General features: G+C 40.2%; 9 protein-coding genes across 17 annotated transcripts in view; 3 read left to right on the top strand and 6 right to left on the bottom strand.

Moving 5' to 3' along the window:
- Nucleotides 1-1,468, bottom strand: part of sbf2 (SET binding factor 2) — a 259,041-nt gene extending 257,573 nt beyond the window's left edge. For 2 of the 4 annotated variants that reach the window (XM_062028691.1, XM_062028699.1), the window contains exon 1: nucleotides 1,316-1,468. In XM_062028691.1, the coding sequence (XP_061884675.1) occupies nucleotides 1,316-1,370 (55 nt within the window). In that variant the 5' untranslated portion in view covers nucleotides 1,371-1,468. The remainder of the gene's footprint in view (nucleotides 1-1,315) is intronic. The other 2 variants (XM_062028716.1, XM_062028692.1) reach the window with 2 other exon arrangements.
- A 3,765-nt stretch (nucleotides 1,469-5,233) lies between these two features.
- On the top strand, nucleotides 5,234-7,502 carry adma (adrenomedullin a). The gene is made up of 4 exons (XM_062067974.1): nucleotides 5,234-5,350; nucleotides 5,929-6,037; nucleotides 6,143-6,256; nucleotides 6,333-7,502. Exons 2-4 carry the CDS (start codon nucleotides 5,943-5,945, stop codon nucleotides 6,634-6,636), a joined length of 513 nt encoding a protein of 170 aa, XP_061923958.1. The 5' UTR covers nucleotides 5,234-5,350; nucleotides 5,929-5,942; the 3' UTR covers nucleotides 6,637-7,502.
- Nucleotides 7,503-31,027: 23,525 nt separating this feature from the next.
- ampd3a (adenosine monophosphate deaminase 3a) lies at nucleotides 31,028-56,829 on the top strand. Its single transcript, XM_062028651.1, has 14 exons — nucleotides 31,028-31,248; nucleotides 34,702-34,888; nucleotides 34,985-35,150; nucleotides 35,220-35,439; nucleotides 40,799-40,928; nucleotides 41,012-41,206; nucleotides 43,011-43,142; nucleotides 43,221-43,384; nucleotides 43,464-43,590; nucleotides 47,116-47,279; nucleotides 47,348-47,468; nucleotides 47,566-47,739; nucleotides 54,833-54,943; nucleotides 55,015-56,829. The coding sequence occupies exons 1-14, from the start codon at nucleotides 31,028-31,030 to the stop codon at nucleotides 55,186-55,188; spliced, it is 2,286 nt and encodes a 761-aa protein (XP_061884635.1). The 3' UTR covers nucleotides 55,189-56,829.
- Nucleotides 55,216-58,425, bottom strand: lyve1a (lymphatic vessel endothelial hyaluronic receptor 1a). The gene is made up of 6 exons (XM_062028659.1): nucleotides 58,281-58,425; nucleotides 58,038-58,215; nucleotides 57,819-57,958; nucleotides 56,580-56,762; nucleotides 56,419-56,491; nucleotides 55,216-56,038 (listed from the first exon to the last, which is right to left on the bottom strand). The coding sequence occupies exons 1-6, from the start codon at nucleotides 58,360-58,362 to the stop codon at nucleotides 55,918-55,920; spliced, it is 777 nt and encodes a 258-aa protein (XP_061884643.1). The 5' UTR covers nucleotides 58,363-58,425; the 3' UTR covers nucleotides 55,216-55,917.
- A 3,477-nt stretch (nucleotides 58,426-61,902) lies between these two features.
- On the bottom strand, nucleotides 61,903-68,778 carry LOC133663459 (uncharacterized). 4 transcript variants are annotated; one of them, XM_062067948.1, is made up of 14 exons: nucleotides 68,581-68,778; nucleotides 68,195-68,425; nucleotides 67,863-67,940; nucleotides 64,876-64,953; nucleotides 64,712-64,786; nucleotides 64,580-64,606; nucleotides 64,271-64,461; nucleotides 63,951-64,068; nucleotides 63,706-63,797; nucleotides 63,513-63,590; nucleotides 63,349-63,423; nucleotides 63,148-63,250; nucleotides 62,836-62,906; nucleotides 61,903-62,159 (listed from the first exon to the last, which is right to left on the bottom strand). In XM_062067948.1, the coding sequence occupies exons 5-13, from the start codon at nucleotides 64,765-64,767 to the stop codon at nucleotides 62,900-62,902; spliced, it is 747 nt and encodes a 248-aa protein (XP_061923932.1). In that variant the 5' UTR covers nucleotides 64,768-64,786; nucleotides 64,876-64,953; nucleotides 67,863-67,940; nucleotides 68,195-68,425; nucleotides 68,581-68,778; the 3' UTR covers nucleotides 61,903-62,159; nucleotides 62,836-62,899. The 4 variants fall into 4 exon arrangements, with proteins under 4 accessions (XP_061923932.1, XP_061923939.1, XP_061923924.1 ...); XM_062067955.1 differs by having other exon boundaries at nucleotides 63,110-63,250; nucleotides 68,195-68,778; XM_062067940.1 differs by having other exon boundaries at nucleotides 68,195-68,778.
- Nucleotides 68,779-95,043: 26,265 nt separating this feature from the next.
- mrvi1 (murine retrovirus integration site 1 homolog) lies at nucleotides 95,044-190,973 on the bottom strand. Of its 2 annotated transcripts, none has more exons than XM_062028612.1 (38): nucleotides 190,843-190,973; nucleotides 190,567-190,655; nucleotides 190,363-190,482; nucleotides 190,105-190,285; nucleotides 186,986-187,047; nucleotides 186,866-186,923; nucleotides 185,679-185,837; nucleotides 180,840-180,957; nucleotides 180,702-180,752; nucleotides 177,940-178,017; nucleotides 177,818-177,874; nucleotides 177,684-177,743; nucleotides 177,537-177,592; nucleotides 174,051-174,144; nucleotides 173,850-173,981; nucleotides 171,360-171,445; nucleotides 170,364-171,096; nucleotides 168,250-168,385; nucleotides 159,087-159,115; nucleotides 136,808-137,002; nucleotides 128,543-128,649; nucleotides 128,398-128,459; nucleotides 128,137-128,310; nucleotides 127,933-127,979; nucleotides 124,443-124,499; nucleotides 123,869-124,279; nucleotides 123,701-123,779; nucleotides 119,365-119,482; nucleotides 119,244-119,274; nucleotides 113,039-113,179; nucleotides 112,767-112,898; nucleotides 107,677-107,830; nucleotides 107,405-107,454; nucleotides 107,162-107,296; nucleotides 102,660-102,724; nucleotides 102,031-102,153; nucleotides 101,068-101,193; nucleotides 95,044-95,722 (listed from the first exon to the last, which is right to left on the bottom strand). In XM_062028612.1, exons 2-38 carry the CDS (start codon nucleotides 190,583-190,585, stop codon nucleotides 95,560-95,562), a joined length of 4,599 nt encoding a protein of 1,532 aa, XP_061884596.1. In that variant the 5' UTR covers nucleotides 190,586-190,655; nucleotides 190,843-190,973; the 3' UTR covers nucleotides 95,044-95,559. The 2 variants fall into 2 exon arrangements, with proteins under 2 accessions (XP_061884596.1, XP_061884605.1); XM_062028621.1 differs by having other exon boundaries at nucleotides 173,850-173,978.
- A 2,120-nt stretch (nucleotides 190,974-193,093) lies between these two features.
- Nucleotides 193,094-222,657, top strand: ctr9 (CTR9 homolog, Paf1/RNA polymerase II complex component). Of its 2 annotated transcripts, XM_062028636.1 has the most exons (24): nucleotides 193,094-193,241; nucleotides 193,394-193,439; nucleotides 196,663-196,761; nucleotides 196,974-197,213; nucleotides 197,297-197,414; nucleotides 200,372-200,461; nucleotides 200,760-201,016; nucleotides 201,095-201,202; nucleotides 201,281-201,517; nucleotides 202,092-202,310; nucleotides 216,435-216,618; nucleotides 216,697-216,785; nucleotides 216,867-217,052; nucleotides 217,563-217,650; nucleotides 217,725-217,873; nucleotides 217,938-218,054; nucleotides 218,141-218,286; nucleotides 218,887-218,958; nucleotides 220,253-220,388; nucleotides 220,457-220,606; nucleotides 220,725-220,873; nucleotides 220,957-221,050; nucleotides 221,903-222,015; nucleotides 222,081-222,657. In XM_062028636.1, the coding sequence occupies exons 2-24, from the start codon at nucleotides 193,395-193,397 to the stop codon at nucleotides 222,484-222,486; spliced, it is 3,492 nt and encodes a 1,163-aa protein (XP_061884620.1). In that variant the 5' UTR covers nucleotides 193,094-193,241; nucleotide 193,394; the 3' UTR covers nucleotides 222,487-222,657. The 2 variants fall into 2 exon arrangements, with proteins under 2 accessions (XP_061884620.1, XP_061884611.1); XM_062028627.1 differs by lacking the exon at nucleotides 193,094-193,241 and having other exon boundaries at nucleotides 193,288-193,439.
- A 2,116-nt stretch (nucleotides 222,658-224,773) lies between these two features.
- eif4g2a (eukaryotic translation initiation factor 4, gamma 2a) lies at nucleotides 224,774-266,577 on the bottom strand. Its single transcript, XM_062036232.1, has 30 exons — nucleotides 266,422-266,577; nucleotides 265,085-265,191; nucleotides 264,770-264,938; nucleotides 264,070-264,646; nucleotides 263,820-263,938; nucleotides 263,236-263,324; nucleotides 262,873-262,978; nucleotides 262,558-262,663; nucleotides 262,354-262,430; nucleotides 249,217-249,364; nucleotides 243,463-243,544; nucleotides 242,251-242,307; nucleotides 235,038-235,163; nucleotides 234,840-234,942; nucleotides 234,621-234,752; nucleotides 234,477-234,543; nucleotides 234,247-234,398; nucleotides 234,062-234,172; nucleotides 233,788-233,970; nucleotides 233,552-233,705; nucleotides 231,944-232,104; nucleotides 231,767-231,874; nucleotides 231,528-231,635; nucleotides 231,353-231,460; nucleotides 230,387-230,602; nucleotides 230,056-230,314; nucleotides 225,836-226,040; nucleotides 225,565-225,773; nucleotides 225,374-225,495; nucleotides 224,774-225,299 (listed from the first exon to the last, which is right to left on the bottom strand). Exons 1-30 carry the CDS (start codon nucleotides 266,443-266,445, stop codon nucleotides 225,234-225,236), a joined length of 4,251 nt encoding a protein of 1,416 aa, XP_061892216.1. The 5' UTR covers nucleotides 266,446-266,577; the 3' UTR covers nucleotides 224,774-225,233.
- Nucleotides 266,578-270,474: 3,897 nt separating this feature from the next.
- galnt18b (UDP-N-acetyl-alpha-D-galactosamine:polypeptide N-acetylgalactosaminyltransferase 18b) lies at nucleotides 270,475-550,703 on the bottom strand. Its single transcript, XM_062028599.1, is given in 13 exon segments — nucleotides 270,475-274,431; nucleotides 284,905-285,069; nucleotides 293,713-293,808; nucleotides 300,467-300,604; nucleotides 304,489-304,505; nucleotides 304,508-304,673; nucleotides 367,229-367,343; nucleotides 369,012-369,209; nucleotides 369,565-369,748; nucleotides 403,882-404,048; nucleotides 427,951-428,146; nucleotides 550,160-550,435; nucleotides 550,544-550,703. Coding segments are annotated over 12 exon segments (1,830 nt in total). The 5' UTR covers nucleotides 550,401-550,435; nucleotides 550,544-550,703; the 3' UTR covers nucleotides 270,475-274,284.
- Nucleotides 550,704-576,716: the final 26,013 nt, after the last annotated feature.

Raw genomic sequence — 576,716 nt, 5'->3', positions numbered from 1 at the left:
TGACAACACTAAATTGGCCCTAGTGTGTAAATGTGAGTGTGAATTTTGTCTGTCTATCTGTGTTGGCCCTGTGATGAGGTGGCAACTTGTCCAGGGTGTACCCCGCCTTCCGCACGAATGCAGCGGAGATAGGCTCCCGCTACCCCCGCGATCCCGAAAAGGACAAGCGGTAGAAAATGGATGGATGGATGGATGATCCCTTTGAAATCCAGCAAAAGCCTGGACCTCCCCAAGGGCGAATCAGCCTAAGACAGTGATTTTACATTTCTTATAATGTCCTTGAAGGTAAGGGACACAAACATCAAATGGCAGACCACCCAAAAATGTAATCTGTGCTAAACCACCAAAATAAAGGCACCTACTGATGCTGATGCACAGCCCAACAGGCATAAGATGGCATCTAGGGAGGAGGGGTTAGAGATGTAGTTTGATGAAGAGCCCCTGTCTTTGCTGTAATGGCTAATACATCTATCAACAGTAAATGCAAGTTCTGCCATGGTTCAAAAACAAAAAGTATGTTTGCATTTGCAATCAAGAGGTCATGACTGTGTGAATGTCTTACAGAAAATAACATAGAAGACAGAATGAATACTGCAGATTTTTTTAAGTGATTGTGTCATTCCTATGACCCGCCAGAAACTGGTGGAGCTGAGTTAGAGGCACAACAAATGGAAACAAGGGCAACTTCCTTTCCCAGCACAGATACACAGTGCAGAGTGTAAAAGAAGGGAAGAGGATTGCCTTTCCTCACAGCTGCATGATGCGTCCATCTTAATAAAAAAAAAGTTCAGCACTTCCGCCACACACAAACACAAACACAAGACAACAAACCACACACAAGTGTATTTACAGCAAATCATAAATAGATCACAGCAGAGTGGGCAGAAGATGCAGCCAATACTTAAAACACGCATGCACAACTTGAGTATTATAGAATGAGGACCTCGGTCATATCAACAAAGCATTTATGACAAACTATTGCTTTTATCCAACCAACCAGTTGTTGGTGAAATAAATCCCCTACTTTAGATTGACACCCAACAAGTACAATGCAGACAGGATGTGACTCATTTTGAATTCATGAAGTTTCAGTTGACTTAAATAAATTACCCCAATAGTTATAATAGGAGCGTATAAGTAAAACAAAGAGTATACTCGGCATTCAGCGGGTTAATGAGGAAAAAGGAAAGTGTCCCCACTTTCGCCTGTTAGCATTGCGGCTAACACGAAGCTAGTCGCCAAGCTACTGTATTAGCATCAACAACATCATGTCACAGTAAGCAGCCTAGCCACAAAGCTCCTCCAACACACTTACCGGATTTTTCCTGATCATATCCCACGACGATAAAGTAGTCAGCCAATCTAGCCATGTCTGCCACTTTTCCCGAACTGTCCCAACACTATTCAGCATTTTTCCTTCTTCCAGAGCACAGCCATTTTTGACAGAAGGGCCATCAGTGCGCATGCGTGCAAATCGACCAAAGCCATACATGGGCGTGGGCCCCCTTTGCAAATGCAAACAACCACTTTGGCACTTAATGTCATCAACATGCATACTGTACATCCTTGATCACAACATTTGTATGTTTATTATTTAGTTCATAATCCATTTTACAATAAATGTTAATTTATTTTGATGAGTATCTGTCTATCTGTGTTGGCCCTGCAATGATGTGGTGACTTCTTTAGGGTGTACCCTGCCTTCCGCCCAAGTGCAGCTAGGATAGGCTGGCACAAATGTCACTTTACATTGACATATTTATGTTCTTAAAAAATACCTTTTTGGACATTTTTCAATAGCATAAATCATTTTTAAAAAAGGATTCCACAGGCTTCAGCACCCCCCGCGACCCCGAACGGGACAAGCGTTAGAAAATGGATGGGATGGATGATTCCACAACAGGCACCAGATGTGGACAATGTATTCTAAAATATTGTACACAGGTAATCATATTGTTAATTTGCTGAAATTGAAAGTACAGGTTTTATAATAATCTACAGTTAAAGTAAAACATATTTCAAAAGTACTTAAAGCCCTTTGAGACACTTGTGATTAAGAGCTATATAAATAAACATTGATTGATTGATAAGTTACAAGTTATTTTTGAGAGGGTTCTCCAATGTAATGCAGAAAAGGGAAACACGGTCCAAGTCTCAAACCAGGTGTTCTTTATCAATTCAACATCTGTATGAATTAAAGTGCAAAAATAAGACAGCCATCTTCATGTTACGGAATGTACCATCATGCTGCTTGTCCCCCCCATCATTCACCGTTGTTTTCATTTTTTATTGTTTTAAATATGTTTTATTTATATTTGTTTCACCCAGAAACAGATTTGAAATATAGAAAAGTACAAAAGTTGTAAAAGCACAAGGACAGGTACAGAACTTACAACTGTAACATGAGTATGTTGTTACTTTCTACATCTGGGTTGCACACAGATAGCATTACCGTAATCTAAACCGGGGTGTGTCCAAATGTTTTCTAGGGAAGGCCGCATAATAAAAAAATTTATAATTCGAAGGGCCAGTTTGATACATTTTGAACATTACAGATGCAAAAACCATTTCAATATACCATCAGAATAATATTTGAATTTAAAAAAACATTACCTTAGCTTGTGTTATAGGCAACAAAGGAAATAGTTGTTTTGATTTTCAGAAGATGTCCAGGGCAAACAAAAAAACAAGCTGCGAGCCGAAAATGGCCCTTAGGCCGCATTTTGGATACCACATATTGAGACATACAGTATGAGTGTTATTGGAGGGCAACTATGGACATAGTTTAGCAGGTGAAAGTGGTAAATGCATTATTTTAGATGCCTATGAAGACACACTTTCTGTAATGTATTGTAAAATTTTATAAAAAATAAGAAAGGAAATAAGAAGGATGAAGAAGTCAAAATGTGAGGATATACACATAAGTTACTTTCTTGTACTCTGCATCATTACAAAAAAAATGTGGAGGACACCTTATATAACTCGCATTTGTCAACTCATTGTGATCATGTATCAACAGTAAAATGTGTGCCCTTGGGCTCCTCTTCTTCCCGACATACACACATTTCCTGCCACACGTACCTGGCCGTAAGAAGTGGTACAAATTCTGTCAATCATCCTACTACTGCCAAAAGACATCTATATAAGGACTCAAACACGAAGCCACGACTTTGCTGTCATGATTTCACAATTTCCATTCTTGTCTTCCTGTAAGTGGTTTACTTGAGTTAATTGTCATTACAAAAGTGCTTGCTCATTTACAACACATGTGTTTGGTATTTATGTGTTTTCTTGAGTTGAAATATCCAGTTGTAAATACAAAGCTCCAAATAGCTAGTACTGTACTCACACGGATCCTTTTGTAAGATACTAAAACAAATAAGATGTGAATTATGGGATGCGGATGGAATGTGGAGTTTTAGGCTTGAATTAAATTGAGAAAACATGTCACAAGTCACGACATGTTTTCCTCTTTCTTCTATTCTACTATTCTAAACAGAAAAAGAACATTAAAAGTAAATAGTTTATTCTGAGGCTTTCTAAAAAAAAATTAATTTCACCTTGAATTTACAATCCTGTACACTTGATCATTATTTACAATTATCAATCACACTGGTACTGCTCTATTCCTGTACAATACAAATCTCAGTAAATCAATTACTTTTTATCTCCTGACAGATTCCTGTACGGCTAAAAAAAAAAAACAGGTAAATGTAACCAACCAGTCTCCCCAAAAGCAACAAATCTGACGAATTATTTCACACATGTCTAGACCAATTTTGTTCTACTTGATTTACTGATCCCAAAGTTATTCTTAGATTAATTGTAAAATTCCACCTCACACATTAGTCCACACGGTAAAATAAATCAAGGCGTAAGGCGAGGAGAAATTATTTACCTTGCACAAACAAATACCTTAAGTATATTGGATTTATGGTCAGCTATGTTTACTATATTTAATGACTTAGCCAATGCTTTTCTCATATTCATCAAGCAGTATACTTACAGGCTGGCATGGAACTTCACTGTGTCAGGGAGTGGCTTGGAAAATGGACCATGGACAACATTCCTTAAATGTCATACACAATCAACCTGTCGAAATATGGCAACAAATACATGCTTAACCCTTTATGGCATTGCTATTCAACTGGCGGCCCAAGACCAAATCCGGCCGAGGAATGATACCAGACCGGCCCCTTAGTTCAGTTCAAATATTGCGAGACAAACATTTTGCAGCAAATTCGTAAAAACAGTAGTGTGCTCCTGTTGTATAAAGAAATGTGGACCTCTGTAAACACATTGGCAGATCCTTGCATTGACATTTTAATTTTGTCAGCAAACATAACACTGGGGTCCAAACTTATAACTTACATAACTTAGGGGTTTATCGAGGCACCCCTTTGGGTCCTCTCATTTTTGGCAGTTACATTTTCTTTTGTAATGTGGTTTTTGTAACCAAGGTGTTGCTGTAGATTGTTTACTTCAGATGCAGTCAGTTATTATTTGTTCAACTTATTTAGTTATACTAGTAGTGTTCCTCAAGGTTCCATTTTAGGTCCCCTTTTCTCATCATTTGGCATCAACTGATGGCCTTCGAGTTTTGTTCAAAAAAATTGTAAGAAACTCACATTTTTGGACCTTAAAAACAGCAGACTACGTCTGTAACTCAGGCAAAATAGATAGACCAAAATCAAATGACTGCCGTAGAGGACGCTGGTTATCCGTAATATACAAAATAAGATTCACAATGAAGGGAGAATTCTGGCCCTTTGGTCCTTAGCTTTCTGGCAATGTGCCCTCCAATGCAGTTCAATTGAATATCCCTGCCTTAAGGGTGTAACATCAAACTTCAAATACCCAATCCATGCCAACACCTGTGGGATAAAAATTCTCATAGTCAACACAAACAGGCAAGATACATGTTGAAAAGTTGTACTTAAATATAATAATAGAAAAGTGTATGGAATTTTAGAAAAAGTAATCAAAGTAAAAGAGCTCTACAATGAGCTGCAATAGTTTTCTAGAGTTCCATTATAGAATATTTACGAATCCTGGTGTATTTTTAATAAGTACATGCTTCATAAATGTTCATAAGTGATTTTTTTTCATGACTGGCTAGAGTGAGGGGGGGGGGGTGTTGGAGAGGGTGAAGGATGAGAGTCAGTGAATGAGCCCCTCCTACCTCCTGTATAAAGGCTCCAAGTCTGGTGTGTAGGAGCTATTAGCAGAGTGACACAGCTGCCTTACAGAACTACTGGCAATATTGCCAAAAACCTGTGGAGTACTCTTCTGGAAAGTTTACCTGACAAGAAGAGCTTTATCATCCAAGTGAATTACCAGAGAATATCAGGTATGCTTTGCTTTATTTTGTATGAGGATGTTACTGTGATTGACTGTGCTCGCTCAGCTGATGGCTTTATCCTTGCTATTTTTTTTAGGTCAGGGCAACAGTGTATAGACAAGGACAGGTTATCTGTCTGATTATATAAGCAGTTCAGCTCTTAATATGTGTAAGTGTCTTTGGTGGAAATGCCCTTGTGGTGCAGCACATCTAAGAAAAGCCCTTAGGGTTCCAATCGCCTACAAAGCATGAACATCCCAGGTTTAATTGCATTTTACTTTAACTGCTATTGAGATAGTCTATTTTGGTAGGTTCCATTGGCAGAGAGTGTCCTTCATGTTATTGGCCAGGGGCCCAAAGCGTGGTTGTAGGTTTACTTAACTGAGCAAAATGTGACCCTAAGCTTAACTTCTCAAATAAATGAATGATAAGCGCAAATAACTTGGCTTTTGGACTTTTGTGTAAGCAAAAGCCCTTTTCAGGCATACTGTAGCAAACACAGAAAGTGGAACATGAGTAGGGGATTGAACAAGTTAAATTTTAATTGTATTAAGAATAGCTAACTAAATGTTTTCTTGTTTCCACAGGACTTAGAGAAAACATGAAACTGATCCTCCAGTCCTTCCTCTATTGCTGCCTGGCGGCCACAGTAGCACACTGTGCGTTACTTGAGGTCGACCCCAAGTTAAAAAAAAGGTGAGTTCTTTTACATGTGCTCATAATACCTGGGGAGACGACAGTTGTCCAGTCTACTGAATTACCCAACTTAAGACTAATGGATTTTTCCCCTCCTTCAACTAGACTCAGCATATGGCTAGGGAACAGACTCAGACGGGATCTGGACAGTAGGACTGTAAACACTGAGCAATTTGTCAGGCAGGAGGACATCAGGGATACCATGCTGCCATATTCCAGGTATGTAGCATCAACTCAGACCATCATCTGGTCATCATCTAAAAGCACAAATAAGCATCTTCATTCCTTTTTGCAGCACTGACATCAACGTCCGAACCAAGAGGTCCAAAAATTCTGCCAACCAGTCGAGAAGACAAGGTTGTTCCCTTGGGACCTGCACGGTGCACGACCTGGCACACCGTTTGCATCAACTCAATAACAAACTAAAGATCGGCAGCGCCCCCGTAGACAAGATCAGCCCACAGGGTTACGGCAGGAGGCGCCGCTCCTTTCCAGATGGCGGAGTTACACTGAAGCTGGAGCAGGGCAGGCTCAGGCCCGTGTGGAGCACAACCGATTCACAGGTCCATAAGCTCGAGGCTCTGCTCAGACAGACATGAACGACAATTTACAAAAAAGAAGGCCTTGGAACAAAAGCTGCATGGGGGAATCTCAAGAGTTAGGAAACCCTTTGCTCTGTTCTGAAAATCTCTGGCCCTCAGATTTGCCAAGTACTCTCCAGCACATTTTCCCAGGCCTGGGGAATGAGTCGGAGCTGGACTGGCCGCACTGAGTTTCTCAAAGAGCTGAGCCTTGTTGCTCAGTGATGTGGAGCGAGCAACACAACTGCAAACACTGGATGGCACATTGTGGCACAACTACAAGGTGCTGCTCTCTGCTTGGCTGCGGGGCACCTATAGAGTGCTGATTTCTACCAAAGTGAGTGGACTAATCCTCTAATGTAAAAGAGGGAACTCTCTTCCAACATTCATCAACTTCTTGGACACAATTCCTCCTTTAATTTAATAAGTGCCATCATGCAAGGATAAAAAAAAAAAACTGTGAGCGCTTTTCCACTTAGACTCAAGTGAATGATCAGGAGAATATCATGTGCACCACAATGCCAAACAAGGAGATGTACTTTTAAGTTTGTATGTATGTTTTGGGCACCATATAAAGGAAAAAAAATGCCTTAAATTCCGCAGGATATGTGCCAGTCCTCAACGAATTGAAATATACTTGAACTTGTTATTTGTACAAAAACACGTGCAATCTATACTTGTTTTTTTTTTATTGCAGATATATGTATATAAGAATTATTTTATTTATATATTATGTATTACATTTAAGTACTCATAGAACTATTTTTGTACAGAAATAAAGTATACGGGCATTGTATTTGTTATTATTCTATTACAGACTGTGGTAATAGGATATCGGTCTGACATATGGGTCTATTATACATTTGTGAATGTGCTCTATTCTATTTGTGTTGAAGCAAAGTTATTGTCATTTAATAAACATTTTGCAAAGAAATCATTGACCTTGTCCAGACTTCCTTTTGCTCCTTGCTGTCATAAATTCCAGCAAGTGGCACAGTCTATTGTCTGGAAAATAGCAAGACACACAGCACCTGGTCTCTGTTAAGTGATTACAGGGTCTCATTAGTTTCCCGTCCTCTTGCTACATTCCCCTGGTTATGACCCCCCTCTACTTCTTTTTTAAGAAAGGGCAGACAGGGTGCCACACACATTCCTGCTTGATTCAGCACATATCTAAGCCCATCTCAGAGCTGCTGAGGCTCTGTATTCATTGGTAAAAGACGACTAGAATGGCAGGACAATCATGCGCTGGTTTGAGTAATAGTTTAAAACATTCCTGCAGGAGCATCATGCAAACTACGCCCAATCATTATTTCATATATTTCAACAGCCAGAGGCAGGCCACAAAGCACCAATTGGCTGTAGACTGGATTAAATGATCAACTCTTGCATAATTGTGAGAGAATTGTGGGCACTTTAAGTTTTGTAGAGATACCACTTTGCAAGGAATATTTGGGTTCGAATTAAGTCTCTCGTAGTATAGTCTGTCCAAGTTAATTAAGTCTCTTGTAGTATTGTCTGTCCTAGTTAATGCGTGCGATTAGTCACGAACAAATGCTGGCATTAATATACCTAGATTAATCACATAATTTATTTGGATCGCATATGCTCCTTTACCTTAACAACGGATGGTTAACTGAAATGTAGCACGGCCGTTGTATGGCGAATGCATACGTAAGAGCAAAGATGAGTGAGGAGACTGTGCTATGTGTTCGCTGGCAAATTTCACTTCAAAATACAACCAAACGGCACTTTAGATAAAATGGTAACCAAGTTGTGAGTAAGTACATTACATACATTCAAGTAAAACATTTCAAAATGTTTCTGTATGACATTCTGACTATAAAATTGCATTGGTGTCCAAATATTAAGGTCTTTTTTAAGTCAAGTTAAACTATTCAAGCTAATCCAAATTCAAAAATGTGATTGATCTGAATAAAAAAAGGGACATGCATTTCAAGTAAAACATAAAAAAATGTTTGTATGACCTGCTGACAAAATAATTGTATTTGTGTCGAACTGGTCTTTTTTAAAAGTCAATTTAAATTATGCATGCAAGTATTCTACTGCGATTAATCACAATTAATAAACATTTTTAAGTGTCAATAATGTAATTTCAAAGCAAAATAGATTGACAGCACTAGTTTGAATAAATGACCGTGATAACCCTTGCAAGTCAATGTAAATGTTTGAGAATGTGGTATAAAAAATTAAATAATTATTAAATGCTAGGAAATCAAATCAACAAGATATCGAAGAAATATTTAATTGATAATGTATCGATTTCTAGACTGCCTTTTGCATTGGAGAAAAGGCATTTAATGCACTCCTTTTTTGTGGCCCTAAACATGATTTAGTTTGTAGCCTAATATCAATATTTGAAGGGGACCTATGATGAGTTTAATCTACATTTAAAACACTTTGATCAAGATAATATTTATTGGATATGTTTTGGTGTAACTTTTGCGGAAATCTTGCTCCATCGTCACTTTTATAACCTGTTTTTTAGAGGCATTCTCAGATTGCAAATGAAACCACGCACCACCCTCTCTAAAGTATCATGGTTTATCTTTCCATATTGTACACTGTATAGATATCTATCTCAAAGTCGTCACAGTCCAAAATAAACTTCATAAACTTTATATAGATTCACCCGGTCACAACATTAGGTACACACTCGCCAATCGATTCAGAGATTGCATAAAAAAAGCTGCTGTTAACACCATTTACGTCACTACATGTCGCATGTCGGTGTTATGCACATTCCAAAATTAGATTAAAATAATCATGTTGAATTGAACCTGCCAAGGCTTTCAATGTTGATAGTTGAAAATATAAAAGGTACACATCTCATTTGACTTGAATGCGGTCAGAGCCTTTTAGATCATGTGCCCCACCTAGTGGTTGTCACTCTCAACAACCGCATGAAGTGCTTATGCCAGCAGCCGGCCCTGGCCTTTTGTCTGGTTAAGAGTTTGCATTCATAACATTAATTTTGTTTGTAAATGACAGATAAGCTAAGACTTTCATCCCACGTGTCTTATATATAGGTCACCTGTCTATCACAGCATTTAATTATTGAATTAGCCTACCAATACATTAACCTTATTAATTTGTTGTTATGCTTTTAGAGGAAGCTAAAGTAACAATGCAAACCCCATGCAGAAAGGTCCCAATTTAACCCAACAGGCTGTGGTGCCGCCAGGGATTTGGAGTACGGTATACAAAAGCCAATAATGCATGTTTAGACCTGTGTAGTGTGACCCAGTTACAACTACAATTATACGTTCTTTATTGCCATCTAGTGAGAAAAAATAGGTACAACTTTGAAATGTGTAATGTTTTGTATGGGTTATTTAATAGTTACAAATATGATTTGATTGATTTCACATTAAAAAAAAAAACATTTTAAGAGTCAATAGTCAATTTTATTTCCCATCACAAGAGCTGCATACAAATATTTGCCTTTAGAAAGATAATCCTTTTTGACTGACATGTTATTTTAACCATAGTTTTGTTGAAGGTATTTCTACTATTTTGGTACATAAAATATTAAAATATTAGAACACAATTCTACACAAAAACTAAATAGTATCAGCCAAAAATAATGTTATTGAAATGGAGCCTTCCTAGCAGTTTCAAAACTATGTAAATACTTAATTTGCAAGCACAGATTTTTAACTAGCAACTTAGAGGCAAACATGTTGAACAACCTTGAAAAGAAAGAACAGTATATTTCTGCACTAGTTAGACCAAATGTCCCCAAATGTCACTGAAAGTGACCTAGTAACTATACTGTAATTATGTGAAGGAGTCACCGCTTTATAAGCCAATGAGCTGATGACGTCACAGCATTGACAAACTGATCAGTGCATGTCAACATGTAAACGACAAAAGCCAATTTTTAGGACTTGTGCAGAGCGTCATCTTGTTTAGATAGCAATGTTAAAATGATTGTCCAGTGCGGTAAGAAGAGGAGAGGGTAGGACAATTGTACAATGCTGTTGCCAACTCTGCTGTCCATTAAGGCGATACAGGCTCTGCACTCAAAGTCAGTCCTCTTAAAGCCAACTCTAAAAGTATACTGATAACCTAGGCCGATAGGATTAGCCTCATAATCTAAACACTGCCTAGCTAAATCAGGGACTGCGGTCGCTCTGCTGCTTATTACCTCAGCAGGAGGTTTGTGTCTTTATTCAGGTGTCGGATGCATGCAACAATGATCAAACAAACAGTACTGTGCAAAGTCACAGCTAACTTCTTAATTCTCTTTTTCCCTTTAGTCATTTTTCAACTCCTCTTGAAACAATGCACAATAAAGGGTGAATATTTGTCAAAACATTCACCCCGTGTTACCCGTGTTGTTGTTTTTCGGACAAATACACCACCCGGTGGCACACTTATCAACCCCCAAAATTTGACCCCATATTCTTGATTGACCTAATATTTCTCTCACAGGTCAGTACGCTCTGCAAAATACAGTAACTGTCTGTAACTTTAGGATAGTTTGCGAAATCATCACTCAATTTGGTACACAGATTTCTGGGACAGACAAGTCTGTAAAATTTTAGCAAGTTTGACCGAAAAACTTAAAAAAAACTGAACAGTTCAGTGTGATCCTTTGAATGCCACGAGAATACAATGATCTTGATGAATAGTGGATAAATGAGCATGTTCTTTTGTCTAATGATAAGATTTTGAGGATATATTTAATACATGTACAGTATGGTAGCATGTCTTCCACAGCCTTTTCAGCACGTGTCAAACTCAAGGCCAACAGGCCCGATCTTGGCCGCCACATCTTTATTATAAATAATGTGCGTCACTAAAGTACTTAATCTCTCTTACTAAATGTATTTTGTTCTTTAAATCTTGACAGATGGGTTGGGGCTCAGGGGTGTGGGGACTGCGGTCTGGTGACCTGCCATTTCCGTGCAGAGACCTCGCTGAGGGTGTAAGCCTGTAAGGTTTTTAATTTAAAAAAAATTACATTTAATTTATAATTTTTTTTAATGTTGGTGGGTTTGGTGGTCAGTTGTCTTCACTTCCCGTTTGTGGCAGCGCATGGTGGTGGTTGTCGGGGCGGGCGAACTTGCTGGCTTCGTTCTTGTTTGTTGTCGTGTTGATTGGATGGCCGAGTGTCGGCCCGGGCCTGCCCTCGCGCTCTGCCGCGCCGTCCTTCACGCCCAGTGTCGTGCCGTCGTTTAGGTGCTGGCTTGTCGGGGGTTGTCCCTAGAGGAAAGGGGGGCGGACCTTTTGGGGGAGGAGGAGGGTGAAATGATTGTGAAGCGAAGTGAAGTGAATTATATTTATATAGCGCTTTTCTCTAGTGACTCAAAGCGCTTTACATAGTGAAACCCAATATCTAAGTTACATTTAAACCAGTGTGGGTGGCACTGGGAGCAGGAGGGTAAAGTGTCTTGCCCAAGGACACAACGGCAGTGACTAGGATGGCGGAAGCGGGGATCGAACCTGCAACCCTCAAGTTGCTGGCACGGCCGCTCTACCAACCGAGCTATACCGCCCGATTGGCTGGTTCTTGCTGAACAGTGGGTTCTAGAGATGGATTGCTGCCCCGCCAACCTGTGTATGGATTTAGACTTAGACTTAGACAAACTTTAATGATCCACAAGGGAAATTGTTCCACACAGTAGCTCAGTTACAAAGAATGAAAAGGACAATGCACTCAAAGGTGCAAAAAGAGGGCAAAAACAAAAGGTAAAAAGTAGACTAAAAATGTACCACAGTAGCAATATAAAATATAACATATATGTAATATTTACATATTATACAAATACCAATTACCATTTACAAGATGTTTTTTTGTTTATAATTTGTAGATATTATTGGTATGCAGTGGTGTGCCATCAGGGCCAGCAGGGCCTTCTCTGTTGGCCTAACACAGGGGTCGGCAACCCGCGGCTCCGGAGCCGCATGCGGCTCCTTGACCACTCTGATGCGGCTCAGCTACATACATGTGAAAGAATGGGCCGCTCTCAGGAGCTCAGTGGTTTCCAGTGTGGAACCGTCATAGGATGCCACATGTGCAACAAATCCAGTCGTGAAATTTCCTCGCTCCTAAATATTCCAAAGTCAACTCTCGGCTTTATTAGAAGAAAATGGAAGAGTTTGGGAACAACAGCAACACAGCGATGAAGTGGTAGGCCACGTAAACTGACAGAGAGGGGTCAGCGGATTCTGAAGCGCGTAGTGTTGCTACAGAGCTCCAAACTTCATGTGACCTTCCAATTAGCCCACGTACTGTACGCAGAGAACTTCATGGAACGGGTTTCCATGGCCAAGCAGCTGCATCTAAGCCATACATCACCAAGTCCAATGCAAAGGATCGGATGCAGTGGTGTAAAGCACGTCGCCACTGGACTCTAGAGCAGTGGAGACGTGTTGTCTGGAGTGATTAATCATGCTTTTCCATCTGGCAATCTGTTGGACGAGTCTGGGTTTGGAGGTTGATAGGAGAACGGTACATTTCGGACTGCATTGTGCCAAGTGTGAAATTTGGTGGAGGAGGAATTATGGTTTGGGATTGTTTTTCAGGAGTTGGGCTTGGCCCCTTAGTTCCAGTGAAAGGAACTTTGAATGCTCCAGGATACCAAAACATTTTGGACAATTCCATGCTCCCAACCTTGTGGGAACAGTTTGGAGCGGGCCCCTTCCTCTTCCAACATGACTGTGCAGCAATGCACAAAGCAAAGTCCATAAAGAAATGGATGACAGAGTCTGGTGTGGATGAACTTGACTGGCCATATGTGAGTCAAGGCAGGTGACAAATACTTTTGGCAATATAGTGTATATACGCACATATGTATATTCATTCAATAATACTTACATATGCGCACACATTGGTACTTACCCACATACATAGGTACCTACGCTCCCGCATACATACACAAATACAGTACATACATACACACTCACGGTACATACATCCATACACACATTCACTGTACAAACATACATATACACATACTGTACATAGGCAAGCACATATGCATACATACACTCATGCATATAATCACGTTTCATCAAACATATATTAACGTTGTTACCATAGGGGAAACTGGGTAACACACGACACACTGACGAAGCTTAATCTATTGTTACTATAACAATCTACAAGGTTAATACAGTTTGCTTGTCTTTGTTCCCCTCCATTTATCTGCTTTCCTTTTTAATTCAAGTTATTATTACATATATGTATTGTTGCATTTGAAACAAATGTATTGTTGATAATAGAGATAATTGTTGCTATTATTCATTATCAGTAGTGCTTTTTATATTGGTATCTTTATTGCTCCATTTGTAGTGTAATAATGTTCATTGTCATTTCTATGTTATTAATATTTACTTCACTAACTGCGTCTTTGCTATCACTTTTCGTATCATATTTGTACATATCATACATATTGTATTTGCTGAAGCTGTTCTGTTGTTCTCTCTGTCATATCCCCCTCTTATCCCCGCAATTTCCCCCTCTGTCTTCCTTTTTTTCTCTTTCTATCCCCTCCTAGCTCCGGCCTGATTGCGCCAAACATGAATAGAAATCTGTTTAATAAACTCACATACAAATAAGGCAACAAGAGAAGTATCCCACACTTCTCTTTTGTTAAGTACAGAAAATATGGGCATCAACAATATGATTTACCTGACAGGGCAAAAATAAAAAATAAAATTGTATTAATCAATCTTGACAGAGAAAATGTAATGCATGACATTGCATACCTTTTAAACTTTATTATCTGATAATGCAACACATTTCTACTGTAATACATTTTTTTGGGGGGAAAAAAATACATGTTTTTATCTAAATATCCTTGACCTAAGATTTCATAGCAAGCTATTAATTTCAAGTTGATTGTGATGTAAAAAAGAAACAAGTTTTGCTTTGTAAGTGCGTACACTTTAATACATCTACATTTTTACTGGCATACATAGTTTTCTGGAATTCAACGTATGCCCATTTTAGTAGGAACGCCATGCAACTCTAGTTACATGAGGCCCCTGTTCTCCCTTGTTTCCTGAGGGCTCTCACCAGTCCCCAAATCCTTTGTGCTGAAGGTGAGAGCTGCAGAGTCACTGGCATTGGGCATAGACACAGTTACTTCCAGCTCGGTGGAGTTGTCCTCAAATCTTGTGTACAATGAGTTGAGATCGTTGGGAAAAGAAGTAGAGCAATTGCCTACAATCTGGATGATTGTGTTGTTGCTGGCAGCAGTGCTCAAAGTATGACTAAAACCCCCAAAATACAAAAGTAATTTCTGCAAACGAGGGACAAGCGGTAGAAAATGGATGGATGGGCACAAAAAGTTTGTCTCACAGCCAAGGTTCTAAGTTCAAACCTCTCTTTATGGCATTTGCATGTTTGTCATATGTGCTTGCAAAAAAAAATGCAATAGGGCTAATATTAAGACTCTAAATTGTCCATAAGTGTGAACATGAGTGTTATTATGTATTATGTATGTGTCCTGTTATGTATGTGTCATGTGATTGACTGGTGCCCAGTCCAGGGTGTACCCCGTCTCTGCCTCAAAGTCAGCTGGGATAGGTCCAGCTCACTGTGACCCTAATCATTATCTTCCTCTTTATGCTCTACTCACTCTATACAAAACTCTATTTGAACCACACCTAACTATTGTAATGTCATATGGAGTAACACCTTCCTTAGCTACCTTCACAAATTAGAATCCATGCAAAAGAAAATCATACGGGCCCTGTCATGGTCGAAGTTTAATGCCCCCACTCGACATCTATTCCATAATTATCATCTCCTAAGAGTGACAGAGTTCAATATTCATCACAATGCTTGTCTAACCTATCAAGTCATCCACAGGCTGAATCTCAGGCTCTGTAGCTTGGTTCCTATCTATCGTCCCCAGCATGCCCACAACACTCGTAACTTTGACATGATATCAGGTAAACATTGTCTACTGACTTGTACTGCTGGAAGTGTTGTATGCAGGGGACCAAAGATCTGGAACCGGCTTGATGAGAGCCTCAGGATGCTGTATTCATTCTCCAACTTCAAAAAGAAACTGAAATCATACCTATTAACCACCTATCTCTAATGCCTCATGTGAATGGCTAGTGCTTCTTTAGAGGATTAGCATTGTCACATGTGGCTTGGGGGTAGACTAATGTTGGGTTGTGCTTGGTTGAATGTATGTATGTGTATGCTTGCTTTTGTGCTCCTATTTTGTGTTTGTCATATCGCGTTTTTGTGCTTGCCACCATGTCTCAGCATTACATGCATATACTGACCTCTGGGCCCCCTACCAAAAGCTTCTTCTAGCTTATCTGGGGGACCCTTTCACTTACCACCATCTTTAAATGGATATTCACTACTGTTGTAATTTGTAATATGGTATTGTGAATAAACTTGATTGATTGATGAGGACAAGCAGTATTGAAAATGGGGGGTTGAATGAATTTCCACAAAGGGTCAGTGGTCGTGTAGTGGTTTACATTGCTGCGGTCAAACTGAAATCAACCATAACTGCACCACCTGTCTGTTCTTCAACCTTTATGTTAAAGTTAAAGTTAAAGTACCAATGATTGTCACACACACACTAGGTGTGGTGAAATTTGTCCTCTGCATTTGACCCATCAACTTGATCACCCCCTGGGAGGTGAGGGGAGCAGTGGGCAGCAGCGGCACCGCGTCCGGGAATCATTTTTGGTGATTTATCCCCAAATTCCAACCCTTGATGCTGAGCGCCAAGCAGGGAGGTAATGGGTCCCATTTTTATAGTCTTTGGTATGACTTTATAGTTTAGTTTAGTCTTTATTTGAAGGGACAATGTACAGAAACATTAAGCTCAAAGACAGATATGTTCTGTACCAGATTATAGCTAAATAGCTAATTTCCATCTGCAGTCCCTGGCTACCTAAATTAAAGGGATACAAAAATCATGCAATGAAATTATGACAATAAAATCATACACAAGTATTAAGAAAAAAGTCATAAAATGCCCTTTCATGGACACATACTTAATATACAATACAACCACACCTCATTTACATCATCACACAAAGACAATACATGCTTTTTGTTCACATCTGTCATCATTTGCAAAAACAACCATGATTTTAACAGACACACCTCACAATTTACAATAAAAATGCTCTCATGGATAAATATAATACACATTAGGTTGATGTGTCAAACATAATGCCCATCTTAGTGACCGTGTGAGCAGCTTTGATTGCTCCAAAGCCACTTTTTAACTTCAATTGTGAATGAAGAGTAATCTGTTAGACTTTTCAAGTTTGTTGTGAGGTCGTTCCATTCCTTTATGGCTTTATATGAAAAGGCTGATTGTGCAAAAGAGGTTTTACATCTGGGTACGCTACACTGCCCCCTGGTGGAGGCTCGTGTGTTTCTAGTTGTCACAGCAGATGTATACTGGACAAAGTGCTTAAGTGGCGCTGGTGCAGTGTTATTTAAGATTCGATGGGCATTCGTATTGATGCTAATCTTTGAATGTTAGCTAAATTTAACAATCTATATTTTTTGAGAACTAAACAATGATGGTGGTGTTGTGGTTTTCGGTCAAGGATTTTGAGGGATTGTTTGTGCAAAGTTTCCAATGGCCTCGGTGTCATTTTGCTTGCCTGCGACCAACAGGCACCACCAACACGTTGGTGGTGACTAAAAGAGACAACGCAAGGGCACTGAATATTGTCTCCCCTGTCACGGTCAAGACGTGGTGTCGGGAGTAGCACCAAATTCCGGGACCCATACAAAAGACTGCTGAAGGCCACCCCACCCTATCCCATCCCACTTGGGACGCCACTGTTACTAACTCTAATTGAGGGTCCTTAAACACAACACAGTTATGTGCAATATGGCGCAAATGTGAACTTTTTACATAACTTTCTCCTACCTGCCAAAGAGAGATTTATTATATATTTTTTCTCTTACCTCATCCTCGTTCCAAAAGGCTGGGGCTCTGTGTGAAAGCTTAAAGGTGAGCTTTGATGACGTTTTAACGTCTGTGTTGAGTGAAGTGTCCCTAGTTGGGTTTGCCGCTATGCAGGTGAAACAAATGTTTTACATTTTGATAGGGGTGTAGATAGTCCTATACATTTTTAATTTGATTCAAGCAACCTTATTATTCAAGTGTATTGGATTTACAGTATATATCCATTTACCCTTCTGTGATGTGTACAACATCCCCACTTACCCCCCATTTCGAAGCCCCTGTGGTGGTTCCACTTGCAAGAAAAGAAAAAGCAACAATGGAGTGCTGCTCAAAAATTGTTTATTTCAAAATCACTGGGGGAACCCAGGATTCGTAAGTATCACATATAAAGTAACATACATTTCCAAAATGCAAAAACAGGCATGAATATAATGACTAGCTTAGCACAGGGCTCACCACCAACACAATTTAATGATTGGAAATCATACTGAGAACTAAATACACAAATTACATAGGCAACTTAATACACCTGGACTACACACATGAAAGCTGACTGGACCCAGGGTAAGACACAGGTCAAGACACAAACAAGTACATGGGGAAGAAAACCCACGGCAACCAGACACAGACTCACCCTACATAAATGAATCAAGCTTTAGGTTTGTTTATCCACATATCCTGCATTTGAACAAAATGGCTTATGGCTTATGTCTATTCTCTATAAGGCACATTAGTCAGGGTGATGTTGTTCATGAAGCAAGCTGTGGCAATGAAGGAGTTAAGGATGGACTGACGTACACTACACTGTGGTACGCCAGATATCAAATAGTTGGGCACGGCATGAATGGGTGTTTCTTTGAAGGGGACGTCTACTATTTAGAAACACATCAGAATCTGAAAGGGTGAGTAAACATCAATCTGACAATCACACTGATATAGATCCTCTGCTCGACTAATAATGACTTGTTAAATGTTTAAAACTGCATAATAATATGGTGTGCATTATGAATGAAAACATATTGCAGTTGCAATGCGTAATACTAAAGTCTTAAACTAATTTAATGTAGTCATATTGTGTCTTTTTTAATTACTATGATACAATATATGGATCTTTTTGACTTTATGAATTTTTGATATGATGATGCAATAAACGCTGTAGGCGCAGCATACCTGGAAACATACTCTGTATACCTACCAAAACATAAACAACATACTGTACTCTGATGTCTATGTCTGTTGGTATAGTCAAATATTTAGACTTTCTCATATAGTAACCAACATATTACTGAAATCTCTCATGGTGCAATGCAGTTTTACATTATTGCAAAATACAACCAAAAACACTGTCAATATAAATCACTATTATCTTTGTGAGAGCAAAGTCCTTTGTCATAATGTTGTTTTTATGCTTATTTAAAAGGAAAGTAATGAAATGTATGCTACAGTGTTGTGCTGCCATCTGTTGACTTGATGACAGAATGCATCAGGTCACTTGCACGGACACAGGATCAAATAAAAAAAAATGAAAAAACAGATAGGCTCCAGCGCCCCCCGCGACCCCAAAGGGAATAAGCGGTAGTAAATGGATGGATGGATGGACAAACATATCTTTGTAAAGGTAGAATTTAGATAAATACATAGATTAAACAAATTGACACAACGGTATTAGATCTCATAAGATTACGCATATTTATATACTGTATGCACTGTATTATAAATACCAGTTTGGCAGGCTGTGATGCATTCATGGCAGAAGTCCTGAGTGGTTTTACTGTATTTGTATTGATTTTTTTAGAAAGAAGACGAGAAGAGAGCATCACATTCTGGTTTAAGAAAGAGTGATAGAAAATGGATAGATTGATGGATGAGGTCTCTTTTTGCTCCTTTGCTTGTTCCGTTGCTGTGGTGAAGTGCCCCAGTAATGCATTAAAATATCTCTTATGGGATTAACACATGCAGTGGGAAATCATGACTGACAATAACAGAGATAATAAATGGTTGTCCATAATTCCACATTTACAGTGCATGCAAAGGAAGAGCACACATTGTCCACATAAGCCACACATTAGAGAGAGAGCAAGAGAGCGAGCACCATTAGCTTGCTACCCTTGTTGTTGTGTCTATGCTTTCTAAAAGGCTGCACCATAACATCTGGAAAACAACTCAGCCAGGGAGGAGCAACGAGAAGGACAAAAGCACGTGAGCAGAGGGGCGATCTAGAGAGAGCGCGCCAGACTTTGTACGTCAGGGTCTTCTGTCCAGCTCTGGTTATGCTATTGTTTGTACCTACTCCATTTGGAGAATAAACTGTTAATCTTCAATTCTATTTAACATTTACCTCGTTTTATTCAGTCGAGCCAATGGTATAATATAATGCAATATAATATGATGCATTAAAGAATTATTACACAACGCAGTAAAACAAAAAGAATGGATCATTACAGAGAACATTAACTTAACTCACAGTGCATACACAAAATGTCATCCTAACATTTACAGGCAGGTAAAAACAGCCATAGGGCAGTTACTACCTAGTAATTTGTTACGGTGGGGCCACATGTTAATGAACGGATCGTTTCCCCAAGATGCAGATGGAACTCCGGAGGCAGCTTACAGGTAGGAAAATGATTTATTTTCCATAAATCAGTCACGAACACAAACACAAGAATAAACAGAAAAGCGTGCCGATAGCATGGGAAGCTAAGGCGAAGCTTAGAACAGGAATAGGAATCAAAAAGTATTCTATGGCAAAGCTTAGAATAGGAATAGGAATCAAAATGTATACAAACGTAACTTGTTGCATAACGCAAAGAAAACAGCCAGACAGAGCGTGGCAAAAGGCAGGAAAAAATAGCTCTCTGATTAGTGCCAGAGAGCAGGTGAGCATCCCGAACACTAATCAGAGGCAGGTGAAAATAATCAGCACCCATGGCAATTAAGAGACACAAATCCAGAGGTGCTGAAACCGAACTAAGGGAGTCTTAAACTAAACAAACAGTTATACCAATCCTGACAGATTGGTATAACTGGTGGACCCAAATGCAGAAATGACAGACAGAATCAAAGTCCAAGAGATTTTATTGAAAAACCAAGAGAGAAAGGAGGGAGCTTGTAGATCTTTGCTTTTGTGGTCCATGAGAGCAGGCTGAGGCTAGCAGGCTGTGGCTAGCAGGCTGTGGCTAGCAGGGTCCAGGATGAAGCTACGCTCCTCAGGTCCATACCTCTCCCAGTCCACCAGGTACTGCAAACCTCTACCCCTATGGCGCACATCCAGCAGCCGCCGGACAGTTTAGGCTGGGTGGTCTTCAATGACACGGGGATGTGGGGGACGCGTTTCAGGGTGGGACAGTGGGCTGGTCGAAACAGGCTTCAGTTGGGAGACATGGAAGGTGGGTTGGATCCTCCAGCGTGCAGGTAATTTGAGTTTAACTACTGTTGGACTGATAATGGAAACAATTTCATAAGGGCCAACATACCGGGGTGCAAGCTTTTTTGAGTCCACCCTCGGGGGAAGGTCTCTAGAGGAAAGCCACACCTGTTGACCTGGCTGGTACACAGGGGTCAGACTCCAGTGTCGATCAGCATATCAACGATTTCGGTCCACAGAGCTGAGGAGGGCAGCACGAGCATCTTTCCACACCTTGCGGCAGCGCCACATCTGAGCCTGAACTGAGGGTACGGAGATGTCATCCTCCTCAGCAGGAAACAATGGAGGTAGGTAACTTAAGGATACCTCAAATGGTGACACCCCCGTGGCCGCACAGGTTAAGGAGTTGACTTGACTTGACTTGACTTTATTTATTCATGCTTGCAGTGGAGCCAGGGCCCCACTGAAAAAACAGCTGAACTTTACAATGAATATCAAAGTTGATATCGAATATCGAGTTGTGGGCATACTCAACCCATACAAGGTGGGTGCTCCAGGAGGAGGGGTTCTTGGCAATGACACATCTGAGGGCGGCTTCTAGGTCTTGATTAGCTCGTTCCGTTTGCCCATAAGACTGAGGATGATAACCCGCAGTCAGACTCGTAGCTCCAAGGGCCTGACAGAAAGCCTTCCAAACCTCCGATGTGAACTGAGGCCCTATATCCGAGACCACATCCAAAGGAATTCCATGAAGACGGAACGCATGCTGGACCAGGAGGTTGGCTGTTTTCATTTACGTGGGGGGTTTGGGTAGAGCCACGAAATGAACTGATTTAGAGAATCTGTCCACTATGGTAAGGACAACGGAATTTCACTGAGAAGGTGGGAGGCCAGTGACAAAGTCCAATGACATAAGGGACCAGTACTGACAAGGGATGGAGTACAACAGCAGGTGGTCGATTGGAGGATTTCTCATGGGCACACACAGCACAGGCAGACACAAAGGCATGGATATCAACATCCATGGTAGGCCACCAAAAGTGTCGCTTGAGAAGAGTCATGGTGCGGCCAACTCCTGGGTGGCAGGCAAACAGGAAATGTGTGCCCACAGAAGAACCTGAGAACGTACAGCTTCAGGCACAAAGAGGTGGTTATCAGGACCATTACCCGGGTCTGGTTGGTCTTGCTCAGCCCTTCAGACCACCGACTCAATCTCCCAAGTCACTGCGGCCACCACACAAGACACCGGAAGGATAGGCTAAGGACTGGTGGGACCCTCTAAAGTGAACTGACTTGACAGGGCATCCGGTTTGACGTTGCGGATCCTGGACAGTAGGTCAGTGTGAAGCGGAATCGACCAAAAACAAAGCCCACCGGGCCTGACGGGAATTGAGGTGCTTGGCAGACTGAATGTAGGTCAGGTTTTTATGGTCTGTCCAGATGATGAACGGGTGTTCTGCTCCCTCAAGCCAGTGCCTCCATTCTTCCAGAGCGAGTTTGACAGCCAGCAGCTCCCTATTACCCACATCTTAATTGCGCTCAGCAGGTTCTAGCCGATAAAAGAAGAAGGCGCAAGGATGGAGCTTCGGCTACAAAAGTGATCTTTGCTGCCTCGTGGCCAAAGCGAGAGGGCTGAGCATCGAAAGCTAGCTGGATCTGAGTTAAGAATTCACAACAAGTGCTAGGATTGCCAGAGTACTTATCAGGCGGGGGCATGTGAGGCTCCTCAGCAGGGATGGCAGGTGGTGCAGTTCGTGCAGGTGTTCAGGTGGTGGTTGAGCTTGTTGATTAATGAGAGTGGTAAGCTGGGTGGAAATGTGTGACATCTGGTCAATACGTTTCTGTAGCAGCTGGTCATGCTTTCCCAAGCGCTGTCCTTGATTGGCAAGGGCCTCCTTGTTACATTCCACATAGAGGTGGTTTGTTTGTTTTGTGTTTCTTCTTCTTGGGGCGGTATAGCTCGGTTGGTAGAGTGGCCGTGCCATCAACCTGAGGGTTGCAGGTTCGATTCCCGCTTCCGCCATCCTAGTCACTGCCGTTGTGTCCTTGGGCAAGACACTTTACCCACCTGCTCTCAGTGCCACCCACACTGGTTTAAATGTAACTTAGATATTGGGTTTTCACTATGTAAAGCGCTTTGAGTCACTAGAGAAAAGCGCTATATAAATATAATTCACTTCACTTCACTTCACTTCTATTGTTTCTACAGGTCACACTCATTCACTGCTTCTGCTGTCAATCAACCGGTTCCTGTTCCCAGATGCTCCTCATTTCACCTGTTAATCAGCCTGCCAATCCCGGTCCACCATTCATCCTCCTATCCTGCTAAGAACCACCTGCTCACCACTGGCTGAGGTGGATTCTTTTTCTGCCATGTTGTGTGTAGCCTTGATAGACTCTACTTTGCCTTTGACTTTGTTTTTGTTAAGCTCTTTGCTTAACTTGTGCCAACCCTTGTAGGTTTTGGACCCCCTCTTTGGCTAGAGTAGGTAGGTAGGTTTTTGGTTTATGCTAATTAAATTATTTTAGTTAGTAAACTTACCTTTCTTTTTCAGAGGTGTCTTTCGGTATGTTTTGTTCATTCCTTTGACAGCTCCTGAATCCCAAGCTAGGCTAGTGTTGTGTCTTGTTGTAACCCCCCCCCCCCCATGTTTACCTTTTAATAACACAGTTTTGTTTTCAATTCTTGGCTTCGGAGCCTTTAATTTACACCTCATTTAGTTTATACACTTTTATGTTGCATTCTCCTACGATCCCTAGACTCAGAGCCATCTGGGAACGTAACACTCCTTCACACGGTCAAAATCTGCTTGGTCCATTGAGGGCCAGATCGTTCTGTCACGAATGGTATAACTGGTGGACCCAAATGCAGAAATGACAGACAGAATCAAAGTCCAAGGGTTTTTATTGAAAAACCAAGAGAGAAACAAGGGAGCTTGTAGATCTTGGCTTTTGTGGTCCAGGAGAGCAGGCTGAGGCTAGCAGCTGAGGCTAGCAGGCTGAGGCAGGCACACACTGCAGGTAGTGTAACGATCTGGCGATCGCGCAGAGTGAGGTCCAAACATATATAGGCTGCAGGTGATGAGTTGATGGCAGGCAGGTGAGTTGATTAGGGTACTGGGATCACCTGTGCCAGGCTGAGAGCTAAGAGCCAAGCCCACGCCCAAAACACACCCACTCTCACAAAGACACACACAGAGACAAACACATACTGTAGACACAGACAGAGACTGTGACAGGATAATCACATAATTATCAAGAAAGTGCCCCGCCTTCCACCCGAATGCAGCTGAGATAGGCTCCAGCACCCCCCGCCATCCCGAAAGGGACAAGCGGTAGAAAATGGATGGATGGAACTCAACATAGCAACAGTCATGTCATTTTAAAAACAATTTTAAAAAAAAGGCAACAGCGTCACTCCCAGCAATGCTACACTTAAAACCTCTGCCAAGAAATTGTGTACTCTCTGGGGTTTAAATTTTTGTTTGTTAGTTAGTTATGGTTATGGTTTGAGTTTATTTACAACATGCATGTATTTACAATATGGTACACTGCAAATTTCTAGTTTCTTACTACAACATGTCCGAAAAGGAATAGAGAGAAGCAGAGTTTATTTACCGTATTTTCCGCACTATAAGGCGCACCGGATTATAAGGCGCACCTTCAATGAATGAAACGTTGTTCATATATAAGGCGCACCGCATTATAAGGCGCATAGAATAGACGCTACAGTAGAGGCTGGGGTTACGTTATGCATCCATTAGATGGAGCTGCGCTAAAGGGAATATCAAAAAAACAAATAGTGATTGTACTGACACTTCTACTTGCTGCTCTCTGTTCAACAACTCACTGTTCGAGTTTGTCCTCCAACTGTAGCCATCTCGCTTTGTTCCCTCAGAAACTCTGTTTAGTCTTCTTTACTTGGCGCAGGTCATCATGTTGCTTCCTCCACTTCCGCACCATTGATTCGTTAATGTTAAATTCTCTCGCTGCTGCTCTATTCCCGTGTTCTACTGCGTGACTGATCGAAGTGAAGTGAATTATATTCACATAGCGCTTTTTCTCTAGTGACTCAAAGCGCTTTACATAGTGAAACCCAATATCTAAGTTACATTTAAACCAGTGTGGGTGGCACTGGGAACAGGTGGGTAAAGTGTCTTGCCCAAGGACACAACGGAAGTGACTAGGATGGCGGAAGCGGGGATCGAACCTGGAACCCTCAAGTTGCTGGCACGGCCACTCTACCAACCGAACTATACTGCCCCAGAGTTTAAACTCTGCGTAGTAAGCGTGTCTCTTAATAGGAGACATTTTTGGGTCTTTACATAAAGTTTAGGTCTCGCAACTACGGTAAGCAGCGCCAACTTCATTTACCCCCGTAGAAGAAGAAGCAGAAGCGCTTCTTCTTCTACGGTAAGCAGCTGCCGACTTTATTTTCCCCCATAGAAGAAGAAGCGCGGGGGATAATGAAGTCGGCGTAGTTACCATAGTTGCGAGATCTGTTGTGGCTCAATATTGGTCCATATATAAGGCGCACCGGATTATAAGGCGCACTGTCAGCTTTTGAGGAAATTGGAGGTTTTTAGGTGCGCCTTATAGTGCAGAAAATACGGTATCCTACCCCTTTTTCATTTCATAGCAATTTCTAGCACATGTGTTTGTTCACTCCCTGTGCTCAATTTGTAATACAAACCCATATAAATAACCCTAACCCTCATAAGTAAATAGTTAAGTAAGTTGTGATTCACATGAGAGGAATATGATTATCAAATTTTTCAATAAGGTTCAAGATGTTTATTGGACACATTAGTACTATTTAGCACTTTTTGGCAACTAAGAATACGTTTGTACATTGATTTAATGAATATATCCAAACACTTTCTTAATATTTATTATTTGCAAAGAGCAGTTTATATTGTATGTAGCTTTTAAATAAGAAAGAGGTTTTAGCACATCAACATCGGATCAACAACAGTCCTTTAAATGTCATTATTACAATAAAAACGTTCAACGCTTTAATTTTTCGGCCACGATAAAAGCTTAAATAATTTCAAACACCTATTTTTATGATAACCACAAATATGAAGTGTTTGTTTTACATGTAGTAATCAGTTGTGTACAGGCAAAGCCCCAGCAGTGCAGCATTAACAAGCGTGCAGGCTCCCACGGCGGGATTCCATTTTTGGCAGGGTACCCCTAAGATAAATGATTGCCCCAACCCAAAAGGTTTTTTTGCAGCCGGGTCTGCTGTCCAGTCTGTTAGTGTGTCAGTATCTGTTTACCTCATCTGCCTATATATTGGTTTATTGCTGTATCTCTTAAGCAAAAGTTTTCTCTTTCAACACGGTTGCCTGACAATCAGTCTATTGCTGATCTCCAAAAAGCTGTGGCCTTGCTTTACCCCCTTTTCACCTCTATTGCTTGTTTAATTGTTTAACAACAGGACATCACAGTCTGTCTTGAAGGTTAGTCCAAGTTTCCAACATCTGCAACATCTCAACAGGTTCAACAGAGATTTGTTCCACGTGCAATTGTAAGCATAATATCTTATATACTGACCTATTATGCATGAATATTCAATACGCATCATCAATATATAAACAACACTGAACTACATTCCAAGCTAACATTTATTTAGTATAAATATTTAATAAGCAATCTCAAAAAGCTGTTTAAATCTTAACAGACATACCTTAAGGATTAATTGCCTAATGCCACTCCCTCCTTAAAATAGAGCAGTGGGCAGTCAGAAAAACAAAAGAGTAGTCTGCCACCAGCTTGATGGAAAGGGTCTGACCCTCATACATGAAGACAATGTTGATGATGTTGCTTTGAAGTGAGGACATCAGAATCATAAAAATAGCTATGATCAACATTGAAGGTGGAAGCACAGCTTTACTATGGAAAAACATGTTTTAATCTCCATGAACTACAGGGAATTATTTTTCTTAAATTACTGCGTTATTTGTTATAACTTTTTCAAAGAATAGTCAGATTGTGTCATGTGAACATACTTGCCAACCTTGAGACCTCCAAATTCTGGAGATTGGGGGGGGGGGGGGTTGAGGTGGGCGGGGTTGGGTGGTAGCGGGGGTGTATATTGTAGACCGAAAGAGTTAGGGCTGCAAGGGATTCTGGGTATTTGTTTTGTTGTGTTTATGTTGTGTTACGGTGCGGATGTTCTCCTGAAATGTGTTTGTCATTCTTGTTTGGTGTGGGTTCACAGTGTGGCGCATATTTGTAACAGTGTTAAAGTTGTTTATACGGCCACCCTCAGTGTGACCTGTATGGTTGTTGATCAAGTATGTCTTGCAGTCACTTACGTGTGTCTGCAGAAGCCGCATATAACATGTGACTGGGCCGGCACGCTGTTTGTATGGTGAAAAAGCGGACGCGACGACGGGTTGTAGAAGACGCTAAAGGCAGCGCCATCACGGCACGCCCTTAATATTCTTGTCCGGGTGAAAATCGGGAGAAATTCGGGAGAATGGTTGCCCCGGGAGACTTTCAGGAGGGGCACTGAAATTCTGGAAAAATCGGGAGAGTTGGCAAGTATGCATGTGAAGGGTTGAGTTTGTAAGCAGTATAGTCAAATGAGCAAGATGATTATTATCACAAGCTGGGAGGAGAAAGACACAGAGAAAGTAAATAAGAGCTCCTTCATTATTCATGAATCATTGCAGTACTATCACTTTTCACCATAATGGTACACAACGGTGCAGAGGAAATGCACACACCTGTTGTCTGGATAGTGTTGTGAATGCAGAATGACAAGCTTCCTGGAAGCACTCTCACAGAGCGGAACACTGGGTTAAGTAGCACCCATCAACCCCTTGTCTCTGTTGTTGATTTACGACTTAAAAAATTATTCTACTGTATCTATTATTGCTAATATAAGGGATATCATCACAACACAATGAGTTAACAGATAAAGAGTAGTTGTATGCACCTGCAGCATTGTGAGAGGTGTACAGCAGATATTCAACCAAATTGTTTTGGGGGCCACATTTACAGAAAGATACAACGGCTTATTTTGTACATTCCGGAGAACCAGTGTCCTCTAAGGTACACATTTTACCTTGGGCTATACTGCATTCATTTTGTCGGTTACAGGAGCGGTTTGCTGTTTTTAAGGATTTTCTGCAAAAATATGAGTCTCTCACAAGTTTGTGGAAGAGAACTCACGAGTCACCAGTTGAATAGCCCACATGATGAAAAAGAGAGAACCTGAAATAGAACCTTGAGGAACACTAATAGTGCCGGCTTTATCTGAAGTAAATGAGTTACAGCAACACCTTAGCTACATAAAACATTTTTTAAACTGACCTAAAGGAGGGGACTTAAAGCGTTGCCTCGGAGAGCCTCAGTTATGTAAATCACAAGTTTGGACCCCAGTGTTCTATGTATGCTAGCAAGGTTAAAATATCAATGCTAGGATCTGCCAATCTGTTTACAGTGGTCCAAGTTTATCTATACAAGAGCACTGTAGAATTTTTAGGAATTTTCTGCAAAACTGTTTGTCTCCCAAGTTTTGAACTGAACTGTCATTGTCAGGCGGGAATTGAGTAGCCCTTGAGTACGGACACATTTCAGCAACCATTGTGTATGTGTGTTTATTTGTTTGTACACGTATTTACACACACACACGCACACAAATGCACGGAAAAAAAAGCAATGTAAATCAATACAGATGTGCGGGAAAGGTTAGGCAGACTCTTGTATGGCCACCTCCCCATCACAATTATCATAGCAGCAATAATAGACAAGTCAAATGCAACACATACCATAAACGACAAACATACTCATCGTAATTCCAATATAGACTTGAATTGTTTTTAGAAGAATAAAATGCAGTGGTGAATTGAAGAGCTGGTGATACAAACGTACTTAATTCTAAAAGGGAGGGTACCTGCTTTCTATAGATGTTTTACATAATGTTATATAAAATTAACCATAGTCTCTTGTTCAGTATGTATGTACATTAGAAGATTATGTAAAAAAAAAAAAAAAGGAAAACTATTGCTAAATCAGTAGATAAATGTACATATGTATAAATTTTTATTTTACAATGTTGTCTTTTTTAAAAAGAGGAGCAGATAAAGACAGTCTATTGGAAACAAAAAATATTCCCAATAATTGTTAAGATTTTGTAAAGGTATGATTGACAAGTACTACACTAAATACTATTGCAATACATTATATGTGAACATATTAAACTATAATATAATTTCAACATACAAGAATATAAATACAACATAAACTTTACTCAAAATTCATCATATTGCTACAGACAAGTTCAGTATGTTCAGTTTCCAAGTAAATTGTTCATCATCAATAACTCCTACAATTTGGTTTGAGGCACCAAGCTAATTTTGTTGCCATCAATTTAATGTCTTCTTTATTTTGTGTTTGTTTTTGTACTAAAAATCCTAAATTAGTTTTTTTTAATATTAAGTGACAATTTATTAACTTTAAACTTTTTAGAACAATTAGACCGTTCTTCGTTTTCTTCTCTTGTCAAGTAATCAAAAGTAGAAGTTGATATTTGACAATGCGTGGACTTTGGGGTTTGTTTTCCCGGAATGCAAAGGAAAGTTGGAGCGGGCAAGGTGTGAAGGTAAGGACATATTTATTTAAACACTAATAAAAGGAACAAACGAAAAGCGCGCACAAGGCGGAAGTACAAACTTGGCTAATGAAAACAAAAGACTAGCACAAAGGCAATTAACTATGAACATGAAATATACAACACTTACTGTGGCATGAAAAACATGCATGGAACAATGGCTTGGAATGAAAGGTAGCAGACTTAATGTCGCCAGGCTGACTGCCTGGCAACTACAAGTTTAAATACTGGTGACATGATTAGTGAAAACAAGTGCGTGACTCAAAATGTGAAACAGGTGAAACTAATGGTTGCTATGGTGACAAAACAAGGGAGTGAAAAAGCAGGAACTAAGTGTACAAAACCCAAACAGAACATAACTTTAACAAAACATGATCACAGACATGACAATATTAAAAGACAGGTGTCATATCTAGGAAGCAGTATATTCTTCCAAACCTTTGCTAAATCATTTAAATAGAATAGAAAGGCAAGAGATCCCAAATTGGAACCCTGAGGAACACCAGAAACTAATTAAGCTCAATTAGGTTTTTGACTATGCATCTCATGAAGATAGCTATTTAGCCATTACAAAACACAATCACATTTTCAATGCCTTATTTATTCTATTTTGTTGGAATACTTTTACAATTGACAATTTGATACTTCAAATGCCTTACACATATATAAAAATGTGCCAAGATCTAAATCAGTTGCAATTTATTACAGTATATCTTCTCAAGGGAAAATACTAATGAAATGTGCACATACTAGTAGTCAGTGTACATTTTGTATAGCAGTATAGCTTTACTGTGACAATGCACAGTCATCTACACAGCTGGCAAACATTGGTAAGCATCATGGTCTGGTGCTGCATGAGTACTACTGTTACTGGTAAACACAAATTCCAGCATGTAATTTGGTCATGTTTTGATGTGGGATAACTAAGTGGCGAAGAGCAAGTTAAGTTTAATCCTGATTCTGATTTGATCTGGACTTGAAGTACAACCTGACCTGATGATATTTGACTGGATTATAAACATGATGTGGTGCAAAAAAATAGTTTTCAATGTTAAATTGAAATTGGTGCGACATAAAAAAAACATGTTAAAATAAAAATGTATTTATCATATAAATCTATTTGAACTATATAAAAATAAACATATTCAACATTTTCATCTATGGCTGACAGCAATTGCAATCAACAAATTACAAACATACAACTACAGTATAAACTATCAACAACCGTTAATACTACAATGCTGTCGCATATTCCGAACAGTTCACCCTTGGCTCTCCAGGTGGGGATGTTGTGCAGCAGCTACAGTATGTCTTACATTGCATGCTTGCAGGAAATGTCCCATGTGATGGTCTGTTTGTTGACAAAATAGTACAACCTTTTTAGAGCAGACTGTCCTAACCAGGGGAGCGAGTTCAATCACTATTTAATCCTGCTGCCATCACTGACTTTACCTTGGCCTCCGCCAACTTGCAGACATGCCTCGCCAATTCCCCAAGGTAACTCTGAGTGAGTCTGAGGAGGAGACCCAACTCCTGGCAGAGAAGGTGTATGCATCAGCTCTAAAAGAAGAAGACAATAAGGAGGCTTTGTCCTTGTTCACGGTTCCTGAGGACTGCCCCATCGGCCTCCAACAAGCCAAAGAGCATGAACTGCTTAAGGAGCTGGCAGAGCAGCAGTCTGAGGAGAGCAGCAAGAGGTAGGCATGGTTTACAAACTCGAAAACTCCAAGGTGGGACTCAATGTGGGACTTTGATTAACTATTTTCCCATAGATAATTATCAATCAGAACACTTTTATAACTGTAGCAGCAATGTTTTGCGTAACATTTTGACACCCACAGTCCATACAATCAAGTATACAAGTATAACAATATGTTAACCTCTGTTCATATGAAAGCATACAAATAATATTGCTCTGATCCTTAAAGGGGACTTGTGATTTTATTATTTTCAGACTTGTAAATATTGTTACAATGTTGGAATCTGGGATGCGTCCAAATCCAAAGCGTGAAATCCTATGGTTCAAGCATTTGGGCGTGAACTTCCAGGCAGTTTTGTATGCCTCTGAACGCTGTGTTTGCAGTCTTATTTTAACAGTAGGCACAGTGTGATGTCACAGTGAGGTATAAGTACTTATATGAGCAGCTTCCTCTTATATGTTGTTGACTAGCCTCTGCTGAGTCGAGACTTCTGCCTGCAGCCTCCCAAATTATTTCTTCTCATTTCATGCCCTCCCGCCTGCTCTGAAGTCAACAAAAATATTACTTAATACAAACGTTTATTCATCCACAACATTTTACACGGGAGTGTTGTGTCAACATGATGAGCCAATGCAAAGTTTGTTTATCCGTTAAACTTAGATGAAAAAGACAGCGCCATTGCAACATTATTACTTAGTTTGAGGAAAGAAAAGAGAAGGTAGATTTGAGGAAAGAAAAGAGAAGGTAGAATCGATTAATTTCCGACAGTGTCTGCTAAAAAAAAAGCTGAGGATCATCTTCAAGATATATATACAGTATCTATATATATATATATATATATATATATATATATATATATATATATATATATATATATATATATATATATATATATATATATATATATATATACAGGTATATGCTTCCACACGCTTGCAGACTGACTTAGTAGATCATATATGTGATTGTGGAGCAAAATTTACACCAAAGCATATCTAATACATATTATCTAGACCACAAGAAAGTGTGTTAAATGTAGATTTGAATCATCTTAGGTCCCCTTTGATTATGAAGGTGTACAACAATTGTCATTTATGTGTAAAAATAAGTCAACCATTACCAATTGTAAAAACAATGAAGCACTGAAAGACAAAAATGTAAAGTCATTTTAACACATGTCTCTATATGACAAGCTGAACCATCTCACAAATTAAAAAAAGAGTTTAACCACTACTCACTGTAAAACCGAAAACACTTCTTTTTACATTAAAGGAGCCATATGTAAGAATATGGCCAGAAATGGTACTGCAATCATGGTCAGAATTCTGTAGTCCCCTCCCCCTCCCCCTGACTGAGGTTGCCAGATACGCAGCCAAATCCAGCTCGATTGACTGGGCTACTCCAAGGAAATTCAAACTTCCACTGCCTCTTACTCGGGGTTGAGGTGCTGGGATCACAATAGCTGAATAGACAAGCGTTTGGTCAATAACAAATCTCTAACCAACACATTTTACACAAAAATTTGGGTATTTTCAGAAAGAAGTACATCATGCCTGCGTACAATATCACAACAAATGGCAATCATATAGTTATTGTCAGTACTATCGGAAAACAAAGACTAAAACGAACTACAACCAACGCTAGCAATGGTTGTACCGGTGAAAATAAGTAGAGCATGCTTAGCAGCCTAATGCATGCCCAAAACTAAAGAGAAGACATTTTAACAAGGTATGCCTATAGGCTACTGTTCCAAACGTTTTAGATTGCATGTAGTTCACAATACACAAATGAGGAATTCTTTTAACATGTGATTTGGCTGTTTCCATATGTTTCACATTGCCATGACAGCCGTGCTAATGTCCATTTCCATTTATTACAAGTAATAAGAAAACATAAATGCCTTACTTACCTACCAAGGAGGAAATTAGCAAGTTTGGCGTCAGTTAAAAAAATATTTTCTGCCTTCAATCATCTCCATCTTTCAAAGGCATCCCCGATACAAATCCTTGTTTAGTTCTTGGCTTTGTCATGAATAAGTTGAGAATCGTAACAAAGTGTTTTAGATTTATTAAGGTCTGACATGTTTAGTAACTTTACCAGTGGTAGTAGCTAGGTTAAGATGGCGGTGCGTAACTGGCAACCTGGATGTAACACACTCAGACTTTCTAATTGGTTAAAATGATGGAGGGCGGGACATCGAAAAACAATAACAAGATTTCGGGTCTGTAGATCTAATTTTGAAATGAGCATATCCTGGCTGAACTACTGTTATCAGTTATAGAGGTATTCGAAAAGAACATGATTTATTATTGTCTTTTGACATATCAGGGCCATTTAATGATCACTTCACATGCAATTCTTACATATGGCTCCTTTAACTTTGACAAGTGACAATGTGCTTGGTGAAGCTTGAGTCCTACTTCTTTTAAAGAGCTTACTTTATTTAACTTCTAGTGTAGATAGTTTGACTTTTCTCAAATTCAAGGAAAGACACAGCAAGCCAAGTAAAATCCCAGATGGGTCGCACAGTTAGCCCTCCTTAAACAGACATCTGGTGAACATCCATGTTACTCATACTACCCCATTCGTACCTTGCTGGGCTTTGGAACAATTCCTCCACACCCCATGGCCCTTGCTGGCCTACACTCATAGAGCAATCAACCTTTTGCAATTTCCCAGACTTTGTGGATTACTTCCAGTCAGTTTGAGTCATTGTGATTATCTATTATTGTTGTGGAAGTCATCAATTTCTTGTGAGAGGAGCAATCGCATGAATTGAATGACTTATCTTTATATCGTACACAAATGTAGTTGCACTCATCGATGAGCATTTGTGCCGTAGGTTTTGATTTTTGGATTACTTTTAGTCTTTCTATTTATTTGTATTATGAAATGTGTCGGTTATCATTAAGAACTAGCAAGGATCGATCGCATGACAGTCATCTTATGCCTTGGTAAATACATGAGTGTGCACATGATCAAGTCGTGCCCTGACCCACTCTTTGGATCAGAATTCTGTAGAATTCTGAAATGTGGACGGTGACTTTAGAGATTCCTTACATTCAGTCAGGATGTCTACAAATGTTCTCATTCATCCAGGTCATTGCATTCTCAGGGCATTCAATCGATTGCAACTGGACTGTGTGGTTTGTCTTGGAAAACGTTTTGCTTTTCATCCAAGTAGGCTTTATCAGTTCATGCTCAAAGGCTTGGATGGGTCAGATCTAGGTTGGTTTGTAAGGGTCTGATGTAGATCCGGCCCATCTGAGTCTAAGACTAGATCTGACCAATATAAGCCTATAGGCATGAACTGATAAAGCCGCCTTGGATGAGAGGCATAACGTCTTCCAAGACAAACTGAACAGTCTATATGCAATCGATTGAATGTCCTGAGACTCAAACTAGGATGTTTACAAGAATCCAAATTAACCAAATGTGCTTATTTTGCAGGAGGAAAAGCCTAAAGATTATTCGCTCCAAGTCCATGTCCTTGCAGGTCCCAATCAATTCAGATTGGAATTGGCCAGGGGCTCTTTCCCCATTCCAGTCACCCAGCTGCAGCTCACTGTGCTCATCGTTACAAGAATACTGCCCTGACTACCAAAGGGTCACAATCAGTGGTGATTACTGCGCAGGAGTGAGTGCAGTAACAGGAGGAGGGGTTAATTTATCATGATAATAATACTGGTAATTGTGCTTCCTAACTAATGTGTTGCTTTTACACTTCATTCAGATCCCAGTGGAAGACTATGAGCTGGCGGCCAAAAGTCTACTCAAGGCATTGCTCATCCGTGAGAAATATTCTAGGTTAGCATATCATAGATTCTGCAGAACCACAGCCCAGTTCCTTCGCCGGGCAGAAAATCTGAGTTGGTGTGAAGAGGATGAAGTTCAACCAGGTCGAAAACAGTCCAACGTGCCTGATGGTGTCTTTTGCTCCAAGTATTAACCATGTTATGGCTCTGTAGATATGTGCCCGTGTCCAACACAAGGTGAGGATCCTTACAGTATGGAAAACATCCCAGAGAACCTGACCTATGAACTGCAGATGAAGGATGGAATAATACATGTGTATGACAGCGCTGATGCTCTCAGAGCAAATCGTCCACTTGATCTTCCTTATCCAGACCTAGAGACGTTTGCAATAGATCTCAGCCACGTGCTGGCAATGATTGCAGATGGACCCACGTAAGTTTCCTAAACAACCTGAGAACAAAGCTGTATTTGTAGAAGAGAGGGGAAAAAAACAATTCTCATTCACTAGTAAATGTATACTTATAACTTTAAAACTACACTAAATAGCCATAGTGACGCATGATCATAGAATGTTTGATGCAGATAGCAATCATACTTCACTGCTAACAAATGGAAATTCCACTTTTGCATCTCAATAGGCCGAAACCATCCTTGCCCAGTCACCCTGTCTTGGTGTTGAAGTATAAAATAGTTGAGGTTTTGGCACAAGCTGCAAGACAAGACACCAATCAAAGTCTTTGAGCATGAACTGATGAGGCTTACTTGAATGAGCGGTGAAACGTCTTCTAAGACAAACCAAACTGTCCAGTTGATAGAAGAAAAGCAAAAATATAATACATTTATTTGTGGCAGCATAGGTGAAAGTCATGTGTACGTATATTTTAATCTCATTTCACATAACTGTGGTGCAATCAAGGACCCACGATTAAAGTTAGAAATAAAGGCGTCACAAGATTTTAAAGACTGGGGAGACTTAACCCCAAGAAGATGCACCAAAAATAATGTAATAATAATGATGTATTGTTATGATTTGTATTACACACTGATGATAATACTATGTGTATCGGCTAATATCTACTTTAAACTAATTTTTATGTGAATACACTCTTACTGTATTTAAGTGCATAATGGCAGGCAATATGATTACTTAAAATCATATTCTGGGCACTTTATATTGAATTTGGGGGGGCCATTCAAGAGTCTTGTGTATGAGGGCCCAGAATTTTCTTTTTTGTATTACTTTATATTGTAGTGTGTACGATACATTATTCACACGGACTCAATGTGTGCACCAGATTTTGCTAACAGCTAATTTAAATCTGTAGTCCTTAATTTGACACCTTTGATACAGATGGGAGAAAACAAAAGACGCAACCACGCAACTCGGGTACCCTCCCGTTCTGGCGTCCAGGGGCAGTCTGGGCGGAGATCTGGTAGCAACACTGCTGCCGGTCTCCAACCAAGAATACTGCAACTGAACGTTGAAGGGCTCACAGATGCCAAAACATCCGTCATCGAGCACATGGCCCACACCACCCAAGCCATGGTCATCCTCCTTCAGGAAACCCACCGCCCAACAGCGGACAAGCTAGCGATCACCAACTTCACGCTAGCTGGGTCAATCCTGAGCAAGAAGCATGGCCTTGCCACGTTTGTCCACAACGATCTGAGCTGGACCCTCGCCGATCGATCACCGGACAACTCCGAGATCGAGTGGCTGCGAGTGGACGTTGGCGACATCAAAATTGTCAACGTCTACAAACCACCACCCTCACAACTCACGCCAGTGTCACTGCCAGTGCTTGAACCACCGTGTGTATATGCTGGTGATTTCAACTGCCGGCATACACGGTGGGGATACAGTACCACCTCACCGAGCGGGGAAACTCTTTCTGACTGGGCAGAGCGCAACTCGCTCAACCTTCTCTACAACCCGAAGGGCCCAGCCAGCTTTCACTCCGCTCGGCATAACACTGACACGAACCCTGACCTGGCTTTCGTGAGTGTCGGTGTGGACACCCAGCTCCCCGACAGACGTGTTCTAGGAATGTTCCCCAGGTCGCAACACCGACCGTCGCTGATATCGGTGCCCGACCTCGTGACAACAGTTCCGAGCGGACCGATGAAGCGATGGAACTTCCGGAAGGCCAATTGGAAACTCTATCGCCTCCATACCAACAAGTCCACACGGTGTCTCCCACCACCAGACACACCCAACGTGGACGAGGCATACCAGGACTTCTGTAGGGCACTAACATCTGCGGCCAAAAAAGCCATCCCACGCGGCCGGCGTAAGAACTACAAACCATGCTGGGATGGCGAGTGCGAGACCCTCTACAGCGCCTTCCTCCGGGCTCCCTATGGCCCGGAGGCTAACAATTCAGCCACTGCCCTTCTTTCCACTCTTGGAAGGAAGAGGCACCAGCGCTGGAAAGAGGCAGTCCACTCCATCGACTTCTCGCACACTAGCCGTATCGCGTGGAGCACTTTGAACAACTTGACTGGTAGGTCTGAGCGCGCACCCCGAACATGCCCCGTTACCGCAAATGCTATTGCAGCACAGGTTGTGAAAAACGGGGCATATACCGGGATAAATCGAGATTTTTCCCGGGCGGTGCGCCAGGAAACTGCAGACCTCTGGAGGACAACAACATCTAGCGAGTGTAACATCTCCGGTGAGTTTTCACCGGAGGAGTTCACAGCTGCCCTCCAGTATACCAAACCAGGCAAGTCTGCTGGGCCTGACAACATCTGCCCAGAACTCGTGCTCCACGCTGCCCCTGCAATGAAGTCCTGGCTGAGAGTTTTCCTGTCTTCTTGCCTGCGCCAACTCCGGATCCCCAGGATTTGGAGAAGGGCCACTGTTGTCGCTACCCCCAAGCCGAACAAGCCAAAGGATGACGTAACGAGCTACAGACCAATCTCGTTGCTCTGCGTCCCCTTTAAAGTCCTCGAGCGCCTGATTCACGCCCGTGTCGAGCCCATCATAGACCCCCACCTCCCCCGGGAGCAGGCGGGTTTTCGACGTGGGAAGTCCACGGTGGATCAGGTCGCCCTCCTTACCTAGGACATCGAGGACTGCTTTGAGGCGAAAAAGAAGGCCGGTGCCGTCTTCATAGACCTGACTGCTGCCTATGACACAGTCTGGCACCGCGGCCTCACCTGCAAACTTCTCCGCCTGCTTCCAGACAGGCACATGGTCAAAATGATCATGGAGCTTGTCTGGAACCGCAGCTTTACTCTCACCACCAGTAACGGAGATAAAAGCAGGTTGCGGCGCCTGAAAAATGGCGTCCCCCAGGGATCTGTCCTGGCTCCCCTCCTGTATAACATCTATACATACGACCTGCCTGCCACAGTCTCACGGAGGTTCGCATACGCAGACGATCTCGCGCTGCTGCACTCCGACAGGGACTGGCAGGCCTTGGAGGGAACTCTAAGCCAGGACATGGAGACTTTAGTGGCTTACCTCCATAACTGGAGATTGAAGCTCAGCGAATCCAAGACGGTGACACAAGCTTTCCACCTATACAATTGGGAAGCGGATCGTGAGATCAGGCTCGAGGTGCGGAAGCCGGATGGGGCTTCCCTTACCCTATGCCGGCCTCGTCCTACACCTGAAGACCCTCGCCCTGACCCTAAATACCTTGGGGTCACCCTGGACAGGTCGCTCACTTTCCGTAAACACCTCTTGGCAACACGCAAGAAACTCAACACCCGCGTCTCACTGCTGAGACGGTTGGTCGGGTCCGGTTGGGGTGCCGGGGCAAGAACTCTGCGAACAGCAGCACTTGCCCTGGTCTACTCAACTGCTGAGTACTGCGCACCTGTCTGGGCGCGCAGTGCTCACTCTAAACAACTTGATGTCCCGATCAACGAAGCCTTGCGTGTTATCACTGGATGCCTGCGCCCCACCCCTGTGGAGCTACTGCCCATCTTAGCAGGCATCCAACCCGCTGAGCTTCGTCGCCAAGGTGCTGTAGCAACTCTGGCGGGCCGGGCAAACATGGATGAGAACCACCTGCTCCATGAAAGGCTCACACTCTCCTCAGAGCCAACGCCCCGCCTCCCCTCCAGAGACCCACTGGTACCAGCCGCCCTGAAGCTCCTGCAGCAATGCAGTGACAACAACATCAGGGCGGCTCACTGGGCGAATCACAAATGGAGCACGGACCTGGAGCATACCATCTCCTCCAGACTCCGTGACTTCATACCTGACACCGGCTCAATACCAGGCCTCTCACTACCACGAGTGGCCTGGGTGAGGCTTAACCGCCTCCGAACTGGCGTCGGTCGCTTTCGCTCAAACATGTTCCAGTGGGGCTTAGCACCTAACGCGACGTGTGAGTGTGGCGCGGAGGAGCAGACTGCCGACCACGTGATCCTGCGTTGCCCGATTTATCGTGCTCCTAATGGTTTGCGTGGCCTGGCGGACCTGGATGACTGCTCGGTGACCTGGCTCACTTCTGTGTGTCCTGACATATGAACGGGAGGGCCCCCCGGGCCTGGGGTGGTAAAAGGCATAGACCCTCGGCCTCAGGTCCGGGTGCCGGAAAACAGCTGCCCATACGATGAAGAAGACCAAAAAGAACAAAAGGACTATTTATAAAACATCTACTCACATAGAAAAGCATACAACACAAAAGAGCAACACGTACTGAAAACACATCACACGTGAGCCCTAACACATCAACAAATCTCTTCTCACAATCCCCCGTTATTCAAAAGCAGATCTATACAACTGTTCAATCAATAAATGCGTATGCTGGAGTGTATAAGTCATAATACCTGTCTTTGTCTCTGGGCGGAAGTGAGACCTACATGACCAGATGGACACTTTTCCCGCACGCGCTCATTCTTATCCACTTTTTTTCAATGTTTTTAATCTATTTTTATGAGAGTGTTTACCCTCTTAACGCACAAGCTAATTGTTTAACTCTTAACTGGAAGATTACTTTTTAACAATTGGACTTGTGAATCTGTTAGCGGCAACGATGGATAAAGACAACGCCATCTCACACGAAATGCTAGTTAAAAAGATGTCTCTCTTGCAAGTCATGCACGACGACGCAAGATCAAAAGAGCAACTACTGAAAAAGATCGCTGACCTGCAGGAAGACACACAACGCATGTCGGACGAGATGCAGAGGAAGTACTCACTCTTTGACACACTCAAGTCTTGTCTCCCGGCGATGGCGAGCTGGCTGGAAACATCGAAGACCGGTGAGCCCGCCTCTGCAAATGAAGACACAGTCCTCTGAGACCCGTCCTCTTCCTGACAGCGACCTCCGTGTTTCACTCCAAGCAAGGGTGCTCCCTGGACAGAGGTGGTCGTTCGCGGAGCAGGCCTCCGAGCGGGATTCACGTTGCGACTCCAACAAGTACACGCCTCTATCCATGAGCGAGAAGCAGGCCGCCCGTGACCTGCCCCAGGAAGCTACACCTACAATAACACAGTCAAACAGGCCAGAATTCAACATTACTCACATCTCATCACAGACCGTAAAAGCAACCTGCATTCCTCTTGTCCACTTTTTCTATTTTAACAAGTACACATTTTAATAAAGCTTTTAAAACAACCTCAGACGCCCTTTGCGAGGACTTTGCGGACCAATTCAGAACTTGTTTGTCTACACGTTATGTGTCCTGTGATGGACTTGTGACCAGTCCAGGGTGTACCTCGCCTGTCGTCTGAAGTCACGTAGGATAGGTTCCAGCTCACACGTGACTTATGTTTTAACTAAAAAAAAACAGAAAACATTCTTTTTATCAAAACCATTCTTATTTGTAGAAAAACGTACTGCCACAGACGACTGAATTTCTTGAGTTCTAAGTTCCACCTTCATGAGATGCTCAATGAGATGGCTGAGCTCAAAGAACTAAAAGGTGTACCTCACAGAGATTTCTACAACGTCAGAAAGGTTGGTAAGCTTCTGGCAATGCATTCGCCATCCCGTTGGCTTTATTTCCCAACCAGTGCACTGACATTTTGCTTCCCAACCAGGTGGATACACACATCCATGCAGCTGCATGCATGTCTCAGAAGCACTTGTTGACCTTCATACAGAAAACATGCAACACAGATTCAGACCGTGTGGTTATGGAAAAGGCTGGTCAGAAGATCACTCTCCAACAGGTGTTCCACAGTCTCAACATGGACCCCTACGACCTTACTGTGGACTCCCTGGATGTACATGCTGTAAGGAAACGATACCACTGCTTTATGGATTAATATTCACACTGGCTCGAAAAATAAAAAAAATATAGTTCCAAAATCAAACATGAGTCCAAAACCTGAACTAAAACAAGGCAAGAAAAAGTCAGGAAAGCGCCTTTCCCCTCCTCTAAATATTTTTCTAAAGGTTTATCACACTCTGGGCGCGTGTAAATCCTTTCACAAAGGTACCAGTAACTTGATACTAATGAGATTAATTGCTGTAAAAGCTGTAGTACCAGTAGTGATGAGTTGTATGTTCAACTGAAATGCTGTAAATTGTGCGTGCAGAATATAAACTAAAGCTAAATTGAAATACTGATGAGATAAAATACTACTTCAGTTAGGCAAGCAGTAGGTAGAGGGCAAAGGTCATTAAGTACATTCACTACTCGTAAGCACAGATATTGAAGTGGGAATAAGCAAGAATGTATTTTAGCCCTTTTTTAAAAGCAATTTTTTTCTATTTATGCCACATATTTTGACTTTTACAATGAATTGGTTAATAAATGAACAAGTTCTGATTAAATTTGCTCATACATGCATTAATTGAATGCTTACCCCCACTGAGATGGTCACCATGTACAGGCAGACAATGTGTACGTGTGTGTCTGTGCACCTGTGTGTGTGCGTGCGTGCGTGCGTGCGTGCGTGCGTGTGTGTGTATGTAATCAGAAGAAGACAGCTCCATCTTACTATATTTACAAAGACTGTTTCATGTGGGCATACATTAAGCTGTCCTGGGGCAGCACTGTGGCACAGGGGTTAGTGTGTGTGCCTCACAATACGAAGGTCCTGGGTTCGAGCCACAGCCTCGGGGTCTTTCTGTGTGGAGTTTGCATGTTCTCCCCGTGACTGTGTGGGTTCCCTTCGGGTACTCCGGCTTCCTCCCACCTCCAAAGACATGCACTTGGGGATAGGTTGATTGGCAACACTAAATTGGCCCTAGTGTGTGAATGTGAGTGTGAATGTTGTCTGTCTATCTGTGTTGGCCCTGTGATGAGGGGGCGACTTGTCCAGGGTGTACCCCGCCTTCCGCCCGAATGCAGCTGGGATAGGATGGATGGATGGATGGATTAAGCTGTCCTGTCCTTAGTAACAGAAGGACCTTGAGCTGCCTCGTAAGGTTCCTGATTTAAAAACACTACATTCGGCTTCTTATTTTTATTCTTCAAAATTTGTTCAAAGAGGCAAATTCAATTAGCAAATGTCTTCCTTTGGGAAAGGGTGAGTAGAATTCCCTTGAAGAAAAAATGTCCATTAATTTTAAATAGGGAAAAAATTCACAGAAAATTTGCATTTGCCAGAAAAAATTGCATTTTTGGGAAAATGTTGATGGATAGCACACCTTTCCTGAATAAGATGAACATTTTGATCTATTATCGATATGAAACGGTTAAGAAATGTACTGTAGGAGAAGAAGCCAGACCAAAATTAGGCCAGAATATGAATAATACATAGTTAAAAAGGTGGTGTGAAACTTTTCAGCATTCACACAATGATAATCCAGGTCAAAAAAAAGTTTTTTTTTGGCCAAAAATGTTTCTTACTCACAACCTAATTAACTATGCTAAAATGGTGCTTAATACATTACCTGTTTCTATTTATTATATTTAGACAACACTTCAATTTTTCTAAATAATTTAACAAAATAAAGTAAAACATGTCTATTCATGTCATTGTGATATAGTCACAGCTAATTTAAAGTAATTCTTGACTGTGTGTCTGTGTGTGTGTGCGTGAGTGTGTGTGTGTGTGTAATTGTGCATGTGTGTTTCAATTCTAACAGGGGAGGCAAACATTCCACCGTTTTGATAAATTCAATTCCAAGTACAACCCAGTTGGAGCCAGTGAACTCAGAGAAATCTTCCTAAAAATCGACAACCTCCTCAACGGCGAGTATTTTGCACACATTATTAAGGTAAAAAAAAAAATCTGCACGTATATCAAGCCAGAAGTGTTTTTTGCCCATGTTGCATTTCCACCTTTAACTTTACAGGAAGTATCCCACGACTTGGAGGAGAGTAAATACCAGCATGCGGAACCACGCCTGTCTATTTATGGACGCTCGCCAGAGGAGTGGCAAAGTCTGGCTAAGTGGTTTATCCTTCACAAAGTGCACTCTCCCAACATGAGATGGATCATTCAAGTGCCAAGAATATAGTGAGTCAGCCTATTGTTTTACACTTTATCTAAATTCCCATTTCCTTGATGGGCATTGATTTTGTATTTTGTGTTTCAGTGACATATTTAAGTCAAAGAAGTTGGTGCCCAATTTTGCCAAGATGTTAGAGAACATATTCCTTCCTCTCTTCAAGGCAACTCTTCACCCACAGGATAACAAAGAGCTCCATGTGTTCCTCAAATATGTACGTTTTTGACATTTTTTAATTGATACCAATTACAATTCATCAAAGAGAGAAAGAGGGTGTTACGTAAATGGTGTTATGTTATTTGTTTTTTTAAGCCGTAAATTGTCTTAACATTGAAAGCAGGCATTAAAACCAACAGACCATGGAGGATGATGAAGCCACCGTACCACTTCAAAATCTGGGCAGAGGAGACAATTAAATTTCAACTTAATGGGCAAAAATGTAAAAAATCAGTGTTGTAAAGAAACAAAAAACATGCAATAGTTGCGTTTTTTTTGTCGTATGTTAGTTAAAACATCAGAGATGATTCAAATCAGTTCTCTCACCATAACACTTTGTACTTACTAGTTGTTTTTACCACCACTTTTGTATTGCTAGTTGTTGGCAGAGGTGGGTAGAGTAGCCAGAAATTGTACTCAAGTAAGAGTACTGTTACTTTAGAGATTTATTACTCAAGTAAAAGTAAGGAGTAGTCACCCAAATATTTACTTGAGTAAAAGTAAAAAGTATGTTGTGAAAAAACTACTCAAGTCCTGAGTAACTGATGAGTAACCTGTTCGTTTAATGATGACGGCAACAAATAATGCACAAAAACATAAAAATAGCAATGAGCAAATTCAGAGCCAGGAATATCTCTTAAGTAACTAAAACTTAGACTTAAACTTCCTTTTTATTGTCATTCAAATTTGAACTTTACAGTACAGATAAGAACGAAATTTTGTTGCATTAGCTCATGGTAGTGCAGGATAAAAAAGCAATAAGGTGCATATATAAATAAATAAATAGGTTACTATACAGATAAATATATTGCACTTTTTCTTATGCATCCGCGTTTATGGATGTATGTTATATTGTCTTTATATTCCAGCCAGTTAATCCATTTTGGGGGGAATTGAGGGGATAATTATGATGCGTTCAAGAGCAAACAATAACATATATTAAATAATAATACATTAAGATAAAAAAATTAAGGCAAATTGAGCCACAATAACTTAACAGCACCATAGGCTCAGTAGGCAAAGATTACAAAGGAAAATAAAAAGTTAGCCTTTACGCAAACTATAAACTGATAGGTGTGGGCTGCACCTGGGAACACACTGATTGGTGTTTCTATGCATGCGTGTGTGTGTGTGCGACTGTGTGTGTGTGTGTGTGTGTGTGCAACTGTGCGTGCGTGTGTGTGTGTGTGTGTGTGTGCGACTGTGCGTGTGTGTGCGTGTGTGTGTGTGTGTGTGTGTGTCTATGAGGCTGCAGTGCGTTAATAAATGTCCCCACACGATGTACATTTGACAGTGATTCATAGCAGGGAAGCTAACATCAGCCTACGGTGACAGCCAAAATATCTACTAACGTTACTTACCGCGATTGTTGAGTTCATGTAAGCTTAAGCTTGTTAATCATGTGACCACCTGGCTCTGTTTGATTAGTGAAACAGAGTTAAACGTCACTAGTGACTGCATGTGATTGGTGAAACGCAGGCATGCGTAGATCCTACTTTGAAGGTCTGTCTGACAAACCAAAACAAACAAAGCGTGCATTAACAGATCGATAAAAATCAGTAGCGAGCTGAATGTAGATAAATAGAGCGGAGTAAAAGTAGCGTTTCTTCTCTATAAATATACTCAAGTAAAAGTAAAAGTATGTTGCATTAAAACTACTCTTAGAAGTACAATTTATCCCAAAAGTTACTCAAGTAGATGTAACGGAGTAAATGTAATGCGTTACTACCCACCTCTGGTTGTTGGTATGGATGCATTGATTAGCATTTTACGATTAACTGTGATTAAAAATGTCATGGTTATTTAATCGCAAAGGCTCCACTACACCGTGTATTTCAGTCCTCCTCCCTCGCTATAAATGGACATACCGCTGGTACATTATTTGTGGCGCGCTCTGTGCAGAACAAAAATCAAACATAACACCAGCGGAGAACGTGCACACCTATACACCTTTTCGCACCTATAGAGAGGCATGCTTGCAAGCAACATTAAGTTAAAAATGACAGCAGAACAAAGCAGCAAACTAAGGCTAAGGCTGTACTGCATCAAAAACCGACATCAGTGTTTAAAGGATATCACCACATGGGCTCAGGAACATTTCAGAAAACCACTGTCAGTAACTACAGTTGGTTGCTACATCTGTAAGTGCAAGGTAAAACTCTACTATGCAGAGCCAAAGCCATTTATCAACAACACCCAGAAATGCCGCCAGCTTTGCTGGGCCCAAACTCATCTAAGATGGACTAATGCAAAGTAAAAAGTGTTCTGTGGTCTGATGAGTCCACATTTCAAATTATTTTCGGAAACTGTGGATGTCGTGTCCTACGGACCAAAGAGGAAAAGATCCCTCCTGACTGTTATAGGCGCAAAGTTCAAAAGCCAGCATCTGTGATGGTAAGGGGGTGTATTAGTGCCTGAGGCATGGGTAACTTACACATCTGTGAAGGCGCCATTAATGCTGAAAGGTACATACAGCTTTTGGAGCAACTTATGTTGCCATCCAAGCAACGTCTTTTTCATGGACGCCCCTGCTTATTTCAGCAAGACAATGCCAAGTCACATTCTTCACGTGTTACAACAGCGTGGCTTCTTAGTAAAAGAGTGCGGGTACTAGACTGGCCTGCCTGTAGTCCAAACCTGTCTCCCATTGAAAATGTGTGGCGCATTATGAAGCCTAAAATACCACAATGGAGACCCCGGACTGTTGAACAACTTAAGCTGTACATCTAGCAAGAATGGGAAATAATTCCACCTGAAAAGCTTCAAAAATTGGTCTCCTCAGTTCCCAAACATTTACTGAGTGTTGTTAAAAGGAAAGGCCATGTAACACAGTGGTAAAAATGCCCCTGTGCCAACTTTTTTGCAATGTGTTGCTGCCATTAAATTCTAAGTTAATGATTATTTGTAAAAAAAAAAAAAAGTTTCTCAGTTCGAACATTAAATATCTTGTCTTTGCAGTCTATTCAATTGAATATAAGTTGAAAAGGATTTGCAAATCATTGTATTCTGTTTTTATTTACGATTTACACAACATGCCAACTTCACTGGTTTTGGGTTTTGTAAGATATTTATTTGGAGCATGTGCTTGTCAACAACTAGCTTTCAACATACAGCTCAATATAATAAATATTATTAGGTTTTCAACAGTATTTTAATAATGGAAAAATATTGAGAACCACTCGTCTGAAAGATAATCAATGAATATATGAAAAAGACTGGTAGAAATGTGTGAATTCTAATGATTCTCTTATCCTGGTTCTAGTCAGTGCTCAGGTAGCAGCATTTTGGAACAGCGAAAGAAGTCTTTAGGTGCATGTGTGTGGAGCATCCTGTTATTAGAAAGTCAAAATAATCCAGCCTGGTTTGAAAGATGATCAGTTGATTATTGTAATGATGAATTGAGAAGATTCCTTCAGTGATCAATCCGAATTTTGGCATATATTTCACAACAAGACAAGAAGTTAGCTATAAATATTGATATTCTGATTGTATACTGCTGCTTCTTCTCCTCCATCCCCTACAGGTGTCAGGCTTTGACAGTGTAGATGATGAGTCCAAACACAGTGATCACATGTTCTCATTCAGGAGCCCCAAACCTGAAGAGTGGACTGGAGATGACAACCCTCCGTACAGCTACTATCTCTTCCACATGTATGCAAACATCATGGTGCTCAACAATCTCAGAAAGTAAGAGCTCATTCTTTTCACATGTTGTGAATTTCTTCATATTCATATTAGCTTGTGTTTGTCCATAGAGAGCATGGCCTGAGCACCTTCCAGTTCCGCCCACACTGTGGAGAAGCTGGATCAATCACACATTTGGTGTCGGCCTTCCTCACCGCAGACAACATCTCACATGGACTCAACTTGAAGAAGGTATTATGTACTTTTGGAGACGCATGCTAAACACTACTCAACATGTAACAAACACAATTGTTGTTTAGGCTAACACTTGTCATTATGGCCAACTTAGAGCCCCGTGCTTCAGTATCTGTACTACTTGGCCCAAGTACCCATTGCAATGTCTCCACTGAGCAACAACAGCCTGTTCCTGGAATACTCCAAGAACCCTTTGCGAGAGTTCTTGCACAAGGGCCTCTGTGTGTCCTTATCTACAGATGACCCCATGCAGTTCCACTACACCAAGGTAATATCTTTGCCATAAAATTCAGATCACTAATCAATTAGTATGTTAGGCGGGGGTGCATTTTTTGTCCTGTGCAGCCACTCAGGCAAATCATATTTTTGATGTAGATGCCCATATCTGCTGTACAGATTTGCTTTACAAAAGAGAAGTGTGGATACTTCTCTTGTTGCCTTATTTGTATTGGACTTTATTAAATAGACTTATTTAATGTTTGGCGCAGCCGGACCAAAGTAGGAGGTAATAGAAAGAAGAAAAAAAAGGAAGGTGTAGGGGGAAATTGCGGGTTGAAGTTAAAGTCCCAACGATCGTCACACACACCTCCGCATTTGACCCATCCCCCATGTTTACTCCCTGGTGATTTAACCCCCAATTCCAACCAAACAGGGAGGCAATGGGTCACATTTGTATAGTCTTTTGTATGACTCAGCCAGGGGTTTGAACTTACGACATTCCAGTCTCAGGGCGGACACTCTAACCACAAGGCCACCGAGCCTGTATTTAAATGATAGCAAAGAAGCAATTAGTGAAGTAAACATTAATACCACAGAAATGACAATGAACATTAGATGGGCGGGCGGTGGGACCCAGGGGCCTCAGACACGTAGCCCGGCTGTAGCAGCCTGAGACGGTGATATATGTATATATATATATATATATATATATATATATATATATATATATATATATATATATATATATATATATATATATATATACATATACATACATACATATATATATACATACTAGGACTGTCAACCTTAGCGTGTTAACATATGTGATTAATAAAAATGTATTATTGCGTTAGCAAATATGAATTTGATAACGCGAAAAGATTAATCCCTTTCGGGTTAAAGGAAGACGTGCGCATTTGTTACACAGTCTGTGAATGCAAGGAGAAGCATTCACAGACAGTATCGATAGAAATAAGGTAACTTGTTGGTAGTGCAGCGACAAACGTTTTTGTAATCGGCGCAAATCAAGTTTAAAATTTCATTTTAAAGCGAAACATGTACTTGAGGATAGAGCTGACAATGTTGTCAATCCTCTTGACGACTTTCTTTTGTCTACTAGCAACAAATCTTTTGACTTTTCCCGGGAATATTGGAGACATTTTTGTGTCTTGGAGTCTCTGAGGTGAAAGCAAGCAGCAGTCATCTTCCTCAGCGAGCAGTGACGGCTGCTTCCAGTCAGCTGGTGCTGTTGCGTCGATAGCTACATGCTAGCATGATTGTTAGCTCCGTTGACAACAAGAATGCGACGCTGGCAAAATTGACTGATTCAATGTTGTCAACAAAAGTACCACAGCTATGTTAAACATATGTCTTTGCTAAATGGACAGCCACAGCATGCAGGACATTGAACACCTGTGAAGACCAAGTCCTGCAAGAATAAACCACCTGTACAAAACAAACAAGAGCATAAAGATGCAACTACGAGCTGAATCAGAATTTATTTTGCTTCCTGGAGAACGTTGGACATCTGTAAGTAATCACATCGAGCTAAAGTACATTGTACCAAAAAAAAAAAGATCAGCATTGTCATCTGACAAAGGGAAGCAAGCTTGTTTGTTTAAACAAATGGTTAAACTAAAGAAGAGTAAATGGTGCACTATGTTAAGTTGTTTTTTAGTGCGTTTACTACATTATCGGTTAGTAACTGTACCTTGTTTGCAAGAATATTGCAAACTGCAAAGACAACGGCACGACATCGGGCGCGAAATACGAGGCAGAGTGCGAGGGAAGGCTCGGGCCGATACCTAAAAAGCCAACCAACACGACAATAAAGAAAAACAAAGCCGGCAAGTCCACCACGTGCACGCGTTGCCACAAACCACAACGGCAGCCACCCCCTCGCACCGGACCCAGCAGCCACGGACGCCTGCACCACAAACAAACAACAGCAAAAACAATGGCTGCAAAACCACAGACAACCAGCACTACCTGATCAAATCAAAACGACTGAAAAACCGTGACTGACAACCACAGGACGACGAGCCCATGTAGACCAGCCAGTGCCAGACCGCCAGGGTTTCGGAGTGCATTTAAGTAAGGTGTGTTTTGATGCTATGGAAACGCAGCACGATAGAGTGACGGCAACGTTTTGGATTATATAATATCATGTTTTTTAAAGCGGATTAATATTGGCCTGTGGATCGCTGGATCGCTAGGACGGTTGGTGAAGCGTGGAAGTTTGTGGTCTGTAACTGCAGGTGGGAGCATTCCATCCATCCATCCATTTTCTACTGCTTGTCTCTTTCGGAGTCACGGGAGGGCTGGAGCCAGGGTACACCCAAAACCATGTATAGAAAGAGTATAGACTACTCGGTTTCAGAGTTGGTCCGAAACACGACGCCCTGTAGTCACATGAGGGATTTTTGACTAATTGGAGAGAGTATGGCCAGACAGTCTCTTAAATGTTTGGTCAATAGCCCCTCACAAGATTACAGGGCGGCATGTTTGGGACCAACCACGAAACCGAGTTGTCCATACTCTCTCTATAAAAGGCTCTGGGTACACCCTGGACAAGTCGCCACCTCATGGCAGGGCCAACACAGATAGATAGACAACATTCACATTCACACACTAGGACCAATTTAGTGTTGCCAATCAACCTATCCCCAAGTGCATGTCTTTGGAGGTCGGAGGGAAGGCAGCGTACCCGGAGAGAACCCGCACACACAGGGATTAAAACATGCAAACTACACACCAAAAGACCCCAAGTACTAACCACTACACCACCGTGCTGCGTGTACTCATTGAAACATGAAATATTTTCACAGGCGCTTGTGTTCATTCATAAATTTAACAAAAGATAGAGCCTACAACCCGGCACACAGTAGCCTACAGGAAAACGCTGTCTTTGTTATACCTCCATAACTTGTTGTGTGTCGCAAACAAAACTGCCAGGCAGAGTATGGCGTGAGGCAGGAATAAATAGCTCTCTGATTAGTGACCGGGAGCAGGTGAGCGTCCCGACCACTAATCAGAGGCAGGTGACAATAAAGAAACAAACCAGGATGCTGAAACAGAACTAAATCAACAACTTAGGAAAAACTAAACTAAACAAAACATGATCCGGGCAACAGATCATGACATGAATACTACGAAAAACAATATTATAGAATGTATTGCAAACAACTGCAGTAGTTTTATGAAGTGATGTAATAATAATGTGAAAAATTTACTTTAGAGAGCGTATTTCCACAGTATGTTCCTTTCAGTGTCTTCTCCGTCAAACACACCATCAGCAGCTTTTTTTTATTTTCATGGATACATGTCTGCTGTTTAGAAATGACCTTCAAATTACGGGGACGGCGTGGCGAAGTTGGTAGAGTGGCCGTGCCAGCAATCGGAGGGTTGCTGGTTACTGGGGTTCAATCCCCACCTTCTACCATCCTAGTCACGTCCGTTGTGTCCTTGGGCAAGACACTTCACCCTTGCTCCTGATGGGTGCTGGTAGCGCCTTGCATGGCAGCTCCCTCCATCAGTGTGTGAATGGGTGAATGTGGAAATACTGTCAAAGCGCTTTGAGTACCTTGAAGGTAGAAAAGCGCTATACAAGTATAACCCATTTATCATTTATTATTTACCTTAATGTTCTTGGCTGGCGTTAGACTCATTCTGCTTCGGTACGCCAAGTTGGCGACAGTCTCTATCATGTTTTTGATGATTTCTTTCTTTATTTCAATGAATATCGTCCACTTCTTCTCAGCTCCCACACTCACTTCCTTCCTTCCCATAATTGGAAAAACAAAGGTATGTCGAGTCGTGGAATTAACACATTATTATGCCTAATTTTGTTGTGATGCCCCGCTGGATGCATTAAACAATGTAACAAGGTTTTCCAAAATAAATCAACTCAAGTTATGGAAAAAAGTGCCAACATGGCACTGCCATATTTATTATTGAAGTCAAAAAGTGCATTATATTTTTAACATGCCTCAAAACAGCAGCATAGAATGTGGGACATGCTCTCCCTGAAATATTCTTGATACCCACTACAACTATGGGAAATACTATATTTTGACTTTCACAAGTGCATTATTTTTTTTAAAACATGCCTCAAAACAACATCTACAAAAACAATGAAGGCACACAGCTTCAGTCCAAAGAATACTATAAACTGGGCTCAATCTGCCCTGTTCTTAATGTATTTGTATGAGTAACAAAAATGTGCATATACAAACAAGAAAGGCACAAAAATAAAAAACTGCTTCAGTCTAGAATAGTAGATAACACAGCCATCCTTTAAAGTGCATGAACATTAATAAAACTGCTTCAGTCTAGACTAGTAGAAAACACAGCCATCCTTTAAAGGCCTACTGAAATGAAATGTTCTTATTTAAACGGTGATAGCAGATCCATTCTATGTGTCATACTTGATCATTTCGCGATATTGCCATATTTTTGCTGAAAGGATTTAGTAGAGAACATCGACGATAAAGTTTGCAACTTTTGGTCGCTGATAAAAAAGCCTTGCCTGTGACGTCACAGGTTGAAGAGCTCCTCACATCTGCACATTGTTTACAATCATTCCCACCAGCAGCGAGAGCGATTCGGACCGAGAAAGCGACGATTACCCCATTAATTTGAGCGAGTGAAGGATTAGAGTGCAGTGCAGGACGCTAGGGTGTATCTTTTTTCGCTCTGACCGTAACTTAGGTACAAGGGTTCATTGGATTCCACACTTTCTCCTTTTTCTATTGTGGATCACGGATTTGTATTTTAAACCACCTTGGATACTATATCCTCTTGAAAATGAGAGTCGAGAACGCGAAATGGACATTCACAGTGACTTTTATCTCCACGACAATACAACGTGATAGCATCGTGCTTAACTGCGGATAGAAACAGAAGAAACATGCCCCTGACTGGAAGGATAGACAGAAGATCAACAATACTATTATTACTTCTACTATCAGGAGACACCGAACCAAACCCTGGACCTGTAACCACACGGTTAATGCTGTCCAGCCTGGCGAAGCCTAGCAATGCTGTTGCTAACGACGCCATTGAAGCTAACTTAGCTACGGGACCTCGACAGAGCTATGCTAAAAACATTAGCTCTCCACTTACGCCAGCCCTCATCTGCTCATCACCACCCGTGCTCACCTGCATTCCAGCGATCGACGGCGCAACGAAGGACTTCACCCGATCATCGGTGCGGTCGGCGGCTAGCGTCGGATAGCGCGTCTGCTATCCAACTCAAAGTCCTCCTGGTTGTGTTGCTGTAGCCAGCCGCTAATACACCGATCCCACCTACAGCTTTCTTCTTTGCTGTCTCCATTGTTCATTAAACAAATTGCAAAAGATTCACCAACACAGATGTCCAGAATACTGTGGAATTATATGGTGAAAACAGACGACTTAAGCTGGCCACCGTGCTATTCCAAAATGTCTGCTTCAACCCGTGACGTCACGCGCAAACGTCATCATACCGAGACGTTTTCAGCCGGATATTTCCCGGGAAATTCAAAATTGCACTTTATAAGTTAACCCGGCCGTATTGGCATGTGTTGCAATGTTAAGATTTCATCATTGATATATAAACTATCAGACTGCGTGCTCGGTAGTAGTGGGTTTCAGTAGGCCTTTAAAGTGCATGTAATGGGGAAAAAAGGCACAAAACATAAATAAAACAGCTTCACTCAGTCCAGACTATTAGTCTATTTGTGCAACAGATGAAGCTCAAAGAGTGGGCTAATTCTTTTTCTCCTTGTCATCACGTGTGAGAGGTAGATTTTTCTGAACGAAAACAAGCATTTGCAAGGGGTTCTGGGTATTTGTTCTGTTCTGTTTATGTTGTGTTACGGTGCGGATGTTCTCCCGAAATGTGTTTGTCATTCTTGTTTGGTGTGGGTTCACAGTGTGGTGCATATTTGTAACAGTGTTAAAGTTGTTTATACGCCCACCCTCAGTGTGACCTGTATGGCTGTTGATCAAGTATGCTTGCATTCGCTAGTGCGTGTGTCAAGCCGTAGATAGTATGTGACTGGGCCAGTACGCAAAGGCAGCGCCTTCAAGGATTAATTGGCGATCTGTACATCTTCCTGCGTCCGTGTACACAGCGGCATTTTAGAAAGTCACAAATTTTACTTTTGTAAACTGATACCGATAATCTTGAAACCGATACCGATAATTTCCGATATTACTTTTTTAAAGCATTTATCGGCCGATAATATCGGCGGTCCGATATTATCGGACATCCCTACTCAGGACCTTCGTATTGTGAGGCAGACACACTAACCCCACCGGGCTGCCCTGGAATTGGGGGTTAAATCACCAAAATGATTTCCGAGTGTGGCCACCGCTGCTGCTCACTGCTCCTCTCACCTCCCAGGGGGTGGAACAAGGGGATGGGTCAAATGCCGAGGGTAATTTCACCACACCTAGTGTGTGTGACTATCAGTGATACTTTAACTTTAACTTTTTAACAAGTAGGCAGCATCGTCATGCAGCAGCATCATTCTGCCCAATACAACACTGACATAGAAACAGGAGTTCAGAACATTCAAATGGCAATAATGGAACTAATAGTTCTATTTTGCCAATATTTGTATTTATGTAATTATTTTTTTTTTTATAGTATTTTATTCTGGCCTGATAGTGTTTTTATATTATATCATTTATATCCTGAACTTTGAGTAAATTTGCAATTTATAATCTTACCAAATGTTTTTATTACTTTTACTTGTAGTAGCTCTTTACTCTGCATGACTTTCCCAGTATGTTTATCAGATGTCCTGATAAAAGCCTTGCTGGCTGCAAAACAAGTTTACCTTTGGGTACCAATAAAGTCACCTCACCTAATTCTTATTTACCTCCATTGTTAAGTGTGGAGATTATTCCTAATCAGGTCATTTTATTTCATCCCGGATATATCCCATCACGCAATATGATTTGTGTTTTTGAGTTAGGCCTCTTATTTATGTCGTATATCTAATGGCTCAAGTCCGACCACGAGAGCACGCTGCTGATCACAGAAAAACACAGCCTTTTCCACTTTTGTTATGTACACCTTGCTCGAGGTTTGCATGAATAATTTTCCATATGAAAAGGTGAAGGCTGATGAACTGTTTTTCCTCATATAGGAGCCGCTGATGGAGGAGTACGCTATAGCTGCTCAGCTGTGGAAGCTCAGCACATGTGACGTGTGTGAAATCGCCAGAAACAGTGTGCTGCAAAGTGGACTGTCTGACCAGGTACGCACTATCATTTTGTTTCTTTTTCATTCATCACTTGGATCATTACATCATTACTTTTTCATGGGCAGGAAAAAAAACACTTCATAGGAGTTAACTATCTTAAAGACGGACCCGAGGGTAACGACATCCGCCGCACCAACGTGGCCCAGATCCGCATTGCCTACAGACACGAGACTCTGTGCAATGAACTCAGCTTTCTTGTGGACGCTGTCAAGTCTGAAGCAATGAACTCTGCGGTGTGAATACGTCCAATAACTCATATACATTGTTTATTAAGCGCCATTATCTGCAATGCAATCAAAGAAATATGCTGTCATATGATCTCAAGCTGGCAAGAAGAAAACTTTGCAAAGTATGAGACAAGCCTCCCCAGCCAGGAGGTGTGCTGACCAGGTCAAACGTGTGCACACAGAGTGTGTACGTGTCAGTGAAACAGATATGTCCTTTACTGTTCACACAAGGCACACAAAGGAATCTGCTGAGCAAGCTTTGCACACATTCATTTTAGACAAATGTGATTGCACAAATACACAATGTCTTGTTTGTCCTTAAACCGTCACTTATTGCAAGTACAGTACTTGAAGTATCGAAGCCAAGGGGCTCCGTCTTTTGTAGAGCTACTTTGACAAAAACAAATAGCTGTAGTATTTATGCGACTGGCAACATTTAAATAGTACTTTATTTATGATTTATGTTTCCACCCATACAGTGCAATCATTCTTTTAATGCTATTTTTTTTGCTAATCTGTCTAAATTGAATAGCAATTAAAATTGTATTTGACCCTTTACTGGGTTACTCAAAATCAGGTGGAAAGGTACAGCTGTTGGAGAGCCCTGATTTAAACAATTACAATCAGTTCACATGCATTCAATAGACAAGTGCAATTAAAAAAATATGGTGGTGCAAAATCACATGATATCACACTTGGTAAAAACAACCAACTCATCAGTCGAGACGCCATTATTTTAGTTTAGCCATTCATCTTCCGTGTTGTCCTGTCGTCTTTCTCTGCGATCTTCACACTCGTCCACTCTTGGGTCTCTACGTAGTCCCCCTCTTGGTTTGGCTCACCTCTCCGAAAGCTCCTCTTTCTGTTCACAATCACAACAATGACATCGTATTATACAACATTATGACCACATATACAATCAAATACAGGATTTGTATTGGAATGCTTGACAAATTTCAGTTTTGATTGACACTGTCTCAAAGTTATTAACCATATTTGCTGGTGTCATGGTGATTGGAGAAGTTTTTTTTCGTTTTTTTTTACATGAGGCAAATTAAGTACTAAAACCTGTGATATATTAGGAACTGGATTAACAAAAATAAGTATTTTTGACCTTTATTTCGTATACAGTACAAAGTATAATTTTTGCTTAGAAGTCCCATTTTGCAGTGCATAATGTCTGTCCAATTGTATTTCTGTTCATGTTTTGTTGCCATCCAATTCCTGTCAAATAAAACTTACATTTTGAAGTATGCAAAGACGGCAATTGCGAGCAGGAGGACAGCACACATTGAGGTGATGAGCACTACTTTTCCTGCAACAGTCAAATATCACATGTCAGAATTTGATGAATACAAAGTGAAAACAACGTTGTTGATATCATGGAGAAAAGAGTGGCATACCTCTCCCGGAGCTTTGTTCATCCCCGACTACACGAGCCAGCTCTGCCCCATCCAAGCTGTCCAACAACGAGAGGTCCGAAGACAAAGATAGGTTGACAATATTGAGCAAGGGAGCAAGAGTGGGATTCTGAAGGGACTCAGAAATCAAAGTCATCATTTCTTTCTCTGGCTCAGCCTCCTTATCTGTGCAGGTAAAAAAATAATAATAATAAAGATAATATACAATATGACTGGTATACATTACACTATTTTGCAATCTCTTGTTTTTTGGGTTGTCAATAACCTGTAGCTGTTACTGGTTATATATGATTGATTTTTTACCAAATTAATAAAAAACATGTTTTATAATGCTGAGCACTTGTATTGACAGGATAATTAATTTGTGTTACGTTACACAAAAAATAGTCTGCTGAAATAAATACAATTGCATGGGACTGATTATCAAAAACATTTGCATTATTGATGCATTTGATTCATTAAAGTCAATGGAACTTTATACTCTAATTTAATAATAATGATGATGACAAAAATTACATTATTACCAACATTACAATTACTGTTATTATCAATAATAACAATAATGATTGTATATTTATTATTTTTACTAATAATATTGTTTGATACTTTTCATTTATTATTTATTGTATTCATTAGTGGGACTTTATACTTTTTTTTAATAATAATAATGATGATAATAATAATAATAGTTATTATTATTATTATAATGATGATATTTATTATCAACATCATCATTATTAATATCAATAATGGTAATAATATTGATTGATGCACTACATGTATTATTTAATGTTTTCATTAAAGTCAATGGGACTATAGTTCAATAATAATGATAATGATAATAATGTTAATAATTACATTATTATTGTTATTAAGATGATGACAATGGTCACTTTAATAATATTTACATTTGATTACATAATTACCAGTTTTAAATGATGACCATCATAATCATTAACAATAATAATAGTATTGACTGATGCATTTGTTTCATTATGCATGTAGTCATTATAATCAAAGGGAATTAATTTAAATAATGATGATGATTATTATTATTTTATGAAAACAATTTTTGGATTTACAGCAATAGCAGAATTACCCAACATGCGCACTGTAAATTCAATCCAACACAATTATTTTTTATATGTCAATAAAAAAAAACATGATATTTTAAAATCCAGTTTAAATTCACATTGGTGAATTGTCATGCAAATATCATACCTGTTTCGTTAAAACAAAATACATCAAACTTTTTGGTAAGCGCAGCTCGCCATTGGACCAAGCCGGTCTGGTTTTGTCCACAGTTTGAAAGTGCTTTGACGCGGGGAATGACTACAAAATGCTCATCAATCCATCCAAACCTTAGGCATAAGGAACATTGAATGAATGGTCTGTTTTCTGTAGAACTGTAAACGGTCCTATGCATGTGTTTTGTCTTACCTGCATGTTTCCAAACCTCCCTCCAGGGCTTCCATGACTTGGTCTTTGGAGGCGATGTTGACTCCGAGAGTTGTGCAGAGATCGCGAGCTTCGGTGATATTGAAGGCGTACTCAGGCTGGTCCAGCTCATTCAGATTAGTCACCTGGAACACGCCGGCAATGCTCTTTGCTGGGAAGACTGCAAACAGTATAAAATAAGTTCATTTAATGATATAAGTGTATATAAAGTTCTCAAACAGTTACCTCTGAGTTTGATTTCCTTGACTTCAGTGGAGACGGCAGAGATTGACATCGCTAAAGCAATACTAAACCAAATAGTCTTCATGGCTGCTGATGGACAAAACAGACAAATGTGGACAAGTGTTGAGTGCTCCGTGTGTGTGGGAGCCTAAAGACGGGGTTATATAGACTCCTCGTACTGGGCTGTGTGTGCTCTACCCATTGGCAGAGAGCAAGGAAAAGGAAAGGGAAGAAGGAAGTCAAAGGTCAAATCAAGAGCCATCAGGCTCTCCAAGAGCAAGGCCCATGAGACACAGAGACAAAAGATGTGAACAGGACACAAAAGTTCAACAGGAGGCAAAAGCTGAGTTCAAAAATCGAACATGTGGATTAATTATGTATCCATCATATTTGTCCAATGGCAATAACAACTGCATTTATTTACCCATAGCCCAAAGATGTAATCAGAGAGAGAATCAAAAAAAGGCATTAACAACTTTATTTTTTAACTTTTAAAATAATTTGGAGTGCATGTGAACGTGGAAAAGAAAAATGTTATTTGTTATTTGCATCCCGGCAAAGTCACAGATATTGGGTAGGAAAAAAGAACATTTTTAGAAATTAAAATACATCCATCCATCCATTTTCTACCGCTTGTCCCTTTTGGGGTCACTGGGGCCTATCTCAGCTGCATTCGGGCGGTAGGTGGGGTACACCCTGGACAAGTCGCCACCTCATTGCAGGGCCAACACAGATAGACAGACAACATTCACACTCACATTCACACACTAGGGCCAATTTAGTGTTGCCAATCAACCTATCCCCAGGTGCATGTCTTTGGAGGTGGGAGGAAGCCGGAGTACCCGTAGGGAACCCACGCAGTCACGGGGAGAACATGCAAACTCCACACAGAAAGATCCCGAGCCCTGGATTGAACTCAGGACTACTCAGGACCTTCGTATTGTGAGACAGATGCACTAACCCCTCCCCCACCGTGCTGCCATAAATTAAAATATTTCTCCAAATATAAAAAAAATGTTTCCATTCACCCTAAATTGGTAATAATTTATCAATACAAATAAGATAATGCACATCATATTGATACAGCAAATCAGGGCTGAACTGGGGTCGTAAGCAACACACAAACACTCTCACTGCATCTGCACCTGCTACATCATATCATCATTACAACGACCGAGAATAACGTGTGTGTGCGTCTAGATATAAAACAAGGTAAGATCTTTGTGTTTATCTTTTTGAGCAACACGAAGGCCAAAGCAAGTAACGTCTAAGCCACAGGTGTCAAAGTCAAGGTCGGGTGCCCGCCACCTTATTTGTCAAATCATTCTAATGTCGACGGGTCACGTCATATTATGTGCTCCACCATGTTATTTTATTTTGGCCCACCACATTATTCTAATATGGCCCGCCACATCATTTCAACGTAGTCCGCCACATCATTGATGTGAAAGGCTTGAAGTAAAAAAAACCCCACTTTCTGGCTGAAAAATGTTGCACATGCAATTGCAAATGTTCCACACTTTGATATTATCTGAAGTTCCAAGCATTTTTTTGTTTATCAAAAATAAACACTAAAATAGTTGTTAACTTGACATATGATTTGAAAGCAAGTTATCCATCAGTCGGTAAAAATATAATAATCAAAAACAGTTGCCCTAGCAAATTGTGTAACAAGGCTATTATACGTTTATATTCATATATATTCATTATTACCAGGGCCGCATTAATTCAAGGAGTGGCCCCGGGGCTGAGGGGGTTTTGGACTCCACTCAAACTGCAACAACCATCTCTGGTTGACAGCTATGAATACCAATCGTTGCATTCCACCGTCAAAATCCCTGATTGGGTGGGGGCAGCCATAATTGCAATCTGGCCCTCAAAAAAAAAAAAGAGTTTGACACCTAAGTCATTCCAGGAACCGGCCGGCAATACACTGTAAAAAAAAAAAAAAGTAGAGAAAACGCACATTTTCAAGGCAACATGATGCAACAAGATTTTTGCGTTTTCTCAACTTTTGACTACTATTGTTGACTTAACTAAGATTTACAAGTTGAGATAAGAGTTATGTCAACTCGGATCTTTCAATCTTTCAAATCTTTTTTGAAAAATCTATCTTGTTGTAGTTAATTTTGTGGCGAGTTTGGTCCGTTTTACAAAAGAATAAAGCCACAAATCATATGGAATATTAACTTGTGATCATATGTGATATTTACTTGTGATCATATGTGATATTAACTTGTGATCATATGCAGGGGCGCCGGAAAGGGGGGGTAAAGGAGACAGATTCTAGGGGCCCATGATGGAGGGGGGCCCATTAAAATGCATAATTGTATGTAAAATAGCATCAAAAAATGTTGCCGCTGTGTTGGGGGCCCTGTAAAGATTCTTTTCATGGGGCCCAAAATCCCTAGCGGCGCCCCTGATCATATGTGATATTAACTTGTGCTGCTTTAAATGGAATTTAGATATTGACTTTTACAAAAGAATAAATCCACAAATCATATGGAATATTAACTTGTGATCATATGTGATATTACTGACAAGAAGATCCGAGTTGACATAACTTTTATCTCAACTTGTAAATCTAAGTTAAGTCAACAATAGTAGTCAAAAGTTGAAAAAAACGCAAAAATCTTGTTGCGTCATGTTGCCTTGAAAATTTGCGTTTTCTCAACATTTTTTTTTTACAGTGTACGTTTGTGGACAAAAAATTATATGACGCGCCTTGTCATTCATTAATTGACATTTTATGTGGGTTTATTCACACAAGATGGGACCTCTCACAGATCATGGCGCCCTATGCACAGCGCATGTTGTGCCTATATGGCGGGTTGGCCTTGCAGTAAACGGTACAGCGCCCTTTGTGGCAACTGAAGCACGAGATTTTATAGTCAACTGTGATTTAATCTGTTCTATTGATCATCCTTACCTATCATTCATCAGTAGTGAGTACATACACATTTTATCATTTAAAATGCTTTTAATAAGATGGGAGGCAAATTTAGGGCTCAAACCTGGATTGTGCTTTGATGCATTTAGCTTGTTAGCTTCCTTCATTGTGAGCAAACAACAATGGCAATCAGGGACGTACAGTCCCACACAGCAAAAACACTCCGCGGCGGATCCCCCGCGCAGGTATCGCGCTTTCTGGAACGGAACCGCGAAACGGACCAGCATCGGCGTCCATTTGCACTCAGGAACGTATCCGCCACGGCGGCAGGTAGCGGATCCGCCGTGGCGGCGCGCTGAATGCGCTCCGCACCCATGATCAAAGCCTTTTTTCCGCGCGCCGTTACGGCGCGCTGCATCCGCTCCGCACCCAAGATCAAAGCCTAACCTCCCGCCGCGGACCAGCAACGGACTCATAAAAACCCTGGCTCATCTGGCCGTTTTGGACCCCTTTATCTTATTTTCAAAATCCCTTCTGTTCTTGCTGTAGGATAAAATAGGAAACTAAAAAATTCACTAAGCCCTACTACAGCAATATAGGCTTACATATGCATTGCCTTGTATTTTTAAACTAACAATATTGTCAATAGGCAGAAACAGAAAATGGTCAATTCACTCTATAAAGTAAATATATAATATATAAATATATATATAAAAAGTAAATATACATATTTAATCTATTAGGCTACAACTTCAAGGAAACGCTGCTCCATGCACAGCTAACATATCAGAAAATGAATAACTGGTGAATGACAAGAAGTCCAATAAAAGGTTGTTTATTTATACATATACATCTCTATTCCTCCTGAGGAGGTGGAAGCGGGACTCGTCTCCTCATTGCCCGATCCCCCGCCAAGCTGAACCACCTGATGGCGTGTTTGGTGACCTCAGCGTCCGTGGCTGACCTTGTCAACACATTTTTACTCACAGCACCTGTAATCAAACAAGATTACAAGACAGATACATTTATGTTTATGGTAGGAAGCATCCAAAGCCAAGTATGCTTACATAATACAAAATATGTGATAGGTATTAAGGAGATTACATTTGGAAAAAAAAACATGACTTAAAGTTACTGGAGGTGGTTAAAATAAGGTGCGTAAACTATGACTTTGTGATCAGGGTATAGGTGTGCAAGACATCCAAAATGTTTAAACAATATCGTTATTTGGTTCCTTGATCAGAGTACTTGTTTGGCTCTGTTGGATGACGGCGGCGGGGGGTTGGGGGTGGGGGGCATAAATAAATATCCATAACCCAACTTTGGGAGGTTGACATTGTTTTCTTATTATATTTGTACTATCATTCTATGTTTGTATTCGTGTAGGCCAGGGGTGTCCAAAGTGCGGCCCGGGGGCCATTTGCGGCCTGCAGGTCATTTTTTAACGGCCCCAGGGCACATTTTTTAAAAATATGATCGAAATAAATAAAAAACATTAAAAGTGGTATTTAAAGAGCAAACAGGTGAAATGTAACAAGAAAATGTAGCAATGTTTACTCTAATCACACAAAGCTGCCATGTAGGCTGTTTCTTTCTTTAAAAAATAATAATGAATCAAAATCAATGTTATTATGAATTATTGACCTATTCAAGGCTTAAGAAGTTTACCTTCGCAATCAGCTGGTCTTGGTTGTGCTTAATAGTTTCCAGCAGGCTAAGGATGTGGATTACCTCAGGCGCTGTTGACAAACAGCAGTATAAAATTAACATGTTTCAGTGTTTATCCTCATTACTCATAATCCTGACATTAGCTATTGACCTTAGTTAATGACAAAAGTTATTGACAAAGTTTGAAGAAAATATGTGATTGCTTGTGAATTTGAATTTTTTCCAAAATTTGTGGCACAGAATGACCATCCGGTATTTGTCAGTTATTGCTCACCAGAGCAGGAAATGTTGTCGGCCATTCTTTCCCCTCACCATGTTGGCCTGTAGGCCAGGCTGGATCCAGGCTCCTCTGTCTGCCACATGTTGAGGGCTGCTGGTGCGGGGGGTGGAGGGAGTCGAGGAGGGACTGCCGTTCCTAGTTCAATAGCATTGTGAGAGAGCCATCAGTTAACCATGACTGGTAATACCCAAGGGGCCTATCTATACACTAATATTTCAGAGATCAGTCCCTACCTTGTGTAACTCTCTGCATGTTTAATGCAGGTGCTGGTGAAGGCATATGAATGCGTCCTTCCCCAAGGTGAGGTGCTAAGGGAGATAAATTGGTATTAAATGGTTGAGATCTGTTAACCATGGTTACTGGATGCTGAGATATTATTTTGGAGATCAGTCTTTACCTAGAAAGTTATCTCCAGTTGAGGAGTCGAGTTGACAAGTACTCATGACTCTTGCTGGCACTCGGCGAGACGGTGGAGCTGGGAGAAGGGATACAAGGAGAGGGGAATATCTTTAGCACTAAGAATGTTAACCATATCTTTAATATTAATGTGGTGGTTTTGTTGTTTTCGATGTTTAGAGATTATTCCTTACTCTGCCTGTGCAATTGGCTTGCCAACCCCAGAGATGTGAGGTCACTATTTCCCGGGTCTTCTTCGCTATCATCTGAGTCCCCGAGACGATGGCTGTTGGGTAACCATATCATTAGGATTATTGCAATACCAAAATTGCCAAATATACATATAGTACAAGCATCTCTGGTCTATTTTTGAATGCTACCGGAAATAACCTTCCTATTACTGTAGAAACATGACAAAAACAAGACGGAACACACTTACACTGGCTTCCTGTTCCTTTTTTCTGGCAGCTCCTCGTTCTCTGCCTCAGATTGCAGGTCTGAGGTGTTGCAGCCCTTTCCATATTGTTGCATTATTTTTAATGCGTCTTTGTAGTTGTCTAAAATTGAATATGTTGAAATGAACATGAGTTTCAAATTAGCTGTAGAGCTGAACAGAATATTATTATTATTGATGATGATAAATCAGGTCTCTCTCTTACAAGAGACCTGGTCAGAACATAGACACAATAGGTTATTCCAAGCATAAAGAGAAGCAACTATGACGTTATTTTTAAACAAGAAGATTATGAATTTGCATACCACAAGTTCGGACAACAGAAACGTCAAATCTTGGCCAGTTTGGCTCATGCTGCTCCTCATTTAAAGCGGCCCTTTCAATTCTGTCGGTGTTTTTAAAGCTGGGCCAGAAAACCATCCTATCATCATACCATCCACTTGGGACAACCGCAATGTCCCTGTTCATTATAAATGTAATCAGATGAAAAGGCACCCTTAATGTAGAAAGAAAGAAAAGGGGTATTTATTCATCGTTAAAGGAACAACGTGGACAAAAGCATGCACAGGTGTTAGTGTATACAAATAAGCAAGTAAGATGAGCTGAGATTTTACCTGAATGGTGCCCCAAGGTGGTAAGAACTATAAGAAAGGTAAAAGTACAGGTCATAATAGTCAGAACTTCAGCTCAATCGTAAAGTAGGGTTTGAAATTATGGGTGTAGTGTATACAGAGATCAGTCCCTACCTTGTGTAACTCTCTGCATATTTAATGCATGTGCTGGTGAAGGCATATGAATACATCCTTCCCCATGGTGAGGTGCTAAGGGAGATAAATTGGTATTAAATGGTTGTGATCTGTTAACCATGGTTACTGGATGCTGAGATATTATTTTGGAGATCAGTCTTTACCTAGAAAGTTATCTCCAGTTGAGGAGTCGAGTTGACAAGTACTCATGACTCTTGCTGGCACTCTGCGAGACGGTGGAGCTGGGAGAAGGGATACAAGGAGAGGGGAATATCTTTAGCACTAAGAATGTTAACCATATCTTTAATATTAATGTGGTGGTTTCGTCTACAACGCTAAATATATCCTGTGGTGTACCTCAGGGATCAATATAGGACCTAAATTATTCAATGTCTAGATAAATGACATTTGTAAAGTTACAAAAGATTTAAAGTTAGTATTATTTGCGGATGATACAACAGCGTTTTGTTCAGGAGAGAACACACAGAAGATAATACAAATGATAACAGAAGAAATTAACAAATTAAAAAGATGGTTTGACAAAAACAGACTATCTTTGAATCTCAGTAAAACTAAAATAATGCTATTTGGTAACAGTAGAAAAGAAAGTCAAACACAAATACAAATAGACGGAATAGAAATTGAAAGAGTAAATTAAACCAAATTTCTAGGTATAATGATTGATGATAAATTGAACTGGAAATCTCAAGTAAAAAATATATAAGGCTGAAACGACGCGTCGACGTAGTCGACGTCATCGACGTCATCGGTTACGTAAATATGTCGACGCCGTTTTTGTGCGTCGACGCGTCGCATATTTACGTCACACTACCGTCATGCCGAAGCGCAAAGCAGACAAGCAAAGCAGACGATGCGAGCGGTGCGAGCGAGGGGGGAAAAGCATGCCAAAAGTGGTCAAAAGTGTGGGAGTATTTCAATAAACGGCCTAATAATGTTGTTGTATGCACACTGTGTCGAGCAGAAATGGCCTATCATAGCAGCACAACGGCTATGAACGAACATTTGAAAAGAAAACCATCAACTAGTCAATCGTCCGCGCGAGCATACGTTGTCATCATTACACAAAAACATGAATGTGTCATTTGTATCTGCTAGGGGTGTAACGGTACGTGTTTTGTATTGAACCGTTTCGGTACGGGGCTTTCGGTTCGGTACGGGGGTGTACCGAACGAGTTTCTAAGCTAAAGCTAACTTTAGCTGCTAAAGTCTTAACAAGCTGCTTCGCTCCTCAGCCTCTGTCTCAGCACGCAGCATTGTCCCACCCACACAACCATCTGATTGGTACACACGCAGCATTGTCCCACCCACACAACCATCTGATTGGTACACACAAAGCATTATTAGCCAATCAGCAGTGTGTATTCAGAGCGCATGTAGTCAGCGCTTCAGCGTGGAGCAGATAGGTGTTTAGCAGGTGAGCATCAGGCAGCGGACTCTCCCCAAATGATAATAAACACCTCCCAGTCAACTACTAGTAACATCACTATGAGCCCGTTGACCTTCTAGAAATATAAACTGCAGCTCAGCTCGCTCGCAGTCCTGGCTTGAGGTGAAGGCTAATTACCTCTCAATTCCAGCCACATCGACCCCTTCTGAGCGCCTATTTTCAGCTGCTGGGAATATTGTAAACAAGAAAAGAAGCAGAGCATGTACACATGCTAACCTTTCTTCATTACAACTGTTAGTCACTCACTGGAATGAGTAGAATTGGTTATTGTGTACTGTGTTGGACTGGATGTTTATTTTGCACATTTTAAAAGCAATACTTAATGTTTACAGTGCTCCAGAATATTTAGAAACGGCACTTTTTTGTATTGGATGTTTATCTTTATTTTTGCACATTTTAGCAAATAAGCAATACTTTCACTTTTGTTGAAATGTTTACACTGTTGTTACAGAATATTTCGTTTTGCACTTTTTTGTAATGGATGTTTATCTTTATTTTTGCACATTTTAAAGCAAAATAAGCAATACTTTTACTTTTGAAATGCTTATACTATTGCAGAATATTAAGATTTGCACTGGATGTTGACTTTTATATTTGCACATTAAAAAGCAAATAAGCTACTTTTAATTTTGTTAAATGTTAAAAGTTTTAAATGTTTACATTGTTACAGAATATTTAGTCATGTTGTTGTCAATGTTGACTAAGTGGCCATACTTCTTTTTTTTTGTAAATAAAAGCCATGCCTTTTGAAAAAACGGGCCTACATTTATTTTTTCATCTTCATTTTGAATAAAAAAATAATCGGTAAAAGGAAAAATAATCTATTGATTAATCGAAAAAATAATCTATAGATTAACCGATTAATCGAAAAAAAATATCTATAGATTAATCGATAGAAAAATAATCGTTAGCTGCAGCCTTAAAAATATACAACATAAAGTAGCAAGAAACACGTCAATAATGAATAAAGCAAAACATGTTCTAGACAAAAAATCACTTCATATTCTCTACTGTTCACTAGTGTTACATATCTGAGTTATTGTGTAGAAATATGGGGAAATAATTACAAAAGTACACTTCATTCATTAACGGTGTTACAAAAAAGATCAGTTAGAATAATATATAATGTTGGATATAGAGAACACACAAATCCTTTATTTATTGAATCAAAGATACTGAAATTCCACGACATAGTGAATTTGCAAACAGCTAAAATTATAAACAAAGCAAACTATAACCTGCTACCCAAGAATATACAACAATTCTTCTCAAAAAAAGAGCAGAAAAATAGTCTTAGAGAGAAATGTAATTTAAAACATTTGTACGCACGTACAACACTTAAGACCTTCAGTGTATCAGTATGTGGAATTAAATTATGGAATGCACTAAGCAAAGCAATCAAACAATGTACTAATATGATCAATTATTTATGCTTACATGTGGAAATAATAATAATAATAGTAAATAAAATAATAATAATAAAAAAACGTAAATAAAGCATAAAATAGTCTCTAAAAAATTAATTAAATAAAAAACAGCATATAAAATATATACATCAGCAAATAACAAAAATATAGATCAAGAAAAAGGATCCTTAATATGTGCAGCAATTTTTCCCACTCACATCACCTCATTTTATATTTTTTTCTACAATTAACTATGCCAAAAAACACATAGACATACCTTTTTTTTGGTAATGGAAACAAAAACAACATGGCGTCACACACAGCTAGTCCACAGTAAACAGGATCTTGAGCTCCACTAAAGAACAAAGAAAGAAATAATACACACTCATATTAATGGCAAAGAACGGCTGTTTCCACTCCGTTAACGTTACGTTGTTGACTAACGCAGTAACGTTAGCGACCTGGGCCTAAACAACACTGACAATAAAGTAATACGCTTTCGTTTCAAGCAGTTGGAAATATGTGGAATATCGTAGCATGTAACCTACACACATTCACAGCCTCTAACAAAAGATGGCCTAAGTTAACTGTATTGAACTTTTGACTCACCGGCTTTCACATTCTGGAGTCGGGGTCCCCCGGAACACAAAACACAGATAAAAGACAATTTTACAATAGCACGGCGAAAAAATGACCGTCGTTGTGTGGGTTTTTTGACGAATAACACTCTTTTCCACTTTTCTTTGCTCGGGCCTCACCTACCGCGTGCAGCCATTTCGAATTTTCTGTATACGTGACGTCAGACGCACGTCCCCATGCAAAGCATTCTGGGAGGCGGCGCTGGAAATAAAACAGCCTTTTTTTACAGAATATAAAGTTTTACTGCTAGTCCTAATATCAAACAACGTCATTACAATCATACATAAATGATGATGGAAACACAAAGGCTGATCTTAACTGCGAATGTAGCAATAAATCAATAAATCTATACTTACGTTCGTGTTCCAGCAAAGAAAGTCCAGAGATCTTGGCTCATGCGCGTACACGCTAGTAGGCGCGTCCACGTCTGCGGGTGCAGACATTGGTCGGCTCAGCGCGCGTAGGCGGAGCCTATAACTCTAGGCGGCGCGCGCCGGTTTGGTTTGTCGCGTCCGCGTATGCGAATCAGACACGAGTCCGCTCAGGATCAGCTGTCTGACTGTACAATTTTCAGAGGCGGAGCTGTATCCTCTAGGCGGAGCCAAAACGAATGTGACATTAACGCGGGTTGGGCAACTTGAAGGCGGATCCGTATAGCAGTCTTCTGCTGTGTGGGGTCAGTGTAGGCAGGTAAGGCAGACTTGTCATGATGAAAAAGGTAATGAATGAATACGTTTAATTAATGAATTTAAAAAAAATACAACAACCATTAACCATTAAACCATTAAAACAATAATGATACATGTAGGAGCCTAAATGCTGTTTGAGTTCATTTACATATTTTATGGAAGGTGCTTTATGTTTATTCAGCCAAAATGGGACTATTTACTTGATTTGCATGCTTAGAATAATCATAAGGTACGCTTTATTTGTAATTATTACATTTGTCTAAATAATTTGATGATGTAACTGTTTAAATTGCATATATGGCGGAAGGATCTGTGTGGTAGGTTGGTTTTTTGGACACAGTGCATTATGGGTAATGACAGTCAGGTGCGGGAGATTTGAGCTAGGGATGGGCGATACCACACTTTTAGGATTCGATACGATACCGATACTTTTTCTTGCATTTTCATCGATACCGATACCGATACCAATAATTTCTTATTGGCAATTTTTTGTCAGTCAAAAATATTATTACTATTGTTATTATTTAAGACAAATCACAAGACAAATACAGACCATTTATACCAGATTTATTATGGTCAATATATAATAAAAGTAAAATTAAAAGAAATAACATAAATATGAAAAATAAATTAAGTATTATATATAATAATAACTATATATTTTATATAACAATAATTAAATATTAGGGCTTTCCAATTAACAGTCAAATCCGAATTGCAAGAAGCTGCAGTTATTTTTTAAAGTTTGTGATATAATTAGCAATTAATGAAATATGAAATAGGCTAATGTTTTCGAAATGTAAGAAATCATGTTACAGATTAAAACCAAAATCACATTCAATCATATATTCAAGATTTTCTTGGAAAAAAATAAAACTGTAATGCAAAGATGAAGAATCTCCAAATTGTATCTCTTTCTTATCTTGTTTTAAATACTCAAGCAATTTTCAACTAACAGTAAATTCCCCTGTGTGGAAATTATTCGAATTTAGCATAATCATTTAAACAAAAATATTCAGTAAACATTACTAAAAAAAAAAAAACAATGCCTGTTTTAAGTCAACAATTGGACAACACTGGATATGCCTGGCTGCATCGCTGTCGGCTGGCTGTGTGTGTGTTGCACGTTGATGACGCTCATTCGCTGTCTCCTGTCACGTGACTGGGCCAGCTCTATACTCTGCCAGGTACAGGGGTGTCCCAGCACATAGTAAGTTAAGTAAGTCATCAAAAACATCTGAAAGTGATGCTTGCACCCCCCACACGCCGTTTTTTGGTTTATATCGATACTTTTTTCAGAAAAGTGATGCCAAATGGGTAGCGTGTGAGTATCGATATATCGATACCACAGGATCGATACGCACATCCCTAAATTGAGCCACACAGTTTTTTGATCTCACTCTTACTTTTTCTAACTTTTTCTTACTGTAACAAAGTCACTTCATTTTGCCATTCATTTGTTCCCACATCGTTATTGTTTTACGTTTTTGAATTATTAAATTCACAAGTAAACTATACAAAACGAAGAGGAGCGTCTGGAGTTGTGTTTGTTGTCGCCGCAGCAAGCGGAGCAGGAGAAAGTAGAGGAGCGTCAAGCTAAAGGCTTCATTAGGAATCTACATTTTAGTCAAAAAACTTGCTCTTCGTGGATTAAGGGGAACGTGGAATCGCCTGACTGGAAAGGAACAGAGGAACAAGCCTGCAAGAGGACGCGCAGGTACGTGAGAGAGAGAGAGAGAGAGAGAGAGAGAGAGAGAGAGAGAGAGAGAGAGAGAGAGAGAGAGAGAGAGAGAGAGAGAGAGAGAGAGAGAGAGAGAGAGAGAGAGAGAGAGAGAGAGAGAGAGAGAGAGGGAGAGAGGGAGAGAGGGAGAGAGGGAGAGAGGGAGGGAGAGAGGGAGAGAGGGAGAGAGGGAGAGAGGGAGAGAGGGAGAGAGGGAGAGAGGGAGAGAGGGAGAGAGGGAGAGAGGGAGAGAGGGAGAGAGGGAGAGAGGGAGAGGCCCGTCCGGGTGCGACGCTGCAGCACATCGGCATTTTTTATTGACTCGTTGTGGAAATATTGGCTTGTTATGGATGCACAAGACAGTGGAAAAGGGACAGTAAAAATGACCGGGAAGGCTGTAGAAGAGCACAATGTGAGAAAGATGCAGGCACGCAGGAGCGCACTGGCTCAATTGACTTGCTTGATGACGCAGATTGAGCACTTAATGGAGGAGGATGCTAATGTGGACGCTGTAAAAAATCAGCTTCGTGTGGACTTTAGTGGTTTGCAGCAAGAATTTTTGGATCTTCATTCTGATGTTCAGAAATTCAGGTCTGAGGAGGAGTTTGTGGAAGATCAAAACAACTGGTTTAATCCAAAAAATAAAATGATGGAGGACTTTTTCTGGAAATGTGAGGAGTGGATGAAAGATGTTTTTAAGCGTGTTGAGCAAGCGGAAGACTGCAATAGACAAGTGTCACCTGCAAATAGTCGCTCTACATCAACAAAGCGGACCGCTAGAAGTCAAAGTAAAGCTGCATCACGAAGGAAATGCATGCAATGCAAACTGCACTTGCTGAATGTGACGCTAAAATGGAGGTTTTGCAAAACTATGAAAACACACAAGAAGAAGACGGTATCAATACAGCTGATGAGAAGGATGTTAGAAAACTTACTATTCCTAACACACAAGTACCACCACCCACCTTACCAACACACAGCATTAAATATAATGCTCCCCCCACAGCTATTCAAATGACTACATTTGCACCAAAGACTGAAATTAAAGAACAACAGGCACTAACACTTGATGGGCTTTGCAAAGTAATTTCTCAGCAAGCCAACATCACAGAGTATCTCGTGAAGAGTCACAAGGCATCTCTACTTCCAGATCTTTCCATTCCAACATTCAAGGGTGACCCCCTGGAATACAAATCCTTTATTGGGGCCATAGAACATGGAATTGAAAGCCGCACTAGTGACAACCGGGATCGTCTTCAATTTTTGCTACAGTATACAAGTGGACAACCACATGAGTTGGTTAAGAGCTGCATCCATATGGAATCTTCAACAGGCTACACTAAAGCAAAACAAATGTTAAAGGAGTTTTTTGGTGATGACTTTAAGATAGCAGAAGCCTACATAACAGAAGCCATGGAGTGGCCAACAATCAAGCCAGAAGACGGTGTTGCCCTTCAGTCCTTCGCATTATTCCTCACAGGCTGCTCTAACACAATGACAGACATTAACTACATGGAGGACTTGGACAACACAGCTAATATAAAGGCACTGACAAACAAACTTCCATATAAACTCAGGGAACCTTGGAGGAAGTTTGCATGCGACTTGCAAGAAAGAACAAAGACAAGAGTTAAGTTTAAGAATTCTGTGGACTTTGTAAACCGGCAAGTCAAGTATCTTTTGAATCCGCTTCATGGGAACATAAAAGAAACCACCATGAACACGAAAGATTCTGTGAGACAGAAAATAAAACCACAATATGTAGAAACCCTCAAACCAAAAAAGGTGTTTACAACGGTTGTTGTGCCCCCCAAGACAGAAAATGATAACCACATCATAACAAAAACACGAACAGTTTCAGTGGACTTTAGTGGAAAACCATGTGTTTATTGTAAAGGAGAGCAACACAGCCTTACAGTTTGCAAGAAATTCAAGAGCAAGCTACACAAAGACAAGATTGACTTCTTGAGAAGCAAAGGTGTATGTTTTGCATGTTTAAAGCATGGACATATGAGTAGTAGCTGCAAACAAAAACTTAAATGTCAAGAATGCTCTAGACAGCATCCCACATTATTACACATTGGTCATAAAGACTCCAGAGAACAAACCGCAAAGGACAATTTTGAACAGCAATCAATATCAAGTGCCATTGTACAAACAACAGAAACCTGTGGTGTCACTGGGGCCGGTAGAGAAGATTGTGTTCTTTCGATCCTTCCCGTGTACATCAAGGCACAAAAAGGAACCAAGACAGTGATCACGTATGCCTTTCTGGACCCAGGTAGTTCAGCTACTTTTGCCACAGAGTCACTGATAAACCAACTGAATGTGAGTGGACGCAATGTAAGCATCTCGCTGCGAACAATGGGAAACGACACAGTCGTGAACACAAGCATCGTGACTGGTCTGGAAATGAGCAGCTTGGACGGAAAAGAGTTTGTGGAACTAAAGGAAGTTTATTCACAGAAAGACATTCCTGTCTCTAAGGACAATATTCCTCGACAAGAGGATATTGATAGGTGGCCACACCTAAAGGAGGTGAGAATACCTAATATTCAAGCCAAGATTGGATTACTCATCGGAGTAAACGTTCCCAAAGCGATGGAGCCACTGCAAGTGGTTAAAAGTAGGGATGATGTTTGATAAGAAATTATCGAGTTCGAGTCTATTATCGAATCCTCTTATCGAACCGATTCCTTATCGATTCTCTTATCGAGTCCAGATAGGTTGTTGTATATGGAAAAAAACACACAATATTTGGTTTAACAAAAGCTCACTTTTATTATATAAGAAAACAATTTAATCTAAAAAATAAATAAATATTGACTGTTGCCCCCCTAAAAAAAATTAAAAAAAAAATATTGACTGTTGTTACCCAAAGTATATTAAGTGGGATTTTTCAGAAAAACAAATATATAAGGTAACACAAAAACAACCTGTCTCTGTGATCACTATAGGTGTATAAATAATATAGTGTTAAATAAAATCAGTCCCTTGGGCACAAAACTGGAAATAATACAGCTCTCCAAAAAGTGCAATTCTGCTGCTATTTGACATAACTGTTTGTTATGATGCTTTGACATTTTTGCACTTTATTTTTTTTATTGAAAGAAAATTCTATGAATAGAAAAGTTGTTTGCAAATGTGGTTACAATGCTAAAAAATGAAAAGTTAAAGCTAAAAAAAGAAATACACTTTATTGAGTTAACATTATTTCTTTATAGGGGGAAAGATGTTATGAGCTAGGGAATATAACAACTACACTACCCATCATGCAACGGGAGTGACGAGCATGCGCGGTAGCCCCGAAAAGTGTTGTTGCATGTCGTCACCCGTGAAAGTAAACGTCAAGAACTCAGCCAACACGCCTCGTCTGCATTATTTATAATTAGACAGACAACACATATACAGTGTGATTTTGTTTTGTTTACAAGGAAAGAAAAACAAAAGTTGAAAAAGGGAGATCATGTCATATATGTATGTGCTGCGGTTGCTATAAAAACGTTGCGACAGCTGCCGTAAAGGAGGTGCGTTGCTATGTTTCCGGTTGGTCGTAAAAGTGTTCGTCATGTGTTTGTAGTCTGCTCAAATCTCCCAGTAAAGTTATTCATTGGATTATACCTTTTGTTTTGAACTTTATTACACATTGGAGCGCTTTTTCCCGTCCATTTTTTTCCTGCTTTCGCTATCTGCGCTTAATGACCGAGCTACGTGGCTGATTTCTTGTGATGTCACACGGAGCATTTCTGGTCGGGACGGGATTCGTTCCGAGGGATTCGAATATAGAACCAACTCTTTTTCTTTACTATAGTGGTCTCGATAACGGGTACCGGTTTTTAAAAAGGGATTCGAGTCCGAGGACTCGGTTCTTTTCTTATCGAACAACCGGGAAAAACGGTTTCGAGTATCATCCCTAGTTAAAAGTGTGGATAATGGACCATACGCTGTGAGAACGATGCTAGGCTGGACAGTAAATGGACCACTCGGAGGTGGAAGTGACAGAACTGCAATTGATAAATTGACAGGAATTACTGCAAACAGAATCTCAGTGGTGAAGCTTGAGGAGCTTTGGCAGCTGCAGTTCAAGCACGACTTTCCTGATGCCGGACAAAATGAAAACATTGAGATGTCCAAGGACGACCATCAGTTTATCAGTATGGTGTCTCAAACTGCAGTAATTAAAGATGGCCACTGCAATATTTGCCTTCCAGTGAGGAAGAAGCCTTTGTCTATGCCAAATTACAAGGCAATTGCAGAGCAACGTGCACTTCAAAAATGTGCAACAGACTTTGTGGACGAGTTTGGACAGGAAACCGCAAGGTCTGTCAACAAGAATTTTTATGTGGATGACTGTCTTAAGTCAGTTGCTGATGAAGAAACAGCCATCACGCTGTGCTGAGTTGAGGAAAATGTTGGCAAAAGGAGGATTTCGGCTGACAAAATGGTCAAGCAACAGCAGGAAGTTGCTTAACTCGATCCCAGAAAAGGAAAAAGCACAGGGTTTTCAAGATCTGGACTTGGATGAGGATTACCTGCCAGTGGAGAGAACATTAGGCATCCAGTGGTGTGCCGAATCAGACCAATTCAAGTTCAAGATCAACCTCAAAGATAGACCATACACTAGGAGAGGATTGCTTTCCATAGTAAGTTCAATTTTTGATCCTTTGGGCTTTCTGGCTCCAGTAATATTGCCTGCTAAAGGAATTCTGCAAGATCTATGTCGGCAGAAATATAGTTGGGATCAAGACCTGCCCGACACAGTGATTGAGAGATGGAAAAAGTGAATCTCAAGTCTGTCACAGCTTGAAAATTTTGAAGTTGACAGATGCATCAAGTTAAAGCAGTTTGGTGTGCCAGCCTTTGCGCAGCTTCATCACTTTGCTGACGCAAGTGAAGATGCCTACGGAACCACAAGCTACTTGCTGACGCGCTTTTCAACAGGTGAAGCGCAATCCACCTTGATCATGGCAAAGACAAGGGTGGCGCCCCTAAAGTCTCCGACAATTCCTCGAATGGAATTGACTGCAGCCACAGTTGCTATAAAGATGGATAAGCTTCTGAAAAAAGAGCTTGAACTGGAGATCCAGGAGTCTATCTTTTGGACAGATAGCACGGCGGTGCTCAAGTACTTGAACAGTGAGTGTACCCGATTCAAGACGTTTGTTGCAAGCAGGGTCGCGACAATCCTGGAGCACTCTCAGACATCTCAGTGGAGATATGTTAACACCACTCTGAATCCCGCTGATCACGTCTCAAGGGGACAGACCGTGGAAGCATTTTTGAAAAATGAGAGCTGGCTCTCAGGACCAAGTTTCTTGCTCAGCTCACAAGACCAGTGGCCTAAAAATCCAGATCCTGGAATGCTGGATATGGACGACCTAGAGGTCAAAAGAGTGACTCATGTATACGTCATTCTGACACAAGAAGCCAAAGATTTTGTGGATCAGTGGATGAACCATTATTCTTCTTGGACAGCATTGAAGCGTGCTGTAGCCTGGTTTCTAAAACTCAAAGATCTGCTGAAAGAGCTGAAGGAAAAAAGAAAAGAACTAAGAACATCAGGAGAAGAAAGTAAGATGCTTGAATTCAAGAACGATGTCGAAGGAAAGTGTCTGACTTGTGATGACATGACTAGAGCAGAAACATAAATTGTGAAGTTCTGTCAAAGACAAAGTTTCAAAGAAGATTGGGCGATACTGGAGAAAAATCAAAGAGTAAAGAAAAGTAGTTCACTTTTCAAGTTAAATCCAATTCTTCAAGATTAAGTTATGAGAGTTGGCGGAAGGTTGAGCCGTGCAGCAATGCCTAACAACTCCAAGCAGCAAGCCATATTGCCTAAGGATTCACACATCACAAGGCTTGTGTTGAGACATATTCATGACCTAACAGCTCACGCCGGAAGGAATCACATGATGGCCAATCTACGTCAGAAATTTTGGATACCTGGAGCCATTGGAGCCATCAGAAGGTTTCTGTCCAGGTGTGTCATCTGTAAAAGACTCCACGGAGCCGCTGGAAAGCAACTCATGGCAGATCTACCAACATGCAGGGTCCTACCTGACGATCCACCTTTCACGAGAGTCGGTGTGGACTACTTTGGTCCGTTCCAAGTGAAGAGGGGAAGAGGACATGTAAAGAGGTATGGCGTCATCTTCACGTGTCTATTCTTAAGAGCCGTACATCTGGAAGTTGCATCCTCACTCGACACCGATGCATGTCTTAACGCAATCAGAAGATTTATTGCCAGAAGAGGACAAGTCAAAGAGATGTATTCCGATAATGGAACCAACTTTCGATCAGCTGACAGCGAAATGAGGAAATCAATCAAAGAATGGAACACCAAGAAGATTTACGAACACTTGTTACAAAGAGGTGTCCAGTGGCATTTCAATCCACCAGCAGGATCTCACCATGGAGGAAGCTGGGAGAGGCTAATCCGTTCAGTGAGAAAAATACTGAGCGTCACTGTAAAGGAACAAGTTTTGGATGAAGAGGGTCTTTATACCTTGTTTTGTGAAGCCGAAGCAGTCATAAACGGCAGACCCATCACAAAGACATCTTCAGACCTCAACGACTTGGAGGCTCTCACACCCAACCATCTGTTATTGCTGAAGGTCAAACCTGAGCTACCTCCAGGAATGTTTCATCCGTGCGACCAATATGCCAGTCGCAGATGGAGACAAGTACAATACCTTGCAGATATCTTCTGGAAACGCTGGTGTAAGGAATACCTAGCGCAGCTTCAAGAACGTCAGCGATGGTCTTCACCTAGAAGAAACTTTCGTGTTGGAGACGTGGTGCTGATCGTGGACGATACTTCACCCAGAAATTCCTGGCCACTTGGAAGAATTCTAGAGACTTTTCCTGGTGGAGACGGACTTGTTCGTCAAGTTCAAGTGAGAACTAGGACTAACGAGCTTCGTCGCCCTATTACAAAGCTATGTCTTCTTCAAGAAGCAGAAGATCATTAAAGTATGACGATGAAGCAAAGACCTCAAGTTGAATGGGGCAAAGGACTACAAGCTTCTTTGAGAAGTGTTAAGGCTATTTAGGCACCTTGAATTTGAATTAACACGTTTAAGTAATTGTTTCAAGGACATTGATAACAATTAGGGGCCGGTAATTTAGGAGCCTAAATGCTGTTTGAGTTAATTTATATATTTTATGGAAGGTGCTTTATGTTTATTCAGCCAAAATGGGACTATTTACTTGATTTGCATGCTTAGAATAATCATAAGGTACGCTTTATTTGTAATTATTACATTTGTCTAAATAATTTGATGATGTAACTGTTTAAATTGCATATATGGCGGAAGGATCTGTGTGGTAGGTTGGTTTTTTGGACACAGTGCATTATGGGTAATGACAGTCAGGTGCGGGGGAATTGAGCCACACAGTTTTTTGACCTCACTCTTACTTTTTCTAACTTTTTCTTACTGTAACAAACTCGCTTCATTTTGCCATTCATTTGTTCCCACATCGTTATTGTTTTACGTTTTTGAATTATTAAATTCACAAGTAAACTATACAAAACGAAGAGGAGCGTCTGGAGTTGTGTTTGTTGTCGCCGCAGCAAGCGGAGCAGGAGAAAGTAGAGGAGCGTCAAGCTAAAGGCTTCATTAGGAATCTACAATACATGTCCATTAAACTGTGTTATAAATGTATGCAAAATTGTTTTTGTGTGTGTGTGTGTGTGTGTGTGTGTGTGAGTGTGTGTGAGTGTGTGTAGTAACTGGGGGTGTGGCTTACTGGCTGGTCTGCTCCTCACCATATTGCCAAAATATTTTTTGCAGATACATTTTTACATCATGACTTTCTAGTTTGTACACAGTAGAGTCTACAGTCTGATTAATGTTTTAATGTAAGTGTGACATGGTTATTATTGATAATAGGACTATAAATACAGAAAGGAAACACTGTAGACCAGGGGTGTCAAACTGGTATTAGATCGCGGGCCACATGGAGAAAAATCTACTCCCAAGTGGGCCGGACTGGTAAAATCACAGCATAATAACTTGAAAATAAAGACAACTTCAGATTGTTTTCTTTGTTTAAAAATAGACCAAGCACATTCTGAAATAGTACAAATCATAAGGTTTTTTTGTTGTTGTTTTTTTACAATTACCTGTTGTGGTTAATGATATTCTATCTTTATTTGTCGTTATTTATAATGTCTGAATAAATGATGTGATAATGTTCATCAATCAACTCATTGGTGTTAATTTTCAATCTATCAAGATAAAATGACAGTATGTTATTTATGTAGTTTGATAATTTTCCCTGACTGATGTCCCTGATGACTCTATACTGCAGTGTCTATGCAGGACTCTGACTCGCCACTCTGTGAGAAGCAGATCCATGTTGCTGACAGGTTTTATCAGCGAGGAAGCCAGCATTTTTGTTTTTTGAGTCTGATGCAAGAACGTTGTTTTAATGCTCTTCTACAAAACCCAAAACCAGTGAAGTTGGCACGTTGTGTAAATCGTAAATAAAAACAGAATACAATTATTTGCAAATCCTTTTCAACTTATATTCAATTGAATACACTGCAAAGACAAGATATTTAATGTTACAACTGAAAACATTTTTTTTCCAAATAATCATTAACTTAGAATTTAATGGCAGCAACACGATGCAAAAAAGTTGGCAGAGGGGCATTTTTACCACTGTGTTAACAACACTTTTAACAACACTCAGTAAACGTCAGACCAATTTTTTAAGCTTTTCAGGTGGAATTCTTTCCCATTCTTGCTTGATGTACAGCTTAAGTTGTTCAACAGTCCGGTATTTTAGGCTCCATATTGCGCCACACATATTCAGTGGGAGACAGGTCTGGACTACTGGCAGGCCAGTCTAGTACCTGCACTCTTTTACTATGAAGCTATGCTTTTGAAACACGTGGCTTGGCATTGTCTTGCTGAAATAAGCAGGGGCGTCCATGATAACATTGCTCGGATGGCAACATATGTTACTCCAAAACTTCACTGGTTTCGAGTTTTGTAAATAAATAAATAAATGAATGTGGCTGCTAATCCATCCATCCATCCATTTTCTACAACGTTCACACTCACATTCACACACTAGGGCCAATTTAGTGTTGCCAATCATCCTATCCCCAGGTGCACGTCTTTGGAGGTGGGAAGAAGCCGGAGTACCCGGAAATAACCCATGCAGTCACGGGGAGAACATGCAAACTCTACACAGAAATAAGAACCCAGGACCTTCTTATTGTGAGGCACCATGACCACTAACCCCTGTTCCCCCGTGCTGCCCGTGGCTGCCAATATGGAGGAACATATATCCAATATCAAATTATTTGTCTGAATATAATACTTGAAACAAAACAGAGGTGAACATATTGGAGCGGTGTGGCTCAAATGGTAGAGTGTCTGTCCAGCAACTTGAGGGTTCTTGGTTCGATTTCAGCTTCCACCATCCTAGTTGCGACCGCATGGGCAAGACACTTCACCCCCTTACGCACACTGTTGTATGAATGTGGATGAATCTTTGCTAGGCACAAATTTGCAGTTATTCTTCTGTCAGTCTACTCCAGGGCAGCTGTGGCCACAAATGTAGCTTACCACCTTAAATGTGTGAATGTGGAGTGAATGAATGATGGCTTCTCAGTTCTCTGTCAAGCACTTTCAGTTTCTAGAAAAAAGTTGTATCTATTATTATTATCATTCAAAGTACATTTTCATGGAGGATTTAGAATGTACTTCACACGTAAAATGTAGAAAAACTCTAAATGTTTTATTTATTTTATCAAAGTAAATAAATTAAACAAAAAAAATATTTGCTAACAAGATTTCTATCAAAAGTGAATTACGCCCTTCGTTTTTATGTTATCAACTTAATGAGCAACCTGTATTAACAGAGCAGATTGATTTCTTTGAAAAACACTCCAAATGCATCAAATCCTCACCTGGTGTGAAAGTCAGTGCACATCACAGATGGCAATTGAAGAGAGACGGAGAGAGTTCTGGTGCTGAATCTCATCTAAAAATTACAAAAGTCACTTTTCTTGCAAATGTCGATCAGAAATGGGTGGAGAACATCATGACAGGAAAGAGTTTGGAGGGGAGAAGCACGTACAATGTGTGAGGCCACATGCAGCAACCTAATCCAGTCTTATTACGGTGGAAAAAATATTTTATTTTATATTTTACATTTTCATTTACATCTTATTTCTACAATGTCAACTGGTGCATTTAGAGACATGTTCATTAACGTACACCAGGTCTACTCAACTGGCGGCCTGCGGGCCTCATCCAGCCCACCAAAGCTTTTCATTTGGCCCGTCGAACATCACCCAAATAGGCTTGATGAAACCATTAAAACAAGGTTTGATGATGTATGCAGTACTGTCGCCACCCTGCAGGGGGCAACAGTGAGGCATATGTGTCACATGAAGCAGCAGTGGGGTGAGTAGAAGAAGACTACTCATTCAACCCTGGAAAAAAATCTTAATAAATTGCAAAAATCTGACTTTTAACATCGACCGGACATCAAAGTATGAATGTTCTACCTGAAGTCATTGTTTTCTGGCGGACCTTTTAAGCGACAGACACATTGATCCAGACAAGCAGCAACAATGGTAGAAATCGCAGCGTGTAAGCTTCATCATGAAATTTGGTCAAACATTTGTAAGTAGATATTGTGCAAAAATATATTTAGTTTGTTTTGTATTGTAATTGCTGACTTTGTGATATCTTTTGTATTCGTGGTCGTGTTGTTTTTTGTCTGAGAGTAACTGCAGATAACCTCCTTTAATACATGTAGTGCTAAATTTGACCAGTAGAGGGCGACAACGCTACACCTTAAAGGCCTACTGAAATAATTTTTTTTATTTAAACGGGGGTAGCAGATCCATTCTATGTGTCATACTTGATCATTTCGCGATATTGCCATATTTTTGCTGAAAGGATTTAGTAGAGAACATCAATGATAAAGTTTTGGTCGCTGATAAAAAAAGCCTTGCCTGTACCGGAAGTAGCGTGACGTCACAGGTTGAAGGGCTCCTCACATTTCCCCATTGTTTACACCAGCAGCGAGAGCGATTCGGACCGAGAAAGCGACGATTACCCCATTAATTTGAGCGAGGATGAAAGATTCGTGGATGAGTAATGTGAGAGTGAAGGACTAGAGTGCAGTGCAGGACATATCTTTTTTCGCTCTGACCATAACTTAGGTACAAGGGTTCATTGGATTCCACACTTTCTCCTTTTTCTATTGTGGATCACGGATTTGTATTTTAAACCACCTCGGATACTATATCCTCTTGAAAATGAGAGTCGGCGGTTGGCGTCGCTGTGTTGGGTTGGAGTGGTTGGGGGACTGTGGCTGGTATCTGTGCGCTTGTGGGGTTGTGGGGGCTGGCTGGCGTTGGCTTGCCGGCTGGTTTGGGGGCTGGCGTGTGGACGGGGTGCATTGACTTCTTCCCCAGTTGGGGGGCGCCATCCCCTGGCCGGAACTCGTATGGGTACGTTGCTGTGTGGATGGCCGGGATGCGGTGTTTGCATTGGGCATGGGGCTGTGCAGTTTTTCTGCGTTTGGTTGCTGGTATGGGCTCTGCGGGGTTGGGTTGGGGCGGGTGGGGGCTGGCTTTGTTTGGCGGGGGGTGGGCTCGCGTGGCGTCACGCTAAAGTGGTCTGGTGTGGGTCACGGGCCGTGGGGGGCGGCTTCCTGGCCGTAGTTCCTGGTTGTCGGCCGCATGGACTGGGGGGGATGTCCGGGCCCTCTACTCCTCCTACTTATAGCACACACAGTCATACAAATATAGGACTTTGGGGGATTGTCCTGCGGGGAGGCATGGCGGGGGGTTGAGGATGCCTCCTATGGGGCTCCAGTCCTCCTGTCTTGTCCCCTGCTCGTCCATCCCTCAATCTTAGCTGCATATTAGACACTTAGGATTTGGAGGGCTCGGCTTGGTTGGGACCCACCAAGACCTTGATGTCCCCCAATTTTAATCGCATTATTAGTTCCCACAAGCATACATATCTCACTCACGCTACAGTACACGCATCAATAGGGACTGGAGGTCGGCTGTAATGGCTGACCTCCTAATTTTAACTACACAGTAGACACTCTGGGGGCCTTGTACACATGCATGTGGGGGGGTTGGGGTTCGGCGCACCCCTCATTGCCTCGTCGGCCGACGCGGATTCCGGGGACTGCGTTCTGGTGGCCTGCCCGGCTTTTATTAATTTATTATTATTATTATTTTTTTGTATGTGTATGTGTATGTGTATATGTACATATATATATATATATATATATATATATATATATATATATATATATATATATATATATATATATATATATATATATATATATATATATATATATATATATGTAATTTATTTATTTATTTTTTTAAATAATTTTTATTATTTACTTATTTTATTTTTTTAAATTATTTGTATTTGTTATTTTTAATTTAATTTAATTTGTATTTCATTTTATTATTATTATTATTATTTTTTAATTATTATTATTTTTGTTTAATCTTATTATTTATTTGTGTGTGGCGTCGCGCGGGTCTCGCTTCCTGTTGGGTGGGGTCCGTGCCCGTGTGGCCCGACCTTGCGCTGTGGGGTCTCTGTTGGCGACTTGATGTGGTGGCGGCGCGGCGCCCGTGTCTGGTCTGGATACTGTGTCTCGGTTGTTTGGGCGGTGGTGTGTTTGTGCGGGTTTGGGTTGGGGTGGTGGGGTCTTTTGGTGGGGGGGGGGTGTTGGTGTCTCTTGTTTGCGTGTTGGCGTTTGGGCTTGCTGGTGGGCTGGCGCTGGCTGGTCTCTGTGATCTTGTTGGCGTGTGGTTGCCGGTTGCGGGTTTTTTTTGATCGCTTTGATTTGATTGGGTGGTGCTGGCTGTCTGGGGGTGTTGTGGCTGCTGTTTCTGCTGCCGTTTGTTTGTGGTGTGGCCGCCCGTGGCTGCTGGGTCTGGTGCAGGGGGGTGGCTGATGTCGTGACAGGTGGCAGCGCGCGCGCGTGGTGGTTGTCGGGGCTGACAAACTGTGTATATGTATGTGTATGTATGTGTGTGTATGTATGTATGTATGTATGTATGTATATATATGTGTATGTGTATGCATGTGTATGTGTGTGTATGTGTATGTTTATGTGTATGTATATATATATATGTATGTATATTTCTGGGGGTGCGTTCTGGGCCTGCCTGTCGGGTGGGGGTCGGCGCCTCAGGCTACTGCATCCGGACTGCGTGTCTGGAGCTCCTGGGTCCCACCGTCCTTCCCTTCCGGGTGCCCGTCTTGGTTGGGGCCTGCTGGGTCTGGTCCCTGCGTCTACTGTGGTAGCTTGGTGCTGCAGGGTATTCCGAGGTGCTGCGAGTCGGCCAGTTGTTGGGGTAGCGACCTTGTGTGTCAGCATGTCTGTGATCTTCTTTTAATTCTTTTTTATTTTTTTATTGTTTTTTTATTAATAGATTTAATTATTATTCTTATTATTTTTTTATTAATAGATTTAATTATTTATTTATTTTTATTTTTTTTAATATATTTTATTAATATTATTATTATTATTATTATTATGTATTTATTTATTTATTTTATTTATTTATTCCCCTACCTCAGGGGGGGACTCGGCGGGGCGGTTGCTGGTTGTTCCATCTCCATCATTGGGGTCCCTGCGGGTGGGGTGGGTGGTTCCTGTGGCCCCGTGCTGGGTGGTCCTGTGGCGGCCGGCTTGGGTGGGGTGGCCGTGGGCTGGCCTCGCCGCGCTCTCCGGGGGTGGGGACCCTGTTGCCGGTGGCGCGGGGGCGGTCTTCCCGTCCGGTTGCGGGGGGTCTCCGGGCCCCTCGGGTGGGGCGTCCTGCCTTTCTGTCCGTGTGGGGTGTGGTCTCTCGCTGGCTTGGGGTCAGGCTTCCCCCTGCTTTTCTCGTGCCTTGTCCTCTGCCGGGTGCGTCTGTCTGCGGCCTGCTGCTGGCCCTTGTGGGCGGCGAGGTGGGCCTGGCTCTGGGGTTCCTGTCGCTGTCCGGCTTGGCTGCGTGGGGGCGGTGGCCCCTGGTTCCCTGGGCACCGCACCTACTGTTTGTGGGATGGGCTCTCGGGGAGGCTGGGGCCGTACTCTGGCTCCCACACACACTGGGAGTCAAATGTATTATACATGCAAATTCACATATACTCACACACATACATACAGACATACATAGGTACCTACGCTCCCACATACATATACAAATAAATACAGTACATATTTACACACTCAAAGTTCGTACATCCACACGCACATTCATTATACAAACATACTGTATACACATACTGTACATATACATTCACTGTAAAAACATACATATACACATACTGTACATATACACTCACTGTACAAACACACACATACACATACACATTCACTGTACAAACACACACATACATAGACTGTACATATACATTCACTGTACAAACACACATATACACATACTGTACAAATACATTCACTGTTCAAACACACATATAAACATACTGTACATATACATTCACTGTTCAAACACACATACTGTACACACATACTGTACATATACATTTGCTGTACACACATATACACATACTGTACATATACATTCACTGTAAAAACATACATATACACATACTGTACATATACACTCACTGTACAAACACACACATACACATACTACACATATACATTCACTGTACAAACACACACATACATATACTGTACATATACATTCACTGTACAAACACACATATACACATACTGTACATATACATTCACTGTTCAAACACACATATTGTATACACATACTGTACATATACATTCGCTGTACACACATATACACATACTGTACATATACATTCACTGTACAAGCACACATACACATACTGTACATATACAAGTACATATGCACACATACACTCATGCACATAATCACGTTTCATCAAACATATATTAACGTTGTTGCCCTAGAGTAAACTGGGTATAACACATGGCACACTGACAAAGCTTAACCTATTGTTACTATAACAATCTACAAGGTTAATGTAGGTTGCTTCTCTTTCTTCCCCCCCATTTTTCTGCATTCTTTCGTATCTCAAGTTATCATTACGTATATGTATTGTTGCATTTGAACAATTGTATTGTTGATAATAAAGGTAAAGTATTGGTATTGTTTATTATCAATAGCACTATTTCTATTGGTATTCATATTGCTCCATTTTTAGTGTAATAATGCTCATTGTCATTTCTGTATTTTTTATTTTATTTTCGCTTACTGCTTATTTGCTATTACTTTTACCATCATATTTGTACATGTCATATTTGCTGATGTTGCTCTGTTGTTGTTGTTGTTGTTGTGTTTGCTGTTGTTGTTTTTGTCTCTCTGTCTAATCCCCCTCTTGTCCCCACAATTCCCCCCTCTGTCTTCCTTTTTCTCTCTTTCTATCCCCTCCTGCTCTGGCCCGGCTGCACCAAATGATAATATAAACACATTTAATTAAGTCAAAATACAAGTAAGGCAACAAGAGAAGTATCCTACACTTCTCTTTTGTAAAGTAAATCTGAACAGCCGATATGGGCATCTACATCTGCTATATGATTTGCCCGAGAAGCTGGGCAGGACATTATTAAAAAAAGAAAAAAAAGAAAATGATAGTCGAGAACGCGAAATGGACATTCACAGTGATTTTTATCTCCACGACAATACATCGGCGAAGCTCTTTAGCTACGGAGCTAACGTGATAGCATCGGGCTTAAGTGCAGATAGAAACAAAAGAAATAAACCCCTGACTGGAAGGATAGACAGAAAATCAACAATACTATTAAACCATGGACATGTAACTACACGGTTAATGCTTTCCAGCCTGGCGAAGCTTAACAATGCTGTTGCTAACGACGCCATTGAAGCTAACTTAGCTACGGGACATCGTCAGAGCTATGATAAAAACATTAGCGCTCCACCTACGCCAGCCCTCATCTGCTCATCAACACCCGTGCTCACCTGCGTTCCAGCGATCGACGGAGCGACGAAGGACTTCACCCGATCATAGATGCGGTCGTCGGCTAGCATCGGATAGTGCGTCTGCTATCCATCTCAAAGTCCTCCTGGTTGTGTTGCTGTAGTCCGCCGCTAATACACCGATCCCACCTACAGCTTTCTTCTTTGCAGTCTTCATTGTTCATTAAACAAATTGCAAAAGATTCACCAACACAGATGTCCAGAATACTGTGGAATTTTGTGATGAAATCAGAGCTTTTTGTATTGGATCCAATGGGATCCGAATACTTCCGTTTCAACCATTGACGTCACGCGCATACGTCATCATACATAGACGTTTTCAACCGGAAGTTTCAGGGGAATTTCAAATTGCACTTTATAAGTTAACCCGGCTGTATTGGCATGTGTTGCAATGTTAAGATTTCATCATTGATATATAAACTATCAGACTGCGTGGTCGGTAGTAGTGGGTTTCAGTAGGCCTTTAAAGGCCTTTAATTCTGATAAGTCATGAGATATGCTCCAGCACCCCCCGCCCCCAAAGGGACAAGCGGTAGGAAATGGATGGATGGATGGATGGACATACAGTGTATGCAATGTTTGGTGTGGGAATGTTGTGTAATTTCTAGATGTGTACCGTATTTTCCGCACCATAAGGCGCCCCGTGTTATTAGCCGCACGTTTAATGAACGGAATATTTCAAAACTTTGTTTACCTATTAGCCGCCCCGTGCTATTAGCCGCACCTACGCTACGCTAAAGGGAATGTCAACAAAACAGTCAGATAGGTCAGTCAAACTTTAATAATATATTACAAACCAGCGTTCTAACAACTCTGTTCACTCCCAAAATGTAATGTACAAATGTGCAATCACAAAAATAGTAACACTCAAAATAGTGCAGAGCAATAGCAACATCAATAACTCAACGTTGCTCATACGTTAGTGTCACACAACACACAAAATAAACATTTAAAGCTCACTTTCTGAAGTTATTACTCATCCACAAATCCCTCGAATTATTCTTCTTCGGTGTGCTTCACTTGTTTTTTGACACCATCTGTGATGTGGGCGCGCATGCAGTCGTAGATCAACAGGAACGGCGCTGCGTGAAAAAAGTCACCCGGTGTCTTCGCGTAAACGTCTATCAACCACTCGCTCATCTTTTCTTCATCCATCCATCCCTTCGAGATAGCTTTTATGATGACGCCGGCTGGAAAGTTCTCTTTTGGCAAGGTCTTCCTTTTGAATATCACCGTGGGTGGAAGTTTCTGGCCGTTAGCATGGCAAGCTAGAACCACAGTAGGACGACTTCTCATTCCCTGTGGTGCGAATATTCACCGTACGTGTTCCCGTTGTATCCACAGTGCGGTTCACATGAATATCAAAAGTCAGTGGAACCTTGTACGCGTGTCTCTTAGTAGGAGACATTTTGTTGTCTTTACAGAAACACACAAATGAAATGAAACGTAATATCCGCGCGCTTCTTCTTCTACGGGGGCGGGTGCTCACCTTGGCGGTTGCTTACAGTAGAAGAAGAAGCGCTTCCTCTTCTATGGGGGCGGTTGCTTACCGTAGAAGAAGAAGCGCTTCCTCTTTTACGGGGAAAAAAGATGGCGGCTGTTTACCGTAGTTGCGAGACCTAAACTTTATGAAAATAAATATGAATATTAATCCATATATAAGGCGCATCGGGTTATTAGCCGCACTGTCTGCTTTTGAGAAAAATTGTGGTTTTTAGGTGCGGCTTATGGTGCGGAAAATACGGTACACATTTGTAGTTTATTGTGTGAATATATTAACATTAGACCTTCTATTTTATTTATGTAAAATACATAATGGACATTATTTTTGTAAAAGACACAATGCACGTTACACTTTTGTTATGTTTATATTTTCAGTCTTACAAACCTAAATGAAGGAAGAAGTGTAAAGAAATCAAACTAAGCATGTTTTTTAAAGCATTTTGAGCACAACTTACTGTATCTGTGGCGCCACAAACCTCAGTCACCAAACCAAAACAGAAAATGGGAGACATGCAGGTGCAACTCTAAGTTGTGAAAACATGATGTGTATTTAAAAGTGGAAGTGTCACACGTTAGCACATTTTGTGTCGGTGACACCTGACATTGCGCATGTGGTCCAAATGATTTCCTCCCATGAGAAGTTGCCGAGTCATGAACATGTCCGTGATCTCAGGGTCCTGCCGTGATCCCACTTCCACGAAAACATCTCTCTGCATGTCATGACAGGACAGGAAATGACGCAAATAGTGCATTTGTGTGCCATCTTTGTGTTAGGGGTATTTTACTTGAACTAAGGAACATTATCTGCCGATAGAACAAGAAAAATTGGCTTGTCAAGACTTTCCAAAACAAGTAAAAGTAGCTAACCTCAATGAACCCAAATAATACCTTAAAATAAGTATATTCTCACTAATAACAAGTGCACTTTTCTTGATAGAAAAAAAAATATGAGACCATTTTTCTCAATATGTTGAAAAATATTCTTAAATTAAGTAAATGCTAGTGCCGTTATCTTGACATAATGATATGCGCCCGGCATTACATTTCTTGAAACCAGCAAACTTACACTAAAAACTAGTTTATTTTTCTTAATGGAAAGGCAACAAGGCAACCGCTTGTTACTCTCAGGGTCTACTAGCCGCTCAGGCAAATCATATTGTCTAAAAATGCATTTTCCCATCGATAACATGACATCATCGCACCAAGTGCGTGCTCTTTCAGTCAATTAGTGCGCAAGGAATATATATATATATATATATATATATATATATATATATATATATATATATATATATATATATATATATACAGCCCGGCCCCCAGCCAAAAATTGTTTTATTGTAATTTTGAATAATTTACCTGAATGTGCATGAACTATTTCTGTTCAAAATAGTTTAAATATTAACTGTCCGTTTACTGTACTGTGCCGACTGTACTACTATATGAGTACGTATTTTCTCTTGTTTCATTGAAAATAAAACAGCAAAGTCCATTTGGCTGTCATCTGTTTTAATTATGAGACACATTTGTGTCAAAGTCATGATTTTTTTGTTCATGCTTGAAATAAGAAATTATTACTTTGAAAAAGCAGTTTTATACTCGTGAGTGTTGATTATACAGCTTTACAACAGTTGATATTCTAGTTTCAAGCATGTTTTACTCAATATAGGTCATAAAATGTCAGCAACAAGCTGTAATATCTTACTGAAATAATTTAGGACCAAAACACTTAAAACAAGTAAAACACTAACATAAAATCTGCTTAGTGAGAAGAATTATCTTATCAGACAGAAAATAAGTAAATATCACCCTTATTTGAGATATTTAATCTTACTTACAAACAAGATTTCAGTTTTTGCAGTGTGAGCAATGTGAAAGGCATCATTTAGGCATAATCATTTTATTTTTTTACATCAAGTAAAATATCTCCTGTTTCTTTTTATTAATTTAATAACTTTTGAAATGTTCAAGAGAACTTTTCTTTTACATATTCCGAAAAAGCAAGTCTTATAGTATGACTGCATGCACTTCTACGGTCACAAAGTCTGGAGCATTGCAGCTGCTGCTTCTCTCGCTGTTTTCTTCAGTCCACATAGTTTGTGACCCAAATGCGCTTACTCTTGGATTTTCTTTTTGTTTGTATTTGAAAATGACCTCCGAGACCTGCCACTTCTGACTCCCATTCCCTCCTAGATTACTCTCATCGTCTCACTTTTGTATTGTTTGTGGCATGAATCCATCAAGTGTCCGTGACCTTGCAAAGAATGTTATCTGCCAGATGATTTCATTGCCAGGAACAATAACATCCTGCTTGTCTGCTTATTCAACTAACACCGTGTAGTGTGGGAGCTACAGCTGATGGTCGACGACAGCCCTATCAAAGATAATAATGCTCTTGTTTTGATTTAGTGAGGTTATAACTTAACAACACAGAGTTATACCATAATTTAAGAGTGCCCCAATTTAAGAGTTTATTTGAAAAGAATCCCCATTAGCTGATGCCATGGCAGTCAGCAATACTGGAGTTCACACAAAACATTACACACTACGAAACAGTTCAAAACACATTAAAAAAATATTTAAAAAAATACAATAGATTACAGATTGCAAAATTACATTACATGAGTTCACATTATAGTTCATCAATATCATTATGTGTATAAAATATATTTTTTTAAAAAGATAAAATTGCATGAATCAACATGAAAAATCACCGCTGGTATTGAAATGTATTCCCTCAACAATAGGATAGAGTTGTATTTATTCCACAATGGGGAAATTATGTTGTTGCGGTTCAGGTTTTTACATACAGGAGCAGAAGTAAAACGTAATGAAAAACAAAAAAATAGTTATAAATACTACATATTGTGCACTAATATGTATAGATAAAAGATCAAATAAAACCAAAAACACTAACATTCGTATTGCACACCAAGAAAAAAGATGACAGTAATCACATAAGTGCGTTTTGAAGTCTTATGGCTGTGGGTAGAAAGGAGCTACTAGCGCTCCTTCTTGCACTGTGGATGTAACAGTCTAATGCTGAAGGAGCTACTCAGGGCCTCCACAGTGCCGTGCTTGGGGTGAGAGGGATTGGACATCATGGATGTCAACTTGGTCAGCATTCTTCTGTCAGCCACCTCCTCAATGCTGTCTAGTGGGCAGCCTAGGTTGGGGTCAGCTCTCCTAATCAGTTTATTAAGTCTGTTCCTGTCTGACTGTGCTGCCCCCACCCCAGCAAACAGCGGCATAGAACACAGCAGAGGCCACCACAGTGTTAAAAAAGGTGAGCAGCACCCCGAAAGACCTAGTCTCCTCAAGAGGTGAAAGCTACTTTGGCCCTTCTTGTACACAGCGTTTAAATTGTTCAGTTCAGTTTCAGTTTATTTCAAACATGCATACGATACAATGTAATGCATCACATATTTCCAGTTGTTTCATTACAGCACGTCTGAAAAGGAGTAGGAAGAAGCACAGCTTATTTGATCCTACCCCTTTTCATATCATAGCAGTTTTAGCCTATTTCCTCTGTAACAAAACAGTGAATAAATAAAATAATATGTACATTATAAATAATTAAATATACCAAAAGTAAGTAAACAAATATTAAATACATAAATAATCATTATCTCATTTTTCTTTTTTTAAAAAAAGGTCCAAGATGTTCATTGTAATTGTTCTTCTTTGTACTTTGTGAACACTTGTACTTTGAACAGTCTTAAACTGATCTCGGGTGAATGGCACAACGAAGGGCCTCAGGATCTCGTCACGGTATCTCTGTGCACTCAAAATTCCATCAATAAAATACGCCTGCTAATACCATAACCCCACCCCCACCATGTGCCACTCGATTCACAATGTAGACATCAGCAAACCGCTCTCCCACACGACGCCACACATCTGCCATCTGCCCTGAACAATGAAAACCGGGATTCATCTGTGAAGAGAACACCTCTCCAACATGCCAGACGCCATTGAATGCTTACATTCAATGGCGTCTGGCACGTTGAATGTAAGTCAGGTCGAGACCCCGATGAGGATGACGAGCATGCAAATGAGCTTCCCTGAGACGGTTTCTCACATTTTGTGCAGAAATTATTTGGTTTCCCGAACCAGTTGTTGCAGCTGCTGTCCACGTGGCTGGTCTTAGACAATCATAGAGGTGCACCTGCTGGATGTGAAGGTCCTGGGCTGGTGTGGTTACACGTGGTCTGTGGTTCTGAGGCAGGGTTGGATGTACTGCCAAATTCTCTGAAACGCCTTTGGAGAAGGCTTATGGTAGAGAAATTAACATTCAATTCACGGGCAACAGCTCTGGCGGACATTCCTGCAGTCAGCATGCCGACTGCACGCTCCCTCAAAACTTGTGACATCTGTGGCATTGTGCTGTGTGATTAAACTGCACATTTCCGAGTGACCTTTTATGGTGTGCAGCCTAAGGCACACCTGTGCAATAATCACGCTGTTTAATCAGCATTTTGGTATGCCACACCTGTGAGGTGAAGTGGATTATCTTGGCAAATAAATTATCACTAACACAGATTTAGACAGATTTGTGAACAATATTTGAGAGGAATAGGTATTTTGTGTATATAGTAAACATTTTAGATTGTTGAGTTCAACTCGGGAAAAATGGGAGCAAAATCAAAAGTGTTGCGTTTATATTTTTGTTCAGTGTATATATTTAGCTGTAAAAATTTGCTGTACAGTATGTGTGCTTGGGTCCCTTTTATCAGGAACCCTATACAAAAAGTCACAATAATTTCTGATAGAATACTAAAAATGTTATGACAGACCATCTGAAACAACAGAATGGAATAAAAAATGTTTTACTGAATGAGTGACCCACAATGGACATGATCCTACATGAAAATAAAGAATGTGGGTTTTACAATAGTAACTACAGTATGAACGATACAACACTGAATATTAACAACATATGAACGTCGCTCCTCTTTCATTTGTCAGACCACCTCCTAGATTGATATCTTTTACAATCAAGCTAAATCAAAAGGAAAAGTGATTAAAAAAAAACTACAATCTCACAATTTTGTTGTAAAAATCTGCTTTTACTTCTGTCCTTGACACCCGCATTTCAGGCTGGCTGCTTTGTAAACAAACCCCACCCACATTGCTTGGTGCCTCGGCTCTGATCCCACATCCGGGCTAAAAAACCTCAACCCAATGGTACAATGGATGCCAAGTGGAGTGAGAGCCCAGTCCATAAGGAAGTCAGCAGGGGATCTTCTTGCATGTAGACAAGTCAGCAGTTCAGTGACGTCACCAACTGATGCACAAAGGAGTGGTCCATCCCGGGTCCCGACTTGGAAAAGCTACCGCCTCTTCCGTGGAAACTGACCCGTGGCCACCTGATACCTTCTCCATACAGAAGAAGGCAGCAGAGCAGAAAAGAGAGATGGCAGATCAACTGGTCTAAAAAAAAGGAGTCTGTTTAAAGGCTATTGTGTATACTAGCATCTCTAACTGTTACTGGTAGGGCATTCCAGAGTACTGCAGCCTGAATAGAAAATGCTCTAAATCCTGCAGACTTTTCTTGGGCTCTGGGAATCACTAATAAGCCGGAGTTCTTAGAACGCAGATTTCTGGCCGGGACATATGGTACAATACAATACGCAAGATAGAATGGAGCTTGACCGTTTAATATTTTATAGGCATGACTGGCTTCCTCATTATCTCTCAAAATGGCTTGGGAATCTCTGTGAGATTGATACCATTTTGATCATATCTATTTATTCGCAAACTTCATAAGTCTTTTAGTGTCATAGATCATATACAGTATAAGATAATGGCTTCAAAATAGAGACAATTTGTTTTTTCCATTCTACTGGTACTATAACTGAAATTCGCCCAGACTAATAGACACTGTAATTGCCTGTGTCTGAGCTTGCTCCAGTGTAGTTAGTCAAGTGTGACTCAAACAGTAATTTATTGTTCTAGTAAGAGTGATGGCGCTTTCCCGGTTAGGGTGAAGGCCGTCCCTCCTCAGCAAGCCCAATTTGCCCCAGAAAGAGGGCAAATGATCAATAAACGTTAGTCGCTGGTCTCTACAAAACCAGCCAGCCACTTGTTAAGTGAGACTAATCTGCTATACCTCTCATCATTGCCTCTCGCAGGCAGTAGACCCGAGACAAGTACTTGATGCCAAGCCATGTTCCTGTTGAGATTACAAGTCCTAACTATGTTCCTCTTTGTAATCTCTGACTGTCTTGTCCTCGTGTCATTGGACCTGACGTGTACAACTAGTAGCTAGTGGTGCGATTAGCCTGTCGTACATGTTTACTAGGCCTGTTGCGAGTCAGCTCCCTAAGATTAGCTTCAATGTCGGCTGCTCTGTCCCGGAAATACACTTAATTGTGGCTGGTTTACTATGATGTATGTTCCGGTGAAGTTGTGGTGTCCTGTAGACTGGGGTGGAGGAGTAGCTAAAGGGCAAAATCTGTTATGTGTCTTAACCGGTTCACAGTGGCTTGTAGGCCGCTTAGGGCTAGTACAAGCTGGGCTAGTCAGCTCGCTACCGGTAATGCTCGCAAACGTGTCCACGGCATCTAAAGTTACAAAGTTACTCTGCTCTAACTGGCGGACACGGCCCTCTAGTAGGGCCAATGGTGCACGAAGAACAGGAAGCCATACTCACTTTGTTTCTTTCACTGAGTTGAGTTCTTGCTGTCTTTGGAGCGCAGTCACTTCGGACCGGAACTAGCTCAGCTAAGTGAGTCTAGAAAATGTTTACATGCCCCCCTCTTTTTGTAAGCATTGCATTATCATTGTATATGTTAACTACTTCAATAAGGAGTGGATATCTAATATATAGAAGTACAATTTACTGAGGTTGACATACAGTATATCAATGAAAACGACATTGCATTTTTTTAACAAACCTTTATTTCAAGGTGAAGTGTCAGAGCGAATCTCTGCAGAGTTGACAGCACAATTAGACACACGTGTGAGAAAGAAGATATTGTATATAAATAAACTGAGTGTAACATCTCTCAGTGCTCTGAAGATGCAATCCAAAATGGCACAAATCCAAAACAGATTGCAAGGAAATATTGCAGTCTATAAAACTAATTTGGTATTTTGAAATGTTTCAAATACATAATATATAAATTATATTAAAAACTGATGTTCTATAGCTTTAAATCAGCTGGTGATAACTCAAGAGTCTTTTTATATATTATTGGACCTGAGACATACTGTAATCTACTGCAGTACTTTATATCAAGAGTGCTATAGTCATCATATTCACAAGTACCAGAACTGTATTTGGTCCCTATAAGTAACAGTAGTAACTCTTGTGTTTAGTTATTTCTATCCCTCCTTGTCAAAGCTACCGTGTCATGGATTCATACATCAACGGAAACAACAATTATTTGGCTCAAACATTGTGTTTTTGCCTTTACTTTTGTTCTTATGTGTCCTCACGCCTGTTGTAGTAGTCACTGAAGAAGGTGAAAATGCTGATAACCAAACACATAACCAGAAAGACCAGCAGGACCACCCAGAGAAGTCGTTTACTCCATGGAATTTTCGGGCAGAGGCGGCACAGAAGAACCATGACTTCCTCCATCCTCCTGTTAAGTAGGAAAAATACTCAGTTTTAGGCTTTTTAACATTCTTAATACTGTACTAGGAATATGTATGTTAAAAATATATTGGCTCTGTCTCTGTGTCTTCTCTGTCCATCAACCCAACTCAACCACACACTGTCTCGGTTCTGTTCAAGGTTTCTTGCATAGCAGGAGTTTGTCCTTGTCTCTGTTCATATGGCCTCCTATGGTCCTATCAGTAACACTTGTTGGATGATAGTAACATCATAACAGTAGGCGACATGAAGAAATGCTGTTTATTTGGAATAGAACAGACAAAAAAACCTCTGAACTCATTGGACAATCTGTGTAGCTACGTTTCCATTGCAGATTTTTTGCAAAATAAAAGCGATATTTCAAACATTTTTACAAAGTACATTTTCGACTTGTAGGTGCTTCCATTAAAGGGGAAATGCACTTATTTGGAATTTTGCATATCGTTCACAATTATTATGAAAGACATGACGAGAGATGTTACCTTTTTTTAATGCATTCTAAATATTAAATAAACGTAAATAAAAGTCCGCTTACAACAGAGCCAATGGAGGTCCTCTATTCCGTCAATAAAATCCAATAAATAACCATTCAAAGAGCGGCAACAATACTCTATTTACATTTCGTGACTTGAATATTAACCAAGTATTAGTGATATTGTTATTATGAGCGCTAACGCAGACACACCAGCGGTGCCGTGATCACGAGCTTGTGTGGCTATGTAGACATGATCAGCTGCTTTCTCGCTTCCCTGCTCCCGGAAGTTTATTATAGATCATAAATCATGCCTCATACCTAGATAATAGAAAGACAAGGATGGAATTCGACAAGTTCACAAGTACTTTATTATCCCCGAGGGGAAATTAAGATGTTGGTGCACTTTGACAGCCAGTTTAGACTCGGTAATGGCGAGAACGTCATTAAAAGACACTTGGTTCCACCCCCCTTTTCTTCGCAAGAATTATGAGTCATTTTTCATCTAAAGAGGAATATAAAAATATTCTAGCAGTCGGCATCCTAAAGACAGCAGACCCTGTACAGTAAGTGAATATTTATTATGTTTGTTGGCTCTCATAAAATCTGCAGTAAGCAGTGATGTTGCAAAAAATGGGAATGTGATGTGTTTTTGGAATTAGTGCGCCGCGTATGCTTAAAAAAATCAAAATACGTAAATATTAAATGTTATTATAAATGTGCCCATTACTACATTACATACAGTATATACTTATATCATGTATATAAAACCTTAATGGAGGTGTTTGGATGTTTTTTAGGGGCTCTATAGGCAGAGTTGAACGGCTCCATTGTAAGCAGACTTTTGATCGAATTTATTTAATATTTAGAATGCACAAAAAAAAGAATAACGTATGTGTTCTTCTCTTACATACGGATTGTGAATGCTGGGCCAAATTCCAAAAAAGGGTGTTTTGCCCTAATTCTGGTAAAAATCTTGTCCCGCGAGACTTCACTTTGAGGAAGCTTTGCGATTCCATGGTTTTGGAGCTGTGATTACAATTGCAGCCACTACTGTTGCCGTGTGTCAATTGAAGACGAAGGCAGCGGGTGCGCGTCAAAGTGTCTGGAAAAAACACACAGGTTTTTTGAAATATGACTGTTTCCATTTTCATTTTTTTCTAGTGGTAATGGAAACACAGCTATTGTCGATAACATCCAAGAAGCCAACAATGTGCCGAAAGTAGTCAGGGTAGGTTAAAACTGCTACTATGGTAAAAAAGACATATTCACCCTGGCCAATTGTATTATGCTTAGACCAAATTCACACTTAAACTTCTGCATATTTGGCTAATTTGCATGCAAGTTATTGAATGGAATAATATTACACAGATAATAAAAAGCTCACAGTGTTGGTTCTGCTGGATCTGAGCGTCGCTTTTTATATAGTAGAACAGACCATACATTTTATTAAATAGACTTATCTCACAGACAGATGTTTTTATGTAACACGTAGATGCTATTGCAAGCTTTTATTTCCTGTCGTTTGGGTTATTGTCATGTCCTGCTCTCTGGTCTTCCCAAAAATAATACCAGAAGTCTACAATTATCACAAAACTCAGCTGCCTGCGTGCTGACGAGGACCAGAGGGCGGGAGCACATTATACCAGTTCTAAATTCGCTGCATTGGCTCCCTGTCAGCTTCAGGGTGGATTTGAAAGTTCTCCAGTATTATTAGTTTTGAAATGTCTTAATGGCCTTCTTATCTATCTGCTTTTACCGTATCAACTCTTGTGGACCCCAAGGTCCTCTGGCACCAAATTGTATCTTTACAAACAAAGACCCACTAGTTTTGTTGTATTTTCCCTAATAACAGGGCTTTTACCTGCACTTTGCCTGATCACTGGGGGATCAAGACCAACAACACCAAACACAGCCTGTAACAAACCTAAATAGTCCAAATAATGAATCCTCTTGCAAGTAATTAATGAGAGCAGTAAGTGATGGGGCAAGCAAACGGGCTGTCGCACAAATGGTCAGTGTGAGTCCTATTTGCCTGTTTGACCGTGAGTGTTTTACTATGCGCATGAAGTTATGCACGTTCCTGCTATTTATATTCTCTCATACAGACATACGCAAACACGCCCACTCCGCAAAGGTGTGGCAAAAGTGCTTACAGTGTGTCTGGAAAGAAGGCGGGCACATTAAAAACGAGATCATACTTGCCAACCTTGAGACCTCCGAATTTGGGAGATGGGGGGGGGGGGGGGGGGGTTCTGGGTATTTGTTCTGTTGTGTTTATGTTGTGTTACGGTGCGGATGTTCTTCCAAAATGTGTTTGTCATTCTTGTTTGGTGTGGGTTCATAGTGTGGCGCATATTTGTAACAGTGTTAAACTTGTTTATACGGCTACCCTCAGTGTGACCTGTATGGCTATTGACCAAGTATGTCTTGCAGTCACATATGTTTGTCTGTAGAAGCCACATACAACATGTGAATGGGCCGGCATAATGTTTGTATGGAAAAAAAACGGACACGACGACAGGTTGTAGAGGACGCTAAAGGCAGTGCCATCACGGCACGCCCTCAATATTGTTGTCCGAGTGAAAATCGGGAGAAATTCGGGAGAATGGCTGCCCCGGGAGATTTTCGGGAGGGGCACTGAAATTTGGGAGTCTCCCGGAAAAATCGGGAGGGTTGGCAAGTATGAACGAGACAGACTTTTGCCGTGACAACTTTCTTTCTTGGTTGCGTGAAAATCATGGACCATGGAGTTTCACAAACACTTGTGAAAGTCATTGAAATCCATGAAAATGATAACGCTTACATTTGAAAAATCTGTATCCATCCAGGCCGTCCTTTTGTGTGTTGTCATGGTGATGTAGTGTGTATATGCACGTTGAAAAAGTGTCTTCTTTCTGGCTGGATGTGAATAATAATCCGTTGATAAAACTTTGTTTACTTGTTATCATAACCACCCTAATGAGATTTGTGATGTTTGGTTCTGTGTAGTACAACTGCTCGTGAAGCTGTGACGGGTCAGAGGAGCTTGCATGGACAACTGTGTGCGTGTGTGTGTGTGTGTGTGTGTGTGTGTGTCTTGTATGTCTGTGTGGACGCGAAAGTCAGTGAATGACAGCTGACAGTTTGATATTAGCTGTCAAAAAATCAATCGAATCAGTTGATAGACATTACATTATGCATTTTGATTTTTGATTGTTAATTCAGAGTGGCATTATGGTTCTTTTGTTCTCATCTCTGGTTCTTTTATTCTCATCTCAATTGATGTTTCCAGGTGTCTCAATTAAGGCGATAAGAATAGATTTGATAGATTTCTGGAACTTTCTTTTATCATTTTATAATGTTGTGTACACTACATTCAAATGTTAAAGGCCTACTGAAATGAATTTTTTTATTCAAACGGGGATAGCAGATCCCTTCTATGTGTCATACTTGATCATTTTGCGATATTGTCATGTTTTTGCTTAAAGGATTTAGTAGAGAACATCGACGATAAAGTTCGCAACTTTTGGTCGCTGATAAAAAAAGCCTTGCCTGTACCGGAAGAAGCGTGACGTCGCAGGTTGAAAGACTCCTCACATTTCCCCATTGTTTACACCAGCAGCGAGAGCGATTCGGACCGAGAAAGCGATGATTACCCCATTAATTTGAGCGAGGATGAAAGATTTGTGGATGAGGAACGTGAGAGTGAAGGACTAGAGTGCAGTGCAGGACGTATCTTTTTTCGCTCTGACCGTAACTTAGGTACAAGGGCTCATTGGATTCCACACTTTCTCCTTTTTCTATTGTGGATCACGGATTTGTATTTTAAACCACCTTGGATACTATATCCTCTTGAAAATGAGAGTCGAGAACGCGAAATGGACATGTTAAGATTTCATCATTGATATATAAACTATCAGACTGGGTGGTCGGTAGTAGTGGGTTTCAGTAGGCTTTTAAGTGCAATATAATGTTTCAACTTCCAACCTCAGAGGCGCGTAAAAACAAAAGTAGTTAAGTCGATGGGAAAATACACAGACGATGAGATTCAACAGATAACGCCCACATTGCCTCTCGGACGAAGGCATGCATTACTAGACTTAAGTCGAGGGATTCAGAATCCGCACAGTTGCACAACTTTTGTCACTTAGGCACATGAGAAAATAGGGCCCTGTGAGCACACGCAAGTGGGGGTCATGAGTCAGGACAGGAAAGAAGAAATCGTGCCAAAGTCCATGCTCAAAGCAAGTGGCATACCGTCAGTAGGTCCGAAGAATGCTGTTTGGGCTGGCCAATCTCTCTCTCTCTCTCTCTTTATATATATATATATATATATACATAAACAATAATTAATTCCCCTAGTAATTATTAAATGTATTAAAGAGTAGTTCCGTTAGTTAATCAACTACTTTTTTGACAAAGTAAAGAGTAATTATAATTAATTATTTTTTTAAATTATTTGCCAAACACTGCTTGAATCCCACTGGATGCTAGCTACAATAAATGTGCAACAAACAAAAATGACAGTACAACAACACATCGGGCAACACAAAAAGCAACTTCCCATAAGCAAGCTGAAGTATCAGCAGTGTCAAAATATAACATTTTTACATTAAATATTATATTTATAATGACTTATGGCTTACCATAGCTCATGGTTAATATAGCTGCTGGTAGAAGTAGTTAACACATTTAGTCACATGGTTAAAAGGTAATTCTGAGGGGAATACCAGCCTCACCCCAACACTACCTCCAGTTGTCCTTACGTAAATTGCGTTTGAGACCCATGCTATATATTGTACAACTGTACATACTAAATTATATAAACTGCTTCTGTGTGTTGTATAGCATGACAAATGTATTGCATGTGTTTTGCATACCTGCTTGTTTCCATCTTTTTTCCACTTTCTTCATCCCTAATTTTGGATTCCAACAACTTCTCTGCAGCTTCCTCCACTTTCTTTTCTTCCTGGATGGCTTTGTTTTGCTTTAGTCCTTCTTGGTAGCTACATTGAAGATATTCATTTCATTTACCAGTATGCTCAAACAGCACACACTCAAATAATATTTGTATTCATCAAAAATACATCCAGTAAAATTGAAAAGTGAAAGTGAACCTTCAGCCGTGTTGTTCTGATATAACATAATGAGACAATAATACAACTTTAAAAAAATATAGACTACTTGACATTTCAGTTTGGAGGAAACCTTTTGAAACACAAAAATAGCTGCTGTATCTTGCTGACTTACTTACTTTTGGCAACAGTTTCAAAAGTTTTTTTGGTGCAAAGCAACTCTTTACATCTCCAACAGAACACGATAGCTGTAAAATCAAACTTTAGCGCTGTTATTATTCATATAGAAATGGAACTTTTAGTCAAAGTGGAGGAACTTATGGACAGCTCAAAAGATCAGTCGATTTGGATCCAAAACCTGCAGATGTCTGCCAGATAACTGAAGCTTTTCGAACTTTATGTGTCTGCATGATAACGATGTCAAGTCTAGACTATCGGTCTAAAAGTGTGCACACACTTTCTTATGCTGAATAAGAAACAGTCTGACACAAAAAAAATGAAGTGTAAGCAAATATTATCAACATGGTCTTTGCTGACAGGCTCCTCCTTAAAAAGAATGAACGCTTCAACAAAGGAATTTTAGTGTTTGCACAGTGTCCCTTTTCTTGGTTTATGGCTGCTTTCATTTCCAAATACATAATACAGGTTAGATGCCACATTAAACGTTTGAAATGGCGTCATCACTTTCTATCTCCACGGTACATGACTGTCTAGCAGCCGTAATGGTGCTCATGTGTATAGTTAACAAGAACAGTGCATGGGCCTCACCCTTTATTGTACGCCTCTTCCTCCAGCTTTGCCTTGAGCTCTGCCCTGATCTCAGCTCTGATCTCCTCTAGGTTGACTGCAGGCTTGGCTGCCTCGCCTTCCTGCTCTGTCACGCTCTTTCCACTGCATTGTTTCAGATAGGAAAAGTACAGTTAAGGCCTTGCACATTGGCAATATTGTGGCAAAACATTGTTAGAGTGCGTCTATCACAACATGAACTTGATGAACCGCGACACAGGCTGATTGGCAGAGAGAATACAAAGTTTGTGATTGGTCGTCTATACGCAGTCCACTACTGCTCTTCCACTGTGACCAGAATGTGACTGGAGCGCTGACTCTGGATTTAGTCAAACTCTTGTGTTTAGATTATGAGCCAGGATAGCAACCGCTGTAAGATTTGATGACATTCTTCCTTTCATTTCCACCTTTCTCAAGCTTTGCCACATCACATCCTTAGGTCACACAAACAAGATAAAGTTTCTCTGCGACACAAAATACTTTTTCAGGGTTATTTGCACCATTGTTTGACAGACAAATTGGTGACCTTTCACATCAAATTATGTTGTGTGCATGTACTGTACATTGTGTGTGTGTGCATGTATCTGAGTGTGTGTGTGCTCACAACCTACCACTCAGTTGTCGTCTGTTGTGTGGAATCTGGTGATGAATTTCCTTTCGCATCATTCACTTCATTCTGCAAGGGCAGAAGTGCTTTTATTATAACATTCTCTTCTGCAAACACAATTTCACATACTTTCTTCATTGTGGTAAACAAAGGTAAAAAAAAACATGGAGGGTGTATGAGGTCAGATGCAAATGCAATTTTGCATGAAAGACAAGTGGGAAGCTGGGCCATCAAGTCAAGAAAATTAAGTACACAGTACTTATGGGCCTGATCTACTAAGATCTAAGATGCAAATAACAAGTGCTAAATAGCATGTGCAAAGTATAACATTTTGCGTACTACTGAATGAATGAAATAAGCTTATTTCGGTCATATAATGAACTATTAACCATTTTGTGTGACCAGTTCAACAGTACAGATTATACATATTTAACAATCATACACATTTACACACAAAAAGTAAAGAAAAAGAATGACCGAAAAAGGAATAGGCTGAAGCCAAATCTTATATTTGCCCATCCTATACATTCACTGAAAATTAGATTGGAACATCAAACATCATCAAAGTTAAAAAAAAATCAATGGATGAAAGTAATTGTTACTATATTTTATAATTTTCAATTATTTTACCTTTCAAGGTTTTCTTAAACCTTAACAAAGAACTACATGTCTTCAACTCATCACTGAGCTTGTTCCACCATTTAACTCCTAAAACTGAAATACAATTGTATTTTATATTCGTTGTTACTTTACCTATTTCAAAAATCAATATCCCCGCAAATTATAGTTTTCTCCTCTTAATTGAAATAACCTAAGAATACAAGCTGGAAGGCTGTTGTTCTTTACTCGAAACATTTCCATTGTTTTTAAAAACACAATATCTGAAAATTTTAACACATTAGAACTTATAAATAATGGATTGGTATGTTCATAGTAGCACGCTTTGTGTATTATTCTAATGACCCTTTTTTGAAGTTTAATTATTGGGTCTATGTTTGTTTATTAGTGAGCGTGTTGCATGTGATCTACTAAGACTGCATGTACAACTGAAGACCAGTGCAAAAAGTGCATAAGTGGTGCAGACCCATCCATCCATTTTCTACCGCTTGTCCCGTCCTATTTAATTCAGGTTTTTGCATGTATACCGGCTGTCACCATGGAGACCAGGGGTGCCCATTACGTTGATCGCAAGCTACCGGTATTTTTTTTATTTTTTTTTTGTCATAAAAAAATACAATCATGTGTGCTTACGGACTCTATCCCTGCAGACTGTATTGATCTATATTGATATATAATGTAGGAACCAGAAATATTAATAACAGAAAGAAACAACCCTTTTGTGCGAATGAGTGTGAATGGTGGAGGGAGGTTTTTTGGGTTGGTGCACTAATTGTAAGTGTATCTTGTGTTTTTTATGTTGATTTAATAAAAAAACAAAAATAAAAAATAAAAAAATGATTTTTTTATTTCTTGTGCGGCCCGGTACCAATCGACCGGTACCGGGCCGCAGCCCGGTGGTTGGGGACCACTGATATAATATATCAATCATTCAATCAAAGTTTACTTATATAGCCCTAAATCACGAGTGTCTCATAGGGCTGCACAAGCCACAACGACATCCTTGGCTCAGATCCCACATCAGGGCAAGGAAAAACTCAACCCATTGGGAAAACAATGAGAAAGAAACCCTGGAGGGAACCGCAGATGTGAACTAATATAATATTATAATATAATATAATACAATATTACATACAATAATGTTATATTATATTATAATTTAATATATAATATAATATAGTTAGAGCAGTGTGCTCTGCGACCTTCAAAACAAACTCTGACAGAACTTAAGATAAAACTGAGGTAATTAGTTAGTATTGCAGCGATAAATTGTCTTATTATTGGCGCACATCATATCATGTTAAAGCGAAACATGAATGTGAGGATGGCGCCGCTAGCATGAATGCTACATGGACAGCAAACAAAGGACAACAAACTATGTTGGCTCGGGTTACCAACCTTCCCTTGAAAAAAGGAATCATCCTGTATTTAGTAACCAAACATGTCCCTTATCAATCTGCAAAGGGATGCACTTTGTCCCGTACTACCGTGTGGATCCAAACAGTCTTTGAAAAGTCGATGTAACTATTGCATGACAGGACTCTTTATATTGCATTTTACGGTAAAGCAGCAGCCCTTACCTGCTCCGGAACCAATGAGCTGACAGCACCCTCACATGTGACCTTTACAACACAGAATTCGGCTCATCTCATTGGTTAAGGCACTGGCGTGTGCGACTAAGATACCAAAAGAAAACTCAACAAACGAAAACACAAAAGCAAGGCTGACAGGAATGACGCCGAGACCGATGCCAAGCATACGAGCAGCAACGTAACATTTATCCTAGGAAGAAAAAAAAAGAAAAGGCTGCAAAACAACATTTTTATTTGGGAAATCGAAAATATGTGGCTGGAAAAGGTGAACAATTATGTCTACCAAGCGCAGTACATAGTTTGCCATCACGTTTTTTCTATTGCCCATGATGGTGGATTTGTGATGTTAAACAGCATGCTGCTCTGAGACTGCAAAACCAGTGGAACCTTGACCTGTTTGTTGTCCACCAGGCGACACCAACAACCAACCGGAAGTTAAGCAGCATATAGTTTTATTTAGGAAATATTTATTTACTTTATTTTTATATTTTTTTAAATTTTGCATTAAACTTAAGTTGTTGAGCAATTTGTTCCCGGTGTAGCCTATTCATATAACTCTAAAACATGCATTTCATTCAATTTAAGTTTGAGTCAAATAGTAGCGTTTCACCAAAAAAGGTCAAACCAATCACCACGCTGGTAGGGGTGAAGATGATGAGTTTGGCTGTTGGTCTGAGGAAATGTGCTACCTGTAAACTTAATTCTTACTATACTCACTGTCACCAAGTTTTGAGCATATCAATAACTTGCAGTTCTGTACAACATTTAAAAAATGTTGCGGTATGACATTCTGACTACAAAATTGCATCTGTATCCAAGTGTTGGGGTATTTTCTTAAGCAAATTTTATTTATACAAGCAAATAATAACCTGTAATTAATCATGATTAATCACAGTTCCAGTGTGTGATTAATCTGATTAAAAAGTTAATCACTTGATAGCTCTAAATATTATATATTATATCATAATATATTATATCATATTATGTTGTATAATATTATAATATATATCATAATAATATATCTACTCTATGAAAAATAAAGAAAACATAAGATTAAAAAGCGGCAGCAGACACCGAAATAAATCTATTAAATTTGTTCATGATATAATATATTATATATATAATAGTATAATATAAATATGTAATATAATATAATACAATATGATATAATATAATATAATATATATTATAATGGAAGATATAGTATATATTATAATGTATATTATAATAATATAGCTCCTATGTGGAAAAAAACGTATAACATAATGCAATTAAAAAAACGCCAGCAGACACCAAAATAAATCCAATAAATTTGTTTTAATCAGCAGCAGAAGTCTTGATGAATCACATTGTGAGTGCTGAATGATAATATTTACATTTCTTCCTCCGAGTATTGTGGGCATTGTAATGATCAGCATATATTCTGCATATACATGAAGACAGACACACTAAATGGATTGCACTCTCTATTTTGCTCATTTAAGAGACGCAATCCTCTGCGCACAAGCTTAACAGATCAGCTTTGCATGCGCTATTAAGTTTGCACGTGTATACATGCAAATCTTTAATGGACCAGAACCTTAGTGTAGTGTTGAATAGCCATTTCACAAAAAAAACCGAAAACATAATAGTGTAGAGCGATATCTACTCTGTGTGGTGTGTGAATGTGAGAGTGAATGTTGTCTGTCTATCTGTGTTGGCCCTGTGATGAGGTGGCGACTTGTCCGGGGTGTACCCCGCCTTCCGCCCAAATGCAGCTGGGATAGGCTCCAGCACCCCTGCAACCCCGAGAGGGACAAGCGGTAGAAAATTGATGGATGGATGGAATTCTTCTGCTGGCCGTGGTTGTCTTTTGCTACGAGTTATTATGGTAACAGCTTTGAAAGTGGAATATGTCATTTTTCCCTATTTTAGACTATGGGGCACAGAGAATTGTTCTCTATAAATTCCTCCTGACATGTTTGTACTCACCCTACACGGTGGTTGTCACTCTTTCTAATAGAATGCCACTAGAAATAATTTAGATGTACAGTATATACAGGTATGTAAAATTGGCCAATTTGTCTTGTTTAAAGCTGTCATTGTAGAAGTGGGAGCGAAAAATGACGGCATAAGAAAAATAAAGAAAACAACGGGTACTCTAACTTCAGCTACATTTCAAAGGCGAAATGGATACAGTTGGGGGAGCAGAACACTGTAGAAAATAAGATCTGGAAATTCTAAGGTGTATAAAAAAATGATGCAGTGCAATGCAATGTTATTCTATTCAGTTGAGGTGAGTAAAGGGAGGACTCACCAAGGCAGAAAGAGCGGCACCAGGAATGGAAGCTAATGGCATGTTGGGGCAGACTATGGGTAGCGTCTGACCCGGGATGTTCAGGAGGTTAAACTTAGGCACCACAGCAACACTCACTCTGCGCCTGGGCAGGGCCTGTAGGCCACACAACACATTGTTAGTGTGACACAAGGTGTGCACTGGAAATTTGTACAGGGATTTATTTTAATAGTTAGGCTATTTTTATGTACAGAACAACGCTACCTTTCCAAGAGTGAGCGACATAGATCTTGATGGCCGAGGAACTCCTTCATCTTTATGACGAAACACAAAGTACAACATTTTAGAGACACTATTCGGAACACAATTACTTAACTGCCAAAGCTATTTTGAGCTGCAGTGCTAGGTAACCATTATTGTCAGAATGCAGCAATGCATAATGATGAACGCCTCATAAATTTGAATTAAAATCTAAGCGTGCATTTTAAATACATTTGAAGTGAGATTACAACCTGCAATGTTTTCCCTGCGTTTACCTCCAGTTTCTACAGACCCTCCATAGGAGCGATTGGAGTTCTGGTTGGCCAGCTTCTTAAACTCCATCAGCTCAGCATGGTCTTTCTCATACGTCCTCCTGAGATTTTCGACATATTGCATCATGACCTCGGTAGCCTTGCTCATGCGTTTTTCCTGTTGCAAAAAATAGGGTAAAAATAATGATAATCAGATGTACCGTCTTTAACCCATAACACGTTGCCTGAAGGCCTATATTTTGTGGCCCTCTATGAGTTTCATAGTTTGAGGTAACTGCAGCCTGCACATCCTGAGCAATTAAGAGTTAAATGTACATTAGGAAGGGGATTCACATGGCCCCATTCGTCGCGGTTTACCTGAAACATGACGAATTAGGGTGTGCCCTATCCACTTTAGCCGCCAGATGGTAGTAGAGTGTTAAATATCTTAAAATGCGTTTCGAAGCAATTCAAACTTTGTCCACAGCGCCTGTTGCTATGTAGAGTAGCACTTTCCATCATTTTCAGCAGACTGCATTGCAGAATGATCAACCCCCCTCTTCCTCCCACATGAGATCCACCTAGGAATGGGGCCATATGAATCCCTTCCCGACTGATTTGTTGCAATCTTAAAGGCCTACTGAAACCCACTACTACCGACCACGCAGTCTGATAGTTTATATATCAATGATGAAATCTTAACATTATAACACATGCCAATACGGCCGGGTTAACTTATAAAGTGACATTTTAAATTTGCCGCTAAACTTCCGGTTCGAAACGCCTCTGAGGATGACGTATGCGTGTGACGTAGCCCGGCGAACACGGGTATGCCTTCCACATTGAAGCCGATATGAAAAAGCTCTGTTTTCATTTCATAATTCCACAGTATTCTGGACATCTGTGTTCGTGAATCTGTTTCAATCATGTTCATTGCATTATGGAGAAGGAAGCCAAGCAAGCAAAGAAGAAAGTTGTCGGTGCGAAATGGACGTATTTTTCGAACGTAGTCAGCCACAACAGTACACAGCCGGCGCTTCTTTGTTTACATTCCCGAAAGATGCAGTCAAGATGGAAGAACTCGGATAACAGAGACTCTAACCAGGAGGACTTTTGATTTGGATACACAGACGCCTGTAGGGAACTGGGACAACACAGACTCTTACCAGGATTACTTTGATTTGGATGACAAAGACGCAGACGTGCTACTGTGAGTATGCAGCTTTGGCTTTTTTTTGCGTATGTACGTAACTTTTTTAAAATATATAAGCTTTATGAACCTTGGGTTAGGTGAACGGTCTTTTGGGCTGAGTGATTGTGTGTGTTGATCATGTGTTTGAATTGTATTGGCGTGTTCTATGGAGCTAGGAGCTAGCAGAGGAGCTAGGAGCTAGCATAACACGTACCGTACCGTATGTGCGCGTCACGTACGTAACTTTTTAAAAATATATAAGCTTTATGAACCTTGGGTTAGGTGAACGGTCTTTTGGGCTGAGTGATTGTGTGTGTTGATCGGGTGTTTGAATTGTATTGGCGTGTTCTATGGAGCTAGGAGCTAGCAGAGGAGCTAGGAGCTAGCATAACAAACACGCAGGTGTTATTATGCAGGATTAATTTGTGGCATATTAAATATAAGCCTGGTTGTGTTGTGGCTAATAGAGTATATATATGTCTTGTGTTTATTTACTGTTGTAGTCATTCCCAGCTGAATATCAGGTACCGTGAGTATGCAGCCTTGGCTGCTAAACATTCGATAACTTGACCGTATGTGCGCGTCACGTACGTAACTTTTTAAAAATATATAAGCTTTATGAACCTTGGGTTAGGTAAACGGTCTTTTGGGCTGAGTGATTGTGTGTGTTGATCAGGTGTTTGAATTGTATTGGCGTGTTCTATGGAGCTAGGAGCTAGCAGAGGAGCTAGGAGCTAGCATAACAAACACGCAGGTGTTTTTATGCAGGATTAATTTGTGGCATATTAAATATAAGCCTGGTTGTGTTGTGGCTAATAGAGTATATATATGTCTTGTGTTTATTTACTGTTGTAGTCATTCCCAGCTGAATATCAGGTCACCCCCGCCTCTCACAGCATCTTCCCTATCTGAATAGCTTCAACTCCCCACTAGTCCTTCACTTGCACTTTACTCATCCACAAATCTTTCATCCTCGCTCAAATTAATGGGGAAATTGTCGCTTTCTCGGTCCGAATCTCTCTCACTTCATGCGGCCATCATTGTAAACAATAGGGAACTTTGCGTATATGTTCAACTGACTACGTCACGCTACTTCCGGTAGGGGCAAGCCTTTTTTTTATCAGATACCAAAAGTTGCAATCTTTATCGTCGTTGTTCTATACTAAATCCTTTCAGCAAAAATATGGCAATATCGCGAAATGATCAAGTATGACACATAGAATAGATCTGCTATCCCCGTTTAAATAAAAAAAATTCATTTCAGTAGGCCTTTAAATCCCACTAAAAAAGAACACGACCAATAATAAAAATGACAGTACAACAAACACACATTTGGCAACACAAAGAGCAAGTACTTTTAAGCAAGCACAAGTGTCTCTGTCAATCTCCTGGGGAACTCTACAGTGTCAAAATATATATATTTGTATTTACATACAATGTCTCACGACCCCTAGAGGGAAAAGCCGTAGAAAACAGATGGATACATACAATGTTACATTTAAAATGAGCTAAGGTCTACCATAGAAAAACTAGTGAGCATCATGGATGATGCCGGTCACCCTCTGCATACCGTTATCAGTAGCCAGAGGAGCCTGTTCAGTACTAGGATGACAGGGGATGCAAAACAATAACATGTACCCCCATTATTTATTATTTACTTTTTACTTTTTAAATTATATCTCAATTCTGTACATTGCTGCTGGAATTTAAATTTTCCTGAGGGAACTCTCCTGAAGGAATCAATAAAGTACTATCTATCTATAGCTCAGTTACCATAGCTGCTGGAAGAGGTAATTAACAAATTTTGTTGAAAACAGGATTCTGAAATGAATACAGGCCCAGCCTCACCACAGCTCTACTAGCGGACCCCAGGCAAATTGCTCTCTGTTATCCCTTACAGCAGGGGTGCCCAAACATTTTGCCTCCAAGGGCCAAAGTGAAAATATGTCATTTTAAGCTTGAAACACTAATAGCCCAAATGTGAATTATAAAGTTCCTTTATTTAGTGCAAATAACATGAATAGACGACAATTACAGTAGTTAGTCTTGCGGACATGCCATCAATGATTGTGTCAGCTTGAAAGAGGTGAGTATGAATATGTTTTACAATTTTGGTGGACCAAACTAAGCAACTCGTCAGGCCAGATTATGCCCACAGACCCAACTTTTGGTGCCCCTGCCATACAGCATTAACCCAAGTATAAGACAACTGAATATAATGACCAACTTTTTTCAAAATGAATTGTTAGATAAAATATTTGCGCATAAGATAAGATCAGTGAGTGACAGGAAGACAAGCTGTGACTTGAATTGCTTGGGGAGGAGTAGTTTGGTGCCACCTGTTTGCAGGTTTGAAATCCCTACATTTGCATTTTTCCTCTTATATATTGGCTCTGAACTGTGCTATCAAAATAATAGTAGTATTGAAAGTTTTAAATGAAATGGTGGACCACATTGTAAACCTCTCAGGTTGTGTTAGCATTAGCATCAATGCTAATATTATTGTTTAAAGGTGTGTGCAATATTGAACAGTTTTACCATTTTAAAATGAATAATTAATGCAGCATTTTTTAAAAACATTTTTCTTGTCGGCCATTTGCCAGTTAAATCAGGTAGAATGTGTTGTGAAACACACACACACACACACACACACACACGCACGCACGCACGCACGCTCACACACACACACACACACACACACACACACACACACACACACACACACACACACACACACACACACACACACACACACACACACACACACACACACACACACACACACACACACACACACACACGTATGTGGCCTAAAATAAATATGAATAGCAAGACCAATAGCAAAAATGCAATGTGTGCGAAAAACAAAACTGCTGAGTGTTTTTGCTTATGTTTCTCATAGAGCCCAATGGTCTCGGCTCATAAATAGAAACAGTAAATATTTGCTTTGGTTGCTTTGAGGTCAAATGAGATATAAAATCAAATTCTTAACCATCAAACATAATATAAACATAAACATCCCCAAAGAGCAGAGATGTTGCACTCTATTTTTCATTCAGATACAAGTTAAGACCAAATATAAGGACATTATGCCTTGACAGAAATAATAAACATTATTGTGGTTGGTCTTATGGCAATATGTGTATTTTTCCTCTCTTTCATTAGATTTTGAAAGTGTACGAAGAGGATATTCAATGAAATTGTTTTGGGAGCTACTTTAATATTCCGGAGAACCAGTGTCCTCTACAACAGACATTTGGTTTTGGTCTATTTATTTTGTCAAAGTTACAGGAGTGCTCTGCTGTTTTTAAGGACCTTCTGCAAAAAAGCTAGTCAAAGATCATCTCTAAGACACCACTCTAGTGTTTTTAGGAATTTGCTGCAAAAATGTGAGGCTGTCAGAAGTTTTTTGCTCTGAACTTACATTACAGGCCACCAGTTGAAAAGGCCAAATGATGAAAAAGAGAGGACTTAAAATAGAACCTTGACGAACACAACTAGTTTAACTAAAGAAGTTAAACACATGACTACTGACTGCACCTGAAGTAACAAGCTACAGCAACACATTAGTTATTACATAAATCCTTTGTAACTGCCAAAAAGGAAAATTACTTTAAAGGTGTGCCTTGAGTAACGCCTCAGTTATGTAAGTCACAAGTTTGGACCCCAGTGTTCTGTTTGCTAGCAAGGTTAAAATGTCAATGCAAGAATCTGACAATGTGCTTGAAGTGGTCCAAGTTCCTCTATACAACATGAGCACTCTAGTGTTTTTAAGAATTTGCTAGAAAAATGTTTGTCTCCCAAGTTTCGAGCTGAACTCGGGGGCTGGTATTGTGTTATTCCTGGGCCGGCAGTTGAATAGTCCCAGTGTGCGCCCTGGCCAGTGAGTACATACAGCATAAAAAAGGCAATATCAGTGTACCTGTCGAACTGCTCCAACTATTTCTGATCTGCTTGAGAGGCGAGTGGCCAGCCGGTGCAGCACTGCGACCGTCTCTATGATCCGCTGGTAGGCCTCACGCTGTTCCAGGTTCTGCCACTGTGGGGCAGTCATCTGAAAGTGAAAATAAACTTGTTTGTGTTTCTGCAGGAAAACACTGCATGCAACAGAATGTATATTCATAACAGGATGAGCAGTGCTCTTAACCGTGGGACCATCCAGGAAACATCATACATTTGTTTCTGAACATTAACCTTCAGTGCGCCTTTGAATTCTTCAAGTTCTTTCTGTGTATCTTCCTCAGTCAGGTTCCTCTCCCTCTCTGCCTGTTTGAGGCGGGTCTCCAGAGTGTAGTTGTCGTTACGAAAAGCCAGTGATAGTTGGACGAATGCATTCTGCAGGGAGGAAGTGACAGCGGTGTAGATGACAACATAAAGCAAAGACGAGGTGGAGAACAGACAAACTCTCTCACGCTTCCGTGCATCAGTTTGCATTGAATGGTACGTGTGTGTGTGGCACTTAGGCAGCGGTAGGGAAGAGATGCCATTCTGACTTTTCACCTTGTGCCGTGCATGTAGCCCTCAGAGCCATGGCTATGTATTTTCCAACCCGCAAACATCATGGCTGGAAGGAAACATACAGTATGACCTCTGACTGTTCTGAAGCACAAACAGCCCCACGAGAGAAGCCAGCAGGGCCACAGCCTGAGCCAGACAGCGTCACTCATGTTTGCATTTTTATCCACAGGAAATCACCCTGAGTCTCTTTGGGCTGATCACGACCAGAAAACCACTTTCCTGTTGACAAAACACTGCCACATCCAGGCAGCTGTGTTTATGCCTAGGTAATTAGCTACTTTGGTAACAAAACACAATTTTGTACACTTTGGGATGCACCTGGCAAATGGCAAGACTGTGTGCTTTAATAAAAACAACTCCAATTTTAATGGCCCATAATAACCCAAGTTATTATTGTTCAATGACTGTTGTTGATGTAGTGATAAAATAACATTTCCTGTAGTTCAACATGGTGCAAATGTAATCGTTTTATGACATATAACATTTCCATTGCTATCATACAGTATGGACAGTAGTGACCCGCATATAAAATTAAGGGTGTCCCGATCCACTATTGACATTGTCTATCAATCCAATATCAGCAAACAAAAAAAACAGGTATCGGATGATTTTGAGTGGCATTTACAATCCGATACAAGCAGCACATTTACAACCAGTTAACATCTAAATGTCCTCCAATAAGCACACAAGGTTGGTCTTTTCTTGTATTTTCGTGTAGTCATTTACAAAAGGTAAACATGGTAGGCTCTAGGCTACTAGGAGCCAACAGCTACAAAACAGTTAAGCACACAAGCTAGACTTCCATAATAACTGTCCTTAATTCCATGCTTCTCAATTATTTTCTGCTACGCCCCTCCTTGGAAAAATCTAATATTTTACGCTCCCGCCCCCTCTCCACCGTGACTATAAATAGTATAATTTGTAGGCTCTGCATAACTTTGTAAGTTTATTAACATTTAAGGAAACAACACACCGGCCTTTCCTCGTCTCCCACCGTGGTTACACTGAAGCCAAGTGCTACATACGTTTCGTCATATTCTGGTACGGAAAAAAAGCATGTTCCCCGAGGTCACACGTGCTCCCCCTTGGCATCGCATCGGGCCCCCCCCCCCCTGTTCCAATATTTGAGAAGGACTGCCTTATTTGAACAGTATTGCAGTCTATTGTATATGAAATATAAAAAGTATCAAATAATCATAGTTGCATATTACTTACATATACGAAGTCTCCAAGGCAGAAGTCTTTTAGAAAGTACGCTCAAAGATCGATATAACAGGGTTGTTGGGGTCCAAAAAATGCCCATCGCGTTATTCCCAAGATCGCGTTTCATAGAAATCCTTATTTTTGACCCTTTTCTTCTGGAGAAAGTTACGCAGCTGCCTAAACCCGCTTGGGTGATAGTGCCTCCACCTGACGTGACATGAATGGTGGATTGTGCTCCCACGTCACTTAATGAGGTGGGCACAATCCAAAAGTAGGTGGCCCTGACAACATCCTGAACCATGGCAGCTCACGCACAGTGGTCCTGTGCGAGGTCGCAGGAGATGGCGAACCAGTCCGGCCACCTGCGAACCCGAAAGTTCGGACAGGTCCTCCTTGATCGATATCGACCAGGTCTTAAGCTGTCCGTCAACGTGCTTACGCCAGCGAGGCAGTGGAAGTGGGAAGAAAACATCGCCAACCAGCTCACTCTTCGGCCATCGAGACGCATGACCAAACCATCTTAACCGCCGTGGGAGCAGCAGGGAAGAAAAAGGCCGTAGACAAAGACAGGCGGGAGTTACACCATTAATGCTTCGGAGGCAGTCATTGTCGCAGACCTTCAGCCTTCATTGATCAGATACCCTCATAGGCCAAGCGATACTTTGGTGAAAAACAACACGATTGACTCTGGTGGAAAAAAACGAGCGAAATTTGGGGTCCACGGCGATCGCGTTTTATCGAATGTGGCGTTATATCGGACAGCACTATACTGAACTTTGAGTGTATCCATTAACAAATGTGTCTGGATTAGAGATGTCCAATAAGCGCTTTTTTGCCGGTATAAAATATTCTGATATCGTCCAACTCTTAATTACCGATTCCGATATCAACCGATACCGATATATACAGTCGTGGAATTAACACATTATTATGCCTAATTTTGTTGTGATGCCCCGCTGGATGCATTAAACAATGTAACAAGGTTTTCCAAAATAAATCAACTCAAGTTATGGAAACAAATGCCAACATGGCACTGCCATATTTATTATTGAAGTCACAAAGTGCATTATTTTTTTTAACATGCCTCAAAACAGCAGCTTGGAATTTGGGACATGCTCTCCCTGAGAGAGCATGAAGAGGTTGAGGTGGGTGGGGTTGAGGTGGGGGGGGCGGGGTAGGGGATAGCGGGGGGTGTATATTGTAGCGTCCCGGAAGAGTTAGTGCTGCAAGGGGTTCTGGGTATTTGTTCTGTTGTGTTTATGTTTTGTTACGGTGTGGCTGTTCTCCCGAAATGTGTTTGTCATTCTTGTTTGGTGTGGGTTCACAGTGTGGCGCATATTTGTAACAGTGTTAAAGTTGTTTATACGGCTACCCTCAGTGTGACCTGTATGGCTGTTGACCAAGTATGAATTGCATTCACTTGTGTGTGTGAAAAGCCGTAGATATTATGTGACTGGGCCGGCACGCAAAGGCAGTGCCTTTAAGGTTTATGGCGCTCTGTACTTCTCCCTACGTCCGTGTACCACTCCGTACAGTGGCGTTTTAAAAAGTCATAAATTGTACTTTTTGAAACCGATACCGATAATTTGCGACATTACATTTTAAAACATTTATCGGCCGATATATCGGCAGTCCGATATTATCGGACATCTCTAGTCTGGATCATTCAATTTACTGTGTCATGAGCTTAATTTATGAGTTATTGTGACCACTAGGTGTCACAAAAAACAAATGAACACTCCATTTTAATTTAAAGACAGCATAAGTCTGTTTTAAGATTAGTGTTTTCATACAGTACGCAGCATTGTTTGCCGAGTAATTTCACTTGATCAAGCCTTTTAAACATTCCACACTACAAAATAATAAAATCATGTAGGCTACTATAATACTATAATTTGTGCTGATATTGTTATGGATTAATATCGGTATTGGCCTATACTCAAGGCTCCAATGTCGGTATCATATCTGCAGTGAAAAAGTTGCAACAGGACACCCTTATACAGGATAGGGTCAAACCTGAAGCTAGACAGAGATTCTCTTCCAGTCACTCACACCCACCAGTGACATGGAGAGAAACAGCGATCCGCTCGAAAAGTGTGTCAAAGGTTGTTAACAAACATAGGAGGAGGTGATCAATTAAGCTGAGTCATCAAACAACTGTTGAGCAGCTAAGAAATATGACTATCATTGCAATCTATAAGTTGTTTTTGACTAATATTGAAAATACATTTTAAATCATTTTATTATCTTTGATTTAATTATTTTGTTTTTCATTTTATATATTCTGTATATATACTAAACAATTTTTTATAAAATCAGTTTTATTTGACATTTTCAGATAAATATTAGCTTTTCATGCTGTGAGAAGAATTGTGTTGGCTTTAGAACATAATTTAATTTTTTGTATTATTTATTTGCGGTCACATGCAAAATGTGCAATAATTAAATTTACAGTATAATAAATATCTAACGGTATACAGTATAATGCGTGTCAAAGGTTACAGGGAAACTTATGATGAAAATGATGCTATTTATACACGTCTTTATAGACTCTGATATGATGATGTAACTGGTTTTACATACCAGATGCAATTGTGAAATGTTTGACATGTGTGACATGCATGAGGTGAATAAATGGAGTCTTACAGCCAGTAATTTATATTCAGTAGACAACGGAAGACACAGCAATGATTAGAACAAGAGACGGCCAGAGAAATCACTCGTATAGCAACTATTGTTAAGATAGGGTTACATGTAAATACTGATGTGTTTCTGTAAATACTGATTGTTATTTAGGAAGCAATAAGCAATGAACAATGTTAAATGTGAGTAGTATTTTGATGCTCTTCCTCTTTGATTGAGGTTATTAATCTGACAAGCTCCTGTAAATAGTTGAGTTGTGAATAAACTACACTTCCGTTTAGACAATTCAGTCGCAAATATATTTGAAATGGAAGTAGATCTGAACAGGACTATTGCAGTGGCCAAGTATTTTGTGTACTTTCTTCCTATTATGTAAAGCTTGAATATTTGTCTCATTCGGGTAAAGTCGGGGGATTTTTTTGCAATACGTGGCAGCTTAGTATGAAGGGTCAAATGGGACAGCTCAAATAAATAAATCTTTAATTGTTTAAATGTGTCAATAATCACATTTTGAAATAAATACATAAATATGTGTCATTAATAATGTAAAATTAAATATACCTTTTACCTAGTTTAATTAATTATTTCACTACTTAATCAATTATTTAATTATTTAAATGCTATTCAGTATTTTATTTCAGGATTTACCGAATGTTTCCGAGTATAAATTGCTCCGGAATATAAGTCGCACCGGCCAAAAATGCACAATAAAGAAGGAAAAAAATCGCTCTGGAGTATAAGTCGCATTTTTTTGGGAAATTTATTTGATAAAACCCAACACCAAGAATAGACATTTGAAAGGCAATTTAAAATAAATAAAGAATCAAATAAAAAAAGAATAGTGAACAACAGGCTGAATAAGTGTACGTTATATGACGCATAAATAACCAACTGAGAACGTGCTTGGTATGTTAACGTAACATATTATGGTAAGAGTCATTCAAATAACTATAACATATAGAACATGCTATACGTTTACCAAACAATCTGTCACTCCTAATCGCTAAATCCGATGAAATCTTATAAGTCTAGTCTCTTACGTGAATGAGCTAAATAATATTATTTGATATTTTACGGTAATGTGTTAATAATTTCACACATAAGTCGCTCCTGAGTATAAGTCGCACCCCCGGCCAAACAATGAAAAAAACTGCAACTTATAGTCCGAAAAATACGGTAATTAAAACTTTTTCATGATTTGAATAAATATTTCACGATTGTATTATTATTTGGTTTAATTAAATATTGTATTTATTTCATGAGTCTGTGGGTCAGCAGTTCATGAATTAATTTTATTCTTCAAACTCAGCAGTCAAAGTCAGTAGATGGGTCCTAACACTGATTGGTTACCAGGCACTTTCCCTTGCCTGTGCAACTTTGAAAAGAGAAGCAAAGGAGTACTGCTCGAAAGTGTGGAAATAACTCCAAAAACTTCAACAAAATCCTCTACTTAAACTGTTATATGCTCTGGGTCAACACTTTTTAGAAGAAGGTCCAAGATATTCACCACCAACCCCCAAAAAAGTACAAGTGTATCATCCTTGGCCACAATTGTTTTGAAAGACTTCCAGGCTTAAGACCAAATGGGTAAGTTTGACAGATAAAATACATTTATGAAGTGCTGTAACATAGGTTCATGAAATTTAAAAAAAAAAATCATTAAAAAAAAAAAATACTTCGCAAAATGTTTAAATCATGAAATATGTAATTAAATAGAGAAATAATGAAATCGGAAGTTAAATGTACATTTATAAGAAATAAATTAATGAAATATTTAGTAACACATTTATTATTAACTACTATAAATTACTGTAGAATGAATTAATGACACATTTAGATAATTATTTGAAGATATAATTCAATTCCCATTTGACCCTTCATAGCTTAGCAGCAAGTACAATATTGTGCCAAACAGAAGCGAAGACAGTACCGATGTAATGAAGTCAAAAGTTGTAAATCTGATATTAATAATAGCATATTTGAATGTATGTAGGATAATTTTATATTTGAAAAGTTGAAAAGATTAGACACCAACCTCAACTTCCTTTTCCGTGAGCGGAGGTGGACTGGAATGAAATGAAAGACAACAGGTATGGTAGAGCACAGTATGGTAAAAAAACAACAACAACCTAAGCTGCTATTGATGGGAAACACACCAGCCTGGGAGGCCACGGTGAAGTTTGAGTTTTCTTAACATGACGTCAGAGATGTTTGGCATGGCGTCAGACTTGGCTTCATCGCTGCTGGTTGTCGAGTGTGAAGAGGAAGCAGGTCCTGCAGACACATGATGATTTCTCATGAAAATCATCTGTGATGCTGATGTATGCACATTTATATCACAGGTTACTTGGGGTTACATATAGCTCACATTTCAAATATTGTCCCCGCAAAAGGCACAGATAGTTTTATTGGAGTCCAATAATTATCCCTCAACTGGATTGAACTTTGATGCACAGAAACTGACTGGTAAATACAAGATTATTTCTGGGCTGTCAAAATGAACACTATTAATTGAATTAATCCACCATCATTATTAATCTGATCAAATGTTTAACTCATGACTCAAAATCCCTAAAAAGTCTTTGGCAAGGCATTTTGGGCAGTTTGTCCAAGTAGTGTTGCTATCACGCATGTACAAACGGGCATTTGATCTGGTAGAAGCAGAAGCAAGCAAGTCAATATGGAAGACACTAAACTACTAAACGTTGGTTCTCTCCATGGGAAATTAGAGTACAAAAAATATGACGGAACAGTCAACCGACATTGGACGTGATCTACTGAAGTTTTGCATGTATCAAAGCATGTGCAAACTTGATAGCACACAGACTACTGACCTCATGCAGGATTCAATCTCTTAAAGGGGAACTGCACTTTTTGGGGGGAATTTTGCCTATCGTTCACAATCCTTATGAGAGACCAAAAGACAAAAGGTTTTAAACATTTTTGCATTCTAACATATAAAAATCGGGTTGTTGTAGGAGGCTAGCAATGCAGCTAATGGGAGCAATCAAATCTGCCTCTAAATCACTTTAAAAATGCATTCAAAAACCGTCAACAATACTTCATTTACGTTTTGTAACCTGTATAATAACCAAGCTGTAGCGACATTGTTATTTTAAGAGCGAACACGGAGGAACTCCTTTTCTAGCAGAGTAACACATCAGCATGCTTCGGTATTAGCCGTAAAAGCTAACTACGGCGAGAGATAAACTAGCTTATGCGTCAGCAGCCGAATCATGTTTGAGTTTGTAATGCACAACACTGCGATAAGACACCAATCTGTACTGACTGAAAAACATGAACAATCATATTAGAGCATCTGTAAAATATTAGCCCACATTTCATGTTTTGTTTGTACACAGCTAGCTAGACAGTGTATGTACTGTAGTTGTAATAACACGCATGACGTGCTGTGTGTATCATGATTGATATTAAAGTTACCCACTCGATGGACAGCTGTTTGTTAGGTCCAGCTGGCCGGGGATGTTTTTTCAAGTTGGATGGGTAAGCACTCCATTTATGTCGAAATAGCTTGCCTCCAAGTTCCACATTTGCAGCGTCAAAGTCACGTCAACCTCACTCTTTTGGCTTCCGTCTGCTCCAACGTTTCACCCTCTTCTTTGTACTCACTTTTATAAGCAGCAATTCATCCTCCTTATATTCAGGTTCAAAAAGATAAGCTTATTTGTTCCGAAATAGTCATCTCCGTCCTATATTACCGAGTCTGCCATGATTTAAAAAAAACACTTGCGTCTGTATCCGAAAGTAGAACACACATTTGTTGCCGGAAGTCAGAAGTGTGTTGCAATGGAAACGGAAATAAATGCGCCGAAGAAACCAGTTCCTGCAATGCATAAAATGACCAAAATACGGTAAATATTGTACATATTACATATTGTTATGAACGTGTCTGTTACTACATTATATATATACTTGCAATGTGTATATAAAACGTTAATGGAGGGTTTTGAAGTTGTTTTAGAGGGCTTTGAAAACTACAACAGCACTTTCCAAGGTTTTTAGGCAAAATTCCCCCCAAAAGTGCAGTTCCCCTTTAAATGAGCAAATTTGCGTTGTTAGGCCTATTTTAGGGGGGCTTCTATTTTTAAGCCCCCTTAAATCATTTGGTGTCACTTTGGTGTGACTTTTTTTTTTTTTTTACAGAAAATTGCAGAAAAATTCAATAATAAATAATACTATAACCTGTCATTATTCACTACGATTATAAATCATTTGAAAACCCTTTGTCAGCGCTTATTACCCAATCCAAACCGTTCCATCAATAACGCCCGCATTACTATATTGAAAATCCATTCCACGTTTTCACTGTTTCCTTAGCAAGGTCGACCTAGACAGCAGCAGCATTAAGACTACGTTTAGTGCGTTCACAACACTTCAGGATAGGATGTCCAATTCAGTTTTTTTTCCGCAAATCTGATCTTTTTATGTAGTGGTTCACGTTACAAAAAAAATGTGTCCAGACTCCAACGTGAATGCAAACTGAACCGAATACAGACATGGCGTCATGACGTTGCACGTCCTGCAGTGTTTATGTAAGTACACCCGGAAGTAAACAAGCTTCAATTCTCGTCCTCTCAGTACTGGCACATTTGTGGTAATTTCAAGGATTCTGTGCAATCAAAGTCAACATTTTCGGAACCGCGGAGAAGATTATGACATTTGCCTCGATGTCTGCTCTAATGAGCGTGTTGACGATCAGTGGTGGAACATTGATAGACGTGAGTTCCTAAAACATTATTTTCGCCTGTTTCTGCTAATTTGTCAACTAATTTACTTTCGAACTATCTATTTCGGTGAATAATGATGACAATTATGATAAGCGTCATCACTATTCGCCATTATGCGACCGTTCATACTGAAGTTGCATCATTAGACTATTTGATTCATTTGTAATATAAAACTTATAATAATAATATATATAATATTGCTGACAGAAAAATAACTTTCATAGCGTATGATAAGCAAATCATACTACTACAGCTTTGCAGTATAGGTGTGCTACTTAAACTTAAATGGCAGGTTGTTGTGATAGTCCATATCACCCATTCCTGTGGCCTGTGGGCCTTAAATTTGACACTTGTGGCCCTAGTGTGTGATTGTGAGTGTGAATGTTGTCTGTCTATCTGTGTTGGCCTTGTGATGAGGTGGCGACTCATCCAGTGTGTACCCCGCCTACCACCCGAATGCAGCTGAGATAGGCTCCAGCACTCCACGCTACCCCGAAAAGGACAAGCGGTAGAAAATGGATGGATGGATGGGTCTAAAGGCCATACATTACCATCACAGTAATAACAGGAAACTAACAATATAGCTTTTAACCATCTAGATTTATTCAGCATTTGTTGTGTAATTCTGATACAGTAACAACAACTATAAGCAAAAAAAATCTTGCAATTGCAAAATTTCTGAATCAAAGAGGTTGTGCTCAGACAACATACTGTATAGTTGGTTGGACATCCAGACCCTGTTTACCAGGCAATAAAGTTTCTTTCTACCAGATTCTCCTCTGTTTTAAGGTCAACTCTGTAGTGCTGTGCAAGTTGGTTTACACTGCAATCATCTGTGCAACATTTCTCTGTTTGCAAGTTGCCTGCTAGATTTTCCATGTAACAACATTGTCCTCATGTGTTTGGGCCATATCATGTTTATCATCCACTTTCAACCATTTAGATGTATTCAGTGTTTTGTAATTCTAATACAGTGCCAAAAAGTTGTGGGCAAAAATATCTTGCAAGTGCAAAAAGGTTTTTGCTCCCGCGCTTCGTGCGGTCGCATGAAGAACCTCCCGGTTCCTTGATGATGATATATATATATATATATATATATATGTATATATATATATATATATATATAGAAACATACCGGTATACATATACAGTATATCGATATATACATTTTCTACTGTTTGTCCCTCTTGGGATTGCAGCGGGCGGACAAGTCGCCACCTCATCGCAGGGCTAACACAGATAGATAGATAACCATTCACACTCACATTCACACACTAGGGCCAATTTAGTGTTGCCAATCAACCTATCCCCAGGTGCATGTCTTTGGAGGTGGGAGGAAGCCAAAGTACCCAGAGAGAACCCATGCAGTCACGGGGAGAACATGCAAACTCGACACAGAAAGACCCGTCCCGGAAATCGAACCTTTCTTGCTGTAAGGCACAAGCTCTAGATATAATTTTATCCCCTTCTTCTTGACTCTTGTTGCTCATGCAACATTTAATTGTGACGCTCAAAATTAATCCGCAATAATACTAATTTAGTTGTTTATTTCTCATTGTGTCCTGTATGAAAAAAACAATTTAATTGTTCAGAGTTGGCCATAAATTGGTGTTGCAAAGGGAAAGAAACATAATCATCATGACCAGATTTTCCCAGCGATTCAGGAAGTGCACACCCTGAAACATTCTGTTGCCAAAGTACTTTTGGGTCTTACATGAGCAAAAAGCCAAACAATAGCAGTCACCTTTTTCCTGTTCCACAGCTTCACTCAATTCCGGTAACTTGGATCCACCTATGCTTTGGTTACGCATGAGCTTGTGCTCCTGTGGACACACACACACATTAAAAGACACACAAGCACAATCATTTGATCGGCAATCGAGGCAGTGTTTAGGTTAAATCAGTGTTCTACCTCTCTGAATTTAGACAGTTTGGGCATCGTAAGCTCCTTGAGCCCTGAGGATTTAAAGACGCCATCTCTGGCTTTGTCCGAGTTTGTGTCCTCTGCTCCGTTTCTGGGGTTATTGCCTCCAACAGCATCCCAGGAAACAGCCCTCATTAGTGGTGGAAAGGCTCCAATGGTCTTTATCTCGGCTGTGCAGGGGGCCTGTTGCGTCGGGGGCCGGGGGACGGGCTTGGCGACCCCTGTGGCCGGGGCCTGGTTGGAATTTCGCCCTGAGCCGGCTCCTTCATCGCTTTTATTGGTTCCTTGGGGACTTTTGGGTTCACAGGGTTCTTTTGGAATGGCATAACGTGGCGTTAATGTCCCAGAAGAGACTTTTCTCTTCTCTGTGAGCTTCCAGTCTACCACCAGTCTGCTGCCCTGAGAGTGACCACATCATCACAGTGAATTCATGTACTGGCACTGTTGCTGAGATCTCTGTACTCAGGATGTTGTTACACTCTTTTGCATGACTTACGTAATATTTGGTTTAAGCAAACTTGGTTAATAAAAGGAAATGAAGTGATGAAATGTGTTATCTGACCTCCTGATCCTGAGTCGGCGCATCCGTTTGTCCTCTGACTGAGGCAACGTCCAGATGCTGCAGGAGAGGGCGACACAGACAATGTAGATCAGAAACAGTCAAGTGTACTGTGGCTGGAAAAAGTACTTGATAAGATATTAACAACCTAGTTTTTGTAGCTGAGGTTCATTGTAACAGACAGACAAAGAATATCAAAACAATTTTAAAAAACGGTTATAAATTTATTTAATTAATTGGAGATATTTTTAACTTACCAGAAGTATTATTTTATTTTCAAGCAAAAAACAAATGCTTGCGGGAACACATTCATTTATTAAATTTGTTTCACTCATTTAGTACTTTTTATTAAAAAGGTACTGCTGTTAAAAAAAATAGTATCAATGGGTTGTTGTTTTTTTCAAAATAAATTGTCCACTTCAGCCTTCTTTTCTTTAAAAGGTCTTCTCTCAATAATGTCTTTTTTTTTCACTGTCAACATTTCCTTTATAAAGGGTCTCAGGAGGTTTCAGTAAGTCAAATTTTATGGAAAACATTTAAGACCCATTGCACATCCATAAAGTAGTACAACTTGATCTCTGTACAGTTGTGTGTGTGTGTAGCGTTTTCACATTTTTTGACAGGAACTTATCCCAGGTTATATACTTTTTCATTATGGTTCCATTCACTTTACCACAATGTTTACTGTACAAGCCCTCCACAATGGCTCCATATCCGGGTCCAGACCCGAGTTGTGACATTGGTGAAAACATAGCTTCAATCATGCAAACCTTTAAAAGCGAAACTGAGGACATTCTATTTTGAAGACCTATGATAGTCATATTTAAGACTTTTAACCACATTCTTTATAGATTTTTAAGCATTTTAAGGCCTTAACTTCCAATTTTTGGATTTTAGACATTTTAAGACTTTTCAAGACCTGGTGGGTACCCTGTTATAATGTCCAGCCACAGATTCCGAGTAGGAGGTTGGAGCTTCTATCATTAGTGTCTTGTGATGTCTTTCCTTGAAGCTGTAAAAAGCACCTTTAGACAAATAACACTTTTCTGTCTGTACCACTGACATTATGGGCCTGATTTACTAAGATCCAAATACCACGTGCTAATCAGCGCGTGCAATCCATAAAATAGCTTTTACTATTAGTGGGCACCTTGCGTGTGATCTACTAACATTGCACGTGCTATTCATAACAGGTGCAGACCACCTTATTTAAATGAGGTTTTCGCGTGAACTACGCAGATTTTACCATGGAGACACTGAATCTTTTACTGCACATTCATGTTATCATGCCCCTACAAGACATGTACCACTTTTAATGGGCATATTAGAAGCAGTACGGTGCATCCAAAATGAAACCCACATTTTTTTGTGTGCTGCAGAGTGGCTGCACTTACTGTGCTCAAGACGCAAAGAAATGCATACTTCAATAATATTTTTTCATACAAGAGATATGTTGATAATATATATTCTATGTGGAAAAAATGAACATCATTAAAAAATACCAGCAGACACCAAAACGCTACACAATTATAAAAGGATGTTGCTAAATAGACGATATCTCTCATGTTTTTAATTTCTGACAGACCATGCAAAAATGTTGACACAGACACAGACACACACACACACACACACACACACACACACACACACACACACACACACACACACACACACACACACACACACACACACACACACACACACACACACACACACACACACACACACACACACACACACACACACTCTCTCTCTGTTTCTTGTCTGTCATTGCGGCCTGAGCACAGCCCGAGCACCAATCCTGCAGCAATGTGTGTAACTGTGTCAGTTTGCACTTACTTTTCAGAGGTGCTAAATGAAACGCTAAATAGTACTCGCTAAATGGTGATGAGTGTTAATAAATCACATTGCATGTATGTAATATTATGTTTGCATCTTCTCCCCATGGTAATGTGGATGTTTTGCTCTCAGCATATATACTGCATATTAATGAAGACAGAGACGCGCAATGGATTGCACGTCTTATTCTGCTCACCTAACAGACACAATCCACTTTGCACCCATTTAGTAGATCAGCTTTGCGTGTACAATCAAGTTTTAATACACGCAAACCTTTAGTAAATCAGGCCTTATGTGTCCCATTGCAATATTAGATCAAAGCACTTTGGACATAACTGAGTGTACTTCTTCCCAAAATGATTTTTCGTTTTGCAAAACTCCAAAAAACATGTGTATGATCTAAATTTTAAATGATCATACACATGATCTCAAATTTTCAGAGATGTATTCTTTCCCCAGAGTATATGAATCAAACATTGTATCTTCATTTAAGTATTCATAATACTTAAATGAAATATTATGAATCTGCGATTCATGTATTATGAATACATCATCCCAATTGTCTCCAATTGGGATGATGTATTACAGTTTTTTACAGTCGCTAGGACACATGTCCCAATACTTAGGTCACTTTTTCAAAACTCTTCACACAGTTCTTCCAAACCAACTTTCAGCTCGTCACATCAGTTCATTTCACTTTCAAAATGCACTAAAACTAGCAAATCACTTCATACATGTCTCAAATCAATTCAGTCTTCCAGAACGAACAAAGGTTGACAGACAACAAACACACTTTTTCACCCACAAAACAATGACCTAAAAAACACTAACAACAGTTAGCATTTGACAATGTTTTCTTGTGTAAAACAAGGACATCTCTGTATAATTCACAGCAAAATACATGTTACTGGAATGAAACAGACATGATGCACAATGCTTCAATATATTTGATGTCTTTTATTATTTTTTTATTTTTTTTGCACTGAGAAATTCCAACATACAAGAATTTGTATACACACCATCCACTACTCAGCAGTTGTCTCCTTTTGTAATTACATAAATTGAAAGAGTAACACCTGTGTAGATGTTCATCTACAATGAGAATCAGCTGTGGTTGGTGGAATTGTCCAATTGTTTTTATAGCATCTAATTTTACAATTTAAAATATATTTCATAAAAATATTACTGTGGAATTGTAGCAAATTCCTGTCTTATTCAAGTTTGTATTGTTATTGTCCTGAACTTAAGTTGAACAGTTTTGAAAACAGTATGTAAGCATGTGCAAATTGGCCTGTAAGTACACAGAATTTTGGCGGTTGTTGTGTCGAAGTGAGAAAATAATTAATGTAATTTGAAAGATGTAGTCATCGAATGCATTTTGTGCCAACGCAATGATAATTGATCCTCAGTTTAGCCCATTTATACTGCTGTTGTGCTCACTGTGTGAAGAGTTTTGAAAAAGTGACCTAAGTATTGGGAAATGTGTCCTAGGGACTGTAAAAAAACTGTAATAATATTTTACTTTGACAAAACCAACCAGGTTTTTCCAATTAAACACCCTCCATACTTGTGAGCTAGTGGAAGTCAACTGGGTTTAATTGGAGAGAGTTATTTTAGATAAACACCACAATTTGTTTTAAACTTTAAAGTTTACCTGACTAACAGACTGTGAGCTGCAGTTCACATCAGGGAATCCCAAAACTGGAACAAGAGAAGCAAACAACAGCAATCAGTCATAAAAGTAGATACTCACCTTCAACATGTACATGAAAGATTAATAAATTCTTAATTGTTTTATTGTGGTTTTGTTGTCGTATAATTATGGTACCCTTTACTCGCCTGTACCTTTTATAATTACCTGTGGGAGAGTCGGAAAGGCTGCTGGTAGAACGGCGGCCTCGGCGCATGAGGAAGCGGTCGCTGACCTTTTTGGCTTGTTCCAGAAGCTGCAGATTCTTCTGGCGATCCTCCTCAGAGAGCTGCATCTCCGGCAGCTTATCCTTCACCAGATCGATCACATGACCTGTACTGTCTAAGAAAGGCCGTACAAGCAGTTACCATTTTCACTACTTTTTTTCTGAAAAAAAGTTGTTTTTGTGTATTACAGCACACTACCTACCAACTGTGGTGATTGGTCCTCCCGTGGAGTTTCTGGCCAGACGAGATCTGGGACTGTGTGGCCTACAACAAAAAAACAACAACAATCCAGACTCATAGATGCTGTTGTAGTTAGACATATTTTGTAAATTAAAGATGGCTCTCACCTAGCCTGCTGTAGAGGACGTCCATCTTGTTGGACAATGGAAGCCTGCTGTGGGTAGATGATTGTGGGGCCAGTCATTTCTACAGCTCCACTCTCACCAGCTGGACACTGTGTAGAAAAGCACCAACACAAAGGAACATTCATGTAACATATATAAGATTTGAGAGTATAACCCTGGAGATTTTACAATAATATAACAGTATATTTTGGATTGTGTGGTCTCAGTCAAGCCTTGTGTCAACATATGTTTGTGAAAGTAGCTAATAAGTGCAGATCACATGGTAGATATGTTGATTAAATGTATCTAGAACAGGGGTAGGCAAAAAAATTAATAATAGAAACCAGTGACATGCGGTGAGGTTCATGACTGGTGAGACACTGACTTCATCACAGTCAGATTTACAAACATATGAACCCTAAAGAGTATCTTATTCACAATTTGATTGGCAGCAGTTAACGGGTTATGTTTAAAAGCTCATACCAGCATTCTTCCCTGCTTGGCACTCAGCATCAAGGGTTGGAATTGGGGGTAAATCACCAAAAATGATTCACGGGCGTGGCGCCGCTGCTGCCCACTGCTCCCCTCACATCCCAGGGGGTGAGCAAGGGGATGGGTCAAATGCAGAGGACAAATTTCACCACACCTAGTGTGTGTGTGTGACAATCATTGGTACTTTAACTTAACTTTAACTTTACACATACAAACTGTAGCACACAAAAAAGCACATTTAATAAAAAAAACGTTATTATGGTCTTACCTTTACTTATAAGTGCGGGAACAGTGGTGTTCGTGTTGGAGGAGTTGTGAATGAATGAAATATGAAATCCGTGCTGCAGTCTGCAGGTGTACCTAATGTTGTGTCCCTGCAGTCGTTCACGGCTCCTCCGGCGCGAGCATTGTTGTTTTTGCACTTTTTGGCTTCTTGTTAAGTGACTTTTTTTGGGTGGATTCGGTCTTGCACGTGGAGGGTTTGGGTGTGGGCTTTGGTTGGTGTGGCGCTCCCGTCGGGGCCCGGGGTGCATTCTGCGGCGGGGGTGCATTAACCGGCACAAGGAGGCGAGATTACTGCGAGCCTCACACAGTGCGTCTTCGCAGCAGTTTTATGATCGCTCAGCACAAGAAATACGTTACACACATACAATTGTTGACAAAATACACTGTACATTATATACCTCAGCTAACTAAACTATGGAAATGTATAATATAGTTCATATAGCAATACGGTCTCACTACACAGCAGGCCAGCAGTTAGCCGAGTCCGCAATCCATGTTGAGGCACAACGCAGTGACCGTCTCTTCTCAGTATTTGAACGGAAAATGTGAAAATTCAGCGATTTTGAATAAAAATAATCTAAAACTGGTGAAGTTAAATGGAAAATAACTGTATAGTATAATCACTGAATACATATAACAATTTAATACATTTTTTTTCTTTTTACATTTTTTTTCTTTCCATGATGGCAGGTGAGGCCCCGCCTTCCCTGCCTCTACTGACTGCACGTCACTGATATATATATATATATATATATATATATATATATATATATATATATATATATATATATATATATATATATATATATATATATATATATATATATATATATATATATATATATATATATATATATATATACAAATACTATTTATACTATTTTATGTTTCTATCAGTGACGTGCGGTCACTGGAGGCAACTTTTTACATTTTTTTTCTTTCCATGATGGCAGGTGAGACCCGTTCTTTTCAAACGGCGTGGTACACACGCAAAGGCTGGCTGGCTGTGTGGATGTACAGCAAGAAAGGTAAGACCATAATAATGTTTTTTTTAATTAAATGTGCTTTTTTGTGTGCTACAGTTTGTATGTGTAAAGAATGCTGGTATGAGCTTTTAAACATAATCCGTTAACTGCTGCCAATCACATGGTGAATAAGATACTCTTTAGGGTTCATATGTTTGTAAATCTGACTGTGATGAAGTCAGTGCCTCACCAGACATGAACCTCACCGCACGTCACTTATATATATATATATATATATATATATATATATATATATATATATATATATATATATATATATATATATATATATATATATATATATATATATATATATATATTGATTGGAATCAGACAGGATTCACAGTTTTTTCGAATGTATATATATATGTATATATATATATATATATATATATATATATATATATATATATATATATATATATATATATATATATATATATATATATATATATATATATATATATATATATATATATACATATATATATATATATATATATATATATATATATACACAGTATATATTATTGATCATTGATTGGAATCAGACAGGATTTACAGTTTTTTTGAATGGCACTTGGCGTGGAGCAGCTACTGGCACTTGGCGTGGAGCAGCTACTGGCACTTGACGTGGAGCTTGGCGTGGAGCTTGGCGTGGAGCTTGGCATGGAGCTTGGCGTGGAGCTTGGCGTTGAGCTGCGACAAGAGCTAGCCGTGGAGCTGCGACAGGAACTAGCCGTGGAGCTGCGACAGGAACTAGCCGTGGAGCTGCGACAGGAACTAGCCTTGGAGCTGCGACAGGTGCTAGCCTTGGAGCTATCTCAATGCTAAAAGCAAGGTTGCATGTATTCGTTATAATTACTGGAGATACTTTTGTCACACTCTTGTGACTGTTTTGGACTTGTGTTGTTTTTTTTCGTTTTTGTGGTGTTTAGGTTCCTTTCCAGTGCTCCAATTTTGTAGTTTCACTTCCCTTTTCCGCTCCCACACCTGTCATTGATTGGCAACCGGGACAGACCTGTACCCGGTTGCCAATCATTCTCCTATTTCAGTCAGCGTCGGATCATTGCCTATTGCGCTACTCTGCCGAATGCCTATTGTTTTGCTTCATGCTCCCCGTTACGTGTTCTCCCACTCCCTTGTGAGTGCATTTCCCTTTGTTTACATTAAAGAATATTATTTTACTCACCCTCTGCCTATCGCATCTTGGTATCATGCCGCTAAAGCTGCCTTCAAGCTCATGACAACTTTCAAATGTCTTGGGGGTTCTGAAATCGTGTGTGTGGCCAAATTGATAATTTCAATAACTGATATCTATCTATCTATCTATCTATCTATCTATCTATCTATCTATCTATCTATCTATCTATCTATCTATCTATCTATCTATCTATCTATCTATCTATCTATCTATCTATCTATCTATCTATCTATCTATAAATGATAAATGATAAATGGGTTATACTTGTATAGCGCTTTTCTACCTTCAAGGTACTCAAAGCGCTTTGACAGTATTTCCACATTCACACATTCACACACACATTCACACACTGATGGCGGGAGCTGCCATGCAAGGCGCTAACCAGCAGCCATCAGTAACCAGCAACACTCCGATTGCTGGCACAGCCACTCTACCAACTTCGCCACGCCGTCCCTCTTATATACCAGTTTGTCTTGGGAGACCCTACCAGCGGCAGCCGAAGGCAGGGCACTTGGCGGTCCGATCCTCGGCTACAGAAGCTAGCTCTTGGGACGTGGAACGTCACCTCGCTGGGGGGGAAGGAGCCTGAGCTAGTGCGCGAGCTGGAGAAGTTCCGACTAGACATAGTCGGACTCACTTCGACGCACAGCAAGGGCTCTGGAACCAGTTCTCTCGAGAGGGGCTGGACTCTCTTCTACTCTGGCGTTGCCGGCAGTGAGAGGCGACGGGCTGGGGTGGCAATTCTTGTTGCGCCCCGGCTCAGAGCCTGCATGTTGGAGTTCAACCCGGTGGACGAGAGGGTAGCTTCCCTCCGCCTTCGGGTGGGGGAACAGGTCCTGACTGTGGTTTGCGCTTACGCGCCAAACCGCAGCTCAGAGTACCCACCCTTTTTGGATTCACTCGAGGGAGTACTTGAGAGTGCTCCCCCGGGTGATTCCCTCATTCTACTGGGGGACTTCAACGCTCATGTTGGCAGCGACAGTGAAACCTGGAGAGGCGTGATTGGGAAGAATGGCTGCCCGGATCTCAACCCGAGCGGTGTTTTGTTATTGGACTTTTGTGCCCGTCACAGATTGTCCGTAACGAACACCATGTTCAAACATAAGGGTGTCCATATGTGCACTTGGCACCAGGACACCCTAGGCCGCAGTTCCATGATCGACTTTGTAGTTGTGTCGTCGGATTTGCGGCCTCATGTTTTGGACACTCGGGTGAAGAGAGGGGCGGAGCTTTCTACCGATCACCACCTGGTGGTGAGTTGGCTGCGATGGTGGGGGAGGATGCCGGACAGACCTGGCAGGCCCAAACGCATAGTGAGGGTTTGCTGGGAACGTCTGGCAGAGTCTCCTGTCAGAGAGAGTTTCAATTCCCACCTCCGGAAGAACTTTGAACATGTCACGAGGGAGGTGCTGGACATTGAGTCCGAATGGACCATGTTCCGCACCTCTATTGTCGAGGCGGCTGATTGGAGCTGTGGCCGCAAGGTAGTTGGTGCCTGTCGTGGCGGTAATCCTAGAACCCGTTGGTGGACACCGGCGGTGAGGGATGCCGTCAAGCTGAAGAAGGAGTCGTATCGGGTTCTTTTGGCTCATAGGACTCCTAGGGCAGCGGACAGGTACCGACAGGCCAAGCGGTGTGCGGCTTCGGCGGTCGCGGAGGCAAAAACTCGGACATGGGAGGAGTTCGGGGAAGCCATGGAAAACGACTTCCGGGCGGCTTCGAAGCGATTCTGGACCACCATCTGCCGCCTCAGGAAGGGGAAGCAGTGCACTATCAACACCGTGTACGGTGAGGATGGTGTTCTGCTGACCTCGACTGCGGATGTTGTGGATCGGTGGAGGGAATACTTCGAAGACCTCCTCAATCCCACCAACACGTCTTCCTATGAGGAAGCAGTGCCTGGGGAATCTGTGGTGGGCTCTCCTATTTCTGGGGCTGAGGTTGCTGAGGTAGTTAAAAAGCTCCTCGGTGGCAAGGCCCCGGGGGTGGATGAGAACCACCCGGAGTTCCTTAAGGCTCTGGATGCTGTGGGGCTGTCTTGGTTGACAAGACTCTGCAGCATCGCGTGGACATCGGGGGCGGTACCTCTGGATTGGCAGACCGGGGTGGTGGTTCCTCTCTTTAAGAAGGGGAACCGGAGGGTGTGTTCTAACTATCGTGGGATCACACTCCTCAGCCTTCCCGGTAAGGTCTATTCAGGTGTGCTGGAGAGGAGGCTACGCCGGATAGTCGAACCTCGGATTCAGGAGGAACAGTGTGGTTTTCGCCCTGGTTGTGGAACTGTGGACCAGCTCTATACTCTCGGCAGGGTCCTTGAGGGTGCATGGGAGTTTGCCCAACCAGTCTACATGTGTTTTGTGAACTTGGAGAAGGCATTCGACCGTGTCCCTCGGGAAGTCCTGTGGGGAGTGCTCAGAGAGTATGGGGTATCGGACTGTCTGATTGTGGCGGTCCGCTCCCTGTATGATCAGTGCCAGAGTTTGGTCCGCATTGCCGGCAGTAAGTCGGACACGTTTCCAGTGAGGGTTGGACTCTGCCAAGGCTGCCCTTTGTCACCGATTCTGTTCATAACTTTTATGGACAGAATTTCTAGGCGCAGTCAAGGCGTTGAGGGGATCTGGTTTGGTGGCTGCAGGATTAGGTCTCTGCTTTTTGCAGATGATGTGGTCCTGATGGGTTCATCTGGCCAGGATCTTCAGCTCTCGCTGGATCGGTTCGCAGCTGAGTGTGAAGCGACTGGGATGAGAATCAGCACCTCCAAGTCCGAATCCATGGTTCTCGCCCGGAAAAGGGTGGAGTGCCATCTCCGGGTTGCGGAAGAGACCCTGCCCCAAGTGAAGGAGTTCAAGTACGTCGGAGTCTTGTTCACGAGTGAGGGAAGAGTGGATCGTGAGATCGACAGGCGGATCGGTGCGGCGTCTTCAGTAATGCGGACGCTGCATCGATCTGTTGTGGTGAAGAAGGAGCTGAGCCGGAAGGCAAAGCTCTCAATTTACCGGTCGATCTACGTTCCCATCCTCACCTATGGTCATGAGCTTTGGGTTATGACCGAAAGGACAAGATCACGCGTACAAGCGGCCGAAATGAGTTTCCTCCGCCGGGTGGCGGGGCTCTCCCTTAGAGATAGGGTGAGAAGCTCTGCCATCCGGGGGGAGCTCAAAGTAAAGCCGCTGCTCCTCCACATCGAGAGGAGCCAGATGAGGTGGTTCGGGCATCTGGTCAGGATGCCACCCGAACGCCTCCCTAGGGAGGTGTTTAGGGCACGTCAGACCGGTAGGAGGCCACGGGGAAGACCAAGGACACGTTGGGAAGACTATGTCTCCCGGCTGGCCTGGGAACGCCTCGGGATCCCCCGGGAGGAGCTGGACGAAGTGGCTGGGGAGAGGGAAGTCTGGGCTTCCCTGCTTAAGCTGCTGCCCCCGTGACCCGACCTCGGATAAGCGGAAGAAGATGGATGGATGGATGGATGGACATATGTATATATATATATATATATATATATATATATATATATATATACACATATATATATATATATATATATATATATATATATATATATATATATATATATATATATATATATATATATATATATATATATATATATATATATATATATATATATATATATATATATATATATATATATATATATATTTACACACATACTGTATTTACAATATATATATATTTACACATAGGTTAGGTCAGGAAAAATCACGGGGGCTATATCATCCCTACAAGCCTGTTTCGCAGGTTTCCCTGCTCTTCAGGGGATATATATATGTACAGTACATATATATATATATATATATATATATATATATATATATATATATATATATATATATATATATATATATATATATATATATATATATATGCAATTGTTAACAGCTGACAATTGTCATTCTCGATCAGATTATTCTCACTTTTTAATTTCGATTTGGTAACAGTTTTAGGGTCAGTCAGGGTATGCATTGGCCTGTTTACTGAACGTTGAAGGGAGAATATTTTTTTCTCCAACGCGTTATTTGTTTAATCTCTAATAAAGCTCACCTAGTCGTTGGCGGTTTTCAGATTCACCGTCTTGTATTTATTTTACATTTTGATTGTTTGGAGCAAAGAAATACAATTCCCTTGTGGCCACATGTAAAGGGAGACATCATGCTTCCTCCGGCTCCTTACAAAATGTCTGTCCTTTCTTTCTCCCCGAAACCTGATATACTTCTCTAAAGGGGGGTTGGGTTGTTTTTGTCCAATTTGATTCCAGTTTCCATGGTAACTTCTCCTCCACTGGCTTATCTGGATGATTATTGCCGCTCACAAATACCGTACACCCTCGTTTCAGGGCTCTATTGTGTGACCTTGTATATGTGAGGTACCTTAAAACTAACCATTTATAGTAATACATAATGATATACTATACTAATCATATGTTGGTATGCAGAATTATATTGGAAAGATTGATATATTATTTTCATTAGGTATACAGTATGTGTATGCTAGCAATATATGCAGTTAGCATTAAAAATATTCAAATCCTTCACAGACATATAACAGCCTGCGCCACCTTTCAGGTAACCAGCCACGGTCAAAATAAATTGTGTGATTAATCTGTGTCTATACATTTTTAATGCAATATGTTTTGTGATTAATCACAAGTCGTTAAGTAGTTATTTTTGAAAGACCTGAAAATATATTTTTCTATAGTACTTGCCTAGAAAATAACTTGTAATAGTTATGTGATTTGTATTTAATTGTATTTAAGAATGCAGTTGTTGTGGGTGTCATTGTGATATTATATACTGTATCATAGCTTCTCAGTACTTCTGTAATCAAAATAGTTGCACCCCTTACAAATGCAGGTATGTAAATATTGGTACATTTCTATATCTTCTGTGATTTTCACTTACCAATGATACATCTTGAATCCATTATTTAGATCTACATCAAAGTTTAATTGGCCCTTTGGAATGTAACCTATTCTACACGTTTTTCTGTATAAATCTTTTGAGTTATGCTGGCAAAAAGCCTTGGGAGGAAATACTGTAAAAGCTTCCTTGCAAGGCATTCCTCAATGCAGTGAAAAGGAGAAAAAGCACACCTTTTTTGGGAAGAGAAGCCTTGATGGTAACACTGAGAGCTTCCTACAACCGTGGCCAACTAGATTACTCAACTGCACCCTTTATAGACTCACATGCTTTGGCCTAATACAGTACGTGCACTTCAGAGAGGAACACAGTGTCGTGTACTCACTGTACTGGGAGAGCTTGAAGAACTGTCCAACTCCTCTGGGGAGTCTTCCTCTTCCTCAGGCAGTGTGGGCATGGTAGGGAGCAGGCAGGGGCGGGAGCGGGTGAGGGGGAAAACAAATGCACCCTCAGCAGTGCAGTCGTCTTTGCCGTTTTGGTGAAAAAGTGTTCTTTCTCTCTGTTGCACCTTATTTTGGACCTGCAAAAACACAAAGATTTTGCACAGGTTTCACAACTGATAGTGTTTTTATGGTTTGCAAAACACAGAAATTAGAGTTAAATATTAGTACAAAACCAGTAATGCTAAAGAGGGGGAAATACTACCACTTTATAAACAAATCCTAAAATATCACTATTGGCAACATGTGCAACAAGCTGTTGCTAATTGACAAGATAGAAAAGAGCTGTTATTAAGTGAGGCTGAACTAATATTGCCTACTCTTCATCAGAGTTATGCTAAATGCCGCTAAATTGAATATTTTATTCTTCAAAGAGTCAGTGATGTGCAAATCTTGACCTTTGGGACCATTTAGCATTAAAAAGGATACATGGATTTACATTTGCTTATTCAGTACCCAAGGGAGACTTCTTGGAATTTTGATTTTACTTGGAAAATGACGCACTAAAAGAGTAATTTTATTCTTGTGGAGTTTGGGTTGGTGTAAATTAAGTGGCTCTTACAGGCTGAATGCAGCAATGAGCTCCACGGGGACAGTGTAAAATAAACACAGAGGCCTTTAGATATACAAAATATAGCAAGTACATCCTGTGTGGGAATCAGACGGTTAGAGTGGGAAGTGTAACCTATCTACAGTGTTGCTTGATCATCAATTTCGGTTAAATTCAGGGACTGTTTAAGTACTGCAGTTTAATTTTGCCATAGAGATGAGCAGAAAAACACCCAAAAACACTGTGTTCATTCTTTGTCACTATTCATATTAAAATCACAGTAGGGAATAACTGGGCACAGTATGGATCATTTTGAGCTTGCATATAACATGACTTAAAACATGTGTAAGATAGTGTGCGGAAAACACTGCACTCAACTCTGAACCGTGGCGTATTACCTGTGCACTGCAACATGAGGCGTGTCCAGGCTGGTCGACAGTTGTGTAAGACCATTGAATAGTGAAAGCGTGACAGCATGAAAACATAAGAGCATGTCGAAAATACAGGTCGCTACCCTGTTTGGTGCAGTTGAAATACAAATATAAACAATAAATAGCATGTTAAAAAAATAAATACATAAATAACAGTACAAACAGCAGTGCAACAGCAGGGTAAGCTGTTGGGACAGATTTAATATCTTAATGGTGCACGGGGAAAAACAGTTTTTAACTCTCTTTGTCGTGCTTTTGTGTGAATGAAATCACTTCCCTAATGGCAGCAGGTTGAACAAGTGCTAACCAGGGTGAGAACTGTCTGCAAGAATTTTCTTGGCAGCGAGATCGAGCAGAGGGAGGCCAATAATCTTCTCCGCAGTCCTGGTCACCCTCTGCAGGACCTTCCTGTCTGCAGCAGAGCAGGCAGCAAACCACGCAGTTACACAGTACATCAACACTGGCTCCATGGTGGCCCGATAAAAAGATTCCTGCAATTTCTTCTCAAGTTGGTTCCTCTGCAGCATACGTAGGAAGTAAACTCTCTGCCGTGCCTTTTTGACCATTGCTGAAGTGTTGACAGTCCATGTGAGGATCTCCGAGATATATGTTCCCAGGAACTTAAAGGCCTACTGAAACCCACTACTACCGACTACGCAGTTTGATAGTTTATATATCAATGATGAAATCTTAACATCGCAACACATGCCAATACAGCCGGGTTAACTTATAAAGTGCAATTTTAAATTTCCCGCGAAACTTCTGTTTGAAAACGTCTATGTATGATGACGTATGCGCGTGACGTCAATGGTTGAAACGGAAGTATTCGGACACCATTGTATTCAATACAAAAAGCTCTGTTTTCATCGCAAAATTCCACAGTATTCTGGACATCTGTGTTGGTGAATCTTTTGCAATTTGTTTAATGAACAATGGAGACAGCAAAGAAGAAAGCTGTAGGTGGGATCGGTGTATTAGCGGCTGGCTGCAGCAACACAACCAGGAGGACTTTGACTTGGATAGCAGAAGCGCTATACCGACGCTAGCCGCCGACTGCATCGATGATCGGGTGAAGTCCTTCGTCGCTCCGTCGATCGCTGGAACGCAGGTGAACACGGGTGTTGATGAGCAGATGAGGGCTGGCTGGCGTAGGTGGATAGCTAATGTTTTTAGCATAGCTCTGTGAGGTCCCGTAGCTAAGTTAGCTTCAATGGCGTCGTTAGCAACAGCATTGTTAAGCTTCGCCAGGCTGGAAAGCATTAACCGTGTAGTTACATGTCCATGGTTTAATAGTATTGTTGATTTTCTGTCTATCCTTCCAGTCAGGGGTTTATTTCTTTTGTTTCTATCCGCAGTTAAGCCCGATGCTATCACGTTAGCTCCGTAGCTAAAGTGCTTCGCCGATGTATTGTCGTGGAGATAAAAGTCACTGTGAATGTCCATTTCGCGTTCTCGACTCTCATTTTCAAGAGGATATAGTATCCGAGGTGGTTTAAAATACAAATCCGTGATCCACAATAGAAAAAGGAGAAAGTGTGGAATCCAATGAGCCCTTGTACCTAAGTTACGGTCAGAGCGAAAAAAGATACGTCCTGCACTGCACTCTAGTCCTTCACTCTCACGTTCCTCATCCAGGAATCTTTCATCCATGCTCAAATTAATGGGGTAATCGTCGCTTTCTCTGTCCGAATCGCTCTCGCTGCTGGTGTAAACAATGTGCAAATGTGAGGAGCCTTTCAACCTGTGACATCACGCTACTTCCGGTACAGGCAAGGCTTTTTTTATCAGCGACCAAAAGTTGCGAACTTTATCGTCGATGTTCTCTACTAAATCCTCTCAGCAAAAATATGGCAATATCACGAAATTATCAAGTATGACACATAGAATGGATCCGCTATCCCCGTTTAAATAAAAACAATTAATTTCAGTAGGCCTTTAAATGAGGTCATAGTCTCCACACATACTCCATTTACTACAGGTGTGGAGCATGTTCCCCTCTGTCTCCTAATATCAATGACCATCCCCTTGATCTTTGTGGTGTTCAGCCTCAGGTTATTATTTGTGTACCACCCTGCCAGCGCCTGTATTTCCTCTCTGTAGGCTCTTTTATCAACCCCCATGATCAGGCCCACCACATTTATAATGTAGTAGGCAAACTTGAAGACGGAAGAATGGGGACGCAGTCATACATATGTAGACCGTACAGGAGGGGGCTCAACATGCAGCCTGACTGACATAGTAGATGAGCCCATTTGACCCACTTTCAGGGACGTGCACATGATTATAGAGGGGCAGGGGCTCAAAGTCAGAAAAGGGCAGGACATTTTTTTTTGGTCCTTTACACAATATGGAAATTAATGTCAAATTAAATTTGCTAATAGGAAGCTAACTACTTAGCTGTGTGTCCTTTGTAGGTAAAAGGTATTGCCATTTCTTTTGTGTCAACAAATTATTGTCATAATGAGTTAATTCACATTATCATAGGCTGGGAAGACATGAAAAGCAACAAAACACTGGTTTATCATTAGGCTATTTATTGTTAAAGATAAGCACTTTAATATTGAACATTAAGCAGTGCAACATGAACTTTGAAAAAAAAATAAAAATAAATACCCAAATGGAAAAAACTTCAATGTGAAAATCTGTCCTTCTTCCCTTAACTTGATGAAAACACCATCAAGTTGTAACTTATGGTCTTTCTCACTTTCTCATGTGATCCGCCGTAAACACAGTGCATTTTATTTTGAAAATTAACCCGGTGTTTTATTTTGTATTTTGTACACTACTTCCTATCCCGCACGATCCGCTCTGCTCTGTGTGGAATTGATGTGCCATGCTCAATTGATGCGCCGTGCTCCGACGTCTGGCAAAAACAGAAGCTGACACATTGAATAATAGAATAATACAGCGTTTTTCTGAAATATTACCCATATTAGATGCTGAATAAGTGGACGGCGACTAGACCATAACTCACAGGTTCAAGTTGCTTCACTGTCAGGTCTCCTCAGGGGCGCAGTTGGCTCTCTCTCCTCTCACTTACTCACTCACTCGCCCTCTCTCTCTCTCTCTGGCGGAAGCGGCAGGCTCAAACAACCCGGTATTACAAGAAAACGTGGAGTTTTTGTACCGCTGTTTTTTTTTTTCATCCCTTATTAATGTTGTTTAAAGAAAAAGAAAAAAAAAACACACACACACACAGGCAGAGGGCACTTTTAAGACGAGGCAAAAAAGGGCAGGGGCTCAAGCACCCATAGGGCCCTATGTGTGCACGTGCCTGCCCACTTTAACAACCTCAGGTCGGTTGTTCAGACAGGTTTTTTTTTATTATCCAAGAACAGGTCAGCTTCTCCACCAGGATGTCAGGGATGATGGTATTAAGGCCAAGCTCGACGAACAGCATCCTGACATAGCTATCCGGGAGTTCCAAATGTTTCACAGTTGTGGGGAGCAGTGGCGATTGTGTCCTCTGTCGACCGGTTTGGCCTGTAGGCCAACTGGGGCAGATCCAAGTTCTGGGAAAGGCAGGTTTGGATATTTTGGAGAACAAGCCTTTCAAACACTTCATAACCACAAACATCAGAGCCACTGGTCTGTAATGGGGTATTTTATGCCTGTCCTCTTGGGGACTGGGATGACAGTGGCTGCCTTAAGACTGGGCAGCACTTGGACTTGTGCCAGGGATTAAATGAATATCCCTGTCAGGGACACAGTTGCAGCGATTATCTTTTCAAACAAATGTCTGTTTCGGCAAAGTACATCCATCCTCTTCTTCAATTTCTTTGTTCCTGATTTCCCCCCCCCCTGTTTGCTGTGTTTGTAACAGGAGCAAGAAGCCCCTCTTACTAGGGCTGGATAATTATTCTAATTTCAATTTTAATTTTGATCAAGGCTTCTCACGATTATGAGAAAAAAAAAGAAAAAAAAAAGATTCATGGGCCGCGCAACGTGCATACAAATTCCGGAGCTTGCGACAGTGAAACAGATGAGCGAATGAGTGAAAAAAGACAAGTTTGAGATGTCACTGTGGTTGCTACTTTTTATCTGATTACATCCATCTACCCATCCATTTTCTACCACTTGTCCTTCTCAGGGACGCAGGGGTGGCTGGAGCCTATCCTACTTGCATTCGGGCAGAAGGCGGGGTACACCCTGACTAAGTCGCCACCTCATCACAGGGCCAACACAGATAGACAGACAACATTCACACTCACATTCACACACTAGGGCCCATTTGGGGTTGCCAATCAACCTAAGCCCAGGTGCAGGTCTTTGATTTATTTATTTAATAATCATCAAACTCAACAAAAAAGGAAGGCATATGATTTCCATCCATTTTCTACTGCTTGTCCCTTTTGGTGTCTCGGGGGTGCTGGAGCCTATCCCAATTGCACTCGGGCGGAAGACAGGGTACACCCCCATCCTGAAATAAGCAATGTCAAGATATTCACTTGAAACAGCGACTAAACTACAAAGCTATAGCTAACAAGAACAATCCATACACCCACAACACATCTGATCTGTTTGTGTTGTTGTGAACGACATCCTCGATGTAAGATCAATGTACAAAAAGCAGTCGCAACTTGAGATGCGCCCTTTTTATTTAACACCCTCAAGTGATTCGCCTCTTTACTCGTCCAGCTGAGAACACCAGCACAGCACACTTCCCCCACATGTGGTAAAATAAAGGTTTCCAAAAATTACCTAACACAAGCAAAATGAACTTAAATCACTTATTGATACATTTACATATTTATTATGCTTTGACCTAAAATATTGGTCAAAATTGTCCAAAGATGTATTGCACCAATAAATGGGAGGATTTTTGCATTTAATTAACATATATTTTATTGAATTATATTTTCCACAAAAACACACTCTATGGTGGTAAAATGAGTGTTAAAGGTAAAAAACTTAATTAAAACAAAAGAAAAACATTTTATTGTTGTTTATATTGTCACGTGAGGGGTGCGCTTGCTGCGCGGTTGTTCTCCCAATGCAAAGGAACGGCTCCGGACGAAGGGGTAAGGTAGGAAGTGATTTATTTATCATAAATCATCCAATAAACAAAAACAACAGGGATGCGTGCCGAGCGCACGGGAAGTTCAGGAACTATTACTTAGCATAGGCAAAAGACAAGGAACACTAGAACTCAAAAACTCACGTGACAAGTGCATGGAGCAAACACAACGAAAGCAGGACGAGTGACTGGCAAGGGCAACTTAAATAATGCCTCTGATTAGCGCTCGGGAAGCAGGTGAGCGGGTGAGCACTAATCAGAGACAGGTGAACACAATAAGTCGCCATGGTGACAAAAAGCAAACAAGGAAGCCTAAACGGGAATTAAAGAAGTCCAAAACTAACAGAACATAACTGAACAAAACATGATCCGGACCACGGATCATGACAGAGCCCCCCCCTTAAAGACAGATTCCAGATGTCTAAAACACCAAAACCAAAAACAAGGCAGAATCGAGAGTCATAGGAGGGCGGGAGGGGGACCTGGCGGTGGGTCGCCAGGCCAAGTGTCCCCGAATCCACCGAGGCAAAGTCAAGTGGCGGCGGCGAGTGGAACGCCGCTGCAGCAAGCGAGGCGGGCGACCAGGGAATGGCCACATTCGTGGCCCACGGGGAGGTGGGTGCACTTGGTGAGGCGGACGACCAGAGAGCGGCCACATCCGTGGTTGACGGGGAGGTGGGCGCGTCGGTGCCGTCATGGCAGGCTTGGACGCCGCAGCGGATGAGACAGGCATGGTGGCAGGCTTGGACGCCGCAGCGGACGAGACAGGCGTGGTAGCAAGCACAGGCGGCGAGTCAGGCGTGGTAGCAGGCACCGGCGGCGAGTCAGGCGTGGTAGCAGGCACCGGCGGCGAGTCAGGCGTGGTAGCAGGCACCGGCGACGGTGTCTGGCGTGGTGCAGGTACCGCTGTCTGGCGAGGAGCAGGTACCGGTGTCTGGCGAGGAGCAGGTACCGGTGTCTGACGAGGAGCAGGTACCGGTGTCTGGCGTGGTGCAGGTACCGGTGTCTGGCGTGGTGCAGGTACCGGTACTGGAGATGGTGGCGCCTGCAAGCCCACCGGAGATGATGGTGGCGCCTGCAAGCCCACCGGAGATGATGGTGGCGCCTGCAAGCCCACCGGAGATGTTGGTGGCGTCTGCGGGCCCACCCGGGCTGAGGTTAGCCATGAGCATGGCGGAGGTGGTCTAGCTGGGGGTTGCGGCTTGGCATGCCGAAAGACTGGTGGTGGCGGCCGGGATGGAGGTTGCTGCCTGGTTGGGCGCAGCTGAGCCACCCCACCAGCACAGCTCCCGGCCCCAGCCCCCCCCCCCTCAAGGGGCGGATACCAGACGCGCTCCTTGCGGTCTGGAACAGTCTTTAAGGGTGGGTGGCGGGAGGTCAGGAGGGGGGTAAAATCCTCCCCTCCAAATTGTCCAAAATGTCTTTTCCCATCCCCCACCTGAGGTCGTGTAGGAGGACGAAAGGAAAAGGTCAATGACGTGGGCGGGGCTAGAGTCCTAGGGGGAGGAGCTTGGCACTCAGAAGGAGACTGTGGCTGACATCTAAATTTCAAAAGAATGTCCTGATAATGTTTAATTTTAGAATTAAAGTCTTTAGGAGGTTGCTGACGCAAGGAGACAGAATTCAGAAAAAAAAAATTCTGGTCCATGACGTCACCAGCCGTGGACGGAGTGACGTCATCAGGGGAAGGATACTGGGCTGCCTGCAACTTGCTTCGGTCCGGGGGAGGAGCTTGCGGGAGTGACGCGTTCTGACGGCGAGGCGAAGCCCTTCTGGACGGCTTCCGCTTTTGCCGGCGCGTCCGGTACTGCGGTGTAGCGGCGATGTCTTCGCACCAGAGGGAGTCGATGGGGATAAGGGAGCCTCCAGGTCCCCACATAAGGTTCGACCTCTCCTCCGTCGAATAGCGAAGCGTCTCCACTTCCATCGCTCGGAACATCATGCGCGTACCTTCATCCATCTCCTTGTGGTCCGTTTGCGGAAGAACGGATGCTGCTTTCGTTCTGTCACGTGAGGGGTGCGCTTGCTGCGCGGTTGTTCTTCCAATGCAAAGGAACGGCTCCGGACGAAGGCGTAAGGTAGGAAGTGATTTATTTATCATAAATCATCCAATAAACAAAAACAACAGGGATGCGTGCCGAGCGCACGGGAAGTTCAGGAACTATTACTTAGCATAGGCAAAAGACAAGGAACACTAGAACTCAAAAACTCACGTGACAAGTGCATGGAGCAAACACAACGAAAGCAGGACGAGTGACTGGCAAGGGCAACTTAAATAATGCCTCTGATTAGCGCTCGGGAAGCAGGTGAGCGGGTGAGCACTAATCAGAGACAGGTGAACACAATAAGTCGCCATGGTGACAAAAAGCAAACAAGGAAGCCTAAACGGGAACTAAAGAAGTCCAAAACTAACAGAACATAACTAAACAAAACATGATCCGGACCACGGATCATGACATATAGAGCTATTGTTATTCAAATTTATTGGCATTGCTATTATTATTATTTTACTTGTTGTGGTTTGTTCTTTACTAATTTACATCCATTTTTTTTTCAACTATATTTAAAGTTGAGTTTTGGTGGTACAATAAATATTCATGTTTTCAAATTAATGAATAATCATGTAATTAATCGTGATTACAATATCAATCAAAATAATCGTGATTATTATTTTTGCCATAATCGTCCAGCCCTACCTCCTACTGAGTCCTCATTGGGGCAGCCCATGCTGTTCCCAGTCAAAAGTCTACTTTAAATATTCATCCATCCATCCATTTTTTACAGCTTGTCCCTCTCGGGGTCACGGGGGTGCTGGAGCCTATCCCCGCAGCAGTCAGGTGGAAAGCGGGGTACACCCTGGACAAGTCACCACCTCATCGCAGGGCCAACACAGATAGACAGACAACATTCACACTCACATAAGGCCGATTTGCATAATTATAAGGAGGCGTGGCCAGGGCGGTGTTGGGCGTGCCAAGCCATATACACGTCTGCGGTTGATTTCAAGTGGAATGCAAGGTAACAAAGAAATGCTTGGATTTGTGCGTACGAACACTTTCATACATCTGTATTTTTACTAGCGTACGCCATTTTTTGGAAAAATTGTATGCCCATTATTTTTGGAAAGCCACGCAACACTTTATACATGAGGCCCTTGGCGTTATTGGAGGACGAACAGTTGAGGACTAGGTAGTAAAAGGAGCATCTGGGGTGTGGCTAGTTAACCTGACTCTCGCCAGATCCTTGTAGTTCGCTGAGCTCCACACAAGAATCTGGGACTTCTCAATAGGAGATGTATTTCAGAAGGCGGGGCCTTGTAAAAAAAATCATTGTATGTGATTGGATAAACCACTTGTCCGTTATCTTGAATGACGTGGTACTTCAACCACTCACATCGAAATCAACCCGTGACGCTGAAGAGAGCGACGCTGGGAAATCCAAAAACGAACAGCGGACATATTGGATAACGACAAAGCGAAAAGTTATATTAAATATATTATATTATATAAAATATTCGATAGATTCGACAAAACAGTTGCAATAACAGAATCAATGTCAGCACACAACTCCTCGCTACGTGCCGCCATTGTTGTTTGAATCCAACAGCCGCTTCGGCGCTACGTCACATCTATGGCGATCCTGATTGGTTCATTATTTTTTGCTGTCTTGAAGGAGTTTGCATTGCCCTCGAGCCCAGATCCTTGTGTTGAGCTCAGCAAACTACAAGGATCTGGCGACAGTCAGGTTAGTGGCTAGTCTGGTTGACTCGAAACGGGCAAAGAAAGGATTGAGTTCCTCCGCGAGCGAGTCTTCTGTGTTGTTGGCTGCCGATGAGTTACTATTGTAGCTCGTCACACCTGCCGTGAGTCTTTGTTGTCCTTCACTTTCCTCCAATTCACTTGGCGGGCCTTGATGCCTCTCCTGAGGTCAGAGAGGTATTGTTCTCTGTCCACTGAGTGAAAGGCATTTATTCTGGCCCTCAAAAGTGCTTTGCCACGGTTTTTGGTTAGGATAGACTCCGCTTATCCACAGTGACAGTGTCTGTAGTGTCTAATATAAGACAGCACATGTATTATATCCTGTAGCTCCAGATTGTGAAACACTGACCATCAAATAGATTGAAAAAAATATATAAATAAAACACGACATCTGAAGCATCAAATAAGTTGATTGTGTGTCCAATCTATTTAAATCTTCCTTTGAACTTGCTTCCCCTTTTTGAAGCAAATATATGCAAATAAGCACAGTACAAATGATTGTACTGTACCTCCACTTTTACATATGCTGCTATGTCTGCTGTTACGTACATAAATGTCTCTCTCTTTCTATGCTGCAATATAATAATGCTTGTTTCAGACACTTGACATTTTGACGTGATATTCAGTAAGCTTCCCAGCTCGTTTATGTCAAACAAGAGGATTGTATTTTTATTTTTATTAAGGATCCCCATTAGCTGGTTGCCACAACAACCCACTAGTCTTCCTGTGGTCCACAAACTCAATACAATTACAAGTAAAAGCATATAATTATAACTACACAATACAGGAAAAAAAATAAAAGCATCAATAAGAAAAAAAGCTAACAATTTACAGTCACAGAATAATAATTACCATATAAATATAACTACACAATATACAACCAAACAAAATCATCAACAAGCAAACTAATTTAAAGACTCCAGATAAAATATTACTTTCTTTTTAAAAACCTGTTTACTTTCAATGCCGGTGGGAATTTGAGGCAGGTTATTCCAGAGCGATACAGATCTATAAATAAAAGATTTCCGCAAAGCATTCTTCCTGGGACTAGGGGAGGAGACGTTCTAGAACATGCTGGGACAAAAAGACAGGTGAGTCACTGACGAGAAAACTTGTAAATGACACGGCCATGAGCATAAGTGTCAATTCCTGGAAACATTAGCTCACCCAAAAAAACATGTTTGAGCTTTTCCTTTTTTGCAGGTAATAAAAGTAGAATGGCAAATATTTAAATTAATGATTTGTCCAGACCGTGTCCTGTAGGATACACATTTTTAGTTTCGATAAGTGAATGAATGAATCAGCAAATATTTTAGTTCCCAGCATGGCAATAAAGCAAATGCAGTATTCTTGGCAGAACTACCTTGAATTAGAGATGTAACGTTCACGAACAAGTCGAGTCTTATGAACGGCTCTTTTAAGTGAACGACGAGAACCCATTCACAGTCATGAGCTGTTTGTTTGGGAGCCGTTTTAAGCAACCTGACTGGACCGCAGTCACACAGGCTGAAAAAACACCCAAAATGAGTCGGTCGATAGGAACGTAGCAACATTCAGATGCACTTTTCGGGTTTATTGTTTTGTTATGGATTTGTTCAAATGGACCGATGAGAAATTTCACCTTTTCTGAATTATATATGTTCTTACAATGTTGGATACTCATGTTAAACAATGCCAAAGCGTTAAATCGTTTTTGAGTGAGTTTGCACGCAGGTTTGGATGCCTCTGTTCGCAGAGTTTTGCATTTGGGCTACGTCCTGATGTCAGAGCGAGGTGTACATATTTATTTGGACATATAAATAAAGCTTTCAGCCAGAGGGAGAGGAGCGCACATCCCTCTGCATCAAGCTATGAGAAAACACAGAAAAAAATAGGATAAAGTATTATTTTTATCTCATCTTGGTATGCACATTATAATACAGATGTACAACATGCAGTGACATAAATGCTGCCAAAAGCAACGATTTTATGCAAAGTTTAAAACAACATGCGCATTAAAGAAATTAAAGGTTTTAAAAAAGTTAAATTAAATTACTTTTTGCAAGCTTATTACCGGAATATAATACAATGGAACCTCGATTTATGAACCCTTCATTGTTTGAACTTATTGATTCACGAACCACAAACCCAAACATATGGTTTGTTATACGAACCTTGTCTACGTGTACAAACGCTTCATCCACCCAGCGCAGCCATTTTGTGCCCGGCTGCACATCCATTGTGAGCGGGCTGATTGATCTTTGTGCTCTTTCAGTCAGCTGGTTGTGCTGTTAGTGTGATAGGATGTAAATTTAGTTACTAGTAGAATACAGTGATTGTAAGTAGCAGAGTAAGCTCTTGAGTTGTATTACTATGTCATTTTATATTCGCAATTTAAAAATGTTTATTATTAATGGTCACAGTAAGGCACCGTTATTTGTATTAAATGGAGCTAATGTTATTGCAATGCCAGCATTAATAAGAGCCATTGTAGTACTGGAGGGCTCCAGCAGGGGGCGCGCAGTGCTGGGAGCTATACTAGAGGACATCTGACTTCCTGTTTGCAGTCAATACAGATGTGAGCAGAACGAAGTTGTGTCCTTGTGTCTGTATACTCAAACATCTCCCTTCTCAGGTACAAGTGTCTTTATGTAAATAGTTTTACCCCTGAATGTATCTTAATAGTGTTTAAACATGTTTGAAAGAGTATATTTTTATGATATATGTCTTTTCAGTCGTCAAGGCTTTATACATGACCAAGCTAATGCTAAAGCTAATTGCACTGCCGATGACGAAGCAGATGCTAACTGCATCAACAGTGTTAAATTTATAGAAAGGTACTGTGCGTAGTTAATTATTAATCTGTGTATACTTCTGCTGAAATGTGCATTTACTACAATTTCTGGGACTAATTCAGTGTAGTTTGTTTAATATTAAGGAATGATAAGTGGCTTTTGTTACTAAAACAATATAGGCTTACTGTATTGGGTGAACCTTTGTATTTACTTGTTGAGACATCTTCAAATACTGTTACACTAAGGTAAAGTCTATTAGAGCAATGAACAGGAAAACCTACTTGATTATTTGAATGTAAAATCCGTATGATAATACCGGAGTGCATTTTATGTTTGTTGCAATACAGTGTACTTGTACATGTTGGTGTTGGATTTGTTCCTGGCAGTCATTACAGACGTGAGCAGAACGAAGTTGTGTCCTCGTATCTGTATAACTCAAACATCTCCCTTCTCAGGGCGATTACATTAGCTAAACGATTAGCTTTTATACAGCAGTGTTCTAGTTTTGCTAGCTCAATATGAGTTCCAAAAAAGCAATGGACAAGTGATGTGTGGCTTGAAACATTCAGGAAGTATCCACAGCTTTGTCGACACTGCTTTCTCCCCCTCCTTTCTGCTGCACACCAAGTAAATTAACTCACAAGGCAAAGTGGATTTTATTTTTATTCCTTAAAATTATAGCGATCTGTTAAGCTAAGGATTTTGGTGATTTTAAACTGTGAGTGCAGCACAGGTCTAATGACAAAGTGTATGTGGGTGTGTCAGCAGGGCAATTACAAATGAACAGGATAGCTCAGCTTGTTGATTTTGTTTTGACTTTTTTATTAAATAGAAAGTTGATCCATCAACCCCTTGTTATGTTTGTTTGATATACAGTACTGTGTAGCACTTAATATTGTGTTCTAAGTGTACAAATATCACTAAAATATGGACTTTTGTTGAGGCTAAAACCCATTATTTATGTTTATATTGTGTACTATGGAGTAATTTTCTCATTTATACAATCTTTTTTATTTATGAACCCTGTTCAAGAACCAATTAAACTTGTAAATCGAGGTTCCAATGTACCTTGCAAGTATCCCCCCTTAGGATGTATCAGCCTTTATTGTTTTTATAAATTAGATTGGTCAGTCAAATTTAGCTTTTATTGACAATAATCTGAAAAATTGCAAATTTCATGTTAAAATGAAAAACAGGTTTTTACAAACGTCAATTAGTCTTTGCATAAATATCCACCCACTTAAAAGTGACTGATCTAATTTAGCTGCTGTGTGACAGATCACTAATGTATGTCAAGTCCTTGTAATATCAAAACATGTCCATCTCTGGTTTTCTAGTATTCCTGCTGCAAGTGCAACATGAAGACACAAGAGCACTTCAATCACCTCAAGAGAAAAGCACAATGAAAGTTTACAACAGGAGATGGTGAGAAGAAGACTTCCAATTCCCAAAGCATCCCACAGACTTCAGTTCAATCCATGATTAAGAAAATAAAGGATATCACATTTTTTCTAAATCTGCCTATAGTTGACAATAGTCACAAACTGAGTGAAAGAAGAAGAAGACTAATGGGGAGACCACTAAGGCGCTTACAACCATTTCGAAGGGGTTAAGTGCTTCAGAGGTTCAAATGGGATAGACTGTTCATGCTATTGAAAAGGTTCTTTACTATTCAGTCCGTGCAGGATTTAGCTGTTTTTTTTTGTAATTGTTACGGCCAAAAATGTGGCAGCTTTTTTAGGTAGTTAAGGCAAAAGTTGGCTTATTTTGTTCAATAACATTGAATTCACTTGTGATTTTTGAATTGGTTATCAATGGTTTAAGTGTTCTTTATAACCTAAACCTTGAAAAGGCACATGATTTTAACAAAAACTGCAAACAAATACTGTGTTGTTTTACTCGTTTTATACCACACAGACTTAAAAGTAGACACTAAGCACATTCTCAGAGCTCACTTTCAGATTACTGTGCTGTTTTAATTATTTACAACTGGGGATGTTCGATAATATCAGACTGCCGATATTATCGGCCGATAAATGCTTTAAAATGTGATATCGGAAATTATCGGTATCGGTTTCAAAAAGTAAAATGTATGACTTTTTAAAACGCCGCTGTACGGAGTGGTACACAGACGTAGGGTGAAGTACAGAGCGCCAATAAACCTTAAAGGCACTGCCTTTGCGTGCGGGCCCAATCACATAATATCTACGGCTTTTCACACGCACAAGTGAATGAAAGGCATACTTGGTCAACAGCCATACAGGTCACACTGAGGTTAGCCGTATAAACAACTTTAACACTGTTGCAAATATGCGCCACACTGTGAACCCACACCAAACAAGAATGACAAACACATTTCGGGAGAACATCCGCACCGTAACACAACATAAACACAACAGAACAAATACCCAGAACCCCTTGCAACACTAACTCTTCCGGGACGCTACAATATACACCCCCCGCTATCCCCCCCCCCCCCCCCCCGCCCCCCACACACACACCTCAACCCCGCCCCCCTCAACCCCGTCCACCTCAACCTCCTCATGCTCTCTCAGGGAGAGCATGTCCCAAATTCCAAGCTGCTGTTTTGAAGCATGTTAAAAAAATAATGCACTTTGTGACTTCAATAATAAATATGGCAGTGCCATGTTGGCATTTTTTTCCATAACTTGAGTTGATTTATTTTGGAAAACCTTGTTACATTGTTTAATGCATCCAGCGGGTCATCACAACAAAATTAGGCATAATAATGTGTTAATTCCACGACTGTATATATAGGTATCGGTTGATATCGGAATCGTTAATTAAGAGTTGGACAATATTGGAATATCGGATATCGGCAAAAAAGCCATTATCTCTATTTACAACTAATAACAAGTAAAAATTATAATTATTGAAAGAAACACCACCAAAGGCTTTCTTAATGCCCGCTGTCTGCTCTGTCGTCCATAAATTGCAAACATTCGCCATGTTTATTTAACGCTTGAAAAGTGTTTGTCCATCTCAAATATTAATTTATGTTCCAACCCATTGACCCCTGCACGTTAAGAGCATTTGTGAGTTGTTCAAAGCGATCTATAGCAGTCATTTTTGTCCGTAAGTAAGAGTGGATGAGAGATTATCATCACACATTAATAGCTTGGCCATGTGAACGCTGCCTCTTTGCTAGGTCAGTATTGCAAATGAAAAATTATTATTAATTGTCTTACCCTTGATAAGTAAATGTTAAATAAGTATTTGTAATTAAATGTAAACTAGGAAATACATTTTCATACAGTATACTGCATTACTCAGAAGGCTACAGTGACACGATGTAGACAGGAACAAGAAGTAGGTCTAGGCAGAAGGACAACAATTGTATCGTTTCAGCAATAAAGAGTTGATATTTTGTTACACGTTGCTGTCCCTGCTTCGTTAAACAAGAAACAAACATAAGATTTGATATGACAGTTGACGTGGGTGTTTGAGGGCCACTCAGTGACACATTCGAATGGAGAAAAGGACGCTGATTGGCCGAAATGTGTGGGGAAGTTGCAGCCATTGGACGAAGCTGCAAGGTCATGCATAGTTGAATTTGCGTGAATTGCTGCAATCACAAAATCCTGGAGTAACTGACTGTCTGAAGCGGAAAGCAAAGACAAATAAATGTATTAAAAAAAAGCTCAAATAAAATCTCACTTGGAATAAGCTTGAATGCAGAAGAAGTTTTTTTTTATCTGATGAGACAAAACAGAGCTTTTGGCCATAAATACTAGACACAATAGGCCTGGTTTATTAAGATCCAAATACCTCACGCTCAACAGGGTGTGCAATCTATAAAATAATGTGTACTATTATTGGCCGTGTTCCGCATGATCTACCAAGACTTCGTGTGCAATTGAAAAGTGGTGCAGCCAGCCTTATTTAAATGAGGATTTTGTGCATACTAAACGGGGCTTTCACCACAGGAACACTCATTTCCAGCACATTCATGTTATCATGCTCCTTCCTTTGGCGTTTTGCTATGTTTTCAAACAAGCAGGAGACATCTACCACTTTTTATGGGCATTTGAGCAGCAGTCGTGCAGTGGATTTACACTGACACGACTTTTTTTTGCCACTGGAAGTGCATGGGAGGGAGATTGCAGTTATTTCCTGAAGACGCAAAAAATGCACATTTCAAGAAGTTTTTATCACATAGGATTTATGTTAGTAATATGTATTCTTTTGTTTTGTAATTTGGTTTTTATTGACGTCCAGCATCAGACATTCACATCCATTACATCATATTTGCATGTGTCATACATCTATTGTCTGCCCTAAATTTCAAAATATGTTTTTGTTTTAAATCCAAACGATGCCAAACAAACCCAAAAATTACAATTTAATAGGAGTGTGGGAAAAAATCGATTCGAATTTGAATCGCGATTCTCACAATGTGCGATTCAGAATCGTTTCTTATTTTAAAAAAATCGATTTTTAATTTTTTAATTTTTTTTTAAATTAATCAATCCAACAAAACAATACACAGCAATACCATAACAATGCAATCCAATTCCAAAACCAAACCCGACCCAGCAACACTCAGAACTGCAATAAACAGAGCAATTGAGAGGAGACACAAACACGACACAGAACAAACCAAAAGTAGTGAAACAAAAATGAATATTATCAACAACAGTATCAATATTAGTTACAATTTCAACATAGCAGTGATTAAAAATCCCTAATTGAAATTATCATTAGACATTTATTAAAAAAAAAAAAAAAAAAGGAACAATAGTGTCACAGTGGCTTACACTTCATCGCATCTCATAAGCTTGACAACACACTGTGTCCAATATTTTCACAAAGATAAAATAAGTCATATTTTTGGTTCATTTAATAGTTGAAACCAATTTACATTATTACAATCAGTTGATAAAACATTGTCCTTTACAATTATAAAAGCTTTTTACAAAAATCTACTACTCTGCTTGCATGTCAGCAGACTGGGGTAGATCCTGCTGAAATCCTATCTATTGAATGAATAGAGAATCGTTTTGAATCGGGAAAAAAATCCTTTTTGAATCGAGAATCGTGTTGAATTAAAAAAAATCGATTTTGAATCGAATCGTGACCCCAAGAATCGATATTGAATTGAATCGTGGGACACCCAAAGATTCACAGCCCTACAATTTAAGAAAACAAAAACAAATGACTATAATAATAAATGTATACACAATCATGAACAAATATACTATAACGAGATAATACATAAATAGATTTAAAAAACTAAACAGGTAATATGTATTCTATTTGAAAAAAACAAACGCCCTTTAAAATTATTACATGACGCCAAAATGCATCAATTGAATTTGTTTTAATTAACCCCTTTAAGTCATCTTGCCGTTATGACATTATGTGTCTGAATAGAGGATGAAGAAGGATTCTGTGTCCATCGTGTGTCTTTGCAGCACCAGCACTCCTCTCTCAGAGTCGTGTGTGGAACTGTATCAGTTTGTGCGTCCTTTTCAAACGTGCCAAATAAAATGTAAAATAGTGCTCCCAAAACGGTGATGAGTGTTGATAAATCACATTTAGCGTGCTGTATAATTTATTTGCATTTTCGCCTCTCAGTCTTATGGGTGTTTTGACGATCAGCATATATTTTTCATATTAATGATGACAGAGACGCAAAATGGAGTGTACACATTATTCTACTCACTTAAGAGATGCAATCCATTTAGCGCACATTTAGTAGATCAGCTTTGTGTGTGCTATCAGGTTTGCACATGTTTTAGTAAACACAAACCTTTAGTAAATCAGGCCCTATGTTTGCTGAACATTGTACATCACCACAAACACAGCATCTACACCATGAAGCATAGTGGTGGCAACATCATGCTGTGGGCTATGATGCTCAGCAGGAGATTTATTTTCCAGCAAAACAGTGATTCCAAGCATACAGCAAAATCTACACAGAACTGGTCCAAAGACAAGAAGGTAAATCCTCTTCAGTGGCTAAATCAAAGTCAAGATACCAATCCAATGGAGAACTTTTTGCAAGGCGCTGTATCTTATAAAAAGATTCGTTTTTCTTACAAAGCAAGGTTTTGTATATCTGGACACATAATTTTTTACTGTGCATTGAAATTAGGGTTTGTTTGTGGTGTGCAATACAATATAGACCCCAGCCAGCGCTGCAGAAGTCTCCATGCTGCAGATGTAACTGTGGGAGCGAGATAAATATTTGCTGAGCCTTAAATTACTCTGATTATTTCCTGTGGGACAAGAGGACGGGACAGGAATAACATTTGTGTGCGCACACACAGAGCCCAGGTAGTCTTGTTCTTGTTGTCTCGGTCTTTTACAATACACAGTGCTTCTGACAAGCACTGAAGGGTGACGTGGGGACCGTCATCACCCTTGCTCCCCTCATGTTACATAAGACCAAACAAGCTTGAGTCAAGCCTGGTCCCACAGAGGAAGTACTCTGCTAGTGAACCGCAAAGTGCGATAACGAGGCAACTTGGTGAGAAGGACTGAACAAAGATGTGCAGTCAGTAAACCTGCTGACTTTCAGCTGCATCAGTAGATTATCACACTTGAAAACTTGCAGAAAAACACACCACATCAGTTACAAGCCGCGCAGGAGACACTTTAAACAATGATTCTGATGCATTAAGACCAAGGACAACCCTAAGTAAGTTGTAGCCGTCCATCATGACCTGTAGAGTCAGCGTTGACCATTACCTGCGTCCAGCTCCGGTTCCCGCGCTCCGCTCACACCGACTGTCACCACACTCTGCCTTTTCTCAGAATATGTCTCCAGCTTCTTCGTCTCCACTTCCTTCTCCCATCCCCTCTGTTGCCTGTCTTTTTTCAGCAGCAGCAGCAGCCTCTCTTTGACTCCTGGGAGCTTTGACCATTTAAGGAGAAGGGCTGTATGCCTCTCTGAGCTGCTTCAGTGTGAGTGTGAGTGCAGTGTGTGTGTGAGACTAGTTAGTCAGTTAGTTCTCCACCAGTAAAGAGGAAACCATTAGTTCATTTAAACATGATTTACTGGAGCAGAATTGGGATGTAATTTATGAAAATAGTGATGTTAATAGTGCTTACAATATATTCTTGAGAATATTTAGTTCATTATATGATAAAAATTGCCCAATAAAAGAATGCACCAGTAAAAGAAAATATACTAATTGTCCTTGGATCACAAAGGGATTGCAAAATGCTTGCAAAATGCTTGCAAAAAGAAAAACACTCTTTGCAGGGAATTTATAAGATTGAAAACAAAAGAAGCAGAAAATAAATATAAAAAATATAGAAACAAATTAACTCATATTATAAGGTCAAATAAGAGAGATTATTTTAAGAAATTACTAGATGATAATAAAAACAATATCAAAGGAATATGGAATTTATTAAACAGTATTATAAGAAACAGTACCTCTTCAATTAACTATCCAACGTATTTCACAAATGATGGTAAAGAAAATGATAATATTGAAGATGTGGCTAATGCCTTCAATAAATTCTTTGTAAGTATTGGACCCGAACTTGCAGAAAAAATCCCAGATCCACGGACAACTGGTAAAAATATGGAGGGATTGTTGGAGAGAAATCCCAATTCTATGTTTTTAAATGCAGTGGGTGAAGAAGTGTTGGATATTGTAAACAAATGTAAGAACAAAATGTCCACTGACTCCAATGACATTAGTATGGCATTGGTGAAAAAGGTCATTACAGGGATATCAAAACCATTAACATATATCTGTAATTTGTCATTTCAAACTGGCGCATTTCCAAATGAAATGAAAATAGCTAAAGTTATACCTCTGTTTAAAACTGGGAGCAAGCACCACTTCACAAACTATAGACCCGTCTCTTTACTTCCACAATTCTCTAAAATATTAGAAAAACTATTCAATAACAGGTTAGATGCATTTATAGAAAAGCATAAATTACTCTCTGACTGTCAATATGGGTTTAGATCAAACAGATCTACATCAATGGCAATAGGTGAAACAGTAGAGGAAATCACAAATGCCATAGAAAAGAAACAATATGCAATGGGAATATTTATTGATTTAAAAAAAGCATTTGACACAATTAACCATGATATATTAATCAATAAAATAGAAAAGTATGGAATCAGGAGAGTTGTACTAGACTGGCTTAAAAGTTACTTAAATAAGAGACAACAGTTTGTGAAGTTGGGGATTGCTGTTCATCATGTTTGGATATTGCTTGTGGTGTCCCCCAGGGGTCAGTGTTGGGGCCAAAACTGTTCATCCTGTATATCAATGATATATGTAAAGTGTCTACATTATTGAAATTAGTGTTATTTGCTGATGACACTGATATATTTTGCTCAGGGGATGACCTAAATCAATTGCAGGAAGTCATTATGGAAGAAATGAGTAAACTAAAAACGTGGTTTGACTATAATAAATTGTCATTAAACCTGACTAAGACTAAGTTAATGCTGTTTGGAAAGAGGACACGTGAAACAAGGGTGCAGATACAAATAGATGGGGTGGATATTGAAAGGGTTTTTAAAATAAAATTTCTTGGAGTTACAATTGGCGATCAAATTAACTGGAAATCACATATAAAACATGTACAATCTAAGCTGTCAAGAAGCATTTCAGTAATAAATCAAGCAAAGCAGGTTCTGGATCACAAATCACTCCACATTCTTTACTGTTCATTAGTTTTACCATACTTAACCTACTGTGTGGAAGTCTGGGGGAATAATTATAAAAGCTCATTAAATTCAATAACTATACTTTAGAAAAGAGCTGTACGGATCATCAACAAGGTTGGATATCTGGACCATACTCACTCACTATTCTTACAGTCAAAAATATTGAAATTTAATGATATTATTTTTTTATCAAACTGCACAAATAATGTATAAAGCCAGAATAAATAAACTCCCAGGAAGCATTCAAAAATTGTTCAGCACGAGAGGGCGGTTATAATTTAAGGGGGAATTTAAATTTCAAAATGCTTAGTTATAGAACGACCATTAAAAGTTTTTGTATTTCAATTTGTGGAGTGAAATTATGGAATGGTTTGAATGTGGAGTTAAAGCAATGTCCAAACATAAACCAGTTTAAAAAGAAGTATAGGTACATGGTATTCCAGAGGTACAGAGATGAAGAAGGGCTTTGATATTGGGTTGTTTGTGTTACAGATGAGTGTGGAGCTGCCCATTGAGGCAGTGGTGTTGCTGTGGTGGCATGATACCATTTCCATCATCACTAGTGGTAATAGTGTGGCTATGTATGTGTGTAGTGTGCATATGTATGTATATATCTATAATGTATGTACAGTATATACAAGTTCATTAAGTTTGTACATTGAGTAAATAGGTAGTTCTAGCTCAGAGTATTTTATGATTTAAAGAAAAGGGGTGGGATTAAATAAGTGTAAACTTCTTCTCACTCTTTTTCAAATATGTAGTCCAATGCTCATTTGTTTTTGTTTTTTATTCTCCTTTGATCAAAATCAAAATTCCCCTGTGGGTTAGGAACTGTATTGGAATAAGATGAATTTATCTCTACTTGGTATTATGGAAAGAAAGTGTACCGTGTAAAAAAAAACAGAAGATGTAGCTTGCATCCAAAGATGCAAAGATATTCCACAAAAGAGAAGGTACATGTCTTACCTCGTTGCAGTTGTCTTGCTCTTTGTCACCTGTTGGAGCCAAACAGAAGGAAAACAGTTAATTTGCATGTTACAGGAAGTCATATGCAATGCAAATGCAACGTGAAAACAGAGGGGGAGATCACTTTGACCAAACATGGAACTGACATAAAGAAATGGACTGGAAATAGTTGTTTGTCACTACAGGTGTGGGCAGAGGGAAGCTAGTCTTCTGTGACTCCTGTTTCAGGAGGTACGGTTACCCTCCCTCATCATCTTCATCACTAGGGCAACAACAACCTGGCAACCAGGTCCAGAATCATTATCGAGTCATCTGTCCGGGTTAGTAATGCAAGGGAATAAAAGCACTATAGTCATTTTTAAAGGAAGGATGTGACTACTAGAGACCTTTATTTGTACAAATAATATACAGTAAATTATTTTCTCAATAGCAAGACGAGACAAGATTTAGACCCATAAGTCATTTTTGTGACGAACAAGCATTACGCTGATTAAAATGTGAGCTATTGTTAATGCATGTGGTTCTCAAATGGGAGCACTGGGACCCTGCTAGTAATACTTGAAGGAGACGAGATAAAAACTAAAAAAAGATCTAGAAAAGTTTTTATGAAAATAATATTAACAATGGATTAGATTAATATAGCGCTTTTTTATACACTAGACACTCAAAGCCCGCACAGAGAAGTGAGAAGCCATCATTCATTCACTCCACATTCACACTGAAGGGGTGGTAGGGTACATTTGTAGCCACAGCTGCCCTGGGGTAGACTGACGGAAGCGTGGCTGCCAGTTTGCGCCTATGGCCCCTCTGATCACCACCAGACATTCATACACTAGTGTGAGCGGCACTGGGAGTAAGGGTGAAGTGTCTTGCCCAAGGACACAACTGCAGTGACTTTGAAGGCGGGGATCGAATCTGGAACTCTCATGTTGCTGGCAGGGAAACGCTAACCACCGCGCCACGCCGTTACCTATTTTTAATTAATTTGTACGGTAGTAACTCAATTTGAAAGCTAAACTGCTATTGTGATGGCACTCTTGTCTCCCATTGAAATTAATTTAAATAAATGTATATGTCCCCACCCCCTTGCCCAGAAGCTACATTTTAACATTAACCATCCATCCATCCATCCATCCATTTTCTATACCTTTTAAAAATAAAAACAACTCTTAGAGAATAAATAGTGTGTAATACTAACAACAGTAGTTTTATAAAGTAAATGTAATAATGTACAACATTCTGTGGTATCTTCGTCCAGTTGCTTCTCCGTCAAACACACCATCAGCAGCTCTATGTGTCTGCAGTTTAGATATTTTTTATATATAGTCATTAAGGCTGTGAATCTTTGGGTGTCCCACGATTCGATTCAATATCGATTCTTGGGGTCACGATTCGATTCAAAATCAATTTTTTCTTGATTCAAAAACGATTTTTTCCCGATTCAAAAGGATTCTCTATTCATCCAATACATAGGATTTCAGCAGGATCTACCCCAATCTGCTGACATGCAAGCAGAGTTGTAGATTTTTGTAAAAAGCTTTTATAATTGTAAAGGACAATATTTTATCAACTGATTTCAATAATGTACATTTGTTTTAACTATTAAATGAACCAAAAATATGACTTATTTTATCTTTGTGAAAATATTGGACACAGTGTGTTGTCAAGCTTATAAGATGCGATGCAAGTGTAAGCCACTGTGACACTATTGTTCTTTATTTTTATTTTTTATAAATGTCTAATGATAATGTCAATGAGGGATTTTTAATCACTGTTATGCTGAAATTGTAACTAATATTGATATTGTTGTTGATAATATTCATTTTTGTTTCACTACTTTTGGTTTGTTCTGTGTCGTGTTTGTGTCTCCTCTCAATTGCTCTGTTTATTGCAGTTCTGAGTGTTGCTGGGTCGGGTTTGGTTTTGGAATTGGATTGCATTGTTATGGTATTGCGGTGTATTGTTTTGTTGGATTGATTCATTTAAAAAAAAAATATATGTATTAAAAATAAATAAAAACATCGATTTTTTAAAAATGAGAATCGATTCTGAATCGCACAACCTGAGAATCGCGATTCGAATTCGAATCGATATTTTCCCACACCCCTAATAGTCATTCTGCTTCAGTATGGTGCAGACATTGCCAAGTTGGGGACACGTTCAGTCATGATTTGATGATTTGTTTCTATAATTCAATGAATATCATCCGCATCTTCTTCTCAGCGCTGTCCTTCACACTCACTTTCCTTCTTTTCATGGTTGTAAAAACAAAAGTTATGTCCATATCTAGCTATAAGCCAATGCTAGCCAGTAAAACCAGATGCGTTTGTCAGATCTTACAGGGTTCACTGTGGTATTTGCTACACCAACTAATGACTGAGATGCTTGTCACTCTAAATGTTGCTTGCAATTTAAAGCATAACAATTAGCAAAAAGCAATTATCTCAAAACACTTAAGTTAGGACACTCTTGAAATGAGGTACCAGTGTATTTGCATCTAAGAACACAACTTTATTATAATTCCATTAGAGGACCTTTTAATTGGATAATTATTTGATCTGCACAAAGCTGTTTTTCGCAAAAACATTTAGAGTTGCATTTTTTTAATGTGTACTTTTATTCCCATATGTTTCAAACAAAATCTCTACCGACAAGCACTAAATAAATCAGAAGGCGTGACAATACTGTAGTTACTCTTTGCAACTACAGTATTGTTTCTAATGAGTATTTATTTTATTTTTTCATAAATGGACGAATATGTTTGCCTGAGCTGATTATAATATAACATATAAATGCTAATGTGTACAATGTAATATTATATATGTGTATATGAATATATACTACATTTATATGTATATATGTATATGTATAATTTATACATATATATATATATATACAAACACACAATATATATATATATAAATATAAATATATATATATATATATATATATATATATATATATATATATATATATATATATATATATATATATATATATATATATATATATATATATATATATATATATATATATATATATACATGTAAACACATACCTGTATATACATGTATGTATACATACAGTATATACACATATATACACGTATATATACGCACACATAAACATATACATATATACATGTTTATATACATATATACACACATGTATACATATATTCGAATATATACACATGTATATACATATATACACACATGTATACATATATTCACATATATACACCTTTATATACATATATACCAGGCCTAATCAACTGGCGGCCCGCAAGCCAAAACCGGCCCGCCAAAGCTTTTTATTTGGCCTACCGAACATCACCCAAATAGACTTGATGAAACCATTAAAACTTAGGGTTGATGATGTATGCAGTACTCTCGCCACCCCGCAGGGGACAACAGTGAGGCATATGTGTCACATGAAGCAGCAGTGGGGTGAGTAGAAGAAGACTACTCACTCAACCCTGGGAAAAAAAATATAAAGAAATTGCAAAAATCTGACTTTTAACAACGACTGGACAACCAAGTATGAATGTTCTACCCCGAGCATGTGCTCAAGTCATTATTTTCTGGCGGACTTTGTAAGCGACAGACACATTGATCCAGACAAGCAGCAACAATGGTAGAAATCAAAGCGTGTAAGCTTCATCACCAAACTTGGTCAAACATTTGTAAATAGATATAATTTGTGCATAAATATATTTAATTTGTTTAGTATTGAAATTGCTGACTTCGTGATGTCTTTTGTATTCGTGGTCGTGTTGTTTTTTGTCTGACAGAAACGTTCAAACCTCTTTTAATACATGCAGTGCTAAATTTGACCAGTAGAGGGCGACAAAGGAAACAGTGATGAGTCACATTCAATGTTTGGTGTGTGAATGTGTGTAATTTCTGTATGTGTAAACATTTGTAGTTTATTGTGTAAATAAATCAACACTAAACCTTCTATTTTATTTATGTAAAATACACAATGGACGGTGTACTTTTATGTTAATGTTATGGTGATATTTTCAGTCTTACAAACCTAAATGAAGGAATACGTGGAAAGAAATAAAACTACAGAAGGAAAACAATTCAAAAGAAGGAACATTAATCCAACATCAATCCAACAAAAACTGGAGCTTCTTATCCTTAACTCGCTGCACACACTGGAAACCAGTAGTGAGGGCAGAATCATTTATTGACAGTTCAGTGTGAAAGCCAATGTGTTTACTTTGAAATTAAGTAAACAGAAACTAAAAGAAATATAACCTGCAGAGGCAATTTCTGACAAAACATCCACATTTCGATGTCTCGCCCCTGAGACCCTGCGGCCCTCTTCATTATGTAGTTGAATAGCCCTGACATATACACATATACATACACACACACACACACACACACACACACACACACACACACACACACACACACACACATATATATATATATATATATATATATATATATATATATATATATATATATATATATATATATATATATATATATATATATATATATATATGTATATATATATATATATATATATATATATGCATGTGTATGTATATATACAGTATACATACAGTATATATATCCATCCATCCATCCATTTTCTACCATATATATATATATATATATATATATATATATATATATATATATATATATATATATATATATATATATATATATATATATATATATCAGTGACGTGCGGTGACGTCCATGACTGGTGAGGCACTGACTTCATCACAGTCAGATTTACAAACATATGAACCCTAAAGAGTAGCTTATTCACCATTTGATTGGCAGCAGTTAACAGGTTATGTTTAAAAGCTCATACCAGCATTCTTTACACATACAAACTGTAGCACACAAAAAAGCACATTTAATAAAAAAAACATGATTATGGTCTTACCTTTCTTGCTGGACATCCACACAGCCAGCCTTTGCGTGTGTACCACGCTGTTTGAAAAGATCGGGTCTTCTGTCCCGAAGTCAAAAGCAAACCTTTTAGCTCCAGCGTTGGTCTACCTTTAATTATTACCTCCTGCTTCGATTGAAAGTCCAGTTTAGAAAACTGTTTTATTTTACATATGTAATCCTCCATGTTTTAATAAAAGTTCAGGCGAGAGGAAATAAACAACTTGACTTGCTAACTTTTTTTTTTTTTTTCTTCTGCGGCCGAGGAATGATCTCTGGGATCACTACCGCCCTCTACCACCAGGAGGCCGGATTACTGCGAGCCTCAGCCAGTACGTCTTTTGCAGCAGTTTTATGAAAGCTCAGCACAAAAAATACGTGACACACATACAGTTGTTGACAAAATACACTGTACATTATATACCTCAGCTAACTAAACTATGCCATAGTTTAGTTAGCTGATATAATTCATATAGCAATACAGTCTCACTGCACAGCGGTTAGCCAAGTCATTGCGCACAATCCATGTTGAGGCACAAATCAGTGACGTGCCTCAACTGGCTGCTGATCATCGCACCGTCTCTTCTCAGTATTTGAACGGCAAATGTGAAAATAAAAATAAAAATAATCTAAAACTGGTGAAGTTAAATGGAAAATAACTTTAGTATAATCACTGGATACATATAACAATTTAAATTTTTTTTTTTTCTTTTTACATTTTTTTTCTTTCCATGATGGCAGGTGAGGCCCTGCCTCCCCTGCCTCTACTGACTGCACGTCACTGATATATATATATATATATATATATATATATATATATATATATATATATATATATATATATATATATATATATATATATATATATATATATATATATATATATATGCAGCGATCGTTTATTTTTTCCTCTTGCCTGGACTATTAACATGGAGGATTACATGTCTAAAATAAAACAGTTTTCTAAACTGGACTTTCAATCGAAGCAGGAGGTAATAATTAAAGGATCATCTCCATCGAGACAGAGAGACTTTTAAAACTGAAGAAAGATAAAGAAGACTTCTATAAACAAGTTATCGATGCTTTTGTTCAAAAGGAGCAGCGCATGGACTTCATTTATAAGTAAAGGTAAGACCATAATAACTTTTTTTTTATCAAATGTGCTTTTTTGTGTGCTACAGTTTGTATGTGTATTGTTAAAGTTAAGTTAAAGTACCAATGATTGTCACACACACTAGGTGTGGTGAAATTTGTCCTCTGCATTTGACCCATCCCCTTGCTCACCCCCTTGGAGGTGAGGTGAGCAGTGGGGAGCAGTGGGGAGCAGTGGGGAGCAGTGGGCAGCAGCGGCGCCGCGCCCAGGAATCATTTTTGGTGATTCAACCCCCAATTCCAACCCTTGATGCTGAGTGCCGAGCAGGGATGAATGCTGGTATGATCTTTTAAACATAACCCGTTAACAATCAAATGGTGAATAAGATACTCTTTAGGGTTCATATGTTTGTAAATCTGACTGTGATGAAGTCAGTGCCTCACCAGCCATGAACCTCACCGCACGTCACAGATATATATATATATATATATATATATATATATATATATATATATATATATATATATATATATATATATATATATATATATATATATATATATATATGTATGTACAAGACCCAAATCCAGTGAAGTTGGCACGTTGTATAAATCGTAAATAAAAATAGTATACAATGATTTGCAAATCTTTTTCAACCTCAATTGAGTAGAATGCAAAGTCAAGATACTTAATGTTCTGACTGGTAAACGTTGTTATTTTTTGCAAATATTAGCTCATTTGAACTTTGATGCCTGCAACATCTTTCAAAAAAGCTGGCACAAGTGGCAAAAAAGACAGAGAAAGCTGAGGCATGCTCATCAAACACTTATTTGGAACATCCCACAGGTGAACAGGCTAATTGGGAACAGGTGGGTGCCATGATTGGGTATAAAAGCAGCTTCCATGAAATGCTCAGTCATTCACAAACAAGGATGGGGCGAGGGTCACCACTTTGTCAACAAATGCGTGAGCAAATTGTCGAACAGTTTAAGAATAACATTTCTCAATGAGCTATTGCAAGGAATTTAGGAATTTCACCATCTATGGTCCGTAATATCATCAAAAGGTTCAGACAATCCGGCGGTACTGCATCAAAAACCAACATCAGTGTGTAAATGATATCACCACATTGGCTCAGGAACACTTCAGAAAACCACTGTCAGTAACTACAGTTCGTTACTACATCTGTAAGTGCAAGTTAATACTCTAGTATGCAAAGCGAAAGCCATTTATCAACCACACTCAGAAAAGCCGCAGGTTACGCTGGGCCTGAGCTCATCTAAGATGGACTGATGCAAAGTGGAAAAGTGTTCTGTGGTCTGACGAGTCCACATTTCAAATTGTTTAGGGATTAACTGTGGACGTTGTGTCCTCCGGACCAAAGACGAAAAGACTGTTTTAGGCGCAAAGTTCAAAAGCCAGCATCTGTGATGGTAAGGGGGTGTATTAGTGCCCAAGGCATGGGTAACTTACACATCTGTGAAGGCGCCATTAATGCTGAAAGGTACATACAGGTTTTGGAGCAACATATGTTGCCATCCAAGCAACGTTATCATGGACGCCCCTGCTTATTTCAGCAATACAATGCCAAGCCACATTCTGCATGTGTTACAACAGCGTGGCTTCGTAGTAAAAGAGTGCGGGTACTAGACTGGCCTGTCTGTAGTCCAGACCTGTCTCCCATTGAAAATGTGTGGCGCAATATGAAGCGTAAAATACCACAACGGACACTCAGGACTGTTGAACAACTTAAGTTGTACGTCAAGCAAGAATGGGAAAGAATTGCACCTGAAAAGCTTCAAAAATTGGAAAGGCCATGTAACGCAGTGGTAAAAATGCCCCTGTGCCAACTGTTTTGCAATGTGTTGCTGCCATTAAATTCTAAGTTAATGATTATTTGCAAGAAAAAATTAAGTTTCTCAGTTCAAACATTAAATATCTTGTCTTTGCAGTCTATTCAATTAAATATAAGTTGAAAAGGATTTGCAAATCATTGTATTCTGTTTATCCTTACGATTTACACAACGTGCCAACTTCACTGGTTTTGTGTATATATATATATATATATATATATATATATATATATATATATATATATATATATATATATATATATATATATAGGGCAGCACGGTGGGCGAGGGGTTAGTGCGTCTGCCTCACAAAACGAAGGTCCTGGGTTCGATCCTTTGCTCGGGATCTTTCTGTGTGGAGTTTGCATGTTCTCCCCGTGACTGCGTGGGTTCCCTCCGGGTACTCCGGCTTCCTCCCACCTCCAAAGACATGCACCTGGGGATAGGTTGATTGGCAACACTAAATTGGCCCTAGTGTGTGAAAGTGAGTGTGGATGTTGTCTGTCTATCTGTGTTGGCCCTGTGATGAGGTGGCGACTTGTCCACGGTGTACCCCGCCTTCCGCCCGAATGCAGCTGAGATAGGCTCCAGCGACCCCGAAAGGGACAAGCGGTAGAAAATGGATGTGTATATATATATAATTTTCTGGTTTTAGGGGATTTTACTTTGAGAACAATACGTCAATACGTTCAAGAGAAGACATGTCATAAGAATAAAAAAGCTTCTGTAGTATATGTATAAATATGTTCGTGTACATTCATAAGTGTTTTTGTATTGCTGTATCATGAGAGTTTAGTAGAACCATGTAGTAAACAAAAATATACAGGCATCATTTGAAAGTGGTTTGTTTTGTATCCCACCAGCAGAAACTCAGAGACCTGAGTTTTATTTCAATTCATTCATTTGTGTAACCCAAAAATGTCAACTTTTTCCACTTACAGTGCAGTACACTTGTGTCAAATTTAACAAAATATAAGGTTCAGAATAACTAAAAATACAAGGTTCAGAATAACTAAATATACAAACTTAGTTGACCCTCCCCATGGGTTAGTGTATGTTAACGTTAGAAAAACAAATTAAACCTCCTCTAATTTTATACACAGGCATAAATAGATATCAGTAACATGTACAGTAAGTACAGTCCCTCAGAGATTATTCTCACTGCCTACTCCAAGGTGACAACTGTATGTGTGCAATTTGAATAACTGTCTGTCGTGTCTATTTTCATTATAGAAAAGGAAAAAAGTTAAATTAATGTGTGTCCGCAGATGTATAATCGGATGCAACCATCATACCATTCATTGGAAGCTGTGGAGGCTCACTGGCTTCCAGGATTACAGGAACCGGAGGTGGAGGACTTCCCATTAGTTCTTTATCCTGTGACACGCACTCAATTGAAGAGTCTGCATCTGCTAGAAGCTCAGGACAGGGCTGCCTCAGAAAAGTGGACAGGGAAGATGGTATTTATTTTTACACATTACCTTTTTAATAAAACTATATGTCAAATTGTATAACTGGATTTATCACCAAAATATTTTTTTTCACCAATTTTTTGCAAGAGTGTTGTTTATTTCACCCCATTTTTGGCATTTTTGATTGACCCAAATCAGGTCAAGCTGGGTATATTTTCGCGTACATTTGCTGTAAAGTATCGGAAGTAATTACGACAGACATTGGATGGTATACCTTATGAAATAAATAATGTGGTAGTATTAGTTTTGGACATGCTTAACAATTTACATTAAGAAACACCACGTGGTTACATTTGCATAATCTACTGCCATTCATGTCTGAAAAGGAGTAGGAAGAAGCAAAGCTTATTTAAACCAACACCTTCTCCATGTCTATCACTGATAATTCATTTACACCACATCTTTTACGCTATATGGCACTACGTTTCAATATTTTGCAATTTTAAAGTTTGTTTAGTCTCAGCGTTTAAAAGGGAACTGCACTTTTTTGGGAATTTTGCCTATCATCCACAATCCTTATGTGAGACAAGAACACACGTTTTTTTGCTTTTCTGTGTGTCCTTAATAATTAAAAGCTGCTAATACGAGGCAACTAACAATGCAGGTAATATAATTAATCGCCTTTAAAGCGCTCTAAAAAAACATCCAAAAACTGCCAATAATATCCCATTTACATGCCGTGACCTGCATATTAACCAAGTTATAAGAACAAACACTGAGGATCTACTTTTCTGGCATCTACTAGCAACTAGCTAGCTTGAGCTGCTAACAATGTTAGTTGCAACATGCTATACAATAAATAAGGAGAACATTCAGCTGCTTCTGCTGCTGCTGTATTGCCTTTGAGTTAGAAAAAGTTAATGCTTGGTTATCAATCATACATCTCACCTGTGTAGTGTAGTAGAAGGGAAGTTGGGAAGTTGGTCAGCTTTGAAAAGCCACACTCTACCAACTTGATACTAACGGCTCTCAACAAATGAAACAAAGCATAAGACCACCGCAACATTGCAAGAAAGCATTTTTTATTTGAGAAGTGAGAAAAGCTCTGAGAAATTAATGTACACTGGAAAGAAGTTCCGGTAAGGCTTAAAGTGACCAAAATGCTGAAAATATGACATGTTATCATGAATGTGCCTGATCTGTGTCTGCCTCCATTAAATACATACTAAAACATGTATACAAAACGTTGTTGGAGATATGTGGATGTTTTTTAGAGGGATTTATCAGCGGAATGGATCGTATACCCATTATCTGCATTGTTAGCTGTTTTTTTACCATTTAGAATTAATAGTCCTTTAGGACTGTGGATGATGGGCACAATTCCTAAAAAAGTGAGGGCTTGGCGAAGTTGGTAGAGTGGCCGTGCCAGCAATCAGAGGGTTGCTGGTTACTGGGGTTCAATCCCCACCTTCTACCATCCTAGTCACGTCCGTTGTGTCCTTGGGCAAGACACTTCACCCTTGCTCCTGATGGCTGCTGGTTAGCGCCTTGCATGGCAGCTCCCACCATCAGTGTGTGAATGTGTGTGTGAATGGGTGAATGTGGAAATACTGTCAAAGCGCTTTGAGTACCTTGAAGGTAGAAAAGCGCTATACAAGTATAACCCATTTATCATTTATCATTTATTTTCTAAATGCAAGAGAAATTACTATTACAGAATAAATGGCAGTGGATAGATAGCTTACACAAGAAATACAATAACAATATATAGCTTATCCAATGTTTGCAAACTAAAACTGCATTTTTTTCTTCTTTTTGTTTGAAAAGGCCTACTCCTTTTAGCTTAATGTTTGCTTATTTATTTATGTATCTATTGTCATGCTTGGCATTGCAACTGTAATGTCGGGGCCAAAAAACAGACTTTTCCAGGTTTGTAAAATCCCATTGCATTGTTATGTTTCTACTGTAAACAAAAGTAGGTCTCCCCATAGACTAACCTGAGTTACAGTTGTTTCCATGATGCGAGTCTGCAGCATGTTCAGCTGCTTGTCAGTATCGGCTGCTCGTCTTAGAGCTGCCTCCACCCTCTCTGCGATGCTCTCCATCCTCGCCCTCACCTGGCTCACTCTCTGCTCGTTCTCTTTCACGAGTTTGGCCGACCCCATGGCGCTGTTGACCATGGCTTCCATTCTTTGGAGGGACACTAACAGTCCGTCTGCAGTTACTCCAAGTTTTGATTGTTGCTGCTTTGAGGCTTCTCCACCTGAGATGTGAACAAAATCTGTGGCCACTGCTGCATCCCTCTGCTCCCTCACACACTTTCCACCAGCTGTGTTGGCATCCTCTCTCTCAGTGTTGGTTTCCTTGTTAACTAATACAGCTCTGCTGCTGCTGCTTTTTTGCTCAGCCAGACATGTCTGTGCAGATTGAAGAGACTCTTGCAGGTGACAGACCTGCTCCCTCATATCAGAGATGGTCTGCTCCGCCTGATGGAGTCGAGCCCTCTCGACGAGCTCCTGAATGGGCTTGCTTTCACTAGTCCGGGCTTTAGCTCCGTCGACACTGAGGGCCTTCCACCACTTCACAATGGCCACCTTCTTGGATGGTGGTATCGGAGTCTGGTTTCCAATCTGGTTTGGCTTCTGCTCCTTCTCCCAGGCTTTCACCTGCTCGTCCACCTTCTCCCCTTTATCCTCTCTTACGCACTTCTGCAGCTCCAGCTCGTGCAGCCTGAAACCACCAGCACAGCTTTATAAACACACACTGTTATGTCTGTAGTTACCATGGGGCACTAAAACTGCACTTAGCCTCCATGCAGTCTGACATACTGAGGATGGTAATGCCTGTGTGTTCCGTAAGGGAGATGCCCATAAATATTCTGTCGAAAGCCGACATTTTATTAGCAGAAGGAAGTTGCTCAGAGCAGAAACTAAGATCAACTAAATCCACTCTGTTACCATAAGAGGAGAAAAGGAAGGCAAAAACTCACATACACATTAACAAGCTGCTTCTTGATGTTGGCCTGATGCTGCTGGTGCTGAGGAAAAGGCTTATCCTGGGTCTCAACAGGAGAAGAGCCCTGTGGCCAAGAAACCAGAGAAACACCAACAATTCATGGGCCTATGAAATAACAATTCCTAAAAACTGTATGCAAACTGCAAAGTAAACAATTGTGAGCACTATTAGTGGGCTTGTTGCTTGCGATGTAAGACTGTGTGTACAATTGATAACAACTGCAAAAGTGGTGCAGATTGCCCTATTTACATTTTTGCGTGTACTTTATCAGCTGTACCCATGGAGACACTCATTTCCCACCTTTTCTGGCAATATAGAAGCACGATAGAAAACAGAACCTATTTTTAGCACGACGAAGGAGGGCTCTGGGAGGCACAGTTTTTTTCAAATCCGACCGTAGAGGCATTGCGGAGATAAAACAATTTGGCCTTTCTTTATACCTCCCATAAACAAACCATTTGGAATTTGTAAAATTTTACCCAAAGAGCTTTGGCATGGCGTAGTGGGTAGAGCGCCCGTGTCAGAAACCTGAGGGTTGCAGGTTCGCTCCCCGCCTCTTACCATGCCGTTGTGTCCTTGGGCAGGACACTTCACCCTTGCCCCCGGTGCCGCTCACACCGGTGAATGAATGATAGGTGGTGGTCGGAGGGGCCGTAGGCGCAAATTGGCAGCCACGCTTCCGTCAGTCTACCCCAGGGCAGCTGTGGCTACGAAAGTAGCTTACCACCACCAGGTGTGAATGAATGATGGGTTTTTAACATGTAAAGCGACTTTGGGTACTTAGAAAAGCGCTATATAAATCCCAGGTATTATTATTATTATTATTGTCCACCATTGTAGTCCGACGCTGTTGTCAATAAGTTCCTTCTTTTTCTCTATCTTCTTTTTGTGGGGCAGACTGGCCCATGCATCCTCCACTGTTGCCATTTGTAATACAAAGTAGCGTGTAGTTCTAACTTATATCTATCATTAGACTCCATATAGAAACGCTAAAAACTACAACATGGCTGACGGGGAGAAGAGACACAGTCAAAGTGGAGGCACGTAAATAAGACCGCCCACAAAATGTCTCATCCTGAAGAGACAGTCAGAAAGAGGCTTGAAAATGGTCTTTTAAACACAATCCATGCAAAATGTTGAAATGTTTTTTCTGTCACGAGCATGGAAGCAAACTTTAGCGATGTGACCTCAAGATGCAGCGGACAACAGACAGAAAGTGGGTAAACCAATATTCTTTAATAAGCAAAAGAAAACGGACTCACAAGGGTGTGGGGATACACAGGAGTAGAAAAAGGAAATTAAAAAAGACGGCGAGTGCAACCAATACGGGCACAAGACACGGAGCTTCTTTTGTCTAAGGCAAAATGCAAAGCATAACAACAGGCAATGCAGAGCAGTGACAATGACTAAAATAGGAGACTTGATTAGGCAGCAGGTGTGGATGCCTGTGCATGGCACAAGGAAGTGAAAATACAAAATAAGGGCAAAGTAACTAAAACACCACACATACATCATAAACATCAGTCCAAAACAGGTAAAGGGCGTGACATACATGTTTGTAGGGTTGTTGACATTTTTGACTTTGGGGCCCAACTTTTTCACTACAGAGGGCCCAAGGGCCCACTCAATTATTAGCACAGAATTTATAATTTTACTCTTGGTTTTAATCATATTCAATAAACCTTAGGCTTAGGTCCGACCATTAAAAAAAAAAAAAGTACTCTTCTTATTTATGTGCCTCCACTCTTGATTTTATTCATATTCAATAAACCTTAGGCTTAAGTCCGGCTGATTTAAAAAAATACATACTGCATAAAAAGGAACTCATAGATAACGGAGAAAAAAAATACATTTATATACATTCATGTTGTGCTATAATAAATAAACCAATAAACTAAATTATTAACGAGTATGTTTCTGAACTAAACTGCCAATAAATTAAAGTGCAAATGAAAATACAGCTTCACCACTTTAGTCATAATATTTGTGCTTTAGAAACTTCTCTATGACTTCAGCACCAGACTTCTTCTGTTTGTTTGATATTGTCATTACTGCCACAAGTGGTGAAAAAAGTGTATTACAGCTGAGTACTGTTTTCGGACCACGTGCTTAGAAACAGATATTTTTGGTGGCCCGGCAATGTTTAAGAAACACTGATGTAGACCGCAAATAAATTAATCCATCCATCCATTTTCTACCGTTTGTCCCTTTCAATCTTGAAGAATCACATTGTGAGTGCTAAATGATTATATTTGCATCTCCTCCTCCCAGTACTGTGGCTGTTCTGATAATCCGCCTATATTCTGCACATACAGTACATGAAGATGGATTGTGCTCTCTATTTTGGTCACTTAAGAGATGCAATCCTCTATGCACGAGTTTAGCAAATCAGCTTGTGTGTGCTATCAAGTTTGCGCGTGCTTTCATACATGCAAACCTTAGATAAGGCCAAAGTGTCTCAAACTCACCTTTTCTGTATACTTATTACGCAAAAGATGAGCTATGTCTGCAGATTTGATCCTGTGAATGATGCTCTGAATGCCTTCGCCGTCTGTATGAAGAGAGGAGAGGCTTCTTTCGTCCACTGCCCTGTGGTTCTGCTGCAAGTCATGGTGGAACTGACAAATATGTATACGGCAAAAGACAACCTGATGTCATTGACAGTGTACCTGCTGCAAGTCTTGCATCTCACTCTGCAGAGAGCGCAGGTTAGGAGGATCTCGACCATACAGAGTCTGAGGGCTGATGCAGAGTCTGTCATACCTGAGAGTAGAAAACACATTTCCTAACCTATGTTAGCCATAGGTTAGCACCTGAGAAACAAGCATTCATGAAACCAAACAGCCAAACATTCAGGGCCTGATCTACTGAAGGTTTGCGCGTATCAAAACACATGCAAACTTTGTAGCGCACACAAAGCTGATCTACTGAGCTCATGCACAGAGGACTGTGTCTCTTAAATGAGCAAACTAGAGCGTGTTATACTTTTAGCGCGTGTCTCTTCATGAATATGTAGACTATATGCTGATCATCAGAACCCCCACAATCCGGGGAGGAGAAGGCAAATATAATCATTTAGCACTCGCAATGCGCTTTATAAAGGCCAAAACTGTTCTATCGGCTGCTGTTTTATGTGTATAGTTAGTACGTCTAGAATGTTTGTGCAAACTGCCACAGTTGTGTACAAATGTTGCGAAATGTGGCGATCATGCTGAAAAGACATACGATGGAGAGAGAGAATCATCCGTCTGTGTGCATGTCAACATATTTTACTGTCAGAAATTAAAATATTAGGCATACCGTCTACTCAGCAATATAATTTTATAGCTGCTGATGATTTAAAGGGCTGATTGAAACAAATTTAAAGGCCTACTGAAATGAATTTTTTTTATTTAAACGGGGATAGCAGATCTATTCTATGTGTCATACTTGATCATTTCGCGATATTGCCATATTTTTGCTGAAAGGATTTAGTATAGAACAACGACGATAAAGATTGCAACTTTTGGTATCTGATAAAAAAAAGGCTTGCACCTACCGGAAGTAGCGTGACGTAGTCAGTTGAACATATACGCAAAGTTCCCTATTGTTTACAATGATGGCCGCATGAAGTGAGAGAGATTCGGACCGAGAAAGCGACAATTTCCCCATTAATTTGAGCGAGGATGAAAGATTTGTGGATGAGTAAAGTGCAAGTGAAGGACTAGTGGGGAGTTGAAGCTATTCAGATAGGGAAGATGCTGTGAGAGCCGGGGGTGACCTGATATTCAGCTGGGAATGACTACAACAGTAAATAAACACAAGACATATATATACTCTATTAGCCACAACACAACCAGGCTTATATTTAATATGACACAAATTAATCCTGCATAAAAACACCTGCGTGTTTGTTATGCTAGCTCCTAGCTCCTCTGCTAGCTCCTAGCTCCATAGAACACGCCAATACAATTCAAACACCTGATCAACACACACAGTCACTCAGCCCAAAAGACCGTTTACCTAACCCAAGGTTCATAAAGCTTATATATTTTTAAAAAGTTACGTACGTGACGCGCACATACGGTCAAGTTATCGAATGTTTAGCAGCCAAGGCTGCATACTCACGGTACCTGATATTCAGCTGGGAATGACTACAACAGTAAATAAACACAAGACATATATATACTCTATTAGCCACAACACAACCAGGCTTATATTTAATATGCCACAAATTAATCCTGCATAATAACACCTGCGTGTTTGTTATGCTAGCTCCTAGCTCCTCTGCTAGCTCCTAGCTCCATAGAACACGCCAATACAATTCAAACACCTGATCAACACACACAATCACTCAGCCCAAAAGACCGTTCACCTAACCCAAGGTTCATAAAGCTTATATATTTTTAAAAAGTTACGTACGTGACGCGCACGTACGGTACGGTACGTGTTATGCTAGCTCCTAGCTCCTCTGCTAGCTCCTAGCTCCATAGAACACGCCAATACAATTCAAACACATGATCAACACACACAATCACTCAGCCCAAAAGACCGTTCACCTAACCCAAGGTTCATAAAGCTTATATATTTTAAAAAAGTTACGTACATACGCAAAAAAAAGCCAAAGCTGCATACTCACAGTAGCACGTCTGCGTCTTTGTCATCCAAATCAAAGTAATCCTGGTAAGAGTCTGTGTTGTCCCAGTTCTCTACAGGCGTCTGTGTATCCAAATCAAAAGTCCTCCTGGTTAGAGTCTCTGTTATCCGAGTTCTTCCATCTTGACTGCATCTTTCGGGAATGTAAACAAAGAAGCGCCGGCTGTGTACTGTTGTGGCTGACTACGTTCGAAAAATACGTCCATTTCGCACCGACAACTTTCTTCTTTGCTTGCTCGGCTTCCTTCTCCATAATGCAATGAACATGATTGAAACAGATTCACGAACACAGATGTCCAGAATACTGTGGAATTATGAAATGAAAACAGACCTTTTTCGTATCGGCTTCAATGTGGAAGGCATACCCGTGTTCGCCGGGCTACGTCACACGCATACGTCATCCTCAGAGGCGTTTCGAACCGGAAGTTTAGCGGCAAATTTAAAATGTCACTTTATAAGTTAACCCGGCCGTATTGGCATGTGTTATAATGTTAAGATTTCATCATTGATATATAAACTATCAGACTGCGTGGTCGGTAGTAGTGGCTTTCAGTAGGCCTTTAAGTGTGTCTGCAGCCGTTTTTGGAAATATATTATTATAATATATCTCCTATGTGAAAACTATTCTTGCAATATAAATTTTCTTGTACTTGGATCATTCCAGACGCACCATCACAGAAATGTAGCGCCTCCCTGAGCGCAACTTCAGCGTATTAAAAAAGGTCCTGTTGTCTAGATCGTGTTTCAATTTAAAAAGGTGGTACATTTTGTATGTATCTGCTGTATTCAACAACATGACAAAACATCACAGGTTGGACCACATGATGCCAGAAAGTGGGTGGAAATGAGTCTCTCCATGGTGGCAGCCGGTATAGTACACACAAAAACCTCATTTAAATAGTGCGGTCTGCACCACCTTTCCACTTGTTATCAATTGTACACACAGTCTTAGTAGATCACACGCTACACGCTCACTAGTAGTACACACAATTTTATAGTTTTCACACGCTCTTTATCACTTGTTATTTGGATCTTAGTAGATCAGGCCCTTATTATTCAGTCCTTCTCCTGAGAACCAGTGTCCTCTGCAGTGGACATTTGTTTTCTGTCTTTTTTTTTAGTCCGAGTTACATATTTTGAGAAAAAATAACCCTGTCATGCAAAATACAAATACTCAGTGCAGAGGATACTGGCCATAAGTAGTAGTAGTAGTAGTAAAAGGGTATTATATGCAGGAATTCAAAGAGACAACATGGAGTAATGTCATCATAGCATGACCTAGCAGTCTGATATCACTCTGCTACTCTGATATCACTTCCCAACCCCTCACCGGCATATTTTCAGAATATCTGTGGACAGTTTGAATATTCTGCATGTGTCAACCTGTAATATGGTTCCCAATAAGTTAGACAACAGCTTTTCTAAGTAAACACACAAAATATCTAAAAATTGTCAATTGTATCATGCAATTTCCAGGAAATGTATGTTATGATACAAAATAGTCAGAATGAAATACATACCTCAACAGAACTTGATGGGAATGTTCCTGTAACCTCAACAGCTCTGCATGCACACCCTGAGACATGACAACACGAAAAAAGAAGCAAATATTATTTCTGCGTTTGTGCTTAGGAGTGGGAGCAGAAGAAGAAGAAAGTGAAATAAACCTCAATGATGTTGTGATTTTCCACGTGAGAGCTCTTCATCTTATCCATGAGAATGTCTTTCTACAGAGGAGCATAACCTACGATAAGTCATCAAATTCTTTAGACTGCGATGATAAAGTCCCACTCAAACCAACCTTTGTGATTTCTCTCTCTTTCACTGTCAGCATGACGAGACTTTCTTGAAGTTCAGCCTGGGAATGTTTGAATATTTAACATGACAAAAGCAGAATGTTGCATACATACTGTATGTTCCTACCCTCAAGTCAGCGTTGATCTTTCGTAGTTTGTTGATACCATCTTCAGAACAGGTCTTGTCAAAGGACAGTTTTTCATTCTGGCGAGATGCAGATGTTTTATTACAGGCAACATCAGCTTGACTTTATATCGTACTACTGTAGGGTCTTGTTTGCGGAAGGAATACAGTGCGAAAGTGGATGTAAAAGTATCATAAATTAAGGTACAACTCAATATATTATAGGCAGGAACAAACAAATTTAACTTGATCAAACAGTATTGACTAGCTGGTAGAATGTAAAGGCAGGTAAAGAGCTTAATGGCTAACAACAGAGAGCCTGTACATTATATCTTCACATCAAATGAACATTTATATATAGTAGGCTATAGTCAGTGATGGGCAGTAACAAGCTAGCGAAGCTATGTAGCTTAACCACATTTGAACGAGTATTGATTCCTGTAGCCTAGCTACTTTTAGAGCCATGTAGCGAGGTAGCTTACATTAAAGCTACAAGCTACAAAGAGAAAAAGGACTGCGAATCCAGGCCAAAAATAACAGAAAAAATACAAGGACCTGGATAAATGAGAACACCCATACATATGAAGAAAATCCATGATAATTGGTTGGTGTTTGTACGATGAGTCACAATTGGTTAAGGTTAGGGCGAAACATTACGGACTGGCCAATTAGAGGCAAGATAAGGCGGGTCATCGAAACCAGGAAGCGAAATCATAACAGACACACACTCATGTCACATGATGATGAGGGAGTCGGAAACAGAGGAGACAATTCAAAAAAAAGAAACATACCGTAATTGAAAACGGCAGAGGGATTTTGTGCTGCAGATTTTCCTCTAATGATGAGGACGACGTACAGGAAACCCACAATAATGCGTGTCCTTAGCCGTATTTAGACAATTGTTTGCGTTTAGAGAAAACAACGCTCAAAACCTTAGTTTTTAGTTGTTTACTCTATAAACCAAAATTATAAATGCTCTCTTCATCAGACGTCCAACATACATTTAGGAACACACATTAAAGTGAGTTGAGTTCATGAAAAGTTTTACTGCACATAACCATTACTGCACATTACCATTACCAACTGTTGTCAAACAACACAAGTAATTGTTTTTTTTGTCAAGATGTAGATAGATGTTTTTTTTGTTTTTTTTAACTGTAGGTAGAGAAAATGGATAACATTATAGGGGTTGGCAAAAGAAAAGGCAAACTAAAATAAAGACAAACAGTGGGGCGTAGGGAACCCCCTAGAGATAGTTTTAGGGTGTCCCTAGCAAAATAAGATAGTTAATAGTAATGAACCATTTGCACATTTTCAGTTACATTAACATTGCTATTATACATGTGGGCCCATGGATATAAATGCTGGTAAATGGGGTCTGTAGCTTAATGCACATCATACTGGGGATCATATATATATATATATATATATATATATATATATATATATATATATATATATATATATATATATATATATATATATATATATATATATATATATATATATATATATATATATATATATATATATATATATATATATATATATATGTATATATATATATACATATATATATATATATATATATATATATATATATATATATATATATATATATATATATATATATATATACATATATATATATATATATATATATATATATATATATATATATATACATATATAATATAGCTTTGATTTAACAAGCTACTTTTGTCATGTAGCTTGCTACAATTCACTGGGGATCGCTTCCTTTGTAGCTTAGCTGCATTTAATCAAGAGTAATTTACTACATTTTCCAAGTAGCTAGCCCATCACTGGCTATAGTAGTAGCTCATCTTAAGAGTGTTTTGAGATAAGAGCTGTCTCTCTCTGTTATGCTTAAAGTTACAAGTAAAAGTTGAGTTACAAGCATCCTCATCATTAGTTGGCCTAGCAAATGTCACAGTGAATCCTGTACAATCCGACCAAAACAACTCGCTAGCATTAGCTTATAGCTAGAGATCAACATAACTTTGTTTTTCCAACTATAGAAAGGAAAGAAAGTGGGTTTGAAAGAAAGTGCCGAGAAGAAGTGGGCGATATTCATTGATTTAAAGAAAGAAATCGTTACAAACCTGACCGAGCGTGTAGCTAGCTTGGTGAAGCAATGTGAGCGTATCACTGCTAGTGTGCAGAATGAGACTAACGCCAGCTAAGTATGTTAAAATAATATCCAAATGGCGGACATTTATCCATGAAAATATTGAGAAGCTGCTGATGGCATGTTTGATAGAGAAGCAGCTGGAAGAAGACACCGTAAAACTCCACTCTCCAAGCTAAATACTGTACTGTATTATTATATTACTTCAATAAACTATTGTAGTTGTTAGCAGTACATTCTTTTGTATTGCATTTATACATTTTCTTTTACCTCAAAGTTTGTTTTTCTTCTGAAAAGGCATGTTACAAATGATAAAAATATGTTGTTTTATGGGGGCCGAGTACCAATTAAAATGATTTGTATTAATTTCAATGGGAGAAGTTGACTTGAGATACAAGTGTTTTGTGTTAAGAGCGCCATCACAGAATCGTAAATTGAGGTACTTCAGTACATGTGTATAGTACAGGATTATAAACCCCTGGCTTAGAGTGTTGTATTTATAAAACATCACTTGTGTGTTGTTGTTTTTACATATGTGGGGAAAATAGAGAAGGCAACAAGAATGAGAATTGGTTGGATCTGATAATCTGACTGTAATCAGAACTAACTACATTACCTTGTCCTCAAGCCTCCTTATGAGAACCTTCAGGCATTCCACCTCATTGCTCTGTAATAAACCAAAAAGACACATTTCACTTCCTCAAATGAGTCACTTAAAGCTTTATCGTATACGTGCTTCAAGTGTGCGATATACCAGCTTGGTGCAACTGGCTTGGGCACGGCTGGCTCTTTCCTGAGCCTCCTTGAAGGCTCGACGGGTCTCTTCCAGTTCCTCTGTTACGGATCGGGCTCGAACAGCTGACCTCTGGGAACTACGCATGTCAAAATAAAATGTATTTATTTGACTCTGTAGAAAAAAATAGTGCCATACAGTGGGACCTCTCAAGTCTAATGTTACTTTAACATCCGAAGGAATAATTCAAAATGTGACCGTTTGGACACCAGGGGTGGGTTTTGCTACGTTTCGATGTATGGACCAAGGGATGCAGAGACGGCAGGCACGTGCAGAAAATAATCCTTCTTAATTAGGAAAACACAGGTAACACAAAAACAAAGATGTACAGCAGCAAAGTACTCAAATGGAAAACAGGCGTATGATGCGCAAAGAAACCAAAGGTAAAAAGCAAAATGATCCAGTCCGGAAAAGTATCCTGATGAGCAATCAGGGACAGGTTCTATGATTGCTAATCAGGGATAGGGGACAGATCTAGCGCTCAGACCAGAAGAGTGGTAGCAAATGGAGGCAAACAGGAAGTGCAATGAAAAATAAGAATGCAGGACACGAAATGATACAGACTACCGGTACAATAAACTAATAATAGCTGTCATGTGGGATCGTGACATGTTTTAAGCAATGTTCCCTCTAGTTTTTCATGTGTGTGAGCAAACGCAAAAACTTCCTGAGCATTCAGTGGACCACATGTGAACAACATCAGACGTGCACACTGTGGCCACATCAGGAGCACACCTATCTCACAATCATTATGAAAAGACATGACAACAGATGGATTTTTTTTAATGCATTCTAATTTTTAAACTAATTAGTAGTCCGACATAGTCTTCCCAACGTGTCCTGGGTCTTCCCCGTGGCCTCCTACCGGTCGGACGTGCCCGAAACACCTCCCTAGGGAGGCGTTCGGGTTGCATCCTGACCAGATGCCCGAACCACCTCATCTGGCTCCTCTCGATGTGGAGGAGCAGCGGCTTTACTTTGAGCTCCTCCCGGATGGCAGAGCTTCTCACCCTATCTCTAAGGGAGAGCCCCGCCACCCAGCGGAGGAAGCTCATTTCGGCCGCTTGTACCCATGATCTTGTCCTTTTGGTCATAACCCAAAGCTCATGACCATAGGTGAGGATGGGAACGTAGATCGACCGGTAAATTGAGAGCTTTGCCTTCCGGCTCAGCTCCTTCTTTACCACAACAGATCGATACAGCGTCCACATTACTGAAGACGCCGCACCGAACCGCCTGTCGACCTCACGATCCACTCTTCCCTCACTTGTGAACAAGACTCCGAGGTACTTGAACTCCTCCACTTGGGGCAAGATCTCCTCCCCAACCCGGAGATGGCACTCCACCCTTTTCCGGGCGAGAACCATGGACTCGGACTTGGAGGTGCTGGTTCCCATCCCAGTCGCTTCACACTCGGCTGCGAACCGATCCAGTGAGAGCTGAAGATCTTGGCCAGATGAAGCCATCAGGACCACATCATCTGCAAAAAGCAGAGACCTAATCCTGCAGCCACCAAACCAGATACCCTCAACGCCCTGACTGCGCCTAGAAATTCTGTCCATAAAAGCTATGAACAGAATCGGTGACAAAGGGCAGCCTTGGGGGAGTCCAACCCTCACTGGAAACGGGTCCGACTTACTGCCGGCAATGCGGACCAAGCTCTGCCACTGATCATACAGGGAGCGGACCGCCACAATCAGACAGTCCGTTACCCCATACTCTCTGAGCACGCCCCACAGGACTTTCCGGGGTACACAGTCGAATGCCTTCTCCAAGTCCACAAAGCACATGTAGACTGGTTGGGCAAACTCCCATGCACCCTCAAGGACCCTGCCGAGAGTATAGAGCTGGTCCACAGTTCCACGACCAGGACGAAAACCACACTGTTCCTCCTGAATCAGAGGTTCGACTATCCGGCGTAGCCTCCTCTCCAGTACACCTGAATAGACCTTACCGGGAAGGCTGAGGAGTGTGATCCCACAATAGTTGGAACACACCCTCCGGTTCCCCTTCTTAAAGAGAGGAACCACCACCCCGGTCTGCCAATCCAGAGGTACCGCCCCCGATGTCCACACGATGTTGCAGAGTCTTGTCAACCAAGACAGCCCCACATCATCCAGAGACTAAAGGAACTTCGGGCGGATCTCATTCACCCCCGGGGCCTTGCCACCGAGGAGCTTTTTAACTACCTCGGCCCACCACAGATTCTCCAGGCACTGCTTCCTCATAGGAAGACGTGTTGGTAGGATTGAGGAGGTCTTCGAAGTATTCCCTTCACCGATCCACAACATCCGCAGTCGAGGTCAGCAGAACACCATTCCCACCATACACGGTGTTGACATTGCACTGCTTCCTTTTCCTGAGGCGGTGGATGGTGGTCCAGAATCGCTTCGAAGCCGTCTGGAAGTCGTTTTCCATGGCTTCCCCGAACTCCTCCCATGTCTGAGTTTTTGCCTCTGCGACCGCTGAAGCCGCACATCGCTTGGCCTGTCGGTACCTGTCTGCTGCCTCTGGAGTCCTATGAGCCAAAAGAACCCAAAAGGACTCTTTCTTCAGCTTGACGGACACCAGCGGGTTCTAGGATTACCGCCACGACAGGCACCAACCACCTTGTGGCCACAGCTCCAATCGGCCGCCTCGACAATAGAGGTACGGAACATCGTCCACTCGGACTCAATGTCCAGCACCTCCCTCGTGACATGTTCAAAGTTCTTCCGTGCTGGTTTCATGTCACATAATTAAATGGTCTTATTTTGGTAACATTCTGACACTTGTTAAACAAGGAGGTTTATATTTAATCCTACCACCGGCTTGTTATTCCTTTCCATGTAGAAGGCCAGGCTCTGTTTGATTGGTGGAATTGAGTCTAATGTCACTAAAGCTTATGTTGGATTGGTGAAACAGAGTCATGTGACTGCAAGGCTCCGTTTGATTGGTGAAATGGAGTCCAACGTCACTAAAGCTTACGATTGGCAAAACAGGGTCATGTGAGAGTGCCTACTGGAAGAATGCTTGCTGACAAATGAATTTGTCTTTGCAAGTGTAGGTTACAAATATTTATGATATAAATAAATGTAACAGTCGGAATGTGACTCAATGTAAAGGAATAAAAGTAATGTTTTTCTTTCACAAAAATACTAAAGTAAAAGCAAAAAGTATTTTACATTAAAACTACTCTGACAAGTAGATTTTTTTCAAAAAGTTACTTAAGTAAATGTAACGGAGCAAATGTAGTGGTTACTACTCATCTCTGCTTGTATGATAGTTAAGAAAGTTAAAACAAAAGGTAAATCATTATCTATGTTAATGAAAGTTGTATACTTCCATTATTTCTGATGTGAATAATGTCATCCCGTGATGGATTTTCTTCAACCTCAGAGGCATTGCTGTATATAAGACTTTACTTAATCAATTTAACAATAAGTCGTATTATCACAGGTGGAAAAAATCCTCAGTGCTGAACTCCTTACTATTTGCACCTGGCTCGCTGACAATAAACTATCCATACACTTAGGTAAAAGGGAATCCATCCTATTTGGGTCCCAAATCAATCTCAAGAAAGTCAGTGACTTCACTATAAAAGTGGGTGACATTGTTATCACCAGGAAAGATGAGGTCACCTACCTAGGTTCCATTCTAGAGGCTAATTTTTCCTGTGATAAAATGGCAACCAAAGAAATCAGAAAGGTCAACCAACGAACAAGATTTCTCTACAGAATCTCCTCTCTGGTCAACAAAAGCACCTTGAAGATTCTAGCGGGAACTCTCGTCCAACCCTTTTTCGATTATGCTTGCACCTCCTGGTACCCTAGCACCTCCAAAACCCTCAAATCTAGACTCCAAACACCCCAGAACAAGCTAGTCAGGTTACTTTTAGACCTCCACCCCAGATCACACCTCACTCCTACCCACTTCTCCAAAGTGGGCTGGCTCAGGGTGGAGGACAGAGTAAAACAACTTGCACTGAGCCTAGTCTAAAAAATCCGCTACACCTCCCTGATACCGAAGTACATGTCAAACTACTTCCATAACGTAAATGACCGCCATAACCACAACACCAGGGGGACCTCCACAAACCACGTTAAACCCAGATTCCGATCTAACAAAGGTCTAAACTCATTCTCCTTCTATGCCACATCAATATGGAATGCACTCCCAACAGGTGTAAAAGAAAGTGCATCTCTATCCTCCTTCAAAACCGCACTAAAACAACACCTCCAGGCAACTTCAACCCTTGACTAACACCCTCCCACCTCCACATCCCACCTCCCCGGATTGTAAATAACCAAATGTAAATAATCAAATGTATTTCTAATATATATACTTGTTCTTATGCTACCTGAACTCACTATGTTCTCTGCTCGCTGTACATATCCTACAAAGTCAGACCTACACTGTTTCAATGTCCATTTCTCTGATGATGCAATTGTTGATGACCGAAGTGCTGATATCAACCAAACTCTCCTCATCCCACCCCCCGGATTGTAAATAATGTAAATAATTTAATGTATATACTCTGATGATTAACTCGTATGATGACTGTATTATGATGATAGTATATATTTGTACCATGAATTGATTTACGTGAACCCCGACTTAAACAAGTTGAAAAACGTATTCGGGTGTTACCATTTAGTGGTCAATTGTACGGAATATGTACTGTACTGTGCAATTTACTAATAAAAGCTTCAATCAATCAATCAATCAATCAATCAATCAATCAATCAATCAATCAATCAAAAATGCTGTAGTGTGAGATTACATTGCGCAAAGAGTGAAGATGACAATCAGAACTTTTACCTGGCCAACTTTGCACGCAGCTCAGTGATCTCCAGTGTGAGCTGCATGTTGACGTCTTCACACTGAGCCACCGTCCTTAGCAGGCTGCTGTTCTGCTCGCTCAGCTTGCGGTGAGCTTGCTTCAGCTCTGACACTGCTGCCGATAGGTCTTTTCCATCACTGGGTGAGGTCCAAACCACAGTTACAGCCTTCAACTATACGTTCTAGTAGTGTTGTAACGATACCAATATTTTGGTACCGGTACTAAAATGATTTCGATACTTTTCGGTACTTTTCTTAATAAAGTGGACCACAAAAAAATTGCATTATTGGCTTTATTTTAACAAAACATCTTAGGGTACATTAAACATATGTTTCTTTTTGCAGTTAAGTCCTTAAATAAAATAGTGAACATACTAGACAACTTGACTTTTAGTAGTGAGTAAACAAACAAAGGCTCCTAATTAGTCTGCTGACATATGCAGTAACATATTGTGTCATTCATCATTCAATTATTTTGTCAACATTATTAAGGACAAGTGGTAGAAAATGAATTATTAATCTACTTGTTCATTTACTGTTAATATCTGCTTACATTCTCTTTTAACATGTTCTATCTACACTTCTGTTTAAAATGTAATAATCACTTATTCTTCTGTTGTTTGATACTTTACATTAGTTTTGGATGATACCACAAGTTTGGGTATCAATCTGATACCAAGTAGTTACAGGATCATACATTAGTCATATTCAAAATCCTCATGTGTCCAGGGACATATTTCCTGCGTTTATAAACATAATACATACATTTAAAAAAAACGAAAGAAGATGTTGTGAAGCTAAAAAATATCTACGTAAACTTCACCTTTATCGTTAGTTTTTAAGCCAAAATGTGTCCGTTCTCCCTTTTCTGTCTACACACTGCGTATAAGTACGCAGTGATTGTGCGCTACCGAATATGTTCCTCTGCTCGTAAAACCAGCAATGTTATGACGTGACTTCGACACGGGCGCGGGTGGGTTGGGGGGCAGGGGGTTGGGGGGTGGACCGGTACGTTTCAGAGGCGGTATAGTACCGAAAATGATTCATTAGTATCGCTGCACTATACTAATACCGGTATACCGTACAACCCTACGTTGTAGTATAATATAGCATAGTATAGTATAGTATATAAGTTAGACAAAAGGAAGAGTAATAAATCCACTAACCAGGCACACCGATGGCTGTCAGCAGAGGCAGTCTTAGTCGAGCACGAGAATTCAAGTCCTGAAAGAAGATTGGGTGATTAAGATCCTGTTTGATTAGGCTCTCTTAAAAAAAAGGCTTACCTTTCACAGGCACAACTGAAGAGTCTGGATAAGATGCATCACCAGCACTGTCCACACCAGCACTGAACAACAGCATTCATGAGTCAATTGAAAAACAAAAAAACACACACTCGAAGAGTGAAGACATGTGCACTGTAAAAAAATGACCATAAAAACTACAGCAAGCAATTGTTAAATAGCAACAGTAAAACACTGTAAAATCCAATACAGTTTATTACAGTAGTAAATGCAGTGGACTCCTGCAAACCAAGAAACTAGATAACCTAAATTATTATGGTTACAATACATAGAAAACCCATGACTTTACTGTGAAAATAATAAAACATTGTACAAAGCATTTACAAAAACTGTAATTTCACAAGCATGCATGCAAATACTCTAAAATGTATGGTATTATTCTGTCTAAAATTTAAGATTTTGCAGATCGTACATTTACATTTACAGCATACCTAATTGTTTTAGGGGTTTGCGTTAACGCATTAGCCTAGTTAACTTTTGGCTAACAACATGTTTTCTTGTATGTTTGTGGCAGGTCGTTTCAGACATTGAGGGGTTATGTCTATGTGCTTCATTGCAAACTACATCGAAATGAATCATGCTGTGTGTCTAAGTGTGCTGGAACTGGTTGCAAGCAGCTACTTAACAGATACAGAGCATTTAAGACTCATTTTGAAGGAACATGTTGCGGAAGTCCTTGTTGTGAGTTATCCAGTGAAAGGTTATACAATTACTTTCAAGTTAAAATACTCATTAACATGTCTCGGAAACACCGTTTTTTTGCAGATATTAGATGCAGTGGCGGCGTGCTTAGTGCTTGTGCCTCACTGTGAAAAGGTCCTGGGTTTAATTCCCAGGCTGGGGGTCTTTTTCTGTGGAGTTTACGTGTTCTCCCCGTGACTGCGTGGGTTCTCTCTGGGCACTCCGGCTTCCTCCCACCTCCAAAGACATGCACCTGGGGATAGGCTCATTGGCAACACTAAAATTGGCCCAAATTTGTTTCACGGTAAATTTCTGGCAACCACAGCTGCCAGTATTTTACCGTATAGTGTGCAGATTTTTTTTACAATTTTAAATACTACTTAAATACATGCATCATGTAAACATCGATTATGATTGAAATAGACTGCAGTACATATTTGTTTACTTCTATACAGTTGCTTTGTAATGTCAAAAACCGTTAAGTTACATATTTGGCAGCTCAAATTGAAACTCCAGCTGCACAGTCCACATGCCTCAGTGTAGAGCAGTGCTTCTCAATTATTGCCTGTTACGCTTCGCCTTGGCAGAAGAAAACATTGTGTGCCCCCCTCCACTCTCCACCTTGACCATAAATAGTATAATTTGTCTGAAAATTGTTATAATTATACCTCTGCATAACTTTGTAAGTTTATTAACATTAAAGGAAACAACAGGCCGGCCTTTCCTCGTCTCCCAACGTGGTTACAGTGAAGTCAAGTGCTACATACGGTTAATTCTATTCTGGTACGGAAAACAACTATTTGAGAAAGACTGCTATTGAGCAAAATAAACCTGTTAATGACAAGTGAAATATAATAAAATAAAGCTATTTATAAGGATACGTCAGCAATATATATTTACTGTCATAGATTAAAAATGTCTGAGAATTAATATCTAAAAAAGCAGTTTCAATATGCTAAAATAGTATTAGTATTTCAATGAGTGCGCTATAAAGGGTTAACCAGGAAAATCATTGTTTTCAGTGAACATGTTTCTTTGGTGAAACCTTTGCCATACATTGACATAGTGTTTCACGAAGAGGGATAGTTTCATTATATATTTGTTGCTAGACTCTAGTATTAATTTTAAAATGATACACAAGCATGCAGCTAGGTGGCAGCAGGGTTCAATCTAATCAAAAGGCTGACCCAGTAGAAGTAGAAAGTACACACATGCACAGAGCTAATGGAGGTGGAGACATTTGTGACAGTAATGAAAAGAAAAAAGGAGGAGTCGTCAGCAGAATATATAAAGAATGTAACTCACAGTGCGTTGTCCAGATCAATAAATCAATATTATCAACTTCTTAATAGTAATTCAGTAATTTGATTCAGGGGGTGCAGGGAGGGGGGTGTTGGCAGAAAATAAATTAAATGCACTACTTCATTGTAACAATTTGACATTATTTTTTTAGATCATATATGTTTGTGAGTAGGAAATATATTCTTTTTTAAGCAACACTGCTTTATTCATCATAATAAACAAGTTGCATCACAATTAAGACTAAGATTTGTTCATAAGCAGGTTAACGCGCAGTCAACAGTGACATGAAATGTGATAAAGAATAGAAAATAATTATGCGTAACCAATAAAAAAGAATAGAATATACACAATATATTAAAATTATCAAATTAGAAACAAAATAATAAATATTATAATACATTTGTCATACATGGGCTGTGTCCAGAACTATACATTTGTTATTGAGTAATTCAATCACATAGCCTGACAACCTGGTTCAGTCATTTGGTACTATTGGTACACAATATCTGCCAGATTGTAGCAGTCTGTTTGAAGGATATCTGTGATATTTTTAATGCATCAGAATTTTTTTTTTAATTAGATAATCAACACTTATAAATTTGGATTAATCATGATTAATCACGGGTTACTAATTGCTTGCATAATTTAATAATTTTTTTTAAAAAGACCCCAATATTTGGACACAAGTGATTTTATTGTCAGAATGTCATAGAGGAATATTTATTAAATGTTTTACTTAAATGTACAGGCTGCCATTTATTTGTTCAGAACTTGATAACAGTTTTATCTAAAGTCCAGTCAGGGTATATTTTGAAGTGACATTTACCAGCGAGCACAACAGTCGGAGTCCCTTTACTCGTCTTTGACCCGATCAGTGACCGTAAAACCCATGCAGCCTTTCTGGTAACCATTGACTCACAGTTAAGGTAAAGGAGCATGCAGGGTGGAAATAAATGGTGTGATTACTTTGTATTAATGCAATGACTTTTTGTGTTTAATCACATGAGTTAAATCGTTATTTTTGTCTGCCCTAATAATAACCTTAAGAAAACTTAGCTGTTATCAATATGGAAACAATTTTTTAAAAGCTACATAACATCTCTAATTGGTGGTAATACCTGTCCTGGCTGCACTGAGCGATCCACTCCTTCATATTTAGGTGGAACATCTCTCTGCTCACGATGGGGTCTTGACATTCGGGGTCCAGCAAACACTGGAGGGATGTCAGACGACTCTGCTCTGGACTCTGGGAGGTCACCTTCTGCAGGTATTGTAAGATGGACGACGCCAACACTTCTCCTGAAGGTATATGACATGATAGAGCTAATGTATATGAAGCACACTTAGTTTTTCTCATCGTTGTTAAGCCAACGCACCTGTGTTGGAGGTGTTGCATGCATTATACATGATGTCAAGGAGTTCATGTTCAGAGAACTCGCTTGTGTCCTGTGAGTCCTCGATGCCATGCACTGTCCCACTGTCAGCAGACTCCCACACTAAACATGAACAAGTTTGTGTTCATGTATTATAATATGTGTATGCACACATCATCTGGTAAATCATTCGTCATTATTTCTTACCATCATTGCTGTCAGACATTTTGACTATACGCTTGATTGCCTGACAGCAATTGGACTGCTGAAGTGTCGCATTTCTACATGAGCTACCACTAAAATTAAGAACAGAAACAGCATCGTCATTTCAATTAGAAAATATAAGGGTTAGCATCCAATAGTAGTATGAAATGCAAATAATATTTAATATAATGAAATACAATACAGTACAATGCATTTTAAAATCCTTCAAGCTTGGTAATAACATTTAAAATCTAACTTAATGATAAATGTAAATCTTACTTCTCAACTCTGTGCAGTTCTTTGATGAAATTGTTTTAAAATATTATTTTCATAGTTATTTGGGCTTGTCCTCTGATCCACGCATGAAGCCTTCAGGATGCTCCTGTTCTTGTTTGCACTTCACATCAAAACCAGCTGACTCCCCATAATCCCTCTTTTCCCCAACCTCCTCCTGACATAATGACTGTCTGTGGCAATTATACTCTCCATTGGCTTGCATTGACATCAAATGCACAGACTGGGAAATGTGTAAACATGAATCACAGATTCAACACATTACATTGATTACAAATCAATTCTCCTGTAGGTCTATGCAGTGCACCCAGAAAGTATTCACAACGCTTCACTTTTTCCACATTTTGTTATCTTACAGCCTTTGTCCATTTTTGTCTCCAAATTCTACAGAAAATACCATGTATTGACAATGTGACAAGTATTTACATTTGTTTTTATTTTGCAAATGTATTAAAAATAAAAAGTAAAAATAATCACATGTACATAAGTATTCACAGCCTTTGCTCAAAACTTTGTTGATGAACCTTTGGCAGCAATTACAGCCTCAAGTCTTTTTGAATACAATGACACACGCGTGGCATACCTATCTTAGGGCAGTTTCTCCTCTTCCTCTTTGCAGCACCTCTCAAGCTCCATCAGATTGGATGGGAAGTGTTAGTTTTCACCCAGGATGCCTCTGTACATTGATGCATTCATCTCAATCTAGTCAGGGAGGTGACCAAGAACCCGATGGTCACTCTGTCAGAGCTACAGCATTCCTCTGTAGAGAGAGGAGAACCTTCCAGAAGGACAACCACATCTGCAGCACACCACCAATCAAGTCTAGTATAGTGGCCAGACGGAAGCCATTCCTTCGTAAATGTTTGCCAAATTGCACCTGAAAGATTCTCAGACCGTGAGAAACAAAATTATCTGGTCTGATGACACAATGATGGAACTGTGAATGTCAGGCATCATGTTTGGAGGAAACCTAGCACCACTCATCATCGAGCCAATACCATCACACACAGTGAAGCATGTTGGTGGCAGCATCATGCTGTGGGGACGTTTCTCAGCGGCGGGAACTGGGAGACTAGTCAGAATAGAGGGAAAGATTAATGCAGCAATGTACATAGACATCCTGGATAAAAACTTAGGCTCCCCATCCAACTTGCCCAAAGATAGGTGTGCAAAGCTTGTGGTGTCGTTTTTAGACTTGAGGCTGTAATTGCTGCCAAAGTTGCATCAACAAAGTATTGAACAAAGGCTGTGAGTTGTTATGTACGTGTGATTTTTTTTTAAATAAATTTGCATTTAAAAAAAACAAAAACCTTTTCACATTGAATTATTTGGTATTTTCTGTATAATTTTGAGGACAAAAATTAATGTATTCCATTTTGGAATAAGTCTGTAACAAAAAAAAACAATACAAAAAAAGCACTGTTAATACTTTTTGATGCACTGTACACTTTAGAAGCGGGAGATTTTATAATGTTGATATCGATCCAATACTAAGTAAATAAAGGGTGAGTATATCGTAGATGCTGATACTTTTCACTAGGACAATTCGGTTTATATTTTTTAATGAGTTAGTGAGTTTTGCCTTTAATTTGTTGATCATGATGGTAATCAGAATACAACTCAGGACCAAGATTTTTTGGGGAAAAATGTATCAACACACTTATTTGTGAACAATTTACCAATACACGACAAAGCAACACCCACGCACAACACGTCAATGGAGCAATGATAACTACATAATACAATTAATATTAATCCCTTTCATTACAATCGAGCAATATAAAATCAATACTGAAAAACAAGTAAGCAAATGTAACATTGGCTGTCATTCAAATACTTAAGATGTTTGCCCCCAAAGCCTTAGATACTAGCCATTATTTTCTGGGTTTTTTTTAACAATATAAAAATGCATATTATATTTAAACAACACAACATAAATTTAGGGATATTGGTGAAAATTTTAAGTAAAAATAGAACTGCAAATGTCGAATTCGTAATATATTTTTGTTGTACTAGCTTCATTTGCACTTATAGCCTAGTATTTATATAACGCTATTTAAATTGAATATCTACAATAACTGGAACAAAAAGAGGGGAACTAACACCTCACTCGTTTTTACACCCAACAGCAATGGTCTCATGTTTGCTATTTTGTGTGGATTATCATTTGTTATTAATAAAGTAAGCATTTGTTTTTAATAAAGTAAAAATTGTGTCCATCCGGAAACAATTTGGGTTGCACAATCCGTTTGTCGCAAACTACCAGAAACATCTCTCATCTCAACATCTCTACAAGACTGACAAATAAATAACACAATATGTACATGCCATAGCTCTTTTTGTTTGCATTTTTAAACAATAATTGGAAAAACATTTTTTACAAAGTAAGTGGATTTTTTTCGCTCGGACATAGATTTGGTTGCACTATCCGCATACCGATTTCCGGTTTTAAGCAACAAACAGCTGCCAAGCATCTCGAATGTGCTGCATTAGTTGTTCATCATTTTGAACTATATTTTGTGTTTTCTTTCGCCAGAATGTCTCGAGGGTCCATCGAGATCCCCCTGCGGGACACAGATGAGGTAAAAGTTGTCTTAATTTAAATGCTCGTTCCCTATGGATGTTGCTAGCCATGTGTGCTAGTTAATGCTACTTGAACAAGTGCTTAGTAGCACAGTCTGGATGATGCATTTCCAACTAAGTCGTGTAACTAAGTGTACAGTTAGAAATTGTTGAACAGGAAAATATTATATTAGCTTGAGATATCACTCTTGGAATGAAGCCAAGTTTACTGTATGTGTTTTTTTCCTCTTAACATATAAAAACTAGCCAACAAAATGTTAACACTTTTCAGTAGGACATAGCGTAAGCGCAAACTACAACCACAATAATAAACATTGTTAAGACGTTAACAACCTTCTTATCTTTGTGAATGCACAATTATACATTTATTGTGTTGCATCTCTAAAATTTAAGCAGGTTATCTGATGTTAACGTCATTGTTGCTATAGCTTATTGGTCTACTCAAAATCATTAAAACCGTCAGCTTAAACAATACACTGTTGCATTAACGGTGGTTGATTTAGTGCAAACTGTTTATTTTATTAATTTGTTAAATAGAGAAGAGAGTGTACTAAGGCTGCAGCTAACGATTATTTTTCTATAGATTGTTTTTTTCGATTAATCAGTTAATCTATAGATAATTTTTTCGATTCATCTATAGATTATTTTTCCTTTTACCGATTATTTTTTTATTTAAAATGAAGATGAAAAAATAAATGTAGGCCTGTTTTTTCAAAAGGCATGGCTTTTATTTACAAAAAAAAAGAAGTATGGCCACTCAGTCAACATTGACAACAACATGACAAAATATTCTGTAACAATGTAAACATTTAAAACTTTTAACATTTAACAAAATTAAAAGTAGCTTATTTGCTTTTTAATGTGCAAATATAAAAGTAAACATCCAGTGCATTGATTGATTGATTGAGACTTTTATTAGTAGGTTGCACAGTGAAGTACATATTCCGTACAATTGACCACTAAATGGTAACACCCGAATAAGTTTTTCAACTTGTTTAAGTCGGGGTCCACTTAAATTGATTCATGATACAGATATATACTATCATATATACTATCATCATAATACAGTCATCACACAAGATAATCACATTGAATTATTTACATTATTTACAATCAGGGGTGTGGAGGGGTGGGGGGTGGGGGGGTATGGACATCAAGTAGTGGACATAGAGAGAGAGAGATCAGAAGGCATAAGAAAAAGAAAAAGTATCTGCATTTGATTGTTTACATTTGATTATTAGCAATCCGGGGAGGGTGTTAGTTTAGGGTTGTAGCTGCCTGGAGGTGAACTTTTATTGCGGTTTTGAAGGAGGATAGAGATGCCCTTTCTTTTATACCTGTTGGGAGCGCATTCCACATTGATGTGGCATAGAAAGAGAATGAGTTAAGACCTTTGTTAATTCGGAATCTGGGTTTAACGTGGTTAGTGGAGCACCCCCTGGTGTTGTGGTTATGGCGGTCATTTACGTTAAGGAAGTAGTTTGACATGTACTTCGGTATCAGGGAGGTGTAGCGGATTTTATAGACTAGGCTCAGTGCAAGTTGTTTAACTCTGTCCTCCACCTTGAGCCAGCCCACTTTAGAGAAGTGGGTAGGAGTGAGGTGGGATCTGGGGTGGAGGTCTAGAAGTAACCTGACTAGCTTGTTCTGAGATGTTTGGAGTTTAGATTTGAGGGTTTTGGAGGTGCTAGGGTACCAGGAGGTGCATGCATAATCGAAAAAGGGTTGAATGAGAGTTCCCGCCAGAATCCTCAAGGTGCTTTTGTTGACCAGAGAGGAAATTCTGTAGAGAAATCTCGTTCGTTGGTTAACCTTTTTGATTACCTTGGTTGCCATTTTGTCAAATCTTAATATTCTGCAATAGTATAAGCATTTCAAAAGTAAAAGTATTGCTTAATTTGCTTTAAAATGTGCAAAAATAAAGATAAACATCCAATACAAAAAAGTGCAAAACGAAATATTCTGTAACAGTGTAAACATTTCAGTAAAAGTGAAAGTATTGCTTATTTGCTAAAATGTGCAAAAATAAAGATAGACATCCAATACAAAAAAGTGCCAATCTAAATATTCTGGAGCACTGTAAACATTAAGTATTGCTTTTAAAATGTGCAAAATAAACATCCAGTCCAACACAGTACACAATAACCAATTCTACTCATTCCAGTGAGTGACTAACAGTTGTAATGAAGAAAGGTTAGCATGTCTACATGCTCTGGTTCTTTTCATGTTTACAATATTCCCAGCAGCTGAAAATAGGCACTCAGAAGGGGTTGATGTGGCTGGAACTGAGAGCTAATTACCGGTAGCCTTCACCTTCACCTTGAGCTGAGCTCCAGTTTATATTCCTAGAAGGTCAACGGGCTCATAGTGATGTTACTAGTAGTTGACTGGGAGGTGTTTATTATCATTTGGGGAGAGTCTGCTGCCCGATGCTCACCTGCTAAACACCTATCTGCTCCACGCTGAAGCGCTGACTACATGCGCTCTGAATACACACTGCTGATTGGCTGATAACGCTTTATGTGTACCAATCAGATGGTTGTGTGGGTGGGACAATGCTGCGTGCTGAGACAGAGGCAGCCGCAGAAAGAGCAAAGCAGCTTGTTAACACTTTAGCAGCTAAAGTTAGCTTTAGCTTAGAAACTCGTTCGGTACACCCCCGTACCGAACCGAAAGCCCCGTACCGAAACGGTTCAATACAAAACACGTACCGTTACACCCCTAGCAGATACAAATGACACATTCATGTTTTTGTGTAATGATGACAACGTATACTCGTGCGGACGATTGACTAATTGATGGTTTTCTTTTCAAATGTTCGTTCATAGCCGTTGTGCTGCTATGATAGGCCATTTCCGCTCGACACAGTGTGCATACAACAACATTATTAGGCCGTGTATTGAAATACTCCCACACTTTTGACCACTTTTGGCGTGATTTTTTCCCCCTCGCTCGCACAGTCTGCTTTGCGCTCCGCCATGACGGTAGTGTGACGTAAATATGCGACGTGTCGACACACAAAAACGGCGTCGACGTATTTACGTAACCGATGACGTCGACTATGTCGACGCGTCGTTTCAGCCTTAGAGTGTACTGTGGTATATGATGAAAGCTTCTGGATAAAAAACTCAAACGTTAACGTAGTGGTGATTGCCTTGTATACAGTATATGTTACCATTGCACACAGCATTGTTCATAACATGTAGTAATTTTTCTCTGCAGGTCATTGAGCTTGACTTTGACCAGCTGCCTGAAGGGGATGAAGTCATCAGTATCCTGAAGCAAGAACACACGCAGCTGCACATATGGATTGCCTTGGCGGTAAGGTTATACTGTACTTGTTGTTTCGATTCTATAAAGTTCCTTAAGCAAAGCGTTCAAATGTTATTAGCAGTGCATGCTAGGAGGTATGTCTGGAAAAAAAAGTATATTTTTTTCCATTTTTTATTGCAATTACACAGAAAAATCTGAATGTGAGATATACAACAAATTGTTCACTTGAATTAGTTGGTAATACTGTCTTTGTTTTCCAGCTGGAGTACTACAAGCAGGGCAAAACAGAGGACTTTGTCAAACTTTTAGAGGCGGCGCGTATCGACGGCAACTTGGACTATAGAGACCACGAAAAGGACCAGATGACCTGTCTGGATACTCTGGCAGCTTACTACGTGCAGCAGGCACGCAAAGAGAAAAACAAAGATGCCAAAAAAGAGCTCATCACACAGGCCACGCTGTTGTACACCATGGCAGACAAGATAATCATGTATGATCAGGTGAGAACAAGAGTGCAGAACAGATTAATCACAATTAAAAAGAAGGAAAACAGTTAAAATCTGAACTGTCTTGTCTCTTCCAGAACCATTTGCTGGGAAGAGCTTGTTTCTGCCTTCTGGAAGGAGACAAGATGGATCAGGCTGACGCTCAGTTCCACTTTGTCCTGAACCAGTCTACCAATAATATCCCTGCTTTACTTGGCAAGTTGAAAACAAAGAAACTTCTAATAATAAGGGTTTGTTTAGCACTTATCTACCAAAATCTTTGTGGGGCTGGTATAGGATCTTATGCAGTGTAGCAATCGAAGAACTGTGGCCATTTGCTTCAACAAGCTGGATTACAGATACACAAAGTATAGTGGGATGAGAAAACAATGCACACACTGTTATAACAGCAACCATAGTATTTGATCAATTATGGATTGATATCTTTTAAATATTGCTGTATGAGACATAAGTTCAATATAATACAGATTTAGGAATTTGCCATGACACCCAGCCTTACTAGTACTACTACCTAATAATAACCGAATACCAACAGTATTTTTGTGGGTATAGATCAGGGTAGTGCTGGGCGATTATATGATCGTGATTGATGATTGCGATTAATTTCAGTTCGATCACGGTGATCAGCTGTTGCCATAATTACCTCAATTAAACATGGCGGAAATTTTTGTTAGAAGATCCATACATCCATCCATTTTTTACCGCTTATTCCCTACGGGGTCGCGGGGGGTGCTGGAGCCTATCTCAGCTACAAGATAGTAGTAGTAAACATTAGGGAAGCAATGGTGCTTGGTATAATTCTGCGTATAAAATCCGCCTTTATTGACCATTGTCCCGTGTGTGTCTGTGAATAGGTGTGTGAATTTGTGTACGTGTGCATGTCGTGTGAATGTGTTTGTGTCCGTGTATGTGCACGACGGTTCCTGTCCACTGTCTCGATAGTCATGCTCGTCACAATGTAATTAATATTCAATCAGTTGTGTCGCTTCCCCTTCACACAGCTGTAAATGCAGCCCAGAAGAATAAAATAAAGAAATATCGCCAACACTATCATATAAGTTGAAACACAATATTTAAAAGGAGCAGCGTCTTCAGTGACAGACTTTAGTCTCACTGACTGCTTGGGCTCACGACTCAAGTTGTGTTGTGTGCAGTAATCCTGCCCAGAATGCGGTTTTGCAGGCAGGCACATGATGTTTATCGGTCCCGACTTGGAGAATAAACACACCTACTAATACAATCAGGAAAAAAATACATTGTATATCTAAATATTTTTTAATCAGACTTTTTGTTTGTGTTTGCGCTGATTCAACTCCTCTGATATAACATGTACTAAAAAACTCTGCGGACACTTTTGTTCAAATTATTTTTTAGTTTGTGGATAAAAACATTTTGTTCCTGAAATAATCATCAAACATGTTTTTTGTGTTGGAACTTGGTACGTATTATTTATAAAAAAAATTCAAACTGCACTTTAATGTATTTTCAATAACTATAAGATACAGAATTTGAGTTTTAAAAAACTCCAAAATTTGGGTGACCGCTTGCCCTTTGCCAAACCACTGGTGAGAAACACTGATATATACGAGTAATGAAAAAATACAAATAATAATTACATTTTGAAAGTGTTGTTTAGTAAATGTTAACTTAAAAAAAGTCTTATACTAGTATTCAGTACACCACTTGTTTACTGCAGAATGAAGTTTGTAATGACAAGAAAAATAACAAAATAACTTTGAGAAAAAAAAAGTCGGGGGAAAAATGTTTACCCCCCCAAAATGTACCGAAAAAGAAGGAAAACCGTGGCCCTAAAACCGAGGTATGGAACCTAGCGTGTACCGTTGCACCTCTCATAAACACAATGATAGATATGGATAAAACAATGCCAGTTGTCAACTGTTAGCATATTGATCAAACATGGTGAAAATGTCTGCTACAAGATACTAAAGTTATAAAGAGTAGTGTTGCAACGGGACTCTCTATAGTCGTGCACAGGACAATCCGACTATATTAAAAAATTGTGATATTAATGAAGGTTGAATGATATGAAAAAAATAATTGTGATACTTTTTTTGTCATGTCGTCCAGCCCAGATCAGGGGATGTTGTGGTTTGGCGAAGCCTCTGTGGTACTTGTGATTAAGGGCTGAAAAAATAAATTGTGATTGATTGAATGATTGACTTGTTCCCTGAAAAAGAGGTCATGTTTTATCAAATGTCTATTAGATTAGATTAGATTTAGACATGCAAACCAACCGGCGTTGTCTAATGACTTTTCACCCAGGTAGTCTGATTTTCTTCCTCTCACTCACATGCACCATTGACCTGCAGAGATTCAGCCGCAACCAGGGCTGGGCCATTAGTCGATAATTCAATTAATAAAACAATAAATGAAAATTAACTCGATAACTTTGCCGCCATCCATAAATTACCATGTCCGTGTGAGTGTTTGATTTCTTAATCTCCTGCTTTCAAACAGGGGCAGGGGAATTCACTTTCAGCACCTAAGCTTTATTCAATAGCAGAATAAAATTATTTAATTCTCTTGTCAGTCATCCACAATATTTGTTTCGGTGGGCGGAGGCAGGACCTCTAGCTTACATACACACAGGATGCACAGGATCCTCACTAGTTGCGGCTTGCTGGTAAGAAGTACTGCAAGATAACAAAAATTAGGAGTAAAAAAAAGATGATTTTAAAGTCAATGTCTTAAAAAGAGTGTGCAAGATGAGCTCATCAAAATGGACGAACAAGCCTGTATGCTCAATTTGTTGCAGAGTGATGGCAACAACAACAAAAAAGAAAACAAAACTAACCATCCTACCCAGTTTTTCCAACTGCGGGAAAAATGCACTTCAAGATTTGTTTTGTAAAAGAGGTAGTTTTATATTCAGGGTTGTCTCATATTTCGGTCAATACGATACACAGTCTTGCAAATCTACTATAAAAAAGACTATTGCTAATGTAACTGCTAATAATGATACATGTGGTATTGTTGTTGTCTGCTACACTAAATATATGAGCATTGTAAAAAAAAAAAAAAGTGTGAAAGCTCCACACAGGATTGATAATGATGAGCCAAGCTTCACTTTATATTTGATCAAATAATGAGCGCTATTTCACTAAATTAACCCTCTTTCTGTTGTTTAACAGGTAAGGCTTGTATATCCTTCAATAAAAAGGATTACAGAGGTGCACTCGCGTACTACAAAAAGGCTCTACGCACAAACCCAGGCTGTCCAGGTGAACCTTTTTTTTAAACTCCAATCACAATTCTTGTGTAAAGAGAAATTGTAGTCTGTGTCATCTCAAGGCATTCAATCGATCACAACTGGACTGATTGGTTTGTCTTAGAAGACATTCCGCCGCTCATCCGAGTAGGCTTCATCAGTTCATGCTCATAGACTTGGATTGGTCAGATCTAGTCCAGACCCAGTCAAATCAAACAGTCCAGTTGCGACCGATTGAATGCCCTGAGATGACAATGACCTGGATGAATGAGAACATTCATGGACTTGTCCTCTGTGTCTTCTTTTTCCAGCTGAGGTAAGACTGGGGATGGGCCACTGCTTTGTCAAACTCAACAAACTGGAGAAAGCCCGCTTGGCTTTCGGCCGCGCCCTGGAGCTCAATTCCAAATGTGTGGGAGCTCTTGTCGGCTTGGCTGTGCTGGAGCTCAACAACAAGGAAGCAGACTCCATCAAGAATGGAGTGCAGCTCTTGTCACGCGCCTACACCATTGACCCGAGCAATCCCATGGTGCTCAACCACCTCGCCAACCACTTTTTCTTCAAAAAGGTAACCACTGGCATTGGAAGTTCTGTCTATATATGGTTTTAACCATCCTTCACAATATTCTGTGTTGTGTTCTTTCAGGACTACAGCAAAGTGCAGCATTTGGCTCTGCATGCTTTTCACAACACAGAAGTAGAGGCCATGCAGGCTGAGAGTTGCTATCAGTTGGCTCGCTCTTTTCACGTGCAGGTAATGCCCACAATTGGCCTTAAGTAGCTTCTGGCTTATTTACTGCATGTCATTTAATTTCCTCTTCTCTACCCTCAGGAGGACTATGACCAAGCCTTTCAGTATTACTACCAGGCTACTCAGTTTGCCTCGTCCACATTCGTGCTGCCCTTTTTCGGCCTGGGACAGATGTACGTTTATCGAAGAGACAAAGAGAACGCAGCACAGTGCTTTGAAAAGGTGTTAAAGGCCTACCCTAACAACTATGAGACAATCAAAATTTTGGGCTCTCTATATGCAACATCTGAGGACCAGGAGAAGCGAGACATTGCCAAAGTATGTCCCATACCTTCCTCTATCTTCTCATTCATTTCATTGTACATACCACTGAGGTTTTCTTTATTTATTAACGCGACAGTACAGTTTTGAATTACATTTTTACCTCTAAATTGTCATACAAGCGTGTGAAATGATTTACTGCTGTTTAAACACATTTATTTTTTTACTTAAGTGACAACGCATATCGGGCCGCTTGGCAGTAAGCAACCAGTGTATATTTTTCTCTTAACACCGTTTTAAAGCTGGTGCTTCTTTCTGGAATACGCATTTAACAACAAGACCAAAAACACAATACACATGCCGTGATTGTACTTTGAAACTGACTGAACTGAGCTCTCAGAAAGGTATGCTGAGGTCTTGCGATATATGCTGACATGTCACGTAATTTTGTATCATGGCAGTCAAATAAAGGCTAAAGGGAAAACCAATAAAAAGCAGAACCACAACCGCTGTAGTCTTAATCTTTTCATACTCACTTAACTGCACTTCATAAGCATATTTTTCAACTTTAGACTTTTCATTTTGAACAGTTGGACAATTCTCACAAAGAATCCTCATCTCTTCTTCCTAGGGTCATCTAAAGAAAGTTACAGAGCAGTACCCTGATGACGTGGAGGCCTGGATCGAGCTGGCTCAGATTCTAGAGCAGACCGACATCCAAGGAGCGCTTTCCGCCTATGGCACAGCTACACGCATACTACAGGAGAAGGTGCAGGCTGATGTCCCACCCGAGATTCTCAACAACCTGGGGGCTCTTCACTTCAGACTGGGCAACCTGGAAGAGGCCAAGGTACGTAGCATGTAGACCATATGATGGTCTGTCGGTGTAGGTACAGAGCACCCGGAAAGTATTCACAGCGGTTCACTTTTTCCACATTTTGTTATGTAGCAGCCGTATTAAAAAACAGAATAGATTCACTTTTGTCGTCAAAATTCTACAGACAATACTCCAAAATGACAATGTACCGGTAATTTGTTTTTTAATTTGCAAATTTATTAAAAATAAAAAAATCACGTTTACCTAAGGCCCTGCGATGTCCAGGGTGTACCCCGCCTTCCGCCCGATTGTAGCTGAGATAGGCTCCAGCGACCCCGAAGGGAATAAGCGGTAGAAAATGGATGGATGGATGGACGTTTACCTAAGTATTCACAGCTTTTGCTCAATACTTTGTTGATGCACCTTTGGCAGCAATTACAGCCTCAAATATTTTTGAATATGATGCCGCAAGCTTGGCACACCTATCTTTCGGCAGTTTCGCCCATTCCTCTTTGCAGCACCTCTCGAACTCCATCAGATTGGATGGGAAGTGTTGGTTTTCATCCAGGATGTCTCTGTACATTGCTGCATTCACCTTGGTCTAGTCAGAGAGGTGACTAACAAACCGATGGTCACTCTGTCAGAGCTACAGCGTTCCTCTTTAGAGAGAGGAGAACCTTCCAGAAAGACAACCGTCTCTGCAGCACTCCACCAATCATACCTATATGGTATAGAGGACAGAAGGAAACCATTTGTTAATAAAAAGTTTGCCAACATGCACCTGAAGGACTCTCAGACCATGAGTAACAAAATTATCTGGTCTGATGAGACCAAGATTGAACTCTTTGACGTGAATATCAGGCATCATGTTTGGAGGAAACCAGACACCATTCATCACCAGGCCAATACCGTCCCTACAGTGAAGCATGGTTGTGGCAGCATAATGCTGTGGGGATGTTTTTCAGCAGCAGGAACTAGTCAGGATAGAGGGAAAGATGAACATTCTGGATGAAAACTACCATAACGCTTCTCATCCAACCTGATGGAGCTTGAGAGGTTCTGCAAAGAGGAACGGGCGAAACTGCCTAAAGATAGGTGTGCCAAACTTGTGGCATCAAAAGACTTGAGAAAAAAGAACTTGGGGCTGTAATTGCTGCCAAGGGTGCGTTAAAGTATTAAGCAAATGCTGTAAATACATGTGTATATTTTATTTTATTTTAATATTTTTTTACATTTGCAAACAAAAAAAAGCTTTTCACATTGTCATTATGTGGTATTGCTATGGCTGGACGATTATGACAAAATAAATAATCACAATTGTTTTGATTGATATTGTAATCACAGTTAATAACACAATTATTAATTAGTTTGAAAACATTTGTATTTATTGTACCACCAAAACTCAACTTTAAATATAATTTTAAAAAACGGATAAAAATGAGTAATGAATAAACCACAAGTAAAATAATAATACCAATACACTTAAATAACAATGGCAATATTAAAAATAAACAATACAATTACGTTTTTTCGTTTTAATTGTTTTTAATTCGTTTTTTTATGTTTTACACTTATTCTACCACCATAGTGTGTGCTTTTTGTGTAAAATTAAATATAATTAAATGTAAAAGTTCTCACATTTATTGGTGCAATATATCTCTTGACAGTTTTGGTCGGTGGTGAGCTGCTGCTGTCGTAGTGATGCTCAGCCGTCCATCACTCCTAAGGGGTTTAAGCAGTGGCTAAGGTGTGTGTGTGGAGGGGGGGTGCATATGCAGCCATGGTCTATGGTTTGTGTCTATATATATATATAGGTCTGTAGGCCTGAAGTCGCTCTGCAGGTGGTGGCACAGGAACAGAGTTTATCTTTACAGGTGTTGTTGACACAGAAGGAGTTTGTTCCGTCTTTGCTGCACTGTCCTCGGGTGGAATCTTGAAGCAGCAACCTTGTTATGTCGCAGCCAGAGAAAACAATCAAGGTTAGAATAGTTGTGTTTGAGCGAGCGAAAACAAATTTAAACTTTTCACTCATAATTGTCCATTTCTGATCCTCAAATTCATTCTTCAGGGCAGATAGTCCAATGTTATCCAAAATCACAAAAGTCTTGAGTGTCGAGAGTTCTTCCCACATCCTCCAATCATTTGTGGCAGCTTTAGGGTACTTTGAATGGCTGCTAGTGTCTTCCAATTTGTTGATACACCAAGGCAACGCTTACTCCAATCAGCAGCTGTTCTGTTATCATGGTTCCGAATAGGTGCTCAGTGGCTTAGTACATGCTCAGTGGCCTAGTGGTTAGAGTGTCAGCCCTGAGATCGGTAGGTCGTGAGTTCAAACCCCTGCCGAGTCATACCAAAGACTGTAAAAATGGGACCCATTACCTCCCTGCTTGGCACTCAGCATCAAGGGTTGGAATTGGGGATTAAATCACCAAAAAGGATTCCCGGGCGCTGCTCACTGCTCCCCTCACCTCCCAGGGGGTGAAGGTGATGGGTCAAATGCAGAGGATAATCTCACCACACCTAGTGTGTGTGTGTGAAAATCATTGGTACTTTAACTTCAACTTAAGATATCGTCAACGTCCTCAACTGAAAGGGTCACCAGGCAAGCGGCACTCCTCTTCTCCCAAGAGTCCGTCGTATGTCCAGCAAAAAACGTTCTGACAGGACAGACAGATTCCCCTGAACCCGAGAGCTTGTCAATTGTTGAGAGAAAAGTTGATCAATTCCATTGTTTAGATTTTGGAGAGCAGTGCTAAAAAAAAAGAGGCAACACAAAAAGTTAAACAAGACAGGATGAGACAAAGAGGCAGGCAGGGCAGACACGGAGAGAGGAGGGATTGTGACCGCCCTTGCCAAGAGCCAAGAGAGAAAGTGCAGTCAGGCCGGATGTGGCGCACTCTATTATTGTTAAGCAGGGAAGTATGCTGTGCTTTTGTTCTCAGCTTGACAAGTAAAGAAAGGACTTGATTGTAAATTTCCCTGATATCATTTTGCGTTTATCAGCTGATTCCGTTTTATTGGCCAAAGTGACTGTCCGCGGTTACTTCAACATGGAAATCATATGCCTTACTTTTTTTGTTGTGTTTAGTGATTATTGATTAAGCATACTAGTGCTTTGTCAAATAAAAAGTAACAACCATGATGGCATCCCAAACTTCTAGTAGACGCTGTCTTTTTTCGACTCACACTCTCACTCATCTGTTCCACTGTTACAAGCTCTGCGCGGCCCATTAATTGTTTTCTTTCGATTATTATACTCTTATGATCGTGAGAAGCCATAATCAAAATTGAAATCAAAATTTGATTAAGTGTCTAGCCCTAGGTATTGCGTGTAGAATTTTGTTGACAAAAATGAATTAATTCCAATTTGGACTAAGGTTGTAACATAACACAATGTGAAAAAAGTGAAGTGCTGTAAATACTTTCTGAATACGCTGTACTCACACAGGTGCCTAAAAATGAATATAAATTTTTGTACACAATAAAATACATTTGGCATTTTAACACTTAACTATATGCTAGGTTGTGTCCCCCAGTAACCTGAAAAAAGTCCCCTTTGAATAACCACATTAACAACAATAGCTTAGCCAGAAAAAGGATAGTACTGTATATAGGGATGTCCCACTCTTGATCATATTTGCCTTTTTTAAATGATCGTCTGATGAGCTTCTAAGCCCAGCCAATATTTACCACAGTGTTTACATGGGTAAAGATTGTACTCTAGTGAAAGATTATTTCAAAATGATGCACTCTCAGGGAAACACAATTACATTTTCATATTCCTTGTTACACACATGCAGGAGTTGCATGACTTCCAGGAGAGTCAGTGTCTTGCCAGAACACTGGCTCGAATTTCAGAGCAAGCTGCAATGAATGTGTCGTCTTTTCACCGTGTGAAGCTGTTTCTAAGATACTAATCCTCACTAACATGGCAAAAAAACTTATTTTCTTCCAGTAGCATTATCACTGGAGGACTCAAGGAAAAGGAATGGCTAAGCATGCTACAAACACACACCAAGCAGGATGACACAAGAAGCTAACCGCTAAAGTTTCAATGTTAAGTGAGAGTGATCAATCCAGATGTTGATTCTATTGATACCTAGTATAGTATCAGTATGTAAATAATACTAAAGTGATTAGATGGATGTATTATTTTTCTTGTTCTTATTACAAAATCATTTTTGGTCGTTTTTTTTTATTATGTAAAAACTCAGGGAGTAAGTCTCTGGTTACAGGAAAGCTATGAGGGCAAAACCCTAATGATTTAAATGGGAACCAAAGTAGTTTTTGCTTTTTTTTGTTACTGTTCACTAGCCACGTTATTTGTATGTAGCATTTTAATGCCACACATTTAATACATCATCACTACAATATTAGCAAACACTAAATTTAATATGATAAGCATTCTAAAAATGTATTATTGTGTATACTTTAGTTACATACATGCTACACAATATCGTTAGTTCCATAATCTATTGTCAAAGCATCTGATCCCGAATCAGAGGCCAAAATGTTGATTGGGACATCCCTAATAGATTTACCGCATTTCCTCGAATACAGTCCATCACAATTAACTCAAACCCGGAAAGTATATGATGTTTATTAAATGCAAAGTGTTTTAATCGCTTACGCAGAAGCATCGACATGGCGGAACACAACTACACAGACTTTGCTACGGAGATTTCCCCTCAGAGTAAACAGAGTCGAGCGCTTGGTTTAACTTAATTTTCCCTCGCTTCGTTTCGGTGGAGTCTCGGGGTGCATTAAAGAGCGCACTGCTGTTTTCAGATGGTGACAAGTGTGGACAATATTGGAGATAGACTCATTTGTCTCACACTAAAAGTATACAGCAAAGGAGAAAACTGTTTGATGTTGCTTTTATTTTCTCATACAGCGTCTTTCAGCTGCTGTGACTGAGAGTTAATGATGTGAGGAAACATGCAGCAGGCAATGTGTCGTGAACATTGCTACAACTTGTCTTTAATTTGTTTACTGGGATTTACTTTATCTAGCTGCAACATTTATCAGTGTTCAAATAACATCAATACTAGCTATAATGTTTTGTAATCTCATTGAATTGAACGCAGGATGTGAAGATTGTATATTCGTTGTGATAGGTATCACTCGTGTTTATTTTTCTTGGCCAAACTGTTGCACTGAACCACTAGGAGGCGTTGTTAGAGAAAACAAAGCTTGTTTATTATACTTTATCTTCATTAGCCAAACTGCTTTGAGTTTTATATTGATATCAAAAAGTAAACACCATGTTTTTTTTTACATTACTTGTTTTTTTGTTTTTTCAAAGTTATTACTTAAAAAACATTCATGTGACATAGCATTTTGTTAATGTTTTATTGTGTATGGTTATCAATCAATGAATGTTTATTTATATAGCCCTAAATCACAAGTGTCTCAAAGGGCTGTACAAGCCACAACGACATCCTCGGTACAGAGCCCACATACGGGCAAGGAAAAACTCACCCCAGTGGGACGTCGGTGAATGACTATGAGAAACCTTGGAGAGGACCGCATATGTGGGTAACCCCCCCCCCCCCCCCCCCCCCCCTCTAGGGGAGACCGAAAGCAACGGATGTCGAGTGGGTCTGACATAACATTGTGAAAGTCCAGTCCACAGTGGATCCAACACATCAGCGGGAGTCCAGTCCACAGGAAACCATCCCGAGCGGAGACGGGTCAGCAGCGCAGAGATGTCCCCAACCGATGCACAGGCTAGTGGTTCACCCGGGGTCCCGGCTCTGGACAGCCAGCACTTCATCCATGGCCACCGGACCTATGCAACTCCCCCTCACAAGGGACAGGGGAGAAGAGGAGAGAAGAAAAGAAACGGCAGATCAACTGGTCTAAAAAAAAAAAAGGGGGGGTCTATTTAAAGGCTAGATTATACAAATGAGTTTTAAGATGGGACTTAAATGCTTCTACTGAGGTAGCATCTCTAACTGTTACCAGGAGGGCATTCCAGAGTACTGGAGCCCGAATAGAAAACGCTCTATAGCCCGCAGACTTTTTTTTGGCTCTGGGAATCACTAATAAGCCGGAGTTCTTTGAACGCAGATTTCTTGTCGGGACATATGGTACAATACAATCGGCGAGATAGGCTGGAGCTAAACCGTGTAATATTTTATACGTAAGTAGTAAAACCTTAAAGTCGCATCTTAAGTGCACAGGAAGCCAGTGCAAGTGAGCCAGTATAGGCGTAATATGATCAAACTTTCTTGTTTTTGTCAAAAGCCTTGCAGCCGCATTTTGTACCAACTGTAATCTTTTAATGCTAGACATAGGGAGGCCCGAAAATAATACGTTACAGTAATCGAGACGAGACGTAACGAACGCATGAATAATGATCTCAGCGTCGCTAGTGGACAAGATGGAACGAATTTTAGCGATATTACGGAGATGAAAGAAGGCCGTTTTAGTAACACTCTTAATGTGTGCCTCAAACGAGAGAGTTGGGTCGAAGATAATACCCAGATTCTTTACCGAGTCTCCTTGTTTAATTGTTTGGTTGTCAAATGTTAAGGTGGTATTATTAAATAGATGTTGGTGTCTAGCAGGACCGATAATCAGCATTTCCGTTTTCTTAGCGTTGAGTTGCAAAAAGTTAGCGGACATCCATTGCTTAATTTCATTAAGACACGCCTCCAGCTGACTACAGTCCGGCGTGTTGGTCAGCTTTAGGGGCATGTAGAGTTGAGTGTCATCAGCATAACAGTGAAAGCTAACACCGTACTTGCGTATGATGTCACCCAGCGGCAGCATGTAAATACTAAAGAGTGCAGGGCCAAGAACCGAACCCTGGGGAACTCCGCACGTTACCTTGACATAGTCCGAGGTCACATTGTTATGGGAGACGCACTGCATCCTGTCAGTAAGATAAGAGTTAAACCAAGACAAGGCTAAGTCTGACATACCAATACGTGTTTTGATACGCTCTAATAAAATATTATGATCGACGGTATCGAAAGCGGCGCTAAGATCAAGAAGCAGCAACATAGATGAAGCATCAGAATCCATCGTTAGCAATAGATCATTAGTCATTTTTGCGAGGGCTGTCTCCGTAGAGTGATTTGCCCTGAAACCGGATTGAAAAGGTTCACAGAGATTGTTAGTCACTAAGTGTTCATTTAGCTGCTGTGCAACAATTTTTTCGAGAATTTTGGAAATAAACGGAAGGTGGGAGACCGGTCGGTAGTTTACCATGAGGTCAGGATCGAGGTTAGGTCTTTTGAGCAGAGGATGAATAACCGCTTTTTTGAATGCTAGGGGAACAGTGCCGGAGGAAAGTGATAAGTTTATAATATTTAACACTGATGGACCTAATAATACAAACAGTTCCTTGGTAAGTTTCCCAGGAAGTGGGTCAAGTAAACATGTTGTTTGTTTTATCCCACTTACACGCTGTAATAATTCCTCTAATGTTATTTCATCAAAAATAGAGAGACTATTTTGGAGGGCAGTGTCCGTCGTATATACAGTCGTATTTGTGTTAATAGAACCCAGTTGTAGCTGGGATGCGTTGTCTTTAATCTCCTTTCTAATGAGTTCAATTTTCTTATTAAAGAAATTCATAAAATCATCTGCCGAGTGGGTGGAGCTACTGGGAGGAGTCCCTTGTTGGGTTAGCGATGCTACTGTACTAAACAGAAATTTAGGATCGTTTTTGTTGAGGCGGATGAGATTTGAGTAGTATTTAGCTTTAGCTAAGGTAAGCATGCGTTTATAAGTTATTAAACTATCACTCCATGCTTGATGGAAAACCTCAAGTTTAGTCGCGCGCCATTTGCGTTCCAGTTTTCTACATGATAATTTATGAGCTCTAATTTCTTCTGTAAACCATGGGGTGCGCCTTTTAGGGGCCCTTTTTTGCTTTAGCGGTGCTATACTATCAATAATTTCGCGCAAGGCATCGTCAAAGTTGTTAGTGAGGTTATCAATAGAGCCGACATAATTTGGGAATGGTGCCATTACCGAAGGCAGTAGGTCAGCAAGAGTCATCGTTGTGGCAGCATTAATGTTGCGGCCGCTATAGCAGTTATTATTATTATTAGCTTGTTGACAAAGAGTCAAAACTTCAAATTTTATAAGGTAATGATCGGACATTACTTTAGTATATGGAAGTATCATAACTTTGGAGGTGGTGACACCCCTGACAAGCACTAGATCTATTGTATTACCGTTGCGATGCGTGGGTTCATGTATTATTTGTGTAAGACCACAGCTATCAATTATGGTTTGGAGCGCCACGCACTGAGGGTCCGATGGGGTATTCATATGGATATTAAAGTCCCCCATTATGATTATATTGTCGGCGTGCGTCACTAGATCAGCAACGAACTCTGAGAATTCACTGATAAAGTCCGAATAGGGCCCAGGGTAAATAACAGCCAGGTCGAGAGGTAGCGGTGTGACAGACCTCATAGTAAGCACCTCAAACGATTTATATTTATTATTTAGGTTAGGGGTAAGGTTGAAATTTTCATTGTATATTAGTGCGACACCCCCTCCCCTTTTAAGAGGGCGGGCAACATGCGCATTCGTATAGTTAGGAGGAGATGCCTCATTGAGCGCAAAAAATTCGTCCGGTTTGAGCCAGGTTTCGCTAAGACCAATGACGTTAAGATTGTTGTCTCTAATGACCTCATTAACCAATAACGCCTTATGAGACAATGATCTTATGTTTAAAAAGCCCATATTATAGGTATTGGGCTGTTTTGACGAGTTTTTGTTAAGATTATCCGTAGTGGCAATATTAACAATGTTGCGTTTATTATGCGTAGTGCACTTTAAATAGTTTCGACCATATCTAGGAATTGATATGACGGGAATTTTCCGATTGTTTGCTTGGTGCTGCAATAGACTGGACATATCATAATTTGCCACCTCAGTAGAATGCATGTCCACCTCTGACACAGACACAACAGAAAAAACATTATGTGAATTGTGTATTATTCTAAGAGAATTGCTATGCGTACATGGATTATCCAGCCTGGCGCTGGCTAGTTCTAGCTTAACTGACTCCTCACCCGGACTAACAGACATTGTAATTGCCTGTGACCGGGCTTAATTCCTATACGACCTATTTCTGCTAAAACTCTTAATGGATTTGTCCTGATACAGCATCTACACATAAATGTATATAACTTAAAATAAATATCTCCCTCCATCAATATGTAAAAATAGAAATAAAGGCGTCATGTAATGAGAAAAAATGACACGTTGATACTATTATTGAACAAAAAAAAATGTGTCTTTAAATATATGGATAACGTGTATCTATAGCCATTAGACATTACAAATTACATGACGGCGTCACGTTCGCACCACACCCCAACTCAGTTTTACCTAACATACTGGTAATCAGAATCAGAATAGTTTTTATTGCCATTGTTTGAGAACGGGTTCAAAAACTAGGAATTTTTCTTGGTGCAATCGTTCAACATAAAACACATATAACACATACAGTATTTGGTAATAAAAAGAGCTGTAACTGAGCTATCAGATCTTGTTATTGTTCATGTGCCTGATGGCCGAGGGGAAAAAACTGTTCAGGTGGCGGGAGGTGTGGGTCTGGATGGACTGTAGTCTCCTGCCTGAGGGGAGAGGGGAGAATAGTTTGTGTCCAGGGTGACAAGAGTCAGCTGTGATCCGACCCACACGCCTCCTGGTCCTGGAGGAGAACAGGTCCTGGAGGGATGGGAGCTTGCAGCCAATCACCTTCTCAGCAGCACGTACGATGCGCTGCAGTCGATGCTTATCCTGGACTGTGGCGCCGGGGAACCACACGGTGATGGAGGAGGTGAGGATGGACTCGATGATGGCTGAGTAAAACTGCACCAGTATCTCGGTCGGCACCTTAAGTTTCCTCGGCTGCCGCAGGAAGTACATCCTCTGCTGGGCCTTCTTGATGAAGGAGCTGATGGTCGGCTCCCACTTGAGGTCTTGGGTGGTGGTGGTGCCCAAGAAACGGAAGGAGTCCACAATGGAGACTGGGGTGGGAGAGTCAATCAGGGTGAGGGGGGATGGTGGGGCTGTGACTTTCCTGAAGTCCATGATCATCTCCACTGTTTTCTGGGCGTTCAGCTCCAGGTTGTTGAGGCTGCACCAGGACGCCAGCCTGTCCACCTCTCCTGTATGCGGACTCATCGCCATCCGAGATGAGACCGATGAGGTGATGTCATCCGCAAACTTGAGCAGCTTTACGGACTGGTGACTGGAGGTGCAGCAGTTTGTATACAGGGAGAAGAGCCAGGGGGAAAGTACACAGCCCTGAGGAGTACCAGTGTTCGTGGTTCGACTGTCCGAGACAATCTTCCCCAGCCGCACGTGCTGTCTTCGGTCTGTCAGGAAGTCATTGATCCAACTGCAGAGGGAGTCGGGCACGCTGAGCTGGTAGAGCTTGTCTCGTAGCAGTCCACAAACAGGAACCTAGCGTAGGTTCCTGGGGAGTCCAGATGCTCCAGGATGAAGTGGAGGGCCAGGTTCACTGCATCATCCACAGATCTGTTGGCTCCTGTAGGCGAACTGCAGTGGGTCCAGGAGGGGGGCGGTGATGTCCTTGAGGTGGGGCAGGACCTGCGCTCAAAGGACTTAATGACCACAGACGTCAGCGCAACCGGCCTGTAGTCATTAAGTCCTGTGATCTGTGCTTTCTTGGGGACATGGACAATGGTGGAGGTCTTAAAGCAGGACGGCACGCGGCTTTGCTCCAGAAAGGTGTTAAAAATGTCAGTGAAGACAGGAGCCAGCTGATCCGCGCAGTGTCTGAGAGTGGAGGGGGAGACACCATCTGGCCCGGGGGCCTTCCGTGTATTCAGCTTCAAGAACTGCCGGCATACATCCTCCTTTCGGATGGAGAGGGCCTTTAAAGTCCTGTGATGTTCTTGGAGTCCTTTAAATCCTTTAATGAAGTGCTGGCGTTGGTGGGGAGGGTGATGGTGGGGGGAGCAGAGCTTTGATGAGCTGAAGGCCGTTCATGACGACAGTAATGTATGTTGAGGCCCTGAGCGAGAGTCCGGTCATTCAGGGCCTGGGGGGCTTTGGGCTTATAGTTCGTAAGGGCCCTTAGTCCTCTCCAGGGGCGGCGTGGCGAAGTTGGTAGGGTGGCCGTGCCAGCAATCGGAGGGTTGCTGGTTACTGGGGTTCAATCCCCACCTTCTATCATCCTAGTCACGTCCGTTGTGTCCTTGGGCAAGACACTTCACCCTTGCTCCTGATGGCTGCTGGTTAGCGCCTTGCATGGCAGCTCCCGCCATCAGTGTGTGAATGTGTATGTGAATGTGTGTGTGAATGGGTGAATGTGGAAATACTGTCAAAGCGCTTTGAGTACCTTGAAGGTAGAAAAACGCTATAAAAGTATAACCCATTTATCATTTATCTCCAAACGGCCGCAGAGTCATTGGAGCGGAACTGTTCCTGTAGACGGTTAGAGTACACAGATTTAGCTTTCTCCACTTCCCTGTTGAAGTGGTACTTCGCTTCTCTGTAGGTACTCCGGTCCCCGCTTCTCCACGCAGCCTCCTTCTTCTTGTGCAGCTATCGGAGTTTGGGTGTGAACCAGGGCTTGTCGTTGTTATAACAACCTGGTGCACGTTGGAATGATGCGCGCCTCATTGAACTGAATGTATGAGGTCACAGTGTCCGTATACTCGTCCAGATTGTCCGTGGCCGCTCCAATTGCCTCCCAGTCTGTCGTCTCCAAACATGCGCGCAGCTCCTCCACAGCCTCAGCGGTGAAACACATAATAGTCCTCATAACAGGTTTAGCCAGTTTCAGTCTCTGTCTGTATGAAGGGATTAAGTGCACCATCACGTGATCTGATAGTCCGAGAGCAGCGCGCGGGACTGCATGGTATGCCTTGCTTGTTGTAGTGTAACAGTGATCCAAAGTGTTCTCCTTTCTGGTCGGGCATTTAATAAACTGCCTATACTTGGGTAATTCCTGGCTCAAATTTCCCTTGTTAAAGTCACCAAGTACGATAACAAGAGAGTCCGGAAAAGACCGTTCCACATGTAAGATCTGGCCTGCAAGCGTGCGCTGAGCGTCATGCACGTCCGCGCTTGGCGGTATATGGACAGCCACCAGTATGAATGAAACAATCTCACGCGGTGAGTAAAAAGGCTTACAGTGAATGAAAAGATATTCCAGAGCAGGAGAGCAGTGTTGGGATATCACCGTCACGTCCGTACACCAGCTGTTGTTGATGAAGAAGCAGACTCCTCCGCCTCTTGTTTTTCCGGAGAGCCCCGCGTCTCGGTCCGCGCGGAGAAGATGAAAGCCCTCCAGTTGAACCGCGCTGTCCGGGACACTCGCGCTCAGCCACGTCTCCGTGAAGCACAAAACACAAGATGAAGAAAAGTCCTTGTTTCTTCTCATCAGCAACGCTAGCTCTTCCATCTTTTTGTCAAGTGAGCGGACGTTGGAGAGAAAGATGGCAGGTAAGGGCGTGCGTAATCCCCGTCTGCGGAGACGGACAAGGGTGCCCGCTCGCTTTCCTCTTCGGTGCGGTTTCCCTCTTTTGATCAAAAAATGGACCAAATCCGCAGCTGACGCTAAGATGACCGGTAATAGTCCGTAGGGGTGATGGATCTGATGTTCAGTAGCTCTTCGCGGGTGTAAGAGCACGCGGAAACACAATTTACGCACAAAAACAAACAAAACAGAGCGCACGAGGCAGCCGTGATCGGCGCCATGATGATCAAAGGGTAATCAATAATCGTGATTTCAATATCGATAAAAATTATCCTAATTATTATTTTGGCCATAGTAATGCAGTCTTATGTATAAAACTAGATCTCATACATGAACACTATTTTTATCTATATGGACATAAAGTGCAGTTATGTCTTATGGCCATCGGGTGCCATCTTTCAAAATTCTTACATTAGTTTTTATTTTTGTATCTCTTATATTCATAAAGTGCTATCTTGCACAATTTTCACATTTATTTTATTTATTTATATATATTTTTGCCATATTACTTTGTTTATAATGTTTTTGTTGCTTTTATATACACATTCAATTTCTACTTGAGGTCCATGATAGATAGATAGATAGATAGATAGTACTTTATTGATTCCTTCAGGAGAGTTCCCTCAGGAAAATGAAACAGTGTTTTTATCTACAATAATGTTTGTTTTACAAAGAAAATAATTTTGAATGTGTTTGTTTTTTTAAATACAATTTTGAGCACATTTAAAAATACCGCGATAATGATAACCATGATAAGACATCCCTAATATATATATATATATATATATATATATATATATATATATATATATATATATATACACAGTACAGTACAGGCCAGAAGTTTGGACACACCTTCTCATTTCAATGCGTTTTTTTTCTTTTTTCAAGACTTTTTACCTTGTAGATTGTCATTGAAGGCATCAAAACTATGACACCAGTGAAGTGAAAACCATTTCAGGTGACTACCTTTTGAAGCTCATCGAGAGAATGTCAAGAGTGTGCAAAGAAGTAATCAGATCAAAGTGTGGCTATTTTGAAGAAACTAGAATATAAAACATGTTTTCAGTTATTTCACCTTTTTTTGTTAAGTACACAACTCCACATGTGTTTATACATAATTGTTATGCCTTCAGTGACAATCTACAATGTAAATGGTCATGAAAATAAAGAAAACGCATTGAAAAGAAGGTGTGTCCAAACTTTTGGCCTGTACTGTATATGTGTATATATGTATATGTATATATACTGTATGTATGTGTATATATGTATGTATATATGTATATGTATGTATATATGTATATGTATGTTTATATATATATATGTGTGTATATATGTATGTACATGTATATTTGTATATATTTGCATATACTGTATGTATTTGTTTATATTTGTGTGTGTGTTGTATTGTATTGTATTGACATTTATATCTGATGTCATAGTACAGCCATCTAGTGGGGAAAATAAGGCATTCATATGAGGTAAAGAAATTATTCGCTCAATCGATTGATTACTTGAGGCACAGCATTAGAGCTAATTCTACTTCTAAGGAAATACAGTACATCTATTTATAGCTTGTTTGTTGTTGTTTCTGTACCATGTATTCCCTCTGTAATTCTAGTTATGAAAACATGGATTTCATGGTCCTGCCCTTGTTTTTTCTCCTCCAGAAATACTTCTTAGCATCTCTGGATCGGGCAAAAGCTGAGGGCGAACACGACGAGCACTACTACAACGCCATTTCTGTTACCACGTCTTACAACCTGGCCCGTCTGTATGAGGCCATGTGTGAATTCCATGAAGCAGAGAAGCTCTACAAGAACATCCTAAGAGAGCATCCTAACTATGTGGACTGTAAGCATGTCAACCAGTAACTGTCCACCATGCAGCTGAAAATTGTTTGCATGCCAATCATTGTTTTTGGCTTCATAGGCTATTTGCGTCTGGGTGCAATGGCACGTGACAAAGGCAATTTCTACGAAGCTTCTGACTGGTTCAAAGAGGCCCTGCAGATTAATCAGGTATCTTTGTCAAGACGGACAACATATTTTTGCCTCTTTGACTCTTTTTACTTCAGCACTTTCTGTTGTTGTTCGTTGCAGGATCACCCAGACGCCTGGTCCCTCATAGGGAACCTTCATTTGGCCAAACAGGAGTGGGGACCGGGACAAAAGAAGTTTGAGCGTATTCTGAAGCAGCCGTCCACTCAGAACGACACCTACTCCATGTTGGCTTTGGGCAACGTGTGGCTGCAGACCCTTCATCAGCCCACTAGAGACAGAGAGAAGGTGCAAACACAAAAATACCTGAACTTTGCCTCATTAGTTTATTTAATTGATGTTTGCTTACAAACTAAACAAACCCTGGTTAGAAGACGATACGTCTTTTTCACAACAACAATTTAGTTTAAAAAAGAATTACGACCAAATGTCAAAAAGACCAAATTTATCTTTTTTTATCATCATGTTTTCACTCTGTTACTGATAGATTGCAATAGAAACATGCAATAAAACTTTATTTACATTGTGCTTTTCAAGCACAGGCAAGTTACAACACAAAGTGTTTTACACTCGTAAAAGTAGAAGAAGAAAATACCCATGCACACAACACAAAGACATGATCAAAAACTATTTTTTTAAAGAAAATATGAAAACATACTGTGGGATTGGCATTAAAAGAATAGGGATTTCACATATTGTAGGAGGTGCATAGCATTGTTTGTCCTAGTTGGAGGTCTGGTCAGCTAAGTGTTAGCCTAGCTGTGTGTATAAGAATGTGTCTCTTTCCCTTCTTCACAGGAAAAGAGACACCAGGATCGTGCCTTGGCCATATACAAACAAGTCCTACGGAATGACTCCAAGAACCTTTACGCTGCGAACGGCATTGGTGTGGCTTCTTTTCTCAATGATAAAACATCATGGTTGTGGAAATTCGATTAAGGAGGAATGCTCTGTTCCCAGGTGCCGTCCTGGCCCATAAGGGTTACTTCAGAGAAGCCCGGGACGTGTTTGCCCAGGTGAGGGAAGCCACAGCAGACATCAGCGACGTGTGGTTGAACCTGGCTCACATCTACGTGGAGCAGAAGCAGTACATCAGTGCTGTGCAGATGGTAAGACACCCTTCTTTAACAAACGTGTCCGTACATTTCTTATGAGCGCATTTCTCCCATGCAGTATGAGAACTGCTTGAAGAAGTTTTACAAACACCAGAACACAGAGGTCCTGCTCTACTTGGCACGAGCTCTCTTCAAATGTGGGAAACTTCAGGAGTGCAAGCAGATGCTGCTCAAGGTTAATCATTTTATTACTCAATATGTGCCTCTTAACAGGGAAGATTTAAACTTGTTTTTCTTTTGTGTGTTTGTGCTTGTAATCAGGCACGCCACGTAGCTCCCAGCGACACTGTGCTCATGTTCAACGTGGCCCTGGTGCTTCAGCGGCTTGCCACTGTAGTGCTGAAAGATGAGAAGAGCAACCTGAAGGCTGTGCTGAGTGCCGTCAAAGAGCTGGAACTGGCTCACAGGTAGCATTCAGTATTTCTTCCTAACATAATGAACTCCGCTTTACTTGAAGACTTCAACTTATTTATTCATTACTAATAATTTTTACAAAATGGAATAAAAAATCAGGCATCCGAGATGTCTGCTATTTAACAAATTTTTGCTGTTTTTCTAGCCAAAGTGGTATTTTTTTTAGATTTCCATTTAAAACCGCTAACTCGGCCACACAGTAGGCCTAGTGCAGCCTGCGCTAACTAGTGTGTCCACACTGTCAAAATATATCTTATTATTTTGTTCTAACATGTGGACACTTGCCTCTAGCATGGAGAACCTCTCTAAGAGAATTGTGCAATTGTTACACAAAGCCATACTTGCCCTTATGTCGGAGTGGTAATGTTTTCAGAGCTAGCGAAGCTAGGCTGCGATGAAAAATCAGCTTGAATGCCTTAAATGATTCAAAATATGTCGAGTATGTGCCACGTTATTGTATAGGTTCACTCGTGAGGCGGTAAAGAGGGTGAAAGCAGTCAGTAGATGGGGGGAAAGGATATCGTAAGTCTTAAGTGTATGGATCCTCTGTGCCACACACTAACTATCACTATCACTGTGTTGTCTACTTTTAGGTATTTTAGTTACTTGAGCAAAGCTGGAGACAAGATGAGATTTGATCTTGCACACGCTGCTTCTGAAGCCAGGTTTGTTATTACACACTCTCTCTTCTTTCTCTCCCCCTTCAGAAAGCATTTAAAGACAGTAGGTAAACAATTAAATGAAATGAGCTCTGCTTCTTACTACTCTTATGCGCGCATGTTGAATTGAAAGTGTAAACGTGTTGTGTAACTTGTACAAATACAGTACACCATTACTATTTTCTTGGAGGAATACCTTTCTCACAGTGTCAATCAAAGCTGTCCTTATTTATCTTTGTGAAGGCAAAATTCTTATTACATATCAATAGATTGTGCAGTAACTTTGCCGTTTTGATACAATGTGCCCATCTGCATTTTCTATGTCGACTTGTTCAGTAAACCACTTCATATAGTACTGTACTATAAATGTATATTCAGATTCAGAAAACTTTATTCATCCCTGTAGCAGCAACAGAAAAGGGAGGGCAATCAAACAGTTAAGAATATAATACAACATAAATAGAGTACAGACACTAATATACACAACTTAAGGCAGCTGGTGGTTCTGTTAATACAGAAAAATTGTACTTCAACTCTGTGACACAGCTCTTAACTCAAAACACTTGTATCTCAAATAATTTCCTATGTAATTTAATTGGTGCTTGACCCCCCCAAAACAGCACCATATTAACATGTAACATGACTTAAAAAAACATTTAGTTAAGAAATATTGTATAAGAACTACAATGGAATGTAGTATGACGACTACAGTAGTTTTTATAAAATAATGTTATAACAATGCATTGGAGAGTGCACTTCTACGGTATCTCCTTCCAGCTGCGTCTTCGTTAAACACACCATCAGCAGCTTGTCCATATTTACATGGATAAATGTCTGCTGTTTAGATATTATTGTAACATTCTTGGCTGGCGTTGGACTCATTCTGCTTCAGTATGGTGCAGAATCGCATCGCCAAGTTGGTGACACATTCAGCCATAATTTTGATGATTTATTTCTTTAATTCAATAAATAGCATTCACACTCACTTTCTTCCTAATTTCCATGGTTGAAAAACTAAGTTATGTCCATCTCTAGCTATAAGCTAATAGTAGCAAGTATGACCAGGTGTTTTGGGCGTGGTCCACTGTGACATTTGTTACAACAAATCATGGCGGGAAGCTTGTCACTCAAATGTTTGCTTGCAACTTAAAGCTCTTATCTCAAAACGCTCTTAAGTTGGGCTACACTGTATAAGAGTGAAGGTGTCCATATTGCACACAGGTATATTCTAATAGTCAATTAGTGCAGTGTCGTATTTAATTTTCCATGTGTTGCATTGTGTGCCTTGTGAAACCTTCAGGCAGTGCTCAGATCTGCTGAGTCAGGCGCAGTACCACGTAGCGAGGGCCAGGAAGCAGGACGAGGAGGACAAGGAACTGCGTGCCAAACAAGAACAAGAGAGGGACCTTCTGCGCCAACAGATGCTAAAAGAGCAGGTGCGTGACTGTTGGCCATGATAGCAATGGAGGCCATGTTGACCTATGCCCTCTTTGGAACGCTTCAGGAGGACAGAAGGAACAGAGAGGCTGAAGAACAGAAGAAGCTGCTGGAACAAAGAGCTTTGTTTGTGGAGAAGACCAAGAACCTGCTCACCTTCGCCGAGGGCTCCAAGGAGGCATCCAAGGAGAAGAAGAAGGGAGGAGGTGGTGGACGTGTGAGTGGCAGCACACACACACACACACACACACACACACACACACACACACACACACACACACACACACACACACACACACTCTGGTTGACAACACTTGTCCTCCGTGGCCTCTCAGCGTAAGAAAGGAGGCGACATGGACGAGTTTGTCAACGACGACTCCGACGAGGACCTGCCCGTCAAGAAGAGGAGGAGGAAGGTGGACAGCGGCAGCGAGCAGGACGAGAACGAGGACGGAGAGAAGAAGTCGCGCAAGAAGAAGAGGAGGTGAGTGTTACCATCATCTGGCAAGAGTCTTCCAAGGGTCCATGAAGACGAGCGATGCTGAGTTTGCGGTTGTGGTGTCGCAGAGCTCCGAGAGACGACAGGGACAGTGATGACGAGGAAGGAGGAGCTCAACCCAAGAAGCAGCGCAAAATCAAAGAGCGCAAGAAGATTGAAAAGGTATTTTTTTTGTTCAAAGTAGAGTGGAAAGTGTGCAAGCTGATCTCATCAGCACTTTGGCAATGAAGCTGAATAGGAATTAATCTTACAAATTACATACAAAAAGTGAAATGTTACAAGTTTGGGACCTTTTAGCTGCGATGCAGCAGTACTAACCCCTCCTCCACTGCGCTGCACCTACAATCCTCTTACTGTCACGTTAGAGCACAATTAATTCATCAAAACAATCACTATTGATTGCAATATTAAAGGATAATATTAATAGTCCCTATGCACCAAAATTATTTATTTTAGCGAGCTCCATTCATTGTGAAGGTTAAAATGTTGTAAGTTCCTCTAAATATTACTATTTTTTTAAATTATTGGTTAATGATAGGAATAGTACTTGAAAGTCACAAAAGAAAAACAAGATTTTTTTAAGGTGCCATTTGATAGGACTTTTGAGGTCCAGTTTTGCCAGATGTACAAAAGTCATCATTTTTTCATAACTATCATATTTGTAAGATCATTTCACCCTTTGTACGATCAATAATTACAAATGTCCCTTAATGTTCAGTGCGTGGTTGTTAGCAAGCACAAACAGGAAGCATCATGTATGATGTTGTGTATTATGTCACATGTCTCATTACAGCCAGGTGAGGGCGCTGTCCTTTGTCCAACATTTAAAATGTACACATGGTTTTGTACTGTTCCCTCAATACTTTTCCTCAAAATATGAGACTTTGAAGCCTCTGGTAGGATAATGAGTCATTTCCCACCTGGCAACATCATCTTCTAGAATTGTCTGAGGTATGAAAATGCTGATGAAATCCTCCATTTAATGAACGTCTCGTACGTCTTTGTCTTTTTTAGGCCCAGCTTGAGCGTCCTCCACCTTCTCTCAAAGGAAAGATCAAGTCAAAGGCGATCATCTCGTCCTCCGAGTCTTCCTCCGATGAGGATGGCCTAAAAATAGCGGAGGACAGGTAAGCCGCGTTGGAAGTCACGTACATACGAGTGGGAGGAGCTTCTGACAAGTCTACTTCCTCAGAAACCAAAGAGACAGCGGTTCCGGTTCTGACGACGACGATGGCGGCAACCACAGGAAGCGCATCGCATCCGACAGCGACTCAGACGGCGGGAGGAACCGTTCCGCCAGCGAGGCAGCCAGCCCTCAGCGCTCGGCAGCCAGCCCTCAGCGCTCGGCAGGTTCCGGCAACGACGACGACTCCGGCAGCGACCGTCCAGTGACAAAGAGGAGGGCGCAGCAGCAGTCCGACTCGGAGCAGTCTGACAATGAGAGCAAGAGGTCCGCGTCAGACGAGTCCCGGCCCGCATCACCCGTTGCCGTGTCGGAGCGGGAATCGGAGCCTGGATCGGACAATGAGGGCTCTCCTCGTCGCTCTGACAACGGATCAGGACCTGAGGCGTCCAACAATGACGATGACAGTGATTAAACCCCACCAAATTTTCTCACTTTAGTCCACACTTTATCTCAAAACTAGTGTACTTTTTTTTTTACTTTATTATCCTCTTTATTTCTATAAATGTTATTTTTCAAACTAGTTTTGTCAGAACAATTGTCATGTCAGGGGGGAAAGTTAATTTTAAAGTCAGCATCTATTAAATTACTTTGTGCTCGTTATTTTGTGTGTGCGCAACATTACTATTATTTCCCACTTTGAAATGTGACACTTCACTGAAAAACAAAAGCTTGAGAACTTTTGTCTTTATACTTAAAATCTGTGATAAAATTTACAAATGTAAACAATCTAGTATGAACTTTGTGTCAATGTTATAATAAACACATACAAGGGCACGTTACGGGCAGCAGGGGTTCGTGCCTGTGCCTCACAATACGAAGGTCCTGGGTTCGAAATCTTTCTGTGTGGAGTTTGCATGTTCTCCCTGTGACTGCGTGGGCTTCCTCCCACCTCCAAAGACATGCACCTGGGGATAGGTTGATTGGCAACACTAAATGGTCCCTTGAGTGTGAATGTTGTCTTATCTGTGTTGGCCCTGCGATGAGCTGGTACTTGTCCAGGATGTACCCCACCTTCTGCCCAAATGCAGCAGAGATAGGCTCCAGCACCCCCTGCGACCCCCAACGGGACAAGCAGTAGAAAATAGATGGATGGAAGGGCTCGTCCTCAAGAGCAATGAATTATACACAATATTGGCTATCGGGAACACAAATGCACTTTTTATGTAGTCCCAACTAATGAAATGTATGGATCCAGTGAAATTCAAAACTATGTAAATAACAAAGCAAGAAATAATCCACCAAATTTTAAAAATGTTCAAAGCCTGTTTGAAAAAATCATTTGAGCGGTAAATTGAATCCAGGACAGCCATGTGCTGACTCAAAAGTAAATGTGTATGTCAGTTTGTGGGGTAAAGTAGTAACATCATTCAGTTGAAATGAGAAAGTAATTTCTCAAGAATAATGTGTTCATATAAATATTTGATGAAATTGTTTTTCAATATTTATAAGCGTAATTATATACTTTTGTCTACTAAATATTGTCATGTATTCTGCTTCTGATAAAAATTTAGATTGTTATATCTGAGCAATGGCCAGGACATAAGTGTTTTTTTCTTCCCTTTCGGACACAGGTCATTTTGTATTGACCTTGTTAAAATAGATGTATAGTACAGATGTGGTATTTTTGGTTGTTGCGATTGAAATAAGGGATAACGTTTTAAGTCTGACAAAGTGGCCAGATGATAATGCAGTTTTAGCTATAGGCATTAATCGTGTGGAGAGCTGTTTGTGATAATTCTTTAGCACCACTTGAGCAAAAATACTAAATCTTGGAGAAAAGGATTTAGTTGTCAATCAAAATCTGGACTTTGCCATCTTCAAGGAAATAAAGTGAAAGGGTTACTGCCTGCACAGGACAAAATGCTTCATTACTTACATTGACGTTCTTTAAATTGCCCTCAAACTGATTTTCTGAATTCATTTTGGTTCTGTCTTCCGACAACCCATATTAAAAGCCAAATACATCTTACACTTAAAACATTTAAGTAAAACCCCAGACTATCAATGACCATGAAATGAACTTTATTTAAAGTTGATCTGCAGATGCACACTCAACCCTTGTTTACGTTACAGCGACACCCTAAAGAAAGCGCAGGCGACCACATGCACGAAGATTAAAAAGACCACTTTAAAAACCTGATGATATGGCAAACTGGAACCTAAGCTTTGGCTGTCTCAATATGATAACACTTCAAGTATAGTCAGATACAGGAGGTATATTCATAAAAAGTGATAAATTAAAAAAGGCAACACAGATTTATTTTACAGCACATTAAAAGTTCAGACTCCAAAAGCTTGATTTAAGTAAAAAACAGAAATACCAGTCAACAAAACAGGTCATTTTACAAGCATCAAAAAAGATAAACACGGACAAACATTTAAAACACAAAGCAATAAAGAAAACATCAGTCTGGTGCTCCTCTTGAACTTAACTTACCACAACAGTGACTCCAAGGCCACAGACTCCTGCTGTTAAAAGAAAAGTGAGCAGGAGGAGCTTCCAGTCAGCTGTCAAGCACAATTTTTTTTAGTTTTTTGTGTGGAATTTATTTATATATATATATATATATATATATATATATATATATATATATATATATATATATATATATATATATATATATATATATATATATATATATATATATATATATATATATATATATATATATATATATATATATATATATATATATATATATATATATATATATATATATATATATATATATATATATATATAAATATATATATATATAGCAGCTAACTACTACAACTCAAGATTGCTCTTTATATGAAAATTAGGAAAGTGTATGATAGTATTGCAACCACTCATGTTGTGCAGCAAAGTGCATCTAAAGAGAGTCTCTTTACAATGCATGTTCTCATTTTGTAAACGGCTTTAAAGTGAAGTGATGGCAGCACTTCATGACTGCAACCCCATGTGAAACAGGTGGTCTGAGTGTACTGCAACGGCCACCAACATTGCACCAACAACACTACGATAAGTCGATTTAAAAAGATTTTAAAAATCACATCTTTAAATAAAAAGGATAAAATGTCAGACGCTGGTTAATAGATTTGTAACAGTGGTGGTGTTGCTGACTCTGAGTAGTAAAAAATAAATCACTTTCCAACATGTGGATCTTAGTCAGCTAATTAGTATTCTTCCTCCTCAGACTCCTCCTCTTCTGCAGTCTCCAGCCAGGTGAGCCACTGATTCACCTGTCAATGACAACAAACACATCAGCGAAAAAACAAAAAGGTGCTCACAAGGAGAAGAGAAAATGTAAACATACATGAAACAGGGCTTTTCCTTTTCCTGGATACTCTTGGGTGACGTCTTCTTTCCAGGTCAGGAAGGCTTCTTCTTCGATGATTTCCATGTCGTAAAAATAGGCAAAGTAGCGCAGGAGCATGCCTGGAAGAAAAGCAAACGTTACATTTGTGATGAGTGTGTTCAGACCTGACGGAATGAGCAGTGACTCACCTTTAGGGAAGTGTTTAGCGTTGCAGTGCACCTGCAAGGCGTAGAGCGCGCTGACTTGCAGCTCAATGTGCTCATGCAGGAACTTCTGCATGACCGGCTTGAAGGACAGCAGGAGTTGCTTCTCCTCATCCAGCTGCTCCTTGCTGGGCGATGCCAGCTGCTCTTCGTCATCATCGGGGTTGATCTCATAGGCGATGTACTGCAAGAAACTAGCAGGCAAAAGGACATGATGAGCTTGGGGTCAGAGCAAGGAAGTAGAAGACTGGTCTACCTGGTGGTGAGGATGTTGACAAAGCCTTTGTCAGTGTGAAGTTTGGGAGAAATGTTATCTTTGATCCATTTGTAGATGGACTGCGGAGAAGGATCCACTTTGATCTGCTTCAAAAGCTCCTTCTCCAGCTTCATCAGTGGGAACAGAAAGCCAAGACCTTTGCCCTCCAGGATCTCCAGCATTCTGTCCTTGTTCTGGTCCATTTCTACCAAGACAACGTAGTAAATCTATTTTAGACCATTGAGAGATTGTCAAAAATGACTGGATCACTCCCACGTTGGTATTAGAAATAGTGCTGATCTAACCCCTCATTTTCTAGCCTTTAATTCTACAAACCTTTTTGGAATAGTTGACTCTTGTTCTTTTTTTTATACATCTTTATTTTGTTTGCTCGGCCTAATATTGAAATGCACTGCAATCAGGCAGACAGCTTCTTACAATTGAGTATTTTTGAAAATAAACTCATGAACACAGGTTAGCAGTTATGAATGCATCTCTGGCTGCTGACATGTAATAAGTAGGGGTGAACAATACACGTATTTAACCGTTTGATGCAATGGTCTTTGTTCGCTTTATCAACTTCTGACAGTACGCTCTGCGTTGAAAGCGCAGTTGATCTGCACTCGACTATGGCGCCTTAGGCTGCATAATCGAGCACAGATCCACTAAGCTGCGCCTCCCACATTGATCCAGACCAAAAAAAGCTGCTGAGACAGAAGCTACATGCCAAGCTATAGCAAATACAGGACTGTCTCAGAAAATTACAATATTGTGATAAAGTCCTTTAATTTCTGTAATGCAACTAAAAACATGAAAATGTCATACATTCTGAATAATTACACTTCAACTGAAATATTGCATATTGCCTTTTATTATTTTAATATTGCTGATTATGGCATACAGTTTAAAAAAACTCAAAAATCCCATCTCAAAAAATTAGAATATTTCCTCAGACCAAGTAAAAAATAAAGATTTATAACAGCAAAACAAAATCGAACATTTGAAAATGTCAATTAATGCACTCAGTACTTGGTTGGGAATCCTTTTGCACGGATTACTGCATCAATGCGGCGTGGCATGGAGGCAATCAGCCTGTGGCATTGCTGAGGTGTTATGGATGCCCAGGATGCTTCAATAGCGGCCTTTAGCTTATTTGCATTATTGGGTCTGGTGTCTTTCAGCTTCTTCTTCACAAAACCCCACAAATTCTCTATGGGGTTCAGGTCAGGGGAGTTGGCAGGCCTATCGAGGACAGTAATGCCATGATCAGTACACCAGTTACTGGTGGTTTTGGCACTGCTGGCTCATGCTGGAAAATGAAATTATCATCTCCATAGAGCTTTTCAACAGATGGAAGCATGTAGCCGTATTCCCATGGTCAAGCCACTCCTGAACTCAAGACAACGGAAGAAGCGTCTGACTTGGGCTATGAAAAAGAAGCACTGGACAGTTGCAGAGTGGTCCAGAGTCCTGTTTTCAGACGAAAGCAAGTTTTGTATTTCATTTGGAAGTCAAGGCGCTAGAGTCTGGAGGAAGGCTGGAGAGGAGCAAAATCCAAGTTGCTTGAAATCCAGTGTGAAGTTCCCACAGTCAGCAATGGTTTGGGGAGCCATGTCAGCTGCTGGTGTTGGTCCACTGTGTTTCATCAAGTCCAGAGTCAATGCAGCTGTGTACCAAGAGATTTTAGAGCACTACATGCTTCCATCTGTTGAAAAGCTCTATGGAGATTATTTCATTTTCCAGCATGATCCAGCAGTGCCAAAACCACCAGTAACTGGTGTACTGACCATGGCATTACTGTCCTCGATTGGCCTGCCAACTCCCCTGACCTGAACCCCATACAGAATTTGTGGGGTATTGTGAAGAAGAATCTGAAAGACACCAGACCCAATAATGCAAATGAGCTAAAGGCCGCTATTGAAGCATCCTGGGCATGCATAACACCTCAGCAATGCCACAGGCTGATTGCCTCCATGTCACGCCGCATTGATGCAGTAATCCGTGCAAAAGGATTCCCAACCAAGTACTGAGTGCATTAATTGACATTTTCAAATGTTTGATTTTGTTTTGCTGTTATAAATCTTTATTTTTTACTTTGTCTGAGGAAATATTCTAATTTTTTGAGATGGGATTTTTGAGTTTTCTTAAGCTGTATGCCATAATCAGCAATATTAAAATAATAAAAGGCTTGCAATATTTCAGTTGATGTGTAATGAATCCAGAATGTATGACATTTTCATGTTTTTAGTTGCATTACAAAAAATAAAAAGGACTTTATCACAATATTCTAATTTTCTGAGACAGTCCTGTATACCTGAAATCCAAGATCCTCAACCATCATTCAGATCTGGTGTGTGGAACTATTTTGTTTTTTGTGTAAAGTAGGACCCTGATGGCAAGCGTGTCGTGGACAAAAAACAGCGGGATGTCGCAAGTGTCACCCAACGATAAACAGTGGAAATACAAAAAATATGACAACACATTTACATCGACATCACCCCGATGCAGAAATGGGTGGAACCAAACTTTACCCGGGGCATTTACAGATCCATTAGCACATGATTCAAAGAGGGCAAAAGAAAATCAATGACGCGATTGCTACTTTTGCCGTCGACATGCAACCTTTTTCTGTTGTGGAAAACGTTGGGTTTGCTGCGGACACTCGAGCACCGTTACAACATTCCTTCACGAACCTATTTCACCGATAACATAGTTCCTGCTTTGTACAAGACAAAAGCCCAATTAGAGACAGCAGTGTCTGTAGATGGGTGGGTGATTTATCAGATGCACATATTTTATTATTGTTTACAAGGTGCTGTTTTATATAGAGCTAACTAAGTATGCACAGAAGAAACCAGGGCAGGTATTGCTGGACCAGATACATTTCATTTAATTAAAAACTGTACTTTTCAGTTGAAACAAAATCGTTGATAATCTTAAACTCAAGTAAAAAAAATAAAAAGGCATGAAAATGTATTTTATGTATCGAAAAAATATCAAACCGTGACACTAAAATATTGAACCGAATTTGTGTATCGTTGCACCCCTAGTAATACTGTTTGATAAACATTTGAAAAACTTGCCAGCTACTAATCTTAATAGTCATGGCAGCACTAATAAGCAAAGCTGACAGTAAATGCTGAATTATGCTTCAAACACCAAGCTTGTTCACTCCCTTCTAATCCTCCGACATCTAACCACAGGTAAACCGCAAGACTGCAGAGCTATAATTGGTCCGCTTTATTATACCTAATATGTATTAATAGAATATTTTATTTCCTGCCGCCTTCCTTGTCACTCAAGGACACCGTACAAAACAAATAGGCGTGTTTAAAAAAAGAAATAAATCACATCTAAATCGAATTTTCTTATTCATTCTAATTGTAAATCGATTTCTAATTTTCAAGAATCTTTTGGAATGTTACAATTTTAATAAAAAGGTGTTTTAGGCCATACCTGCATGCGTATACCTCAGTAACCAAGAGGAGCTTTTGTAACCTGTTTTGATCAATGTTTTATCATTTTTATTTATTATTTTTATTTGGGGCGGCGTGGCGAAGTTGGTAGAGTGGCCGTGCCAGCAATCGGAGGGTTGCTGGTTACTGGGGTTCAATCCCCACCTTCTACCATCCTAGTCACATTCGTTGTGTCCTTGGGCAGGACACTTCACCCTTGCTCCTGATGGCTGCTGGTTAGCGCCTTGCATGGCAGCTCCCGCCATCAGTGTGTGAATGTGTGAATGGGTGAATGTGGAAATACTGTCAAAGCGCTTTGAGTACCTTGAAGGTGGAAAAGCGCTATACAAGTATAACCCATTTATTTATTTATCATTTATTCCAGCGGTGTGAATCAACAATCATGGAAAATTGAATAATCACCCCAGGAATCAATCGTAAGTTGTTGTAAGATTCCCATTCCTAAGAAATGGGGACCAATAAAAACTTTGGACAATTAGATAAACAAAAGAGAAAATATCAGTTTTAAGTGTATAGCTTTCAACAATCTGGATGTTGCTTCTGCCACCATTGTTCACTACAACTACACACAAAGCTCAAAAGTCATGAGTTGTGTTTGCACTCAGGAATTTTAGCACATCACCTGGTCAAGCCATATACTATACATATATATACTACATACCACTATAATGAAAAATAGATTGGAGGGGGCAGCATAGTGAGTACATATACCATAGTTGAGTCTTAAGAACAACCTAAACATACCAGGTAGCATCTTCTGCATGTTGACTGTGCTCTTCTGAAATAGATCGATCAGCCATTCACGGTCCTTGAGCTTGGCCATCTGCTGCAGACAGAGCAGGAAGAGGGGGAAATAGGCGCCGTTTTCCAGCTGGTGGGCCAAATCTGTAATGCTGATCAAGTCAGCAACGACGGCCCGAGCTGCAAATTGAGCCAGGTAGGACTTAACCAAAGGGATTTCTTCCTCAATCTTGGGGCACTGGTCCAGAACACTAATAAAAGCCTGTACAAAAAGAGTTTTGTTAGTTAACAGTGATTTTCCTCAGTGTGAATGCGTTAAATGTACTTCACTCACCTGTAGTACGTTTTCACTGGTGACAAGGCTTTCTGTGCAGAGTTCATGAATTAGAGTGCTTACAAGTTCCTTGTCGTCATCTGAACGACTGAGTGAATCCACCACGATCTTGTTCAACATCTCAGACAAAAAGTGTTTTGGAGCTCTCATCTCCTTGACAGCTGCCAGTGCCTCGCTGATATTCTTGCTGTTCATATAGTCTGCAACAAGAGTCTCCTAAAAGACAAAGATTTTCACAATTTCAAAAGAAGAGGCAAAAAAAGCAAACCCCGAAAAATTCCTAGTTTGCGAACCCGTTCTCAAACAATGGCAATAAAAACTATTCTGATTCTGAAAGAACAGTCAGAATCAAGAGTACAATTCCTGCAATTGGGTGCATTTCAAGACTGTATTTTACCTTTAGATTATTCTCATCTACAAACCTCTCTTGGCTGTCTTTTTGACACTCACATGTCCCATGTAATCTATCATATATTTTGTGTTTTAGTAGATTATTTACTAACATTTTTATCACTGAAAATGTAAAATAAAATTATTGCATGCAAAGAACTAAAATGTTTCCAATTTCGTAACTCTATCCTGTAGTCTCGGGTAATATACTTAAGTGTTGTGACCTCTGATTACAATCCGTCTTGTCAAAAATATACCTTATATGATTGTAATCATCCAAATATTATTAGCAGCAAAGTAGACAACGATCAACGTTTAGGCTATGCCTGGGAGAGCGAACAGAGCTAGCTTGATGCTTAGCTAAAAAGCGAGCTTGTTTCGGTGTTCCTGAACGTCTCCCCGTCCAACTCAAAATTGTGCTTACAATATTATTTAAATTAATATTTAAGTAACAAAAAACACAGAAGTGCTATGTTGACGGGAATATTAATGTTTAAAAAAGCGGATATATGTGTTTTTGCGGAAATTTCTCATGCCGGGCATTACTATGGTTTAGGGCATCAGAAAGAACATTACCGTCATTTTGTGCAGCTCTTCTTTAGTCGGAGGCAGTTTTTTGTTGGGCTTTGCAGGCTTTTCCTGAATTGGTGGAGGATTGGTTTTTAAACCAAGCTGTGGTGGTGACTACGGGAAAAAAAAGTACAGTCAATAGATCATTTCCAGCGTTTTGATTTTCTATCCAGGCTATTACCTGTCCCATTAAGGAGCCTTGGGCACTCGGAGGCATCATAGTCATCTGTGGCTGCAGCTTTGGCACTTTTTTGCTTAAGATGAAAGACTGAGCTGGCCTCAGGCTGATCTAGAAGGGTGAATGAAGGCAAGAGTTTAAACTTCCTGTTTTACAAACACAGGTACTTCTGTAAAAATTATTTTTAAACCAGCTTGTTTAAGATCCAACAGGAAGATGGAGGTTAGAGAGACTTTTAGTACCTCGTCAGCATTGAGCTTTCCTTTCTTTGAAAAGCGTGGACCCATATCCTTGGACTGCATCTGGACAGAACCATTCTGTTTGTGGCTGAAAACTGGTGAACCTTGCCCCTATGGAGTGTTTTTAAACTTTGTTATAGTAATGAGTGGGACACCTGGGGCAGAATTCTGCATAATCACCTGCATGGGCTTGACATAAGGCTTGCTTCCTGCATCAAACTGAGGCTGATGAGAACCGTTGCTAATGGCAATATGGCCATTAAATGGGTTTGAGCGGTGGCGTCCCAATGTAGGGGAGTAGTGGTCCTGAATAACTCCTGGACCTGTGCCGATGCCAATTCCTGCACAAGCCATGACAACAACCAAATTACATTTGAGGTCTTAACACATACTTGCCAACCTTGAGACCTCCAATATCGGGAAGTGGGGGGGCGGCGTGGTCGGGGGGGGTTGGGACGTGGCCAAGAGTGTGGTTAAGAGGAGAGTATATTTACAGCTAGAATTCACCAAATCAAGTATTTCACACACATATATATATATATATATATATATATATATATATATATATATATATATATATATATATATATATATATATATATATATATATATATATATATGTATGAAATACTTGACTTTCAGTGAATTCTAGCTATATATATATTTTATTTTTATTTTATTATACATATAAATAAAAGACATACTTGAATTTCAGTGTTCTTCAGGCTATCCGGTAGGTGGCAGTATTGTCCTGTTTAAGAGTGTCACAACATTGCTGTTTACGGCAGACGAACTGCTTTACAGTAGACTAAACGTGACTGCAGTTGTTGTGTGTTGTTACCGCGCTGGGAGGACGTTAATGAAACTGCCTAACAATAAACCCACATAAGAAACCAAGAACTCTCTCTGCTTGTTGTGCACTCTACTCTCTAAAAGCCGTAGATGTTATGACGTCATTGGGCAGGCAAGCTGCTTGGGAAAGCGGACGTGAGAACGGCTGTCCCCTCTCAGGTCCTCATTGAGCTGGAGGGGGCGTGGCCTCCAGCTCCGGCTGAATACCGGGAGTTTGTCGGGAGAGGGGAGGTTGTCGGGAGAGGCGCTGAATACCGGGATTCTCCCGCTAAAAACGGGAGGGTTGGCAAGTATGTCTCAACACCAATCATGTGTTGTATGGCAATGTTAGTCATAATTAGGAATTGGTACCTTTCACATTCAAGCCAATACTTGGGAATCGATATCAGTACTTTTGTGTCTTTATAATGTTACCAGTTACCTTTAATGAAAATGTGGCTCTCCATTTGCAAGTATTCATTTGTTCGAGTTTTTCCTAGGTGTCTATTGGCATTAAGTTGAATGTGCCAGTCTCGTCTTTTGTTGAGTCCTACAAAGTGTTTATACTGTAAGTATTGTGATTAATACATACCAGCTGTTTGATTTTAATGTGCATCTTAATTGTAGTTTTAATTTCCAAATTTAGGAGGTGCTGAAATCGCTACGTTAAATTGCCAATTTGTATCAGTTGCATGCATATAGCATATATAATATAAAGTAGCATTAAACAAGCTTCCCAAAAGGCATGCTTGCTTTGTTGGCATGGAAAATTGCAACATTCCCTAAAAGGTAATTCGCTACAAATATCCCCGTTTGTCCGCCAAGTGCTTGATCTACAACTGGATGTGACATCACGTGCAACAGAGGTATCACAAATTGGAGTGAATTGGTGCTCTGAATTCCATTGGTAACACAAAAAGAAACCATCACTAATCATAATAAAAAACTTTTGCATACCAGGCATTTGGCCAAACATATCAGCCAGCCCACCAAGTGTTTCCTTGTCAAATCTGAGCCTGCCCTGAAGAAAAGTGCTCTCCAGGAATGAACTATCCATGAAGAAGTCAGTTCTCGAGCCATCAGATGAAGGTGGAATAAAGACACCCAGGTCCTACAAAAGACAAGTGTTTCAGGTCAGAATGAGGCGATACAGGTAAACCAAAGAGAGAAAGGTCCTTAAAACTGATAGTTACTTTTACAGCATCCTGACGAACTTGATTGATCGTCTTTGGTCCATTGTCAACATAAGCTTTACGTGGCACCCAGTTGTTCTCACGCAGCTCTACGGTGTTCTGCAGCAGGAAGCGAATCCTAGCAGGCAATTCTTTGTTGATCGTCAAGGCCTTCATGCGGCCGAAGTACTGATTCATCAAGGACTGGAATAAAAGGAAAGGAGTGTGATTAAAAAAAGAGCAAATAATTAGATTACGGGAATGCTTCAGATTGCAAGGTGTCTTACAAACATACCCGAGCCCTTTCATGATCAAGTTTAGGACCAATTGTCTTCATTATCTGACAGAGGCACTCCAGGTCTTCCCCCATATCTTTAAGTTGGACTCTCTTCTTCTTCTCCAGAAGCTTAAAAAAAAATTGTTTGAAAACTTAAAATAAACCTGATTTGTTATGAGTTTTTTTGACACGATTGAACTTACTGTCTTAATGCATTTATGGAGGATGGATTCATGGATAAGGTGGAGTTTTCCAAGTTCCCCAATGAATTTGATATTTCCAAGCATTTTAATCTTCGCAATAGCACGCTGCTCCTCCTCCTCAGAAGTAAGAGGGCCATCGTGTTTGTCAAAGACTGCACAGGAAAAAGAATACTCATTAAAAAATTAAATTTAAATCTTGAACACATCTTTAACGTGCACAACCTACGGACCTTCAACATTTCTGGCACGATTTTCAAACTCATCTTGAAGCTTGGAAATCAGAAGTCTCCTGAATGTCTGCAGAAAAAGAATATGACAATATAGAAGGAAGGCAATTAAACAGTAAATGTTTTCTGTGTAAATGAATTACTTACTGTGTTCTGCTTTTTTGTTGCAGGGGTTTCTGTTGTTGGATCTTCAAAGTTTGGTGCATCTTCTGCCAGGCGGAGACATAGTTGAGCATATAACTGGCTGTACTTGGGTTCTTCAAGGGCTTTGTCAACAATCTAAAAGGCGCATTAGAAAGCATACCAACGCAACTTAGTGTGTGCCACACATGTGAACAGAAGTCAGTTATTTGAGAGAACACCTACCAACAAAATGATTCCTTTCAGGACAAGCTTTGAATCTACACCTACATTGAGGAGCTCCAGGCACAGTTTGTCAAACTTCTCAGGTGTCAACTTATTAAGTATGCTAGAAATCAGAGAAGTGACAATGAAAGTTAATATGTATCACAAAATCTTTATTGGTTCAATCAGAAGTCAACAAATTTATCTTCTTAAACTCACCCTCTCACTTTTCTGAAGATTGCATCATGCTGCCCTTTCTCGTTGGAGAAGCTGACTTCTCGTCTATTGTTTCGAGAAGGTATCCATCTCTGAGCGACAGAACCTGGGGTTTTCCCCAGGAACTCGCTGTAATAGACAAAAAGACAATGTTATTATATTAAATGGTGGAAAAAGATCTACAGTGTGACAGTATTTGGAATTAAGTAATCTAGCATGATTTGTAGGATCTTTGTGTGTGTACGATATTTTTTTTAAGGCAAAATCCATCTCTTTAGCTACCGTAACCGTTTTTAGATCTTAAATATAAATACCAATGAAGAGTACAAGCTTATAAGGATTTGCGATATGGCCTTAAATTCATACTGCAATAAATATTGCATTTTTCTTTAAATAATATATATCAGTATACATTTGGTATACAAATAAAAATTTGCTTTCAACAAACATTGCTCCTCCTCTGGCTGCTGACATGTGCAGCGACTTAGTGCTCACTGTAGTAGCTCTGTCTACTTTTACGGTTGTCCCTATCGACTGGTCTAATTTGCTAATTTCTTGTTCATAGTCATCCCTCGTTTATCTCTGTCAATTTGCAACTTTGATTAAAAAAAATTCCACCAATTAGTATTAATTTTGTATAGTTTTATAGCTAGAACATAAAAAAATCTGATTGCGACGTTCTAAAATATGTTTAACATTATGAGAGGGCTCTAAACATGAAATAATACCCACCTTTACACTCTTTATCTAATATAGTAGTGCTGCTAAGGCTGAGCTAATCAGTGGCCACAATACTGAACGGCGTGCTCTGATTGGCTTGGTCTCTTCTAGAGGCCAATACTATTGTAGTATAAATATTTTCAGTTTATCAGATGTATTTATGCGTAATTTAAAGTGAAAATACATAGAATATGCTTAAAAAGCTAACAGAAAAACAAAAAAACAAAAAAGAGTGAAGCTGTGATGTGGCGAGGGAAGAGCTGGTAATGAGGTGCCAGATACAAGTCTGTTAACGTGCACAAAGCCTATTCTTCTGTTTAGCTACTTTACAGTTAGCATTGTTTCTTATCTTCTCCTGCTCAGGGTGTTGCATGCTTAGCTAATTATTATCCTACATTTTTCCAGTGATAATGGCTGTAAATGTGGTTAACAGGTTTGTAACAAATTTGTAGATTCCACGGTATTACGGTTTTAAAGTCTTCACAATAATGCTGTGACGGTATCAAACTAAAACTTGGTGTGTAGTTTTTTTCTGGCGCTTTAGCGTTGGCCAGGTCTGAAAATAAACTACATCTCCCAAAATCCTTTGTGCAGCACGGGGCCAACAAGGCAGAGAGCGCCGTGAGCTGGAAGTAAAGTGTGTTTGTAGTAGATGACAGGAATTGTTTTTGAACATTTTGTGAAAATTGTCATCAAAATCTATCCATAGCTGTTTGAGATATGTTGCAAAAAAAATTTTGAGCAGAGGATTTTGTTGTGGCTTGTGCAGCCCTTTGAGCCACTTGTAATTAAGGGCTATATAAACACACTTTGAATGACTTTAAAGACACAACTGTAAGTATTTTTAATATTTGCTGGCAACAGTGGATGTCCCTGCTAGGGATGTCCCGATCCAGGTTTTTGCACTTCCGATCCGATACCGATGTTTTTGCACTTCCGATCCGATACCGGCCGATACTGGCCTTATCCGAGCTTGTATTAAAGTTTAAAGTTATTTAGCCTACTTAGTTGTCAGATTCATGTTGAAAAGGGTTTTAGTACTCTTGATAACAACCAGCCAGCTGAATTAGGTGAGTTTGAATAATACACAATGGAGATGTTGACATGCGGAGTTTCAAGCATGCTTCATTCTCTAGCAGGGGACTTTTCAAATGATGCTACATATTAGCAGTAATGCTACTTTTTATAGCAACGCTTTTGCCCCACTTGACAAATTACGGTTGTCTGTTGAAGCCAAACCACCGCCAGACGATGGACCCCCTGCTGTTTTTTGGGGGAATTAATTAATTCTTCCTTCATTATTACCGCTCACACGGCTGCGCTAGCATTATAGCTAACTTTAGCCATGCTGCTACCTCTCTGCTCCGCGAGGGCGTATACGTATGACGTGACAGTATGTGACGTATGTAGAAGGTGCGCTTGATGTCTGTGAGAAGGAGACACAGGACGGAGTGGGAAGAGCCTGTCGTGTAATGCCAGCAGCTAAAAGCAACTGTGTGAGAATGTATACTCGAATATCACTGACAACATGCTATCCATACACTTGGGTAAAACGGAATCCATCCTATTTGGGTCCCACATCAACCTTAAGAAAGTCAATGACTTCACTATAAAAGTGGGTGACATTGTTATCACCAGGAAAGATGAGGTCACCTACCTAGGTTCCATTCTAGAGGCTAATCTTTCCTGTGATAAAATGGCAACCAAGGTAATCAAAAAGGTCAACCAACGAACGAGATTTCTCTACAGAATCTTCTCTCTGGTCAACAAAAGCACCCTGAGGATTCTGGCGGGAACTCTCGTTCAACCCTTTTTCGATTACGCATGCACCTCCTGGTACCCTAGCACCTCCAAAACCCTCAAATCTAAACTCCAAACATCCCAGAACAAGCTAGCCAGGTTACTTCTAGACCTCCACCCCAGATCCCACCTCACTCCTACCCACTCCTCCGAAGTGGGCTGGCTCAGGGTGGAGGACAGAGTAAAACAACTTGCACTGAGCCTAGTCTATAAAATCCGCTACACCTCCCTGATACCGAAGTACATGTCAAACTACTTCCTTAACGTAAATGACCGCCATAACCACAACACCAGGGGGAGCTCCACTAACCACGTTAAACCCAGATTCCGAACTAACTGGGTTTAACTAACTCATTCTCTTTCTATGCCACATCAATGTGGAATGCGCTCCCAACAGGTATAAAACAAAGGGCATCTCTACCGTCCTTCAAAACCGCAATAAAAGTTCACCTCCAGGCAGCTACAACCCTAAACTAACACCCTCCCCGGATTGTTAATAATCAAATGTAAACAATCAAATGTAGATAGTTTTTCTTATGCCTTCTGATCTCTCTCTCTCTCTCTATGTCCACTACTTGCTGTCCATATCCTACCAAGTCAGACCTACACTGTTCCAATATCATTTTCTCTGTTCTCAATTGTTGATGTCTGATGATAACAACCAAACCTAACTCACCCCCCCCTCCACACCCCGGATTGTAAATAATGTAAATAATTCAATGTGATTATCTTGTGTGATGACTGTATTATGATGATAGTATATATCTGTATCATGAATCAATTTAAGTGGACCCCGACTTAAACAATTTGAAAAACTTATTCGGGTGTTACCATTTAGTGGTCAATTGTACGGAATATGTACTTCACTGTGCAACCTACTAATAAAAGTCTCAATCAATCAATCACGATAGTCATTTACTATATCGCACAGAGACAGCTGACATTTTTACCGGTAACTTTTAATTCACATGGCCATCTTAACGGTTAGGACACAGACCTGTGGATGTGTTGAAGGTGTGCTGGAAAATGCGGAACGGAAATTAGGGAGCAGCAGAAAAGTGGAATGTATTATTTAAATCGGTGCGTTGGAAAACACGGACCGGCCTTTTTTTTAAAACTGGATCTGGATCAGCATTGTCCCATGCCTTGCCGATACGCATTTTTTGGCAAATATCGGCGGACGATCCGATCCAAATATCGGATCGGGACATCCCTAGTTGTTTTCACTTAAAAATACTTGTTTGTAGTATGATTCGAACATTTGAGCCTTAGTAATGTATTCAATTACAGTAAGTATGTTTATCCTAAAGATTCCTAGCACTTCATTTTACACACTGCCATTTTAGTCTTTTTTTTGGGAAATATACTACAATACTATCATACCATGGCCTTAATATGCAATAATATCGTACTGTGAGATTGTAATACCATTACATCCCTAGTAGTTTAATTTGCCACTATGTATGTGAGGATTAGCAACTTACAGGCAGCTTTGCATGGTGTACGGACATACTTTTGCATTTCTAGCTAACCACCTGTTACTGACATGTTAAGACACCTAGAATGTGTCAATATGCTTTGCTACAAAGAAGGATAAAATTCAAGTCTAGATAGATAGATAGATAGTACTTTATTGATTCCTTCAAGAGAGTTCCCTCAGGAAAACCTCAGGCAGTTTGTATATCTCACAACTCTACTATTTAAAGTACATTTAGTGCCATTCAAGTTACTAGGGCTATGTTCACACTGCAGGGTCGGACGTCCAATTCGGGTTTCTTGTCAAATACGATCTTTTTATGTAGTCGTTCATATTACAAAACAAGCGTTGTCTTTTGTGAATGCAATCTGGTCTGCATACAGACATGATGTCACAAGTGCTGCAGTGTTAGTAAACATGGCTCCTATTCTCGTCCGTCTCCAGTACTGGCGCAATATTGTCAAGTTCAAGGATTTTGTACAATCAAAGTCCACATTTTCTAAACTGAATTATTGCGTGTGGATGATTAAGGAAGAGGGAAAGTATTTTGGCTCTTGCAGACATTATGCTTCCACGTCTGCTTTGAAGAGCAATTTAGCGAGCCGTCTCAGACATGAGTGGTGGAACATTGACTTTCCAATGTTCCTAAAACATTATTTTCACCTGTTTTCAGCTCATTTTCAACAATTTCTATTGTAATGGTCTATTATGCCCAGAAATGATGACGCATATCGCGAGGCCTGGGCTGACATTTGATAAGTCAATTAACAGACGATCAATTAAAATTAAAGCCCCTCTTGATAACTGAGTTTTGTTTGATTTTGGCGGGGACAGTGCACCAAAGCGATAGCGTTTTGCCTGAAGGAAGCGCATAGCGTCGTTAATCGTCAGAAACTACTGTGACGTACATACAGACACGACAATACCACAATGATTCAGTATGACTGATCTTTCCACAGTAGGAACTTTTATATTTTACTGAAACTTTATATTTGCTGTTTGCAGTCATCACATTGTTTTCTTTATATAGTACTTTTCAGTTTGTTGCTGGTTGTATTGTGTGGAACTGCGAACTATCAAGCTTGTGGCTATTTATTGCTACCACGCAAACGTCCTATAGCTAACACTAGCATTATCATTTTGATTTAAGCATCAAAAAATACTAGTCCAGCAGGAATAGAGCTATGGCAGAATTTGTCGAAAATCCCCTCTTGTCTTTGAGCTCACCCCAGCGAGTGAAAGTCGGACCAAAGATGATCCTTGACTGTCTTTTTATTCGGAAAGCCTACCTTTTTCTTTTTTGTCTCCTCAGACAAAACGTTGTTTTTGTTGTTTTTTTGCAGCTATGGCCATCATAGCAGTAATTGCACACAGGGGTTCGCATGGATTTCTTTCTTTGTAACGAATGGTAATGGGGAAGTGACGTATGCCGTAAAGCAGTCAGCACATTTGTAGTTGTTTTGTGTGGTGGGGTTCCTGACACCCTCCTCAAAGTTGCTTAGTGCCAGTGAAAGCGATAGACCCCCTCAGGCCATGACAAAGGTGTCATTTAACTAGTTGTAAAGTGGATGTACCATCCCAAAAGTTATGAAAATATTTTATGAAGGTTGAAAAGTTACTTAATGCTGCTTTAAGTCGGTAAGATTTCCAGCGTCGATAAATTGCCTTGTGGGTGCGTGTTTACGGACTTCAAGTGCATTTATGTTTTTCATCGATTTCAGCAGCTCCGTGCGTTTGTGCGGAATGAAAAGAAGGGGGTGAATTATCTTGTCCTTCACTAAGTGTGACTGTGTGGCGAGGCAGTGCCGCTAATCCGCTAGCATCGCACAGTGCAACAAAACCAAATGCCAACATAACACTGTGGGAATATTTCAGTTTAAGCTTTTGGAACATGAGGAGATTAACACTGAGGAGCCAATTTTCCTAATTTGTTCAAATACGACAAACCTGCACGCCCACTTGAAACAAAACCATCCGACAGTCCACACTTCAGGTTTAGTGAAGAAGGTCAGTGCAAACTAAACAGCGCAAAATGATGTGCGCCCCACAAAGTGTGGTTAAATACATCAAAAACATGCTGCCATTTAATACCGTTATAAAACTAACATTTTTAAAATGCTGTGATTGTTTGACAGACATTTGTCATGTTGTCGTTTCTTCACTCAGAATCTGCATGTGTTTATATTGTAACTCTGCTATTTTTATTTGCAAAAAAGTCCTAACTTAAGTGTCGGTTAAGAGATGTACACCTCGACCTCTGCCAACATGTTCAATATTGAAGTGCAACTTTGTTTGTCAATGCTTTAAGTTAAGTTAAAGTGCCAATGATGATTTAACCCCCAATTCCAAACCTTGATGCTGAGTGCCAAGCAGGGAGGTAATGGGTCCCATTTTTATAGTCTTTGGTATGACTCGGGCCGGGGTTTGAACTCACAACCTACCGATCTCAGGGCGGACACTCTAACCACTAGGCCACTGAGTAGGTATGTATTTATGTAGCCATTTTATTTATTGTTTTGGTTGTGTATACTTGAGGGCCCCCCTTAACATTGCACTGCTTTTGGTTGTGATTTTTGTTTAAGTGAAAAATCTTGCTAACAGAACATTTATTTTATTGTTGGTTTTATTTAACATGGATATTTAAGTTTTCATTACAATTACAATGTTAAAATATACGAGGAAGTCAAGTGTATTTTATTGTAAGGCTATACATGTATTATTACATCAGTGGTTAATTTGGTCTTAAAACAATAATGACAATAATATTTATCAGCAACAAATTGTAGGTCAATATAGCTTCCAGCAAAAAAAATTTGTCGGCCCAGGCCTTTGATTGATTCACCTACTATACTTATCGCTATTTTAAGTTAAAGTTAAAGTACCAATGATTGTCACACACACACTAGGTGTGGTGAAATTTGTCCTCTGCATTTGACCAATCCCCTTGGGGAGCAGTGGGCAGCAGCGGCGCCGCGCCCGGGAATCATTTTGGTGATTTAACCCCCATTTCCAACCCTTGATGCTGAGTGCCCTGAGTGGGGTCACGGGGGGGTGCTGCAGCCTATCTCAGCTGCTATCCGATTTATATCCACATACAAAGCTGGGTCAAATACGAAAAAATCGGATATAGGTCGCAGATAGGCAAAAAAAACGAAACAAATTTTCTTGCAGTGTGAACGAGGCATAGATGTCGAATATTAAAACGAGAAAACATCTTACCTTTTGCTTTCAGCCTTGGGAAAGTGCTGAGGTGCACCCCCACCTCCTCCCCCAACTCTGTGATGCAAACAAAAAGAAAAACGCTCATGTAAGAGGGCATCAATAATGACTCATGTCACAACGTATTTAGATCAATGACTTAATCGTGTGTCACAAGTTGGCGAATGATCAATACCTGAAATGAGAAGGACCCCCTGGTGCAACAACACTCTCCACTTTGGCGGCTTAGCTAAATATATTTGAAAAGAATTGTGTTCTGGGAATGGAACAGGGAAAACAACCTGGAAGTAGAGGGGAGAATAACAAACGAGTTATATATCTGATGTCAGGTTATTAGAGGGCAGAGCACATGAGTGTTCCATGTGCCAGTCAGGCAGAATACACACAGGCCTGCCGGCACGCGGTGTTAGCATAGCAAACAGCAACCTTTCACAACCTTTTACTACATTCAACCATGGACAATGCCCGGTGATATAACACATCTCGATATAACCTACATCCATACTGGTGGATTAATCAAGATGATGGACAAATTACCTGCATTCATTTCTAGCACTAGTACAAAAAAACTAATGTAATCAAAAAAGGTGTTGAAATTAACCAAATCGCCGGGGTTTGAAGCAAAAGGGCTAAAACAAAGTTGAAAAGATGTTTAAGTGTAAATGTAGACTACCCCTGTTAATGTAATGTTATTTGTGTAGCCTGTCTGTATTTAAAATGCATTTAGATAGCGAGCAAAAGCAAGCGAGTGAGCACAGGAGCTGTTTTTCTAAAGGTCTTTGTTGAGAAACCGGATGTCAGCACACAGCTCAGTACTTTTTTTTTTTTTTTTACTTTGTGTGATCTTAAAAAGGGAAAATATACAATCCACCGATTACATTTCAAACCACTACAGCACAACGTCTTAATTATGTCCACGTCAGATAACGATGAGATAAATCAAGCTATACTAAGCCTCAACTAGGTCAACGAGCTAATGCTAACTAGCCCGAGCTGTTAAAATACCCAAAGCGCTTACCTTTCACAAAAAAGGACTTCAGCTCTATCGTCTTTTCGACAGATATAGAGAAAACTATGAGATGAATGAGGATGTCTAGTAGATAGTGGTTTGCGTAAGATCAAAAGACGAGGTTTTTCCACTCGATAAAAGAGCTATAAGAGACGCGGCCTAGCAGTAGTGGCTCCCGGCTGCTGCGAAGAAAGACTGCTGACTGGATGCGTGCGTCACGAGGGAGCCGCTTTTTGACTGGGGGCTGTTTGAGACGTTGTCGCCCTCCTCCGGTGACGTCACGCGCTGGAACGCGGAAGACGTTTCGCAATGAATTGTGTTTCCGGAACATCCGAAGTGTTCTGACAGGGCGGGGCCTCTGTTGTTCTTCTGCCTTTCTAACTTTCACAACCTTGTCTTTTCTCTGATGGTAGCAGGAATAACATTAGAATACTGATTCAAAGAAACCTTTAGAGCTATTACTATGTTACAGGCTCAAAAGAGTCATCTAGTTCGGCTTCCCTCACTCCTTAAAGATTTGATTCTTATGGTTAGAATCGTCAAAAGCAGGGGTGTCCAAAGTGCGGCCCGGGGGCCATTTGCGGCCCGCAGGTAATTTTTTAACGGCCCCACGGCACATTCTAAAAATACGATGAAAAAAAAAACATAAAAAGTGGTATAAAAGAGCAAACAGGTGAAATGTAACAAGAAAATGTTGCATTATTTACTCCAATAACACAAAGCTGCCATGCAGGCTGTTTCTTTCTATAAAAAATAATAATGAATCAAAATCAATGTCATTATGAATTATTGACCTATTCAAGGCTCCATTTACTTCACATTAAATATTCCACTTTGAGATATTTTGGGGGGGAAATGTATTTTTTGGTTGCCATTTAAAAAACAAAGTGCGCAAAACGAACAAACAAAAACATAAACAACAATAAAACTTAGAATTGACGGATATATCTGAAGTTGATCTTGAGATTATAGTGGTAAAAGTAAAAAAAAAATGTTGAATTTATTTTTTTAAACTTTACTGAGCAGTACCCTTTTGGATCCCCAATAATTTTAGTGGGACTTTTTTTTTTTAAGTGTCATTGCTCAAAAAAATAATGAATTAAAATCAATGTTGTTATGAGTTATTGACCTTTTTAAGACTCCAAGTATTATATAATCTCAAATATTCCAATTTAAAATTTTATTGGGGGAAAATATTGCATATTTTGTGTTTTTTTCCATAAAAAAACACGGTTTTCCTTGACAAAAACGGCATATAACTTAAATCTTTAAAAGCGTTATATTGACAGATTGACCTAATGTTGATCTAGAGATTTAAACCTTGAATAATAATAATAATACTAATACTAAATAATGACACATTTTTAATATTTTTTTTGACCAAAACCTTTTGGGTTCCCCGGGATCAAGTCTGAGTGGAGGCCTAAATGTATCTTTTTTATACATATATTGTATTGGTTTTTAAAATAAAAAATATTAAAATGGCTCCCGCTTGCTTTGATTTTTCAGTGTGCGGCCCTCAGTGGAAAAAGTTTGGACAGCACTGGTCAAAAGGGTCGTCTGTTCGGCTCCCAAGTGGCTCCTCAGATTCTTTTATTGCTCAAATTCATTAATTTCTAAAAAAAAATCATTTTTAAACGCTAAATTATGTGTAAAATTTATTTAAAACAGGGTTTCTGCGGGTCGTTGAAAATCATTAAAACTCATTAAATGGATTTAGCGAAAAAAATTAGGTCTTAAATGTTTTTACTAAGCGTTAAATACAATGTCCAAAGGCATTTGGACATTGTATTTGATCCTGTTCTGTCTCCCTGTAATGTTTGTCTGCTCTTGAATATGATTGTGCTGAAAATCTTAATTTCCCATCTGGGATTATTAAAGTATTTATGATTTTGATTCTGATTAAAAAAGTTCATACAATTGCGATTGGCAACTAAAAAGACAACTAAACAAACCACCCAACCCAGTTTTTCTAATTGGGGAAAAACTGCACTTCAAGATGCCATCCATCCATCCATTTTCTACCGCTTGTCCCTTTTTGGGGTCGCGGGGGGTGCTGGAGCCTATCTCCGCTGCATTCGGGCGGAAGGCGGTGTACACCCGGGACAAAATAAAATAAAAAATAGTGGGGTCATGATCTGTGGTCTTAGCGACCACTATCTAACCTTCTGCACCCGCAAAATAGCTAAACCCAAAGCCAATGGCCACATAACAGCCCAATCCAGATCCCTCAAAAAATACTCCAATGACAATTTCAATCTAAAATTAGATGAGTGGGACTGGTCCCCTGTGTTCGCGAGCAACCTGGTCGATGTTGCTTGGGATCGCTTCAAAACGGCGTTCCTAAAGATACTAAACGACATGGCTCCCGTGAAAACAGTCAGGATCAAAGCCCGCTCGGAACCATGGATGAATCCAGACCTATTAGCTGCCATAAAAGACAGAGACAGAAAATACTCCGAATACCAAAAATGTAAAACAGAAGTAGATAAACAACCCAATAATATCAACCTCAAATCACTCCTTTTAACTCTCAAAAAGCAATGCAATAAATTAAGAAATAAGTCAACCAACCTGACTAAATCCTTAAAAAAAAATTACATTAATGACAAAATAGAGGAAAACACAAATAAGCCACGTGAGCTCTGGAAAATTCTCAACAACCAGCTTCCTGGTTGCAGCCAGAAACTTAAAACCAGACTCACCAACATCAGCATCAAGGAGGGTGACTCCCTCATTACAGACAAAATGGAGGTAGCTAGCAGACTTAACACCTTTTTCACCAGCATAGCCGCAACTCTTGTCAACAAGCTGTCCCACCACTCTGGTCGCTTTGGTGTAGAACACATTAAAGCCTTCTACAGAAAGCTAGGAGTATCCAACGATGATTTCAAATTAGAAATGGTCACAGCTGATGAGGTGTTTAAAAAATTGAGCGCGCTCCACCCAAACAAGGCCACCGGCCTTGATAATATTCCCTCCAGATTCCTCAGGGACTCTGCCTCCATCATTGCCCCGATCATCACGCACATAATAAACCTATCAATTACACAAGGCCAAGTACCAAAAGATTTTAAGATAGCAAGAGTAACTCCCTTCTTTAAAAAAGGAAGCAAATTGGAACCTGGCAACTACCGACCTGTTTCTATTCTCAGTTCCATTTCGAAAGTAATGGAGAAAATAGTTTATGAACAGGTCGATAGTTACCTTGCCACTAATAAACTCATGTACAAATTCCAATCCGGCTTCAGAACTAACCTCTCCACTGACACATGCCTTCTCTATCTGACCGACCACATCAAACATGAGGTGGACGCGGGCAAATACTGCGGCATGGTCATGCTGGACCTTCAGAAGGCCTTTGACACCGTTAACCACGCTATACTGTTGGATAAGCTCAGAGCAATCGGATTTAACAAAACCTCATGAAGCTGGATGCAATCTTACTTGGAGGGGAGGGAGCAGGTGGTAGAGGTGAACGGCACCGTGTGTGTTCCCCCCCCCTCTCTGTGAGCTGTGGAGTCCCCCAAGGCAGTATATTGGGACCTTTACTGTTCCTTATATACATAAACGACTTGTCATCGGCATGCAACTGTGAATTGTTTTTGTTTGCGGATGACTCTGCCCTGCTGGTATCCGACAAGGACAAGTCACAGGTGGAGAAAATCCTCAGTGCTGAGCTCTGTAGAACTTGCACCTGGCTCGCTGACAACAAGCTATCCATACACTTGGGTAAAACGGAATCCATCCTGTTTGGGTCCCACATCAACCTTAAGAAAGTCAATGACTTCACTATAAAAGTGGGTGACATTGTTATCACCAGGAAAGATGAGGTCACCTACCTAGGTTCCATTCTAGAGGCTAACCTTTCCTGTGATAAAATGGCAACCAAGGTAATCAAAAAGGTTAACCAACGAATGAGATTTCTCTACAGAATCTCCTCTCTGGTCAACAAAAGCACCATGAGGATTCTGGCGGGAACTCTCGTTCAACCCTTTTTCGATTACGCATGCACCTCCTGGTACCCTAGCACATCCAAAACCCTCAAATCTAAACTCCAAACATCCCAGAACAAGCTAGTCAGGTTACTTCTAGACCTCCACCACAGATCCCACCTCACTCCTACCCACTTCTCCAAAGTGGGCTGGCTCAAGGTGGAGGACAGAGTTAAACAACTTGCACTGAGCCTAGTCTATAAAATCCGCTACATGTCAAACTACTTCCGCCATAACCACAACACCAGGGGGAGCTCCACTAACCACGTTAAACCCAGATTCCGAACTAACAAATGTCTTAACTCATTCTCTTTCTATGCCACATCAATGTGGAATGCGCTCCCAACAGGTATAAAAGAAAGGGCATCTCTATCCTCCTTCAAAACCGCAATAAAAGTTCACCTCCAGGCAGCTACAACCCTAAACTAACACCCTCCCCGGATTGCTAATAATCAAATGTAAACAATCAAATGCAGATACTTTTTCTTATGCCTTCTGATCTCTCTCTCTCTCTCTCTCTCTCTCTCTCTCTCTCTCTCTCTCTCTCTCTCTCTCTCTCTCTCTCTCTCTCTCTCTCTCTCTCTCTATGTCCACTACTTGCTGTCCATATCCTACCCCCCCGCCCCCCCTCCACACCCCTGATTGTAAATAATGTAAATAATCCAATGTGATTATCTTGTGTGATGACTGTATTATTATGATGATAGTATATATCTGATAGTATATATCTGTATCATGAATCAATTTAAGTGGACCCCGACTTAAACAAGTTGAAAAACTTTTTCGGGTGTTACCATTTAGTGGTCAATTGTACGGAATATGTACTTCACTGTGCAACCTACTAATAAAAGTCTCAATCAATCAATCAATCAATCAATCAAAGTCGCCAGCTCATCGCAGGGCCAACACAGATAGACAGACAACATTCTCACTCACATTCACACACTAGGGCCAATTTAGTGTTGCCAATCAACCTATCCCGAGGTGCATGTCTTTGGAGGTGGGAGGAAGCCGGACTGCCCGGAGGGAACCCACGCAGTCACGGGGAGAACATGCAAACTCCACACAGAAAGATCCCAGGCACAGTATCGAACCCAGGACCACTTCAAGATGTTCAGAATTTATTGAAGTGCAATTTTTTGCCAACACATATTGAGAGTCCTTTTTATTTTGATGTGTGTTTACCTGTTTAGGGTAATATAATGATAGGATGCCTTTTTATTGTCACTATACACAGGTACAATGAGATTAAAAGCAACTCCACTATCAGTGCAACAACAAAACATAGGAAGGAAAGAAAAACAAAAATAGTGCAAAAGGAGGTAAGTTGCACAGTCCAGACATGAGAACACATTTTCTGAATGTGTTGTTTAAATATTATACTATTTTTCATATATACAGAAGCATTCAGACTGTGGGTGGAAAGTAAAAATTGCACACAGAGAGCTGCTAAACTATAAAATCAGTACCTATGAGAGTTCACCATGGTTATGGCTTTAGGGAAAAAACTGTTCTTGAGTCTGTTTGTCTTAGACCTGATGAACCTGTAGCGCCTTCCTGAGGGCAACAGGTCAAACAGGTCAAAGCCAGGGTGGGAGCTGTCCTTGATAATGTTGGTAGCTCTGCTGAGGCAGCGGGAGGTGTAAACATATGTCAGGGAGGGGAGAGGGCAGCCGATGATTCGCTGTGCTGCCTTTACCACTCCCTGGAGCCTCTCTCTGTCTGCAGCGGTGCAGCTGCCGTACCATGCTGTGATGCAGTATGTCAGCAGGCTCTCAATGGATGAGCGGTAGAAGGTCAGCAGCAGGTTGGAGTCCAGGTTGTACTTCTTGAGGACTCTCAGGAAGTGCAGACGCTGCTGAGCCTTCTTTGTGATAGCAGTAGTTTTATCTGACCAGGAAATGTTGTCAGAGATAAGGACCCCAAGATACCGGAAGGTGTGTACCCTCTCCACACACTCACCCTTGATGTAGAGGGGGGCTAGGTCAGTGCTGTGTTTCCTGAAGTCGACGATGATCTTCTTGGTTTTCTTGGTGTTCAGAGCAAGGTTGTTCTCTGAGCACCAGTCTGCCAACTTCCGGACGTCCTCTCTGTAGGCTGCCCCGCCCCCCTTTTAATTATTGACCTTCTAATTACAATGGTTAAAATACTACAGTAATGAAAAATATGTATATCGCGCTTGAAAGAGTTACTTGCATTATGGTATTTGAATTAGTGCAATATTAACATTGTCAAATGTTAGTAATTTTGTTGATACAGACAGTTGTCTGTGTTTGACTATATGTAAGTACTACATGGTGGGCATTAAATCCGTTTTAAGCTGCATTAAAAAGGCAATAAAAAGCATTAAATTAGATTCGCTGCAGAAACTCTGTATAATGTACAAAACATAAATTTGAACACTTATATCAATTGTTTATTATTTACTGCAGGGATATCCAATATAAAGGCTGGAGTACATCTTACCTGGCACATTGTACAAATAAAATGTTTTGCAAAATAATTTTAAAAAATTGCTTAACGGCAGACAGAAAAATAACGAAAAGACACAATGTAAAGAAAAAAAGCTGAATGTTGATACTCAGGGCCGCCTCTCCCTATATGCAGAACACGCACTGTGCGTAGGGTCCCGCGATAGGGCCTAGTTTTGCGTGAATAATCGCATTTGATGAATGAATGACAGTGCGCTTAATATGAAATGTATTCCTAGCCCCTGAAATTCATTTCTATTACTTTATTTATTCGTTAGGACAGGGATATTCAACAACATTTTTGGGGGCCACATTTTAAGAAAGCTAAAGACAATGGGGGTAGACTTCTCCCTTCACTATTAGTCTTGTTTTGTAAATGCCGGAGAACCAGCGTCCTTTACAGTAGACATTTGATTTTTGTAAATTTATTTTGTCAGAGTTACAGGAGCACTCTGCTGTTTTTAAGGAGCTTCTGTAAAAAGCTAGATCATGTCTATAACAGCACTCTAATATTTTTAAGAATCTGCTGCAATAGTGTGAGTCTCTCGCAAGTTTTTTGAACTGAACTTGTGGGCCACCAGTTGAATGACTGAATGATTGAACACATGACGACTGCATCTGAAGTAAACAAGCTACAGCAACACCTTAGTTACATATAACACATTACAAAAAATATTGTAAAAGTTTTGAAGAACGCCTTAATTAAGTAAATCACAAGTTTGGACCCCAGTGTTCTATGTTTGCAAGGTTAAAATGTCACTGCAAAGATCCGTCAATGTGTTTACAGTGATCCAAGTTCCTTATATCAGTGGTATTCAAATTTTTTTTAACCAAGTACCACCTCAGAAAACATTTGGCTCTCCAAGTACCACCATAATGACGAATCTTAAAATACATTAGCGTAGTAGGCCTAAATATTAATTAAAAACAAGGCAGACAAAAGACATGCACCTGGGGATAGGCTGATTGGCAACACTAAATTGGCCCTAGTGTGTGAATGTGAGTGTGAATGTTGTCTCTCTATCTGTGTTGAACCTGTGATGAGGTGGCGACTTGTCCAGGGTGTACGCCGCCTTCCGCCCGAATGCAGCTAAGATAGTCTCCAGACAAAGGGACAAGCGGTAGAAAATGGATGGATGGATGGAAGTATCTTTACCATTTTTGGCCGCTGTAACATTACACACAGTTTCAACAGTAACACTGTGTTTGAATATAGAAAAATAAAACACTGTACTTACACGATGAATCAAATAAATTATTTACATTATTTAATTAAGTGATTATTTGGCGTACTACTAGATAGAGCCACCCTACCGTTAATGGTACACATACCAAAGCTTGAGAATCATGCTCTATACAACAGGAGCCCTCTACTGTTTTTAGGAATTTGCTGCAAAAATGTTTGTCTCCCAAGTTTTGAACTGAACTCGGGGGCCGGCGTGGTGTCATTCCTGGGCCGGATGTAGCCCCAGTTGAACATCACTGCATTAGGAACTTCGGGTATGAAGCAGTGACGTGCTGTCAGGGTAGGCAAATGAGGCAGTGCCTCACCTTGCCACAAGGTGGGTAAAAGGCAAAAAATGGAGTAATAAAATAAAATTAGTTTTAATATTTTTCTTTTGGTCTATGCTTTCTATGTGATTTTGGTGTGGTTCCTGTATAATTTGGTAATTTTCATGGTCAAAATCACGGAAATTCCGTGTTTCCTGCTGAAAATTATGCGGCAGACAAGAAGTGAGGCAGACACAGGTGGTGCCTCCACGGCTACACACAAAGAGTATTGAGCGTGTGCATGCTTGTTGCCACGGGGAAAAGGCAGGCCATGAGGCAACAAGTACCTCTACCTCAAGGTAGGGGGCGATATATAGTCAACTTGCAGTTCAATGCCTCAGCAGTACCCTGACTCGCCACAGTGGAAGAAGTGGGGGCGCTCAAGCTCGCAGACACATGTCTCTCCAGCAGAAGCCAGACTCTTTTTTTTTAAACTGTATTTATTACAAACATATAATTTTTATTAGAATAAGCCAGTTTGTGGGTGTTTTTTGTCAGATGCAAAAATATTGTTTTATTGTTTGGAATGAAATTGAATCAAATGAACGTGTCTGCCAATATGGAGGATTATATACTGTACCCAAGATGAAATACTTCTCTAAACTGGACATTAAGACAAAATGAATGTGATCATACAAAGTACGTTTTCATCGAGGATAGCTATTGCTGCTTCAGATACAAATACAGAAAGGTAAGATACACTCACAATACTTGATTTATTTTGTTAAAAGCAAATGGGACCAAAAAGTATTTAATAACAACTTTATCAAATACTTTTTGGACCCATTTATCATATCATAATATAATTTTTATGAAAGCAAATTACTCCCTTTTTCCTGTTATTCTAATGTGCAACCTAAATCAACAATAATTAGAGCTGCACATATGTATTTAAGGAAAAAAACCCTCCAAAAGTATCTATGCCTCACCTGGTATATATTTCACCGCACGTCACTGCGTGAAGCAGCAATAGTTTACAGTGCATATAAATGCACACACACACGGATATAAAATAATAAATATACATTGGGTATGTTGGATTGCTAAAATGTCAATGAATCCTTGATCAATGATACAATAAAATACAAAAAGTCTATAAAAACTAATAAAATAGCAGGAGTTAATCAATACAATAAATATAGAATAAATTAATGAAAATTAAAATGGCAAGGATTAATTACTGTACTGCTTTGTGTCATATGTCAGGAAGGCATGCAAGTTTATGTTTTAATTGTTAAAATTGTTATTTTGCATTATGCAAAAAAAAGAAACATTTATTTCCCATAAATACATTGCAGTACAAAACATGCATCGAATAAAATTCAAGTTTGATTTAAAACGGAACTGCACTTTTTTTTTGGAATTTTGCCTATCAATCACAATCATTTTGAAAGACATGACGACCGATGGATTTTTATTAATGAATTGTAAATATTAAATAAACGTAAATAAAAGTCTGCTTACAATGGAGTCAATGGGAGCGCCACTATTTCGCCCATGAAATCCGATAAATTGTGGTTTGAAAAAAAGAGTAAGAATCCAAGTGCAGATCCTTAAAAGTTTCTATTTAATAACAAAAAATCACTGCAGAAAATAAATAAATTGCAACAAAAGTTCAGCTCCAGGAAAAGCGGGTCCAAATATGTCCTCCACCTGAGGAAATACAAAAACAGGAATTACTAAAGGTTCAGGGCAAAGGTCAGAGGAAGTGAGCTCGTGGCTAGATTCTACCGCAGGCAATGGACGAACTGGCACCGGCTGAGTGGAGATCCAGGGTTTAAGTCTGGTGGTTGATTAGCAACAGGTGGGCTCGGATGACTGGCAGCACACCTGGAACTAACGACAGGGTAGGAGACTTACAGACACAAGAGGGGAGGGGCGTAGGAAAACGAGGGAAAAAAGCAGGAGAACTGCCCTCATGACATAAATAACCATTCATAAACTGCCAACAATACTCCATTTACATTCCGTGATTTGAATCTTAACCAAGTAGTAGTGATATTGTTATTAAAAGCGCTAACACAGACAAACTATTTATAGCGGCGCTGTGATCACTTCCTGTATGCCCATGTTTACATCATCGAGTGGTCTGCTGCTTCCTCGCTTCCTTGCTCCTTGTAATTTTATTGTAGATCATAAATCATGCCTCTCACCTGGACAGAAGACGTCTGAGTAGGTATTCCAACAAGTTGGTACACTTTGACAGCCATTTAGGGCCCGGAACTGGTGAGAACGATGCAAAAAAGCGCTTGTTTCCTGATGGGCAAAATGCAAAAAAAAGTGCAGGTCCCCTTTAAAAAGTATACAACATATTTCATTTTCATCAATCATCCAGTGGAATTAAGTGACCAAACAAAGAATCCTGCATCTTGGTGACTCAGTCTTTGTTTTTTGTAATGAGTACAGCTGCAAAATAACCCACACTGTGGCCAAAGAAAGTTGTAACATACTGCTGTCATGTCAGTGTGATGTGTTGTGCTGTAAAGGGCAAGCATTGAGTTGCTTCAGTTGGTGGAAATTAAGTTTTGCCCAAACGGTCGTTACCTGCGAGTTCTTGGATACAACACGAATGCCACCACTTTGATAAAGAAGATGAGAAACAATATTGAATTTAAGAAATAAGTCGTAGCAACGTATGAAGGTGGTGTCCATGTGGCTCTCCCTTCCCATCCCCCCTCGCCATCATTGCGGTATTCCCCAACAACAATCTTTGACAAAAGTGAAAGTGATGTTAAATATTTCATTTGTCATTTATATGTATTTTGCATTGTTTTCTTCATATAAAACTATGATTTTTCTTTATGAAACGTTTTTTTTGTGTTAATATTTTGGTTGTCTGGGACAAATGAATTGGATTTTTATTATTTCCTTTTGGAAAAATTGCTTTGATTTGCTACACTGTATGCGGTTTATCAAACTCGACATAGAACTGATGTACAGTACGCGCCAAAAGTTTGGACATACCTTCTCTTTCAATGCGTTTTCTTTATTTTCATGACTATTTACATTGTAGATTGTCACTGAAGGCATCAAAACTATGAATGAACACATGTGGAGTTATGTACTTAACAAAAAAAGGTGAAATAACTGAAAACATGTTTTATATTCTAGTTTCTTCAAAATAGCCACTCTTTGATCTGATTACTGCTTTGCACACTCTTGGCATTCTCTCGATGAGCTTCAAGCACGCCTGTGAAGTGAAAACCATTTCAGGTGACTACCTCTTGAAGCTCATCGAGAGAATGCCAAGAGTGTGCAAAGCAGTAATCAGAACAAATGGTGGCTACTTTGAAGAATCTAGGACAGTGGTTCTTAACCTTGTTGGAGGTACCGAACCCCACCAGTTTCATATGCGCATTCACCGAACCCTTCTTTAGTGAAAAATAAAACGTTGTTTTTTAAAAAAATTCAAGACAAAGTTCAATGTTTTTTTTACTAGTGCACAAAATGAACCGTGCATGAACATCACCTTGTTCAAAGGACAAAACCTACACAGTCCATGAACTCACAACAAATTACACACCTGCAAATCAGATGGAAAATTAGAGGGAACATTGTTTGGGGGTATCCATAATACGCCGATAGGGAGAAGTTTTTATTACACGATGAGTCGGGTGTGGCTTGACGGCGGAGGCTCCACCGAACCCCTGAGGCCAACTCACCGAACCCCTAGGGTTCGATCGAACCCAGGTTAAGAACCACTGATCTAGGATATAAAACATGTTTTCAGTTATTTCATCTTTTTTTGTTAAGTACATAACTCCCCATGTGTTCATTCATAGTCTTGATGCCTTCAGTGACAATCTACAAAAACATGAAAATAAAGAAAATACATTGAATGAGAAGTTGTGTCCAAACTTTTGGCCTGTATTGTATGTACATACTGTATCTAATCTACGTGTGCAGGTTTTTGACCACCCTAATCAATATGAAAATGTAATATTGCATACTCGACACGGAATCAAAATTTTACTGCATCTCCTGCAATCACCCATTTTTTAATCCCCACTTTACTTCTCCTTGTCCTCTTTAAGTCCTCTGTATTTATATCAAGAGGAGCAAAACCGGCTCATAATTGCAGTCATAATTGTAGTAATAACGTTGTCATATTTATTGCGCTCCATTAATTTATTTAATTAATAATTTTAAAATAGTTGTTTAGTTGATGCAATTATTACCATTATTTCCCTTTAACTTCGTCTTCAATCCTCACCAGTTTGATGATCAATGCAGGGATGCCAAAATATGTAATAGTAATAACCCAAATAAAGGGAATAAGCTTGTTTTGCCAAAGCATGGGCATCCACAACTCACATGTTGTATGAAAACATTCATCTGCATCTTATATTTCAGTATAAATTAATTTATAGTACAGTTTTTTTTTAAATCACAAATTGAGCTACTTTGACAAAAAAAAAAAAATCTTATCCATGATATTGATAATTGATTGATAAATGATAATTTTACTTAGAAGTGCTAAATTGAACAGTTATACAAATACTGAGAGCTTAAGCGAATATTATTTCACACTTTGGTGAGCTACTCTAAACCAGTTTACCAGCTTCTGGTTGGAGACCTACTGTCTATGCCGCTGGGATCTCAAAGGGTTTAAAGCTAAGTTTATTTTTACACCACAATATTCTTGCTACATTTTGGGCTGCCTCTAATACCATGAAGGATTATCTTCAAGTATGTGACTTGCACTTGCAGGTAATTGACTTGTGGCGTGAATTGAGTTAAACATTCATAGATCAGCGAAGGGAATTCTAACATTTAATGAATACAGGGATCGTAATTGAGCAATGATTTAAAATGTTTATCTGTCTGTGTTGGCCCTGCGATGAGGTGGCGACTAGTCCAGGGTGTACCCCGCCTTCCACCTGAGTGCAGCTGAGATAGAATCCAGATCTCCCTCCACCCTAGACAAGCTGTAGAAAATTAATTGATGGATGTCCCTAATACTTATATTTTTCAGAAAAAAATCTCTGGTGTTCCTGAGTACCATTAAGGCAAGCCTGTGTGCCACCAGTGGTCCTCTTACCCAAGTTGTTTCCCTTTACAACATGTCCGAAAAGGAGTAGAACATTTAATTATTTAATCCTACCCTCTGCCACTTTTTTTTTTTTTTTACTTCATAGCAATAAAACGGTAAAGAGGTTATTGTTGGATGTTAGGGTTTGTATTAGAGATGCTTTAAAATGTAATATCGAAAATGATCGGTATCGGTTTCAAAAGTATCGGTATAGGTTTCATAAAGTAAAATTTATGACTTTTTAAAACGCCGCTGTGTTCACGGACGTAGGGAGAAGTACAGAGCGCCAATAAACCTTAATGGCACTGCCTTTGCGTGCCGGCCCAGTCACATAATATATGCGTTTTTCCATTCAGAAAAAGTGCTTTTGGGCAGTCAGTTTTTTCATATCGCGCCACACGTATGGAACATGATACTAAGTACCGTGTGAGACTTACAAACTCTTACCTCTTTCAATAGCATCTGAACCTGTGGTTACTTGAAAATCGAAACTGCACTCACTTGAATCTTGAAATCCACTGGTTGTGTTGTGTTATCACATGTAATTGATGACTATATTTTTAATATATGGGTTGTTTTTTTGGGGTGGGGATGTTGCTTGTGATGAATCAGTCTTGTGACCCTGCCTGCCTACATACACTTTATGTATGCAAAAGTTGTGAAATAGTGCGTGTATAATAACAACTATGTATGTAACCTGTGCAATAATACCTGCACACACACATCAGTGTGTGCAAAGTAAGTGCAATAGGGCAATGTGCAATTTACACCAGTACTTTACAAACTTGTGAATTAGCACTTTGAGCTAACTCCTCTCTGAGCTGCCACCTTACCGTAGTAGAGGAGTTTGCGTGTCCCAATGATCCTAGGAGCTATGTTGTCCGGGGGCTTCCATGCCCCCTGGTAGGGTCTCTCAAGACAAACAGGTCCTAGATGAGGGATCAGACAAAGAGCAGCTCGAAGACTTCTATGGGAATGAAACAACAAGGATTCAGATTTCCCTCGCCCGGACGCGGGTCACCGGGGCACCCCTCAGGAGCCAGGCCCGGAGTTGGCGCTCGCCATCGTGCCCGGCCGGGCACAGCCCGAAGAGGCAACATGGGTCCCCCCTCCAATGGGCTCACCACTCATGGGAGGGGCCATAGAGGTCGGGTGCATTGTGAGCTGGGCGGCAGCCGAAGGCAGGGCACTTGGCGGTCCGATCCTCGGCTACATAAGCTAGCTCTTGGGACGTGGAACGTCACCTCGCTGGGGGGGAAGGAGCCTGAGCTTGTGCGCGAGGTAGAGAAGTTCTGGCTGGATATAGTCGGACTCACCTCGACGCACAGCAAGGGCTCTGGAACTAGTTCTCTTGAGAGGGGCTGGACTCTCTTCCACACTGGCGTTGCACGCAGTGAGAGGTGACAGGCTGGGGTGGCAATTCTTGTTGACCCCCGGCTCAAAGCCTGCACGTTGGAGTTCAACCCAGTGGACGAGAGGGTAGCCTCCCTCCGCCTTCGGGTGGGGGGACGGGTCCTGACTGTTGTTTGTGCTTACGCACCAAACAGCAGTTCAGAGTACCCACCCTTTTTGGATACATTCGAGGGAGTACTGGAAAGTGCTCCCCTGGGTGATTCCCTTGTCCTACTGGGTGACTTCAACGCTCATGTTGGCAGCGACAGTGAAACCTGGAGAGGCGTGATTGGCTGACCGGATCTGAACCCGAGTGGTGTTTTGTTATTGGACTTTTGTGCTCGTCACAGATTGTCCATAACGAACACCATGTTCAAGCATAAGGGTGTCCATATGTGCACTTGGCACCAGGACACCCTAGGCCTCAGTTCCATGATTGACTTTGTAGTTGTGTCATCGGATTTGCGGCCTCATATTTTGGACACTCGGGTGAAGAGAGGGGCGGAGCTTTCTACCGATCACCACCTGGTGGTGAGTTGGCTGCGATGGTGGGGGAGGATGCCGGACAGACCTGGCAGGCCCAAACGAATTGTGAGGGTCTGCTGGAAACGTCTGGCAGAGTCTCCTTTCAGAGTGAGTTTCAATTCCCACCTCCGGAAGAACTTTGAACATGTCACGAGGGAGGTGCTGGACATTGAGTCCGAATGGACCATGTTCCGCGCCTCTATTGTCGAGGCGGCTGATTGGAGCTGTGGCCGCAAGGTAGTTGGTGCCTGTCGTGGCGGTAATCCTAGAACCCGTTGGTGGACACCGGCGGTGAGGGATGCCGCCAAGTTGAAGAAATAGTCCTATTGGGTTCTTTTGGCTCATAGGACTCCGGAGGCAGCGGACAGGTACCGACAGGTCAAGCGGTGTGCGGCTTCAGCGGTCGCGGAGGCAAAAATTCGGACATGGGAGGAGTTCAGGGAAGCCATGGAAAAATGACTTCCGGACGGCTTCGAAGCGATTCTGGACCACCATCCGCCGCCTCAGGAAGGGGAAGCAGTGCACTGTCAACACCGTGTATGGTGAGGATGGTGTTCTGCTGACCTCGACTGCGGATGTTGTGGATCGATTGAGGGAATACTTCGAAGACCTCCTCAAACCCACCAACACGTCTTCCTATGAGGAAGCAGTGCCTGGGGAATCTGTGGTGGGCTCTCCTATTTCTGGGGCTGAGGTTGCTGAGGTAGTTAAAAAGCTCCTCGGTGGCAAGGCCCCGGGGGTGGATGAGAACCACCCGGATTACCTTAAGGCTTTGGATGCTGTGGGGCTGTCTTGGTTGACAAGACTCTGCAACATCGCGTGGACATCGGGGGCGGTACCTCTGGATTGGCAGACCAGGGTGGTGGTTCCTCTTTTTAAGAAGGGGAACCGAAGGGTAGGGATGATGTTTGATAAGAAATGATCAAGTTCGAACCTATTATCGAATCCTCTTATCTAACCGATACCTTATCGATTCTCTTATCGAGTCCAGATAGGTTGTTGTATATGGAAAAAAACACACAATATTTGGTTTAACAAAAGCTCACTTTTATTATAAAAGAAAAAAATAAAATCTAATAAATAAATAAATATTGACTGTTACCCCCCTAAAAAAAAATAAAAATAAAAATAAATATTGACTGTTGTTACCCAAAGTATATTAAGTGGGATTTTTAAGTAAAAAAAATATATACAGTAACACAAAAACAACCTGTCTCTGTGATCACTATAGGTGTATAAATAATACCATCCATCCATCCATTTTCTACCGCTTATACCCTTCACTATAGTGTTAAATAAAATCAGTCCCTTGGGCACAAAACTGAAAATAATACAGCTCTCCAAAAAGTGCACTTCTGCTGCTATTTGACATAACTGTTTGTTATGATGCTTTGAAATTTTTGCACTTTATTTCTTTATTGAAAGAACATTTTATGAAGAGAAAAGTTAAAGCATGAAAAAGTTAAAGATAAAAAAGAAATACACTTTATTGAGTTAACATTATTTCTTTATAGGGGGAAATATGTGATGTTATGATCTAGGAATATAACAACTACACTACCCAGCATACGACGGGAGTGACGAGCATGCGCGGTAGCCCCGAAAAGTGTTGTTGCATGTCGTCACCTGGCAGCTAAGAATGAGGTTATGAGCACGCTGTGAAAGTAAACGTCAAGAACTCAGCCAACACGCCTCGTCTGCATTATTTATAATTAGACAGACAACACATATACAGTGTGATTTTGTTTTGTTTACAAGGAAAGAAAAACAAAAGTTAAAAAAGGGACATGTCATATATGTTGTGTATATATATATATGTATGTGCTGCGGTTGCTTTAAGAACGTTGCGACAGCTGCCGTAAAGGAGGTGCGTTGCTAGCCTGGTTGCTATGTTTCTGGTTGGTCGTAAAAGTGTTCGTCATGTGTTTGTACCCTGCTCAAATCTCTCTGTAAAGTTATTCATTGGATTATACCTTTTGTTTTGAATTTTATTACACCTTGGAGCGCTTTTTCCGGTGCATTGTTTTTCCTGCTTTCGCTATCTCCGCCTAATGACTAAGCTACGTGACGTCATTTCTTGTGATGTCACACGGGGCATTTCTGGTCGGGACGGGATTCGTTCCCAGGGATTCGAATAAAGAAGCAACTCTTTTTTTTTACTATATTGGTCTCGATAACAGGTACCGGTTCTCAAAAAGGGATTCGAGTCGGAGGACTCGGTTCTTTTCTTATCGAACAACCAGGAAAACCGGTGTTGTACCGAAATCTGTTACCCATCGGAATTTGTGACTCCAGGGGGCGATGTTCCCATGGCGTTTGTTTGACGGTTAAACGGCAAGCCCAAAGAGGAGGAGAAGAAGAACGATTGCGTAAATGGCGTAAACCAGTGGTTCTCAACCTTTTTTCAGTGATGTACCCCCTGTGAACATTTTTTTAATTCAAGTACCCCCTAATCAGAGCAAAACATTTTTGGTTGAAAAAAAGAGATAAAGAAGTAAAATACAGCACTATGTCATCAGTTTCTGATTTATTAAATAGTATAACAATGCAAAATATTGCTCATTTGTTGTGGTCTTTCTTGAACTATTTGGAAAAAAAAGATATAAAAATAATTAAAAACTTGTTGAAAAATAAACAAGTGATTCAATTATAAGTAAAGATTTCTACACATAGAAGTAATCATCAACTTAAAGTGTCCTCTTTGGGGATTGTAATAGAGATCCATCTGGATTCATGAACTTAATTCTAAACATTTCTTCACAAAAAAAGAAATCTTTAACATCAATATTCATGGAACATGTCCACAAAAAATCTAGCTGTCAACACTGAATATTGCCTTGTTGCATTTCTTTTCACAGTTCTTTTTGACAGACATTAAAAAAAAATCTCAAGTACCCCTTGGCATACCTTCAAGTACCCCCAGGTGTACACGTACCCCCATTTGAGAGCCACTGGCGTAAACTATCCTTAATGCTGAAACGTCAGTTGTCAGAATTTCAGCATTAATAAATTACACATATTCTGGAAATCAATGACTTACTTTCATTATAGTATGAGTCCATTGTATCAGCTGTTGATTCTCTCTCACACACATACATTTTCCAATATAGAGAAGGCTATACATGCACATGCGGTTGTTCTGTTTGTTATGGCTGTATGTTCCCTATTCTTAAGCCAGGAACCTCAATTACCATTTCCTGCCTTTTTTACACCCCCCCTCCCTTCATCTCCATTCACTTTTTCTCATTTGGACCCCCAGAATCAGGACGCACTAGGGTTACATTTTCCGATAAGCTGTGACTTGGCCGTCAGATTTCGAGACCTTACTGTATGTTCCCTATTCTTAAGCCAGGAACCTCAATTACCATTTCCTGCCTTTTTTACACCCCCCCTCCCTTCATCTCCATTCACTTTTTCTCATTTGGACCCCCAGAATCAGGACGCACTAGGGTTACATTTTCCGATAAGCTGTGACTTGGCCGTCAGATTTCGAGACCTTACTGTATGTTCCCTATTCTTAAGCCAGGCACCTCAATTACCATTTCCTGCCCTTTTTACACCCCCCCTCCCTTCATCTCCATTCACTTTTTCTCATTTGGACCCCCAGAATCAGGACGCACTAGGGTTACATTTTCCGATAAACTGTGACTTGGCCGTCAGATTTCGAGACTCCACCGCATCTTTCAGCATTTATAATACAGATTTTTATTAAAATACATATACCCTAACCATCAAACTAAACTAAGCAGAAACAGAGCTAAACAGAAACCATTTTTTTTTACAATAAATTTTGGAATTCAAATGCAACATACAATCATAACTTATTTTCTAATACAGAAATTAACATGGTATGTTCCTGGCATGGCAACTGTATCCCTCCTCCTTGGGGTTTCCCACACACAAGCTGTGGTACCATCGCCCGCACCGCTCGCACTGGATCTGAAATGAATGCATTTGTTTAAGTGTATCAGTTCAATGTAAATCAATATGTAAATTGATTAAATAAATTATATTTATTGATATAAATCAATATCAGTATATCAATATCAATTGGCTTCTTTCAGTGGCTGATGTTAAACAAATGTGGCAAGGGAAAATATTGTTTGTTTTCTTATCAAGATATCTTACCCAGTCAGTGGTATCACCTTTGGGGCTGCCACCAATCTCCTTCTGTCCGCAGCAGTGGCAGAGCTCACTGAGATCATCTGCAAGAGATTTTCACAAAGAAAACCTGATTTTCTTTGTGACGTACGAAAGGATGTGAAAACACAGCACGCAGATTCATTGCTAATCCCAGTAGTTTCATTGGAAATTTGTTTTAAAAGTACACACCAGTTTCCTTCAGAAGCGTTTTTGCAACATCCATCCGATATGCCTCCACCGCCTGGTCAGAATGATCAAAAATGGGTGCCTCCTCTGCCAACACCTTTTCAGCATACTAGGATTGAGTGATAGACAAAGTGATGGAGAATTAATACGAGCTCAATTAGTCTGAAAACATGTATGCCCCTCAATATATATTCTATCTTGTCCCTTATTGATATCTAATAAAGCTTTATGGAAATGCATGTAAAATCCATTGCAATTGTTTGTCAGATATAGATGATGTATTAAGTAATCATTCAAGCAAATGTGAAATGAACTTACTTTCAATACAAATATCCCACAGGAGGTAATGTCTTTTTGTAGACTGTGAGGCACTGTGTTTGCAGACCACTTTGGTAGTGCAACATTCCTCTGTCGCATGAAAGACCTTCATATAATGTACACATCAAATTAAATTCAGGTATTGTGGATGTGTGTGAAAGTAAGGGATGGTTGATGGTAGCTGTAGGAGGATGAGATAGGGGAAGCTGCTCTACAGGCGTGACACATCCTTAATCCCTTGCGTTGTGCCTGTAGAGCAGCTCCCCCTATCTCATCCTCCTACAGCTACCATCATCCACCCTTTACTTCCACAGTATGTTGGAAGCCTGGGAGCTTTTGACTTATGAAAGAAACAGCTGTTACCTGGTGGACTCCAAACACTTGGGTACTTTAGAGCGAGCGTTGCCTAATGAGTCAAGCACGAGACGCCGCTGCTCTGCTGGATAAATGGCCTGTGAATATTCAGAAAAATCATAGAGCTTCACTTCTATTTCCTCACTGTCAAATAAGCCGATAACAGAAACACCCAGGATTAGGAGATATAAATCTTCACTTACTGTAAAAAACCAGTGGCCAGGTTCATGGACAGCTCCTAAAACAACAAAAAATGAATTGGGATCCAGCTGGAAAAAAAAATCGAGTATGCAAATTTGGTTTACATTTAAAAATGCAAAGCACATTGTTATTTGTGCCATGTTCTCATATTAACAAAGGAATCCTACTTTCACTCGTGTTTTTTTCCCTTGCCACATCATTGTCATGGCAAATGAATCAATGTATGCAGCTTGTTTCCCTCCTCGGCTGTTGTAGCACTCGACTAGTTTGTGTAGGTATGCATTGATGACCTAAGGGCAAGAAAGGGAAGTGAATCCACCTAACTTTATTATTGTGGGTTTTTTATTTGTCTTAGCCAGATGTAAGTAAAGGAAATTTGTGTTTCAGCTTACCTCGCTTTCAAGTTCCTTGTTGGGCCCTGTGCGATTGATGTCCCAATACCACAATTTGTATCGTCCAATTTTGGACAAAAGAATGTGACAATCCTGTCCTCCCCAAGCTTCTTTGATATCTGCCAGAAAGATTTTATTTTTTAGAAATGCGAGGTAAAAACAGAGGTGGTAGATATGTAAGAGGGGATGAAATGTTGGTGTTCACATTTAAATCAAGTAATGTTTCTAAAATGGGTTTTTGGTCATTTACATTGCTCTGGATTATGTGAGATGGCAGGGATTCCATGGGATCCTCGGGCAGGTGTCATTCCTCTTTTGGTAGACCCAGAGGTGGCTGAGGTGGTCTCACTGGTGTTTGGGGTGATGGCTGTGGCAGGTGCAGAAGAATCTTCAACTGCTGTGGTGGCAGGTGAGGCTGTATTTGGAGTGGCTTCAGCAGGGGAATCTGTGGAGCATGTCCTCAATTTGGCCGGTATTCTAGGGCCTTCCTCCACATATTTTCGTAAATGATCAGCATTGACCTTATACACAGGCTTTTCATCTGTTCTGACAAGGTCAATACTTTTCCCCTGAATTTGTGTTATGCAAAATGGACCAAGGAAGTCAGCGTCAAGCTTTCCCCCTTTTCTTTGCTGACTTCGGACATTTTGCCGCCACACCATGTCCCCCACCTGCAGAAATTTAGTTTTAGGCCTGTTTTTTGCTGCCTGGGTTCTTTGATGAGCCTTTTCTTGATTTTTTTGTACAATGGCTAATATTTTCTCCTGCCGTTGTAAATCAAACATCACTTCTTCCTCTGTGTATAGCTCCTCAAAAGACTTATCAACCTGTGGCAGAGAAGAAACGGATGCTAGACATACACTGTAGTACTGGCAAATTGGGATTGAAGTTTTACACAAGGGAGGAATACTGCATAGATGGAATTGAAATGTAGATGAATGAGAGTTAACCTGGAAGTTCTCTGCAACCTCAGAAGGGTATCGCGCCTCCCTCCCGAACATGAGGAAGTATGGCGAAAATTTTGTGGTGATTTGTTTTTTGGTGCGTAGGCCGAACATAACTGCGTCCAAATAATCATCCCAATCGTTCGCCTTGTCTTTCACGAGCTTCCCCAGGGCTCTAAACAATCATTTCATAGAAACAACATAGATGCTCCAAAAGTTTGGAATATTTTGGGTGAAACTAAGACTTAATGGAAAAAATATCTAACAACTATAATTCTAATCATTAACAAAGCTATAATGACACGTTTGTTTGTTTTTTACCTCTGAATGCTAGAGTTGAGTCTCTCCACCAACCCATTTGTCTGGGGGTGGTATGGAGCACAAAGGCTTCTTTTAACCCCCAAAAGCCGGCAAACCTCTGTGTTGATCTGTAAAAGTAGTTTGTAATTCAAGGCTTCAAGTACTTTCACATGTTTAGTCCTTTTAAACCTCACAATTTAAGTCAAGCAGTATTCTATCAACAATATTATAGTCATCAATCCTAGTATCAATGAGAAGTACAACACAATAATTCTAAACTAAATCATAAGTTTGTGTATCTTACATCAAACAAAAAGGTATATGCATACATTGTTGACAAATTCTTTGCCCTGGTCAGTCAGGATTCTTTGCGGTATCTCAAACTGATGGAAAAAATTGAGGATGCACCCTGTCACTTCTTCTGCTGTTTTAGATTTTAGGGCATATGCCTGTGCCCATCTGGTGCAGTAATCTACCATCACACAAATGTATTGGTTGCCTGTCTTGGTCTTCACCAGCTTGCCTATGAGGTCCATTCCGACCAGCTCAAAGGGGCATTTGGTCTTGAAGAGAAGAGTGGAGAACAATGTTAGCGTGGAGTAAACACACACAAACTCACACAAACACAGGGAGAATTATAGCTGCTGTGAGGCAATGGTTCGGGAACATGAAAATTTAGGCAACATTTGCATATTCTTCACAACTAGTTTGACTTTGGTAGTTTCAAATGATTGACCTAGAAACAGCGAGGCCTTATCCCTGCCAGAGTTTGAATAGGGCCACCTTTTCATGGGAGATTGCAGTGCTAGCCACCCCACCTCTCGCCAAGGATACATGCTGTGTAATTAAAATGCAAAAGGTGAAGTTCACCTTGATTGGCTTGTACTCTGTGCCTGCCTTTAGGTCAACCCTGCCCTTCTGTTGACAGGACGGGCATTCAGACACCTGAGTATAAAAAACATTGATCAATACAAAATATTTAACGGCTTAAAAGTTATGTCAGTATGGGTATGTGCAGAGTATGTTATTTAATTGTTTGACAAAGGGGAATGGGGTATATAGGCCAAAATGGTAAAGACTCTTTGATATATACTTGGGAATGAAATGGTTTATTTCAGCAATGAAGGCCAAAATATCTGAATTGTTTGACATTCAGAATTTTTTTAAAATTGCTCTATTATTTTTAATGTTTTTATGACGAGCCAGCAGACTGTCCTTCAGAGTGGACAGTCATAAGTGCCCTTCATAAATAAAATGATGGACTGTATTCCATTTATTTCTGACAAGGCAGCAGTACCTTTCGGTAAGACAGACAAGACATGTTGTAAAGGCAAAAATGAGGAAAAACCAAATCTTACCCATTTTTCAATGTCACACGTCATGGAGGGCCAGTAACATCTCTTGGAAATTGCATCCCTTGTTTTGATCTGGCCACAATGTGCGCCAATGTCACTTGCGTGGAACTCTCTAAATATGGCATCTGCTTCAGCTGCCCCACACACCACTTTAACTTTCAGCTCTTTGGCCGATCCTTTGTGGCGGAGGTAATATAGCTTGCCATCTATGACAAACCAAAGCATTAATTGAAAGCTTATTTCTTACAATGAAAAGTAATACAGTGAAATAGAAATATCTCTGATTTGAAATCCAGAGATTGCAGCAATGGTATTTGTTTATTGTAGAAAAGCGCTCGTATTTTTTGGAATGTGGTGGTACTTTCCCTTCGGTAAGGTATTCCACCAATTTTCTATAGGTGCTTGGTTCCATGATTTAGATTGGAGTCAAAATCCGCTAATAAATTGGAAGGTGGGCTTCAAACTGGATAAAGCCAAATGTTTCAAGTACCTTGGTATGGCGCCACCTCCTGTTAATAGTGTGAAATGCCATAAGCTTACGCCTAGTTGCCTGGGCAAAACGCCGACGGGTTTATCGGAAAATGTAACCCTAGTAGTGCGTCCTGATTCTGGGGGTCCAAATGAGGAAAAAGTGTAGGGGGTGTGTAAAAAGGGCAGGAAATGGTAATTGAGGTGCCTGGCTTAAGAATAGGGAACATACAGCCATAACAAACAGAACAACCGCATGTGCATGTATAGCCTTATCTATATTGGAAAATGTATGTGTGTGAGAGATAATAAACAGCTGATACAATGGACTCATACTATAATGAAAGTAAGTCATTGATTTCCAGAATATGTGTAATTTATTAATGCTGAAATTCTGACAACTGACGTTTCAGCCTTAAGGATAGTTTACGCCATTTACGCAAGCGTTCTTCTTCTCCTCCTCCTTGGGCTTGCCGTTTAGCCATCAAACAAACGCCATGGGAACAACGCCCCCTGGAGTCACAAAATCCGATGGGTAACAGATTTCGGTACAACACCGGTTTCGAGTATCATCCCTACCGAAGGGTGTTTCCAACTATCGTGGGATCACACTCCTCAGCCTTCCCGGTAAGGTTTATTCAGGTGTACTGGAGAGGAGGCTAAGTCGGATAGTCAAACCTCGGATTCAGGAGGAACAGTGTGGTTTTCGTCCTGGTCGTGGAACTGTGGACCAGCTCTATACTCTCGGCAGGGTCTTTGAGGGTGCATGGGAGTTTGCCCTACCAGTCTACATGTACTTTGTGGACTTGGAGAAGGCATTCCACCGTGTCCCTCGGGAAGTCCTGTGGAGAGTGCTCAGAGAGTATGGGGTATCGGACTGTCTGATTGTGGCGGTCCGCTCCCTGTATGATCAGTGTCAGAGCTTGGTCCGCATTGCCGGCAGTAAGTCGGACACGTTTCCAGTGAGGGTTGGACTACGCCAAGGCTGCCCTTTGTCAAAGATTCTGTTCATAACTTTTATGGACAGAATTTCTAGACGCAGTCAAGGCGTTGAGGGGATCCGGTTTGGTGGCTGCAGGATTAGGTCTCTGCTTTTTGCAGATGATGTGGTCCTGATGGTTTCATCTGGCCAGGATCTTCAGCTCTCACTGGATCGGTTCGCAGCCGAGTGTGAAGCGACTGGGATGAGAATCAGCACCTCCAAGTCCGAGTCCATGGTTCTCGCCTGAAAAAGGGTGCAGTGCCATCTCTGGGTTGGGGAGGAGACCCTGCCCCAAGTGGAGGAGTTCAAGTACCTCAGAGTCTTTTTCACGAGTGAGGGAAGAGTGGATCGTGAGATCGACAGGCGGATCGGTGCGGCGTCTTCAGTAATGCGGACGCTGTATCAATCCGTTGTGGTGAAGAAGGAGCTGAGTCGGAAGGCAAAGATCTCAATTTACTGGTCGATCTACATCCCCATCCTCACCTATGGTCATGAGCTTTAGGTTATGACCAAAAGGACAAGATCACGGGTACAAGCGGCCAAAATGAGCTTCCTCCGCCGGGTGGCGGGGCTCTCCCTTAGAGATAGGGTGAGAAGCTCTGTCATCCGGGAGGAGCTCAAAGTAAAGCCGCTGCTCCTCCACATCGAGAGGAGCCAGATGAGGTGGTTCGGGCATCTGGTCAGGATGCCACCCGAACGCTTCCCTAGGGAGGTGTTTAGGGCACGTCCGACCGGAAGGAGGCCACGGGGAAGACCCAGGACACGTTGGGAAGACTATGTCTCCCGGCTGGCCTGGGAACGCCTCTGGATCCCCCGGGAAGAGCTGGATGAAGTGGCTGGGGAAAGGGAAGTCTGGGCTTCCCTATTTAGGCTGCTGCCCCCGCGTCCCGACATTGGATAAGCGGAAAAAAATGGATGGATGGAATGTCTAGACTTTTGAAGCAACAAATAGTTATGTACTGAATTTTCTTCGCACTGAATTTTGAAACAACATTTTCATAAACTTGAATTTCAAAATACATTATTTTAACAAACTAAATTTTTAAACACATGCATTTTGCTCAGTATTTTATATTAAATGAAAGGACGAAGTTTACAAAATTCCAATGCAACAATGTAGTTACATAAATTCAGTGTAAAAAAAAAAGGCACAAATTAACCTTTATACAAGAGGGTTCACTCTTTGCATCGGTGTCAACAGATTTTGTTCTAAAGCGAAATAAGATTAACAGAGTGAAACCTCTTGTCGGTCATCCACTCTGATTGCCTCTGTGGGTGGAGGCAAGGCAGCTAACATATAGACACTCGCACGCACGCACACTCAAACGCCTACACACACACACACACACACACACACACACACACACACACACACACACGCACGCACAAACACATACACACGCGCGCACGCACACACACACACACACACACACACACACACACACACACACACACACACACACACACACACACACACACACACACACACACACACACACACACACACACACACACACACACACACACACACACACACACACACACACACAATATCAGTCCTGTACTATAACCGTTGATCATCCTGGTGAAGTTATAGGCGCTACCTTAACAAACATCCATCCATCCATTCATTTTCTACCGCTTGTCCCTTTCGGGGTGGCTGGAGCCTATCTTAACAACCAATGATGTCAAAATAAATCTTACAAAATTCAATTGTCTGCTTTCACTGGTTTGTCTGTTAGTTAGCAACATAGCTCAAACAGTTATGGATGGATTTTGGTGAAACCTTCAGAAAACGTCAGGAAGTGATTAGATTTTGGTGGTTATCTGTACCACTGTCTGGATTATTTTTTTAACTTTACTTTAGAGACATAAGGCCTGGGGGAGGTCTGTGCTCTCTGAGTGCTTTTACATAGTTAGGTTTTTAAAATGCGCCCAGAAATGTGAGTATAAGTAAAATAAATGTGTCAAATGTGTTTTTTGTTGGTCTGTGTTGTCTGTTGGAGCTTTGAGAGGCCCATGTTGCACATATTAAGAAGTGCAAGTGAGGGAGGTCGTTTTGATGAAAGTGGGTTTCATGTATATTTAATGCAGCGGTCTGCTGAGCTCTGCTTGGATGCAGTTTCTAATGAGGCCTGACATTTGGAAAACAGGCTGCGCCACCAGTCGCCTCCTCAGGTGCACAAAAGAGAGCAGAGAGCAGACCTATTTTTCATCCTGTGCATTTTGTCATGACACACTGATACTTGCCACATTGTGTACTTTTCAACTCCTGTGTGTGTGTGTGTGTGTGTGGGCAGGGACATTTATTTCTTCTCTTTGGATGCACCTTGTTATCTGAAATGTCTCTGACAATGTTCAAAGTGACACGTTTCCTTTCTCAGTACTCCTTTCTACCCACAATCCTGCGGTCTCCTGTAAATAAACTGCTTCCTGTTTTTTCGGTCTCCATGCACTGCATAGAGTTGTTTGTGTTTTCTATGTTTCGTATTTTTGTTTCTTTTTTGTTATCTGCAGGGCAGCATCTCAATGTTTTATTGGTTGAAAGGCAGGCAACTTGGTTCTTGTTCTGAATTGCACAAAAGAGGCACATGTACCTGATGGTTTAAAGCCTTTACTTTACTGTTGTATATTATTACAAATATTCAGGTTATTCAGAATCAGAAAATAATCGAAACATTTGTCTCACATTTCTACCCCGACTGTACAGCTAAATCACGTAATAAACCTGAGACGGTAAAATAAAACCATTACAACATAAACAGATTTGCTACACAGTAGCAGTTATGAAGAAAACATCTTTAACCTCGTACAACTTTGATGTCATTGCACAGACTGTAATGTTTTTACTAAAAAATAAACCCCGTGTACCAGTTTGTCATCAAATACAGTGGATGATTCCTTACAAGTTTTTTCATTCACAATATGATTTGAATTTATCATCATGTGCTCAAAATGCACATTTAAAAGTTCATCCACTTCTGTTTGGTGTTTTTATGCTGCGTTCCAGAAAACAGGGAAGACAGACATTTTTTTAACTTGGTCAAAAAAAAAAAAGTGCAGAGTCAGAAGATGAGGGCACACTTTGACTTCAATGAAATGAGTAGATCAGATGTCAACTATTGTAAATTCTAAATGTCAATTGTAAGATGATATATTTGTATTCAACAAGTACAAAGTGTAGTCTGCTTTTTGCCCAAAGTCATCAGGACTAGGCTCCCACTAAGTAATTGGTAGAAAATAAATAAATGAAGAGAACAGATATCAGTGTTTTTATAAGTTGTTTTACATGTGTGAAAATATGACACTACTGTACATCCACAGCCACTACATTGTGTAGTTTGCTCAAATAGAAGCAGAATGAGCATACAGAGGAAATAATATTTATATCGAGTAGGTTCAAGCATAATCCCTTACTTTTGAGAGATGACCCACAATTTCTAAACAAATATGCATCAAAGGTCAAACAAAAAGCATCGACTCCAATACTGTGTTTCGCTTTTTCTTTGGCTTTTTTTTGGCCATCATAGAAAGGTACCAGTTACAGCGAAGAGAAAGCGTGTAACGGTAACCATAGAACCAGAACGCATACTTATTAGGATGTAGGATGGCATCTACTTTAGGGTTGCGCGATAGTTACAATATAAATGATATCAATCTGGCCGACGATAGAGCTGGTAATACTATCGTTATATCGTGATAATGCATGCTGATGACACATTCTCGCCAGGTCCTGCAAATGTGACAGCGACAAGCGAGCAAACACGTCCTCAAAGCAATGTAGCATGCGGCTAATGTCCCTCCACAGTGCAAAACCACTTCTACGTCAGCAGTCCTCACCGCCATAGCGGCAAATAAACCATGTCTCTTACAAGTACGACAAATAGCTAAACATGCTACACTATACACTTTAGGAGGATATGCTAACCGCTAACCGCAAGCTAGAGCTTTTGAATGGACACAGAAGTGGGTGGATTCATAATGATGCGATACTACAGTGATTAGATTGATATTTTTTAATATCAAAAATATATATATTTTGTCGTCCTTTTTATTGTGTACAAACTCCGGAAATAAGTCACTGGAAACATGCGAGCTCTCAGGGGCAAACTCAAATAATTTAAAAACAGAGCCAACAGTAGGACATAATTTAAATATTTATTTGCTATTGTTAAATTGCCATCTTGTGTTTTTGTCTGATTATAATAGCAATCAAAATTTAAATCTTCAAAAATCTTGATCATTTTAAATATCAGCATTGATAAACTGCTTGGTACTGGACCGATACCCAAATAAAAAAAAAATCTGTGGTATCACACAAAACTAATGAGAAGTATCCAAATAGCAAAATAATAAGTGCTTATTACAGAAGTGAAGATATAACCATATAACCAGATAATAACAGTAAATTAACAAGTAGATTATTATTTGTTTTGAGGAAATAATGAAAACTGTAATGATGGAATATGTTAACATATACGTCAGCAGCCAAATTATGAGCCTTTGTAACCCGTTTTGAAATAGTTCTATTATCATTTACATACCAAATAATATATCATGATACAGTATATATCACTATCGCAGGAGGCTGCATCATGCTGTATTTCTAAAAATAGTTTGTAGGCCATATCATCCATCCCTAAAGTGGCTTATAACTGGCGTGAAAATGAGGAGAGCAACTTTTTTTTAGTACGCAATGACTTCAACAGTACACAAAATACATGTACTTATGATGACAACATAAGACATAAGAGACAGTACAAATACTTCCCTGCTTCAAGTAATCCTTAATAGGTGAGTAGTTGTACTTTATTTTAGTTGTACTTACACGATAGTAGCTAAAGTTGCTGTATGTCACCGGCTAAAGAAAAAACTAAAATATATAGAAGAACTCCACCAACAGCTAGCATATGTTGCCAATAATAGTTTAAAGAGGAACTGCACTTTATTTTGAATTTTGCCAATCGTTCACAATCATTATGAAAGACAACAGAATTATTTTTTAAATGCATTTTAACTCGTATATAAACGTACAGCAGAGCCAATGTGAGGTCCTCTACTCTGCCCATAAAACCCAACAAAAAAAACATTAAAAAACCCCGCCAAAAATCATCCATTTAGATTTTGTGACTTGAATATTAACCAAGTATTACTGATTTTGTTATAATAAGCACTAACGCAGACAAACTATTTATAGCGGCATCGTGATCACAAGCTTGAGTGCTAATGTTGATATAATCGACTGATAAACTGCTTCCGCGTTTTCTTGCTCGTGGGAGTTTATTGTAGATCATAAATCATGCCTCTCCCTTGCATAGTAGAAGAAGAAGGACATATTCCCCCAAGTTGGTACACTTTGACAGCCAATTTAGAAACGGAAATGGCGAGAACGATACAAAAAGACGCTTGGTTCCACCACCATTTTCTTCGCGAGGATTATGAGTCATTCTTCACCTAAATGGGAATATATGAACATCCTAGCAGTCGGCATCCTAATGACAGCAGACATTGTACAGTAAGTAATATTTTATTATGTTTGTTGGCTCTCATGAAGTCTGCAGTGAGTAATAATCAGTGAAGAAAAAAACAAACAAACGTTGTGATGCGTTTTTGAATTTAATGCGCCGCGTATGCTTAAAATGATCAAAATATATAAATATTAAATGTTATTATAAATGTGCCCGTTTACATATATACTTCATGTATATAAAACCTTAATGGAGGTGTTTGGATGTTTTTTTAATGGTTTTATAGGCAAAATCGAGCGACTCCCATAGGCTTCATTGTAAGCTGACTTTTAAACGCATTTTTTTAATATTTAGATAGCATTAAAAAAATACATCCATCGTCATGTCTTTCATAATGATTGTGAACGATAGGCAAAATTCCCCCAAAACGTTTAGTTCCCCTTTAAAAGAACACATTTAACAAATACATGTGCACATTTGTCACAATTAGAAGTTTAACTTTCAAAAATTGCTGTCGGGGCCAAATAAGATGACTGGCATTGAGGCATACATACAATATGAACATACCCGTTGCGCATGTACATGCACAAAAGGGATCTTTGAGAAAGAAATTATGACAAAAAGCTGCTACGGTGGTTGTTTTTTTTTTGCTAAGAAACCAGCGAGGCAAATAATGGACTTTTGCAAACACTGCTAGTGACCTAAAACCCCTAAAATAATGTAGAATGTTAAAATGTTTGTTTGATGTTGATTGAAAGAGTAATTCTATTTCCTCCAGGAAAATGTAAACATTGGAAGATGTACCTTCGTCAGACAGGTTCTTTGTTTTTTTTTTTTGACTGGAAGGTTTCCAAGAAGGTTATTTCCTACTTCCAAGCTGTCTGGAATGCAGCATTACACTTGCAGACACTCACACACACACACACACACAAAGTAAGTCGTGTGTCTTTATAGTGAACTGCTGTACAACACGTTTGTGATGAACCATTTCTGTTCAGTGCACTTCTGCAGAGCCAGTTTGTAGCCAAACTCATTGTCAGTGTTCACTACCAGCTCCAGGCACCTCTTTGATTTCTTGTTCTGGATGGATCCTCCCTAAAAAGATGAAAGCATGCTGGTTAGAATCGTGCATCTCTTTGCAACACAGATCTGCTGTCTCATTCCCAACACCGTCCTCACTCGGACCACCAGATAAGATCTGAACAGCTTCAGAAATGTATTTAAACCTGACAAAACATGTCATATAAGCACATTTGTTCATTTGAAAATGACCTATTTATTATTACATTCAATTTTGTGTATTAACAAGGATTAAAAGGGACAAGTCGTTCTCTCCATCTGACACATGATGCCATGTTAAGAGTTCTAATGTTACAGTACAACTCCTGTATAATGGGCCTTTCAAAACTGCTACAGCTGCAAAAAACAGTCCCTCTAGGATTTCGCAACAGCTTTTCAGAAAGATGCCGCAAAAGTTGCAATGTTTTGAGGTCTTTTTTTTTTTTTTCAACAACATTACATCAGTTTGTGATTTTATGCTATATGGATGTTTTTATTTTACAGACTTACAGGAAGACACTAGGTGGCAGTAAGAGCACATACTCAGAGCTCTTTGTCAAATTGCTGTACAGTTTTAATTCATTACAACTAACAATAATAACAATTATTTAACACCACCAAAAGCTTCCTTTTTGACTGCTGTCGGCTCTGTCGTCCACAAGTTGCAAACAATTTGTATCAATGTTTTAAGTGCTCCTTGTAACTTTGACCTAAAAAAACCGATTTGTTTTATACCACACACATTTAAAAGTAGACACGAGATGGCAGTAGAAGCACATACTCAGAGCTCATTGTTAAATTAGTGTACTGTTTTAATTACATATTGCTAATAATATTAATAATACATTTTTATTACAGAAATAAACACCACCAAAGACTTCCTTATTTTCTGTCGTCCACACGTTGCATACCAGTTACGTTTTACGCTTGAAAAGTGTTTGTCCATCTTAAACATTCATTTATGCTCTAACACACTAAGAGCATTTGTAAACTGTTGAGCGCCATTTATTGTGCAAATCTTTGTTGGTAAATGAGAGACGATGAGAGATTACAATCACACTTCAACATCTCCAACATGTAAATGCTGCCTCTCTGCTAAGTCAGCAATGCAAAGGGGAATATGTTTCCCAATTGTCTTACCCTAGATAAACAAACATTAAATATATATTTAAATGCATGTAAACTACGAAGTAAATCATTATATACTACATTACCACTAAGTCAGGGGTGTCCAAACTTTTTCCACTGAGGGCCGCACACGGGAAAATTAAAGCCTGCGGGGGCCATTTTGATAGTTTTCATTTTCAAATCATAACAAAATATATGGATTTTGAGTTTTTTTTTACCTTTAGGGCTCCCGGGGACCATAAAGGGTCTAAGTCAATAAAATGTTAAAAACAAGTCAAATTATTTTTTAATTTTTTTAATTTAACACTTACAGTAAATCTCTACAGTATATCAACTTCAGGTTGATATAAAATTAAAAAAACCAAAAAGATTTTATGCCTTTTCTGTCAAGACAACTTAGTTTTTTATAATAAAACTGAAATATGCAGTATTTCCCCCACTGCCCAAAACCTTCAGAAAGCAATGTTTGATGTGAAGTAATTAGAGCCTTAAAAACATCAATAATGCAAGACACCATTGATATTAATTCATTGTTATTTTTGAGTAATCACAGTGAAAAGATAAATAAAATCCCATTAAATATATTTAGGATCCAAAAGGTGCCCCACTCATAAAGTGATACATTTGTATTAGTTTTTTTTTTTACTTTCAACACTTAAGTTACGAGATCAACTTCAGATACATCTGTCAATTTTACGTTTGAACTATTATTTTGTTTGTTTTATGCTCTTTTGTCAAACAAAACGTTGATGTTTTTGTATGGCAACCACACAATATATGCAATATTTTCCACATAAAACATTTTAAAGTGAAATTTTTGAAATAATTAGAGCCTTGAATAGGTCAATAATTCATTATAACATTGACTTTTAATTTTTTTTGAGCAATGGCAAAAAAAGAAAAATAAAGATAGACAAAAGAAAAAAAAACAGCCTGCATGGCAGCTTTGTGTCAACATTTTAAGTTTTTCTAGTCAGATTTCACCTCATTCCACTTTTTTTAATGTTTTCTTTTATTTTTGCAATAGCATTTCCAGAATGTGTGGCGGGCCGGTAAACAATTAGCTGCGGGCCGCAAATGGCCCCCGGGCCGCACTTTGGACACCCCTGCCCTAAGTCTAATAAGCACAGTAGACAGTAACAGGAAGTAGGTCTGAGCTATGAATGGAAGTATGTGCCGTTTGAGCAAAAAAGAGTTGATACATTGTTACAGGTTGCTGTTTCTGATTCTTCTCCACAAAAAACAAACATATGTTTTTTTAGACAGTTTGAGTTTGAGTTTGAGTTTAAGTTTGAGTTTATTTCGAACATGCAAGCATACAACATGATACATCACAATTTCCAGTTTCTCTTTTCAACATGTTCGAAAAGGAGTAGGAAGAAGCAGAGCTTATTTAATCCTACCCCTTTTCTTTACATAACAGTTGCTAAAACTTTTTGTTCACTTCCTGTTCACAATTTATTCACAATAAACTCCGTAAGTAATCACAATAAAAATAAATAAATAAATAATAGTAAGAATTTAATAATAATAATTGGTGAAGTAAGTCATATTTCATATGATGAGATAAGTAATATTACTTTAAGAATGAATGAATGGATGGATGAAATAAATTGAGAATGTTTGTCATGGTTCTTCTTCTTTGTACTTTGTAAACACTTTAAGTTTGAATAGTTTCTTGAAGTGGATCATATTAGTACATTGTTTGATTGCTTTGCTTAATCCATTCCATAATTTAATTCCACATACTGATATACTGAAGGTCTTAAGTGTTGTACGTGCACACAAATGTTTTAAATTACGTTTTTCTCTAAGATTATATTTCTCCTCTTTTTTTGAGAAGAATTGTTGTATATTCTTGGGTAGCAGGTTATAGTTTGCTTTGTGCATAATTTTAGCTGTTTGCAAATTCACTATGTCGTGGAATTTCAGTATTTTTGATTCAATAAATAAAGGGTTTGTATGTTCTCTATATCCAACATTATGTATTATTCTAACTGATCTTTTTTGTAGCACCGTTAATGAATGAAGTGTACTTTTGTAATTATTTCCCCATATTTCTACACAGTAGCTCAGATATGGTAACACTAGCGAGCAGTAGAGAATATGAAGGGATTTTTGGTCTAGAACATGTTTTGCTTTATTCATTATTGACGTGTTTCTTGCAACTTTATGTCGTATATTTTTTACGTGAGATTTCCAGTTCAATTTATCATCAGTCATTATACCTAGAAATTTGTTAGAGCGCCGCCGGGAGACAAATTTGATTGGCGGAAGTTGCAGGCATTAGACAAAGTGCGTGGCCGCACATAATTCGCAAAATTGGTTGAATTTGCATGCATTGGTTTGATGGCGACATTGCAAATTCCTGGAGGCACTGACAAAGAAAGTATCCATACCAGTTCGCTTTCCTAACTAGTTGTCAAAGCCGTTTGAATTATTGATGGATGATTTTTGACAAGATGTGTTCGAACCTTTCTGCTGAATCTCAGTCTCCCTCACTAAATTATGCAAACTTAACCTACATAATAGTGACAAAAAGACTACAGCTTCTGCTCTTCTGCGAATACTGTTATGTATTTTTACAAGAAGTTGTCAGAGTGTGATCGAAACAATTTGTGTACATTTATCAAGAAAACAAAGGACTCCCAGCGTCTTTGTTGAGGCTCCCTTTGCAAAGCCCTGAGCTAATTGCCGTAGTGGGGACATTTTAAAAAAATAACTGTAGTAATTTCCATTTGTCTTAGGGCAAGGCCGGTTGTAAGAATTTTGTGGCTCTTAACAAGATTTAGTTTGAGGCCCAATTTAGGTCTTGAATATTACTTATTTATTATTGTTATAGGGTCCTGGAGGGCCCCCACCCGACCAAACCTAACTTCACTGACCTACATTCACACACGTACTGTATGTTTACATGCACTAAAAACAAATGATTGACTTTGGTTAAAACTAGCTTTTTAAAACACATGATTTTTGACTTTTTAAAAATGCGATTACCTATATTATCTAGATCAGGGGTCCCCACACTTTTTCTGCAGGCGAGCTACTTTTCAATTGACCAAGTCGAGGGGATCTACCTCATTCATATATATCATTTATATTTATTTATTTATGATAGAGACATTTTTGTTAACAAGTTAAATGTGTTTAATGATAATACAAGCATGTTTAACACATATAGATTCCTTTCTTTCATAAAGTCAAGAATATAAATTGGTGTATTACCTGATTCTGATGACTTGCATTGATTGGAATCAGACAGTAGTGATGATAACGTCCACATTTAAAAAAAAAAAAGTGCTCCTTTCTGTCCAATACCACATGAAAGTGGTTGGTTTTTGGCATCTTATTTGTCCAGCTTCCATACTCCTTTTTATACACTTTACAAGAAATACATTGTCGTCAAACTCCGTAGCTTGCTAGCTTGTGCTCGCCAGCTTTCTGAGACTCTTATTTTGTTAGCGCAGGCAGGATGGAGCGGCGCTTTTATTGTGAAGATAGGAACTGTGCAGTCGGTCTTTAGAGTTTTGGCAGCATGGCGCGAGAGTCTGTTGAAATAAAAAAAGTGTTTCTCGCCTTCGGAAGGCGAGTAAGACTGTAATTACTGACAGGCCTTCCTGTCAGTAATTTGTTTTATTAACAATGAGCTGGCAGCAGCCAGCGTCATCTCACAAGACCCCCGGGTGGCGTGAATGTCAATCAAGTGACGAAAGTGACATATTGGTGAAGATTGATGATTGCTCATTTTTAGGTCTATTTTTTTAATCCCTGGCTGGTGAGCGACTGACACACCCTCCGCGATCGACCGGTAGCTCGCGATCGACGTAATGGGCACCTCTGATCTAGATCAGGGGTCCCCAAACTACGGCCCAACGTCCTAAATCCAGCCTGCAGGAAGTCCCAAGTTATACATTTCTTTTTTTTAAGTTATTCATTTTTTTGTATTATTATTCTTTTAAATCAGCCCTTTCTAATCCCTTTTCTACCGCTTGTTACTCTCTGTGTCTTCTAGTCGCTCGGCGCAAATCATATTGTCTAAAAATGCATTTTCCCATCGATAAGTTGACATCATCGCACTCGTGCCGCAGTGTCAGGCGAGCGCACGGCAAGTGCGAGGAATATGTATATGTATATATATATATATATATATATATATATATATATATATATATATATATATATATATATATATATATATATATATATATATATATATATATATATATATATATATATATATATATATATTAAGATTAAAGATTAAAGTACCAATGAATGTCACACACACACTAGATGTGGTGAAATTTGTCCTCTGCATTTGACCCATCCCCTTGGGGAGCAGTGGGCAGCAGCAGCGCCGCGCCCGGGAATCATTTTGGTGATTTAACCCCCAACTCCAACCCTTGTTGCTGAGTATATATATATATATATATATATATATATATATATATATATATATATATATATATATATATATATATATATATATATATATATATATGTATATATATATATATATATATATATATATAGTATATATATATATATATATATATGTATATATATATATATATATATATATATATGTATATATATATATATATATATATATATATATATAGTGTTTAACCCAATGCGGCACCCGAGTCAAAAAGTTTGGGGACCCCTGATCTAGATTATGTGATTGTAAAACAGTTCCCTCCTGCATGTATGGGGATCTCTGTAGTTTTCAACAAGTCAAATTTAAGACTTTTTAAGACTTTATCAAGACTATAATGAATATAATTTGAGACCATTTCACATCCATACGGACAAAAAAAGTACAAAGACATAAAGAAAAATCAGAGGGCCAGAATTAATTTTAAGTATATGAATTAATTCACTGCTCTTTCACATTGGAAAACAAAATGGTTGAACTAACTAAATACACCAGAAGCCTATCTATTCTAAAATAATTGTAAAAAATATTAGCAAACATAACAGCATTTTTTCACATTTGCCATTTAAGTGTTTTCTTGCCAGAGGTGCAGTGTGTGCTTCATATCAAATGTTTTCACGTAACAACAACAACCATAATGTCAGCAATGGTAGAGGAAAGCACAACAATATATTGTTTGTGAAAGGGACAGTTTGCATCTTTGCTAAAGCTAAATGGTTAACTTTTGCACCGTTTTTGCGGCTGTCAGAATTGAGCAAACCGATAAAAACCTCTACAGTACTATTGTGTCTGCACAAAGTTCTGAAAAACAGAGAGTGAAGACAGAGTGATTGTCTAAAAAGAAGGAAGGTGATTATGGCTTGCAAGCCTAAAACAGCATTTGGATGTGAATAATGTGGATAAATTTACCCCACCATAAACTGAGTGTAAACACTAAATACACAACCTTTATAGCTTTTAATGTCAGTTGCTGTATAAACTTGGAATATGATTAGGCATGAGATGCTGACCTGAAATATTTGTAATAAATAATAGAAATAATATTAGAGAATTTTTTTTGTAATAGTTTTACTGCCGTGAGTACACTACTAACAAAGATAAATTAGCGTGTGCTTACTGTATGTAATAGTATGATTTCACTAGTAAAACATTTCATATTGATCTCCTTCAGCAATTTAGCACCACATTACCCACATACCACTCTTTTGGGGGGTTAAGTTGATCCTTGTTTAGTTGTGCAAGTGTTTGTGGCGTTTCAGCATCTTTTGACACAGATTTATCCCAGATTTTTAACTTTTACATTATCACTCCATTCACTTTCACCGCCATGTTTGCAAACGCTACCCTCCTCGATGGCTCCACATCTGGGTCCTAAACACTTTATATGTTTCCATCCACCGGCTTCAACTATGCATTAAATTGATCGTTCTGGAGCCACAAACCGTTGAACTTGCACTGATTCATCTTATACAAGTAATTACGTTTTCTCTGCTGCTGTGTTAAGCTGTAACAACACACAACAGACTACTTTGGTTCCATTTTGTAGTTATGTTATAGCGTCCTCAAAAATCTAAACATTTATAAGAGAGACCGAAGTTTATGCATGTTTTAAAAAAAAGTAACATAACTAGATTTTTAAGACCTTTCAAAATCATATGTAAGACCTTTTATGAGATTTTAGAATAATTTTTTAGACATTTTAAAACCTTAAATTCAAATTGTTGGAATAAATATTTTTTAAGACCCAGCGGATACTGCGAAGTATACACTCTCATTGATCGATCATCTAATCCAGCATGCACGTGCCAGTCCTGCCAACCTGATAACCCGGAAGCACAGAGAATGGTGCACTCAATGATCAGAATGGCCATAAAATGTACATGTTTTAGCCTTAGTTTCATCAATAATGTTTTTCAGCAAACGTTCGAACCAGTGTCGTCATTTGGCCTTTTGTGGGGGCTAAAAGCTCTTTAAAATATAATAAACTCCTTAAATGTTTTGGTGTTGTTTTATTTGACAGTCATTTTTAATTAATTAATTAATTGGGCATTGGGCATGGGGTCTTTCTGTGTGGATTGCATGTTTTCCATGTGATTGCGTGGGTTCTCTCCGGGTACTCTGGCTTCCTCCCACCTGGGGATAGATAAAATTGGCTCTTGTGTGAATGTGATCTATGTGAATGTGATCTATGTGAATGTGAATGTTAAATGTTGTCTATCTGTGTTGGCCCTGCGATGAGCTGGCGACTTGTCCAGGGTGTACTCTGCCTTCCGTCCGAGTGCAGATGGACACCGTCCAGTAGTTTACGATGAGGTCAGGATCGAGGTTAGGTATTTTGAGCAGAGGATGAAAACCGCTTCTTTGAATGCTAGGGGAACAGAACCAGAGGAAAGTGTTAAGTTAATAATATTTATTCTGATGGTCTTAATATTGCGATTGTCCAGGGTGTACCCCGCCTACCGCCCGAATGCAGCTGAGATAGGCTCCAGCGAACCCCCGTGACCCCAAAAGGGACAAGCGGTAGAAATGGATGGATGGACGGTCTTAATATTACAAACAGCTCCTTGATAAGTTTCCCAGGAAGTGGGTCAAGTAAACATGTTGTTTGTTTTGTCCCATTTACAAGTCGCAGGAGTTCCTCCATTGTTTTTTTCTTTAAAAAGAGAGAGATTAATTTGATATCCGTCGTACATACATTCGTATCCGTGTTAATAGAATCCAGTTGGAGCTGGGACACGTTATCTTTAATCTCTTTTCTAATGAGTCAATTTTCTTAGTAAAGAATTTCATAAAGTCATCAGCCGAGTGAGTGGAGCTACTGGGAGGATTCCCTTGTTGGGTTAGCGATGCTACTGTACTGAACAAATATTTAGGATCGTGTTTATTGAGGCGGATGAGATTGGAGTAGTAATTAGTTTTAGCTAAGGTAAGCGCGTGTTTATAAGTTTTCAAACTATCACTCCATGCTTGATGGAAAACCTCAAGTTTAGTCGCACGCCAATTGCGTTCCAGCTTTCTACATGATAGTTTAAGAGCTCTGGTTTCTTCTGTGAACCAGGGTGTATGCCTTTTAGGGGCCTTTTTGAGCTTTAGCGGTGCTATACTATCAATGGCGGTGCGCAGGGCATCGTTAAATTTGCTTGTGATGTTATCGATAGAGCCCACATCATTTGGAAATGGCGCCATTACCGAAGGCAGTAGGCCAGCAAGAGTCATAGTTGTGACAGCATTAATGTTGCGGCTGCTGAAGCATTGGTTATTAGTAGCTTGTTGACAATGAGTCAGAACTTCACATTTTTAAAAGTAATGATCGGACATTACTTTAGTGAACTAACTTTAGAGGTGGTGACACCCCAGACAAGGACTAAGTCTATCGTTTTACCGTTGCGATGCGTGGGTTTATTTATTATTTGTGTAAGACCACAGCTTATCAATTATAGTCTGAAGTGTAAACTCACTTGTTAAGCGAGACTAATCTGCTATACCTCTCATCATTGCCTCTCGCAGGCAGGGGGCCAGAGACAAGTACTCAATTCCAAGACATCTTTCTAGCGAGATTACAAGTCCTAGCTATGTCCCTCTTTTTATTCTCTGACTGTCTCAACTTAATGTCATTGAAGCCAACGTGTACAACTATGTTCGTGTAGCTAGGGTTGAGATTAGCCTGTCATACATGTTTACTAGGCCTGTTGCTAGTCAGCTCCCTAAGACTGGCTTCAATGTCAGGTGCTCTGGCCCCGGGAATACACTTATTTATGAATGGTTTACTAAGCTGTATGTTCCGGGTATGACTAAGGTGTGTTGTCCGGTAGACTGGGGTGTAGGATTAGCTAAAGGGCTACATCTATTATGCGTCTCAACCGGTTCACTGTGGCTTTTAGGCTTTATAGGGCTGCTACAAGCTGTGCTAGTCAGCTCGCTACAGCTAACGCTAGCAAACATGTCCACGGCGTCTAAAGTTACGAAATTACTCTGCTCTAATTGGCGGATGCGGTCCTCTTGCAGGGCCAACCTATCCATGAGATTGTGCAAGAAGAGCAGGGAGCCATACTCACGTTGTTTTTTTCACCGAGTCGAGTTCTTGCTGTCTTCGAAGCTATAGGCGAGGGAGCAGACGCTTTCGGAGCGTAGTTGCATTGGATTGCGACTAGTTTAGCTTCATTAGCTTAGTCGCTATCTAGCTGAGAGAGTGGGTGCTTTGTAAGTTTTCATAAGACTACTAAATATGCTGTATAACACAGATAGAAATATAGTAGTTAGCTTTTTTGCGACAGCAGACTTGTATGCAACCACCCATTCACCCAGGCCCATAATAACACATCATTAATATTATTAAATAATTAGTACATCGTCTTGGGGTTAAGGCTTCCCCTGTCTTTAAAACCCAGTGATGCCTTTGTTTCGAACTTTGAGCAAAGGTCCTTAAACGCACCAAAATTCCCCAAAAATTTGGTTTGTTGACAAGCAGACTGAACTCTCTTCACAAAGCAAACAAACACTATCTTATCACATCAGCCATTTATTATGTTTACTAGAATATTTTGAGGTCAGCCCCTGATAGCTCCAAGAAAGATTTTTCCCTACTTTCAAGTCGAATGTGAGATTTTAAACTGTGTTTTGAAGAATACAAATAAAGGTAAGTGTTAGGGATTAAAATGTATTGTAATGACTTGAATATAAGACGACATTTCATCAAAAACAATATTTTACGTACTCATGTTTTTAATATCAGTAAAATCGCAACTTGTAGACTACAATAAAAATAATATCATATTTCTTAGCTGCTCGACTGCTCTCAAGGCCACTGGTGTGTGAGTGTAATGCGCCACCTGCTGCTTTGTACAGATTCTGATACAGGTCTAGGGACCCAATATACTGTATATTTAGAACCCATTTTTAATTCAATGGTCAACTTAAAGCTAATGCTAAACATTTGTGGTCACCTGAGTGAAGAGCCAATTTAGTTTCATGCGTTTTGCTGTGGCGTAGCCACACTCGATGAGGCGTGGTCTGCTGTTCACGTCCACCAGGCACTTGTTGTCGTCGTCATCGATGGTGGGACTGAGGAGGCCCACCAGGAGCTGCTGAGTACTGGTGTAGTACACATTCTGCAAGAACAACACAACCTGCTCTCAAATGGACTGTGCAATCAGACAAACTCTTTTTCGAGCAGATAAAACGAAAGCAGTGTCAGGTCAAGTAAAGATTGGGGCTAGGGTTACAAGCTGGAAATATATTTTTTAAACATTTGTTTATTGAATTTTTTTGACACAGAGTTAACAGAAATACAATACAATACAAATCAAATATTATTTTTTCCCCCACTCAAAAAAAGAATACACAAGCAGCCAAATAGGTAGAGGCAAATATTGATATAAAGCCACAGACAACTTCACTTTCGAATGGTCCCAACATGGTGCAGCAATACACAAAAGCAAACAAAAGGCTCATCAATCATCGACAATTAAACTAAATCTGGGCCAAACTGGAGATCAGTCTTCTTTACATATTTTAAGAAAGCAGCTCAAACTTCATGAAATTTTACAGAACAACCATTCAATGTCAGCCTAATGTTCTACAATTTAATAAATTTAATAAAATACAATTTAATAAAGAATATCTCTGATCCAGCAGGTGTGGTAGGGAGGTGCTGCAGCCTTCCATTTAAAGTACTAATGATTGTCACACACACACCAGGTCTGGCAAAATTATTCTCTGCATTTGACCCATCACCCTTGATCACCCCCTGGGAGGTAAGGGGAGCAGTGGGCAGCAGCGGTGGCCGCGCCCAGGAATCATCTTTGGTGATTTAACCCCTATTTCCAACCTTTAATGCTGAGTGCCAAGCAGGGAGGTAATGGATCCCAGTTTTATAGTCTTGGTATGACTCGGTCGGGGTTTGAACTCACAAACTATCGATCTCAAGGCGGACACTCTAACCACTAGGCCACTGAGTAGGTATTTAAGCACAATAAGTAGTAACAAAGTAGTTAATGCCACCAGAATCTTTTTGGATTTGCTGAGAGAAGGTGACAGCAGGAGTACCCCGAATAGTCCACTTAAAGGATTTGGTTCAATACTTACAAGCTGGAACTATTAATGCTGCACATCAGGCAATAAGAAACATTAATTATTAGATATTCCACTAATTTAAGCTTATGACACAGGAACCCCTACCTGGACTCCAACCATAGACATCTATCTTAAACAAGTCTCTGCCAAGAGAAGCCCATGTGTTGTGTAAAGTCATCTCCATTTTGTTTTTGATCGTCCTTTTGGTCTTCTCTGTTCACGAGGAGTCCATTCGGTCGTTCTAATGGTCCACTGATTATCTTGTTGTCTGGCCACATGTCCTGCCCATCTGTCTTACGATGTCTTAATAGCAAGATTTATATCAGTGACTCCTGGTTTATGTGTCGGGTACAGATGTTAGTACTTCTGTCATTTAGAGCAGTGGTCCTAAACCCCCGGGCCGCGGCCCGGTACCGGTCCGTGGCCCGGTACCGGTCCGTGGATCGATTGGTACCGGGCAGCACAAGAAATTTAAAAAAATATATACATATTATTATTATTATTTTTAAAAAATTAAATCAACATAAAAAACACAAGATACACTTACAATTAGTGCACCAACCCAAAAAACCTCCCTCCCCCATTTACACTCATTCACACTCATTCGCACAAAAGGGTTGTTTCTTTCTGTTATTAATATTTCTGGTTCCTACATTATATATCAATATAGATCCGTCTAAATAAAACCTGTGAGAATACCTTATATGTAAGAGGTACAAGACTGGTCTATAGTTTTTTTTCTTTTAGATGTCTGCAGTGTCTCCCTTCTTGTGGTTGAGTACGACTGATGCATTTGTCCATAAGAGTTGTAGAAATTATTGGAAACTCAAGACAGCCATGACATTATGTCCTAAACAAGTGTATGTAAACTTTTGACCACAATTGTATATATGAGATAGCTCACCTTGACTTGGTCATTTGAAATGTAGGTCGTCTGCTGAAAAAGTGTGGGCACCCCTGCTCTATACCTTTGTTTTCTTTGAGGGTTCTCAGTATCTCTTGTTTATTAAAGTCTGAGATTTCTTGTGCCATTCTAAATCTTATGGTCGTAAATATCTAGTTTACACAATGTGTTGTCTGTCTGTCCCCTCTCTTTTACTTATTTATGTCATTTTTCTTTCAATGGTTTTGTTACTGTGAAAAGTTTTACTGGTTTTGGTGGCGTAACATGTCCAGCTGTTTTCAGTGCAGCTTTATTTATCTGAAGTTATATTCTATTGTAGGCTAGGCTCAATTCTTTCGACATAGTTAGTGTCAACCTTTGAGCGCCATTTTCTTGATTTGTTGGCATGGAAAACTATAAAATTACCTAGAGGCAGTCCAACTGCTTGTTTCCTGGCCAAGTGCTTGAGCAAATCTGCAACCGGACATGACGTCACATGCAACTATGGTATGGAAATATGGCACCGTTTGATTTTACGTGAATCAGTATCAGGTGGTACAGACATACACTATATGGCCAATTGTATTTGGCCACCAATCCAAATGATCAGAATCAGGTGTCCTAATCACTTGGCCCAGCCACAGGTGTATAAAATCAAGCACTTGGGCATGGAGACTGTTCTACAAACATTTGTGAAAGAATGGGCCGCTCTCAGGAGCTCAGTGATTTCCAGCGTGGAACTGTCATAGAATGCCACCTGTGCAACAAATCCAGTCGTGAAATTTCCTCACTCCTAAATATTCCAAAGTCGACTGTCAGCTTTATTATAAGAAAATGGAAGAGTTTTGGAACAACAGCAACTCAGCCTCGAAGTGGTAGGCCACGTAAACTGACAGAGAGGGGTCAGCGGATGCTGAAGCGCATAGTGCAAAGACTTTCTGCACAGTCAGTTGCTACAGAGCTCCAAACTTCATTGGACCTTCCAATTAGCCCACGTACAGTACGCAGAGAGCTTCATGGAATGGGTTTCAATGGCCGAGCAGCTGTATCTAAGCCATACAACACCAAGTCAAATGCAAAGCGTCGGATGCAGTGGTGTAAAGCACGTCGCCACTGGACTCTAGAGCAGTGGAGACTCGTTCTCTGGAGTGATGAATCACGCTTTTCCATCTGGCAATCTGATGGACGAGTCTGAGTTCGGAGGTTGCCAGGAGAACGGTACATTTTGGACTGCATTGTGCCGAGTGTGAAATTTGGTGGAGGAGGAATTATGGTGTGGGGTTGTTTTTCCGGAGTTGGGCTTGGCCCCTTAGTTCCAGTGAAAGGAATTTTGAATGCTCCAGGTTACCAAAACATTTTGGACAATTCCATGCTCCCAACCTTGTGGGAAAAGTTTGGGGTTGGCCCCTTCTTCTTCCAACATGACTGTGCACCAGTGCACAAAGCAAGGTCCATAAAGACATGGATGACAGAGTCTGGTGTGGATGAACTTGACTGGCCTGCACAGAGTCCGGACCTGAACACGATAGAACACCGTTGGGATGAATTAGAAAGGAGACTGAGAGCCAGTCCTTCTTGACCAACATCAGTGTGTGACCTTACCAATGCGCTTTTGGAAGAATGGTCGAAAATTCCTATAAACACACTCTGCAACCTTGTGGACAGCCTTCCCAGAAGAGTTGAAGCTGTAGTAGCTGCAAAAGGTGGACCGGCATCATATTGAACCCTATGGGTTAGGAATGGGATGGCACTTCAAGTTCATATGTGAGTCAAGGCAGGTGGCCAAATACTTTTGGCAATATAGTGTATGTCGGTACCTATATAAGTACTGAATATCCATCCCTAGTTTGACCCCTAATATCTATCTATATGTCTGATTTATATTCACCAAGTGTGTTGAGTAGAGGAAATATGTGAACTGTACATAGCGGAGAACACAAACATTCCGGAGTAAGCATGAATATTTAATCATTTCAGCCCCCCCGCTCCCCCACAAGGTAATCGGCTTGCCTATATTTAGCTGAGGGATACTGATCATTGGAGACTTCAGTGGGGAAAAGGCTTAACATTTACATACTGGAGAGTGAGTTTGCAGTTACTCGCTGCCAGAGCATCATATTTTAATTTCGTCAATACAAATCACAAACTATAGTATTCGATAATATTAATGCAGCAGCGAGGCCTCCGGTATTGTGTTAGAAATAGCATCCGTTCTAATACTGCAGCTCAGTTTGTGTGCAGTGCTTTCTTTCAACGTTGAGATTCACTAAAACGATCAGACAATGTCTTTGTAAAGACATGGTGCCTGGTCTACAAACCCCGTTTCCATATGAGTTGGGAAATTGTGTTAGATGTAAATATAAACGGAATACAATGATTTGCAAATCCCTTTCAACCCATACTCAATTGAATGCACTACAAAGACAAGATATTTGATGTTCAAACTCATAAACTTTATTTTTTTTTTGCAAATAATAATTAACTTAGAATTTCATGGCTGCAACACGTGCCGAAGTAGTTGGGAAAGGGCATGTTCACCACTGTGTTACATGGCCTTTCCTTTTAACAACACTCAGTAAACGCTTGGGAACTGAGGAGACACATTTTTGAAGCTTCTCAGGTGGAATTCTTTCCCATTCTTGCTTGATGTACAGCTTAAGTTGTTCAACAGTTTGGGGGTCTCCGTTGTCATATTTTAGGCTTCATAATGCGCCACACATTTTCAATGGGAGACAGGTCTGGACTACAGGCAGGCCAGTCTAGTACTCGCACTCTTTTACTATGAAGCCACGTTGATGTAACACGTGGCTTGGCATTGTCTTGCTGAAATAAGCAGGGGCGTCCATGGTAACATTGCTTGGATGGCAACATATGTTGCTCCAAAACCTGTATGTACCTTTCAGCATTAATGACGCCTTCACAGATGTGTAAGTTACCCATGTATTGGGCACTAATACACCCCCATACCATCACAGATGCTGGCTTTTCAACTTTGCGCCTATAACAATCCGGATGGTTCCTTTCCTCTTTGGTCCGGAGGACACGACGTCCACAGTTTCCAAAAACAATTTGAAATGTGGACTCGTCAGACCACAGAACACTTTTCCACTTTGTATCAGTCCATCTTAGATGAGCTCAGGCCCAGCGAAGCCGTCGGCCTTTTTGGGTGTTGTTGATAAACGGTTTTCGCCTTGCATAGGAGAGTTTTAACTTGCACTTACAGATGTAGCGACCAACTGTAGTTACTGACAGTGGGTTTCTGAAGTGTTCCTGAGCCCATGTGGTGATATCCTTTACACACTGATGTCGCTTGTTGATGCAGTACAGCCTGAGGGATCGAAGGTCACGGGCTTAGCTGCTTACGTGCAGTGATTTCTCCAGATTCTCTGAACCCTATGATGACATTACGGACCGTAGATGGTGAAATCCCTAAATTCCTTGCAATAGCTGGTTGAGAAAGGTTTTTCTTAAACTGTTCAACAATTTGCTCACGCATTTGTTGACAAAGTGGGGACCCTCGCCCCATCCTTGTTTGTGAATGACTGAGCATTTCATGGAATCTAATTTTATACCCAATCATGGCACCCACCTGTTCCCAATTTGCCTGTTCACCTGTGGGATGTTCCAAATAAGTGTTTGATGAGCATTTCTCAACTTTATCAGTATTTATTGCCACCTTTCCCAACTTCTTTGTCACGTGTTGTTGGCATCAAATTCTAAAGTTAATGATTATTTGCAAAACAAAAAATGTTTATCAGTTTGAACATAAAATATGTTGTCTTTGTAGCATATTCAACTGAATATGGGTTGAAAATTATTTGCAAATCATTGTATTCCGTTTATATTTACAAATAACACAATTTCCCAACTCATATGGAAACGGGGTTTGTACCAAGGGCCAAAGGTTTGCGTGTCTTAAAAGCACATGCAAACTTAATAGTACATGCAAAGCCGATCTTGTGAGCAGAGTGTTGCTTCTCTTAAGTGAGCAAAACAAGGAGCACAACGTGTCTGTTTTCATGAATATGCAGAATATATGTTGATCATCAGAACGGCGACAATACTGGGATGATAAAATGAAAATGTAATTATTTATCACAAGCAGTGTCACATATCAAGGCTGAAACTCTTCTGTGTACGCTGTTTTGCATCTATATTTAGTACGCCTAGGAAGGATGTGCAAACTGGCTGTTGCGCAGAAATGGCTGTGAGAAAGGAGGTGATTGCAATGCAGCTGCGTCCTACGTAAACTTGTTAACATGTATGGACTGTCAAAAAAAGACAAATTGTCTATTCAGCAACATCATTTTATAAAGTTATAGCTGCTGGAAAACTTAAAGGCCTACTGAAATGAATTTTTTTTATTTAAACGGGGATAGCAGATCCATTTTATGTGTCATACTTGATCATTTCACGATATTGCCATATTTTTGCTGAAAGGATTTAGTAGAGAACATCGACGATAAAGTTGCAACTTCTGGTCGCTGATAAAAAAAGCCTTGCCTGTACCGGAAGTAGCGTGACGTCACAGGCTGAAGGGCTTCTCACATTTCCCCATTATTTTCCATGCAGCGACAACGATTCGGACCGAGAAAGCGACGATTACCCCATTAATTTGAGCGAGGATGAAAGATTTGTGGATGAGGAACGTTAGAGTGAAGGACTAGAGTGCAGTGCAGGACATATCTTTTTTCGCTCTGACCGTAACTTAGGTACAAGCTGGCTCATTGGATTCCACACTCTCTCATTTTTCTATTGTGGATCACGGATTTGTATTTTAAACCACCTCGGATACTATATCGTCTTGAAAATGAGAGTCGAGAACGCGAAATCGACATTCACAGTGACTTTTATCTCCACGACAATACATCGGCGAAGCACTTTAGCTACGGAGCTAACGTGATAGCATCAGGCTTAACTGCAGATAGAAACAAAAGAAATAAACCCCTGACTGGAAGGATAGACAGAAAATCAACAATACTATTAAACCATGGACCTGTAAATACACGGTTAATGCTTTCCAGCCTGGCGAAGCTTAACAATGCTGTTGCTAACGACGCCATTGAAGCTAACTTAGCAACCGGACCTCGACAGAGCTATGCTAAAAACATTAGCTCTCCACCTACGCCAGTCAGCCCTCATCTGCTCATCAACACCCGTGCTCACCTGCGTTCCAGCGATGGACGGATTGACGAAGGAATTCACCCGATCATCGATGCGGTCGGCGGCTAGCGTCGGACAGCGCGTCTGCTATCCAAGTCAAAGTCCTCCTGGTTGTGTTGCTACAGCCAGTCGCTAATACACCGATCCATCCTACAACTTTCTTCTTTGCAGTCTTCATTGTTCAATAAACAAATTGCAAAAGATTCACCAACACAGATGTCCAGAATACTGTGGAATTTTGAGATGAAAACAGAGTTTTTTGTATTGGATTCAATGGGTTCCGAATACTTCCGTTTAACTATTGACGTCACGCACATACGTCATCATACATAGACGTTTTTCAACCGGAAGTTTAGCGGGACATTTAAAATTGCCCTTTATAAGTTAACCCGGCCGTATTGGCATGTGTTGCAATGTTAAGATTTCATCATTGACATATAAACTATCAGACTGCGTGGTCGGTAGTAGTGGGTTTCAGTAGGCCTTTAAGGGGTTTATTAAAACTAACATTTTACATGTTAATGTCTGCTGGTGTTTATTTAATGACGTTTGTTTTTTATATAAAGAACCATTACATATCTCCTATACGGAAAAAAAAAAACATTCATTGTAATATGCATTTATTTTGCATCTTTAACATTCCAGGGCACGCTCACAGTTCGTGCCAGCATCTTCCATGAGAGCACCTTGAGCGCTCTAAAAAAGTGGGTTACACTGTAGATGCACTGGAGGACTGCTTCTAAAATGCCTATAACAAGTGGTACATATATGTTTTAAAACACAGCAAAGTGCAAGAAGTAGGAGCATAACATAAGGTGCACAGTAAATGAGTGTCTCCAAGGGGAAAGTCGCATAGTACACACAAAAACCTCATTTGAATAGGCCAGTTTGTACCAGTTATCAATTGTCTTAGTCGATCACACGCAACACGCCCACTCGTAATATACACAATTTTATAGTTTGCACATGCTGTTGATCAGGCCCATGATGAAGTAAACACAGACACAACTAATTAGTGATTAGCATCATTCAGTTAAAACCAAAATGTTCATCCTTTTACAAATAGGGATCTGAAATATAACTCGATGGAACACAGCAAACTACACACCATCCCTGTAAGGGGAGCAAAAACTAACACGACCGATACGGTAGTTGTTCTTAACTCCTATTTTAATGTTACCACCTATAATGAATATATCTACATGTGCAAAAATATTGTCCAATAAATTATGTGAGTTGAATAAAGACAATGAAAATGAGTAGCTAAGGGCATACAAGTTTACAATTGTCAAAGCAAGATTAAAACAAACTGCTCAGACAAAGAATGATGAAGAAATCCATAGCAGCTTAAAGCAGCTGGCAAACAACAAGAATAAAGCTGTGCTAACATTTAGAGTCCCTGCTATCTAGACTGACCTAACCTGAACAAACAGTCCCATTCGGCTTCACACTTGAGAGGAAAGCGTCTCATTCACACAGAGATTCTGCAAAATAGCAGCATCACAGCCGTAACAAGAGACAAAGGGGCTTGTGTCTGATACAATGCTTGCTTTTCTCATGTCAGAAATGTTACTATACCAATACTACAAAAACAGACAAGCTATGGCTGTGAAATCAGAAGCACGACTCTCACCTGCGGTGTCATTCCGTGACAAAGGTACAAGATCGGAACATTGTCATTGTCGGGCCCCTGATCCAGACACAGATCTTTCTTCAGGGAGTTTTTCATCTGAAAGATAGCAAACAAGAGCCAAAAGTTAATAAAATTACAGCATACTTGCCAACCTTGAGACCTTCAAATTCGGGAGATTTGAGGTGGGCGGGGTCGGGGTGGGCGGGGCCGGGTCAAGGGAGGAGGAGTATATTTATAGCTAGAATTAGCTGAAATTAAAGTGTTTCTTATATATATATATATATATATATATATATATATACCGTATTTTCCGCACTATAAGGCTCACCTAAAAACCTCCAATTTTCTCAAAAGCTGACAGTGCGCCTTATAATTTGGTGCGCCTTATATATGGACCAATATTGAGCCACAACAGGTCTCGCAACCCCAGCCTCTACTGTAGTGTCTATTCTATGTGCCTTATAATGCTGTGCGCTTTATAATGCGGTGGGCCTTATATATGAACTAAGTTTTAAAATAGGCCATTAATTGAAGGTGCGCCTTATAATCCGGTGCACCTTATAGTGCGGAAAATACGGTATATATATAAATAAAATAAATACTTGACATTCAGTGAATTCTAGCTATATATATATATATATATATATATATATATACAGTGTATATATATATATATATATATATATATATATATATATATATATATATATATATATATATTATAGCTGTGAATCTTTGGGTGTCCCACGATTCGATTCAATATCGATTCTTGGGGTCATAATTCGATTCAAAATCTATTTTTTTTTAATTCAACACGATTCTCGATTCAAAAACGATATTTTCCCGATGCAAAACGATTCTCTATTCATTAAATACATAGGATTTCAGCAGGATCTACCCCAGTCTGCTGACATGCAAGCAGAGTAGTAGATTTTTGTAAAAAGCTTTTATAATTGTAAAGGGCAATGTTTTATCAACTGATTGCAATAATGTAAATTTGTTTTAACTATTAAATGAACCAAAAATATGACTTATTTTATCTTTGTGAAAATATTGGACAGTGTGTTGTCAAGCTTATGAGATGCGATGCAAGTGTAAGCCACTGTGACACTATTGTTCTTTTTTTAATTTTTATAAATGTCTAATGATAATGTCAATGAGGGATTTTTAATCACTGCTATGTTGAAATTGTAACTAATATTGATACTGTTGTTGATAATATTCATTTTTGTTTCACTACTTTTGGTTTGTTCTGTGTCGTGTTTGTGTCTCCTCTCAATTGCTCTGTTTATTGCAGTTCTGAGTGTTGCTGGGTCGGGTTTGGTTTTGGAATTGGATTGCATTGTTATGGTATTGCTGTGTATTGTTTGTTGGATTGATTAATAAAAAATAAAAATAAAAATAGATTTAAAAAAAAAAAAAAAGAGAATCGATTCTGAATCGCACAATGTGAGAATCACGATTCGAATCGCTTTTTTCCCACACCCCTAATATATATATATATGTATTTTATTATATATATATACATATAAATAAAATAAATACTTGAATTTCAGCGTTCATTTATTTACACATATACACACACATAACACTCCCCTCTACTCATTGTTGTATTTGAAAGTGCAATGCTTTGCAGCCAGTAGCACAGCCTTTGAAGGAGCATATGTATGGGCAGTGTAATATTCTGGGTTGGAGTCAATAACCAGGCGAGGTGATGAAGTTACGTCTCTTTACTTCATATTTCAGAACCGACTCCCACACTTGCCATCAGGGTGCGCAATACAACGTAAACCGTTGGCCAACCAAAAAGTAACCACAGAACACTATACGGTATAGTGTTCTGTGGTTACTTTTTGGTTGGCCAAGCGGACGTGACGACAGGCTGTCCTCACTCAGGTCCGCACGGACCTGGAGTGGGCGTGCCTTAAGACCGGCTGGAAATCGGGAGAAATTCGGGAGAATGGTTGTCCCGGGAGATTTTCGGGAGAGGCACTGAAATTCGGGAGTCTCCCGGAAAATTCGGGAGGGTTGGCGAGTATGAATTACAGTGTTTACATGCTCAAAATATGGACAGCATTCAAATTGATGAGAGGAACTTTAGAGGTACTGATACCATAACAATTGGTAAAGTATTCTATACTTTGGTGTCAGAAGAATGTTAAACATTTCGATAGTGGAGGAAGTCATTAAAGACTTGAGTTTTTATTGGTTTGACATTTGATCAATAACAAAGTGATTAACTTTTTAATTCTGTCACTTAAAATGTCCACACAGGTTATAAAGGTTTTATATTTAGGGATAGGTATCGTTTACATTTTAAGCAAAACTAGTACCAAATTGGTACTTTAAAAACGGTGTTGATGCTTAAAGGGGACCTAGGATGAATTTAGTCTTTTCTGACTTACAAATGTTGTTACAATGTTGGATACTCATGTTAAACATTGTCAAATTGTCAGATCATAAGGTTCATGCATTTTGGCGTGAGCTTGCATGCGGTATTGCAGGCCTGTTCGCGGGGTTTTGCAGTCTGGCTAAATCGAGGTGGATGTACTAATTTGGACATTAAGCAAAGCTCTGAACCAGAGAGGGAGGAGCGAGAATAAAGTATTATTTTCATCTAATCTTGGCATGCGGATAATAATGCATCTGTGCAACATGCAGTGACATAAATGCTGCTAAAAGCAGCTTTTTTTATGCAGAGTCTGAATTGATCTGATAATGGGCAAGTGTACCTAATGTTGTGACCGGGTAAATCTTTATATAATGTTTTTCGAGTTTTTTTTTGACCATGTCTGGAAAATAATTAGCGGTGATACTTAAACAGTGTACATTTTTAAAAGATACATTATGATGCTTTTGGAGAGGATTGGGGCGTGGTTTTGTTTGCAAGTTGGGATAACCTCCTCAATCAAACGTCTCACCTATCAAAAAACTGGTTATAAAAGTACATTTACACCAAAGCATATCCATGCCTGGCGCAGTTGGGAGAGTGGCCGTGCCAGCAACCTGAGGGTTCCTGGTTCGATCCCCACCTTCTACCAACCTCGTCATGTCCGTTGTGTCCTTGAGAAAGACACTTCACCCTTGCTCCTGATGGGTCGTGGTTAGGGCCTTGCATGGCAGCTCCCGCCATCAGTGTGTGAATGTGTGTGTGAATGGGTGAATATGGAAATAGTGTCAAAGCGCTTTGAGTACTTGGAAGGTACAAACCCCGTTTTCATATGAGTTGGGAAATTGTGTTTGATGTAAATATAAACAGAATACAATGATTTGCAAATCCTTTTCAACCCATATTCAATTGTATGCACTACAAAGACAAGATATTTGAAGTTCAAACTCATAAACTTTATATTTTTTTTGCAAATATTAATTAACTTAGAATTTCATGGCTGCAACACGTGCCAAAGTAGTTGGGAAAGGGCATGTTCACCACTGTGTTACATGGCCTTTCCTTTTAACAACACTCAGTAAACGTTTTGGAACTGAGGAGACACATTTTTTAAGCTTCTAAGGTGGAATTCTTTCCCATTCTTGCTTGATGTACAGCTTAAGTTGTTCAACAGTCCGGGGGTCTCCGTTGTGGTATTTTAGGCTTCATAATGTGCCACACATTTTCAATGGGAGACAGGTCTGGACTACAGGCAGGCCAGTCTAGTACCCGCACTCTTTTACTATGAAGCCACGTTGATGTAACACGTGGCTTGGCATTGTCTTGCTGAAATAAGCAGGGGCGTCGATGGTAACGTTGCTTGGATGGAAACATATGGTGCTCCAAAACCTGCATGTACCTTTCAGCATTAATGGCGCCTTCACAGATGGGTAAGTTACCCATGTCTTGGTCACTAATACACCCCCATACCATCACACATGCTGGCTTTTCAACTTTGCGCCTATAACAATCCGGATGGTTCTTTTCCTTATTGGTCCGGAGGACACGACGTCCACAGTTTCCAAAAATAATTTGAAATGTGGACTCATCAGACCACAGAACACTTTTCCACTTTGTGTCAGTCCATCTTAGCCGACGGCGTTTCTGGGTGTTGTTGATAAACGGTTTTCGCCTTGCAAAGGAGAGTTTTAACTTGCACTTACAGATGTAGCGACCGACTGTAGTTACTGACAGTGGGTTTCTGAAGTGTTCCTGAGCCCATGTGGTGATATCCTTTACACACTGATGTCGCTTGTTGATGCAGTACAGCCTGAGGGATCGAAGGTCACAGGCTTAGCTGCTTACGTGCAGTGATTTCTCCAGATTCTCTGAACCCTTTGATGATATTACGGACCATAGATGGTGAAATCCCTAAATTCCTTGCAATAGTTGGTTGAGAAAGGTTTTTCTTAAACTGTTCAACAATTTGCTCTCGCATTTGTTGACAAAGTGGTGACCCTCGCTCCATCCTTGTTTGTGAATGACTGAGCATTTCATGGAATCTACTTTTATACCCAATCATGGCACCCACCTGTTCCCAATTTGCCTGTTCACCTGTGGGATGTTCCAAATAAGTGTTTGATGAGCATTCCTGAACTTTATCAGTATTTATTGCCACCTTTCCCAACTTCTTTGTCATGTGTTGCTGGCATCAAATTCTAAAGTTAATGATTATTTGCAAAAAAAAAAAGATTATCAGTTTGAACATCAAATATGTTGTCTTTGTAGCATTTTCAACTGAATATGGGTTGAAAATGATTTGCAAATCATAGTATTCCGTTTTATTTACATCTAACACAATTTCCCAACTCATTTGGAAACGGGGTTTGTAGAAAAGCGCTATACAAGTATAACCCATTTACCATTTATCTAGACCAGTGGTTCTTAACCTGGGTTCGATCGAACCCTAGGGGTTCGGTGAGTCGGCCTCAGGGGTTCGGTGGAGCTTCCGCCGCAGAGGTCAAGACACACCCAACTCATTGTGTAAATAAAAACTTCTCCCTATCGGCGTATTATGGATACCCCCAAACAATGTTCCCTCCAATTTTCCATCTGATTTGCAGGTGTGTAATTTGTTGTGGTTCATGCACAGTTCATTTTGTGCAACATTGTCTTGAATTTGAAAAAAAAACTATTTTATTTTTTACTAAAGAAGGGGTTCGGTGAATGCGCATATGAAACTGGCGGGGTTCCGTACCTTCAACAAGGTTAAGAACCACTGATCTAGACCATAAGAAAGTGTTTTAAATATAGATTAAAATCATCATAAGTCTACTTCAAGCTGTCTCCAAACCGGTATTTAAAAAATTATAAACTTTTTGAATGGAACTTTGTGACTCTCAAGTTGAACAGACTAGTAAAATAAATACTAGTATTACTTAGATGTAATGACATATAAGTAATACATTCAAAAATAAGAAATTCAACTACAATAAATTGCCATAATTATTAAAACAATAAAGCAATAAACAACATTCATTTGTGCATGAGAAAGTGCTGTGTTGTTGTGTTACTGCGGTGCTCGCTGTGTTATGAGGGCTGCTGTTGGCGTGTTCAGGTTGACAAGGAAGTTTATAAAGCGCGTCAGAATCTGTGTGCTTCCGTCGGGACGCCACATTACTTACAAGAGGTTTCTGGCACAATATCACCATCAAGCACTCGTTGCAGGTTTCTGAGCCTGCATTCATTTAGCATTGAAATGAGACACCAACAATTGGTTACGCTGGTTTCGATGCCCATCCCTATTTATGATGCGGTCGGTTTTACTTTGGAACTGATTATTTTCATGATTTTTTATGACAGATAGGTTCACCAGCATGCGGAATGGAATGTGTTGATCCTCAGTCATAAATATTTATAGTGACTACAGTAGCACATTGGTGACTGACACAAGGGAAGGATTCATGATTTGATATTGACTTTTTGATTTGATGTTCTTTCTCATAATAAAACTAGAAATGGAAACGGGATGAGAATAAAGTATGAATGAATATTAATAGACTCGAGTGACGTTCATTTTTCAAGTGGAGTGCTGATACATTCAGCTATGGACTCTATCTGGTACAGAACTAGTACCAGCTTTTTGTTGTTTTTGGTGGTCATTTTTGCAGCGTTTGAGTTATAATCATAGACTGCAGAAATAGACATACATATTATTAAGAATATATTTACGCAAAACACAGAAGAACAATGATCTGGGATGATTGAAACAAAAATTGTGAGTCATAATCTGCACTCTGGATTTCATTTTCACTTCATAAAAATGCTAATTATGCAGCATTTTCCATGTCATTGTCACAGATAGTTATTAGTGTGTAGTCTACACTGATTGGAAGATGCAAGCTGCACCACGAGGAGCTCCAACAATGGTGCTTTTGAGTGCAAGTTATTGAGCTGTTAGCACTGTAGAACACAGCCGGGGATGATTCCACTCCCTACTGGCTCTGGAGACATCTACTTTATGTGCTAATCAGTAAATCCACAGTCAACACGCCGTCTTATCCAACAGCTCAAACCTAAACCTTTCTAGTTTTGTGAGGTGAAAAAGTTGAAATGTTTGCGACACCTGTGGGGATGAGCTTAGAAAATGAGCTGTGGGTGACATATCGAAGCGAACAAGAACTGTTCTCAAATCCGCCTTGAGCATTTTTTCAAGACCAAAGCAGAAAACAAAGATGACATCGACGACTATGCAATAGAAACCCTACTGTGTTTTTTATTGCAGCAACTGGATATTGCTGGAAGCATAAGGGGGGGGGGGGGGCGCTAAAAAGAGTCAGTCATACTTTATTTCAGCTTTAGGTTGAGTTTGTAAATGGTACTTACTACGCCGTATGCGACCGTTTCAGTGTACATCCTCATCTCAGGGTAAATGTTGACCAGGTACCATCTGAAGGTTTTACACTGCAGCCTCTTCCTCAGAGCCTTTCTTTCTGAGATGTCACCAATATCAATCCCAGAGTCCTGAAACCACACACACACATACAGACACACACAGACACACACGCACACACACACACGCGCACGCACACACACAAATGCATACAAAACAAACAATTATGTACAATTTAAAGCAATGCGATTCAACAAAGTGCAGCCATCTGTTAGTGAACAACCTCAATAGACTATTTGATTACATACGCAGATTTATTATCTACCCAGTCCATCTCATCTCATCATCTGTGATGCGTCTTTGTTTCCGTTCAAAAGCACAATGTCACGGAGGTTCTTCTCTGGTTGCCAGACAACATCTAGACTACAAGAGGTAAACCTTCAGTGGCAGTTGTTGTGTCGCTTGCTTACCGTAATTATTTTGGGCCGGGGCTAAATTTTATGCTTAGTGAGTACGGCCTAAGTTAAAAGTCTTATAATTGACTGAATAAATTGCCTGCAGATGTTCATCTACTAAACAAAATATACTGTACACAAGGCTCAAAGGGGTACTACAATTAACATAAGAAGACCGATATAGTTATTCATCAAATTCAGATCAAGCCAAGAAAAACATGTACTTTTCATTTCCACTCTCAAGACCGAAATATAATATTCTTCATTTTTGTGGAGGCAACTCAAGAGTTATTGCACGGTTTTTCTAGCTTCCATACATCCATCAGTTTTCTGTAACACCTATCCTAGGATTATGGGTGAGCTGGAGTCTCACCGAGCTGACTTTAGGTGGGAGTGGGGTACACCATTGACTAGTCATGAGTAGGGATGGGTACTTTTCCCATTTTAATCAATTTAACAGCAATTCTCGGTACCTGGTAATCGACCAACAGTACCATCTTATGGTAGTTTTTTTGTGTGGTAATACATTTTAAATGTTTGGTAAAAAAATAAAATAATCGATGAGCTGGTTATAATAACTGTGCGGTCAATTTGTTATATCTTGTTTTCCTATTACATTTCTTATTTGCACATTGCATTCATCTCATTTGCGAGTTTTATATAGTAGTACACTTTGCCCAGAGCAACATGGACAACTAACATCAAAGACTGGACCAAGCTCAGCTCCTGTGAATGCATGACGATCCATTGTATTCAACCTGCAAACTGCGGATGAAATGTAATGATAACGATGACACTATGCATGCAGTTGTAATCCCAAAACGTTACGGTGCGTTCCATTGACCTCGAAAGTTTGGGAATGACATCACAGATGAGTTATGAGCATTCCAGTTACTAGTCCAGAAATCAAGAATGCCACATCCACGAAAGCTATTCTTGCACTTGCCTTATCTGAATATATGGAAAAATATCCGCTCCTTCTGCAACCTTCAAACACGGTGGATGAAGAGGAAACACAGACGCTATTGCTAGTAATTTAAAACGTATAAAACACAAATGTAAAAGGTCCAACAATAGATTGTATATGGCTGATTTAGAGCGACAAAAAACATTCAAAAGTGTTATTGGATTTTACAGGAGCTTTAATTATTGTTTACACTTAGAGCAGCCATCTCTGAAGCCAACTCAGGGTTGGTGGGGACTCTTACGATTACGAAAGTCGACCTTGGGAGGCGTTCCAGTGGACATTTCCAAATAGAAACTCGTAAATATCGACTTCCAGTACAACTGGTACACACCATTATATGGCAGTAGTGTATAGACTACAATGTGTTGCCTAGCTAGGAAATATCAATTGCCATGAAGCTGAATGTCTATCTAGTCTCATGTTGAACCCTAGAAAGTGTTTATACTAGTGCTGTCAAATGATTATTTCTTTACATCAGATGAATCACACTTTAACATTTTTGGATTCATCTCAGTTAATCACAGTTGCTTCAAAAGCGCTGTTTAACTTATTCGTGGTACTTTTGTGGCCAACATTGCAACGGGTATACTTCACCAAGTTTTGTTTTTCCTCCACTACTAGCTGTTGTACTAGTAATGTTCTTGCTAGTGACTGCCTCAAAAACGTGTTTTGCTTTAAGAAGTTAAACTTGTTGTGCTTCATTAAAATAATTAATCGCTGCAATATATGCAAATTACCGGTACCTTGGTTTTTATCTAAAGTCTTGTCGAGGTGTATTTTGAAGTGAATTTGCTCTCACCATGCACTGACCCATTGACCTGATCACAACCTTCGCCTTACAGGTAAGCATCTGCAATTAAGGAAAAGGAGCATGTGCAGTGACAATAAATTGTGTGATTAATCTGCATTTAATACCTGATTAATGTTTTTTTGTGATGAACCACAAGTTAACTTGTTTAACTTGACAACCCTCCTTTGTACTGTAAGTATTGTAACTTATTACACACTTTGTAACGTGCATCTTAGCAGTAGTTTTCATTACTCAAATTTGGAGGTGTTGAAATCACCCTTTAAAAATTGTTAATGCTAATCAGTGGCATGTATAGTGCAAAGCCATCAAGCATCAAGCTAGCACATTCTGAAAAGTGGACCTTTACTTGATGTTTCAGCGTTTCTATTAAGCATGATTGCTTTGTGGCACTGAAAGTTAAATGACATAGAGGGAGTTTGGCTGAGTCTGCTCTGAGTGCTGCTGATCTGTTGGCATGTGGGAGAAAGATGAGTACCCAAAGAAAACCCATGCAGCACAGTGAGAACTTGCGAACTCCACATAGAGATGTTCTAATAGAAATTTTGAAGCTGGATCTCTAGACTGTGAGAAGTCAACTAACCGCTGGCCTACCGTGCTAATCACATATTTGTGTGTCAACTACAGTATTACAGACAGCAGCGATCCAAAAGGTGAAATCAAGGTGTATAACCTAACCCCTATGCATTGCACTCTATTTCTGGCTGACTTCTTGTTCCGTGTCAGCTTTCCGTCAATGGTTCTAATTGGTCATACATAAAGTTTAGTGAGTGTAAATTGGTAAAAGCCAATTATTTTTATAAATGGCCCTGCCCCAAGTGGAGGAGTTCAAGTACCTCGAGTCTTATTCACGAGTGAGGGAAGAGTGGATCGTGAGATCGACAGGCGGATCGGTGCGGCGTCTTCAGTAATGCGGACGCTGTATCGATCCGTTGTGGTGAAGAAGGAGCTGAGGGCGGAAAGCAAAGCTCTCAATTTACCGGTCGATCTACGTTCCCATTCTCACCTATGGTCATGAGCTTTGGGTTATGACCGAATGGACAAGATCACGGGTACAAGTGGTCGAAATGAGTTTCCCTCCGCCGGGTGGCGGGGCTCTCCCTTAGAGATAGGGTGAGAAGCTCTGCCATCTGGGGGGAGCTCAAAGTAAAGCCGCTGCTCCTCCACATCGAGAGGAGCCAGATGAGGTGGTTCGGGCATCTGGTCAGGATGCCACCCGAACGCCTCCCTAGGGAGGTGTTTAGGCACGTCCGACCAGTAGGAGGCCACGGGGGAAGACCCAGGACACGTTGGGAAGACTATGTCTCCCGGCTGGCCTGGGAACGCCTCGGGATCCCCCGGGAGGAGCCTGGACGAAGTGGCTGGGGAGAGGGAAGTCTGGGTTTCCCTGCTTAAGCTGCTGCCCCCGCGATCCGACCTCGGATAAGCGGAAGAAGATGGATGGATGGATGGCCCGAAAAAAAAGATTTCAGCAATCGTCATTGCCAAATACCCCAGATGGTTATTCAATCTATTTTAAATACTGATTTTTATTTCGGTTATAAAGTTTTAATAATGAATCATGAATGATAACATTGTCTTTGAAATAGATATTGTCATAAAGAAAGGGCATTGGGCCGTAAGAGAGAAGTGCCTACTGTAGCTTAGCCTATCTTTTTCCACATAAAAACTCTTCTGGGGGTTAATATAAAAACATAAGACTATATGACAATATAAAAGACATTTTATTGCCTTACTGAAACATGGCTCCCAATGTGTCGGGCACTTGTGCGGACATTCACTCACCTCCTGAGGAACATTCAGGCCATGTAGACGTGGCTCTTAAACTCATCCATCCAGACCTCTGCCACTCTGAGAGCGTTGCGTCGTACATGTGACGTCAAGTCCTCTGTGTAGGGTTTGTGAGCACGCTCGATGTGGGCAATGCGGGCACAAGGCAGGACCTCCACGCTGCCGCCACACTGCCACACCTGGATGTCAACATCACAAAGGCAAACAAAGAAACCATTTTTTACACAATGGAATGCCTTGATTGTAACATTTGCGTTCTGTAATGAAGTAACACTACATAAATGTCCAACTTCAAATGAACCCTGGCATATGACTGGCTGATAGGCGATACAGTAGTCTCAAGGCATGCTGCAGTTGTTATACACAGAGGAGGTTCGAGGCCAAAGGTAATCAGTGTGCTGACAATATGAAGTTATCATATGGACGTGTCGTCTACATGATTTTTTTTAGCTTAAGGATTTAGAAATAATAAAACGAGAAAAATATTTTAAAAAAGACATCCGTCTGATGCAGTTCCACAACATTGCAACCACACTAATAAATATTGATACATGATAACTTGTGGGAGGGTCCTCTGCCAAGCAGGAAAGTAAGAGGTATGCAGTCATGTCTGCCCTTCTTGCTGGTTAGATTGCATGCAAGGTAGCTTGTTACTAAGCAGAATTATACCGCAACTACACAAATTTACATTTTTGTGTAAGTCATACTTATTTTTCTTCAAGAGACGAGACATGATATTATAGGTATTATATAAGACACAAAATTAAAATATATAAAAGCAACTTTTTGAAGTGTATTCCTAATTCTCTGCAAAAAAAAACTCAATCATATTTTTTTTAAAGTTAAAGTTAAACTACCAATGATAGTCACACACACACTAGGTGTAGTGAAATGTGTCCTCTGCATTTGACCCATCCCCTTGTTCACTCCCCTCTTTAAAAAAGGAAGCAAATTGGAACCGGGCAAACTACCGACCTGTTTCTATTCTCAGTTCCATTTCGAAAGTAATGGAGAAAATAGTTTATGAACAGGTCGATAGTTACCTTGCCACTAATAATCTCATGTACAAATTCCAATCCGGCTTCAGAACTAACCACTCCACTGACACATGCCTTCTCTATCTGACCAACCACATCAAATATGAGGTGGACGCGGGCAAATACTGCGGCATGGTCATGCTGGACCTTCAGAAGGCATTTGACAACCGTTAACCACGCTATACTGTTGGATAAGCTCAGAGCAATCGGATTTAACAAAACCTCATGGAGCTGGATGCAATCTTACTTGGAGGGGAGGGAGCAGGTGGTAGAGGTAAACGGTAAACGGCACCGTGACACCCCCCCCCCCCCCCCCCCCTATCAGTGAGCTGTGGAGTCCCCCAAGGCAGTATATTAGGGCCTTTACTGTTCCTAATATACATAAACGACTTGTCATCGGCATGCGACTGTGAATTGTTCTTGTTTGCAGATGACTCGGCCTTGCTGGTATCAGACAGGGGACAAGTCACAGGTGGAGAAAATCCTCAGTACTGAGCTCTGTAGAACTTGCACCTGGCTCGCTGACAACAAGCTATCCATACACTTGAGTAAAACGGAATCCATCCTATTTGGGTCCCACATCAATCTTAAGAAAGTCAGTGACTTCACTATAAAAGTGGGTGACATTGTTATCACCAGGAAAGATGAGGTCACCTACCTAGGTTCCATTCTAGAGGCTAATCTTTCCTGTGATAAAATGGCAACCAATGTAATCAAAAAGGTTAACCAACGAACCACGATTTCTCTACAGAATCTCCTCTCTGGTCAACAAAAGCACCATGAGGATTCTGGCGGGAACTCTCGTTCAACCCTTTTTCGATTACGCATGCACCTCCTGGTACCCTAGCACCTCCAAAACCCCTCAAATCTAAATCCAAACATCCCAGAACAAGCTAGTCAGATTACTTCTAGACCTCCACCCCCAGATCCCACCTCACTCTACCCACTTCTCCAAAGTGGACTGGCTCAGGGTGGAGGACAGAGTAAAACAACTTGCACTGAGCCGAGTCTATAAAATCCGCTACATGGTCAAACTACTTCCGCCATAACCACAACACCAGGGGAGCTCCACTAACCACGTTAAACCCCAGATTCCGAACTAACAAAGGTCTTAACTCATTCTCTTTCTATTCCACATCAATGTGGAATGCGCTCCCAACAGGTATAAAAGGAAGGGCATCTCTATCCTCCTTCAAAACCGCAATAAAAGTTCACCTCCAGGCAGCTACAACCCTAAACTAACACCCTCCCCGGATTGCTAATAATCAAATGTAAACAATCAAATGCAGATACTTTTTCTTATGCCTTCTGATCTCTCTCTCTCTCTCTCTCTCTCTCTCTCTCTCTCTCCTCTCTCTCTCTCTCTCTCTCTCTCTCTCTCTCTCTCTCTCTCTATGTCCACTACTTGCTGTCCATATCCTACCAAGTCAGACCTACACTGTTCCAATATCCATTTCTCTGTTGTCATTGTTGATGACTGATGATAACAACCAAACCCCCCCCCCACCCCGGATTGTATATAATGTAAATAATTCAATGTGATTATCTTGTGTGATGACTGTATTATAACAATAGTATATATCTGATAGTATATATCTTTATCATGAATCAATTTAAGTGGACCCCGACTTAAACAAGTTGAAAAACGTATTCGGGTGTTACCATTTAGTGGTCAATTGCACAGAATATGTACTTCACTGTGCAACCTACTAATAAAAGTCTCAATCAATCAATCAAAAGAGGCATGGCGAAGATATTTATTAAAACAATCTTGCCTTCCTTCATACTTTCTCCAAACAAGCCGTTTGGAATTTGCCCAATTTGTGATGTTATTCCCAAGTGTGTGCCAGCAAATTTCTCCATATTGTAGAGGTTTAATCAAAGAGCTTTGCGTGAGTTCGCCATTGGAGCCCGGCATTGTAGTCCAGGGGTGTTCCAAACTATGGCCCGCGGGCCAAGTGTGGCCAGCCAGCGTCTTCAGTTTGATCAGCAAGATTTCCCAAGGTAAATAAGAAGTGTGGCCCGTGTTGGAATAATTGTTTGTAAGTTATCAAAAAACTTTCCGCTCTCTGGGTTTCCTGTGAGCATATGAGAGATGTCTTTGTTGTACCAAGCAAAAGTCTTGAAGATTCCACTGTATACAATGGAAGGAGACGGGAGGTGTTATCCATTGTCTTCAAAAACCTGCCCCAGCTGGAGCCAGGACGAGCCGAGGCCGAGACATCCTCTTCTTTTATCTTCAATGTGACCGAAAACAATGACTGTTTTACATACTTCCCATTCCTGCTGTGACATGTGTTGTGTGCGTGAACATTGAATATTTAAATAAAAGAGGAGACGAAAGCTTTTTCGTCCAGAGCATGGGTGACACTGTAGAAGTTACAGTGTCGACATGGTATCTCCTCAATTGAGTCCAAATTTAATTCTGTCTCTGTTTGATTCCTTGCCTTTTTGTCTTGTTTAAATAGATGTCAATCAAGTGTTTGAACCTGACAGCCCACAGTATGTCTAGAGTTTAATTTTAATAATATGACACTTTGAGTGCTACAAACATGCCGCCTCCCTCTGGACAAACGTTAGTAATGTTGGTCAAAGACCATGAGCTCAGCATCAATTTATATGACCCAATTCAAACAACCAACTCTGTTCACTGAACTATGTGGACATTATGAACAATGTCTTAGCCCACCATATACTATTTAAAAGTACACTTATAAAGGATGATGGGTAATGTGCAAAACACTCTCTCTCCACTAGGTATTCACGGAAGTAAGCAAGGTAGGAATCAAACTTTCACATACTCTTAATTTTAATGTTTTATAATTTATACTTCATATTGCAGTGTCGTCAAGGTCTGATGTAGGGAGGGTTGTTATGTGTTTTTGTTCAGTCTATTAGCTTTAGCTATATCTTGGGAAAAATCAATAAAACTCAAGTGTCTCTGATCATTTCCTGCTAATATTGTAAATCCTACATTCTTTATTTTTGTACAAATGATTTTATTTTACATCACAATCAACACTCTGCTGTGTGTCAAAAAAAAAGTGTTGTTGCGTCTATTTGTGTGTGCGTGTCATTGTGTGTGTGCGTGTGTACGCACCGAACAGCGTATTACATGTTTGGCAAACATCGCTCTTCAATTTGGTATGGTATTAATATGCAAGTTTAAATCATTGTGATTGCAGATTATGTGTGAATACAGCTGTGTAAATTGATGAGCATGAGTGCACAGGCACTTTGAATGAGACTGCACACAAGAGTTGGAATAAATAACAATAAAAAAAGACACTCACATCACACACTAGGACCAATTAAGTGTTGACACGCGGTAGAAAATGGATGGATGGATGGGCAATCAACCTATCCCAGGTGCATGTCTTTGAGGTGGGAAGAAGCCGGAGTACCCGTAGGGAACCCACGCAGTCACAGGGAGAACGTGCAAACTCCACACAGAAAGATCCCGAGCCCAGGACCATCGTAATGTGAGAGTACACGCATTAATCCCTGTGCCAACCGTGCTGTATATATATATATATATATATATATATATATATATATATTATATATATATATTATATATATATATATATACTACATACATACATACATACATACATACATACATACATACATACATACATACATACATACATACATACATACATACATACATACATATATATATATATATATATATATATATATATATATATATATTATATATATATATATATATATATATACTGTGATGAGGTGGCGACTTGTCCAGGGTGTAGCCCGCCTTCCGCCCGAATGCAGCTGAGATAGGCTCCAGCACCCCCCGCGACCCCAAAAGGGACAAGCGGTAGAAAATGGATGGAGGGGGCCATATATATATATATATATATATATATATATATATATATATATATTATATATATATATATATATATATATATATATATGGCCTCTGGACAATTTTTTTTAGCTCAATGTGGCCCCCAAGTCAAAAAGTTTGGACACACCTGCTGTAGTCAAACTCTTAATTTTTTGTTATTCCTCTTGTTGTGGGGCAGACTGACTGGTAAATGCACATGTTTCCTCTGGTGTTGCCATTTCTAATACAAAGTAGGGTATAGTTCTAACTTACATCTGTAAGTACACTCGATCTGGAAGCACTAACATCTAAGAACAAAAATGGCGGGGAGAAAATGCTGTCAAATAGAGGCACGTAAATAAGACCGCCCATAAAACGGCAGAACCTGAAAAGACGGTCAGAAAGCAGCTTTAAGATGGTCTGTAAAACATAATCTATGCAAACATTTGACCAAAGAACCACCATTACATGTTATGTAGACCACAAGGTAGTAATTTAAATGAAGAAAGTCTATTGCAGCACCAAGCAAACAATCGGAAAATTCCTGTTATATCAATTCCTAGATATGGTCGAAACTATTTAAAGTGCACTACGCATAATAAAAGCAACATTGTTAATATTGCTATTATGGATAATCTTAACAAAAACTCGTCAAAACAGCCCAATACCTATAATATGGGCTTTTTAAACATAAGATCATTGTCTCCCAAGGCGTTATTAGTTAATGAGGTCACTAGAGACAACAATCTTAACGTCATTGGTCTTAGCGAAACCTGGCTCAAACCAGACGAATTTTTTGCGCTAAATGAGGCATCTCCTCCTAATTATACGAATGCGCATGTTGCCCGTCCTCTTAAAAGGGGAGGGGGTGTCGCACTAATATACAATGAAAATTTTAACCTTACCCCTAACCTAAACAATAAATATAAATCGTTTGAGGTGCTTATTATGAGGTCTGTCACACCGCTACCTCTCGACCTGGCTGTTATCTACCGCCCCCCTGGGCCCTATTCGGACTTTATCAGTGAATTCTCAGAGTTCGTTGCTGATCTAGTGACGCACGCCGACAATATAATCATAATGGGGGACTTTAATATCCATATGAATACCCCATCGGACCCTCAGTGCGTGGCGCTCCAGACCATAATTGAAAGCTGTGGTCTTACACAAATAATACATGAACCCACGCATCGCAACGGTAATACAATAGATCTAGTGCTTGTCAGGGGTGTCACCACCTCCAAATTTACGATACTCCCGTACACTAAAGTAATGTCCGATCATTACCTTATAAAATTTGAAGTTTTGACTCATTGTCAACAAGCTAATAATATTAATAATAACTGCTATAGTGGCCGCAACATTAATGCTGCCACAACGATGACTCTTGCTGACCTACTGCCTTCGGTAATGGCACCATTCCCAAATTATGTCGGCTCTATTGATCAGAATCAGAACCAGAATCAGAATAGTTTTATTGCCATTGTTTGAGAACGGGTTCACAAACTAGGAATTTTTCTTGGTGCAAACGTGCGACATAAAACACATATAACACATATTTGGTATAAAAAGAGCTGTGACTGAGCTATCAGATAGACTTAGAAGGGATTCAAGGAATTCAAGGAGCTGCTGTTAGGAGTTATTGTTCATTTGCCTGATGGCCGAGGGGAAAAAAACTGTTCAGGTGGCGGGAGGTGTGGATCTGGATGGAGCGTAGTCTCCTGCCTGAGGGGAGAGGGGAGAATAGTGTGTGTCCAGGGTGAGAAGAGTCAGCTGTGATCCGACCCACACGCCTCCTGGTCCTGGAGGAGAACAAGTTCTGGAGGGATGGGAGCTTGTAGCCAATCACCTTCTCAGCAGCATGTACGATGCGCTGCAGTCTATTCTTATCCTGGACTGTGGCGCCGGGGAACCACACTGTGATGGAGGAGGTCAGGATGGACTCTATGATGGCTGAGTAAAACTGCACCAGCATCTCGGTCGGCACCTTAAGTTTCCTCAGCTGCCGCAGGAAGTACATCCTCTGCTGGGCCTTCTTGATGAGGGAGCTGATGGTCAGCTCCCACTTGAGGTCCTTGGTGATGGTGGTGCCCAAGAAACGGAAGGAGTCCACAATGGGGACGGGGGTGGGAGAGTTAATCAGGGTGAGGGGGGATGGTGGGGCTGTGACTTTCCTGAAGTCCATGATCATCTCCACTGTTTTCTGGGCGTTCAGCTCCAGGTTGTTGAGGCTGCATCAGGACGTCAGCCGGTCCACCTCTCTCCTGTAGGCGGACTCATCTCCATTCGAGATGAGCCCGATGAGGGTGGTGTCATCCGCAAACTTGAGCAGTTTTACGGATTGGTGACTGGAGGTGCAACAGTTTGTATACAGGGAGAAGAGCCAGGGGGAAAGTACACAGCCCTGAGGAGTACCAGTGTTTGTGGTTCGACTGTCCGAGACAATCTTCCCCAGCCGTACGTGCTGTCTTCGGTCTCATTAATCCAACTGCAGAGGGAGTCGGGCACGCTGAGCTGGTAGAGCTTGTCTCGTAGCAGTCCAGGGAGGATGGTGTTGAAGGCAGAGCTGAAGTCCACAAACAGGATCCTAGCGTAGGTTCCTGGGGAGTCCAGATGCTCCAGGATGAAGTGGAGGGCCAGGTTCACTGCATCATCCACAGACCTGTTGGCTCTGTAGGCGAACTGCAGTGGGTCCAGGAGGGGGGCGGTGATGTCCTTGAGGTGGGGCAGGACCAAGCGCTCAAAGGACTTAATGACCACAGACGTCAGCGCGACCGGCCTGTAGTCATTTAGTCCTGTGATCCGTGCTTTCTTGGGGACAGGGACAATGGTAGAGGTCTTAAAGCAGGACGGCACGCGGCATAGCTCCAGAGAGGTGTTAAAAATGTCAGTGAAGACAGGAGCCAGCTGGTCCGCACAGTGTCTGAGAGTGGAGGGGGAGACACCATCCGGCCCGGGGGCCTTCCGCGTATTCAGCTTCAAGAACTGCCGGCGTACATCCTCTTCTTTAATGGAGAGGGTCTTTACAGTCTTGTGATGTTTTGGGAGTCCTGTGATGTCATTGGAGTCCTTTGAGTCCTTTAACTCCTTTAATGATGTGCTGGCATTGGTGGGGAGGGTGATGGTGGGGGGAGCATGGCTTTTGATGAGCTGAAGGCCGTTCATGACGACAGTAATGTGTGTTGAGGCCCTGAGCGAGAGTCCGGTCATTCAGGGCCTGGGGGGTTTTGGGCTTATAGTTCGTAAGGGCCCTTAGACCTCTCCAAACTGCCGCAGAATCATTGGAGCGGAACTGTTCCTGTAGACGGTTAGAGTACACAGATTTAGCTTTCTCCACTTCCCTGGTGAAGTGGTACTTCGCTTCTCTGTATGTACTTCGGTCCCCGCTTCTCCACGCAGCCTCCTTCTTCTTGCGCAGCTGTCGGAGCTTGGGTGTGAACCAGGGCTTGTCGTTGTTATAACAAACCCTGGTGCGCGTTGGAATGATGCGCGCCTCATTGAACTGTATGTATGAGGTCACAGTGTCCGTATACTCGTCCAGATTGTTCGTGGCCGCTCCAATTGCCTCCCAGTCTGTCGTTTCCCAACAAGCACGCAACTCGTCCACAGACTCGGCGGTGAAACACTTAATGTTCCTCATAACAGGTTTAGCCAGTTTCAGTCTCTGTCTGTATGAAGGGATTAAGTGCACCATCACGTGATCTGATAGTCCAAGAGCAGCGCGCGGGACTGCATGAAAAGCCTTGCTTATTGTAGTGTAGCAGTGATCCAGCGTGTTCTCCTCTCTGGTCGGGCATTTAATAAACTGTCTATACTTTGGTAATTCCTGGCTCAAATTTCCCTTGTTAAAGTCACCAAGCACGATAACAAGAGAGTCAGGAAAAGACCGTTCCACATGTAAGATCTGTCTTGCGAGCGCGCGCTGAGCGTCACGCACGTCCGCGCCGGGCGGGATGTAAACAGCCACGAGAATGAATGAAACAATCTCACGCGGTGAGTAAAAGGGCTTACAGTGGATGAATAAATATTCCAGAGAAGAAGAACAGTGTCTGGAAATCGCTGTCACGTCTGTGCACCAGCTATTGTTGATAAAGAAGCATAGTCCACCGCCTCTTTTTTTGCCAGAGAGCGCCGCGTCTCGGTCCGCGCGGAGGAGATGAAAGCCCTCCAGTTGAAGCGCGCTGTCCGGGACACTTGCGCTCAGCCAAGTCTCCGTGAAACACAACACACAGGATGAGGAGAAGTCCTTGGTCCTTCTCATCAGCAACGCTAGCTCGTCCATCTTGTTGGCAAGTGAGCGGACGTTGGAGAGGAAGATGCCTGGTAGAGGCGTGCGTAATCCCCGTCCGCGAAGACGGACAAGCGCGCCCGCTCGCTTTCCTCTTCGATGCGGTTTCCCTCTTTTGAGCACAGAATGGACCAAATCCGCAGCTGACGCTAAGATGACCGGTAACAAGTCCATAGGCATGGTGGATCTGATGTTCAGTAGCTCTTCACGGGTGTAAGAGCACCCGGAAACACAATTTATGTACAAAAACAAACAAAACAGAGCGCACAAGAGCACCGAGGCAGCCTTCATCGGCGCCATGATGATGACGTATAACCTCACTAACAACTTTGACAATGCCCTGCGCGAAATTATTGATAGTATAGCACCGCTAAAGCAAAAAAGGGTCCCTAAAAGGCGCACTCCATGGTTTACAGAAGAAATTTGAGCTCATAAATTATCATGTAGAAAGCTGGAACGCAAATGGCGCGCTACTAAACTTGAGGTTTTCCATCAAGCATGGAAGTAGAAGCATTTAAGTCCCATCTTAAAACTCATTTGTATAATCTAGCCTTTAAATAGACCCCCCTTTTTTAGACCAGTTGATCTGCCGTTTCTTTTCTTCTCTCCTCTTCTCCCCTGTCCCTTGCGAGGGGGAGTTGCATAGGTCCGGTGGCCATGGATGAAGTGCTGGCTGTCCAGAGTCGGGACCCCAGGTGGACCATTAGCCTGTGCATCGGTTGGGGACATCTCTGCGCTGCTGACCCGTCTCTGCTCGGGATGGTTTCCTGCTGGCCCCGCTGCGGACTGGACTCTCGCTGATGTGTTGGATCCACTGTGGACTGGACTTTCACAATGTTATGTCAGACCCACTCGACATCCATTGCTTTCGGTCTCCCCTAGAGGGGGGGGGGGGGGGGGTTTACCCACATATGCGGTCCTCTCCAAGGTTTCTCATAGTCATTCACCGACGTCCCACTGGGGTGAGTTTTTCCTTGCCCGTATGTGGGCTCTGTACCGAGGATGTCGTTGTGGCTTGTACAGCCCTTTGAGACACTTGTGATTTAGGGCTATATAAATAAACATTGATTGATTGATTGAATGATAGTTTAATAACTTATAAACGCATGCTTACCATAGCTAAAGCTAAATACTACTCCAATCTCATCTGCCTCAACAAAAACGATCCTAAATTTCTGTTTAGTACAGTAGCATCGCTAACCCAACAAGGGACTCCTCCCAGTAGCTCCACCCACTCGGCAGAGGACTTTATGAATTTCTTTAATAAGAAAATTGAACTCATTAAAAAGGAGATTAAAGACAACGCATCCCAGCTACAACTGGGTTCTATTAACACAAATACGACTGTATATACGACGGATACCGCCCTCCAAAATAGTCTCTCTATTTTTGATGAAATAACATTAGAGGAATTATTACGGCGTGTAAGTGGGATAAAACAAACAACATGTTTACTTGACCCACTTCCTGGGAAACTTATCAAGGAACTGTTTGTATTATTAGGTCATCAGTGTTAAATATTATAAACTTATCACTTTCCTCCGGCACCGTTCCCCTAGCATTAAAAAAAGCGGTTATTCATCCTCTACTCAAAAGACCTAACCTCGATCCTGACCTTATGGTAAACTACCGGCCGGTGTCCCACCTTCCATTTATTTTGAAAATTCTTGAAAAAATTGTTGCACAGCAGCTAAATGAACACTTAGTGACTAACAATCTCTGTGAACCTTTTCAATCCGGTTTCAGGGCAAATCATTCTACGGAGACAGCCCTCACAAAAGTGACTAATGATCTACTGCTAACGATGGATTCTGATGCGTCATCTATGTTGCTGCTTCTTGATCTTAGCGCCGCTTTCGATACCGTCGATCATAATATTTTATTAGAGCGTATCAAAACACGTGTTGGTATGTCAGACTTAGCATTGTCGTGGTTTAACTCTTATCTTACTGACAGGATGCAGTGCGTCTCCCATAACAATGTGACCTCGGACTATGTCAAGGTAACGTGCGGAGTCCCCCAGGGTTCGGTTCTTGGCCCTGCACTCTTTAGTATTTACATGCTGCCGCTGGGTGACATCATACGCAAATACGGTGTTAGCTTTCACTGTTATGCTGATGACACCCAACTCTACATGCCCCTAAAGCTGACCAACACGCCGGATTGTAGTCAGCTGGAGGCGTGTCTTAATGAAATTAAACAATGGATGTCCGCTAACTTTTTGCAACTCAACGCTAAGAAAACGGAAATGCTGATTATCGGTCCTGCTAGACACCGACATCTATTTAATAATACCACCTTAACATTTGACAACCAAACAATTACACAAGGCGACTCGGTAAAGAATCTGGGTATTATCTTCGACCCAACTCTCTCGTTTGAGTCACACATTAAGAGTGTTACTAAAACGGCCTTCTTTCATCTCCGTAATATCGCTAAAATTCGTTCCATCTTGTCCACTAGCGACGCTGAGATCATTATTCATGCGTTCGTTACGTCTCGTCTCGATTACTGTAACATATTTTTTTCGGGTCTCCCTATGTCTAGCATTAAAAGATTACAGATGGTACAAAATGCGGCTGCTAGACTTTTGACAAAAACAAGAAAGTTTGATCATATTACGCCTATAGTGGCTCACCTGCACTGGCTTCCTGTGCACCTAAGATGCGACTTTAAGGTTTTACTACTTACGTATAAAATACTACACGGTTTAGCTCCAGCCTATCTCGCCGATTGTATTGTACCATATGTCCCGACAAGAAATCTGCGTTATAAGAACTCCGGTTTATTAGTGATTCCCAGAGCCAAAAAAAGTCTGCTGGCTATAGAGCGTTTTCTGTTCGGGCTCCAGTACTATGGAATGCCCTCCCAGTAACAGTTAGAGATGCTACCTCAGTAGAAGCATTTAAGTCCCATCTTAAAACTCATTTGTATACTCTAGCCTTTAAATAGACCCCCTTTTTAGACCAGTTGATCTGCCGTTTCTTTTCTTCTCTCCTCTGCTCCCCTCTTCCTGGGAGGGGGGGTTGCACAGGTCCGGTGGCCATGGATGAAGTGCTTGCTGTCCAGAGTCGGGACCCCGGGTGGACCGCTAGCCTGTGCATTGGTTGGGGACATCTCTGCGCTGCTGACCCGTCTCCGCTCGGGAAGGTTTCCTGCTGGCCCCACTATGGACTGGACTCTCGCTGATGTGTTGGATCCACTGTGGACTGGACTTTCACAATATTATGTCAGACCCACTCGACATCCATTGCTTTCGGTCTCCCCTAGAGGGGGGGGTTCACCCACATATGCGGTCCTCTCCAAGGTTTCTCATAGTCATTCACAACGACGTCCCACTGGGGTGAGTTTTTCCTTGCCCGTATGTGGGCTCTGTACCGAGGATGTCGTTGTGGCTTGTGCAGCCCTTTGAGACACTTGTGATTTAGGGCTATATAAATAAACATTGATTGATTGATTGATTGATTGAAAAAAAAATCATAATATGATCCTTTAAAATGCTCCAACTAGTGCCAAATTATTCAATAAACAAATAAATATACTGCCAAGATTACAACGTCTGGTGTATTGCATGAAAATAAAAATTAACAATTAATAAACGGATTTAATGTGAACACTAAAACCAGCAAATAAATATCTAGCTTCAAAATGATCTGCAAAGCATATTTACTCTGGGAATTATTTAGAAAACCTCAAGATCATCTGATGGGTGCTGTGATGCAACACTGCCTAAAACCAAAAGTCCCAATGCACACACAAAGCCTTAAAGATTTAAAGGCTGCACAGATGTTGCCGTGACATTCTGATGGGCCTGATGTTCAGACCTTCTTTAACACATAAAATAATGTATGACATTTTTTTCTAAGACTTTTAAAGCCTAACTACTTCAGTCGCATACAACAAATTCTCAACGGTGATTTTTTAGTATTATAATTAAAAGGGCTATTTTGTCTGTGCTAAAGAGGGAACCTAATTCATTATGCTCCAAATTGCTGGTGCTTTGCCTCTTTTCAAGTGGGAGAGCGGCCGAGGAACCTCATAGTGCTGTGAGTGCAGTGGGTTGCTGTTTACAAGCACTCTTTTTTGTCACTGCTCTACACTTCTCCAGCCTGAACTGTCAGGAGGATTGTCCCTGAGGTGCTAAATGTCCAAAAAGGTTGTTGTGGTCGTAATTAAAAACAAGCAAACAAAAAAAAAACATTATTTCAGCATTGTAACAGGCCCTTAATACTACCTTTGCTAAGCTCAGTACTTCCTCCCCTACCGGTTTTAAGAGTCGCTGTCTGTCGCCTATAGAAGGGATATTCAACTGAATTACACCATATTTGCAGCAAAATCCCAAAACAGTAGAGTGCTCCAGTTGTATAGAAAAACTTGGAGCATGGTAAACACATTACATTACATTACTTGCATTGACATTTTAACCTTGCTTACAAACATAGAACACTGGGGTCCACACTTGTAATTTACATAACTGAGGCGTTCCTCAAGGCACCCCTTTAAGTCCTCTCATTTTTGTCAGTAACACATTTTTGTTTTATGTAACTAAAGTGTTGCTGTAGCTTGTTTACTGCAGATGCCGTCAGTAGTCATTTGTTCAACTTCTTAAGTTACCGTATTTTCCGGACCATAGGGCGCACCGGATTATAAGGCACACTGCCGATGAGCGTGAAAAACTGTCCGATGCGTAACTCTCTAATAACTAAAGTTCCTTGGGTGAATAATGTAAACTCACTAGACCGGTATGTTTTAGCGCTTTCATGGCGAGTTCACTGACAGATATAAGTAAGAACTTTACACTACTTTATATTAGAAATGGCAACAGCGGAGGACGAATGTCCCGTAACAAGAGGATAGAGAAAAAGAAGAAGCTTATTGACTACGGTGTCGCTACAAAGGCGGACCCGCACAAATTTTCAGGACTTATGCAGATCCCAAATACAGATCAACAGGTAACAGAAGGTAAGAAAAGTGGCTTTTGCATAATATTGCAAAACAATACGCCAGATAATATGTCTTACTTTATACACACACCATAATAATACTTGTATGTTGAACCACAGTACAATCAAGCAGTGCGGCTTCATAGCTTACCAAAGTCGTAATAAAACATTTTGATAGATTTTTGAGCGCCATGTGTAATGTTCTATATTTTCAATGGAACATATAACATTTTGGTGTTGTTTACTTCTCTTATGTGTGATTGCCATCGTATTGCAGTCTACGCGTATCTCTTATGTATGACTGACATCTACTGGTCACACTTATCATTTCACCATGTACTAAATCAAATAGCTTCGAGGTCGTTAAGCACAACCAAAATCATTCCGTACATTAGGCGCACCGAGTTATAAGGCGCACTGTCGAGTTTTGACGAAATCAAAGGATTTTATGTGTGCCTTATAGTCCGAAAAATTTGCTATACTAGTAGTGTTCCATTTTAAAGTTAAAGTTAAAGTACCAATGATTGTCACACACACACTAGGTGTGGTGAAATTTGTCCTCTGCATTTGACCCATCCCCTTGTTCACCTCCTGGGAGGTGAGGGGAGCAGTGGGCAGCAGCGGTGCCGCGCCCGGGAATCATTTTTGGTGATTTAACCCCCAATTCCAACCCGTGATGCTGAGTGCTTTTTATAGTCTTTGGTATAGGTCCTCTCTTTTTCATATGTTGTGCTATTTTAACTGGTAGCCAGCGAGTTAAGTGCAAAAAGTTTTGAAGCAGATTCTTAAAATTAACACTAGAGTGGCTAAACTAGCTTTTTTACAGAAAGTCCTTAAAAATAGCAGAGCCCTCCTGTAACTCTAACACAATAAATATAATATGTACTGCAGAGGATAAGTCCAGCACCCTGGTCCTTAGCTTTCTGGAAATGTGGCACCCAAACCAATGTAGTTGAATATCCCTGGCTTTTAGTCTACACTACAGTATTAAAAAAAAAAAAAGCCTCAGTAAAATCTTGAATAAACTTAAACAAAGCACAGGCAGACAGGCAGGTGTGTTCATTAGGTTATGCTGGGCTGAATTCCATTGATTATTAAGTTGAGACATTTTTAAAAACATTCAAATCATTGTGAAAATAGGAGAGTGTACAGTCCAGTCCGTACAGTAAGTCGACTACCTATTTGGTTGAAGGCACAAACATGTGATTGCATGACATGCTTTCTAAATGCGAGGATGCACAGCATGTAGCAGCGTCATTTAAAGCGTTTATATTTATACAGTAGGCGCTCCGTTCTAATGAGCGCGGCAGGTGCTAACTGCTGTTACTTCACAGGCTAATCATGACTAATTGCAATCTGTCAACCCACTAAATCTCGGTTATAGTTACAATGGGCGATTTTCGATATAAATAATAGGTTAAAAAACTTAAAACAGGATGGGATCCTATGAAATGAATTAGATTTACAACCGATTTAGATTTTGTTAAATGTGCTTGTGCATAAAAGTGCTTGTTAAATCTTGATTGTACTATGTATTGATATACTACTCTTAAACAAGTTACATGTGAAGGTTTTTAATGTTACTATACATTATAAAGTACCATTCAAATAATATTTGAACAATAATCCACATATATTATTGTACTATTAATGCCAAAAGAATTTGGACAAACAAATATAAATATTTTAATATTTCACTCAAACCATGTAATGCTTAAATAAGTGAAATATTTGCAGCTAATGTGTTATTATTTCCTGTCGCTGCACTTTTGTGTTATATGCTTAATTGTTATCATTCTCTTTTGACAAACTGTGAAGATTTCCCTGCTGTTTAGATAGATAGGTCTTTATTGTCATTGCACGAGTACAACGAAACTTTGATTTCAGCACAAACTCGTTCAAGATTAGACAAACAAACAGTATACAGGGTTACAGAACAGGAACGCTGATGGGTCGCCTCAAGACATTACTAAGACATTTATGTGGTGTTCTGCAACTAAATGACCAGAAGTGGGTCATTACATTCAAGATGGAAGACAGGCTGCCTCAGCATTGTGGAGGAAGTTAAATAGTGCTTTACGATTTGGTTCTAAATAGAGCCATTTAATTTAGCAATTGAATGCATGGCTCGGCAGACAAAAGGAGCACACGTACAAATTGATGACAGTGTCTCAAGAGCAAGACAGTTTAATAATAGCATTCGTGTTTAGAAAAAACATGAAGGGGAGAGAGATGATGGCACAAACAGATCATCTTTGTGTTCTACTTTACTACAGGTTGGCTTTCATTTGTTCATTCAATGTCTGTGGGAGTGATGTAAATGTATCCGGTTATTGACGGTTTTCTCATTAATTACTTCTTTTCATCTGTTTGGGTTTGCGTATTTGTTATCTGTTCCTGTGGTACTGACTGACTGGTATTTTTGCAAGAAACTTCCCAAAAATATTTTGGTGCAATGAATAAATAAGTACAAAACAATAACAATAATGTGCATCCATCTTTTATATCTCTTGTCCTCATTAGGGTCTTGGGTGATGCTGGAGCTTCCAGCTGACCCGTTGAACACCTGGGGTCTGATTTACTAAGGTCTAAACACCTTCCGCTAAACCGCGTGTGCAATCTATAAATTACTGTCACTGCGTGTGCAAATGAAGAGTGTCCAGACCGCCTTATTTAAGTAGGGATGTTGCATGTACTATACAGAAACAATCACATTTATTGCAAATGCATGTCATCATGCAGGAGACATCTACCACTTTCTATGGGCATTTTAGCATCAGTTGTGCAGTGCATCTACAACCTTTCTTTTTTTAAAGGCCTACTGAAACCCACTACTACCGACCACGCAGTCTGATAGTTTATATATCAATGATGACATCTTAACATTGCAACACATGCCAATACGGCCGGGTTAACTTATAAAGTGCAATTTTAAATTTCCCGGGAAATATCCGGCTGAAAACGTCTCGGTATGATGACATTTGCGCGTGTCGTCACGGAGTTTGCGGAAGTATTGGGACACCATTGTGTCCCAATACAAACAGCTCAACAACAGCTTTTCATCGCAAAATTCCACAGTATTCTGGACATCTGTGTTGGTGAATATTTTACAATTTGTTTAATGGACAATGAAGACAGCAAAGAAGAAAGCTGTAGGTGGGATCAGTGTATTAGCGGCTGGCTGCAGCAACACAACCAGGAGGACTTTGAGTTGGATAGCAGACGCGCTACCGTGAGTACGCAGCTTTCTTCCCAACATTTGATCGCTTGCCCGTCCGTGCGTGCCGCTATGTGCATGTCACGTACGTAACTTTGGGGAAATATATGTGCTGTATAAACTTTGCAGAAGTAAACGGTACTTTGGGCTGTGGGATTGAGTGTGTTGTGCGGGTGTTTGAAATGTATTGGTGGGTTATATGGACGGGAGGGGGGAGGTGTTTGTTATGCGCGATTAATTTGTGGCATACTAAATATAAGCCTGGTTGTGTTGTGGCTAATAGAGTATATATATGTCTTGTGTTTTTTAATGTTTTAGTCATTCCCACCTGAATATCAGGTCCCACCCGCCTCTCACAGCATCTTCCCTATCTGAATCGCTTCCACTGCCCTCTAATCCTTCACTTTCACTTTCCTCATCCACGAATCTTTCATCCTCGCTCAAATTAATGGGGTAATCGTTGCTTTCTCGGTCCGAATCGCTCACGCTGCTGGCGTCCATGATTGAAAACAATGCTCGTCAACCTGTGACGTCACGCTACTTCCGGTACAGGCAAGGCTTTTTTTTATCAGCGACCAAAAGTTGCGAACTTTATCGTCGATGTTCTCTACTAAATCCTTTCAGCAAAAATATGGCAATATCGCGAAATGATCAAGTATGACACATAGAATGGATCTGCTATCCCCGTTGAAATAAGAACATTTAATTTCAGTAGGCCTTTAACCTCTGAAGGTGCATGGGAGGGAGGCTGCACTACTGTGTTTAAGACACAAAAAAAGCATACTTCAAGATGTTTTTCTAATAAAAGATGTATGTGGGTAATATACCTTCTATGTGGAAAAAGACAAACGTCATAAAAATAATATTTAATGACACCAAAATGCATCAATTTAATTTGTTTTGAAATTGGATATTGCTAAATAGGCGCCGTGTAACCTTTTTCGGAGGATATGGTGTGTCTTTGCAGCGCGAGCACTCCTCTCTCACAGCCGTGTGTGGAACTGTGTAAGTTTGGCGTCCTTTTCAAGCGTGTATACAATGCAAAATAGTGCTGCCGAAACGATGATGAGTGTTGATAAATCACAATGCGTGTGCTGTATAACATATATGCATTTTCTCTTCCCAAATCTGGATCAAAGAATTCCAAATGCAGATGATGGGTCAGTTGAGGACTTGAGTGAGCTCATAGACAGAAATCCCAATTCCATGTTTCTTAAAAGTGTAACAAAAGAAGAAATAATCAAAATTGTAAAAAATTGTAAATCCAAGACTTCAACTGACTGTCATGGAATAGATATGGTAACGATAAAAAAGGTTATAGAAGACATTTCAGAACCTCTGACATATATCACCAATGTATCATTTTTAACGGGAAAATTCCCAGACAAAATGAAAATTGCAAAAGTCGTACCAATCTATAAGAATGGAGACGTACACCAGTTTACTAACTACAGACCAGTTTCATTACTTCCACAATTCTCCAAAATCATGGGAAAATTATTCAATAGTCGATTAGATTTATTTATTAACAAAAGTGGGACGCTCGTGGAGAACCAATATGGATTTCGAGCAAATATCTCAACATCAATAGCATTAATTAAAATAACAGAGGAAATTACCAATGCAATAGATGGTAAAGAATGTGCGGCAGCAGTATTCATGGACTTAACAAAAGCATTTGATACAATTAATCATGATATTTTAATACAAAAATTAGAACGATATGGCATCAGAGGTTTGGTATTGAACTGGGTAAGAAGCTATTTAACCAACAGGAAGCAATATGTGAAGATGGGTGAAAATATGTCAACACGGCTAGATATATCCTGTGGTGTGCCGCAGGGATCAATACTGGGACCAAAATTGTTTAATCTTTATATAAACGACATTTGTAAAGTTACAAAGGACTTAAAGTTAGTTTTATTTGCAGATGATACAACTGCTTTCTGTTCAGGAGAGAACACACAGAAGATAATACACATAATAACAGAAGAAATGAACAAATTAAAAAGATGGTTTGACAAAAACAGACTATTTTTGAATCTCAGTAAAACTAAAATAATGCTATTTGGTAATAGTAGGAAAGAGCATCATACGCAAATACAAATAGACGGAGCAGACATCGAAAGGGTAAAAGAAACCAGATTTTTGGGAGTATTAATAGATGATAAAATGAACTGGAAATCTCATATACAAAACATACAACATAAGGTAGCAAAAAACATTTCAATAATGAATAAAACAAAACACGTCCTGGGCCAAAAATCACTTCATATTCTCTACTGCTCACTAGTGTTACCATATCTGACTTATTGTGCAGAAATATGGGGAAATAACTACAAATGTGCGCTACATTCGTTAACCATGTTACAAAAAAGATCAGTTAGAATAATACATAATGTTGGATATAGAGAACATACAAACCCTTTATTTATTAAGTCAAAAAATATTAAAGTTTGGTGATTTGGTAAAATTGCAAACAGCTAAAATGATGTACAAAGCAATCTATAACCTGCTACCAAAGAATGTACAACATTTCTTCTCAACTAAAGAGGAGAAATATAACCTTAGAGGAAAAAATAATTTAAAACATTTATATGCACATACAACACTTAAAACTTTTAGCATAACAGTATGTGGAATTAAATTATGGAATGGATTAAGTAAAGAAGTTAAAAATTGTACTGACATGATCCAGTTGAAGAGGTTGTTTAAATTAATAGTGCTTACAAAGTACAAAGAAGAAGAATTATGAGAAAAACTTCCAACCTTATTGAAAATATTCTTCATCTCAGTATGTTAATAATGACTGAATTAATTAATTACATATTACAAACTGTTGTATATACTAATTCATAGATGTTATTTTATTATATAAAAAGGTCAGTAAATGATTTTATATAATTGTAAATGCTTTGAAGTGGGAAAGGGGTAGGATTAAATAAGCTTTGCTTCTTCCTACTCCTTTTCGGGCATGATGTAAATGAAATGATATGAAATTGTGTGATGTATTATGATGTAAATGTGTTCATGTTCGAAATAAACTATAATAATTGTGCGCATTTTGATGATCAGCATATATTTTGCATATTAATGAAGACAGAGACGCAAAATGGATTGCACACCTTATTCTGCTCACTTAACAGACGCAATCCACTTTGTACACGTTTAAGACCAGCTTTGTGTGTGCTATCACGTTTGCACTGGTTTTAGCATACACAAACCTTTAGTAAATGGTAAATGGGTTGTACTTGTATAGCGCTTTTCTACCTTTTTTTAAGGAACTCAAAGCGCTTTGACACTATATTCCACATTCACCCATTCACACACACACATTCACACACTGATGGCGGGAGCTGCCATGCACGGCGCTAACCAGGCCCATCAGGAGCAAGGGTGAAGTGTCTTGCCCAAGGACACAATGGACGTGACTAGGATGTTAGAAGGTGGGGATTGAACCAGTAACCCTCAGATTGCTGGCACGGCCACTCTACCAACTTCGCCACGCTGTCCCATTTAGTAAAGAAAACCCCTGATTTCCTCACTCTAAGGTCGACATGCTAACCAATAAGCCACCAAAAAGTACATCACAATTAATAATGATACTGATACCAACGTGGAATTAATAAATTTGATTTAAAATAAACATCCTGGTGGTGTAATGGTGCACACTACTGCCTTTTGTGCAGATAACACAGCTTTGATTCCTGGCCTGGTTGCAACACCCAGTCGTTGGAGCTGTCCAGTGCTGGTCACAATCCCAAACAAATGGGAGGGTTGTGTTAGGAAGAGCATCTGGCTAAAAACTAAGACAAAACAAAGGCGAACCCTGAAAAGGAACACCGCCAGACAACAGCATTTAACATGTTTTTACCTTGGCCATACATCCTCAGATGAGCTTATAATGTTGTGCTGACTGCTAATTCCTTCTGAATCCAAAGGACCAAATGTACAGTAAGCAGATAGTTGTGTGTGGTGTACCATGACAATATCAACGCAGCACACCATGGCTGGGCGGCGTGGCTCGGTTGGTAGAGCGGTTGTGCCAGCAACTCGGGGACGGCGTGGCGCGGTTGGGAGAGTGGCCGTGCCAGCAACCTGAGGGTTCCTGGTTCGATCCCCACCTTCTACCAACCTCGTCACATCCGTTGTGTCCTTGAGCAGGACACGTCACCCTTGCTCCTGATGGGTCGTGGTTAGGGCCTTGCATGGCAGCTCCCGCCATCAGTGTGTGAATGTGTGTGTGAATGGGTGAATGTGGAAATAGTGTCAAAGCGCTTTGATTACCTTGAAGGTGGAAAAGCATCATACAAGTATAACCCATTTACTATTTAACTCAAGGGTTCCAGGTTCGATTCCCGCTTCCGCCACTGTTGTGTCCTTGGGCAATACACTTTACCCACCTGCTCCCAGTGCCACCCACACTGGTTTAAATGTAGCTTAAAGATGTAGATAATAAGTTTCACTATGTAAAGCGCTTTGAGTCACTAGAGATAAAACGCTATATAAATATAATTCACTTCACACAAACAACGCTCCAGATTCTAGTTCCGCAAACCTGAAACCTTGTCTAAAAAATCGAGGAAACATACAGTAGAAACTATAGCAACGAGCTGTAACACAGGTAGTATAGAAGAGGACATACAAGATGAGGGAATGATGGGACTATTTTAGACAAAAAACTAAGAAAAGAAAAGACTGGAAAAAATAATGCAAACGGCATGAAACCAGACTTTATTATTTACTGAGCAAGCTAGAGTGGAGTACACTCCAACAAAGTAGCCACAATGCTTTTTTAGCTTCTTGATTGGCTATTTTCCGTGCCATGTCACAATTCACATAGCCATGACTTGGCAGTCGTCGGCTTTCCCCCAGACATTTTGTTTTGGTCGTGAATACAGAACATGTTGAATACTTACCATGCGCTGACCGTTTTGGAGCCAATTATTGGAACAAATTCACTCTTAACACGCGTCAGACCACAGGGCAATCTTATAAGACTTCAGGTAATCAAGCATTTGCTATCTTTTGTTGGAAGACTAAGGGGGTAAATTGGGACAAAAACAGACCAATTTTTTTATGTGTGGCCTGCTATACACTTACTCTTCAATTATTGAAACCGTTCTTTAGGATGCAATCTAGCCAAGATAACCCACATAAACTCACAAGCTCCTGACCTTGTGAGTTAAAACATGTTCATTTAATGCATAATATAAAAATCACCAGCCAACTGACACATTTTCTTCTGAGTAGCAAGTTCCAGTTTCCCTCCTTGTTAATCAGTGATGGAACTACACACTGTCGCCTGCCACACTTTTCTAGCTTAAGCTCATCATCGATAAATGTGTTGGAATCTGAAATCGGCTTTCCATATTCAGAGGCCTAAAAGTGCTTGATGCTGTTGCTCATTCACCCTGAAATCTAGAGACGCTTGGGTTCATCCATCAGTCATGCCGTGAGTCATCACTGCAAGCCCGAGGTAGCAAAGTGGTGGTAGACGGCATTTTCCTGATAAACATCATGCGTCTGAATAAAACCTGACATATTGTTTCATGGAAGTGCATCCATCACAGCTGTACTTTGAAAACTCCATTTAAAGTTCCTTTCAGCTAAAAAACATTGCACACAATAGATGGAACAAAAGCACTCAGACTATGCGTATAGCGGAACATCTGAAGACGAATGCCCCCGCATTCGTATGATTCGGAGATTGATAAAAACCTTAAAGGCCTACTGAAATGAAATTTTCTTATTAAACGGGGATAGCAGGTCCATTCTATGTGTCATACTTGATCATTTCGCGATATTGCCATATTTTTGCTGAAAGGATTTAGTAGAGAACATCGACGATAAAGTTCGCAACTTTTGGTCGCTGATAAAAAAGCTTTGCCTGTACCGGAAGTAGCGTGACGTCACAGGTTGTGGAGCTCCTCACATCTGCACATTGTTTACAATCATGGCCAGCAGCAGCGAGAGCGATTCGGACCGAGAAAGCGACGATTACCCCATTAATTTGAGTGAAGGATTAGAGGGCAGTGGAAGCGATTCAGATAGGGAAGATGCTGTGAGAGGCGGATGGGACCTGATATTCAGCTGGGAATGACTAAAACAGTAAATAAACACAAGACATATATATACTCTATAAGCCACAACACAACCAGGCTTATATTTAGTATGCCACAAATTAATCCGCATAACAAACCCACCAATACAAATCAAACACCCGCACAACACACTCAATCCCACAGCCCAAAGTACCGTTCACCTCCGCAAAGTTCATACAGCACATATATTTCCCCAAAGTTACGTACGTGAAATGCACATAGCGGCAGGCACGGACGGGCAAGCGATCAAATGTTTGGAAGCCAAAGATGCGTACTCACGGTAGCGCGTCTGCTATCCAACTCAAAGTCCTCCTGGTTGTGTTGCTGCAGCCAGCCGCTAATACACCGATCCCACCTACAGCTTTCTTCTTTGCTGTCTTCATTGTTCATTAAACAAATTGCAAAAGATTCACCAACACAGATGTCCAGAATACTGTGGAATTTTGCGATGAAAACAGACGACTTAATAGCTGGCCACAATGGTGTCCCAATATGTCCGCACAATCCGTGTCGTCACGCGCAAACGTCATCATACCGAGACGTTTTCAGCAGAATATTTTGCGGGAAATTTAAAATTGCACTTTATAAATTAACCCGGCCGTATTGGCATGTGTTGCAATGTTAAGATTTCATCATTGATCTATAAACTATCAGACTGTGTGGTCGGTAGTAGTGGGTTTCAGTAGGCCTTTAAGGAAAAACATGCTTCTAAATTTGCACAGAACTTGAACCGCTGTGTCAGCACACCTCATGGGAGTTCAGTTTAACGATTTACTTTGAAACAATGGTTTTGCTTTTACTATGATTGTTTGTTTTTTTCAAATCTAAGCCCACTGGAGGTTTTCATCCTAAGACATACCTCAGCCAAGGCTTAACATTTGAAAATTCAATGTGTGAATGGATACAACTGAGACAGCCTTTTCAAAAGCTAAACCAGTTAAATAATACCATTCTTCATGTACATGTACATTACCAACTATTTGTCAACTACCAAACTGCAAATTGTAATTGGAGTTGGCATGATTATAAATAACAACATTTCCTGATTCAAAGTGCACCTGCATCAAAGTTGAACTTTCTTTTCTATTTAGCAACAGACCCATTAACAAGGGCCTCCTGACAAAAAGAGAACATCAAAAATGTTTCAATGCGCAGTCAAGTGCTTAACATTTCTTTAGACATTTCCCTTTCCATTTCATACTTGTGTGTCTGTCTGGACGCGTTCTGCTTTCATCTCGCTGCACCCAATCTCCCATCCTTCACCGCACCGAGACTGGTTCTAAAAACACCCAAATGTTTCCCGCTGCAATCATTTCACATTTCCTCAGCATATGCTATGATAGCTCCTCACATCAAAGCACATGCAAGGTAACACTGCCGCTCCTCCTTTGCTGCCCAGAGCTGTGCAGATAATTGGCATGGAGTTTCTACTTGTATGCATCATTTTCACACTGTCTGCTATCAGTACATTTACCACCACAGGCTATCCTTCAACTTCGTTTCCAACAAAAAAAACAAAAAACATGTGATTTTACATGATCGGTGGAGAATTTGATTAGGTACACATACATAATCTAATGGAATAATCAATATTAGAAATAATATACTGTTTTGGGTGTCAAATTATCACATTAATTGCAATTAATTAAAGTCATATTTAGTGCATGATCTAATTTTTAATCTTTAACACAGCGCTATTCAATTGGTGGCCAGAGGCCGAATACAGCACGGGAATGCAGTGGCGGGCCGTGTGTTTCCCACCTAGGCCCAAAATCCAAAATCGATTTAAAAAATATATATATTTTAAACATTTTTATAAAAATCTGTCTTGTCCACACAGCTGCTGTACAGATTTACTTAAGAAAAGAGAAGTGTTGGATACTTCTTTTGTTGCCTTATTTGTATTTGACTTGATTAAATGTTTGGGTGGAATTTTATTCAACAAACCCATCCATCCATCCATTTTCTATCACTTATCCCTCTCTGGGTCGCGGGGGGGGGGGGGGGGGGGGGGGGGGGGGATGGGTGGCATGAGCCTATTCCAGCTGCATTGGAACCAGTTTTCTTTTAAGTAATACAGAAATGTATCAAAAGCTGTTTATATATTTTATGGAGCAATGTAGTTAACCATAGAACTGGCATCCAATGTTATTAAAAAAGTATTGATTTTGAATCGAGAATTGTTTTGAATTGAGAATCGATTCTAAATCAAATCGTTACCCCCAAGAATAAAATCAAATCTTGTGTTGCCCAAAGATTCACAGCCCAAGTAACTAAGGTGTTGTTGTAGCTTGTTTACTTTCAATGCAGTCAGTAGTCCCTTGTTCAACATTTTAGTTGTAATAGTAGTCATACTTGCCAACCTTGAGACTTCCAAATTCAGCAGATAGGGGGAGCGGGGGGTGTTTGGTGGTAGCGAGGGGTGTATATTGTAGCGTGTATATTGTAGCCCCCGATAATGTTGTCCGGGTGGAGATCAGGAGAAATTCGGGAGAATTGTTGCCACGGGAGATTTTCGGGAGGGGCACTGAAATTCGTGAGTCTCCCGGGAAAATCGGGAGGGTTAGCAAGTATGATAGTAGTTCCTCTCTTTTTCATTATTGCGCTATTGAAACGGTGGCCCGCAGTTTAAAAAACGTGTGAGAGACCCACATTTTTGCAGCAGATTCTTTAAAACATTAGGCCTGATTTGCTAAAGGTTTGCATGTACTAAAACAGGTGCAAACTTGATAGCGCATCTCCTAAATGTGGGCAAAGTGGATTGCATCTGCTAAGCGAGCAGAATAAGATATGCAATCCATTTTGTGTCTCTGCCTTCAAAAATAAGCAGAATATACAAACCCCGTTTCCATGAGTTGGGAAATTGTGTTAGATGTAAATATAAACGGAATACAATGATTTGCAAATCATTTTCAACCCATATTCAGTTGAATATGCTACAAAGACAACATATTTGATGTTCAAACTGATAAACATTTTTTTTTGCAAATAATCATTAACTTTAGAATTTGATGCCAGCAACACGTGACAAAGAAGTTGGGAAAGGTGGCAATAAATACTGATAAAGTTGAGGAATGCTCATCAAACACTTATTTGGAACATCCCACAGGTGAACAGGCAAATTGGGAACAGGTGGGTGCCATGATTGGGTATAAAAGTAGATTCCATGAAATGCTCAGTCATTCACAAACAAGAATGGGGCGAGGGTCACCACTTTGTCAACAAATGCCTGAGCAAATTGTTGAACAGTTTAAGAAAAACTTTCTCAACCAGCTATTGCAAGGAATTTAGGGATTTCACCATCTAGGGTCCGTAATATCATCAAAGGGTTCAGAGAATCTGGAAAAATCACTGCACGTAAGCAGCTAAGCCCGTGACCTTCGATCCCTCAGGCTGTACTGCATCAACAAGCGACATCTGTGTATAAAAGACATCACCAGATGGGCTCAGGAACACTTCAGAAACCCACTGTCAGTAACTACAGTTGGTCGCTACATCTGTAAGTGCAAGTTAAAACTCTCCTATGCAAGGCGAAAACCGTTTATCAACAACACCCAGAAACGTCGTCGGCTTCGCTGGGCCTGAGCTCATCTAAGATGGATTGATACAAAGTGGAAAAGTGTTCTGTGGTCTGACAAGTCCACATTTCAAATTGTTTTTGGAAACTGTGGACGTCGTGTCCTCCGACCAAAGAAGAAAAGAACCATCCGGATTGTTATAGGCGCAAAGTTGAAAAAACAGCATCTGTGATGGTATGGGGGTGTATTAGTGCCCAAGACATGGGTAACTTACACTTCTGTGAAGGCGCCATTAATGCTGAAAGGTACATACAGGTTTTGGAGCAACATATGTTGCCATCCAAGCAACGTTATCATGGACGCCCCTGCTTATTTCAGCAAGACAATGCCACGTCACGTGTTACATCAACGTGGCTTCATAGTAAAAGAGTGCGGGTACTAGACTGGCCTGCCTGTAGTCCAGACCTGTCTCCCATTGAAAATGTGTGGTGCATTATGAAGCCTAAAATACCACAACAAAGACCCTGGACTGTTGAACAACTTAAGCTGTACATCAAGCAAGAATGGGAAAGAATTCCACCTGAGAAGCTTCAAAAATGTGTCTCCTCAGTTCCCAAACGTTTACTGAGTGTTGTTAAAAGGAAAGGCCATGTAACACAGTGGTGAACATGCCCTTTCCCAACTACTTTGGCACGTGTTGCAGCCATGAAATTCTACGTTAATTACTATTTGCAAAAAAAAAAACCCATCAAATATCTTGTCTTTGTAGTGCATTCAATTGAATATGGGTTGAAAAGGATTTGCAAATCATTGTATTCCGTTTATATTTACAGCTAACACAATTTCCCAACTCATATGGAAACGGGGTTTGTATGATGATTTGCAAAGCGCCAACAATATGGGGAGAAGAAGATGCAAATATGTTATACAGCTAGCGCAATTTGATTCATCAACACTCATCACCGTTTTCCAAGCGCTATTTAGCATTTAATTTAACACCTCTGAAAAGTAAGTGCAAACTGACAGAGTTACACACACAGCTCATGCTGTGCTCTCGCTGCAAAGACAGATGAGGAACAGAGAGAGACGGAGAGAGAGAGTGTGTGTGTGTGTGTGTGTGTGTGTGTGTGTGTGTGTGTGTGTGTGTGTGTGTGTGTGTGTGTGTGTGTGTGTGTGTGTGAGAACATATTTGCATGGAAAGAAATGTCAGAAAAAAAAATTTATTAGGCATATCGTCCATACAGCAACATCCTTTTATAATTTTATGGTTGCATGCTGGGTGAGTTAAGGGGCCGGTTAAAACAAATTCCATCAATTGTTTTGGTGTCTGCTGGCGTTCTTTTAATGACGTAAATTTTTTCCATTTAGAATATGTATTATTAACATATCCCAGGGATAGGGTGATTGGCAACACTAAATTGCCCGTAGTGTGTAAATGTGAGTGTGAATGTTGTCTGTCTGTGTTGGCCCTGCTATGAGACGCGACTTGTCCAGGGTGTACCCTGGCTTCTGCTCGAGTGCAGCTGGGATTGGCTCTAGTCCCCCCCCACAACCCCGAAAGAGACATGTGGTAGAAAATGGATGGATGGCTATATCCTGTATGAAAAAAGTACAGTAAGTGCAGCCTCTCTCCCATGAGCGCATCTGCAGCGCACAAAAAAAAAAGTGGGTTTCATTCTGGATGCACCGTACTGCTTATAAAACGCATACAAATGTGTGCAGCCTGTTTAATAGCATAACACCACAGGTGTGATTCATGATAACATGAATGTGCAGTAAATGATAGAGTGTCTCCATGGTGAAAGCTGCGTAGTACACGCAAAAATTCTAAAAAGATGGTCTGCACCAGTAATGAATAGCACGTGCAATGTTAGTAGATTGAAGGCAACACGCGCACTAGCATGTGGTATTTGGATCTCAGTTAATTCAGTCCATTAGAGTGCTGTCATAGAGATGATCTCTGACTCGCTTTTTTTTGCAGAAAGTATGGAGGTTGATTTGTGTCTTTATTACGAAAATTTACGTTTGAATTTTGTAAACTGAATTTATGCTGACAATTTCATTGAAAAAAAATTCAGTCTTTTAAAATTCATCCATTTTCTACTGCTTATCCCTTTCGGGGTCGCGGGGGGTGCTGGAGCCTATCTCAGCTGCAATCGGGCGGAAGGCGGGGTACACCCTGGACAAGTCGCCACCTCATCACAGGGCCAACACAGATAGACAAACAACATTCACACTCACATTCACAAACTAGGGCCAATTTAGTGTTGCCAATCAACCTGTCCCCAGGTGCATGTTTTTGGAGGTGTGAGGAAGCCGGAGTACCGGGAGGGAACCCACGCAGTCACGGGAAGAACATGCAAACTCCACACGGAAAGATCCTGAGCGCAGTGTATACAAATTCATTGTATAAAAAAATCAGTGTAAAAATTTAGTGCTGAAAATTTCAGTGTCGAAAAATTTGCTGCTTCATAAAGCAAGACCCACTTCTGGTAAATTAAGACTGAAGCAATCTATCCTGTCTCAGAACCAGCCAATGAGGTCTCAAATTTGAAGTCACGTGACATTGGTCTTGCAAAACAGCATAAAAAAGGCAGTTAACTGGGCTACCTTGTCATAATACAACCTAAGTAACATTCCAATGCGGCCGTCATGAAACTACAGAAATGAATCCAATGGTTAGAATCTGCACTTTTGAGTGACATACGAAGCTCTGCTTCATGCAGACCGGGCACAAACAGAGTGGGCGGGGCTTGTTTACAGAGCACAAAAGGGTTATAGTAAACATTGGTGTAAGTAAACATGCTTCAATCGTAGTCGTCTCAGTACTGGTGCATTTGTGGCAATTTCAAGGATTGTGTGCAATCAAAGTCAACATTTTCTGAACTGCGGAGACAATTATGAAATAAGATGTCTCCTGCAGTTTTGGGAGCATTTGCCTCGATGTCTGCTCTAAAGAGCGTGATGGCGATCAGTGGTGGAACATTATTTTCACCTGTTTTTGCTAATTTGTCGACCAATTTATTTTGTATCCGTCTATTTTGGTTAATAATGATGACACTTATCATATTATTATTATTCTCCAAGCGCCTAATTGCTTTTTGATGACGTTCTGGTTGTATGAATGCGACCGGAGCGCACGAGAGCTCACACTGAAGTCGCATCATGACACTATCTGATGGATTTATATCCACATACAAAAGAGGCCTCGGTTTAATATGAAACATTTGAAATTGCATAGTACACAATACACATTGACATGAAATAATCGGAATTGACCTGCAATGTGAACAAGGATAACAAGATCATGGCCATACGGAATTTTTAAATTTTTTTTAGAAAGTATGTTTTTACAAGTGCTGGAAGTAATAATTAGCTCCAGCTAAGAGATAATACCTTACAGTCCCATGTAATTAATAAAACAGGTGCTCCCCATTTTGATAAATGAAAACCTGGCTCAGCTGCATTCGGGCGGAAGGCGGCGTACACCCTGGACAAGGCTCCAGCACCCCCCGCGACCCAGAAAGGGACAAGCGGTAGAACATGGATGGATGGATAGATGGAAAACCAAACTAGCTAACCAAGTCAAATTGTTAGCATGATGGGGATTGATTTAAAGGCCTACTGAAATGAATTTTTAAAAATTTAAACGGGGATAACAGATCCATTCTATGTGTCATACTTGATCATTTCGCGATATTTCCATATTTTTGCTGAAAGGATTTAGTAGAGAACATCGACGATAAAGTTCGCAACTTTTGGTTGCTGATTAAAAAAAGCCTTGCCTGATCCGGAAGTAGCGTGACGTCGCAGGTTGAAAGGCTCCTCACATTTCCCCATTGTTTACAATGCAGCGAGAGCGATTCGGACCGAGAAAGCGACGATTACCCCATTAATTTGAGCGAGGATGAAAGATTCGTGGATGAGGAACGTGAGAGTGAAGGACTAGAGTGCAGTGCAGGACGTATCTTTTTTTGCTCTGACCGTAACTTAGGTACAAGGGCTCATTGGATTCCAAACTTTTTCCTTTTTCTATTTTGGATCACGGATTTGTATTTTAAACCACCTCGGATACTATATCCTCTTGAAAATGAGAGTCGAGAACGCGAAATGGACATTCACGGTGACTTTTATCTCCACGACAATACATCGGCGAAGCTCTTTAGCTACGGAGCTAACATGATAGCATCGGGCTTAAATGCAGATAGAAACAAAAGAAATAAACCCCTGACTGGAAGGAAAGACAGAAAATAAACAATACTATTAAACCATGGACATGTAACTACACGGTTAATGCTTTCCAGCCTGGCTAAGCTTAACAATGCTGTTGCCAACGATGCCATTGAAGCTAATTTAGCTACGGGACCTCAACAGAGCTATGCTAAAAACATTAGCTCTGCACCTACACCAGCCCTCATCTGCTCATCAACACCCGTGCTCACCTGCGTTCCAGCGATCGACGGCGCAACGAAGGACTTCACCCGATCACCGATGCGGTCGGCGGCCCGGAGACGGAGGAAGTCAAGGTGAGGACAGAAGTCAAGGTGAGGACAGCTGTGCGGCGGCGGTCGTTGTAGCTTTCGACGACACCCCGGCCGCCATCAGAGTCGGCAAGAAACATATATTTCCCCAAAGTTACGTACGAGACATGCACATAGCGCCACGCACGTACGGGCAAGCGATCAAATGTTTGGAAGCCAAAGCTGTACTCACGGTAGCGCGTCTGCTATCCATCTCAAAGTCCTCCTGGTTGTGTTGCTGTAGTCCGCCGCTAATACACCGATCCCACCTACAGCTTTCTTCTTTGCTGTCTTCATTGTTCATTAAACAAATTGCAAAAGATTCACCAACACAGATGTCCAGAATACTGTGGAATTTTTCGATAAAAACAGAGCTGTTTGTATTTGGGACACAATAGTGTGCCAATACTTCCATTCACTCTGTGACGTCACGTGCAAAATCATACCGAGATATTTTCAACCGGATATTTACCGGGGAAATTTAAAATTGCACTTTATAAGTTAACCCTGGCGTATTGGCATGTGTTGCAATGTTAAGATTTCATCATTGATATATAAACTATCAGACTGCGTGGTCGGTAGTAGTGGGTTTCAGTAGGCCTTTAAATGATTTTGAGAGGCCAGAGAGTAGAGGAGCGACCTCAACTGGAGAGGTGAATCTCAAACAATTGTACAGGATGGAGTCATTTGTGATGCAGAGTCTGATTAGAATTTTATGGAACTAAATATGGATATGAAATATGACTTTTGTTTTTACTTTTTATTAATTTAAGACAGTCATGAGTCATGGAAGTGGAGAGAGATAAAAGATGTATATGAGCCAAATTAGCCTGACCAACATATTTTGGGGGTTCAATTATGATACTACTTTAATTCAAGTAAACTTCTTGAGTGAGCCACACTTGAATGAACTTGCAAAGCAGTACAGAGTTGACCTGAAAACAGAGGAGGTTCTGGTAGCCGGAAACTTTCTTGCCCGAAAAACAGAGGCTGGATGCCCACCACAAGATATGTTGTCTGTGCACAACCTCCTTGAGTCAGACATGTTCCCCTCTCTGAAGGCAACCATCCAAGTTGCGCTAACAGTGCCTGTAAGCAGCTGCTCATGTGTAAGGTCGTTTAGTGCTCTGCACCGGCTGCACTCCTGGCTACGTCAAACAATGGGTCAGAAAATACTTCACAGTCTTGCAGTCATGTGCATTGAAAAGGACGCCCTTCTGCATCTGAGTCACAACAAAGTGATTGACTGGTTTGCCACCCTTAAACACAGACAGCATTATTTGATGCTTCCACCCACCAAGTAACTGGCGATTGCAGTCATGTTAAAAAGTATGTACTTTGTGACAACACCGTAATCTTTTTTTTTTGCATACAATACACATGGGCTCTAATTGAGTAAAAAATACAGCACTGTAACAGTATGTGGACCTTTTTTTTTCTTGTTAATGCTGCAAACACATGTCCTGTGTTTTCTTGTTTGTCTTATTGATATAAAACAACAAATCCATTGGTGGCCTAAGACGTTTACACACCTCTGAATTATTTGTAATATAAAACTCATAATAATAATAATGTCTATAACATTGCAGATAGAAAAATAACTCCCATACCGTACGATGAGCAAAGCACACTACTACAGCTTTGCAGTATAGGTGTGCTACTTAAACTTAATTGATGTAGTTTAATAGCCTTAGTGTTATTTTAGAGTAGTGTTTTGGGGGCACTGACGGCTGCAGGGTTTCCCTTACATGCAAAATATTGTGGCGCAACGCCATGGCTGGATTAAAACCGCCACATCTTCAATATATATATATGTATATATATATATATATATATATATATATATATATATATATATATATATATATATATATATATATATATATATATATATTAATTGGGATGAGGTGGCGACTTGTCCAGGGTGTACCCCGCCTACCACCCGAATGCAGCTGAGATAGGCTCCAGCGACCCCCCGCAACCCCAAAAGGGACAAGCGGTAGAAAATGGATGGATATATATTAATATTGTACATGAAAACACTTTTTTTCTCAACATAAATTGATACATTGTATGAATGAATATACCGTACACAGTCCAATATTTACGTACTATTGGCTATAATAACTTTAAAAAACGTTTCTCATTGCTTTATTAAAAAAAAACAAAAAAAACGTGCATCTAAATCGCCTATCAAGAGAAGTGCATCAGCAGCTGGTTGCGCACCTAAACGAGTAGACTCCTGGCAAAAGTAAGGAGAGAAAGTTGAAGATACAAATATTTTAGGCTAATTCATGTATTTCACGGGGTCTCAGCTGCATTCGGGCGGTAGGCGGGGTACACCCTGGACAAGTCGCCACCTCATCACAGGGCCAACACAGATAGACATACAACATTCACACTCACATTCACACACTAGGGCCATTTTGGTGTTGCCAATCAACCTATCCCCAGGTCAATGTTTTTGGAGGTGGGAGGAAGCCGGAGTACCCGGAGGGAACCCAAACAGTCACGTGGATAACATGCAAACGCCACACAGAAAGACCCCGAGACCGGGTATCGAACCCAGGACCTTCATATTGTGAGGCAGATGCACTAACCCGTGTTCCACCGTGCTGCCCCGATTCAAAACTAATAACACTAATATTTGCTTTTAGATATACATAAAACATTTGTTTAGCCTTTTTAAAGAAAATATAATATTGCAAATCCAAATCATCATGTCATACGATGATGTCATATCGACCACACCCTTAGACACACCACTACCGCCACGTACATAGTGGCAATCGAGGGGAAACCCTGGACTGGATGCATTGATAGACTCATAGTAAAAAAGGTGGAGTTCTATGGGTGTTTTTAATCTTCACTTTTATAGTTGTCACCATAAATGGCAGGTTATTGTGATAGTCCATATCATCTATCCCTACTGGCCAGGTGTGGCCTGTGGGCCTTGAATTTGACACCTGTGGTCTAAATGCCTTAAAATACCATCACAGTAATAACAAGAAACCAACAATATTGCTGTCAACCATTTAAATGTCTTCAGTATTTGCTGTGTAATTCTAATACAGTAACAACAAGTTTTAAGCAAAAAAATCTTGCAATTGCAAACATCCTGAATCAACGAAGTTGTGCACAGACAACATATCTTTGGGTGGACATCCAGACCTTGTTTACCAGGCAAGAAAGTTTCTTTCCACCAGAACCTCCTCTGTTTTAAGGTCCACTGTGTAGTGCTGTGCAAGTTGGTTTACACTGCTATCATCTGTGCAACATTTCTCTGTTTGCAATTTGCCTGCTAGATTTTCCATGCAACAACATTGACCTCATGTGTTTGGGCCGTATCATGCTTACTAAAGATGACTAAAGCGTTCTTACACTTTCAACCATTTACTGTAGATGTACTGTATTTAGTGTTTGTTTTGTAAATATAATACAATGCCAAAAACTTGTGCGGGAAAAAAATCTTGCAAGTGCAACATTTTGTTGCTCACGCACTCGCTTCCAGAAACCTCCTGGGGGCTAAGCCGCCCGCCCCCTGTTCTTCAAACGTTGTGATGCCCCTTCCCTCAACCCTCAGCTTTCTGGAAATTTGGCCCCCAAAATAAATTAGTTGAATATCCCTGCTATAACGTTAATGTCCATGTTTGCCTGTGAGTTATCTGCCCTCTTGCTTGCTTGACTTGTTGGGGGTGTAAAGCAATAATCAGTCACACCCTGAAGTGGACATTGACTGGCCGCCATTGTGTGGTCCTAGTTTATCAGAAGCTAAAGCTAAAGTGAGGAGCAGTGAGTAGTGGAGTCTCCGCTGCTTCGAGCGAGTTGTTGGTCCAACGGCACTATTGACAAAGGTAGAGTGATATTTCTTCCTTGTATGAGTGAGTTTGCTTATCACCAAAACAGCTCAACTTACGTTAGCAGCAAAGATGTTAGCAATTTAGCAAGACATAACATTAAGTCTTCAGCAAACTAAACTGGAAGAGAACAGCCTGCGTATGAACACTCAAAATTAGCATATCGTGACTCAGAGCCTAGGAAAAGTAATTGGCCTCTTAGCAAATAGACATGATGTAAGCATAGCTGTTTTGTCCTCTGTTTGTTAAGAATTGATCAAGGGTGTGACCCTGGGATGCAGAGACGGGAGGCAAGGTTGAATAACAAAAAGGGAAAAATGTAATAAGTCCAAAAAGGGTAACAAAGGGCGATGGGGCAGAAGTGCACACCATGTAAAACTAACAAAAACAGGTTCCTCAGTGGTCGGCGGGGAAAAAGCCAGGGCGTACTAAGCACAGCATAAAGTCCACTTTAAATCAAGGAGGCTAGGAAACAAACACAAAGGGGTTAAGATTAACAGGACTAAGAAAAGGCAACGTACCAAGACTGACGAGGCGAAGCAGGCACATGCACGTGCGGGGATCAGGAAACAATAACCAGCAAGGTCAAACTGTGAGTGACGAGCCTAAATACTGGCGGGCTAATTGCGAGCAGGTGTGCCTCAAGGTCCGCCCCTCACTAAAAACACAGGTGCAGACAAGGAGAAGGCAGGAACACACTAAAAACACAACACTGTTGTCTCATCACTTTATTTAGTGATGATGAACAAATTATATTTTTCATGTTGTACTGTAACTTACAGCACTGTGATTTATGAGTTTGTTCTATTTAATCTATATCATCTATAGCAGAGGAAATGTAACACGTTCAATGTTGAATACTTGCTTTTTTATTTCTCCGAAAGTGTTTTAACTGTTTTTTGATGTGTTAAGGTCTGTATTTTTTTTTTAGTAAATGGACGAAGACTGCATATGTTTAAGTCTATCAAAAACAATACATTACTTCGTGAAACCACTTTTGTGGTTGGATAGTATATCAATCTTTTGATATACTATCTATGAGGTGGCGACTTGTCCAGGGTGTACCCCGCCTTCCGCCCGATTGTAGCTGAGATAGGCTCCAGCGCCCCCCGCGACCCCGAAGGGAATAAGCGGTAGAAAATCAATCAATCAATCAATCAATGTTTATTTATATAGCCCTAAATCCCAAAAAGTCTCGATGGATGGATGGATGATATACTATCTATACTATACTATACTAAATGAAAATAACTCAAGTTGAGAGCTTTTCTTATTACTTTTAGGTGAGATAAAAAATATATGAATTTGATTAATTATTAAAGATGATAATTAATAAAAAAAATGTAAGTCCTTTGACTGAACTAATGTTGATATGATACGTTATTATTTAACTCCATACAAGGATGATATGCTTCCATAAGTGAACTTTATGTTTACAATCCAGTTAGCCTTGAATACCTGCAGTAGATATTTTTTCCTGAATATTGCAATTTTGGTGTCAATACACACAATTATGATAATCATAATGCATTAGATGTCCACTAAAACAAGGATAGTTTCAAAAATGCATATTTGAGGTTAAAACAATCTCCATTCATACAAGTGTAGTTTCAAAACTGTCTCTGTCTACACACAAACACATACACCAGCTGTCATGCACATTTGGTCCAACCAGAAGCCTGGAAATGCAGCCACACTTGGTGGCATTACACCTGTTACGATCCAGCATGGTGTGATGTTTGCGCTTCCAAAGATCCGGAGGACACCAAGTCCCTTAAAGTTAAGATAACGATCTAATTCCAAGACGCAAGGCAAAATACAAAGTTTAGGTACAATCCTAAGCATGGAATGAACCTCGAGGGTAGCTCGAGGCTTACTGAGTATATCCATTCATCCATTTTCTACCGCTTGTCCCTTTTTGGTGAGACAAATTACATGCAAAGAAGATAAACAGCCAAAATGGTCGTAAAACGTGCTTAAACAGTCGCATAAAGCGAAGGACAAAGCAGCGCAGAGTGAATGACGACAAGGGAATTAAAAGTAGCGTGATTAGCGACAAAAACAGCTGGTGGGGACAGTAATCACTAAACAAAAGCAGGTGCGTCAAATCAGCACACCTCGTAACAAGAGAATGAACAAAACAAGCCAAATGGTGCTAGGAACAAAACTAGACTAAAACATAGGAAAAGGCTACCAAACATAAACTAAAACATGACCCAGGCAAAAAAAACAAAAACAAGTCCATAGTCACGGGAGGTGGCGGGAGGAATTGGAGGCAGGTCGCCATAACCACGGTGAACTCTCATAGGCACTGATTTTATAGTTTAGCAGCTCTCTGTGTGCAATTTTTACTTTCCACCCACAGTCTGAATGCTTCTGTATACAGTATATAATATAATACTCAAACAACACATTCAGAACATTCGTTCTCAGGACTGGACTGTGCACCTTACCTCCTTTTGCACTATTTTTCTTTTCTTTCCTTCCTATGTTTTGCATATTATAGACTGTCACACTGATACTGGAGTTGCTTTTAATCTCATTGTACCTGTGTATAGTGACAATAAAAGGCATTCTATTCTATTCTATTCTATTCTATTCTATTCTATTCTATTCTATTCTATTCTATTCTATTCTATCATGTGTCCCCGAAGCCACTGAGGACAAGTCAGATGGCTGTGGCGAGGCGGGCGTCCATTCACTGGCCACATCTTTGGCCGACGAGAAGGTGGACCTGAGAAATAATAATTTCTCTGCAGCCATTGTGACCCCGAAAGGGACAAGCGGTAGATAATGGATGGCAGGATGGGAATATAAATGAGTTTTAAGATAGGACTTAAATGTTTCTACAGAGGTAGCATCTCTAACTGTTACTGGTAGGGCATTCCCGAGTACTGGAGCCTGAATAGAAAACACTCCAGAGCCCGCAGACTTTTATTTGGCTCTGGACATCACTAATAAGCCAGAGTTCTTAGAATGTTTATTTAAATGTTTACCCATGTTTGAAGCAAAGATGTTAATACTAATTGCCACGTTTGGCGAGGCGTGTTTTAAAGCAACACTTGCAGCGTGGCTCCTCCCTGTTTAAAGCTTCACCTTTATCGTTAATTTTGAAGCCCAAATACCTCCACACTGCACTTCACACACCCTCTTCTTTAACCAGTAGAATTGTAATTTTTTCCCATTCTTCCCCACCACAATGTTATTGCTTGTATGCCCTTTGTGTGAGTTTTGACACACTTGACAACATGCACCTCGGCTCTGTAGTCACCGCCGCACAGCAGTATAAATGGTTTCAATATTTTTCAAAGGTAGTATGGTACCATTTTCAATTGATTAGTACCGCAATACTTTATTAGTACTGGTATACCGTACAACCCTAGTAGTGAGTGAGGCCTAGCGGTAGTGAGTGAGGGGGTGTATTGGGATTGGGCCTAAGTCGTGTTTTGGTAAGTTCTAATAAAATGTTATGATCGACGGTAACAAAAGGAGCGCTGAGATCAAGTAGCAGCAACATGGATGACGCGTCAGTATCTATAGTTAGCAACAGATCATTAGTCACTTTTGCGAGGGCTGACTTAGTAAAGTGATTTGCCCTAAAACCCGACTGAAAGGGTTTACAGAAATATTGTTAGACGCTAGGTGTTCATTTTGCTATTGTGCAACAATTTTTTTCGAGAATTTTAGAGATAAAGGGGAGGTGCGAATCAGGCTGATAGTTTAGCAAGAGGTCAGAATCGAGGTTTGGTCTTCTGAGCAGAGGATGAATAACCACTGTTTTGACTGCTGGAGGTACAGTAACATAGAAAAGTAATAGATTAGTAATATTTAGCGCAGCTCCTTGAAAAGTTTCCCAGGAAGTGGGTCAACAAAACATGATGTTTGTTTTGTCCTATTTACGAGTCGCAAAAAGTTCCTCTAATGTTATTTCTGCAAAATGAGAGAGATTATTTTATAGAGAATTTGCCGTAGTACATACATTCGCATCTGCGTTTATAGAACCCAGTGGGAGCTGGGCCATGTTATCTTTAATCTCCTTTCTAATGAGCTCAATTTTCTTAGTAAAGAATTGCATAAAGCCATCTGCCAAGTGGGTGGAGCTACTGGGAGAGGTCCGTTGTTGGGTTAGCGATGCTCCTGTGTTAAACAAATATTTAGGATCCTTTTTTTTTGAGGCGGAAGAGATTGGAGTAATAATTACTTTTAGCTAAGACAAAAGCGTGTTTATAAGTTATTAAACCTCATATTATGTCACACGCCATCAGCATTTTAGCTTTTTACTTGATAGTTTAAGAGCTCTAGTTTTTTCCGTGAACCAGGGGGTTTGCCTTTTAGGGGCCTTTGTTAGATTTACCTGTGCTATACTATCAATTGTGTTGCGAAGGCATTTTTCAAGTTGTTAGTGAGGTTATCGATAGAGCCCACATAATTTGGGAATAGTGCCATTACCGAGGGCAGTAGGCCAGCGAGCGTTGTAGATGTGGCAGCACTAATGTTATGGCCGCTAAAGCATCGGTTATTAGCAATAGGTCAGTATTTAGAACATTATGACATACTGATTGAACATTACTTTAGTATACGGGAGCACCCAAACTTTAGAGGTGGTGCCACCCCGGACAAGGACTAGATCTATCGTATTACCTTTGCAATGCCTGGGCTCATGTATTATTTGTGTAAAACCATAACTATCAATTATAGTCTGGAGTGCCATGCATGTAGGGTCTGAGGGTCTAATATCTATATTATTCATATGGGTACTAAAATTGGCCATAATAACTGTATTATCTGCATGCGTCACTAGATCAGTAATAAATTCTGAGAAAGTCCGAATAGGGCCCATGGGGCCGATAGATAACAGCCAGGTGTAGCGGTAGCGGTGTGACTGATCTCTTAGGAAGCACCTGGACTGATTTATATTTATTATTTAGGTTAGGGCTAAGGTTAGGGTTTTCATGGGAGATTAATGCGACCTCTCTCCCTCTTCTAAGGTGACAAGCTACATGTGAATTTGTATAGTTAGGAGGAGATGCCTCGTTAAGTGGAAAAAAAAAATCTGGCTTTAGCCAAGTCTCATTGAGACCATTGACGTTAGGATTGTTGTCTTTAATGACCTCATTAACTAATAACGCTTTGGGAAACAATGATCTAATGTTTAAAAAGCCCATATTATTATGGATAGTGGGCTGCTTTGAGGCATTTTTGTTAATGGTATCCATAACAGTGATATTAATAAAATTATGTCTATCTCACGTAGTGAGTCTCAAATAATTTCGACCACATCTAGGAATTGATACGGTGGGTATCTTGCGATTATTTGCTTGGTACTGTGGTAGATTTGACGCTTCATAATTGACCATGTCAGTAGAATGCATGTCTACCTCTGGCACAGTCGCTAAAGAAAAAACATTATATATAAATGTTATATATTATTCTATGAGAAATGCTTTGTGTGCAGGAATTTTCCAGCCTGGCGCTGGTTAGTTCTAGCTTAACTGACTCCTCACCCGAGCTAGCAGGCGCTCTAGTTGTCTGTGTCCAGGACTGCTCTAGTGTAGTTAGTCAAGTGCAACTCAAACAGTGATCTATGTTCCTAGTAAGAGTAATGGTGCCTTTCTAATTAGGGTGAATGTCATCAATCCTCAGCAAACCCGGTTTTCCCCAGAAGGAGGGCCATTTATAAATAAAAGTTAGTCCCTGTTCTAGCCAAAAACTAGACAGCCACCTGTTAAAGGCCTACTGAAACCCACTACTACCGACCACGCAGTCTGATAGTTTGTATATCAATGATGAAATCTTAACATTATAACACATGCCAATACGGCCGGGTTAACTTATAAAGTGACATTTTAAATTTGCTGCTAAACTTCCGGTTCGAAACGCCTCTGAGGATGACGTATGCGCGTGACGTAGCCCGGGGAACAGAGGTATGCCTTCCCCATTGAATACAATACAAAAAAGCTCTGTTTTCATTTCATAATTCCACAGTATTCTGGACATCTGTGTTCGTGAATCTGTTGCAATTATGTTCATTGCATTATGGAGAAAGAAGCTGAGCAAACAAAGAAGAAAGTTGTCGGTGCGAAACGGACGTATTTTTCGAACAAAGTCAGCAACAACAGTACACAGCCGGCGCGTCTTTGTTTACATTCCCGAAAGATGCAGTCAAGATGGAAGAACTCGGATAACAGAGACTCTAACCAGGAGGACTTTTGACTTCGATACACAGACGCCTGTAGAGAACTGGGACAACACAGACTCTTACCAGGATTACTTTGATTTGGATGACAAAGACGCAGACGTGCTACCGTGAGTATGCAGCTTTGGCTTCTAAACATTTGATCGCTTGACCGTATGTGCGCAACTTTTTTTTTGCGTATGTACGTAACTTTTTTAAAATATATAAGCTTTATGAACCTTGGGTTAGGTGAACGGTCTTTTGGGCTGAGTGATTGTGTGTGTTGATCAGGTGTTTGAATTGTATTGGCGTGTTCTATGGAGCTAGGAGCTAGCATAGGAGCTAGGAGTTAGCATAACAAAGACGTAGGTGTTTTTATGCAGGATTAATTTGTGTCATATTAAATATAAGCCTGGTTGTGTTGTGGCTAATAGAGTAAATATATGTCTTGTGTTTATTTACTGTTTTAGTCATTCCCAGCTGAATACCAGGTACCGTGAGTATGCAGCCTTGGCTGCTAAACATTTGATAGCTTGACCGTATGTGCGCGTCACGTACGTAACTTTTTAAAAATATATAAGCTTTATGAACATTGGGTTAGGTGAACTGTCTTTTGGGCTGAGTGATTGTGTGTGTTGATCAGGTGTTTGAATTGTATTGGCGTGTTCTATGGAGCTAGGAGCTAGCAGAGGAGCTAGGAGCTAGCATAACAAACACGTAGGTGTTTTTATGCAGGATTAATTTGTGGCATATTAAATATAAGCCTGGTTGTGTTGTGGCTAATAGAGTATATATATGTCTTGTGTTTATATACTGTTGTAGTCATTCCCAGCTGAATATTAGGTACCGTGAGTATGCAGCCTTGGCTGCTAAACATTTGATAGTTTGACCGTATGTGCGCGTCACGTACGTAACTTTTTAAAAATATATAAGCTTTATGAACCTTGGGTTAGGTGAACGGTCTTTTGGGCTGAGTGATTGTGTGTGTTGATCAGGTGTTTGAATTGTATTGGCGCGTTCTATGGAGCTAGGAGCTAGCAGAGGAGCTAGGAGCTAGCATAACAAACACGTAGGTGTTTTTATGCAGGATTAATTTGTGGCATATTAAATATAAGCCTGGTTGTGTTGTGGCTAATAGAGTATATATATGTCTTGTGTTTATTTACTGTTGTAGTCATTCCCAGCTGAATATCAGGTCACCCCCAGCTCTCACAGCATCTTCCCTATCTGAATAGCTTCAACTCCCCACTAGTCCTTCACTTGCACTTTACTCATCCACAAATCTTTCATCCTCGCTCAAATTAATGGGGAAATTGTCGCTTTCTCAGTCCGAATCTCTCTCACTTCATGCGGCCATCATTGTAAACAATAGGGAACTTTGCGTATATGTTCAATTGACTACGTCACGCTACTTCCGGTAGGGGCAAGCCTTTTTTTATCAGATACCAAAAGTTGCGATCTTTATCGTCGTTGTTCTATACTAAATCCTTTCAGCAAAAATATGGCAATATCGCGAAATGATCAAGTACGACACATAGAATAGATCTGCTATCCCCGTTTAAATAAAAAAAATTCATTTCGGTAGGCCTTTAAGTAAGACTAATCTGCTATACCTCTCACCAGTGCTCCTCGCAAGTAGCGGGTCCGAGACAAGTACGTAATGCTGAGCCATCTTTATGGCGAGATTATAAATCCTAGCTATGTTCCTCTTTGTAATCTCTGACTGTCTCATGCTAGTGTCGTTGGAGCCGACCTGTACAACTATGTTTGCGTAGGTAGTAGTGTGAAAGGGACGGCGTGGCGAAGTTGGTAGAGTGGCCGTGCCAGCAATCGGAGGGTTGCTGGTTACTGGGGTTCAATCCCCACCTTCTACCATCCTAGTCACGTCCGTTGTGTCCTTGGGCAAGACACTTCACCCTTGCTCCTGATGGGTGCTGGTTAGCGCCTTGCATGGCAGCTCCCGCCATCATTGTGTGAATGTGTGTGTGAATGGGTGAATGTGGAAATACTGTCAAAGCGCTTTGAGTACCTTGAAGGTAGAAAAGCGCTATAAAAGTATAACCCATTTATCATTTATTTATCATTAATAGCCTGTCGAATGTGTTTACTAGGCCCTGTCCCTAAGATTAGCTCCAATGGCGGGTGCTCAGGGCCCGGAAAAATAAATTATTGTAGCTGGTTTACTAAACTGTATGTTCCGGTGATGGAGTCCCCTTTGACTAAGGTGTGGTGTCCGGTAGACTGGGGTGTAAGACTAGCTAAAGGGCTAAATCTGTTATGTGTCATAACCAGCTCAGCATAGCTTGTAGGCCTCTTAGGGCTACAAGCTGGGCTAGTTAGCCCCCTAAAGCTAGCGCTAGCAAAAGTGTCTGCGGTGTCTAAAATTACCAAGCTACTCTGCTCTAACTGGTGGAAACGGCTCTCGAGCAGAGCCTACCTATCCATGAGAAGGGTGCATAAAGAACAGGAAGCCATACTTACGTTATTTTTTTCACCGGGTCGAGTTCTTGCTGTCTTTGGTGCATGGGGGCTTCGGACCGGGACTATCTTAGCTTTGCTAAGCTAGCTGAAAGTGAAGCGGTGAAACAGAGAGAGTGGGGGCTTTGTAAGTGCGATAAGACTACTAAATGTGTAGCGTCGGGCTACATGGCTGTCAATAGCACCTACGGCCTCTCCGACCACCACCAGACTTTAATTAATTTTCATACACCAGTGTGAGTAGTGGGTGAAGTGTCTTTCCCAAGGACACGACGACAGCAACTAGTAAGGGAGAAGCTGGACTCGCACCAGGAACCTGTCATGACTTTGTGATCATGTTTTGTTTAGTTATGTCATGTTGGTTTTGGACTCTTTTTATCTGTTTGCGCTCCATTGTTTTGGTCACCATGGTTACTTATTAGTGTCACCTGTTTCACGTCTTGGACTCACGCACCTGTTGTTAATGATGTCACTATTATTTAAGCCGATAGTTGCCAGGAAGTCAGCCTGGCGACATTACCTTCTGATTCATGTTTTCCATAGTTTATGCTTCATGTCATGCCACGTAATTTTTTGTTCATTTCATGTCCATAGTTTTGCCCAAGTGCTAGTTTTGTTTCAGTCAAGTTTGTATCTCCGCCTTGTGCGCGCTTTTCGTTTGTACCTTTTTATAGTCATAATTAAATCATGTATCTACCTTCACGCCCTGTCGGGTCCAGTTCGTTTGCATCTTGGGAAAGCAATCCTCGCAGGAAACTGCGCCAAAGTCCATGTCTTGACAGAACCCTCAAGTTTCTGGACGGCCGCTCTACCATCTGAGCCATGACACAATGATGGCATTTTTTAAAGTATGCATATTGTTGTTAAATCTTATATTTTTTCTTAAATACATTTTGACACTCCCATGTAACATCATATTACCTTAAATTTTTAAGTCTTGCACAAAATCTACAATCTCTTTATCAAGGGTCTCCAACAAACCGGGCCGTAAAAACATTCAGACACTATTGAAAAATGTCAGCGTTGTCACTGGGGCTGCAGAAAAACCTTCCCAGGCCAATGATGATAATGGGGAGACTAGAAAGAAAAATGTAATTGAAATTATGACAGCTGCTACTTATAATGTCTCCACTGCTTCCAGGCATGCTAATGCATAAATCCCTTGTGTGTTGTCTGTTTCATTCTTTCATTTTGTATTAACGTCCAAATGAACGACACAGAACATTCCACCATGGCATTTAAGACATCGTTTCCATTCCCGTCCAATTAGATGTATCAGATATGCTAAAACAAGACCTTGCAGCAAAATGGATAATAAAACACGTTGCTGTGTCTATCACTCGTGCACCTCAAACTGCATTATTATTATCTCTCTGTAAACCAAACTCTCAGTGTTTTAATTTTTATATTCTAATTGTATTTGTTTTATTCATGGGTACAGGGCAACAGCATTAGATTACCAAGAGGTCTGGAGCACACCTCTCTCTTCTGCCAATGGTCCATCAGAATTTTGACAAAAATGAGCTGGTAAGTAATGTTGGGGACCACTGCGCTTAACTGCTCATGTGTGTCTAACCTTGTGACTAATGAGTTCATATAACATCTGGACCATAACTGAAATATTAAACCCAAAAAGAGAAACAAAAAAGTTTATAGGCGTTTGTAATGACGCAGAAAGGTTGTACGGTATGGCGTAGTGGGTAGAGCAACCGTGCCAGAAACCTGAGGGTTGCAGGTTCGCTCCCCGCCTCTTACCATCCAAAATCGCTGCCGTTGTGTCCTTGGGCAGGACACTTCACCCTTGCCCCCGGTGCCGCTCACACCGGAGAATGAATGATGAATGAATGAGTTGTAAATATGAATGATGGGTTCTCACTTCTCTGTGAAGCGCTTTGAGTGTCTAGAAAAGCGCTATATAAATCTAATCCATTAATTACATCTTGTTTAATGCTGTTTGCCTTAGGGACCAATGAGTCAGTGCTTCACCATATCCAGCAGATGGCCCTGTGGTGGTGTATCTTATGTCTTCTTTGTATTTTGTTCCTATTTCATGAAGCCTAAAATGTATGTGTATGAATACTTCTAATCCATGTGCTGTTGTCTTTGTAATTATCTGTCTGACTGTGTTCCTGTCAGTTCTCTTTGTCCTTTCTCAGTTGTGTAAATCCCTCTGCCCCCAGACAGCATAGTTGATTTATCAAGTTTGGAGGCACACATTATTGTACATAAAAAACTACACCTAGCAATGACTAGTGTACAAATGTGTTTTGAAGTGTTTTTTTTAGGCTTTCTGCAGCATTTTTCCAGTTTTGACAGCTCAGTATGAGTCCAAACAAAGCAATGGACAAGCAATGTGTGGTTAGAAACATTTAGGAAGTTTCCACAGCGTTGTAAACACTGCTGCACCACCATCCCGCTCGCCTACTATTCAATGCACGCCAAGAAGATCAACAAACAAGGTAAAGTGATTAAAAAATAAAATCCTAATCAGAATCATATTTATTGGCCAAGTATGGTTAACACACAAGGAATTTGACTTGGTAGACTGTGCTCTCTTTGTTTAATACGCTGGCTGTTAAAATTAAGGAGTTTTTTTAATTTCTAACTGTGACTGCACCACACGGCTAGTGGACAGTGTATGTGTGTGTCAGCAGAACGGTTGTATAGGAGGAGGACATTTCAGCTAGTTGTTGTTTTGACGTTTTATTAAATATAAAGTTGATCTATTACCCCCTTGTTATGTTTGATTGATATACAGTACTGCATGTTCAAAGTGTACAACCGTTTACTAAAATATAGATTTTTGCTAAGGATGGAACCCATTATTCATATTTACATTGTTTCTTTAGAGACATTTGCTTCAATATACAAACTTTTCTATTTTATAACACTATTCAAGAACCAATTAAGTTTGTAAACCGAGGTTCCACTGTAATCAGAAACACATTCAGCTAGAGATCATGCTAGTTTTTAGGACAAATGATAGCTTTTGCTATGCAGCAAAGAGCTGGTCAATGGCTCACCGGGCATGAGGGTTACCACACAAAACTCCTTGGTCACGGTGCTAATGGAATGATAGCAGGGCGTGAAACAGGTATATAAAGTACACATTCTAGGACTACTCCTATACAGAGGAACAATGAACTACATCTATGTTTACAATGAACACAAAACTGTAGCTATTATGTGCTGAAGCGCATGAAAAAACACAATGCATGGTGAGAACTCAGAAGCACCCCAGCTACACTACATTGTTGTAAACCCTGCTTGTGGCCAAGGTAAAACCACTTTCACATTTATCTTATTACCTAGCAGTAACAACATATTGTGAACACAGAAGATGCTAAGCTAATATGACCAACTTCACTATGGTTCGCTCACATCACACATCACTCAATAGGCAACAACATAATGCTAAGAAACAAACACAGGACATCCATTATAGGGATGGGCGGTTTATTAAAAAAAACCATGAAACATTCGGTTGACCTGATATACGTTTCAGAGCGGGGGTGTTGTTCAGATAATGGGTGCAGATAGCAATGGGTATGGGGGACGTGTGCACCAAAGATTTACAGTGATACTGATTTGTCCCTGCCACTTTTCCTACATAGGATGACAAACGTTGCCGGTAAAACCGAGTTAATAAATGTTCCTTTATTTAGACTAATTTACATTGCAGCGCTTGTAGAGTCCAACGTATTCGTGCTCCGAAGATTCAATGAAGTGATAACAATGTAATCCTACAACATCCCGTTTGTGGACAAGCAGTGATCCAGCCATCGAAGCGCTAACAACATGCATCCAGCAAGACCTGATTTCAGCAACATCTTGTAGTTCCAGCGGACTGCCAATGCTAGCACAGCTGATGCTTCTCTCCCTCGCTGATGTCAGACATCACTTGGCCTTTTAAATGCAAACACTCATGCACTCATGAAACATCTCTCAATGGTATACAAACTGTACCAGTATCACTATTACATACTTATGCTACTTCTGTCATTTAAAATGTTAATTTCATGTACTATATACACACTTTATTATTTTTGAATTGTGAATTATATTAATATAGCGCTTTTTTCTAGTGACTCAAAGCGCTTTACATAGTGAAACCCATTATCTAAGTTACATTTAAACCAGTGTGGGTGGCACTGGGAGCAGGTGGGTAAAGTGTCTTGCCTAAGGACACGACGGCAGTGATTAGGATGGCGGAAGCGGGGATCGAACCTGCAACCCTCAAATTGCTGGCACGGCTGCTCGACCAACCGAGCCACGCTGCCCCAATTTATGTTTACACTACAGTTATTGTAACATGTTTTAATAAAACACATTTTGATTAAGACATGGAGTTGAAAATAACTAATTGAGTTGAAATAATTTGATGCCCCCAGTTCAAAATTCCAATCTGTGCCTCATCTTCAGATCATGTGATTTGCCTTTGTGTAATTAATCAGTTTGTATTGGTATGTGTGAACCACAACTAATATATTATTGGATAGATTATTGGGATATATGGTATTCTGGGATATTAGAAAGAAGAATAACTGAACTGAAATATGTGTCACAAAACCGGTATAAAGTCTGAACCGTGGATTTTGCTGAAGCGAACTGAGACAAGCCCTTACCATTCGACAAAAAAGCAGCGTTACGATATTTGTCTAACAGTTTAGTACGGACATTGAATAGGAAATTAGTAAACTACATTAGTTAATTTGTGACCACCATTTCTCCCCATTTTAAAACACCATTAAATATTTCAGGTTTAACAAGAAAAGCACTGACAAACCTTGGCTTTGACTCACTTTAAAAAAAAAAAAAAGAAAACGCTTGGAGGTGTACAGCTGATGATTTCTAAACATAGCGTCCAGGACAATGTCACATTAGGTCAAGCAAGTCATCGTGCACATCTGTGTAATCAAACCAGCCGTCCATGAAATTTGGAGTGTGCCCATATTTTGACCTTAATGGCAAAGACAGCTAGGAGAATGATTGTGTGATGAAGAAAAAAATATAAAATGAAAGAGACACTTTTAGCGCAAACTCATTTGAGCCTACGGTGAAAAGCCAGCATTGAACTCCACTTCCATGATACGGCTTTAAGTACACCATATAGAGCTTACTGTATATACAATATAGTCTACCTAGTGACTTGTCCTGAAGCATTCATGAAGAATAGATAGAAATAAATGTAAAAGCTGCAACAATGCATACAAACAACATTATAGGTCTGAATGATTTATGTACCATTTTTTTTTAATCTTATCCTGTCTACAACATTTTCACAGCAGTTTTTTAAGTCATAATAAGCACTTGATCTGTTTTTTGTCTCTTATGCTAGGTTCACACCAACGGCGCTTTGACGGCGCTTTAAAGCGGCATGCAAAGCGGCGGTAAAGTGTAACAAAGCCTGATTAAAGCGTGAGGGTCGTAATGGATCATGGGAAAGCTTGTAGTGAAGCGGGACATGCGGCAAGTTTGCCAAAATTTTTTTAAACGGTTTAAAAAAATTCGGCGCTCTGTCAAGGATGGAATAAAGCGCCGAGAGCGTATCAAAGCCTGACAAAGCTCAGCAAAGCTTGACTCAAAGCGTAGGAAAGCTTAACAGATCTTGGTTCAAAGCGCGGACCCCAGTCTACAACTACAAATAGGAAGTGACTGTGATATTGACTAGTGACATTGAATATAAAAAATAAAAGAGATGCCTTTTATTGTCAACTAGCATAAGAAATGAAAGATAGATATTTATTAAGATGACAAAGAAATAAAAGAAATGAAGATATAAAACATAATAAATAATAAATAATAAACATAATATAAAGGAAAAAAAAGAGAAATTGAAAAAATAAATGAATATAAAACATAATAAATAATAAATAATAAACATAATATAACGGGAAAAAAAGAGAAATTGAAAAAATAAATGAATATAAAACATAATAAATAATAAACATAATATAACGAAAAAAGAAGAGAAATTGAAAAAATAATTGAATATAAAACATAATAAATAATAAATAATAAACATAATACAACGGAAAAAAAAGAGAAATTGAAAAAACAAATGAATATAAAACATAATAAATAATAAACATAATATAACGAAAAAAGAAGAGAAATTGAAAAAATAAATGAATATAAAACATAATAAATAATAAACATAATATAACGAAAAAAGAAGAGGAATTGAAAAAATGAATATAAAACATAATAAATAATAAATAATAAACATAATATAACGAAAAAAAAGAGAAATTGAAAAAACAAATGAATATAAAACATAATAAATAATAAATAATAAACATAATATAACGAAAAAAGAAGAGAAATTGAAAAAACAAATGAATATAAAACATAATAAATAATAAATAATAAACATAATATAACGAAACAAGAAGAGGAATTGAAAAAATAAATGAATATAAAACATAATAAATAATAAACATAATATAACGAGAAAAAAAAAGAGAAATTGAAAAAAAAAATGAATATAAAACATAATAAATAATAAATAATAAACATAATATAACGAAAAAAAAAGAGTAATTGAAAAAACAAATGAATATAAAACATAATAAATAATAAATAATAAACATAATAGAACGGAAAAAAAAGAGAAATTGAAAAAATAAATGAATATAAAACATAATAAATAATAAACATAATATAACGGAAAAAAAAGAGAAATTGAAAAAATAAATGAATATAAAAAATGTGTGGAAAACAGTATACTGAGTTTTTCACTTTTTTTTTTTACTTATTTGTTTATCATATTTCTCTTTTTTATTACATTATGTGTTTTATCCTGTATATAATAAAACAAAAAGAGAAATCAAATAGATAAATCTAAAAAAATGTGGGGAAAACTTAGTATACTGAGTTTTTCACATTTTTTTTTACTTATTTGTTTATCATATTTCTCTTTTTTATTATATTATGTGTGCGCACGCAATTTATTCATCAAATTCACAAAATAATAATCACAGCATCTTCCAAATTGCACATAATTACATAACAATATCACATTTCAAAGTCATTAATACAAATTAATGTTCATAATGTTCATGACAAATTAATTCCAATGCACAACAGAGCTTGATAATCGTGTCAGAGCCTGATTTAAAGCGTCAGGATCGCATCAAAGCATAGTAAAGTTCAATAAAGCGTACTAAAACGTATCAAAGCGTGATTTAAAGCATATCAAAGCGGGATCAAAGCGGCATCAAATCGGCATCAAATCGTGAGGAACGGTAATTCTGTCATGTCTGTGATTATGTTTTGTTTTAGTCATGTTCGGTTTTGTTTTTGGACTTTTTGTGCACTTTTATTTGTCACCACAGCATCCATTCATAGTTTGGACTGACCACAAAAACCTGGAATATATTCGACAAGCCAAGAGACTGAAATCACGTCAGGCCAGGTGGGCATTGTTTTTCAATCGTTTTAATTTCACGTTGTCTTACAGGCCGGGGTCCCGCACTGTCAAGACCGGAACAGGACTCTGGACACAGATGCAGGAGTTTGACAACAAATATTTATTCCAAAACAAGGGAAAGGGTCAAAAAGGGTAGAAACTTAACAGGCTACCAAAAGCCGATCTTACCTAATCTCTAAACTAACAAAATCTCAATGAACTCAAAACGCTCCAGCTGCGGAGGGAAAAAGGTTGCAAAGAGAACAATATGCAAAAAAGCAACAAAAGGCGCTCCAAGGGAGGCAATTCTAAACAACTAATCTTACCTGACAAAAAGGGTACAAAGAACGTGGCAATGGCTGTGGACATGGACGCTGGAGGTTCGCACAAAAGATACAAAACACTCTGGCACAGGACAGAAGGAGGATGAGACATTTATACACATGAGGGAGGGTGACGCAGGTGGGCGCAATCAGGCAATCAGGGAAGATGTCAGACCAGTGAAACAGGTGCGTGACATGACGATGTGAACCAGGTGAAACTAATGGTTGCTATGGTGACAAATAAAAGTGCACAAAAATTCCAAAAACAAAATACGAACATGACTAAAACAAAACATAATCACAGACATGACAAATTCGTCCCCCCAAAGCGGCAACTAATTTGTATCAGAGCGTATCAAAGCATAACATTACTTCGGAGATCGGGATATTCGTGGAAAAATTTAAAAAAATGACGGCGCTTTGCTCGCCGCTTTAAAGCGTGGCAAGCGCCGTTGGTGTGAACCAGGCATTAAGCGTCTGAGTAGAATCCCGTTAGGAAGTGAATGCCAAAATGATATTTGCAGAAACATGTTAATACAATACAAACACAGAAGCAGTGTTTTTGGGGGTAATATTACAGCAGGAAGCTTCTTAAAAGATAGCGGACAGAATATTTAAGTTTGAAAGGAATTATTACAAAGCAGTCACTGCAGCTTTGTTGTCTATAGTGTCTGTGCCTGCTCTCCATAGGGCATCTATGATCAAGCTTTGGTATTCTCTCTGTGTTATTCAATACCCTCAGCGGGCCTGTTTAAAGAGCACAGCGGCTTCAACTCATGCGCAGTGCTGCAGCTACCATGCCTTTTTTTAACTCCTACACTCCATAGCCACAACATGAAGCACAAACGCATCATCTGATCAGATGCAAGAACTGTATCAAAAATGTTTACCTTCCTGCTCACTTTTGATTGAAACTATCAGAGAGGAATTGATATGACAATGTTTGATTGATGTGACGTTTCGTAGTTACAAACACACTCCTATAAATGTTTAATAGAGTACAAAAAGAAGAGAACTAGTTCCATTGGCTCAGCGGAAAAATACATACGTCGAGTAATACGTCGCCAAAAAGATGTCTCTTTTGTTTTGTTTAATTCATTTTGTAACTTTAATCTCCATTACATCCCTTAAGATTGAGAAAGACTCTTCTGGGGACAGTTTTTTTGCCAAAGTAAAAAGTGAAATGAAATTAGACATTCTAAAATGCTTAGTGGGGAAATCAACATGGGCTGCATGCTTGGTCTAACCTTTGAACATGTAAAATAATCTTCTACTCTATGAGATAGGCAGTGGTATGCTCATTATTGAGACTTCCTCCTCCTATTAAGCTTGTGTTAGCCTGTTCAAGCCACAAGCATAAAGGAAAGCCATTGTCCTTTTTAATTCCTGTTTCCTTTCATTTGTGAATTTAATATTTTTATTGGTGGCGTGGCTCGATTGGTAGCGTGGGCATGCCATCAATTTGAGGGTTCCAGGTTCAATCCCGCTTCCGTCATACTGCCGTTGTGTCCTTTGGCAAGACACTTTACCAACCTGCTCCCAGTGCCACCCACAGTGGTTAAAATGTATCTTAAAGATGTGGATAATGACTATGTGCTTTGAATCTTGACGGAAGTGGATAATAATATATATCCATATTTAATAGTTATTTCTTTTGTATCTCCTATAGTCATATTTTAATCAGCTAATGTTTCGTCTGGTACAAAGTGCTTGCATGAGTGCTGAGAGAGTCAGAGCGTTGAATATTCTCTCCGTTGAGACTCCCATAACATTCTTGAGATAAGGGGACAAAGCGGTGCTGGGCTAGGAGACAACAGGTAGGGAGGTGGGAGGGGAAGAGGGGGGTAGAGGAGAACGTCTGGGGGAGATCGATCTTAGCTGCGCTAGTGAACGCTTCTGTACTGGATTGGTCATGTTTATTGTCAAAGCTTTGAGAATAAACCACAAAATACCAACTACTGCCTGGTGATCAGTTTAAACTTCAGCTTATGTGCCATAAAAAGAACTTGGGAGTGACCAGCAACTTAAATTCCCTGGGAGGAAGAGCTGGTCAACGCAACAGTCTCTAAAGAAAATTAACTTCACTTATTGTATTTTATATGTCCTTCATGTTCCGTACAGTCCGTGTGAATGACTTAGACGTGAATTTAGGTATAACTTCCATCACAGTTACAGGAACTTGTTAATAACCCTAGGACAACCTGTATATTTATTATCACTGTGTTTGCAGTTTGCAGTGGTGTACAACTGAAGCATACCGGTTGCAGCAGGCAATTGGGTTTAAAGGTTGTATATTTGTATGGTGGTTCAATTTCTATTCATAAACTTTATGCCAACAGTAGTGTTTTCCTATTGCACTAACAGTGCAAAAAAAAGGCCACATTACCAGTTTTCCATTGCTCTCAATAATCCTCATGTGTTAGTCCAAGTTTCCAGGGAATAATTTAGAAGGATGATGTTTGCTTAGGGCACTCCTACAATGCAATGTTCCAGCGAGTCCTCATTGGCACATTGTCTGGTACTCAGTCAGTAGTGTTTTGGCAAATTATTTCCATTACAATACTGTCAGGCTCCAATTAGCTGTGTGTGGTGCAGCAAGGTCTCTTTAGCAGGAAATCGAAACACTTGGATTTTCAGTCCACAGTACAGAGCCAGTAACTGTTTAAGAGTGGCTATTCATTAAACAGATTTTTGATCCCCACTCCATTTATTTGTTACATGCATTATACACAAATCATCTGATCCAAGTTCAGTGTCTTGTTCAAGGATGGAAGGAAGGAATTTCTCAGACCCGCAATCTTATTATCTTCAAGCAAAGTGGACTGAACCACTGCTGGTGGGCTTAGTCAGTGTAAAGCAGGAGTGTCAAACTCGTTTTTATTGAGGGCAACATTGCAATTATGGCTGCCTGCAAAGGTTAGCTCGTGACAGTGAATGTGTGAATATAAATGTATAATCTTCTTATTATATTATTACACAATTGCCTATGCATTTGATTTTTGGAGTTTTGTACATACAAATTGATGGATAACTTGCTTTGAAATCATACGTGAAGGTGACAAGCAGAAATGTAAGTATTTTTTTGTATTTTTACAAACAAATTGTAATACAGCATACAATAATTAGGTGTGCTCAAAATGTTTTATTCATATCCGAATCATGATTCCCTTTTTTTCTCCCATTCTAAGCTAATTAACAATTTGCAGGAATTGTTTAATATATATATGTATAATAATATTCTCTAATAAAATAATATTTGATGCATTAACAGATAATATAACACATTTAAAACATATGCCATTTTATACATTACATACATTTTTTTCTGTCAAAAAAGAAACAATGAATACATTTAGTAAGAACAATGAAATACGCAAATTATTTCTAGGCTTTCGCAGGCCATATTAAATGATGTTGCGGGCCAAATCTGGCCCCCGGGCCTTGAGTTTGACATCCGTGGTGTAAAAGGTCCAACATACAGTGACACCTTTATTTACGAACCCCTCATTGTACGAAATGTTCGCTTTACAAAACACGAAACGAAAAAATATATACTTTGGTGTATGAACCCTATCTCCGTGTACGAATGTTTCATCCACCCATTGTGGGTCTGCAGCACAGCCATTTTGTATACAGCAGCACATCCATTGTGAGCGGGCTGATCACCCCTTCCTTCCGCTGCACGCAAATAAGATTAACTAACAAGTTAAAGTGTTTATTTTCTTTTTACCCTTAATGGCTGTTAAAATTAAGGAGTTTTGTGATTTCACACTGTGATTGTGTGCGAGTGTTGGAAGGCAGCTACACATAAGGACACTTAAGCCAGTTGCGCTCGAGATCTTTCTGTGTGGAGTTTGCACATACTTGCCAACCCTCCCGTTTTTAGCGGGAGACTCCCGGTATTCAGCGCCTCTCCCGATAACCTCCCGGCAGAAATTTTCTCCCGACAAACTCCCGTTATTCAGCCGGAGCTGGAGGCCACGCCCCCTCCAGCTCAATGCGGACCTGAGTGGGGACAGCCTGTTCTCACGTCCGCTTTCCCACAATATAAACAGCTCGCCTGCCCAATGACGTCATAACATCTACGGCTTTTAGAGAGTAGAGTGCACAACTGCGCACACAACAAGGAGACGAAGCAGAAGAACGAGGAAGTTACAGACATGGCGACGCCGTCGACGAGCAAGATGAAGAAATACGCTTGCAAGTTCCAAAACGAATGGAAACAAGAATTTCAGTTCATCCAGGACAGTTCGAAGGGGACGGGGTGGGTAATTATGTTGCCTGTACATTTTGTAAAACAGACTTCTCCATTGAACACGGTGGCCGAGTCATGAACGGAGGAGAAGTTAAACAGGACAATACTGCCATCTACTGGATAGCCCCCGGCACACTGAAATTCAAGTATTTATTTTATTTATATGTATAATAAAATAAATATATATACATATATATATATAGCGGCAGCACGGTGGCAGAGGGGTTAGTGCGTCTGCCTCACAATACAAAGGTCCTGAGTAGTCGTGAGTTCAATCCCGGGCTCGGGATCTTTCTGTGTGGAGTTTGCATGTCCTCCCCGTGACTGCGTGGGTTCCCTCCGGGTACTCCGGCTTCCTCCCACCTCCAAAGACATGCACCTGGGGATAGGTTGATTGGCAACACTAAATTGGCCCTAGTGTGTGAATGTGAGTGTGACTGTTGTCTGTCTATCTGTGTTGGCCCTGCGATGAGGTGCCGACTTGTCCAGGGTGTACCCCGCCTTCCGCCCGATTGTAGCTGAGATAGGCTCCAGCGCCCCCCGCGACCCCGAAGGGAATAAGCGGTAGAAAATGGATGGATGGATGGATATATATATAGCTAGAATTCACTGAAAGTCAAGTATTTCATATATATATATATATATATATATATATATATATATATATATATATATATATATATATATATATATATATATATATATAAATATATATATATATATATATATATATATATGAAATACTTGAGTTGGTGAATTCTAGCTGTAAATATACGCCCCTATTAACCACGCCCTTAACCACGCCCCCCCCCCTTCCGGTATTGGAGGTCTCAAGATTGGCAAGTATGAGTTTGCATGTTCTCCCTGTTACTGCGTGGGTTCCCTCCGGGTACTCCGTCTTCCTTCCACCTCCAAAAACATGCACCTGGGGATAGGTTGATTACACTAAATGATCCCTAGTGGGTGAATGTGAGTGTGAAAGTTGTCTGTCTATCTGTGTTGGCCCTGCGATGGGGTGTCGACTTGTCCATGGTATACCCCGTCTTTTGCCCGAATACACCCCCCGCGACCCCGAACGAGACAAGCGGTAGAAATGGATGGATGGATGGATGGGCTCTTGGAATAATGGAACCCATTATTCATGTTTAAATTGTGTCACAATAGGCCTTTTGTCGTAGTAGGACCCCAACGCAGAGACGAAACAAATAAAAAAAAATAAAAAATAATAACAAAAAGCACACTCAAAAAGGAGTGAGAAAACAACTAAGGATGCACACAAAAGGTGTGGAGGAACGGAAATAGCACAAAAAAGGTGTGTAGAGGAATAAGAAAACACTACACAGAATCAAGGAGCGTGAGTTGAGCCAGAGCAGAGGAGATGAACACGACTGGAAGGGTGAACCATCAGGAATCAATTGGCGCAGAGTGAATGGACATGAGAGCTTAAGTAGTCAGAAAGAAATGGGTATCAGGTGTACGCAAAGGTGGCTCTGCTTCGTAGCCCGAAAACCAGGCACTGCAACATAAAGCAGACAGGCAGCAGCAGAGCTGCCAGATCATGACACATTGTTTTTAATGGAGAACGTTGCTTCAATATACTAACTCTTCTATTTACAAACATTCTCAAGAACAAATTAGGTTCGTAAGTCAAGGTTCCACTCTAACTTGGTGCCATTAAGTGGAAAAGAGCCACGAGAAATTTCAACAATTACAAACGTTTGTAGATAAAATACTGGCATGTGAGGATTAATAGCAAAGTGCCTTGCATAAATCCAGTTCCTTTGAAAAATACTGTAGTTACAAGGGAACCAAAATATTACAAACACCATTAACTGCAATCTACAACTCCATTATCGTTACACCTCTTTGAATGGAACATACAACAACTTTGTAAATTAAAACAGATGCTTTACTTGCTAAAAAAACATTTTGGGAGTATACATCAAGGACATCTCTATGCAACTAGAAGAGTTCCTCATTTTCACAGTCCACAGTGCTGATGCTTATGATTTAGGGCAACGACTACACTTACTGTATCTCACGAGACAGACACATAAAATAAACATTTGTGTCAGCGTACTTAATTAGGGTGCAGTGATTGATTGACAACAGACAGCCTTGGTAGGATACCACTTTAAAGCATCCGCCAAAGCCTGTAGCTGTCGGCCTAGTTTGTCTCTGAGGATGCTTCAGCTGCCAGTCATGCTGGCGGCTGGTGTGAAGGCATGACCAGCACACACTGCAGACATGCCAGCCTCCATAGGCTCTGGATTTCCAAAACCATCACTGAACTGTCAGCCTCGAGGCGAGTGAGAGCCGGGGCAAACGTTGCGAAGTAAACAACATGCAGTTTGAGTTTGAGGAAGCACGGCATTCTTGGAAGAACATAACTCTCAGCACTAACCTTGCATCTTTTCTGGCCCATCTTTGTCACAAGTGACTTTGTTGCTGCGTTCACAATCTTTTGCTTGAATTCAGTATTCTAGTCAATTTAATAAAGAGGAGGCTGCTGTGTGCCTGCTGAATATTCACACTGATTAGGTTGCTTAGCCGTCATAGACAAAGTTGCATTACCATTTACTGAAAATGGTTAAAGTTTAATATAGGATGTGTCCAAGGAGACTATTAATGCACTAAGTCAGTCCGGCTGTTGCCAAAATCTTTTACAGTAATACTATTTATTAATTTTCTACCACTTTTCCTGTTTAGGGTCACAGGTCAGCTGAAGCCTATCCCAACTGAATTTAGGCAATCTGGGCTGACTAATCTTTAAAATCAATGCACTCTTTGAGCCCAGGTAACATCATTAATGATTTGTATTAACCGCCTCTGCATGTTATACTTTAAGGCGCACACGTACACGTCACTTTGTGTTATTTTCTTGAATACGGTTTAAAAACATGAGTTAATGTCACACATGTCTTATGACACAAACTAAAAAACTTAGTTTGACCTGTTTTTTCCCCCATTCACTCAGGCTGCATTTTTTCTAAAGGTTGTGTTCATGAAGAAAAACTTACAATTGTGTGTGGACAAAAGTCTGAAAGGCACAGAAAAATATGACTTGTTTTTTTTAACTGTTCGACAGTTGACATAGCCTTTGAGAAGACCTGCTCATGGATTGGAGATGATCTAGAACAGTGGTTCTTAACCTGGGTTCGATTGAACCCTAGGGGTTCGGTGAGTCGGCATCAGGGGTTCGGCGGAGCCTCCGCCGCAGAGGTTAAGACACACCCGACTCATCGCATAAATAAAAACTTCTCCCTATCGGCGTATAATGGATACCCCCAAACAATGTTCCCTCTAATTTTCCATCTGATTTGCAGGTGTGTAATTTGTTGTAAATTCATGCACTGTGTTGGTTTTGTTCTTTGAACAAGGTGATGTTCATGCACGGTTCATTTTGTGCACCAGTAAAAAAACATAACTTTGTCTTGAATTTCAAAAACAAATTACATTTTAAATTTTCACTAAAGAAGGGTTCGGTGAATGCGCATATGAAACTGGTGGGGTTCCGTACCTCCAACAAGGTTAAGAACCACTGATCTAGAACCTATACATAACGTAACAAGGCCTTGGTTGAAGTGGTCATTGTCATGGTGAATTACCATTAACATTGCTATTTTTGACGATTCATAGGGTGGAATGTTGGTTTGGTTTGGTTTTGTGTAGGCATGGGTACTAAATTCTATACTTTTATAGAACCCGACCAAAGTCCAGTGATGGGAATTAACTACTTTTTCCAGTAGCTTGGCGGTAGCTTAGCTACTTTTTTAACAAGTAGCTTTTCCTGTAGTTTAACTATTTTTAGATCCATGTAGCGAGGTAGCTTACATTAAAGCTCCAAGCTACAAAGAGAGAAAATTAACTGCGAATCCAAGCCAGAAAAATATGGAGAAAATACAATGACATTGATGAATGAGAACATCCATACATAAGGAGAAAATCCATCACGATTGATTGGTGTTTGTATGATGAGTCACAATTGGCTAATGTTAGGGCGAATCATTACGGACTGGCCAATCAGAGGCAACATAAGGCAGGCTATTGAAACCAGGAAGCAAAGTGATAACAGACAGTTTTGTCATGATGACAAGGGAATCAGAGAAAGAGAACGCTTCAAGCTGACGACTCAAAAAAAAAAAATGGCAGAGGGATTCTCTCCCACAGATTAGATTTTTCCTTTAGTGATGAAGACGACTTCCAGGAAATCCACAAAAATGCATGTCCCCTGGCCATGCATTTTACAAATTAATGTGTTTAGAGAAGAGAACATCATGTTAACAGACCACAAACCAAAACATCAGAGCACTTCAGAGTTTCAAAAAACTAATGTGGCTGTACGGTTAGTCAATACTTATTGTATCTACTATCAATGGTCTTCTTCTTTTGCTGACAAGGGGAAAAAGAAATGAATGTGTGGATGTGGGCCTCCATCACAATAACTGCAACAGCAGCAGCACTGCCAATAATTCAATAAACTGAACACTCACATAATATTTGAAAAACGGTCTTTGGACACACCCTTAAATAATTTAAATAAATCAATCAGGATTTGGCTTAAACCCATTAGTTATAGAATTAAATCTCAATTCTTCACCTTACTAAGGCATTTTGGACGATCGTGCACTTTCAACTTTGTGAAAACAATTTGGGGAAGGTTTTTCTTTTTCCTGTTTCCAGTTCATAAAGCAAGGAACTTCAGAGCCTCAACAAACACCTTTGGGATGTACTCGAACAGAGATGGTGAGCCAGCAGATGGTCTCTCACATCCAGCATGAGTGACCTTGCAAATGTTCTTCTGCATGACAACTTCCCACACAAACACTCCAACATCTTCCCAGAAGAGTAGAAAAAATGTTGACTGTGATGTGACTAACTTGATATTATCTTTCATTTTCTAACCATCTCTGTACTAACATTTCAATACAACAATGTGTAGTTTAATATGAAGGTCAATATAATGGATGAAGCAAACATGTGACATTGAGGCAATTGTATATAAAGGTAATTGGATGTTACAATGTTGCAATTCATATATGATTCACAGACTATTGGCTCTCAATTAAATAATTTGGGTTTTGCCCTCAAAGCCTTCCTGTATCCAGAGACTTACTCCCTGAATTTGTAATTAATAATAAAAATTACCAAACATTTGATTTTATAATAATTAGAAAAAAAAAAGAAAAGAAAAGTATTAATCTAATCACTTTAGTAACACTGATATATATAGTGATACTATACTAATCTGAATCAATCCCCCCTACTTTACATTGAAGCTTTAGCATTTAGTTTCTTGTGTTGTCCAGCTCGGTGTGTGTAGCATGCTAAGCCATTTTGTTTTCTCTCGTCCCCCAGTGATAATGCTACCTGGAAGAAAACGTGTTTATTTTCAGCCATGTTGGTGAGGATTAGTATCTTGGAAGCGGCTTCATACTGTGAATAGACGACCTGTTAGTTGCATCTTGCGCTCAAATCTGAGGCAGTTTTCTGGAAAGACACCACTCCTACAAGCATGTTACAAGGAATCCGCAAATGTAATTGTGTGTTCCCGAGCGAGCATTCCTTTTGAAATAATCTTTTACGTGAGTACAACCTTTGGCCATGTAAACACTTGGACACAACTCTGGTAAAGATCGACTGGGCTCTGCAGCTCATCAGTTAAAAAAGGCAAATATCGACATCTCTACTACTGTATATTTGTCACTTTACTGGTTGTTGACAATATAAACAAATAATGCATGCATTTGAGAAACCCATCCATCCATCCATTTTCTACCGCTTGTCCCTTTTGGGGTCGCGGGAGGTGCTGGAGCCTATCTCAGCTGCATTCGGGCGGAAGGCGGGGTACACCCTGGACAAGTCGCCACCTCATCACAGGGCCAACACAGATAGACAGACAACATTCACACTCACATTGGGGGCGGTATAGCTCGGTTGGTAGAGCGGCCGTGCCAGCAACTTGAGGGTTGCAGGTTCGATCCCCGCTTCCGCCATCCTAGTCACTGCCGTCGTGTCCTTGGGCAAGACACTTCACCCACCTGCTCCCAGTGCCACCCACACTGGTTTAAATGTAACTTAGATATTGGGTTTCGCAATGTAAAGCGCTTTGAGTCACTTGAGAAAAAGCGCTATATAAATGTAATTCACTTCACTTCACATTCACACACTAGGGCCAATTTAGTGTTGCCAATCAACCTATCCCCAGGTGCATGTTTTTGGCGGTGGGAGGAAGCCGGAGTACCCGTAGGGAACCCACGCAGTCACGGGGAGAACATGCAAACTCCACACAGAAAGATCCCGAGCCCGGGATTAAACTCAGGACTACACAGGACCTTCTTATTGTGAGACACATGCACTAACCCCTGTACCACCGTGCTGCCCATTTGAGAAACCATTCAAAATAAAATGTTATCTCAAAATTATTATTAATTATGTGTGATGCATATTTGAATCAAAGACATTGTAACATTAAGGTAATCCACAATGCTGTGAACAGGTCATCCTTATGTAGTCATAATGGCACTCTTATATTCCCCACCACTCACCACAGTGCTTTGCCCCACTGGCTCCACTGCTCTACCAATGACTAAAAAACCCTCTCATCTGATCAATAGTTCTTAAAAGACTGTAGGCGCTGAACGTAAAAAGTGAGTCCTAGTGTGACCTTGCATCAGAAATAGAGTGGTAAATTACTGTTACTATTGGTATTATTGCACACATTACACGGTTGAACAATAGACATGACTCACCCTGATGCCCAGCTCCACATTTTCTCCACCATACACTTCCATCCCCTCATCCAGGAGACCTATCTCTTCAAAGTATAGCCTGTCCACAACGAAGCAGCCAATCAGGGCGGGGCTTCTGATGGAGGAGAGATGACAATGTGGCCTCAGTACAGTAGCCACAGTGATAGCCAAACATGAGGAATGATGAGAAGTTCATCATCTTAAAAATGTGTGCATCAATGACGCATGTCAGAGCTGTTAATAACAGCGTATTTACTGTACCCGCATATGAAATTACAATACTTTGTCAATTGTAATGACAGTATCACAACAACGTCGAAAGCATCTACATTGCGTCAAAATATTCATTAAACTAGAGAAGGAACCATTTCAATAAACATACTTCTTACATTAAAAGCATGAAAACCATTTTCTAAAATGAAAACCCAAAATACACTCCTCTCATATTACATACACATTTACAATATATAAATACAAATATTTCAAAGGAAAAGCGTATATGTATAAACCCTATTTTAAGAAGCAGGAAATACAGTAGTACCTCAACTTATGAGGTGGTTCCACGACAAAGATAGTAACTCCAAACTTCAAATCAGCGCCGCCCATTGAAATAATTTTAAATCAATTTATTCCGCGCTTGCCTCCCCAAAATGCTACAGTTTTAACATGTAATGTGCCTTTCAAAAATAAAAACTAAATTTTAGATAGCAAATAGTTTGCAAAAACAGTACACTATTCACAGATAATATATTCTGTATTATCAGAACCACCATCTGCCTTTTGTTGTATGCACAGTGCATCCGGAAAGTATTCACAGCGCTTCACTTTTACCACGTGTTGTTATTTTACAGGTTTATTCCAAAATGGAATAAAAACTTCTCTGTCCTCAAAATTCTACAAAGAAATACACCATACTGACAATGTGAAAAGGTTTTTTTTTCTATTTTTTGCTTGTGGCATCATATGAAAAAAGACTTGAGACTTTAATTGCTGCCAAAGGTGCATCAACAAAATATTGAGCAAAGGCTGTGAATACTTATGTAAATGTGATTTTTTAAGTTGAATACATTTTCAAAATGTTAAAAAAACACAAAAAAAACGTTTTTGCATCGGTAATATGGGGTATTGCCTGTAGAATTTTGAGGACAAAAATGTATTTATTCAATTTGAAATAAGGCTGTAACATAACAACAAATGCAAAAAGTGAAGCGCTGTGAATCACTGTATATGTACAGTAGTTAAACTTTGCATAGGTGTTTTTATTTAGAATGGAAACTATATGAGACGGAATTACCACTGTCTCTGCTGGTTGGAGCCAAGTATTGCATTTAATGCTTCAAATATTTAAATGATAAATAAATGATTAATGGGTTATACTTGTATAGCGCTTTTCTACCTTCAAGGTACTCAAAGCGCTTTTGACAGTATTTCCACATTCACCCATTCACACACAATTCACACACTGATGGAGGGAGCTGCCATGCAAGGTGCTACCAGCACCCATCAGGAGCAATGGTGAAGTGTCTTGCCCAAGGACACAACGGACGTGACTAGGATGGTAGAAGGTGGGGATTGAACCCCAGTAACCAGCAACCCTCCGATTGCTGGCACGGCTACTCTACCAACTTCGCCAAGCCGTATGATATGATTGAATCAACAATCAATACAACTAAAACGATTAAGTTAAATATTATGCAGAGCTCCAATTGAACGGTGGTATATTGAGTCTGATCAAAAAAACACAACAATAAAAAAAAAAAAATATTTGGTTTGAGTCACTTACTGGATGGGAGCACTTTTGCTGCCCTTGTGCCACCAGGACTTGGGGGGGTTGAGGTAGCGACACCACAACTCCCAGTCAAATCCTTGAGCAGACAACGCATACTCTTCAATCTCAAATGTGTCATACTTGATGTTATCAAATGACGGAGAGATTATGCGAGTTCTGTCCTCCTGAATCCTCTGAAGAATGGGTTCAGCCCTTTAAATGAGACAGAGAGAGTGCGTAGTTAATTGGAGCGTTTGTGTTTGCTGGCTTCCTCTTATCAGCCTCATTATCATGCTTGTGCTTATGCGAGGGCACAGGGATGAATTCATTTACTGCAGCATCTGATAAACTAATGGGAAAAAATTATCTTATAAAGTGTGCAAAGATGAAAATGCCAAAAAGAACATCAATTGAAAAACACATTAAACAGTATTTTCTCTTGGAATACAAATGATTATTGTGTTGTATTTGTTCTCACGCACATTAAATAGAGGCCAACAAGTCATTAAAATGTATTTCAAAGAAACCCCACATGGATTTCTAACCACTTTATCCACGTTTGACTCACCAGTCAACATTAAACTCCACGTGGGCATCGAAGAGAGCAACAACTGGTGCAGTGGCCACCCGCCACCCGCTCACTCTGGACCGGATCAAGCCCTCCTGCTTGGAATGCCGTACCATCTTGATGAATCCCGGCCGTCGACTGTTCGTCTCTGACACAAAATCCTGCAGCTTGTCCTTTAGCTCTTCTGCAAAACACACACACACACACACTTCAGTATCTTAAAAAGTTGTTGGAGATGGCAAATGAAGTCAGGCAAAAACTGTTTGTGGATAAACTTCCACCCACATATGATGTTGCAACGTTCTCCTCCAGTGGGCATCATTTTATTGGAAGAAATCCAACTACTCTGATCACTCCATTGCAGGACTGAAGACCGTCTGCAACATTTTATTTGTCTTGAGGCTTTACTTGCATTATTACTGGAGCTACACTATCCGCTGGATGATGAGTCATGCCGGACAAAATGCTAAGTGATGATATAAAAAAAATAATTATATAACTTTTTGCAATATGGCTTCCAGTAAATTCCAGGTAATGATCAAAATGATTCCCATGTGCATAATTATAAAACAAATGAATTAAAGCTTGTCCAGTCATCAACATGTTAAAGAAGGCTAAAATAAAGACCTGCGAGTTATTTATTTAAGAAATTTGTAGATTGCACGGCAAAAGAAATGAAGCTTGAAATACATGTTTTTAGCGTGTGCATAATTATCATTGGTCATGTTCCTCTTCATTATTGTAAACACTTTAAAATACATTAACCAGAAGCATATGAAATAAGAGAAAACTTTTGGCCCACTTGGGTTCTTTAAAGCAGTGTTTTTGAACCACTGTGCCGTGGCACACCAGTGTGACGTGAGATACAGTCTGGTGTGCCGTGGGAGATTATCTAATTTCACCTATTTGGGGTAAAAATATTTTTTGCAAACCAGTGATTATAGTCTGCAAATTATGTGTTGTTGTTGAGTGTCGCTGCTGTCTAGAGCTCGGCAGAGTAACCGTGTAATACTCTTCCATATCAGTAGGTGGCAGCTGGTAGCTAATTGCTTTGCAGAAGTCGGAAACAGCGGGAGGCAGCGGGCAGTTAAAAAAGTATCTGATGCTTAAACTAAAAATAAACAAAAGGTGAGTGCCCCTAAGAAGAGGCACTGAAGCTTAAGGAAGGCTATGCAGAACGAAAGTAAAACTGAACTGGCTACAAAGTAAACAAAAACAGAATGCTGGACGACAGCAAAGACTTACTGTGGAACAAAGATGGTGTCCACAATGTATTTCCGAACATGACATGACAATCAACAATGTCCCCACAAAGACGGATAAAAAAACCTGAAATATTCTTGATTGCTAAAACAAAGTAGATGCGGGAAATATCGCTCAAAGGAAGACATGAAACTGCTACAGGAAAATATCCAAAAAAGAGAAAAAGCCACCAAAATAGGAACGCAAGACAAGAACTAAAACACTACACACAGGAAAACAGCAAAAAACTCAAAATAAATCACAGCGTGATCTGACAGGTTGTGACAGTACACCTACTTTGAGACAAGAGCTATATTGATGCATGCTTGGTTATGGTTTGAATTCGTATCCAACAATTGCGACAACGACTTTTTACTGTCAACTGAGTTTTGTTTTTTTTATGATTTTTGCTGGTGGTGTGCCTCTGGATTTTGTCAACGCAAAAAATGTGCCTTGGCTCAAAAAAGGTTGAAAAACACTGCTTTAAAGTAACAACAAGGTATAATAAAATGTGTATTGTAAGAGACTGCTACATGAAAACAGTGCACATAACATTATATGGTAATACAAAGACTATTTTTAGAGGTAAACAAATGCATGTAAATGTCTGTGCTCTCAGTTTTAGAGCGGTAAATGGATTGTAAATGGATGTTCAGGTTGTCTTAGAAAACGTTTCGCATTTCATCCGACCAGGCTTAATCAGTTCATGCTGAAGACTCGATGGGACAGCTCAGTCCAGTTACGATCAACTCAATGCCCTAAGAGTACAATGGTGTCTGTGATTAAACTGTTTAGATTTGAGAAAGCTTTGATCACTTTTTCAAATACTATTGTCTGCTTCAGTGCCAACCTGCTCATCAGCTGAACACAGATGTTACCCAGCAAAGTGTGCACATGAAGTGCACTAATACTGCCTCTGCAAGCCTCTGGCCATTGGCAAGTAGGCACAAATGCTATTAGGGTGAGATAGGAGCTAAAATGTGGGTGTCCAAATTATGGCCATTCATTTTTTTCTTGTTGCAGCAAATTGCAGTAATAAAACAAAAAACAAAAAATAAATGAAATAAAAACACAAAACGTAACCCTTAAAGAGAAAAGGCTAAAATGTTGATACCAATTACTAATAATAACACATTAATTTGTCTTTAAATATTCAGTATTTTTAAACTCTTTTAAGCCTTTTTATACAATTTTAAAAATATGTAAACATATTGTAGTGAACCCCACCGCCCTCAGCGGAACACACTTTGGAAAGGGGTCAATGCAGGTTTGTTTACAATTGCACTGGTCAAATGGCAGGCAGGTCTTGGAAAAGGCTGAAAAATACTATTTCCTAAATTTAAAAAATCCAAAAGTTAAAACTCTACTGCATGCATACATTTATCTCTACTCTCAGTAAGATGTCTCTCTTGATTAATGTGTCCCCCTTCAAGAAAGTCATTTTTGCATCAACTGGCTAACTCACCAACCATAAAATGGTGATCAATAACACAATACTTCTCAAATGTTCCCTTCGCCTTCACACTTGGCAGACATACTGTTATAAGGACAAACGGTAAGTACCGGTAATGAAAGATGACCGAAATTTCACAAAAAGTTATCTTATTTTCATGTCCCATAATATGAATTAGTTTAGAATAATTGGTAGATAAACTATATATACCCGCATAGACAGTGTGGATACAAGGCATCAAAAAATACTATTTTGATCACTTTGAGGGACTGTTTGCAAGATTTACAGATATCTAGAGGGCGCTAACTTTCCAAAGTATTTTAAGAGTTATGATGGCGGGATATAACATATATATATATAACATAGCAATTTGGATAGGGTGAGCTGTTAGGGAATGTTTATTCTTGCATAACTACATGACAGCAAATTGTTCGAGGCCTCTCTTAGACTGCTTTTGTATGTGTGCACACGCTCCCTGCGTGTACGTGTTACCGCCGTACACATCAGTCACTTTTTTTGTGCTGGTAACATTTTTTATCACATAAACTTGGTAATTGTAAAATATATATATATATTTTAAAACAAATGTGTTCTGTTAAACCACTAACAGATGGTGGTGGTCTTTTTATATATTTTACTTTGAAAAATTTAACTGTGAGGAAGTTGCAAATAGCCCCGTTAACTATTTATTCATGAGAATTGTTTTTTTATGCATTTATTAATTATTTACTTACCTATTTGTCTATTTAATTAATTAATGATTTATTTATTCACTGTTGTGTTACAGATTGAGTACAAAAAAATAATAATGCGTACAATTACAATATAATACATCACATATTTCAAGTTTCTCATTACAACATGTCCGAAAAGGGGTAAGAAAAAGCTGAGCTTATTTAAGCCTACCCCTTTTCATTTCTTACCAATTTCTAACTGTACGCAATATCGAAATAAATTAACACCATAACCATAACTAAGAATAACCGCCATAGACACCGTAGCCTGTGTTTCCTCATGCTCTTTCAGCATTTTATCAAGGTTCTCGAGGAAAACATCAGCAGAAAAGGATGCAATAAAGAATATTAGAGGCGTATCTTCTTTCACTCTCGTTTTTGATTTCACTCTCGTTTTCAATTTTACTTCTTTCAATGTTTTTTCGCAGGATCTGAGTCTCTCTACCTTCAAGGCTGCTCCTGTTTTTTTTTTTAATCGCACTTGGCTTGAGTCTTTTAATTATTTTTCATCCAAACTCTGACCAAAACCCTTATTCTTCAAAGTCAAAATCTATAAAAAAGAAAGCTGCAAATTACACTCTCGCTTGGTTGATAGCCAATTTTCTTCTTTAGTTGTATTGCTACAACATGCAACTTGCAAATTTTTTCAAAATCTGCATGAACATAACTCTTGTCTTGGGATGAAGATGCTACACATGTACTCACTAGGGGTGTGGGAAAATATCGATTCGATTTCGAATTGCGATTCTCACGTTGTGTGATTCATAATCGATTCTCATTTTTAAAAAACTTTGTTTAGTTTTTTTGTTTTTTCTCCATTTTTAAATTTATTTTTTTTAAATTAATCAATCCAACAAAACAATACACAGCAATACCATAACAATGCAATCCAATTCCAAAACCAAACCCAACCCAGCAACACTCAGAACTGCAATAAACAGAGCAATTGAGAGGAGACACAAACACGACACAGAACAAACCAAAAGTAGTGAAACAAAAATGAATATTATCAACAACAGTATCAATATTAGTTACAATTTCAACATAGCAGTGATTAAAAATTTGTCATTGACATAATCATTAGACATTTATAAAAAATAAATAAAATTAACAATAGTGTCACAGTGGCTTACACTTGCATTGCATCTCATAAGCTTGACAACACACTGTGTCCAATATTTTCACAAAGATAAAATAAGTCATATTTTTGGTTCATTTAATAGTTAAAACAAATGTACATTATTGCAATCAGTTGATAAAACATTGTCCTTTACAATTATAAAAGCTTTTTACAAAAATCTACTACTCTGCTTGCATGTCAGCAGACTGGGGTAGATCCTGCTGAAATCCTATGTATTGAATGAATAGAGAATTGTTTTGAATCGGGAAAATATCGTTTTTGAATCGAAAATCACGTTGAATCGAAAAAAAAACGATTTTGAATCGAATCGTGACCCCAATAATCGATATTGAATCGAACCGTGGGACACCCAAAGATTCGCAGCCCTAATACTCACATACACACCGTTATTCATACATACATACATAGTAGGGCTGTGAATCTTTGGGTGTCCCACGATTCGATTCAAAATCGATTCTTGGGGTCACAATTCGATTCAAAATCGATTTTTTTCAGTTAAACACGATTCTCGATTCAAAAACGATTTTTTAAATTTTTTTTTTTTTTTTAATGAAAACAATGCACAACGATACCATAATAATGCAATACAATTTCAAAACCAAACCCGACCCAGCAACATTCAGAATAGCAATAAACAGAGCAATTGAGAGCAATTGAGGACACACAAACATGACACGGAACAATCTAAAAGTTGTGAGACAAAAATGAATATTATCAACAACAGTATCAATATTAGTAAAAATTTCAACATAGCAGTGATTAAAAATTCCTCATTGATATTATCATTACAAACATTAATAAAAAGAACAATAGTGTCACAGTGGCTTACACTTCCATCGCATCTCATAAACTTGACAACACATTGTGTCCAATATTTTCCACAATGATATAATAAGTCATATTTTGGTTCATTTAATAGTTAAAACAAATTTAAATAATGGATCCCATATTCCAATATATGAGTCATTATTATCTAAACTAAATGCAGTTTTTTCTACTGATATCATCTCCATAGCTTGTGTGTACCAGTCAGTATGAGTCGGACTATCAACATCTATCCATTTTTTAAATATTACCCTTTTTGTTATTATGCATATTGAAAGAAATGCATTTTTACTCTTTGATGACACGTTACTAAATTGATGGAGATCCCCAAGAATACAAGTTTGCAGTGTCATTGGGATATTTATATTAAGGACTGTGATTGCTTCTTTTGTTGTTTTCAACCATAACTCTTTTATTCTCTGACATTCCCACAATAAATGAACAAGAGTTGCCTTGGCTGCTAGACACTTCATACATAACTTGCTATCTACTACACAAATTTTAAACAGCTGAGAAGATGTAAAATACAATCTATTCAATATCTTAAATTGAGTCAGCTTATCTTTAATGCTTCTAAAGGGCTTATTGGCATTTTCCCAAATATCATTCCATGATATGTCTCTTTCATCAAAAATGTTTAAGTCCATCATCCATTTCCGAACACATGCATCATTTGCATTTCTAGTGTGGTGTTCATTTATTATTCCATACAATAGTTTAATTAATTTCTTAAATGTATCTTGATTAAAAAGTGCATCTTCCAGTTCATGTTTATTTAAAGACATACTTTCAGAGGATATGCATTTATTTACAGCGTGTTTTAAAGAGATACAATTTAAAAAATGATTTCTGGTTACATTATATTGATCAACTAAATCATTGAACGGTTTAAAATAGTTTTTATTAATAATATGATGAGGTTTAGTAATACCTCTGTCTTTCCATGTTGTCCATTTAACCACATTTTTATTAATTATGATATTAGGATTGTACCAAAGCGGTTGATTTACAGATGTCATTGACTTGATTCCTAGTATTTTCTGACACAGTTTTAGAATGTTAAAGGTGGCTTCTATTGGGCTCTGCCTCAATTCATTAGGTATTTTTTAAATATAATATAAACTCCCCACATCAATGTCCAAATTCAATAACATATTTTGTTCTATTTTGATCCAGTCCTTATCTGCAGAAGAATGAAATAAGTGGCTTGCTTGTTCACAACCGAAGGAGATATAATAATGTAAGAAGTTTGGTAATTTAGTCCTCCTTTATCTTGTGTACAAGACAACCTTAAGTATGAACAACTGGCCTTCTTTCCACACCATATAAAATGTGATTGTATGTATTTTCTTAAACCAACTTTTATTAATTAGGACAGGCATCATTTTCAGTATATAATTAACTGCTGGCAGTATACTCATTTTTACTATGTTCACCCGACCCCAAAGTGATATTTGGAGACGTGACCAGCGTTCCATTTTGGATTATGTCTTACTTTTTAAATGTTTAAGATTTAGATCTCTGCTTGTATAAAGGTTTGGTGTAATGTGTAGTCCTAGATATATGATTTCTGCCTCTTTCCATTTAATTTTGGAGTTCTGAACTTGTGATTTCTTGCAGTGTTTATTAAGTGGTAATATGTCACATTTGTCCCAGTTGACTTTATACCCTGATAAACAGCCATATTCAGTGATGACATTATTGATATAGTGTAGAGAGGAGTTAACATGTAACAGGTAGAGAATTATATCGTCCCAATACATCGATAGCTTATTATACTGAGAGCCAATTTTTATACCATGAATATTATTTTCACTTCTTATTTTTGCAGCTAAGGGTTCAATAACCAAATTAAATAATAATCCAGATGCAGGACATCCCTGTTTTACTCCTCTTTTTAAGGAAAAAGGTTCTGAAATATGATTATTGGTTTTGACTGATGCCATGGGCCTTGTATAAAGCATCTTAATCCATTGAATAAAATTATCTCCAAATCCAAATTTACGTAATGTGCCAAACATAAATGACCAGATTATGCGGTCGAATGCCTTCTCCGCATCAACAGTACATACTGCTGTGGGATAAGGGAGACTTCTAGCATAGTAAATAACATTAAACAATTTCCTTGTATTGTCTGAAGATTGTCGACCTTCCATGAAGCCAGTTTGGTCAGTATGAATTAATTATCCTATTACATTTGATAATCGTGTGGCTAAGATTTTTGCCAAGATTCAAAATGATTTTCTAATCATTCAATACACAGGATTTCAGCAGGATCTACCCCAGTCTGCTGACATGCAAGCAGAGTAGTAGATTTTTGTAAAAAGCTTTTATAATTGTAAAGGACAATGTTTTATCAGCTGATTGCAATAATATAAATTTGTTTTAACTATTAAATGAACCAAAAATATGACTTATTTTATCTTTGTGAAAATATTGGACACAGTGTGTTGTCAAGGTTATGAGATGCAATGCAAGTGTAAGCCACTGTGACACTATTGTTCTTTTTTTTTCTTTTTTTTATAAATGTCTAATGATAATGTCAATGAAGGATTTTTAATCACTGCTATGTTGAAATTGTAACTAATATTGATACTGTTGTCGATAATATTCATTTTTGTTTCACTACTTTTGGTTTGTTCTGTGTCGTGTTTGTGTCTCCTCTCAATTACTCTGTTTATTGCAGTTCTGAGTGTTGCTGGGTCGGGTTTGGTTTTGTAATTGGATTGCATTGTTATGGTATTGCTGTGTATTGTTTTGTTGGATTGATTGATTAAAAAAAAAAAAAAATTAAAAAAAAAAAAAAATAATAAAAAATTGATTTTTTAAAAATGAGAATCGATTCTGAATCGCACAACGTGAGAATCGCGATTTTTTTCCCACACCCCTAATACATAGGTTCCTTCGCTCCCGCATACATACACAAATACAGTACATACCTACATACTCAAAGTTTGTACATCCAAACGCACATTCTCTGTACAAACATACATATACACATACTTGTACATATACAAGTACACATACATACATACACTCACGCATATAATCAAGTTTCATTAAACATACATTAACGTTGTTACCCTAGGGTAAACTGGGTAACACATAGCACACTGACAAAGCTTAACCTATTGTTACTATAACAATCTACAAGGTTAATATAGCTGGCTTCTCTTTCTTCCCCTCCATTTTTCTGCTTTCCTTTGTATCTCTAGTTATCATTACATAACTGTATTGTTGTTAATAGAGGTAAATTATTGGTATTATTCATTATCAATAGTGCTATTTCTATTGGTATTTGTATTGCTCCATTTGTAGTGTAATAATGCTCATTGTCATTTCTGTATTATTACTTATTTCACTAACTGCTTCTTTGCTTTCACTTTTACCATCATATTTGTACATATCGTATTTGCTGATGTTGCTCTATTGTTGTTGTTGTTGTTTTTGCTGTTGTTGTTATTGTTGTTTTTGCTGTATCCCACACTTCTCTTTTGTAAAGTAAATTTATACAGTCGATATGGGCATCTACATCAACAATATGATTTGCCTGAGAAGCTGGACAGGACAAAAAAAAAAAAGAAAAAAAAAAGAAAAGAAGATGCTACCAAAACACATTCGGTACAACACAATTTGAGTAGGTGACATTAGCAAGCTAATGCAGGCCTGCCTTAAAAATGTGAGTTCCCAAATGTGCTAAAACCTGTTAAAATCACTACTGTGTCTATTTTGGAGGGACTTTTACCTGTAACCATAATTTTTAGGTCCATAACTATGAAATAAATGCCAAATATGTGATGGAGCATGCTGACATTGTATACATGTTTGAAATAAACAGAAACAAAATGTTGCCAGCATTAGAGGAGCCCTGTAAGTCGTTGGAAGTAGAAGATAGCTTTGAAAGCCTTTCATGTTTATTATTTTTGGCTTGCAGGAAAGCGACTGCAGTTATTCATTTGCACCATTGCTGTCAACATATTTCTGTGTTTATAATTACATCACATCCGTCAGTAATGAAGACAATCTTTATGTGTGTGGAGTGAAAATAAGAAGTATGGCTATGCTATCGCTCACAACAAATCATAATGAAGCACGGTTCATTAAAGCAGGAATAGCTGCTGTCCAACAGTGATCAATCTTTTGCAAATGATAAACTACTGACACTGTGATGGAGAGCAACGGGCTGTGGTATTGAACCAAGCAACAGGCCCTTGTACTCATGTGGTAAATCCAATAACACCTTAAGATCAGTGACAAATAACAAAACATTGGCCAAACTGGCTCAGTGATCTCACTATATATCTATAACACAGCAGCTTGCTGTAACTTCATGTTTTTGTAGAGAACAGGGACTAACGTTTATTGATAATTGGCCCTTTTTCTGGGGCAAACCAGGCTTGCTGAGGAGAGACGGTCTTCACCCTAACCCGGAAGGCGCCATCACTCTACCTTGGAACACAGATTACTGGCTGAGTCACATTTGACTAACTACACTAGAGCAAGCTCGGACACAGGCAATTACAGTGTCTGGAGTCAGTTAAGATAGAACTAACCAATGGCAGGCTGGAAAAATCTTGCACACAAAGCATTTCCCGTAGAATAATACATAACTCACATGTTTTTTCTGTAGTGACTGTGCTAGAGGTGGACATGCATTCTACTGAAGTGGGAAATTATGACGCGTTCAATCTATCGCAGCACTAAGCAAACAATATGAAGATCCCCATCATAGCAAATCCTAGATGTGATCAAAATGATTTAAGGCGCACGACACAAAATAAACTTTATTAGTTAATGAGGTCATTAAACAATGTTAACATCATTGGTCTCAGCAAGACCTGGCTAAAACCAGATTAATTTTTCCCGCTTAACGAGGCATCTCCTCCTAACTATATGAATGCACAAATTGCCCGTCCCCTTAAAATGGGTGGAGGGGTCGCACTAATATACAATGAAAACCTTAACCTTACCCCTAACCTAAGTAATAAATATAAATCATTTGAGGTGCTTACTATGAGGTCTGTCACACCGCTACCTCTCTATCTGGCTGTTATCTACCGCCCCCCTGGGCCCTATTCGGCTTTTTATCAGTGAATTTTCAGAGTTTGTCGCTGATCTAGTGACGCACGCAGATGATATAATTATAAAGAGGGATTTTAATATCCATATGAATAACCCATCAGACCCTCTGTGCGTGGCGCTCCAGACGATAATTGATAGCTGTGGTCTTACACAAATAATAAATGAATCCACACATCGCACCGGTAATACGATAGTTCTAGTGCTTGTCAGGGGTGTCACCACCTCCAAAGTTATGATACTCCCATACACTAAAGTAATGTCCGATCATTACCTTATAAAATTCGAAGTTCTAAATCATTGTCAACAAGCTACTAATAACCAATGATTTAGCAGCCACAACATTAATGCTATCACAACTATGACTCTTGCTGGCCTACTGCCTTCGGTAATGGTGCCATTCCCAAATGATGTGGGCTCTATCGATAACCTCACTAATAACTTTAACGATGCCCTGCGCGACACCATTGATAGTATAGCACCGCTAAAGCTAAAAAAGGCCCCTAAAAGGCATACTCCCTGGTTTACACTCTTCTCTCTCACCCTGGACACAAACTATTCTCCCCTCTCCCCTCAGGCAGGAGACTACGGTCCATCCAGACCCACACCTCCCGCCACCTGAACAGTTTTTTCCCCTCGGCCATCAGGCACATGAACAATAATTCCTAACAGTAGCTCCTTTGAATTCCTTCTAAGTCTATAACAAGATCTGATAGCTCAGTTACAGCACTTGTTATTACCAAATCTGTGTTGTATGTGTTTTATGTTGCACGATTGCACCAAGAAAAATTCCTAGTTTGTGAACCCGTTCTCAAACAATGGCAATAAAACTATTCTGATTCTGATTTACAGAATAAACTAGAGCTCTTAAACTATCATGTAGAAAGCTGGAACGCAAACGGCGTGCGACTAAACTTCAGGTTTTCCATGAAGTATGGAGCGATAGTTTAATAACTTATAAACGCACACTTACCTTAGCTAAAACTAATTACGACTCCAATCTCATCCGCCTTAATAAAAACGATCCTAAATATTTGTTCAGTACAGTAGCATCGCTAACTCAACAAGAGACTCCTCCCAGGAGCTCCACCCACTCGGCTGATGACTTTATGAATTTCTTTAATAAGAAGCTCATTAGAAAGGAGATAAAAGACAACGCGTCTGGGTTCTATTAACACAGATACGAATGTATGTACGATGGATATTGCCCTCCAAAATAGTCTCTCTCTTTTTGATGAAATAACATTGGAAGAACTCCTGCGACGTGTAAATGTGACAAAACCAACATGTTTACTTGACCTACTTCCTGGGAAACTTATCAAGGAGCTGTTTGTCATATTAGGACCATCAGTGCTAAATATTTTAAAAGTATCACTTTCCTCTGGCATTGTTCCTCTACCATTCAAAAAAGCAGTTATTCATCCTCTGCTCAAAAGACCTTACCTCGATCCTGACCTCATGGTAAACTACCGGCCGATGTCTCATCTTGCCTTTATCTCGAAAATCCTCGAAAAAATTGTTGCACAGCATCTAAATGAACACTTAGAGCAGAGCTGGGGAAATATTGTGACTCTGGGGCCACATTGAGAGAAAAAATGTGTCCTGGGGGCCAATGTGTATGTGTGTATAAATTATATATACACATTTAGCTGTAAAAATCTGCTGTCCAGTAGATGTGTTTGGGTTCCTTTATTTCAGGAGTATGTCGGCATCTCTCCGTCTCGGGAGACGATGGGGTGGATCCAAAAAGGGGAGGGGGGGAGGTCTCAACGGCACTTGCGGGAGTGACTAAAGAGTCCGACCCGCGAGTGGCAGTCATGGTTGCACTTGGTGCACACGTATGAGGTTGGCTGCTGAGGTTGACGCTGTCTCTCCTTCCATCTTGATCTTTTGTCAGCCAAGGCCGCATTTCTTTCTTCCTCACCAGCTCGCACACCATCTCTCACTGCCATGCGCCAAGATGGACAATCCTTGGCGAGGCTCTCCCAGGTGTTGACAGTGACATCGCACTGTTTGAGATCCCTCTTTGCAGACATTTTGGGCAAATATTTTAACTCGGGGGCCACATTGAGAGAAAAAAAATGTTTCTGGGGGGGCCAATGTGTATGTGTGTAGAAGTTATATGTACACATTTAGCTGTAAAAATCTGCTGTACAGTATGCGTGTTTGGGTTCCTTTTTTTCAGGAATACTAATAACAAAAGTCCCAATGTCCGATAGGCAGCACGGTGTCACAGGGGTTAGTGCATGTGCCTCACAATACAAAGGTCCTGAGTTCAATCCCGGGCTCGGGATCTTTCTGTGTGGAGTTTGCATGTTCTCCCCGTGACTGCGTGGGTTCCCTCCGGGTACTCCGGCTTCCTCCCACCTCCAAAGACATGCACCTGGGGATAGATTGATTGGCAACACTAAATAGGCCCTAGTGTGTGAATGTGAGTGTGAATGTTGTCTGTCTATCTGTGTTAGCCCTGCGATGAGGTGGCGACTTGTCCAGGGTGTACACCGCCTTCCGCCCGAAAGCAGCTGAGATAGGCTCCAGCACCCCCCGCAACCTCAAAAGGGGACAAGCGGTAGAAAATGGATGGATGGACAATGTCCGATAGAGTTCTAAAAACGTTATGACAGACTAACTCAAAAAAACAGAATGGAATTTTACAGTTTTTTACTGAATGGGAGACCCAAAATGTACATTAAAATAAAAAAAGTGGGATTTACAATATTAACTATGAACAATAAAACACTGAGTATTAACAACATATGAACACTCCTCTTGTACTTCTCAGACCACCTCCTCGATAGACATCTTTTACAACAAAAATGTAAAAAATCTGCAAAAATATGAATGCAAAGTGTAATAAACACCTACAATATGATATATTGTACCTTTATGCAGAACTTTGTTGTAAATATCTGCTTCCGCATCTGTTTCTGACACACGTGTTTCAGGCTGGCTGCTCTGAAAACTAACCCCGCCCACTCTGCTTTGTTCCTTCTCTGAACTGCTGTGACGTAGATTACCGTAATAACTCGTACAACACTCAAAAGCGCAGATTTCAACCACTGAAATACTTACTATAGTTCAAGACTTACAGTATTTTAAAAACAGCACTGCACATCATAATGGCGGCTACAGTTTTGATGTTAAAAGTCTAAAAAAATGATGTCGATCGTCCGGCGGGCCAGATTGAAAATCTTAATGGGCCGCATGTGGCACACGGGTTCTATTTTGCCCAGGTCTGACTTAGCGTCTAACAATCTCTGTGAACCCTTTCAGTCCGGTTTCAGGGCAAATCACTCTGGGGAGACAGCCCTCGCAAAAATGACTAATGATTTATTGCTAACGATGGATGCTGATGCGTCATTCATGTTGCTGGTTCTTGATCTTAGCGCTGCTTTCCATACCGTCGATCATAACATTTTATTAGAACGTATCAAAACACGGATTGGTATGTCAGACTTAGTCTTTTCTTGGTTTAACTCCTATCTTACTGACAGGATGCAGTGCGTCTCCCATAACAATGGGACCTCGGAGTATGTTAAGATAATGTGCGGAGTTCCACAGGATTCGGTTCTTGGCCCTGCACTCTTCAGCATCTACATTCTGCCGCTAGGTGACATCATACGCAAATACGGTGTTAGCTTTCACTGTTATGCTGATGACACCCAACTCTACATGCACCTAAAGCTGACCAACACACCAGATTGTAGTCACCTGGTGGCGTGTCTAAATGAATTTAAACAATGGATGTCCACTAACTTTTTGCATCTTAATGCTAAGAAAACGGAAATGCTGATTATCGGTCTTGCTAGACACCAACACCTATTTAATAATACCACCTTCACATTTGACAACCAAACAATTAGACAAAGCGACTCGGTAAATAATCTCAGTATTATCTTCGACCCAACTCTCATTTGAGTCACACATTAAGAGTGTTACTAAAACGGCCTTCATTCATCTCTGTAATATCGCAACAATTCGTCTCATGTTGTCCACTAGCGACGCTGAGATTATTATTCATGCGTTTGTTACGTCTCGTCTCGATTACTGTAACATATTATTTTCGGGTCTCCCTATGTCTAGCATTAAAAGATTACAGTTGGTACAAAATGCGGCTGCTAGACTTTTGACAAGAACAAGAAAGTTTGATCATATTACTCCTATACTGGCTCACCTGCACTGGCTTCCTGTGCACTTAAGACACCTTTAAGGTTTTACTACTTACGTATAAAATACTAAACGGTCTAGCTCCATCTTATCTTGCTGATTGTATTGTACCATATGTCCCGGCCAGAAATCTGCGTTCTAAGAACTCCGGCTTATTAGTGATTAGTGGGCTCTGTACCGAGGATGTCGTTGTGGCTTGTACAGCCCTTTGAGACACTTGTGATTTAGGGCTATATAAATAAACATTGATTGATTGATTGATTGATTCCCAGAGCACATAAAAAGTCTGCGGGCTTTAGAGCGTTTTCTATCCAGGCTCCAGTACTCTGGAATGCCCTCCCAGTAACAGTTGCTACCTCAGTAGAAGCATTTAAGTCCTATCTTAAAACTCATTTGTATCATAATCATCAGCCATTGTCAGTCCACTGCTGGACGAAAGCCTCAGCATGTTTCTGCCATAGTGAACGATCTCTAGCTGCTCCCTGCCACTGCACTGTTCCCCAATATTTGTCTATCTCATCTCGCCATCTCACTCTTGGTCTTCCTCTATTTCTGCTCCCATGATGTCATTAGGGAAGTCCATCTATTATCTGTTCTACTGATATGTCCAGCCCACTTCCACTTACTGAATTTGATAGTTCTCATAATGTCTTGGACTTGCGTTTGTTTTCTCACCCATTCATTTGTTTTTCTGTCTTTATATGTGATTCCGAGCATATTTCTTTCCATGTTGTGTTGTGCTGCTGCTATTTTCTTTTCCATTTTATTTGACAATGCCCAGGTTTCAGCTCCATATGTCATGGTTGGTAACACGCATTGATTAAAGACCTTTCTTTCTAGGCTTAACGGTATTTCTCCTCTCATGATGTTGCTCAGTTTTCCATATTGGCACCAGCCCAATCTGATTCTCCTCCCTATCTCCTGTTCTTGACTCTTTTCTTTCAGGCTAAATCTCTGCCCCAGATAGATATATTCATTAACTTCATCAATTTCATTTCCATTAACAGTCACAGGTCCATGAGGTACCATGGAATTTGCCATAACTTTTGTTTTTTTCATATTCATTTTCAATCCACAACATTTGCTGGCATTTGCAAGGTCTTTAAGCATATCTTTCACTTCACTGATTTGCTCTCCCAAGACAACAATGTCATCTGCAAATCTCAGATGATTAAATTTGTCTCCGTTGATATCAACTCCTTTATCCTCCCACTCCAGAGAGCGAAATATGCCTTCCAAACAAGCTGTAAACAGTTTAGGCGAAATTGTATCGCCTTGTCGGACACCCTTCTTTATGTGGATTTTCTCGCTTGGTTTGTGCAGCGTAACTGTGGTAGTGCAGTTTGTGTAGATGTCTTTGAGTAAGTTAATGTACTTATGATGAATTCCTTGATCTTGCAGAGCTTTTAGAACCGACTGTGTCTCCACCGAATCAAATGCTTTTTCATAGTCTATGAAGGCCATACAAAGTGGTTTGTTGTATTCTTGGCATTTTTCTTTGATCTGATTCAATGTATGAATATGGTCCATGGTAGAAAAACCACTCCTAAACCCTGCTAGTTCTCTGGGTTGGTTGCTATTAAGTGTATTTTCCATTCGATTTGTCAGAATTCTTGTAAACAACTTGTATATGTTTGAAAGAAGGCTAATAGGTCTGTAGTTCTTGAGGTCCCTCTTGTCCCCTTTCTTGAAAATGATGATCATGTTAGCTTCTTTCCACTTCTCTGGCACTTTCCCCTGATGTAAGCAAGCTGTGTATAGCTTCGCCAGCTCCTTAGCAATGACATCCTCCCCCTCTTTAATTGTGTCAATTAAAATATTATCTGGACCTGGTGCTTTCCCTCGTTTCATGTTTTTGACTGCATGCTGCACCTCCCAATATGTGATGTCTGGAATTTCTTCTGAGTCTATGGATAATTGAAGGTCTACTGACTGACTGCTTTGATAGAGTTCTTCATAAAATTCTTCAATCCTCATCAAAATCATGTCTTGATCAGTGATTTCTGTCCCCTTTTTATCAAGTAATGTTGTTATTTTCTGCTTTCCACTTGCAAGTTTCTGCCTTGTTTTCTTCAAACTTTTATTGTTTTCTATTGTCTCTTGAATTTTAAGGGTGTTGTATTTTCTTATGTCTTGTCGGAGTTTCTTTCGTTTTGTCTTGCATGTTTCTGTATATTCAACATTCTGGAATCCCACTCCATCTCTCTTCATATTCCTCCTTTTCTCCATTAGCCACTTTGTGCTATCTGAGAGTTTGGACTCTTGCTTTTTCTTTTCTTTCCCTGCTGTTTTTATAGAGCTCTCATGTACTATGTCAATGAATTTGTCATTCCATTCATCAAGGTCGGAAGTATCTTCTACTTCCAGTACTTGAAAGCGGTTTTGTAGTTCTAGTTGAAATTCATGCTTTCTGGCTTCCAAATTGATCATATCGGGCTTTCTGTATTTTGCTATTAATTTCATTCTTTCTAGTCTCGTATCTACCTTCACTTTGCACATAACCATACGGTGGTCACTGCCAGTGTTTACTTTGTTGAATATGGTAACATCTTGAATTATCTTTGGCTTGTTAGTCAAGATAAAGTCAATTTCATTCTTGGTTTTACCGTCCGGGCTTCTCCAAGTCCATCTTCTGGATATTTTCTTCTTGAAGAAGGTGTTCATAATTTTGAGTTTGTTTCTGGAAGCAAAATCGATGAGCATTTCACCTCTGTCATTTCTGAGACCTGATCCAAAGTTTCCCATCACTTCTTCCTCCCCATCTTGCTTGATTCCTACTTTAGCATTGAAATCCCCTATTACTAGGTTAAAGTGAGTTTTTGATGATTTGAGAGCCTGTTCCACTTCCTCATAAAATTTGTCAACCTCTTCATCATCATGCGCTGATGTTGGAGCATACACCTGAATTACCTTAATGCTGTATTTACTGTTCAGTTTTATGGTTATTTGGGCCATTCTTTCATTTATTCCTTTAAATTCTGTTATATACTTTGTCCATTTCTTATTAATGATGAAACCAACCCCTGCTAGGCTTCTGTTTCCCATTCCTATGTGATAGAATTGATGCCCGCTGCTTAGTTCAATTAATTGCTCTCCTTGTCGCTTCACTTCACTGAGACCTATGATATCCCATTCTATACCATCTAATTCTTCTTCAAGTTCCGTTAATCTGTCGTCTCCAATTAGGGATCTCACATTATACGTTGCCACTCGCAGATCCCAATGATGGCCTGTATGAACCCAGGGATTCTTAGCATCCCCTGTTCCTTGCCTTAACGAACCGCCATCTTGGTCTGGAGCTCTGGAACTGCTGGGGACTGGGGGCCGTCTTCTTGGCGTACTCTTCATGCTGGTTATTAGCCTACACCTTCCACGCTGGCTTGGTGCGGGTTGGAAGGGGTATTTTATATCGGAGATCCTTCTCCTAGACTAATTGCCTTACTGGGCTGTTGAACTTAGTCTGTCCTGTTGGTTGTCCACGCCCCAATTACCCAGGGACCCGCTCAGCTTTATGGCGCTGACCGCCCGCCAGTCACAAGAGAAGGTGCAAACGGTTCTTTGTGTGCATTTTATAGACGTTAGTTGGGACTCACTAACCCCACACACAACCTCCCATCTCATGCCTGGATGTAGTTTAACGTCATACCCAAGACAGTAGAAGCATTTAAGTCCTATTTTAAAACTAATTTGTATACTCTAGCCTTATGGACTGGACTCTCACATTATTAACCGTATCCACTCTGTATCCACTGCAGCGGTCGCCCACGGGTGGGGGGATTGGGTTGAGTTTTTTATTGCCCTGATGTAGGATCTGATTAGAGGATGTCGTTGTGCAGCTCTTTGAGACACTTGTGATTAAGGGCTATATACATAAACTTTGATTGATTGATTGATTGATTGATGTTTTCTGAGTAGGTGCAGATCATGTTTATTTGAACTATTGATACCCAAACAAATACTACAAGGTTTCCCCTAGATTGCCAAGATACCTGTGGTGGTGGGTGCTTGGTTAAGAGCACGGTGGGGCGTGGTCATCATGACATCATTGTATAATTTGCTATGATATGATTTTCTTTAAAATGGCTAAAAAAATGTACATGTACATTTGAAAAACAAATCTGTATTATTATTAATGTTGACATATATTTAATATTAAATTGTTTGCTATATTTTTAAGTGTTGCTGCTTATTGTACAATGTACTTTGAGGATTTTTCGAGTGTGGAGAGACTTTTAGTGTCTTTTTCTTTATTAAAAACGGTTAGCAACAAATCGAGCATTATTTTTTGGTGTTATTATAGACTGTGCAGAGACTAAACTTCTGTCCCTCAATGTCGGCGATAAAAGAGTCGAGCTGCAGCGAGCATGACGTCATACTTACTTCACACTGCAGCTCCAGCTGGACTTTCTCTCCTTAGAAGCCGCTGCTGTCCTCTTAATATCTGCAGAATTTGCAGATCACTGTCCACGGGTATATCTGGGATATAGTAAAGTTATGTCCGCATTGCAGATGCTGACTACACTCCAGACCATCACGTGCGTCCTGTTTATGTCACAACATCCAGTTTCGGCAGCGCAATTTTCGGTGATCAAAGTTGTTTTTTTGGCGGCTGAATTTTCGGTGCATCACTAGTCAATAGTGCACAAATAATAGGCTATATACAAAAGTATATCCAGTAAGATGTAACGGTACACAAAAATTCCGTTTCGGTACGTACCTCGGTTTAGAGGTCACGGTTCGGTTCATTTTCGGTACAGTAAGAAAACAACAAAATATACATTTTCTGGTTATTTATTTACCAACATTTATAAACAATGGCTTGATCCTTTTAACATTGCTTTAAAATAACTCTGTGTGTGATGGATGTGAGCCACCACTAGGCTGATCAGTGCAACAGCAGGCAGTCATGAATGCTAAGCATAACAATAACGTACATATACACACAGGGTCGATTGCCAAGGCTAATGCAGTCAACATATATAAAATAAAAACTAAATAAGATAAGGCTCAGAATTGGTTTCTTAACAAAACCTTTCTACATATAAAGTGCAACATTAAACTGCTTCAAGTTGTTGCTCAGATTAAATGAAATGACAAACTTTTCTTCTACATATAAAAAGTGCAACATTAAACAGTTTCAAGTCAACTCAGCCTCAGATTAACTTTTCTTTTATCCCCCCAGCCTTTAACCCTGGTGACTTTCACTAAATCTTTATGTTTTTTGCCAGAAAAATCAGTTTATCCACATTGTCTGCAGAAAGAGCAGACCTGCTTGCAGTTAAAATGTCTCCAGCTGTGGAAAATATCCTTTCACTGGGCACGGAGGTAGCAGGTATGGCGAGGTAGTGCCTGGCTAACTTGGCAGTAAGAAGATATATGGGCTCATTGTTCTTCCACCATAGAAGTGGTTCAAAATCTAGTTTTTAATGCAATATGGTCTTAAATCTGCTGCTATAAAAACTCCAACGGCATTTGTTATAGCTTTAGCCCTACCTGACTCGCCGAGGAGAAGCTGCTTGAATGGGGTGGGAGCTGTGTTTGATCGTCTTTCTTTTCGTTGAAGTGATATTATCCCTTGTTGTATCGCACAGCGAAGTCGAAATATTCCCAAACGGGAGATCTTAATGAGACAGGAGGGTCTTCCAGCTCTGGCTTTTACATGTTCTCGTAGTCCGGTCGTTGCTAGCATGCCGTGTGTTGTGCCTCAGTGTGCATTGTTTACACAACGTGCGGTGCGCTACTTAATATGTCCGTGTGGAAACTTGTTCGGTACACCTCCGAACCGAACCGAACCCCCCGTACCGAAACGGTTCAATACAAATACACGTACCGTTACACAATTAATATCCAGTCATACTGTAACGACCTGCTGGTGGTAATGTTTTATGTTTGTGTGGTTTTGATTTGATGTTTATTTTTCCCGTTATCGCAAACACACCGTCCTACCCTGAAAGTGGATTAGCAGAGAATGGGGAAGTGTGTGCAAGGGACGTTAAACCTGTTGGAATTGGGCCGGTTGTTAGCACAAGATTGGCAATAAAGGTTAAAAATAGCAAGCGTCGGACTTCTGACTTTTTCTGGACACTACAATACATTATATTAAATACATTTCTTTTCACAAAAAAAAACTTGTTTTCAAGCTGTGGCGGCTATGATTTTACCCTGGCGATTCGCCACAGTTAATTGCATTAAGGGGAAACCCTGTACTATTTGGACATTTCCTCTCTTTTATTGCACATCATAAGAGCATAGTTTAGTCCATAGTTGATGTTTTTCTCCAGACCACAACCTAAAAGAGAATGAATTACCAGCACCTCTTCTGGTTGCAGCAAGTAGTGCACACCTTTCTCCCTCAATTGCTTATAATCAACCAACCCATATAATATACAGAAGACTCTAAAATGAATAATCATTGAGTATGTCATTATGTCCATCCTTGATTTTGACCTATACAAGTAAGAAATCTTATTTTAATTAAACTTTGACTTGAGAAGATGACTTATTTACACAATAGACTGATGTGATTATGAACATAATGATTGGTTGCATCGCTCATTTATCACACTAACTCTGTTAACAAAGATCGACTCTTTGTGGACAAAAGTATGAAGAGACGCCCTTTAATTACAGTAGTCAATCAGTGGTTGAGCTCAGTCTGAATCTCATTAGGACCTTTTGGACATGCTTCTAAATCTGAAGGTACGGCGTGTGAAGGCCCAGTGCTCAAAGCAAGGTCTATAAAAGTATGCTTTGCAGCATTTAGTGTGGAAGCACTCGGAAGGACTTAAACTCCATCAAACACGCTAAGACGGAGATGAAATGACATGAGTGCTTTGTCATTATCAGCGACCGATGGGATGAGGCACCACACTGAATGTATACCACTTTAATTTCACACTGCTGAACATTTTACTCTTACATGGACACATTGGAATGAATAAATTGATAGGCTATAAGTTTCACACACACCAGACTTTTAAGGCCACAGCTTTGGACATTATCCAATTAAGGAGAAATGAGCTAGGTCTATTTGCTCTCTCCCTTCCCTTTGATGGCGACATGTTCTCCTGCATGCTAATATCCGTGGGAGGTAAGATGCTGTGACACTTGTGGTTGACTAATGTAAAGCAGCAGATGGATATAGGTGAGCTGTGGATGATGACCCCCTTTCGACAATGTTGGCTACATTTGCGGGTCAACAGGCTAATGACATTTTAGGAAGATATGATCTACAACAACGACAACATGAGCAGTAAACAAGGTGAAATGCCATCAGCAAAATGTCAAATCGTGACTTGGCTTCCTGGAGCGGCTGAAGGAGGCAGCTCCCTGGCTGCCAATTAAAAGATGCAAAATGCATGTTTGGCTGTAATGTGCTTACGGGTAGGGTAGACCTCGCTGAATTTACTTTTTTTTTTTAAAGAGTAATACCTGTATATATTCAACTCTCTGGCCATCAATGGGAGTGCGATCATTCATAGCAGCTTATTAACATAGCAGAACACTGATCAACATTCTGCTCCAACAGACTGCAGGCACACTTTGGATTATTGACTTTGGTAAACAACCTTCTCTCAGGGCCACTGGTCACCATTTTGATCATATCTAAAAGCGGTCTTACTAATGTTACATGCAAATACTTTGAAAAGTGGTTTACCTACAGTGTGCCTAATTGTAATATGAATTCAAACGAGTAAGAATTTTTATATACAGATCTGATTAATTTGAATTAAAAAAAAAGCATAGCATTTTTCATAGCCAAAGGAGATACCTAAAGAGATTTAATTTGTGTTTGTTTTCCACCTAAAAAAGACTAAAACAAATAAATAAGCATAACAGTGTTTAGTACTAGAGATGTCAGTGCCCCTCTCGAAAATCTCCCGGGGCAACCATTCTCCCGATTTCCACCCGGTCAACATTATTGGGGGCGTGCCTTAAAGGCACTGCCTCTAGTGTCCTCTACAACCTGTCGTCACGTCCGCTTTTCCTCCATACAAACAGCGTGCCGGCCCAGTCACATAATATATGTGGCTTTTACACACACATAAGTGAATGCAAGGCATACTTGCTCAACAGTCATACAGGTCACACTGAGGGTGGCCGTATAAACAACTTTAACATTGTTACAAATATGCGCCACACTGTGAACCCACACCAAAACAAGAATGAATAACACATTTCGGGAGAACATCCACACCTTAACACAACATAAACACAACAGAACAAATACCCAGAACCCCTTGCAGCACTAACTCTTCCAGAACGCTACAATATACACCCCCCGCTACCATCAACCAACCCTCCCGCCCCCCACCCCGCCCACACCGCAACCCCGCCGCCCTCCCCATACTTGCCAACCCTCCCGAATTTTCCGGGAGACTCTCGAATTTCAGTGCCTCTCCCGAAAATCTCCCGGGACAACCATTCTCCCGAATTTCTCCCAATTTCCAGCCGGACTTAAGGCACGCCCCCTCCAGGTCCGTGCGGACCTGAGTGAGGACAGCCTGTCATCGCATCCGCTTTTCTTTCATATAAATAGCGTGCCGGCCCAGTCACGTTATAACATCTACGGCTTTTGGCGAGTGCACAACTGCACACACAACAAGAAGGAGACGAAGAACGAACAAGAGACAGTCATGGCAACGACGAGTGACAGGGAATAGAACGAGGATGGACAATTCGACCCTAAACTCACTCCCTTCCTGCAAATTAAATTTCACAGATGCTGCCTGTAATAGAGTGATCTAAGTTGTTTGTTGCCATCTCCTGGTGAATGCTGGGTATAGTGGTCTGTGGTTACTTTTTGGTTGGCCAACGGTTTACATTGTATTGCGCACCCTGACGGCAAGTGTGGGAGTCGGTTCTGAAGTATGAAGTAAAGAGACGTAACTTCATCACCTCGCCTGGTTATTGACTCCAACCCAGAATATTACACTGCCCATACCTACGCTCCTTCAAAGGCTGTGCTACTGGCTGCAAAGCATTGCACTTTCAAATACAACAATGAGTAGAGGAGTGTGTGTGTATATGTGTAAATAAATGAACACTGAAATTCAAGTATTTGTTTTATTTGTATATATATATATATATATATATATATATATATATATATATATATATATATATATATATATATATATATATATATATATATATATATATATATATATATATATCGGATTCAGGAGGAACAGTGTGGTTTTCGTCCTGGTCGTGGAACTGTGGACAAGCTCTATAATCTCGGCAGGGTCCTTGAGGGTGCATGGGAGTTTGCCCAACCAGTCTACATGTGCTTTGTGGACTTGGAGAAGGCATTCCACCGTGTCCCTCGGGAAGTCCTGTGGAGAGTGCTCAGATAGTATGGGGTATCGGACTGTCTGATTGTGGCGGTCCGCTCCCTGTACGATCAGTGTCAGAGCTTGGTCCGCATTGCCGACAGTAAGTCGGACACGTTTCCAGTGAGGGTTGGACTCCGCCAAGGCTGCCCTTTGTCACCGATTCTGTTCATAACTTTTATGGACAGAATTTGTAGGCGCAGTCAAGGCGTTGAGGGGATCTGGTTTGGTGGCTGCAGGATTAGGTCTCTGCTTTTTGCAAATGATGTGGTCCTGATGGCTTCATCTGGCCAGGATCTTCAGCTCTCACTGGATCGGTTCGCAGCCGAGTGTGAAGCGACTGGGATGAGAATCAGCACCTCCAAGTCCGAGTCCATGGTTCTCGCCCGGAAAAGGGTGGGATGCCATCTCCGGGTTGGGGAGGAGACCCTGCCCCAAGTGGAGGAGTTCAAGTACCTAGGAGTCTTGTTCACGAGTGAGGGAAGAGTGGATCGTGAGATCGACAGGCGGATCGGTGCGGCGTCTTCAGTAATGTGGACCCTGTATCGATCCGTTGTGGTAAAGAAGGAGCTGAGCCGGAAGGCAAAGCTCTCAATTTACCTGTCGATCTACGTTACCATCCTCACCTATGGTCATGAGCTTTGGGTCATGACCGAAAGGACAAGATCACGGGTACAAGCGGCCGAAATGAGTTTCCTCCGCCGGGTGACGGGGCTCTCCCTTAGAGACAGGGTGAGAAGCTCTGCCATCCGGGGGGAGCTCAAAGTAAAGCCGCTGCTCCTCCACATCGAGAGGAGCCAGATGAGGTGGTTCGGGCATCTGGTCAGGATGCCACCCGAACGCCTCCCTAGGGAGGTGTTTAGAGCACGTCCAACCGGTAGGAGGCCACGGGGAAGACCCAGGACACGTTGGGAAGACTATGTCTCCCGGCTGGCCTGGCCTTGGGATCCCACGGGAAGAGCTGGACGAAGTGGCTGGGGAGAGGAAAGTCTGGGCTTCCTTGCTTAGGCTGCTGCCCCCGCGACCCGACCTCGGATAAGCGGAAGAAGATGGATGGATATATAAGAAATACTTGAATTTCAGTGAATTCTAGCTATAAATATACTCCTCCCCCCTTAAACACCCGCCCCCCAATCTCCCGAATTCAGAGGTCTCAAGGTTGGCCAGTATGCCCGCCCCATCTCCCGAATTTGGAGGTCTCAAGGTTGGCAAGTATGCTCTAGTATACTCTGGACTGGAGCTGTGTGCCTTCATTGTTTTTGTAGCTGTTGTTTTGAGGCATGTTTAAAAAAAATAAAAAATAATGCACTTTGTGAAAGTCAAAGTATAGTATTTCCCATTGTTGTAGTGGGTATTAGGATTATCTCAGGGAGAGCATATCCCAAATTCCAAACTACTGTTTTGAGGCATGTTAAAATAAATAATGCACTTTCTGACTTCAATAATAAATATGGCAGTGCCATGTTGGCACTTTTTTCTATAACTGGAGTTGAAGTTGTTCTCTTATTTTGGAAAACCTTGACTTTGATTGACTGATTGAAACTTGTATTAGTAGATTGCACAGTAAAGTACATATTCCGTACAATTGACCACTAAATGGTAACACCCGAATAAGTTTTTCAACTTGTTTAAGTCGGGGTCCATGTTAATCAATTCATGGTAAAGTTACATTGTTTAATGCATCCAGCGGGGAATCACAAGAAAATTAGGCATAATAATGTGTTAATTCCACGACTGTATATATCGGTATCGGTTAATATCGGAATCGGTAATTAAGAGTTGGACAATATCGTAATATCGGATTTTGGCAAAAAAGCCATTATCGGACATCTCTATTTAGTATAGTGGTTTATTGAGGTCCTCTGATCCGCTAGACCAGGATTCACCAACCCATCGATCGTGACTTTGGGACTTAACTGGTCGATCCCGAAAACAGGGCTGTCAAATTAATCGCATTGTCTAATCTCAAATAGATATAATATTTCATAATTCATAAATATACCCTAGAAAGTTAATTTTCAAGTTAACAAAATGTTTTTTTTTAAAATAATTATGCTTTTTAAAACAACTCAACACAAAAAAAGACAAAACAGGCTTTTATAACAATAAAAAAATTACCTTCAGTGTGTCGGTGTCTTGCCAGATTTAGAATATTTTAGAAATACAGAAATGTTATTCCTGCTGTAGGAGCACTTGCATTCAGAGGAGGAGCTACACCATGTTTAGATACGAGTTTCATACACTCATAACACAAAATGTGGATTGTTAGCATAATGGTTTGATTCAGTTCAGTTTCAGTTTATTTCGAACATTCATACGATACAATGTAATGCATCACACAATTCCTGTTGTTTCATTACATTTGAAAACGAGTAGGAAGAAGAAGATCTTATTTAATCCTACCCCTTTTCATACCATATCAATTTCATTCAATATGCTTGTTTGCTGTAACAGAACAGTGAACAAATAAATGATAAATAAATAATATACCATAGCAATATTAAATACATACATAATCTTTGTCTCAAAAAAAAAAAGGAAAAAAAACTAACCTCAACACGGAAGTGAAGCTCGACCGACCTCTCTGAATGCACGCTCGGCAGCAGGCTGTTGCTCCAATGTCGTCTAGGCGATCGTGGATAAAAAAATGGTCTTGTCTTGCCGGGAGACAACCTTCCAATGGCTTTGGACTAGAGATGTCCGATAATGGCTTTTTTGCCGATATCCGATATTCCAATATTGTCCAACTCTTAATTACCGATTCCGATATCAACCGATACCGATATATACAGTCGTGGAATTAACACATTATTATGCCTAATTTTGTTGTCCCCGCTGGATGCATTAAACAATGTAACAAGGTTTTCCAAAATAAATCAACTCAAGTTATGGAAAAAAATGCCAACATGGCACTGCCATATTTATTATTGAAGTCACAAAGTGCATTATTTTTTTTAACATGCCTCAAAACAGCAGCTTGGAATTTGGGACATGCTCTCCTTGAGAGAGCATGAGGAGGTTGAGGTGGGCGGGGTTAGAGGGGGGGTTGGGGTTGAGGTGGGGGCGGGGGCGGGGGGTAGCGGGTAGCGGGGGGTGTATATTGTAGCGTCCCGGAAGAGTTAGTGCTGCAAGGGGTTCTGGGTATTTGTTCTGTTGTGTTTATGTTGTGTTACGGTGCGGATGTTCTCCCGAAATGTGTTTGTCATTCTTGTTTGGTGTGGGTTCACAGTGTGGCGCATATTTGTAACACTGTTAAAGTTGATTATACGGACACCCTCAGTGTGACCTGTATGGCTGTTGACCAAGTATGCCTTGCATTCACTTGTGTATGTGAAAAGCCGTAGATATTATATGATTGGGCCAGGACGCAAAGGCAGTGCCTTTAAGGTTTATTGGCGCTCTGTACTTCTCCCTACGTTCGTGTACCACTCCGTACAGCGGCGTTTTAAAAAGTCATAAATTTTACTTTTTGAAACGGATACTTATAATTTCCGATATTACATTTTAAAGCATTTATCGGCCGATAATATCGGCAGTCCGATATTATCGGACATCTCTACTTTGGACCTTTCCATAATGTACCTTTTCTTTGTCCATTACAAATGTAGCTTACCACCACCAGGTGTGAATGAATGATGGGTGCCCACTTCTCTGTGAGCGCTTTGAGTATCTAACAATAGAAAAGCGCGATAAAAAATCTAATCCATTATAATTATTATTGTGGACCGCTAGCCTGTCCATCAGATGGGGACATCTCTACGCTGCTGACCCGTCTCCGCTCGGGATGGTTCCCGCTGGCCCCACCATGGACTGGACTTTCGCTGATGTGTTGGACTTTCACAATATTATGTCAGACCCACTCGACACCGAGGATGTCGTTGTGGCTTGTACAGCCCTTTGAGACACTTGTGATTTAGGGCTATATAAATAAACATTGATTGATTGATTATTTCTTCTATTTTTTCGGCTTGTGGCTCTTCAGTATATAGTGAAAGCAGCCACATTTTCCCACGCAACAGAATGGCTTGAGGGTCAAAAAGGAGTCACGACGCATGTGCGTTAATCGCACGTTAAAACAATTAGTGCCGTTATAGTTAACCCGTTATTATCGCCTAATTTTGACAACCCTGTTAAAAATACATGTATTATGACATCAGGGCCGTCCGCTCCCGGAGAGTGACCAACGGACCTGCCAACAAACTTCTTCAGGCATTTCCAGTCGTTTTTTGACACTGTGGCCCCACCCCTGAGCACGGCAACACACCACACCGCCTTGTCTAGCAAATGTGCGTTGCATAATGTGCACATCCCAAAAAATACAAATAATCAAGCTGCAGCAATCCATCAAGGCTGCAAAGCGTCCAACAATTTTAAACATCTAACAGCTAACAATTTTCCTCTCAACCACCATCACTTTTCTCTGATAGGAAACTAACAAGCCAAATAAAGTGGGTAAACATTGCTGCAAAGTACTGATTTGGTGTTGATTTATTGTGGATACAAAACAAATATGCCTGTAGCTTTATTGCTAATGAGCTATGTTTTTGAAAAGCTATTGTTCACCTTATCTATTTTTTTACTTATACACTAATTCTACTCGTGTCCCAATATAATAGATGCTATACATCACAACATCACATACAACATTATTTTTTTCTTAACAAAGCTGTGCTATGTAAGTGGTGGGTATATACACGAGGCAGGGTCATCTAACTTGCGGCGGGTCAAATTGAGGTATTATGTCTATGAGGATGAAGGTCTTTTCATTAATCAAGTCATGAAAACCAAGAACTTCAAAAGCAGTCATTTGAGAGCCTCTTCTATCAAAATTTGAGCAAACAGGAAAGGTAAAGCAAATTGTGGTTTCACAATTGCCTAGCAAGGAGTTGTTGAATGAGTTGAGAATGTGACTCAGTGGAATCTATTGGATGAGGAAATAGATAGAAAGAATAGAATAGAAAGTACTTTATTGATCCCTGGGGGAAATTCAGCACCACAGTTTGCTCACAATAGACAAGAATAATAATAAATAATATAATATATACAGTATAACATATTATATGTATAATATATAAATAATATAAATATATTCTACATATACTCTACATTTTAAGTGCAGTCAAGGAACATATGCATTATACAGTCTGATGGCTGTCGGTATGAAGGACCTCCTGTGTCGTTCTGTGTTGCATTTTGGGAGTCTGAGCCTTCCACTGGACGTGCTCATTCTCTCCAAAAGGTCCGAGTGTAGTGGGTGGGAGGTGTTGTCCATAATGGCTAGGAGTTTTGCTAGACTTCTCCTCTCTGACACCACCGCCAGAGAGTCTAGCTCCACTCCCACCACGTTACTGGCCTACCAACTTGTCCAGTCTGTTTGCGTCCCTCGCTCTCAGCCCGCTGCCCCAGCAGGCCACGGCGTACAAGAAGGCGCCCGCCACTACCGACTCGTAGAACATCTTCAACATCTTTGTACAGACGTTGAAGGATCCTAATCTCCTGAGGAAGTAGATGCGGCTCTGTCCCTTCTTGTAGAGTGCCTCAGCGTGTTTTGACCCATTCAGCTTGTTGTCCATGTGTACTCCGAGGTATTTATAATCCTCAACCATGTCCACATCGACCCCCCTGATGGAAACAGGGGTCGCCAGAGTACTCCTCCTCCTTCCCAGGTCCACAACCAGCTCCTTGGTCTTCATCACATTAAGCTGGAGGTGGTTCTTTCCACACCATGTAACAAAGTCCTCCACCAGTGCCCTGTATTCCTCATCATCACCATCCTCAATACACCCCACTATCGCAGAGTCATCAGAAAACTTCTGAAGGTGGCAGGACTCTGAGTGATAGTGGAAATCGGTGGTGTAGATGGTGAAGAGGAAGGGGGAGAGGACTGTGCCCTGTGGGGTCCCGGTGTTGCTGACCGGTCTGTCAGTCAGGTAATCAACAACCCAGGACACCAAGGGGGCCTCCACCTGCATCGTTTCCAACTTCAAACCCAGTAGCCCAGGACGTATGGTATTGAAAGCACTGGAGAAGTAAAAAAACAGGCTTGTCTAGGTGGGTGTGGGCTCGGTTCAGCAGGTACATGACTGCGTCCTTCACTCCCAGTCGAGGCTGGTAGGCAAATTGGAGTGGGTCCAGGTGGGGCTTGACTGTAGGGCGGAGTTGTTCCAGGACCAACCTCTCCATGGTCTTTATGATATGGGAGGTTAGAGCCACCGGCCTGTAGTCCTTCAACGTGCTGGGTCGCGTGCACTTGGGGATGGGGACCACGCATGAGGTTTTCCAGTGTGGGGACTTTCTGCAGCCTAAGGCTCATGTTGAAGATGTGCTGGAGCACACCACACAGCTGTGGGGCGCAGGCTTTGAGCACCCTGGGGCTCAAACCGTCAGGACCCGCAGTCTTGCCTGTTTGTAGCTTATTTAGCTGTGCATTCACCTGTTCTGCAGACATACACACTGGGGGGGTCTCAAGTGATTGGGGGATGGGGGGGGGTTCATCAAGCTGAGGGTGAGGTGTTAAGTGGGGGGAGGTAGTCATTGGAGTTGGGGGGCTGTGAGGAGGGGAGGTGGAGATGGATTGGTTCGCTGAAGTTGTCAGCGGGCCGGCTGGCATGTCTTGGGGGGGGGGGGGCTTGTTGGAGCCACTGTGTCAAACCTGTTAAAGAACTGGTTTAGCTCATTGGCCCTCTCTTTGTCTCCGTCCACCCCCCTAACCCCTGACGGTTTGAGGCCGGTGATGGTCTGCATACCTCTCCAAACCGCCTTCATGTTGTTGTCCTTCAACTTCCCTTCCAGCTTCCTCCTGTAGTTCTCCTTGGCCATTCCTGAGTTTGGTCTTCAGCAGCCCCTGAACTCTTTTCACCTCCTCCCTGTTACCAGCATTGAATGCCCTCTTTTTCTCATTCAGTAGGGCTTTGATGTCCTTGGTCACCCACGGCTTGTTGTTTGGGTAGCAGGTGACCGTCCTTGATGGGACATTTGAGTCAACACAGAGGTTGATATAGTCTGTAATGCACTCTGTGAGCCCGTCAATGTCCTCTCCATGAGCACCTGCCAGTCAGTTACCTCAAAACAGCCCTGCAGTGTCTCTTGGACCCCTTCTGACCACCTTCTCACTGTTTTTTTGGTCACAGGCTGTCTTTTGATCAGAGGCACATAACAGGGGTTGAGGTAAACAAGGTTGTGGTCTGACCGGCCCAGCTCTGGTAGTGGTATGGAGCTATACGCATCCTTGATGTTTGCGTACAGCAGGTCCAGGATCTTACTTCCTCTGGTGTGGCAGCTGACATACTGAGTGAAGTTGGGTAGTGATTTGTCCATAGTAACATGGTTAAAATCTCCCGAGATGAGGATGAGACCTTTCGGGTGCTTGGTTTGGAGTCTGGCTATCGAGCTGTGGATGACGTCACTGGCAGCTGCAACGTTAGCAGAGGGGGGGGGATGTATACTGCCATCATGATAACATGCGGAATCTCCCTGGGCAAATAATATGGTCTGAGTCCTACAGCTAACATCTCTATATTCGGGTCACAGTGGCACTCTTTTATTGTGATATGACCGGGATGACAATATTTCTTATTAATATACAAAGCAAGCCCCCCTCCTTTCCGCTTGCTGTTGGTTCGGTCCCGGTCAGCGCGCACCGTTTGAAACCCGTTTATAGAGACGTTATTATTCCGGAACATCGTTGTGTAGCCACCACGTCTCAGTAAAACACATTAGGCTACACTCACAATATTCTTTCTGACTAGCGGCAAGCACTGACAACTCATCCATTTTATTTGCTAGAGACTGCACGTTACCCATGACGACGGAAGGAAGATATGGTTTGTATCTCCTTCTCTCCCTCCTCGCTTCAGCCCTCTTCTGTCTCGAGCGTCTCCCTTTCCCTCGACAGCCACCTCCATGAGTCCTTTTTAGCTCCTCCGGGATCTGGTTAGTTAGCGCCGGGTCCGTTAGCTGGATGCTAATAACTGGTGCCGCTAACAACTGTTCCCTGGTGTAGATGAAAGAGCCTCTCAACTGTTGTCCGTCTGAGCTCTTAAATAGTGTACCCACCGTCAGTAGGACGAACAAAACACTTCTAAACTGCATGTTTAGAAGGGCACGACTAGATAGAAAGTAAATGTAGAGTAAATGTAAAAATATAAAAAAGTACAAAGCGAACAAAGAACAAAAACAAAAGAAATGGACAGAGCGAACTGCAGCAGCGGCCGTCTACAAACCCCGTTTCCGTATGAGTTGGGACATTGTGTTAGATGTAAATATAAACGGAATACAGTGATTTGCAAATCATTTTCAACCCATATTCAGTTGAATATGCTACAAAGACAACATATTTGATGTTCAAACTGATAAACTTTTTTTTTTGCAAATAATCATTAACTTTAGAATTTGATGCCAGCAACACGTGACAAAGAAGTTGGGAAAGGTGGCAATAAATACTGATAAAGTTGAGGAATGCTCATCAAACACTTATTTGGAACATCCTACAGGTGAACAGACAAATTGGGAACAGGTGGGTGCCATGATTGGATATAAAAGTACATTCCATGAAATGCTCAGTCATTCACAAACAAGGATGGGGCGAGGGTCACCACTTTGTCAACAAATGCGTGAGCAAATTGTTGAACAGTTTAAGAAAAACCTTTCTCAACCAGCTATTGCAAGGAATTTAGGGATTTCACCATCTACAGTCCGTAATATCATCAAAGGGTTCAGATAATCTGGAGAAATTACTGCACGTAAGCAGCTAAACCCGTGACCTTCGACCCCTCAGGCTGTACTGCATCAACAAGTGACATCAGTGTGTAAAGGATATCACCACATGGGCTCAGGAACACTTCAGAAACCCACTGTCAGTAACTACAGTTAGTCGCTACATCTGTAAGTGCAAGTTAAAACTCTCCTATGCAAGGCGAAAACCGTTTATCAACAACACCCAGAAACGCCATCGGCTTCGCTGGGCCTGAGCTCATCTAAGATGGACTGATACAAAGTGGAAAAGTGTTCTGTGGTCTGACGAGTCCACATTTCAAATTGTTTTTGGAAACTGTGGACGTCGTGTCCTCCGGACCAAAGAGGAAAAGAACCATCCGGATTGTTATAGGCGCAAAGTTGAAAAGCAAGCATCTGTGATGGTATGGGGGTGCATTAGTGCCCAAGACATGGGTAACTTACACATCTGTGAAGGCGCCATTAATGCTGAAAGTAACATACAGGTTTTGGAGCAACATATGTTGCCATCCAAGCAACGTTACCATGGACGCCCCTGCTTATTTCAGCAAGACAATGCCAAGCCACGTGTTACATCAACGTGGCTTCATAGTAAAAGAGTGTGGGTACTAGACTGGCCTGCCTGTAGTCAAGACCTGTCTCCCATTGAAAATGTGTGGCGCATTATGAAGCCTAAAATACCACAACGGAGACCCCCCGACTGTTGAACAACTTAAGCTGTACATCAAGCAAGAATGGGAAAGAATTCCACCTGAGAAGCTTAAAAAATGTGTCTCCTCAGTTCCCAAACATTTACTGAGTTTTGTTGAAAGGAAAGGCCATGTAACACAGTGGTGAACATGCCCTTTCCCAACTACTTTGGCACGTGTTGCAGCCATGAAATTCTAAGTTAATTATTACTTGCAAAAAAAAAATAAAGTTTATGAGTTTGAACATCAAATATCTTGTCTTTGTAGTGCATTCAATTGAATATGGGTTGAAAAGGATTTGCAAATCATTGTATTCCGTTTATATTTACATCTAACACAATTTCCCAACTCATATGGAAACGGGGTTTGTATATCGACTCATGCGCACATGACTCATGAATAAAATGAACAAAGCACTAACTTTATTCAATTTAATAAAATATTAGGTAACACTTTAGAATGGGGAACATATTCACCATTAGTTAGTTGCTTATTAAAGTAACAAAAACTTAATTTAGAGTTATTTGGACACTAGGGAAACACATAAGGGTTAGGGTTAGGGCTAGGGTTAGTAATAAGCACCGCGTTGAATCGAGAATCGATTCCGAATCGAATCACCACTCCAAGAATTGAATCCAATCGAATCATGAGTTGTTTTAAGATTCACATCCCTACTGAATAATGTCATGTATCAAATGATCATGTATTGTATTGTTGATTAATAATCAGATCATCTAAGTTATGGGGCATGCAATTATAAGCGTTTGCCTCTTCCTACTTCTATTCATATGTAGATGGAGAGTATGTTTGGTTTGTTGTGTTCAAAAGAAATGAATGAAATGAAATGAATGAAATGTAAACAATATTCCGGGAGAGGAAGGAAAAGGAACCAGAGTGTTGCAAAAGGCTTGCTGATTACCATTATTGCTGTTGTCGTCCACCAGAATGATCTCTTTGAGAAGCTGGGAGGGCGTCTTGCTAATGGCAGAGTGAATGGACCTCAGAATAACAGACAAGGCTTCGTTCACAAAAATGAACACGATGCTCACTTGTGGGAGATTTAATGGATAAGTGAGGTTACTGCACCTGCGGAAGACAAATAAAATGCGGGTTAGGGATCAGCTGTTGTAGTACAGTAATTGCATTGCAATACAGGCTGCACTTTCAAGATGTTTTACAATGAAGGTCATGTTCACATGAACACAGATACTTTAAAGGGGAACTGCACTTTTTTGGAATGTTGCCTATTGTTCAAAATCATTATGATTTAAATTAGGATTTTAAAGATGATAAACACTTGGAAGATGCGGCTAATGGGAGTCATCGTTGTAGCCTTCAAAGCCCTCTAAAACAACTTCAAAATCCTCTATCAATGTTTTGTATACACACTGCACGTCTGTATAGAATGTAGTAACAGACACCTTCATAACAATATGTAATATGTTCAATATTTACTGTATTTTGGTCATTTTAATTAATGTGCATTGACTTTCGTTTCCATAGCAGTGCACGTCTGACCTCAGGCAACAAATGTGTACTTCAGGAAACAAAACGCTTGTGTGTGTTCTAATCTTGGCATACTTGGTAACAGACAATGAAGATGACTATTTTTGGACAAATGAGGATTCACAACCTTATCTTTTTGAAGCTGAAGTAACAGAGTATGAACTGCTGCTTCTAGAAGCAAGCAAGAAGAAGAGGGTGAAACGATGGAGCTGACAAAAGGCGATAGAGTGAGATGAAAGCGACTCGAAGCTGCAAATGTGGAATTTGGAGACAAGCTATTTCGACATAAATGGCGCGCCTACTCAAAAAAACTGAAAAAACGTCCCCGGCCAGCTGGACCAAAGAGACGACTGTCCATCGAGTGAGTCACACTTTATATTGATTATGATACACGCAGCTGTCTGACTAGCTGTGTACAAACAAAACATGAAATGTGGGCTAATACTTTACAGATACTATAATATGTTTGTTCATGTTTTTCAGTCAGTACAAATTGGTGTCTTATCGCATTGTGTTGTGCATTACAAAACTCACGTTTCGTGTTGTCGTAGAAGCTTATCTCTCGCCAAAGTTTCGCTTTTACGGCTAATACCGAAGCATGTCGATGTGTCACTACGCTAGAAAGAGAGTTCCTCAGTGTTCGCTCTTACAATATCGCTACAGTTTGGTTATTATACAGGTTAGGGAACGTAATTAAAGTATTGTTGATGGTTTTGAATGCATTTTAAAGTGATTTAGAGGTAGAATTGTTTGCTCCTATTAGCTGCATTGCTCGCTACTGAGAACGAGACGATTTTTAGACTGCAAAAAAAAAAACACTTTGTCCTCTTGTCTCTCATAATGATTGTGAACGATGGTCAAAATTCCCAAAAAATAATCTAATTATTATTTATTTTTTATGCGTTTTGGCCTCTTGTCCACACGCAAAAACATACTTTTGTCCTTAAAAACGCACACTTTCCAAAATGCTGGCCAGGGTGAAGAGTTTCAAAACTCAGAGTGTGCGTGTAGACCAAGGATGTCAAAAGAACTGTGAGCCAAACAGGTTTAATCTGGCCCGTGGCCCGAAAGATGAGTTTGATAAGTATAAAAATGAGCTGCAATTTTTTTAATGAAAGACAATGCTGTTATAAATGTTTCCAATTCAAGTGTAACCGACGTCACACATGACAGTGTTTAAAGATGACGTGTCAGCTGACTGTAAGTGCCCTCTGGATTGGCTGCCGCTACTCCAATCAGTCCAGGTGCAAGCAATCAGCCACTCATGTTGTGGCTGGCAACAGATGGCGGCACACTAATGCAGTATCGACGCACAATGCCTTCTTTCATTGTAAATTATCCACTCAACCGGATAAAATAACCAAACGGTAACAAGCAAAAACCTAAGTCAACATGGCCATCATTTTTGTAGTAGTTAGAGTTCCTCCGTGCAGTGCTTGCAATTGGTTGACGGCACAATGTGCACCCTGAATTCCATTGTAAAACTGTGTGTTTCTACACTTGTTGTTTGTTTATTTTATGCTTAAATCTGCCATGTTCACATTGGTTAAGTTTGTAGTTATGTTACCTTGATTTTGGCTGTGATGTCAATCAATCAATCAATGTTTATTTATATAGCCCTAAATCACAAGTGTCTCAAAGGGCTGTCATTTTTATAATTGCTTTGTTTTTATTATAATTGTAACATTTGAATAATGATAAATGAATGTGTTGTAACTTGTGACAGTTGCGGATGTCACCAATGCAGTGGTTTGAGGAAACACTTGGTTGCCTTTCCAAACACGTCTTTAATGAACTGCCAAATGACAATGCTGAACAGGAAGTGCTTAAAGTTTAATGGCTTGGTAAATACACTGAGACAAAGTCTAAGTCCATTGCGTTCTTGGTGGTGATTTTGAAACCGCACCAATTTTTTTCTCAGAATTTTCAACCAACTTGAAGTGTTTTGCCAAGAGGATTATTTGTAATGTGTACATTTTCAGAGCATGTTTGTTCTTTTTTTGGCCAAAGTAAGACAAAGAAAACTATTTTGAAGTTGTCTTTATTTGTAAGTTATTATGCCATGATTTTACCAGTGGGAATAAATGTTCCTCCATGCAGCCCCTGAGCTAAAAATGAGTTTGACACCCGTGGTGTAGACGGCTTTAACAGAGTCTTATGTATGGAGTTTAATTTGTGTCTTTATATCAAAAGCTTTTTTTTTTACACTGAATTTATGCAACTTAATTTTTTGTGATTTAGTTTTGTGAACTGAATTCAGTGCTTTAAAAATTCAGTTAATAAAAAAAATGTGTAAAAATATTCAGTGCTGAAACATTCAGTGCAGAAAAATTGGCTGCTTCAAAAGGCAAAACTCACTTCAGGTACATTAAGACTAAAACAATTGATCCTGTCTCAGAACCAGCCAATGAGGTGTCAAGTTTGAAGTCACGTGACACAGGTCTTGCAAAGCAGAATAAAAACAGCAGTTACCTGTGCTACCTTGGTACATACAACATATTAAAGATTTCAAAACGGCCCACTGGAAGTTTCCAAACTATAGAAATGATTCCAATGGTTAGAATCTGCAACTTTGAGTAAAATATGGGTTACTGCAGTAACCATAGGAAGTACGTCACAGACGAGGCACAAAGGGAGCGTGCTTTGTTTACACATTACCAAGCCTGAGACGCAGGTGTCAGACGGAGGTAGATTTCTGCAACAAAGTTCTGCAGAAAAGTGATTATATCAAATATGTGACGTTTTTTTTTACCTTATGCGTTTATATTTTGCAGTGTTTGTTGCATCTTTGTTGTTGTTGCTCAATTATAAAAGATGTCGATCATAGAAATGGTGTGGGAAGTAGGGGAGCAATGTTCAAATATTCTCAATATTCAGTGTTTAATTGTTAATAGTTAATATTGTAAATCCCACATTCAGTATTTTCATGTACATTCTGCGTGTGTTATTCAGTAAAAAAATAAAATAAAATAAAAACTCTTATAGAGGGTATGTTATAATTTTTTCAATATTATTCATTATTGATTACGTTTTTGTACCATCTTGTAATCTACGTTTATCCTTTTTTGTGGAAACTTGGAATTTTTTTCCACTAATGCACAGCAACCTCTACTGTTTTAAAAAGGGAGCTGCACTTTTTTGGAATGTTGCCTATCGTTCAAAGTCATTATGACAGACAAAAACACATCTTTTTTTCAGGATTTTAAAGATGAATAAAGAAAAAGCTTGGAAGATGCGGCTAATGGGAGTCACCGTTGTAGCCTTCAAAATCCTCTAAAACAACTTCCAAACCCTCCATCAACCTGTTACGTACACGCTAAACGTATATGTATAATGTAGTAAGAGACAATATGTAAAATGTACAATATGTACTGTATTTTGGTCATTTTGAGGAACACTGGAAATGATTTCCTCAGCACATTTATTTCCGTTTCCATAGCAACACACTTCCTACTTCCGGAAACAAACACGAGTGTGTGTTCTAATCATGGCAGACTCTGTAACAGACAACGAAGACGACTATTTTTGGACAAATGAGGATTCACTGTAGGATGAACTGCTGCTTATAGAAGCGAGCATGAACAGAAGCTGAATTGTTGGAGCAGACAGAAGCGGAGAGAGTGAGGTTGGCGTGTCTTGACGCTGTACGTGTGGAACTCGGAGCCAAGCTATGCTGACATAAATTGATTGCTTACCCAAACGAAACCGGAATGCGTGTTATTACTACACTGTCGATCTGGCTGTGTACGAACAAAACATGAAATAATACTTTACAGATACTGTAATATGGTTGTTCATGTTTTTCAGTCAGTACAGATTGGTGTCCGATCGCATTGTGTTGTGTATTACAAAGTCAAAAGCCATTCAGCTGCTGACGCAGAAACTAGCTTCCCTGTTGCCGTAGCAACCTTACGGCTAACACCGTAGCATGCTGTTGCAAGACGATGTATTACAATGCTAGAAAAAGAGTTCCTCAGTGTTCGCTCTTACAATAACAATGTTGCTACAGTTTGGTTATTATTAGGTTACAGCCCGTACATTTAATATTGTTGGAGGTTTTTGGATGCATTTTTAAAGTATTGTAGAGACAGAAAGGATTGCTCCCATTAGCAGCATTGCTAGCCACCAAAAACTAGCTGAATATTACAAATAAGAATCCCAAAAAATTAAAAATGGTCTTTTTGTTTCTCAGTGAAATATTGTGAACAATAGGCAAATTGAAAAAAAAAGTGCAGTTCCCCTTTTGAATTGTTCATAAAAAGGATCCAAGCACATACAGTAGATTACACAGCCTGGTCTCATGTTGTGCTGCATTAACTGCTTCTTTGTAGGATCCGTCTCACGTGACTGCAAACTTGACACCTCATTGGCTACTTCTGAGACAGGATGGATTGCTTCAGTCTTAATTTACCAGAAATGCATCTTGTGTTTTGAAAGAGTAATTTTTTCTGCACTGAAGATTTTCAGCACCATTTTTTTTACACTGAATTTTCTTAAAATGAATTTCTATATACTGAAATTTTAAACACACTCGCTAACAGTTTTTTTAAATTAAAATGTCAGCATCGTTTGATGTAAAAAAAAGAATCAGGACATATTGTATGTTTAAATGCAAACAAACTACTTTCACTACACATTGTTGAAAAGATGCATCAAAAAGGGCTTTGTGTCACAATCCCTGCAGTGTCTTGTGTGTCTGTGTCGTCTGTCTGGGTGTGGTCATGTGTGGGTGGAGTTTGGGTTCGTGGCTTTCCAGTCTGGCACACCTGGCGCTGATCAGCCCATTCACCTGCCTGTCATCGGCTAATCACCTTCACTCCACAAAAGCCCTGACCTCCTCACACGACGCTGCCAGATCTTTTCACAGCTCTCCAAGTGGTAACGCTTCTCGACAGTTCTCGCAGCATTTTGACGATCTTGTTGATCTTTTGTTTGTGCCTTTGCTCCTGGTAGCTTGTTCCTCGACTCACCATTGTTTTCCTCTGCCTCCAGTGCCAACCTCCTCTAACACTGCCTGCCTGACACCTCCACTCCAGCCGACAACGCCTTTCCCTCGCCTGCCTGACACCTCCACTCCAGCCGACAACGCCTTTCCCTCCTCCCTTGTCTGCCTGAATTAAACCCTTTGGACTTTTTATCTGCCTCTCTTGTCTGCTTTTGGGTCCGCCAGCTTGTTAAATCGTGACAGAACGATCTGGCCAGAATGGACCCAGCAGACTTGGAAAGGGTCAAAGAGGTCATCGGCAACCAAAGTCGGCATCTGGGAGATCACCAACAACTCCTTCAGACCCTTGTGGAAGAGGTATCCAAGATTACCACTAAACTTGATACCCTCTGTGCTGCTCCATGACATGCTCCACTTCAAGCCGATGGCGCCGCCCCTCCCAGACCCTGCGAAGGTACGTGCAGTGGAGGAATGGCCTCAACCTACTACGTTGAAAGAGCTCCAGCGATTTTTGGGTTTCACCAACTTCTACCGCCGTTTCATCAGAAACTACAGCCAGGTAGCTGCACCCTTCACAAGGCTGACTTCCACATCCACTCGATTCGCTTGGACTACAGAGGCTGGAGCTGCTTTCAGGGAATTGAAGAGACGTTTCACCGGTCCTCATTCATCCGGATCCTTCTCGACAATTTATTGTGGAGGTGGACGCCTCAGACTCAGGGGTTGGGGCAATCGGGAACTGCTCGCTGTCAAGCTCGCCCTGGAGGAGTTGGAGGCATTGGCTGGAGGGGGCAGAACACCCGTTCATCGTATGGACAGATCACAAGAACCTCGCCTACATTCAATCGGCCAAGCGCCTCAACTCCCGTCAAGCCCGGTGGGCGCTGTTTTTTGGTCGGTTCCGGTTCACCTTAACCTACCGTCCAGGTTCTCGCAACATTAAACCAGATGCCCTCTAACGGCAGTACTCTCCTGAAATTTCTTCCAGCCCTGACCCTATCCTTCCCTCTTCCTGTATGGTGGCTGCGGTGACATGGGAGATCGAATCGCTGGTTCGTAGAGCTCAGCAGACTCAAGCAGACCAAGGTAATGGCCCAGCTAACAGACTTTTTGTACCTGATTCTGTCCGCTCTGATGTCCTCCTTTGGGCCCACACATCTCGCTTTGCATGCCACCCCGGAATCAACCGCACCCTGTCCCTCCTCAAGCGGCACTTCTGGTGGCCTACCATAACCACAGACACTAGGGCCTTCGTATCTGCCTGCACTGTGTGTGCGCGTGGAAAATCTTCTCACCAGCTGCCTGCAGGTCTCCTCCGTCCCTTGCCGGTTCCTGGTCGCCCATGGTCCCACATCGCAATACAGTAATACTCACCATCGTGGAGAGATTTTCTAAGGCAGTTCATTTTGTGGCTCTCCCCAAACAACCCTCAGCCCTTGAAACTGCTGACCTCCATGGCATACCTCTGGACATCATTTCGGACCGGGGACCCCAATTCATCTCCCAGGTATGGAAGGCTTTCTGTCATGCCCTTGGAGCCAACGTAAGCTTGTCATCTGGTTACCATCCCCAGACTAACGGGCAAACAGAACGGGCTAATCAGGACCTGGAAGCTGCCCTCAGGTGTGTCACTGCCAAAAATCCCTCCACCTGGAGCACCCACCTTGCATGGATTGAATATTCCCACAATTCCCTGTCTTCCGCTGCCACGGGTGTGTCACCGTTTGAAGGTTCTCTGGGTTACCAACCACCACTATTTCCAGCTGAAGAGGCCGACATCGCTGTTCCGTCTGTCCAGTCACCGCGGCGTTGTCGGAAAGTGTGGAGGGATGCACGGGCTGCCCTGATCAGCTCAGTGGAACGAAACCGGCGCTTTGCTGACCGCCACCGGACTCCTGCCCCGGAGTACCAGGCAGGCCAACATGTGTGGCTGTCCTCTAAAGACCTTCCCTTGAAGACGGACTCCAGGAAGCTGTCACCCCGTTTTGTCGGTCTCTATGAAATCCTTGCCATCGTCAACCCAACTGCTATCAAGCTCAAGATGCCCCCTCACCTGAAGGTCTATCCCATCTTCCACGTCTCTCAGGTGAAACCAGTTGTGACCAGTCCGCTTTCCCCTCCAGATGTCTTCCCCCACCCCCCTTGTCATCGATGACCACCCTGCATACTGTATACCGTCCGGCGGCTGCCGGACGCACGGCGCCGTGGTGAGGGGTTCCAGTACCTGGTGGACTGGGCAGACTATGGCCCTGAAGAGCAGTGCTGGATTCCACATCGGTTCATACTGAATCCATCCCTCATCTTGGAATTCCACCGTGACCACCCTGACAAGCCTGGTGGATCGCCTGGGGGCGTTCCGTGAGGGGGAGGTACTGTCACAGTCCCTGCAGCGTCTTGTGTGTCTGTGTCGTCTGTCTGGGTGTGGTCATGTGTGGGCGGAGTTTGGGTTCGTGGCTTCACAGTCTGGCACACCTGGCGCTGATCAGCCCATTCACCTGCCTGTCATCGGCTAATCACCTTCACTCCACAAAAGCCCTGACCTCCTCACACGACGCTGCCAGATCTTTTCACAGCTCTCCAAGTGGTAACGCTTCTCGACAGTTCTCGCAGCATTTTGACGATCTTGTTGATCTTTTGTTTGTGCCTTTGCTCCTGGTAGCTTGTTCCTCGACTCACCATTGTTTTCCTCTGCCTCCAGTGCCGACCTCCTCTAACCCTGCCTGCCTGCCAGACACCTCCACTCCAGCCGACGACGCCTTTCCATCCTCCCTCGTCTGCCTGAATTAAACCCTATGGACTTTTTATCTGCCTCTCTTGTCTGCTTTTGGGTCCACCAGCTTGTTAAATCGTGACACTTTGAAAGACGCTGCTGCTACACTCACCAATTATGTTGTCACACATAAGATTCCAGTCGGACCTCCGACTGATGGAACAACTTGTACAGCGAGACCTTTTTCCTTTGTGTCATAAGAAAGGTGAAACACTTTAAAATATTCATTTAACAACCGATCATGTAGTTAACTTACATGTGTTGGATCCATTTGTGCAGCAGTAGATGAGGGCGCTTTAAAACAATAAAACATGATGTATTCTGGGCTCCTTGTTAGTGTGCGCTGATGTTAATGTACACTTCACTGTACATGTAATACATCACTATATGGATGATTAAAGGTGTTGTATTTCATGAGAGTTGGTTTTATTTCAAAAACATTCAATATGTTTGCTGGGCGCTTTTTCAGTTTGCGCTGATTTTAAAGATAATGTACGCGCCACTGCACATATAATATATCAATCAATCAATCAATGTTTATTTATATAGCCCTAAATCACAAAATGACCATATTGATGATTAAATGAAGCGAAGTGAAGTGAATTCTATTCATATAGCACTTTTTCTAGAGTGACTCAATGCGCTTTACTTTGAGAAACCCATTGTCTAAGTTTAAGCTACATTCCCACCAGTGTGAGTGGCAGTGGGGGCAAAGTGAATGAAGTGTCTTGCCCAAGGACACAACTTCAGCGACTAGGATGGGGTAGGCTGGATTTGAACCGGGAACCCTCATGTGTCTGGTCGGTCGCTCCACCATCTGAGCCACACCGCCTCATAGGTTATAACTGTATTAGTGTTCGGTTCCACAGCAGCACATGCGCGTTTGTGCTTTAGGCATTTCGTAATCTTACCTGGATACAGGTCATGTACGACTGGTAGGTTGCAATAAACATAATAACAGAAGCCTAATGCCACCAAGTCAGCAGTGGCTGCTTTTCTGCTTCCGATTGGACAAAATGTGCATGACAGCGGGTGTGTACGTTTTGCGTGTGGACATAGACTGTTTTAAAGAGATTGTTAAACCCCGGATAAGCATTTTTTTAAGTATTCGTGTTCATGTGGACATGGCTTAAGTTGATTGCACAAAGGGATTAAGGTGGTCATATCTCTTTTCTAGCACAGAATCTATTTTCATCACATGCCAGTGTCGCATTAGACAAAATCACATCACATTGTTCATCCAAGCAAACAGCCTGTTGCGTTTATGTAATGTCATTGCCTTTAAAGATATGTTAGGACAATGTGAAGGCCAAATGTGTGATTAATGTATCCCCTGAGACTATTTTGTGTGAAGGAAGAGAGCTTGTGCTGGTGGCAGTGAGTGGTCTGGAGGGAGTGTTGTGATGTCAAGTGTAGAAAACATCCTTAGGACCTTTAAACTGCAACCCCTCGTAGGCTCTTTTAACCTTGGGGATGTTACCATGAAAGTGGGTCATGGTCAAGCGCCACAGTGTCCATAACGATAATAAAGCAGTTTGATGTTCTTTTCGTCCCTTTTACTTACAAGAAATGTTTCAACTGAAACATGAATTTCATAAGGTCTGCAATATTTTAATGAAAAATATGATTTTCAGCCAAAAAATAACTATGTGGCGTCATAGCAAGGTGACACACTGAAACTGGCTAATCACTTGACAAAACTTTGTCCTTTTTTTAATGTCACAAATGAAAATGTCTTTTTATGTGGGGCAGGGGCCACAGCAGCACCTGCTGCCCATTGAAAAGGTCAATACGTGCTTTTATGTCTGTCTCATAAAATCTACAATACAGTAACTGAATTATTTTTTTTTTTAATTGTCGCTATTTGTTTATTTTCTAAGTATCTAACGGAGTTGGAATACTACTGTATTTTTTTGAATTTTTTTTTAGTTTGAGTTTATTTCGAACATGCAAGCATACAACATGATACATCACAATTTCCAGTTTCTCTTTTCAACATGTTCGAAAAGGAGTAGGAAGAAACAGAGTTTATTTAATCTTACCCCTTTTCTTTTATATAACAGTTGCTAAAACTTTTGTTCACTTCCTGTTCTCAATTTATTCACAATATACTCCATAAGTAATCACAATAAAAAATAAAAATAAATAAATAATAATTGGTGAAGTAAGTTACATTTCATATGATGAGATAAGTACGATTATTTTGAGAGTGAAAGAATGGATGAATTAAGTACATTCAGTATTCTTCTTCTTTGTACTTTGTAAACACTTTAAGTTTGAATAGTTTCTTGAAGTGGATCATATTAGTACATTGTTTGATTGCTTTGCTTAATCCATTCCATAATTTAATTCCACATACTGATATACTGACGGTCTTAAGTGTTGTACGTGCATACAAATGTTTTAAATTACATTTCTCTCTAAGATTATATTCCTCCTCTTTTTTTGAGAAGAATTGTTGTATATTCTTGGGTAGCAGGTTATAGTTTGCTTTGTGCATAATTTTAGCTGTTTGCAAATTCACTATGTCGTGGAGTTTCTGTATCTTTGATTCAATAAATAAAGGATTTGTATGCTCTCTATATCCAACATGATGTATTATAGGCCAGTGACAATGCCCCTCAAAATTTGAGATACCCCTACCGGAGGTAGAACAAAATCTAACAATGTTTTTCCTCATCTCTAAGGTCTCCCATATATGAAATGGGTTCTTAGGTTAAAATATTTTACTGCAAACATTATTAAATTGATACATATTGTCATACACCCCAAACTTAAAAAAGAACAAAAATACAGCCTGGCCGTATGGGAGTTAAGCCATATAAACTTATGTAGATTAATAACACAAGCTCTGACAGCTTTGAAACTTGGCATAATTGTGGTCAGGAAGTTGCTTTACCTATTAGAAAAAACTGGATGTGAATATCTTGATGTGTGTAACATATAGAGACCTATGAACACTTGCCTAAAATAAGCGGACATACAAAAAATGAATATCTATGCAGAATATTCTCATTTACTTTGTAGTTGCTTAGCCAGGGATTGTCATAAACACACACATCATGGCTTTTTGGAAAGATGGGGCTGTGCTGAATCCAGTGATACCAAATATATGAATATAGCATGTATAGTCAGTGTGTTACATCACTAAGTGTATGAGGTCTCCCAAATGAAAGAAAGTGAAACATTGACACATGGTTGTGATGAATCCAGCAATGCCAAATATGTAAATAGTATGCATAATCATTCATCACTAAATATATAAACTGTCCCAAATAAAAGAATATGTTGCATTGCATAACAATATATTGTACTGTACCGTTTGACATCACCAGGGGATGAGGCACACAGCTCAGCAATAGCACACAAAGGAGACAGGTGACAGGATTGTAGTTTGGATGATCTTTTTATAACTATAACTTAACTTCACACAGTACAAATTAAATTACTATTTCAAATCAAACAAATGTTCATCAAACAAAACACTCTGAGGAGGAATGAGCCCTCTCCTCACGTTAAATCAAACAAATGTTCATCAAACAAAACAATCTGAGGAGGAATGAGCCCTCTCCTCACGTTAAACTCCCCAGCTCTTTGGCTGGTGTTCTTCATGGGCTGTTTTTGGTAGCCATCCCTGTCACTCATCCACATTATCATCAGTGACAGAGTGGGTCATATTTGGGCACTCTGGGAAAGAGCAAGAGCAAAACTCAGTGCAAGTCAAGCCCACTGAAAGACACTGGCATTTGCTGGTTTCATTGCATTTTCCATCTTTACAGTACAGGTGGGTGATGTCTCGAACTTATTTAGGTGCTGGTGCCTTCTGAAACATGATAGGTTCAATGGAAACATCCTGTCTGAGCCTCCATCCTCTACCAACAGGGTTCCAGAGATGAGGCTTGGCCTGATGGCTGTGACGCCAAACTGCTGTTTGGTATAAGGCTCTTAACACATGTTGCTCAAAGGCGTCTTCTGTTGGGGGTAGATTTGCTGCTGAAGAATCCGTGGTAGATGCTAGTGTGTACCTCAGCTCATCTAGGTTGGTACAAGGACAGCCATTCTCCTTTTTCTTTTGGCCATACAGGAGGAGGGCATATTTTCTTGCCACAGGCAAAGCTTCGTCTAGATTTCCAGACAGTCCAAACTTGGCCATTTCCTTTAAGTCAGTCAGATGGGTCTTCAGTCTTGTGAAAGCAGTGGTCTTTCCAATTCTGTACAAGCTGCTTGTACTATCGCAACCCGTGAGGGCGTGGCATGCAGGTAAACACTCACAAAGAGCTGCTCCAAGACTCTGAGCAATTGAACAAACTGGGACAAATCTTTCCTTGAGGCCATGTCCAGAATGCATGAAGACTTGTGAGGATCCAAACATCCCTTTGCTTGCATAGTACACAAGCAGAACCAGTACGTCTGTATCGTCACATTTGACAATGAGACGAGAATAGGACTCCACAAGGTGTATTGCATGTAACACCAGCCTTGTGTCAGCCTCCTCCTGGTCACTGTAAAGATCTTTCAAACAGTCAACACCTGACTTCCTAAACCTCTTCACCTCCTCACCATTGTCAAAGCCACCTGCCAATATGACTGTGTTCTCTGACGAGATTTTCTCTGGCCCAGCCTTCATTATGTAATTGCTGACAAAGCTACATAAAGCAGCCTTGTTCCCACTGATCCTCAGGAATTTCCTGTAGTTTGGAACGCGTGCTTGTCCTGTGATAATATGTGTCCTGCTGGTTTGGATGGTACGACTTCTTTGTCTTTCAAGGTCTTTGACCGAGTGTTGATGATCATATCTGTCAAACACTAAAACAACACAGCTGATGCCTTCCTTTCCCATTAACATTTTGATCTTATTCCAGATACATTCACCAAGATCGTTGAAGGTCTGGAAGCTTGGATCATGGAGACTCTGCAGAAGAGCCATGCCATCGATGAGATATGCTGATGGTTCTTTAACACTGGGCAGCTGCTGTGTCTCTTCAACGACAGACTCCAGTTTCTTAGCAAGGTCAGCTTTTGTGGTCTTCCTCATGCTTCCATCATCATAAAACAAAGATGGTGGGACAGCAGCGAGTTCGTGAGACATCACAGTCTCCATGGACACCTCTCTTTGTTTGGAAACAGCAAGTAACCTTCGAAAGAGCACATCTGAGTCCATGTGAACCTGTCTAGATACACTAACTCCAGCTGATGTTTTCATGTCCTTGAAGGTTGCACATTGGTTTATTTTCTCTGGGTCCCAGAAGCTCTTTGTTCTTTTTGATTTTGTCAGACGTTGTTCAATAAAGACGACATTCTGCTTTGCACCATCTTGGAGGAAGTTTGGGAGCTCTTTTGCAACTTTCTCTGATGCAACCTGACCACTTGCAATATTGATCAGTTCCTCAGGAACACTATCAAGGTCAAATGGATTCTGCTTCTGCTCCACAGCTTCCATTATCTTCTGTATGTCTCTCTCGTCTCTGTCCATTCTGGATGCTCCATGCTCCTTGTGTGCTCTCTGGCTCTTTGCAACAGTGTCACAAAGCTCTTTCATGCCATCTACATATGCTGTGGTCACATGTCTTGTCATTAGCCATCTTGTGAGAGCTCCCTTCCGTAGTGTGAAGCCAACAACTCCACCCTGACTCTTGCCTTCTCGGTTGATGGTTTGCTCCAGTGCCTGATCAGTAGCCACACAGTTGAAGCTTCGATCCTCAGACCGGCGAACAACAAATCCCCCTTGTTGCATGAATGTGTATGCTTCTGGTTGTTCCTGTTCAAGGAATTTCATTTCTGCAACATAGACTGGCATGTACTTGGCATAATTGGTCCTTCCAGCAGCTCTGAACCAAGGCATAACCTCACACATGTATTTCAGTTGAAGTTGAAAGTCAGCTTCACGCTCTGAACGAAGCATCCTTAGCAACAGATCAGCACCATTTAGGAATGTTAACCAGTACCCAAAGGTTGCTGATTGCTTAACTCCCTCATTTGTGAACATCTGGATTCTATTCTGGATCTCAGGGAGTTCAGTCTTCACCTCACTGATGAGCTGTTGAGCAGTGGCCTTGTCATTACCCTCAAATGCATGCTGCACATCTTGTAGGAGTTGCTCTTGTGCTTTAGTCATTGCACATTGGCCTTGTTTTTTAAGCCATGATTGCATGGCTTTCCAGAAGAGCCTGAACAGGGCCTCAGAGGCTAGCTTTATGCTCCTTACTCCTCTCCCTGGCAAAGCAACTACAAAGTAAATGAGAATATTCTGCATAGATATTCATTTTTTGTATGTCCGCTTATTTTAGGCAAGTGTTCAAAGGTCTCTATATGTTACACACATCAAGATATTCACATCCAGTTTTTTCTAATAGGTAAAGCAACTTCATGACCACAATTATGTCAAGTTTCAAAGCTGTCAGAGCTTGTGTTATTAATCTACATGAGTTTATATGGCTTAACTCCCATACGGCCAGGCTGTATTTTTGTTCTTTTTTAAGTTTGGGGTGTATGACAATATGTATCAATTTAACAATGTTTGCAGTAAAATATTTTAACCTAAGAACCCGTTTCATATATGGGAGACCTTAGAGATGAGGAAAACATTGTTAGATCTTGTTCTACCTCCGGTAGGGGTATCTCAAAAACTAAAGCCCTTTTTGACAGTTAGTCACTAGCCTATTATTCTAACTGATCTTTTTTGTAACACCGTTAATGAATGAAGTGTACTTTTGTAATTATTTCCCCATATTTCTGCATAGTAGCTCAGATATGGTAACACTAGTGAGCAGTAGAGAATATGAAGTGATTTTTGGTCTAGAACATGTTTTGCTTTATTCATTATTGACGTGTTTCTTGCTACTTTATGTTGTATATTTTTTACGTGAGATTTCCAGTTCAATTTATCATCAATCATTATACCTAGAAATTTGGTTTCATTTACTCTTTCAATTTCTATTCCGTCTATTTGTATTTGTGTTTGACTTTCTCTTCTACTGTTACCAAATAGCATTATTTTAGTTTTACTGAGATTCAACGATAATCTGTTTTTGTCAAACCATCCTTTTAATTTGTTAATTTCTTCTGTTATTATTTGTATTATCTTCTGTGTGTTCTCTCCTGAGCAAAACGCTGTTGTATCATCCGCAAATAATACTAACTTTAAATCTTTTGTAACTTTACAAATGTCATTTATATAGAGATTGAATAATTTAGGTCCTAGTATTGATCCCTGAGGTACACCACAGGATATATTTAGCGTTGTAGATGTGTGTTCGCCTAGCTTCACGTATTTTTTCCTGTTCGTTAGATAACTTCTTATGCAGTTTAAGAATAACCCTCTGATGCCATATCGTTCTAGTTTTTTAATTAAAATATTGTGATTAATTGTGTCAAATGCTTTAGTTAGATCCATAAAAACCGCTGCCGCACATTTTTTACTATCTATTGCATTGGTAATTTCTTCTGTAATTTCAATTAAAGCCATTGAAGTTGAAACATTAGCTCTGTATCCATATTGGTTCTCTTCGAGTATTCTATTTTTATTTATGAAACTCTCTAATCTGTTATTGAACAGTTTTTCAATGATTTTAGAAAATTGTGGAAGTAAAGAAACAGGTCTATAATTTGTAAATTGATGTTTGTCTCCAGTCTTATAAATTGGTGCAACTTCAGCTATTTTCATTTTGTTTGGAAATTTACCTGTTTGAAATGATAGGTTACTAATATACATTAATGGTCCTGAGATCTCTTCAATAACCTTTTTTATCGTTTCCATATCAATTCCGTTACAATCAGTTGAAGTCTTAGATTTACATTTTTTCACGATTGTAACTATTTCCTCCTGTGTCACATTACTGAGGAACATGGAGTTGGGATTTCGCTCTATGGTATCATTATAGTCCTCAATTGAAACTGGGTCTGGAATCCTTTCTTCCAATTTTGGTCCAATATTTACAAAATAATTATTGAAGCCAGAGCCGGCCCAAGGCATAAGCGTACTAAGCGCTTGCTTAGGGCCCCGCGGCCACCAGGGGGCCCCCAAAAGCATTAACAAAAAATTCTTATTTTTTATTTTTTGCATGTACGTGTCTGAGTCAGACTCGTACATCGCAGTGATTAGTATTAATAACAAAGTCGGCCATCAGATTTCTTACAGTGATGTCATAAATGACTTTGCCTCCAGAAAAGCCAGGAAGCACAGGTTTTAAGGAGTGGGTGGTGTGGTGTGGGTGGTGAAGAACAGAGGAACAAAACTGTGATGTGATGGTCAAATGTGTGAATTAAGGACCTTAATTTAAGGTAGTTTATTTTGATTTTCTTCCCCAAAAATTTTTTGCACATCGTTATGTACATTTACATAGTTTTAATATGTAGTAACTTTATATTTGTTCATAAACCGTTATGTTACCTTGTTTCTAGTAACTCTGTTCATTAATATTATTTAAGTATTTGCTTGATATTTAATTTAATTATGTTGTTTTTTGTACAATTGAATTTGTTCCTTTTTATATATATTTAAATGATTTTATTGTTGCACTTTATTGTTTTTCTTGCACTACGAATTATTTTTGCACATTGCTGTTTCAGGTTTTTGTTACCAAAAATAAAAAAGTGAATCAGAATCAACTTTATTGTCCAGTTATGTTTAACACACATGGAATTTAACTTCAGTAGACTGCGCTCTCTTTGTACAAAGTAAACATTAAATATGAACAATTAACTAAAAATATAAACTAGTAATTAAAGACTAATATGTACAAGACTGATGAGACAAGATGACACTTTTACTGTAAATACAAAGCTTTATCACTTGGACTGTTCAACCCCAGGCCACTCTTGTAGCTGAATGTTTTCTACATTTTAAGATTAGGAAACATATGTGGCACTCTGGACATCATTTGTTCATTCATTGGTATTATTTATGTTCTTAACTGGGCCACCCCCATATCTTTATAAATGACATGTCATTTGTAAAGATATGCCAGGCTGACAATAGGATAATGTAAACAACACTGCCAGAGCCGCAATGAGTTTATAGTAGGTGTGGGAATGATCAACAATCAATATTATTGGCAGAAATAGAGGGCCCCAAAATCAAATTTTGCATAGGGCCCCATGGAGGCTTGGGCCGGCACTGATTGAAGCTTTCAACTACTTCCTTTATGTTGTCATTTTTTTTTATTTCCGTCTAAGAAGTATTGAGGGTAGTCTCTCTTAGTGCCATTTTTAATAAAGCTATTGAGGATGCCCCATGTTGCTCTCATATTATTTTAGTTTTTGTCCAATAATTCACTGTAATATTATTTTCTACATGATCGTAGTATGTATGTTAACTTGTTTTTATAGTTTTTGTACTTAATTTCTGCCTCTATAGTTCTTTGTGCTATAAATTTTCTATATAGTGTATTCTTCTTCTTACAAGCATTTTGTAATCCTTTTGTCATCCATGGTTGATTATTCTTTCTCTGCTTATTACTGAGTTGTATCCATGGACAATGTTTGTCATAAAGTATTATGAACTTGTTTAAGAAATGTTCATATGCTTCATCAACCTCTTTTTCATTGTACACATTGTCCCAATCTCAGCAATGCCATTTTAGATTTTCTGTTTACGAGTTTCACGAGCACGACTGGAGTGGCGTTGTTGTTTCTTCCGTTCAGTGGGATGCATGTTTCGATGGTATTAATGTCAATTTCAATTTCTTTTGATTGCAGAAAGTTGACCACTTGCTGTTCTGCTGAGACCATATCCATTTCATCTGGTTCACCTTCATTATTCACAGCTTTCGCATAGGATCTTGGTTTAATTCGGTGCCCTGTCACGATGATATCATTCATTCGTTTATCTTGATCCATTTCATCTATGATATTCCTCAGCATGTTGTTGTCTTCTTGAAGGGTCTTCAATTGTTTGCTCATTTCAGTGGCTTCATTATTTCTGGAGTTGTTCTGAGTTTGCAGACTTTATATACACTGCTCAAAAAAATTAAAGGAACACTTTGAAAACACATCCGATTTCAATGGTGAAAAAAACATTTTCGGATATCTATACTGATATGGACAGTTTAATGTCTCAGGAACAAAAGGATGCCACATCTTTTGATGGAAATAAAAGTTTTCAGCCTACAGAGGGCTCAGTATATAGACACCCCAAAAATCAAAGTGAAAAAATTATGTGGCAGGCTCGTCCATTTTGCCTAAATTCAATTTCTGCAACTCAAAATTCTTTTCAATATCTTGTGTGGCCCCCATGTGCTTGTATGCATGCTTGACAACGTCGCGGCATGCTCCTAATGAGACGACGGATGGTGTCTTGTGGGATGTCCTCCCAGATCTGTCTAAGGGCATCAGTGAGCTCCTGTAAAGTCTGAGGAGCAACCTGGCGGCGTCTGATGGACCGAAACATTATGTCCCAGAGGTGTTCTATCGGGTTTAGATCAGGTGATCGTGAGGGCCATTCAATTGTGGCAATTCCTTCATCCTCCAGATACTGTCTGCATACTCTTGCCACATGAGGCATTGTCGTGGACCAGGAGGAACCCAGGACCTACTGCACCAGCGTAGGGTCTGACCATGGGTGCAAGGATTTCATCCCGATACCTAATGGCAGTCAGACTGCCGTTCTCTAGCCTGTAGAAGTCTGTTGGTCCCTCCATGGAAATGCCTCCCCAGACCATCACTGACCCACCACCGAACGGGTCATGCTGAATAATGTTGCAGGCAGCATAGCGCTGTTCTTGGCTTCTCCAGACCCTTTCACGTCTTTCACAGGTGCTCAGGGTAAACCTGCTCTCATCTGTGAAAAGCACAGGGCGCCAGTGGCGGACTTGCCTATTCTGGTGTTCTATGGCAAATGCCAATCGAGCTCCACGGTTCTGAGCAGTGAGCACAGGGCACACTACAGGACGTCGTGCCCTGAGGCCACCCTCGTGAAGTCTGTTTCTGACTGTTTGGGCAGAGACATTCACACCAGTAGCCTGCTGGAGGTCATTCTGTAGGGCTCGGGCAGTGCTCAACCTGTTCCTCCTTGCACAAAGCAGCAGATATCGGTCCTGCTAATGGGATGAGGACCGTCTACGGCACTGTCCAGCTCTCCTAGAGTAACTGTCTGTCTCCTGGAATCTCCTCCATGCTCTGGAGATTGTACTGGGAGACACATCAAATCTTCTTGCAACAGCACGCATGGATGTGCCATCCTGGAGGAGTAGGACAATCTACGCAACTTCAGGAGGGTTAAGAAATCGCCTCATGCTCCCAGTTGTGATAATGACTCTAGCTAAAGCCAACACTCGTGGGAAAACTGTTAAAAAAGATCAAGAGGGAGGAACTTGAAATGGCCTCCAACTGCAAAACCAGTCCTGTTTTGGGGGCCATCTCGTTGTTGCCCCTCTAGTGCACCTGTTGTTAATTCCATCAACACCAATGCAGCTGAAACTGATGAACAACCCCCTCTGCCACATACCTGACCAAAACCTTATCAGAAAAGTGCAATTGAATTCATGCCATACCCTGATAAAAAACTGTTCCTTTAATTTTTTTGAGCAGTGTATTTAGCTACAGACTTGTCACATCTTGTTTGTGTTCTGTTGTTGCTTTTCTCAGATCTTTTTTAATTTCTTTAATTTCTTCTTTCATTTCTTTCATATCATCTTTCCATCCATCCATCATTTATTTCCATTCTTCTATCATTTCTTCTTTAAATTCATGGAATAGTTTTTGTAGTATCCCTTTTTGATTCCCATCATGTCCTGTGTCCAGCCTCAAATCTTGTTCCCATTTGTGTTCCGTGTCAGTTGACCCCGAAGGTTTCGGGATTTCAGTCTTTCCTTTACCTTTTCGCATCGCGGCAGTCGCTGACGTCAGTGCCTCTTGCGCCGTTTAGAGATCAATTTGAGGTGTCAGCCTGTCAACTTATATCACTCTGCGACGTCGGAATCACTTTAACGGCACACTTAAAATTGCTTTAATTTTTTCAAAAATCGACAGTGCGCCTTACAACCCGCTGCCCCTAACTTATGGATTAATTGTAGTTTTGCTAACGCAAAGCAATTGTATAATGATAAGTGTGACCAGTAGAGGGCAGTCACACATAAGAGATACATGTTAAGTTAAAGTTAAAGTACCAATGATTGTCACACACACACTGGGTGCGGCAAAATTATTCTCTGCATTTGACCCATCACCCTTGATCACCCCCTGGGAGGTGAGGGGAGCAGTGGGCAGCAGCGGTGGCCGCGCCCTGTAATACATTTTGGTGATTTAACCCCCAATTCGGACTACAAGATGACGTTTGCAATCGACACCAAAACTTCAATGTTTCATTGAGAATACAGAACATTACACACAGCGCTCAAAAATCTGTCTAAATGTTTTAGTACGACTTTGGTCAGGAACTTGAACCGCTTGATGGAACTTGGAACATCACGGCTACGTAATCAGACCTAGTTTGCTTCAACATACGGGTATTTTTATGGTAAAAAGACCCACAAATGGCACCTATTAGGAGACATTATACGACTTTTCTTACCTTTTGCTACTTGCTGATGTGTATTTGGAAACTACATAGGTCCTGAAAATTTGTGCACTTCCACCATTGTAGTCCGAGCCGACACCATAGTAAATAAGATCCTTTATTTTCTTGTTGTGGGGCATTCATCCTCCACTGTTGCCATTTCTAACATAAATAGTGTACAGTCCTAACTTATATCTGTCAGTAGACTCGCTGTGGAAGCGCTAAATACTATGGGTACAACAAAGATGGCGGCGAGAAGATGCTCTTGAAGACATTCTGTAAAACATAATCTATTCACAATTTTGACCAAAGAGCCACCAGTACAAGTTTCACATGGAAGTGTTTTAAATGTAAAAAAAATATATATATCATAGTATGACCCTATTAATGCGCCTTTTTGAATAAAGACCTGAATAAACCCGCTCATGGACAGTGTGCCTTATAATCCTGCGCCCTACATTCCAATACTACGGTAACTATAGCAACAAAGTCGCTAAGTTAACCACGCTGAGTCCTTCTGCTATGACTTCTTATTCTCTGGCAGAGCTGGTGTGTATGAGGTCTGTTAAAAGGGCGTTTGGCTCACATTTACATTTTACTAAGCAACAAATACATCAAGAACATCACCGGCTAGCTGTTGTTGCCATTAGTGGTTAAACAGAACACATATATTTCTAAATGTCTATATTTTTCACAATTATTAATTATATTACATAAAAAACATGTCGGCCCAAGGAATTTGTTTGGCGATCAGGCATGTCACGCACCATGTCTCGTCAACACGTACATGCAGGAAGCGCGTAACCTGACTCTCGCCAGATCCTTGTAGTTTGCTGAGCTCCACACAAGGATCTGGGACTTCTCAATAGGAGATGTATTTCAGAAGGCAGGGCCTTGTAAAAAAATCATTGTATGTGATTGGATAAACCACTTGTCCGTTATCTTGAATGACGTGCTACTTCAACCACTCACATCGAAATCAACCCGTGACGCTGATTTCGATGTGAGTGGGAAATCCAAAACAGAACAGCCGACATATTGGATAACGACAGAGCGAAAAGTTAATAAATGCCTTCAAAACCGTTCTCCGTTCATCTTTTGAAGAATTAATATTCGATAGATTCGAAGGGAATAAGCGGTAGAAAATGGATGGATATTCGACAAAACAGTTGCAATAGCAATACCAACTGCATCCGCCCCCGTAGAAGAAGAAGCGAGCGGTGCATGCTGGGATATATGACTGCGCGAGGCGTGCCGTTTTGATTTCCATTTGTTTGTTTATGTAAAGACCCTAAAATGGCTCCTATTAAGAGACACGCTTACGACGCAGAGTTTAAACTTAAGACGATCAGTCACGCAGTAGAACACGGGAATAGAGCAGCAGCGACACTGACTCGATTAATGAGTCGGAGCCGGGCATGTTGGATGCCGTATTCGCCCAACTGTTTATTTCGGACACTGAAGAAGAAGAGTTTGAGGGATTCGTGGATGAGGAATAACTTCATAAAGTGAGCTTTACATGTTTATTTTGTGTGTTGTGTTGTGTGACATTAACGTTTGAGCAACGTTGAGTTATTGATATATTGTTATTGCTCTGCACTATTTCGAGTGTTACTATATTGTGATTGCACTAACGTTTGATTTACCGTAACAGTATCACTGTTTTTTACGTGTTTATTGAATCAGGGAAAAGTTCCCCTCTACTATGTGATATAAATGTTGCACTACATGTTATACCTTGCTGTTGTTAAAAGATAAACAAAACACCACGTCACTGACTTCACCTCGGGGAAAATAATAAAACAGCTGTTTATTCATTTATAGCGGTATAGCTCGGTTGGTAGAGTGGCCGTGCCAGCAACTTGAGGGTTCCAGGTTCGATCCCCGCTTCCGCCATCCTGGTCATTGCCGTTGTGTCCTTGGGCAAGACACTTTACCCACCTGCTCCCAGTGCCACCCACACTGGTTTAAATGTAATTTAGATATTGGGTTTCCCTATGTAAAGCGCTTTGAGTCACTAAAGAAAAAGCGCTATATAAATATAATTAAATTCAATTAAATTCAATTTTGGGAGTGAACAGAGTTGTCAAAATGCTGGTTTGTAATCTATTAATAAAGTTTGACTGACCTATCTGACTGTTTTGTTGACATTCCCTTTAGCGCAGCTCCATCTAATGGATGCGTAGGTGCGCCTTATAATCCGGTGCGCCTTATATATGAACAAAGTTTTGAAATATGCCATTGATTAAAGGTGCGCCTTATAATCCGGTGCGCTTTATAGTGCGGAAAATACGGTATTTGAATAATCTGCAAAATGACAATTAAGTGTGTATTAAACCAGTGTTTTTCAACCTTTTTTGAGCCAAGGCACATTTTTTGCGTTGAAAAAATCCAGAGGCACACCACCAGCAAAAATCATAAAAAAATGAAACTCAGTTGACAGTAAAAAGTTGTTGTCGCAATTGTTGGATATAACTTTAAACCATAACCAAGCATGCATCAATATAGCTCTTGTCTTAAAGTAGGTGTACTGTCACGACTTGTCACATCACGCCGTGACTTATTTGGAGTTTTTTGCTGTTTTCCTGTGTGTAGTGTTTTAGTTCTTGTCTTGCGCTCCTATTTTGGTGGCTTTTTCTCTTTTTTTGGTATTTTCCTGTAGCAGTTTCATGTCTCCCTTTGAGCGATATTTCCCGTATCTACTTTGTTTTCGCAATCAACAATATTTCAGTTGTTTTTATCCTTCTTGGTGGGGACATTGTTGATTGTCATGTCATGTTCAGATGTACATTGTGGACGCCGTCTTTGCTCCACAGTAAGTCTTTGCTGTCGTCCAGCATTCTGTTTTTGTTTACTTTGTAGCCAGTTCAGTTTTAGTTTCGTTCTGCATAGCCTTCCCTAAGCTTCAATGCCTTTTCTTAGGGGCACACACCATTTGTTTATTTTTGGTGTTAGCATTAGACACCTTTTCACCTGCACACTGCCTCCCGCTGTTTTCGACATCTACAGAGCAATTAGCTACCGGCTGCCACCTACTGATATGGAGGAGTATTACACGGTTACTCTGCCGAGCTCTAGACAGCAGCGACACTCAACAACAACACATAATTTGCAGAATATAATTACTAGTTTGCAAAAAATATTTTTAACCCAAATAGGTGAAATTAGATAATCTCCCACGGCACACCAGACTGTATCTCACGGCACACTACTGTGCCGCGGCACAGTGGTTGAAAAACACTGTATTAAACAATATATTCAAGCTGCTTCTTACCCAGAAGGCCTGAGATCTGGTATTGGTCGGTCTAAAGGGAGACGGTCACTGAGGTAGCTGTTGTAGCCGTAGTACTGGAACATCTTGAGCGCCACCCGTCGATTGTCAGCGCTGAGCTCCTGACCCCAGTGAGCAAAAATAGAGGAGTCAGAGAAGGACGTGTCCGCCTGCTCATCTTCCCCCCGGCCTGGAGCCTCTGAGACACAAGGAGACAAATAACATAAACATTTGTCTACACCGCCAATCTGTGCACATGGGGAATAGGTAAGGAATACAGTAATACATCCACCGTGATAAATGTCTTCTCACTGTAATCAGATGAAGCACAGACAGGAGTTCATACTCTTGACGGCAAGCTTAAGGGCCCTTGAACAAAAGGTTTAACCTCTACAAGCAGCCGGTGGTTTGCTTCTGCAGCTGGTCCCACACTTTGACTTCCAGAAGGGAATGAAATGCAATACTCCCAGCACGTACGTCTGATCGTTTTATGTGCGCGTCAACTTCACTTTGAGAAACTGTGGTGCTTCTACAGCTGGAACGTGAAGGGTTGGAAATGAGCACGACGTTGCTGTGCTAAGCCTGAGTTGCTTTAGGCCACATCCAACAAGTTTAAAAGATATGTATGATATCTTTCTAACGCATTTTGGTTTTCCATCAGTGATGGGAGAGATGGCATGTTGCAATATACATTGCTGCCTCTTGCAATTACAATATATTCTAGAGCATTACAATTATAATACAATCAACCGTAAAGGTTACAATTTTTTCCTCCTTTGGCTGCTGACGTATTGTGGCTGTGTACTTTCAGTGTTTTTTTGTTTGTTATTATTGTTATTATTCTCTTTTTGGACTATTATTCTACTTCCTTATTTCCTGTTTATGACTGGTTATTCTCTACTCTAACGCAGTTGGCTAGACATCAGTTAAAGGGTACAAATAATTTACTTTCTCACATGAACGTAACAATAAGCTCCGGATGGTTAGTATTACCGTTTTAAATCAAAATGATCGTAAAACCGCTTTCTACTGCTTGTCCCTTTTGAGGTCGCTGGAGCCTATCTCAGCTGCATTCGGGCGGAAGGCGGGGTACATTCTGGACAAGTTGCCACCTTATCACAGGGCCAACACAGATAGACAGACAACATTCACACTCACATTCACACACTAGGGCCAATTTAGTGTTGCCAATCAGCCTATCCCCAGGTGCATGTCTTTGGACGTGGGAGGAAGCCGGAGTACCCGGAGGGAACCCACGCAGTCACGGGGAGAACATGCAAACTCCACACAGAAAGATCCCGAGCGCAGGATCAATCCCAGGACCTTCGTATTGTGAGGCGGACGCACTAAACCCTCTGCTGCCCTGCTAGCTAGATTACGTACATGCTAAAATTAACATATTTATTCATTAAGAGACAACATACCCCAATCTAAACTTATAATAACAGATTTCTTGTCTGTTTAGTTTTGGACTCCCTCAGTTCCTATTTTGTGCACCCCTGGGCTTGTTTTAGTGACCATGGGTGCTGATTAGTTTCACTTGCCTCTGATTAGTGTTCGGCACCCTCACCTGCTGCCGGGCACTAATCAGAGAGCTACTTATTCACGTTATTCGACACACACTGTCTGGCCTCCTTGTATGCTGTATGCAACAGCTATGTTAGTTTATTCCTGTTTCCTTGTTCTAGATTCCTGTGCTAAGTCTCGCATTATTTCCCCGTGCGATCGGCACGCATCCCTTTTGTTTGTTTCCTTTATGTTTGTATTTCATTGAATGATTTATGGACATTAAATCATATCCTACCTGCACGCTTTGTCCGGAGTTTTCCGTCTGCATCCTGGGAGAACGACCACGCAGTAACATGCGACCCGATCGTGACATTTCTGTTTGAGCAACTAAGTTATTTAGCTGTGCACATTGAACCCACAGGCTAATGATAAAATCTCCTATGTTCATGTTAGCATTCAAGCTAGCAAGCTAGCCCAGTCAGTCAGTAAATTTATTAAGTGTGTTTATCAATCACGTTTTTTCTATCACCTATAATACCAACATTCGGGTGTTTTAATACAGTTATTAATACTGTTTATCGTTGTATGTCTTTTGTCACCAACTTGCATTCTAAATTAAAACGTATATCGTAGGCCAAATGTATATTGTTTCTCTATGGTTTGCACTGTGTTGTGTAGCACAACTTTCCATCAACAGCTAACTCAGTTTTAAGTCTCTAAAAACTGAGAATTCTAAAAGAATAAGAAGAAAAAGAGAACATTTTCCACACTTATGTTCATTGGTGGCTTTCAGCTGCATTGGTGTTGATGGAATTAACAACGGGTGCACTAGAGGGGCAACAACGAGATGGCCCCCAAAACAGGACTGGTTTTGCAGGTGGAGGACATTTCAAGTTCCTCCCTCTTGATCTTTTTTTAACTGTTTTTCCACAAGTGTTGGCTTTAGCTAGAGTCATTATCACGACTGGGAGCATGAGGCGATTTCTTAATCCTCCTGAAGTTGCGAAGATTGTCCTACTCCTCCAGGATGGCACATCCATGCGTGCTGTTGCAAGAAGATTTGATGTGTCTCCCAGTACAACCTCCAGAGCATGGAGGAGATTCCAGGAGACAGACAGTTACTCTAGGAGAGCTGGACCGGGCCGTAGACGGTCCTCATCCCATTAGCAGGACCGATATCTGCTGCTTTGTGCAAGGAGGAACAGGTTGAGCACTGCCCGAGCCCTACAGAATGACCACCAACTGGTGTGAATGTCTCTGCCCAAACAGTCAGAAACAGACACGACGTCCTGTAGTGTGCCATGTGCTCACTGCTCAGAACCGTGGAGCTCGATTGGCATTTGCCATAGAATACCAGAATTGGCAAGTCCGCCACTGGCGCCCTGTGCTTTTCACAGATGAGAGCAGGTTTACCCTGAGCACCTGTGATAGACGTGAAAGGGTCTGGAGAAGCCAAGGAGAGCGCTATGCTGCCTGCAACATAATTCAGCATGACCCGTTCGGTGGTGGGTCAGTGATGGTCTGGGGAGGCATTTCCATGGAGGGACAAACAGACCTCTACAGGCTAGAGAACGGCAGTCTGACTGCCATTAGGTATCAGGATGAAATCCTTACACCCATGGTCAGACCCTACGCTGGTGCAGTAGGTCCTGGGTTCCTCCTGGTCCATGACAATGCCCGGCCTCATGTGGCAAGAGTATGCATACAGTATCTGGAGGATGAAGGAATTGACACAACTGAATGGCCCTCACAATCACCTGATCTAAACCCGATAGAACACCTCTGGGGCATAATGTTTCGGTCCATCAGACGCCGCCAGGTTGCTCCTCAGACTTTACAGGAGCTCACTGATGCCCTTAGACAGATCTGGGAGGACATCCCACAAGACACCATCCGTCGTCTCATTAGGAGCATGCCGCGACGTTGCCAAGCATGCATACAAGCACATGGGGGCCACACAAGATATTGAAAATAATTTTGAGTGGCAGAAATTGAATTTAGGCAAAATGGGCGAGCCTGCCACATAATTTTTTCACTTTGATTTTTGGGGTGTCTATATACTGAGCCCTCTGTAGGCTGAAAACTTTTATTTCCATCAAAAGATGTGGCATCCTTTTGTTCCTGAGACATTAAACTGTCCATATCAGTATAGATATCCAACATTTTTTTTTTCATCATTGAAATCTTATGTGTTTTCAAAGGGTTCTTTTCATTTTTTTGAGCAGTGTACATATACATATATATAAGAAATACTTGAATTTCAGTGAATTCTAGCTATAAATATACTCCTCCCCCTTTAACCGCCCACCCCGACCCCGCCCACCTCAACACCCTCCCCCCAAATCTCCTGAATTTGGAGGTCTCATGGTTGGCAAGTATAGTGCTCATAACCAAACAGTACATCCAAAATGCAACAAGTGTCTTTATCCATATGCATAATTAATGGAAAAAGACAACTGTGCATTAGGCAATATTGTTTTGGATCACAACATAATAACTTAAGAAATTTTTAGTAGGAAAATTCATGTTAGGCCTATTTGGCTACAAAGTGCACCCGCAGTCCGGTTGCGGGATTGGACACAAAAAAGATGGACTCAGCCTGGTGATAGGCTTAGCAAAGATGGACACACGGAGACGATTGGCGGTCTTATTATCCATTTCTCAGTTCAGTTCAGTTTATTTCTATAGCACATTCAAAAACAACCCCAGTTGGCCAAAGTGCTGTACACACATAAGAAACAATTTGCAACAAGAAAAGGGGCACATTTACATGGTAACACGGAAGGATGAATAAAATACAATAGTAAAATATACCTTAAAAGAAGTGCAGAATATATCACCTAAAATACTAAAATGTAATAAATCAAAAAGGATAAAACAAGAAATAAAAACAACCAAGATATCCTGCCAAACGCCAGGGAGTAAAAATACTTTTTTAACCTAGATTTAAATTGGCTCAGAGACTGGGAGGAACTAATAGATATTGGAAGGTTGTTCCACAGTCTGGGCCCTGCCACTGAGATGCTCTATCTCCTCTGGTTTTTAGCCTAGTTTTTGGGACAGCCAGTAGGAGCTGGTCTGAAGGCCTCAGGGTCCTGCTGGGACAATAATGCTGCAGAAGCTCAATAAAATAGGGTGGGGCTTCTTGGTGTAAGCATTTAAAAACAAGTAACATTTTAAAATGACGTCTAAAAGAACTTGGGAGCCAATGAAGGGAGGCCAGTACAGGGGTTATGTGCTCACGTCGTTTGGTTTTGGTTAAACGAGCAGCAGAATTCTGCAAGCGCTGCAGCCGCTGGAGAGAGCCCTGATCCAGGCCTACATACTACGAATTACAGTAATCCAGGCATGACGTCACAAATGCATGGATGGCTCTTTCAAAGTCAGCCTGTGGAAGATACTGTTTTATTTTTGCAAGGAGTCTTACCTGAAAGAAGCTAGATTCAATAACAGAGCTCATTTGTTTGTCCAGCTTAAGCAAGCTGTCAAAAGTGACTCCAAGGCTCCTTGCTGATGTGTGGCAATATGAGGACAGAGAACCAATAGCACTGCCATGACCTTGCAGCCGGTTTGTTTGACCAAATACGACAATTTGTGTTTTATTTTTGTTTAAGTATAAAAAGATTGGCCCCCAAGCATTTTTGTACATCATGCAAACAGTTCTGCAGAGTAGTCATGGCAACATGGGTATTGCTTACTGTTACAGGCAAAACAGCAGAAACAGTGAAAAGAAACATTGTGCTTTTTAAAAACAGCACTCAGGGAAAGCATATATAAAGAAAATAAGACAAGTGCTAAAATTGAACCTTGGGGTACACCATATTTAAGGGCAGACTCAGAGGAGGAGTATTGGCCTATGTTTACAGAAAAACTCCTGCTGGTCAAAAATGACTGGTATCATTTGAGAGACTCAAGGCGAGTTAAAATAATGCTGTGGTCTGCCGTATTAAAAGCAGCAGTCAAATCTAAAAGCACAAGAACTGCAGGTTGACCTGAGTCCACAGCTAAAAGTATGTCATTAAAAACTCTTAAAAGGGCAGTTTCTGTGATATGTTGTGATTTAAAACCAGACTGAAAATGTTCCCCAATATCATTTGAGTTAAGATAAGAAAGAAGTTGATCATAAACAGCCTTACATGGATTCAATTCTTTAAGATGTCAATAAACTTCTCAATCAATCAATCAAAAGCCTTCTCTAGGACCTTGGATAAAAATGACAACTTTGAGATTGGTCTAAAATTTGATAAAAATATTGGGGTCAAAGTTATTCTTTTTTATTAGTGGCTGGACCACAGCATGTTTCAAGGAGGTTAGGAAACATCCACACCTCAGGGATATATTTCTACCACATATCGATAATCCGCTGACGTCAACAATGGGACATCACAAATGAGGCCAATTCCAAACGACGCCTCCACGATTTGACTTCAAATTTTCTGGGCTTATGCAGATCCTCAATACACAACAGCAGGCACCAATAGGTAAGAAAAGCTGGTTTAGCATAACCAGGCCCTAAACCACTGGGAGGGCTCAACTGTGGCTGAATAGATTTCTGACAAGGCTATAGACCCCATATCCCCGGCGTAGCGCCGTCCCTGAGTATGTCTTAAATGAACTCCTTTATAATAACCGTAGGCTGTTGTCACTTTTATCAGGTTTTGTTTTTTTTCATTATCAAGCATTGTTTAGTTTTGATCGCTACTTAAAGGGGCTGTTTGCAACTCGCTCACAGTTATATTTTTCAAAACAAAAAATAAGAAGACCACCGGCTAGCTTACCGGCTAATTTAGCCATTAGTGGTTTAACAGAACACTAGTTTAAAAGTCGCCTACATTTTTCACAATTATTAAGTTTACGTAAACAATCCTTTTTCCGGCACAAAAAAGTTATTGGTGTTTACGGCTGTAACTCACCCTGTCTCGTCAACACGTATACATTGGAAAGTTAGCGTCCTTTAAGTGTCTGTGTAAATGTTGCAAACAGCCATTTATTGTTTGTTGAGTTTTTTTTTAAATTAAACATGAAAAAAAATCCTTAAATCTGTGTAGAGGCAGGACACAAGGTTGAGGAAAACGCCATTAAATGTCGGTTCAAATCCTTGTTGGTTCTGCTGTATTATTTTTTTTTTAATTTAGCCTTCTAGTAGTGCAGCATGCAGATGTTTAACAAGTGTGCATGTTTAAGGCAGAAAAGGAAACTCTAATGCCTACCGCAGGCCTACTCAACTGGCGGTCCACGGTCCACATCCGGCCTGCCAAAGCTTTTCATTTGGCAGCAGTGGGTTAAGTAGAAGAAGACTACTCATTCAACCCTAGAAAAAAAATCTAAATAAATCGCAAAATTCTGACTTTTAGCAGCTCAATTAATTATTATCTGGCAGACCTTTCAAGCGACGGACAAATTGATCCAGACAAGCAGCAACAATGGTAGAAATCGCAGCATGTAAGCTTCATCACCAAACTTGGTCAAGCATTTGTAAGTACCGTATTCTTCGGAGTATAAGTCGCACCGGAGTATAAGTTGCACCTGCCGGAAATGCATAATAAATAAGGAATAAAACATATATAAGTCGCACTGGAGTATAAGTCGCATTTTTGGGGGAAATTTATTTGATAAAACCCAACACCAAGAATAGACATTTTAAAGGCAATTTAAAATAAAATAAAAAATAGTGAACAACAGGCTGAATAAGTGTACGTTATATGACGCATAAATAACCAACTGAGAGCGTGCCTGGTATGTTAACGTAACATATTATGGTAAGAGTCATTCAAATAACTATAACATACCTACTCAGTGGCCTAGTGGTTAGAGTGTCCGCCTTGAGATCGGTAAGTTGTGAGTTCAAACCCTGGCCGGGTCATACCAAAGACTATAAAAATGGGACCCATTACCTCCCTGCTTGGCACTCAGTATCAAGGGTTGGAATTGGGGGTTAAATCACCAAAAATGATCAAGGCGATGGGTCGAATGCAAAGGACAAATTTCACCACACCTAGTGTGTGTGTGACAATCATTAGAACTTTAACTTTAACATATAGAACATGCTATACATTTAACCAAACAATCTGTCACTCCTAATCGCTAAATCCGATGAAATCTTATACGTCTAGTCTCTTACGTGAATGAGCTAAATAATATTATTTGATATTTTACGCTAATGTGTTAATAATTTCACACATAAGTCGCTTCTGAGTATAAGTCGCACCCCCGGCCAAACTATGAAAAAAACTGCGACTTATAGTCCGAAAAATACGGTAGATATAATTTGTGCATAAATATATGTAGTTTGTTTTGTATTGAAATTGCTGACTTGGTGATGTCTTTTGTAGTCGTGGTCGTGTTGAGTAACGATCAAGCCTCGTTTAATACATGTAGTGCTAAATTTGACCCGTAGAGGACGACGACGCTACAAGTGATAAGTCACACACAATGGGCCCCATTCAGCAATAAGTTCCTAACTTTTCCTCTTATCTTTCTTCCTAAGTGATTTCCTAAGAGGAGTCCATTCAAATTCATGAGGTGTTCTTGTCATTAGCACTTTAACTTTTAACTTTTAAATGGCCAAATTATTCCCACCTGCTGTTCATAAGTTGCAGAATGCCAAATGGTTAGCGCGTGCGTGTCTATCATATTTTGCATATAAACACGCCCTTGTTTCCCCAATATGCATATGTAAACACCCTTAATTCCGTAATTTACATAGGTAAACACCCTTAATTCCCCATATAAGGGCACAATTCCGGCGAAAAAGCCGAACATCAAACACACGGAGAAAACACAAACAGATTACAGAAGAGAAATTCATATTATCCCACGGGGGAAATACATAATGTCAAAACGTAAGTTTAGGAAAGGGGGGACAGCTGAGGTAGCCTAAAGCGTTCAAATAAATATTAATCACTTTGGGCAAACAGGTCTACATGGTCGTGAAATATGCGCTCCCTCCACAAGGCACGATCTGTGGCATCTTGCAGTACCAGCAAAAGTATTGCCATTGTGTAAGTTGAGTCTTTTAAAGAGTCACCAATCAATAAATCAACGCCCCGGTAATTGATGATTGTGTGCGTATGCGTGTGTGTGCATGCGTGTGTGTGTGTGTGTGTGTGTGTGCGTGCGAGCGTGTGTGTGTGTGTGCACATGGTATATTGAAATGTCTATATGTCCATATATTGCTCATTTGTCTGTCTTATCTATATCTATCTATCTATCTATATATATATATATATATATATATATATATATATATATATATATATATATATATATATATATATATATATATATATATATATATATATACATACATATATATATATATATATATATATATATATATATATATATATATATATATATATATACATACATATATATATATATATATATATATATATATATATATATATATATATATATATATATATATATATATATATATATATATATATATACACTACCGTTAAAAAGTTTGGGGTCACCCAAACAATTTTGTGGAATAGCCTTCATTTCTAAAAACAAGAATAGACTGTCGAGTTTCAGATGAAAGTTCTCTTTTTCTGGCCATTTTGAGTGTTTAATTGACCCCACAAATGTGATGCTCCAGAAACTCAATCTGCTCAAAGGAAGGTCAGTTGTGTAGCTTCTGTAACGAGCTAAACTGTTTTCAGTTGTATGAACATGATTGCACAAGGGTTTTCTAATCATCAATTAGCCTTCTGAGCCAATGAGCAAACACATTGTACCATTACAACACTGGAGTGGTAGTTGCTGGAAATGGGCCTCTATACACCTATGTAGATATTGCACCAAAAACCAGACATTTGCAGCTAGAATAGTCATTTACCACATTAGCAATGTATAGAGTGTATTTCTTTAAAGTTAAGACTAGTTTAAAGTTATCTTCATTGAAAAGTACAGTGCTTTTCCTTCAAAAATAAGGACATTTCAATGTGACCCCAAACTTTTGAACGGTAGTGTATATATATATATATATATATATATATATATATATATATATATATATATATATATATATATATATATATATCAGTGGCGTGCCGTCACTAGAGGCAGGGGAGGCACGGCCTCACCTGCCATCATGGAAAGAAAAAAAAAAGTAAAAAGAAAAAAAAAAAAATTAAATTGTTATATGTATCCAGTGATTATACTAAAGTTATTTTCCATTTAACTTCACCAGTTTTAGATTATTTTTATTTTTATTTTCACATTTGCCGTTCAAATACTGAGAAAAGACGGTGCGGTGATCAGCAGCCAGTTGAGGCACATCACTGCGTTGTGCCTCAACATGGATTGTGCGCAATGACTCGGCTAACTGCTGGCCTGCTGTGCAGTGAGACTGTATTGCTATATGAATTATATTATACATTTCCATAGTTTAGTTAGCTGAGGTATATAATGTACAGTGTATTTTGTCAACAACTGTATGTGTGTAACGTATTTTTAGTGCTGAGCATTCATAAAACTCTGCTGTGAAGGCACACTGTGTGAGGCTCGTCTCATAACCCCGCCTTCTGGTGCCAAGCACCTCCGCCGCAGAATGCACCGCCCGACGGGAGCGCCGCGGCCACACCAACCAAAGCCCACACCCAAACCCTCCACGTGCAAGACCGAATCCACCCAAAAAAAGTCACTTAACAAGAAGCCAAAAAGTGCAAAAACAACAATGCTCGCGCTGCAGGAGCCGCGAACGACCGCAGGGACACAACATTAGGTACACCTGTGCACTGCAGGTTCATATGTTTGTAAATCTGACTGTGATGATGCAGTCGTGCCTCACCAGACATTAACCTCACCACACGCCACTGATATATATATATATATATATATATATATACCGTATATATATATATATCCATCCATCCATTTCCTACCGCTTGTCCCTTTCGGGGTTGCGGGGGGTGCTGGAGCCTATCTCAGCTGCATTCGGGCGGAATATATATATATATATATATATATATATATATATATATATATATATATATATATATATATATATATATATATATATATATATATATATATATATATATATATATATATCCTATCCATCTATCTATCTATCTATCTATGATATTAATTTTAAGGCTGAAACGACGCGTCGACATAGTCGACGTCATCGGTTACATAAATACGTCGACGCCGTTTTTGTGCGTCGACGCGTCGCATATTTACGTCACACTACCGTCATGGCGGAGCGCAAAGCAGACTGTGCGAGCGAGGGGGAAAAAATCACGCCAAAAGTGGTCAAAAGTGTGGGAGTATTTCAATACACGGCCTAATAATGTTGTTGTATGCACACTGTGTCGAGCGGAAATGGCCTATCATAGCAGCACAACGGCTATGAACGAACATTTGAAAAGAAAACCATCAACTAGTCAATAGTCCGCGCGAGTATACGTTGTCATCATTACACAAAAACATGAATGTGTCATTTGTATCTGCTAGGGGTGTAGTGTTTTGTATTGAACCGTTTCGGTACGGGGCTTTCGGTTCGGTACGGGGGTGTACCGAACGAGTTTCTAAGCTATAGCTAACTTTAGCTGCTAAAGTGTTAACAAGCTGCTTTGCTCCTTCTGCGGCTGCCTCTGTCTCAGCACGCAGCATTGTCCCACCCACACAACCATCTGATTGGTACACACAAAGCGTTATCAGCCAATCAGCAGTGCGTATTCAGAGCGCATGTAGTCAGCGCTTCAGCGTGGAGCAGATAGGTGTTTAGCAGGTGAGCATCGGGCAGCAGACTCTCCCCAAATGATAATAAACACCTCCCAGTCAACTACTAGTAACATCACTATGAGCCCGTTGACCTTCTAGGAGTATAAACTGGAGCTCAGCTCACTCGCAGTCCTGGCTTGAGGTGAAGGCTACCGGTAATTAGCTCTCAGTTCCAGCCACATCGACCCCTTCTGAGCGCCTATTTTCAGCTGCTGGGAATATTGTAAACAAGAAAAGAAGCAGAGCATGTAGACATGCTAACCTTTCTTCATTACAACTGTTAGACACTCACTGGAATGAGTAGAATTGGTTATTGTGTACTGTGTTGGACTGGATGTTTATTTTGCACATTTTAAAAGCAATACTTAATGTTTACAGTGCTCCAGAATATTTAGATTGGCACTTTTTTGTATTGGATGTTTATCTTTATTTTTGCACATTTTAGCAAATAAGCAATACTTTCACTTTTGTTGAAATCTTTACACTGTTGTTACAGAATATTTCATTTTGCACTTTTTTGTATTGGATGTTTATCTTTATTTTTGCACATTTTAAAGCAAAATAAGCAATACTTTTACTTTTGAAATGCTTATACTATTGCAGAATATTAAGATTTGCACTGGATGTTTACTTTTATATTTGCACATTAAAAAGCAAATAAGCTACTTTTAATTTTGTTAAATGTTAAAAGTTTTAAATGTTTACATTGCTACAGAATATTTTGTCATGTTGTTGTCAATGTTGACTGAGTGGCCATACTTCTTTTTTTTTGTAAATAAAAGCCATGCCTTTTGAAAAAACAGGCCTACATTTATTTTTTCATCTTCATTTTAAATAAAAAAATAATCGGTAAAAGGAAAAATAATCTATAGATGAATCGAAAAAATAATCGATAGATTAACCGATTAATCGAAACAAATAATCTATAGATTAATCGATAGAAAAATAATCGTTAGCTGCAGCCTTAATTAATTTAACATTAGACAATAGAAGTAAGGGAACTTGTCACACTTAAGAACAAAAAGGCCACCCTAAGAGTGCCCTGGAGCACTCGTAGATTTTGTTCTTACCTACGAACAAATTCCAGCTAAGAAAACATTGGTGAATACAAAAATCTCCTTAAAAACTTTGTAAGTGGGCCTAAGAATAAAATGTTTTGTAAAGAACGGTTGCTGAATGGGCCCCATTGTTTGGGGTGTGAATGTTGTGTAATTTCTATATGTGTAAACATTTGTAGTTAATTGTGTGAATATATTAACATTAGACCTTCTATTTTATTTAATGGACATTATTTATGTAAAATACACAATGCACGTTATAATTTTGTTTATATTTATAGTCTTACAAACCTAAATGAAGGAAGAAGTGTAAAGAAATAAAACTGAGGAAGGAAAATAATTCAAAAGAAAGAACATCAATCCTCAACAAAAACAATAGCTTATTTTTCTTCATGCTTTTAATTATCTGGACACACTGGAAACGAGTAGTGAGGGCAGAATAATGAATTTCTTGACAGTGCAGTTTGAAAACCGATGTGTTTACTTTGCAATTACGTAAACACAGTCTCAAAGGAATATAACCTGCGGAGGCTCTTTCTGACGAAACAGCCACATTTCCATGTCTGGCCACTGATCCCTTGGGCTCTTGAAACTGCGGCCCTCTTCATTATGTAGTTGAATAGCCCTGGCTTACTGCTTGTGGCGCATGCAAATAGACACCATCTCTGCGAAACGTTGGCAGCATCTGCTCAAGATACAAGACAACCTCAGAGAGCATTTAAATGTACCTCACAGGTGATTAACAGTCAGGACGCTAACCTGAAGGCAAATGGTTTGGAATGCCAATATAAGAAGGGCAACATCACACACCTATTGGTGAATCCCTGCGATTTGTCATTTACATCAGACATCAATTGTATCAAAGTAGAAAAAAGTGTGTGACTAATTTGTTCAGAAAATTAATAACCGCTTATCATTTTCTGTTACAAAAATGGAAAAGGGAGAGAAGATGAGCTCCTTGTCGGAGATAATGTTATATTGTTCATTTAAATGTTCAGATAAGAAAGGAAATGAAATAAAATGAAAAGTCCTTCTGGTATCATCTGTTAATCCCTGTGGTTTATTGAGTGTATAAAGGAGCAATTTCATGACAAAACTTGAGCAGTTGACACTCCTGCTGACAGATTGGGGTTAAACTGGAGGAATAAGTCACCACTTGACAGACGTAATAAACATCTTTTAACAGCAGGTGGAAGTGATTTCTCCCTTCATTTCTCATCTTTTGGCATATGAATGATCGTAATCGTCTTAACGCTGTGTGACAGTGGCTTCCAATGCACCATAGAGTTTACGTACACATTACCAACACAACTTCAAGGTCATGGTGACATGGTACACAACACATGGTTACATAACTTGTTTGTTTGTCTACTTGTCTTGTTTGTGCATGTGTATTAGGAAGACTGGAAGTTTATTATTCATGAGCGGAGTGTTTAACATACAAGTGGCAACTTTGTCAGTTCAGTTACAATTTGCTGGGACCGAGGGAAAACAACACAAAAACTGTGTCTGATAGGGATGCAATAGGAATAAATAATCGTATGCTACATTATTCATGTACAGGTATTTATTTTAATACCTAGCCCAAACAACAGCATGAAATATGACTTTGAGCCTCCCTTCAGAGAACACAAATATGCCGGGGCCTCCCCTATACGCTTGTTCTTCCCAACCCCGTGTTTCCTTTCTTAACATACCTGAAGACATCCATGCTGTCTTTCTGTATTTTAATAAAGTTGCTGCACCTTTTCCAAAGTCTTCTGGCACCCTTCCATTAGAGGCCCTCAACATACTTTGAAAATGACTGGTGTACTGTGATAGCTGAGACTTTAGTTTACAATTCTCTCTCGCTACATCACACTTCAAATATTGCGGCGTCACTACATCTCATATTTAAAAAACATTTTTAAAAGCATATTCTATATATTTTTATTGTTTATTTATTTATTATTCCAGTGTTTCCCATAAACTGCCAAGATACCTGTGGCGGTGGGGGCGTGGCTATGGGCGTGGTCACCATGACATCATCGAGTAATTTGCATAATTTACTACAATGATATGATTTTCTCTAAAAAGGCTAAAAAAATGTATACTTACTAATTAATAATAACAGTTTGGTTTTAAACGTCCATCCATCCATCCATCCATCAATCCATTTTACAATATAATTACAACACTTTATGTACATATTTATATACAGATTTGAACAATAAGTTATTCACTGAAATATATTTATTAATTGTGGTTCTTAAAAAAAATATATCTTATAAAATATAAAAGCTAAAATGTCTCTTAAAGCTCTGCCCCTTTAATTAGTGCATACTAAATAATTTAACTTTAGCCTACTACTACAACCATATTATTTACCACCAACATAAAGTGAAACAGAGGCAGAGGTGTCCTGCCACAGTCAGTAACAAATAAACAGAAAACAGTAGTGGTCAAATACAAATAAGGCAACAAGAGAAGTATCCTACACTTCTCTTTTGTAAAGTAAATCTGAACAGCCTATATGGGCATCTACATCAACTATATGATTTGCCTGAGAAGCTGGACAGGACAAAAATATATTTGTGGCGGACGTAATTCTTTCGTGGTGGGCCGCCACAAATAAATGAATGTGTGGGAAACACTGTATTCTATATATTGAGTGTTAAATTAAGTCTTATTCATTTTTTACATGTATTAAAGTGCAGTAATTGTCTTATTGTCTATTACTGCATTACGTTGTGGCGATCGATAAAGATATTGACCAAGCAGGACTTCTGTTTGCGGGTTAAGGGTACATTTACGGTATATCACCATATATTATTTGGTATAATAAATTATAATGCAAAAGCTCCTAATTTGGCTGCCGATGTATGCGGTAAAATTTCTGGTTGTATTATTTTCTCAAATCTATATGAATATACTCCAGGTCCATATCCGGCCCGCCAAAGCTTTTCATTTGGCTCCCCGAACATCACTTGATGAAACCATTAAAACAAGGGTTGATGATGTATGCAGTACTCCCACCACCCTGCAGAGGGCAACAGTGAGACGTATGTCTCACAGTGAAGCAGCAGTGGGGTGAGTAGAAGAAGACTACTCAATCAACCCTGTAAAAAAATCTAAATAAATTGCAAAAATCTAACTTTTAACAACAACTGGCCAACAAAGTATGAATGTTCTACCCCGAGCAAGTGCTCAAGTCATTATTTTCTGGCGGACCGTTTAAGCGGCGGACAAATTGATGCAGACAAACAGCAACAATGGTAGAAATCGCAGCGTGTAAGCTTCATCACCAAGGTTGGTCAAGCATTTTAAAGTAGATATAATTTGTGCAGAAATATATTTAGTTTGTTTTATAATGAAATTGCCGACTTTGTGATGTATTCATGGTCGTGTTATTTGTCCTTTAATACATTTAGTGGTAAACTTGACCAGTAAAGGGTGAAAACGCTTCAAGTGATAAGTCACATACAATGTTTGGTGTGTGAATGTTGTGTAATTTCTATATGTGTAAACATTTGTAGTTTATTGTGTGAATATATACACTATTTTATTTATGTAAAATACACAATGAACGTTATACTTTTGTAATGTTTATTTTATGTTTATCATTTTAGTCTTGCAAACCTAAATGAAGGAAGAAGTGTAAAGAAATAAAACTAAAGAAGGAAAATAATTCAAAAGAAAGAACAACAATCCTCAACAAAAACTAGAGCTTATTTTTTTTCATGCTTTTAACTATCTGGACACGCTGGAAACCAGTAGTGAGGGCAGAATAATTAATTTATTGACAGTGCAGTGTGAAAACCGATGTGTTTACTTTGCAATTTAGTGAACACAGTCTCAAAGAAATATAACCTGCGGAGGCACTTTCTGACGAAACATCTACATTTCGATGTCCGGCCCCTGAGCCGTTGGGCTCTTGAAACTGCGGCCCTCTTCATTATGTAGTTGAATAGCCCTGATCTACTTATGTTTGCCCTTAAAGTCTTCCTGTGTGCAGGGAATTATCTTCCAAGTTTGTAAACAATAACAAAAATCAAAAAAGATTTTGTGCTAAAAAAAAATATAAATCTAATCACTGTATTACTTAGTTTAGTTTAGTCTTTATTTGAAGGGACAATACACATTAAGATACATTAAGCTCAAAGACAGATATGTTCTGCACCAGATTATAGCTAAATAGCTCATTTCCATCTGCAGTCCCTGGTTACCTAAATTAAGAATATACAAAAAACATGTAATAAAAATATGACAATGAAACTATACTATAGCAAATAAAATTAAGAAAAGTCATGGTATCGTTGCTATCGATATTTGTATATCTCCACCCACCTTTGTTTACATTCAAGAGCTCTAGCTTGTGGTTACCATTTCCTTTTGCGGAGTGTAGTTAGGCATGTTTCGCTATTCCTCGTCCTCCAGTAATAATGATACTTGTGGGAAACGTTGTTTATTTGCCACCATGGAGGCGAGGATTGCTGACAGAAGTGCCTTTGCACTGTGGAGGGACATTAGCCTTTAGCAAAAATGCTATATTGCGTTGAGTTGCTGTCAAATTTGTGGGACACAGCTAGAATGTGTCATCAACATGCATTACCAGAATATAACAATAGTATTAAAAGCTTTATCTTTAGACAAATGTATATCATTTATATCGTATATTGTCTATATTGCGCAACTCTAGTAAACATTGCTGACAACAACATATAGTCAGTTGAACTTTTTTTGTTCTTGTTTCCCTATTTAGGAATAGAATAGAAAGAAGAAGGAAAAAGAAGACTTAAGGGGAAATTGCGGAGATAAGACAGATAGACACAACGACAAAAAGCAACAACAACAGAGAGAAAGAGGAGCAGACTATACATACTTTGTTATTATAAAAAAATAGGTACATTTTTAGTAATGTGCTGTGTTTTGTGATATGGGTATGTATTTGTAGGAGTATGATTGTGTACACTTGTATGTTAAAAGTGCATGTGTATGTATGTATGTGAATATGTATGTAACAAACGCACACACACACACACACACAAACACACACAGACTCACTCACTCACACACAGCACTATTGACAATAACAAAACAAAACAAAACATGGCATAAAATGTAAATAATATAAATAATATGGTAATCATTTAATAAAAATTTTACTTTGAGAGAAAAATAGTAGTAATAATAGCAATAAATAAAATAAACAATACAAATGCAAATTTAAATTATAATACAACATTTCAAACATAAGGAGAGTTTAACATGATCAGTAAAAAGCCTGATTACAAAGGTGTGTCAAATAGTACAAGTACGTTCAAATTGATACATTATGTTTACATTTACGGATTTGGATTGCAGGCCGCCTGTTGAGGTCCCCCTGGTATATAATAAATGTTTCTGCAAACGTATCAGCGACATGTTTACAAATAAAGATGGGTACGCACATCCATTAACTAAGTGCACTGAACACAGTCCACTAAGCCGATTAGAGACACTCGCCAGAGTCTCATCTCAGGTTTCTGCCGTGTATTTGATCAGTAAACGATCTAATTCAGCAATTTCTCACTCAATAAAATGTAAAAAAAGAAAAGAAAAAAGGATTAAAATCAGACAAAAACATTCATAACAGTTAAATGAACAAGTATTAATATTTATTTTATTTTTCATCATTATTCGTTTCACTGCAGTGTGTGCATACTGTATGTGTGTGTGTGTGTGTGTGTGCGTGTGTGTGTGATAGCAGTCAGTGTAGTCATGCACAAGCCAACTACACCCAAAAGCAACAAAGGAAACCTTGATATTCAACGACAACAATTACAAAAGCACAGCAGAATCTGTTAAATATTTGATCCATACGAGTTTTCAGTTGAATACATTTTGGCCCACAAAATAAGATCTCATCAAATGATATTTATTCATCCTCTTTAGCCTGTAGGGAGGAAACTGTTTTCCATTTCAAAGGCCAACTATTATTATCATGTCACACACCTTAGAGAAAACACGGATTAGTCAAACACTCGTTTCTGCTTGGTCGAGTCCATTTTGAACGAAATCTGACCAATCAGATGCTAATGGCCCCGAGGGGAGGCACTTTTGCATAGTATCTGGGGATTTCTATGATATGCCCAGATGATTTAACCTGTAATATTGTCCTCTATATATGTTTTAATTTTTTGCATTTCATCTTGGAAACAGTATTCTTCCTTTGCACTTTTTAAAGAGTTAACAAATGACTGCTGTGAAATACATTAAAATCAAAATATTTGAAATAAAAAGGTACCACAGAATGATACAAAAATGCATGATATAGAATAATGTGCAACACAAAAGTATAAGACATAATACTATGACGTGAAGGTGGGAAGAAAATATGGCACAGTTATTAATGTGATAAGGTATTTATGTAATAATATTATGTAGTTATGTAGTAGTATGATGACACCTTTGGTAAGAACACTGTAGCACAGATGTGTGCAGCAGCATCACCTCCAGCTGCCGCCTACATTTTGAATGAGCTTTTCCACCACTCCAGCTGTTCCACTAAAAAGGCGCCTGTGCTCCTACCGCCAGCTTATGGTCATAAACTAATATTCTGTATTGTGAACGTCCATCAATATGTTGCAACAGTGGTGCAACTTTCTAAGCCTGAAACAGCAGCTTATAGTAGGCATAACACCAGCCCTTACAGACTTGCAGAGGTTGTAAAAAAAATGGTCTCGTTAATTTGGGTGTGCAAATACAAAACCCAAAACCAGTGAAGTTGGCACGTTGTGTAAATCGTAAACAAAAACAGAAAACAATGATTTGCAAATCCTTTTCAACCTATATTCAATTGCATAGACTGCAAAGACAAGATACTTGACGTTTGAACTGGAAAACTTTATTTTTTGAAAATATTAGCTCATTGGGAATTTGATGCCTGTAACATGTTTCAAAAAAGCTGGCACTAGTGACAAAAAAGACAGAGAAATTTGAGGAATGCTCATCAAACACTTATTTGGAACATCCCACAGGTGAACTGGCTAATTGGGAACAGGTGGGTGCCATGATTGGGTATAAAAGCAGCTTCCATGAAATGCTCAGTCATTCACAAACAAGGATGGGGTGAGGGTCACCACTTTGTGAACAAATGTGTGCGCAAATTGTTTAAGAACAACATTTCTCAACCAGCTATTGCAAGGAATTTAGGGATTTCACCATCTACGGTCCATAATTTAATCAAAAAATTCAGAGAATCTGGAGAAATCACTGCATGTAAGCAGCAAGGCTGAAAACTAACATTGAATGCTTGTGATCTTCGATCCCTCAGGCGGTACTGCATCAAAAAGCGACATCATTGTGTAAAGTATATCACCACATGGGCTCAGGAACACTTCACAAAACCACTGTTAGTAATTACAGTTTGTCGCTACATCTGTAAGTGCAAGTTAAAACTGTACTATGCAAAGCGAAAGCCATTTATCAACAACACCCATAAATGCCGCCGGCTTCGCTGGGCCCGAGCTCATCTAAGATTGACTGATGCAAAGTGCAAAAGTGTTCTGTGGTCTGACGAGTCCACATTTCAAATTGTTTTTGGAAACTGTGGACGTCGTGTCTTCCGGAACAAAGAGGAAAAGAACCATCCGGATTGTTATAGGCGCAAAGTTGAAAAGCCAGCATCTGTGATGGTATGGGGGTGTATTAGTGCCCAAGACATGGGTAACTTACACATCTGTGAAGGCACCATTAATGCTTAAAGGTACATACAGTTTTGGAGCAACATATGTTGCCATCCAAGCAACGTTACCATGGACGCCCCTGCTTATTTCAGCAAGACAATGCCAAGCCACGTGTTACAACAGTGTGGCTTCATAGTAAAAGAGTGAGGGTACTAGACTGACCTGCCTGTAGTCCAGACCTGTCTCCCATTGAAAATCCATCCATCCATCCATTTCTACCACGTGTCCCTTTCGGGGTCGCGGGGGGTGCTGGAGCCTATCTCAGCTGCATCCGGGCGGTAGGCAGGGTACACCCTGGACAAGTCGCCACCTCATCGTAAGGCCCTATTGAAAATGTGTGGCGCAATATGAAGCCTAAAATAACACAACGGTGACCCCGGACTGTTGAACAACTTAAGCTGTACATCAAGCAAGAATGGGAAAGAATTCCACCTGAAAAGCTTCAAAAATGTGTCTCCTCAGTTCCCAAACGTTTACTGAGTGTTGTTAAAAGGAAAGGCCATGTAACACAGTGGTAAAAATGCCCCTGTGCCAACTTTTTTGCAATGTGTTGCTGCCATTAAGTTAAGTTAATGATTATTTGCAAAAAAAAACAGTTTCTCAGTTCGAACTTTAAGTATCTTGTCTTTGCAGTATATTCAATTGAATATAAGTTGAAAAGGATTTTCAACTCATCGTTGTGGGGACACGTGGCCGGCAGACCGACAGCGAGGCAGGGCACGCCGGGGCCGACTCCAAGATGGCGGCGAGGAGGCGTGGCCGGCGGGCCACAGCGAGGCAGGGCGCGCCGGGATCGACGCTGTAATAAATCTCAGGTGCGTGGATCGCCCAGCTGGGCACAATTATATAATCCTCTGTCACTGAAAAATAAGGGAGCAGCAGAGGAGGATGGGGAAGGAAAATGTGGAGAAAAATCAACAAGTGGAGAGCCAGCAACGGATGCAGCGCGGAAGAGAGCCAGAAGCAGACGGAGACGACGCGGAAGGCTGAAAAGCAAACCGGAAGAGCGAGCAGTGGGAAGAGGAAGGCTGAAAAGCGACCCGACCTGCACTAACGTTTTATTGAAATAATAAAACAAAGTCAAAACTGCTCCAGTCATGTCAGCCCTTAGTGGTCCATGGAACCCCGACAGTGAGAGACTGTCACAATTGTATTCTGTTTTTATTTACTATTTATACAATGTGCTAACTTCACTGATTTTGGGTTTTGTAAAATGGTTAAAGTGTTATCTCACATTGACAATGCATTCAGAAAGTATTGCACACAATTTAAATGTAGACATATTGTTTTTTTATGTAGCAGCTTCATGCTGAATTCAAGCAAAAACTACAATTTAAACTGAAAGGGGATATTCAGTTTTCAGTTTCAAATTAGAAATGGTCTCAGATGACGAGGTGAGACCATTTCTAAAAATTGAGCGCACTCCACCCAAACAAGGCCACCGGCCTTGATAATATTCCCTCCAGATTCCTCGGGGACTTTGCCACCACCGTTGCCCCGATCATCACGCACAAAATAAACCTCTCAATTACTCAAGGCCAAGTACCAAAAGATTTCAAAATAGCGAGAGTAACTACCCTCTTTAAAAAAGGAAGCAAATTTGAACCTGGCAACTACCGACCTGTTTCTATTCTCAGTTCCATTTTGAAAGTAATGGAAAAATGTATGAACAGGTCGATAGTTACCTTGCCACAAATAAACTCATGTACAAAATCCAATCCGGCTTCAGAACTAACCACTCCACTGACACATGCCTTCTCTATCTGACCGACCACATCAAACATGAGGTGGAAGCGGGCAAATACTGCGGCATGGTCATGCTGGACCTTCAGAAGGCCTTTGACACTGTTAACCACGTTATACTGTTGGATAAGCTCAGAGCAATCGGATTTGATAAAACCTCATCGAGTTGGATGCAATCTTACTTGGAGGGGAGGAAACAGGTGGTAGTGGTGAACGGCACCGTGTCCCACCCCCCTCTCAGTAAGCTGTGGAGTCCCCCAAGGCAGTATATTGGGGCCTTTACTGTTCCTAATATACATAAACGACATGTCATCAGCATGCGACTGTGGATTGTTTTTGTTTGCGGATGACTCGGCCCTGCTGGTATCCGGCAAGGACAAGTCACAGGTGGAGAAAATCCTCAGTGCTGAACTCTGCAGAATTTTCACCTGGATCGCTGACAACAAGCTATCCATACACTTAGGTAAAACGGAATCCATCCTATTTGGGTCCCACATCAACCTTAAGAAAGTCAATGATTTCACTATAAAAGTGGGTGACATTGTTATCACCAGGAAAGATGAGGTCACCTACCTAGGTTCCATTCTAGAGGCTAATCTTTCCTGTGATAAAATGGCAACCAAGGTAATCAAAAAGGTCAACCAACGAACAAGATTTCTCTATAGAATCTCCTCTCTGGAAAGCACCTTGAAGATTATAGCGGGAACTCTCGTTCAACCCTTTTTTGATTACGCTTGCACCTCCTGGTACACCAGCACCTCCAAAACCCTCAAATCTAAACTACAAACATCCCAGAACAAGCTAGTCAGATTACTTCTAGACCTCCACCCCAGATCCCACCTCACTCCTACCCACTTCTCCAAAGTGGGCTGGCTCAGGGTGGAGGACAGAGTAAAACAACTTGCACTGAGCCTAGTCTATAAAATCCGCTACACCTCCCTGATACCGAAGTACATGTCAAACTACTTCCTTAACGTAAATGACCGCCATAACCACAACACCAGAGGGAGCTCCACTAACCACGTTAAACCCAGATTCCGATCTAACAAAGGCCTTAACTCATTCTCTTTCTATGCCACATCAATATGGAATGCGCTCCCAACAGGTGTAAAAGAAAGGGCATCTCTATCCTCCTTCAAAACCGCACTAAGAACACCTCCAGGCAACTTCAACCCTAAACTAACACCCTCCCCTCCCTTCCCCTTCCTCATCATACCTCTTCGGATTGTAAATAATCAAATGTAGACAATTTTTCTTATAATTTCTGATCTCTCTCTCTCTGTGTCCACTACTTGCTGTACATATCCTACCAAGTCAGTACTACACTGTTCCAATGTCCATTTCTCTGATGATGCAATTGTTGATGACTGAAGTGTTGATACCAACCAAACATAAACACCCCCCACACCCCCCTCCATATCCCACACCCCGGATTGTAAATAATGTAAATAATTCAATGTATATACTCTGATGATTATCTTGTGTGATGACTGTATTATGAAAATAGTATTTATCTGTATCATGAATCAATTTAAGTGGACCACGACTTAAACAAGTTAAAAAACTTATTCGGGTGTTACCATTTAGTGGTCAATTGTACAGAATATGTACTTCACTGTGCAATCTACTAATAAAAGTTTCAATCAATCAATAAAAAGTAAAAATTCCAGGATCAACCTAAAATGTTCAGTCTCGAAAAATAGTTACAGCATTGGCAGAAAGATATCGCATGCTGTGTGTGTGCCACACCGCTCCGTGCACATTATGTAACTCAAGCTGTGTGTGCGTAGTGTGTGCTTCAGTGGGACGTCGATAGCAACTTTGAGGAAGAATACCGTTGCTTAGTTTTGACACTTCATTATGTCTCCCAAAGTGAGACAGACACTTTTGGGAGAACAGAACAGAAAAGTGAAAGTAAAAACTTAAGTTAAACGTAAAACGCTTACTGGAGAAGTGGACAAATCCAAATTGAATGCATACCTGGTGCAATACATAAACGCTGTGACCATCGAGAAGGATACAGATAGCACACTGTACATTCTGGACTATAAGGCGCTACTTCTTTTTCTACACTTCAAACATTGCGGCTTATAAAAAGGTGCGGCTAATTTATGGATTTTTTTTCGCTAGTGACCATAATTTTTTGTTATAAACAATGGCTTTCATTAAACACAAGCAGAGCCACTGAAAAGCTGTGTTATTGTTTGTGCTATGGCGTCATCTTTTAAACAAGTTCGCTCTCTGCAGATTCTGCACGGTTAAGGTCTACAGTATTTCCTTCTGTTCAGTGTTTTAAACCAGTGGTACCCAACTACCGGTCCGTGGATCGATTGGTACCGGGCCGCACAACAAATAACAAAATAAAAAATAATTTTTATTTTTATTAAATCAACATAAAAAACACAAGATACACTTACAATTAGTGCATCAACCCAAAAAAAGTCCTTCCCCCATTTACACTCATTCACACTCATTCACACAAAAGGGTTGTTTCTTTCTGTTATTAATATTTCTGGTTCCTACATTATATATCAATATAGATCAATACAGTCTGCAGGGATACAGTCCGTTAGCACACATGAAAATAAATACGCCCCCCCGGTCTGTGGGACAAATTTTCAAGCGTTGACTGGTCCGCAGCTACACAAAGGTTAGGGACCACTGCTTTAAACCACTACTTCTGTCCTGTAGTCATCCATAGCGTTGGATTCTATATATGGATTCTTCATTGATCATTCCAAGCAACGTGTGTAAGTTTTACGTATAACTAAAACTATTCATACTTACTAAACCGTCCCATGTGTGATGTCTGTAAGAAAGTTGTTATGCATATTTGTATGTGCTATCATAATGTAATTAATTAGCTAGCGTCGTTGGCATTAGCCAATATTGGAACATGTTTACGAGTGTCTGTGTTAGCATAATTAACTTACAAAGGCATTATTTTTGCATTGTTTCAGTTTCACAAATTCTTCAGTAAATTCACCAAAACTTTACCGTGGTGTTATTGAGTCTGTTTAGCTGATTGGAGAGCTAGCGTTTGCAGCTTGTGGGTCCATGACGATGACTTCTGTTTTGTTTGATCATTCGTTTTACTGCCTTGTTAAAGTATGTAAATAAACATTTCCAAAATCTTACTGTTCTGGAGCCATTACGCATCCAGTGGAAATCTGGGTTAATACAGTCACTTGCGGTGACCTTTGCATTTTTTTCCCCCACATCCTCTAATAAACATTAATATAGGTTGTTCAACAGTAACAAGAGGAGAATATTAACTTTTATATCAATTTTATTGAGTATTTCTAGAAAGGAGCTGAAAATTAGTCCCACTCGGGCTATGGTGTGTCTGTAAGTGTCATGATCCGTGGCCCGGATCATGTTTTGTTTAGTTATGTTCTGTTAGTTTTGGACTCCCTAGTTCCTGTTTTGTGCACCTCTGGGTTTGATTTGGTTTCCATGGGAATTAATTGGGTTCACCTGCCTCTGGTTAGTGGTCCACATGCTCACCTGCTGTCGAGCACTAATCAGAGAGCTATTTATTCGCGTTGCTCGCCACACTCTGTCTGGCTTCATTGTTTGCATTTGCAACAGTTACGCTGGTATTCTTGTTTCCTAGTTCATGATTCCAGTTAGAGATGTCCGATAATGGCTTTTTTGCCGATATCCGATATTCCGATATTGTCCAACTCTTAATTACTGATCCCGATATCAACCGATATCGATACATACAGTCGTGGAATTAACACGTTATTATGCCTAATTTTGTTGTGATGCCCCGCTGGATGCATTAAACAATGTAACAAGGTTTTCCAAAATTAATCAACTCAAGTTATGGAAAAAAATGCCAACATGGCACTGCCATATTTATTATTGAAGTCGCAAAGTGCATTCTTTTTTTTAACATGCCTCAAAACAGCAGCTTGGAATTTGGGACATGCTCTCCCTGAGAAAGCATGAGGAGGTTGAGGTGGAAGGGGTTGGGGGGGCGGGGTTGAGGTGAGGGGGGGGAGGGGGGTAGTGGGTAGCGGGGGTGTATATTGTAGCGTGCCGGAAGAGTTAGTGCTGCAAGGGGTTCTGGGTATTTGTTCTGTTGTGTTTATGTTGTGTTACGGTGCGGCTGTTCTCCCGAAATGTGTTTGTCATTCTTTTTTGGTGTGGGTTCACAGTGTGGCGCATATTTGTAACAGTGTTAAAGTTGTTTATGCGGCCACCCTCAGTGTGACCTGTATGGCTGTTGACCAAGTATGTCTTGCATTCACTTATGTGTGTGTTAAAAGCCGTAGATATTATGTGATTGGGCCGGCACGCAAAGGCAGTGCCTTTAAGGTTTATTGGCGCTCTGTACTTCTCCATACGTCCACATACTACTCTGTACAGCGGCGTTTTAAAAAGTCATACATTTTACTTTTTGAAACCGATAATTTCCGATTTTACATTTTAAAGCATTTATCGGCCAATAATATCGGCAGTCCGATATTATCGGACATCTCTAATTCCAGTGGTAAGTGGTTACCTTAGCTTCCCGTGCGATCGGCACGGTTTCCTGTTTTTGGTTTGAGCTATGATTTATGAGAAATACATATTCTCCTACCTCATGCTTTCGTCCGGTGTTGTCCGTCTGCATCCCGAGAGAACGAAGATGCGACCCACAAGTGACAGTAAGAGTGTTTGTGTCCATTTTATGTGTTGAGCTGTTTAAAAAAGCATAATGTTTTAAAAACAAACCTTTGCATGATGCAAACAAATTGTCCAATTCTACATTGATAGTATTAAAAATTAAAAAGATCTAAGGTACACATAATGAAGATAATTTTTTTTATTTGTATCTATTATTAATCACAATTAATTGTGAGTTAACCTTGGACAAAATGTGATTTTATATATATATATATATATATATATATATATATATATATATATATATATATATATATATATATATATATATATATATGTATATATATATACATACATACATTTAGTGCAACCGTAAAGTAATGATAGCGCTTCATCTTTTCCACATTTCGTTATGTTATATTCTACACAATGCAAAAAAAAATATATATATATATATTTTATAGCTTTTTGAAATGTACATCCATCCATTTTCTACCGCTCTCTGGAGCCTATCCAAGCTGCATTCGGGTGGAAGGCAGTGTATACCCTGGACAAGTCGCCACCTCATCGCGGGGCCAACACAGATAAACAACATTCAAACTCACATTCACACAATATGGCCAATTTAGTGTTGCCAATCAACCTATCCCCAGGTGCATGTCCTTGGAGGTGGGAGGAAGCCGAAGTACCTGGAGGGAACCCACACAGTCACGGGGAGAACATGCAAACTCCACACAGAAAGACCCGAGCCTGGGGATTGAACCCAGGACCTTCTTATTGTGAGGCACATGCACTAACTCCTGTGCTTTTGACATTTATTAAAAATAAAAAATAAGAAATCACATGTTCATAAGTATTCACAGCCGTTGCACAATACTTTGCTGATGCACCTTTGGCAGCCTCAAGTCTTTTTGAATACGATGCTACAAGCTTGGCACACCTATCTTTGAGCAGGTTGCATTGATTGGAAAATGTCAGCTACCATTGTTTGCGTCAAAGAGAACTTCCTCATGCAGTATTTGTCTACAAGCTTGCAGGTCACATGATACAATGAAAGAAACATTGTATCACATAAAATCACTACTTATTTGTACACAAGGCACACGAGGCAGTTGCTTTCGATGAGTGTTTCGTTCCAAGCAAATACTTGAAATATGTTCATTTGTGTGCATGTGCATGCATGCTTACAAGCAGTGGATTGCAGACATCGATGGGTTGCAGACATTGACTGACCACCAGCCAGCTCGAGGAAGAGTCTAGGTGGTTCCAAAAGTCTTCCACTTACGGATGATGGAGGCCACTGTGTTTATTTTATTTTTCTGAACCTTTCCCAAAATGCGTGCCTCGAGACAACACTATCTCAGAGGTCGACAGACAATTCCTTCGACTTCATTCTTGGTTTGTGCCCTGCCATGCACTGTCAAGTGTGGGACCTTATGTATAGAAACGCGTGTGCCTTTCCAAATCATGTCCAACACAGGTGGAGTCCACTTAAGCTGTAGGGATATCTCAAGTATGATCAGTTGAAACACGATTCATGTGAGCTCACGTTTGTGCTTCATGGCCAAGGCTGTGAACACTTACGTACATGGGATTTTTAAGTTTTTTATTTTTAATACATTTCTAAAAAAAATAAATCACATTGTCATGACGTACTGTGTGTAGAATTTTGAGGACAAAATGTAATGTATTCCATTTTTGAATAAAACTGTAACATAACAAAATGATGTAAATACTTTCCAGATATGTGTATACTATATATGATTATAATAATATATATACGAACACACTTCACTTCCTGCTTAGAGCGTTCCACGCCCCCACCTTGCCGTATCTCAACTGAGCTCCATTTTTCAAAAGACCTCCTCAACCGAACGCCTGCTGATTCTTGGGGACGTCAATGCCTGAGTGGGTGTGAACTCCAGCACATGGCCCAACATCCTGGGAGACCATGGTCATAGCAACATGAATGACAATGGACAATGTCTCCTGGAACTCTACAGCACACACCAACTCTGCATCCCCTCTTCCTTCTTTCAGGGCTCAAACTCCTCCAAAGTCACCTGGTGTCTGTCACCCTCGTTCTAAACGCTGGCACCAACTTGACCATGAGCTGGTGAAGCATGAGCACTTAAAGGCCTACTGAAACCCACTACTACCGACCACGCAGTCTGATAGTTTATATATCAATGATGAAATCTTAACATTGCAACACATGCCAAAACGGCCGGGTTAACTTATAAAGTGCAATTTTAAATTTCCCGGGAAACTTCCGGTTGAAAACGTCTAGATATGATGACGTTTGCGTGTGACGTCAATGGTTGAAGCAGAAGTATTGGGACACATTGTATCCCAATACCAACAGCTCTGTTTTCATCGCAAAATTCCACAGTATTCTGGACATCTGAGTTGGTGAATATTTTGCAATTTGTTTAATGAACAATGGAGACTGCAAAGAAGAAAGCTGTAGGTGGGATCGGTGTATTAGCGGCTGGCTGCAGCAACACAACCAGGAGGACTTTGAGTTGGATAGCAGACGTGCTATCCGACGCTAGCCGCCGACCGCATCGATGATCGGGTGAAGTCCTTCGTCGCGCCGTCGATCGCTGGAACGCAGGTGAGCACGGGTGTTGATGAGCAGATGAGGGCTGGCGTAGGTGGATAGCTAATGTTTTTAGCATAGCTCTGTGAGGTCTTGTAGCTAAGTTAGCTTCAATGGCGTCGTTAGCAACAGCATTGTTAAGCTTCGCCAGGCTGGAAAGCATTAATCGTGTAGTTACAGTTACCGTGAGTACAGCTTTGGCTTCCAAACATTTGATCGCTTGCCCGTACGTGCGTGTCGCTATGTGCATGTCACGTACGTAACTTTGGGGAAATATATGTTTCTTGCCGACTCTGATGGCGGCCAGGGTTTGTCGAAAGCTACAACGCCCGCCGCCGCCGCCGTCCCGTAGCTAAGTTAGCTTCAATGGCGTCGTTAGCAACAGCATTGTTAAGCTTCGCCAAGCTGGAAATTATTAACCGTGTATTTACATGTCCATGGTTTAATAGTATTGTTGATCTTCTGTCTATCCTTCCAGTCAGGGGTTTATTTATTTTGTTTCTATCTGAATTTGAGCACGATGCTATCACGTTAGTTCAGTAGCTAAAGAGCTTCGCCGATGTATTGTTGTGGAGATAAAAGTCACTGTGAATGTCCATTTCGCGTTCTCGACTCTCATTTTCAAGAGGATAGAGTATCCGAGGTGGTTTAAAATACAAATCCGTGATCCACAATAGAAAAAGGAGAAAGTGTGGAATCCAATGAGACCTTGTACCTAAGTTACGGTCAGAGCGAAAAAAGAAAGTCCTGCACTGCACTCTAGTCCTTCACTCTCACGTTCCTCATCCACAAATCTTTCATCCTCGCTCAAATTAATGGGGTAATCGTCGCTTTCTCGGTCCGAATCGCTCTTGCTGCTGGTGTAAACAATGGGGAAATGTGAGGAGCCTTTCAACCTGCGACGTCACGCTACTTCCGGTAATGGCAAGGCTTTTTTTATCAGCGACCAAAAGTTGCGAACTTTATCGTCGATGTTCTCTACTAAATCCTTTCAGCAAAAATACGGCAATATCGCGAAATGATCAAGTATGACACATAGAATGGATCTGCCATCCCCGTTTAAATAAGAACATTTCATTTCAGTAGGCCTTTAAAGGATGTAACACATTGCCGATCACTGCATTCAGCAGACTGTGACACTGATCACGCCCTTGTACGCTGCAAACTAAGGTTGACCCCAATAAAGCTTCATCACGCCAGGCCCAAGCCCAGTCCTCGCCTGGATGTTTTTGCTACCTATTCTCCTGCAGTGCAGTACATTCCAAGAAGTACTTGTGACTGGCTATGCGGTCTCATCACCGTATGCAGATAACACTGACCCATCCCTCTCATCCGCGGACATTACCTGTGCCTGGCAACACTTCCACTCTATCACAACAAAAGCTGCATTCTCCACCTTTGGAAAGCTATCCAGGTCACAGCCAGACTGGTTCAAGGCTCATGCCAGCCTGCTACTACCGGCAATTGCCTCAAAGCGCTCAGCCAGACTGTCCTGCTTGCAGCATAACACTCCTCAAATAAGGCAGCATAGAGGCAGGCATGTCGCAATGTCCAAAAGGCCACTTGTACTGGCATGCAAGAATACTGGAACACACTATGTGATCATATCGAGTCATGTGCATAGTGGCAAGATCAGAGGTGTCTTCGTAGGCCTGAAAGAAGCTTTAGGCCCAGTCCCCAAAAAGTCCTCTCCCCTCTGTTCCCTGGCTGGTGAATCCCTGACTGATCTGGAATCTCATCTGACACGTTGGGCTGAGCATTTTAGCATTCTCTATGGCCAGCCTGTCACAGACATCACCATTGAAGAAGTCAAATCTGCCATAAACACCCTTAAAAACAACAAGTGTCCTGGAGCTGATGGCCTCCCTTCTGAGGTTTTTAAAGCAGGTGGGGATGCGCTCGTCTCTGTTTGTGTCTTGCTGGAACAATGATATCTCCCAGATGTCATTCGAGATGATCATCACCATCTATAAAAACAAAGGGGTCCGTGCAGACTGTAACAAATACAGAGGAAATTGTCTGCTCAGTGTTGCCGGAAAGATATTTGCTCGAACTGTTCTACCACGACTACAAGTCCTTGCAGATTGTATCCTCCCTGAAAGCCAATGTGGGTTTCGAACCGGGCACTCCACAATCGGCAAGGTTGTGTTCTTGCTCCTACCCTCTTTGGAATATTTTTCTCTGCTCTACTACGTCGCGCTTTCCCCGAAAACTCTGGCATCCTCTTACTGTACATACCCGCAGCTCAGGAAAACTTTTCAATCTCTCCAGACTGCAGGCTAAAACCAGAGTACGTCACATCATGGTGCGTGAACTGCTTTATGCTGATGATGCTGCATTTGCCACCCACTCAGAGGCTGAACTACAACTGTTCTGCACATTTTTTGACTCTGCATGTCAAGAGTTCGGCCTGCAGATTAGCTTAAAAAAGACAGTTGTCCTTGCCCAACCTGCAACCCAGAACTCACTCATACTACAGAAAACAGGCTCCAGTGACCTGTACACAATTCTTTGCCAACGCCATCTAAGATGGGCCGGGCCCATTCATCGTATGGATGACACTTGCCTCCCCAAACTCTTATTGTATGGCGAACTAGCCAATGGTCTGCGCAAACAAGGATGTCCCCGCCTACGTTTTAAATACGTAATCAAGAGGGACCTGAAATATTTCTCCATCAACATTGACAACTGGGAGGCTCTTGCAAGTGAAAGATCCAACTGGCGTGCAGCAATTAACAATGGCTGCTGAGTCTCTCAAGAGGCAGTTTGTCGCATGCAACAGGAACGGCCATAGTAGCATATATATATATATATATATATATATATATATATATATATATATATATATATATATATATATCAGAATCAGAATCAGAATAGTTTTATTGCCATTGTTTGAGAACGGGTTCACAAACTAGGAATTTTTCTTGGTGCAATCGTGCAACATAAAACACATATAACACATATTTGGTAATAAAAAGAGCTGTAACTGAGCTATCAGATCTTGTTATAGACTTAGAAGGAATTCAAGGAATTCAAAGAGCTACTGTTAGGAGTATATATATATATATATATATATATATATATATATATATATATATATATATATATATATATATATATATATATATATATATATATATACGTATATATATATATACATATACATATATATATATATATATATATATATATATATATATATATATATATATATATATATATATATATATATATATATATACACGTTTGTATATATATATATATATATGTATGTATATATATATATATATATATGTATGTATATATATATATATATACATATGTATATATATGTATTTATATATACATGTACGAACACACTTCACTTCCTGCTTAGAGCGTTCCATGCCCCCACCTTACCGTATCTGTGCTGCACAGAGGATTCTGGGAGATGTAGAATATTTACAGACTTTCCAACGCTAAAACGGCAGAAAAAAAAACTACACTTACCAAGTTTTCGTTTGATACACGTGTGTGTGTGTATATATATATATATATATATATATATATATATATATATATATATATATATATATATATAGATACGGCAAGCTATATACTCCATTTAAATTTTGTGACTTGAATATTAACCAAGTATTATTGATATTGTTATTATAAGCCCTGACACAGACAAACTATTTATACTGTGATCACAAGCTTATGTGTCTATATTGACATCATTGAGTGGTAAGCTGCTTCCTTGCTTGTGGAAGTTTTATTGTGGAACATAAATCATGACTCTCACCTGTTTGGTAGAAAAATTAGGACGTATTCCGACATATTGTTGCATTTTGACAGCCAATTTAGACCCAGAAATGGCAAGAACGACGCGAAAAGATGCTTGGTTCCACCCTCCTTTTCTTCGCTAGTGTTATGAGTCATTCTTCATCTAAATGGAAATATAACAAGACTCTATCAGCATTCTAACGACAGCAGAATGTGTACAGTAAGTGATGTTTTCTTATGTGTTGTGGCTCTCATGAAGTCTGCAGTTACTAGAAATCAGTGATGTTAAAAAAAAAGCGTCATAATTCGTTTTTTAAATCAATGTGCCACGTATGCTTAAAATTAGCAAAATACGTAAATATTAAATGTTATTATAAATGTGCCTACATTGAATATATATACATCCATCCATCCATTTTCTACCGCTTGTCCCGTTTGATACAGTGTGTATATAAAACTTTAATGTAGGTGTTTGGATGTTTTTTATGGGCTTTTATAGGCGGAATAGATTGACTCCCATAGGTTCCATTGTAAGCTGAATATTGATCGCATTTATTCACTAGTTAGAATGCATTAAAAAGAAAAACATATGTGCTCCTTTCCTACATAAGCATTCTGAATGATAGGCAACATAAAAATAAAAAAGTGTGGTTCCCCTTTAAATCAACTTAAGAAAGACAGCAATATTTGGGCATGTGTGGTCAAAATATTTGAAAGCCTTAATATATACACATATAAAAATAAAGAAAATGCAAAGAAAAATTGTTATCATACAGAGAATACATTTATGACACACTTGAATTGACAAATACTATTATTTATTTTACCCATCCATCCATTTTCTACCGCTTGTCCGTCTCGAGGTTGCGGGTTATTATTATTTGTTTTTTAGTTTTCTATCATGACAACCTGTCTCCCTTGACCGCACGTCCCAGTACTAAGAGCTAAAGTGCTTTTTTGTTATTAATCATTTCAACCTATTTTCAATCTAGCTATATGTACTGCTCCATGGTCACTGTAAATTCAATCTGCAGTTCTACGTTTATCATCACAAAAACATCACGACCTAAGTTATATGAAGCGAATCCTACTTGGTTTCCACTTTGGACAGTCAGAAATCTTGTTGTTTTTTTAGTCCGTATATATTGACCAGAGTCCACCTGGTTAAAATCAAAGGAGGTGCCTGCATGTCTCCAACATGAATCTAGGCAAGGTTACAAAAACCTTACAAAAATTATTTAATAATCAATCTGGCTGCGTTCCAAAGATGATCTTTAGTGATGGAAGATAAATTCAGAAGAACTACTATGTTGTAAACATACAGAAAATGAAAAAGGGCCCTGATTATACCTCTTCTTACAGTACTATTGCAGCATGTTAACAACAAAGCCAACTAGATGTGATAAGATAAAAAGATCGCTGGAATATTTTCATATCAGACAGAAGACGTTTGAAACAAATTTGTTCTCACCATGGTGCTTTTGTCCAAATAAAAGCAGACACTTTACAATTGATCCTCAGTCTCTGTCATTCTGCATCAGAAGTGTTGACATCAAACACTTTGCTGCTGTCACAATGTGAATTATAGTTTCATTCTGCTGCTGACTAATAGGGAGGACAAAACCTCCACACAGACTACAGTTTGATCATCGTTCCTCTGAACATCATAGTAATATATATATTTATTGCTAAGAAAGAAGCTGCCATACAATAGAGATCAAGTATTTTAAAAATCAGCCGTTTTCATGCAGAAAATCCCCCACATGCTGTCAGTAACATTTTTCCAGATGCCTCTCCTGCAGAGGAATTCAAGGCTGCTCATTGTGACTGTGCTTTTTATTTATTTATTTTTGCAAGTCTCAAACTGAGAGTTTTTTTTTCAAGCTTTTTGAATGCTTTGCCATCTAACATGAATAAAGGTGACTTTTGTCTGGGGTAGAACTGGACTGGTGGCAACGGTCTGTCAAGCATGACGTTTCCTTAGCACTGCAGATGTGCCATGAATTTGTTGTTCAAGTTAAGAATGCGTGGGATCCCTCCGGGTACTCCGGCTTCCTCACACTTCCAAAGACATGCACCTGGGGATAGGTTGATTGGCAACACTAAATTGTCCCTAGTGTGAATGTGAGTATGAATGTTGTCTGTCTATCTGTGTTGGCCCTGCGATGAGGTGGCGACTTGTCCAGGGTGTACCCCGCCTTCCGCCCGTTTGTAGCTGAGATAGGCTCCAGCGCCCCCGCGACCCCGAAGTAAATAAGCGGTAGAAAATGAATGGATGGATGGAAGTTAAGAATGTTTTATTGTTTTAAATAGTGGGGGAGCTTTTACAGTTAACGACATACATAAAATACATAAAATCAACTTTAAAGCTAATAAAGATTTTATGACGACAACAGTTGGAGCCTGCACAGATTATTATTATTTGCAGTGCGTTGCAAACAATTGTGTTGTATTCTGTCTCTCCTGTTGTGGTTTTGCTCACTTTACCTCTTTTTCTCTCTCTCCTCCCCAGTGCGACTGGCTGCAGGAGACTGGCAGCACCTGATCCAAATTAGTCGGCTACTATTTAGGCTGATTGGCCTCAACTGGCAGACACCGGTACCTCTCATTGTGTTCACGACGTCCCTTTCATTGGTACCCTGCCTTCCTCAGGTCTGACCAGTCTTCAGCCCCACGCACCCTGTGTGTTGTCAGCTGTATATTCCTGGTCTGAGTACTTTTTGTCACCAGCATTTTTTATTGTTGTTTTTCATGGTGTGGGTAATCTTTACTACCATCACTTTTGTTGCCTGTCTTTTGTTTTCGTAATTAAAATAAGTACTAACTTTTCTTTGGCCTCCGTCAATGCATCTTTTGGGATCCACACACTCACAGAACGCAACAGAAGGTACCGGTCAGAATATGAATCTCGCTGAGACAAACCCCTTAGAGCATGGGTGTCCAACTCTGGCCCGCGGGCCAAATTTGGCCCGTCGTGTAATTTCACTTGGCCCGTGAGGGATTATCAAATTAACACTAGAGCTGGCCCGCCGATCATATACAGCGGCGGTGCCGCGGTACACCGCTAATTCTCATACTTGCCAAACATACTAATGAAATATGAAATCCGTGCTGCAGTCTGCAGGTGTACCTAATGTTGTGGCCCAGCAGCGACTGCAGCACGGATTTCATATTTCATTCATTCACAACTCCTCCAACACGAACATGATTGTTTTTGCACTTTTGGCTTCTTATTAAATAACTTTTTTAAATAGATTCAATCTTGCACGTGGAAACTTTAAGTGTGGGCTTTAGTTGATATAACACTCCTGTCAGGGGGTGCATTCTACGCCGGGGGTGCATTATCCGGCACAACACCTGAAGAGTTAGTGCTGCAAAGGGTTCTGGGTATTTGTTCTGTTGTGTTTATGTTGTGTTACGGTGCGGATGTTCTCCCAAAATGTGTTTGTCATTCTTGTTTGGTGTGGATTCACAGTGTGGCGTATATTTCTAACAATGTTAAAGTTGCTTATACGGCCACTCTCAGTGTAAACTGTATCGCTGTGTGTGTGCGTACAGGAGCCGCTCATATCTTGTGACTGAACGGGCACGTTGTTAGAAGGGATGAAAAGCGGACGTGACGTCAGCTCGTAGAGAACGTTAAAAGCAGTGCCTGTAAGGCACGCCCTCAGGACTGTGGAATACGAGATATAATGACTGATGAACACCTTCGTTGGATAATGAAAGTTGCCTCAGCTCAAAGCCTGAGCCCCGACATTAATGAACTAGCATCCAAGAAAAGATGCCAGGTATCTGGCTTGGGCACATCAGATTAGATCAGTGTGTTGCAAACTGAGCAGTTTAAAGTCCTGAATGGTTGGTTTATTCATTATTTTATTTTCAAATGTATTAGCCTGTGGAAAAAGTTAATGTTGATATTTACCTCAGAAGGCTGCAAATAGAAAAGAGGCATTCAATTTTTATTTAAATTGTATTTGATATGCCATTGATATTTTTTAATTATTATTATTATTATTTGAAACTCGATTGTGCATGTCACTATAAAGTTATATAAGCCTTGCTTGTTCAATATTTAATGCAATACTTGTTTGGGTCCCTATTAAAAGGTTAATTTGTTCAACCTTGGCCCGCCGCTTTGTTCAGTTTAAAATTTTGGCCCACTCTGTATTTGAGTTTGACACCCCTGCCTTAGAGCAAGCCTTACGAGGTCAGGTGCAACGCTTAACGCTATGGGGTTGGGCCTACAAGCTCTGGCGGAACGACAAGATGCCATGATGGACCGTCTCAATGCCCTGCTTGTTGCCGTCTGGTCCGCCACGAGCCCTATGGACAACCTGGCCATCAGCACGAGCGCTCTGGCCATCCCAGCCGTTTACTTGCAGCTATCCCGACCCGAGAGAAATGACAAGGTTGTACAATTTCTGACTCAGTGTGAACTTCATTTTGAGCTGCAATACTCTGCCTTAACATCCGAGCAAGCTAAAGAAGCATTTGTAATTTCTTACCTCACTGGTTGAGCAGGGGCCTGGGTCACGGCGGAATAGAACTGTCAGGCTGTCACGAGTTCCTTGTATTCGTCCTTCTTTAAAGCATTACCCCAAGTATTTTGGCGGAGACTTTTAGGCAGAGAAGCGGCAAGAGCCCTTTTTAAACTTCAACAAGGGCAGCGACTGGTCTCTGACTACGCCATAAAAATGTAACACCGATTGCGACTGGGGTCCTTCAACACTCTTCGACGCCTTATACCTCGGGCTGGCTGAAAACATTTAACGTCTCTTGATTTTTCTCACTCTCCCCATTGATCTCGACAACCTGATTGAACTCACTACCAGGTGGGACAAAGAGTCTGGTTGTCTTCCCATGTCCTACCCATTGCTACAGACTAAGAAACTGGCCCAGAGATTTGTGGATCATTTTTCCATTAGCAGGATTATTAACCGTGCAGCGGTTAAGCCCCGCCTTCCCGGATCCCTCAACTACAACCCAGTCTTTCATGTCTCCCGCCTCAAGCCAGTCACCTCCAGCCCGCTTTCACCTCCTGAGGTGCCTCCTCCTCGGCTGGTCGATGGTCAACCTCGTCCTCAATCACAGTCAAAGCCAACTTGGAAGTGAGAAGGAGGGGCAGAAGTTTCCAGAACCTGGTCGACTGGGAAGGATATGGCCTCAAAGGCCCATTCTTGTATTGCTAGATCACATATTATCGACCCCATGAACCTTTGTGCCTTTTTCAAGCATTCTCCGGACAAGTCAGGTAAGTTGTTTTTTATGGTGTGGGTTATTTGGCCATCATCGTCGTGGTTGCCTGTTTTTTGCTCCTCGCTATTAAAAGAGGTACTACTCATCTACTGTTCGTTTGCCACTGTCTCCGCATCTTTTGGGATCTACAGACTCACGGAACGATACCATTTTTTTAACTAAATTGTGTTCAACCTCAGAGGTACATCTGTACTTGGTACAGGTACACTCTGGACTATACACAAAAAACATTAGAAAAAGAGAGGTTTTGTGACAATACTGCAAGTCAGCTGTTGGTGTGATCCCAGGATGCAGAGAAGGTAGGCAATGTGCATTAAATGTACCAGGCAGAAGAAAAGCATAGATCTGGCAGAAACAAAGAAACAATTTGGCATGTACTGAAAGAGGGAACAAGTTGAAACTAGATATAACTAATTAACAATGAGAAACATGTGTGCTTACAGGACAAGGCACGTACGGTAAAGCTGCTGCAAAACACATAGACCAAACAGGAACTACTGACAAAACAAGAGCACAAGGACAGAAAATTATACCAAACGCAGGAAAATAAAGAACAAAGTCCAAATTGTCATGTGTGATCATGACAGTTTTATCTTTAGGATTTAGAAAAGTTTGCACACAGGGCATGTCAGGTCAGACGTTACATAGGCAAACTTTGCACGTGCACCAACATAAACATCAATTGTTGTCATCCACCATTGCGGTTGTGACGTACACTACTTGTGCGTAGCAACATTGAACAATCATCATACATAAACATGTCCTTTGTTTTCACACAAGACTTTTTGTTTACACTGAATTTATTTCCAAATTGTCCCTTGCCAGTGATCAACTAAATGATTGCCAAGTTTGGTCCATCACTAGTGGGTCCATTGTGGTTTTGGAGGGGGATACTTTGTCTCATTAGGATGCATCAGGGGTTGGCACATCACACTGCCTTTTCACTTTTGAAAGAGCAGAGGTTATGTATGGCTTTGTCTTTCTCTTTGTTTATTCCCAAGAGAGGATATGCAGAGGCAGACTTTTGTGGGTGGGGGAGAGCCATGTTTACTTACAAGCATCCTTTCTCATCTCAACGGCCTTTTGTGCAGCTCTCCTCATTAAAGTTTGAAAATCACTTGTGCCCTTCAGAAGGGAATAAAGGTTCTCTTTGTGCTTTTTCATCTTTGGGAGAAGCATTCTCCTGCAAAAAGTCTGTCATTAACAGCAGGAAATTGTCAGATATGAGCCACCACACTCTTCCTCTTTGGAAGGACATGCGTTCGTTAGAAAACATTTGTCGAGAGTTTAACATTTTTTACACTCCTGTTATGTTCTTGTGCACGACGTGACTCAATTTTCAATGTTTTAGTTCTACCTGACATCATTTGTCATTTTTAGTACAGAAGCTTGTTAATATATGTAGACTTAGAGACTTAGACTTCCTTTTTATTGTCATTCAAATTTGAACTTTACAGTACAGTATGTAATCTCTATCTTTGGATTCCCAATGGTGTAATGTATCCATCCATCCATTCCATTTGGGCGGAAGGCGGTGTACACCCTGGACAAGTCGCCATCTCATTGCAGGCAATTTATCTGATCATTACAAATTGAATCTGCTTGTTAAAACAAGGCTGCGATTGCTCCTAGTAGTGATTCTATGTCACACTTAAGGTTTAGTCAAATCAACACAACTGACCGTGAAGGTCTTTCCAGGACTCTCAGTACAACATAACCCTGATTGAAACATCCCTAAAAAAAATCACAAGGATTTTAATATTAAGGGCAAATGAGATTGTGCCCTTGAGATACACCAAACTCTCCTGTTTTCTTCCACTGCAATTTCAACGCATTTATTTCAAAGCACTGATTCCATTCTAAAAAAGAAGGGAATGGAAAAAATATATATAGATGAATGGTGCACCTTAACAAAGAAACAGCACAGGAAGGATGTTTTGATTGGGCCCAAATAATTCTGCCGGGCAATAAAAGAGTCACAATACCTGGTAAACTAATTTGTGCAATTCTATCGAGTATTTACTGAGTCATACATACTATTTGTTGTAGGGATGAATACTTTTCACATTGGAACCGATACGGTAATACCTGGGAATCGATACTGATACTAGATGGTACTGATTTTTGGTACTTTTGTGTGTGTTCATCTGGTATGATTTGTTCAATAATAAATAAATGTTGTTTTTTTACATTTAACACTAAGCTGATAATGATAAGTGTGCAGTCAAGTTGTTATATTTTGTTTTCTTACACTTCTGAGTTTAATTTGTAAGTGTGCATTTATTTTAATGCATTGATGTCATTTTTTTTTGTTTTTTTTAAACAGACTAGTCAGACGAATGTGGTCTGTAAAGTATGCAAGGTGCTCATACCCCCAAAACTGACACTAAACCTGCAGAAGATAGTTATTTCGGGTTTACATTTTCACACTTTCAATTATTTTTTTATACTTTATTAAACATTCTTACGTATTCCATTTTGTTGCACCTTCATTTTAAGATGTTATTATTCTCCACCGTTCGACCAATTAAAAAGTCTGTGAGTGTGTCACATCCAGGTTGCCAGTTACACACCGCCACCTTCGTCGAGCTACTGCCACTGGTAAAGTTACTAAACATGTCAGACCTTAGTAAATCTAAAAGGCGTCGTTACGATTCTTAACTTATTTATGACAGAGCCAGGAACAAAACGAGGATTTGTATCGGGGATGCCTTTGAAAGACGGAGACGATTGAAGGCGGAGAAGTTTCTTTCATCTGACGCCAAACTTGCTAATTTCCTCCTTGATAGGTAAGTAAGGCATTTGCGTTTTCTTATTACTTGTAATAAATGGAATTGGACATTTTGTATGTAAACTGCACTGTCCAATACAGTCTATAATCTTGTCTAACAAAGCTAGTATGTTCGTGCAACGAATGCTTAGGAGCGAAGCACCATCACACTACTGTAATGCTTAGCATGCTAGCCCGGTCAATGACACATCGACATATAGGCTAACTAGGGAAATATATGCCCGTTAGCCTGTAGGTCGATGTGTCATCCAACTGACAGGGCAAACTATCTTTTCGACAAATAAAACCTATGTGGATATGGGTAGTGTCAGTGCCTATTTCGTTCAATATGCCGATACGCTGAGGAAATGCGTTCCAACATTAGCTTGGGTAATTGCGGTTTCTGGTACTGTATGTGCATCAGGCACATATGGAGTGGTATTTGCTTGGCACAATATAATGCATTACATGTAATGTTTTTCTACTTTGTGTATTGACATGGTAGTAGGCTATATGATTTATGCGTAACGTGGTTTATGCGTAACGTGGGTTGGCTCATAGAATTGCACTGTGCACTGTAAGATGGTGATGTGCATACATGGAAGAGAATGCAGTCCGTCAGGTTGGATGCAACTTGGAGTTATGCTGAATGAAATGTGGCGGTAATTTTACTGTTGACCTTGGCTTGCCATCAAAGTAGGCCTATGCGATATATATTATATATAATTATTTTGAGGGTGGTCCGTGCGATCAAACTAGACATTTTAGCAGGGAAAAGCCAACAATCTGTCCCGACTCCCGACGAAAATATTGCTACGTAACTTTACAAATACATTTGGCTAATCGACATCAGTAAAATGTGGCATAATTACTGAGTAAACCATCTTGCAAGAAGCATAAACAAGAGAAACCTACAGCGTAGGACTCATCGATTGCCATTTGAAGTTCCTTGGAGTAGGATTCGGGTTCGGCTGCGTTTCTGACAACCTCAGTCATGGAATTTTGACCGTGAGTGCAGTACCATTTCTGGCCACATTACTACATATGCAGCTGAGATAGGCTCCAGCACCCCCCGTGACCCCAACAGGGACAAGCGGTAGAAAATGGAGGGATGGATGGCTCCTTTAACGTTGATTGTTTGAGTGTTGTCGATGCTTGTGTTGACATTTCCTTTCATTTCTGCCTTGATAGCTGAAGGGATTATAATCAGAGGAAGGTTACATTTAAAATACAAATGTTTACATTATATAATATATCATATATATAATAATATATAATAATATATTGTTTACTGTTTAACGTGAATTGGTACTCGGTGGTACAGACAGAATTTGGTCGGTACTTATGAAAGTTCCGAATTTGGTACCCATTCCTAATTTGTAATCTATGTATTCTAGCAGAGTTATTTTAGCTTTTGTGTTATAAGTGAAAAAGCAAATATTTATTAGTGTTGTATCTAATATACCTCGTTAATGATTAATTTATTTAAGTTTCAGAACACGTTGAGCCGCACTTTGTACACCCCTGCATTATAGTATAATGGAGCACGAATTGAAGGTAATAAAAAAACTGTCAAAAGGGGAGAGTACTATAGTATTTTTTCCCATATATTGTAGAAAAGCCAAAGCATATAAGTATATCCGTTATATGAATGTATTTATTGGCAAGAAAACACTATTGGTAAAATGTTCATTTCATTACTTTTAAGTTGGATAGCCTTTACAAAGCCAGAAGCGCTTGGACTCTTTTTTTCCCCCAGAGATAAGTGCAGAATCTCACAAAATAAGTATTGGGTTTGACTCACTGACTCGCTCTTATATTATATGGGGGTGAGCATGGTTCTTAATAAAGTGGAGTGTGGGTTTAACCCTCTCCAAGCATCAATATAGGATATAAATCTGAACAATTTTTCGGAGTGCTGCCCTGAGCACAGAGATAAGGTGATGTTGCCTATAAAACTTCCAATGCGAAGAGGGCCACTCGCTCATCATACTAAGCCAATCCACTGGCAGTTAAATACCATTTCCAATAGTCATCATTTCTTTCACTCAAAATTTTGCTATCTGAATCATTTCTTGCAATGGTAATTAAGTGACTTGCACTAAAATTATTATCTACGACGGGCACTTCAATTTTATCATGTTGTAAGGATTTTTCTGACACTTATTTGACTACAGCTCTTCAGGACTGGAATGGAATATTAAAAAGGAACTGCACTTTTTTAATGTCCAGAGACATGGAAAGTTACACATTTTACTGTTTGTTTTTTTGAGCAAGCAAACAGGTCAGTGTACGTTGCTTTTCTTCTTCTGTTGTTGTTCCAGGACACTTGTTGTTCCAGTCAAAATTGAGTTCATCATTCACAATCCATATGTGAGAGAAGAACGCACATGTCTTGCTTTGCTGATCATTCTAAATAGTGAAACACTGTTAACAAGAGGCGGCTAACAAGGCAGATGATGAGCTTTCATATATTCCGCCTCTACAGCCCTTTAAAAGAACATTTAAAAAACGCCAAAAACGCTCCATTAAAATGCTGTGATCTGAATATTAACCTGTCTATACCTACCTACCTGACTACTCAGTGGCTTAGTGGTTACAGTGTCCGCCCTGAAATCAGTAGGTCTTGAGTTCAAACCCCTGCCGAGTCATACCAAAGACTATAAAAATGGGACCCATTACCTCCCTGCTTGACATTCAGCATCAAGGGTTGGAATTGGGGGTTGAATCACCAAAAATTATTCCCAGGCACGGCTACCGCTGCTGCCCACTGCTCCCCTCACCTCCCAGGGGGTGAACAAGGGGATGGGTCAAATGCAGAGGACAAATTTCACCACACCTAGTGTGTGTGTGTGACAATCATTGGTATTTTAACTTTACTTTAACTATAGCAACATTGTTATTGTAAGAGTTAACACAAAGTTAGTGTCACAACGCCTTGCTTCTCACTCACAATACAAGGCGATAGGACAACAATCTGTAGTCCTACTGAATTTGAAACAAGAACAATCATATAAACTACTGCAGATTGGCAGCCAGTTAATGAAATCAATGTGCTCAGGAAAGAAGTTGCAGTAATGCTTAAAATGACCAAATTACTGAAAATACTACATATTTAATACTACATATTATGAATGAGCCTGTTACTACATTACATATACGTATACTAACAGCATAAACATAAAACTTTGATGGAGGTTCCGGTGTTGGAATATGAACATACATCAATTTTGGTTTGCTTTTCAGTTCTGTCTATATGTGCGTAGATATTTCTGTAGAAGTCTTGGAACTTTGAGCCATGTCTAAAGTATTTTCTTCTCTAATGTATCAGGACTTTGCCTAGAACTTAAAAAAATCAATTGTATCCCTATCTATGAATGTGTGAATAAAACTATTTGTACTGTCCCTGTAAAGTCTGAGGTGAAACATTAAGGTATAACGTGCATGTTCTCCCCGTGACTGCGTGGGTTCCCTCCGGGTACTCCGGCTTCCTCCCACCTCCAAAGACATGCACCTGGGGATAGGTTGATTGGCAACACTAAATTGGCCCTAGTGTGTGAATGTGAGTGTGAATGTTGTCTGTCTATCTGTGTTGGCCCTGTGATAAGGTGGCGACTTGTCCAGGGTGTACCCCGCCTGCCGCCCGAATGCAGCTGGGATAGGCTCCAGCGCCCCCGCGACCCCGAAAGGGACAAGCGGTAGAAAATGGATAGATGAATGGATGGAGGTTCCAGTGAGTCAAGCGTTTTACAAAAGTCCAAGAAGAGTCATGCGTAATTAAATCCCTGTATTCAATAAGGTCCATGACACTCTTATGCGTCCTTTAAGGAATCCTGATTGTTTAAAAAGCCACAATAATTACTACCGTGTGCATGTGACGCTGGCTAACATGTAAAGAAAATATTTTAGACATGGCACAAAGTTCCAAGACTTCTACAAAAATATCCACGCACATATCAGTACAAACTGAAACTGTACTATGATATGCGCATATAGATATCTGTAAAAGTCAGACCACGTTGTGCTATGTCTAAAATATTTTCTGTCTAGGGCTCCAAAGACATTTTAGCCAGACACACGTGTAGTGTAGTATCCTCAATTTTACTTTGAAAATAAAACCTCCGGTGTCAGACTATGAAAAACCATCCGTTTTGGTCTGTTTTTCTGTTTTTGTTTACTGGGAATCTTCATTTTTCTTTTCAAAACCAAAAAAAAAAAAGAACGCTTTGTTTTTCAATTTTCTTTTTTGTATTTTAAAACGATATTAAAAAAAACTGTCATTTTTTGTTTTTCAATATGTCTTTATGAAAAGAAAATTCAAATACCAAAACATACATGGACCATACACTGACCTTGATTTTTATGGAAAATAATTTGTTGTATTCAAAACAGAAAACGGATGGCTGCGACGTACGTGGACCAAAAACAACTGCAGGAGGAGGAAGAAGAGAATTGCAAAAAATACATGTATTTTCTTTTAGTCTTTTCCTGCACACATGAATGTGTCCTAATCCAAACGAATTAGGACTACCTCCTGATGTGGCCTGAATCACATGAGGTCGAAAAAAATCAGATTTTGTGTGCAGTGTAAATGGAGCCGTGACTACAAGAGACATTAATGTTGTTCCCCGTTAACAACATAACAAATCACAACTTGAAAAAAGCTGTCTGAGCAAATAAAATATTAAATTGTGTACATTGAATTTTCAAAATCTGTGGAACGAAGTAGGACACCAGAACACTATTAGTGAAGCTTAGTTGTATCCTTTATTTTAATCAAAACAACTAAAATACTTTGTTAAAATTCTATAGACGCAAACAAACAAACAATAAAGTAATGGTGTGTGTCCACAAAAGAGCTGGAAGAAGCACAAGTAAATCTTAAGAAACACTACAATATAAGCTAAATAATGGGCTCTCTAACAGTGTGGCTATTTATTTTATTATATATGAAAACAACTTAGTCAAAAGATTTCAGTGTGCTTGTAAGTACTTTTTTTTCCTACAATACGGCAATAATAATGACAATCGTGATAATTTTGGTCATAATAATGGTGATATAAAATGTTCATATTGTGACATTCGTATAGACATGCGGTATCTCTTATTGAATAGAGAGTGATGTACTTTATTTCACATTCTAAAATGCAGGTTTATTTACCTTACTTATAATTTACATTTTTAGATGTTATTGAAACTGAACACATTTGCCTCAGTGGGCCCTGCGTTCTTTCAGGATGTCTTTATTTGTTGTTTGCCCTTGATTTCATCGGGAACATTTTTAATAAGTCCTTTGGGGTTTTTGTCCTTTTTATTATGTTCACCTACTTTATTGCAGCAGCATCTTTTGAATTTAAGGTATCAAAACACAGGACTTTCTTGGTCCTGCTTAAAGGGGTTCTATTATGCAAAACCAAGTTTACTTAACTATTGGCACCTATTTTAGTGTATTTGGGCTCTACAAAAGTCCCAAAGATTTGAACTCAAACCATGGTGGCACGGTGGAAATATTCATAAGACAGCCTTGCCTTCCTTCAAACAACCTCCAAACGAGCCATTTGGAATTTGCCCAATTTGTGTCCTTTTTTCCACATGTGCCGGGTATTTTCATGTTTTGTAAAAAATTACCATGTCATTGTCGTCCAACGCTGTGGTCAAAAAGCTCCTTCTTTTTGTCTATCCTCTTGTGGGGCAGACTGGCTCGTACATGCACATGCATCCTCCGCTGTTTCTAATACAAAATAGCGTATAGTTCTAACTTATATGTGTCAGTAGACTCGCTATTGAAGCGCTAAAACTACGACAAGAATGGCGGGGAGAAGACGCTGTCGAAGTGGAGGCACATAAATAGACCACAAAGTGGCGCATCCTGAAGAGACAGTTAGAAAGCGGCTCGAAAACAGTCTGTAAAACATAATCTATGCAAAAGTTTGACCAAAGAACCAGCAAGGGAAGTGTTTTAAATGTAGAAAATAAAATGATATTATGACCTCTTTAACAAAACAAAAACCTACAAAGGTTGACCTAATCCAATGTCACAGTGCCTATTATAGCTGGGAATGTTGAGCCTTTTATTCAAGTCACTGGTCTGTGTAAAGAACACAGACATGGAATAATGGGGTTGTTCAATTGGACCTACATATTTTCCAGCTTTGGAGGTATAGTACTACAGGTGTAAAAGAGAAAAGGTTATGTGTACTCACTTCTCAGAGCCTGTTGTGTTGAAAGTAATTGTATTGGTATTAGAAAATGGTGTAGACATCCCCACACATCTAATTATCTGTTTGTGAGAAGCTGTGCTGCTGTGTGACTGTGCACACATACCCGTAAATGTCCCACTTCAAGGTTATGAAAGACACGGATAAATACAGTCACTGTGTGTTTTTAAAACGTCAATTTTGCAGAATATCTGTGAAAAAGATTTGAGGCCAAGTGATGGTGACGGTGAAAAGTGTCACACATTACTTGCAATAAGACAATAAAGACAATCTTTTGCACTTGTATGGTTGTGTATGGATCGATAAGTTCAATGGTGCAGTGATTGGCCGGAAAGAAAATCTTGGAAGTGGCGAAGCGTGTAATGACATCTAATTAAGGACAACAACGACCCCACTGCTGATTAAAATACGTTAAAAAGAAACATTTACAATGGGTACTCCATAAAGTTGGCAACATCAGTTACCTTGTTGACAATGCAGTAGTCAGGTGGCCGGATTTAGAGGGAAATGTGTCTTTTTATAACCTGACTCTCGCCAGATCCTTCTAGTTCGTTGAGCTCCACACAAGGATCTGGGACTTCTCAATGGGAGATGTATTTCAGAAGGCGGGGCCTTGTAAAAAAAATCATTGTATGTGATTGGGTAAACCACTTGTCCGTCATCTTGAATGACGTGCTACTTCAACCACTCACATGGAAATCAACCCGTGACGCTGATGAGAGCGACGCTGGGAAATCCAAAACAGAACAGCCGACATATTGGATAATGACAGAGCAAAAATTAATAAATGCCTTCAAAACCGTTCCATGTTCATCTTTTAAAGAATTAATATTTGATAAATTCGACAAAACAGTTGCAACAGCAGAATCAATGTCAGCACACGACTCCTGGCTGCGTGCCGCCATTGTTGTTTGAATCAAACAGTCGCTTCAGCGCTACGTCACATCTATGAAATCCCGCCCGGCGATCCTGATTGGTTCATTATTTGTTGCTATCTTGAAGGAGTTTGCATTGCCCTCGAGCTCAGATCCTTGTGTGGAGCTCAGCAAACTACAAGGGTCTGGCGAGAGTCAGGTTAGTATTTTTATGGAATCAAACAAAATCTAAAATTGCAAACAAAAATAATATTTGCAAATAAAAAAAGATCTGTAAACAAAAATAAGAGATTTGCAAACAAAAAATACTTTTTGAACCAAATATTTGCTTTGATTACAAATAAAAAATGTTTCTCATGTAACAATATATTTATATGTTAAGTTGTGTTTGTTTTTCTTTAAGTTTTGGTAGTGAATCCTTTTGTTGGGGTTAGAAATCAACTATAATCTTGTAGGCGGGGCTCACTCTGAACAATATGTTAGAAACATTTTCATTGGTCAGTCTCGAAAGATTACTTCTGCTCTCATGACATTAGGATAATATTTTACCCTCATATGGTTTGTACTAAGAATCAAATTCAAGTTATCCAGGAACTTGTTGTAGCATACAGTCTAAGCTGGTTTGTCACGACAGTGAAGTGTGGTGTCGTAATCCCATGTTAGTAATGTTATAAATGTAAATACAAGTCAGGTGAGCACACAGATCGTGCGTACTTGGACATAGCATTGGCAACGAAGATGGAGCTTCCCTTTTCTCCTTTGCCTCCCTTCCTCGCTTTGCCGGGCAAGCCTCCGATCCCGTTGTCCCACTAACTGACGCTAGTAATGCTAGGCTATGCGCCATGATAGTTCTCAGCCTGGGCAGCGAGGGACAACACATTGTCCACACTCTCGGACCTGCGCTGACATACAGTACGCGGACTGTGTGGAGCCTAGCCCAGCTGCACACAGGTGGAAGGTGGGATACACCCTGGACAAGCCACCTAATTGCAGGGCCAACACAGATAGACAATGTAGTGTTGTTGCCAGTCAACCTATCCCCAGTGCATGTCTTTGGAGGTGGGAGGAAGCCGGAGTACCCGGAGGGAACCCACGCAGTCACGGGGAGAACATGCAAACGCCACACAGAAAGACCCCGAGCCCAGCATCGAACCCAGGACCTTCGTATTGTGAGGCACGCATACTAACTAACCCCTGTCCCACCGTACTGCCTTTAATGTATTAATCACATTTCATTATTACGCTTCACCACTTTTGTAGTTAGTTGTAATAACACACATACAAACTTTAACATACTGGGTAAAGCCCACACTTACAGTAATTACTGTAAAACAGGGATGAGAGAGAAAAATAACCTTATTGATATTTTAAGAGCTGATACATGACAGCTAAGTTACTATTTTTACTACTTCTGTATTCAGAAGACCTCTATGAAGAATAAAAACAAAGGACCCAGATTTCCCTCGCCCGGAAGCGGGTCACCGGGGCCCCCCTCTGGAGCCAGGCCCGGAGGTGGGGCACAATGGCGAGCGCCTGGTGGCCCGGCCTGCACGTTGGAGTTCAACCCAGTGGACGAGAGGGTAGCTTCCCTCCGCCTTCGGGTGGGGGGACGGGTCCTGACTGTGGTTTGCGCTTACGCGCCAAACGGCAGCTCGGAGTACTCACCCTTTTTGGATTCACTAGAGGGAGTACCTGAGAGTGCTCCCCCGGGTGATTCCCTCGTTCTACTGGGGGACTTCAATGCTCATGTTGGCAACGACAGTGAAACCTGGAGAGGCGTGATTGGGAAGAATGGCCGCCCAGATCTGAACCCGAGTGGTGTTTTGTTATTGAACTTTTGTGCCCGTCACAGATTGTCCATAACGAACACCATGTTCAAACATAAGGGTGTCCATATGTGCACTTGGCACCAGGACACCCTAGGCCGCAGTTCCATGATCGACTTTGTAGTTGTGTCATCGGATTTGCGGCCTCATGTTTTGGACACTCGGGTGAAGAGAGGGGCGGAGCTTTCTACCGATCACCACCTGGTGGTGAGTTGGCTGCGATGGTGGGGGAGGATACTGGACAGACCTAGCAGGCCCAAACGCATTGAGAGGGTTTACTCGGAACGTCTGGCAGAGTCTCCTATCAGAGAGAGTTTTAATTCAAGATTCAAGATGCTTTATTCAAGATGCTCAAAATCATGATCAAATTTCCCACCTCCGGAAGAACTTTGAACATGTCACGAGGGAGGTGCTGGACATTGAGTCCGAGTGGACCATGTTCCGCACCTCTATTGTCGAGGCGGGTGATTGGAGCTGTGGCCGCAAGGTAGTTGGTGCCTGTCGTGGCGGTAATCCTATATCCTATTGGTGGACACCGGCAGTGAGGGATGCCGTCAAGCTGAAGAAAGAGTCCTATCGGGTTCTTTTGGCACATAGGACTCTTGAGGCAGCGGACAGGTACCGACAGGCCAAGCGGTGTGCGGCTTCAGCGGTTTGGGAGGCAAGAACTCGGACATGGGAGGTGTTCGGGGAAGCCATGGAAAACGACTTCCGGACGGCTTCGAAGCGATTCTGGACCACCATCCGCTGCCTCAGGAAGGGGAAGCAGTGCACTATCAACACCATGTATGGTGAGGCTGGTGTTCTGCTGACCTCGACTGCGGATGTTGTGGATCGGTGGAAGAAACACTTCGAAGACCTCCTCAATCCCACCATCACGTCTTCCTATGAGGAAGCAGTGTCTGGGGAATCTGTGGTTGGCACTCCTATTTTCTGGGGATGAGGTTGCTGAGGTAGTTAAAAAGCTCCTCTGTGGCAAGGCCCCAGGGGTAGATTTGATCCGCCCGGAGTTCCTTAAGGCTCTGGATGCTGTGGGGCTGTCTTGGTTGACAAGACTCTGCAGCATCGCGTGGACATCGGTGGCGGTACCTGTGGATTGGCAGACCTGGGTGGTGGTTCCTCTCTTTAAGAAGGGGAACCGGAGGGTGTGTTCTAACTATCGTGGGATCACACTTCTCAGCCTTCCTGGTAAGGTCTATTCAGGTGTACTGGAGAGGAGGCTACGCCGGTTAATCGAACCTCGGATTCAGGAGGAACAGTGTGGTTTTCGTCCTGGTCGTGAAACTGTGGACCAGCTCTATACTCTCGGCAGGGGGCTTGAGGGTGTGGTGTCTGATTGTGGTGGTCCGCTCCCTGTATGATCAGTGTCAGAGCTTGGTCCGCATTGCCGGCAGTAAGTCGGACACGTTTCCAGTGAGTGTTGGACTCCACCAAGGCTGCCCTTTGTCACCGATACTGTTCATAACTTTTATGGACAGAATTTCTAGGCGCAGTCAAGATGATGTGGCCCTGATGGCTTCATCTGGCCAGGATCTTCAGCTCTCACTGGATCGGTTCGCAGCTGAGTGTGAAGCGACTGGGATGAGAATCAGCACCTCCAAGTCCGAGTCCATGGTTCTCGCCCGGAAAAGAGGGGAGTGCCATCTCCGGGTGGCGGAGGAGACCCTGCCCCAAGTGGAGGAGTTCAAGTACCTCGGAGTCTTTTTCACGAGTGAGGGAAGAGTGGATTGTGAGATCGACAGGCGGATCTGTGCGGCGTCTTCAGTAATGCGGACGCTGTATCGATCCGTTGTGGTGAAGAAGGAGCTGAGCCGGAAGGCAAAGCTCTTAATTTACCGGTCGATCTACGTTCCCATCCTCACCTATGGTCATGAGCTTTGGGTTATGACCGAAAGGACAAGATCACGGGTACAAGCAGCCGAAATGAGTTTCCTCCGCTGGGTGGCGGGGCTCTCCCTTAGAGATAGGGTGAGAAGCTCTGCCATCCGGGTGGAGCTCAAAGTAAAGCCGCTGCTCCTCCACATCGAGAGGAGTCAGATGAGGTGGTTCGGGCATCTGGTCAGGATGCCACCCGAACGCCTCCCTAGGGAGATGTTTAGGGCACGTCCGACCGGTAGGAGGCCACGGGGAAGACCCAGGACACGTTGGGAAGACTATGTCTCCCGGCTGGCCTGGGAACGCCTCGGGATCCCCTGGGAAGAGCTGGACGAAGTGGCTGGGGAGAGGGAAGTATGGGCTTCCCTGCTTAGGCTGCTGCCCCCGCGACCCGACCTCGGATAAGCGGAAGAAGATGGATGGATGTATGTATTCGGAATACAACAAATGTGCTTTAAAGTTGCTTGCTTTTTTCCCTACACTAATAAGCATCCTTTTGAATTCTGACTCCTGCTTCAAAACACATCGTTTTACCTTCTGATGGAGCTACATTGAGAAGTATAATTAGTTCCAAAACTCCTCTGTTTTGCAAACATGTAAACCAGCACAGTGCTTATCACTGCACAGCAGACAGTAGAACATGACAGTACAGTTGTACACTGTCTCATTTGAAAGTCTGGCCAGGCGGACTGAATAGCTTTATTAATTGTTTTATGTTTGTTTGTTGTTTGTTTAGTTTTTTTTGTTTGTTTGTTTTTTAATCATTACTTTTTATTATTTTTTTTTTTTTTTAATTTGTTTTAGTTTATTATTATTTTTATTTTTTTCCTCACTCAGGTGGAGGATTCACCAGGGCAGTTGCTGAATGTTCTATCTCCATCGTTGGGGTCCCTGCAGGTGGGGAGGGTGGTTCCCGTGGCCCCCGTGTTGGGCGGTCCTTGGGTGGGGATGGCCTGGGGCCGGCCCCGCCGTGCTCTCCGGGGTGAGGGCTGGATTTGGGCTCGTGGGGTCCCGATTGCTGATAGAGCGGGGGCAGTCTTCCCGTCCGGTTGCGGGGAGTCTAGGTCCCGCCTTTCTGCCCGCGTGGGGTGTGGTCTCTCGTTGGCTTGGGGGCTGGCTGTCCCCTGCTTCTCCCGTGCCTTGTCCTTTGCACGGACGCGTCTTTCTACGGCCTGCTGCTGGCCCTTCTGGGGTTCCTGTCGCTGGCCGGCCTTGCTGTGTGGGGCCGGTAGGCTCTTGTTCCCTGGGCGCCACACCTGCTGTTTTAGGTCGGGCTGTATGGGTGGCTGGGGCCGTACTTTGGCTACCGCACGTACTGGGAGTCAAATATAGTGTACATACAAATACATATATATACTTACAAACACACAATTATTTATCCATATATACTGTACATACATATGCACACACATAGGTACCTACGCTCCTACATACATACACAAATACAGTACATACAGTACATACCTACACACTGAAAGTTCTTACATCCACACGCACGTTCACTGTACAAACACACATATACACAGTCTGTACATATGCATTCACTGTACAAACACACATATACACATACTGTACATATGCAAGCACATATGCATACATACACTCATGCATATAATCACGTTTCATCAAACATATATTAACGCTGTTCCCCTTGGGGAAACTGGGTAACACATGGCACACTGACAAAGCTTAATCTAATGTTACTATAACAATCTACAAGGTTAATACAGTTTGCTTCGCTTTCTTCCCCTCCATTTATCTGCTTTCTTTTGTATTTGAAGTTATTATTACAGGTTCGGTGGCCACAGATGAAGCGCTGGCTGTCCAAAGTCGGGACCCGGGGTGGACCGCTCGCCTGTGCATCGGTTGGGGACATCTCTGTGCTGCTGACCTGTCTCCGCTCGGGATGGTCTCCTGCTGGCCCCACTATGGACTGGACTCTCACTATTATGTTAGATCCACTATGGACTGGACTCTCAGAATATTATACTAGATCCACTCGACGTCCATTGCACCGGTCGCCCTACGAGGGGGGGGTTGCCCACATCTGCGGTCCTCTCCAAGGTTTGTCATTGTCCCATTGGATTGAGTTTTTCCTTGCCCTGATGTGGGATCTGAGTCGAGGATGTCGTTGTGGCTTGTGCAGCCCTTTGAGACACTCGTGATTTAGGGCTATTTAAATAAACATTGATTGATTGATTGATTATTATTAACTATCAATTGGGCTATTTGTATTGCTCCATTTGTAGTGTAATAACGTTCACTGTCATTTCTGTATTATTAATATTTATTTCGCTGTTTCTTTGCTATCACTTTTACCATCATATTTGTACATATCCTATTTGCTGATGCTGTTCTGTTGTTGTTGTTGTTATTGTTGTGTTTGTTGTTGTTGTCTCTTTGTCTTATACCCCTCCTGTCCCCGCAATTTCCATCTCTGTCTTCCTTTTTTCCCCACTTTCTATCCCCTACTGCACCAAATAATAATATAAATCCATTTAATAAAGTCAAATACAAATAAGGCAACGAGAGAAGTATCCCACACTTCTCTTTTGTAAAGTAAATTATGTACAGCCTCTACATCAACAATATGATTTGCCTGAGTAGCTGGACAGGACAAATAAAAAAATTAAAAAAAGAACTTCTGGCCAGTGGCTGATGGCAGCCGCTGCGCTCAGTAGAACATTTCCAAAAATGCTGCCTCACAGCTGGACCCGACATGTTTTGTCAGAAAGTTAAAAATGCTTGCAGAGTACAGGGTTAGGAAAACAGGGCACATGGTGCTGTGGGGTACTGTGATTATTTTATTATTTACAAAAGGACATTTTGCTTGAGAGAAAACATTTGTATAAACAAAACAACCATTCAGACTAGGCCACTGAAAATTTTCGTTCAAAAGACTTTCATGACCGAAACAATACTGCTGAAACCAGAGGTAATGATGATGTAAGCAGGAAGCATGCGCTTGTCTGGAGTAGGGGAAACATGTCTGCAGTAAGCAGACGGTTAAAGGGGTCATATTATGATTTTTTGTTCTACATTTAAAACACTCTCTTGTGGTCTACATTACATGTAATGGTGTTTATTTGGTTAAAATTCTGCATAGATTATGTTTTACAGACCGTCTTCAAGCTGCTTTCTGACCGTCTCTTCAGAATACACCGTTTTGTGGGCGGTCTTAATTACGTGGCTCCACTTCGTCAGCCATGTTGTAGTTTTTAGCGCTTCCAAATCCAGTCTACTAATAGATATAAGTTAGAACTATTTGCAACTTTTTAGTAGAAATGGCAACAATGAAGGATGAATGTGCATGTACGAGCCAGTCTGCCCCACAACAGGAGGATAGAGAAAAAGACGCAGCTCATTAACTAGAGTGTCGGACTACAAAAAAGTTACTTTTTGGTTGGCCAACAGTTTAAAAAGTAACCACACAAAACTATAGTGTTCTGTGGTTACTTTTTGGTTGGCCAACGGTTTACGTTGTATTCCGCACCCTGAAGGCAAGTGTGAGAGTCGGTTCTGAAGTACAAAGTAAAGAGACGTAACTTCATCACCTCGCCTGGTTATTGACTCCAACCCAGAATATTACACTACCCATACATATGCTCCTTCAAAGGCTGTGCTACTGGCTGCAAGGCATTGCACTTTCAAATACAACAATGAGTAGAGAGGAGTGTTATGTGTAAATAAATGAACACTGAAATTCAAGTATCTATTTTATTTATATGTATATATATATAATAAAATACATATTTATATATAGCTAGAATTCACTGAAAGTCAAGTATGTATTTAATTTATATATATATATATATATATACCGGTATATATATATATATATATATATATATATATATATATATATATATATATATATATATGTCTTAATTAGATTATCCAAAAAAAAAAAAAGTGCTCGATACCGTGGTAGAGCGTAATATGTATGTGTGGGAAAAAATCACAAGACTATTTCATCTCTACAGGCCTGTAGAGATTAAATAATCTTGTGATTTTTTTCCCACACATACATATATATATATATATATATATATATATATATATATATATATATATATATATATATATATATATACATATATATATATATATATATATATATATATATATATATATATATATATATATATATATATATATATATATATATATATATATATATATATATATATATATATATATATATAAAAGAAATACTTGAATTTAAGTGAATTATAGCTATGAATATACTCCTCCCCCTTAACCCCTCCCCCAGGATAGACACATTGATTGTGTCTATCCATCCATCTATACCAGTGGTTCTTAACCTGGGTTCGATCGAACTTTAAGGGTTCGGTGAGTTGACCTCAGGGGTTCGGCAGAGCTTCCACCGCAGCGGTCAAGGCACACCAGACTCATGAATTGATTAACGTGGACCCCGACTTAATTAAACAAGTTGAAAAACGTATCCGGGTGTTACCATTTAGTGGTCAATTGTACTGAATATGTACTGTACTGTGCAATCTACTAATAAAAGTTTCATTCAATAAATCAATCAATCGTGTAAATAAAAACTTCTCCCTATCGGCGTATCTGTACTGTAAAGTTAACATATGAATGACATTAAAAAGGAAGTCTAAGTCTAAGTATTATGGATACCCCTAAACAATGTTCCCTCTGATTTTCCATCTGATTTGCAAGTGTGTAATTTGTTGTGAGTTCATACACTGTGTTGGTTTTGTTCTTTGAACAAGGTGATGTTCATGCACGGTTCATTTTGTGCACTAGTAAAACAAACATATAACTTTGTCTTGAATTTAAAAAAAAACCGTAACATTTTTCACTAAAGAAGGGTTCGGTGAATGTGCATACGAAACTGGCGGGGTTCGGTACCTCCAACAAGGTTAAGAACCACTGATCTATACATATTACCGCTTGTCCCTTTCAGGGTCGCGGGGGGTGCTGGAGCCTATCCCAACAAGTGTAAAATAATAATGTTCACTTTGGTGTCTTTCAATTTTTACTCTATGAAAAGCATTGTCCTCTATAGTGGACATTTTTTTCATATCAGTTTGGAAAATGCAGTTTCTTAGAAAAGTTAACTCACAATTAAACTTTTAATAATGTACATACCTCACAAATTGTTGTTTAGCCTCGCTGGCTTTAAATATATTTTTTCCCTTGACCGAGTCTATTTTGGCTTGTACGGAGCCACTAAAGGGACAAGGAGGAAAAAAAAATGTTTTGCGAGATCTTGCAATACTCTTGCGAGATCTCGCAGAAGGTTTTTTTCCTATTTCAGTGAACCAGATATAAAACAGACACAGTGATGGTGAACCGGAAGTGAAACAAACAAAGCGATGGAGGAGCCAACCCATCATCCGTGGGAGAAGTTTATTGATTTCTATTTTAGTATTGGCCTAACATATAAAGACATACAATCGTATTATGGTCCCACAACAGAGCACAGATGATGGGTAGGCCCCCGCATGCTCCCGCTCCTCCATTGCTGCGTCTGTTTTACTTCCGGTTCTACCATTGCTGTGTCTGTTTTACTTCCGGTTCACTGACACAGGGAAAAAACCTTTTGCGAGATCTCGCAAAAAGTATTGCGAGATCTGGCAAAACATCCATGTCTTTTAGGGGCTCCGTAGGCTTGAGACGAACGTGGCACGCTTTATTACTTCTGCCAAAGAGGTTATGTTTTCACTTGGGTTTGTTTGTCTGTTTGTTAGTGTTACGATCTAGTCTAAAAGGGACATATAACATAAAAGACGGATGCTTTGGACATACTTGTTCTTATTGAACAGTTTATTTAAAAAAGGAATGTTAGTACAAATTATAGCGTCGCTGACTAGCGGTAGAAAGTGGATGGATGGATAATACAGCAAGTGGTGGTGACATTTATGGGTGCGCGGTGATCAATTGGGCAGGTAATACGGGAGAAAATCTCCCAAGCAGCGCAGAGGATTGTGGGAAATGTAGTTTATTTGAGACCAGCCAACGCAAAAGTGCGACAAAAAAACTACACTTACCAAGTTTTCGTTTGATACCGTCATATGTCACAGCATTATTGTGAAGATTTTAAAACATCAATAACGCGGTATCTACAATACCGTTACACCCCTATTATTTTATAACTATCTCTGCTATCCCTTTATAGTTTGATCTCACATTTTTGGGACCCAAATATACAAAAACAGGTGCCAATAGGTAAGAAAAGTTGGTTTTGCATAAAACGTCAAGTATTAAAAAGTGAAAACGTCCACATCACTACAATTGTCAATATGAGGACCCCTCCCACTGCACACAACTCCGAAGGCTGTATGACAGATAAAGGAAGCTAGTCTTCAGTTATTTTCCCTACGTTTAAAATGACTAAATCGGCTGTTAGGGAATACTTCACATTCCATACAAATACAGACTGCCACGGTAGATGATGAAGGTCGGTCCCTGTGAACATCACGACACATGAACATGCATCTACAGGAGAATAAATCATTGATATATGCTAAATTCAAGGTAAAGTGAAAAAGCTGTTTTGACATGAACTAAATATCCTTTGCATCTGGCACCAGTGACACAAATACTAACTTGTTACTGACAAAGATCTAGAATGCTAACATGTTAAGACTTTAAAGCTAAAATAAAGTTACAACTGAGGCAGCCTAATTAAAACTCATCAAATAGACACTATCACTTCCAAAACAATGTCACAAATAGTTAGCAAGTCTCCAAAACATGTTGATATTTAGTTTAATGGTATTGCCTGCTTTAATGTTTTTATTTTTTAAATATTGCAATAAAGTATCTTTTTCATTTATGTGTGGTGATCTTCTCGGGCCACTGAGTGATTGTGATTATGTTTTTACAATGAAAATATTAATGTTGTTGTCATTTGAGTCATAGGTTCAGCAACAGGAGATTATATTAAAAACTGTACTTTAACATTTCTTTAGAAATATACATGTATATGTTTGTCTATTTTGAATACATATGCTCCATTATCATGTTCTACTGTATTGTATAAAAATGACTGTTCAGCAAAAAACAGGTCTCTTATTTTCAATAAAAACATTTCAAAATAACACATGACGCAGACATAGTTTCCGCACATGAGAGCGGTGATTTGTTGGGGAGTTTTTAATTCTTATTAATGCATGTTGAGAGTGCAATTTAAATGTTGATGGTGTGCATTTATTAGAAAGACATGCAAAAAATAGTTGTTTATTTCAACTATTTCCCCTAAAATAAGCATTGAGGCTATAAAGTGTGTTGAAACAGTTACTCTATTTATTGAACAAACAAATCGATTACTCAATTACTAAAATAACCGATAACTGCAGCTCTATACTAACCCAAGATCTACTTGTTCAACTTGAGCAGAAAACATATTTTACCAATTGTTTCTGCTGTTTTCCATGTACAGTATCGTTTACGCCTCCATTTTTCCGACAACACAGTGTTAAATAAGCGGCAAAGCTTGGAAGAAGTAGTTGCTTTTTTCCCAACAAGGCAGTCAATGGTCATAAGATAATTGCTGCAACTTGTATTTCCATTTTATTGTGGAAGAGCACTCATTGTGTAGTATTTATTCACCATACAAAATGTATGTAAATATAAATAATTAATTGCAAAGTCATCAATGAAAGGGGTTTCTTGGAATGCTCATCTCCGCACACTCAACATAAAAGTTTCCTGAAAAACAAAGCTATAAAAAATGCATACAACCCAAGCATTCAGACACTAACTGAGCGTGTCGCACAGAAATCACTCTGGAGGCCTTCTCTTCTCTCTCTCCAATCCAACAGAGACATCCCCAAGCAAATACCAGCCGAGTTCTGAGCGTTATCTTCAGGGAGAATTTGTAATGACTTCACTTCAGCACTGTACTACGTCCTCCAAATGGATGGGAACTATTTTCATGCAAAACATTTGCATTCTGGAGGAATTTGTGAATATTTGATAACTCCGTCTGTCTCGCCAGGAAGAGCCACAGACAGCTTGAGGATGCTGGCACACTGCTTCAGGCATCCAGTGCTCTTTAATGGGCCACCAAAATCTGTTGTGTGCTCATTGCATAGTAACGTTCAAGTCGCCGGGGACAGAGGAACAAGACAAATATTTGAGTTGATTCTAATTGAGCACATTTCGGATGGGAAGGTTTGGGTTGTTAGGGCAAGTTCATTAGGGCAAGTTATTTGAATCTTTTTTGAGTGGCAGTTTGACAACTTTGCCTTTACTTTCAAATATATCTGGCCTATCTGCATCAATACAATGCTATATAGTATATTTGGCTTCAAACTGCATCACTTGCAAAACATTAGCACAGAGTTCTCTTAAGGGGCGGCGTGGCGAAGTTGGTAGAGTGGCCGTGCCAGCAATCGGAGGGTTGCTGGTTACTGGGGTTCAATCCCCACCTCCTACCATCCTAGTCACGTCCGTTGTGTCCTTGGGCAAGACACTTCACCCTTGCTCCTGATGGCTGCTGGTTAGCTGCCTTGCATGGCAGCTCCCGCCATTAGTGTGTGAATGTGTGTGTGAATGGGTGAATGTGGAAATACTGTCAAAGCGCTTTGAGTACCTTGAAGGTAGAAAAGCGCTATACAAGTATAACCCATTTATCATTTAATCTTGACCTGATTGACATGATAACACATACTATTTGAAGAGTTTAAAACTGGTTATTACACCCAAAAAGTGAAAATTCAATTCAATATGGAGCATTTGCTGCTATAACAGACTCCATGAAGATGCTGGACTATGACTTAGGGATTTAGGGATGGGTACCGAATTAGGTTCTAAGTAAAATAAGGCTCTAACTTTCCAATATGCGCTAGCTCAATACTAATATACATTGTCTTTGGCAATATTAATGATCAGCATTAATGATTTTACATATGTTTTCAACTCCTCCAAATTTGGTCACGAAAAGTAGAACTATCATGCATGTTACATTACACATGTGTCATAAGTATAATACTTACAGTATGAAGACTTTGTAGGGCGAAACTTAAGACTAATTTGGTCATGAAAAGTAGAACTATCATGCATGTTCCATTACACATGTGTCATAAGTATAATACTTACAGTATGAAGACTTTGTAGGGCGAAACTTAAGACTAGACTGGCACATTCAGCTTCATGGCAAAGACTATTTCCTAGCGAAGCAACACACACAGTAGCCTGTACACTACTGCCATCTAATGTTTTGGAATTGCAACTGCATGCAACGTCTTCTATGTAATACTTGCAAATGAGACTCAGTAATGTATTTAGAAAACAAGCTGTAACAACTGGACAAAACAGCTATCATAATCAGCTCGTGTTTGAATGTTACCTCCCCGCTTGGCACTCAGCATCAAGGGTTGGAATTGGGGGTTAAATCACCAAAACTGATTCCCGGGTGCGGCACCGCTGCTGCCCACTGCTCCCCTCACCTCCCAGGGGGTGATCAAGGGGATGGGTCAAATGCAGAGGACAAATTTCACCACACCTAGTGTGTGTGTGTGACAATCATTGGTACTTTAACTTTAACTTAACTTAACATTAAACAATGAGATTTTATCATTTAACAATTAATGTTTATTAACATACACAAAAGTAGAGGAAATGGAAATTGCTGTCCATTCATCCAGAATAATATTTGTGAGGTTAGACGTCACTGATATTGGATTAAAGAGAGGACCTTGCTGCGTTAGGGTTCCTGGTTAGATTTAGTTTTAGATTAGGGTTGCACGATATACCGATATTAATTACACTGCCCTTGAAAAATATCAGTACTTTTTTTGCTGGTAATATGAGCCAAGGCGCATGTGAGTGAATACAAACACAGAGCACTTTCAAGCAGAAACAGTGTGGAGATGGAAGAGCGAGAATGGATGTATTTTAGCTTCAAAATCTAAAGGTGACGCTATAAACACTTAAATGTCGCTCTGCAAGCTGTGCTTTAAAATATGTTGAATTGGGCGATAGACTATATACAATATAAATTTGTCTGCCGATAAGAGTTTATAATACTTCCATTATATCGTAATAATGCATGTTGCCCAGCTAATTTGACAGTGACAAGCGGCTAATGTCCCTCCACAGTGTTTTGGCTACTTCTAAATCGTTAATCCTTGCCTCCATGGTGACAAATGAACTGCGTTTCTTGCAAGATCATCCCTGCATGACGAGGCGTAGCTAAATATGCACACCATAATAGGATACAATAGCTACCCCGTAACAGCAAGCGAGCGCTCCTGAATGTAAACAAATATGATAAGGATACCAAGTACAAGAGCTGTATATAATTGATACTACAATGATTACATCAATATTTTTTTAATCACAAAATATTTTTTTATTTTTGTCATTGTTTATAAACTCACGAAATACGTCCCTGGACACAGGAGGCTTTTAAGTATCACTAATGTATGCTCCTGTAACTACTTAGTATTGGATCGATGCCCAAATTTGTAGTATCACACAAAACTTATGTAATGTAAACAAATACAACAGAATAATAGGTGCTTATTGCATTCTAACAGATATGTACATAAAACATTTTAAAACAGAAAGTAAGTAAATGAACAAGTAGATTAATAATCCATCCATTTTCTACAGCTTCTCATCATAATTTTGACAAAATAATACGTATGGATATGACACAATATGTTACTGCATACATCAGCAGCCAAATTAGGAGGCTCTGTTACCTGCTTGCTTACTTACTACTAAATGAGAAGTTGTCCAGTATGTTCACAATGTTATTTAATACCATTTTATTTCAGTGTTCTAAAACTGTTCTTTGAGTGCAATAAGGAACGTAATGTAATGTATCATAGGAGTTTGACATTTTTTGTGGTCCACTTTATTTTGAAATGTATCAAAGCATCGAAATACATTTTGGTACTGGTACGGATACCAAAACATTAGTCTCGGGACAACATTATTTTAGACATTGTTTTTCTAGCCTTTTTTTTTCCTGTTTCAGCTGCAGCAGCCTACAAAGTCCAAAACAATCGACACAATGTGATTGAGATTAAAATGCGAGCAATGTAGGGCTGCAACTAACAACTAATTTGATAATCGATTAATCTGTCGATTATTACTTTGATTGATCGATTAATAATCGGATCAAAGAGACAAACTACATTTCTATCCTTTCCAGTATTTTATTGAAAAAAAAACAGCATACTGGCACCATACGTATTTTGATTATTGTTTCTCAGCTGTTTGTAAATGTTGCAGTTTATAAATAAAGGTTTATTAAAAAAAAAAAGTAGCCTCTGCGCATGTGCATAGCATAGATCCAACGAATCGATGACTAAATTAATCGCCAACTATTTTTATAATAAATTTTAATCGATTTAATCGATTAGTTGTTGCAGCCCTAGAGCAATGTAGTGTAGCCAACTGTGTGATCATTCCTCAACAGTTATATTCGATAACCACCACCTTTCTACAATATAAATCAATAGAAGGATTAAAAAAAAAACCCACAAGGTCATAATCCATGGTGCATTCGCCCCCATGAGAGTACATTCACATACTTAATGAAGACTTGTCATTTCACTAAGGCAATCGATCCTCCTTGAGCGATGCACAGAGCAAAAAAAGACTTGTAAATGTGAGAGTATGCAGGAAAATGACATGTTATTGAGTAAATGAGATGAACATAGCACTTTCAATTTAGGGATCGATCAGCTCTTAGTCGTGTACTTCTGACTGAGACAATGCTGACACACTAACAGTTGTTGATTTTATCCTCTCTCTAAACTCTTAATCTACTTGGTAATTTTCAGTTAATACAATATCTCCTTACTTTCTACTGTAACGCGGTTCCCTATACACTTCTTAAACTTTGCTAAGTACTTATTATTTGTATGTTTTAAGATATCTTAGCAGCTATCTTAGCTATTAACATGCCTGCTCCTGATTGCTCTCTGTGTGAAACATATTTTTAAATGTGCCATATGTAGTAATGTGGCCAGAAATGGTACTGCAATCATGGTCAAAATTCTGTAGTCCCCTCCCATTCTCCATGACTAAGGTTGTCCGGTACGCAGCCGGAACTTCAAATGGCGATCGACGAGTCCTACGCTGTAGGTTTCTCTTGTTTATGCTTCTTGCAAGATGGTTTACTAAGTAATTATGCCACATTTTACTGATGTCGATTAGCCGAATGTATTTGTAATGTTACGCAGCAATATTTTCGTCGGGAGTCGGGACAGATTGTTGGCACTATCCTGCTAAAATGTCTAGTTTGACCGTACGGACCACCATCGAAATAATTATATATCATAATATATAATATACTAAATATTGCATAGGCCTACTTTGATGGCGAGTCAAGGCCAACAGTAAACATTTCGTTCAGCATAACTCCATGTTGCATCCAACCTGACGCACAGCATTCTCTTCCATGTATGCACATCACCATCTTTCAGTGCAGGGTGCAATTCTATGAGCCAACCCACGTTACGCATAAACCACGTTACGCATAAATCATATAGCCTACTACCATGTCAATACACAAAGTAGAAAATCATTACATGCAATGCATTATATTGTGCCAAGCAAATACCACTCCATATGTGCCGGATGCACATACAGTACCAGAAACCGCAATTACCCAAGCTAATGTCGGAACCCATTTCCTCAGCGTATCGGCATATTGAGAACGAAATAGGCACTGACACTACCCACATAGCTTTTATTTGTCGAAAATATAATTTAATATAACAAACCAGCTTTGTTAGACAAGATCATAGACTGTATTGGATTTACATACGAAATGTCCACTTCCATTTATTACAAGTAATAAGAAAACATAATTGACTTACCTATCAAGGAGGAAATAAGCAAGTTTGGTGTCAGATGAAAAAATCTTCTCCGCATTAATCGTCTCCATCTTTCAAAGGCATCCCCGATACAAATCTTTGTTTTGTTCCTGGCTTTGTCATGAATAAGTTAAAAATCTTGAAGAGGCCTATTAGATTTACTAAGGTCTGACATGTTTAGTAACTTCACCAGTGGCAGTAGCTAGACAGAGATGGCGGTGCGTAACTGGCAACCTGGATGTGACACACTCACAGACATTGCAATTGGTCAAACGGTGGAGGGCGGGGCATCAAAATAAAAACAAAAAACATATTTTGGGGCTGTAAATCGAATTTTGAAATGAGCATATCCCAGCTGAACTACTGTTTTTAGTTATAAAGGTATTCGAAAAGAACATGATTTATTAATGCCTTTTCACATATAAGGGCCATTTGATGATGACTTGACATGAAATTATTACATATGGCATGTATAACCTAATCCTAATATTTCATAACGATACTTGAACGATGCTTAGAAATTTGGTTTATTTGCTGTAATGGAGGTGATGATAATTAACTCAAGAGAGAAGCTCAACACTGTGTATAGAGATACACAATTAGCTGCTAGCTTGTTAGCTGTGGGACTAAAACTATTATTATCCAGAGGGGATCAGTGTTTGTGATTGCCACTAAAAGGCATTATTTCCAAATGGTGATGATGTACTTTATTTTCAAGAAAATCGACTGATACTGTTCAATCGCTGATCAATCTGCACATTTTCAGTGTAAGCCACAGAGGTTACTACAGCAAATGACTAATATGTACTCATGAGATAGTTTTCACAGGGAAATGTACAACCAAGAAGAAGAGGCACTAGAGATTTTTAAAAAATTGTTGAGTGGTGATAAAAGTGGTTACTTACATTTTACAGTAGACTTAAGGGTCCATCTACTAGTGCAGAGGGAGTCGGCAGATAGATACCCAGATTACATAATAGAGGGTTTCTACAGGCCTTCTTCTCATAAACAATTTATTAATATCTGTATTAGAGATATACAGTAGGTACATTGTACAAGACACATGGTCTTGGCTTGCTGCCACTCCTTTATTGTAAAATTGTGCCCAGCGGTTATAAAAGTGTGGGACAGTGACCCTCTGTTCAGAGAGGGGTCTCTCCGACTCACCCATGCACACCCACAATAAACACTTGAAGTCAGTGGTCTCAAACTCGCAGCGCGCGGCCCAACTGCGGCCCCTGAGATAGTATTGTGCGGCCCCAACCATAATATGAAAGTGTAATGTTAGTGTAGCCCCCGAGTTTTATATGAATAGCACTTTACAGTGTTGTGTGCGGAGCTGAATGAACCTACCAATCACGGTGTGGTATAAGACTTTCGGAGGCGGGACATCGACTGGGCTTGATGCAAGCAGAGAAACATTCCTCAATGCGTTGCCATGGAGAGTTTTCTTCCGTGACTGACTGCCTGCCTCGTTTCTATTGGGCACACGAGGACATTCGTCCCAGCACGCTGTGTTCACAGTTTTTCAACTTGCTACGCAATGGGACATTATGTCAGGGCTCACTGTGGTGGATCTCAAAAAGCGCAGAGGACAAGAGCAGTGAGTGTGACACGTCTTCTAACGTCCACACTGCCAATGATTAAAAACAACAACAACAAACAAACTATGGCGCCAATAGAACAAGAAAGCACTGGCACAAAATCACAAAACATGAGGAGCAGGCAAACAGGAGGGCTGCCATGACGGGCAGGAAGGCGCATAGTGTCCGTTGGCAATAACAGTCCCCAATAACCCGGACCAACTATAGTGTCACACCATTATTCCCGCTATTTACATTGGATTTGCGTTGCCTGACATGATGAACACTACATATACTTCTATTTCTTTAATGTCATTTGTCTTTTATTACTATGTTTACAACAACAACAGCGCGGTGTCATTTCCGTTTCTTTTTTGAGAAAGTCGTCTTTTTGCCCTCGCTATCCAGGTAATTTGTAGCATCTACAAACGCCCTGGTGTTCATGTCATCATGAAAGACATAAACATCGAGCGCAAAAAGAAAGGGGACTGCTACCGGGCTATTATCCACCGCAGTGCTGCTGAACAGGTGACACCAAGTGTAATTAAAACATATTTAACATTCCCAAACATGTATTTACTTATTTTCTTATTAATTCTTAATTTGTTTATATATTTTTCTACTTATTTTGTTAATGAAAAAATATAAAGACATTTGAAAAGATTGGAAATTAATTAACAAACCTTTTCTTGTGGAATACCTGATGCAGCCCAGCCCCACCCAGACTCTGCCTCCAGCGGCCCCCAGGTAAATTGAGTTTGAGAGCCCTGCTTTAAATCCTTGGCATCAATAGGCGGCCTGCAGGCTAATTTCGACCAGCCAAGAACTTTAAAACGTCAAACACTACCCAAATTATAAACAATTACAGATTTTTTAGCAGGCGGAATGCCGAGCAATACAATAACACACTTTATTATAAAATAGAGAAGGTTAAGATATTGTCATGTGTGTCACGGCTACGGTGCATTCCAATGCGCCCACATCTGTGCGCTTTGCTGATTGTGCCTTCAAGAGCGCACCTGCGCGTGTCAGTCCCGCTGCAGCCGGCAGCTGCAGTCAATCACCGGTAATCAGCACACCTGAAGTTGATCAGAGGTCCTGCCTTCAAAAGCCTGCACAACCTGCTATCCCGGGCCGGAACGTAACCATCCATTCGTGTACCGTAAGCCGACTAACGAAGCTCCTTGTGCATTCTTGCGTTTTCAGTGTCCTCCCGCTTCTATGCTCATTTGTCCCCTGTCTTCTCCCTTGTGCCCGCAGTGTTTTCTTCCATCGCCTTGGATTCGAGCTGTGTGTCTCGTTTCCTTGGACTCCCCCTGGATCTCGACTGCCTTCACGGATCTCAACCCCCCCCCCCGCATGGACACAGACTCTGATGTCTCTCTTTCTCGCCCTGGATCTTTCGCCTCTCGTTCAACACTACCGGTAACACTCAACAGTTAATCATCCACACATAGTCACACGCAGTACACCCTTTTGGATTTATTCACACTCCATTCTCGAGTTTAGTATATTATTGTTTATTATTATATATATATATATTGTCATTATAGATATAATAAAACATAGAGCTACTACGCCCCCTAGTGGTCTGTGCCGTCCACCCCCTCCCAAACATAACAATGTGCCGATATAAATATGATGTACAAGACATAATATTGGGTAAAAAATATATATATCTAGGTAAAAAATTCACAGGTTCCGTTACAAAACATCTTAGATGATCAAGACATTATCGTCCACACTTTGTGTTACTAATTCGCCAAACTGCTTTCTAAACACAAAAGTGAAGCTAATATGTCAAGTATGTGTTGCTACAAAAAGTAGCATTACTGCTAATTTGTAGCATTATTTGAAAAGTCACCCGCTAGAGAATGAAGAGTGCTTGAAACTCCGCTTGTCAACATCTCCGTTCGGTGCAACACCAACAAAATGCCGAAGCAACCTGCACATCAACACCATTTCCAGATCAACACCGTATGAAAAAAATAGTCAACAACAAAAGGAGATAATGTCCACAGTAACCTACCACATAGCGAAGGACATACACTATTTGATTTCCTATTATGCAGCTCATTGTTATTTTACAGTTATTGAAATATCTTGTGTGACATCATGCACAAAAGTGCACTTTATTTGTTTTAAACTATTGTAGTGGCATTCTGTACAAAAAGTGCACTATAATTTAGTGTTGTTTTGATATGTCATCTTAGAGACATCTTGCACAAAAGTGCACTAATAGCTTGTTTTAAAATGTCTCTGACAATCTTGCACTTTCTGTTTTGAAATGACATGAATGTTTGTGCCACTGCTTAATAACTGTTTAATAAATACAGTTTTGGTAATTTGACTTAGTTGTGATTTCCCTCTCTGCATGATGGTTTAAAATGAGCATATAAGAATGCAGTAGGAACAAGAATGTTTTAATGTAGACACATAGAATCATCATACTGCTGTGATTATATGCAACAAGTGTTAATTCAAGGCTAAGGCAAAATATCGAGATATATATCATTTATCGTGACATGGCCTAAAAATATTAATAAAAGGCCATATCGCCCAGCCCTATATATATTTTTATTTATTTTATTATTATTTTATAAAAATCTGTCCGTTCTAATCCATTTTCGACCGCTTGTTACTCTCAGTGTCTCCTAGTCGCTCAGGCAAATCATATTGTCTAAAAATGCATTTTCCCATCGATAAAGTGACATTATCGCACTTGCACCACAGTGCGCGAGGATTATATATATATATATATATATATATATATATATATATATATATATATATATATATATATATATATATATATATATATATATATATATATATATACAGCCTGACCTCACAGTCAGTTGCTATGTAGAGTGGCACTTTCCATCAATTTCAGCAGACTGCATTGCAAAGTGATTAACCCTTCTCTACTGTGATTCATTAAAAAAATGTCAACAACAAAATGTTATGTACAATCTAGATCAGGGGTCCCAAAACTACGGCCTGCCAGCGTCCCAAAATCCAGTCCGCGGGAAGTCCCAAGTTAATTATTATTTTATTAAATCTGATCTTTCTAATTCATTTGCGACCGCTTGTTACTCTCGGTGGCTCCTAGTTGCTCAGGCAAATCATATTGTCTAAAAATGCATTTTCCCATTGATAAGGTGACATCATCGCGCTTGCGCCGCAGTGTTAGTCATTAATGTGGAATATATATATATATGTATATATATATATATATATATATATATATATATATATATATGTATATATATATATATATATATGTATATATATATATATATATATATATATATATATATATATATATATATATATATATATGTATATATATATATATATATATATATATATATGTATATATATATATATATATATATATATGTATATATATATATGTATATATATATATATGTATATATATATATATGTATATATATATATGTATATATATATATATATATATATATATATATATATATATATATATATATATATATATATATATATACATATATATATATATATATATATATATATATATATATATATATATATATATATATATATATATATATATATATATACACATACTCAGCCCGACCCCTGTCCACAATGTTTTAACTCAATGCGGCCCCCGAGTCAAAAAGTTTGGGGACCCCTGATCTAAATGATCAAAGGTACACTTGTTAAAGATAAAAACTCATATCTGTGATTAATCACAATTAATTATGAGATAACTACGCTAGGGTTGGGGGATTATATGATCGTGATCAAAGATTGCGATTACTTTGAGTTCGATCACGGCGATCAGCTGGTAGCATTTTTATCTTGATCAACCATGGCGGAAGTGTCTGTTAGAAGTTACCGCAGTAGTAAACAGTAGGGAAGCAACAATGCTCGGTATAATTCTGCACGGAACAATACGCCTTTATTGACCGTGGTCCTGTGTGTGTCTGTGAATGTGTGTGTGTTCGTTAGCGTGTGTTTTTGGGAATGTGTTCGTGTCCAGGACCTCCCGTTCCACCGTCGTGAAAGTCATGTACGTCATGACATAATTAATGTTCAATCAGCATTGTGCCTCTTACACAGCTGGAAATGCAGCCCAGAAGATGAAAATAAAGACACATGGCCAACACTAGCATAGAAGTTGAAAACACAACAGCAGCGGCTTTAGTGACACACTTCCCTTTCAGCTTTACTGCAACTCACCCGTAGTCCTGTCATGAATGCGGACTTGCGGCCACTCACAGAATGTATTTTCTGACTGAACTACTGTATTGGTCCCAAATGGGGGAATAAACACACCCAATAATTTATTCAGAAAGAGGCATTTTTATTTTCTAAATATTTTTCAATCAGACTTTTTGTTTATGTGTATGCAAAGTTTCAACTCCTCTGATATAACATACACTAAACAACTTTGCAGACACTTTGTATTCAAATCATTTTTGAGTTTGTGGATAAAAAAACATGTTGTTCCTGAAATACTCATTAACCTTGTTTTATGTGTTGGTACATTACACATTATTTTACAGTATCTCAATTCAAATTGCACTTTACTGTACTTTAAATATAAGCTTCAATCTGGGTCTGGTGAGAAGCAATTATGTGTACAAGTAATTCAAGAATACCAACAATACTTTACCATTTGAAAGTGTTGTTTAGTAAATGTTAACTTGAAATCAAAGTCTTATAGTATTCAGGACAGTGGAGGACAGAGTAAAACAACTTGCACTGAGCCTAGTCTATAAAATCCGCTACACCTCCCTGATACCGAAGTACATGTCAAACTACTTCCTTAACGTAAATGACCGCCATAACCACAACACCAGGGGGAGCTCCACTAACCACGTTAAACCCAGATTCCGAACTAACAAAGGTCTTAACTCATTCTCTTTCTATGCCACATCAATATGGAATGCGCTCCCAACAGGTATTAAGATTAAAGATTAAAGATATCAATGATTGTCACACACACACTAGATGCGGTGAAATTTGTCCTCTGCATTTGACCCATCCCCTTGGGGAGCAGTAAAAGAAAGGGCATCTCTAACCTCCTTCAAAACCGCAATAAAAGTTCACCTCCAGGCAGCTACAACCCTAAACTAACACCCTCCCCGGATTGTTAATAATCAAATGTAAACAATCAAATGCAGATACTTTTTTTTATGCCTTCTGATATCTCTCTCTCTCTCTCTCTCTCTCTCTCTCTCTCTCTCTCTCTCTCTCTCTCTCTCTCTCTCTTTCTCTCTCTCTCTCTCTACTTGCTGTCCATATCCTACCAAGTCAGTCCTACACTGTTCCAATATATATTACTCTGTTCTCAATTGTTGATGACTGATGATAACAATCAAACCTAACCCCCCTCCACATCCCAGATTGTAAATAATGTAAATAATTCAATGTGATTATCTTGTGTGATGACTGTATTATGATGATAGTATATATCTGATAGTATATATCTGTATCATGAATCAATTTAAGTGGACCCCGACTTAAACAAGTTGAAAAACTTATTCGGGTGTTACCATTTAGTGGTCAATTGTACGGAATATGTACTTCACTGTGCAACCTACTAATAAAAGTCTCAATCAATCAAGGACCCCAATGATACTTGGTTTTATTGCAGATTGTTTGTGATGACAATCAAAAAAAACAAAACGACTTTGAGAGGAAAAAAAGTTTTTCTCTTTACTCCCACAAAATTTACTGAAAAAGAAGCAAAATCATGGCCCTAAAAACCGAGGTACAAACCGTAGCGTGGGTTACCTGTACTGTTGCACCTCTAGTAGACATAATTATATATGAACAAAATGACGGTTGTCAGCTGCAGAAAAATGACAACCCACATACAAACGAATCAGACATGCACGCACAATTAGATTATTCACTTGTTTTTTTTATTTGTTGTTTGTTTTATTTTTTCGTCCATGGCCTGTGCTTATGGTATGCTTGTAATGTGCAATGTCTTGTGATTTATGTATTATTTTGTATCATGACCTGTTGAATGTTTACTGTATTAACCTGCCTTAGGACAACGGATGAAAATTAGCTATTGTGCTAACTCCGGCATATTTACATTGTTGCTCTATGTTGATGAATATGCATTGTCCTAATTCAAATAAATAAATAAATGAATAAATACTTGGTGATATTTACAATTACATATGATAATAAAATCTAAGTATTTTTCATTTGTTGATGTGACTTACCTAATAATCAGTCAAAACACCTGAAATACTAATAACAAGGAGTTTAATTTGATATTGACCGTTCTAGACACCCATTAAAAGAATGACCTTAAAAGTTTGGTATAAAACACTTTTGGAAATTTCAATAAAAGTGAAAGTGCAGAAAAATAAAATAAAACATTAAAAAATATTGCTTCTCTGTTAATTACAGTGTGAAACTTTGACACTGCCTGAAAACTAAAGGAAAGTCCCTCATCATCTTCGAAAGCAAAAAGTTGTAATTTTGCAAGGCCTGGCTTTGCATAAAATTTCATTGAAAATCAACCATAACTTAAAAAGTGTAATTCATGTGTTCTTTTCTCTAGGCACATTATAGTAGTAGTGGCTTTCCAGAAGAAAAAACTGTTCTGTGGCTGTTGGTGCCACGGGAAGGAAAAAGTAGGCCATGAGGACCATAATTATTAGTGGGGGCGGCTTGAGATCATACATCAGTGAACTCTACATGAACTTATAATCACTCTTTAGCACTTGTTATATTATATTTTTGAGAGAGAGGTACAAAGTCTTGCTCAAATTGGCTTTAGTCTGTTTTTCTGTAGGGTGCAAAGCAGGTACATTTGTTTTGGATGATCAATAAAGGCGTTCCCATTTTAAATAGAGAGCATAGATTTTTACTGTATATCTTTGGAGCATCCATATCGATGTTCTCTTCTAGATTTGCATGGCCGCACTTGCAGTTTTATCGCTGATGAATTTATAATCAGTCGAGGATGGAGGCGTGCGCCTGAGTGAGAAAACCTCAATTATCGGTAGCTTTGATGAATATTGTTCCTCTGCCACAGTAAATCAATTCTGTCTTGTCTCGGATAACCTTCCAATCCACCTCCCTCCGTCATAACCTCCCAGCTGCAAGCGCAGACTCAATAAAAGCCGAGGCTGTATTAAAATGACAGCTAAAGCCCACCGACTAAATCTGTTATATTGAGTAGGGAAGACACACTTTTACATCCATCCATCCATCCATCCATCCATCCATCCATCCATCCATCCATCCATCCATTTTCTACCGCTTATCCCTTTCGGGGTCGCGGGGGGTGCTGGAGCCTATCTCAGCTACAATCGGGCGGAAGGCGGGGTACACCCTGGACAAGTCGCCACCTCATCACAGGGCCAACACAGATAGACAGACAACATTCACACACTAGGGCCAATTTAGTGTTGCCAATCAACCTATCCCCAGGTGCATGTCTTCGGAGGTGGGAGGAAGCCGGAGTACCCGGAGGGAACCAACGCAGCCAAGGGGAGAACATGCAAACTCCACACAGAAAGATCCGAGCGCAGGATCGAACCCAGGACCTTTGTATTGTGAGGCAGACGCATAAACCCCTCCTCCACGGTGCTGCCACTTTTACTTTGTATGCCTTAAATATGAAATAGTTTGAGAGGTGAGCGAGCAGGTGACCACATTAGATCAATTTGGTTTAAAAAGTTCCGTCGTTATTATTTATTTGTGAAATCTTTTTGCATCATGCAGCCTCTGGAATGTCTAACTGCAGTTTCAGCACAAAAAACATTAACCTTTGCTATTGGAGTATGTCATGTGTGTGTGAGACAAATTGGATGGGACATTCAGGTCTAAACTCAAAGAGACGTCTTGAGTGCTGTGTGCGCCACGAGGAAATGACAGTGTACAATTGTTCATGCAGAAGATGAAAAGATTGAACATAATTGCATGGGGGCGTTGGTGCCGGAGCACGCTTTGCACCATTAATTATGAAAACATGAGGACAGAGGAGGAGCGTGAGATAAAATCATTGCGAAAGGGGGGAAAAGCAGCGAATCATCGTCAATATGCGAGTTTGTAGTTTAGTAAGAATGACAAAAATATGTGTTAAAGGGGAACTGCACTTTTTGAGGGGAATTTTGCCTGTGGTTCACAATCATTATGAGAGACAAGAGCACGCATGTTTTTTTTTAGGATTCTAAAGATGAGAAAAAAACGCTTGCAAAATGTCCCTAACGAGAGTCATCATTATAGCCTTCAAAGCCCTCTAAAACAATTTCAAAACCCTCCATCAACATTTTATAAACACACTGCAAGAAAATGGATGGATCGATGGAAATGTATACATAATGTAGTAACAGACACGTTCATAACAACATGTAACATGTTCATACATTTACTGCATTTTGGTTATTTTTGAAATACCGGAACTTCTTTCCCCAGCGCATTTACTTTACTTTCCATAGAAGCGCACTTCCGACTTCCGGAAACGAACGCGAGTGTGTTCTAATCATGGCAGACTTGGTAACAGACAATGAAGACGACTATTTTTGGACAAATAAGGATTCATTGTCACGGCCCGGGCGCACCACAGTGTGCATTTATGTGTGTGCTGCACAGGGCGCACCTCCAGGAGTGCACCATGCGCAGCTGCAATCAATCGCCAGCAATCAACGCACCTGTCGCTGATGAGAAGACCTGCCTACATATGCCAGTGCAAACCTGCATCCTGTGCCAGAACGTAGCTACCTGTTCCTGTACAGTAAGCCAATATTCTACTCGCTATATGCATACTCTCTCTCTGTGTTTCTCCCCCTCCGTGTTGATTGGTCTCATGTCCCCCTTGTCGTCTTCCAGCAGTCTACCTCCGTTCCAGCATTATGAGCAGTGTGTCTCGTCTCTCTGTGTTCCCCTCTGATTCTCTGGCTGCAGCTTTTGGATCTCGACTTCCCGCCTGGACACAGACTTTGACGCCTCTCTATTGCCCCCGACTTCCTGCCTGGTCACAGACCCCAGAGCCAGTCTTGCCCCTCTTTGGACTTCCGCCTCTCGCTCAACACTACTGGTAACACTCAACATTTAATTCCCACACATAGTCGCACACCATACACACATTTGGGTTGGTTCACACTTCATATTATTGTATTTAAATGAATATAGAGTTAAAGGCCTACTGAAACCCACTACTACCGACCACGCAGTCTGATAGTTTATATATCAATGATGAAATCTTAACATTGCAACACATGCCAATACGGCCGGGTTAAGTTATAAAGTGCAATTTTAAATTTCCCGCCACACTTCCGGTTGAAAACGTCTATGTATGATGACGTATGCGCGTGACGTCAATGGTTGATACGGAAGTATTCGGACCCATTGAATCCAATACAAAAAGCTCTGTTTTCATCCCAAAATTCCACAGTATTCTGGACATCTGTGTTGGTGAATCTTTTGCAATTTGTTTAATGAACAATGGAGACTACAAAGAAGAAAGCTGTAGGTGCGATTGGTGTATTAGCGGCGGACTACAGCAACACAACCAGGAGGACTTTGAGATGGATAGCAGACGCGCTACCGTGAGTACAGCTTTGGCTTCCAAACATTTGATCGCTTGCCCGTACGTGCGTGTCACTATGTGCATGTCACGTACGTAACTTTGGGGAAATATCAATCAATCAATCAATCAATGTTTATTTATATAGCCCTAAATCACAAGTGTCTCAAAGGGCTGTACAAGCCACAAATATATGTTTCTTGCCGACTCTGATGGAGGCCGGGGTGTCGTCGAAAGCTACAACGCCTGCCGCCGCCGCCGTCCCGTAGCTAAGTTAGCTTCAATGGCGTCGTTAGCAACAGCATTGTTAAGCTTCGCCAACCTGGAAATTATTAACCGTGTATTTACATGTCCATGGTTTAATAGTATTGTTGATCTTCTGTCTATCGTTCCAGTCAGGGGTTTATTTATTTTGTTTCTATCTGAATTTGAGCCCGATGCTATCACGTTAGCTCAGTAGCTAAAGAGCTTCGCCGATGTATTGTCGTGGGGATAAAAGTCACTGTGAATATCCATTTCGCGTTCTCGACTCTCATTTTCAAGAGGATATAGTATCCGAGGTGGTTTAAAATACAAATCCATAATCCACAATAGAAAAAGGAGAAAGTGTGGAATCCAATGAACCCTTGTACCTAAGTTATGGTCAGAGCGAAAAAAGATACGTCCTGCACTGCACTATAGTCCTTCACTCTCACTTTCCTCCTCCACGAATCTTTCATCCTGGCTCAAATTAAAGGGATAATCGTCGCTCTCTCGGTCCGAATCGCTCTCGCTGCATTGTAAACGATGGGAAAATGTGAGGAGTCCTTCCTCCTGTGACGTCACGCTACTTCCGGTACAGGCAAGGCTTTTTTTATCAGCGACCAAATGTTGCGAACCTTATCGTCGTCGTTCTCTACTAAATCCTTTCAGCAAAAATATGGCAATATCGCGAAATGATCAAGTATGACACATAGAATGGATCTGCTATCCCCGTTTAAATAAAAAAAATTCATTTCAGTAGGCCTTTAAACGACGTCCCTGTTGTCTGTGCCGTCTTCTTCCCCTGTACAACCGTAACATTCACAAGCTTATCTTTTTGAAGCTGCTGCTTATAGAAGCGAGGGCAAAGAGAGGGTGAAAATTTGAAGCAGACGGAAGCCGAGAGAGTGAGGTCGGCATGACTTCGTGGAACTTGGAGCCAAGCTATGCCGACAGAAAAGGCGTGCTTAATCAAAGTCAACTTAAAAAAAAGACCAGCCGGACCAAACAGACAACTGTTCATCGAGTGACTCACTATAATATTGGTCATGTTTTTTAGTCAGTGCAGATTGGTGTCGTATTGCATTGTGTTGTGCATTACAAACTCAAAATCGATTCAGATGCTGACACAGAAGCTAGCTTACCTCTTACCGCAGCAAGCTTTCGGCCAATGCCGTAGCTTGCTGTCGCAAGACGATGTATTACTATGCTAGATAAACAGTTCCTCAGTGTCTGCTCTTACAATAGCAATGTTGCTCCAGCTTGGTTATTATACCGGTTATGGAACATAAATGAAGCATTGTGGTTTTGGGATGCATTTTTAAAGAGATTTAGTGGCAGAATTGACCGCTCCCATTAGCTGCATTGGTAGCCACCAAGAGCGAGCCTATTTTTATATTTTAGAATGCAAAAACAAACAACACAACTTTTGTCTGTCATTAGGATTGTGAACGATGGACGGACGGACGGACGGACAGACAGATAGATAGATAATACTTTATTGATTCCTTCAGGAGAGTTCCCTCAGGAAAATTAAAATTCCAGCAGCAGTGTACAGAATTGAGATCGAATTAAAAAAGTAATATGTAAATAATGTGATAGGCAAACCCCCCCCCCCCCCCCTCCTCCCCCCAAAAAAGTGCAGTTCCCCTTTAAATCGGCTTGCAATGTCTGGAAAAAAATGCAAAATGTATTATTTATATAAGTAATAATTTTTAATCATTGCATCACACGTGGCCAACATTGACTCATCAACACAATCATTATATTATTTATTTTGAAGGTTTATTACTACTTTTTAAAACATTTGTTTAGTTGTTCTTTCACCAACAGCATGGTAACTGAGCTATGGTAAGGTGCTTAATATTAAATACCGTTTTGACCCAAATATAAGATTTTCTTGAAGAAAATAGTCTGATAAAAATCTTGGTCTTATCAGGGTCTAGGGTAGGGGTCCCCAAACATTTTGACTTGGGGGCCAAATTGGCCAGCTGCCAGGCTATCTATTTGTATGTATGCATGCATTGACATAATTTTTTTTCCTTATTTCTATCCCCTGCTGATCTGGTCTGACTTTGCCAAACGCTAAATATATCCAAACATTTAATAAAGTCAAATAAAAACGAGGCAACAAAATATGTATCCCGTAAAAAAAATAAACACACTTCTATTGATACATTCACTAACTGTGTTACAAAAATGATCAATTAGAATAATACATAATGTTGGACATAGAGAACATACAAACCCCTTATTTATTAAATCACAACTATTGAAATTCAACGATTTGGTGCTTACAGCTAAAATTATGTACAAAGCAAAATATAACCTGCTACCCAATAATATACAACAATTATTCTCAACAAAAGAGGAGAAATATAACGTTAGAGGAAAATGTAATTTAAAACATTTGTATGCCCGTACAACACTTAAAACCTTTAGTATATCAATCAGTATGTGGAATTAAATTCTGAAATGGATTAACCAAAGAAATCAAACAAAGCACCAATATGATCCAGTTTAAGAGATTGTTCAAACTACAAGTGTTCACAAAGTAAATAATAAATGATAAATGGGTTATACTTGTATAGCGCTTTTCTACCTTCAAGGTACTCAAAGCGCTTTGACAGTATTTCCACATTCACCCATCCACACACACATTCACACACTGATGGCGGGAGCTGCCATGCAAGGCGCTAACCAGCAGCCATCAGAGGCAAAGGGTGAAGTGTCTTGCCCAAGGACACAACGGACGTGACTAGGAAGGTAGAAGGTGGGGATTGAACCCCAGTAACCAGCAACACTCCGATTGCTGGCACAGCCACTCTACCAACTTCGCCACGCCGTCACAGAACAAGAATTATGATGAACATCTTTAACCCTTTTTTTAATTGAGACAAAGATTATTTATGTATTTAATATTTGTTTACTTACTATGGTATATTATTTATTTATTACTTATTTGTTCACTGTTCTGTTACGGAGAACAAGGAAATTGGATAAAATTGGTATGGTATGAAAAGGGATAGGATTAAATAAGCTCTGCTTCTTCCTACTCCTTTTCGGATGTGCTGTAATGAAACAACTGGAAATGTGTGATGCGATACATTGTATCGTATGCATGTTCGAAATAAACTGAAACTGAACTGAACTGAACTGTACACTTGCACTAACTGGAGCAAACAGTTTGTCTTTGTCCATCCATCCATCCATTTTCTACCGCTTATTCCCTTCGGGGTCGCGGGGGGCGCTGGAGCCTATCTCAGCTACACTCGGGTGGAAGGTGGTGTACACCCTGGACAAGTCGCCACCTTGTGTGACCCTTTATTAAATAACATGAATACAGCTATAAGGCTTTAAAAATTGTGATACACTATAATGCACACTTTATTCTTAAAAAAAAGCAGAAAAGAAAGATGCATTTCTATTCCATCAAAAAAAAAAACAAGCAACATGATGGCTCTTTACGCAAGTGACACAATTCCATTGGTAAAAGCAGGTACTGTGAGGCAGGGAATTTGTTAAAGTTAAAGTTAAAGTACCAATGATTGTCAGAACTTCATTTCTTACATTTTCTTCTTCATATATCCACTTTGTTGCAGCGGCCCTTTTCCTGTTTTCCTAAATCTCGGTAAAAGTCTCTTTAATGTGGCAAAATGCTGAAAAACAAATACACAAATATTCTTTCTTCTCCATTTTTGTTGGTGCAGAGGTGATGTCGAAGGTCCCATTAAAAGGTACCTCTAATGTTGACAACATGGCATTTATTTCATAGTTCTAGACCTAAAAATTATGTCTATAGGTAAAATCCCCCCAAAATAGACAGAGTGGTAATTTTAGGCTTGTTTTCCAACAAGTTTCAGCACATTTTGGAACAACCATTTTTAGCGCCAAAATGTGGACGGGCCTGCATCAGCCTGATGACGTCACCTACAGAAGACTGGATGCAATTTCATGTTGTGTAGTAATGATTTTTGAGAGCATCTTCAGCCCACGTTATTTTTGTGCAATAATTTAAAGACATTGGCATTGTTGCAGGTTGTAGTAATATAATGATGGGAATATGAGGAGAGTATGGAGCTCCCTAGTCAAATTGACTGACGCAAAATGGAAATGACCAGGCAAGAGGAGTGTAATTTGCAATGACTATTTTAATTATCCTGACTTTGGATGGAAAAAAAACTAAATTATTCAAGCTAAATGCGATCTGAAAATCAGGAGCAACCTCAAAGGGAGAGAGACGGTGTCAGAACATCCAGAAAAACAGAAAAATAAAAGCCACCAGTATTGTATATTGCGTCCTCTCTTACTCGTGTTTTACTTAAGACGCTTGAGGAAATGCTGAAAGAGTATGAGGAAACACGAGTTGTATCTGTGAAAAGTTTGTAAATGCCGATTCTTTTGTATGTAATTTTGCCGATAATGTTAACCATATCAGTTTTAAAGTAATCATGGACCAGGGCGACAAAAAAATGCTATAAGTGATCAAAAGTATGATTTTATATGCCTTTATCAACACAGTTTATGTTGGCGAAATGGGTTTTTAGTTCTTTAGAATGATGACGTCACACCAAGAGGGAGCTGCATATCGAGTCTGGCCATGGAAAGGGGATGTTCCAAGTACAGTTAGTTATCTATTAATTACTCAAAAACTAATTGATATTATTGGAAATGACTCCCGGGTTTACTTTCAGGATTAAAAAATACACAAAGACAACTTATTAGAGAAATGGAGGGCAGCACGGTTGTACGGATGAGAGGTTAGCACATGTGCCTCACAATACGAAGGTCCTGAGTTCGATCCCCGGGCTCCAGGTCTTTCTGTGTGGCGTTTGCATGTTCTCCCCGTGACTGCGTGGGTTCCCTCAGGGTACTCCGGCTTCCTCCCACCTCCAAAGACATGCACCATAGGTTGATTGACAACACTAAATTGGCCCTAATGTGTGAATGTGAGTGTTGGCCCTGTGATGAGGTGGCAACTTGTCCAGGGTGTACCGCCTACCGCCCGCATGCAGCTGACATAGGCTCCAGCAACACCCGCGATCCCGAAAAGGACAAGCGGTAGAAAATGGATGGATGGTCATCTGGACGCTATGAGTCCTATAAAAGGTAATTTAAAGACAATGGGATAAGATCTAGTTAATAAGTTGCATACTGTGAAAAAAAATTCAGTTTACCTATCTGAAACACGCAGACCGGTTAACTTAAAGTACATTATGCAAAACCAACTTTTCTTACCCACTGATACCTGTTTTACTGTATTTGAGATCTGCATCAGTCCCAAAAATTTGAAATCAAACCATGGAAACATGTCGGAGATATTTATAAAACAATCTTGCCTTTTTTCATACTTCCTCCATACTAATTGTTTGTTAATTGCCCAATGTGTGACGTTCTTCCCATTGGTGACATCAGTGGATATCTTCATATACTGTATGGAAGGGGTCGGGAACTTATGGCTCTCGAGCCAGATGTGGCTCTTTTGATGACTGCATCTGGCTCCCAGATAACTAGTAGCTGACATTGCTTAACATGATAAGTAATGAATAATTCCGCTGGTAATCACAGTGTTGAAAAAACTCTAAAAATATAAAACATTGTCATGCATTTTAATCCATCCATCCGTTTTCTAACGCACCTGTTTAAGAAGTCGCATTAATGGTAAGACATATTTTATTTATTATTGGCTAGCTTCAGAATAACAATGTTATTAAAAAAAATAAGAAGCTTATTATATTTTAAAAATGTTGGTCTTACTTAAAAATGCATGCATTTAGTTGTATTCAGTGTTAAGAAATATTATATGGCTCTCACGGAAACACATTTTACAATATTAGGCTTTCATGACTCTCCCAGCCAAAAAGGTTCCCGACCCCTGCTGTATGGTAAAGATTCACCCATCTAATTCCGACGTTGTAGTCACAGGCTCCTTATTTTTCTCTATCCTTTTGTTGTGGGGCAGACTGGCTTGTACGTGCACATGCATCCTCCGCTGTTGCTATTTTTAATACAAAGTATAGTATAGTTCTAACTTATATCTGTCAGTAGACTCCAGAGGTGGGACCAAGTCATTGCTTTGCAAGTCACAAGTAAGTCTCAAGTCTTTGCCCTCAAGTCTCGAGTCAAGTCCCGAGTCAAGACAGGCAAGTCCCGAGTCAAGTCCAAAGTCAAGACTGGAAAGTCTCAAGTCAAGTCACAAGTCCTGCATTTTGAGTTTCGAGTCCTTTCAAGTCCTTTTAACCACAGACTAATATATTTACACAGATTGTGTATGCTTTTAAAACGCTGTATTTATTTATTAAAACAAGTGCATTTGAAATAGCAGGAAAAAAAATAGTACTGACATTGCACTTCATAATAGCACTGTTAACCAGTCATTTTAATAGTTTAAACAATTTTAAACATTTAACTCATTCCTTTACAGAATAAACACATTTGCAAAAACAAGTGCAACTGTACTTATTTGTACAAAAGTGTTAACATTGTATTTCCATGGCATATTGCATTGTAACTAGTTCCACAGCAGTTTCTATCCCGTTCTTACCTTATCTCATTGATCTCATCTCATACTGTATGTGTGTTTATGTGTGCGTACACATGAAAAACATAACAAATACATGAACATAACAATGAACAGAGTTGTACTTTTTAGATGTCAGGGCCCTATGCAATATGTACACATATTCTTAATATAGTATACATTTTAACTGACCTTTATTTTACTATGTTTGTCTTTTTGTAGGTGGCTAAAATATGCGGTGCTGCTGACCGCCGTCTAACGTTATGTTACTGTGTGTGATACATTGACTAACGTAACGTTAAGTATAGGTACCTCATGCAACCCTGCTTAAAAAAAATCACTTGACAAAAAGTATGAATAAGATAGCAAACTGCAGTGGACGCAACATATTGCCGTGTTTGCAATGACCTTATAACTATAGACATCTTATAAGTAGACGCAGCATTGGTTGCTGTGACGCGAGCAATTTGGCCGCCATCTTGAAGTGGTGATGAGGAGCCGGCGAGCAGCCTAAACTGACAGTTGACAGGTAGAAAACAAAGATGCCGGGCTGGTGTTCAGCGTTTTCCTGCTCAAATGAGCGGACTGTTGAAAATAGGAATCAGGGGATTACTTTTCACAAGTAAGATTTAACATTAATGTACTATTGGTTGTATTTTATGAAAATAACATTACCACAAAGTTGAGAAGGAGCAAAGATCTTCAATATTTGTATGTGAAAATCACAAATAAATCTTCTGGGGGAGGATGACGCCCCTACAGGGGTTTGGTTTACAAACTTTCAGCCCCACCTAAAACAAAATTCACCAGCCGCCACTGATTATGATGCATTCTCATTTTACGCAAAATATAAGACAATACTTTCTTAACAGTATAATTGTAACCAGGAATAAGTCTTCAAGTAACAATATTCAAATACTATCATTGTTGGGTAAGACAGCATTTGGTTTTATTCTGAATCCAGTGAAACAGATTGGTGGTTTTAGCTGATATAAAGACTTTCAGGTGTTTATATATGTTTATGTTTAAGTATTTGGCAGACGCTTTTCTCCAAAGCGACATACATACAAAATACATATATAACAATCACTGTAAACATGATCATTTCAGGGAAGAATGTAATACAAAATATCAATACAAAGTGTCAAGACAGAATAAACTCTCTGCTGCTGCAGCAACAGAGTTACAGGTCCCTAAGATATATAGATATCTAATGTATTCATACATTGTTTATGTAGGATATACGCATGTATATATAACGTAATCATATTGTTTCTTCAACTTAAAAATAGCTGACCGTTTTTTCCCCCTTCTCTGGGATTATATTCCCAGTTTTGATCTCGGACGTCTGCTCACTTATAGCATATAAGAATATTATATTACTGTTAACCAAACTATGAATAATAAAACATGTGTCCGTTATCATAGCGACACGTATGACAAAAAAGCGTGTGAAAATGAGTGGTATTCAGTGAGGTAAGATGAATTAAATGCGCTGACAGTTCATTGCTCCTGCCAATTGAATTGCACTGAGTGGAGCGGATCACCACTCCAAGATGGCGGCCCCGCGTCTCGTCTGCGCCAGTAGGCAGTCGCGCTCGATGCTGCTTCTACTTATAAGATGTCTATGGTTATAACGTTAGCAGTGAGTTCACAGCCTCACTGATTTAACTACACAGCAAATAAAAGTCATGTTACTTAGCCAATAAACGTTATCTTACATTCAAAACTTACCCTTCTTTGTGCAACTTCAAATGTCGAACGAAGTTGGAAGTTGTTACGTCTCCGTCTGTAATATTCGAACTGCGTGATTTGCATACGGCAATTCGTTTTTTGTTGACCAAGTCGTAGTTTTTATACCCGAACGAAACCAACTTTGGTATAAATCTTTCTCACTGGCGTGTTGTTTGACAACTCTTGTTCATTGCTTGTCCTGCAAGTTGATTGGATGAATGCTGTGTGATGAAAACAATGTAGATCTAATTTGATTGGCTATTGTACTGAGAGCACACACACTGACACGCAGCACACACGCTGATAGACAGACACGTACAAAATGAAAGATACGGAGCGCTCCCAAATAACTTTTTAAGCTTTAGGTTTTGGGGGAAATAGCAAGTCATGTCAAGTCAAAAGGCTCAAGTCCAAGTGAAGTCACAAGTCATTGATGTTAAAGTCTAAGTCGAGTTGCAAGTCTCTTTACATTTTGTCAAGTCGAGTCTAAAGTCATCAAATTCATGACTCGAGTCTGACTCGAGTCCAAGTCATGTGACTCGAGTCCACACCTCTGGTAGACTCCATATAGAAGTGGTTAAAACTAAAACATGGCTGACGGGGGAAAGATGCAGCCGAAATGGAGGAAAGTAAATAAGACCACCCTCAAAACGGCGCATCCTGAAGAGATGGTCGGCTTGATGGTCTGTAAAACAATCTATGTAAAATTTAGAACTTGCTAATTGCATGTGTACTGAGGTAATTAGTATTCTCCCACCGAGTTTGGAAAAGAGAAGACTTAGACTTAAGACTTCTTTTTTATTGTCATTCAAATTTGAACTTTACAGTACAGATAATAATTAAATTTTGTTGCATTAGCTCATGGTAGCGCAGGATAAAAAATCAAGAAGAAGACTGTATAGTCGATACAAAACAATTACGTGGCATGCAAAACAAGCATAACCCTCAATATTGGTGTGAAGTAAGTTCACTTATGTCCTGTGAGCGTTTGAGAAAAGCAGGAGATAGGATTGATCAGAATTCCGTTTTCTTTGGCGACTACACACTGCTGCCCCATGTTGTTAGACATGAATACTGCATGCTTTTTACAAGCTGGTTGAAGTGAGTTTGCCTAACAACAACAAAATACCAGCATAATAAAAATACAAATGTTAGTTGGTCTGCTGTACAAAACTTTTACATTTGGAAATGCATTGATTAGTAATGCAACATCGAAAACACAATTTTAGTCTGTAGATGAAAAAAGAGAAAGATCCATTGTATAATCAAAAATGTTCAACTCTGTCTTAAACCAATAGAGCAGAATCATGCTCTGGTTGTCTGTAGAAAGAGAGCAAATTGAGAATATGTGCACGAGGGAACTTTATCTATTTAGTAGAATTTGCAGAGGAACAAGTGCTAAATTGCCACTTCATGCCTGATTTGCTCTCTTTTTCATGATTTTCTCCTCTGGATTCAGTGCGACGAATAGGTTTCATTACAGAAACAACTTTCTGTGGATTGATATTCCTTTAGTCTCAATTGAACAGAATTCTGACCCTTTTCTGCACTCGTCACCCCAGACACTCTCCGTCACCCCGTCTGCGTTACGGCCTATAGGCCGCTGTACAGGCACTGGCAAATGATTCAGACTTTTAATAAATCCAGAGCACAATCTTTACAAACCACACTCAAGTGATCTCTGTGAAGGCTGCAGGAAAGTCTCTAGGTAGCAAGCGCCACATCCAATCAATCTCAGCAAGTGTCCCAATATGATTTCCTTCACAGAGACAATGGAAGAACTACACTGCTACTTCTCTGCAGCAGCAGTGACTAAAATGTCAGAATATTCAATTACACGTTCAAGTGATGGTTGAAAAGATTATAAAGCATTTTTAACAAGATGGATTCTTTGTTCAAGAATAATTTGTCTGTTTTTAACTGGCAGCAAATTGGAACACTATCTTCCCTTCTCCGTGGCTGCCATGGATGCAACACCTTTTTGTGCACAGTTTTCCAGTCAATGACTTACAGAACACGGTGTAGAAACAAAACGGCACTAGCCCGTTTTATCATCGAAAATGTCATCTTAGAGCAGGGGAAATACTGTACTACAACCCACACAATGATAGGATCTTGAAGGCTGGAACTTTAATGAACAAGGAAGAAGGCATAACTCCTAAACATGTCTTGTTTTTGTTACATAACAGTAGCATCTAACACCCTGCACCCTGAGGGGTTTATCTGTCATGTCAAATGTAAGGATATATTTTCTTTAAATAATGAATGGAAAACTGTTCTATCCCCCCAAACACTGGGGCTGCGTAACTACTAGCTCACTAAAAATTTCATTATTTAAAAAAATAAAAGTACCACTGATAGTCACACACACACTCGGTGTGGTGAAATTACCCTCTGCATTTGACCCATCCCCTTGTTTCACCCCCCGGGAGGTGAGGGTAGCAGTGAGCAGCAGCGGTGGCCACGCTCGGGAATCATTTTGGTGATTTAACCCTTAATTCCAACCCTTGATGCTGAGTGCCAAGCACGGAGGTAATGGGTCACATTTTTATAGTATTTGGTATGACTCGGCCGGTGTTTGAACTCACGACCTACCGATCTCAGGGCGGACACTCTAACCACAAGGCCACAGGTATTTGGTATTACCTGGATTTACTGAAGCGCTACATTTTACCTCTGTTGCTTTAACATGCAAATAATCAACAATTACTTCCAGCACAATTCTAAAGGGGGATTAAGGATGAATTCTGTCTTTTCTAACTCATAAATGTTGTTATTTATCGTTTTGCCAAGGCGTCAAATCATGAGGTTCTTGCATTTTGGCGTGAGTTTGCACGCAGTTCTGGATGCCTCTGTTCATTGGGTTATGCAGTCTGGCAATGTCGTGACGTTAAAACGAACTTATTTGGACATTAAAGGCCTACTGAAATGAAATTGTTTTATTTAAACGGGGATAGCAGATCCATTCTATGTGTCATACTTGATCATTTCGCGATATTGCTTTATTTTTGCTGAAAGGATTTAGTATAGAACAACGACGATAAATTTCGCAACTTTTGGTCTCTGATAAAAAAAAGCCTTGCCCCTACTGGAAGTAGCGTGACGACACCGGAGGAAGGACTGCTCACATTTGTCTATTGTTTACACCAGCAGCGAGAGAGATTCGGACCGATAAAGCGACGATTACCCCATTTATTTGAGACAGGATGAAAGATTCGGGGATGAGGAACGTGAAAGTGAAGGACTAGCGTGCAGTGCAGAACGTATCTTTTTTCGCTCTGACCGTAACTTAGGTACAAGCTGGCTCATTGGATTCTACACTCTCTCCTTTTTCTATTGTGGATCACGGATTTGTATTTTAAACCACCTCAGATACTATATCCTCTTGAAAATGAGAGTTGAGAACGCGAAATGGACATTCACAGTGACTTTTATCTCCACGACAATACATCGGCGAAGCTCTTTAGCTACTGAGCTAACGTGATAGCATCGGGCTCAAATGCAGATAGAAACAAAATAAATGTCACGACTGGGTTCTTGGGTTTTGTTTCTCCAGAAGGCAACGGAAAGTTGGCACGAGCCAGACGTGAAGTTGAATACATGATTTAATTTTAACAATAAAAAAGGAATAAACAAAAAGCGCTCACAGTGGAGGTAACAACTTGACTATGGAAACAAAAGGCGCGCACAAAGGCGGGAATACAAAACTTGGATATAAACACAAAACTTGCACAAAGGCAGAAACTATGAACAATAAAACAAAAACACTAACCGTGGCATAAATGAACAAAACTTACTTGGCAAAGAACTGTGACATGACATGAAGCAGAGTGCTGAATGTGTGAGGACGCCAGGCCGAACAACAGAAACAGACAGATTGAAATAGTGACGTGATCAGTGAAAACAGGTGCGTGACTCGAAACGTGAAACAGGTGCGTGACAAGACAGGTGGAAACTAATGGGTGACCATGGAAACCAAACCAAACAAGGAAGTGCAACCAGGAACTAAAAAAAGAGCCCAAAACCCAAGCAAAACAAAAACATGATTAACACAGACATGACAGAGCCCCCCCCTTAAGGACAGATCCCAGATGTCCCAACACAAAAAAATGAACAAGAGTCATGGGGGGGCGGGAGGGGGACATGGCGGTGGGTCGCCAGGCCAAGTGGCCCCGAATCCACCGAGGCATAGTCATGTGGCGGCGGCGAGTGGAACGCCGCCGCCACAGGCGAGGTGGGCGACCCGGGAAGGGCCACGTCCGTGGCAGACGATGACGTGGGCGCACTTGGCGTGGCGGACGACCAGGCAGCGGCCATATCCGTGGCCGACGAGAAGACAGGTGCGGCGTCGTCGTCATGGCAGGCGTAGAAGCAGCAGATGAAGCAGGCGGCGAAGCTTGGCGTGGCGAAGCTTGTCGTGGCCATGGTTGGTCTTGGCATGGTTGGTCTTGGCATGGTTGGTCTTGGACTTGGTCTTGGACTCGGCATGGTTGGTCTTGGACTTGGTCTTGGAATTGGCATGGTTGGTCTTGGCATGGGTCTTGGCATGGTTGGTCTTGGCATGGGTCTTGGCATGGGTCTTGGACTTGGCATGGGGGGTCTTGGACTTGGCATGGGGGGTCTTGGACTTGGTCTTGGCATGGTGTGTCTTGGCATGGGGGGTCTTGGACTTGGTCTTGGCATGGTGTGTCTTGGCATGGTGTGTCTTGGACTTGGTCTTGGCATGGTGTGTCTTGGTCTTGGCATGGTGTGTCTTGGTTTTGGCGTGGAGCTGCGACTGGCGGCACTTGGCGTCGTGGAGCTGCGACTGGCGGCACTAGGCGTCGTGGAGCTGCGACTGGCGGCACTTGGCGTCGTGGAGCTGCGACTGGCGGCACTTGGCGTCGTAGAGCTGCGACTGGCGGCACTTGGCGTCGTGGAGCTGCGACTGGCGGCACTTGGCGTCGTGGAGCTGCGACTGGCGGCACTTGGCGTCGTGGAGCTGCGACTGGCGGCACTTGGCGTCGTGAAGCTGCGACTGGCGGCACTTGGCGTGGAGCTGCGACTGGCGGCACTTGGCGTGGAGCAGGTACTGGTGGCGCTTGGCGTGGAGCAGGTACTGGTGGCGCTTGGCGTGGAGCAGGTACTGGTGGCGCTGGGCGTGGTGGGGCTTGGCGTGGAGCTGGGCATGGAGCAGGTGGATCTTGGCATGGTCGAAAAACTGGTGGTGGCGGCCGTGCTGGTGGCTGTGGCTTGGCAGGTCAAAAAACAGGTGGTGGTGGCTGAGCTGGAGGCTGTGGCTTGGCATGGCAATGCTGACCCACCCCACCTGAACAATTCCCAGCCCTAGCCCCCCCCTCAAGGAGCGGATCCCAGACGCGCTCCCCGCGGTTAGGGATCCGGTTGAGGGAGGTCAGGAGGGGGGAAGAATCCTCCCCTCTAAATTGTCCAAAATGTCCTTTTTTTTCTACATGTGATTGAGTGGGTGAAAAAAAAGAAACCTGTTGTGACATGGGCGTGGCTTGAGTCTTGGGGGGCGGGGCATGAAATTTGGGTGGCTTGGCTTGACATGCTCTTATTTCTAAAAACATGTCCTGGTAATGTCTTATCATGTTTTTAGAGTCTTTGGTTGGAGGCGGATGATGAAAAGAAAAAGAGTTCAGAAAAAAAAAATCCTGGTCTGTGATGTCATTTTGGAGCTGTGGAGCTGGCAGCAACCTGCTTCCGCCCGGAGTGGGAGGAGCCTGCGGAAGCGCCGCATGCTGTCCGCTCGCCTTCCCTGATGTCCTTGGTCTGGAGCGGCGCTTCCGGGACTGCGGTGACGCAGCGCCGTCCTCGGACCAACTGGAGCTCAATGGCACCAGATTTCCATCTGGCCCCCACATCAGGTCTCTGCGCTTACCGGAGGAATAACGCAGCGTCTCTTCCTCCATCGCGCGGAGGACCTCCCACGTTGCCTCGTCAAAATTGTCCAATTTTTTTGCGGAGAAACTCTTCTGCTGGCGTCCTACTGTCACGACTGGGTTCTTGGGTTTTGTTTCTCCAGAAGGCAACGGAAAGTTGGCGCGAGCCAGACGTGAAGTTGAATACATGATTTAATTTTAACAATAAAAAAGGAATAAACAAAAAGCGCTCACAGTGGAGGTAACAACTTGACTATGGAAACAAAAGGCGCGCACAAAGGCGGAAATACAAAACTTGGATATAAACACAAAACTTGCACAAAGGCAGAAACTATGAACAATAAAACAAAAACACTAACCGTGGCATAAATGAACAAAACTTACTTGGCAAAGAACTGTGACATGACATGAAGCAGAGTGCTGAATGTGTGAGGACGCCAGGCCGAACAACAGAAACAGACAGATTGAAATAGTGACGTGATCAGTGAAAACAGGTGCGTGACTCGAAACGTGAAACAGGTGCGTGACAAGACGGAGAAAACTAATGGGTGACCATGGAAACCAAACCAAACAAGGAAGTGCAACCAGGAACTAAAAAAAGAGCCCAAAACCCAAGCAAAACAAAAACATGATTAACACAGACATGACAATAAATAAATCCCTGACTGGAAGGATAGACAGAAGATCAACAATACTATTAAACCATGTACATGTAACTACACGGTTAATGCTTTCCAGCCTGGTGAAGGTTAACAATGCTGTTGCTAACGACGCCATTGAAGCTAACTTAGCAACCGGACCTCACAGAGCTATGATAAAAACATTAGCGCTCCACCTACGCCAGCCCTCATCTGCTCATCAACACCCGTGCTCACCTGCGTTCCAGCGATCGACGGAAGGACGAAGGACTTCACCCGATCATCCGTGCGGTTGGCGGCTAGCGTCGGCTAGCGCGTCTGCTATCCAAGTAAGTCCTCCTGGTTGTGTTGCTACAGCCAGCCGCTAATACACCGATCCCACCTACAACTTTCTTCTGTGCAGTCTTCATTGTTCATTAAACAAATTTGCTAAAGATTCACCAACACAGATGTCCAGAATACTTTGGCATTTTGAAATGAAAACAGAGCTTTTTTGTATTGTATTCAATGGGGTACCAATACTTCCGTATCAACCGTTGACGTCACGCGCATACGTCATCATATCTAGACGTTTTCAACCGGAAGTGTGGCGGGAAATTTAAAATTGCACTTTATAAGTTAACCCGGCTGTATTGGCATGTGTTGCAATGTTAAGATTTCATCATTGATATATAAACTATCAGACTGCGTGGTCGGTAGTAGTGGGTTTCAGTAGGCCTTTAAGTAAAGCTCACAGCCAGAGAGGGAGGACCTTCTCCCCATCTGCTCCAGGCATACTTGCCAACCCTCCCGAATTTTCCGGGAGACTGCCGAATTTCAGTGCCTCTCCCGAAAATCTCCCGGGACAACCATTCTCCCGAATTTCTCAAGATTTCCAGCCGGACAACTATATTGGGGGTGTGCCTTAAAGGCCCTGCCTTTAGCGTCGTCTCTCACCTGAAAAGGAGACTATTATATATGTCTCCGTTATCCATAGGTTTATCTATAACCCATAACACGGTGGCCGAATGGATATAGTCACTCATGAACGGTTACAGAAGCACAAGGCGGCGGCAACGCAGTATTATGGTCCACCTTGCAAGCAACATCCCGTTCTCATTTGCGGATGTTTTCAACAAATCTGTGAAGGATATGTTCCCGGATTCAGAGATCGCTCGCCAGTACTCAAATGGCAGAACAAAGGCTACTCAAATAGTGAAATGTAAATGTTTTTTTTTTTTTAATAAGCAGCAAGTACAGTACAGTTAGTAGAACAACTGTGTTTTCATTACTGTGTACTGTACTATATATATATATATATATATATATATATATATATATATATATATATATATATATATATATATATATATATATATATATATATATATATATATATATATATATATATATATAAGAAATACTTTAATTTCAGTGAATTATAGCTATATATATACTCCTCCCCGGACCCCCCACCCTCCCATCTCCCGAATTCGGAGGTCTCAAGGTTGGCAAGTATGGCTCCAGGCTATGAGGAAACACAAAATAAAGTAGGATAAAGTCAGTGGTGTGCAGTCAGGGCCAGCAAGGCCTTCTGTGCTGGCCTAACATAACCAGAAATCATGATCATAATTACAAATAAAATACATTTTTAATTTATCTAAAAGTATTCATATTCTCTTCATGTCATGTTATGCTCCTTCCAGTGCTGTTGTTTTGTGCACTGTAAGTGAGCGGACACAAACATTTGACAGACAGTTGCAATAGCCAATCAGATCACGAGTTGTTGTAAGTAAGGCCTTCTAGCTGGCCTAAGGCAGATATATATAGTGATGTTATGAGCTAGGTAACACAAGAACTCCATTACCCAACATGCCAAAGTAGTGAAAAACATGCGCAGTAGTCCCGTTTAGGTTGTTGAACGTAGACATGCCGCCCGGGATGTTTATGATGAGCACGCTGTGGAGTAAACTTTAAGAACTCAGCCAACACGCTTTGTCTGCATCTTTTATGATTAGACAAGACAACACATATATTTGCAAGGCCATTTTCAAGAAGGATATTTAAAGAGAAACTATATCTTCTGAGACGATGTCGGCCAACCCCGGAAGCTAGCTCAGCTGTCCCGGCGACGAAATGTGAGTTCAGATATTTTATTTTTCTTTATTTTTTCACGTTTAATATGTTTTTTGCAATTTTAATTTTGACAGTACCACATAAGATATGTTTTAATTGCTGATGCGGGTTTATTGATTTGTAAATGCGCCAGAAAATAACCCGTTTTGTACAATACCCAGTAGTGCGTAAATGTGTTTCTGTATAGTATTTCTCCAGCAATGGTCATGTGGGGACATAAATGATGGTATTTTGAGAGGTAAATATTGAAGTCGAACATCACTGAAGGCCTAGGTGGGAGACGCACGGCCCGCAACTGGATAAAGTATTATTTATGTCTAATCGTGGCTTGTGCATAATAACACCGACATGCAGTGACATACAAACGTACATGCTGTTAAAAGCAGCTTTTTTATGGAGAGTCTGACTAGATCAGCAAGTACATAATGTTGTGACAGGGTGAATCTTTATAATGTTTATCAAATGTATGTTTATTTTTTAAAATATTTTTATCGACAACTTCAAAATACATATTTAAAGAGTGTGCATTCTCAAAAAGTATACAATTATACTTTTGGAGAGGGTGGGGCATAATTTAATTTACAATCTGGGAACACCTTCAGAATCAAACATCTTGCAGACAGACTCAAAAAATGGGTTATTAAAGTGACTGTGGAGCAGAAGCAGAATTTACGCAAAATTTACACCAAAGCATATCCAATTCATATTATCTAGATCACAAGGAAGTGTTTTCAATGTAGATTAAAATCATAATTGGTCCTCTTTAATGATCAATTGTTATTATATAACCCAATATTTGATAGTTTTAGTTATGGTAGGGAATGGATTCATATGACCCCATCCTTAGGTGGATCTCGCGTGCGAGGAATAGGGTGGCGGGTAATCATTTTGCAATGTAGTCGGCTGAAAATGCTGGAAAGCACCACTCTACAAACAACTGACGCTGCGGTCATCTGGATATTGCCAACCCTCAAAATCATCACGTTTCATGTTTCAGGTAAAGCCGTGATTAATAGGACCATATGAATCTCCTTCCTCCTGTATGCATATGACCACAGCAGGGTTTCCCAGACATGTAATTGATCGTGGTGCACCACCACGGCAAGATAAATGCCGCCACACCTTCAAACTAGGTGATGATAATTTTTACATGAAAACAAATTTAAAGGGGCTGTGTGCAACCTTTACACAGATGCCTAGAGAGCACCAACTTTCCAATGTATTTTACACAGTACATCCCGCCCTCTTTCAGATTCTCGTACATAATTACGTCATTACGTACGTACTTTTTTAACACGTCAACGGACATTAGCTTTGGGCGTTGTTACCTAATATTACTGATTCGGCTAGCTAGCGTTAGTTGTCAATGAATGTATCAACTTTCATAACAACATGACAGCAAATTGTTTGTTGCTTCTCTTGGACTGCTTTGGTATGTGTGCAGCACATGTGTACGTGTTGGCAAGACCTCATTTTATTCAGGCCTGTAAAAATTTTTATGACATAAACTTTGTAATTATAAAAAATATAGACAATTGTCAAACAAATGAGTTCTGTTAATCCACTAATGGTAACAAAAGCTAGCCGGTGATGTTCTTGTTATATTTTTTGCTTTGAAAAATGTTACTGTGAGGAAGTTGCAAACAGCACCTTTAAGTAATATATTGTATGAATAGATATTCTGTGTATATTCCAGGGTTCCCCGCAGCGTTTTGTTGTTAAGGCTTTTACAATAAAGAACCACCACCTAAACTAATGTCTTAACAAGATCTCCAGCCACACGTGCGCATTTAAAAAAATATTACTGTCCCCAAGCAAACGCATACACTGATTGTCATACGCATGCCAAAATACTGGGGGCGCTGTAGCCTAGGACTTAAAACCATTTTAGCCAATCAGAAACATCCAAAACGTCATTTCCAGATGCGGCATATAGCAAAAATAGCGGGTCACGGCAAGAAAGAACTATATACAATATGTGGACTGACACAGAAGTAGAGCTACTTTTAAGCATCGTTTTGGAGTTTAAAGTTAATAAAACTCAACAAAGTGTTGACTGGGAAACTTGCCAGTCCAAGTCTGGTGAAATTCTTTACCTATTTTGGAACGGTAAGGACTTGGAGGGACATCTGAGGAATTTCCTCATTGGAAACAGGACATCACAAAAACAACTATCGGCACTATATTGAAAGCGATTTGTGGAAAGTATAGACAAGCAGTCGACGCAGGTGGAAGAAGTGGTTACGGTAGAGTTGTTTTGCTGTACTTCCAAGTATGCCAGCAGATCTGGGGCGGTTCTCCATCAACTACATCCATTCAATTTGGAATAGAAACATCAGATATTGACACAAGCTCCCACAGGAGTTGGGATTCTCCATTCACCCTTGACAGCCTGGTCACAGACAAAGGATATGCCGAATGATGTACAAGAGCAGCAAGGTTCCAACAGGAGCAATCTACAATCCTCTGTGGTGAAAGAGAGAAGAGCTGTACTTCAGGTATGTTGGGGCTAACTTCATTGCTAGGAAGTAATATTGTTAAAAGGCAGATAGATGTTGTATATCTGGGGCATCAAAACATTTGTATATGAACTGCACTGCAATTACAAATGCTCTCAGATGACCACTTTTAACAATGTGGAATCATATTTTGCCCATTTGTTTTAATATTATCATTGTTTGACAACAGTGTGACAAAAATACTTGCTTTGGAATCAGAGGTCAAGATGGCAAGCATATATTAAAGTTCAGCTGTTTTATATGTATTTAAATAGGGTTGTATTAAAAATGCGTTGAGTAGTTTCTTGTAATAAATACTATTGAGTTAAAGGCCTACTGAAACCCACTACTACCGACCACGCAGTCTGATAGTTTATATATCAATGATGAAATCTTAACATTATAACACATGCCAATACGGCCGGGTTAACTTATAAAGTGACATTTTAAATTTGCCGCTAAACTTCCGGTTCGAAACGCCTCTGAGGATGACGTATGCGTGTGACGTAGCCCGGCGAACACGGGTATGCCTTCCACATTGAAGCCGATACGAAAAAGCTCTGTTTTCATTTCATAATTCCACAGTATTCTGGACATCTGTGTTCGTGAATCTGTTTCAATCATGTTCATTGCATTATGGAGAAGGAAGCCGAGCAAGCAAAGAAGAAAGTTGTCGGTGCGAAATGGACGTATTTTTCGAACGTAGTCAGCCACAACAGTACACAGCCGGCGCTTCTTTGTTTACATTCCCGAAAGATGCAGTCAAGATGGAAGAACTCGGATAACAGAGACTCTAACCAGGAGGACTTTTGATTTGGATACACAGACGCCTGTAGAGAACTGGGACAACACAGACTCTTACCAGGATTACTTTGATTTGGATGACAAAGACGCAGACGTGCTACTGTGAGTATGCAGCTTTGGCTTTTTTTTGCGTATGTACGTAACTTTTTTAAAATATATAAGCTTTATGAACCTTGGGTTAGGTGAACGGTCTTTTGGGCTGAGTGATTGTGTGTGTTGATCATGTGTTTGAATTGTATTGGCGTGTTCTATGGAGCTAGGAGCTAGCAGAGGAGCTAGGAGCTAGCATAACACGTACCGTACCGTACGTGCGCGTCACGTACGTAACTTTTTAAAAATATATAAGCTTTATGAACCTTGGGTTAGGTGAACGGTCTTTTGGGCTGAGTGATTGTGTGTGTTGATCAGGTGTTTGAATTGTATTGGCGTGTTCTATGGAGCTAGGAGCTAGCAGAGGAGCTAGGAGCTAGCATAACAAACACGCAGGTGTTATTATGCAGGATTAATTTGTGGCATATTAAATATAAGCCTGGTTGTGTTGTGGCTAATAGAGTATATATATGTCTTGTGTTTATTTACTGTTGTAGTCATTCCCAGCTGAATATCAGGTACCGTGAGTATGCAGCCTTGGCTGCTAAACATTCGATAACTTGACCGTATGTGCGCGTCACGTACGTAACTTTTTAAAAATATATAAGCTTTATGAACCTTGGGTTAGGTAAACGGTCTTTTGGGCTGAGTGATTGTGTGTGTTGATCAGGTGTTTGAATTGTATTGGCGTGTTCTATGGAGCTAGGAGCTAACAGAGGAGCTAGGAGCTAGCATAACAAACACGCAGGTGTTTTTATGCAGGATTAATTTGTGGCATATTAAATATAAGCCTGGTTGTGTTGTGGCTAATAGAGTATATATATGTCTTGTGTTTATTTACTGTTGTAGTCATTCCCAGCTGAATATCAGGTCACCCCCGGCTCTCACAGCATCTTCCCTATCTGAATAGCTTCAACTCCCCACTAGTCCTTCACTTGCACTTTACTCATCCACAAATCTTTCATCCTCGCTCAAATTAATGGGGAAATTGTCGCTTTCTCGGTCCGAATCTCTCTCACTTCATGCGGCCATCATTGTAAACAATAGGGAACTTTGCGTATATGTTCAACTGACTACGTCACGCTACTTCCGGTAGGTGCAAGCCTTTTTTTTTATCAGATACCAAAAGTTGCAATCTTTATCGTCGTTGTTCTATACTAAATCCTTTCAGCAAAAATATGGCAATATCGCGAAATGATCAAGTATGACACATAGAATAGATCTGCTATCCCCGTTTAAATAAAAAAAATTCATTTCAGTAGGCCTTTAAGTAAAACTGCAGTTGCATTAAAAAAAAAAAAAAAAGTCAAAATTTAAATACCTCGAAGTGCTTTATTGACACACATTGTTTCCCGACGATGTTGAGGGCCATTTGACATGTTGTAAATAACATGTCACTATCTTACACCTGTGCTAAAGTGGGTTTATCCCAAATAATATATTCATGATCGTTGAATGTAATTTTGTAAAAATCCTTATAATTTTTTTTTTTTTCACCAGGCAAAACTCAACAGCCACAAGCACGACATACTAAAACGAAAACTTCCAATGGGGACAATGTTGCTGAATGCAGTAGAAGAAGACATCCAGATAAAGATGAGACTTCTGGACATGATGGAGACATTAGAGAAGCGATCGTCTGACAATTTAGACAAACTAACCTCAAATTACTAAGTCAAAATATTGACTTACTAAGTCATAATAATGACATACTTAGTATCTCAGGTAACTAGGACAGTTTTGTGTTTTGTTTGTACTTTACGGAAAAAATATCGAAATATATATCATATATCGCCATTCTGCAAATGGAGCAGAAAACACAACGGAAAATTGTAGGCTTCTTTATTTCTCTAATATTTTTATTTATTATAAGATATTGTTATTTGGTTATTTTTTAATAAATAATGTGTTCAATGTAATCAGAGTCTGTAGTCTATTGCACCCCCAGGCTGTGGTGGCAGCGATGAGGTGGAGACCTGATGGCGACAGGCCGAGTTACACGGTTCCTTACACCCACCCACCCCCTTGCCCCTCCCACCACCTTAACTAACACATTTTCTGGGGGGAACACTGTATTCTATTGTTTACATACTATTGGCCATAATAATGTTGAAAAACATCTAAAATATTATAAAAATGTTCTTCTATGCTTTATTTAAAATAAAATAAAATAGTAAAAAAGTGCATCAAAATCGCCTTTCAGGAGTGCTACAGCTGGTCGCACACCTAAAAGGAGTTGACACCCGACAAAAGTAAGAAGAGGAAGTTGAAGAGAAAGGTAGTTCAACTTAATTAATGCATTTCTTGTTTAAGCCTATGTAAACTACCTTCATTCTTTTGACATTACTACCGACAATTGCATGTTGTCCCTGTTTTCTCCCAGTAATGTGTTTTCTCCCAGTAATGCATGTTAGGTTCATTGGAGACTGTAAATTGTCTGTAGGTATGAATGTGAGTGTGAATGATTGTCTGTTTATATATATTTATATATATTCATATGTGTTATTGTGGAGAATATCAACAAAACACCTCAAGTTTTTTGTTTTTTTATCTCTAATTCAAAGGACTGTTAACATTTTTGGAAAACTGAATTGCAACATTCAGATAGGGAAGAATATAATGTTGACTGTGTTATCTTTTATAATAAGCAGCAACAATTGAAATTGCATTGAACAAAGACATCACAGTCTAACAAGTCCAAATTCCTTGTGTGTTAAATATACTTGGCCACTAAAGCTGACTATAAATACATATATGTTATTACTGATAACTAATTACACATTTGTTTTTAAACATACATAACAAATTTGTTTAGCCTTTTTAAAGAAAATGTGTATCATGGCAAATCCAAATTATCATGACGTCATATATATGATGTCATATTGACCTTGCCCCAAGGCACGCCCCTACTGAAACATTGTGGTAATCTAGGGGAAACCATGCACAGTACTTTGAAGCTGCAACTGAGATGAAATTACTCCATAGTGTTCCTGTATGTGTGACGAATAAACAGTACAGATAGTAAAAAACTAAGGATTTTTAGAGGATCAAAGGTGTGTTGACTACACTGTAAAACATGCCATTGAAGACCCATTACCAAGTTGCATACCTGCACAACTGCATGCACAAGCATGCACACATACTGAACAATAAATGGGCAGTTGCGCATACCTTAATGGAGACAAAAAAAACAACACAACTCCACAGCTCACTGCTCTGATTACTCTCGTTTCATCTGCTGCTTTAGCCATTGTCATTCTTAAAATGGCATCAGATAAATGCCCAAATATATCCTCCGAGTGTGAGCAGAAATGCTGATTAACAGAGCTTCTCTACTGATGTGATGGGCGGATTTGCTGGAAGCCATCTTTGGAAGTGTTACAATCATTTGGGGATAAATCATCGTTGTGTTAATCACAAGCTCTCGCAAGCCTCCTGGCCATTCAATCAGACCACACAATGGAAGACACAAATCCTCAGTGGTCAAAGCAAGCCTTCAAACAAACTGCTTTTTAATGAACTTTCCAATCATGCAGTTTTGGGTTAAAAAAAACGTTTGACACAAACACACTAATACACACTTTCTATATTTTAGATACAGATATTGTTTGTTTTCCATCCATCCATCCATTTTCTACCGCTTATTCCCTTCGGGGTCGCGGGGGGCGCTGGAGCCTATCTCAGCTACAATCGGGCGGAAGGCAGGGTACACCCTGGACAAGTCGCCACCTCATCGCAGGGCCAACACAGATAGACAGACATTGTTTGTTTTATTTTATTAATTTAAGCTCAAACTAAAAACAATCAACACAACATTTAAAATACATAATGAATGAAAAGGATCAGAAAGAACCACAACTTAAAATATATACCCCCTATTCATGCAGTTACATTTGTTGTTCAACTCAGAAGACTAACTAATTATCCATAAATCCATTTTCTACCGCTTGTCCCTTTTTTGGGGTCACGGGGAGTGCTTGAGCCTATCTCAGCTGCATTCGGCGGAAGGCGGGGTACAATTATAACATACATATTTCATAACATACAACAAAATAACAAAACAATAATTTACTCCAAATCATATATTTTCATCATCATAAGTTTTCCTTTTCTTTAATACAGAAGGAGACTGTTGCATAAACTAACACATTTGATTGAAATACTTATTTCCTTTATCTTTGTTCTAAATCTCTATTTAGTAAAGGGCTGAGTACTTTTGAGATTATTATGACTTTGTCTTTAAACAAATTTGTGTTGAATGTTGTTTGGCAGAATTTGTGTATGTGCTCTGTGCATGATTTTCAGGAAAGTGTACTCTACCAGTTCATGAAATTTCAATAAGTTTATTTGAATATTGGATTTGTGGGTTCCCTGTGTGCATATCCACATGGCTCTTTTCTGCAGAAGGAAGAGTGGATTTAAATATGTTTTACAGGCAATACCCCACACTTCAATTCAATATGTTAGATATTGAACAATTAGTGAATTATACAAAATATACAATGCTTTTTTATTTAGAAATTCCTCCACTTTGTGTAAAATAGAAATAGTTTTACCGGTAGATACTTTAGCCTCTGTATAATTAATATGTGATTGCCATGACAAATTTTCATCAACACCCAAAAACCTGATCTCATTTGTTCTTTGAATCTCAACTCCTTCGACATATAAAGAGGCATCCACACTTTTCCTTCTACTACAAAAAGCTTAAATTTAGTTTTACCAGTATTCAAGGATAATCTATTTACATCAAACCATCAAACTCATTTTCAACCACCTCTAACACATCCTTTATAGTCTTTATGTTTAATAATACATGTATTTAACCTAACAGCAAACAACTTTTTGAGAACTGTGGAAGCAGTGATATTGGTCTGTAATTGGAGAACATATGCTTGTTTCCACCTTTGTAAAGTAGTAATACTTGAGCAATTTTCATATGATCTGGGTCGGGAATACGCCCGATATGGAAGCATGGAAACCTTTAACAATTTTGGAAAAAAATACATTTTAAAAATGCAGCTGTGGGTTCAGTATCTTTCGCAAGGTTATTGAACCAAAAGTCTAAACAGCCTTTTCCATGATGATAACAGCCACAAAAAGACCCTTGGATAACATTACAGTCATAACTGAATTCTTAATAGTATATTGACATAGCGTACATTTTGGACTATAAGCCGCTACATTTTAGTTTACGCTTTGAATCATGCGGCTTATAAATCGGTGCGGCTAAGTTATGGATTTTTCTTCAGTAACGGCCATAATGCAAATAGTTTTCATAAAACACAAGCAGAGACATTGAAAAGTTGTCTTATTGTTTGTGCAATGGCGCCATCTTTTGGATGAGTTTGCTCAAAGCAGGTGTTGCAGGTGAACATCGACAGTATTTTATTTTGTTTAGTGTTTTAAACCAGAAGTGCAGGTGCTGTTTTGTCTTCTAGACATCCATAGCGTTTTTACTCGTATAGATTCTTCATTCATCACTCCAAGCAACGTTTGGAAGTTTTACAAGATAACTAAAACTATTCATACTTACTAAACTTACTGTTTTCATGCATATTTGAACGTGCTATCGTAATATAAGGAAGCTAGGGTCGTTAACGTTAGCTATCATAGCACATTTACAAGTGTCTGTGTTAGTGTTATTAACTTACAGTGGCATTCATTTTGTATCGTTTCAGTTTCACAAATTCCTCAGTAAATTCACCAAAACGTCACCGTGGTTTTTGAGTCTGTTTAGCTAATTGGAGACTTAGCTTCCGCAGGTAGCCGGTCTATGATGATGACTTCAGTTTTGTTTGATCAGTCGTTTTACAGTTACTGTTACAGGCACCGTTTGGAAACAATTAAGGTATGTAAATAAACATTTACACAATATTTCTGGTAAATAACTAATTTCACAAAGTATATATCTGTGGCTTACATTCTGGTGTGATTAATATATGGAAAAAAAATATTTCTTCTAAAATATTTGTGGATGGTGGGCTCTATAGTGAAACAAAAATACAGTACTTTAAAGGGAACAGCACTTTTAGGCCTATGGGAGACAAGAACACAAATGTATTTCTTTTTTTGTGTGTATTCTAATCATTGAATATTGCTTGCAAAATGCATTAGTGCAACTAATGGGAGTCATCCATTCAGCCTATAAAGCCCTCACACCAAAATGAATATGACCAGAATGGCATCAAAAAGCATCATAATTATTCGCCAAAATAGACGGTTACTTGTAAATAGTTGACAACAGAGTAGAAAACAGGTGAAAATAATATGTTTTACAAACTCACTACAAAGTTTTAACACTCCTGTCTCCAACTGCTCGCCCACAGTCACACTCTTCAAGCAGACATTGAAGCAAAATATCCCGTAAAACTGCCAGAGCCAAATATTTGTCTTCTTCCTTCTTAATCTTCTACGCACAATAATGCACATGCACGATCACTAGACAGGCGATCGAGAACGAAATTATTTGTTAGCAAATGCTATAGTTGTTGTTGAACCGTTGAGTGAGATCATAGGCTTTTCCAAACACAGCTTTTGTTTCATAACTTTTGGCGTAACTTGCATGGTTGGACCAGAACAAGGACGGGTTATAATGATGACAAATTGTTTGGATGCGAGCGTCCTCTAGACAGCCACCTATTTGTTGCAAACAGCACCTTTTAATCAATCGGGGATTGGACTAAACCCCTACGGGTTCTTGCAGACTCCGCAGTCATTAGAACTTTCATAGTTGCGGGCATTGTAGTACAGTACCTGTGAAATTTCTGTGAAACACTGCATTTCCCACAATCCTTGTGTGTTGTTTTCATTTCTGTCATGTCACCCTAAACTGATGATTCAGCTGCATGGCTTTGCAAAGCAGTAAAATAAAACAAACGTGTATATACACTACCGTTCAAAAGTTTGGGGTCACATTGAAATGTCCTTATTTTTTAAGGAAAAGCACTGTACTTTTCAATGAAGATAACTTTAAACTAGTCTTAACTTTAAAGAAATACACTCTATACATTGCTAATGTGGTAAATGACTATTCTAGCTGCAAATGTCTGGTTTTTGGTGCAATATCTACATAGGTGTATAGAGGCCCATTTCCAGCAACTATCACTCCAGTGTTCTAATGGTACAATGTGTTTACTCATTGGCTCAGAAGGCTAATTGATGATTAGAAAACCCTTGTGCAATCATGTTCACACATCTGAAAACAGTTTAGCTCGTTACAGAAGCTACAAAACTGACCTTCCTTTGAGCAGATTGAGTTTCTGGAGCATCACATTTGTGGGGTCAATTAAACGCTCAAAATGGCCAGAAAAAGAGAACTTTCATCTGAAACTCGACAGTCATTTCTTGTTCTTAGAAATTAAGATTAAAGATTAAAGTACCAATGATTGTCACACACACACTAGATGTGGTGAAATTTGTCCTCTGCATTTGTCCCATCCCCTTGGGGAGCAGTGGGCAGATGAAGGCTATTCCACAAAATTGTTTGGGTGACCCCAAACTTTTGAACGGTAGTGTATGTACAGCCATTAAATCTCATAGGAGATGCACAGAGGACTGTTGTCGTTACCGGTTGCTCTAAGCCGGGGGTCGGCAATGCGCGGCTTTCGAGCCACAAGCGGCTCTTTAGCGCCGCCCTGGTGGCTCCCTGGAGCTTTTTCAAAAATGTATGAAAATGGAAAAAGATGAGGAAAAAAATAAATTTTCTGTTTTAATATGGTTTCTGTAGGAGGACAAACATGACACAAACCTTCGTAATTGTTAGAAATCCCACTGTTTACATTAAACATGCTACACTGATGAGAGTATTTGGCGCGCGCCGTTTTGTCCTGACTTCAGAAGTCCTTGAACGCACCGTAGTTTGTTTGCATGTACAACTTTCCTTGATGCTGCCACAGAAAGACGTGTTTTATGCCACTCCTTCTTTGTCTCTATTTGTCCATCCAACGTCTTATGCTGTGCGTGAATCCACGAAGGTGAGCTTTGTTGATGTTATTGACTTGTGTGGAGTGCTAATCAGATATATTTGGTCACTGCATGACTGCAAGCTAATCGATGCTAACATGCTAATTATGCTAACTGTATGTACATAATGCATCATTATGCCTTGTATTTTAGGTATATTTGAGGTCATTTTATTTGTAGTTTCCGTTTCCTTCAACTTGAACACACACATCTTTACCTTTGGCTGTTCTAAGCCAGTCATTTCCAGGAGTTATCACACCCTCTGAAAAGCCTCTGTTTTACTAATGTTTTCCAATGTTGTAAATAAGTGTAGAATAAATATTACATTTCAATTTGCATCCGCCTGCGACACATAGTCATTTTGATAGTAGGCTATCATATGTTGCCTTCATTTGAACACTTGTGTAAGGCTTTACATTTTTTGCGGCTCCAATGTATTTTTGGTCCAATATGGCTCTTTCAACATTTTGGGTTGCCGACCTCTGCTCTAAGCAAAGTGCTGTAGCCAGTTATTGACTGAGCTGTGTCGGAAATTGTCTTAAAGGTGAATTGGGGAAAATATTTAATTAATATATTGGATGATTTAGATTTTATGATATGCTCTCGTGGCAGAATGCAGATCAGTGATTTGAGGTGATTTCAAATTATTTTAAAGTTACATGGCTATATATAAATATTCTGTGAAGTTTAAAAATTTGTATATGTATAACATAAGTTTTGAATGACTTTGTTTAAATGTGGGTTGATTTATTGGCGGAACCAATGTTGTGTTGGGAAATTAATCATTGAGGCACCACTACTACACTGTGCCACAGAGAAAGAAGTCAACTTCTAAGTTACCGATGAATCCATCAAAAAAGGTTTACTTACTCCTGTAGTGCATGTGGCTAATGAGGTAACATCAAGGCAATAATTTTTTGTACAATGTCTGTGATTTACATAAGATGCTGTTCGAATTAATATGCTAAGCTTTAGCCTGCTAGTATGCTAATTGTTAACCCTCTAGCGTGTTAGCAGACCTCAGTGGCAAATGTATGTTTTACAGTTAATATTATATACAGTAATATGTTTTACTCAAGTGCAAGTTTTATTTGAGTTGTGAATATATGTTTTTATGTTATCTATCAGAATTATATTGTTTTATATTTTAATATTATATTTGTATTAGAACAGTTTTCATGGCATGGCAGTAAATGCATGTTGCATAAAGGAACATCTTGGTCTGGCCATTTCTGTGGGGAGAATAACAGATATGAAAAATACAAGCTGAGTCGTGTTTGGTGTGACACAGTACGCAGAGCAGAGTCCGTCCGGTCGTAAAATGTAAACTTTTCTTGAATGGGCCTTGTAGTCCATTTTGAGTTCACGCGGACACCTGAGAACTCCTATACAGGGATTTCGATTTTCCCCTGAAGTGCATCACGGTAGCCATTTTGAAGGTCGAGCGTCATCGTTCACTATAGAGCTACACATAATATTCCCGAACTATTCAGTGGAAAATAACAATGCACCGGCTGTGAGTAATTAGATAAGAAGTCCCTTCGTTGTTATAAGGAGCAAACAGCCGTAATTGGATGCAAGGATCCGTACAAGATCGACAAGTCTGAGTGGAGTAGAGACCATGCGCGACCTCTTCCCCGATGTTTCATAACGGACTTTGTGAACTACCTAAATGTTCAACCCAGCTCATTTTACACTTTGAAATACTTTCAAAATTATAGGAGTTTGTGAATGGGTTTGTGACGTTTACGTTTATCTCTATACACCCAGTGGACATCGTATCATCAAGCTAGCCGACAGTAATAGACTCTCAGAAATGATCCGACCTAAGTTAGACATGCTGAATAATCACGGATAACCAATCTAATGTCATCTCAGCACACTGTGACTGTTAGGCAGGATTGAGAAAATGTTGTTCTCATGTAGCTTTACTTTTTTTTTATGTGGAGGTTGCAGTCCGCATAAGAGAAGTGAGTACTATTTTTATCAATACAACTAAAATCTAAGTTCTTCGACCAAGCACACCAAGTTAATGCAAAGTGGGGCTGTTATTTATTTTAGATAATTTTTTTACTTAGAAAATGTTTTACCTGAAATGATCCGAACAAACACAAAGTCGTCAGTACATCACATCTCGGTTGATTGTAGCAATCCATGCTCGTCTTCATCGTAAACTTTTATTTTTAGCCGCCTCTGTTTGTCCAGAAATACTCTTAGGAATGCGATACAAGCTAGTTGTATTCCTTCCACCTCGATTGTGGCAGTTGACATTGGCACACGTCGTCGGCATTATGAATATTATTAGATAAATTATCGGCGACAATTAGCGTTTCACTAACTTCCGTCCTTTATTATGGATATCGGCAATGCATTGTGGGAAATGTAAAAAAAATCCAAACCCCTCTATACGTGTTAGTTCCGCCTGAGGATGTTTGAGCTTTTAGTTATACCTGGATCTTACTAGGACATTAAAGACAAATGTATGCTTTCAATTGTGTGGGAACAACTCTATTTCCACAGTGCATAAAGCAAAGTCCATTAGGCATGATTGGATGACTCCAGTGTGAGAACCCCGACCTCAAGCCCATTAACCAACTTTTGGATGAACAAGAAGTTAAGAACTGAGATGGTGTGAAAAATGCTTTTATCAGGTCCAACATAAATAACGTCTGAGCTCACAAATGTTCTTTGTGACATTTGGAAAAATAAAGTCACTGACACACTCCTGTTATAGCTGCTTAAGTAGCAAAAATACAATGTTACTGTTTTTATGTTCTCAAATTTGTTAATATTATAAATGTGGGAGGCTTTTTTTCCAAAAACGGAATAACAAATGTAGCACATTTAACTGTTGAAAAGAGGAATAACATGACATCAATGCTGCATGGAAAAAGGGTTAGTTCATTCAAGATTTGCTTTTCCTAAACCAATTAGCTGCTCAAAAGGGGGCTTTGCTTGCCTGGAGCCCACAGCATCATCTGATCAGCGTTGATGCAACAGTGCTGACAGTAGAGAAACAAATGAAGTGAAGACACGCTCCACTGGGCCAACAATGTTGATGAAAGAATGTCTAAATCTTCTAGGGCAGGGTTGGCCAACTAAATTGTTGTAGGGGCCACTTTTCCAAAAAAGCTATGGATTGGGATGCCGGACTTCTCCATTGACTATAATTCTTATTTTGAGAACCAGCATTCTTGTTTTTGGTCTATTTCTTGTATCAAAGTTAAGAATTGTAGAAACAAATAGCTTTCTTATGCAAAATACCAGTGTTCACTGTAGTGGACGCTGGCCTTTAAGAGGTTAAAATGTCAATGCAGGGATCTTCCACTATGTTTAGACTGGTCCAAGTTCCTTTTAACAACATGAGCGCTCTAGTCTTTTTTTGTAGTTAATTCCCTGCAAAAATGTCAATGTACCAGTATAATGGAAAAACAAGTTGCCCATGTATTGTAGCGATTATCATATATTTCTGATTTATAACACAAATTTGAGAGTAAATAGACACAGTGGGATACAAATAATATAAATCTCGCAGACATTTCCGAGCTATTTTGTTCGGTAATGAGAGTGAGCAGTCACAAGATCCGTGATGTGCATGTGGGAACCACAGTTCCTTTCAGCAGAAACAAACCTGCTACTACTCACGTCATACTTTGTGAAGGACAACAACGATTACTCTTGGACTAATTATATTTTTGAACCTCAATGAGGAGACTGCGCAACAAGTTTTAGAAGCTATGTGCTGAACAGATTAAGCTTCAGTGAAACACTAAGCTTACTTACATACTTCACACAAAAGTCATAATTTCTCTGTAATTGCTGGTCCACAGCTAATGAGGATTTTGGCAAAATAAGAGTAATACATTTTTTTGGGTCATTCTGTGTATTTTTTCTACGTTTATTGCACCGTCGGAAGCGTGTTGGACTGCCTGCTGGTCACTAAACACTGCTTGAATGTAGTGGCTGAGTGCATCAAGTACGGCCGTACAATAGGTGGGTTGCAATCACGTGACCTAGCGGCACATCAGGGTACTTCCAGGTTTCAGGCGATGGTCTAGAGCAGTGGTCCCCAACCACCGGGCTCGATTGGTACCGGGCCGCAGAAGAATTTTTTATTAATTTTTATTTATTTTTTTAATTTGTATTTTTTTTATTTTTTTTTATTAAATCAACATAAAAAACACAAGATACACTTACAATTAGTGCACCAACCCAAGAAACCTGGACATGTTTCAAACATTGGCGGGGTTTTTGCGTGAGACTGAGCCTGCTCCTTCATTCACCAAGCTGCTGCACGATCACCTGTCTGTGCTTTTAAAAGAGTTTGAGCGCTACTTCCCAACTTCAAAAGACCCACGAACTGCCAAGGAATGGATCCACGACCCATTTGTCAACAAAGCAGATGAATCCAGCATGTCTGTGCAAGAAGAAAATCAAATGCTGGAGATCGCAAATGACGGCACCCTTAAAAGTGTATTTCAGACAAAAAATCTGCCTGTTTTCTGGATTAAAGTCATGGCAGAATACCCCGAGATCGCCACCACAGCACTGAAAACACTGTTGCCATTTCCAACATCCTATCTGTGTGAAGCGGGATTTTCTGCAGTGACAGCCACCAAAACAAAACAACGTAGCAGACTGGACAAAAGCACACTTCGGGTGTCTTTGTCTCCCAATACCCCCAGTTGGGAGAAACAAGCTCAGGGCTCTCATTGATTTAGCGTTACGGGAAGTTAAAAATCTCATGCACTTTATATTGGTTTTAATGTTGTATCTGCATCTTATTTTGAAGGCATGTAAACGTTACCATAGCAACGAAAATCAGAGCGCGTTTGGGCAGAGGGAGGTGAGGGAGAGGGGAGAGGAGGAGCTTGTGAGTCGACTCGGGCACACAAACATGCAGGAGGCTTATCTGACGGTCCAAAGTGACAACTTTATTTCAGCTGTTGAAAAATAACATTCATAATGACAGTAGTGTGGAATTGCTGGTTCTTGTCATTTACCTGTATATATTTTTCCACGTGATTTTTTTATTTATGTATTGGGCAGACAGGAAGTCACCAGAGACTTTGTTGTTATACTCATGTTATGTTGTTGGCGCAATGTGCTAATAAAGGTCCATATGAGTACATAGTGGATTCACGTTTATTATTTTAATTTTTTCATGAAAAAAAAAAAAAAATACACTACTAATATAGTAGAGAATAAACTCGATTGCATCACAGAAAGTTTCTTAAACAAATCAAATGTTCAAACAAATATTTTACACAGTGATTACTGCAGACACAAGCGGTTAAATTGTATTCCACAGGATGATGAAAGTGATATTTTCAAGTCATTTTTTTTATGCACTTTCGTTTTTTTCCCTGACTTTATTACCTTTATGAACCATTACATGTTCGAAATAAGTTAAAAATATAACCATAGCCAAAACTTATTTCATGAAATATATTTCCTATCTCTCTATTTGAATGACTGGGACACCCAAGAACAGAACAGCAATACGGCATGTTTGCTCAAATCTACACTCACTCTCACTTGTTTTAATCCATCCATCCATCCATCTTCAACCGCTTATCCGGAATCGGGTCGCGGGGACAACAGCTCCAGCAGAGACCCCCAGACTTCCCTCTCCAGAGCAACATTTGCGACTTCCTCCTGGGGAATCCCGAAGTGTTCCCAGGCCAGAGAGGAGATATAATCCCCCCATCTGGTCCTTGGCCTGCCGCGGGGTCTCCTCCCAGTGGGACGTGCAACGAGGACCTCCCTAGGGAGACGCTCGTGAGGCATCCGCACGAGATGCCCAAACCACCTAAGCTGGCTCCTTTCCAAGCGAAGGAGCAGCGGCTCTACTCCGAGTCTCTCTCGGGTGACTGAACTTCTCACCCTATCTCTAAGGGAGATGCCAGCCACCCTTCTGAGGAAACTCATTTCGGCCGCTTGTATCCGCGATCTTATTCTTTCGGTCATTACCCACACTTCATGACCATAGGTGAGAGTAGGAATGTAGATAGCTCGGTAGACCGAGAGCTTTGCCTTCTGGCTCAGCTCTCGTTTCGTCACAACAGTGCGGCAGAGAGACTGCAATACTGCCCCAGCTGCTCCGATTCTCCGGCTGATTTCCTTCTCCATCTTTCCCTCACTCGTGAACAAGACCCCGAGATACTTAAACTCCTCCAACTGGGACAGAGTCTCGTCCCCTACCCGGACTGTACAAACCATCGGTTTCCTGCTGAGAACCATGGCCTCAGATTTGGAGATGCTGATCCTCATTCCAGCCGCTGAACACTCGGCTGCGAACCGATCCAGTGAGAGCTGAAGGTCACGAACCGAAGGTGCCATCAGGACCACATCATCTGCAAACAGCAGTGACGCAACCCTTAGCCCCCCGAGACGTATACCCTCTCCGCCATGGCCACGACTCCGCCTAGAAATCCTGTCCATGAAAATCACAAACAGGATAGGTGACAGAGCGCAGCCCTGGCGGAGACCAACCCCCACTGGAAACGGATCCGACTTACATCCAAGCACCCGGACACAACTCTCGCTTTGGTTGTACAGAGATTGGATGGCCCTCAGCAGGGTTCCCCTCACTCCGTACTCCCTCAGCACCTCCCACAAGATCTCCCGGGGGACCCGGTCATACGCCTTCTCCAAATCCACAAAGCACATGTAGACTGGATAGGCATACTCCCAGGCCTTCTCCAGGACTCCCGCAAGAGTAAAGAGTTGGTCAGTTGTTCCACGACCAGGACGGAATCCACATTGCTCCTCTTGAATCTGAGGTTCGACCATTGGCCGGACCCTCCTTTCCAGTACCTTGGCGTAAACTTTCCCATGGAGGCTGAGTAGTGTGATGCCCCTGTAATTAGCACACACCCTCTGGTCCCCCTTTTTGAAAAGGGGAACCACCACCCCAGTCTGCCACTCCCTCGGCACTGTCCCAGACTTCCACGCAATGTTGAAAAGGCGTATCAACCAAGACAGCCCATCAACACCCAGAGCCTTCAGCATTTCTGGACGGATCTCGTCAACCCCCGGAGCTTTTCCACTGTGGAGTTGTCTAACTACCTCAGTGACTTCACTCCGAGAGATTGACGTCGATCCCCCATCATCCTCAGGCCCTGCTCCTATCAGGGAGGGTGTATCTGATGTATTTGGGTTCAGGAGTTCCTCAAAGTGCTCTTTCCAACGCCCTACGACTTTCTCACTTGAAGTCAGCAAAGTCCCATCCTTGCCGTACACAGCTTGGATGGTTCCCTGCTCCCCCCTCCTGAGGTGCCGTATGGTCTTCCAGAACAGCTTTTGTGCCGCCCGATAGTCCTTCTCCATGGATTCCCCGAACTGCTCCCACACCCTCTGCTTAGCCTCGTCCACAGCCACGGCCGCTGCCCTTCGGGCCTGTCGGTACCTTGCAACTGCCTCCGGAGTCCCCTGGGATAACATACCCCGGTAGGACTCCTTCTTCAGTCGGACGGCTTCCCTGACCACCACTGTCCACCAGGGTGTTCGAGGGTTACCGCCCCTTGAGGCACCTAAGACCTTCTGGCCACAGCTCGCAGCTGCAGCTTTAGCAATAGAGGCTTTGAACATTGCCCATTCCTGTTCAATGTCCCCAACCTCCACAGGGATGGCAGAGAAGTCCCGCCGGAGGTGGGAGTTGAAGTCCTTCCGGACAGAGGACTCCTCCAAACGTTCCCAGTTCACCCGCACTACACGTTTGGGTTTGCCAGGTCTGTCCAGAGGTCTCCCCCGCCATCTAACCCAACTCACCACCAGATGGTGATCAGTTGACAGTTCCGCCCCTCTCTTTACCCGAGTGTCCAAAACATACGGCCTCAGATCAGCTGATACGATTACAAAATCGATCATTGATCTTTGGCCTAGGGTGCTCTGGTACCAGGTACACCTATGAGCATCCTTATGCTTGAACATGGTGTTCGTTATCGCAAGTCCGTGACTAGCACAGAAGTCCAATAACAATCCACCACTCAGGTTCAGATCAGGGAGACCGTTCCTCCCAATCACGCCAGTCCAAGTATCACTGTCATTGCCCACATGCGCGTTGAAGTCCCCCAGCAAGACTATGGAATCCCCTGCTGGCGCCCCATACAGGACCCCATGCAAGGTATCAAAGAAGGCCGAATACTCTGAACTCTTGTTTGGTGCGTACGCACAAACAACAGTCAGAGTTTTCCCCCCTCCAACCCTAAGGCGAAGGGAGGCGACCCTCTTGTCCACCGGGGTGAACTCCAACGTACAGGCACTCAGCCGGGGACTCGTGAGTATCCCCACACCCGCCTGTGCCCTCACACCCTGAGCAACTCCAGAAGTGAACAAGGTCCATCCCTTGTCCAGGAGTGTGGTTTCAGAGCCCTTGCTATGCGTAGAGGTAAGCCCCACCAGATCCAACCGGTAGCGCTCCACCTCCCGCACCAGCTCAGGCTCCTTCCCCACCAGCGTAGAGACGTTCCACGTCCCGAAAGTCAGCCTCTGCTGCCCCGAATTGGTCCGTCTAGAGCCTCCACTTTCACTGCCATCCACTTGGCAGCGCACCCAACCCCACTGGTTCCGACCGCGGGTGGTGGGCCCACGTGGCGGAGAAGATGGTGTGTCCACGTAGCTTCTTCGGGCTTTGCCCGGCCGGGCTCCGTGGCTAGCCCGGCCACCAGGCGCTCGCTGACGAGCCCTACCTCCGGGCCTAGCTCCGGAGGAGGGCCCCGGGCTTCCTCCGGGCCGGGTAACGCATCCTCTTTTATTTTGTTTCATGGGGGGTATCATAACCCTGATGGGGGGGGCATTCGGGTGCTACACCTTGCCCAAGGGTGACCCGGAACTATGTAAGGCAGGGGCGTTCAACTCCCTGAGGCTTAATACAAGCCCACATACCTTATACAAGCCCACATACCATACTTGTTTTAATGCTACACTCAAACTGCTTGACCATCGTGTAGATTTAGCCGCAAAGAAGAAAAACAGATGTGACATCCTATGCAACCCAGCTATTTCCCCAAAATTATACTTTGACAAAATAAAAGCATGTTTTATTGTAAGTTTATGAGCTGGCGTATGTTTAGAACTATATTTAAACATATTATTTTGGTTTATTTAGTCAAGAAAACCTCAGAACGACTGCAATTGCATGCTTCTGGGCACGTCCTTGATGTCCAACATGGCGCCTGTTGTTTTGTTATCCATACTCTTGTCTATAGATTACACTGATTTGTGCCAGAGTCATGTATAGAGAGAGTGTGGCCAACTCGTTTTCAAAGTTGGCCTCAATATGGTGCCCTTTAGTCACGTAACGGGATTTTAACCCATAAGAGAGAGTATGGCCAGAGGATCTCCTAAAAGGTTTGGTCAAAAGCTCCTCACGTAACTACACGGCGCCATTTTGAGGCCAACTTTGAAACGGAGTTGGCCATACTTTCTGGTCTGTATCTGCTTTCAGCGCCACTTGTGGTGAGGCATTATATTACATCCTTTTTACCCAGTGATTGTTTCTACCTACACGTGACTCATTCTTGATAAGAAACTGTATGGACGCATTTACTTTTTCAACCTGGCAGCAAAACAAAGCAAACATTCCTGTGAGGACTGGCCCTTAGACAACAATGGCTGTGTTGAGCCATTGGACTAATTTTCAGAGGACCTTAAATCTATGCTGCTTTCCAAGCTGTACACTGACTTCTCTATGTTGTATCCATTTATATGACAGAATAAATCAATTTGGAATATAGTAGCTGAAATGTGAGGAGTGTACTGGATTTTTGTAAGATACTGTATAATGTATGCAGGCCTGCTACTGCATATTGTATTCAGGTCAGGACACAAGCCTACCTAACTATAGTATCTTTGTGATGCTGGAGCCTATCCGAGCTGACTTAAGTGGGGTACACCATGGACTTGTCACCTGTGAGTACTAATGCAAGTCAATATAGACTCTTGAGTTATCCTAGCATAAATTTTTTTGCTAAATACTTCCGAACATTCATTTTTGTCTTCTGCACAGACTAATAGCTCTTTTTCCTATTAACGCCAGCATTAACCAGCACAAAGGACACAGTGTTCTCAACGCAGAGACACACAGTCGTGCTACATTTTTCCATGACTTTGGTTGAGGTACAGTACAAGGCAGTGAGCACAGTGGCACAGCCCTCATGGTGGGCGTGTGTGAACCTGCACAGTCTAAGTCACCAATAAATCCCCCCGGGCAGACAACAATGTGATACAAGATAGAGTTCAGACACCTTATGTGCTGTTGCCATGTTGCTTTGTCGTGGCAACGGGCTACCTTGCAATGTCACATTGTGCGCCGCCTCCCACACTGTGCAGATGACACCACAAACCTTTTCTCTTAGCAGGCCAGACGCAATAAATGTTCTTTACATGCTTTTTAATATCCGTACACTAAATCTAAGTGCATGTGCTGGCATTGTCGCGGTGTTATTAACACAGCAATGCGGACGCCACGGCTATCGCAAAATGCCAAGGTTGGAATATATGAGATGAGATCAGATTACCTATCCCACAAAGAAATATGGAAAGGGTATTCTAAAGGAGACTTACGGTGTGAATGTGCACTAATGAATATGTCTCTACGTGTCACTGACTGTTTATGCCGCTGGCTGCTTGGATTATGGCGTTTTTGCAGCCCATGCTCTCGGGGCCATTGTAAGGGTGATCCAGTCAGTGTCGTTTGTCCTCAAAGTGACACGTAATAATGCAATGACTGCTTGTATTATTGCAAATATTATGATGAAGATCTAATATCGGCCTAGTCGGTTCATGTCGACAGACAAACTGAAGGGTGAAAATAAAAGGAGGTAATATATATGTTGCATTATTGTGATCCATGTCCTGCCCCAGCACTTTGTCAGGGATTTGTTTATTAAATTGAATAGATGAGAACATGCAGAGCAGCTATAATGAAGCCACGGATGTGTGCTGCCACTTAGTACAATGTGTGGAAGGATTGTTTGTTACGCAGAAAGTACTCAACTAAACTAAATACGGGATGTCTGTCCTAGTTTTAAAAGTAGCAGAAAAAGACAATAAAGAGCTGCCAAACACTGCAGGTGCTTTTGCAAAAAAATAAAAAAAGTTAAAAAAAAGCACAAAGGAAGGGGCAATGGAATTAAACCCTAAATTGGAGCAGGTGAAACTGAAAGGTTGTTTGTATCATGACAAAGACAAACAGGGAATAGTAATTTATTCAAATACTACAATTAAGGCTGCAACAACTAATCGATTAAATCGATTAAAATCGATTATAAAAATAGTTGGCGATTAATTTAGTCATAGATTCGTTGGATCTATACTATGCGCATGCGCAGAGGCAATTTTTTTTTTTTTTTTTTTATAAACCTTTATTTATAAACTGCAACATGTACAAACAGCTGAGAAACAATAATCAAAATAAGTATGGTGCCAGTATGCTGGTTTTTTTCAATAAAATACTGGAAAGGATAGAAATGTAGTTTGTCTCTTTTATCCGATTATTAATCAAAGTAATAATCGACAGATTAATCGATTATCAAATTAATCGTTAGTTGCAGCCCTAACTACAATGCATTGCTTGCTTGCAGACGCAACATATACACATATTGTGTTCTTTGTTTTGCTACCAGTTATGTAGGTAATTAAAACCAAATATTAAATGAGCAAAAATAAGTCATTCAATCATGTAATAGCACCGATCACATGACAGAAAAAATACACATTTTCAATGTCTTCTGCTTATGTTTCCCTGTATGAAAGTTAATTGGTGTCTTTATAACCCACATTTTTTTTGCCACTGAATTAATGTAACTGAATTTTTTTGCGCCTGAATTTTTCAAATTATGCTGACAATTTCACTGTATAAAAATGTCTGAGCAAAATGCATGTTTAAAAATTCAGTTTGTGAAAAATATTCAGTACAGAAATATTGCTTCAAAACTCAAGACCCTCGTACTTCTGGTAAATTAAGACTGAAGCAACCGACGTGTCTCAGAACCAGCCGCAAAGCATGCTGGGAACGCTTTTGGTTTACCAGAGAAAAAAAACTAGCCCAATAACTCATAGATTTGATCGTTTTTAGTGTGAAACATCTATATTAAATGCCAAAATACAAAAATATAGCATTATTTACTGTGACAAATGTGAAGGAGTCCATGGATTATTATTACGTTGCGCAGATGCACGGGGAGTGCATGAGTTCCAAGGGGAGCATGTCTCGCCAGAACACCAGGCCAAAGTCACAGAAGAAAAACAAGCAAATGCGCTACGATGGCGGATTTTAGCGGTGAAGTTACCCTAAAAGATACACCTGTATCATTCAAATCAGAAATTTGAACACACTAGGGTTGTCTTGATACCAATATATGTTGCCGGTACCGGTACAGAAATTCGATACTTTTCTAAAAATAAAAGGTGACCACAAAAAATGGCATTATTGGCTTTATTTGAACAAAAAATCTTACGGTACATTAAACATATGTTTCTTTTTGCAATCCAAGAACAATTGTGTCCTTAAATAAAATAGTGAACATACTAGACAACTTAACTTTTCTGTTATTAGTAAGTAAGCAAACAGGCTCCTAATTAGTCTGCTGACGTATGCAGTAACATATTGTGTCATTTCTCATTCTATTGTTTTGTCAAAATTATGAAGGACAAGCGGTACAAAATGTATTATTAATCTACTTGTTAATTTGTAATAATATATGGTTATTAATATCTGGTTATTTTCTCTTTTAACATGTTCCATCTACACATATGTTAAAATGTAATAAACACGTATTCTTCTGTTGCTTGGATGCTTTACATTAGTTTTGGATGATACCACAAATTTGGGTATCGATCCAATACCAAGTAGTTACAGGATCATACATTGGTCATAATTTAAGTCCTCATGTGTCCAAGGGACATATTTCCTGAGTTTATAAACATAATATGATTTTTTTTTTTTTTTAAATGAAAAAAGATTTTGTGATTATATATATATTATGGCTATAAAAGTAGCTTACCACCACCAGGTGTGAATGAATGATGAGTTCTCACTTCTCTGTGAAGCGCTTTAAGTGTCTAGAAAAGCACTATATACATCTAATGCATTATTATTATTATTATTTAAAAAATCGATGTAATCATTGTAGATACGCTATTGTACTTGGTATCATTACAGTTGATCCACCCATGGCATTTGTTTACATTGTGAAGCACAAGCTTGTTAGCAGTAGGGCTGGGCAATATGGACGAAAAAGTATATCTCGATATATTTTTGCTTAAACTCGATATTCGATATATATCTCGATATATTTTTCCGTGAAAATATACATATAAATATATTCATTTTTGAAGCGATATCCACTGAAATTGAACTGAATGACAACTGAACTGTAAACAGTCAGTGGCACTTTTATTAACTCAGATAGTCAAGATGGGTATTAATAGCACAGAAAAGTAGTACAGTTTAAGTAGTACAGAATTACATAACATAAATAAAATAGAAAAATATTATTTCTACATAAAATAAATAACATAGCTGTGCAAATGATACAACATGTATCAAACTCAGATAACAAATACATTTGCAGGCAGGCACTTGTTAATTCCCAGTCGACAATGTAATGGACTGTCACACACGTACGGTTCTGGTCAGTGCCAAGTAAGTGACTTTACTTAATTGTGAGGCTATGATCTTCCTCACTTCGTCGTAAATTTCACTTGAATATTGTCTTTTCTCTTCTACGACTCTCTCGTCATCATTCAGGATGTCTGTTGTGATTTCCCTTCCTGGTTCCATGACCCGCCCTATCTTGCCTCTGATTGGCCTGTCTGTAAAATTTTTCCCTACTCTTAACCAATCGTAACTCATCATTTTAAACCAACCAACCATTCATGGATTTTCTTATACGTAACCCAACCAATCATTGATCTTTCCCGTATATTTTGTCCCCTGCCCGTGGAGTTGCACTAGTCCACTGCTCTTTCTCTTCTCCCTCACGCTTCTTTTGTAGCATGTAGCTTAGATAACAGCTACATGGGTCTAAAAATAGCTAAGCTACAGAAATCGCTACTTGTTTAAAAAGTGGCAAAGCTACTGCCAAGCTACTGGGAAATGTAGTTAAGCTGCGTAGCTTTGATTTTTAAGTTAATTATTTTTAATTTGAAAGTCTGATTTTCTACCACTGCAGTCGTAAACCGGAATGGGTTATCAAAAACCGTAGTTGTTGACAGGTATGCAGAAGTTCGCGTTTTGCTTACTAGTTGGTCACTGGCACACTACTGGTGGCAAATCAGGCTCCATATTTGCTTGTGTATTGTTGTTGTTGTGGGTCAGTGCAGTGGGGGGGTGATGACAAGCACCGCTTGGAAGGGGGAAGTGGAGGGGTTTATATCCCATGGAGTGTTGCGGGGGAGAACAAAGAACATGAAGTGAAGTGAAGTGAATTATATTTATATAGCGCTTTTCTCTAGTGACTCAAAGCGCTTTACATAGTGAAAACCCAATATCTAAGTTACATTTAAACCAGTGTGGGTGGCACTGGGAGCAGGTGGGTAAAGTGTCTTGCCCAAGGACACAACGGCAGTGACTAGGATGGCGGAAGCGGGGATCGAACCTGCAACCCTCAGGTTGATGGCACGGCCACTCTACCAACCGAGCTATACCGCCAACATAACAAATAAGCAGCGTTTGGTCATTTTAACGTGAAAAAAATCATATCGATATTACGATATTTTCTTAATTCATATCTTGTTTAAAAATATATCTATATATCTTACAAACTCGATATATTGCCGAGCTCCAGTTAGCAGTGACGCTGGTGAGCTATTGTATCCTCCTTCGGTGTGTAGTGAAGCATGTTTAGCTATTCCTCATCCTGCAGGGATGATACTTGTAAGAAACGTACTTTATTTGTCGCCTTGGAGGTGATGATTAGCGATTTAGAAGAAGCTAAAACACTGCCGATTGCAGGTGGAAGTTAGCCACTAGCCATGTGTAAAGCACCTCAGTGCGTTTCCGTGTTATAGCTTCACCTTTACTGTTAGTTTGTAAGCCAAAATGCGTGTCTGTCTATAAGTACTACGTGATTATGCGTTGCCGAACATGCTCCTCTGCTCATAAAACCAGCAATGTCACGGCGTGACGACGGCGTGCCATCATTCCCGTTAAAAAAAAAAAAAGAGAACGGGTACTTTTTAGAAGCGATATAGTACCGTTTATGATTCATTAATATCACGTTACTTTACTAGTACCGGTATACCGTACAAGCCGAGAACGCACTAAGATTTGTCTAAGTAAATTCAATACAGCCACCCACCTCGTTTGCTAGTGATGTTAAGTAAGACAAATGTTGGTCTTTTTGTGAGTTAAATATGTATTTTTGTTATGTTTCTACAAAGTAAATTTGATTTACTTGAGAGACATAAGATGTTGTCTGAAAGAGTTTCAAATCGAAACCTAAAAAAAGATCCTGTTTACATTTATGTTGCACTAAAACAGTATTATTGTTTTTTGTACAACTACTTGAATTATGCTGCAAAATATACCCTCAAAAATTAAGTTGTTTAGTTTGTTTCACCCATATCGCAGCACTAGCATATATTATATTATCGTTATCGTGAGCCATGTAAAGTACTCTGTCGTGTTGCTAAAATATACGATATAAAACATATACATTTGGCAGACGATAGACATTTTCATACTGTAGTTATATGGTGAAAATGCATGTGCATGACACATTTTAGCTTTGTCCCGTAAATTTGACACCAACAAGCAAACACTTAGAGAGCGAGCTAGTGGCTAATGTCCCTTCACAGGATCATTCATTTGTGTCTACATGGCAGCAGATAAACTATGTTTCTTACAAGTAGCATTATCACTGGAGGACTAGTGGACAAGTAAGAACTAAACATGCTTCACATCGTAGGAGTAGTGTTGCGCCATGTCAAGACGATATGCGACATGAATGATATCAATTTGGCTAATGATAGAGCTTTTAATACTATTGTTATATTGTGATAATGCACGTTGACACATTCTAGCTGTGTCCCGCAAATGTGAGAGCGACAAGTGAACAAAGGCGTACTCAACGCAATGTAGCATTCTTGCTAGCAGCTAATGTCCCTTAACAGCGCAACGCCACTTTTAAGTCAGTAATCCTTGCCTTCATGGCAGCAAATAAACGATGTTTCTTGCAAGTATCATCCTTGGAGGACGAGGAATAGCAAAGAATGGTATACTCACACTGTAGGAGAATATGCTAACCGCTAGCTAGAGCTCTTGAATGTAAACAGAGGTGGACGGATCGACAGTAACGATATCAAGTAGTATACCACAGTGGTAAGGTCGATATATTTTACAATCAAAAAATATTTTGTTGTTTTTGTTATTGTTTCCAAACACAGAAAATAAGTCCCTGAATATAGGATCACTTTAAAGGTTCAAAACAAAAGATTAAAATCAGAGCCAATAGTAAGAAATAATTTAAATATGTAATTGATATCATTACACCACCATCCTGTGTTATATATTGTGATAAACATTTTTTTATGATTTTGAAAATTGTAAGTATCAGTATTGGTATGACCAATACTTGGTGTTGGATCGATACCCGAATTTGTAATCGCCAAAAACTAATGTGAAGTGTCCAAACAACAGAAGAATACGTGTTTATCATATTTTAACAGAAGTGTTGACAGAACCATGTTACTACAGAAAGAAAACGGATATTAACAGTAAATTAGCAAGTACATTAACAACAGTTTTGAGAAAATAATACAACCGGAAATTAGTACATTACCTCATATGTCGGCAGCTAAATTAGGAGTCTTTCAAATGGTTCTATCATCATTTTTACATACCAAATAATATATTGTGATATATATCGTTATCGCAGAAGGCTGCAATCTCTATCGCGATATAGATTTTAGGCCATATCGCCCATCCCTATCAGGAGCCATGTTTTTGCCGCACAATAGTTAAACAATTGTGGGAAAATACGTTTGTGTCCCAGCATTTACACATGTATCTTCCAAGTAAGCTCTGATGGAGAGGGAAGTGCATGCATGTTTCTAAAACACATTCAACTTGAACTTTTTTTCCAACGACGTGGCATGAATTCACTGCAAGTCATACTTTGGGGCTAAGTCAACCTGCATAACGCTCCACCTCACGCAGCCTGTGGGTGCCATACAGAAATGGAGACGTGTGGCTCCAACAGGAATGTTTAGCCCAGCTTAGCTTAGAGTCTCAACACTCCCAACACCATGAATAGATTTCTGTCTCTCTTTGGCAACAGCCAGCACCGTGCAAGAGTAGTTCAAAGACTACAAACACCCAAACACTACCTGCCACGCGTGACAGTAATATTTTATTTATAGAAGCGATCAATTGAATGTGTGTAATCAAGCATACAGTGACTGGAAGGCGTGGAGGAAGCATAGAAAAAGAATTCCAGGCAAGTTTTAAAGACTGTCATAAAATTTCTCTGAACATGACTGGCTGCTGCATTAAAAGCATTAAAAACAGTGGTTATTCTCTCCTGCCAGCAATTTCAAACATGATGAGCTTGACACTGCATATTTATCTAAGAATAGCCTTCTGCTTTGAGCTTGGGCAACATGTAAATGAACATGAGAGGTACAAACACTGAAGAAAATCCACCCATCCATCCATTTTATACTGCTTGTCCCTCTTATGGGACATCACTGACTAATAAGGACATATTAAGTGAAGCCTATTTGCAAATCCACCACATTCTCATTGAAATGCCAAATAAAAATACACTTATTCTCCTCGTTCTCTACTGCACGTCATCATGATTGACGTTCAGGATTTAGTCAGGCATAACGAGCTATTAGTTGAGAAAATTCACATTCCATTTCTGACAAGAGTAAGACGAAACAATCTGATAAAAATGCAATTGTTAATTGTCATATTAATGTGACTACATCACATTTTTTTTTGCTTACAACAACCACACAAATAAACACAATAATATGCATAACATGATAATAAGACTCGTCAAATATTATTTTGTGAAGGCATGAATTCTATTGGTTGCCTCTCGTAAATAGTGCAGGTGCACCTACTGTTTTAATGTTTATTAGTCACATTATGATGTTCATGTTGCAACTCTGAAGGATAGAACTTGGCACTGCAGGTGAAGTCATGCATGAGGGTCCCAGTGTGTATATAAATATATATTGATATATTTACCTTGTATATGTTGATTGACCACATTCTCCAGGCGATCAAGTCTCTCTATGATCCGGAGAGTGTCTTCTCTTTTGTCCCCCTCCTCTAACTTTCTCTCCGGAAAAGGCATGGGGACTTTAATGTAAATATTAGCGATGTAATTAGTGACCCAGCCGACATAGAGCAGACACACAATGTTGGTCATGCCGCTCAGAATCACGCATGTGGACACCAAAGTTTTGGTTCTCCTGCTGCAAGCCATGCCCACATCCCTCCATGCAGGTTGCAGAATCCTTTCTTTAAAAAAACAAAAATAATAAAAAGTGTTAAAGTCTCCCAGTGATAATCCGAAATCTTGAGGTTAAAAGGGGGCAATTAATGCAGGTTCCTACAGGTGAACGCTACCTCTCTTGACCCATCGCAAAGCTCCGCCAGATCCAGGAACATTTCATGAAGAGGGAGAGAAAGGAGCCGAGAGGCGGCCAGCTTGGCGCTGCAGCCAATCAGAGGCGGGGAGAGGGACGGACACGATCCGTGCAGAACGCCTCTTCTGCCGGATACACACTCGCTCACCGGCCGCTCTCAATACTTCTTCTTCCATCCAACACTGTTATATGTCCAGCATTAGTTACAAGATGTCCAGGAAATTCACAAAACGCTGACACAAACAATCCTGAATTGTTTTGATTAAGCTTGTCGTGCTGTTCCACCCCAGTCCTCTAGGTGGCTGCAGTGACACATGTACTTTAATAGAAGACAGCAGTGACGTGCGGTGAGGTTCATGGCTGGTGAGGCACTGACTTCATCACAGTCAGATTTACAAATATGAACCCTAAAGAGTATCTTATTCACCATTTGATTGGTAGCAGTTAACGGGTTATGTTTAAAAGCTCCTACCAGCATTCTTCCCTGCTTGGCACTCAGCATCAAGGGTTGGAATTAGGGGTTAAATCAACAAAAATGATTCCCGGGCGCAGCACCGCTGCTGCCCACTGCTCCCCTCACCTCCCAGGGGGTGAACAAGGGGATGGGTCAAATGCAGAGGACAAATTTCATTACACCTAGTGTGTGTGACAATCATTGGTACTTTAACTTAACTTTAACTTTACACATACAAACTGTAGCACACAAAAAAAGCACATTTAATTAAAAAAAACGTTATTATGGTCTTACCTTTACTTATAAATTAAGTCCATGCGCCGCTCCTTCTGAACAAAAGCATTGATAACTTGTTTATAGAAGTCTTCCTTATCTTTCTTCAGTTTTAAAAGTCTCTCTGTCTTCCTTTAATTATTACCTCCTGCTTCGATTGAAAGTCCAGTTTAGAAAACGGTTTTATTTTAGATATGTAATCCTCCATGGTAAAAGTCCAGGCGAGAGGAAAAAATAAACGATCGCTAACTGTTGCTGCTTGTTGTCACTTATTCTGCAGCCGAGTAGTCGCAAAAATGATCCCTGGGATCACTAGCGCCCTCTACCACCATGAGGCGGGATTACTGTGAGCCTCAGCCAGTGCGTCTTCGCAGCCGTTTTATGATTGCTCAGCACAAGAAATACGTTACACACATACAGTTGTTGACAAAATACACTGTACATTATATACCTCAGCTAACTAAACTATAGAAATGTATAATATAATTCATATATATATGGGGACGGCGTGGCAAAGTTGGTAGAGTGGCCGTGCCAGCAATCGGAGGGTTGCTGGTTACTGGGGTTCAATCCCCACCTTCTACCATCCTAGTCACGTCCGTTGTGTCCTTGGGCAAAACACTTCACCCTTGCTCCTGATGGGTGCTGGTTAGCAGAGGTGGGACCAAGTCATTGCTTTGCAAGTCACAAGTAAGTCTCAAGTCTTTGCCCTCAAGTCTCGAGTCAAGTCCCGAGTCAAGACAGGCAAGTCCCGAGTCAAGTCCAAAGTCAAGACTGGAAAGTCTCAAGTCAAGTCACAAGTCCTGCATTTTGAGTTTCGAGTCCTTTCAAGTCCTTTTAACCACAGACTAATATTTTTACACAGATTGTGTATGCTTTTAAACCGCTGTATTTATTTATTAAAACAAGTGCATTTGAAATAGCAGGAAAAAAAATAGTACTGACATTGCAATTCATAATAGCACTATTAACATTTTAATAGTTTAAACAATTTTAAACATTTAACTCATTCCTTTACAGAATAAACACATTTGCAAAAACAAGTGCAACTGTACTTATTTGTACAAAAGTGTTAACATTGTATTTCCATGGCATATTGCATTGTAACTAGTTCCACAGCAGTTTCTATTCTGTTCTTACCTTATCTCATTGATCTCATCTCATACTGTATGTGTGTTTATGTGTGCGTACACATGAAAAACATAACAAATACATGAACATAACAATGAACAGAGTTGTACTTTTTAGATGTCAGGGCCCTATGCAATATGTACACATATTCTTAATATAGTATATATTTTAACTGACCTTTATTTGACTATGTTTGTCTTTTTGTAGGTGGCTAAAATACGCGGTGCTGCTGACCGCCGTCTAACGTTATGTTACTGTGTGTGATACATTGACTAACGTAACGTTATGTCTAGGTACCTCATGCAACCCTGCTTAAAAAAATCACTTGACAAAAAGTATGAATAAGGAAGCAAACTGCAGTGGACGCAACATATTGCTGTGTTTGAAATGATGTTATAACCATAGACATCTTATAAGTAGACGCAGTATTGGTTGCTGTGACGCGAGCAAATTGCATCTTGAAGTGGTGATGAGGAGCCGGCGAGCAGCCTAAACTGACAGTTGACAGGTAGAAAACAAAGATGCCGGGCTGGTGTTCAGCGTTTTCCTGCTGAAATGAGCGGACTGTTGAAAATAGGAATCGGGGGATTACTTTTCACAAGTAAGATTTAACATTAATGTACTTTTGGTTGTATTTTATGAAAATAACATTAATACCACAGAGTTAAGAAGGAGCAAAGATCTTCAATATTTGTATGTGAAAATCACAAAGAAATCTTCTGGGGGAGGATGACGCCCCTAAAGGGGTTTGGTTTACAAACTTTCAGCCCCACCTAAAACAAAATTCACCAGCCGCCACTGATTATGATGCATTCTCATTTTAGGCAAAATATAAGACAATACTTTCTTAACAGTATAATTGTAACCAGGAATAAGTCTTCAAGTAACAATATTCAAATACTAACATTGTTGGGTAAGACAGCATTTGGTTTTATTCTGAATCCAGTGAAACAGATTGGTGGTTTTAGCTGATATAAAGACTTTCGGGTGTTTATATATGTTTAAGTATTTGGCAGACGCTTTTATCCAAAGCGACATACATAAAAAATACATATATAACAATCACTGTAAACATTATCATTTAAGGGAAGAATGTAATACAAAATATCTATACAAAGTGTCAAGACAGAATAAACTCTCTGCTGCTGCAGCAACAGAGATACAGTCTATAAGATATATAGATATCTCATGTATTCATACATTGTTTATGTAGGATATACACATGTATATATAACGTAATTATATTGTTTCTTCAACTTAAAAATAGCTGACCGTTTTTTTCCCCCTTCTCTGGGCTTATATTCCCAGTTTTGATCTCGGACGTCTGGTCACTTATAGCATATAAGAATATTCTATTACTGTTAAGCAAACTATGAATAATAAAACATGTGTCCGTTATCATAGCTACACGTATGACAAAAAAGCGCGTGAAAATCAGTGGTATTCAGTGAGGTAAAATGAATTAAATGCGCTGACAGTTCATTGCTCCTGCCAAATGAATTGCACTGAGTGGAGCGGATCACCACTCCAAGATGGCGGCCCCGCGTCTCGTCTGCACCAGTAAGCAGTAGCGCTCGATGCTGCGTCTACTTATAAGATGTCTATGGTTATGACGTTAGCAGTGAGTTTACAGCCTCACTGATTTAACTACACAGCAAATAAAAGTCATGTTACTTAGCCAATAAACGTTATCTTACATTCAAAACTTACCCTTCTTTGTGCAACTTCAAATGTCGAACGAAGTTGGAAGTTGTTGCGTCTCCGTCTGTAATATTCCAACTGCGTGATTTGCATACGACAATTCGTTTTTTGTTGACCAAGTCGTAGTTTTTATACCCGAACGAAACCAACTTTGGTATAAATCTTTCTCACTGGCGCGTTGTTTGACAACTCTTGTTCATTGGTTGTCCTGCAATTTGATTGGCTGAATGCTGTGTGATGAAAACAATGTAGATCTAATTTGATTGGCTGTTGTACTGAGAGCACACACGCTGACACGCAGCACACACGCTGATAGACAGACACGTACAAAATGAAAGATACGGAGCGCTCCCAAATAACTTTTTAAACTTTAGGTTTTGGGGAAAGTAGCAAGTCATGTCAAGTCAAAAGGCTCAAGTCCAAGTGAAGTCACAAGTCATTGATGTTAAAGTCTAAGTCGAGTTGCAAGTCTCTTTACATTTTGTCAAGTCGAGTCTAAAGTCATCAAATTCATGACTCGAGTCTGACTCGAGTCCAAGTCATGTGACTCGAGTCCACACCTCTGCTGGTTAGTGCCTTGCATGGCAGCTCCCGCCATCAGTGTGTGAATGTGTGTGTGAATGGGTGAATGTGGAAATACTGTCAAAGCGCTTTGAGTACCTTGAAGGTAGAAAAGCGCTATAGAAGTATAACCCATTTATTTATCATTTATATAGCAATACGGTCTCACTGCACAGCACGCCAGCAGTTAGCCGAGTCATTGCGCAATCCATGATGAGGCTCAACTGGCTGCTGACTCACCACAAGTCTCTTCTCAGTATTTGAACAGCAAATGTGAAAATTCAGCGATTTTGAATAAAAATAATCTAAAACTGGTGAAGTTAAATGGAAAATAACTGTATAGTATAATCACTGAATACATATAACAATTTAATTCATTTTTTTTCTTTTTACATTTTTTTTCTTTCCATGATGGCAGGTGAGGCCCCGCCTCACCTGCCTCCCCTGACTGCACGTCACTGGAAGACAGTAATAGTCTTGCACAGTTTCCAATAAAGGTCGTCCTTGTGTTTTTTATGTACATAATAGTACAGTAGGTTGATTCCTATAAAAGTGCCAATTGCAGTACCCATCCCTAAACATAACATTATCTTTTTGTTGTGTGTGTGTGTGTGTGTGTGTGTGTGTGTGTGTGTGTGTGTGTGTGTGTGTGTGTGTGTGTGTGTGTGTGTGTGTGTGTGTGTGTGTGTGTGTGTGTGTGTGTGTGTGTGTGTGTGTGTGTGTGTGTGTGTGTGTGTGTGTCAATGGCGTGCGGTGAGGTTAATGTCTGGTGAGGCACTGCATCATCACAGTCAGATTTACAAACATATGAACCCTAAATAGTATCTTATTCACCATGTGATTGGCAGCAGTTAATGGGTTATGTTTAAAAGCTCATACCAGCATTCTTTACACATACAAACTAGCACACAAAAAAGCACATTTAATAAAAAAAACATTATTATGGTCTTACCTTTCTTGCGTGTGTACCACGCCGTTTGAAAAGAACGAGTCTTCTGTCCCGAAGTCAAAAGCAAACCTTTTAGCTCCGGCGTTGGTCTACCTCTAATTATTACCTCCTGCTTCGATTGAAAGTCCAGTTTAGAAAACTGTTTTATTTTACATATGTAATCCTCCATGTTTTTAATAAAAGTTCAGGCGAGAGGAAATAAAAAAACGCTGCACTTATTATTGCTAACTTTTTTTTTTCTTCTTCTTCTGCGGCAAGGAATGATCTCTGGGATCACTACCGCCCTCTACCACCAGGAGGCCGGATTACTGCAAGCCTCAGACAGTACGTCTTTGGCAGCAGTTTTATGAATGCTCAGCTGAAAAAATACGTTACACACATACAGTTGTTGACAAAATACACTGTACATTATATACCTCAGCTAACTAAACTATGGAAATGTATAATATAATTCATATAGCAATACAGTCTCACTGCACAGCAGCTCAGCAGTTAGCCGAGTCATTATGCACATTCCATGTTGAGGCACAAATCAGTGATGTGCCTCAACTGGCTCTCTTCTCAGTATTTGAACGGCAAATGTGAAAATAAAAATAAAAATAATCTAAAACTGGTGAAGTTAAATGGAAAATAACTTTAGTATAATCACTGGATACATATAACAATTTAATTACATTTTTTTTCTTTTTACATTTTTTTTCTTTCCATGATGGCAGGTGAGGCCCCGCCTCCCCTGCCTCTAGTGACTGCACGCCACTGGTGTGTGTGTGTGTGTGTGTGTGTGTGTTTTAGTGGGGTGTAGCTTACATGGTCAGACCAGGAAGAGGGCAGCATATCATGCTCATAATGCTTGATCATAGTCATTAAATCGAGGAAAGAAATCATCGAAAAACATGACAGAGGTGTGCATGTAGCAAAGCAGTACAAGCATAGCACTTAACAATCTACACTATAGTAAAGCAGAAGGAGTTGACAAAGGCTATAATACCAGCCAACGGCGTTGAAATAATGTCTAAACCTTTATCCATGAAAATATTGAGAAGCTGTTGATGGTGTATTTGACAGAAAAGCAGCTCGCAGGACATATCGTCAAAGTCCACTTTTCAAGGTAAACGCTGTGCGTTGAGCGGTATAGCTTGGTTGGTAGAGTGGCCGTGCCAGCAACTTGAGGGTTCCAGGTTCGATCCCCACTTCTGCCATCCTAGTCACTGCTGTTGTGTCCTTGGGCAAGACACTTTACCCACCTGCTCCCAGTGCTACCCACACTGGTTTAAATGTAACTTAGATATTGGGTTTCACAATGTAAAGCGCTTTGAGTCACTAGAGAAAAGTGCTATATAATTCAATACATTAATATTATCTTACTTCATAAAAGTGCTGTAGTGTTTGTTGTATATTGTAATGTTTATTTTCTATACAATATTTGTTATCTACACATTTTTAATGTACCAACAGTAAATCATCAATAAAAGCTGTTGTGTGTCACAGCTCAAAATGAAAAAAATAAACCAGAACATATAAGAACACCACCAACGGCTAGCATATGTTACCAATAGTGGTTTAAAAGAGATGAATGTAAAATTAATGTCTATTATTTCATGCAGGGCTATCAAAAATAATGGGTTCACTTATGTGATTAATCACAAAAAATGGTGGCATTACACAGATTAATCACACATGCTCCTTTACTCGACTTGTCCAGGGTGTACCCCGCCTTCTGCCCAAGTGCAGCTGGAATGGGCTCCAGCATCCCCCGCGACCCCGAGAGGGACAAGCGGTAGAAAATGGATGAATGGATAATAATCTGCGTGATTCTTCAGATAAATCCAAATTCAAGAGTGTAAAACTCTATTTTAGTGATGTAAGATTATGAACATTTCATATCGCGGATATTGTCACCAAAATGATCACTGATCACTCTCATCACAGTATTGTTGAATCTGCACACATTTATAAACTATTTTATTTAAAAAAATGAAAACAATAAATAAATAGCTACTTTCTTGGCAGAAGAAATATGTTATATGACATTTTTCTGGCTACTTAAGAGCCATATTATTATTTTTTAGTGTTTAAATTTGTTTATCTTCTACCGTTTGAATTTGTGTAAGTTTTAGCATTTTCTTAAAGATAAAGAAAAAAGGGTGCATCATCATGTCCGATTTATGTCGTCACGGAAATTCACTTTATGTTGTCATATTGCTTTGAGTATCTGTCTACGAGAGCACAGCCTGAAGGTTTAATGATTGAATATCTTAGTTGATCAGACAGTATGTCATGCAGTGGTGGTGACGAACCCCAGGATGCAGAGATGACAGGCTTGGTACAAGAAAACATGGTTTTAATGTAAAAAAAAAAAAAAGCAGGGAAAACACAAACCAGAAACCAGGAAACAGCAACCAGGGACAGGAGTCAGGATCCAGGGAATAACTCATAGCATTCAAGAAACAGGCAGTCCACAGCATACAGCAAACAATAGGCAAGGCAGGTATAAATACGAGCCGACTGATTGACACCAGGTGTGGCCAGGTGCCAATCAGTCGGAGCTGGGAGGAACAGCAGCGCTAAGGGAGGCAAGCAGGAAACTGAACAAAAATAAGAGCGCTGACAGGAAATAACACAAACAGAGGTAAAACTAAAACATAACCAAAACTGTCAGTGACAAGCCTGACACAGTAATGCGTTTATACAAGTTTAAATAGGGGATGACCGCCCTTTAATCAGAAATATAAACCCTGTTTCCATATGAGTTGGGAAATTGTGTTAGATGTAAATATAAACGGAATAAAATTATTTAAAAATAATTTTCAACCCATATTCAGTTCAATATGCAACAAAGACAACTTATTTGATGTTCAAACTGATAAACATTTTTTTTTTGGCAAATAATCATTAACTTTAGAATTTGATGCCAGCAACACGTGACAAAGAAGTTGGGAAAGGTGGCAATAAATACTGGTAAAGTTGAGGAATGCTCATCAAACACTTATTTGGAACATCCCACAGGTGAACAGGCTAATTGGGAACAGGTGGGTGCCATGATTGGGTATAAAAGTAGATTCCATGAAATACTCAGTCATTCACAAACAAGGATGGGGCGAGGGTCACCACTTTGTCAACAAATAAGTGAGCAAATTGTTGAACAGTTTAAGAAAAACCTTTCTCAACCAGCTATTGCAAGGAATTTAGGGATTTCACCATCTACGGTCCGTAATATCATCAAAGGGTTCAGAGAATCTGGAGAAATCACTGCACGTAAGCAGCTAAGCCCGTGACCTTCGATCCCTCAGGCTGTACTGCATCAACAAGCGACATCAGTGTGTAAAGGATATCACCACATGGGCCCAGGAACACTTCAGAAACCCACTGTCAGTAACTACAGTTGGTCGCTACATCTGTAAGTGCAAGTTAAAACTCTCCTAAACCGTTTATCAACAACACCCAGAAACGCAGTCGGCTTTGCTGGGCCTGAGCTCATCTAAGATGGACTGATACAAAGTGGAAAAGTGTTCTGTGGTCTGACGTGTTCACATTTCAAATTGTTTTTGGAAACTGTGGACGTCGTGTCCTCCGGACCAAAGAGGAAAAGAACCATCCGGATTGTTATAGGCGCAAAGTTGAAAAGCCAGCATCTGTGATGGTATGGGGGTGTATTAGTGCCCAAGACATGGGTAACTTACACATCTGTGAAGGCGCCATTAATGCTGAAAGGTACATACAGGTTTTGGAGCAACATATGTTGCCATCCAAGCAACGTTACCATGGAAACCCCTGCTTATTTCAGCAAGACAATGCCAAGCCACGTGTTACATCAACGTGGCTTCATAGTAAAAGAGTGCGGGTACTAGACTGGCCTGCCTGTAGTCCAGACCTGTCTCCCATTGAAAATGTATGGCACATTATGAAGCCTAAAATACCCCAACGGAGACCCCCGGACTGTTGAACAACTTAAGCTGTACATCAAGCAAGAATGGGAAAGAATTCCACCTGAGAAGCTTCAAAAATGTGTCTCCTCAGTTCTCAAGCGTTTACTGAGTGTTGTTAAAAGGAAAGGCCATGTAACACAGTGGTGAACATGCCCTTTCCCAACTACTTTAGCATGTGTTGCAGCCATGAAATTCTAAGTTAATTATTATTTGCAAAAAAAAAAAAAAGTTTCTGAGTTTGAACATCAAATATCTTGTCTTTGTAGTGCATTCAATTGAATATGGGTTGAAAAGGATTTGCAAATCATTGTATTCCGTTTATATTTACATCTAACACAATTTCCCAACTCATATGGAAACGGGGTTTGTACGTTAATGCCTCTTGTTTTCATGTTAGCATTTAAGCTAGCTCGTGTTAGCTTTTTTTCTCCAGTACATGAACAGTGTCACCGACCCATGAGTTTATCAGTGTTATCAATCACGGTTCTACAATAGTTTTAATTTAAAACAATAACACTAACCGTGGGAAGTTTTGTTGCGGGTTATCATTGTACCGTTTATAGTTGCATCCCTAACCTAGCCTTATGACAACTATGCTGTCCATTTGTTAATTCATGTTTTCTTACACTTTGTGAGTCTCATTTGCAAGAACTATTTAGTAGACTTCCCATGCAGTCGCAAGTCCAAGACATTAGATAGCAGTAGTGTATAGACTGTGGTGTGTTGCTAAACCAGGAAGTAGTCCTTGCCAACGAAGTTGAATGACTAATCTCTTGTTGAGCCCTACAAAGTGTTTATACTGTACGTATTGTACTTATTACACACCATCCGTTTGATTGTAACATGCATCTTAGTTGTAATTTTGATGACCAAATTTGAAGTGTTGAAGTAACCATGTAAAATTGCTAATGCTAATCAATGACGTGTCTATAGTTTATCCAATGTGAATTAGCATTGAGCTAGTGCATTTTGAAAAAAATGTGTCTATGGCCCCCGTTTACATTGCACACCAAATCGGATTATTTTGCCCTCAAGTGCCACAGATCTGATATTTTTTGCCAGTCTAAATGCTCCAAAGCTATTCACATCTGATATTTTTGCAAAAGATTCAGGCCACATCAGGAGGTAGTCCAAATCTGATTTGAATCTGATCTTTTCAAATGCAAATTCAGTCTCAACGCCATACAACCTGAATGAGACCCGTATATGACTTTTTCGTCAGCTTTGGGCGAGCTACATCACTCGTGTGCGCCAGGAAAGACGCAGTCGCCAACAAAAGTGGATATTTCATCACAACATCCGGTTTTGGTGAGCAAAGTCTATTTAAGACAACCAAATTTTGGGTGCATCACTTGTCAATAGTGCGTAAATAATAGGCTATATGTAATATATGAATATGTATTTTGATTCTGAAGAAATAGCGATTGTTGAAGGACCGTAATTGACGCTGTGGTGCATTTGCTTATTAGCGAGTTGAAAGATAAAGCTCATGTAGATCCACGTTGATGTCCGTGTCTCCTCTACTTAACAGCCATCAAATGATTTGGAACCCTTCCAAATGTATTACACTATATACATTAGGGCTGTGAATCTTTGGGTGTCCCACGATTCGATTTAATATCGATTCTTGGGGTCACGATTCGATTCAAAATCGATTTTTTTTCAATTCAACACGATTCTCGATTCAAAAACGATTTTTTTTCCCGATTCAAAACGATTCTCTATTCATTCAATACATAGGATTTCAGCAGGATCTACCCCAGTCTGCTGACATGCAAGCAGAGTAGTAGATTGTTGTAAAAAGCTTTTATAATTGTAAAGGACAATGTTTTATCAACTGATTGCAATAATGCACATTTGTTTTAACTATTAAATGAACCAAAAATATGACTTATTTTATCTTTGTGAAAATATTGGACACAGTGTGTTGTCAAGCTTATGAGATGCGATGCAAGTGTAAGCCACTGTGACACTATTGTTCTTTTATTTTTATTTTTTATAAACGTCTAATGATTGTCAGGGTTTCCGCTGACAGTTTGGTTGCGTTTGTCTTAGTTTCCTGTCAGTGCTTTTATTTTGTCTTCATTTTCTGATTATCTCCCTGAGTGCTTTGTCCCCTCAGCTGTGGCTGATTGGCACGTGGCCACACTTGGTGCCAATCAGCCAGCTGCTATTTAAACCTGTCCTGCCCTCCAGTCACTGCTGGATTATTTTAGTGTCTACCTGTCTATGTCACTTCTACCTGTAGCTTCTACCCGTCACTATTTGTCGTTGTAGCTCTGTCTACTTTTGTCCACTCCTTGACTGATTGTCTGAAGACTCCTATGTCCTTGTATTTTTTCCTACGTACCATCTTGGCTATTTCCAGTGCCTTCCAGCTTGGTATGTTCGTTGATAGTTTGCACGTCTTGCAACTCCGACCCAAGTTTAGTTAGTTTGTATATTAGCTTTTGTTCTTTTTATCACGGTGCTCTTTTTGCACCGTCGCTTTTTGTTATATTCTATTTTTGGATCATTGTTGTGATTGCTACTTTTGTTAAGTAAAGAACTATTTACTCTCAATTCCATCTGCATCCTTGGGTTCCTCTGTTCCACATTTAATTGAACTGTGACAATGATAATGTCAATGAGGGATTTTTAATCACTGCTATGTTGAAATTGTAACTAATATTGATACTGTTGTTGATAATATTATTTTTTGTTTCACTACTTTTGGTTTGTTCTGTGTCGTGTTTGTGTCTCCTCTCAATTGCTCTGTTTATTGCAGTTCTGAGTGTTGCTGGGTCGGGTTTGGTTTTGGAATTGGATTGCATTGTTATGGTATTGCTGTGTATTGTTTTGTTGGATTGATTAATTAAAAAATTAAAAAATAAATAAATACAATTAAAAACTTTTTTTTTAAATAAATAAGCAAATTAAAAAAAAAATCGATTTTAAAAAAATTTGAATCGATTCTGAATCGCACAACGTGAGAATCGCGATTCGAATTCGAATCAATTTTTTCCCACACCCCTAATATACATCCGTTCAAACAGTTTGTACATTATATTACTAAAAAAAAATTTCACGTGAAGAAACGCACTTTTTTATCGTGTGACTGCTTATATTTAATTATGTAGTAGTAGCACCTCCTTCCCGGTCAACTTCCTTTGTTTTCACTTTATCGCACTGCGCATGCAAGTGACGTCGATGTCACATTGGGGCCACATGTGCGTTTACACTGGAGTCTGATAACATTACAGTGTAAACAGTCAGCTGGAAAATCAGAGTTAAAAAAAAATCTGATTTGGGCAATTTTGGTCTAATTTTCTAAGTTTGAGTGTTTTCTATCAGGCATGTTTGCTTTTTGGCATTGAAAATTTCAATATTACCTTGAGGCAGTTTGTGTGAGTCCGCTCTGAGTGCTGAATGACGACTTCTTTCCCCGGCAAGTGTTTGGGCCGCTGTTTAGTCTACAACCGGACTTGACATCATGCGCAACAAAGGTATCAAAATATGGCACTGTTTGATTTTATGTACATAATAGTAAAATTGGAATATGGTTGATGCCTATAAGAGGGCCGATTGCAGTACTCATCCCTAAACATAACATTATTCTTTTTTGTGTGTGTGTGTGTGTGTGTGTGTGTGTGTGTGTGTGTGTGTGTGTGTGTGTGTGTGTGTGTGTGTGTGTGTGTGTGTGTGTGCGTGCGGGTGTGTCTGAGCGCGCGTGTTTGTGTGTTTTAGTGGGGTGTAGCTTACATGGTCAGACCAGGAAGAGGGCATCATATCATGCTCATAATGCTTGATCATATTGATTAAATCAAAGAAAGAAATAATCAAAAAACATGACAGAGGTGTGCATGTAGCCGACTTGGCAAAGCAGTACAAGCATAGCACTTAACAATCTGAACTATATTGAAGCAGAAGGAGTCGATAAAGGCTATAATACCAGCCAACAGTGTTAACATAATGTCTGAACATTCATCCATGAAAATATGGAGAAGCTGTTGATGGTGCTTTTGACAGAAAAGCAGCTCGCAGAACATATCGTTCAAGTCCACGTTTCAAGGTAAACGCTGTACATTAATATTATCTTACTTCATAAAAGTACTGTAGTGTTTGTTGTATATTGTATTGTTCATTTTTTGATACAAGATTTGTTATCTACACATTTGTATAAAATGGTATAATTGTTACTCGTAAATTGATGGTGTACTTCTAAGTGGAGGTACCACTGGACAAAAAACATTAGAAACCGTTCTCAGTACAATGCAAAATACAACTATAATAATAAAAAATATATATCGAGAATGAATGCCTCAAAGTATTTGAATGTGATATTATGTCATGTAAAATATAATTCTGGTGGGGAAGGGAATATATTTGATAACTTAATAGGAAGTCAATATGGGCTCACACTAGGGAGTGGTACAGTACATTAAAAATCCTTATTAAAATTCACCAAATTCCAAGTATTTCAATGAGTGCTTGTATCGATCTACTGTGGTTTTCCTGCTTCAACCCTTAATGAGGATCCAGACATAAGTGATGTGTGCTGGGCTCATCTTACAGCTCTAGTCAGTCTGAATTCCAAAGAGACTGAACTTTAACTGACTTTTTGTCTATAAATGTGTCCAGTATAAAACAAAAACATCATTTGATACAGATAATCAGGTAGAGTTCTGTCCTACACCTCTGCACTGTTATGTGACAACTAGAAGCTCCCATGTAGTATCCTATACTGTATGGAGGCATGCTGTACAAAAAACCTGAACATTTCAAGACAAAATGTTCTGTATAAGGAAGATCATGTAGCCGCTTGTCCAGCCAAATAAGGCAAAGTCTCTGCGTCTTTACTGGATTCAGTCAGGTGAAACAAAACTGTCCTAAAATTCTCTTTTCCTCTCTGCATGATCTACATTATTTATGAGTGAAACTACCCACGTATAATTTGCAGGGTCGCAAGGGCTGAAGCCTATCTTATCTACGCTGAGAAACGGGGTACACCCTCAACTGCGCAGGGGCTTGTATTCAACTAAATATAGCTGTGCTATGGAAAATGGGGCCGAACTTCACAAGCATTCATAGTTAATAGATAATGTTAATACAATGCATTTAAAGATTTGTTGCACAGTCACTGCTGTTTTTTACAGAATGTCAGAAACATTGCTGTTTGTACGGATCTACAAAAACGCATGTTAAAGATCCTGTATATGATAGGAGTGCTTACTATTTTTTATGACCTACTACTATGACCACTATGACCTACTCAGTGGCCTAGTGGTTAGAGTGTCTGCCCTGAGATTGGTAGGTTGTGAGTTTAAACCCTGGCCGAGTCATACCAAAGACTATAAAAATGGGACCCATTACCTCCCTGCTTGGCACTCAGCATCAAGGGTTGGAATTGGGGGTTGAATCATCAAAAATGATTCCCGGGCGTGGCACCGCTGCTGCCCACTGCTCCCCTGTGAACAAGGGGATGGGTCAAATGCAGAGGACAAATTTCACCACACTTACTGTGTGTGTATGACAATCATTGGAACTTTAACTTTAACTTTGGAAATCATATGTAAACACGTACTATAAGTCAATTTTATCCATCCTATATATGTCAAGAACTGCAAATATGATTGTCAAAAAACCCAAAGCAGTTTTGGGTTTGGGCATCACATATGCTATTCTTATGCATATGTGATGCATAACATATCATATTCATCTGATTAGTCTTTTCTACAATTGTAATTGAAAGGTAAACAAACATTAAAATAAAATGGATCTACAATTCTCTTTTCCCAGATATATCAGCAAAATATGCACTTCAATAAATATTTAACATCTTGAAGTGAATTTTTTTTCTCCCAAGTTGGAAAAACTGGGCCCGAGTGGTTTGTTTTGTTGTCTTTTTTTGTTGCCATTGCTTTCCACAAATTCGGCATACTGGCTCGTTCATCCGTGTAGCTCAGGGGTGTCAAACTCATTTTAGATCGGCGGCCACATTGAAAAAAATCTACTCCCAAGTGGGCTGGACTGGTAAAATCACAGCACGATAACTTAAAAATAAAGACAACTTCAGATTGTTTTCTTTGTTTAAAAATAGAACAAGCACATTCTGAAATTGTACAAATTATAATGTTTTGTTTTTTTTACACTTACATGTTGCGCTTAATAGTATTCTATTTTTATTTGTCGTTATTTACATTTTCTGAATACATTATGTGATAATGTTCATCAGTCAACTCATTGGGGTTCATTTTCAATCTATCAAGATAAAAAAAATATCAAAATCAAATTACAGGATGTTAATTGTGTAGTTTGTTCATTTTCCTCGACTGGTGCATTAACATCCTATGGTTTATTATTTTTACATATGTAGCATCTACAAAGATACAAATAATTGCTATTGCGACATCCAGTGGACACATTAAGGACAGCAGTTTCTTTCATTCAAAAATTCCGGCTCATTTTTTATACTTAGCAAACTCATCCCGCAGGCTGGATAAAACCTGTTCGCGGGCCTAAACCCAGGTCGCGGGCCATACGTTTGACACCATTGGTATAGATGGTCTCATTCGGTTTGAAGCCAAAATATTCCTACACAGTGATATGCAGCTCAGCAGCAATTTTCAGACATGCTTACAAAGTCACATCAAAATTGTTTACAGTTCAACATGTCCGAAAAGGAGTAGGAAGAAGCAAAGCTTATTTACTCCTAACCTTTCTTCATATCACATCCTAGCAATTACTAGTAAGTTTGTTCATTTTCTCAAAATGTAAAAAACCTCAGATCGAATCCAAAATGCACCTTGACACTTTTAGATGTGGCTTTGCAATCATGTTTTTCCTCCTAAATTGTGTTACTTTCCGGTGCTTTTCACTAGTGATTAGTGACGAGCGAATTACAATTAGCGACAAGGGAGTAGCGACCAGCAAGTAGAAATGAGTGAGTAGCGACGAGAGTTGAATTCTCCCAGAAAAAAAAAAGAGTCACCTTGCAGGGCTGGTTGACCTGATTTTTTTTTTTTTTTTCATTTTTATATGTGTGAAAATAGTGTTATACTATATACAAAGGTTGAATGGGAACAACATATTGTATTCCAGAGTTGCCTTCATTCAACCGTTTTGGATTACTTGACCTGATGACAACCGACACACACATTTTGTTATATTTGACTCCAAGCAGAAAATAATTAGATGTGCAGGTTTGGAGAAATATGAATACATGGGAAACAAATTGCTATACAACTAGTGTTTTGAGGACAAGACACCCTTATTATAATGACAACAAGAAAGCAGAGTTGCTAATTGACACTTCTAAAAAAAGTAAGCTTGCATGTGGCTTACCCAGCGAATGTAAAAGCCACATATGTAACGATCTCCAAACTTCCTCAATTGCTTATTTTTTCCAAGAGAAAAAGTCACTAGGTTGAAAAGTCATATTTTGAGTCCGATTTCCAGAACCTAAGCGGACAACTAGTTAGCTGCCGCCAAGCCAAGGTAGAGTGAAAGCCGACACAAAGTTAATACTGGAAAACTGCAATGAGTTTGTCAGGTGAGCGATCATACACGCTGGCATTGATTGGCTTAGCCTTTAGCAAACTGTTGTGAAGCTGTTGTCATTAAATGAAATCTATTGATATTTTACAGATTTTTTTTTAAATTTTCCCAGTCATAATATTACGGGACAAAGTGTGTCCCTTGACAGCTCAATATGGTATGCATACTTTTGTCACTAAATACAGGATCATTCCGTTTTTCAAGGTACAATTGGCAACCCCAGTAGTGACCAGTGAGTAGCAACCGGCGAGTAGCGACCAGCAAGTAGCGACCAGCAAGTAGAGACTAGCGAGGCTTTGTCCATACCTCCTGTATGTTTAGGTTATGAGGCTCAGCTTCTCTGTATGTGTAAACTAGAGGTTCTGCCTCCACCCACTGAAACAACGATTGGGAATGGCTGGCAAGAGGATTCACTGCGTTCATTTAACTCTGTTATTGAATTTATTGACTATTGACCCACGCCTAGAGCTCAATGCATTGAAATTATCTAAAGCTGTTTAATAAGTTTTGTAAAAGAAATGAGCAACATGACAGAAATGAATATTGTAAAAATAATCTCATAAAAACTTGATTTAGATTAAAATCTATTCCACTGTTGACTAAAAAGGTGCCTTTAATTGCTGATAATGTGTATTTCCATGAGGCATTGAGCAGCAGTCTTCCCAGATTGATACTTCCCTCCATGATCGAGGTGTAATAACCTCTGTGCTGCCTGCTCAGCAGTAGACCTTTCTGCCTCTCAATGCAGAAACTTGCTGGACATTCAGCTCCTCGGTAAACAGAATTAGAAAGGGTATTTCTTATATTTGCGAGTGAGATGCGTTGAAAGTCAGTTATTCGATTTTCTTGCGGGTTTAATGACTTCTCGTAAAACATAAGGTTGTGCTGAAAGTCAATAAATTGTTGGATTTCCGCGCCCCTGTGGTACAAATGATGCTCTGGTGGGCCATTAAGCTCGAGATGCTGACTTAGACGGAAGTCATTAACAACAATGGAGGTCTGACAGCGCTGTAATAATGTGATGATTAACCGATCAGATGGATTACACAAAAATAATTGGTTATTCTTTTGACCAAGACAAGCCTATTCTACAAAAAGTCACAAGTAACAATAATGTGATTTACTTTTTTGTATTATTGAAAGTATTATTTGAAAAATCTTTTATTTACAGCCTCATTGTGGTTCTCATTTGGTTAATGCTGAATATGTATTTTCATATTTACTGTATATAATGAAATACATTTAAGTAGCCAATTTTTTTACCCTTGCACAGGGGACTTTAACACATTTCACATTTGCGCTTTACACTGCCAATCATGTATGAATTTGTTTTACTAAGTGAATTGTTGTGATGTATTAATTAGCAATGCAATTGTGTTGCTTCTGTTCCAAATGGAAAGCAATAACAAAGGACATGCTATAGTATTTGAATGGTATGAAACACAGCAAAGAGTATTCCATCCATCCATCCATTTTCTACCGCTTATTCCCTTTGGGGTCGCGGGGGGCGCTGGAGCCTATCTCAGCTACAATCACAGTATCAAAACATAAAACAGTACCCATCCAGGGGGGCGGGGCTGGAGCTTATTCCAGATGATAGGATATTACATACTGTTTTTGGGTGATATTGTCACATGATGGAATACAAATAATCTGCATGTATATGTGGTAATCTGAAATTCCTTCTTCAATTCTGTTTTGTCTGCACACCTGTTCACTCTCTCTCTCATCCACAGTATGGAGTGCAGCTGGCGCAAGGCAGCAGCACACACCTGAGGTAGATTAGTGGCAGCCTATTTAACCTGGCTGCTGACAACATGTGAGCGCCGGAACTTTATCTACTGCTTGCAAACAGACGCATATGTTGTTGATCTTGCCAGAGGACTCCCGAGTTCGTCTTATGCCCGTCTTCTCGGGTTTGCATGTATTTTTCCTAGCCTTGTCTAGCGTTTTTATTTTATACTTTGTTTTTCTGTTTACTTCTTTCATTAAGTATTTTTCCTAGCCTTGTCTAGCGTTTTTATTTTGTACTTTGTTTTTCTGTTTACTTCTTTCATTAAGTATTTTTCCTGGCCTTGTCTAGCGCTTTTGGTTTTGTGTAGGTTATTTCTCTTAGTAGTTTTTTTTACATGGTGTGTTTTTGTGTTTACCACCATCGCCTTTGTTTTGCTACTTTGTGCTTCCTCCAAAATAAAAGGAAGAACTATTGTCCACACACAATACATCTCTGCATCCTTGGGATCCACCTCACCTATTCATTACAATGTGTGTGTGTGTATATATATATATATATATATATATATATATATATATATATATATATATATATATATATATATATATATATATATATATATATACTGTATATATATATATATATATATATATATATATATATACATACATATATATATATATATATATATATATATATATATATATATATATATATATATATATATATATATATATATATATATATATATATATATATATATATATATATATATATATATATATATATATATATATATGTGTGTGTGTGTGTGTGTGTGTGTGTATATATATAAGTATATATAGTATGCGTATATATGTATGTATATGTATTTGTCATCCCAGAGTTTTTTCTTGCCCTGATGTGGTATCTGAGCCGAGGATGTCGTTGTGACGTGTGCAGCCCTTTGAGACACTCGTGATTTAGGGCTTTTTAAGTAAAATTTGATTGATTGATTGATTGATATTTGTGTATATGTATATATATTAGGGCTGTCAAAGTTAACGCGATAATAAGGCGTTGACTATAAATTTCAATAATGGCACACACTTTTTTATCGGGCGATTAACGCGAACACTTCCTTTTTGACACTCGGGGCGTGCCTTAGTGGGGGAATTTGGCTGTAGTTCACTTGCTACTTGCTATTCTGTACAAGCAGAAATGGACAAAGGAAGTCAACCTTATGGAAATATCAGGTTCAAAGCCATTGCAAGTTGTTCTCCCAACAAGAAAGGACTTTTTTACGCTGTGAGTAGAGTAGAGGCGACATCCCTGCAACAAACACCTGCTGCGCACCTCGAAAGAGGTGGGTGGTGCTTCACTTCAGATTACGGTTAAGGTGCAGTGATAACATAACATTTAGATTGTTACTGTGACTGATTTAGTAAGATGACGTAAAAGCTCACAGAAATAAAAGAAGGTCTGCAGGATGTCGAAAGGAGACTTTTAACAGTCGATCCGACATTAAAAGATGTCAAGACACTTTCTCAAAACCATCACACACTTTTCCGGCTTCAAAATCAAAGCGCTACCCTATACAGCCGGTTCAAGTACATTTAGGGTTTCTCCTTTATATTAGCCGCCACACCCAACACAAAAAGTAATACAGTGTATTGTAGCATCCAGAAGAAAACAAATAAATTCTGACTTTCTTTTTAGCGTTTATTGCCAATTTTATCGACAACAACGGGCCCAATTCCAACAAGTATGTCCTCCGTGCACACACATCCGCCTCCGTGCTTCACTCCTAAACACACAACACTTGTCCGCCGACACGATGTTTACAGACCATGGGAAAAAATACCATCATAATACATTACAATACACATTAACACCAGCAGGTAGCTACAGTATGAATGGCTATTATTATTTGCGCACTATTGACTAATGATGCACCGAAAATTTGGCTGGAAATAGACGTACTTTTATCACCGGAACAGTACTTCCGAAACCGATGTTGTGATGACGTAAGCTATACGCATGGGGTTGTCTGAAGCAGAGGCAGCGTGTCCATGCTGTGGACTTTGTGATGTGCGGTCACAAACCAACCTCCCAGAGACAGTTCTGTTTAAAGTTCAAACGCCGCAGCGTTGTTTTATTCAGTCAGTTTTTCTGAATAAAGGATAACTTAAAGTTCTTCCCGATTGGGGCTTCCCTTGAAACAAACAAATTGTCACTTTTTCCAAGTCTGGATCATGTCTCCTAAATTGCCTGGAACATATAGCAAAGAAACTGATCAGTGCAAAGTTAAATAAATCCCAGCATTCAATGAATCAAACATCTTACACATTTAGCAGACTAATTTACAAACTATATTTCAGTGGAGCAACACACTTACCGCCCGATGGAAGCAGACCTTTCCCAGCAGGGAGCCAGCCACACAATGAGTCAAACACCGAGGTGCTATTTAACTCCAACACAGTGATTGCCAACCTGCCACAGCTGCCTTGGGGCAGGTGGCCACACCTCAGCCTGATTGAGGATAAAATTAGGGATGTACTTGCCTTCAATGACCACACCTAAAGAGTGGCGTAGTTTGACCTCCTGGTGCATGCTTTCACTGTGATGGCTGGCCCTCTGCCCAGTCTCACCTGTTCGGAGGTATTGTGATGCTCCACATATCCCCCCCTAAGCTCCTTGTTGGTACGAGGAGCTTCCTGTTCCTCATCTTCGTAGCGGCGGGACATCGCGTCGGCGTGGCGGATATCCTTTCCAGGGCGGTGCTCGACAGTGAATTTATAATTTTGCAGTTCCAGGAACCAGCGTGTCACCCGAGCGTTGCTGTCCTTATTGGTGGCCATCCATTTGAGGGGGGCGTGGTCGGTCACCAGAGTGAAGCGTCTTCCCCATAGGTAATACCTGAGATGGTGGATGGCCCACTTCACAGCAAGACACTCCTTCTCCACAGTAGAGTAGTTTTTCTCGTGCTTTAGCAGTTTTCGGCTAACGAAGGTTACGGGGTGTTCATCGGCGCCAACCAATTGGGCTAGGACTGCCCCGATCCCAGTGCCAGAGGCATCCGTGTGGAGGACGAATGGCTTTGTGAAGTCAGGTGCAACAAGGATGGGTTCCTCACACAGAGCTTGCTTTAACTTCTCGAAGGCCCCTTCCGTTTCGGTGGTCCAAGATACTCGGTGGGTTGACCGTTGGCGAGTGAGGTCGTTGAGGGGGGCCGCTATTGTGGCAAAGTCTTTGATAAACTTCTGGTAGTAGCCGATCAGACCTAAGAAGGACTGCACCTGTCTTTTAGTGATGGGGCGGGGCCAATTCCGTATCTTCTCCACCTTCTGGGCTTGGGGTCGCACACACCCACGGCCTATCGTATACCCGAGGTAGTCAGTTTCGGTCCATCCTACCCGGCACTTCTTGGCGTTCGCTGTTAGACCAGCCTGACGAAGGGCCCTGAGGACAGCCTCCAGGTGTTCCAGATGGTGGGCCCAGGTGGCGCTGTGGACCACGATGTCATCAAGGTAGGCGGCGGCATAGGCTTGGTGAGGACGGAGGATTCGGTCCATCATGCGCTGGAAGGTCGCAGGGGCCCCGTGGATGCCGAAGGGGAGGACAGTGTACTGGAACAAGCCATCTGGAGTTGAGAAGGCCGTCTTGGGTTTGGCTCTCTGGGTCAGGGGTACCTGCCAATAACCTTGGGTCAAGTCCATGGTGCTGACAAAGCGGGCAGGTCCAAGGCGGTCAATCAGCTCATCGGCTCTAGGCATGGGATATGCATCGAAGGTGGATATTTCGTTTAGTTTTCGGAAGTCGTTGCAAAACCTCAAGGAGCCATCTGGTTTAGGGACGATGACAATTGGACTGGACCAAGGGCTGTAGGACTCTTCAATGACGCCTTGGTCAAGCATCTTTTTTACCTCTTCTTTTATCGCTTCCCTCCGCGCTTCTGGGACCCTGTATGGTCGTTGCCTGACCACCTTCCCAGGCGGGGTCTCTATGTCATGTTCTATGACATGGGTGCGCCCGGGCATCTCTGCAAAAATGTCCCGGTAGCGGCCCAATAGCTCTTGGACATCTTGGACTTGTGTGGGGCCAAGGTCTACGCCTACATTGACGGCGGGTTTCTGGGAAGAGAGGTCCGTTAGAAAGGCAGGGCTAGGCAAAGGTGCAGCAGTGTGCCATCTTTTCAATACATTTACATGGTACAGCTGCAAACCTTTCCTCCGGCCGGGTTGCTGCACACGGTAGTTGACGGCCCCCACTCGCTCAGCGATCTCGTACGGGCCGTGCCATTTAGCCAAGAATTTGCACTCTGCCGTCGGGACCAATACTAAGACAAGGTCACCCACCTTAAACTCACGGAGATGAGCGCCCTTGTTGTATGTTCGTGCCTGGGCAGCTTGAGCCTTCTCCATATGGTTCCGGACCAGTGGCCATACCCTTCTGGCTCTCTCCTGTAGGTGTTCCACGTGGTCTATAACGTTCCGGTGGGGGGAGGGCTGGCTTTCCCAGGCTTGCTTGGCGAGGTCCAGCAGACCCCGTGGATTCCGCCCGTAGAGCAGCTCAAAAGGGGAAAAACCTGTAGAGGCTTGTGGCACTTCACGAATAGCAAACAGTACATAAGGAATTAATTGGTCCCAGTCTTTCCCGTCAACTTCAACCAGTTTCCTTAACATTGTCTTCAAGGTTGAATTAAAGCGTTCCACTAGTCCGTTAGTTTGTGGGTGATAGACGGAGGTTCTGATCTGTTTTATCTTAAGCCATTTATACAACGCGGTCATTACACGGGCCATAAAACAGGTACCCTGGTCTGTCAAAACCTCGTCTGCTATTCCAACCCGGCTAAAAAGCATGAGTAGTTCATGGGCAACATTCTTGGCGGTAGCAACACGCAAGGGAATGGCCTCGGGGTATCGGGTTGCATAATCGACAATGACCAGTATATAGCGGTGTCCACGAGACGATTTTGGCAACGGCCCCACAATGTCCATAGCTATCCGTGAAAATGGCGTCTCAATAATAGGAAGGGGTATGAGGGGATTCCGGAGAAAGGGCCGCGGTGCCGCTTTTTGACATTCCGGACATGTGCGACAAAAGTCCTCGACGGCTCGTTTCACCCCAGGCCAATAAAAACGTGCGACCACTCGGTCGTAAGTCTTCTGGGCTCCCAGATGAGCCCCTAATTGGTGGGAGTGAGCGAGGTACAACACCCGGGTGACGTAACTTTTCGGCACTAATAGTTGTTCAACAACTCCCCCCCCCTTAGTTTTTTCACTTCGGTACAACAGACCCCCTTTTACCAAAAAATGAGGATAAGACACCCCACTCACCCCAGCGACCAGTTGACCGTCTATGGTGGCGATGCTTTGGCGGGCCATTTCCAAGTTCGGGTCAGCCCATTGGGCTGTGGCGTACTCGCCTTGAGGTGGATTCCCCTCGACCGGCATGAGCGGGAACTCAGAGAAGGGGTCTTCACTGGCTGGAGGGGTCTCTCCCCCACTGGCGTCTCTCTCAGATGCTCCACTTCCTGGTGAGGTTCCTCTAGGTGCTCGGAAGGTGGGGAATGCGGTCCGCGGGGTCGAGGCTGCGGGGCGCCGGTCCCGGCGTCTTGTTTGTCGGGGAGGATGTGGGCGGCGGCCTGGGTTCCAATACCGCTGGAAGAGGACACAATCCGTGCCTATCAGCAGAGGGACAGGTAGGTTGGGGACCACCCCAGCAGCCACAACGGCGTCTCCACGGGGGGTCTGGACCCGGATATGGCTGACCGGATAATGGCGGACATCACCATGGACGCAGGTGACCGGGACGGTGTCTGAGCCGACAGGACCAGCGTAGTCAGCCCTCACCAAGGTGACGACGCTGCCAGAATCAATCAGGGCATGGGCGTCGGTACCTCCCACCCGCACCGGCAGGGAGGCATGGGGTCGGCCGGTGTCCCCGGTGTGCAAGCAAGGCCGGTGGGCACCCGAGCTGGCGGCAGAGGGCATTGAGACGTCTCGGTCCCGTTCCGGACAGGCCCAGGAGATGTGGCCTTCTCGCCCGCAGACATAGCACCTTCTGGGGGGCCGGGCCAACCTTTCCTGTGGGTTGCTATCCCTTGGGGCATTACGTGGAGGAGTACGGGGAGGAGATCGCAGGCGCGCACGGCCCGTTTTTTCAGCAGGGGTGGGGCGGCTTGGCTCAGCTCTGGTGGTTCGGAGCATCTCGTTGCTAACTTGGTAGTTCTCCAACAGAGCTACCAGAGAATCCAGGGAGGCGGGGCTCACCTGCGCAGCATACTTTCTGGCATCGGGCGGCAAAGCTCGAATACACCGATCAATCACCAATCTTTGGATCCAGGGTGTCTCCCCGCTACTCGTCAGCCATCCCTGGGTAAGGCGTAGCAGCTCTGCGAGCTGGGCCCGGGGCGGCTGGCTGGCACAGTAGGCCCAGGCGTGGTATCGCTGAGCTCTAGCTGGTAGGCTGTACCCATGGCTTGCTAATAGGGCGGCCTTGAGCTTGGTGTAGTCTCGTGCGTCCTCTGCTGGCAGGTCGCGGCAGGCGTGCTGGGCCTCCCCAATGAGGAACGGGGCAATTATTCCTGCCCACTCACCGGGTGGCCATCGCTCCCTGGTAGCAGTGCGCTCAAAGAGCTCCAAATAGGCTTCAATGTCGTCATCGGGGCTTTGTTTGGTGAGGACTCCCCCCGGGGCTCGAACCACTGCTTCGTCTTTGTTGACCTGCTTGAGCAGTTCCTTCATCGCATTCTGCAACTCTGCCTGGCTTTGCAGGAGTGCCCTTATTGCTTGCTCCATAATGTGGTTGGGGAGGGTCTTCTATACCTGCATTCTCCACCAATTTGTGATGTGCGGTCACAAACCAACCTCCCAGAGACAGTTCTGTTTAAAGTTCAAACGCCGCAGCGTTGTTTTATTCAGTCAGTTTTTCTGAATAAAGGATAACTTAAAGTTCTTCCCGATTGGGGCTTCCCTTGAAACAAACAAATTGTCACTTTTTCCAAGTCTGGATCATGTCTCCTAAATTGCCTGGAACATATAGCAAAGAAACTGATCAGTGCAAAGTTAAATAAATCCCAGCATTCAATGAATCAAACATCTTACACATTTAGCAGACTAATTTACAAACTATATTTCAGTGGAGCAACACACTTACCGCCCGATGGAAGCAGACCTTTCCCAGCAGGGAGCCAGCCACACAATGAGTCAAACACCGAGGTGCTATTTAACTCCAACACAGTGATTGCCAACCTGCCACAGCTGCCTTGGGGCAGGTGGCCACACCTCAGCCTGATTGAGGATAAAATTAGGGATGTACTTGCCTTCAATGACCACACCTAAAGAGTGGCGTAGTTTGACCTCCTGGTGCATGCTTTCACTGTGATGGCTGGCCCTCTGCCCAGTCTCACCTGTTCGGAGGTATTGTGATGCTCCACAACGTACTTTAATATATTTTAAATATACCCGCGGACAGCGATCTTTACAATTACGAATGACACTGGCGGCTTTTAATGAGAAAAAGGCTCCCAGCAACGCAAAGCAAGTGTTACGTCAGGCTCGCTTTTCGTCACAGACATGGCGCGACAGAATCCAAACATGAGTACAGTCGGCAATAAAACCATAAAAAGATGCTAGATTTGTAGCCAGTACTTTTTATTAAAGAAAGAGTGACTAAAAGGATTGGAGAAATCTCTAACAAAAATATAATAATAATAATTCTCAACAAAGTACATTGTACAATAAGCAGCAACAATTTAAAAATAGAACAAAACGATACTATGTAAGAAACATGTATATGTTAATACTATACTTAATAATAACAGATTTGTTTTAAATGTATATTCACATTTTTTTGCCTTTTTAACAAATATATGCATCATAGCAAATAATGTGATGATTTCAT

Source organism: Entelurus aequoreus, linkage group LG02 (assembly GCF_033978785.1).
Source record: "Entelurus aequoreus isolate RoL-2023_Sb linkage group LG02, RoL_Eaeq_v1.1, whole genome shotgun sequence".
In the NCBI taxonomy this organism is placed as follows: Eukaryota; Metazoa; Chordata; class Actinopteri; order Syngnathiformes; family Syngnathidae; genus Entelurus; species Entelurus aequoreus.
The sequence above is the reverse complement of the archived record's forward strand: the minus strand, read 5'-3'. Positions and strand labels throughout refer to the sequence as shown.

Bases quoted from the DNA above. Each gene is read 5' to 3' on its own strand.
- adma (XM_062067974.1), top strand. From the start codon at position 5,943: ATGAAACTGATCCTCCAGTCCTTCCTCTATTGCTGCCTGGCGGCCACA. The intron at 6,038-6,142 runs GTGAGTTCTTTT...TCCTTCAACTAG, and splicing joins GACCCCAAGTTAAAAAAAAG to ACTCAGCATATGGCTAGGGA. The intron at 6,257-6,332 runs GTATGTAGCATC...TCCTTTTTGCAG, and splicing joins ACCATGCTGCCATATTCCAG to CACTGACATCAACGTCCGAA.
- ampd3a (XM_062028651.1), top strand. From the start codon at position 31,028: ATGCCTCGCCAATTCCCCAAGGTAACTCTGAGTGAGTCTGAGGAGGAG. The intron at 47,740-54,832 runs GTAATATCTTTG...TTCCTCATATAG, and splicing joins TGCAGTTCCACTACACCAAG to GAGCCGCTGATGGAGGAGTA. The intron at 54,944-55,014 runs GTACGCACTATC...TTTCATGGGCAG, and splicing joins AAAGTGGACTGTCTGACCAG to GAAAAAAAACACTTCATAGG.
- lyve1a (XM_062028659.1), bottom strand. From the start codon at position 58,362: ATGAAGACTATTTGGTTTAGTATTGCTTTAGCGATGTCAATCTCTGCC. The intron at 58,216-58,280 runs GTAACTGTTTGA...TACTGTTTGCAG, and splicing joins CAAGGAAATCAAACTCAGAG to TCTTCCCAGCAAAGAGCATT. The intron at 56,763-57,818 runs GTATGATATTTG...TTACCTGCACAG, and splicing joins ATTTTGTTTTAACGAAACAG to ATAAGGAGGCTGAGCCAGAG.
- LOC133663459 (XM_062067940.1), bottom strand. From the start codon at position 64,767: ATGTATTCATATGCCTTCACCAGCACATGCATTAAATATGCAGAGAGT. The intron at 64,462-64,579 runs GTAAAATCTCAG...TTCTACATTAAG, and splicing joins CACCTTGGGGCACCATTCAG to GGTGCCTTTTCATCTGATTA. The intron at 64,069-64,270 runs GTATGCAAATTC...ATTCAATTTTAG, and splicing joins TTCTGTTGTCCGAACTTGTG to ACAACTACAAAGACGCATTA.
- mrvi1 (XM_062028612.1), bottom strand. The intron at 177,744-177,817 runs GTTGGTTTGAGT...GCTCCTCTGTAG, and splicing joins AAGAGAGAGAAATCACAAAG to AAAGACATTCTCATGGATAA. The intron at 124,500-127,932 runs GTAAACTTTAAA...CCTCTCCTGCAG, and splicing joins GCTCACAGTCTGTTAGTCAG to CATCTGGACGTTGCCTCAGT.
- ctr9 (XM_062028636.1), top strand. From the start codon at position 193,395: ATGTCTCGAGGGTCCATCGAGATCCCCCTGCGGGACACAGATGAG. The intron at 197,415-200,371 runs GCAAGTTGAAAA...GTTGTTTAACAG, and splicing joins TAATATCCCTGCTTTACTTG to GTAAGGCTTGTATATCCTTC. The intron at 221,051-221,902 runs GTATTTTTTTTG...TGTCTTTTTTAG, and splicing joins AGCGCAAGAAGATTGAAAAG to GCCCAGCTTGAGCGTCCTCC.
- eif4g2a (XM_062036232.1), bottom strand. From the start codon at position 266,445: ATGACGTGTGACATTGAAAAATGG. The intron at 265,192-266,421 runs GTAAGATTTGGT...CTACTTTTACAG, and splicing joins CGTGTGACATTGAAAAATGG to ATCAACACAGAGGTTTGCCG. The intron at 234,544-234,620 runs GTAAGTAATTCA...CTTTTTCTGCAG, and splicing joins CAACAAAAAAGCAGAACACA to ACATTCAGGAGACTTCTGAT.